The sequence below is a fragment of the Mesoplodon densirostris genome, chromosome 1, assembly GCF_025265405.1.
Source record: "Mesoplodon densirostris isolate mMesDen1 chromosome 1, mMesDen1 primary haplotype, whole genome shotgun sequence".
Classification (NCBI taxonomy): Eukaryota; Metazoa; Chordata; class Mammalia; order Artiodactyla; family Ziphiidae; genus Mesoplodon; species Mesoplodon densirostris.
Window position 1 is genome coordinate 58523886 of NC_082661.1, and position 512652 is coordinate 59036537.

At 37.8% G+C, this 512652-nt stretch overlaps 2 protein-coding genes across 9 annotated transcripts; one reads left to right on the forward strand and one right to left on the reverse strand.

The window, feature by feature from the left end:
• The first annotated feature begins 241147 nt into the window (after positions 1–241147).
• On the forward strand, positions 241148–466091 carry KCNIP4 (potassium voltage-gated channel interacting protein 4). Of its 5 annotated transcripts, XM_060103703.1 has the most exons (9): positions 359042–359058; positions 359393–359412; positions 365582–365706; positions 436731–436800; positions 444417–444487; positions 461721–461828; positions 463716–463820; positions 464458–464520; positions 466044–466091. In XM_060103703.1, the coding sequence occupies exons 3-9, from the start codon at positions 365605–365607 to the stop codon at positions 466089–466091; spliced, it is 567 nt and encodes a 188-aa protein (XP_059959686.1). In that variant the 5' UTR covers positions 359042–359058; positions 359393–359412; positions 365582–365604. The 5 variants fall into 5 exon arrangements, with proteins under 5 accessions (XP_059959653.1, XP_059959669.1, XP_059959660.1 ...); XM_060103670.1 differs by lacking the exons at positions 359042–359058; positions 359393–359412 and adding an exon at positions 241148–241259; XM_060103686.1 differs by lacking the exons at positions 359042–359058; positions 359393–359412 and adding an exon at positions 340934–341031 and having other exon boundaries at positions 365586–365706.
• Positions 453379–487370, reverse strand: PACRGL (parkin coregulated like). Of its 4 annotated transcripts, none has more exons than XR_009532972.1 (13): positions 487203–487370; positions 483405–483470; positions 483134–483288; positions 480710–480777; positions 478945–479035; positions 476041–476175; positions 475459–475566; positions 471823–471903; positions 468863–468960; positions 467899–468063; positions 464027–464449; positions 462442–462569; positions 453379–453550 (listed from the first exon to the last, which is right to left on the reverse strand). XR_009532972.1 is itself a non-coding variant. In XM_060103656.1 (11 exons), the coding sequence occupies exons 2-10, from the start codon at positions 483454–483456 to the stop codon at positions 462460–462462; spliced, it is 987 nt and encodes a 328-aa protein (XP_059959639.1). In that variant the 5' UTR covers positions 483457–483470; positions 487203–487370; the 3' UTR covers positions 453379–453550; positions 462442–462459. The 4 variants fall into 4 exon arrangements, 2 of the variants coding, with proteins under 2 accessions (XP_059959639.1, XP_059959626.1); XR_009532973.1 differs by having other exon boundaries at positions 453380–453550; positions 487238–487370; XM_060103656.1 differs by lacking the exons at positions 464027–464449; positions 468863–468960 and having other exon boundaries at positions 462442–462566; positions 467899–468088.
• Between the last annotated feature and the right edge of the window lie 25282 nt (positions 487371–512652).

Below are 512652 nucleotides of genomic sequence, written 5' to 3' on the forward strand. Positions count from 1 at the left end.
TGGTTGGAGGGTTGGGTAGCTAGTGTAGTACCTTGCTGAGCATCTGAGCAGAAGAAAGCAGGCATGCTCAAAGCACAAGTGCTTGTGATTTGATGACTATCTTTAGTGTTGTGTTTGGATTCCTTTTTCTTTTGTGTGTATATCTATTATAGATTTTTTGTTTGCAGTTACCATGAGGTTTTGGTATAGCAGTCTGTATATATAGCAATTGTTTTAAGTTGCTGATCTCTTCGTTTCAAATGCATTTTAAATATCTTGCATTTGTACTCTTTTCCTTTCACAGTTACTGGTTTTGATATCATATATTTGTCTGGATGATTTCCTACCTTTACTGTATGTTTGCCTTTACTGGTGAGTTTCCTATTTTGTAATTTTCTTGTTTTTAGTTGTGTCTTTTCCTCTCTGCCTAGAGAAGATCCTTTAGCATTTGTTGTAAAGCTGGCTTGGTGGTGCTGAATTCTTTTAGCTTTTGCTTGTCTGTAAAGCTTTTGATTTCTCCATCTAATCTGAATGAGAGCCTTGCTGGGTAGAGTAGTCTTGGTTGTAGGGTTTTCCCCTTCATCACTTTAAGTAGATCCTGCCACTCCCTTCTGGCCTGCAGTTTTTGCTGAAAAATCTACTGATGGCCTTATGGGAGTTCCCTTGTATGTTATTTGTTGCTTTTACCCTGTTGCTTTTAAAATTTTCTCTTTATCTCTAGTTTTTGTCAATTTGATTACTATGTGTCTAGGCATGTTCCTCCTTTGGTTTATCCTGCCTGGGACTCTCTGCTCTTCCTAGACTTGAGTGACAGTTTCCTTTCCCATGTTAGGGAACTTTTCAGCTATTATCTCTTCAAATATTTTGTCAGGCCATTTCTCTCTCTTTTCTCCTTCTGGGACGCCTATAATGCAAACTTTAGCTCATTTGATGTTGTCCCAGAGGTCTCTTAAGTTTTCCTCATTTCTCTTCATTTTTTCTTTATTCTGTTCCATGTCAGTGATTTACACCACTCTGTCTTCCAGCTCACTTCTTCTGCCTCATTTATTCTGCTATTGATTCCTTCTAGTGTATTTTCATTTCAGTTATTGTATTGTTCATCTCTGCTTGTTCTTTATATTTTCTAACTCTGTTAAAAACTTCTTGTAAATTCTTGCTCTGTGTATCCATTCTTTTCCCACGTTCTTGGATCATCTTTATGATCATTACTCTGAACTCTTTATTGGGTAGATTGCCTGTCTCCACTTCACTTAGGTGTTCTTTGGGGGTTTTATCTTGTTCCATCGTCTGAAGCATGTTCCTTTACCATCTCATTTTGTTTAAGTTTGTATTTTTATGTCTGTGGTAGGTTATTATATTTCTCGACCTTGGAGAAGTGGCCCTCTGTAGAGGATGTCCTATGTGTCCCATCCATGTACTCCCTGCTTGTCACTCGAGGGCCAGGGACCAGCTGTTCCCAGGGTAATTTCTGACCTGTGTTTATGAACTCAGTCCCACAGGCTGTGGGATCATAGTTTTCTTGCTTCTTCTGTCTGCCCCCTGGTGGGTGAGGCTGGTCTGGATGCTTGTGCAGGCTTCCTGGTGGAAGAGGCTGGTGCCTGCCCACTGGTGGATGTAGCTGGGTCTTGGCCCTCTGGTGGGCAGGACCATGTTAAGAGATGTGTCTAGAGGTGGCTGTGGGCTCAGAAAGACTTTAGGCAGCCTGTCTGGTGATGGGTGGGGATGTGTTCCTATCCTGTTGGTTTTTTGGCCTGAGGCATCCCAGCACTGGAGCCTCCAGGCTGCTGGATGGGGCCAGGTCTCTGTGCTTATGACCCAGGCCAGATGTCTGTCTTCAGTGAGAGTTCATGTGATGGCACTGTCTGATATCTCTGCCACCGCCACCTGTGTCTACATCCCCAGGGGGAGCTACTGTCACCCTCAGCCTCCCCAGGAGACCCTCTAAGACCAGCAGGTAAGTCTGGCCCAGGCTCCTATGGAGTCACTGCTTTTGCCCTGGGTCCCAGTGTGCATGAGATCTTGTGTGTATCCCCCAAGAGTGGAGTCTGTTTCCCCCATCCTGTGGAGTTCATACAGTCAAGACCTGCTGCCTTCAAAGCTGAATACTCTGGGGGATTCTCCTCCTGATGTGGGACCCCAGGGCTGGGGAGCCTGACATCTGGCTCAGGACTCTTACTCCTGTGGGAGAATTTCTGTGATATAATTGTTCTCTGGCTGGTATGGAATTTTTTATAACAAGTGCACTCCTCTGACCATCTCGTTGTGGTTTCTTCTTTGTGTCTTTGGGTGTAGATTATCTGTTTTGGTAGGTTCCAGTCTTTTTTACTGATGGTTGTTCAGCAGTTAGTTGTGATTTTGGTGTGCTTGTGAGAGGAGGTGAGCTCAAGTTCTTCTACTCCACCATTTTGTCCCTCCCGTTTTTTCAGAATTTAGAATTAAAAGATATTTAATCGTTTACTGATTGGTAGACACAGTCTTACATTTATTTCAATTTACCAGAAAAATACAAGCAAGAAAAATGATTTTGATAAATTACCCATTATATTCTATTTGTGAATATATTCAAAATTTAGAACAGTCTTATAAGAAATGTGGTTTATGTCTCACCTAGTTTCAGAAAAGGATATAAAGAAGCTTGCTTATCTCTCCAAGTAAAAGTCATTCAGAGCTTTAAAAGAGAATATTGATTTTGGTGTTTGGGTTTCTTGAGGGCTTCTTTTTAAAGAATTGATATGCTTTGAAGGAAACTTTATGTTTAATTAGTTTTTTTTGTTTTTTTTGTGTTTTTTTTTGTCCAGGAAATATTCTTAGTCAGTGCATAATTATCTTTCAAAAGTACAAGAATACACTGTAGATTAATGGATTTCTTTAAACTAACAATGAGCCCTCTCCATCTACTTTGTTGTGTCTTCCATAACAGCCTATAACAGAAAGAAGATATTGTGTTTCTAAAACTTCCTCACAATATACCTCCTTTTCTTTTATATGTTAAAAATATTCAAAATAATATTTTTAATCATATAAATATAGGTGAAGTAGTCTAAGAATGAATCAGGAGTTTTGAATTGAAAATAGGAGTCTCTGCCTATGAGGTTTAGGTAAAAAAGCAATTATACTCACATTCTCTCAAGTCAGGAGCCAAGTATCAATATTCCCCAGTATCATTCTCAAGTATTAAGTCCATAAATCTTTTAAATTTTGCTTTAAATCAGCATCCACTGCTAGACCTTGGTAGCCCAGAGGCGGAAACTGGCTCAAGGATGTGTTTTTTTGGCCATCACACCATTCTTCTTCTTCATCATTCTCATCATTTTATTTACATGCTTCAGGCAGATATATACTCTGCAGTTCCCACTTCCTAAATGACTACTATCTTACTCTTGGATACTTTGGATAGTTAGAAGGGAAAAGCTTAATGCTGAAGACAAAGACTCTTGGGTCAGGTGCCTTGGTTTTTAACCTTGCTCCAGCACTTGATAACTGTTTCACTTTTCAGTGCTTCAGTTTCTCCGTCTATAAAATTAGTATAATAGTCCTGGCTTCAATTTCATGTAGTGAGGCTTAAGTGCAATACTGCTCAAAAATGCCTCAGGGCTTCCCTGGTGGTGCAGTGGTTGAGAGTCCACCTGCTGATGCAGGAGACAGGGGTTCGTGCCCTGGTCCAGGAAGATCCCACATGCCGCGGAGCGGCTGGGCCTGTGTGCCATGGTCACTGGGCCTGCAAGTCCGGAGCCTGTGCTCTGCACTGGGAGAGGCCACAATAGTGAGAGGCCCACGTGTCACAAAAAATAAAAATAAAAAAATGCCTCAAGCTTCATCTGGCATGTAAAGGTGCTCAAGAAATGTTAGCCATTATTCTTGTCCGCTCCTTAAAATGTGCATTTATGACCCCTTCTACATTGGACTTTACCCAGAGAGGAACATTATCCAGGACAGTTAATACTCAGTGTTAACTGCTTTTATGGTCTGGCTCCTAAAAGGATTTGAACTGTAATTGCTGCTAAAATTTACTTTATCTAAAGAACTAAGTACAACTTTTAAAGTGGCTATGATCTCAAATCCTCAGGTCTCTTAGATTATGTTATTCTACTTTTCTTTCCTTTTTTTTTTTTTCCATTTGCAACTGAGCCATGTTCTAAAATTCACACAAAGATTAAAGAATGAAATACATGAATAAAACATACGAAACTGTAAGAAGTAATTCTTGTATCTGTTATTCAGCCAGACCTCCAGTTCACCTATTTTATTGTAATTAATGATGATAGTAATAACAGCTAGCATTTATTGAGCCAAAGTGCTAAATACTATATACGTGAACTCTCACTGAATCCTCTGTTACTCTTTGAGATTGGTTCTCTTTTTTATCTCCTTTTTGAAAATGAGGAAACAAGGCTAAGAGAAGTTAAGTAACTTGCTCAAGACCGCACAGTAGCTGGTGAGAACTTGCTCAAGCGTAGCTAGTGAGTGGTGAAGCCATGATTTAGATGCTTGTCCATCTGATTCCATGTTCTCTCCTCTTATCCTCATCTTTCCAGTCCCTCTGATCCTTGGGTATTGCACTTTGAAGACCATCCCATCCCTGCAGCCCTCCTTGATCCAATTACTACCCAGTTGGATATGCTTCTCAAGTTGTAGTGGTTTATCTAAAGTTTATCTAAAACTTAGTGGTTTATCTCAGCACCCACACCCAAGCCATTTATTCATTTATTCAACAAATGCTAACTTTTTAACCATCTTCTGTATGTCAGGAACTGTTCTAGAGACTGGGGTAGTACAACAGTGACCAAAATGACATCAAGTGCTCAGATAACTGAAATTCTTGTATGTAAAATATAAAACACCAAATAAATAAATATTAGTATATGGCATATACTGTAACCAAAATTTGAGCATTTCATACCATCTCCATTGCCACTACCCCCATTTCAACCATCTCTTGCCTGATTTACTGAGATAGACTCATAACTAGTTCTCCAGCTTCCAGTACAATGAATTATCCACACAGTTTTCACATGATTCTTTAAAATATTTATTAAATTATGGCGTTCTCCTACCTGAAACCTCTTAGTGACTTTCCTTTGCATCTAGTGTTAAAAATAGAGTCCTTAATTAGCATGGCATACAAGACCTCTCCAAACTGTCTTCACCATTCAAAAAGCCCCTGTGGCTTTCTTTCTACCCATCTGACATACTAACTTCATTCAAACTTCAGGGCCTTTGCACTTGCAGTAATACTCTTTCTGAGTATCGGATTCTCCTTGTCATCATTTAGACCTTAGACCAAATGTCACATCCACAGAGAAATAGTTTCTGACCACAGTTCTAGCATACCTCACTGCCACAACTCTGTTTTATTACTAATTTTTTCCTGCATAGCAGTTAGTGCTCTCTGATACTATCTAGCTAGCTAGATGACTGTATCACTAAGCTTCATGAGAACAGTGCTTATTCAAACTGGTTCACTGTTATGTCTCCAGTGCCTAGGTAACTTCTCGACATATCATAGACACTCAGTTAAAATTAATTGAATAAATAAGGAAATGAATGAAGCACTATAATTAATTGTCAAGATCTTCAAATCACTTTGAAGTTCCTTAATATCAGTGACCATGTCAATTTCATCTTTACACCCCAGTATTTAGTGCTATACATAGAGTAGATGTATGTATGTAAATGTTTGCTGAATGTCAATAAATAAAGTAGACATTTCACTTCCTTGTGCCTCTGTAATTACATCTTGGGCTCAATATTATTTTTTCTGTTTTAGAGGTAAAAATTATGAGGTTCAAAAAAGTTTTGAGTCTTGTTTAAGTAGAGGCAAAGAACAAGAGAACTCAAAACAAAACTACAAAGGCTGATCATCCCAGAGGCTAAGGGCGGGGAGAGTTTAAGAAGATTAAATGTCACGTGAGCAGATGCTGAGGAGGTACTGAACATTGACAAATGGATTTGGCCTGAAGATGGATCTTGATAACTGAAGAGAGCTGTATCAAGGGGAGAATAGGGTTAAGGAGGAAAGTGGTAATGAGAAAATAGAGGAGAGATACAGGAGAGATTGAGAAAACAGAAAGAGAACCCTTTTCAAACTCAGATAATTTTAGTACTTGGAAATGGTGGAATTTAAACATATTTAAACAAAGGTGAGATTAGAGCTAGTGAAGAGGGAGAGTCCAGGGCGGGCCGAGTTTGGGCGTGAGAGTGCTCAGGAAGTGAGAAGGGGTGGGGTAACAGCAAAAGCTGCCTCTCCCTCTAGAGTTGTGGGAAAGATGGAGAGAGGCAGGCAGGAGGATATGATGCAGCCGACAGGGTAGTATTAGAAGAGCTCATCCAAGACCAATTTGGTCTCAGTGAGATGTGATGAGCAAAGTTGAGGGGTCAGCTTCCCCTGAAGTCAGAAGGCCTAGAACCTTCAGGAAAAGATCACTGAAAATAGTGGTTCCTTTGTTGATGAGTCCAGGAGAAAGTGAAGGTGATCATTTGGTGAGTATGATATAAGAGTGCTTAGCATTCCAGCATTAAAAGATAGAGCAATGGGATAAGGAGTGGCCAAGACCTGATGACTGGAGGGAATAAAGTAAGTGTCAAGGAGTAAAGTGTTAAAGAGTTTTTGAGAAAGATAAACATCAGTTTGGTTATTGGTTTTACCCTTTTCTAAATATGTAATTTTTTTTTTTTTTTTTGCGGTACACGGACCTCTCACTGTTGTGGCCTCTCACTGTTGCGGAGTACAGGCTCTAGACACACAGGCGCAGTGGCCATGGCTCACGGGCCTAGCCGGTCCATGGCATGTGGGATCTTCCCAGACTGGGGCGCAAACCTGTGTCCCCTGCATCAGCAGGCAGACTCTCAACCACTGCGCCACCAGGGAAGCCCTAAATATGTAATTTTGAGCAAGTCATTTCTCTCCTCTTGGCCTTAATTTCCTCTTCTGTGAGTGAGAATTGCGATCATTTGTACAGATTAAAAGAGGTAATGTGCCCTAAATGCTGAGCAGAGGATCTGGGTCCTGAGAAAGGTCAAAAAATGATAGATAGGTAAGGAAAGGTCCAGAGAGGGTTTTAGACACTGTTTTAAAACTTAATACATAAGAATTAATCACTTGAGAAAATGATTTTAAATGCCTAACCCTATCCTATCTCCCCGCTATGAGGTTCTGAGTCTGTAGGTCAGCGGTCGGGCCTGGGACTATGCATTTTTAACAAGCCATCACTCTAGTTGATGCTCTTATAAGCAATCCATGAGTCACTCAGAAGAGCCTTGAGAAATGCAGTGGTGATAGATGGAGTTGCACAGAACAGAGCCAGCACTTTACAGTTGCAATGGTACTGATATCATAGCCATGTTTGACCCTCTAGATCAGGGGTCTTACTCAGTAAATACCTGGAAAACTATTTATTCATCCATTCATTCATTTACGTTTACAACATATATTCACCACTTTTCAAACATATCTCTGCAGAGGCATCGGCAGCCTCAGAGATTCTAATTTAACTCATCTTGTTAAAATCATCCAGGTGATTTTAATGTGGGACCAGTACTGCAAACTTCTGCTCAAGGTGTTGATTTGAAGAAATATTTAAATTGCTATGCAATTTCAGCACTATTTAGCAGGCAAATTCCTTTTCTAGGACTGATATAACATTCCTCTATGGGACTTAGTGCACAAGTGGTACTCAATAATGCAGGATGGATAGCTGGAGAAAGAGCTATGATTCTAGAAAAAGTCCTCATGAACATTTGGTGTGAGTGAATTAGCTCTGTCCTGCCTCAAATGCAGCCATAGCATAAATAACCTCCTGGAATGTATTCTACTTTTTTTTTTTTTGCCCCAGAAGATTGTTTCTAGCAATGCCTAAAGAGAGAGTTAGGGGGTAACATATTTTATACCTGTTGGCTGAACAACACAGCTGAATGAGCCAAAAATGAGCCTCAGAAACCCCTCACAGTGATCTGAGAAGGGACATCGGGTTTTGTCAAGGCTGCATGTGAACGATGTCCACATAAAAAAGAAAAGAAGTTCCCATGGCAATTATTTTAATGAAAAGGACACTCAGTGTCAGGCCTATACATTATCCTATCCAGGAACCGTTCCCTGATGTCTCAGAAAGGTAAGAGCGTGTCCTTTGATGTAAGGCTTTGTACTTCTGTAAAAGCTTACTTCTGAGAGGTTCAAAGTACTTTCCACAGACTTTCTCAGTCCTTTCAACCCCTTTATGGGGGTGGATGGCAAGTGTTATTCTCATCTCGCCGAGGATAGGAAAGCTGAAGCGCAGAGAGGTTAAGTGGTGTGTTCAAGGCTTATCCTTCCATCTTTTAGGATGACACTCAAGGCTCCTAACTTCCAGAGTTCTGAGAGTTGGCCCTGTCACCTCTCTGCCTTTTCATCACAAGGTTAACACATAATAGTTACTAAAACAAAAGAAAAAGTATCTACCAACGTAGAAAACAGAAATTTTCAATTTATTACCGTCAACTGCCTGAACTGAGTTTTGTCAGAGTCGGGATATCATTACTGATTCACAACATAGGTAAACTTTTCACATTCATTTTTTAATTATTATTTTTGTTGGAAATCACACAGTTGCATTTATTTCATCAGTTGCACTTATTTCATCAGGTCTCCATAAGGTGCTGTCTTTAGGTTGTGGTGTGAAATGGTATACTTTCTTATCATATTTCATCTCACTCTCACAGAAGGGGTATTATAAAGCAACCTTGAGCATGTAGTCTACTTAAAAGATAACTGACGTGTGATCATTTTTGAGTACAAGATAAATATTTTTCACCCTGGGAAAAATTTTAAATAATAATATTGATTTGATTGCTCAACACTCTAGTCATTAAACTTTATCCTAGGACACCAAAATCATATGAGGCCCACAGTGTTCTAATACAGAACAAACACCAGAACATTAGAATTTTGAATTTTGAATTTAAGTTATAAAAGTAATACATGTAAATACAAACTGAAAAGAATAAAATTTAGCTCACAGAAAAGGATTTAAAATGAGAAGTAAACACCTTCTCTGTATCATTTTGCTAAATTTTCTGGTTTATACTACAATATACCATATTCTAGCAATATATCTTGGATAGTTTTTCTTTAATCAATTTCATCTGTATAAATCTAACATTTGGTTTCTAATACTTACATAATATTCCATTGTTTGGCTAGATAATAATTTATTTAGTCACATCCCCTAGTGTTGGACATTTAAATTGTCCCTCGTTCTTAAATAATTTTTAAAAAAGCTGTAATGACTGAACAGTCCTGAACATGAAGTAATTTTATGTGTCAAAATAGAGGATATGTTTGTATATAAGGAATTTCTAGGAGAAAGTATAGGTAGAGTTTGTATATTATCTTTTAAAATGTGTATACATTCATAACATATATAGGTATAAATGACTAAAATATATATATATAATACATATTACATATATTCATATATTTTAACTTATGCTCGATATATATTGCTACTTTTTCCTGAGAAGATTTAAAACAAAAAACATAACCTCTTAAGCGCCAGCATAAAGTAGCCACTAGATCAGAATCTCCTAGGGTGTTTGCTGAATAAAATTTTTTTTCTTTCTAAAGCCAAACAATTCTGAATCACAGCTTAGTTAAATTCTCCAGCCTATAGGATTACCAGCCAAAAACATAAAGATCTCTTTCCAGTCTATAATCAATGTAAGAATCTAACTTTTAAAAATCATAAGGAACAGATCTATTTTTGTATATAATTGATACAGTAGAGAAGTCAGCATGAAATTTTCAAGTCACATTGTTCCTGAAAAACGAGCAGTAAAATTCAGCAAAATAGTAGGTTTCTGCTTCATGGGACAGAGATTTTTTAGTGACTGGCACTTATTGGAAGGATTAGGTATCCACTCAAGCAGAACACTGGTTGTCATTATTACAGATGAAAGTTTCAGAGCTGAATGTGAGAAGAACTGTGTTAAAACTATAGAGAAGAGTTTTCACAGAATTTCCAAGTCTATAAAATTTCTGTTCCTTATTTTTATTATTATTATCAGCAATTTAGTGCAGGTATTAATATTTCTTAAGTGTTCTGGGATTTTGAGCAGGAGTGTAGTTGTCTGGATGCTTTTATGACCACCTGTGGTCTTGCAGAGAACTATTCCTAGAAAACAAAAATGTAAGAAAGAAATGAGATGCTTTAGCCTTTCTGAGAAGTTTACTGCTCCCTTTACCTGTTTAGAAAATGTATTGCTTGAATAAGATCTCTTCTAAAAAGCCTTAAGGGATATCAAAAAATCACCCCTCTGAACCCTTCCTTATTAAAAAGTACGTAGAAACCAGTTTTGTCACAAGACAGTGCTCTTGGTTATCAGGAAGTTATTACACTTGCATAGAAATAATTAAACTGCTGGCTATGAGATTACTGAATACTTTGAAGGAAAAAAATTATTTCATAGAAAAATATTGCACAGGCCTTAACATAATCCATGTTACTGGCATATTCAGTTTTTCATTCCCAAAATGTTGCTACATTTTGGAGGACCATGTTGATTTTAAGAGCAATTATATTTAAATAAAAACATTTGTGCATATTCTAAATGAACACTCTCGTATAATCCTATTATATTAATATATTTAATATATATTAAATATTATTATTTTATTAATTTTGTATTAAAGAACAAAATGTTGTGGGGTGGAATATTGGAGCCAAGGGGAAAGTAAATATCATCTGAGAAGAGATACTAAATTATTTCATGTTTCACTGTCAAAAGTAAAGACACAAGTTTAAGAATTTATGGTGCCTGTAGTTACCTTGACTAAGGCTAAGGGCCAGCCACTGTTGTTCTTTACTGCTGTGCTCAGGTTTAGGCTTCTTAGCACAGAAACAAATTCATCTTCAAACACTACAGTTTATTAGGCAAGTTAATCTGGGACAAATCATGTAATCTCTCCATAGTTCAACTTCATTGTCTATGAAATGGTTAAAGTTATGGCAATTCTCACACAAGATTGCCAGGAAGGTTAATTATTAGTGGACATGCACATTCATTATTGGACTTGGCACAGTGTCTAATACTAGGAAACATTCATCATTATCCTTCTAACTGGGGGCATCTTTGGACCCATTGTGGTTAGTTAGCCCTAAGAGAATTCTCCCCAGTCCCCAGGCTTTGAAGGTCTTCTATGAGCAGAGAAACAATAAAGAGAAAAGCAAAGGGAAGAAGTGGTATTTATGGGTATCTACTCTGTTCTAAACACTCTGCTAGGAACTTGATAAATATTATTTCATTTAATCTTTTCACCAGTCTTTACAAGGTCAAGAAAATAAGGCTTATAACGGTTATTATTTGCCAAAGTTCACAAAGTTAGCAGGGTATGGAACAAGTAATTGAAACTTAGTCTGTCTGCAAGGTTGGAAGGAAAGACTCAATACTCGTATACCACTGACTTCACCCTGCTCCAACCCAATGCATCTCCAGCACCATCACTAATTTGTAATGAAAGGAACTGCAACTTTGAACTTTTATACTTTCATTTCAAACTATAAACTTTTTTTCCTGTTAGTTTTCTATTATCCAGATCTGCTTTGTATATATGTATATATTACCACAATGGTGGGATACACACTGTAGTAGAATAATTACCCCAAGTTCTGAAAAATCAGCCTCTTTCCTTCTATTGAGTTGACCTCTGCCTACAAGATATCAGAAAATCTAGACATTTCTACTCTAGACTCAAAAGAAAATACGATTTTATAGTCTAAACTGAAAAGAAAATCATGATCTAGATTGTTCGCTGTTGTATAGAGAAAGTATGTGGTACTTACTAAATTTTTCACTAGTTGACCACTTGTGTTCACATCACAGGGAGATACAATAGCAAAAACATTGACTTTAAAATCATTATTATCTAGGTTCCAATCACACTCAACTACTTAATGGACGTGTGACTTTGAAAATTGTTTAACCTATTTGAGCCTCAGTTTTTCAGATGAATTTGAACAGTAATAGTACCCATCCCATAGAGTGACCATTTGGATAAATGAGATAATGTATATAAAGCCCTTGCACTGTGCCTGACCTGCATTAAACCTGTTAAAATGGTACATAACATCAAGAACTGCTGAACACCCCGCTTGTAGAAATGGGCTCCTTTAACACCTATAATAGGGATAGATTAATCCCAGAAGGTAAATTAGATACTCCAGCACTGCTATAAAATGGAGAAGGACATAAGTTCACATATACCATTACCATGCCATTTGGCTGGATAAAAATATGCAGCATTTGGAAATTCCTCAGTTGTTAAGGTTTTGATCAGTGTAGGCCGTCACTAGTAACAACCAGATGTTCAGAAAAACACAATGAACAAGCCTATGCAAATATCTCCAGGGGAAAGGATTGAATTTAAGCACAACTCATGTTAAAGATGTTCTTTATATATTGTGTATTTGCTAATTGGATGGACAACTTACTCTAGTTCTGCTCCTATGAGGCCAGCAGCCAAGTTAAGAGCTTCAGGAAATTTCACAAACTCTATATTGTGATGTCTTTGGGAAAAAAAAATCAGAAGCTCTAGCAGCACTGGGCTCATGTACACACAGGGGAATATTGAGGCAGGGCTGAGTATGGCTGTGCCTTTTTAAGTGGGGCACTCAGCCTCTGGCAACCACAGCCCTCGACACAGTGTTGCATGTGCACTCACACCATGCACGAGTTCACCCTTTTGTATGAAATTCTCAGCCGCTGCAGGCATTTGAGTGTTTGAGCCACCTTAGAGCTTATGTATATATCATCCTGCTGTAAATGTCCTTTGGCCACACCTTTCCTCTCCATGCATATTGAGACTTATTTCTAGAGAAGAATACTAGGATTACATCTAAACTTTTTTAGCTCCTCTAGGTCCCTGCTCATCTATTCCAACATCTTTAACCCTTTGTTGCACCCTCCAATAGACTGAAGAGCCCTAATGAGCGAGAACCACGGTTCTGGCTCACAAAATCACAGCACCTTGCCCAGTACTCAGTTCTGCACAGTTAGGGAATAACTGGTATGGAATGGCTAACTGGAGGAATGGGAAATAGAATGCGGGGTGGTTTAGAAATTGGTGAGAGCTGTGAGACCTTACAGCAAGTCATTCATCCTCCTGCTCTTATTCTATATATAATGTAAAGGTTGGATTAGGTCTCTTCCAATTCTAAAATTCTTACATCCAATGAAATACCTAATCTCCCTTGTTCATTTTGTCTCTATTTTAAGCTCAGCTTTACTGACTTGGGGTAAGCTACTAAAGTCTGTACAACTGGGATATTAGTAATATCATCCTTATCTCTTGGGATCCCTGCAAGAACTAATTAATAAATAATGTAGAGAAACTTAGACAAAAGATAAAAAGAAATGGGAAATTACATTTTCATAATTGCATTTTAAGTGGCAATGGTTGTAGGTCTATGTTTCATTTAATAACAGAACTTTAGCTATTAGTGCTTATAAAAAATTAGTTCTAATTTTACATTCCCTTTTCCATGAGGAACTAATTTTCCTTTCTTTATTTTTCAACTTTTATGATAATTTTTTTTAATAACCAATGGATCTGTTGCAGTAAACATGTGAACCCTGCAACCTTATTTCATGAGAATAAAGGGTTTGCAATATGCTTCTCCCTCCCAGTAACCCAAAGGCTAACAGTGCCTGTCAAGGAGTAGGTGCATCAAAGCTGTCTGACACTTGAGTGAGAGAAGAAAAGCAAAAATAACATCAACAGAAAACAACTCATGGCAACTGTATGGCCTAAACTGATAATGGATCGCCTATGATTTTAGGCATTATGTCTTCAAATATTTTGTTTTAGCACTCATAAGTATTTTGCAGGATGCCTCAAATACAAATACTCCAAAACTAAGCTCTAGTTAACAAAATCAGCTTAGGCTTAGAAGTATCTGGGGGAGGGGTGTTCATCTCTTCCACTTTGGATTGAGGAGGTGGCAGCTAAGATCAAGCCTGCCAGGCAACCTGCCTTCTGGTCCTTTTGGGAGAGAGGAGACTAGGATGCTTGAAAGCAGAGAACTTCCGGCAACCAAGGACTACACATTTCTGCCACCTCTTTGTAGGGCAGGACCTCCCTGAGCTGTTGCACTGGGAGTCTGCACAGCCCTGGATGACAGATCACTATACTACTAGGGTGACTGTGGCCCACACATAAACTGGGAGGATCAGAATTCCCAGTCTTGCTCACATACAGCAGAATTAGGTATGGTGTCCCACACAGAGCTAGAACTCCCTAAGCTGGCATAATTCTTTCTACTTTATATGATACTTCCATCTAGTTACAAGATTCCTGCCATGTACAGGATCACTTCCTCTTCATTAAGGAAACCCCTCAGGGTATTTGAAAAAACTTCTATCCTTGTGCTCCCTTTGCTGGTTTTTATGTAACAATTCACAATATCATTAGGGAAAATACTGCTACTTGCTTTGACATTCAAGCTATGTGTTATTTTTGGATCTCAAAGTGATGCTATTGACACATACATTATAGCTTTTGTCATTAGTGATAAAGGATTTGCACTAGTCTTTGCTCATCTCTTGTGATCAAGACACATTTTAATACATTTGTTTGGGGCAAAGAGCACAAGGCTGTGACTCTGAAGCAGAATTGTGTTATGTAGCTCACAAGAAAATTGTAACTAATATTGCATTAATGTTGCCCATGGCCCCAAGGTCTGGTCCCTTTGAGACAAGTTGGAGCTGATCTTATGAAGGTATCACTTCATGAATATTTTATGGCTTTAGAAAAATCTGATATGAATGTTTTTTTTTCTCTACCTGCACATCTTTGAACCTTTGGTTTTGTTTCTTCTTTGCTTTTATATCTTAACCTTGATTGCTTAGTATTAGTTTTCTATTTGTGTAACAAAGTAACACAAACTTGGTGGCTTAAACCATGCACATTTATTATGTCACAGTTTTTGTGGGTTGGGAGTCTGGGCACAGTTTAGAGGGGTCCTATGCTTAGGGTCTCACAAGGTAGGAATCGAGATGTCAGCTAGGAGTGGGTTCTCATTTGTAGATTTGTTGAGAGAAGAATCTGTTTCACTGCTCATATGGTTGTTGGTAGCATTCAGTTCCTTGTGACTGTACAGTTCATGGCAGCTGGCTTCTTCAAAGCCAATAAGAGAAAGAGAGACTCTAGCAACACCGACATTGCAGTCTTATACAATGTAAGCATGCACATTGCATTGCCTTTGCCATATTCTCTAGGTTAGAATCAATTCACAGGTCCTGCCCAAACTCAGGGGAGAGGATTACATGAAGACATGACTTTCAGCAGGTGGGAGTCACGGAGGGAGCCACCTAGAACATCTGTCTGCCACATGATTCCTTCAGGTGCTCTCACTCTTAGTGTGGCCTCAGTTGCGCCTCTTGAATTTCTGGTTCCGAGTCTGATATATTCTACTTTTCTCATCTGACCCCGATTATTAGTTTTAGATATTATTCCTCCCTCAAAACTTTATCACACGTGGTCTACAGGGATTTTGTGTGTTTGTTCACTCAGCAAGTGTCTGTTAAACACCTACTCTTTGAAAGTTATAGCAAAAACATGGAATATACAAAAATGAGCAAAAATAATGCACCAAAACAAAGACCAAAGGTAAGCAAAATACTGCATTCATAGAGCTTACACTCAGAGCTCCTTGAATTTGGGATACCTATCTGTTTACCCAAGTCATAAATGAATAGAAACAAAAGAGCAATTATAATTCATTCTAGTTCTGTAAGGTGTGTGAAGGGGTGTGATGTAGTCAGGGCAGTCAGTGAAGGCCTGAGAGCAGAGTGAAACTCCAGAAACCAGTCCCCTCCTCATTGCTTAGAAAAGGCAGGGAAAAGGCATTTGTTTTCTCATTTTAACCTCACAGAAAACTAATAAGGTAGTATTAGTGGCCGCATTTAATTTAAAAAAAAAAAAAGAAAACTGAGGTAAATAAATGTCATAGGTCAAATAATTTGTAAATCATAAATGTAAGATTTGAGACCAGATCTTCATTCCACTAATAGCAGTGCCCAAGAATGTAATTCATATAGGATAGAAAAGAATTTGTTTCTTTTTCTATTTTCTCTTTATTTTGGAAGTAAATGTAATAGATGAAATAGATTTAAGTAAATTATCAATCTATATTGACTTTTGATTCAGTAACATTCAAGATTTTCTTCTAAAATAAATTTTAATTTTAGTAGTGCATAAACAATATTCAGTTTGTCATTTTATTAGTAATGAGATGGAAGCTTTAATTATTGTTATTGAGGACTTAGCAACTTAAGTAATCAGGTCTCAGTAATGTGTCTCATTTAAATGTGCATTTTAATAAAGCATTTATTCTAAAAGGTGAAAAATATTCTAATAGTTTCAACTAACCTCAGACTTAAGTATTTGGTGATGCATTAAAAGGAATGTTTTTAGAATCAGAACTCATCAACACTGGTGCAGAATTAACATTCTATGTCTCAGTTTGATAGAGAATTCAACTGGAAAGACATTCTCCTCTCCGTGAGATTTGTGTGTTTATATTCAATATTATAAATAGAATAGATTCATAGCCAACTGCAAATGGCTTCTTCCAAAATTACATTTTTCTACTGGTGTAAACCAAGGCTATCTGTCACTGTGATATAGCATTATGGCTAGTAAACATTTGTCTATTCAAAAAGCAAAGATAAAGTATTCAAATTTTCAACCAATTTATGAAGAAGCTACTTTAGGAATGACTTTGATCTTTAGCCATCCACAGCCTGGTTTTGGTGGAAAGTGGTATAAAGGGAAACTATGTATTTGCCAGCATTTGTTAGTCTTCACAATTAAGGAAAATGAATGAAAAATTAAAATGAATTTTTTATTAAAGTATTAAGGTAACTAAATGAGCCAGTGAAAAGTTTTCCCCTCGTCTGGAAAGCCATTTTGGCAAGTGGTTGCCTCAGTAACAATTCATCCATGTTTGCTACAGCTTGCTAAATCTCTCCCTATCTCAATGAATTTAGTGATCCTGCAGGAAAATCTACACTTCTTGCCTATGGGGCTTGGCACATGTAATTTTCTCTAATAAACTGACCACTGATTTTCTCCAACCAGCAAGGCCTCTAGCAATTCATGCAATAAGCACTCTAAAGAACAGAGTTTTGTTTTCATTTTGATTTTGTAATCATCAGTGACTCTATGTTCAGAAAATTAAAAAAATACAGACAGGTTTTCTAAACCGGTTACCAAAGGACCAGAGTAAGTAATGGATTTCATTGTTTTTGTTTGCATGTTGTTTCCTGTACTGCAGAAAATATTTAAGGCAACTAATAATTACAGGTGGAGAGTTGCTAATTCCTGGAGTTTTTCCATGCAAAACTCTTATAAGCTTATAGATGACTTCCATGTCCCACTCTAATCCTGAGACTTGCAGGTTCTAACCACTCTGTGATGCATTGGGGATAGACCCCCATTATAAGGATGCCAACCTACATTCTTAGCAGGATCATTTGCAGCTTTAACACATAATGCCATTTGCTTGGTTATTGTGATTAAAGGTATTTCCACAGAAACATTAATTTCTATCATCATTTCTATCTCTAACAGTAAAAATATCTGCTCCATATGCAAAACTATTCTATGAAAAGTCCTGAAATGACCAAAGGCTCTCTATTTTTAAATCATCATTGTACTTTTATCACCATAAATGAGTAAAACTATCTTCTAAAGAGTGGGCGCTATTCTGAAGCAGTTATTTTTGTTCAGAGAATAAATACATCTGAGGGAAGTACCAGCTACTTCTATGAATCACCCTGAGAAGAGTGACAAATTCATAGAGAGTAAAGGCTGTAAAATTGATGTTGATAACAGTAATAATAATAAAAATGGCTAACAATAAGCACTAACCTATGCTAGACACCCTGCTTAGTATTTTATATACATAGACACATTCAATCATTGTACCACACTGTGAAGCGGTGACTATTATTATCTCCATTTTACAGATGATATCAGAGTCTCAAAAACAGTTTAATATTTGCCCCAGTTCTCACCTAAATGTAGTATTTACAAATTGCCAATTTTTCTCTTACACAGGATTGTTTGGTTAGTTGTTTGCTTTGGATTTGTGATGTATAATACATACTGAGAAAAGCACTTCACATTTCTCTGTCCCTTCCAACAGCCCTGAGAGATTGTAGGGAAGCCATCCTTACACCCCACCCATGATATCAATAAGCATATCTCAGTTTCAGTAGCTAAATGCCCTGCACCACATTGTATAGTAAATTCATGTTGGGAAGCTTAGAGCTCAGCCTGTGCAGATTCTAGTTGGTACCTCAAGGCCTACTTGAGCTTAAAACGAAACCAAACAATGCAACACACACACAAAGCCTCAGCCCATCTCAGAGCGTGACACATGCTGCACAGTGACTTTCTTCACAGTAGAATAAAAGACCCACCGGCTGATTCCCAAGGCCTCTGTGATTTATTCCTAATATTTCTGAACAGAGACCCTCACATGCCATCTGGCTCATTTGTCTGCAAAGACCAAAGTTTGTTATAAGCTCCATTCTGTGCTCTGCCTTTAGTCTGCACCTTTTTCACCTATAGGTCTAGCCATAAGCCTCTGACTTGACTCTAACCCACCACTTACGTGTCAGAGGATGAACCTGTGGCCTCTTCAAGAAGTGTTCACCACTCAAAAGGAGATGCTTTGACAAAATAACATATTTTCCTGATTATAAAAGCTAACTCAGGGCTTCTCTGGTGGCGCAGTGGTTGAGAGTCTGCCTGCCAATGCAGGGGACACGGTTTCGTGCCCTGGTCCGGGAAGAACCCACATGCCACGGAGCGGCTGGGCCCGTGAGCCATGGCCACTGAGCCTGTGCGTCTGGAGCCTGTGCTCTGCAACGGGAGAGGCCACAACAGTGAGAGGCCCGCGTACCGCAAAAACAAAACAAAACAAAACAAAACTAACTCATGTTGGTTTTAGAAAATTTTGAAAAATCTTTGGAAAAGCATAAGTAAATTTTTTTTAATTACCCAATTTATCACTATTAACTTTTGGTGATACATACGCTAAGTAACTTTTCTGTGAACATATGCACAATTTGGGTTGCACTGCATATACTGTATGTAAACTGCTTTTACACACACACACACACCCTCCATTAAATATTATGCAATATCATTTGTAATAGCTCTGTAGAATTTCACATACATAAGCATATGAGGATATGCATTAATTTATCTAACCAGTTCCTTATTTTGGCCTAGTTAGATATTTACTTTCAATTTTTTAATACTATAAATAACAATGGGTTGAACATCCTTATGGGTAAATATTTGATTGCATCTCTTGTTATTTCCTTAGGGTAGACCTTGACAAGAAAAATTGCTACATTAAAGCAAATGTGCATTTTTAAGGGAAAAGGGTCTCAATAATGTTCCAAGGGATGGCTACCTATAAGGTGGCATTCTTGTACTGTGAGGAATAGGGGAAAAGTATTTTGGAAGTGGTAACCCTGTCAGGAGTGATTTTTTTCATTCACTCGCTTCCCTTTCATTCTCCAGTTGCTCCCCTTACAGCTGTCCCTATTCTCCAGTTTAATCAACCATCACCTCCTGGATTACAATGGAAGCTAGGAAGCTTTTTCTAATGGATCATATCATACCTGGTATTTCTAAGGCAAATTGGCAGGGCTTGAGGCTAGGCATTGGGAAGCAATAGCAGCAGACAAAGGGGGATGAATGAATGACCTTTGGGAAATCCTCTTTGTGAAGAATTTTATTGGCATGAGTAATTTCCTGGTAGAGATTGGATTTCAAAAAGTAATGTTTGCTCCATGGGATCTGTTGTCTGCTACAGTTGGCCTGAATATGTAAAGGAATGTAGGAATTCTCCTTGCTTCTATAGGAAGCTACTTTGGAAGTATGAGGAGGTGGTAGGACCAAGAATTAAATTAGATTGCCTTTACTCTAAGGGATTTTGAAGACCTATGTGGACCAAATCCTGTCATCTGTTTTATTGTCTTCATAACACTTCTAAGTATCTGAACTCACTAATTTTGTGAGTTACTCATTATCTACTGATTTATTATCTACTCCCTTGTTAGGAGGTAAATTCGTCTAACTTGTTCCCTTTATATCTCCAGTACCAAGCACAGCAGACAGCATTATTTTGATCTCAATATTGGCAGGATAAATGAGTGAAAAGATTGTTATCTTTTTCTGACCCTTTGAATGTCCATATTTTTAGTATATAATAAATTATGTACTGATTATTTTTTGTTTTGTATATGACATCAGGTAATTTCAGTGTGTATGCACATCTTCTCTATGGTATTATGGGATGCTCTTGAAGGACAAAGGGACATAATGTAGAGGAGAATTTGCACCAACTGACATAATGTAGAGGAGAATTTGCACCAACTGAATGCCTATCTTTTTTTTTGAGATTTAAACAAATTTTTTTTTGATATTGTTTATTTATGCCTTCTCTTTTTTGTGGGGGCCGGGTGCAGCCATGCCATGTGGCATGCGGGATCTTAGTTCCCCGACCAGGGATCGTTCGAGCCCGTGCCCCCTGCAGTAGAAGCACGGTGTCTTAACCACTGGACCACCAAGGAAGTCCCTGAATGCCTATCTTAAAGGGCAAACTAAATGACCATTTATTAAATATATGTTCACTAACTGGAGGTTAATTAAATGTATGTCAATTTCTGATTTTAGTATCGGATACTATAACTTACTGGATCTGGCATTTTCAGATAAGACTTACTGACATTTTATCTTGAAAATCTCTTTCAATCATCATAAAACCCTACCTACCTCAAGTCTGGTTAATATAAAAATTTGAATGAGGAGAAAAAACTTTTGAATAGGGAAAAAGTAGAATCAATGAGGTGCAGATTAAGGCAAATGTTACATTTCCCTCTTGGTGGATTAAAATCATTGTACTACATTTAATGAAAAAAATAAATCTATTTCCCTTATGAAAACTAATGTGGTTATATCAATACAAATGCTATGCCAATCCCACCTGCCCAGTTCTTTTTGTCAATGGAACTCATCTTCCAAACCCTTACATGATATTGACATTTCCATCTGTGTTATTTCTATATGCCTACTTTGGGTTGCTTCTTACACAAATCCTTAATTAATACAGAGCTTAGAGTGTAGAGAGAAAATACAAAAGGCCATATGGTATGACTGAAAAAGCCATTTATTTTCATTAAACATGACTTAGACTATCTAGATTGAAACCTAAACATCTCTCCAAATGAAATATTTAATTTTCTCCTTTCTTCCAGTCTTTGATGATATCAAGACTGTACCCACACAGTACCTCCTCCTAGAAGCCATCCCTCTTCTCTAACCCCCAGCACATTGGATATGCCTCACATTTAAGCACTGATCATAGCCTGTTGAGATGATTTGTTTCAACAAATATTAACCAAGCACTTGCTACATGGCAGTCACTGAGATGTGCTTAAACCAAAGAAACCCCTGCCTCAGAGAACTTATAGAGGGGAGTCACTAGCCAAAAAAGCAAATAGTTCTGTGATACACTGCTACATAAATGAATGTTGTAAAAAAATATAGAGCAGGGTAAAGGAATAGAGAGCGATGGAGTGGGGGCACTATTGTAGGGCTGTCAGTCAGGGTGGGATCTCTGAGGAGGGACATTTGATCAGAGACCTGAACACAATGAAGAAGTAAGCCGTGAATATCCAGACAGAGGAGGGCATGGCAACTTCAAAGGCCCTGAGGCAGAAGCATGCCCCCTGAGTCTGACAAAAAACGAGAGGATTGATCTGACTATGAGCAGGGTGTATGAGGATAAGAGTGTAGGAAATGATACAAGAGAGAGCCAGGAGCTGGATCTCAAACCACCATTAGCAAAAGACCTTAACCTAGGGTAGGTGGGCCAGAACATTCAGGGGGTTCATGAGCCTGGATGCAAAGACTATTCCATCTTTTTTTTTATTAACCCTAACAGAAAGTTAGCATTTTTTTTAATTGTAAGTGTAGACAACAAAACCACATTATTAGTAGTAGCTTTTGTGACTTCATAACGAATAGACTTTAAAATAGTTTCATATCACATTATAATTGAAGATATATAAAATACTCTCTCTGTTCTTCACTATTTTGAAATTATAGTAGTTATTAGACCCATAACTAATGTGTTGTTTTAATATTTTGATAACTGCATTGTAATAACATTAATTTTCTTTGTAACCTACATCTTTTATATATTCAAAAAACATTTTTCTGAGGTGTCCACAGGCTCCACCAGACTATCAAAAGTGTACAGAGTACAAAAAAAAAATTACCAACTCCTGCAGTAATGGAATATTGTAGGTCTTAACCAGAATTTTTTAATAAAATGGAATAAAAGACAATCTATCACAGGGCATGACACGTAGTGTAAGTACATGTTAGGAATAAGTTTTATGAAACTTTCGTATAAGGTGTCTGTGTTTGTGTGTATGAGTGTTTTGGGGGGTCATGGCATAAGATATGTTTCTTCCGTGGATCATAAAAAAAAAATGGTTGAAGGTCAATGGATTGAGATGGAAGAATGTTGACAAGAGGTAGGATGATTCTGGATACATTTGTGAAACTCTGTAGGGGATCTTACAGTCCCCACAAGTGCCCTATACTAGTTTCTTGATGAACTGACTGACCTAAGAAGAAATGTGTTCTTTCTGCTTTAAGGCTCATCCATCTCCAGTGGTTCTGATTCCTTCTTTTTCCCTCTCCCCCACTGCCCACAGCTCTCCTGGGCTCCTGTTTTCTGGTATTAACCTCTCTCTCTTCTGAATCTTGAGTCTCTACTTCTTCCCTGACAATGAATCTACTTATATACTTATGAGTCTCCCTGAAATCATGACCCTCTTTCCTGAAAACTTATACTCTTTCCTTTCTTGTATTTACATTAAAATATTATGAATGTATCCATTCAATAATTCGGAAATATTTACTAGGCACCCTCTGTGTTCAGGCATCACGAGCTAAGCCCTGACCTCCTAGGACAGTCTGACAACTGATTATGATCCAGCTTCGTTGCCCCACTATTACTCCACTGCAGTAGCTTTTCTCATGTTACCAGTGACTTCCTAAATCCCAGACTCAAGGGACACTTTTCAGTCTTCAATTTACTTGGCTCTTGTCTCTCTCTATTTCTGTTTTCCACACCTGTTAGGCTCATACCTTCCTATCAGTGATATCAAACTACTACAATTTTCTCTTTCACTTCACACATTTTCCCCCACTCACTGCAATGCCTTTTGTCTTAGATGTTCTTTCAGCAAATGTTTAATCATCTTTCAAATTTTGGGTTAAGTGTTTCCTCCTCAGGGAGCTCTCTCTACCTCACCTGTCTTTTTCACTCATCCCTACGTCATTCCTGCCAAGGTCACCACCTCATTATCTCTATCATTAAACCTCATGTATTTATATATATACATATATGCATATATATGTATATACATATATACACACACATATATATCATGTTGCATTTTAAACAATTATTTTTTTATCCACCTCCTATACTAGACTGGAGAGTTTCTGCAAAGACAAGGAATAACTCTTAATACAATGCTTTGCAGATGATATGTACTCATAAGAATGCTTTTGAGTGTATATATGGATGAGTGAATATAAAAATGAAGGAAGGAATGTATTTAATTCTTCTACTATTCCTTTAACAGTGAATTAAACCCCAGATCTGTGGCTCTGTCTAACACGTATTAGGTTCTCAGTAATAATTTATTAAATGTTATATTTCATTCCTAATAAATAGACATAAAAACTATTGAATGATATATAAGAAATAATTTTTTAAACATCTTTATTGGAGTATGGAGTATAATTGCTTTACAGTGGTGTGTTAGTTTCTGCTTTATAACAAAGTGAATCAGCTATACATATACATATATCCCCATATCTACTCCCTCTTGCGTCTCCCTCCCACCCTCCCTATCCCACCCTTCTATGTGGTCACAAAGCCCCGAGCTGATCTCCCTGTGCTATGCGGCTGCTTCCCACTAGCTATCTATTTTACATTTGGTAGTGTATATATGTCCATGCCACTCTCTCACTTCATTCCAGCTTACCTTCTCCTCCCTCTGACCTCAAGTCCATTCTCTACATCTGCATCTTTATTCCTCTCCTGCCCCTAGGTTCTTCAGAACCATTTATTTTTTTGGGATTCCATACATATATGTGTTAGCATGGATAAAGAAGATGTGGCACATATATACAATGGAATATCACTCTTCCATAAAAGAAACTTTTTTTCTTTGTCTTTTCTTTTTTTTCTGTCATACAGAGTGAAGTAAGTCAGAAAGAGAAAAACAAATACCATATGCTAACACATATATAAGAAATAATTCTTAAGTTTACATATATATTGCCTATTAGACACACTCCCAGTAGCTAGTTGTTATAACCAATTGTTATACAATTCTTTTTATTAACTTCTTCCTTCTTTATCTATAATATAGTCATTGATAAAGAACTATTTTATAAACAGGTTAAAATATCATGTCTTCATTAAGACATTATGCACAAGTCCAATTTTGTCATTCAACAAGTGTATTGCATTGCTCTTCTGTGTGCACAGCACCTTCCTCAGAGTGACACTGCTGCTTTACACCACTGAAGTTAAAGCTTTTGCTGGGAAATTTGTACCTCCACTTACCAGGAGAAAGAACAAAAACACTGTCTCCAACAGATGACAAGGTCTGAGCACAGAGGTATTCTTTCTACCCAGAAATTTATCAACAACCGTGAATCAAGGTTCCCTTGTCAAATGCAAGCATTGGGGTAAAGAACAGGTAATTTCACCTCATTAAGGAAAGCATTATTACCTGCTCATATTCTTTATGTGTGCCTTTGTGTATCAGGCAGCTTCCTTCCTTCCTCTGATTGAGTGCATGTGCTTATCTGTATCTTGACATTGAACACAACTGGGAAAGTCAGGCATCTATCATCAGGGTTTGAACGTTAGAGATAATAAATAGACCTGAGCTTCCACAAATTATTGACGTTATTGAAGCTTAAGTGCCATGACACCCTTTCCCTCACCTCCTGACAAATGGCTTCCCATCTTTGTCAAATGAAATGAATGCTAAAGTGGCGTTCTCAAGACTGGGCAGAAACATCTAAAGAGAAGTGTAATCATCGCAAGTCTTCCTGTAAATACACGTGGTTGGCCCTTTGAGCAGAACTCAATGGCTGCCTATCATTATCAGAAAGAGGAGTAGTAATAATCTGTTTTTCACCAAAGAGCCAACTCAATATTGAGACACACTTCCAAGAAATGTTGGAACCTTAGACGCTTCATCTTTACCAAAGTTTATACACTAGTAAAATATATATCATACATATCCACAGACTTGGATATTTTTCCTACATAAGTAGCATTTCTTGATTAGTTAAGCAACATGCCTTGGAAACAGCACTTTGGACAAAATTTAACAAATATGCACTGAATCTGAAACTACTTTATGTGAGGAAGATATATCTATAGAGAGAGCTTAAAAGTTTTGTACATGGAAAATGTGATGAAATTCAAGTTTCCTTAAAATTAAATGAGATTCATTTACCTAATTTTACTGCATTAGGAGAACAAGAATAAATTCATAGACCTTTAAGAGAATCTGGTCAATGCCTCTGATTTGTGAAATTCAGCAGAGCACTCCGTGGAAATTAACTTGTCTAGGACAGTAAGGGAGAAGACATTTCTGAGATGATTAGGCCAAATTAAGAAAGAGAATGTATACACCTGATCTATTTACATTGTTATATTAGTTTCCTAGGGCTGCTGAACAAATGACCACAAGCTGGGTGGCCTAAAACTATAAAAATGTATCATTTCACAGTCTAAATCTGAAATCAAGGTGTCAGCAGGATCATGGTCTCTCTGAAGTCTCCAGGGGAGAGTGCTCCCATTGCTTCCTAGCTTCTGGTGGTTGTTGGAAATCCTTGGAATTTCTTGGCTTGTGGCTGCATCACCCCGATTTCTGCTCCCATCTTCACCTGGCCATTTTCTCTCTCTGTGTGTTCATCTCTCCGTCTTCAAATCTTCTCCATATAAGGACACCAGATAGATTTGGGGTCCATTCTCATCCAATATGAGTTCATCTTAACAAATTTCATCTGCAAAGACCCTATTTCCAAATAAGATCACATTCTCAAGTCCAGGACATGAATTTTGGTGGGACTTAATTCAATCCAGTTCAGTTGCTAGACAGCTTTATTTGAAATAATGGTTGGTTAAATGACTCTTAACCATACCCATCGAGTAGCCCTCAGATGCCTGTGAGTATACAAAGATATCTGAGAGACGAAACCACAGTTAGACCCTCGAAATTGTGTCAAGGAGCAAAATCAAAAGGGGAGGGCCTCCCTGGTGGCGCAGTGGTTGAGAGTCCGCCTGCCGATGCAGGGGATACGGGTTCGTGCCCCGATCTGGGAGGATCCCATATGCCGCGGAGCGGCTGGGCCCGTGAGCCATGGCCGCTGGGCCTGCGCATCCGGAGCCTGTGCTCCGCAACGGGAGAGGCCACAGCAGTGAGAGGCCCGCATACCGCAAAAAGAAAAAAAAAAAAAAATCAAAAGGGGAAAAAAATCAGATAGGTATAAAGTACCTGTCTGTCAAATCAGCCTTTTGAATATTAGCATTATAGATGATTCCTCATTTACTTATATATATATAAATTATTATTTTTTATTTATTTATTTAATTTTTTTTTGCGGTACACACGGGCCTCTCACTGTTTTGGCCTCTCCCGCTGTGGAGCACAGGCTCCGGATGCACAGGCTCAGCGGCCATGGCTCACGGGCCCAGCCGCTCTGCGGCATGTGAAATCTTCCCGGACCGGGGCACGAACCCGTGTCCCCTGCATCAGCAGGCGGACTCTCAACCACTGCGCCACCAGGGAAGACCTACTTTTTAATATTGTTAGTGTTTATGTTTGCTTATCAAACTATCTTGTTTGCAAGAAGCGTTTTGCTTCTTGACACTTGTGAATTATATGTGTCCCCTTCCTGAGTAGCCATCCCTCTCTCTCACACTTTATTCTCTATCGATTTGGCCTGTCTATACCTCCTGTGTGCACCATGTGGAGGTTTCCTGCCTTACAACCTTTGTCCAGGCTGTCCACATGCCTCTCTTGGGCTTGCTTATCTTTTTTACTCTCATCTCTTTTGGCACCTCCTAAAGAATGACTCCCTGGACATTGTTCTTACTTTTATTCTGAGCTAGACATCCTCTCTCCGTCTGCTGTGTTCAGTGCAAAACACTCTCTTTGTACTTACCAAACAGCTTTATAATTACCTGTATCTGCTTTGTCCTGATGCACTGTGAGTTTGTGGGAGGCTGGTAACGTGTGGCCAGCACATCGTAGGTTCAGAAAATTCTATGTAAGCAAATGAATAAGTAAATTATTGACACAGTGGCAAACCAAGGCACAGTGGTAGGTACCTACTAGAGAGTGAACAAGTCATCAATTCTGACCTGAGAGAACTTGCATGGATGGTGGATAATTGCCTACAAATCACCATGTTTTGAGACAGACAGTCTCAAGTGTCAGAAGAGAGGCAAAATGGAATACATTAGGAAACTGCAGATTGAGTGATTATTCCAGCTGTAGTACAGTCTCTGGAGGTTTCATGATAGGCATGGGATTCAAGGTGGGCATTGAGGAATAGCTGTTTTTTGTGGAGATGGTCTGGTGGGGCAGGTGGGACCACTAGGGAATAGTGAAGGGTGGGGAGAACTTTAAGACGGAAGGGAAATAAAGCATGATTGAAGGCATGAAGATGTATACCTCTAGGACCCATTGAAAACCAGTAAATAATTCAGCTTTGATGCAGGGTTGCAAACATGATTAGGTAGTTGTGATGAAAACAACTGAAAATTAGATGGGAATTAGATCACAGAGGCCTTGAGGCAGTGCAGAAAGGAGACATTATAGGGGCATAACAGAAGAAAGATGTGTTCAAAGCTCTGTCTGCCTTTGTGTGGTGAGCTTTTACTGTCCAGTCCAGACAGGCTCTGAAGAAGTATGAGAGGGGCTCAACGTAGAGTGTAAAGATAGCACACTGCTGAGGAACAGGCCCTTATTGGATAAGGGGCAGAAGGAAAAAAATGCTGTAACTGAAAGGCAGACGTGTGATTTGAAGGGTGGAGGTGACCAGATGTAGTAAATCTGATAGAAGTAAAGAGAAACTAGACTTGCAAGATGGAGGTACTTGTTGGCCTTCCAAAATCAAAGGTGGAGGAAGAAGAGAACTAAAAAGTGGGTCCCAGTGTGACTCTATGAGATTGCTCTCATGCCCCAGCCAGGATGAACTGCATACTCATCTGTGTTCCAACAGCATTTATTTTCATTTTTTAACTAAGTGCTACCCAAATCGTAGTCTGCGGGGTAAAGGCTGTTTTGCAAACTGTTAGTTGCCCATTTGCAAGGATAAAATACAGAAATTGAGCATAAGCATTTAGTAACTATGGTGGCAATTTGATATTGTCACAACATCCGTAAGTACTATTTTATATTTTACAAATGTATCTGTGTACCACAGATTGGGGAAACAAAACAAAACGAACTGATCCTCCACCATAGATAGTTTGAGAAGCTCTGTTCTGTAAAACCAGTCAGTTTCACTGAAATAAAGCATAGTTTATCTGTCTATTCCTCCAGTAACTTGCCAGTTCAATGGAGAAAATGGAGGGACGTAACGTAATTCGAAAATCAGCATAAAGTTCATAAAAATAAAGCAACATTTACAATGAAGAAATACCTGTAAATTATTTAGAAATTTTAAGGACATTTTGAATGCTCTGCTCTGCAAATACAAATTTTAGGTTTTTAATTATTTCACCCAAATTCCATGTGACCACCAAAAGTTCATTAGGAGGCAAGAGACTGGATTTTGACTACATGAATTTGCAAATCTCTTCTTCACAGTGAGGTGCTCATAGTACCTGCCTTCTAGGGTTCTTATAAAAATGATTCAAGTTAATAAGTGTAAGATGGCTGGCATGGTGTTGTAGACATGGTATGCACTCTACAAATGTTAACCACTGATATTAATAATTAATGGACGGCTCTGCAAGGAGGTTTCAGTATATGAGAGGGGAGATTGGACTTGATGATGAGTAATATCTTTTCTGTTTCTGAGCTTCTTATGACTTTGGTGGTCCTTCCTAGATTTAGGCCACTGGAAAGTTGACTAAGCCTGTCTCTCCATCTCCAGCAAAACACTACTTTTAAATACTTTCTTCCAAATCTAATTAATCAATGGACCGCAGTCTGATTGCACATCTTGCCTTGGTTTTAAGGTGCTCAGTCATTATTGAAAAGGAAGGAAACTAACCCAGTGGGAGCATCTACTGTATGCCGTGATCATTACTCATGTTACATGATCTATCCAGCATCGTATGACAGGAATAGTGTCATTGCATTTTGTAGATGAGGAATAAACCCTCAGACGTGTTGACTCATCAAAAGTCCAAATCAGAGTGACCATACAATTTATTGTATAAACCAGGACACTTTCAAGAGTAAAAAAGGGACATTATTAATAATTATCCTGGGTCAATGGTTATAAATTATGACTGTCCCAGGTAAAGTGGGGCATATGGCCATTCTCCCTGTGGATAAAAAGAAGTTATAGAGCCAGAACCCAAACACAAGACAACCTCTAAATCCTGTGTTTAACTACAATTATGTTGAAAAGATCTTCCCTGTTATGATTTTATTATACTGGGCTGGCAGCCAGAGCCCAAATACAAGTGAAAACTGAGATACTAATATGAGAACCTAGTAACCTGAGTTGGATTCAGGGGGCAGGGCATCAATAACCTCTGGAGCCTGTACAGAGTCAAGAAAGCTGTTACACGCTGAATGTTGTTGCTTGTGTGCCCAAAATGCATATATTTAAGCCCCAGCACCCACTATAATGGTATTTGGAGGTGGCATTTTGGGAGGTAATTGGGTTTAAATTAGACTGTGAAGGTAGGACCCTCACAGTGGGATTAATGTCTTTGTAGAAAGAGGAGGAGACATGGACCTCTCCCTCTCTCTTCCTGCAAGCACCCAAAGTAGGCCACGTGAGCCACAGTAAGAAGGTGGCTGTCTACAGGAAGCAGGCTCTCACCAGGCACCCAATCTTTCTGCACCTTGATCGTGGACTTCCCAACCTCCAGAACTGTCAGAAATAAATTTCTGTTGATTAATCCACCCAGTCTATGATATTTCATTATAGCAGCACAAACTAAGACAGGAACAATTATGAAGGCATGATCTTGAAGCACTAGGCAGATCTTTAGAACTGAGGACAAGGCAACTGATAGGCAAGTCAAAGAGAGAAAGAAAGAGAGAGAGCAGATGTAGATAACTGGCACCTAAAGGTAAACCAGAGAATAAACATGACTGGGGGCTGTCTCTCCTTCCAGCAGATAAGCTAGCCAGACGGTCAAATTGAAGAATGTTATACAAAGAAAGACACACACTCATACCTGATTTTGGTCAACTAAGTAATTTTGGGAAATGTATCAACAATAGATTGTATTTACAAATTGAAGAATAAGAAAGGGATCATTGATATCTATTGCATTTGCTTGGTCTTTTATACTTAACCAACAGTTAATGTTTATTGAAGCCATAGGACACACCACTTAGTATGTATCTGCAGATTTAAACTATGCTGTGAGGCATGTACTGCTTTGTTTTCCACTTTACAGACAAGGAAAGTAAGGTATAGAGATGATGATTAACTCGCCTGAGACTTTTCTTATACAGAGTGGGCAGGTTAGTTTCCCATAGCTAGTGGATCAAATGACCATAAACAGAGTGACTAAAAGCACCACAAATTTATTCTCTTATACATAGTTCTGGTGGTCAGACACCTAAGATGGGTTGGCAGGGCTGTTCTTTATGGAGGCTCTAGGGAGAATCTGTTTCCTCATCCTTTCTAGATTCTAGAGGCTACCTATGTTCCTTGGCCCATGGCTTTATTCTCCAACTTCAAAGCCAGTAGCATAGCATCTTCCAATCTCTCTATGTATGTATGTGTGTGTGTGTGTGTGTGTGTGTGTGTGTGTGTATACATATATATATATATGTGTGTATATATATATATATATATATATATATATATATATATATATATACACACATATATATATATATCTGGGCTTCATCCATTGTCATGTCACCTCCTGCCTCCATTGCTTCCATTGGGCCCACTGAATAATCCAGGATAATTATCCCATCTTAAGATACCTAATTTAGTCATACCTGTACATTTCCTTTTACTTTCCATTTCCATTTTCCTTTTACATGTCCTTTACTATGTAAAGTGACAAACAGTATTCTGCCTTCCATGGCCGGGTTCAAGCCCAAGTCTGGCTGCAAAACATGCTGCTATAAACTACTGCACCATAGTGCCTGAAAACATCTCAACAAATATTTATCTTCATTGTGTGCTGTATGCCAAGCCCTTGTCTCACGTTGCGCATGTGATACTGAAGACACAACTATGATCCTGACCTCATGTGCAATATTGGTATTAAAATATACACAATCACAAAGCAATGAACAGTGCACTATGGAAAAGAATAGAGGAGACAGGGAAGAGAAAAAATTACAAATTAGAGGTCAAGGAAGACTTCCCTAAGGAAGTAGCATTTAAGAAAAATCCAAAAGATGAAAAAATTTACATAGTGTGTTCATATAATGTTTGAAATAATTTTCAAAGGGGATTGATGCTGGTTATGTTAAGAGACTAAATCATGGGTAATTCCATCCTTTCTGTTTTTTTCTCTTAGTTTTCCAAACATTTTTAAATGATGAAATATTACCTTTTTTAGAAAAATGAAAGAAACATTTTATGAAAGGGGTGGGGTGTATGTTGCCCTTTAAGATTGAATCTGTAGAAAATTTTCTCAGTCAGCTGTGAAAATGAATGCCAGACCTGTTTCCAAAGTTTGTCCGTAGAAGACAGTGTCTCTCATTCAAATGCATTAAAGTTTTCTTTACAACCAATGCTTCCTTAGATTGCAAATTTCTCTTTATAGTCAGCATCATGCTGCTGTGAGAGAAAGTGGAAAGTCAACCCTCTAAAATACAACAAAAGTTGGAAAATACTTGGATGTTTTAAACATTTAGTTTTTTTCAGATTATACTATTTTTAATTTCACGCTTGCTTATGTTTTGTGTATGGGAAGGACACTGCCTTACTGGAATTCCGTTCTAGTCAATTCTATTGCTCTGGGAAACCCATCCAGTCTATATTTAGGAAAATTGACTTAGTAGAGAAAGGCAACAGGCTCTTTCATCAATGTTTGATCTGATTGATGCCTCCAAATGCTGGTCAGGTTTCCACTGAACGTTACCATGGACAACAGTTTTAAGAACTTTATATGAATAAAAGAGAACAGGATAAAAAAATACTGTGTGAACATTTGTCTGTGTGGCTATGCCCATTTTATTCATGTGGCTGTCTAGATTTAGATCTTAACATTTTGCTGATTTATTTCTCTGAGCCCTTAATGCATTCTCCCCTGGAATACTGAAATGCATACCTAATTGGTCTCCCTCTCCATTCCTCCTTATCCCATCCCAGTCTTTCAACCCACTTGCTGCCAAAGTAATCTGCCAAATGATGCTCTCACCACATCCCTCCCTGCTCAAGAAGTCAATGTAATGCTAGACCTATTTACTATGTGACAAGTACTAAGCAAGGGCTGGGGAGTTACCCTTTACAATCTAGTAGAAAAAAGAAACATTTGAACAATGAGCTCTAATACAGGGCTGGATGACATCAGTGTCAACTGGAGTGTAAGAATCAGGCTTCCAGAGCACAGAGGAATGAACAATGAATGATCTAAAAACCCAAGCTCTAGCTAAATAGAGTACTTCTGAAGGGCCTTTGTTTCTGGTTTCAATCCTTCTAGATTTAGCCCGTTCTTTGCATTCATGAACTTTCATCTCTACATTTTTTTTTTTTTTTTTTGGTGGTACGCCGGCCTCTCACTGCTGTGGCCTCTCCTGTTGTGGAACACAGGCTCCAGACACACAGGCTCAGCGGCCATGGCCCACGGGCCCAGCCACTCCGCAGCATGTGGGATCTTCCCGGACCGGGACACGAACCCATGTTCCCGGCATCGGCAGGCAGACTCTCAACCACTGTGCCACCAGGGAAGCCCCATCTCTACATTTTTTATAAGCTACTAAAGAATTTTCTCCATTAGGACTTTTTTAAAAGGTAGGTTTATAAAATTCAAATCATACCAGTTAAAATAGTAATGGGAATATATTAATTCATGTACCTGAAAAGTTTAGAAATAATTCTAAACTTTGAGAAACTATCTAAAAGTGAAGCTTCAGGTGAGGCTTAATCCAGCAATTAAAATATCACACCTGAGTCCTGGTTTCCTTCTTCTCTATGCCTTCCAGGCTGAGGACCCCTGGTTATTCTAGGCTCATTGTCAAGTAGCAGCAGAAGGGCTTAGTTCAAGGCCTCAAATCCTCCTACCAACTGCAAAAAAGAAAATTCCTTAGGAGTCTAACACAGTTCCTAAACCTTATTTTCATTGACCTGAATTGAGCCACGACCCCATTTATGAATCAGTTACTGTCACTGGAACATTACATCAATTGTCTTAACGTAATTTGGGCCCATCCCTAGAGTTGATCATGGTGTTAGCTATTAGCTGATATTGAAAATGGGGGAAGAGTGCTTACCTAAAGGGAGGACTTGGTACTGTTTTACCAAAAGAAGGGTGAATAAACTGGATGGTAAAATAAATAAGAAAGGAATGAATGAATTGAAAACCAGATAAATAATCAATAACATTTTTTAACCTCATCATTCTTGGACAGTATTTCCATAATATCTTCTTAGGCTGTTGAAGGAATCTCCAACTCAAACATCATTTAAATTCAGAAAGTCTATATTATATATTGTGTTTTCCCAACAAAACCTAGCATAGCATTTTGCATAGAACAAGCATTCAATAATTTTTTCATTATTCCTTATTTCAAATATTTCCACTCCACCTTTCTACTAATTTTTTTCTTGAAAGTGACGAATGTTCTAATTTTAAAACCAAAGTGTCTTCCATGTCTTTTCATGGCTTTATTTCTTTTTAGATCATTTATTTTCAACACTGAATAACATTCCATTGTGTGGATGTACCACAGTATGTTTATCCATTCACCTACTGAAGGACATCTTAGTTTCTTCCAAGTTTTGGCAATTATGAATAAAGCTGCTATAAACATCTGTGTGCAGGTTTTTGTGTGCACGTAAATTTTCAGTTCCTTTGGATAAATACCAAGGAATATGATTGCTGGATCATATGGAAGGAGTATGTTTAATTCTGTAAGAAGCTGCCAGACTGTCTTCCAAAGTGGCTGTACAATTTTGCATTCCCACCAGCAATGAATGAAAATTCCCTGTTGCTCCACGTTCTCGCCAGCATTTGATGGTGTCAATCCAACTACATTTTTTGAAACCAATGTATTGTATCAGTGAAAACAATATTTCTAGGACTCCTAAAAATATTGTCAAGATTTGCAGTAGGGCTTCCCTGGTGGCGCAGTGGTTGAGAGTCCGCCTGCCGATGCAGGGGACGTGGGTTCGTGCCCCGGTCCGGGAAGATCCCACATGCCACGGAGCGGCTGGGCCCATGAGCCATGGCCACTGAGCCTGCGCGTCCGGAGCCTGTGCTCCGCAACGAGAGAGGCCACAACAGTGAGAGGCCCATGTACCGCCAAAAAAAAAAAAAAAAGATTTGCAGTAACCATCTCTGGAATTTGGACTCCTGATTTGTGTGCTTCAAACACTAACCTCTCCAAGGTGTAAATTAGAGTTAACTATATCACACATATATATGAGATATTTTATTGAGATATTTTAAAATCAACTGTATAAAATATAGCAGAAACCCTCAATTTAGGTCCTTCTCAATGTTTGCAGTGAGATAAACACTGACTGAACCCATAGATTTTTATCCCAAGTTCCATGGAGACTAGTCCATGGGCCTCAGGGTATCTGTGAATTCTTCCTAATTGTGTGAGAAATTGCAGTGTGTACCATTTTCTAAGCAGATAGTTTATGGGTTTCCTCATCTTCCTAGAAGTGTCAATGCCCTATTAGAAATAAAGAACAAGTTCTTCATCATGGATATAAAAACTGAGACCCCCCCTTTCTTCATCATTCATTCATTCACTCATTCATTCATATGAGCAGTATGCATTGAGTGACTTCTATGTGCCAAGCATTACTCTAAAACCTAGGAATGCAGTAGTGAACCAGTTGAACAAATTCCCCACGATCATGGAGTGAAGAATACAGGTAATTAAAAATAAAGATAACTGTACATGGCATACATAATTTCAGGCACTGAAAATTCTGCCATCAATTAATCAATGTATACAAAGTGTTAGTAACCAGAAGCTGCTTTAGATACACTGAGTAAACATTAACCGATCTAATATTACACAGTTCTGGATCATTCCAAAATCTGCCTTACTTATTAATCCTGTCTTTTCCTCTGATGGGCTAGGCTCAGGCACACAAATTTCAAAGAACCTGCTGGACACTGTCAGGTGTATGTCACACTGGCTCCTATAAATCAGTTTCCCAAAACCTGGTTGATACTTTCCTCTCCTCATACGCTTCCATGATTTTTGACCCGTTTTTATTCCTTTTTACCCTATTTTTATTTATGTTACCACCAAATCCTACTCACCCACTTAAGCTCAATTCCTCAAAACTTACTTTTTACTCTTTCTTTACCCCTTGCAGCTCATATCCAATCACTTTCCAAGTCTAGCTCAATGACCTCTCACTTCAAAATGTGCATTTTAAATGTGCATTTTAAAAGCTGGGTTGTTATCAGTCTGCTACAAAAGCTTTATTGTTTCATGATCACTTCTTAAATCGAGGTCAGACTCCTTCTGACCTTGATATGTGTTCACTTTATGCTCCCAACTTGCCTTTTCACACATACCTCCAACCACTTGGAACACTAAGCCTTCAGCAAGGGCACCGTGAAGACTTCTCTGAAGTCATTCTTGGTAACTGCACTTTTGTGCCCTTGGAAATAATCTGACTGATAAGTGATAGCAGCCTTCATAACTATTACTGAGCACTTATTTTGGGTCTGACACCTGGCTAAGCACTTTCCAATTATGAATGGTAGGTCATGTAACACAAAGAGTGTGGGCTTTGAATATCAGTTCTGCAACCTATTTAACTGTGAGACTTGGGCAAGTTACTTAAATTCTATACCTTAGTTTTCTGGGATATTGAATGAGCCACAATAACATCCTCTTCATAAGTTGTAGTGAGGAGTGGATAAGATAATGTAACTTCTCACCCTGCCTGATGTATAGTAATCACTCAGTGAAATGTTGATTGTTAGTATTATCATTAAAATTCATAACTGGTATTCAGAATAGTTATTATTATCTGTATTTCTGTATGAGACTCACTAGAAGGATAGATGCTGTATATTCTTCTGTTAGATAGTCTCATTCTCACTTCAGCATGTCAGAAATATTTGCAGATTCCTTGCAACCTTCTCCACAAAGGCTTACATTGATTTTCCTCCTTTAATATCATTATTCTTTGTCTATACTTGATCTAGGATATTCTTCACATAATAGGGATATTTATATATGTACTTCTTCCTGAATTGGATAGTTATGGAGAAAATATAGATGGAAAAAAGCAAGGCATGAGGTAAAAGGACCTGGTTTTGAACTCTGACTCTGCTGCTTCTTATCTGTGTGACATTGAGCAAGTTACTCAACCACTCTGGTCCTCCGTTTCCTAATCTCTAAAATGGGAACAATAATACCTTCCTTCTGGGCTGTTTATGAAAATTAAATAATCTGGCATAAGAAGAGCACCTAGTACTGTGCCTGGCATGTAGGCAGGGTCCAGTTCAGAATAAATTCTCCTTTTACAGTCTCTTCAGGAGGACACATTTACTCAGCCTCTTATTCTTCACAGAAGTTAGCACACTGTCTTACATACGGTGCTTAGAAAATATTGCATCAAATCAAATTATTGTTACATCCAGTGACAGCAAATGCTCATATAAACAGCAAGGACACATTGCAATATAAAGATATTAGCTGCATTTGTAGCTGCTATAATATTTTCTATGATTTAATAACTGCATATCAGAATGATCCCTGGGGTTATCTCTTACAATATCTCTTACAAATGGCTAGTCTGGAGAATTGATCTTTGTGAATTCTTCACCACCGTGAAGTGATCTCTCACTAGTCTCTATTCATCACACTTTGGAGATACCCTGGTCATAGACTTTAACACTTGAGTTATAATGTTTAGTTTACATTTCTGCATTTCCTACTAAATCCCTCAAGGAGAGACTCCCCTCTTTTTCATCTTCCGTTCCTAATCCCTGACACAGTGCCTTACCTGCCAAAATATGCCAGGCAGTAGCCTTGGTCCTCAAAATACTGAGGAGATGGAAGAGCATTATGACATATAATTATGACCCTGGTGTGTGTGGAGTTCCAGGTGAGCACAGAGGAGGAGCCCCCAACAGATGTAAGGAGCTCAGGAAGGAATTGATGTGTGTCCAGAGTCTCAAAAGATAAAGGAGAGGAAAGTGTTACTAAGTAAGGATCACTCATTTGGTTTCATCAATGAATGTGTCTTTTAGTTAAATCTCAAAAGAAATGTAGATTATAGCATTGACTTTTGAGTTCAACCATATAAAGGCTCACATTTTTCATTACAACAAAGCTGCACCACTTGCTAGTTGAAGTATGTACACTGATTGAAAAAAAAATACTAAGGGAATGAAGATGCTTTATGAGCCATGCTTTATAAATCAGATCCTTTTAAACTACTCCAAGATGCTCTGTTGTTTCAAGCTCCTCCTTGAAGTGATCAAATAGGTCTCCCTGAAGACCTCCAAAAACATGTCAGAGTGAAGATAATACATTCTGTTATCACTTAGTTAATTTTCGAACGAGTAATTAGATAAATTGGCTGTCAATATGTACCTATAGGATTAAGCGCTATTACAATTCTACAGATAAGGGCCACCAGCACACACTGCACGGATATCAGTGCATATCTTTTTCACTGATATTTGGATGCTGGTGCTCTTGGGACTCATAATACAAGGTCACAAGAAATACTATGAATCTTTTCAAAAAGTCTATCCAGGGCATTTGCTAAAAATTAGCCCTGGAGCATTGAGAAGACTGTAAATGAGTCCCCTCCTGCTTGTCTGCCCCCAGAGCTCAGTCTCAGTGTGTGAAAAGGACTGATAATAACTGAGAAAACAGCATGAAAAAAAAGCAACAAGTGTGGGGGCTTCCCTTGTGGCTCAGTGGTTGAGAGTCCGACTGCCGATGCAGGGGACACGGGTTCGTGCCCCGGTCCGGGAGGGTCCCACATGCCGTGGAGCGGCTGGGCCCGTGAGCCATGGCTGCTGAGCCTGCACGTCTGGAGCCTGTGCTCCACAGCGGGAGAGGCCACAACGGTGAGAGGCCCGCATACCGCAAAAAAAAAAAAAAAAAAAAAAAAGCAACAAGTGTGGACTGTGGAAAACAGGGGCTGGGGTAACTTTTTAATTTTTTTTTTTTTTTAGTTTTTAGTTTTTAAGGTAGATTTCATGTCAAAACATTTACAGTGTATTCAAATTTTAAATTAATAAAAGATAAATTTGTATACAATGATAAGGATTTATGCCTTAGCTTCAAGATATGTGGATAAAAGATATGTTCATATATAGGTGGGAAGGCTATATTCATACAAGTAATCAAACTTGTAGGAATTATATAAATTCATCATTTAACAAAAATTACCAAAAATCTTTGTATAAACAGTACAAACAGTATAAACAGCACAACAAAAGAAGCATGAACCAAGGAGAGGAGAAGAGGCAGGGATGCAGGTGGGACTTTTTGCAGGAGATGATGTCTGAGCTGTGATTCATAATTTTTAATGGACACACTCTATGTATTGTTACAAATCTAAGGAGAGATTAAGTTAGTTGTTGAAATTATTATCTATTCTCATCAAGTAAACACCTCTACCAGCCAGGCAGGCACAGTGCTAAATGTTTTACATATTTTCTCCTCCTGGCTGTAAGGTGAGTACACATCAGCATTCCCATTTTACAGATAGAAAAACTGCAATACAAGAAGAGGCTAAGTTAATTGCACCCAATCCTAGGTTGCAGGGTCAGGGTTCAAATCCAGATCTTTGTAAATGCAACATCTGGGTTGTAAGGCACCCTGTACAGGGACATCAGACTATCCATCCCTAAGGAGAAAGAAGATGTAACCTGGATAAGGCAAAGATTTCTTGGAATCATGGAGCTAGACCTGACTCCTGGGAGATGGATGGAGGGAAGAATGGCAGAGCATGATGGTAGGGCATTTTTTGTGGAGAGGAGACATGGCTTACTCTTGTTTGATTATTTAGAATCATGATGGTTTGATCTGGCTGATTCTTCTGGACTTCCATTGTACTGGATGTAATTTCAGCACTCCAGCACAGGGATTGAAAAGTGCCACTAATCTATCCCATGCATTATAGGATAATATATGATGATACCCTTCATGGCTGAAGCAGCTGAGAAACGATTTTGACTTTGACCATGACAAGAACTAAAGTCAGTATAAATTTAGTTCACTATAGTTGTATTATTTCTTCTTTGCTGCTGTTTCTCAATCTTTTTTCATTATTATTCTCCGAATTAGCCTTTTTAGAATTTATTTTCTAATCACCACTGATAAAATTTTAATACCCCGATATGTTGTGTATTTGTTTATTTACTATATGCATATCTTTGCTTTATACATAAAAAGAATAAGACTTTTCACCATGCTTTATATATAAAAAGAATAAGACTTTTCACCATGAACCAATTTTCTCTCTCTTGGGACTGTATACAGCCCCAGTGACAATGAAGGCCTTAAGCTATGCTGTGTTCCCTATTTTGCTTTCTGTTTTAATAGGACATGGGCGACTGTGGAAACATACTTTGGAATCAAACTAGCCTCCAAGACAAGTTACCTAACCTGACTGCATGCAAATTTATTCTGTTAAAAAAATGGTGATAATAATACATACCTAGGGCATTCTTATTAACAGATTAGATAACCCAGAAGCAAAGACATAATAGGAACTTAGAAAATAGGACTTTTTTCTGTTTCTGTGGTGTAGTTCCTTTCTAACTCAGCCTTTATACTTTGTTTTTCATCCTCTCATTTGCTCCCTTGTCTGAGAAGATAGAAGAAAGGAGGCAGAGTAACCACAGAAAAGATTGAATACGTGGAAAAAGTAGGAAGATGTCACACTGGGAAAACTTGTGGAACAGGTGTACTGTCAGGGCTGGCTAAAGAGGGAGCATCTTCTGTCCTTTGTCTACATTCATAGGCAGGAACCATTTAAACCTTTATCATGGGGTTAGATTCCTCCCAGAAGTAGACTCTCACTTTTATCAGTCCTGTAGCAGAAGAGATTTTTCAATGTCCTATGGTGGAGAAGGGGACAGTATTTGGAGAGAATCTAGGATTGAGCTAACTCTGGTATTTATGCTCTGACCTAGACAAGTATTTAACCTATTTGAGCTTATGTTTCCTCAATCTGTAAACTGGATTTAAAACAAACACCTGAGTTAGAGGCTTATTTTGTGAATTAAATCAAATAACGTCTGTATAAATGTCTAGCACATAGTATCCAATGTAAGTTACTATAGTTTCTCTCTAATGAGCTTTTTTCTCTGAAATGTCATAGGGTACAATTATTCCATATACACAAGGGATTAAAACATGCATACTTTGTATAACAGTAAATATGAGGATATAATAACATATTTCTGGAGTATTTCATAGATGTAAAATATTTTCACATTCTTATTCTGCGAGACCACTTGGTGAATTAAGTAGGAATGACATTATTATCCCTACTTTAAAAGTCAGAAAACTCAGATATCATGTGACCAACACAAGATCACAGAGCAATAGATTGTGTAGCTGGAATTCAAATCCAGTTTCTCTGATTCTAAACCTAGAGCTAAACTCCACTACTGCTTAATATTACTTACAAATCCTCACTTTTCAAGCATAACAGCTAGTGAATTTTTTAAGGTTCTTAAAATATATATGTGAGCTTCATTTTGTTTCAATTTTATTAATTTTCCATTGATAAAGGTTAAGTTTTTGTGCATTATTTTGGTGATTCCTGTTCCTAACTTTCATTAAGATCACCTTAGGTCTTTAAATAAAGCTGGAAATTTAGTTGAATTCTCCATTAAAGAAAGGATTTGAGAAAATAGTATTTCTTTTCATGGGCTTAAGGTGGAAGGATTGAAAATTGTAGCCTTTTTGGCAGGTACTTGGAAGGAATACTAAAAGAAACTTTTTATAATAATACAAAGTTTTGCACATAAGATGTGATATTGGGCAATAATGATAAAACTGATTTTTTTTTGTTTTTAAAACCTAAGTAATTAGATAAAGTCTGCCCTTATCGATTTTTCTGCAAATGTCGTTAAAAACATAATTTTGCTTTAAAGGACAATGCTAATAGGAATGTAAATGGTAATTATTTTATATAGAGTGTCTTCCTTTCTATGCCTGGATTTCTGCAATAGTAGACTTTTAGCTTTCAATGGCACTCAGAGCTTATTTTTAAGCTGCATATTAATTCTCTAGACTGTTTTGATGGTAGAAAACCTCACGAAGGGAGGATGCAGATCAGAATATTAATTACAAAAGCACAACCCCTCCTTCTGTATTGGATTTGGCAGTTTAATAAGAATAACAGCTAAGTACAAAACTGCCCAGAAATATTTAGAGCAGTAAAAGAAATGAGGAAACAATTCTTCATGAACCCACAATCTTTAGCAGGCAGTTAGTCTACTTAAGATAACTCTCCTATTATTCACAAGTCTTTGGGGGCACCACAATATAGGTTCCTTTATTAATAGCTCCCCTGTCATCCATTATTTAGGCATGGCTCCATGTTAAATCACCAATTTGTCAGTTTCCTAAAGCAACACACCTCAGAGTTTTAAATAACCACTTGACAGGAAGTTGTCAGAGGAAGAGCTTATTTTAACTAGTTAAGCATTTGAGCATGAGCAATGCTCCATTCAGAGATAAAAATATAAAATAGATGAAACATTAATTATTAAAGTTGTTTAATTAGAAAAATCTTGTACTTAAAATTTGATTTACAAATGATGGAATGCATTTATTTGGTGGAGGATTCAATTCAATTAGTTATCATGAACTTGAATATGATTTAGAGAAATTTTGTCAAGCATGTGCTATGTTCTCAACACTGTACAAGACACTAATAGGGATATAAAGGAAATACACAGATTTCTTCCCTTTCAAAAGTTTACAGTCCTGTTGGAGAGACAAAGTTTTATATATATGTGTGTGTATATATATATATATATATATATATATATATATATACACATATATATATACATATATATATACATACATATATATATATATATACACACACACACATATATATATATATATATATATCCTAGAGAATAATTTAAAAAGTCTCATTAAATGATAAAATAGATGCTAAGGATTTGCATTACCAAAGGATAATTAAAAAGAGTGAGTGAGGGCTTCCCTGGTGGTGCAGTGGTTGAGAGTCTGCCTGCTGATGCAGGGGACACGGGTTCATGCCCCAGTCTGGGAAGATCCCACATGCCGTGGAGCGGCTGGACCCATGAGCCATGGTCGCTGAGCCTGCGCATCCGGAGCCTGTGCTCCACAACGGGAGAAGCTACAACAGTGAGAGGCCCACATACTGCAAAAAAATAAATAAATAAATAAAAATAAAAGAAAAAAGAGTGAGTGAGTTCAACATGCAAGGTAATTGGAGAAGGCTTTAAGAAGAGTTCCCACTAGAAAGAAGATAAGCAGAAGAGAAGATGAAGACTGTCATGGGCCAGAAAAAAACAAGAATCAAAGGACAATACCAGAGACTCAGCAAGGCATGAATATGGGACAGAAAGTCTGGGAAGGTAAGAGTCTAGGGTAATGTGCTTTGATGTAAAAGTAAGAGAACCAGATAATGAAGAGATTATTTTGTAACTATCTTGGAAAGACCCTATAGGTAATGTGGAAATTACTGTATGTACTCAAAACTACATCTTTCCCACCTCATGTGTCTTAGAGAGACTAGTCTGGTGGCATTGTGTCTATGGTTAAGAGTCATGATTGAGATTGACATATATACACTAATATGTGTAAAATAGATAACTAATAAGAACCTGCTATATAAAAAATAAATAAAATTCAAAAATTCAAAAAAATAAAAGGAATCATGAGAAGAAGGAAGGGCAATTGAGAAACTGCCATAAATCAGGAAAAGTCTAGACATCCTGAATGGAGGACAAAATAAGAATAAATAAGGAAGGATGCATTTCATAAGTTTCAAGTTTTTTTAATTGATCCATTTTAATTGATAGAAAGTAAATACAATTTTTAAAGTGGGAATAATTAACTGATTGAAATAGGCTCTTCCCCTAAAGACTTCCTGTTGTACAGCTATTTAGGAGTTACATTACTTTAGGAAGACGTCACACCGATGATTTAATATGGAATGAGGCTAAAATAATGAATGACATCAGAGATATTAACAAAGGGACATATATTTTTTGATGCCATCATTGCCTAGGAAGTTAATCTAGTCTAGAAATTTTCCACAAAGTAAATTGATGTCTTTGATTGATGATTTGTGATTTACTTGCCATAGGTATGTATATGTGTATACATTTTATTTATTTATTTATTTATTTATTTATGCCTTCGTTAGGTCTTTGTTGCTGTGCACGGCTTTCTGTAGTTGTGGCGAGCAGGGGCTACTCTTCGTTGTGGTGCGTGGGCTTCTCATTGCGGTGGCTTTTCTCATTTCGGAGCACGGGCTCTAGGCATGGGGGCTTCAGTAGTTGTGGCTTGTGGGTTCGAGAGTGCAGGCTCAGTAGTTGTGGCTCACTGGCCCAGTTGCTCCGTGGCATGTGGGATACTCCCGGACCAGAGATTGAACCCGTGTCCCCTGCATTGGCAGGCAAATTCTTACCCACCGTGCCACCAGGGAAGTCCCTGAATTAATTTTTTTTAGTACCCAAATAATGAATATTTACTTGGAAAAAGTTAACAAAGTTTCAAAAGAGAAAAGAAATGAGAAATTCTGCAATCCCACCATCCATGAATAAATAGTGTTAATGTTTTAGGGTATTTTGTTCTTGTAGATCAACTAAGTATATGTTTACTTGTTGTAAGAAGCATTTCTAAGAGTAATCTTTCTTCAACCATCTCTCCCTCCCCTGGCTTATTTTTAACTCTTGTTTTCTCGTCTCTTATTTTTAAATATACTTATTCTAATACATCATAATTTCTAAAAGTAAAATCATAACATTTCTCTTAGTCCCACAGTATGGAAACACAGAGAATCCCCTACTTTCTGTAAAAATTCAAGGGACCTTTATACACACAGCCAGACAACCTGACTAACCAAGAATATGTCTAATTTCCAGAGTCTGGGAAAGCAAATGTTGTCAAAGAAACAGTCACTCGGGTTGCAATGGGCTGCCAAAAACCGTGAACATTTGACATTTTTAGGAGATAAATGGGAAGAAGGAGCAACAACAAAATGCACCAGGTCAAAAAGGACAATGAGTACAGTTATTAAATTGCAGAGCTGAATGGCACTGGAAGGGGCACTGAAATGGTGAAGGGCACAGCTTTTCCACTTGGACAGCCCCAAATGTGACTTACCATCTGAGCATATTACTTAACCTCTCTAAGGATCAGTTTTCCCTTCTGTAAAATATCAATAAAAACATGCACTTCGTAGGTTTGTTTTGAAGAGTAAATCAGATAATATACGTTAAGTGCCGGCCGCAACATCATCCTTCAGTTGTGTCAGAACAATGATGAAATGCTGATGCACTATGACCCTTAAAGCAATAAAGCAACTGAGCTTCTGAGGACATAAAAGACTTGCTCAAGATCACGTAGTACGTCAGTGGCAAAAATGAGACTTGAATCGAGGCCCGGTTCTCAGTCCAGTACTCTTCCCACTTTAGCAAGAAACCATTCCATTCCCAATAGATGGAGTGTGCAAGAAACATTCAGAAAACCTCCTTATACCATTCCCCCCAATCAATGAACTGTGGACCTCTAAATCCTCTCCATGATGTACTTACAATTATTTAAAGCAAAAACCAACCACCTCTCAACAGAGTCTGTTTGACCCTTAGGAAGGGTCACAGCCACTTAGTATGACAAATTTGGACTCGAACCTTTTCACTATCTCAGTATTCAGAAGTAATTTATTATTCTGACATTATGTAAAATAAGTAAGTGCAAAACGAATATTCAAACTGCCATTTTAAAATATGTCAGTGGAATGGATTAGAGTCCCCATTCTTTACTTTATATCACAATGAACATGTTTGGTACCTGTTACTGAGTGAAGCTTATCTAGATAAGACAGGATGCAAAATTATCTTTAACACAATGGAAAAGGGCAAATGAATGTTAATATTTAATTAAAGACACAGGAAAAGAACGGCAAAGTGTAGGTCAACAGTGGAAAGACTGGTGTGTTGGTCTTTAAGGAGGCTGGGTGAGCACAGAGGTGCAAAATCTGTATACAGACTGTTGAATTAGCTCTCTTCGTGTCACTGAAGTTGTATTACAGTTATTTGTCTTCAGAAGAGAGCACACCGAGGAAGAGGCCATTTGGTGCAGTGGTACCTATAAGGGCTCTGACGTCAGATCTAGCTGGATTTGAGAAGCAGCTCATGGACTGGTTACCAGCAAAGTTTGGGAACCAGAATGCCTGGCTTCAAACACCAGCTATGTACTGTTTACTGTGTGCCTTCAGGCAAGTCACTGAGTCTCTGTCTCTTACCTTCATAAAGGGGAACAATACTAGTATCTACTCATACAGTAGTTAGGAAGATTAAACAAAGGAGTTACTATTTGTGAAACACATGGTAAGTGTTATATAAGTATTTGTTAAATATAGTCCTGAGTCTCGGTGGTACCACTTACTTGCTACACACCTAATAGAAGTTACTTAGCTTTTTAAGCCTTGGGTTCCTTATCTGGGAAATGGGTCTAAACACGTGGCCTGGCTTACATAGTTGTGAAAGTTAAATGGGACCATGCATGCAAAGCATTTGACAGGCACTAGTCAAAGAATTAATATCTTGGTATTTACTTCACCAACTAGACCAGAAGCTCCCTGAAGCAGATGCTCTATCATGTTCTTTGGATCCATCCTGGGACTTTCTATATTAATGTTTGTAAAAAGAGCCAGAAGATATAAAGACACCTATAAAATACTCTATATGCATGTAGCACAGTGCCATTCATGTCCAAACTTAGAACATGCCCTCGGAAAAGAATCACATGGACACCCACTAAGACATACGAGATATACATGGAACTAGACTCAGAAAATTGTGAAACAATGAAGTTCGATCGAGTAGTCACCCAACACAGTAACATTCGCTCTTGCATTCTTGACAGACGGTCACCAGCTTCTTACTGAAACTTCCAACAGTCCACAAGTAAGTCTTGCTTGGATTAAATATATTCCTTTTTCTCTTACATTCAAGTGGAACTTTTAAGAATAGATCTGACATTAAATAGAACACTCTTAAAATAGATAACAGTACTAAAAACTCTCACTTGTATTTGTTCTTGAGCCTGTGTCCATTACTGAATAGTAAGTCCTCTGAGACAAAGGATAAAGGGTCACCAATTTACTCCTCTTTGTAGCTCCCAATTCCACATGGAGAATCCCTATGCCCCTAATAGATGCTCAGTAAATATTTATTGAGCAAATGAATTAAATGCTTAGGGGTCCCATATTATGTTTCCTGAGAATGTGGCTTATTTTAAGTAAAACATCTCCTACTTTCAATCTTTCCTCTGTTTACGTATAACTTATTACATTTAAAATCTTAAAATCTAAAGAGATCAGTTTTCATTTCCTGACTCAGGGTTGAATTTAGATAGTTTTTAAATATTTGACATTGTAATTTAATGGATTACTAGACATCTAAAGAAAGTCAAAATTGTCTAGTCATTTTACATACTGGGAATCCAAAACCAATCAGCAGCAGAGCCTGGTTTTAAGGCTGGATTACCTGACTTAATCCCACATTATTTCCACAGCACAATTCTGCAAGCACTTTACAATTTACAAAGCTCCTTTTTTTTTTTTTTTTTTTTTTTGGCTGTGCCACAGGGCCTGTGGGGTCTTAGTTTCCTGACCAGGGGTTGAATCTGGGTCATGGCAGTGAAAGCTCCAAGTCCTGACCACTGGACTGCCAAGGAATTCCCAACAATGCTCCTTTAACCTACAGAAAGATATAGCTTTTTGATCCTTAAATCTATATTGTAAGAAGAATAAGCATTATGTTGTCATGTTTCAGAGAGAGAAACAAAGTCTCAAAAAGGTCCAAGGACACCCTGCATTAGGGGAATAGTAAAGCTGAGCGAGAACCCAGGTCTTCAAATTCAGTTCAGTTCTTTTTTCCTTGCAATGCACCAAACTAGGAAAATGTACATAAAAATAGAGATCTCTTGCAAAAAATGGGAAGAATGGAAGAAAGGTAAGGTAAAGGTATATCCCAAGTGAATAGTGATAGTCAAATCAAAAGGATTTCCTACCAACTCCCTTCATCAAATACCAACTGGACAGTTCTGAGAATTAGAATAACTGAGCTCTGCAAAGGAAACTAACCCAAGGACGAGCACGAAGCAAGTTACCTACCCCCTCACTTAATTCATGAGAAAAATAATATTTCCCTCGATCTAGGGGGCATTTGGAGTGAAAAACAGGAAAAAGAGAACCAGCCCCTGCAGGGAATTGAACTTGGAATAATTTTTCTTACCAAAAAGAGAAAATTGAGATCTATCTAACTAGAAAATTCAAATCAGTACACCACTCCTCATCTCCTGCTATCTTCATCTCACTTGTATTATTAAAATACATAAAAAATCTTTAAGATCAGAAGAAATATATGAGGTTGACTCATGGATATAATATCTGACCTAAGGTTCTTAGAAGGATGCATGATTACTTACCGTGCTTCCCTGCGGAAGTAGTGCCTTCTCCCCACAGAGCGAGAGTCAGCAGGGGTGAGAACAGGGCAGTTGTCTGCCTTTTGGAGGCAGGAGCTCTAGGGCTAGCACACAGGCCCAGGAGGCTGGAGAAGTGTGTCTACCCAGGCAGAAAGAAATCGCAACACCCTTAATGAGGCATTGCAATTTGGCTGTTGTCAGTTGGAATCAAAGTAGAGTAAGATGAAGTTGTCTTGTAGATGGTGAATAATTAGCAACTCCAAGGAGAAAAAGAAAAATGATGATTATAGCTCTTTTCTTGGATTCCTGGGATGATCCCATTTATTGCAATGCTCCTCTTTCCTGCCAATCATCCAGTTAAAAAACACTTTCTGAAGACTCATGGGTACTATTATTTTGAAGGGTTTATTATGGGTCTCTTCCAGCCATGCCCTCCCCACGGGGCTAAGGAGACCTGATTACTTGTAGCCCACTCTCTGCCTTTTATTCCGCATTCTGAGTACCCAAGTGGCCCAAGTCAACTTTCAGGGCCTGCATGAGCCACTTTCCTGAGTCCAATTTCTGAAAGGTGGACTGCACAAAAGTATGTGTAACTGTAGCCTGGAAGAATAGCCAAGTGTCATTTGTGAAGGGTATGGAGTGAGATTGGACATACAGCCTGGAATATACATACCTAGGCATGCAAGGCTCCATATCGTGCAGAGCTGAACTAGGAGTGAGAATAGAGAACAGACCATCCTCCAAGAGCTTCCATGTACATTCTTGTCATGATCCGCAAATGTGAGGAGTGGGCCCAGAAGCTTTTTTAAATTTTGCCCCTTTGTTTTCTATTTAGTGAAGTAGCAAATAGGACGCCTACCTGGCCCAGTATAGTATTTATAAATAAATGCCTAGGAATCTACTAAAGTCCTGGGAGCATGAAGGAGTATGATAGAAGAAGCAATGTAAACAAGTGGGAAGAGCAGGGTTTGAATGGGACAGATCTGAGCACTGGGCCCTGACCTGACACTTCTTAGATCTGAGAACTTGTACAAATTACTGAACTTCCCTAAATCATGTCTCTAAAATGAAGCTTAAATTTTAACCTACCTTATAGAATTATAGTGGAGGGTAAAAATGTGAGTAGCATACCCTAAGATACTTCACCCACACAGTAGGCATTTTATAAAAGTAGTTATTTTATGGGTATGAAGGGGAATGAGGAAGTAGATCTTACAACATAGAAAAGACCTAGGATGAAGTGGGGACTATTGGCCTCAGAAAGGTCAAGATTAATTGGAAGGTGATGTCTGCTGAATGTCAAACAGAGGAGATATTTCTGTTGAGAAAACTAATTTGCCTAATTTCTTAATGCAAGTAAAAAACATTTTCCTCTTTTTAAAGAGACTATGATAAATGGGCAGTAGATGCTCACAATTCATAGTAATGGGCAACTGTACAACTAATGAAAACTTGTGAGTGCTTAGGAGTCCTGTAGATACCACTTCTGAATTCTTCCCTGACATTTAATCATGTTTCCAGTCCTTATTTTCGTATCTTCCTCATTCATTATCCTTCACTTGTCCTTTTAACTTGAATGTTTTCAAAGCGTGTCAACATCTGTACTGCAATAATTAAAAGATTTGAGTTAGCTTTACACTACATTAGTGCCTCAGTGTAAAAGCATTTGGACAATAACAGATATTGCTAGAACAAAGGTCTGCACAAAGCTCACATTGGAGACTGTTACATCGACATCTGCAATCTCAAGTAAATCCTCAAAATACATTTTATAGTAAAATGATATTACATATAATATAAGTTTATAGGGAGAAGAGTATGGGGAAAAGCCCGTATTTGGAATGAGAAAGATCTGACCTATTGTATATCAGCCCCTCTCTCACTGGTGACCTTGGACAAGTCACTTAACCACTCTTTGACTCAGTTTCCTCTTTTGTAAAGTGGGCACAATATGCTACCTATCTCATAGATGCATTATGAAGATTAATTTTAAAAAATATTTATAAAGTGCTAAACATCATGTCTGGCACAGTGAGAAAGCCCTCGATACGGTCACCCTGAATAAATAAACATTCATATAGCCCTAAATATTTTTCTGCAATTCTACTTGCCTATATCCTTCTTCTTCTTCTTTTTTTTCAATTGAAGTAGAGTTGATTTAAAATATCCTGTTAGTTTCAGATGTACAACACAGTGATTCAGTTTATATATATATATATATATATATTTTTTTTTTTTTTCAGATTCTTTTCCCTTCTAGGTTATTACAAAACATTGAGTATAATTCCCCGTGCTATACAGCTGGTCCTTGTTGGCAACCTATTTTATGTGTAGTAGTGTGTATATGTTAATCCCATCCTCCTAATTTATCCCTCCTTGCCCCTTCCCCTTTGGTAACCATAAGTTTTTTTTTCTTTTTCTGTGGGTCTATTTCTGTTTTGTAAATAAATTCACTTGTATCTTTTTTTTTCAGATTCCACATATAAGTGATATGATATTTGTCTTTCTTGTTTAACTTACCTCACTCAGTGTGATAATCTCTAGGTCTCCCCATGTTGCTGCAAATGGCATTATTTTATGGCTGAGTAATATTCCATTGTATACATGTACCACATCTTCTTTATCCATTCATCTGTCAATTGGCATTTAAGTTGCTTCCATGTCTTGGCTATTGTAAATAGTGCTGCAATGAACATTGGAATGCATGTATATTTTTGAATTAGAGTTTTCTCTGGATATATGCCCAGGAATGGGATTGCAGGATCATATGGTAACTCTATTTTCATTTTTTTAAGGAACCTCCATACTATTCTCCATAGTGGCTGCACCAATTTACATTCCCACCAACAGTGTAGAAGGGTTCCTTTTTCTCCAGACCCTCTCCGGAATTTATTATTTGTAGACTTTTTGTTGATGGTCATTCTGACTAGAGTGAGGTGATACATCATTGTAGTTTTGATTTGCATTTCTCTAATAATTAATGATGTTGAACATTTTTTCTGATTAAGCTGTGTCTCTGTGTTCTCATCAGTTGTGGACAGAAGGGAGCATTGATGATAGCAGTGGTTCTTCAGGTTAAAACTCTCAGTGGTTAATTCCTTCTGACAATGTTAACTGCATGAAGGAGGACTTTGGGGGAGAGTTGAGGAAACATGCCAAGCTGGCATTACTTTAAGAAGTAAGAACAACATGATTGGAAAATTTTACTCTTGGAGTGCCAAATGTCTGCTTTATGCAGTAATTTGGGCTTAATATCCTTACCTGGATTTTCTGGAGAAAAATATAGTACTATATATAGGAGAGAAAGGTCTCTGTAGAGTTCCACATATTTGTAATACTTCTTTTAAAGTATTAAATAATTTTAAAGTACTTTTAGTACTTCTTTTAAAGTATTAAATACTTCTTTTGCAAGAGTATCTTGACTTTTTAAATGAAATTGTTGAAGTTGTGATTCCTTACTCTAATATTTGAGGCATATTTATGGTGAGGTTTTCTTTACTTACTAGTGAGACTCAAGTATATTTGTGCTCCTGGGATGATGGTTCTGATTGAATCCAAAGTTATTCTTAGAACTATAAATAATAAGTAACTTTAACAAAAATGTTCATAAAAGTATAGATTGTTTACACAAGTTTTTGTTTCTAACTGGCAGATACTCGCAGTTCAATATATATTTATGGAATAGTTATTAAGCATTTACTATGCACCAGGCATTTGGATTGGTGGTCTACTGGACCTTTCTATGACTTTTGTTCTATGACTACACTCTAATATATAAGTTCAATAAATGCAGATAGGTTACATGTCAATAGAAATTAAACTAGTATCATAACTAGATTCGATGCAATTTACTAACCTTGAGACTTTGGTCTGGTTGTAAATTCTCTAAATTGCAATATAGAAAAATATCTGTGAGTGTGGAGAGATTTTTCAATCTCAAAGAGTTGTAAGATTGATAAAAACAAAGCACAAACAAGAACAACAAAAAAACCGAGAACAAAATCTAACATTATGTTAGATTCCATTAACATGAAGTTCAAAAACAAGCAAAACTAATCTTTGGTGATATGTCAGAATAGTGATTACCCTTGATATGGGGAGATATTGTAGGAAGAAGTATGATGTAGTCATATGATGGGTTGAAAATGTTCATTATCTTGAAATGGGTGGTAGTTACAAGTGTGTGTGTGTATGTGCATATAAAAATTCATCAATATATACATGTAAGATTTGTGGCCTTTATCTATTTTCTACCTCAATGTTAAATTGAATAGAGATAAGACTATACCTGTTTTCTCTGAATAATGAGCATTGTGTGAAATTTGGGCCTGTATCTTTGCTTTGTATTAAGTATTTGCATAGAGATAGGGCCCACTGTAAAATGAAAATACAATCCCCTTGTTCAAATATTATTAAGAATTTCATAATAGCAAGAGCAGAACATTAAGCCAAGTGTAGGAATCTTCTAAGCTCGGGCCCTAATGCATGCTCATGAGGTCAGTCCTGCACAGAGATAACACAGAAAGTATCTTCAAAATTGAGAAAGACTTTCTAAGATCAGGCATCTGCATCATGTAAAATGAATGTTGGAAATTCCTGGTTTTTCTAGGAAAGCATAGCTTTGAGTTAAAAGGGTTATGTCCTATTGGGCTGGATGACTAAGGCATGGTTCTACTCTATTGAAAAGGCAACAGGATAAATACTTATTATGGAAAATACACTAAAACAGAGATTACATAGAATGCTTTAATTAAGAGGGAAAAAAATTTACATGAGGGTTATGAATAGAAAACATGTGTTCTATTAAAATGAAATATTCAGGACTTCCCTGGTGGTCCAGTGGTTAAGACTCTGCACTTCCAGTGCAAGGGGTGCAGGTTCAATCCCTGGTCCGGGGACTAAGATCCCACATGTTACATGGTACAGCCAAAAAAAAAAAAAAGAAAACACAGTCAGAAGGCACAAGATATGGAGTTTCAGAATATTAATACAAGAACATAGAGAAACCTTCAAAAGAATGAGAATGAATAAAATATAATCTTATAAAATAAAATAAAATGAAATACTCAATGCTCTCCGTGCGAGGGAAGAAACATTGAAATGGTACAGTGAGAATAAGATAGAATAGCATGTGTATTGTGATAACTATTGTTTCCCTGATTGAGAATTTTTAATACTCTATTGTATTTATATTACTTTAATCATTAAATATATTGAAATTCTTTGGGAAATCCATGCCTCCAAGGTGAAGTATTTGACATAAGACAGCAAGATTAATAGATCATGGAAACAAAGTATAGGAAGCATAAAGGGAAGCTGGGAGGCTTGGGAATGCCCAGGTAGCTGGTCTCTGACTTTGTTTCCTTACAAGAGTGATGCTTACTCCCCACTAAGTGAGAGCCAACCAGCAGGTGTGATGATGCAGTTCCCTGCCTTTCAGAAACAGCATCTCCAGAGTCTAGAGGGTTCAGCATGCTGGAGGATGAGAGTTTACCTGAGCAGGAAAAAGTCACATTATTCTTAATGAGGCATTGCAACCTGGCTGTTCTCCGTTGGAATCCAAGTGAGGGAAGTTGTCTTATACATGGCAAATAACTGTTAACTTTGAGAAATAAAGCATAACAAAACTAACCTAATCGAATCTAAATTAAACTAAACTAAACTAACTGTTGTTAGTTGCTTTGGATTCTTGAATGGCAGTTAATATTCCCATTTATATAAATGCCTCTTTTTCCTGCACAGTTGATCAATAAGAATCTTTTGAAGATCCAGTAGCATAAAGCAAGCACACTATTAAAATTAAAGTGCGATGACTCTGAGCTGCTTGGATACACAAGTGAATGGGGACCTTAAGACTTTTAGTAAAACTTTTCTCTGTTCCTTAATGGATGGCTATGCTGACAGTAAGTCTTTCATTCAGCAAACATTTGTAACATGAACTTTCCAAGGGGTAAGAAAGCTGCTGACATAAGTGAAGCTTTATTTGTATGAACATTTGAATTTATCCCCAACTGCATTGTACTGGCAATCACCTACCTCAGTTATCTCTGGGTTTCCTAAGATGTGTGTCATATGTACTCACCTGCACTTCTGCCCTGGCCTCCTGCTGGATGCCCACAGCTCCTGAGGCCACTTTGAAGTCTGTGCCTTATCGATGACCTTGGGGAAGGAGACACTGTGACACTGAAGATTCCCTGGACAAGTGCCAAAAGGGAGAGTCATATGATACTAAGGAGAATGCAGAAGAGATGTGATCCAGGCAAGGGAGGAAGAAAACTTTCCCCTAAGAAGTGACATTTGCACTGAGATCTAAGGGATATGTGGGAATTAACACATATCAGAACAAGAGGAACAAAACCCTTTGGTGGGAGGGAGCTTGCTGTGGACAGGGGGAATATGTTAAAGAAAAAATGGGTGCTATAACGATAATGACAAAAAAAACAAAACAAACCCCCCTGAAATATCAGTGCCTTAACATAATACCTGTTTATTTTTTACTTACATAGTCCAAAATTGCAGCAGAGGGCATTGCATCACACAGTCATTCAGGAACCATGGCTGACTGAGATTCCACCATCTTCAGTGCTTGACCTTCAATGTCCATTTGTGCATTGACAGTCCAGCTGCAGAAGGGAAGAGAAAGAGCATGGAGGGTAGTGTGGGGAGTTCCTGGGAGCCAGGTCTGGAAAGGGAATATAACCCTTCCACTCATATCTCAAGAATGTTTCCACAAAGGATGGTCAAACCCATGGAGGAACTGCAATTTTAAGAAAATAATTCAAAGTTCAGAAACTTTTCATCGATTATAACTGAGACTATTAGAATCCGAGATTGTTTATCACTTGTGGCTGAGTTGAAATATACGCTTATTCCTTTACTCATTTATTCACTCTTTTATCCATTCATTCTTTGAACACTTCTCAGGTACCTATACTGTGCCATGCCAGTAGTGAATAAAGTGTATTTTCATGCAGAAATTAATAGGGTGAACAAGGTTCCAAAAAGAAACATCAAAAGGAAACACGGGGGCTTCCCTGGTGGCACAGTGGTTAAGAATCCGCCTGCCAATACAGGGGAGACGGGTTTGAGCCCTGGTCTGGGAAGGTCCCACATGCCGCGGAGCAACTAAGCCCGTGCACCACAACTACTGAGCCTGTGCTCTAGAGCCAGCGAGCCACAACTATTGAGCCCGCGTGCTGCAACTACTGAAGCCCACACGCCTAGAGCCTGTGCTCTGCAACAAGAGAAGCCACTGTAATGAGAAGCCCGTGCACCACAACGAAGAGTAGCCCCTGCTCACAGCAACTAGAGAAAGCCCTCACACAACAACAAAGACCCAATGCAGCCAAAAATAAATAAAAATTTTAAAAAAAGGAAACATGGGAAAACTTCTTTAATTTCACATTTTTGATAATCATTTAAGGAGAAAAATGTAACTGCTCATTGGTGTTTAAATTCTTATCAATATAGAACAGGTAGAATTAGGGAGAGAAGTTTTTTTTTAATTAAAAAAAATTTTTAATAGATCTTTATTGGAGTATCAGTGCTTCACAATACCTTGTTAGTTTCTGTTGCACAACAAAGTGAATCAGCCATATGCATACACATGTCCCTATATCCCCTCCCTCTTGAGCCTCTCTCCCACCCTCCCTATCCCACCCTCTAGGTCATCACAGACCACCAAGCTGATCTCCCTGTGCTATGCTGCTGCTTCCCACCAGCCAACTATTTTACATTCGGTAGTGTATATATGTTGATGCTACTCTCACTAAGCCCCAGCTTCACCCTCCCACCCCATGTCATCAAGTCCATTCTCTATGTCTACCTCTTTATTCCTCCCCTGCAACTAGGTTCATCAGTACCTTTTTTTTAGATTCCATATATATGCATTAGCATACGGTATTTGTTTTTCTCTTTCTGACTTACTTCACTCTGTATGACAGACTCTAGGTCCATCCACCTCACTACAAATAACTCAGTTTTGTTTCTTTTTATGGCTGAGTAATATTCCATTGTATATATGTGCCACATCTTCTTTATCCATTGATCTGTCAATGGACATTTAGGTTGGTTCCATATCCTGGCTATTGTAAATAGTGCTGCAGTTTTAAAGTAGGCAGTTCATTACTTTTCTTGAAAGAAACAACTGTTAAACTAAAATTTGTAAAATTGTCTTTAGTGCAATTCTGTTGTTCCATTCTTTCAAGTTTCTCTGTGCTACTAGATGTCCCAGGCATACTGTACATAAACCACCCCTTTTGTGCCCTGAAAAGCTCAGGAGTTTGAATTGCTCCTCTCTGCAATCCTCCCATGTCAACTAATAGATTATCCATTACTTGTTGTGAGAAATCTTCCCTTACCACCTTTCTGCCTTTCAAGAGTCCATTTGGACACTTGTTTTGGGCTTCTATACCTCCCATTCTGCCACTTATCATAGCCAGAACCAGTTAAATAATTTGCATGCCTATTGAAAAATGAAAATGCAGAACCCATGTTAAAAAAGTATTAAGACTCTAAAAATGGCAACATTGGAGCATTAAATTAAGCCTGGAGGCCTAATGAGCATGGGGCCCTGTACAAATGCAAAGATTGCTTGCCCATGAAGCTGGCCCAGGTCACAGTCCTATCACGTGATTTCTGTGATATTTCCTTACAAAGCTACAATTGTACAAATCAAGAACCCTGTGTAACTTGTTCTCCATATTGCCCCCAACAACGAGTGCTGACCATGGTAGCATTAGCTGTCACGATCTATAAGGCATTATGTAACCTGGACTCTTCAGCTTCTATGATTACATCACCTCCCTTTCTCTAGCCCACTATCCTGGAGCCACACTTGCCTTCCTGAATATTCACTGTTTACCTCTGTCTCAGGGCCTTTGCATGTGCTTTGCTCTTCCCCAACAGAACCATAGGTTTCTGCAAATCTTCTAGGTCTTTATTTGAATGTTTCTTCCTTAGAGAGATCTTCTCTGGCCGCTACTAGCTCAAGTAGCCTTAGTTTATATTCTAGCACTGACTAATATTTGAATTTATGTATGTTGGATTTCTACTTTCTGTCTCCTGTCTCTAAAATGTAAGATATATCAGGGCAAGGACTTAGTCTCTCTTGATTTACACTATATCCCCAGAAGGAAAATAAGATATAATGCCTACTAAGCATTTGTTGAATAAATGAACAAATGAATGAACTGTTCTAAAACTTCTTCTTGCCTAATCTTATTTATTTGACAAAAAATTAAGAATAAAAACTTTTTTCTGTCCCCAAATGTAAGGGGTCCACAAACTACAACCCAACAGCCAAATCCAAACCACCTGGTTTGGGTAAATAAAAATTCACTGGAACATAACTGTGCCCATTCATTTCTGTCATATCAATGTCTATTTTTGTGAAACAATGGCAGATCTGAATAGTTGCAACAGAGACCTTATGGTCTACGAAGCCTATTTACTCTCTGGCTTTTAGGGAAAATGTCTGCCAACCTCTGGCACAGAGCACATACCACTTGAGAATATAAGAACAAATCATCTGTCAAGCAAAATCAGTTCAGAGTCATCTGCATTAACAAAACAAACAAGCAAAACATAAACCAACTGTGAAAAGCCATTTAATTTTCTTCTTAAAGAATTCTCACATGTATCTGCCTTTAAATGAACACCAGCTCAATCTGAGTCTGTTCAGTGAATATGATGAATCAACTGGATGCTGTAGCTAATGGTTATTTAAGAATGGAAAGGGCAGGAGAAGGGAAAGAAAACAGTAAAAAAGGAAAGGCAAGACAGAAAAAAGATAAAGCTGTGCAAAGAGCAAGAAAGATGGAGACTGAAAGGACATAAAAAGAAGAGCAGAGAAGAAGACAGTTTGGTGGTTCCTCAAAAAGTTGAATATAGAATTACCATATGATCCAGTAATTCCTCTCCTAGGTATATACCCAAAAGAACTGACAGCAAGAACTTAGATACTTGTACACCAATGCTCAGAGCAACAGTCTTCACAGTAGCCCCAAAGGGGGGAAAAAAACCAAATGTCTTTCAACAGATGAGTGGATAAACAAAATATGGTATATACACACAATGGAATAAAATTCTGAAAACATACTACATGGATGAACCTTGAGTTGTATTTTGGGATGATGAAAAATTTCTAGAAATAGGTCATGGTGATGGTTACACAACATTGTGAATGTACTTAATGCCATTGAATTATACACATAAAAGTGGTTACAATGGTAAATTTTATGTCATATATATTTTACCACAGTAAAAAATTCTTAAAAAAGAAGAAGGACAGAGATTGGCCACAGAGATCCCAGGCTCCTCTATGTCATGAAAGCCATGGACAATTCTAGAAGAAAGGTACGGAGCCTGAGACAATGGCTTATGGTCACATTTTTGTGGAAGGTAGAACTGGTGAGTGATGAAATTGGATATTTAGCTGCGAGATTTCTAAGTGAAGTGCTGAAGGAGTGGCTTGGTTCCTCTTGACTGCTTATAATAAAAGGCAAGATGAGAGAAATAAATTGAAGACAGAATTGTCAAGTAAAAAGGAACTAGAACTTAAAGATTTGGAAAACTCACAGCCTGTCCATATTACAAAAAAATGAGAAAACGTGTTCAGAAGACAAGACCCAAGGTGTGGAAGACTGACCATTCGATAAGGAGATTCACGTGGGTGTGAACTGAAGGGGAGGGAGATGGAACCTGATGAAGGAAAGCAGTGAGTGTGTGCTATCCTTCAAGGAAAGGGAAGAAGGACCCTTAAGGCAATCCGGAGATCATTAGGGTCATAGCCTAGGTTTCAACAGGTCAGACAGGCTGCACCAGAAGTGCTTGGGGAAGGGCCACTCAGAGCCATGGGGCACCATCCCCACCAGGCAGAGAGCTGCGGCATGGCAGCATCCTTCCAAGTTTGAGGATGGCATTGACACCCCAGTGAGTCTAGAAGGTAGAGCATCGAGCCAAAGAGGATTAATTTCCAACCTTGAGATCTCTGGAGTTTTAGACTTTCTTGGGACCTGTCTTTCCTATTTCCTTTTTTCTTTCCTATTTCTCTCTTTTGAAATGGGATCTCTATCCTACACCCATCATTGCATTTTGGGAGCATATAACTTGTTTGATTTCACAGGCTCACAACTGGAGAGGAATTTTACCTGAGATTAATTGTACCTGGAGTCTCACCAAATCTGATTAAATGATACTTAGATAAAACTTTGGACTTTACACTTAGGGTTGATGCGGGAACAAGTTAAGATTTGGGGACTATTAGGATGGAATGAATGTATCTTACATGGGATAAGGACATGGGTTTTGGGGGTATGGGTTACAAACATTATATCCACAACATTTCACCAGAATGCTATGGATTAAATGTTTGTATCTCCCCACAAATTCATATGTTGAAGCGCTAATGTGATGGTATTTGAGGTGGAACTTTTGGGAGGTAATTAGGTCAAGAGGGTGGAGGTCCCATGGCGGAATTAGTGTCCTTATAAGAGAGGAAGAGAACTAGCCCTTTCTCTCTCTTTGCAATGTGAGAAAATGAGAAGACCACCATTGCAAACCAGAAAGAGGGCCTTCACCAAGAACCCAATAATACTGGCACCTTGATTTTGGACTTCCAGTCTCTTGAACTGTGAGAAAGAAATTTTTGTTGTTTATGACACCCAGGGTATGTTATTTTGTTACAGCAGCCTGAACAGACTAAGTCAAGAGTCAACCAGAGACTGAATAAGATGAGAGCTGTCACTAAAAAAATGGGTGTAATTAGGCTCAGTGTTAATTTTTTTTGATACTATAATTTTAAGTTACATTAACAGAACATAAGGTTATGTAAGACTCTATACATTTAATTTATGCTCACAAGTTACTATCATTTTCCTCAACGGGGAAGAAAAACAGTTTATCTTAGAATGTTTCTAAAATCAAGATATGATTTATAATTAATCTGTACATTCAATAGAGTGTTTTTCTCAGAAGAGAAAAAAGTTGAGAGTAAACCGATGATGTGAACAAAATTGATGTCATCATAGAATTAAAGCAATATAACATTTTGATGAAACTATTTACCTGTAAGAAAATGCTGACATTACCCTACACTCCCGAACTGTAATAAATTTTCCCTCTGAGTATAATTGGATGGCTGCTTGTAAGTTACAAGTCTAGAGGAAAGGATTCAAAATCAATTCATGTCCTTAAGAATAATATAAAACAATGTGAAATGGATGAATAGGAGGAAGAGTTATAATTAAGATCTCTATATGGAAGATAAAAATTAATCATGTATTGAGATTATGTCATTCTAGCAAGAAATATAATCATAATGGTAACACAAATAAGATTTCTACCATTCATTCTATTTCTACTATGTGCCAGGCTGTGTATGCTCTGCTTTACAAATGTCCAAATAGTCAAGGAGGAGGGTATAAAGGCAAATCAGGAATAAAAACATTCCTTCCTTTTAAGTATTTTAAGCCATATTATTTGAGACTAACTCTGCCACCCTTAAATTGGTTTCATCCCTCATTTAAGAGCCTAAACTGATCTCTGGAAAAATCTGTCTCATCCATGAGGGATTGTTAATCTTCCAAGAGTGATACAGCTGCGTTTCATTACTGGGCACTGGCCATGGTAAATGTGGATCCCTGGTCTTCATTTCCTAGTTAACTAGCATTCTGTTGCCACACATGTGACCACCATCTTTCAGCACTATGGAACATCTCCCTGACATGCTCAGAATGGGATTATTTGGTACGAGTAAAACAAATTGGCCTATGGCAGCACCTAGTATGTGGTTTTCCTGTAGCTTAAAAAGCTTCAGAAGACCTATGTTCACCTTCTATCATTAAGCTGTATGTGGTTAATCATTTATGAATTCTTTCCAGGCTTTCAATATAGCAGCATAAGATCCCAGTCTCATATTCCTTTAAAATATCATGCGCACCTTATCAGACATTTTAACATTCAATAAACATGATATTTTCTTGCTCTGCTGTCAAATACACAAAGCTCTCAGATGAGGTGACTAAGAATGCCAGATAAGTGATATGTTATTTTTACCCCCATGTTTGTGCATGCTATCAAATTCTATCTTTGTTCAGAATATCTCTGTGTTTACTGCAAACAATTTTCTTTTGAACCATTTTGCTTCTTACTGTAATAAATGACAGAGAAATTGAATTCATAGAGGGATTGATCGGAAAAATGATACTAGCAGATTGAATTTCAGGGTAATGCTATTATTTTTGAAAGCCACAATTCTCTGATTTACTAAGGTTTGCCTTTCTTTCCCTATCCAGGGAAGGATTACTGCTGACAAATTGTAAATCCTTTTCAAAATATTTACTTTTTTCTTTCAAGGTTTCCCTATGAAAACTTTGAAACACAAAAATAAATGCTGTGAGGAAAGAGTACCAGAGCAGCTGTGCCATCTAAATGTAATTACATATTTAATTTGCATGGGACTTGGTAGGTGGAAGACTATGTAAATAGATTCTCATCTCCGTTGGCTATTAGGATTCTTTTTTCTGGTCTTTTTTTTTAAGGAGAGCAAATAAGGTACAAATGTCCCTAGGTTTACTTTTAAAGCCTGTGTAGTTTAGGATGTTGGTTGTAACTATTTGCTAACCTTTCTCTTTTGGTTACTGTTCATCTTTCCTTGAATCTCCAGCACCTGTTCCCATGCCTGGAACATAGGTATTCCTACCCACCCCCAAGTCCCCTAAAAAAGAAACAAGGAGAAATTGTGCCTAGTTTAAAATGGTAAGATGGAGGTTGCACAGGCCACATTCTGTTAGGCAGTGCCTTCCTATAGACCTGAGGTCATGTTTCCAGTATGGCTAAAGGGCTAAAGCAAGATTAGCTCCATGTTTTCCATAGTTAGTTAAAGGACAGGATATGCAGTCTGTGGTTGACAGACCCCAAGATTGTTTAGTAGATAGTACTTAGTGAAAGAAACAACAGCAATATAACTGATTAAAAGAACTAAGAAAAAGCCAAAAGCCCTTTCTCTGTTGTGTCCTCTTTCTGGGAGAACTGCAGTTTTAGAAGGAGCAAGGTTAGTATCGAGAAGTGTGAAATGGTCAAAGCCGGTAACACTGACAAGGAAATTTTGAAATCTTTGACACTCTCTTCTCTTATTTCTTAAGAATCATGTTTCCTCACAATGATCACATTAGATTTTTTTCGTCTTCTTCAATGTTTAACAGTAGGAATGGACTTGAACTACAAGGTTGTAGATACTCAGGCACATCAATGGTTTGGTGATGAACATGTTTGAATCATCATTGGTGTTGCTCAGGGCATAAAATGCAAAAAGAAATGCAAATTTTAGAAATAAAATGGAAAAGAGCGCTGCTGACCCAGCTAGCTCCCGGTGGCATGACTTGAACTGCCGGGTGGATGAAAGGCTCTTGGTGCTGCAGCCAGGAGTCAGTGCTGTGCCTCTGAAGTGGGAGAGCCAACTGCAGGACACGGGTCCACAAGAGACCTCCCAGCTCCACATAATATCAAGCAGCGAAAATCTCCCAGAGATCTCCATCTCAACACCAGCACCCAGCTTCACTCAACGACCAGCAAACTACAGTGCTGGTCACCCTATGCCAAGCAACTAGCAAGACAGGAACACAACCCCACCCATTAGCAGAGAGGCTACCTAAAAACATAATAAGGTCATAGGCACCCCAAAACACACCACCAGACGTGGACCTGTCCACCAGAAAGACGAGATCGAGCCTCAATAATCAGAACACAAGCATTAGTCCCCCTCACCAGGAAGCCTACACAACCTACTGAAACAACCTTAGCCACTGGAGACAGACACCAAAAACAACGGGATCTACGAATCTGCAGCCTGCAAAAAGGAGACCCCAAACACAGTAACATAAGCAAAATGAGAAGACAGAAAAACACACAGCAGGTGAAGGAGCAAGATAAAAACCTTCCAGACCTAACAAATGAAGAGGTAATAGGCAGTCTACCTGAAAAAGAATTCAAAATAATGATAGTAAAGCTAATCCAAGATTCTATTTCCAAGATCCATAATCTTGGAAATAGAATAGACAAAATGCAAGAAACAGTTAACAAGGACCTAGAAGAACTAAAGATGAATCAAGCATCGATTAAAAACACAATAAATGAAATGAAAAATACTCTAGATGGGATCAATAGCAGAATAACTGAGGCAGAAGAACGGATAAGTGAGGTGGAAGATAAAATAGTGGAAATAACTGATGCAGAGCAAAATAAAGAAAAAAGAATGAAAAGAACAGAGGACAGTCTCAGAGACCTCTGGGACAACATTAAACGCACCAACATTCGAATTATAGGGGTTCCAGAAGAAGAAGAGAAAAAGAAAGGGACTGAGAAAATATTTGAAGAGATTATAGTTGAAAACTTCCCTAATATGGGAAAGGAAATAGTTAATCAAGTCCAGGAGGCACAGAGAGTCCCATACAGAATAAATCCAAGGAGAAATACGCCAAGACACATATTAATCAAACTGTCAAAAATTAAACACAAAGAAATCATATTAAAAGCAGCAAGGGAAAAACAACAAATAACACACAAGGGAATCCCCATCAGGATAACAGCTGATCTCTCAGCAGAAACTCTACAAGCCAGAAGGGAGTGGCAGGACATAATTAAAGTGATGAAGGAGAGAAACCTGTAACCAAGATTACTCTACCCAGCAAGGACCTCATTCAGATTTGATGGAGAAATTAAAACGTTTACAGACAAGCAAAAGCTGAGAGAGTTCAGCACCACCAAACCAGCTTTACAACAAATGCTAAAGGAACTTCTCTAGGCAAGAAACACAAGAGAAGGAAAAGACCTACAATAACGAACCCAAAGCAATTAAGGAAATGGGAATAGGAACATACATATCAATAATTACCTTAAATGTAAATGGACTAAATGCTCCCACCAAAAGACACAGAGTGGCTGAATGGATACAAAAACAAGACCCATATATATGCTGTCTACAAGAGACCCACTTCAGACCTAGAGACACATACAGATTGAAAGTAAGGGGATGGAAAAAGATATTCCATGCAAATGGAAATCAAAAGAAAGCTGGAGTAGCAATTCTTGTATCAGACAAAATAGTCTTTAAAATAAAGACTATTAGAAGAGACAAAGAAGGACACTACATAATGATCAAGGGATCGATCCAAGAAGAAGATATAACAATTGTAAATATTTATGCACCCAACATAGGACCACCTCAATACATAAGGCAAATACTAACAGCCATAAAAGGGGAAATCGACAGTAACACAATCATAGTAGGGGACTTTAACACCCCACTTTCACCAATGGACAGATCATCCAAAATGAAAATAAAGAAGGAAACACAAGCTTTAAATGATACATTAAACAAGATGTGCTTAAATGATATTTATAGGACATTCCATCCAAAAACAACAGAATACACATTTTTCTCAACTGCTCATGGAACATTCTCCAGGATAGATCATATCTTGGGTCACAAATCAAGCCTTGGTAAATTTAAGAAAATTGAAATAGTATCAAGTATCTTTTGCGACCACAATGCTATGAGACTAGACATCAATTACAGGAAAAGATCTGTAAAAAATACAAACACATGGAGGCTAAACAATACACTACTTAATAACGAAGTGATCACTGAAGAAATCAAAGAGGAAATTTAAAAATACCTAGAAACAAATGACAATGGAGACACGACGACCCAAAACCTATGGGACGCAGCAAAAGCAGTTCTAAGGGGGAAGTTTATAGCAATACAATCCCACCTTAAGAAACAGGAAACATTTCGAGTAAACAACCTGACCCTGCACCTAAAGCAATTAGAAAAAGAAGAACAAAAAACCCCCAAAGTTAGCAGAAGGAAAGAAATCATAAAGATCAGATCAGAAATAAATGAAAAAGAAATGAAGGAAACGATAGCAAAGATCAACCAAACTAAAAGCTGGTTCTTTGAGAAGATAAACAAAATTGACAAACCATTAGCCAGACTCATCAAGAAAAGAAGGGAGAAGACTCAAATCAATAGAATTAGAAATGAAAAAGGAGAAGTAACAACTGATACTGCAGAAATACAAAAGATCATGAGAGATTACTATAAGCAACTCTCTATGCCAATAAAATGGACAACCTGGAAGAAATGGACAAATTCTTAGAAATGCACAACCTGCCAAGACTGACTCAGGAAGAAATAGAAAATATGAATAGACCAATCACAAGCACTGAAATTGAAACTGTGATTAAAAATCTTCCATCAAACAAAAGCCCAGGACCAGATGGCTTCACAGGCGAATTCTATCAAACATTTAGAGAAGAGCTAACACCCATCCTTCTGAAACTCTTCCAAACAATATCAGAGGAAGGAACACTCCCAAACTCATTCTACGAGGCTACCATCACCTTGATACCAAAACCAGGCAAGGATGTCACAAAGAAAGAAAACTACAGGCCAATATCACTGATGAACATAGATGCAAAAATCCTCAACAAAATACTAGCCAACAGAATCCAACAGCACATTAAAAGGATCATACACCATGATCAAGTGGGGTTTATTCCAGGAATGCAAGGATTCTTCAATATACGCAAATCAATCCATGTGATACACCATATTAACAAGTTGAAGGAGAAAAACCATATGATCATCTCAATAGATGCAGAGAAAGCTTTCGACAAAATTCAACACCCATTTATGATAAAAAGCCTGCAGAAAGTAGGCATAGAGGGAACTTTCCTCAACATAATAAAGACCATATATGACAAACCCACAGCCAACATTGATCTCAATGGTGAAAAACTGAAACCATTTCCACTAAGATCAGGAACAAGACAAGGCTGCCCACTCTCACCACTCTTATTCAACATAGTTTTGGAAGTTTTAGCCACAGCAATCAGAGAAGAAAAGGAAATAAAAGGAATCCAAATCAGAAAAGAAGAAGTAAAGCTGTCACTGTTTGCAGATGATATGATACTATACATAGAGAATCCTAAAGATGCTACCGAAAAACTACTAGAGCTAATCAATGAATTTGGTAAAGTAGCAGGTTACAAAGTTAATGTACAGAAATCTCTGGCATTCCTGTACACTAATGATGAAAAATCTGAAAATGAAATCAAGAAAACACTCCCATTTACCATTGCAACAAAAAGAATAAAATATCTAGGAATAAACCTACCTAAGGAGACAAAAGACCTGTATGCAGAAAATTATAAGACACTGATGAAAGAAATTAAAGATGATACAAATAGATGGAGAGATATACCATGCTCCTGGATTGGAAGAATCAATATTGTGAAAATAACTCTACTACCCAAAGCAATCTACAGATTCAATGCAATCCCTATCAAACTACCACTGGCATTTTTCACAGAACTAGAACAAAAAATTTCAAAATTTGTTTGGAAAAACAAAAGACCCCGAATAGCCAAAGCAATCTTGAGAACGAAGAACGGAGCTGGAGGAATCAGGCTCCCTGACTTCAGACTGTACTACAGAGCTACAGTAATTAAGACAGTGTGGTACTGGCATAAAAACAGAAAGATGGATCAGTGGATCAGGATAGAAAGCCCAGAGATAAACCCACGCACATATGGCCAACTTATCTTTGATAAAGGAGGCAGGAATGTACAGTGGAGAAAGGACAACCTCTTCAATAAGTGGCGCTGGGAAAACTGGACAGGGACATGTAAAAGTTTGAGATTAGATCATTCCCTAACACCATGCACAAAAATAAGCTCAAAATGGATTAAAGACTTAAATGTAAGGCCAGAAACTATCAAACTCTTAGAGGAAAACATAGGTAGAACACTCCATGACATAAATCACAGCAAGATCCTTTTGGACCCACCTCCTAGAGAAATGGAAATAAAAACAAAGATAAACAAATGGGACCTAATGAAACTTCAAAGCTTTTGCACAGCAAAGGAAACCATAAACAAGACCAAAAGACAACCCTCAGAATGGGAGAAAATATTTGCAAATGAAGCAACTGACAAAGGATTAATCTCCAAAATTTATAAACAGCTCATGCAGCTCAATAGCAAAAAAACAAACAACCCAATCCAAAAATGGGCAGAAGACTTCAATAGGCATTTCTCCAAAGAAGATATACAGACTGCCAACAAACACATGAAAGAATGCTCAACATCATTAATCATTAGAGAAATGCAAATCAAAACTACAATGAGATATCATCTCACACCAGTCAGAATGGCCATCATCAAGAAATCTAGAAACAATAAATGCTGGAGAGGGTGTGGAGAAAAGGGAACACTCTTGCACTGCTGGTGGGAATGTGAATTGATACAGCCACTATGGAGAACAGTATGGAGGTTCCTTAAAAAACTAAAAATAGAACTACCATATGACCCAGCAATCCCACTGCTAGGCATATACCCTGAGAAAACCATAATTCAAAAAGAGACATGTACCAAAATATTCATTGTAGCTCTATTCACGATAGCCCGGAGCTGGAAACAACCTAAGTGTCCATCATCAGATGAATGGATAAAGAAGATTTGGCACATATATACAATGGAATATTACTCAGCCATAAAAAGAAACGAAACTGAGCTATTTGTAATGAGGTGAATAGACCTAGAGTCTGTCATACATAGTGAAGTAAGTCAGAAAGAGAAAGACAAATACCGCATGCTAACACATATATACGGAATTAAAAAAAAAAATGTCATGAAGAACCTAGGGGTAAAACGGGAATAAAGACACAGACCTACTTGAGAATGGACTTGAGGATATGGGGAGGGGGAAGGGTAAGCTGTGACAAAGCAAAAGAGAGGCATGGACATATATACACTACCAAACGTAAGGTAGATAGATAGTGGGAAGCAGCCGCAGAGCACAGGGAGATCAGCTTGGTGCTTTGTGACCGCCTGGAGGGGTGGGATGAGGAGGGTGGGAGGGAGGGAGATGCATGAGGGAAGGGGTGTGGGAACAGATGTATATGTATGACTGATTCACTTTGTTATAAAGCAGAAACTAATAAAAAAAAAAGGAAATAAAATGAAGGGGAAAGTGAAATCCCAGAATTTCGTGTTTCACTAGACCTCTGGCATTTGAATAAACATTTTATAAACCTAAATAAGGACTAAAAAGCATAACTTCTGTAAACATAATCTTTCCCTCTCAAGTGGTAAAAAATAATTAACCAAAGAGAATAGGAGAGTTGAATTGATTCGCTTTCAGAAGGAGCATTTTCATTTTACGTTGCAAGTATTTGTATGTTTTGCTTTCCTATGTACCTATCAGATGACAACCTCATGTTGAAGAAAGTGCTATCCTTAGTGAATTATCATTGGGCTTTTAAAACATAAGTAGGTTTTGTACACACTATGAAAAGCATTTTTATATTACTAATGGACTTGAACTTCTGGTAGCAATGATATATTTTGTTCTTCAAAATATTGATTGATAATAGGTGGAATCTTAAGCAAACAAGTATTATATTTCATTGACATTACATTTGGTGCTGTAAGCTCCTTTCTGTTGAAGTGTAAAAGGGACCAGGAAGCTGGATGTACATTTCAAAAAGGCATATGGATGGAATTGTGAAGTGGGATGGTGGCGGAGGGGAGTGATACCTTTGAAAGCCTCGTCCTCATCATTACATTAAATAATTCATTTTACAAGTATTCATTATCTAATAATCATGATACTGACAGCAATTATTTATGAAACACTTGACGTGTATCAGGTACAATCCTGTGTGTTTGATATATGTTTTCCTTTACTCTTTACAATAGTGCTACAACATAAATAGTTTTCTCCTCATTTTATTGAAGAGGAAATTGATTAGGGAACTTAACAATTTTGCCCAAATATGCAGAGTGTAGGGTTTTATTCAGATTCAAATCTAGGTCTTTCTAAGTCTAAAGCTGGCTCCTCAGCATGGCCCGTTCTGCCTCTCCAAACTTTTCTTGAGTGTCTACTATGTACTGAGTTTCTTTCCAGATTCTAGGGACGAAGTAGTGAAGAGGTGTGACTCCTACTTTTAGAGATATTCCTCTTAGTGAGTTAGATCCTAAATAGATTACTAATTAATACATTACCTCAGTGATTAATGCTGTGAAGGAAAAGTCCAGGCTGATATTGTGGGCAGGGGGTTGGCACTCAAAAGAGACAGAAAGAGGTCCTAACATACATATGAAGGGATGATCATTACAGATGGCAGGAACCTTTTTTTTTTTTTTTTTTTTGCGGTACGTGAGCCTCTCACTGTGGTGGCCTCTCCCGTTGCGGAGCACAGGCTCTGGATGCGCAGGCTCAGCGGCCATGGCTCATGGGCCCAGCCGCTCCGCGGCATATGGGATCTTCCTGGACCGGGGCACAAACCCGTGTCCCCTGCATCGGCAGGCGGACTCTCAACCACTGAGCCACCAGGGAAGCCCAGGAACCTTTTTTCAACTTAATTTCAAAAATCATCAATTCAAAATATTCTTTCAATAATGTGTGTTTAATTTGCTGAAGACTGAATTGAATTTCTTAGCAGTTCTCTATAGATAATACAGTCATTTTTTTTAGAAACCATAACATACGAAATGTTAGATATATTATTATTATTTTCACCTTCAACATATTTTCATGCCAATTGAGAAGAAAAAAGAAGCCATACTTTGATTTAGTGTCTTATTTGAGTCAATTGCTTGTTTGAGACCTCTGGCTTGCTGCTGTGGATTTAACAGTTTAAGTGAGTAAAAGCAGGATAAGTTAGTCAAGAGGTTTTTGCTTTGAAGATTTGCTTTTCCCCTGCTGGTTTTTTCTTCAACAAAAAACTGTCCCCTTTTATAAACCTGTGTCTATAAGGCAATTGCAGCAGGAATTCTTTGGAACAGTGTTGTCACCACTCAAAACTCATCATGAAGATAAGCAGCTGACAAAACTGTTAAATATGACAAGTATTTCCTCCATCTAGAGAGATAATATTTCCTGGCTGCTAACCAAGTGCCAGGTGCTACATGATTTGTAAAGGTTTTCTCATTTTACTGTGACACCAACCTGATGAACCATTGACTATTGTTGATACTGTTAGACCCATTTGACAAATGAGAACACTGAGACTCAGAAGAATTGAGTGAAATTCTCAAAGTTAAAGGCTAGTATGGTGCATAGTTAGGTCTCACTTCTGGGGCTGTTGGCTACAGAGCCTATCTCGTTCCACCCTAGCCAGGAGGTTATTCTGTGCGTGCTGTCATTCTGCCTCAGGCCAATTAGAGTAGGAGCAGAGTATGTTGTCAGGATTATCAAGCATAGAGTGAATGATCTGCAGACAGAGCTATAAACGTGTTGAAGAAGAAAATGCTAGAGAAAGAGTAAGGAAGATCTACCTGCCCAAATGCCAGAGTCATCAGGTTGCTGACCTACAGGCAATGTGTTCCTGAAAAATGGTGCTCCTTTGTTCTTTTGAGTAATCAAAGTCCTGTTAAAGTTCTCACTTAGTTTCCTCTGTCCCTAGCAGAGGACAAGCACACATACTTAAAGAAAATAAAAATGCATTTCAATAAAATAGGTAGACATCTTCTCAGTGAAGATGAATGAGCGGGTCTTACTCTTAGAGGTTATACACTTTGCAACTTGCAACAGTCCCTTGGATGTTCCTTTGCCCTTAATAAATAGCAGTGATCTTATTATATATTTATTACTTCTTCCATTAAAAGGTTCATTTGAATTCTACTGTCTGTAGTCACACATGGTTAGCTTCCTTGGAATTTCATATTTGCTTAGTTTGGAATGAGAAACTGAAATGTTTATATAAATAAACATATAAAATCACTGTTTGAAAAATAAATAAATATCATGCTATGGTTGAGGACTGTCAGAAATGGACCATGTAAATGATAACTTTGACATTTATTGGCTTCAGCTAAGCTATCCCTTAGAGGTGTAACAAAAGAAATGAATCGCTTATTGCCATATTTCCCTGAAGAAAATGAAACAAGATAATACCCATGTTGCCTTAAGCCAAACATGGAGTCAAAAAAAATAAATAAATAAAGGCCCATGCTACCATAAAATATGATGCTTGGTGGCTGTTTTTTCCAAAACCTGAGTTGGGCTATTTAAAAAAATGGGTTGAGAAAGGCAGGAAGGAAAATTGCATGTTTCATCTAAGTGCATAATGTGGTGCTGGTTTGAATATTATCTAAATCCTGCTTTAATAAGTGAATTTGTAAACAAGATTAGGAATTTTGAACTAATTTCATTTCAAGATGCTTGAAAAAGTGATATGTGTTCTTCAGGAGAATTTATTTCATCTGTCTTCTCTCTTCCTTACCTCTGTCTTGGGACCGCTACCCACTTGCCCAGAGTATATGGACATTAAAAATCCACTGATACACTGCAGTGGTTCTGTGACCACAGCAGGAGCCTTTGCCGGAGATGTTTGTAGATGTTGCTAGGTCTATTTCAGTGTGAGTTGGACTGGGCATATACTTCCCTCATAAAATGACTGACTCCTTATCACAATGTGGCTGTCATCTTTAGCATAATAAAAGTTTGGAGCAGAAAATTCTTAAAAGAGTAAGAGAATAGCAGAGAGAAAGGAAAGAGGGGATAAATATTTTTCAAAAGGTATTAAGGTTATACTTGATAAAGTGGACATGTGAGCAGGAAAGCAAATTAGAGGTAGATTGTTATTCATTTGGAAATAAGAATTGGGCTATTTTTGTTTGAAATCAAGAAGAGAAGGCATCTCTTAGTATTCTAGACAACAGAGAAAAACTGTGTTTTGAGCCTGCATTGAAAGATGTTCTGAGCTTTGAACAATTAGCAGCGTAGTTAAAGGTTCAGAACTAAAGAAGACATGAAGAAAAGTGACAAAGAGTTTGTGTTCAGCCAGTAGAAATTATTGTTTATGATGATGCTTCTCATTGCTGTCTGCTGGTGTTGCAGATGGCTAGTGTGGCCCCATTTGCCATTTGTGGAAATGAATGAAAAAAGAAACTCCTCTCAGTTAAAGAAAATAAACTGGAAGTATTTTGCTCTTCAGGATTAGTTGGGAAGGTCCATGAGGGTGTTCATGATAACGATTACCTACCTTTTACTCAAGATTTGACAAGCTTTCACATTTGCAGAAAATGATAAGTTGTGTATTTCTATCCCCTTTTCACTGATAAGTAATCTGAGGCAGGCAAAAGCATGAAGCTATGAATCAGGGAGGAAAAGTAAAGAAGAAAAGCCAGGTAAATGTCCAAGGGAAAATGTAAAGACTTTTTCTGGAGCCCAGAAATCTGTGTGACTTACTGAGAAAAACAAATGTTTCCTTAAAATGAAAGTCTGAGTCACAGGAAGATTAAGTTCTCTCTGAAATCTGAGTACAATTTGAATTTTAGAGAAAACCAAACATTGTTTTAAAAGTCCAAATCAAGAGTGATGTGTACTCTGAGTTACACAAGATTTATGTTTCTAGACATTATACGAAAGGAAAACAATTTTTTGCAGCTCTTGGCAATTTTGTGTATAATAAAATTGCATTTGCCTATTTGGATGTGCTTACCTAGTACCACCTGGTGGCAGCTAAAAATATTTCAGGAAAGGAGAATACAACATTTTCAATATCTCAAATTCCAACTTCAGTCTCAGAAAGGAGATGTCAAGCCCTGGAAATATTATTGGTGGGGTCATGTGTGCTAGGTGGTTTTAACTCAGTGGAGAGCTTAGCGCTGAAATCTCTTGTCATGTTGCCAATGCCAAGAATCATCCCACTATTTATAAGGAGAGTATTTTCTGGTGAATTTTCCTCAGCTATAATTGATAAATGTTTATTTCTTCATTCCCTTTCTCCCTGATTCCAGGCATTGATGCAAAAGACAGCTGACTAGCAGTAGGAAATGCCAAGTGAATGATCACTGCAAAGAACCAGCCAAAGTGGAATATACAAAGGTGTCAAACTTATCACCTTGGCCTCATTAATATCAGGTTACAGCTAACTGTGCTAGCAACACTTTCCAGTTTCTCTCCCATCATTATGTAACAATGACTTTCTTTTCATTACTGACTTAAATTGTTTTTTTAGATCCAGTCCCCTGAAAATTTCTTATCTTCCTCAAGGCACTCTCCTATAAAACATTTATTCAACTAATATTGATTGAGTATCCACTATTGCCAAATGCTATGCTAGATTCTAGGGATTTAACGTTGAACTAGAGAGAGCTAAATTTTTTTTTTTTTTTTTTTTTTTTTTTTTTTGCGGTATGCGGGCCTCTCACTGTTGTGGCCTCCCCCGTTGCGGAGCACAGGCTCCGGACGCGCAGGCTCCGGACGCGCAGGCTCAGCGGCCATGGCTCACGGGCCCAGCCGCTCCGCGGCATATGGGATCCTCCCAGACCGGGGCACGAACCCGTATCCCCTGCATCGGCAGGCGGACTCTCAACCACTTGCGCCACCAGGGAGGCCCGAGAGAGCTAAATTTTGACTCTTATTGTTCTAATGGAAGGAGACAACTACTACTACTACTACTACTATACTCCTATTAATTTATTTAGTGTTGCTCTATGCCAGGCTCTGTTCCAAGTGGTTTATTTTGATTGATTCATTTAATTATCACAACAGCCCTATGAGGTAGGCACTATTTTTATCCCAACTTTATTAATGAAGGACTTGAAGCACAGGGAAATAAAGTAACTTGCCCATGGTCATCCAAACAATAAGTGGTAGGGATGACATTCAAAACCCAAGCCAACTCCAGAGTCTGTTCTTAACCACTGCTCTCTACCGCATCTCAGTAAACAAGAAAACAAACAATAGACAAGCCTACTAATAAACAGATTTACAATAATTTAAAAAACAAATAATTACTTTACAATTTACTATTATTATAAAATAATTTACAATAGCAAAATGAGGCATAAGGAAAATCAAATAAAACAGTGAGGATAGATTGGGTGTAGTGGTCTGGGAGGAGAGAAGGGAGGATGATAGAGGGGCTCCTGTAGACTGGACGGCCAGAGATATTTCTGAGGAGATGATGTTAGAGCTGAGATCTGAATAGTAAGAGAGAATCCATTCTGCAAAGATCAAGGGAGAAGAGGCTCCCAGGCAGAAGGAACAGCAAGTTCAAAGGCAAGAAGAATGTTTGAGAATGTTCAGGGAGGAGAAGGATGGCTCTTGCAGTCGGAGTGTAGAGAAAAAGATGTGAAGGGGATGAAGCTGAAGAGGTAGCAGGGTCCTGATCCTGCAAAGCCTTAAATATGAAGGCAAAAAGTAAGAAAATGTGTTATCTGTTACTGCAAAGACTCTGCCAGGCCCTCTGAAGAGACCCATTCTAATCGCAATGAGAAGCTACTGGCTGGCTTTGAGCAAGGAAATGATACAAACCCTTTTGTTATCCAGATTGTTTCTGCTGAAAATGTTTTCCCTATTCATAGCTTCTATGACATTTCTCAAAATATTTCACCACATACATAGGTGATCTGCCTCTAATATCCCAAATATCCTCGACTTATTTTCTCATTGAAAGACCAACAGCTTACTTTCTCTTGAGTGTTCTTTTCCAGACATTCTTCTTTCTAATTGGTCTAAATGTCCACGTACAGCATCCAATATCAGTGAAGGTATAGCCATAATTTTATCTCCTCTGACTAATAGCTACAGAAGAGACATTCTAACAGTGCTGAAAGCAAATGAAATCATGTTTTATTGCTAGAAAGTGGAGACTTTTTGGCATTTGGTAAAGCAAATGTTTGACCCAAGGGCACTATTGTACCAATGTTAGTCATGAATCTCTTCTATGTTTGTTTTAAGTTTCAAGGGCTTACTATCTAATGAACAATGTTCCCACAATGAATGCTAAAGGCCCAAAGAATTATAGTGTCTATAGTAATGTATGTAATGAGTGCTGCGAGGGCTGAAGAAAAGCTGCCTAGCTGTCAAAAAGGAGGCACAGCACATGCTTCTTCAAATACATGGAGTCTGAACGTCCTCAGTATTCTGCCTGTACCTGTGTCTTAGGCTTATGTATTAGATCAAAAACTCCCTAAACAGAGCTTTACAGCTTTTTATTACCAAAGCATCAAGCATGATGCCTTGAAATTTACAAGGTACATATGGTTAGTTTGGATGGATGGGTGGGTGAATGGATGAATGGATAGATGGATGGATAGGTGGATGAACAGATAAATGAGAATTCAAGGATCTTGAGAGGCAGAGTGCAGTCTAAGTAATGCTCTCTCCCACTAGGGAACTTTGGTGATAATCAAGCCAGATGAGGTAACATGTGATCTGAAATATTATTGATAATCAGTTTTAATATCTAGGGAATGGCTGATTTTTACCTCTCCTATTTCCAAGTGTGGAGCAAGACAAGTCAAGGACATTTAAGCAAATGATATTAATTGACAAAACTTGTCAGTCTCTCCTGATCCCCTTTTAGACTGGCTAACTCTTTAGGTCTCAGCTTAGATGTCTTTAGGTCACTGTTTTCAGAAATATATTCCTAACCCCCAAGGCATGTTGAGTGATCATCCCAGGTGCCTCCATTGTACAAGAATATACTATAATTGCTATGTAGATGTTACATCACATTGTTTCAAGTTATAACCTCAGTGTTTGAAACCTAGTATATACTAAAATTAGCAAAGGGATTGCCTCTGAGTGGAAGAAGTCACTCTACCTGGAGTTCAAACTTAAAATAGATCATTTTCTTCCAGTATAAACCTTTAAATATAGCCTTGTAAGCAGGAGATTAGGATGTTACTATCATCACTTTGTGGTCAGCATTGTATTCACTACATAAAGATACTATAGAAAGAGAGATAGATATTTGCATTTTTAATTGATAGGGGATATTTGTGAAGACATAATATAGTCATTCTTTTATGTATTTGCCTGGAAGTATTCAGAGTGGGAAGGTGTGGGGGGAGCACTTGGAGGAGAGAAACCATTGCAACTTGCCAACATTAGAAAATTTATATTTTAATATTTCTAAAGTAGAATTCTAAGCATACAGTTGCAATATCAATCATACATTCTTATTTTTAAGCACTATAAATTAAAAAAATGTTAATGGAATTCTAGTCATAAACTCTGGAACTGGAAGTCTTATTCACATAATTAATCTGGAATTACCTTAAGAGCATTTTAGGTATTTGTTTATGGATTCTGGAAGGATGCAGAAGTCAGGATTATGAGAGTTTGGGCAATTGTGTTTTTAGGCACTTATTAAAAATGTTGTCATCATAAACATGTTAGTGTATTTGTGTTCTTTGTGGACTTCCTGCTTGAGTAATTAGATGCAGTGGAAAGAGTACTTGGTTTCTTAGCAGCCTGTTACAAGTCCTTGATGGAAAAAAACTATTTATTGTCTGAATAGTATCCCAGCGGCCACCATCATTATCACCTCAGTGACCTGCTCTGTACTTTGCACAGTGCGTGACCCATAGTGGAAGCTCCACGAATTGGCACTGGGGTGATAACTAAATGAGCTGAAAGAAGTGGAGGTAGATGATGTAGACTGTACTTTAAGGAGATGGGTAGTTAAAAGAAAAAAATGAGATGTCATTTAGAAGAGGACATGGTACAATAAAAGCATTTATAAATACCACTGTTTTCTCACCCATTATACAAACAGCAGAAATTTGTTTTAAGAAATTTAGAAAATTCAGAGAATCTCACAGAAAATTAAAACCCCCTGGTCTCTCAAGCCAGAAATGACATTTTACTCTTTTCCCATTGTATGCACCCACATGCCCACACACCCAACATACTAGTTTATATGATTCTTAAAACAAATTTGAGATATTTACTCATGACTAAGCAGTTTCCCATGTCATTTTCTATCTATCTAAAACATTCCATCATTCTCATCCCCCTCCTCTATTTCTCCATCTCCTAATTTACTTAACCAACCTATATTCTTGGCCATTTGGGCATTTTCCAATATCTGCTACTATATGTCCACAATGGCTATCCTCAAGCAAAAATATTTAGACACATCTCTATTATTTCCTTAGGGTAGATTTAATGGAAGTATGATTTGTGGATTGAATATAGCTAAAACTACTTTCAGGGTTGAGGCAAATAAACTGGAGTGAGAAGAAAGTTAGAAGTTTCACTAAGAGAACAGAGAGTAAATAATGGAGCAAGGTCTGGTGGAAGATCAAATGAAATGGCTAAACCATGACCTGAGAAATGTGTCTTTAAAAGGATCCAGGATCTACTTCCTCTAAGATAGAAAGGAAGAAGGAAAGATGGTGGAAAATATAGATGTTGGGTGTTGGAAGAGGGAAAAGCAGAGGGAGTCCTGATAATCCCTCTTTTCAGTGCCACAGGAAATATGCTCATCTTATGAGAATGAGAAGTTGGGAATGCAGCTGAAGACTTGAAGAGACAAAATTTTAGAACAATCCACGTTTGGAAGGGGAAGTAAGCAAAGTAGTACAAATACTGACACTTTCTGAATAGCAATCATGTGCCAGAAATGGGGCTTGGACTTTAATTGTACTGTTATTTAATTTCCTCACCAACCCCCCAAAATATGACTACAGATGAAGAAATTAAGCTCATGGAACTTGAGTAACTATTTAGACACATGGTTACTACACCTGAAAATAAACCTAGATCTATGAATCCACTGCCCTCATATGAACTCCTCATATAACAATAATGGAACTGATACCAGATGACACTAGGTGACACCTGGAAGGTACCATCGTCAAATTTGAAAAACACTGCTCTGGACAAGAAGTGAAACTGCAACAATAAAATCTTCATTCTATCATATTTATGTTTTTCAACTAGAGAAAAAGGTGAAAACTTACACTGACTTTCAAGCATATTTTCTAACTTATAATTGCATATATAATCAAAAGTAAGTCTTGAAACTGCCTTATCCCCTTTGGAGCCCCCAGACTAACCACTTTCATTAAGAGGTAGGACCTTATTTCTAAGGCAGATAATTAAAATATGTTGTAATGAAGACAGAAATGATAGTGTCTTATGCTAAGTCAGTCCACAGGGATTTGTAGCTAAACTAGGTTGAGGCTTTAATAGTGAAAAGATGTTTTTGATAAACCTGCCTGGCTCATGCTAATAGACAGGTCCTATTCAAGCTAAGGTTAACAGTTGAATGCTGAATTTAATTTGGAAAAGTGTAATAGCTTATGAAATGTGGCAAAATTATTGGAAACTTTGTTTAAAGTTTGCATTTTGGATGTACTATAATGTTAATGCAGGAAGTAGTTTTAAAATATTCACTCATACATTTAATAGCCATGTTTTAACCCCTAATATGTACAAGTTGCATGCAAGGTGGAGGGTCAGAGAGAAGAGATATAAAGGTGAGCATAAGCTTCCCTAACCTTGAGAATCTCATAATCACCTGTTACCCATAATGTATGATCTGATAAGACATCATGCACATACTTTATGCTTAAAGCATTCTTTTTGAACTAGAACTCCAAAGAACTCAACCAGCCATTCCATTTTTTAAAATTTAGAATTCTAAGAATGCTGAGTCATGGCAAATATCTTCTACTCGATTGCATTCTTATGAGGTCAAGGGCCACTTTATTTTTTTTATTTTTTATTTTTTTGGCGGTACATGGGCTTCCTCTCCCGTTGCAGAGCACAGGCTCCGGACGTGCAGGCTCAGCGGCCATGGCTCATGGGCCCAGCCGCTCCGCAGCATCTTCCCGGACCAGGGCACAAACCCATGTCCCCTGCATTGGCAGGCGGACTCAACCACTGTGCCACCAGGGAAGCCCCAGGGCCACCTTATTTTTTACTGTACCCTCAAACACTTATACAATGTCTGCATACAGTAGGCACTCAATAACTTGAATAAATAAGTTAATTGCACTAGTCATCCTAGTCCAGGGATCTGGAATTGCCACCACCGAAGTGATTTTCTTTTATGGATTGGAAATTATCTCCAAAGTAGAGCCTGTAAAATGTAAATATGTATTATCTTAGGGGTATCTACCCACTGGATGCCTGTTTATCAGATTAATGTATGAGAGCTGAAGTTTTGAAAGCAGCCCCCAAGAGAAGGAGAGAAGTGCTGGATTTGTTTTCATATCCTAGGAGGCGGTTTGAGGTTTGGAAAGATCCTCAAAATATTAGAACTAAAAGAGACCTTCAAAATGTCAGAATGCAGTAATTTCACATTTTTCTAGCTGTAGCAGTACCTATCTCCTTCTAATGAGGTCAGAACAGAAGCCCACTTTATTTTATTTGTTAAATGTAAATGATCTTGGAATTCCCACGTAGGCTCCTCATGGTCCCCCTTTCTCTTGTCCATGGAGGCTTGTGAGAGATCTGTCAGATTCAGCTATGAAGCCAGGAATGTAGTCTAACTTTCTCACTTTTCAGAAGAGCAAAATTCAAAGCCATCTGAGTTAGATTATGTTTGTAGGATAATGCTCTTCTTAGGATAAGAATTCAGGCTACCATCTTGGACTTACATCCTCTCTCAAGTCCATATGAAAGGAGCACAAATGATCTGTCACAAATCCTAACTTTGCCTTGTCTAATTGGGTAACTTTGGGCCAGTGTAAAAGAAAAATTTCACTGGACAAATTAAACAGTCAAAGAAAGTTTTATTCAAGAGTATTGCAACAAGGGTCAAGACTACTGCAATAGAGGAGAGAGATTAAACTCTAACTCCTCTGAGATAAAACGTGGAAGGATTTTTAAATATTGGGATAAGCTAATGGAAAAGTCCTGGAGAATATTAGGGGGAGTGATTGGTCGATGTTATTAGGCTACCTGTGTTTGGTAATTGTTGCTTATGGAAGTCGGACTCCTATTCCCCCACAGAGATTGGAAATAGAAGCCCTACCTTTGTTGGTGACTACATTTCAAAGAAAATGTAATCAGGTTCTTGAGAAAGACATTTCTGGGTTGTAGAAGATTTACATCTCAAAGAGTCAGAAAAAATCTACAATCTTAAATTTCATAAAGTACATGCTCCAAGAAAAGGGAGGTCAGGAGCCTGTAGTCAGGAAGAAACTTAAGTTTAAAGTTAGTTTAGACTTAAGTCTAAAGTTTAGTATAGCTGAGGTGATGTTCATTGACCTTATCTGTAAAGAGGAGGTAACAAAATTATATCTTAAGAAAGTTTTTGAAAATTATATGGGTTAATATTACTAATGCATTTTATACATATAACTCAATGTCATACAAATATCAAATACCAGAGAGCCAATGAGAGCTTCTTAGAGGAGACCAGCTTTGGTTAAAGGAGTAAATGAAATAAAAGGTAAAACTGATCATTTCTCTTGCATAACAAGTCCCTAATAAATGTCAAGTACCTACCTTATTTCTAATCCCCTACAAATTTATCATTATTCTAATTTTGTAGAGAAACAAATTAGGTCTCAGAGACTTTAAGTCTTTTGTTCAAGGACACATACCAGCAGCGGTAGAGCTCTGATCCAACCACAGTACTGTCTAACCTCCAAGCCCTTGTTTTTTTCTAAAAGAACAAATTTCTCAAAACTTCATCATGCCTAAGCCCAGAGAAGGCACACCTATATAGTCACCCTGTCTAGAAAACAGAGTGGTCAACCTTTCCATTATTTTGTTCCCAATTTTGTTGACTGTGTGTGGGTGTTAAAATGAGAGGCAAAAATTGAGTGGGCCCATTGACTGGACAACAGAGCCATTCAGCTAAATGCCAACTAAGAATTATAAGGGTACAATATGACATTTTTCTGGGACAGGCCGTATGAGCACTTAAAGACATCAGTGGCCCATTAAGTAGAAGGCAGGTGACCTTTTCTTTCCCTGCCTTCTATACTTGGCATCAGCAGGAAAGAAGTGGTGTGTGCAGACACAAGGACAGCTCTCTGCCATAAGCAAAAACCTTTTACCGCCTTGTGCACAGCTGGGCAAGAAGTATTCTATGAGGAGCTGCATACAAAACAGAAGCTCTTCTTTTTGCCCAGATTACAGCATGTGACTTTCTCTTCTCTCCTGCCCGTCTTATCAGTTCAAAGAAAGTTTATTCAACAGTTCTGCTGGAGATGTGATTTAGGAGGTGAACTCACCCAGGTGAGGTCAGCAGCTCTTTGCAGACAGTACGGGACCTACTGCCACAGGCTTGGGTTTTAAGCTACTTTCAGTAAGAAGTTATGACTGTGGACAAAATTGTTTTCTCTGAGTCTCGGTTTCCTCCTCCGTGGAAAACCGTAACTAAATCATTCCTAAAATTGGTTTCTTACTGTCTTGTAATTAGAATTCTAGAAAGCTGTCCAAATGATGTTACTTCCCAGGAATCTTATGGGATCACCCCAGCCAGGAGAGAGCCTTCTTCCTCTGAGCTCCCACCCTGCTGACTGTTTGGACCTCTCAGAGGTACTGTCCTATTCTTTTTGTGTGTGGGAGAAGGCCTAGCTCAGCAGAACAGCACCCAGAGCCAGGCAGATCTATGCCTATATGCTCAGTGTGCTGCTTGCTACATGTGTGATGTGGAATACATGATCTAACCTGAGCTTCAGTCTCCTCATCTATAAAATGCAGGTGTAGTGGATATTTTCCAAGTGTTGTTTTTTTTTTTCCCTTGTCTAGCACTTTTTTTTTTGTGTGTGTGTGGTACGCAGGCCTCATCGCTGTTGTGGCCTCTCCCATTGAAGAGCACAGGCTCCGGACACACAGGCTCAGCAGCCATGGCTCACGGGCCCAGCCGCTCCGCGGCATGTGGGATCTTCCCGGACCGGGGCACGAACCCGTGTCCCCTGCATCGGCAGGTGGACTCTCAACCACTGCGCCACCAGGGAAGCCTGCCTAGCACTTTTAAAAATACCTTTCCTGTAATTGGAGAACCCCCATCTTATGAGTATTCCTCTCCAAATTTACACCACAAACTTACTTTGCAGCTTCCCTTGCAACCAGGATTCAGACGTCTGACCTAATCCTCTAGCCATCAGTCATGTACCATCGCAAGACTTTGACTTGAATGTGAGGAAACAGGTGCTGCTAAGAATGCAATTCTGTAAAGGGTGGTGGTAGAGTCACTTAGGTTCCAAGAGAAGAGGTGGGTATTTCGATGCCCAGCGTTAGCTGTAGAAGCTGCCATGATGCTCCCAGCAGCAGTCCCGGAGGTGTGGTTGAGCATTGAATCTGACCAAGAATCACTTCAGAGTGATGTTTCCACTGTCTCAGAAATTCTTACAGCTAATAACTATGTTTTAATGGATTCTGTTTCTGCTCTAACTCACTACAGGGGGGTCTGTGTCTTCAACTGGAAACGCTGAGTTTTATATATGGGTAGGCACAGCTATGGTGTAAAGTCAGTTTGAGGATTAAACAAGGTCAGTCATGCGCTGAACCTAATATCTGGAACAACGTGGGGACTTTATAAATGGTGTTATGTTTTATTATCTTTGCATATTCAATTTCCTCTAATAAATGGAGAGCTTATTGAAGACCAGTATGTGTGCTATGCCAGGGCACCATGTTGAGTGCTTAGAGGGCTTCAAAGAAACATTCATAATTATCTTTCCCTTAAGGACATTACATCTCAGTAGGAGAGGCTGTAGAACATGTGCTCCTGTGTTAGATTATCTACATTCCAATCCCATCTTTTGTAGCTCTTAGATCTCCCACGAATTTTGCAATACAAGGCAATTCTATGCCTGTATTATTTTTCTCTGTAAAGTAACATATTAGTTTCTTCCTTATATGGTTAATGTGCATATTAAATGAGTTAATGCAATTAAAACATTTGCAGTAGAGCCTGGCACATAGTAAGTACTCACTAGATATTCACTCTTAGGAAAGTTAGTAGTTACTCTAAGTGAAGTTTTATTTATTAAGTGGTCAGGGTGTGTAGAGCAGAAATTCCCAGTTGCCCAAAGACTGAGACAAGCCCTTGCAGAAATGTCAGCTAGCTCCCAGTGTCTCAGAAATTTGTGAGATCTAGGCACTCTAAGCCCCTTGCACGTGTATCATCACATTTATTCTTCCAAGGAATCTTGGAGCTAACGATGACTATTCCGACTCTACAAGTAAGCAATTGCTTGGTGACCTGGCCAAGGACCCCAAGTTAGAAAGATGAAGGATCAGGACTTGAGTCCAGGCTTTCTGACCCTAAATCCATGTTCTTAATCCCTACGCTGCAATTTTGTGAGGGTCCTGGATTCTCCTGACCGACTGATTCTGAGTGAATTTTGATCTTCTCAACCCTTCTAAAAATGCATTTAGTATTTATGTAGTATATGGACACTTGTTCATGCCAATTCATTTAGAAATTTTAATGGTTTGGAAACTGCCCACTAAGATGATTCATGTTTGGCTATAGCTATCTGGGAGCAGCCCAGCTTTAGGACTTTAAGTGTCTCTAACAAAGAGAAGAAATCCTTTGGCAGCACAAGGCACTGTTTTATTTTACAAAATTTGCTTTCATTAGGTTTAGATAGGTCACCATTTGTCTAGGAGCTTGTTAACAGTTGTTTTAGGAAAACGTTGACTATTTTCTCCTACATAAGACTTCTTTACTCCAGTGGTTTAGATAAAACTGACTTTGCAATGGATGCAGTTGGATTTGGCCATTTAGTACCTGAAAGCATAATTAGAAGTTTGCGAAAAGAATCAATAAAGAATATGGAAGCATTTATGTAGATTTATTTGTAATTCAAACCTGAACCAGTTGATACCTCAGTTGTTGAGGGCAGTTGAATTGAAAAATATTATTATCTCTCAGAATTACAAATTAAAGCTAAGGAAAGCAAAATAGTTGGCATATTAAATCAAAGATTGTTTCTATATCATAGCCCATTTTTTCCACTTAAATATTAAACCTACTCTCAATTAAATACAGCAGTTGGAGATAAAGGAATTATCTGACACAGGGAATTGAAGAATTAGAATGATGAATCAAATTTCATATCTGTAAAAGGGGAAATTTACCTTTTATATATATAAAATGTATTTCAGCTGATATATAAGCCATAGAAGTATTATCATAAATATTATAAATGTATTTTAAAATTAATTTTTGGTGTTTTATTTTCCACATGTCAAATAAAATCTCGGCAATTTTAAAACACACAGAGGTACAATGTATATCATGTAATCACAATGAAGTTAAATTCAGGTTTCACTAGATGTCCAAACTACATTTATTACAATATTGGTTTTTGCAGCCTCTTTATTCTCTGAAACCAATGGTCTTCCCTTACCCTGCTCCTACTCTGCCTCAAATCCCAGGGATTACTTTTTAAAAATTAAAATAGAGAAAATTCATATTTGGGTAAAGTGATTTTATGTTTATTCAGGGTCCCAAATATGACTTTTTCATGCTTATCTAAATTTTCCAGAGAGGTCTGGGGGCTTACACTAGTGGCTGACCATCCAAGCAAAATTTCTTCAAAGACTTCTGTTAGAAACCCAAGCAAGCAAATTATGCATTTTATTCCATAGTATACTCATGGTTATATTTATTACAAACAAAACAAAATGAAACGAAAACCTTCCCTTCATCCTGCCAAAAATCGCCTGGTGAAATTGATGCTAAAGAAAGGTCTACCACGTTTAACCTATGATTTTAAGTACCTCCACACAGAACTCCATGAATGGGGAATCAGGGCAGTTTACAAAAATAAATCTTACTGGTAAAGCTCTGATAAATATAATTTAATATTTCCTTGAAGGTATTTTACTTTCAAGATTCCTTCTTTTTTCTACAAACATTCTGTCTGTTTGAACTCCTGGTCAGTTATACTCTGAATAAATAGAAGTTTTATTTTTCTCTCTATAGAAATAGGATAACAAGGTAGGGATCCTCCTCTTTGGTATGTGGGGGGAATATTTGCAGGCATTATAGAATAGGCCTAACAGGGGTCTAATTGCTTAAGAGAACAAGGATTCTCCTAGAAAGTAATTTAAGGTGAGAAACCATAGAGATATACAAAAGACTTTAAATCCAAAAAAGCAGGGCCAGAGGCTGAAAGAGTGTTTGAGTACCACATGGGGCCCGTCATTCTCTTTCAGTTTAGGACTAAGTTCTTATATCGGAAACCTATGGAGAGAGGACTGCACTAAAAAAGCAAATCTAAAACATAACACCACAAAAAATAAATAGAACCAAACAAAAACCTTCCAAGTCTGTGACCAAATTTAGCAGCATTGGGCTAGCATTTATGCAAAGAAATGTTTTTCCTAATATCTATTTTGCCAATAAACCATCTGGTACAGAATTTGATAACACTATTTGGAGTGCTTAAGTCACTGCCTCTGGAGTTTTAATTCCTGATTGCCATGGGCGTTCAAAGCTATATAGGCTGACTTACACATTCATGCATCAACTTCATGTAAAGAAGAATTTTTACATAAATGTACTTGCTGTGCCCAACATTCCCAATGCTATTGGCAGAACAGAAGTTTTTTAGGTGTGTTTCGTGACTGTTGCCAGCTCTAATAACAGTCATGGTTGAAAGGGAGACTGAGCAAAGAGTAAGAAACTGTCAGGTGAGAGGATTGCATTTGTGAGTATACGTGAGATATACCAGAAAACTCCCAGAATACTTGCCAAGTCATGTTTAAAAGAGGTGGTATTGCCATCCTACAAGAGGCAATGAGGGCTGAGGCAGATGTGCTATTTGATCATTTTTGTCTTGATCCCACTTTCTTTTTCCCAGGTTAATGGGATCCTGAGATATAACGTTTACAAATACAAACTTCCTAATTGTGTTGGAATTAGTGGAAGTAGATAATGGGAACTCAGTAAATACTGTTATCTTCCTAATCTAGCAGAAGTTGTTCAGTTCTTTTCTGAGAATGTTTGAAATTAAGCCTCCATTTACTTTAGGATAATAGGCCTCCCGAGGTAGGAGAAAAATCGATATGGTTTCTGTAAAGCTGTCTTTCCTTTATTTGCATACCCATTTCTGTAGCCTGCCCAGCCTAGGAGTAGAGACCCTGCCTACCTTTGCATAGTCTTTTCTAGGTATGGGCACCTCTCTCTGGTGCATATGAGGCTGAGAGTCTACCATAGCCATCCACTTTCAGGAGGTATTGCATAGAGTTCAACACTCTTCATGGAGGGCTACTAAGGTCAGAAACTCTTGATTCCCTGACACCACCTCTAAGGCTCTCTTTATAGTCATTATATCCGTGTAGATAAATATTTCCCAGTCAGTACCATCCCATCACCAAACACGGCTGGGATAAAGACAATGATTAAAGCAAACTGCTCGTGTATAAAACTAGTCTTCCTCCCTTCCTTCCTTCTTTCTTCCTTCTTTCTTCCCTCTTTCTTCCTTCCTTTCTTCCTTCCTTCCTTCCTTCCTTCCTTCCTTCCTTTCTTCCTTCCTTCCTTCCTTCCTTCCTTCCTTCCTTCCTTCCTTCCTTCCTTCCTTTCTTTCTTTCTTTCTTTCTTTCTTCCTTCCTCCCTCCCTCCCTCCCTTTCTTTCTTTCTTTCTTTCTTTTTCTTTTCTTTCTTCTTTCTCTTTCTTTCTTTCTTCTTTCTCTTTCTTTCTTTATTCTTTCTCTTTTTCTTCTTTTTCTTGGAAAAAATTATGTTCTTCTGACCAAGCAAATGGCCAAAGAATCCCTTTAGAAGAACACCCTTTATTAAAAAAAAACAACAACAAGCATTTACTTCCTGAAAGGCAAGGTGGTTTAAAGCAGCCCAGCTTTGTAATGATAATAGCTACAGCCTGACAGGACACTGATTTCCTGAGGATGTTGAGGGGGCCTCATCACATACCAGCAGTCTTCCCAGGACCATGAATCACTGCATAATTTCCATCTAAGTACTTTTCTGTTCACAAAAGAACATAAGTGAATGCAATTGTCAGTAAGAACTGGAAATGGCAGTTCATCATCTTTGTCACCCTCAGCTTCATTGTTAGGAGGTGAGCAAGAGGACGTTCATTTTGCATTCTGCACTCTTGGGTATAATTTGAATTTTTCTTAGTCATAAGCATGTGATCAACTTATACTTTTGTAAATATTCATTAAATAAAAGTGATTACTGATGGCCATGACTCTAATCTTTGAGGGAATATAATGCTTTGAATGTCAATGCTGAAGAAAATATCAGCAAATATGCATTTAACATATAATCTGTTTATGTTCAGACTTTTTTTTTTTTTTTTTTTTGCGGTATGCGGGCCTCTCACTGTTGTGGCCTCCCCCGTTGCGGAGCACAGGCTCCGGACGCGCAGGCTCAGCGGCCATGGCTCACGGGCCCAGCCGCTCCGCGGCATATGGGATCCTCCCAGACCGGGGCACGAACCCGTATCCCCTGCATCGGCAGGCGGACTCTCAACCACTTGCGCCACCAGGGAGACCCTTGACTTTTTTTTTTTTAAAGTGACTTTTTAACATTGGGAAGTAGAGGGACACTAGTTGTTGCTGCAGACCAACGCGATCTTTAGCCCTCATGCAAACGCTTGAGTGAACAAAGGGAAGCAGGGAATTTGATGAATCTGTAATATATTTTGAATAAGGAAAAAATCCTAAACGATAATTCTTTTTGTTTTATATTTTTAAATTAAAGCATATTGACATGCAATAAACTGAACATTTTAAAAGTGTTTAATATGACAAGTTTTGATATATGTAAATACCCATGAAATAATTTCAAGCAAAATAGTGGACCTATACACCTATCACCCTCAAAAGATTTTTCGTATCTCTTTGTAATCTCTTACTCCTGGCCTCCCCACCACCTTCCCCAAGCAACCACGGGTCTGTTTTCTATATAAACTATATTAGTTCATTTCTTTTGTAATGTTAAATAAATGGGATTATGAAGTATGTACTCTTTTATCTGGTTTCTTATATTCTGCATGATTATTTTGAGATTCCTTATTGTGTGTATCTGTAGCTCATTCCTTTTTAATGCTGAGTAGTATTCCATTGTATACATATACAACATTTTATCGATTCATTTCTTCTTTTTTTTTTTTTGCGGTACGCGGGCCTCTCACTGTTGTGGCCTTTCCCGTTGCGGAGCACAGGCTCCAGACGTGCAGGCTCAGTGGCCATGGCTCACGGGCCCAGCTGCTCTGCAGCACGTGGGATCTTCCCGGACCGGGGCACAAACCCGTGTCCCCTGCATTGGCAGGCAGACTCTCAACCACTGCGCCACCAGGGAAGCCCTCAATTCATTTCTTGTTAAATATTTGGGTTATTCCAATTTGGAGCTATTGGGAATAATGCTGATATGATTATTTGTGTACCAGCCTTTGTATGCCCATATGTTTTCTTTCTCTTGGGTAAATCTCTAGGAGTGGGATGGATGGGTCATGTGGTAGGTATATGTTCAACCTTTTAAAAAAACAGCTAAACTGTTTTCCAAGTTTTTCTAGCAGCATATGAGAATTCTAGCTGTTCTATCTCCTCACCAACACTTAGTATGATCAGAATTTGAATTTTAGTCAACTTGCTAGGAGTGTAAAGGTATCTCATTATCATGTGAATTTGCATTTTCTTATGACTGATGATACTGAGCATCTTACCTGTGCTCATATGCCATCTGTATATCTCTTTGGTGAAGTACCTGCTCAAAGCTTTTGCCTATTCTTTAAATGGGTTGTTTGTTTTATTATTAAGTTTTGAGAGTTCTTAACATATTCTGCATACAAGTTCTTTTTTTCCCCTATGTATACTTCATAAGTATTTTCTTCTGTTGGTGTCTTTCAAAGAGCACAAGTTTTAGATTTGATGAAGTCCAAATTAATGTTCTTTTTCTATAATGGATTATGCTTTGTTTTTATATCTAGGAAATCTTTTCTGAATCTATGATCACTAAGATTTTTTTCCTCTAGAAATTTTATAGTTTTAGATTTTACATTGAAATCTATGACCCATTTTGAGGTATTTTTCGTGTATTATGTGAGGTAAAGACTGAAGATATTGTTTTTCTTATGGATATCTAAGTGTGTTCGTGTCATTTGTCAAAGAGACTCTATTTTCTTAATTGATTTGCCTGCACTGTTCTTAAAAATCAATTTTTCATTTATTCGGTGATCTATTGCTATTCCATTGATCTGTCTACTGTTACTCCCATGCCACACTGTATCGATAAATTTAGCTGTACAGTAAGTTTTGAAATTAAGTAGTGTTATTCCTACAACTTTGTTCTTTTTAAATTTTCCCGGCTAGTATAGATTCTTGGAATTTCCATATGAATTTGGAATCAGCTTGTTCCTTTTTACCAAAAACAAACAAACAGACAAAAAAAAAAAAAAGTTCTCTGGGAATTTGATTTTGATTGTGTTGAATTTATAAGTCTTCTTGGGGAAAACTCACAACATTACTTAGCCTTCAATTTGTAATGCTATTATAAATATTATTATTTTATTTCAAGTTTTGTTGTTCAACATCAGTATAAAGAAATGCAAGTGTTTTTTATATTGATGTAATAACAACACTAAGTTGTTATTATTTCTGTTGACATTTTATGTAGATTTGATTGGGATTCATAGATGGTTATGTCATCTTCAAGTAAAGACAGCTTCACTTCTTTATTTCCAACAATAATACCTTCCTTCCTTCTTTCCCTTCCTTCTTTCTTCCTTCCTTTCTTTCTTTCTTGCTTGCTTGTTTTTTTCCTTTATTCCTTCCTTCTTTTTTTTTTCTGATTACACTGGTTAGAAGCTTCACTATAATGTTGAATAGAAGAGGTAAGGGCAGATATCCTTCTCTTATTCCTCATATTAAAAGGAAAGCATTCAGTCTTTCACCATTAAGTTAACTGTAGGTTTTTCAAAGATGCTTTTGATTGGACTGAGGAAATTTCCTTTTGTTCCTGTTTGCTGAGAGTTTTCATTAGGAAGTGATGTTGGAGATTTATCAAATGGTCTTTCAGCATCTATTGAGATGATCACTTTCATTGTAGTGTTTTTGCCTGGCTATGGTATTAGGATAGTGCTGACCTCATGGAATGTATTGGGAAGTCTTCTGTATTCTTCAGTTCTCTGGAAGAGCTTGCTTAGAATTTGTATGATTTCCTCCTTATATGTTTGGTAGAATCACCAGTGAAACTATTTGGGACTAGAATATTCTACGTTAGAAGGTCTTTAATTATAAATTCAATGACTTTAACAGATACAGAGTTATTCAGATTATTATTTTATAAATTTCATATTTATTCAGGTATAATTGACAAAATTGTAAGATATTTAAAGTGTACATTGTGGTGATTTGATATACATATACATTGTGAAAGGATTCTCCCTATCTAGTCAATTAACACACACATACATCAAGTCACACATTTCACATATCTTTTATTTCTTTTTTGTGAGAACATTTAAGTTCTATTCTCTTAGCAAATTTCAATGATGCAATAAAGTGTCATCAACTGTAGTACCATGTGTTACTTTAGATCTTCAGGCTTTATTCATCTTATAGTTGAAAGCCTGTACCATTTTACCTGTTATGTCTTCAAGTTCACTTATCTTTTCTTCTACAATGTCTGATATGCTATGAAGAATGTATACTGTATTTTGCAACTCAGACACTGTAGTTTTTAATTCTAGGAGTTTTATCTGTTTTTTTTTACATCTTTCATGTTTCTACTTAATGATTTGAAAATATGAAGTACATTTATAACAACTATTTTAATCTTATTAACTGTTTTTGCTAACCCTTGTGGCAGCTCTGGTTTAGTTTTAATTGAATAATTTTTATTCTCATTATTGGTTGTATTTTTCTGGTTCCTTGTATAGAACTTGTACTCTTTGACTAAACCCCAAATATTGTAAATTTTATATTGTTGTGTGCTGGGATTCTTTTCCTTCTTGTAAATATTCTTATGCCTTGTTCTAGAATTCAGTTAAGTTGCTTAGGATCATATTTTTTTTTTCCTTTTGGGTCTTTCTTTTAATATTTGTGAGCTAGGGTGAGAACAGATTTTTGTCTATGGTAATTATTTCCTACTCTTGAGGCAAGACTTTTCTGAGTAGTCTACCCAGTGCTCTAATTGATGCTCCATTAATTAATTATGTGTTGTCCCAATCACATAATTTAGAGAACAATTACTGTAAGTTACTATGTCTGGTCCTGTGTGAGATCTGAGTGTTGTCCCCTCTAATCTTTTGAAGTGGTTCTTTCCCCACAATTGGTTCATTTCTCATACACATGATGATCAGAACTCTAATCAGTAATCAAGAGAAATGCTCTGCAGATCTCTGAGTGTTCTCTCTGTACAATTCCCTTTTCTCTAGTACCCTGTCCAGCAAACTCTGGCTGCCTAGGTCTCCCCAGACTCTCATATCTCTCTCCTTAATTCAGCAAGTCCACCTGAGTTCCTACTCCCTGCACTATCACCTGGAAATTATTTCAAGTAGCAAGCTGGGGCAATTGTAGGGCTCACCTCATTCATCCATCCCCAGTGTCTCAGAGATTGCTATCTATCATTGCCTTATGCCCAAGGTCTTCTAAAATGTTATGAAGTAAATTTTGCCTGTATCTTGTTTTTGTTTTAGATTGGAGTGTAAATCTTATCCTTATTACTCCATCTGGGTCAGAATTAAATAGCTAAATGGTGATTTCTTTTATTATGGACTACTACAAAAAATATGATGAAATGCAATATATTGAATGCAGAGAGGCAGATATTTTAGTCGGTTTTTTAGTTACTGTATTTTTAGTGCCTGAAATGATGTCTTGCATATAGTCGGCATTAAATAAATAGTTCTTGATTGAATTACTTAACCATCTGCTGTATACTGAGTAATTCATTAGGATTTCCATCCTTATTTCTAATATCTAGAATCAGCCTAAAAAGCTGGTGATCTTATCTGTCTTTTGTAGAGGAAAAACTAAGGCTCAGAGAGGTTATATGTCTTGCTCAAAATCATATAAGTCATGGTCTGCTCCAGGTAGTTCTGACTACTCAGCTCTTATACTTTCCTCTAAGTCATACAAGATCATCAATGAGAAAAACTGAGAGGGCAATTAATTATAAATTAAACTTGAAGCAAAATATTTAATCCAAGATCATTCAGTTCCTCAAAGCAAATATTACTTTTTAAGTGAAATGTATATTACCATTAGGAATGCATATTACCATATTATCTGGCTGTGGGGCTTTGTGAACATGGACTACATGCCTTAAAATGCAGGGTTTTAGGATTTCTCTCTAACTTATAAAAAAACAATAGCAACAAATGTTCATAAATTTGTATAAAATGGTGGTGAAATTGAGTAATCATTGAGAGTATGGAAACTGAAATGATATAACCCATGATCTAATCCCAGTTCTGCCACTTAATATTCTAGGCAAGTTACTTAATCTTCTCAAATCTTATTTCCATGTGTATAAATGGTAATGTTAATAACACCCTCTATATCAGTTAGAAAAGGCCAAATTTGGTTCAAAAGTATCCACGGCTTAAGAAAATTAATGTATATTTCTCATTTATGTCACAGTTTCGATGTGTCAGGTGACTCACCTGAGTAGCTCTTTTCCATGCAATGTCTCAGGGATGCAGTGTGTCTCCAACTCATTGCTTCATCATCCCCTAGAATCTCTTTGGAGTTTACCTCCAGAGACCCTACATTCAGCTGACTGATAAAGAAAATTCAAAGGGTATCTTCTGCACTTTCTTGACCACTTTGAACAAGAAGTGATAAACAACACTCTTGCTCACATTAATTGGTAAAATCCAGTCACAAAGATACATTAAAATTCTGTAGCTACAAGGAAATACAGTTCCTAGCTAGCTTTTTCCCAGTAGCCATTCTATACCATTGAAGGTGAACTTGAATCTTTTGTGGGAAGTTGACCTTCTCTGCCATACATTTTTCATGGGACTGTTATCAGGACTAAAGGGAGAATATATGTAGAGCCCTTAGCAATTGACATATAATATCCTCTTAAAAATTGGGGAGATATTATTATGAATCAATTTATTGATCTGGATACAATAAAGAATATTTAGCTAGAAATTGAGTTTTCTTACCTACTTATTGAAAGAAATAAGGAAATTCAACTAAATGATATAAACTTATGTCAGATCACAGATGATTTTCTGAGTTTTGGAGCAGTCTTTATTCTGTTGAAATAAGTACAATATAGGAAATAACATATAGGTGAACGAGGCAGCTAAAAATAATTATGGAAGTTATAAGAGCAGAGGTTTATTACCCGTAGGTATATTGGGCTTCCTGCTCCTCGCCTAATGCTGACATACATTTATTTAACGAATACTGGTCTACGTATTCTGCTCCTACCTGTGTTACATATCTCAAAATCAACTTTTTCTTCCCATTGTCATTTCAAACTTTCAAGCTTTAGCCTTCCAGGATTATCAGCATGGAGCTTCCATATTCCAGTCCAGAATACATTGCTAACAAATGATTCTGAAGCACGGCTTTCTGATGTCCTGCAATTGTTCTTTATTACCTGTTGAATCAAGTTCAACTCTTCAGCCTGACTTCCAGGCCTGCAATCAACAGTATCTGCCTGGTATTACCAATGAAATAATATCTATCAAAATGTATTTCTGTAACCTCCACAGCAAATTCTTCACTTCAACCTTCTCTCCTAAATGTGTCCTTGCAGTTTTCTCCTAACTACATGCTTTTGTATATAGAATTTATCCTCAAAAGAATGTCTTCCAAGGTTCTTAGGCAGAGGTAGGATGAACATTTTCTTCAAGGAAGATTTATTAGTTAGAATTTGTTTGGCTGCCTATAACTGACAACTCAAAGTAATAGTAGCTCAAACAATTGGATATTAATTTGTCTCTCACGTAAAGGAAATTTTGAGGCAGGTAAGAAGGGGCTGGCATGACATCTCCATCATTGAGAGGAGACCTCTACTCTTTCTCTTCCACCAGCCTAGAGCAGGGCTCAGCAAATTACAACCCACAGGCAGATATAGCCCACAGACTGTTTTTTTATGGCCTACCAACTAAAAATGGTTGTTATGTTATTTATTTATTTATTTATTTTTGCGGTACACAGGCCTTTCACTGCTGTGGCCTCTACCCTTGCGGAGCACAGGCTCCGGATGCACAGGCTCAGCGGCCATGGCCCACGGGCCCAGCCGCTCCATGGCATGTGGGATCCTCCTGGACTGGGGCACAAACCCGTGTCCCCTGCATTGGCAGGCGGACTCTCAACCACTGCGCCACCAGAGAAGCCTGGTTGTTATATTTTTTAAGGATTATAAAACAAAAAGCAAACAAACAATGAAGAAAAATATGCAGTGAAGACCAGATGTAACCCGTAAAGCCTAAAATATTTCTCTTGCCCATTTACAGAGTTTGGTAACCCCTGCCCTAGAGCATAGTTTTCATTCATAAGCTCACCTCATGGTCAAACATAGCTGTTGGAGTTCTAGCCATCATTCTCTCATTCCAAGCGACAGGAAGGATAAAAGAGGAAATGGCAAGAAGGGCATGCCTTCCAGGTGAAGCAGAGGGAAAGGAGCATTCCTGAAGTCTTACACATCACATTTTACTACACATGGGAGTGAACATTACCATGTGGTCAGATCAAGCTGCATCAAACCTGGATATATGGATTCTTTCAGCTGAGAACAGTATCACTCCTAATAATATCAACATTCTGTTATTAAAATGACTGTTGTTGGATAAGCAAATATCCATCTGTGTTGCAGGTCTGATAATAACTCATTTAAGCTCTCTAGGTTGCTGTTTCAACATTAATAAAATAAGACTTGTAGCAGTAATGAATCATACAATGCTTGTGCCATTAATGTGAACTGTAACATAATGGGTTGATCACAATTCTGAAATGAGTTGAAAGCACAGTAAGTAGTGCCTGTTCAACATATACTTTGAGATCCAACTTACTTTGAATTTCTTGGTGCTCATGTATAAATATGCATTTACTCTTGCTCAACAGTCCCACTGTACTCTGAGCTCCTTTAAGGGTAAGGCCATATCTTATCCATCTTGGTATCTCTAGTGCCCTACAACTGTTGTAGAGACAAAATTGAGATTTGGATTTTTGTTTTAAAGTAAATCCATTGAGTCACCTTACTTTAAAATCTATACCATAAGGAAGAACATGCCTCTTCACTAACAAATAATTAGTGAGCACATACTGTTAGCCAGGTAGTGTACCAGGGTATAGGGCAGGAAACAAAACAGACAAAAATCCCCACTATTATGGAACTTACATCCTACTACAATGGGAGAAAAAATAAATGTATTGGTAATAAAAATACATATTGTGTTATATGGCAAATGTTTTCACAAAACTAAAGCAGAATAAACAAAACAGGATAGGGAATATTGGGGGGGCAGGGGCTTAACAATTTTAATAGGTGTTCAGGGAAGGCCTTCAGGACAATATGTGACATGAGCAAAGAGGTGAAGGAGGAAGGGAGAAAGCCACATGGCTAGCTGGAGGAGAAGTACTCAAGAGAGTGAAGACTTCCCATGTAAGGCTCTGAACAGTCACATGATGGACATGTTCAAGAAACAGCAAGGAAACTGCTAGCATGTTTAGAGAAAAAGAAGTAAGAAAGAATAAAGTGAAAAATTAGCAGTTGATGTGAACCTTGTAAGCTATTATTAGGACTTTGAATTCTGCTCTGAGTGTCAAGGAAAACCATGGGAAGGTTTTGCACAGAAAAATGATATAATCTGGCTGATGTTTCAGAAGAATCACTCTGGTTGTTATGGTGAGAATATAGAGGAGGTGTGCCAGATTGAACCAGGGAGATCAATAATCTGAAGAGAGTCCCTAGTGTCCAGGGCAAGGTGGTGGAGATGCTAGTGGTGAGAAATGTCAGATTGTAGATACATAACTTTCTATATTGTTTGGATTTTGAAGCGCAGAGTTATTTCTTTTTTAAAATGAGATAATAGAAGAGAAGTAACTAGCGATAATGAATGTAAACGTATTACTTAGGGTAATTTGCTGAACTGGGGAGTAAGGAAATGAAGCAATAAACTGGAGGAGGATGTAGAGTCAAAAGGTCTTGAATTTTTATTTTATTTTCATATTTATTTAAAAAAAAAAAAGGAACACTCATAGTATTATGTAGACTGATCCAGCCTACATAAGGGGAAAATTAAGGGTGGAGAAGAGAAAGGGGTGAATCCTTGGAGTGATGTCCGTGTATAGGAAGAAATCCTGAGAGCCAGTGAATGAGGGGGTGTGGGTGGCCTTAGATAGGAGTGCTTACCATTCATAGGCAGGAAAGGAAGGGAAGAAAAATGAAGGGAAGGCTGTCATATAATCACAGAGGGACTGCTGTGGGCTGAATTGTGTTCCCCCCAAATTCCTAGGTCATACTAGCCCTAACTCCCAATGTGATAGTATTTGGAAGTGGGGCCTTCTGGAGGTGATTAGGTTTAGATGAGGTCATGAGGATGGTACCTTCATGATGGAATTAGTGCCCTTATAAAAAGAGACAAGAGAGAATTTTCTGTCTCTCCATCATGTGAGGACAAGTAGAAGGCAGCCATCTGCAAGCGGGAAAGACAGCCCTCACCAGAACCCGACCATTCTGACACCCTGATCTCAGACTTCCCAGCCTCCAGAACTGTGAAAACAAATTTCAGTTGTTTAAGCCACCCAGACTATGTTATTTTGCTGTGATAGCCTGAGTAGACTAAGACAGAAAGCTAAGGGCCAGATGTGATTGTGGAAGCCTGTGGAAGTCATTAGTTACAGTTCTAACTTTACTAAAAGTTTCATAGTTCTTTCATACAAATTGAATTGCTTAAAGTTTGATCAATGATGTCAGTGCCATTAGGATTCATAGTTAAAATCAATCTCCTGTGACAAACTATAGGTAAGTCTTTAAGGAAAAAAGGTTTCTATTGCAATTGTTCTTACAAAGGCACTTTAACACACACTACTAGTCTTAAGTTTGTCTATAGTGCTTACAACTATTAAAAAGAAACTTTTCAATATTACAGGAAGGCTCTCTGTCCTTTCAGGAGGTACATTTTTAGATAGAAACATAAGTCTATGATGACAAGATACAGAATGAGTGTAGAGATGTAACTTAAATGTTTTGGTAACAGGGCTATAAATTTTGTATTCATTAGCTATGTGTCGATTAACAATAGTAATGGCTAGCTCAGGGCTTGTCTTTTCAAAGCACTAATTCAACAAATTGCCTTTGTTTCAAGCTCCTTCATTAACTGTTTATTAAGACTGATAGTCTCTAGATTCAGGTCTAATTTTCTACCAGGGCAGAATTACAAAATATGGGGCTTATAAATTTCTGATATGATTCAATTGAACTCTTACAATTCTCTTATTAAATGGGTAAACACACACATAATTTTAAGCTCACAAATTGTCTTCACATAGTAACCAGTTTAATCATGTTGTTATTTTTTGCTCTCTTTATAATTATTCCCTCCCCAAGGCACACATGCACACACACACAATCGTCCAACTATATTGCACACTCCTCCAAGAAAAGCAGTGATGTCTTCTACCAAGTTCTCAGTACCTGGTCTGAGTCCCCAGGTTGGGACCAGGCTAACTGAGATCATAGTTCAGCGAGCCCTCCCAGAATATGTGTCAAGAGTGGCTTTGCAAGTGATCCAGCATAGAAGCTTCCCTAACTGGACTCCCTTCTTGCAGTCCTGCCTCTCTCCAAACCCATTTCCACAGTGTATGCAGAGCACAAATAGACTCAAGCACTACCCCACCTAACACTCCCATCATTCTTACATCAATCCCAAACTTCCCTGAGCTCTGTATGTCCTAAGCATTGGCTGGAGCTCGGCGCTTCTTGAAGTGCAGAGGATTGGCTCCAACTCTGCCATGTGAAAAGTCTCCTGCCTTCTTCAAGGTTTCTACAGGTCCCAGAGTCACCTCTCACTCCTGCATTCTCCCTCCACCAAATACTACTTACTCTACATATTGATTCTAGCAGGCAGTTCTGTTAGTTTATCTCTTCCCTGGTATCACAACAGATGTGGAACTTGAATTCTTTCTTTGATTTTCCTAACTACAGAACAAAACACTACAAACCCATATATGTCTTTTGTCTTTGTGGAAGACAATAGTAAATATTTGGGGGAAGGGTGATAAAAGGTCATTTTCAGCACAGTGAAATAATAGAATTAAAATCCCAATTCTTATACCTTCTTGTCCTCCCTTCATATTTCTATTCCTACTCTTTTTTTCTCCTTGCTTCTTCTCAGTTTTCTCATGTCCTCAAACCGTAAAATCTGGTATATTTCCAATGCAGATCAATTAGCTCTCTGTTTTCTTGCTTTCATTGTTTGCTAACAGCTCTCCTCAGAGTCTTATCTCCAGTCCAAAATTTGGATATATTCATAAACAAGCTTGTTTTCTTCCGAAGAGGGATTCTGGGGCCAAATACTAATATAATGTATATTTTTTTCACCTCGCTATTCTAAAACTTCTTTCCTCATCTTACTTTATGTAAACAATGTCTTCTTTCAAAACTTCTCTCACATCTTTGTTCCTGCCAAACTCAACTTCTTGAAATTTCTGGAAGGGTCCAGGGCCCTCCCATCTCTAGACCTTTGAAGATGCTGCTACCTCTCCTTGGAAACTCCTTCACTTGTGACCCTTCTCTGTTCACCTAGACCATTCCACCTCATCTTTCAGGTCTCAACTTAGAATTCATCTCTCAGTTTCCTCAAGAATGAGGCAGAGTTATGTGTTTCTGAAACAGTCACTTAGAGCATTTTCAAATACATGGTAATTCCAATTACTAGAGGGAATATTCTGAATACTTTTCTCTTCTTTGAAGACAGGGAGGTTTCAACACCTAATTCCCACTTCCTTGAACAAACTTTGCACATAAGAGTATTTCAATAAATAGTAAAATGAATAAATGCATGAAGAGAGACTGAAATTCAAAATTTTGCTAAATTGTTTAGTCTGAAACTATAAAACCTTTTCTAATTCACTGCCAATGTCTTTGATCAAACTGGGTCTCTCTCTTTGTGTAATCTTCTAAGCCATTTACTGAGTTTAGAATTTCAAGAACATTTCAAATGTAGGGACCAAGACATAATCAATTACTATTTTAGTTTGCACACTTATGTAATTCCTCTTAAGCAAAGTGTTTTGGTTCAAATAAAACTACTGGAAAGGTATTTCTAACTAACAATTCTTCTTTTAATGCAGCATACTCAAAGCCAATTTAATTCACATCTTCTTTTATTGTATCCAAATTTGACATGTTAGAAGCAGTGCAGTTTTCCATTCAGCAAAGTTTGAGTGTTCATCAAAACAGATAGATCATTCGTATTGCTGCTCAGAGATAATGAAATAATTTAGCAAATTGAATTGTGCTGTCTTTCTCAGTAGGGATAAACTGTCTGTTATTTGCTGTGATTTGTCACTTTACTTGGCCTTTTTTAATGTCATTTACTTCTGCTACTTTTTTTTCCCTGAGTTTTCTCTTTTAGGAACAACACTCTTTACTGAAAAAAGAAAAATCAATGAACAGTGTACCTTGACAGCAGAAGTTTAGTTGTTTATATTTAAATATGTTAAAAATTAGTAAAATAATTATCATTTGGTAAAAGCATTATATGGAGGAATGGTGTAAGCATGCCTTGATATTAAATAAAACACAATTGTCATCATCAAATGCAAACACATTATACATGTAGGAGAAAAGTGTGACTTTAATTTAATCATCCAAATGTGGTTTTGGTAATGTCAATATTCCATATTTCCATATTATTAACTCCACTACTCACCTTCTTGTCCAGGATCTCAAATTGTTGATATAAGCATATTCTATTTTTACTCTCTGAAGGTTATTTTGGGATAGATTTTTCTTTTATAATAAACAATACGTAAGAGCACGTGGTTTATTAGTCTAAGGGCAAACAATACAATACAACAAATATAAACACTGTCATGGATTTAAGATATTGAGCAAAATGTATTACATCAAAAGTTAAGGCATTTGGCAACAGTTTCCCAATTTTTACTCTGAAGAGATTAATGGAGGAGTATTTAGTCTATGATTTGGAATAAAAAGTTGCTAATAATTTGTATGGGCATAAATCTACTTAAATGCCAGAATTCATAGAAATATTACTTGATTTTCCTTTCCTCTTTTTTAATGGTTTAATCTATAACCTCAAAAAAAAATCCTGCCATAAATTTATTTTGGAAACAAATTAGGAATAAGTACATCTTTAAAAAAATCTTTGATAATAGAAGTTCAATTTTATGTTAGAAGCTAAAGAACTTTCAGGCTGTTCATAAGCAAAAAGCTTACAAGTGGTAGTAATATTCAGTAAAGATATCAGTCAGGGAGTAAATATATCCGTTAACAAATCATGAAGGGATGGAACACGGGCATTGGGTAATTTGAGAAGAGTTTAATAAAGCAACTACTTACAAAGGGTATAGGGAAGCCGTAAGAAATAATTTAGTCTCTCAGGCTTGTAACAGCAGGACCAAGTGGATAATCCTGAGACCTGGAGAAATGAAGGAGGAGCAGCTGCTGGAAGTTGGTGAGGGTTGAGATGGGGGTTGTCTACAGAGGGCTGACAGATGGAACAGTGACCTTTAGTAAGAAGTACACCCACCTGCAGCCAGGACTCAGGGAAGGAGTCTACACACTCCATCTCCCTCTCCTCCTCCTTATCAACTCAAGCCAGGGCACCCCAGGGGCTGAACCCAACCACAAGCTAGAGGGTATGGGAGCCTTTAGCACTTCTGTCTACCTCCTGAGCCAGAGAGCAGGGAGGGACAGAGACACACCTCCCAGTGAACACGAGAAACAGCAGAATGTGTTTTGCTGGAGTAATGAACAAAAAATATTTATTTATATCTTCCATTTTGCTTAATATTAAACCACTGCCTAGCTTGTTTTGCATATATTCAATAAATTCAATATATGTTTTTATTCTGCTATGTTTTAAGATCTTATATTAGTTTCTGGAAGGAAAAACATTCTTTCACTGACAATATTTTCTTTTTTTTCTAACTTCTCAGAGACTTGCCATGTGTAAATACATACCTCTGATAATAAATTTGCTTGGGGTTCTATCTATGGGTGGTTATTCAGGGACTGTGAGACTGTGACTAAAGTGACAGGAAGATTTATCCTCATCATTGTAGAAATACAGAGGACTCTCTAACCTGCATTTCATTTGGGGTGGGCATATGTGGTGAGAATATAAATATAATGCTGGTAATGGATAGTCCCTCTCTGGACGACACTATCTTGATTCTTCATTTCAGTGTCCTATTTTTAAGGAATTTTCTCTTTCACAGTATCTGAAAGAATTCTTTTAATAATGGATTTTAGAAAGCCAATGTATAACAGAGAATGAATTCACACTTTAAAATGCATTGTAGTGCTAAATTAAACAGTATAATTTAAGCATAATGATATTAGCAGTACATTGCAAATAATATGCAGACATATTTGCAGTGTGGTCCTGATGCTAATGCCCAATCTCTTCCAGTTAAGGGTCCAGTGAAATCTTCAGTTGGGTGTGGCTATTGGAAACATCTTTTCCGGGTCCTGTCTGACTTCTCTTATACTTGAGATTCATTGCTCATCTCCTCTGAGTACCAGGCCATTTTCTGTTCTGTGATGATCCTCATAAGGCTGATTGCTTTACTTGAATCAAGGCCAATGTACTTATGAGAGAAAAGCAGTTGCTTCGATTTCAGATTTTAATCAGAGCCCTTTTCACGTGCATTTTTTATGGCTTCTGCATTTCCTACTGTGCCCAGGAAATGTTGGAGGATTCCATTGCCCTTTGAGAGCTTAGCCCTTAGGGACATAGGGTCACTTTTCAGGTAGTTGAGCAACAGCAATGGTTTTCAAACTATAATTTCATAGGCCAGCTGCATCCATTTCACCTACAGAGCTTTTTTTTTAACATCTTTATTGGAGTATAATTACTTTACAATGGTGTGTTAGTTTATGCTGTATAACAAAGTGAATCAGCTATATGTATACATATATCCCCATATCCCCTCCCTCTTGCATCTCCCTCCCACCCTCCTTATCTCACCCCTCTAGGTGGCCACAAAACACCAAGCTGATCTCCCTGTGCTATGTAGCTGCTTCCCACTAGCTATCTATTTTACGTTTGGTAGTGTGTGTGTGTCAATGCTACTCTCTCACTTCATCCCAGCTTACCCTTCCCCATCTCTGTGTCCTCAAGTCCATTCTCTACGTCTTTATGCCCCTAGGTTCATCAGAACCATTTTCTTTTTTTAGATTCCATATATATGTGTTAGCATATGGTATTTGTTTTTCTCTTTCTGACTTACTTCACTCTGCATGACAGACTCTATGTCCATCCACCTCACTACAAATAACTCAATTTCATTTATTTTTATGGCTGAGTAATATTCCATTGTATATATGTGCCACATCTTCTTTAATCATTCATCTGTTGCTGGACACTTAAGTTGCTTCCATGTCCTGGCTATTGTAAATAGTGCTGCAATGAACATTGTGGTACATGACTCTTTTTGAATTATGGTTTTCTCAGGGTATCCTGAGAAAACCACAGAGATTTTTAAAAGAACAAATGCCGTGAAGTCTTATTTAAGAGGTTGGGCCACAGTTCAGAAATCTGAGTGTTTAAAATCTCCTGGGTTTGTAACCTCTCCCCACCTCCATGAAGCTCTGAATAATTCTCTGGACCTCTCATTGCATAACTTATTTCGTTTACTAAGAGTGGGGAAAGATTTGACAGTGGACTGGAATGAAGTGTAAGTTTTAGGGACCCTCATTTGCATGGCCCCTGTGAATTCTCTGGTTACAGGAAGTTTAGAGTGGGGGAGGGGCCAGGTTACAATCAGAAATCATTACTATGTAAACATTACTGGTAAATTGCCATAAGAGATTGCAGAACAAAAGGACATGACACTTTAAGACTCTGTTCGTTATGATTTCTTTTCTCATTTTGAAGAAATATCTAAATTTATATTCATAACATGTTACTATTTTCTCCCTAAAGATGGCCCTCCAAATATTAGAAGTGTCAGGTACCCATCATTTGGGTCTGGCCCTGTTTGGGCTGCTATTAGTGTGAGAAAGAATGAGGATGACTGGAAGCAGAAACAGAAAGTGTAGGTGGCTACAGAAGAGTCGGTAGTTGCTGAATTCACAGCATTTGATAACCAGTTGGATACAGGGAGAAAGGGAAATGAAAGGACAAAATGGATTTATGTTGTAAAGCTTGAGTGATTAGGAAAATGTTGGCATCAAGAATGGAGTAAGGAGAAATGTCTGTTCTGTTTAGGTCTTCTACCCAGTTTTTAATTGTTTTTTTTTTTTTTTTTTTGATTTGAGCTACATGAGCTGTTTGTATATTTTGGAGATTTATCACTTGCCAGTTGCTTCATTTGCAAGTACTTTCTCCCATTCTGAGGGTTGTCTTTTCATCTCACTTATGGCTTTCTTTGCTGTGCAAAAGATTTAAGTTTAATTAGGTCCCATTTGTTTATTTTTGTTTCTATTTTCATTACTCTAAGAGGTGAGTCAAAAGAGATCCTGCTGTGATTTATATCAAAGAGTGTTCTGCCTATGTTTTCCTCTAAGAGTTTTATAAAAATCTACAAACAATAAATGCTGGAGAGGGTGTGGAGAAAAGGGAACCCTCTTGCACTGTTGGTGGGAATGTAAATTGATACAGCCACTATGGAGAACAGTATGGAGGTTCCTTAAAAAACTAAAAATAGAACTACCATATGACCCAGCAGTCCCACTACTGGGCATATACCCTGAGAAAACCATAATTCAAAAAGACACATGCACCTCAGTGTTCACTGCAGCACTATTTACAATAGCCAGGACATGGAAACAGCCTAAATGTCCATTGACAGCTGAATGGATAAAGAAGATGTGGTACATATATACAATGGAATATTACTCAGCCATAAAAAGGAACGAAATTGGGTCATTTGTAGAGACGTGGATGGACTTAGAGTCTGTCATACAGAGTGAAGTAAGTCAGAAAGAGAAAAACAAATATCATATATTAACGCATATATGTGGAATCCAGAAAAATGGTACAGATGAACCTATTTGCAGGGCAGGAATAGAGACGCAGATATGGAGAATGGACTTGTAGACATGAGGGAGGGGAAGGGGAGGTGTGATGAACTGAGAGATTGGGATTGACATATATACACTACCATGTGTAAAACAGATAGCTAGTGGGAACCTGCTATATAGTGCAGGAGGCTCAGCTCGGTGCTCTGTGGTGATCTAGATAGGTAGGATGGGGTAGGTAAGGAGGTCCAAGAGAGAGAGGATATATGTATACATATAGGTGATTCACTTCGTTGTACAGCAGAAACTAACACAACATTGTAAAGCAAATATACCCCAATTAAAAAGAAAATGAATGGACTAAGGAAATTGGGAAGGGTGTTGGATTACATAAAAGGAGATGAGTACCATTTGACATTGAAAAGCTATATGGCAGGATGGAAGAAGGGGTAGCCCAAAATTATATTGTGTTAAAATCTCAGCTTCAAGATTCCAAAACTTTGTGCCTTTCAATAAATTATGTGATACGTCTGAATCTTCATTTCCTTATTTTAAATGGGAGTGCATTTTACCAAGATCAGGGATTTGGTGTGAAAAATAGATGAGAATTTAAGTATGACATTTAGCTCTCTTCTTGACCTAAATTATGAGGTAAATAGATATTTGTCCCTTCCCTGTAACTTTTGGATATCCCTGAATGGATCTCTGTTAAATGATACCTTTTAAAAGAGGGTAAAAACATGACTTTTATACAGATACAAAATGAACACATGTCAAATATTTAAGTCATCAATGAATAAGATAACCAGTAGGATGTTACTACTGGATCAAAAGAGAATTTTAAGCACCACCCATATATAGGCAGATTTGGAATGCTGTAAGGAATTTACAAACAGAGACAATACTGACTATTCCATAGGGTAGAGGGAGATTGTATTTCTGATGAATAAAATTCACTTTCATGTCTCTGGACAAAGTCATCTGTATTATTATGTTATCTGTGACTTACAGAGCTGCTTAAGAAAAATGAAAATCACAAATACTCTAGGAAAAAAGAAAAAAACAACCCAGAAGATAGACATGCATTGTGTTAGTTTTCTATTACTGTTTGACAAATTACCACAAACTTTGTGGCTTAAAACATAGCCATTTATAGCTCATAGTTTTATCAGTCAGAAGTCGAGCATGGCTCAACTAGCTTCTCTGCTTAGGATTTTACAAAGAAAAATCAAGGTGTCCCTTAAGCTGGGCTCTTTATCTGGAAGCTCTAGGGAGTAATTTCCTTCCCAGCTCACTCAAATCACTGGCAGAATTCAGTTCCATTTGACTGTAGGACTGAGATCCTGTTTCCCTGCTGACTGTTAGACAAGGGTCACTCTCTGCTCCTGGGTCCCACCTGTATTTCTCCTCATGTGATCCTCCTCATCTTCAAACCAGCAATGGACCTTTGAGTTCCTCTCTCCTTTGAATCTTTCTGCTTCCTCTTCTGCCACCAACCTGAGAAAGATTCCTGTTTTTAAGGACTTGTGTGATTAGATTAGGCCCATGTGGATAATCCCCATATTTTAAGGTCAATGGATTTTGAACTTCAATTGCATCTGCTAAATCCCTCCTTAGCAATTCCTAAATTAGTGTTTGATTGAATAACCAGGAAACCAGAATCTTGGGGGGGATGATATTTAGGATTCTGCCCACCACCCAATAATCCTTTCAGTCCATTTCAGTGTCTTTCATAATTTTTTCTTATATACCAGTATAAAGAAATTGCTTTCTGTTGTTTAATTTTCAGGATCCACTCTTGTGTGTTTTAGGTAGATATGAACTAAACATAGTAAGAATATAGTAATTACAAATGCTTCCTTCTCACTTATAGTTTTAGTCTCCATGTATAGCACCAGTTTTCAATATCCAAACATTAGATGTCATCCATAATTTTCACAGTTTAATCCCTTAATCCTCAAATCATTCCATGACATTGGGGTTATTGTCACTTTCTAAATAGCTGTGACATATTTTGCAGGTGTCTACACATCTCATTTCTGTCAGTAGCTACTCAGAAAGCCCGACAAAGGGATGGGATGCTGGTGAGACAGCAAGGCTAGGAGATGGACCGGAAGGAATCTAACACATCTGACCTCACATCTTTACTGCTTACCTACAGCTCACATATCCAGGAGCCAGCAGTGCCCTAGGAACACTGGTAGGAAATAGCATTTCTGCAGCAGCAAGTTAGAGATGATTGGATGATCTTCCCTACCAAATCTCCAAAATGGGGTGGCAAAGTATACAGAAGCTCATTTAGCCTCCAGCAGACTCTTTTCTCCTTATCAGAACATGTTCTAATATCCCTCAGCCCTTGGCTGCCTTCTTTTGTTTGTTTTTTTTCTTTTTTTTGTCTTCTGTTATTCTCTTGTCCTGAAACACTCTACACAGACCTAAATACTGGCATGTTTTATCCCATTTATATTTTTTAATGCCCTAAAATAAAATTTTCTTGTCAAATCAATTCAGATTCATTTGAACCACTTACTTTCCTTTGAAATACATTCATGGAATAAAGTGTGCCTGCCAATAAAAGATGGGGCATGTTTCTCCTATCTTTTTACTACCTGACTCTTTTGTGGTTAAGTATATATTAAACATTTAACCAACACAGTAGACAACACAAATACTATATAGAAATAGGGAGTTCATAGCCTACAATGAAGAGGCAAAAATCTCCCTTATTCTTATTTTTCTTCAAATCATAGCTGGTAATTTTTCTCAACCCAAACAAAGAATACAAAAAAGTCATCATGTAAATAGTCATTCAATGAAAATTAATATCTAGTTATTGAATGTATATGATAAGAATAATCACCATACTCCTCACTATGGAAAAGGGGCAACAACCAGACCCCTTGAACCTCAGGTACTCAGAATCTAGTTTACATACATGCCACACTTGACCAAGATCAGTAGCAATATGCAGTTATTAGGAGCAAGAAACAAGTGATTGTTCCAAATAATACTTGCTGGTGGGGGCAGAGAGGGAGGTAGGCTCTGGAGGACAGGAAAGGCTTCATGGAGAAAACTGAGACTCCAAGGACCTTAAAAGTGATAGAGAGTGGAGAGGAATTTTCCAGCCATAGCAACTAACTCGAGTTAATGCACTCTTGCAGAAAGGACTATGTTAATTTGGCTAGATCAGCGAACATTGCTGGGGGGAAAAAGCCAGAAAGAAGACTGAAAAAGTGGGTATGAGTCAGACCCTAGTGGCTGTATTATTTCCTTGAACTGCCATAACAAAGTACCACAAACCGGGTAGCTTAAACAAAAGAAATTTATTGTCTCACATCCTGGAGGACGCAAGGCCAAGATCAAGGTGTTGGCAGGGTTGGTTCCTTCTGAGGGCAGTATAGGAGGATCTATTCCTTGCCTCTTTTCTAGGTTCTTGTGGTTTGCTGGCAATCTTTGTTGTTCCTTGGCTTGTAAACACATCATCACCCTGATCTCTGCCTTCAGGTTCATATAGCATTCTCTCTGGGTGTCTTTGTCCAAACATATACTTTTCATAAAGACAGCAGTCATATAGGATTAGAGACCCACTCTACTCTAGTAAACTTATCTTAACTAATTATACCTGCAATGACTCTGACACTCACTCTCCTGCCTTCTTCTTTCACATGTGACCCTTATGAATTCAATGAGCCCACACAGATAATCCAGGATAATCTGCCCAACTCAAGATTCTTAATCACATGTGCAAAGTCCCTTTTGCGCTGTTAGGTAACATATTCATGGGTCCTGGGTATTGGATGTCTTTAGGAGGCAGTTATTCTACTTACCAGAAGGATGTAAACCAATTATGAGAGAACAAAAGAGAAGTGATTTACCTCTGCCCAGGGAGGTATTGGAAAATACTTCAGAATTTGAGCTTTTAGGATTAGTAAGTGATTCCTAGGGGGAATAAAAATGAGGGCAGACTTTCTCGGCAGAAATACCACAACATGAAAAAGTATATGTATGTCTGGAGAAATACAGAAATATATTAATTTTGTCATTCAAAGCAAGATGTAAGTACAATAAGAAAAAATCAGATGGGAAAATCAGATGGAAAAGAGAACATTTGAACTGGGTTTTGAGGAAATAATAATATTTAAACAATTTGAATGGGATCCAAAGGAAGCAGGGGTTAGAGGAAATTGGAAATACAAAGAAAATTCTGGAAGGTGACAGAAACAGTACCAGCAAAGGCATAGAGATAGAGATGGCTGGGCATATTCATCTTGACTCCATCCTAGGGAAAGCAAAGAATGTACTGGGAAATATGGTTATCAAAAATTTCTGTTAGACTCAAAGTTGATGCTTCAGGATTCAAAACCAAAACAAAACAGGTAAGGTAAAGGGGAAAACACTCATTTAGAGAAAATACATTTTTCTTTAAGTGTTATTTCTAAACATGGTCATACCAACCATTATTATAGAAAATTTTCCTGTTACTAAGTTTCCCACTACTTTTTCCATTACTATGTCAATCATATAATTATAATTATCCTTTATCAAGTTCTTATGTACCAACATAGCAGTTAATGCTAAGTTAGGAAACGTTATACCCATTGAACAAGTGAAGAACAGAGGGAGAGCCCGACAAGATAAAACATTATTTTAAATTACACAGAGGTAGATCCAAGATATTTCTTTAAAAACAACTTTATGATAAGACTATAAGAAGCTAAAATATTTTGCCAATTTGATAAAATGCAGAATCAAAAGAAGCCACTTTTTCCCCCTCAAGATATGTATCTTCAAATTTGTAAAGTATTACATACAAAGGAAATGAAAGAAGGAAAAAAATGGAAGAGGTGGGGAGAGAAAGAATCCCTTCTGACTCCCCTGATTAGAAAGCTTGAAGAATCAACTGTTGAGAGTCGAGAGATGCCTCTTTACAGGCATTAAGTGGTTAGGCTATTTGCCATCTCAGGAAATGCCACTCACTGCTGCTCTCTTTTGGCTGAAAGGGTTACTTTTTCTCCATGAAGATACAGTGATTTGCGTTGTGATGGGCAGCTCTTGTAGTGAACCAGTGAGTAGTCAGGTACCAGAATTTTAAGGGGACTCTGAGATCTTTCTGCCCTTGAAAATTCACCATGAGTGTTCATCCTTTGATCATTATTGCTAGAATATTTCACCAAGACAACGGGACAGAAAAAGGAGACATTAACCTGATGTATTTGTTAGCTTAATAGGATGATCAATGGGATGGAACACAGAGGTCAGTTTTGAGAAGGGGTTAGAAGTTCACAGGGTGTTGGCTAAGGAAGAGCATGGACATAGCTGAGGTTGTATAGATTAATAGTGTGAAGTTAGGAGCGGTCTCAAAGAAGGTGCTCAAGGAGAAGGGATAGTGGCCACTGAAGACACGTTTTGCCAAATTACGAGTTTTGGGCTGAACCAATTGTTCTCCCTGAGTGGTATCAGGACTCAGGGGTCTGACTGAAATCTGCTTTCTCTACCAAATCTACTGTAGATTCCATACTGCTGGAACCCTCCAGCAATGGTACTGAACTTCATGAATTGGCTTGGATTGGAAGATGACTCCCTAGCATTTCTCTTTGATATATGGTTCGCTGAACTGCATCCCAGAATTGTAATCAACCTAGGTTTCCAAGATGGAGGAGAGGAGAGAAACCATGTGGAACATTCTGGTTAGAGCCCATCTCTAACGGTTGGACAGTCTCCTCAAGATTCAGCACACTGAACTTCCAGCTGTCAAGACCCACAACTGCCCAATCCCTATTTACTGAACTAATAACACATTTCAGTGTGGTGATGCTTGAAAAGAAGGATGCATGCTTGAGTCTGTGCACCTTGCTGCTTCCATTGTTCCTTCTAAAAATTATTCTTTATTAATTTTCCCAAAAGATTACTAGCTTCCTCCAGTGGTTATTTGTTCTTCAGGCAAGTCATTAGGTGGGGAACAGAAGGTCAGAAAACAAAACACTTTGTCCAATAGGCCATTAAACAGTTGTAAATAAAATTAAAAACCAGAGATATGTTGGGACCTTGGGGCAAGGCAAGCATCTGGAAACATTTTCGAGGCTCTAAAAATTTAAGACATTACTTTAAATTACACAGTTAGTGTCAGAGCTAAGGCTATACTCTAAAAACAACTTTCGCCAGTCACCTACAGAGTATATTTTAAACCTGTGGTAAAATAACTTTGTTTTGGAATATATAGTAAATTCTGCTACTTAGGTTGAATTATAAAATTAATGGTAACAGTTAAGATTTACTGACCATTTACTTTGTGCCAAGGACTATTAAGCACTTAATATGGGATATTTTAATTATTATTTATAATAATGATATGAGGCAGATATTATTACTTTCCCCATTTGACAAGAGAGAAAAGTGGAGCTCAGTGATATTCAGTAATTGACCCAAAGCTAATAAGTGACATAAGCCTGGGCAAAACCTGTTGTGTTAGGGCTTTTGAGCCGAAGTTTGTCCACACCATGCAGCACTCTTAGTATGCAAATATTCTGAGTAGTCAAAAGCAATTACTGGTACACTTGCAAAAGTAAGTTTTCAATTAAAAAATTGTGGGGACTTCCCTGGTGGCGCAGTGGTTAAGAATCCGCCTGCCAATGCAGGGGACATGGGTTCGAGCCCTGGTCTGGGAAGATCCCATATGCTGTGGAGCAACTAAGCCCCTGCGCCACAACTACTGAGCCTGTGCTCTAGAGCCCACGAGCCACAACTACTGAAGCCCGAGCACCTAGAGCCCGTGCTCTGCAACAAAGAGAAGCCACTGCAATGAGAAGCCTGTGCACCGCAATGAAGAGTAGACCCCGCTCGCCGCAACTAAAGAAAGCCCGCGCGCAGCAAGGAAGACCCAACGCAGACATACATACATACATACATAAATAAAATGCATAATTATATATAACTAAATTTAACCTTCTTTTAGGATTCAGAAAACTGTTTAGGATTTTGCACTGTATTGAGGTAATAATCTTTGATAGAACTTAATTATCCTGCAAAAATGCAAATATGATGGCTAATAGAAAGTTTGGCACTAAAAAATTGTGACTAATGCTTGCTGAAATATGTGATATAGACCATATGCTTTATTAATTAAAGATATATAAAAATAAAAATAAATATTAATTAGTGAAATTAGCTAGGCACAGGACAAATACTGCATGATTCAGCTTATATGAGGAATCTAAAATAGTCAAACTTATAGAAACAGAAAGTAGAGTGGTGGTTGCCAGGGGCTTTGGGGAGAGGTGGAGAGTTGCTTTTCAATGAGTATGCAGTTTCTTTTACATAAGATGAGGACGTTCTAGGACTCTGCTGTGCAATACTGTGCCTGTAGTCAACAGTGCTGTATTGTGCACTTAAATGTTTGTCAAGAGTGTAAATCTCATGATAAGTGTTTTTACTACAATAAGAAAACTGGTGATTAATTGCACATCCTTTGCATAGTGGTCCAATAGCTCCTTGTTCAAATTAGTTTTTCTACATAAGAATATGTATCATCGCCAATGAAGTCATTTTAATGACAGTAGTTATCTAGCACCAGTCCATATCATCTTAAAAGCACCGTTTCTTCCCTCTTGGACCCTTAACCACATCTCTGCTAATTTTAATTGAGGGGAATAATGCTTTTGACCAGCAGAGAGCAGCAATGATATACTTTATAAGAGCAAGTCTGGTGAACCTGATATCTTTTCTAAAATGTCCACTTTGTGAGATCCACAAAGGTTCTGTCTTTAGTGATCCCAGTCTTTGAGTGGTTTATTGTTAAAAGATCCTGGGGGTTCTCTGAACTCAGCGTGTGAGGTTGTTCCTGCTGGCCTAGATCTCCATCTCATGGTATAGTCCTGCTGGTACCAAGGGAGGCATCAGCTCCTGCTGACAGCTTTGCCTCCTGGTGCTGCCATCAGGGACCAGATGCCTGGGTCAAGAAGTTTCACTGCATCATGTGGTTTCTGTCTTTATTGCCCATCTCTGTTCAAGGCCAGACACTGTGGTGTGTCATGGAGTTTGTATGGTACTCTATTTTGATCCATAATGTGGTTTTCCTGTGTAAAATGCTGTTATGGATCTTCAAGGATAATGGAAGGGATCACATTGATAAAGGAATAGACAGAAGACATAAGCTTGGGGGTGCATCTTTTCAGAAAACAAAAGTAGAGGAGATATCCATTGACAGAGGAATGGATAAAGAAGATGTGGTACCTATATATAATGGAATATTACTCAGCCATAAAAAGGAATGAAATCGGGTCATTTGTAGAGACGTGGATGGTCCTAGAGACTGTCATACAGAGTGAAGTAAGTCAGAAAGAGAAAAATAAATACTGTATGTTAATACATACTTGTGGAATCTAAAAAAATGGTATAGATGATCTTATTTGCAAAGCAGAAATAGAAACACAGACGTAGAGAACAAACGTATGGATATGAAGGGGGAAAGGGAGGGGTGGGATAAACTGCAAGATTGGGATTGACATATATACACCATTGATACTATACATAAAATAAGTAACTAATGAGAACCTACCATATAGCACAGGGAACTACTCAATGCTCTGCAGTGACCTAAATGGGAAGGAAATCCAAAAAAGAGGGGATATATGTATACATATAGTTGATTCGCTTTGCTGTACAGTAGAAACTAACACAACATTGTAAAGCAACTATACTCCAATAAAAATTTAAAAAAAAAGAATAGAGGAGATAAAATAGGAACCCTAGATAAAGGAATCATCTGTGAGTAGAAGCCAAGAGAAGAGATCATTTCAAGAACAGGAGGTCCAATTTTTAAATCCCCTTGGTGATGGTGAAGGTGAACTTAGAAAAGTTGTTCACTTTGGAAACAAATGGTTTGGGGGGACCTCAACAACAAATAAGTCCTCTCATTTTGAGGACTCCAGCTAGATTACATGGGGTTGAAGGGAAGTGGTTTATGGAAGAATTGCACAGAAGCAAGTTGGTGTTAAAGCAACTTGGGAAAGAGGAGGGAAGTACAAATGTATGAATAATAACACAGAGACTGTAAATTAAAAGTAAATGAATGGTCTCAATCTGCTTATTAAAACAAAAAACCTTAGCTTTCTGGTATATGTGTGCTTGTTTCTTTGAAGGTTGGTGGCTTGAGAGTAGAAAATAGAAATTGTATGAAATACAATTTAATAAAAAGAATGATGAATAGTCCCAAGAGTTTGGCTGAGATCATGTAAAAAGAGATTGTGTTCAAATCAGAAAATCAGAAAAAATTGTAATAATATTGTCTTAATTTCTGAGACTTCCAGTATTCAGAAGAGAGTGGGTGGTAAGATTTGCTGAGTCAGTGGCATTGATTAGGATGGTGGAAGATCAAGGAGGCTGAGGAATCCAGGGAAAGGATGGTTGAATTGCCTAACCTTGGAGTTTAGACAGAATACAAGACAAGAATAAGTGAGGCACCACAATGGACTAGGGAATATGAGTGTGAGAAAATGAGAGTCCCATTGGGCTCCATGAGATTATGGGATGCAGAAGCATTGAAGATACTGTCCTCATTTTCCAATTGCCTCACTAATCTGCCTTGATCCTTTTAGTATTTGGCACATAGAAGATAGTACATATTGTTAAATCAGTTGATAATTATTGTTAAACCCAAACCATTTTAAAAATAAAGTATTAAAGTTGTATATGCCAGGAAATAAGCACCTTTTGTTGTAAATGGGAAAAACCTAGAGACCTTTAAAATTGTAATATCTTAACTACATGTTCCTTCTTCCCCACTCCCAGTCATCACCCAAAGAGAGGTCTTAGCATTGTGTAATAATTACCAGTGAGGCAATTAATGAATTCCCATCCCTAAATAAGAGATTATTTTGACATTTTCCAAAACGTCTTATTCTAACATCCTATCGATCGCATCTGCTGCATAGCCAGAAACCCACAAAAAGGCTTTTGCACTTCACCTACTCTGCCTGTGGAGTCCAGGCTCACATCTTCAGAGCTACTGAGGTCTAGAAAGCTAAACCTGGAAGATTCCTTGGGAGCAGTGAGCAGTGAGACCACATAATTTACTTTCCAAACCAAGACACCTTTGAAAGAGGACACTTTCAATAATTAGCCAGATTGTAATTAAAAACTGAGAATGTCATCTAGTGCAACCCCTTGTTCTACAGATGAGAAATGAAAGTTCCAAGAGGGTAAGTGAGTTATTCTAATCTAGTGTCTCCATTCAACAAGTATGAGGATTTGGGTAAACGTTGGAAGCCTCAGATGATTTGCTGGGTGCTATGTTACAAAAGCAAGTGGCAAATCCATTTCTGCCAAATGTACAAGCATCTAATAGCAAGTGGTACAAGAACAAGGTAGATGGATACAAGCTGTCCTTACACCCTTGGTGAAGTTCTGGCTCTTGGCCTCTTATGCACCTTGATAAACATTTTGTGTGAAAAGTTCTGAAAGCATGTGCAACAAAGTCCTCTTATTTTACATTTTAAATGATTTATTTTGAAATATTTTCAAACTCAGAGAAAGCCTACCAGATCAGCATAAAGTCCTATCCTTCATTTCACCCAGTTTCCCCATTCCCTATCCCCCCTCTCCTTCCTTCTCTCTCTCTCTCTCTCTTTCTCTCTCTCCCTCCCTCTCCCTCCTTCCCACTTTCTGAATCAGAAATCAACACTGATCAACACTGCTATGTAATCCACTGACTCTATCTGAGAAACCTTATCTGGAAGGCAGATTCTTCAACATGTGAACTAAGTGTTCCTGAACTTTAGATTGAAGTTACTTCATACACAAGTATACGTCATATCATTTATGCCAAAGTACTTTTTAACTTTTTTTTACTGAAGCGTAATCTATGTTCATAAAAGTACACATGTCCTAACTTTACATCTTGATGGATTTTTACAAACTGGACACACTTGTGTAACTATTGACTAGGTCAGGAACATAACCGGCATCCCAGAACCCACCCTCATGCTCCCTTCCAGTCATTATGCCCTCCCGCTATGGTAACCACTGTCCTGATTTCTAACAGCAGAGGTGACTTTTTTACTTTTGGTTCTCTATGTAAATGTGAAACATACAGTATGTACTCTTTTGTTGTTGGCTTCATCTGCTCAAAATTATCTTTACTGCATTCATGCACATTGTTGCTGTGTGGTAGTCTATGTGTGAATTCTAGGTCATAATCATTTTATCTATTCTGTTATCTATTCTATTTATTTTTTCTACTATTGATGGTCATTTTGGTCATTGTGGCTATTTAAAAATGTGCTGCTGTGAACATGTATATGCATTTCTGTTAGACATATAAATAGGGGTGACAGTGGGTCATAAAACATATGCATATGTTCAACTTTATATACTGTAGTATTTTAAAGCTATTTACAGTTGATATAACATCAGTTATACTGAAAAATCTACAAATAAACAAGTACCCAGAGCTATTAACCCCACTTTAATAATCTTTTCATCATTCACTCATTCATTTTGTAACATTTTATATATAGCTCCTATATGGACAATTATAGGCACTGTAGATACAAAAAGCAAACAACTTCCATCCCATGTCTTCACTTTCAAGGAATTAACAGTAGGGTGGAATCTATTAAGGATTAGGGTTAGCCATAGAGAATTTTTTTTATTGAGGTACGGTTAATTTACAATGTTGTGTTAATTTCTGCAGTACAGCAAAGCGATTCAGTTATACGTACATATACATTCATTTTCATATCATTTTCCATTATGGTTTATCACAGGTTATTGAATAGAGTTCCCTGTCCTATACAGTAGGACCTTGTTGTTTAACCATTCTATATATACTAGTTTGCATCTGCTAACCCTGAACTCTCACTCCATCCCTTCACCACTCCCTGTCCCCCTTGGCAACCACAAGTCTGTTCTCTATGTCTGTGAGTCTGTTTCTATTTCATAGACAAGTTCATTTGTGCATAGAGCAATTTTTTAATAAAAGGAGGAAGACCTACATTACTCAATGGAGAAGCTTCTTGGAACTGATGCTTCTGAATTGCATTTTGAAGATTGGCCAGGAATTACACAGATGATAAAGGGAAAAAAAAGAATTTTAGTTGTTCCGTGGTTCAGAGGCAGTAAAACAGTACAGTAATTCACAAACCTAGTTAGTTACACATTAGAATCATCTAGAAAATTTTAAGAAATATGATGCTTGGTATCCATCTCAGACCAATTAATTAAGAATCTCTGCAGGTAAGGCCTGGATATCTGAAATTTTTACAATCTTGCCAGGTGATTCTAATGTAAGGTCATGATTGAGAACCACTGGCTTAGTGGATTTACAAAACTTCAAGTCGTTCGGTATGGTTTATGCATAGTATAGGAGGGAGGAAATAGTAATAAAAAATCTTAGAACTGAAGATCAATGAGCAGGCTATTATCCAAGGCTTCCTCCTTGGTCAAAACTTTCAACAAGAAAGAAAAAGACAACATTGACACTTTATGTAATTCAGCTAATATAGCATGAAAAATAGGTAGAGGAGTGGTGTTTACAAAGTCTCCAAGTCAGGAATGTATAAAACCTAATTTACATTCAAACTGGTTTAATTAGCATTTCTGCTTCAACACCAGTTACATTATCTCACATTTTTTGACACATTTGTCCCAAGAACATCAACTTATACCAAACAAAACACGTTTTAAAATAGCAAACTTAGAGAATCTGCCCCTAAATATTTTACATTTATAATGACCCTAGGTCTGTGTCTCTCTATACTGTGAAGTGAGAAAAATTTCCCAGTTTTGAGAACCTCTGTAAATTCATTATTTCCAAGGTCACCAACAGCCTGTTCACTGCTTGGGAAGTGGGGGTTTTGGACGCCAGCGGCTGCTGTGTGTGAGTGAGGGAAGCCAAAGTGACGATATGTGAAGTTTATACCTGAATTATACTCCCCGCACAAGAAGCAGTGGACTGTGGAGAAAAACCATGGTTTCTGTGGTTCGAGAGACCTGAGTTCCTGTTTCCTGAAATCCCAGTTTCATCAGTTCCCAAAGGGGTGAGCCTGGAGACAGTCATTCAATCCTTCGGAACGATTTTCTTATTTGTAAAATGGAAGGGTAACCAATATTTTATTGAGTGTGAACTCTTTCCCAAGCATTGCATGTATGCTTTTAACAAGTACAACCTTATTTAATCCCCCCAGTGAATGAATTACTATGAAGTAATTAGCATTAATAGCCCATTTTACATATCAGGAAGAGGAAGCTTAACACTTAAGTGACCAACTCCAAATCCTGATCTTTTACTTACCGCATAGCATTCACTTCTTAACACAAAACATATCAAGAAATTGCATATTCTCTGTTTCTGTGGAGGCAGTAAGATATGTAAAGAATGACCTCTAGTCATAGTGCCCCTTACTGACCATATATAAGCAAGAGATGGGCTACGTTGGTTTGAGTATGTTGCTAGTGAGAATCATTTCTCCCAGAAAAATGCCAATAATTATGCCTTCTATCTTTAAACAAAGTATTTATTGAGCACCTACCATATGCCAGGTCCTTTTCTAGGCACTGTGTATGAGAAGGGATTGGAAAATATCCATATTCAGTACACTTTTGTCCCTTAGGAAGGTAGGACATTTCAGGAAAGAGCATCTTCATCCTCAGTCCAGATAGCTTCCTTTATGACTTGGTAGAGGGGAAAAATCTGCTATAAATGTTCTTTTCTTCTTGGGTGGTATTTGTTTATTTTATTTTTTTTTAATTAATTAATTTATTTATTTTTGGCTGAGTTGGGTCTTTTTTGTGGTGCGTGGGCTTCTCACTGGGGTGGCTTCTCTTGTTGTAGAGCACGGGCTCAGTAATTGTGGCTTGTGGGCTCTAGAGCGCAGGCTGAGTAGTTGTGGCACCCAGGCTAAGTTGCTCCGTGGCATGTGGGATCTTCCTGGACCAGGGATCGAACCCGTGTCCCCTGCATTGGCAGGCAGATTTGCAACCACTGCACCACAAAGGAAGCCCCAGTATTTGTTTATTTAAAAACCTGTTAACAGAAATATAACTATGTCATGTTTTGAAATGTTGCCTGCTTCCAGAGCAAGTACTAAGTTGATTTTTGCTTTGAAAGTTTTTTGAACCAGGGGGAAAATATCCTGAAAGTCATGGGCTTCTGTTATCTTCATTCCATGTGAGCATCTCTGTCTGGGCTCTTTTCCTTCAACTTCCCCTCTTCATCTCTATGAAAGATGTTTGTAGTTTCCTGAGTTTTTATGTTGTTGTAGCTTCTCCTTGAAGCTCTTTGTCATACAGATGATTGAACAAGCTAGTATGATTTATTCTAATTCCCCAGCTTATTAAATCAAGCACTTGAAGGTCAGTGTTAAACAGAAACACAGTGTTAAACAGACCAGGAGTTCTTTTAATAAACATAGATGGTTATGCAAGGCAAATGTGATAGGAGCCAAAGGAACAGAGGCTTCTGTTTTAGGTTGTCCTTAATATACTCTTATAAATATAGATTGAGGTGGATAATGAATTTCTTTGCCCCAAAAGCTGGAATGATTTGTATATACCTTTATAAACTTTTGATTATGCAGGACATCCCTTTTAACAAAAAGTGACTGATCAAGGAAAGGCTACAAAAATGGAAGACTGATGGCCTCTAAATGGGAAAAAAGCAAACGGAGAATGCCAATAATTTAGTAATTGAAGAATATAATCTGCTAGCCAAGGTTTCTCTACATTGACATGTTGGAGAGTTCCTGATATTCAGCATCTTAATTTATTCATTTCATTTATTCAACAAATGAATGTTGAGCACCTATTTTCTGCTGGGAGATATTCTAAGTTCTGGGGGTATCGCAGGGAACAGAACAGGCAAAGTCATGCCATCATAGGGTTTATATTTTACTGGGGCTCTGGTGGGGTGGAGGATGTTGGGGAGGCATTGGAGGGTCAGATAAGATGGCAATGCAGATGATAAATAAGTAAACAAATTATGAATAAGGTAATTGTAGATAGAAGTCGATGAAAAAATAAACAGTCATGAGGAACAAGGTCAAGTATGACTTTATGTTTGGCTTGATGCAAAGCAGACTTTGAGACAAAGAACTGGAGACAAGTGGCTTATTTTGGAGTCGATCCCAAGAAGTATAGTGAGAAAGTAAGGAATTGAGACAGTAAAATGAGGACAGCCAGTTGAGACCAGAAAACAGCCTTCTTCTGGCAGTGGGGTGCAGAGAACCATTGCTCTGTCTGGGGACTGTCAGCCTGGGTTCTCAGGACAGGTTGACTAAACAGCTTTTGCACGTATCAGAGTGAGGAAAGACCTTTTGGATGGTATCCTCTGGAGTTGAGATCTGAATGGTGAGGAAGACTTGGGCTTGTGAAGATCTGAATGCAGAATATTCCAGGTAGAGGGAATAGCAGATGCAAAGGCCCAGAGGTAGAAACAAGCTTGCCTCTTGCAGGAACAGAAAGACCAGTGCCTTTGAGGTAAGGGTGAAGATTTTGGATTTGATATTTATACCTGACCTTGGTAGAAAGCCTCTGTGAAAGCCTAGATACCAGTCTTCTTTCCATACTGATGGTTTGCCTTGGCAAGAAATAAACCTACTTTAAAAAATTTCTCTTTTGATTTAAAGGTGTCAGAGCACCATTGTTATTTGCTTTGTGTCTATAAATAAGCTATTTGTCTTCTCTGGACCATGATTTTCTCATGTGTAAAATGGGACTATGGACTTGGTCCCTTCCAGAAACATGCTTATTCCTCTTCACTAAATTGTAAGCATCAGGAGAGCAGGAACTTTTTTTGCTAGCTTCTCTTCCTCTTACACAATGTTGGTGCTCAATACATATTCATTGACCCAAGGTTGCATTTTTGTTTCCCAAGGGCCATGGGCTTCAGAGTCAAATATACAATAGCTCAAATCTGCCTTCTGCCTGTTTGAGCTGTGCTCCCTAGTACAAATTCTGTCATTTCTCAGAAACTCTGTTTCCCTGTGTGCTCCATAGGGATTTTCTTTGTAGTGCTTCTCTTAACAAAAATCACCAGAATTACATGAGATATTGTATGTGAAACCACCTAGCCCAACACCAAGTGCTTACTTGATTTATTACCATCCCATCTTTTGGCCCTATAAGGCCAGTAAGGGCTTACCCTGTAACCATGATGGTCTACAGGAAGTGCTCTGATTACAGTCCTGGGCTTCCAAGGAAGATCACCATTTGGATAACATAATAGATCACATTTATTTTAATCATTAGAGTCTTTGATGTTGTGTTTATACTTGGTAAAAGATCATGGAAAACTGAAGCTAAACTTAGACTGGAAAGGTTACGGGCTTGTCTGCTCAAGGCAATTGCAGGGAATTTATAAATTCGAGTCTGAATCATTAACTGAAGCCCCCTGTTCACTCCAAATGCTTTACATCTGAACCCTAATAACTGAAAAGGAATTGTCCAAATTAAGGAATCAGCCATACAGTAACCACTGCTATCCATCTGGGAAACCGCCCCCCCCCCTTTCCTCAACCTAAGAGAAAGTAAAATAACAAGCTTTTTAAAAAAACGTTATGAAATAAATAAAAAAAAAAAACAAAAAAACAAACAAAAAAAAACGTTATGATTAGTGTGCTTCTTATGGAATCTCCCCTCAGAATAGCTGTGCTAAAGTATATAAGGAGTGATCTGACCCTCTTACTTCACTTTTAATAATAAGAGGTTAGAATGAAACAGACCATTATGTTGGGGAATGGGGGTGCAAAGTGTAGTTGTTTTGTAACCTGATTGCAGAGACATTCAGAATTCAAAAGCCTTGTTATTTCCTTTCAGCTCAAATCACTTGTAATGTTTGGTATTCCAGTGGTTTTCAAAGTGTGCTCTGAGGTCCAGCAAACTGGACCATAGGATTACCTAGGAACTTGTTGAAAATACAAATTCTCGAACCTCACTGCAGACCTATTAGAAACTCTGGGAGTGGGCCTAGAAATCTGTTTTAACAAGTCCTCCTGGAGGTTCTGATGCACACTGAAGTCTGAGAACCACTGCTTTATTCATTTATCAAAGAGTGGGGAAGGAGAGCTTCTTTAGAGCAAAGGGCAGGGGCAGGGGCATCATTTGAGACTTGGGGTCCAACCATCTTCAAGTGGGGCAGACTTGCATGGGGACTCCTGTTTTCCTCCATCCTTTAGGTAGCTTGGATAACTCTAAACAATCAATACTTCACTTCTAACTTCACTATCCCAAAGTCTCACCACTTCCTTTAAGACTTTGGCTTAAATGACTAATGTCAGTCATCAAGGTTTTCCAGGATAAGAGTGCTAAGGTATTGAGATCATGTGCATGAGATCATGCTGATAAGGGAAGGGACAAATAAATATGTATATAAAAGCTGCCCTTACCAGTCCATTCTGGGGCCAAACATCCGTTGACAATACTAAGCCAGCCTCACAGTCAAGGTGACATCATTGAATGATCTTGGGCTTTACTTTGCCAAGAGTCTGTAGCTTTTTCATCTCTGAATATCACAAAGACTCCCTTCCTTTTTTTCTAGCTCAGTTAGTGCCAGGTGCAGAAAGATGGGGATAAGGGAAAATCAAAAGAAGAAGAAAAAAATCCATTCCATTAAAATATTAAATGACCAACTTAGAGAAGGCAGACAGCAAGGAATGTCACAGCTAGAAAAGATTCTGGCCATAATTTAATTTGAACCACTTGTTTTTAGATGGACTAAACAGAGGCTAAGAGGGGTGAAATAACGTCTGAAGACCACAGATTAGAGCTCCATTTTTCCAAATGTGTGCTTTTGCCACTACCAGTAGTTTTTGAAATGGAGACCCTGAATTTCACTCCAGGGGTCCCTGAGATCATCTTAGAGGTCCATAAAATAAAAAAATATTTTCATAGTAATAATAAAACCATATTTACCTTTTCTTTCTCATACTCTCAAATACAGAGGAGTTTCCCAAAGACTACATGCTATTAATACCACAAATTAAATGAAGAAGCAGACATGAAAATCAACTATTCTATTAAACCAGACAGAAAAGAGATTTGCAAAAATGAAAACCAATGTCACTCTTCTCACTATTTCTTCGTTTTAGAAAATATAGTTCTTTTCCATAAAATATGTTATTTGGGGCATGTAATGGGTTTAGTTTTGTTTTTATAAATAAATAATGTTTTTAAACAATTAGTTTTCACTTTTAGTGTAGTAAATACTGATAGATAAAACCTACATAAACAAAAGTTCTTTGTGGTCCTTAATTTTTAAGAGTGTAAAGAGGTCCTGAGCGCATAAAGATTGAGAACAGCTGCACTCTACCATAGCATTAAAAATAAATGGTTGAATCTCAATACAGTTAGAAAAAGACAATTTTGAAGTTATAAACTTCATGAGGGAAGAGATATTTGTCTTTATCTGCTCAGAATTATTTTCCAAGTTCTTAAATCAGTGCCTGGCATGTAGTAGGCATTCAATAAATATTAAATGAGCAAATAAAAGAAAATATATTTTATACAAAAGTCAACAGTAAGTATTCAACATAGTTTTAAAATAATTCAGAGACAAAATTCTTTCACAGGAACTGCCCCATCTCTAGAGTCTTGGAAGTAGAAACTAGAATCAGTGGCAGATAACCCCAACCTCAATAGACATCCTGATGTTCCAAAATCAGCATAAAGCAAGAAGTATCAAGATGATGTGCTATAGCCCCTCTTCACTTGTGTTCCCTTCTCAATTCCCCTTCTGCCTCCCCATCTTCTACATAATTCTGTTTTGAGTACCAGGTTTATCTTAAGATGCAGAGAGGTGACCTGGAAAATTATAACTTAGGAAATATGAAGTTCTGGCCCCATTTCCATTTTTATTGTGCTCAGAATCATCAGATAACCCTGAATAACTGGGGAAAAATATAGACTCATAAAAATTACACACTGATATATTTTCCTTAGGCTACAAGTTTTGTTTGGTTTTGTTGAGAAATAATTCCTACAAAAGAAATGTTTAGTAAATTAAACCTACCATTCCAGCCCTCTGTAAAGTGTCAGGATTAATGCTTCTTCTCCAAAGTGGAACTCTTCCTGACAGAGAAAATGTTCCTGTTTCATCATCAGAGTCTGCTGTGTACAAGACAGAGTGACTCTTTTTGTTTTAGTGTTTTGCATGCATTGTCCTCTTGATTGATTGTGTCAAGTCCAAAGGTTGGCCATTATCTTAATCCATTCAGGCTGCTATAACAAAATACCATAGACTGGGTGACTTATAAAGAAAAAAATTATTTCTCACAGTTCCAGAGGATGGAAATCCAAGATCATGGTGCCTGCAGATTTGGTGTCTGGTGAGTATCCACTTCCTGGTTCATAGATGGCCAGCTTCTCCCTGTGTCCTCACATGGCAGAAAGGGCAAAAGAGAGCTCTGTGTTGTCTTTTCTTATAAGTGCACTCATTCCATTCATGAGAGTTCTACACTCATGACCTAAGCACCTCCCAAAGGCCCCACCTCCAAACACCATTACACTGGACATTATGATTTTAACATATGAGTTTGGAGGGCAGGGCACAAACATTCAGACCATAACAACCACATCTCCATTTCAATATCCAAAAGTCTGAGGCTCAAAGAGGCAAATTAACTCCGAATAAGGCCTAAAATTAGGGTTACAATCCAGGCTTTTGGAGTCCTTTTGCAGGACCTTTTATTTTCATGACAATATATTAGAAAGGTCTAAATCATATTGCCACTTGCATAATTAACCCAGAGAGGAGAAAGGCTATATGTTGGACAGTGTACTTTTTGTTTTACATGCCATACTTCACTTATTTCTTCCCTTACATTATGACATTTTAAATAATCAGGAATATTCAGTTCAGAGAAGTTAAGTAACTTGCCAAAGGTCACACAGCTGGAATTAGAGGTAGTATTTTAGTAAAACATGTTTTCTTTCTTTGCGGATTCCATTACAAAATAGTACCTTCAAAATGAGAAGTACCTTCAGAAGGAATATTACCTTTTCAGGTATAAGATTCTTTTTTTTATATATAATAAGACAGTGCTTTAAGCTTGGGTGCATGATTACCCAGCATCAAACAACAAAATAAAGAAAAGCTAAGATGATTTCAAACATTTAAGCAATTTAAATTGCCCAGCAATCAAGAAAATTAATGTTTAATACACATTAAGAATCACTAGAATGCAATCTCTAAGTATAGGCACCACACAACTGCTTTTCCACCTCTGACTTTCAATTCCATCTCCTGGGGAACAGGGCAAGATAGGAGTGGAACAGAGGGCAAATTGTGGGCAGGAGACATCTGGGGTTGAATATGGATTGTAATAGCTTCTGAGATTGTAATTTCTCTCACCTTCACTGACCAGTTTTGCTAAAGAATGTGGGTTATGAAAGCATTTGTACCATTCCAGAATAAGATAGCTTGTGTATTCATGAAAAGCTAAGTTGTTATTTTAAAATAAATGGTTTCCTTCTCTACAAAATTCTCCAGCAGGCTGAATGGGCTGAATTCTATGCCCCCAAAATTCATATGTTGAAGGCCTAACCCCCAATAACTCAGAATGTGACTGTATTTAAAGAGCAAGTCTTAAGGAGGTAATTATGGTTAATGATGTCATTGGGGTAGTCCTTCATCCCATATGACTAGTGTCCTTATATGTGAGGAGATGAGGACACACACAGAGGGAAAACCATGTGAAGGACACAGGAGAAGACGGCCATCTACAAACCAGGGAGAGAAGCCTCAGAAGAAACCACCCTGCCTGGCACCTAGATCTCAGATTTCCAGCCACTAGTGCTTAATCCATCCAGGGAGTGGTACTTGTTATGGCAGCCATAGCACACTAACAAATAGGCCCAGCTTTTTTATGAGCACTTCGGCCTCTGTTATGGTCTGAATGTTTTTGTACCCTCAAAATTCATATGCTGAAAACCAAATGCGCAAGGTGATGATGTCAGGAGGTAGGGTCTTTGAGAGGTGATTAGGTGATGAGGGCAGAGCTCTTATGAATGGGATTAGTGCTCTTACAGAAGAAGCCATAGAGAGCTAGCTCACCCCTTCCACCACGTGGGGACACAGGGAGAAGTCAGCAGTCTGCAACATGGAAGAGAGCCTGAATTGAAACCCAATAATCCTGGGACCCTGATCTCATATCTCCAGCCTCCAGAACTGTGAGAAGTAAACGTCTCTTGTTTATAGGCCACCCAGTCTGTGGTATTTTGTTCTAGAGTCCAAACAGACTAAGATAACCTCTTATAACTAGATATTGGTATCTAAGGCTCCCAAGCACAGATTTGCCAAAGTTTAGAAACAGGACAGACTCCCACTCCCACGGCCACATTGGTGCTTTCACTGAAAGAAAAGGTGAGATCAGGATCCGGAAGGCTGGAACAATCCTGGAGGTGACTGCTTCTTCATCCTCTCCCAGGAAGTTCACACCCCACTCAGCACCTTTCCCTTCTGCTCCCTTGGGTGTCAGCCTTTTCTCTTCTGTGTTTTTAAACCACACGTTGGGTTGTCAGTGCTGACATATTGAATAACAAAACTTAATTAACAAACACACACTACTCTAGCACCTTTTACTAATTAATTTACCCCAGCTTTAATTTCCTTTGACTCTCAGTTTCTAAATTCTAACTAAACCTGCTAATTACTTGTGCTAATTCTGCTGCATTCTTCTAGAAGAAAGGAAAAAAATCTTTAAAATATCCATTTTGGAGATAAAGAGGGACAGTGAATTCAATAAATGACCCAGTTTCTGATTAAGAAATATAGGTTAGGGGCTTCCCTGGTGGCACAGTGGTTGAGAGTCCGCCTGCCGATGCAGGGGACACGGGTTCGTGCCCCGATCCCGGAAGATCCCACATGCCGCGGAGCGGCTGGGCCCGCGAGCCATGGCCGCGGAGCCTGTGTGTCCGGAGCCTGTGCTCCGCAACGGGAGAGGCCACAGCAGTGAGAGGCCCGCGTACAGCAAAAAAAAAAAAAAAAAAAAAAAGAAATATAGGTTAGGTAGTAGGAAAAGACATTTTTTAAATTAAATATTCAGGCTTAATAAGAAATAGTTTCTCTTGGTGTTTGATTATGCCTTTTTTAAACCACTCAGACACATATCTGATAATTGTGGAAATCCAAAAGAACCTCATCTTCACATCCAGGCAGTTATGAGTGGACTGATGTCAGTGGGTTGGTGTGAAATGACCGGGGGTGCATTACAGCATCTTCCCACCCACTGAGCTGGTTCAGCCAGGGAAGGAATGGGGTATGGTCATAGTGCTGACTTCTGTATTATCTTTATCTTATCTTCCTTGGTTAATTTCAATGAGACATTTGTGCTAATGGCTCTGGGTTAGAGAGAGAGTAAAAGTGCGCAGTATCAAAACCTTTCTCCTCTTTCTTGCTCGAGATACCGTCTCCTCCACGAATCAGGCGTGGAGATCCTACCTCTATCAGAAAATATGGAAAAAGGAAATATGTCCTTTCCTCCAAATTTCTGAGTAACCAACTCAAGTTAGCACCACTTAAGTAGTGAACTGGACCAAAATATAACTCTATTTTCCCCTAACTGAACTTGACTTCTATCTTGAACAGTCATTCTGTCCGACGCTAAAAAGAAAAAAAACCTCACAATTTCCAGGTAAATTCCATAGATAGTGTGATTTTTCTTATCTCAGATATAAAGGTGATTAAATTCATGAGTTCATCTCTCTTTTGAGATTGATGCTAAGGTCTGAGGTTCTTACTTAAACACCACTGTAACATTGGCAACAGGTCAAGTCTTTGCTTCTTCAGGTTGATCTTTCCGGATTGGATTGGATGCAGGTTCCAATCACCCTTTCTGTCGTTGTGACTGCCACCTCCCTGAAGACATCATAAGGGGGAGGCAAGGGGCTTTCAAGGAAACACATATAAGAAGGCTCACCTGCTGGCTTTTAGAGTGGGCTCAAGATTACAACACAGCCCCCTTCCCCTTGCTCTACGGAAATAAATGAAGACTATTCAGTAAGAACAAACAGAGGTTATTTATTCAGAGCTTGCTGTATCAAAAGAGTCAACCACCACCACTTGTGTTTGGCAGTGACTCAAAGTCAGGCAGAGGAATGGGAAAGCTTTATAGGGAAAAAGGGGAAACTTCAGATGTGCTCTGGTTGGAGGTTGTTGGCATGGAAAAGCTGGAGGTGGGCTAACTAAAAGCAAGGTATCTTCTGTGACTGGTTCGAGAAGCATATTTAGCTTTTTTCCTGCTTGGTTCTGAGTTGCAAACAGGGACAGAAGTTAGGGAAGCTGACAGTCATTGTCCAAGCCCTGCCTGTTCTAGGTAGATGGCTACAGAGGTTGTTTTCTGGCTGCCTGCATTGGTTGCTACATTATTTGTGGATCAGAGTTTCACTGTCATCCATGGTCTTGCCATTGTCTGTTTATATATTCAGCTTCTCAGCCCTATGAGGAGCGGGTAGGACTAGTTGAAGAAGGCAGTGGTTCTCAAACTTTAGCACGATCAGATTGATTCACACACATTGAGAGACAGACACACACACAGGTATTAACAAACAAATTAAAACTTCACAACTCAACCTGCCCCATTTGTCTACATGCCCTCTCTCCAAGGTTATTAGCTCTTTGGAAATTTCTCTCAGTCATTTTCTACTATCAGTTTAGTGACAAACACATAGCAAATTGGTGCTTGATTAGTATTTATAGTTTTGTCTAGGTTCTTTTATCTATAGCTTTGGGTTGACTGTGGCTAACAGAAAAGATTTGACCCCAGAGTAGGAAATAAAGCTCCTGTTGACTGCTCTGCTAATTGCTTAAAGCTCTGTGGTTCCCACTCTGCAGCCAAGGCAAAGCAAGCAGGGACGACACATTAAGGATAATAGGGTGAGGGAACTGGAGAGCATAAAACAAAGAAATGGACCAAGGAGCTCATTTGAACAGCCTAAGTCCATTTGATGTGCTCTGTCGCCTCCACATTGTGGACCCTGTCCACATGAAAAAGTGAGTTAGAGCTGGTCATTTACAGAATCCGTTCACTACCTCTCTCTGGGAAATAGCATTAACTCTTTGGCAAGTGGTCTAGTCAGGGTAAATCAATTTTGATAAAATTGGTTTCATGATTTTCTCTGAGTGGCCAATAAAATGTTACAATTATTTTTATATAAATTGATCTGTCAGTCCATACTTATTTTAAAATATAGGCAATGAGGAGATAATGCATTCGCTTGTCCATTAACTCAGTTATAACCTAATGGTTAATAGCTTACTCTGTAGAGCAGCAGTTACATGCTTGGATGAATATTAGAATCACCTAGGGAGATGATAAAAAAAAATCCTCATCAGATCAATAAATCAGAAACTCTGGGGGAGGGACCCGGGGTAATTAAAGCTCCTCAGGTGATCCCAGTGTCCAGCCAAATTTGAAAGTGCTGCTATAGAGTGAGACTTTCTGATTTAATTCCCAGCAACTCTGCCTATTAACTGAGCAAATAGCATAATATCACTGAGCCTCCATTTCCTCATCTGTAAAATGGTGAAGGGAATAGAATCTACCTCAAAGGTTTTAGGGAGGATTAAGAGAGATAATACATGAAAATGCTAGTACAGTTCCTGACACATAGTATGTTGTATATTAGCTTTACTATTATTTTAGTCAATCATAAAGATATTATTTCTATTGTCATTAAGCCCTATGGAAACACAGAACTAATAAAATATAAGGAAATATTTAATTATAATACTGAGCAGAATTATATTTTACGTAGCTATGAAGATAAAATCATGTGCTATGAGAAAAAGAAAGAAAAATGTAAAAGTGAATCTATGGAAGGTATCATTGAAGTAGGACAAATTTAGTTGGATCTCAAGTCTTTTCTTCTAATGATTTGACTAGGAAGAAGAAAATTTTATTTGTTAATAATTGAGTTGAAAACTTTATTTTAAACAGACCAAAAAGAACTGATTAGATTTGTTTTGTTCGTGAATTAATTTTTGTCCTTGGTGGGTTGGGCATAAATGGGGCAGGTGAGGATAGATTTAAATGTTGAATCATATTACACTTTTGGAAAATTCCAGAAGAGAAAAGCAAAACTGGTTAAGTTCCTAATGTGCCTAGCTTCCTGGGTAAGTAGGGATGAAAGACCATATTGAGTAGCTCAAAGATTGCCATATCTAGTTTTTTTTCTGAGGGAAACCCTTCTACCCACAGTCCCTGCCAATGATATTTTCTGCACAGGTGGTCTGGTTCTATCCATATATCTTCATGCCCAGATATCCATTTAGCCAAAGCAGGGCATGTTATCAGTTGGCAGCCAATCTATGGCTGGAAAATGTTCTTTCAGTTGATTAACTGTGAAAGCTTTGACCCACCAGGAATAACATCCATTATAACAGAACCAATCACTTGCTTATCTTGGGAATGGTAAACCCAAGATAGGATGAACTACTCAGAGCAAAAATTGTAAGATGAATGGAGCAGACCACAAAGTTGCAGAAGATAGTAAAGAAAAGGGCAGTGTGATATCTTCAGTTATTAGTGGCAGAAGCCATAGGACAAGAGATAAGAAGTTACAGTCATTATAGAGGTGTAAGACCAATGATTTCTACCTGCCAAGGAAGAAATTAAATATCTCGATGCCTAAAGCTTCCCTTTTCAATCTTTTCAGTTCAGAACTAGGTCGCTAGCACTGCAAAGTCTAGAGATGTTCCTATGCAACCTGAAGCCTGACTGCCTGAGACTATCTTGCTTATTTCCATGTTTCCTCACAAGTCCTTCCTCCTCCCCACATGACAGGAGACAAGGAGAATGTGTCTCTGTTCCTTGGAGAATGAATGACTGAATGAATGAGTGAATGACTGAGCCTCAGATAACCAGAATAAAGAAAATCTTTGCTAAAAGTCTCTTGGATTCCAAGGGAGTGCATGCTTATGGTCAAGGGGCTAACCAAGGTTTGTGGGACCTGAAGTTTAAACAGTTTGGAGGGCCCTCCTTAAGAAAAAGTGTTTAAATAATCTTACCTACTATATAAATATAGAGAACTAGATAGGGCCTGAGTAAACAGGAAGACCTAAAGCTTTGGCTTCACTAGCTTCATGATGAGTCTGGTATAAAGTAGAGGGAACAAGAGTGAAAAAGAAAGTGAAGTAATCCAAACATCATCTCTTTCATCATTCACCTAGGCCTGACCCTGGCTGAAACTTTGGAACTTCTTTTTATTTTTTGTCAGTGTTTCTAAATGATTTTATGACTTTAGCAGTTGAATTGATCCTCCTTCAAAGACTTTTGGTCACATGTGTGTCCTTAAAAAGCTTCTATCTGTTAGAGTTATTATTAGACATCAAGCATTCATTTATCTTGCTGAGGCTCTAATACATTTTATTTCATTCCAATGAAATATAGCATTGATTGTAAAATAATTTTGTCCACTCACTAGAGGTAGCTCAGAAAACTTTACCTAAGTTTGCTTTTCTTCTTGGTACCCATGTATTCGCAAAGACTAAAAATCCAATTTATTATTATTGATCTGTCTTTCAGAATAGTGCAGAAATCTTTTGGATTAGATTTTTTTCATCTTTTCTTACTTTCGCTTTATAATTAAACTCCTGCTGAAGCTGAATTGTCAAACATCTTAATAAATATTGAAAAAATATGTGCTTAATCTCTCTCCTACTATTTTGAAGTGACTTAAACCAATGTAAAATTTCTAGAAAATTCATATGGTAATATTTTATTATGTTTAAAATTAGTTCTCATTTATTCACTTAAACAATAAGAATTTATTCAGAGCTTTCTATGAGGTTAATATTCTGTTTTCAAGTAAAAAGACAAATTGTGAATCCATAGACTCTGATTTCAATGGATAAGAGTTTATTTTAGATAAAATATGAATGTAAGCTACATGAAACTATTACCTGTGGGAGCTAAAGTATGGATGTTTTTGTTTTTAAAATATATTGAGTTTAAGACAAAAATGGAGCATGGAACTAGATATTATCAATAAAAGAATATATGCATTTTTAGGTCACATTATTTTCTTTAGGTCCCTGGGTAATCCAGAATATTGTACCAGTCTGTGGTACAATAGATTTGCGTGCTATGTATACACATGAAGGGGAAATGAAGAATTTAACAATTGGCAGATGAATCTTGGTCCCAGTTTGACTTTTGCTTGCAACTTAGAAAGCATGGATGAATTGTGCTTGTTTATTTAAAATGAGTCCTTTTGCTGATTGCATTGGCTCAGAGAATAGCAGAATCAATGCTGGGAAAGGCAAAGAAGGAATTTATATGTTGAACACAGCACTTCTGCCCAGTTACTTTATCATATTTTGAAGCTGGCAGGGTAGTTTAACAGATTATGGAAGGAGATCTGATAAGGTTGAAGTGGGAATAGGGAACAGGCTACAGATAGCCCTGGACCATTTCAAATTCTCTGGCTTCCTCATTTTATCCTGATCAATGTGACTAGCCAAAAGAAAGGCAGAAAAAAAATCTCAATTCTGGACTTAGATCAGAATTAACTAACTTTGATTTTTTGATGGAGGAATGAACAACTTATGAAATATTAAACTTAAGTCAAATGTCCCCTGTTTTATCAGTATGATTCAGATACCTGTGTATGTGTGTGTGGGGGGGGGTTCTTTTCTTTTTTCAAATAAAATATAGTTAATTTACAATGTTGTGTTAGTTTCAAGTGTACAGAAGAGTGATTTATATATATATATATATTATATATATTTACATATATATACTCTTTAAAATTCTTTTCCATTATAGGTTATTACAAGTTATTGATTATAGTTCCCTGTGCTATATGGTAGGTCCTTGTTGTTTACCTATTTTATATATATTAATGTGTATATTTGGTGTGTATTTCTTTTTAATGACCTAGTGTGTGATTTTATTTCGTTTTACACAAATATTAATCAAACACTCAGTAGTCAGGCACACACCAGCAGTATAAGACAAATTCTCTAAAGAAGTTACAAGCAGAGTTTCTTAGATTTTTAGTGTATCTAAAACTTCAGAGTTTATTAAAATGCAGACTTTTAGGACAAACCTCAGATTTTAATTTAGTAGGACTGGGATAAAGCATAGGAACCTACAAATTATTGACCAACTCAGTAACTCTGATAAGAGATAAAATATTACTGTGGAGTTGTTTGCCCTTATTTCTTTTCTTTTTTTTTTTTTTTTTTCGCGGTACACAGGCCTCTCATTGTTGTGGCCTCTGCCGCTGCGGAGCACAGGCTCCGGATGCGCAGGCTCAGTGGCCATGGCTCACGGGCCCAGCCACTCCGCGGCATGTGGGACCTTCCCGGACCAGGGCACGAACCCGTGTCCCCTGCATTGGCAGTCGGACTCTCAACCACTGCACCACCAGGGAAGCCCTGCCCTTATTTCTTATTTGAACTGGATAAATGGATGATGGGTAAGATAAGAGGAACATTATTAGGTTAACCAAAGTAGAGTCAAGAACAAGCCAAGGTATTTTAGCCTAGCTTAAGAGGTTCTGATTAGAAAAGTCTACCAGGATCAAACTAAACAAGCAAACAAATAAACAAACAAACAAAAGCTGAGGATTAGAATCTTGAAATCATCTAATGTTTCAGAATAGGGGAATAATCATATAAGAATGGTTTTTAAAGGAATGTTGATTTGATTGGATGAGTTGTAAAGCTGGAAAGTCAGTTGAGGTTTAGGATGTCACCTTGTGTAGTAGTTTTTGTCCCTTTTTTACTTAAAAAAAAATTCAACCACTAATTCGGATGTTACCTGTGCAAATATTGAGCATCGGTGAAAATTCTCATGTGTTACACATGCTTGAATTCAACCCCAGGACAGTTCCATATGCTGACACATGGGCTGGAGCTGTGCAATTGTTTTCAGTACTTAAAGACGTGCTGAGCAATCTCTCTCCCAACAGTAGAGCAAATTGTGATCTTAGATCTCTTAATCTAGATTAGGCCCCAGAGAAGCTAACTGAAGTGTTTCTTCCAGCCTCTTCCACCGAGTACGTGTTTACCTTTCTTCACAGATATATACAATCTCTACTTTATATTTCATTCAGTCTTAAAAAGCAAAAGAGAAAAGGCAAACCATAAACAGGAAAAGAGGAATCATTTTCTCAACTGAGGTAGGCAAGGGAATGACTTTCCCTGCTGTTTGCCTCAGCTGAATTACAGCCCCATGTCTGTGTGAAATCCAACTTGATGAGATTTTCTTTGTCACTGGGTTTGAAAGAACCTGTTTCTTGAGAGTCCCACTTAGGACTAGATTGTGCTGTTGCCACCTGCAAAGTTTCTCATCTCTGTGTGTGGTCAGCAAGTCTCATTTTCCGCCATCCTTCCGCAGCTGTTTTGTTAGTTATCAGATGTTTATTTCCCTTGAATTTTGACTCAGTGGAAGAGATATTGTCAAGCATGTCAAAAATCTTACTTTTATGTTTTAAGTATTGATAACATTTATAAAATAGCATAAAGTATAGAAGGGTTTACAATTAGGGAAACATTAGAAAGCAAACACAGTCAGATCTTAAAAATGGTAACAGATTGGCTATTTTAATATCAGTGGGATGAGATTCTGTTTTTCTTCCATGGCTGTTAGAGAAAAAGGGAAGAAGAGGAAGAACATTTATACCAATCCCTAGGGGGCAGATGAGTAGGAAATAAGCTTCCCTTTTCTGTTTTCCTATTCAACTTGAGGCAAATAGACTACAGGTTGTATTTAGGGGTCTGGTAGGCAGTCTCAGTGTTCTAGATGACTGAGAAGTAGATAGACCTGGTGAAGTTCAGATGGCTCTGATTCTAGCCTCAGCGATCCAGGAACCACTCACCAGCAGACAGTCAGTATGAAGAATCCCAACATTGATTCCTTAATTGGAGATCTCTTGATTATAAACAGAACATTCTCCCCTTTCTTCTTTTTGTGGCAAGCAATCCATCTCCATCTTCTAAAGTGACACAAATGCTTCCCCTTACTTGGAGGATATTGGAAGTCTGGACCTCCCATTCCTGGCTCACTGTTTATCTCCTCGAACTTTATCCACAAGCAAAGTGGATAAACTGTATCCAGTGGATACACTTGTATCCACTGGAGCAATGGACCATTGTACCAAGCTGTGCTTCTGCATTAGAACTCTAACATGATGACTATTCAGTATTATCAGGATCAAAACCCCGAAGTCCAACACTGTAGAAAATTCAGAGGTAGTCAGGGCAAGGCAGATTTGAAAGGATATTGATCTTAGGATCCCTCTAACAGCTGCTTTTCTCCTAGTTCATTTTATCCTTTCAATTCCCATCCTAAAAGACTTCTCATATCTTAAATTCTATTACAGGCTTAATTTCCTCATGAATTTCAGTCTATCACAATTTCAGATGGACGGAGAGGTAGATGGACAGATTTGTGATTGTTTGTTTTTACTTTGTTTTATATAAGAAACTTTATTTCTATTTTAACCCCTCATTCCATTAGTTATTAGAAATGTGATTCCATTGAATTAGCATGCTCTCTCCTCCCTTTCCTTTTACATGGAGCTTATGTAGTGCAAGGACCTGGTGGGGGCTTGTGGGTGTGGGGCCTTGTGGATATGGGGTTGGGCTGTGGATCATGTCTGTGCCTTCCTCACCTGCCTGCACTGTTCCAGGTCCTGCCTCATTCCTGCCTATAAGAGCTCTTCAGGTCTGCGCTTCTCTGAGTCACCCCACCCCAATGCCCCACTGCAGGGTACACAGAAAGCATTCTACTTCTCCTGACTCCATTGTGGGCTAGAATAAACCCATTCTCAGAGCCCCTTTTGGGCATCAGGGAACTCCTTTGGTGCCACAGAGTCTGAGAAGCTGAGAGACTGATTCAGGCCAGTCCACGGGCAACCCCAGGCAGGAGGTTTTTTCTATTCCCACCTGTGCTAGATGAAGAGAACCCCAGGGGGTTTCTGGTTCCCTGGGTTTTGCTTCAAGGTAAGGGTCAATTTCCTCCTAAACCTCATTCCCTAAACCTGTCTGAGACTTATACTGTCTCCCTCACTTCCCCACCTTTGAATTCAGTCCTGTGGAATCTTGGCCTTGGCTGAGGATGGGAGTAGAGTGCAGGGAAACATTTCTCTAATCATGCTATACATTCTGTTAAATCTTTTGTCTATGTTGGGGCTCAGCTATTTGAAACTTGAAGCCAAGGATCAATTCTTTTGTTCTTTCTGTCTCCTATGTTCTCTCTTCTCTGGCTGCTGCCAAAAGTCGGGAGACAAAACAGAATTGAGTAATAAATCAACTTATTATCCCTCTGTGGTAGTTACTAAGATATCAGCAAATAAGAACAGTTTGAAAATTCTGATGATTGGAGTCATTTTAATAGAAAAAGTCCATCAGGCTCAAAGGGGCAAAAGAACTAACATTTCATTGTGATTACTTTGTCTTATGATGTGCATTGTGTAAAAAAATGAAAATATTAATGATTCCCCTTAACTTTCAAAACAAACTTGCAAGTTATTTAATTATTGTTCCCAATTTAGAGATGACATACTTGAGACTCAAAACAGGAAGTAGTTCACTTCAGGTCACACAACTAAAATGTATTAGATACAGAATTAAATTTCAGATATATCAATCTGGCCTCACAGTCTGAGCTCATTCCCTGGTGCCACAATGACTAAGAAATATCTAAGTTAGATCCAATTCAATTGGGGAAGTTACATTTGAAGCAGTTGCAAATAACTTTTTAAGATGGGGTTGTATTTCATTTTGTGAACTAATGGTTTTTGGACATTATTATGTGCATAGCATTATGTCAGATAATGAGAAGGAAGAAAGGTATAAGATACCGTCCTTGCCATGAGAAATCTCATACAAGAGTGACAGAGATGACATGGAAAGGATACATGTAAGGAGTTGTGATAGGTGCTACTATAGTGGTACAAGTTTGTGAGCAAAGAGAAATTGATCCTAAGCTTTATGTGGACGGGATGGGTGAGGCACAGAAAAGTCTTTGGAGAGGAAGTTACTACTGAACTCTCTTGGACGATAGAGCCAACTAAGTAGAAAGAAGGAAGGGTGTGTGTGGAGCCTAAGAGCTGTGACACCATGGAATCTATGTGTTGTCAGAAGTTTCTAGAATACATTTAATAATATTAGCTATATTAATAAATGTACTTAATTATATTCTGAGCATTTTGTAACATTCTTCTGTAGTTTTCACTTTATTTTACGTCAGTGTTGGTATCTACAATCTTACCAGCAAGATATGAGGCAGGAGTCACAAGAAAACAAGTTTATGTGGTTCCCAAGAGTCTTTTGTGAATTATTTAGAAGAAGGCAAGAAAATCATTCCCCCTAAAGGGATCTGCTACTTAGAGGTGAAAGGGATCTTGAAAAAATTTCAGTTCAGTGTTTCTCAAACTTCAGAAAAGTACCAACTTCCTTTTAAAGGACAAAGTTCTCTAGAATGGCAAATGTGAAATTATATTTAATAAAATGTTATTTAAATTTGTACAGAGAGAAAACAAAACTCTTTATGTTTACATATCTTAACCCAAGAGCCTAAAACTCATTTATAAATGAAATGGTATAAGCAAAATGACAAGGCCAGAGAATAATGAAATAACTGGCATTAATGTGACAGAGGTTATGGTACTAACTGCCAAGAGCAGGTTCAAGTTTGACATGTTTATTGCCATAGGTCATATATTAACTCAATTATTCTGTTGTATTTCTCCTCCCAAACTCTAGCCAAACTTTCATTGGTACAGTGTGCTGTGATGATGTCTAATCTTCCTTGTTGTGGATGCATCATTTATATACATCTGGTTCTTTCCCTCCTTCCTAGCCCTCACCAAGTGAAGTAGCATTACCAAGGTGACCATAAAGTTTGAAATCAGTTGACCATATTCAAGTGGTCATCCTGATGATGCAGATTATGGTTACATTCATTTTTTGGTACAATCATCAAAGTGAAAGCCCCAAATCTAAAATTCTCATTTAAAATAGCAATAACAAATACATTCCTGGAGACCTAAATTCTAATATGATTACTTTATTTTGGAGATGGAGCTAAAATGATAGGTTCCAAAGGATTAAATACTTTTAATTTATTTTTTATTGAGGTTACATTGGTGTATAACATTATACAAATTTCATGTGTACAACTTTATATTTCTACTTTTGTACACCATGCAGTGTGCTCCCCCCGGTTCCTTCCCCTCTGGTAACCACTACTCTCTTCTCTATATCTCTGTCTGTGCTTTTCTTTGGTTTGATTTGTTCATTTATTTTGTTTTGCTTGTTTGTTTGCTTTTTATATTCCACAAATTAGTGAAACCACATAGTATTTATCTCTCTCCCTCTGACATTTCACTTATCATAATACCCTCAAGGTCCATCCACGTTGCTGCAAATGGCAAGATTTCATCTTTTTTTATGGGCAGGTATGTATCAAAAGAGTACAAACTCACTAATTCAAAAATATATATGTGGGGCTTCCTTGGTGCTCAGGGGTTAAGAATCCGCCTGCCAGCGCAGGAGACACGCATTTGAGCCCTGGTCTGGGAAGATCCCACATGCCACGGAGTAACTAAGCCCGTGCGCCACGACTACTCAGCCTGTGCTCTAGAGCCCGTGAGCCACAATTACAGAGCCTGCATGCCACAACTACGGAAGCCCGTGTGCCTAGAGCCTGTGCTCCACAACAAGAGAAGCCACTGCAATGAGTAGCCTGTGCACCGCAACGAAGAGTAGCCCTCTCTCAACACAACTAGAGAAAGCCTGCACAGCAACGAAGACCCAAAGCAGCCAAAAATAAATAAATAAATAAATAAATAAATAAATAACTTCTTTAAAAAAAAAAAAAGAAAGAAAATATACATGCATCTCTATGTTCAGCACAGCATTCTTTACTGTAGCCAAGCTATGGAAACAACCTAAATGCCCATTAATTGATGAATGGATAAAGAAGATGTGATATATATATATGTGTGTGTGTGTATGTGTGTGTGTGTGATTCAATATTTGACCCCAATGTTAATTATTAGAAAAATGCAGATCAAAACTACAATGAGGTATCACCTCACACCAGTCAGAGTAGCCATCATACAAATAATAAATAATAAATTCAGAGGGTGTGGAGAAAAGGAGACCCTCCTACACTGTTGGTGGGAATGTAAATTGGTGCAGCCACTATAGAAAACAGTATGGAGGTCCCTTAAAAAAATAAAAATAAAGTTAGCATATGACCCAGCAATCTCACTCCCGGGCATATATCAGGAAAAGACAAAAACTCTAATTTGAAAAGATACATGCACCTCAATGTGCATAACAGCACTATTTACAATAGCCAAGACATGGAAGCAACCTAAATATCCATCAAGAGATGAATAGATAAAGAAGATGTGAGATTATATATATATATATATATATATATATAAATGAATATTACTCAGCCATAAAAAGGAATGAAATAATACCATTTGCAGCAACATGAATGAACCTAGAGATTATCATACTAAGTGAAGTAAGTCAGACAAATAGTGTATGATATCACTTATATGTGGAATCTTTAAAAAAAAGCTATAAATGAACTTATTTACAAAATAGAAATAGACCCACAGACACAGGAAACAAACTTATGGTTAACAAAGGGGAAAGGGGGGAGGGGTAAATTAAGAATTTGGGATTAACAGATACATACTACTATATATAAAATAGGTAAACAACAAGGACCTACTGTATAGCACAGGAAACTATATTCAATATCTTTTAATAACCTATAATGGAAAAGTATCTGAAAAAGAATATATATATATTTAAAATTGAATCACTTTGTTGTGCATATGAAACGTTGTAAATCAACTACACTTCAATTTTAAAAAGCCAGTAAAAAAGTCATTATGAAACTCAAAAAAAAAAAAAAATTGACCCCAAACTACCTAGTTATTAGTAGAGCTGGAACTACAGCTGGAAGACCTCATTATGTTCAAGAATGTTTGGTGTTTTCTATAAGTGACTAATTTGTGTATTTTAAATAACTATATATATATTAATACTATCATCTGTTTTCCTTATATATTTTCTTAAAATTTAAATCCTTGCTTACTTCAAAAAAGAGTAGTTTCAAGTAAGTAAGCAGTGAGTTTCTAAAAGCAACTAAGATCAAAAGAAGGGAAGACTAGAGCAAAATAACACAGAGAGGACAGTAGGAAAAAAAACACATTTCAAGCTGCTCCAAAAACCTTGGCTACAATGAAATTTTGTGACAGATATATCTGAATAATGTCTTATCTGATTTAAGATCTCATTAGATGTGGAAAACAATGGTATAATTAAAAGACATCTCCATAAATATCCTGCCTACCATCTACTAAGGATAAAGTCAGCAACAAATTTACTTGGGTTTATATATATTATCTTATGCAGCTCTCACCAAAACCCTACTGGGGACATAAGTAAATTTAAATTTTATGGATGAAGAAACTGAATCTCAGAGAAATCTTGTAATTTACTCAAAATCATAAAGCTAGTTAATGGAAAAACTATTATTTAAGTCAAACTTCACTTGACTCCAAATCATGGTTTTGTCCCCTCATAATCCGTCTACCCCTGTTTGATAATATTTTAACAGCCCTACAAATGAAATGAATATTCAAATGCTACACAGCAAGAATGAGTGAATTTACATTGAATAAAAATAAACATTTAATAAAGGAAAATAGTTATACTATTTTTCTTTTTTCCTACTAGTTCATCTGTGGATTGACTCATATTTTCAGATTGTGGGTGCCTTAAATGGAATATGTTGTAGAAAAGTAACCGAGTGAGATTAGAAGGAGAAATTAATAACTGCAGGGTGAGTCTGTCTCAAAGAGACTTTCGCATGGTTGAAAGTAATTGGAGAGAACAGCAAATATTCTCTGAGCCAACAAAGGCAGCTTTGTTTACAGCTACTATTGTTCTCAAAGAAAATGCATTATGTTTAAGATTTTGGTAGGCTTTTAATCAGATTTAAAATCAGAGCCAAAAATTGAACTACTTGGGAATATTTTGTATATTATTTGAAAGAAATTGATATGTTATTGATTTTTAAGTCACAGACACCCACGAGTTAAACTGATAACTTCCAAATTTGTGTTTACAGTCCAGAATCCTACACTGAGATGCATGCTGGACAGCTCCAGTTCCTCAGGGTGAGGTCCTCTTAAATTCATCGTGTCCAAAACCAGCCGCATTATTTCCCACTCCATACTCCAAACCTGCTTTTCCTCCAAATTCTCTCTCATAGCCCATGCCCCATTGCCCTTGAATGATAATATATCGTGGATGTTTAATGTTTCAATGTATAGATAGTACAATAGTTCTTTTATTCCTCTATATAACAAATATTTGTTGAATGTCTACTATGTGTCAATCAGCAGAGCTGATTCAGATTTCTGCCTCAGCAAATGTAGCATATAAAGCAATGAGATACAGGTAAAATTTTCTTTCTAATATCTTACAAATGCTACACACATTAATTTAAAAAACCAAACAAACACCAAAACCCTATATGGTATTACATTATGCCAACCTCCCTCCTAAAGAGATTTTCTAGTTGCTCTCCATGAGGGTATATAAAAGTGATGGGTCTGCATAAGGAGTCACAAGGCTCATTCTTGTGGTTTAGGTGCACTTGGGCTTCCTGCACCTGGCCTTCTTTTGTGCCCCTATGTTTCTACTTCCCTTAGCTTTCTATACATCTTCTTTTACCAAACAGCTTTAAAGAGGAACTAACTTCAGTCACTTAAAGATAAACATAAACTTAAACCACAGTTTCTATGTTTAAGCCACCTCTCTCTGTGATCTGAACCATATGTAGATTACAGAATTTCAATAACCATAGTTTTATGTTTATATTGTATGTTTTAATAGTTTTATATATAATATATTTTCTAAATATAATTTGTATACCCTAAAATTCACATGTTTAAGTGTATAATTCAATGGGTTTTAGTATATTTATGTAGTTGTCACTGCAAACTGATAATAGAACATTTTCATCACCTACAAAAGAAACCTCATGTGTATTTAGTTACTGCCTATTCCTCCACCTTCCCCAGCTCTAAGCAACCATGAATCTACTTTCTGTCTATATATATTTGCTCTTTTTTTGGACATTTCATATAAATGGAATCATATAAATATGTGGTCTTTTGTGTCTGGCTTCTTTTCAACGTTTTTGAGGTTCATGCGTGTTATAGCATGTATCGAGATTTTGCTCTTTTTTATTGTTGAATAATGTTTCCTTGTGTAGGTATAAGGCATTTTGTTTATTCACCTGTTGATGGATACTTTGGTTGTTTCAACTTTTTGGCCACTTAGAATAAAGCTGCTATGAACATTTGCATACAAGTATTGGTGCGGGCATGTGTTTTCATTTCTTTTGAGAAGATACCTAGGAGTGAAGTTGTTAAGTCATATGGTCATATGTTAAGTCCATATTTAACTTTTTAATACATGCTATTTGTTTTTTTGGTAGAATTGTGTGTTGTTTTGTTTTAATTTTGAGGTATTTGGAGGTTTATGCCTGAATGGAATTTGACAAAAGCTTTGTAGAAAGTGTGTCACTTTATGGCATTGTTTGTTCAGCTTTGAATTAGCTGTATGCTCTGGGGACTGGCCAGGTGTGCAGACAGAGTGTCCTTTGAGTACCCTCATTCATTCCTTCTCATGAGATTTTCCAGTCAGGTTTCATAGCTATTTAGTTATTGCACAATGTAAGAACTATAAGAAGCTTTACGAAACAATTAAAAATTGTGCCTTCTTTTTAAATTAAAATTATTCTGAGACAAGTGTATCAAGAGAAAATCAAATACATATTTATAAATTCATATATTTAATGTATAAAATATAAAATACAAGGAAATCCATTTTCTATATTCAAAAGAACTATTTTCAAATTAACTCCTGAAAAACTAGCTTCAGTGCTTTGGATCATGATGCTTGTTGGTTTCTATAATGAAAATTATTATGTTTGGTGTCCAGATGAGGAGATACCTTATTAAGACAACACATAGTGACAAAGAATATAAAAGTTTAAGAAGCTTAAAATGAGTATAGCCTATTAAGGAGCCTGTTACCTGCATAGTGAGCATTAGGGTCCATTTAGAAATAAAATGTGACTATTAATAAAATACAGAAACAGTAAACAGCTGCGACTGAAGATAAATTCAGGATTCAGCAACATATTGATTTTTAGAATCTGATTTTTTTCTTCTATGCAAGTGACATAGGAACAAAAATGGCATGGCACTAAGAAATGACAGTAAGTCATGAGATTGGCAGTAAATCAAGACAGGATGGTAGAACAAGAGTATCCATTCATTACCAATAGTTTGGTTAATTACATTGTGCTGGCCATTGTTTGGTAAATTTTGTTTGTCTATCATAAAAGGAATTCAACCTTCCCTTGAGCATTTTTGTTTATGGTAAATGTAAATCTCCCCAGGGAGTCTGTGAGTTTTTAATTTTGTTTTAGTGAAACACAAAGACAAGCCAAGTGACATGTTCGGATTTGCAAGCACACGCAATAGGATATCGTAGTGTATACATTATGTATTAGGATTTGTCCAATTTCACTTTTGCTCATTTCTTGGGAATTTTTGTTGTAGCATTATGCTGAATTTTCTTGGCTATTACCTGCAGCAGTGCATTACAACTAAACAGCTATGAATACATACAGGACTCTTCAAAAATAACACCTGTGATATCTACCTTTTCATAGATCCCCACACAGAGATTCTTATTTATTAACGTGACTAACATATTAAAATGAAATAAAGTCACATACATTTGTGGAACAAAAAAATAAAAAAAACTAACATTTCTCTTAGCAGTTACTAGCCATGAGAGAAAAATGGAGAAAACATTAATTCTCAAACTAGAATATTTTTTCTCACACACTAATGAAGCACAGGGTATACATTCAGAGCAGTCGTTTGTATTCCAGTTATTGCAAAGCAACTGGTATAATTATTTTTTTATTTCACTGACCTAATTTGACTGGATTTTACTTAATTGATATTTCTTTTTAAAGAGTCAGTTTTTTTTTTTAATTTTACATTTTGTCCATACCTAGACTGATTGATAAAAATAAGATATGGTAAAAAAGAAGTGGAGAGAGGAAATTTCTAATCTCCAGAAGGAGGGTAGTATAAATATTTTCATTTGAGAGAAGCCATCTTTTAATCATATGTTAGTGGAATGAAACCTCTTTGGAATTTTCCTTGCCTTGGAAAACTCGAATCAGGCATTTCCCAAACTAGTCCACTCATTACATTCCCTATGTATCTACTTTACTCTAAACTTTACTCTGTGAGTGATCACACACACACACACATACATTTGTGAACACACCTGACTTCCTAAGCTGCTAGTGTCTGATATCCACCTTAATTAACAACCCTAATATCCTCCCTGTTATGCATATTTGAAATATTAGATCCATTTTTAACCCTCTCCTTGCCCTCCCTAATGCCCCCATATCAAATTGGTTTCTGAATTCCAGCATTCTTTTTGTGTTGTTATTTTTATATTTCATGCAATTGCTAGTACTTTTCCATCCTGTTTCTTCTATCAAGAGACAGTATCATGTAGTGGATAAGGATGCAGACTCTGGGTTTCTAATTCTACATCTGGCACTTCCTGTTGTGTAAACGTGGGCAAGTCTCTTATCCTCTGTGTCCCAGTTTTGTACAAAGAGTGAACTGATGCTGGCTGTTGGCAGGAAGCTTCAGTTCTTCTCCACATGGACCTTTCCACAGGACTGCTTGAGTTTTCTCACAACATGGCAGATGGTCTCCTCCAGAGTAAGTGCTCAAAAAAGTACAAGGCAGAGGCCACAGTATCTTTTATAACATAGCCCCAGAAGTCAGACAGTGTCATTAATGTAATAACCTATTGGTTATATAGATCAGTATGGGACCCCTTGCACAAAGTTGTGAATACCGAAGGTGAGGCTCATTGGAGCCGATGTGAAGCCCAGTTAGCTATTCTTATTAACAATGCTTTTACTCTAAATCTGGCTTCCCTTTCCTCTTCTCTTGCAGTGTACTTCCAATTGAGATTTCCTTCATACCTCTCAAATCTCCAACAGTCTTATAGCCATTACCAAAACTTTTCCTTATCAATTTCAATGTACCTCTTATACAATTCGGATATTAACTTCTGTCATATTAGAAGTTAATATCTTCTTTGATCATATCCTTTTATTTAGTTAACAATTTTCTTTCTATATGAGGCAGCTTTAATCTTTCTGTTGTCAAATCTGTTAGTACTTTTGTTATGATTTCTTCTCTCATGTAAAAATGTATATTCCTCTAAAAAGCTCACAGATATTTATTTTTAGTTTGGACTAGAATATTACTTAAATAAAGTTTATTTTTAAATAAAGTTTTGACTCATTTGGAATTTGTTTTGCCATCTGCTATAAGGTATAGATCTAAATTAATTTATTGAAAAAGCTTTTTCTTTTCATTTTTGTCATATCTACTCTACCTTATTTTCATTTCATATGTTCCACTGGTTTGTGTTTTTTAATTTTGGTAAATATAACATTTGTTATTAAAAACTTTGTCATATTCCTTTTTTATTTTAATAGTTTTGAAACTATTCATATATATTGGATAAATACATGTATATATTAGATAAATGTATGTATTTCTTTTTTGGTATAAATTGGAGGTTTTTTAAATTATTGAGCTATAATTGACTTACAATACTATTTTAGTTTCAGGTGTGCCACATAGTGATTCAATATTTTTACACATTATGAAACTATCACCACAATCTAGTTACCATCCGTTGTCATCAAAGTTATTACAAGACTATTGACTATATTCCCTATGCTGTACCTTACATCCTCCTGACTTATAACTGGAAGTTGGTACCTCTTAATCCTGTTCACGTATTTTGCCCATCTCCCCACACCCCACACCCCTTGGCAACCACCAGCTTGTTGTCTGTGTTTATGAGTCTGTTTCTGTTTTGCTATATTTGTTCGTTTAGTCTTTCAGATTCCACATATAAGTGAAATCATGCTGTATTTGTTTTTCTCTGTCCGACTTACTTTACTAAGCCATAATACCCTCTAGGTTTATGTTGTCACAAATGGCAAGATTTCATTCTTTTTTAATGGTTGAGAAATATTCCATTATATATTTAAATACATATATATATATATCATATCTTCTTTTTTCATTCATCTGTCAATGGACACTTAGGTTGCTTTCATATCTTAACTATTGTAAATAATGCTGCAATGATCATTGGGGTGCATATATCTTTTCAAATTAATGTTTTTACTTTCTTTGGATAAATACTCAGAGGTAGAATTCCTGGGTCGTGTGGTAGTTCTATTTTTTTATTTTTTGAGGAACCTCCATACTGTTTTCTGTAGTGGAATAAACTGTACCAACTTACCTTCCAACCAACAGTGCAGGAGAGTTCCCTTTTCTCCACACCCTTTCCAGCACGTCTTATTTCTTGTCTTTTTGATAATAGCCATTCTTATTTGAGTGAGGTGATATCTCACTGTGTTTTTTTTTTTGTTTTTTTTTTTTTTGCGGTATGCGGGCCTCTCACTGTTGTGGCCTCTCCCATTGCGGAGCACAGGCTCCGGATGCGCAGGCTCAGCGGCCATGGCTCACGGGCCCAGCCGCTCCGCGGCATATGGGATCCTCCCAGACCGGGGCACGAACCCGTATCCCCTGCATTGGCAGGCGGACTCTCAACCACTGCGCCACCAGGGAGGCCCTCTCACTGTGGTTTTGATTTGCATTTCCCTGATGGTTAGTGATGTGAGCATCTTTTAATGTGCCTGTTGAACATCTGTATGTCTTTTTTGGAAAAATGTCTATTAAGGTTCTCTGCCCACTTTTAATCAGGTTAGGGCTTTTTTGATATTGAGTTGTATAAGTTCTTTATACATTTTAGATATTAACCCTTTATCAGAGATATCTTTTGCAAATATCTTCTCCCATTCAGTAAGTGGACTTTTTAATTTTGTTGATTGTTTCTTTCACTATACAAAAGCTTTTTGGTTTGATATAATCCCATTTGTTTACTTTTGCTTTTGTTGTCCTTGCCTAAGGAGACAGATCCAGGAAAATATTACTAAGTCCAACGTCAAGGAGTGTCCTGCCTATGTTTTCTTCTAGGAGTTTTATGCTTTCAGTTCTTACATTTAAGTATTTAATCCATTTTGAGTATATTTTTGTATACGGTGTAAGAAAATATTCTAATTTTCATTCCTTCACATGTAGTGTTCCAGTTTTCCCAACACCATTTATTGAAAAGACATAATGAGTTCTTTCCTGGTGCTTTCAGATGATTTCAGCCCATATGTCTGCAATATTACTTGTCATATTATATTATATTTAGTCATTTTTACCACTGTTTCCAGATTAGGTTGCAAGCTGATGCTTACCTGAGAAGTTTCCAGGGACCTGGCTAGTCATTGCTTGAGCAACGTCGCTATTTAATTCTATCATGAAGCTATGTTCTCTGCCATTACTTACAATGCCCTTCATGTGGAACGTTGAAGCCTGATGCCGAGAGAAAGGAGCCACATTGATTCCTCCCTCATTGGCTCTTTCTCCTTCTGCTAGAAATGTCTACATGTGGTTGAGAGTGGTAGTGGGAGGGGGTGAGTCACAACAGAAATGTAAATAGATGGGTCTGATTCCAGATATTCACTCAGGTTCATTCTTTGCCATAATAAATATTTGCAAAATAGAGTGGATAGGAAAGAAAAAAAAAGTGTTGACTGTTCTGGGTTTGGAACATGCAGTGAATTGTATATGTAATTTGAAAATGGCATATTTTCTGGCTGATGAATAATTAAGCATATATGACTGTGCTTTTTAGACTGACCTCTGCTGAGAAATATAGAGACCTTAGTCCTTTAATTTCCATCTTTGGGACAGCAGATAGTGCTCAGGATACTACTGGGATAGCAGGACCTACCTATTATTTTTGTGAGGATTACATAAGTTGATTTATGGGAAGTACCTTTAAGTCAATTCATAGGAAATATCTCTAAGGAGTGCCAGGTACATTTCAAATGCTCAATAACTGGTAGTTATTTATGATAATTAAATTATTCCACAGATACATGGGATTGAGTGAACTGGAATAGATAAGAAGCTAGCAAGTAGAGACACTGCATAAGTTTCAGGATTGGACAAACCAGAGTTTGAATACTGGCTCTGCTGTTTACACGAGCTACAACTAGGCCTTAGAAAATTGGAAGTTGGTTGAGCAAAATGTCCCCAAGGATATTAAAGATGAATAGCATTTTCCTCTATATGTAATTATTCCTAACACAATTACATGTGTCAAAATCAAGTTTACTTTCATTGCCATTGAAGCACAAGATGTAATTGGCACTGATTCTATTAAAATCAGTCTGGTTTTCCTCTATAATTTTTGTAAATTTAGCATAGTAATATTTTCTCATTAGTAATTCACCCAATATTTTCACAAACATAGTTGAGAAAAAAATGTGTTTGTAATGTTTTAATCTTGTAGTTCACATTTTATTTCAAATCTGATTAGTTTTCAAAATAAAACATAACAAATGTTACTGAGGTCCATAAATGCATTTGTGAGAGTTTTAAAAAAATATTTTTTTGGAAAAAAATGAAATTATTACACTTAAACTATGATTAAAATAATTTGAAAATATCTGGGAGAAAAATAAAACCATAAAAAATACTATTTTTTTTTAAATAGAAGTTTCTAAGTCACCTGAAATAGTACAATGTGCATTGTTCTTAAACAAATTCTTTGGAAGGCAAGTTTATCTCTATCCCCTACCTAACTTTTGGGGATATATATTGCTCCTTTTCAGCAGCACGCAGTGCCTCAGATCTAACCATTGTCCTTGTTTTGGCAAAATGTGTCTGTTCCATTGCCTCATTCATTCAATAAATAATCACTTAGCACCTCGATTTTTGTCATGTTCTGATATGTGCTGCCAAATGACATCTTGAGAGCTATCCTTATGGTACTCAAATTTCAGTGAAAGAGACAGTCATTATACACGTTAAAAAACACAGGTAACTATAGATTAAATCTTGAGATGAGGGCCACAAAGGAAGACAACAGGGTATATGTTTGAAAAAGAATAACGGCAGAGGTGGAGGTTGGGGGGCTGTTGATTTACAATGGTAGGATCACAGAACATCTTTCTGGGGAAAGTATGTTTATACTGAAACCTGTAAGATGAGGAGCTGGAGAAGCAGTGAGGACAGTGAGTTGAAGAATAGTCTGGGTGAATGAAAGAGGTGGCATATTTTAGAAACTATAGGAAGAATATAAAGTAAGAGGAAATGCATGTGATGTGACACAGAAGAAGTAGCGGGGATGAGGTCATGCAGGGGTTTGTGTAGTGTAATCAAGTCTGCATTTTGAAATGGTCACTCTGGATGAGTGGAGAATGAACTGGAGTTCAACTGGAGGTTGAAAAATGCAAGGGAAGATACCAGTTAGGAAACTACAGCTTCAATATCTCAGGAATGAGGTGATGGTTCCATGGACCAAGAAGGGCGTGGGGAGTATGGAGAGAAGTATGTGGATCTGAGATATGTTTTGGTACTTGTTGCCTTGTGGTCTTATCCATTTTTTCACTTTTTAACATCTGAAAGCTGGATGTGTCTTTTAGTCAATGGCATTTCATGGTTTATTTTCCAGCATTATTTTTCTTTCTTACTTGTACTTAAAATAATGACAACGGTTACAGTCGTTGAAATCTTATTCAATGGAATATGATAAAACTTGCTAAAATTTTGTGAGGGATAATGACCTTAATTTCCTTTCTTAATATAGTTTCGTTTTTAAATAAGATATCTATTACAATTGGATGTGACAGCATACAAAGAAACATTCTATTTTCAAATATGTATTCGTTCATTTCACAAATATTTGTTGCATTCCCAGCACTGAGAGGGGACCTGGGGATACAATGGTGAGTAAGAGGATAAAACAAGAACACAGGCCTCTTGGAGCTTCTAGTTTGGCTGGAAAGATAGACACTGAACAAATAATCAATGCTGCTGAGTTCTGTGAAGAAGTGTAGCTTCCAACAGCAGGGAGAAAAATATGTGCCTGATCATATCTGGGCAAAAAGGAAAAGTGTCTTGAGGAAATGACATTGAATCTGAGACCTGTTAAGATGAGGAGTTAATATGGGAGAAGGAGGAAGGAGAAATCATTCCAGGCCTGTTTCCTGACACATTTGAGTAATGGGAAGATTAGTAGTGCTGGAACACAGAGAGGGAGAGAGAGTGATGAAAGATGAGGCTGATAGATACGTGGAGCCAAATATTAGTGGGTCTTATGGATAATAAGAAGGGATGGAAGAGCTTTATATAATAATCATGTTTTTCATTAAGATCTTGTGGTCACAGTGTGCAGAAGGTAGGGGATGGAGGGCCAGAATGGATTCATGTACCATTGTAGTGAGACAATATTGGTAATCCTGGGCATGGAAATAACTGGACAGCTACAAGACATTTTTAGGTGGTAGAGTCCACAGGATTTGGTGCCATGTATGAGGGTCCTGATTTGACAAGGATCATCACAATTTTTGTACTGAAAGTTTCACATCCCAGGAAACCCCTCAGTTGCAGGCAAATCAGGATGTTTGGTCATTCTAAGTGGAAGAATGAGAAATCATGTAAGACTCTTACTTTTCTGGCTTGAAGAATGAGGTAAATTTCCTGTGTCAGATCCTTGAAGATCTGATCCTTGAAGGAGACCAATTTTCAAGTAGCAATAGCTTGTGGATTTGAGTTGCTAGTGAGACAACTAGTACACATTTGATTGAAAATTTCTGGAACTTAGACGTAAGATCTGTGCAGTGATAGACATTTAAGATTTTGGATTTAAGTAACCAGGAAAGCCATGGTTTACAAAAAGTGAGCTACTGAGATTATGTTGAGTGAGAAGAAAAATATGAGTCCTGAGGATTTTCAACTTTAAGTGTCTAATAAGGAAAAGCTAGAATAATACATTGAGGAAGAGTGGCTACAAAGAGAGGAAGAATAAAAGGAGGCCAAGATACTATGACTGTTTCAAGGGAGAAGTGAATTGTGTTGAGTGTCACTGACATGTATTTTTGATGATAATTGAAATTTGTTGTATTTTGAGAGATTTTTTGTAAGAGTTGTGTTTGTAGATTACTAGAAATAAAGCCTGCTTGTGCAGGCATTTCATTGTGAACTCAGGGAGGAGTAAGGAAATGGAGACAGCAAGTGAAGTGGAGACATTTAAGATTTTGGATTTAAGTAACAAGGAAAGCCATGGTATTCAAAAAGTGAACTAGCTGTTTTGAAACTATAACAAATACAAAGAGGTTTTCACCTGAATAAGGTAAACAGCATTTCCTTTCATGGTTTGAGAGAGACTTGAGCTGGCTGATTCAAGGAACTTGAAGGACTTAAAAAGAGAAAACATCGGGTCTTAAGAAGAAAAAATAAAAGAGAGAGGATCTAGAAAATGGTAGAGGAATTTCTCTTAGCTAAGAGAAGGACCACTTTCCTAATTGTAACAGGTGGAAAGGAGGAAAGGGAAGGTGCAGGGTTGCATCTCAGAGTTGTGTTATATGTAAAAGTATGCTTCATATGAAGCATTTCATTGAGCATTAATGTGTAAAATTATGCTTCATGAGAAAAAGTATAGCAAGCAGCCCAGTGAATGATTATGTATCATACATTCATAATTGCATCTATTATAGCTTTACTATCTAAATAATTCTTTAAATTTTAAAAATTACATTTCTTATAAGCAAATGTATTGTAGATCTAATCATTGCCAGGCACTCATGGTGCAGAGATGGCACTGCCACTGCCATCAAGGACTTGCAGTGTAGTGATGGAGACAGGCATTTAAACAGATAACTGCAATACAACCCGACAGAAGGTGGGACTAGAATGTGGTGGAAGTGGAGAGCAGGAAACAATGTCATACGAGAATCACATGGATTAGGACATGGATTTAGCCATGTCCTTATTTTAGTCTGAATAAGACTAAAATAAGTTTGACTTTACAATATAGAATCATTATGCATTTCAAGAGTGGGTGGGTGGGAAGAATAAGACTGCTGTGCTCCACCAAGTCATGCAAGGATCTAGATTTTTATAACTTTGTTATTCCATTAAATCTATATGATGGAACCGGGCTTCCCACCACAATACCCATGCTTCAGTGCACCGGAAGGGAGCAGAGGTGATGGAGGGCATGATCTGGATGTTGAGCACATAATTTATGCTCAAATCCCATAGGCCCAGCTACACCTGGAGAATTCCTATGAAGGGCAAACCGGTCATATATGTCACTGGTGGGGACATTGATATATATCTTCAAGGATATGAGGAGTTTTCAAGGAAAGTAAGAGATTCCTGAGATAAAGGACGAACATATGTAAAGGCAAAGGTAATATTTTAAAGTTTTAACAATCTTTATGACCCAAGTTTAAAGAAGACTCCTCCAGTGCCTCTCTCAGACCATCTCTAACATTAGCAACAATTCCACAGGAGCTCAGACTCACCTTGCAATCTCAGGGTTTTACTTCATTGCTCACTGCATATCTTTCTGAGTCAGCCTCCTGGCTTAGGGTGATGTCACTGGAGCTCCCTTAGCCTGTCTACAAATACAGCCTGAAAGTGGCAAGAAATCAACAAACTCAGTCATTGATGGAAGAATCGAAGCTTTATTTTTCTGGATACATCTGGGAGCATTCCATAGGCATCTCAGAAGTCTTAGCATATGTGAACTTCTGATTTCTCAGCAGCAACCTTGGCAAGGCACATTTATGTTGGTTTTTCTTCATCCTTGTATCACTCTCATTGCTTCCTCACTCCTGCTTCCTGAGACCACCTCTCCAATAAACTACTTGTATCCAATTCATTATCTCTGGCTCTGCCTTTTGAGGAGCCCAAACCAATCAATCAAATAGAGCAGATGCCCAGATCATTCAGAATAGATGTCTTCCGGTTTGGCCTCACGAGTGCATCCCTACATTCCAAGCCTGTTTCCTGACACATTTGAATCATGGAAAGGTTAGTAGTGCTGGAACACAGAGAGGGAGAGAGAGTAGTGAAAGATAAGGCTGTGAGATAAGTGGGACCAGATATTACTGGGCTTATGGACAATGAGAAGGGATGGGAGAGGTTTATACAGTAATCTTGCTATAGAGCCAAGAAATTGTCTGGTGATTTCAAAAAGCCATGAGAAGTATGCATGGCTACAAAGTAGACTCCAAAGAAAAGGCAGAGGTAGCAGCAGAGGTAGAAGGGGTCAAATTAATATATAGAATATATAGTTTTAATATTGACATTATTATTATATAATATAGATATTATCAAATATAGATGTAGTATATTTAAGTGTGTATATGTGTGTGCATATATAATTATATATATATATAATTATGCATATTATTTACATACATATATAAAACGAGATCTATATTTAATCCTGTGGGTGATAGGAAACCACAAGTGGTGACTTTTTCTGTATGTGGTCTTTATGTATTTATACATTTTAATAGAGGAATTATATGTTTAAGTTGAGTTTCAAGAAATTTTGTGTTAAGAATTTCTGTAGAAAGAGGGGTCTCCGAAGAAGCAGTTTTGGACATTCAAGTGGGAAACAAGGATCCAAACAGAATCGGGGACTGGAGCCACATCACTGCGGATGGAAAGAAAGGAATGTCTATTCTAGAGAAAATGGATGAATTGAAATGATGTTAGAAATATTTGATAGCTGGTCCTACCAGGTACCCACTAGTAAAAATGGACTTTGACTGTAAAGTCCCAGGATGGTGGACCTGGTGCATTCTGGGCAATTAGTTGCCTGGGTGTGGAGGATCCACACTGAAAACCACCCAATCTATTCCTGGATCTGATTTTACTTCTCATAACTTTCCAAATAACATGGGAGAATATTCCCATGTAATGCCATTTAGATTTATATATGCCCTGGCATTCCCATTTCTCTCACATTTTAAAAATGTCTGAAAAAATCTAGTTTAATATATTAAAATATGTATGAGTTTACCTTTGATGACTAAGTCACGATTGACACCGCACTCTGAGACTCTCCACATTCAGCATTGCATCCCTTACCTACCTGTTCTTTTCTTCAAGTTACAAAGGCTGGCTAGTTCTGACATGCCAATACGTGTCAGAGCAGTTGTTAGCGTGTCCAAGAGAATTCAAGCAAGAATTAACTCTCCTCTCAGAATAAATTAAATAAAAGAAAATTTTATTCCTTCTTGAAATGTTCCAGTTCTGCTGGAGCCACTGCAGTCAGGTTGATTTGCTCAACCAATATCTATTGATCATGGGCTATGTTCCAGCAATCAGAAGATTACCTTGTGGGACAAGAGGGTGGAAGAAGCCAGGCTGTGAAACCATCAGGAGTTGTATAGGCTTATGCAGAGGTAAAATGCACCTATATTTCCTAAAGTATATCTGTATTTGCTATTACTTCACAGTCTAGAAGTCAGCATTGTGCTGTGTTTACACTGCAATTTCCCCTGCCACCAATTTCAGAATTTTAAAAGAAAAGAGTTATATTAGTTTCTGTGGCTGTCACAACAAAGTACTACAAACTTTCTGGCTTACAACAACAGAAACATATTTGTTCACAGACGTGGTAGCCAGAAGTATGAAGTCAAGGTGTCAACAGGGCCACAGTCCCTCCAGTGGCTCTATAGGACAATCCATTCTTTGCCTTTCCAGATTCTGGTGGCTCCAGGTGCTTCTTGGCTTGTGACTGACATACTCCAAGCTCTGTCTCTGTGGTTGCATTACCTCCCCTTCTTCTGGTATCTCGTCCCTCTGGATCAAGAAACTCAGAGGGAGACAGCTGTCTCTCTCTTATAGGAAGATGTGTGATTACATTTAGGGACTATCTAGATACTTCACAGTAAGCTCCTTCTCTTAAAATCTTCAACTTATTACATATGCAAAGACCCATTTTCTGAATAAGGTAACAGTCAGAGCTTCTGGGGTTAAGACCCAGGCATATCTTTTGGGAGAGTCATGATTCAATCAAAGCCTAGCTGTTTAGGGGGAGAAGGAAGGAGAGAGAGAGAATGAATCGGAATTCTGCATGGGGATAAAAATATTTGATGAGGCTAAGAAGAGTCTTCATGTGTAGTCAGTTCTTACCTTTGCCTGAGTAAGAAACAGAGAGAGAAGTAAAGAGGAGAACAAAAGAATGACCAATGTGATGTAGAATAAAGACCACAGACTTTGAAACCAATGAGACCTGCATTCAAATCCCACCTAAATGACTTACTAGCTATGCTACTCTGGGAGTGTCTTTAAAGTGGCAGTGGCAATGTCTAAAACATCATTACTTTAGCACTTACATGAAATTATCTATATATATAATTTTTATATTTATTTATCTATCATGGCATAGAACGTGGCACACAGTTAGGAACTCCACAGTCATTTCTCTCAAAAGTATTCAGTGCACATTAGTTATAAGCACATTTTCCCCCAGAGGAGACCAGATTTACAGCCATTTTCTTCAGCTCTAATTGAAATGGTAATCTTGGCTTCACTCATTTCACATCATTTCTTCATTTCTGATAATGACTTTACGTAACAGTTTTTTTTCTACAAGACCTTATTACTTCTGCCTCAGATGCCCCAGCTGCTGTAAATCTCAGTGGTATCCAAGAGAAGAGGAAGTAAGACTACTCTTTAAGGCAGATGTCTGTGATATTGATGTGATAAAGCAAGTTGTTGGGTTAGAATATTAGAGGCTTGAGTTCATCATAACTCATCATAATCCAAATGATCTGTTAGTGTGGTTGCTCTCTGGGTGATATATCATTTTAAAACATGGGGCAAAGGGCACATCAAAGCCTTTACAGAAATTCTCTGGGGTGTTTTTGCTTTTAGTAGCTTTCTTTGCTTAATTGCCCCTACTAACACCCTCCAGTGGAAATGGAAGTGTTTGGCTAATGCATTATCAAAATGGGAGTTGTCAGCTCTTAGGGGAGTCTCATGTGTCTTGATGAGCTATCAATCCTTGTTTTCCTTTAAACACTTAAAAATCAGTATGAGAAAAAATCATTACAGTTATTTCTAAAACAGCAAAGAGAAATTGACAAAAAGTTACTTACACCAAAGGCTAAACAAATCTGAGAAAGTCAGTTTCTGCATTAGCAGATCAATTCAACCCACTAAAAAGAGTACACTTAAATGATAAGTCACGGGGTTGGATATAATATACAGCATAGGGAATATAGTCAATAATATTGTGACATGGAAATATATGGTAACTAGACTCATAGTGGTGATCATTTTGTAATATATAAGAATATCAAATCACTATGTTGTATATCTGAAACTAGTATAATATTGTAAGTCAATTGTATTTCAATAACAACAACATAAAAGAGTAGACTGCATATCAATGACAGCATCAGTGATCTGCCTTCTGAAAGAAAAATTAATTTCTGAGTGTGAAATTAGTGGCATCAGAAAGGAAGATGTATCTCTTCATTTGATGTAGAGCTTTGAAAAGTTTGCAAACTGAAGACACAGTTCCTTCATTTATAAAGGATGCTCACTTCAAATATTGTCTTCAATATCTTAATGTATGAGCCATTATGGTTTTGGTTTTCTTTAAAAAGTTCCCTAATTACCTTCTCAAAATTCAGTGAGCTCTTCAAAGAATGTTCATTCCTCAGTATAACATGCATATGATGTAAGTAAAGACATTTTGTCTTTTATATGTCTATAATATTTTGTCAAGTATTATACTGGAATTTCAAAATAATGACACAAAAGCAGAACCATGTGAACTGGCATTCTTATTAGAGCTTCTAAATAAGAGTTTATATAGTTTAGAAGATTTAATTTTCCCTCCACTCAAGAAATAACTTTTCCTTCCATAGTTTTAACAAAATTTAGAACTGTTTGGAGAGTAATTGTTTGGTATTACAAAAAATACCATCAAGGTTAATGGCAGTTGACCTCAGTTGGATTTCATTTCTTGTGCCATGACAGGATATCATAACCCTACAATAATTAATAATGTTTTGAGATTAACTGTAGATATATACAAGAAAATGAATGTAACAACTAATGGGAATTTTAATTTTAGAACTTAAAATATTGATACCTGTGGCAATTACATTTGTACTTTTTAAAAATTCTGTTTCTGAAACACTATCAGCTTACTATTGCCACCAGAAAACCCTCTGCAGTCAACTTTATAACATACTCCAGTGTTAATTGAGAGATCCTAGAAGTTCAGAAATGCTAACTCCAGGCAAGTCTTTGCACAGAACTAAATTCAGGCCCCACAGTGCATCATGCTTCCTTATCAAAGAGATAACCTTCAGAGTGAACTATAGAAAACAGACTTTATGAGCAAATAATTAAAAACAAAAACATACTTGATCCAACATGTGATTTAAATTAAAGTTGAACATCTGGAGTGAATTCCTAAAAAGTCTGAGCCCCCCTCCTAAATAATTGCAGAGAATATTTTGTATTAATTTAGTGACACTCTTTTAAGCTTTGATTAATACTTTGTATGGGTGTTGCTTGGCTGAATGGCGGGTGATTTAGTTTGTTTCTTGAAATTGGTACAAGTGGAAAACACCATTGGTAGCTCAAAATATGTTTATTGAACACCTATGATATGCAAAACACTGGCTCAGAAACTATGGGAATAACAAGATTAACATAACTAAAGTAAAATAAACAAACAAAACACATATCAATGACTTTTTGTAGGATCTTGTATCTTAGGATAGACAATTCAACAAAAAGTGATTTATCACTTTAATTACAAAAGTGATTAAATACAATTTAGAAAGCCAAGTTCAATTAAAAATTTGTAAATACAAAGCCTTCTGTGGATTTAAGGAAGAGAGATCTGATTGTCCAGAAAAGGAAGAGAAGGGATAGGCATTTTTCATGGAAGAGATGAGATTTGAACTGGTTATGAAGTAATTTGTAGAGTTAGACATAATACTGCATAATAGCATACACTTTTGTAGTGTTTACTATGTGCCTACTGTTCTAAATGCTCTCACATATATTAACTAATTTAATCTACTCAACAGCCCTACAAGGAAGGTATTATTATAGTCCTCATTTTACAGACAAGGAAATAGTGTTTCAAAAGTTAACTAACTTGCCTGTTGTCACCGAATGAGCAAGTAGAAAAGTGGAGGAGCCAAGGTTCATCTCAGGCAGTCTGGCTGGGAGTCGATCCATCTATAGACTGCCACTCAGAGAAGAGAGGGAGAACTTGCAGGGTGAGTTGCAGAGCACATTAGTTTTCTATTGCTGCTATAACAAATCACCACAAATTCAGCAGCTTAAAACAACACAAATTCATTATCTTACAGTTCTGCAGCTCAGAAATCTGAAATGGGTCTCATGGGCTAAAATTAAATGTTATCAGGGTGCATTCCTTTCCAAAGGCTTTATGGATGAATATGTTTTTGCTACTTTTCCAAGCTTCCAGAGTCTGTCTCCATCCCTTTACTTATGCCTCCCTTCTATGTTCAAAGCCAATTGCATCGTTTTACCTTCTTCTTCTGCTAACACATCTTCTTCTCTGACTCGAAGTCTCCTGCCTTCCTTTTTCACTTATAAGGACTCTTGTGATTACAGTGGAACCACCCAGATAGTCCAGAGTAATTTCCTTAATTTATAGTCAGCTGATTAGCAACTGTAATTGCATCTGCAAACTTAATTCCCCCTCACCATGTAACAACATATTCACAGGATCTGGGAATTAAGGTGTGGTAATCTTTAGAGGTTTATTATCCCACCTACCACAAAAAGCATGAACTTAGTTTCATTGACAAGAAAGAGAAAGGTCTATCATGGGAAAGGCAATCCAGTTTGGCAAAATTTGAAAGGGTGCAGTTCACAAACTACTAATTCAATGAATTGATATCTCTAAATTTCTCTAAAACAATCTTTTCAGTGAGGATAATTATTTTTCCCTCCTAATTTGAAATATGTAAACTCTACAGATACCTATTAAGCATTTATTATGTACTTTGGAGGAATATAAAAGCATATGACATGCTTATATTATAGATGGCTCAACGTTTAAAAATTTAAGTGAGTCAGTTGTGCGAGATGCCAAAGGGAGCCTCAGATGTGTTGGTAAAATCATGGAAAATTCAGAAAGATGGCCTTGTTGTGTGGTCTCTGAAGAGTCTTCAATAAGGTACACTCTTCTTTCCAGCCTCAGCACTAAGAAATCTCAGAAATAAGGGGTAAAGATGAAAGTCAAACCATGATTAGGTTAGGGCACATGACTTACAAATATGGGTACGTGAAACTGCTAATATGAACCACAAATTAATCTGGACTGGGGCAGTTTGTTCTCCAAAGGTCAGGCTTCTACACAACCTACAGATCTACAGTATGGAGTAAAAGAGGAGAGACCATGCTCTCTATAGACAGGTTGCTTCCTAATAGAGGAGTAACTCTGCCCATGTAACTTTTCCCAGTTTCACCCAAGAAATCATTCATCTCCCCAAGGGCAGAGTGTATAAAGGGAGAGAGAGAAGCCAGAAGTGTCATACTACGGGAACTTTCTCTTCCTGGCAGGACATATGAGAAGTTGGAAGAAGCATTTCCCTGTAACACACCTCAAGTTCCTACTGGCCCAAAGTAAACTCATCATTTCACTATATACTTAGTTTCCGAAACTAGACACTTGAGAATCTTCTTCAACTCTTTTTTCTCAGTAATTGACTCATTCCAGTCAATCACAGAGTGCGACCTTTTCTCAAAAGAATTCCATCTGCCCTATCTCTCCTAACATGTGTCCTTATTTTACTGAAATAACTTTCATTAATGTCCTAATGTCATACTCTCCACTCTACCATATTCCCTCCTGATAAATGTATCTAAAATCTAAATATACCCAACCACCTTATTTCCAGAGTCCCCATGAATGACTTCTTTTAATCTCTAAGACTCATAATAAGAATCCTCTATGCTAAGTAAACTTTCTGATATTTAGGTTTTGTGAGGTTCCCCCTTCTATGCTACTATGGCATCTTAGTCTAGTTCTAAAATTTCACTATAGTTTTATTACATTTTAATCAATAATATATACCCTACTCTAAATTTGAGGTTAACAATTATGATGATTATAATATTATTATATTATGATTTAAAAAATGGCTCCCATATAGAGAGTAACTTATTCTTTATAATCTTGTGTTTTTCTGAATAGTGTTAAGCACATTTCTTATAAGAGACAATGAGTTCTTAACAAGAATCCTGAGAAATAAATATTGCTTTGTCCATTTCACCCATGAGGAAACTGAAGGCATTATATTTAGAGTCACAAAACTACTAAGTAACAAATCTGGAGTTTAAGCTCCCAAAACTCTGATTACAAAACATGTGAATTTTGGCTTTGTGATGCTTATCTAAATACTAGCAGATAAATGAGTCTAGTAGTAAAAACAATGTTTTTTGAACTTTCTATTAACTGGCAAAAGACCCTTGTGACATTAAGCTTTGTTATGTAACTGCCAGGTCCTCTGGTCTATAAATGAGAAGGCTAGACTAGATGATTTCCAAGATCCCAGTGGTAACTTCCTCAAAGAAGTGCACTTTTTCTTAAAATGAGATAAAAGAACTTTACAGAATTTTCCAAGAATAAAAACTTCCTAATCAAAGCCTCTTGTCTTAGTCCTGTGGGGATCCAATCCATGTGTGAAACAGGTTAACACTCCATCACAAATTAACCCTTCTGACCCTCTTGATTTACTTTGAGGCAATGGATACCAAAAGGTTAATGCCAACACAACTTAAGTAAATGGTGGAATAAAACTCAAATACTTTAAAAAATAAAACAAAACAAAACTATTCTACTCAGTAGATAGTGAAAACTCACTCAGATTCAAAATGTATGGGAACTGCTTTGGATGGTCCTTTAATTCACCACTACTGTTTACTCTATCAACAAGATATCTCAGTAGCTGTCAGAGTCCAGATATATTGAATGGCTTTATAATTTGGGGTCATAATATGGGCATCTTTGGTCTTGTTCTCTGCACTTTTTTAATAGGTTCCATTGATTTGTTCCATTGATTTCTGCCCAAGTTGACATATAGGCTTAACACAATTTCTCTTGAGAATCCCAGCAAGGTATTTGTACACATAGGCAAGATCATTCTAAAATTTATATAGGAAGCCAAAGAAACTACAGTGGTTAAGATCATTTTGCAAAAGGAAGAATAAAGTAGATGGAATCATTCTACCTGACTTCAAGACTTATTTTATAGCAATGGTAATCAAGACTCTGTGGTATTGGCAGAAATATAGACACACAAATCAATGGAACAGAATAGAGAACCCAAAAATAGACCCATACAAGTATGCTCAAGTGATTTTTCACCAAAGTGCAAAAGCAATTTTTATAGAGGAAGAATCATCTTTTCAAAATATATTGGAGAAATCAGACAACAGTAAGCAAAAAAAAAAAAAAAAAAAAAAAAAAAAAAAAAGAGGGAAGAAAGAACCTCAACCTAAACTTTATAAAATTAATTTTAAATAGACCATAGATTTAAATGTAAAACAAAAACTATAAAACTCTTAGGAGTCAGCATAGGAGAAAATCTTCAGAACCTATGAGTTCTTAGATGTGATCCATAAAAGAAAAAACAATCAGTAAATAAACTTCATCAAAATTAAACAAATTTGCTCTGTGAAAATCCCTACTAAGAGGAACAAAAGGCAAGTGGAAGGCTGGAAGAAAATATTTGGCAACCACATATCTGATGAAGGACATTTCTAGAATACATAAAGAAATCTCAGAATTCAACAGTAAAAACAAAAGAAACAAACAAACAGTGAAATTAGAAAATGGGCAAAAGATGTAAAGAAATATTTCACCAAAAAGAATATATGGGTGACAAATAAGCACAAGAAAAGATGATCAATATCACCAACCATTAGGAAAATATAAGCTAAGATGACAATGAAATATCACTACACACCTATTAGAGCAGCTAAAGTAAAACATAGGGCCTATAGGAATGAAAACTAGTACAGCCACCCTAAAAACTAGTTAAGCAGTTTCTTGAAAAACTGAACATACAGTTACCATTCAACCCAGCAATTGCACTCCTGAGCATTTATCCCAGAGGGAAAAACACTTGTGTCCACACGAGTTTGTGCATGATTGTTCATAACAGCTTTATTTTTATTTATTTATTTATTTTTTTTTTTTGCGGTACGTGGGCCTCTCACTGTTGTGGCCTCTCCCATTGCGGAGCACAGGCTCCGGACGCGCAGGCCCAGCGGCCATGGCTCATGGGCCCTGCTGCTCCGCGGCATGTGGGATCTTCCCAGACCGGGGCACGAACCTGCATCCCCTGCATCGGCAGGCGGACTCTCAACCACTGCGCCACCAGGGAAGCCCATAACAGCTTTATTTTTAACAGCCCCAAACTGGAAGTGATCAAATGTTCCTCTTTAGGTGAGTGGCTAAGCAAACTGTGTTATATCCATTCCATGGAATTCTGCTCAGCAATAAGAATTCTGCTCAGTAATATACACCACAACTAGGAAGAATCTCAAGGGCATTATGTTGAATGAGAACACAATCTCAAAAGGTTGTACACAGTATGATTCCATTTATATAATATTCTCTAAATGACAAATTACACAGATGGACAACTGGTTGGTGATTGTCCAGAGTTAGGGATGGTGGAAGGGAAGGGGGTGGTGACTATAAAAGGGTAAGGGCAGGGAAAGCTCTGTGGTCACAAAATATTTCTGTATCTTACTTGTGGGATTTACATGAATATCCACATGTGCTAAAATGAAACACAACTACATACATGTTATACCAATGTCAAATCCCTGTCTTGATATTAAGTGTTCTGTGAGATGTAACCATTGGGGGAAATGGGGGAGGGTATTCAGGATTTCTTTGCACTATCTTTGTAAGTTCCTATGGATTTACAATTATTTCAAAATGAAAAGTTAAAAAGTTGCTCTATAACTACGTTCCTGTTTTCAGCATCTCTTTCCCATAAGCCTGATCCTGGCCAGCCGAGGTGCCCATATTGCTTCATTTGTCTTCTTCTGTCCCTCTTCTCTGTAGCCCTTGTACTTCCTCCAATGTGATATATGCTTTGTAGAGCCAGGTCGGGCATTCACAGGCCTCTGCTGGGGACAAGAGAAATTGTTGGCTTCCAAAAGGCAACAGCATGAGCCCCAAGATGTAGAGATGACACTATACAGCAGTACACAAAAAATGACTCAGATAATTTTATATTATTCTTCAAGGGTAATGTGAGCCAACAGTCAAACATGAAAAATTAGCCTGCATTACTATTAATTGTTAAGTTTATATAGCAGTTATCTATGCGTTTCACGCAGTTATTTATTTTATTTAATCCTTACAATAAACTTGAGGCAAGTAACATTTTTATCCCCAATTTCTTTGTATATATAAATTCAGACACAGAAATATTAAGGTTACTTGTTCCAAGTCTCACCTCTAGTAAGTGCAGATCAGCAATTCAAACTCAGGCTCAGACTCTTAGATCTTAATCACTTGATTTATTCACAGCCATGAATCTGCAATCCTATAGTCATACATGCATCCCTTCAACAATACTTATGTGCCAAGAATTGTTCTGAATAAAATGATTAAGATTACTGCTATCCTGGGTCTTATCTCATTAAAGAAATAGACAGTAAACAAACAAATGATAATATATTTATGGTGGCAAGTATTATAGTATTAAAATAGGGTGACATGATAGAAAGTAATGAGAGAAGCTACTTCATATTCAGTGTCCAAGGAAGGCCACATGAAGAGGGGACATATAAACTAAGACCTGAATGTCAAGCAGGCAGCCATGCAAATATGTGGTGAAAGGGATTCCACACAAGAACAGGCAGTGAAAATGCCCTGAGGTAGAATCAGGTTGGCCTGGTTGAGAAATGAGAAAAGGATAACTGAGGCCAGAGCACTGTGAGTGGTATGAGGGAGACTGAGGTAAGTGAGATTATGTAGCAGCAGAGAGCCAGGAGTTAGGATTTCATTCTATTGTAATGGGAAGTCTCTGGAGTGTTTCAAGCAGATGATGACTTGATCTACTTTATGCTTTCAAAAGAGCCCTTTGGCTACTAAGTGGAGAATAAATTCTAAGGATGTACGAGGGGAAGAGATGGCCAGTTAAAAGCCTGTTCAGGTTGTCCAGGTGAGAGATGATTGTGATGTGGACGTGAGTGGTGCCAGAGGAAATGGAGAGAAATTGGGTACAGAAGGAAGTAGATATAAGTTCTGCTCGGTTTTCTGCTGGTCAAACCACATTCAGAGTAATGTATTCAACTCTTGGCATCATTTACTGGAAGGATAGTGACAGGATAGAGTAGGGATGAGAGCCTATTAGAATAGCCAAAGAACTTTCTGTACGTATACTATCACATTTTAAATAGTTTAACAAATAATTTATATTTTAATATAAAATTTTAACATTTTAATAAATTTAACATTAATTTTTTTTCTTTACATGAGCAACAAGCAAAACCTCCTTTTTCATAATGAAAACTATAGGAAACCAAACTTGATAAATTATGCTGATGAGACATATTAAGAAAAAAATTGGAGAAACTTCATATTAGGCCACATTCAGAGGAGATTCACCGTGATGATGAGTCGAAACCATGTTCTGTGAAGAAAAGTTGATGAAATTGAGTGTTTAAGCTCATAAGGAGAAAACTGGGACTAAATATCTGCCTTCCAGTGTATAAGGAAAACAGGATTCTTTCATTTAGCACCAAAAGGAAGACTAAAATTTAATGAATGGAAGCTACAGAGAAGTAAGTGTCTGCTCAGCACAAGGAAAAATCTTGGGACCACTAGAATTGTCCACAATATGGTGGATTCTTAGATATTCCCCATCAGTAGAGTTTACCCTATAAGCAAGCCACAAAAGCAAGAAACAAAGCCAAGGATGGCATTCTTCTAACCCTTTGATACTAAAAAAAAGAAGAGGTTATTAATTATTAACTTTTAATGTATTTTTCCTAAACTATACTATTTTTCTTCCATATTCTTAAGAAGAATTTTACAAGTAAGCATCTTGGCAAGTGGGGACTTTATACATGCTAAAAATCACAAATATTAAAATATACTACTATTATTATTCCAGGGTCATGATGAAAAGATCTAATCTATATTTATGTTTTAATATGATTTAAGAACAGTAAATTACAAGATCTATTTTAACTCATTTGATATTTACATTTACTGTTTTTAAGAATAAAATTCTTGTTATATAGATTGTGACAAATAATACAAACATAATCTCTCGTTACAGTGGTAACAGTTAGTAAACCACTTCATTATACTGTAGTTTTAACTCTCACGATATTGTGCAGTCAACAAGTTGGAAAGATAATATTAGCTGTGTTACTCACGCTTCTGGAACTTGGAAAGAATTGTTCTTTAGTGGCGTATTAAGAAAATTGGTTAATAGTGAATTAAAGCAATTAAGGTATTTTAGCATTTGGGACACTAGAAGCTCTGTTATCTTGAGCTGTAAATCAAACCAATTTCAGCAGAAGATAGGTCTTGTCATGTGGATAAAATATTTGAAGGCAATTCCAATAGATCTTGGTACTGTTGTCTGTCAAAATCTAGGCTCTCAAAGTGTTGTTTTCCCAAGCCCAGCCAAAGCCTGTCCGGTATTCATTTTCATGGCAGCCTCTTCAACTAGATTTGGTGCTGTGATGACTTAGGGAAGCTTAATCTTTTTAAGATGTTTGTAAGTTACTCACACACCATTCTGCTCAGAATGCCTCATAGACATGAAATAAGGAGTAACTGACATTAAAGGGAAGAAATGTGTGACTATGTGCTCCAGAAACAAAACATGGCCTATAAAGGCCAGGAAGTGAGTGCCCAAAACAGAGTGGACACTCATAAATGTTTGCTGAGTGCATGAATTGAATGCATAATTGAGTTAATTAATGAGCAGGTGCTTAATGTATTTAAGATTAAACTATTGGCAGTATGTTTTTTAAATAAAAGCCATAACATTTTGAAGTGAGATGATGACCCACACTTCGGCATTAAATTATTTCTGAAGGCATTGGTGACCACTAGTGTTGACAAATCATTCTTTTATTTATGTCGAGTTTCCTATTTTTCAATGTGCTTTTACATATGTCACCCCCTTTGTGCTTCACAAGCTAATTTGTGAGGGTCTAAGAGAAGTGTGGCTTTTTCATCTTTATGTCCTCACACCCTAGCCCAATACCTAGCACCTGAGTAATACCCAATATGTAGTGATAATAAAAACCTCAAATAACAGTTATTCAATCCTATTTGATGTTCCCTTCATCTTAGTTTCCCATGTGTTTTATTAGTCATTCCTTCTAAACTCTTCAAGGATCCCATGTTATAGCTGAGACAGCTGTAGCATAAGGTAAACCATATACATAAACCACAGTGCTAGGTAGGTAACAGAAAATCCAAGATGTACACCCTGGCCTACCAGTTTTCTGGTAGGCCAACTTACATACTGTTAATTGCTATGACCTAATATTGTAGTATTTTCTTTCTTTATTGTGGTGAGAGAGATATAAAAATGTCAAAGCACTATTTTTATTGATCAGACATTGTAAACGAGTCTGTTTGAATGCTTCAACAAAAAGTTTGGAAGCCACCTGCCAGTGTGATATATTTAAGAGAGCAGTTCTTCTTCCAAAGCAGAAACATAAATCATTAACTAAAAGCCATATTTCTTGTCAGTGTATCTAATTTCGGCTTGGAAATGTTTGTATTAAAGTGTGTAAAGCTGTAATGTGATAGTAAATTCCTATGACAGGCTGTCAGTATGAAATTGTTGGATTAGCAAAATGAGAAAAAAATTACTATTTTAGTGACAATCCTTGAAATGGAAAGTAAAAAATTATACAGCTTAAGAATTAATTATATACAAGATTCCATTCAATTACAGTTTTCTAACTCTGAGATGTTAGTATAAATCTTTAAACTTGTAGAAATTTAAACACAAAGTAGTTTCCTTGACACTGACTCTGGGATACAGGTGTTGAGTTTGTATGAAGCTTAAAAATATTTCATATTACTATAGACTCAAGAGTCATTGTACTAAGAGCATCATACCTGAATAATGTAAATCCATACTTCCTTTTCCCAAAACTTTTATAGAAGTTCTTTCAAAATACTTGAAATATTTATTGTTTTCCCTCTTTTAGGTAGCCCAAGATCTTATTTCGCAGAATCAGAACTTCTTTCCTAAAATCCTGGTATTTGGGATAAGAGTGGATCTGAACAATATCACATCCTCTGAAATTTTTATCAATACTCAATCAAGAGTTGAATTTTCTTTATAGTTCTCTTCTGATAATCATAACACATTACAACATTAAGACATGATGATGATGATGATAAATTTCTACTTTTTAGCTGTTAAATGTCCTGGGATAAAGTAAAAAAAAAAAAGAAAAGAAAAAAAGAATATGCACTGGCTATCAGAATCTTAGATTTTATTGGCACAACCTTTTCTCTGATCCTTGGAATTTAGGCAATGTCTTATTTCATGCTTTTCTCATAAAGATTGTATTATGTTTTATTGTAGTTCAATAGAATATTTTTTCTCATTAAAGACATCTGCCCCCCTTCCCCTCCACACATTACCATGAAAAACAAAGAGATTTTTATGCTATTAGTCAAGGGCCCTAATCTTACCTTCTTTTATATTCAAAATGTACCCTCTCTCCATCCTAACCCCACCACCAATAACCAGGCACTGAGATTTGAAGAAGCAAGTTATCCAAATTTTACTTACTGATGGCACTGGTTGCAATAGAGGGAATCTATAAACAACCATGTTTTCTAAAGCAATTGTTTGGGATAAACAAAAAGAACAGAGAGAAAGCCACGGAAGTTTTTTCCAACATTGCAATCAGAGAACTGTGAAAAGGCTAAAGTGTTAAAAACTGTTGTAAAGTTAAGCATAGTCTTTCATATGTTCTTGTATGCTACCACATAATCAGTGGGGTCAGTTTCTAAATCTAGACAAGTGTCTTTGCAAGTGTGAAGAGGTTAAAAAGAGGAAAGAAAAAATAATAAGACAAGTAGTTTTTGTTTTTAATGTAAGAGCAATTAAATATTTACCTGGATACAGGAAGGTAAAGGAGTAGGTTATTCTTAATACACAGCAAAATGCCATAACATTTTGCTATCTCTTTTACTGTCATTGTTTCTTACACATCCAGGAATTGTTCAGAGAAAAACAGAACAAAACAAGACAGTAAGGAAAACCTTTCTTCATTCTCTCTTCTCATTTCCCCAAACTCTCTAAAATAACAAGAAACTGTATCTTGTGTGTTCCTCTCCCACAGATATCTACTTTATTTTGTGATTTAAGTTTACATAGCCTATCTGGCCTCTTTGGTCTTCTTTTCCTTCAATGTGTAATTAAAGGTGATGTTACTACCTTTAGGATTTATTTTCTTTTGACTGTGGAATATAAGAAATTTCATTTAAGAAAATAAATCAGTTTCAGGTCATTGTTTCATGTCTCCCTGAGAATTACAACATATTAAAATATGAGGTTGGCGTCTCCTGCTCAGTGGTATTTATCACACTTTCTATGGCACAATATAAAGGATATGGATGAAGATATTACTCAATAAGCATTGGTTGAAAGAACAGGGGGTGCATCACTGAATGACTGACGAAAAACAATAGTGTAAGACTGGCATGACTCCCTCCCCTGGTTCTAAATGTCAAGTAGCAGGATTTGTTTACTCATTCTAGAATTTAAAATTCTTAACCTTTATTGTGGAACAGGTGATGCATTAGTTTGCTAAAGCAGCAGTAATGACATTTCACAGTTCCACAAACTGGGTGGCTTAAACAACAGAGATTTATTGTGTCACAGTTCTGGAAGCAGGTTGGTCTATCAGCAGGGTGGTTCTTCCTGAGAGCCGTGAGAGAGGATCTATTCCATGCCACTCTCCTACCTTCTGGTAAACTCAGGCCCTCCTATAGATGGTGTTCTTCCTGTGTCTTTATGCTTGTCTCTCTGTTCAAACGTCCTATTTTTATAAGGATGCCACAGTCATCTTGAATTAGGGGCCCACCCCTAATCCAGTATAACCTCATCTTAACTAATTAAATTCACAGCACCCGTATTTCCAAATAAAATCATTTCCTGAGACACTGGGAGCTAACTTGAGGGGGACAAAATATAACCCATAACTAATGAAATATATTTTATTTACATAACATATTCCCTACGAAGGAATAAATTATAATGGAAGGAAATATTTCCTATCCATTGTGTGTGATTTGCCTGAGGACATAGAATGATTTTCGTTACCTTGTCATCTACATCAGTTAAGACAGGGTATGTCACAAAATAAGTGCCAAGTAAAAGTTGAATGAATGAATGTATGGATGGTGTATTACTCATCACATTAGTTTTCTAGGGCTTCCGTAACACAATACCACAGATTGGGTGACTTAAAGAACAGAAGTTTATTTTCTCACAGTTCTGGAAGCTGGATGCCAACATCAAGGTATCCACAGGTTTGGTTTTTTCCTGAGGCCTCTCTGGTTGGCTTACAGATGGCTGCCTTCTTACTGTGTTCACACAGTCTTCCTTCTGTTTGTGTTGTCTGTGTCATATCTATCTCCTCTTCTTATAAAGACACTAGTCATACTGGATTAGGTCCCAACCTGAAGATTCCATTTTAACTTAATCACCTTTTTCAAGCCCTGTCTCCAAATACAGTCACATTTTGAGGTAAGAGTCTCAGATTGAATTTTGGAAGGAAGGAATTCAGCCCATGACACTTGTGAATAGGTTAAGCTCCTGTAACAAAAAAAAATCCTAAAATGTAATTGAATCAAAGGAAATAAAAGTTTATTTATCTCTCATGTAAAAATAATTCAAAAGTAGGAAGAGGTACAGAGTGATTAATAGCCTCTGTTATATAAGGTCATTTAAACATCTAGGTTCCATTTATCCTGTTGCTTCTCCATCCCTTAAGGTATGATTCTCATTGGTATAGTTGAGACTGGCTCATCACCTTGCTTTCAATCTGCCAGGATTTGACACTTTTGCATATATTATATTATTATATTTGTATTTTTAAAATACTGTCATAAAAAGAAAAATTACGAATGCATAGTATAAGTCAGCAAACTATTTGTCTTACTTTTCTTATCCCAATGGGAGAGTCCAGAATTACCTAACACATTGAGTAAATATGACACTATTTCCTTTCATAATTCCTGACAGAACCCCACAATGCATGTTTAAGACTCTGAACATATTTTCTGATGGTTATTTGTTAACTATTGATGCACATGTGAAAAGCCAAATGCCAAATTGTAAAAGGTTAATCTTCAAGAGAATGAAGATTGAGCAGTTTCCACTCATACATCCACTTACAATATAAGGTCTAGCCACAAGTGCATCATTCTTTTAGAAGTGTAATTTGTCTTACTGGGAAAATGTAATAATGTTAAAATCTATTTAATCATTTGAAAATATGCATATCTTCTAATAGACTTGTGATATTGGACGCAATTTGTCATTAACATATATTTATCCACCTTTCCATAAGAAATTCTTACATTCAACCCCAAGTTTGCAATATAGTTAAGGGAAATACACAAGTAGAAAGAGATTTCTCACTCTTGTAAGGTCTAAACCAGTATTTCTGATTAATGATCATTCTTTCAAGCCATGCTTCAAGGACTCAGTCTCTTTCCACCTATTTTGTCATCTTCCCAGGATTCAGAGTCCTTAGCTTATCCCTGCATCTGAGGGGAAAGAAAGTGGAAATTGTCCCTCTGCTTCTTAACCACTTTTGCAGTGGTAATGTAGTTCTTGACTGGACAGCTACTTCCTAATATTGTTCTGCACTAGACAGGAGAGCACAAATGCTTGGTAAAAAGGCTCATTGTCTCTGCAACAAACATTTCCTTTAAATGAACAATGCAATGACCTTATACATCTTATTGGGACTGTTTCTTAGCAGCTAGTGAAATTAACGTGATTTCTGTAAAAATAAAACAGTAGATTGTGTCCCTAATTTTGAATAGAGAAACAATTCTGAGTTAAGCCATGCAATATTATCTAGTGAAATATCTTCCTTAGTCAACCTGTTATTCAGTTAATATATATTATGCATCTAATTGTTTTAAGGCTGTTATCAATCAGCTCAAATCTATGGGTAAATCAACTGTCAGAATATTTATCCAAAGCCTCTGGGGATGCATTTAGCCAATTTTATTATTTTGTTTTTGTAAAAATTTTAGCAGATACCTATAATACCTGAACAGAACACTAAAAAACTTCCAAGTTATAACTCTAAAAAATGGAACAGTATTTTTATAGTTTTCAGTGACATAATCTTACATCTTTACAGCTTCAGATGGCCTCTGTAAGACAAAATTGGTTGGGACATAAAAAATGGACCTGGCGTGTGTATAATAGGATATATTTATGTTGTATTGCAAGATAATGAGATGCAAATGTGAGGGTTTTTTTAAGGTCAAGGACCAGTTTTTAATGAACTCTATGTCCCAGTATCTAGCACAGTGCCCAGTATTATATAATTGTTTAGTTAGATCATATTGAATGACTAAAAGAATAAATAAATTCAATAGAAAGAGGCTCATATAAATGGACAATTATCATTCATTTTATTAGGTAAACATACTTCAGTAGTTTTTACTTTTCATTTTTTTCTCCAGTTCTCTAAAATCTATAATTAATATCATAATTTATAATTTCTCTTCTCCTCTATTTTATAAATGCACTCTCATTAAAATCACAAGGTTCAGATCAGTAATCCAGCCCTCATCCCTGGTGTTTTGCCCAAGACTTAGGACACCCACTGCCCTTCTTTTCTTGTATGGTCCCAGGCCTCTCTTCCCCAAGTCATCCTGGAGCAGAATATCAGTGGATTCCTACCGTGGTCCAAGAGGATCCTAGGTAGAGGGTTTTCAGACAGCAGAACACTTAAGCCATGTAACTTTGTGAGTATAAAAAAGAAGGAATGAAAGCACTAGATTCCTGAAAGACTTTGAATGGCTGAAGCCAACCAAGGAGACTAGTTTCTTAAGAAGTTTGGTGTAAAGGAATTAGAAGGCAGGGTGGAAGTATGATTACTTAGATGAGGAAGTCTAATTATTGCAGAACCACAAAATCTCAACCAACCTCAGAGGGAGTGCTGGGGTGTCTGAGTTATCCTGTGGTTGCCAAAAGAGTTGCAACTTTCTACCACCACAATTGGTACTTGGACTAGGCAGCTCTGTGCATCTGAGTCAAACCCCAAAGCTGCTGACAGCTTGAGGCTCAGTGCTGGGGCAAAACAGCCTTACTTGAAGGAGGATCTGGGCAATGGAACCCCCTGTCTATCACATAAATCAAAAATAGAATAAAAGAAATCAGTCCCTTGATTCATCTATCTCTAATTCAATCATATACATTATTGAACTATTAATATATTCTGGGACTATAGTCAAAATACCAAACAACTGCTGCCTCCCAACTCCAGCCATTAGGTCCAACACCAACCACCAAAAATCCATTTGGCCTTACCAGTGTAAGCTTCCTGAACACCAACATTCATGCAACACGATGTTCCTTTTGCAACCCTGAGGGTAAATTTCTTCTAATCCCTAGTGTTAGGAAAAGTTTGTTATGGAAAAAAAAAGTTTGGGTAACTGAGTTTATCAAAGGATGGATAAAATCCTTTATATATATTTAGTTATTAATATAATTGGGCATTATGATTGAACTTCATGAGGGCTTAGTAAATGCCAGGCATTGTGTTCAACCCTTCAATATCTTGTTTAATACTCAGAGTGCTATGAGGCAGGTACCATTATTATCCCATTTACAGGTGATGAAATGAGTTGAGAAGGAGTAAGTGATATGTTCATGGATAAAACTAATAATACTATAGAGCAGGGTTAGAAACCAGTATGTGTCTTCTGTGGAGCTTGACCCCAGTGACTCTGCTGTGCTACCCATTTAATTTCTGAACAATCACAGATTTATCTTCCTTTTGTCCATAACTTGTAAAAGAGATGGGGTTGTGAACAAAAAGGATAAATTTCCTTCTTGTCCAATTTGGTCTCTTCTTTCTCTATTGTTCTAAGCCACCAATCTTTAGACTTATCACCTACTGTTCCAAGTTATGTTTCTTGATTGGCCACTGAAAGTTTGCATCCTTCCTCTTTACTACTTTGCTAACCCCTAATTAGTCAGAGAGAAGAAATCCAGATGATCTAGGTAGGTTTTTACTTTTTTAACTCAGGTCATTGCCCTAAGATATATACCTACCTAGCCCTGACTGTCTTTATGCATACTTTTTATCTCTTTTCTGTTCTTTAGCTTATCTTTTCTAAAGATATATTCTGTGAATATAAAATATTATCACGATAGGTTTAAATAGCATGCAATGCCTGAAATTCTTTAAATTGTTCTTTCCTGTTTGGATGTCAGTGCGACACTTTTAAAATATGCTGTTGAATGAGATACACCAACATGCTACAATAATGAGAACCTCAGTTTCCAGTGTGTTCATATATTTTAGCTGTTATCATTGCAATTCTTATCCAGTGCTTTCCAAACAATGCATTGAAACACATTAGTAAGCCATGAGATTTTTTCTGTGAAATACACCCTAAGAGAGCTAATAAAACAGATAATTCTCACCTCTAAGATAACCACTATGCTATGAGTTATTTTTGAACCATTTTTTAAAAATTAAAGTTAATTTCAACCTTGTAGCAAAAGTCTCTTTCAAATGGAGATGCTATTGTTCGACTCTCACTGACTAAGATTATAAGAAACAATAGTTAATCCTTTTTTATGAAAAGTGGATTTCAGTCCATATTCACTCTTTCAGAGAATTTTTGAGGTAATCAAATAAGGTTTAAAAGTATTGTGTTGAGGTTTTTCTTTTTCTTTTTTTTTTTTTTGAGAAATAACTGTTATAGCTACATTTTAGGCTAACAAAGGCTTCTTTCACAAATGACGAACTGTGAAAAGCATTGCAAGTGATTTCTCAAATAAATGCAAATAAAAAATGATGGAAAATCTACTTTGTAGCAGAACTATGTACTTCTTTTGAATCACTAAGAATAGTCTATATGTATGATGGCAATGTAGACAAATACACAAATCATTGCTGGTCCCTAAATTGTTACCTACACAGATACCCAGTGGCAACAACATCCATAGGGTGAAATGCAGGAATATATTGTTAATAAGTTATAACTAATTACATGTGAAAATAAGTAGCCAAACAATAAATATTTTGATATCCACCATGTATAAATTACTCTCTAGATACTGTTTGTCTTAGCCCAGGCTGTTATAGCAAAATATCATAGACCAGGTCATGCCCTCATCTCAACCTAATTACTTCCCAAAGGCCCCACCCCCTAATGCCCTGATATTGGAATTAGAGCTTCAACACAGGAACTTTGAGGAAACACGAGCATTCAGTCCATAGCAATATGTCAGTACAAAAAGTCTGAGAATTTCAGCTCTCTCTCAACAGTTTATAATAACCCTCCAAGGAATTAGAGGGGTGTTAGATGTGCACTCATGGTGAGCTCTGAAGGGCAGAAAATGTATAATTGCTTGGTTTCATCTTCAGTGCCAAGTACAATAATACAGAGTATGGAATAGGTGTTTGTAGGGTGAATAAATGAATAATGAAGAGAGATGAGACAGACATGAACATTCAAAAATAACAGCAACATCAAAAAGAATGTCTTATGGGCAAATATATGACAATTTGTCATGTATGTGGTAGAGACAGCATATTGATTTGTTCTAGGAGGAAAAGTTTTCCTCATGGATGTAGATAACCTCGGCTTGGCAGAGTAAAGAGGTAGATGAGTGAAGAGAAGGAATTATTAACTGAGGAAGTTTTATGAGAATAAGCCACAAGACAGGTGATTTCAAGGGGTTTGCTGGGAATACTAGCTAGCCCAAATTTACTACAAATATGGTGGAAGAAAATAATTGAGGGGATTAAATTTTATACCAGATTTTGCAAACTTAGGCCTCTAGAGTCTGCATCAGCTAAGGTATGTTTTATCTTTGTTCTGCACACTTCTAAATGTTTCTAAGTAGCTGTCAATGCATACACCTTAGAAAATTTCACACACAAATTCAGATTCTCAGCTTTTCACAAAAATTATGTGATTTAACAACATTACCCACTTGTCCAATCAGTGAGATCAGTGGAAATGAAGAAGCAGCTGCCTAGACCTCCCTCTTCTTGTTTACCATTGACCCCACTAGATCTTTTCACTCAGTTATGTTTATCTGTTTGGTCCCTTGCAGTTTGAGAGGTCTGATGAGAATGTCATTGGAGATCAGCTCTCTCTCTCTTTCTTTCTCCTCTTCTGGCACATGCACACAGTTAAATCACCATGAGCCTTAACTCTTCCATTCCTAGAAGTTTGCAACTGTCCTTTCAACTCACAAGTGGGAGTGTCAAGGCAGCAATTATCATAGCTCTGAATTGCGACTCTGATTTAAGTCAACAGAAGACCCTATTAAACCTGAGAGCGACAGAGCAGGTACAGGAAGCGTAACAACTTGGGGAAGTTAGACTTTTCACTCCATGCTGAAATTCTGCCAAGGGATGGAGAGTTATAAAAAGAGGAATTCTATGGTCCCTCTTTTGGTGACCAACAACCTTCAGGAAATCTTTTTGCATTCTTTACAAATCTGAAATGCTGCTACTTCACAGCATTTAAAAAATATATTCTCAATGGCCTAGAAGCAATAGAATTTCTGAAATGCAGTGGGATAAGGTCTCCCTTTGAGCATTTTACAAAAGTCATGGACCCTAATCCCAGAAAAATTCATACACAATTTTGCATATAATTTCAGAAGGTTCAGGGGATTCTTGGAAAGACCCTTCACTGGCATTTCAGTTGCATGTACAAATTCTAGTTTAAGGCATTTTGTTCAAGGATATTATCAAAAGAAGGTTTAAAGGATAAGCTGAGGACATTTGGAATTCTCAACAAAGGGCATGAGCAAGGCTCTCAATTCTATACACTTGGAAAATAGTGAGAAGATTTATCTAAATTGTAAGGATTATGGATGGGAGGAGATATGATGACAATTTGATACACTAGGAGGGGAACAGAGAAAATAGAAAGGAGAAAATGGAGATAAGACATATGGAGGAAATAGAATCTGACTGATGTTCCCTCTATTTTCAAATCCCAATGTATTGAAGTTGTAGCTCTATCATGGAATACCCAAGATTGTCTGGAATTCCAGCAATTCTACATTGCCAATCCAACATCCAGGGCCAGTCTTTCCTGCAGTATGAACTTATTTTCTGTTTGAAAATTGCCTCTCTTGTGACCTATATCTTACTGCATGTTATAAAGCTGTGGTAGTGTACCTTTTTCAAACCTCTTACTGTTGATATTAAACTGGAAGATTTTTGGAGCCAAATTAGACTTAATCTTCTATGCATCTTCTGCAATATGCTGTACACTCTCAAGTTTTAGTAGAAACGCAATACTTTCTTTAATAAGTTAAAGATTGTAATTAAAGTTATGTTTTAGAGTCAAATGGATTTCAAATCTCAATGGAGGAGTTGTAGTTCTTATTGCTACAACGTTTGAGAATGGTCAAACGTTTTCCATTATGTGTAATGTAAAAGAGAAGGAACTAAATAATATTTGGACAACATCTACACCTGTATTTTATGATTCAAAGCAATTAGATTTTTCTTTCTACAATCTGAATTTTTAGCTACCTCATCAAATGAAAAGTATGTGGTAGTAATATATCATTAGAGAAAACTTAATTACCGTTTTTAATTTTTAGAAAATATGTCAATCATGAAAGCAAATGGACCTGAAAATTCAAATAACTGAAAGATACAACAGATCTCAACAGAAAAGAACGTTTCTTGTTTATTCTTGGACTTGTCATTTATCTCACTTATCTATTAGAATTTAGACATATTCTCTTTAACACAACAAAATGCCTTGCAAAGATCTAACCTAGAAAAGGACATGGATGTGAAAAATAAGTGAAAGAAAAAATGACAGTTTTTGCTTTCGGCATTCAAAGAAGCGCGGCCCAAGTGCTATGTCCCACAGAGAATCGAATGTGAATAAAACATGTGTTCTGCTCCTTGAGGAGCTTCCAGGCTGGCAGAGGAGCTAATGCCTAGAAATAATTGCAATTCAGAGGGGAAAATACAGATTTCCTGATGCGTGCTCTGTAGGGCAGCTTAGGAGAAGAGAAGAGTGGTTCTAGAAAGGAACCTCAGGAGCCATTTTTTAAATATGTGGCATTTGAACAGGTCTTAGAGAAAGAATTGAGTTTGAATATGACTCTTTTCAATGAGGTGCTGAATCTAAACTAAATTACAGAAAACAGAAGAGGCCAGTAAATTAAAAACAGTGACATTCTTAATTGTCTGCATGCTTCTGATCTCCAGCTGCTCAAGTTACCAAGTAGCTTCGTCTAATTAGAATGTCTTGAGATAAATTTGATATTTTTGAACCTGTGTGATCAACCAAAGGAAAATATCTGTTAATGCTGTCATCACCCCTAATTCTTACTCAGTGTTTACTTGTCTGGATTGACCTACCGTATTTGCCATGATGTCACATTGCCATATTTTTGTAAAAGGATTATAGAAGTATTCAACTACGTATGTTCCATTTAGTTTGTAAGCCAGATTTCTATTTTGAGAATATTCCAGGAAATATATCATTCTTGTTTGGAATGATCTTCTTTGTTTCATCTCCTTCCTATGGGAACTTTGATTTAACTTTTCCAAATTTACTTAATATCTTAGTATCTAACATGCTAGATAAATGTTTACCTTTGTTTTACCTTGCAACCAATAAGCCACAGAGTCATTGACTTGGGACTGGGAGGAGAAATTTCTTTCCTAATTTTTTCATATTAATTTCAATCAAATTGCAATTATGACCATATATTGTGATACCTTCTTATATTTAAATACAATTTAAAACAACACCACCATAATTTGATCCTTTTGTACTGCCAGGATAATGATATTATAATTGTACTGTAGCTTCAAATGGCTTGAAAATTAAAAAAAAATTAGGAACACGTCCAAAATATTACTTTCAGCTTTGTATGGCATTGCCATTTTTATTTTCATTTATTAATTTTATGCATAAATATTAGTATTTGCTGGTTACCTCCACTGGGTAACTGTGACTCAGGGATAAATCATACAGATTAAATCAAACCCGTAAGGGTTTACAGCTAATAGGAATAGAAATGCTTTTAAACATATGCATATATTAAAGCAACTACCTTATCACCTCTGGTTGCTGGGTAAGTGAGGATGTCAAGATGAGCTCTGAGGTGGATGGTATTCAGTTATAAAGTGTGCCCACAAGTAATCTTTAACTAATAAAAGCTAATGTGAATGACTGGCTTTTAAAATTGTTTCTAATACATGGGAATGCATTAAAAATTATCCTTCAGAGAGTATCACTCTCATTCGCTTGTGTTTCAAATTATTTCCTTGGGTGGAAGATAGGGATGAGGAATAACTAGGGGCCCCTGAGAATGCTCCCTGGAATGTGTCACACGGTGAGCACACTTGTCATGCAGATCACAGCAAATAAAGAATAAATATGTAGAAGTAATCAGGTGTCCTGCCTGAGTGCTATGAGAGATGTACACATACAGAGCTTTCAGAGTATATCAAAGAAGACAGTCCTCAAAATCAGACCAGAGAGAAGGTAAAGATGTCTTGGTAGAGAATCATTTGTACATTAACATGAAAAAGTTAGCATCTTTTTAAAACGTTGAGCCCTAGGTCCTGAGAGATAATGCATGCATTAGGGCTAAGACTGTGTGTATTGGGATTGAAAAGGCAAAATCAGTCATGGTGAAGGATTAGTCCAATTACCTAATGCTGCATAACAAACCAACACAAAAATTAGTGGCTTAAGAGAACAATTTATCATTATTACATATTATTTTGTAGATCAAATATTTGGACAGGGATGTTGTGTCTTTGTTTCACACTGCCTGTGACCTTAGGTGGGATAAGCAGAAGGTGCTGAAATAGCTGGGGGGGTGTTTGGACATCTCTCTCTCTCTTCCTCCATGCATCCTCCACAAATGACTAGCTTGTGCCTCCTTACATCATGGCTGCCTCAGTATACCTAGACACCTTACATAGTGTTGTAGGGAAGAAAGTAAAACTACTAACTCTCTTACAGGCTAGGCCTGCAGCTGGCATAGTACTATTTCTGCCATAATGTATTGATCCAAGTTATCATAGGCCAGCCCAGATTCAAGTGGAGGGAACATAGACCCCACTTCTCAATGAAAGAAAATCAAGTAATTTGTGGCCATCTTTAATCAACCATAAGTATTCTTTAATTTAACAACTGCTTATTGAGTACCCACTGTGTACCACCCACTGTTCTACTTGATCTTGACTGTGGCAAACAAAATAAAATCTATGACCATATGAAGGAATTTTCTAGTAAAGAAGAGAAAGAGGAGAAAAGCAAATAAATGTAAATTTGATAGTAAGGTAGTGTGGCAATGATAGTGTTCACAAAATACACATAAGCTGCTCTATATTTCCCAGTTTTTCTTGCAATTAGTTTAGGGCCATCTGACTAGTTTAGGTCTATGGACTGAGAGCAAAAATGATGTGTGTCACTTTCAGGCCAAGTGATGTGCCTCTTTCATCCTTTCTCATCCTTTTGTCTTTAGAATTTGCATGTACTAGTGTGGCAACAAGATAGAGGAGGGACATTTAACCCATTCAATCTCTGATGGAAGCAAGAAAAAACCTTTGTTGTGTTAACCCACTGAGGTTTGGGGTTTGTATATTACCACAGAATAATGCAGCGTTACTTAACCTGACTGATGCATGTAATTGGTGTTATGAAGTAAAAGAATTAAGGTAAAGGAATACAGATGACTGTGGTTGTAGGAGTACAATTGTAGACAAAGTGATCAGGGCAAGAATTAAGACATCTTGTTATTAAAATGTACTAGAACTTTCAAACCCCGTCCCAGACTTTTCCTACCCCACCACACTGCCTCCTGTATATATTGGAGAGTTGCACATATCCTTGATATTTGGATACATATGATATTAGCATTTTTAAAAACTGGTCTGTTGAGCTTTAAAGGAGAATAAGAAAAGATAATGTTGGAATTATCTAACAGAGGAAGATCTTGAAAGCCAGACTATGTAGGCCAGGATAGTTTTAGCAAATAACTTTGGAAACTACCCCACACTTTTGGATGTAGCGGTAGCTTTATAATAACGTTTGGCAATGACTTTGGCATGTGGAATTAGAAAGCATTGACAAAACAGCAGACTAAACACAGCAGATAGCACTATAAAATTTTCTTGAATACTATTTTCTTAGATAGATGCTTGTCCAGTGCTCACAGTGATGATGGATATGTTTGGAGCCAGAGAAAACCATCTTTTGCTTACTATTTCTGTGACATGAGACTCATCACTAAGTTCTCCAAAATTTAATATCCTCACAAGTCAAAAAAGAATAATGACTCTGCCATAGATGGATTATTGTAAGAAGTATCAATTATATGTGCACAAAACTTACCAGAATATTTGTCATATAGGGGATTCTCAATAAAACTGTAGCTATCATTTTATTATAACTAATGATGTAGACTGGCACTCATGAGACTATGCCAATCATTGTATGAAAAGCACTTTGGAGGAGCCCAAGAATCTCATGACATAGCCCTTATCCTCATGCTCAAAGCCTTGTTATAGATGATAAGAGAAAAAACCAGGATGAGATAAAGTAATGTACTGGCAAGAAAAGCCTTGGAAAAAGAGATGACACAATGCACTAAATAAACTTTAATCTAATGATAGAGATAATATGTATTTTGTCAGTGAGAAAATAATTTATTCTAAAACAATTGGAAATTTATGTTATTAATTTTTAAAATATATTATTACTAATAAGAGTCCATGTAGATACTTTCACAGGTAGAGAAAGTGACAGTCCTAAGATTGTGCCTTTTATGTTTTGTTCCTTAGGGCTCATGCTCTTACAGTGGCAGGGTACAAGAGACCTCATCAGGCTTTAAGCAAAAATATATAAAATATATATTTTATCTTTAATAAATTAGCCAGTAACTCTCTCCCTCAAAGATCTCTCATTTTTCAAACAGAATGTCCTGATAATTTAAAAGTCTAGAGCCTACCTTCTTCTACTCTGTTTACCACTCTGAGTTTGAAACTCAAAACAGAAATGTCAACACATAAAGAACTAACACCTTTCCAGACAGAACAAAACTTGAGTAAGAAGTCAAGATCCATATTTTATAATATGTTTCTGCAAAATAATAGGAACTTTAAGAGATTTCAGTGGTTCGACCCTTCTCTGTACTGGTGTCCAGGGCTTTGTTCTTTTCCTCTACGAGGTCCACTCTGGGTCTTTTCAGTATGGCCAGTCATCTTCTATATGTGATTCTCCTCATTCCTCAACACAAATTGGACCACAGCATTTTCTTACTAGGAGTCATGGTAATTCCATGTCATGTTATTCTTTTCCTTTGCTTTGCACTCAAAATAGGTCAGTGTGAATGAAAACATTTCTGACTGCCTTTTGAATTTCAGTCAGCTCAGGTAATTCCAATAAATGCATTGAAAATTTGCTGTCATTGTGACAACCCCATCAAACATCTTGTCAATCATATTAAATTAAAATTCCCCATTCTTCTATTTAAATGCCTACCACTTCACAGTCATTGAAAAAAAATCCAGCAATGTCATACAGCACAAAACAAAGGCAATAGCTGCCTGAGTTTATCAAATTCTCAGATAATCAATCACTCATTGCTAGAGAATTTCATTACTCATGTAATGATATGCCTGGCACATGGGAAGTGCCCAATAAATGGCAGATATTATTTCTATTTGAAAGGCAAATTGTATTTTTAACTCATTATTCATGTTTTTTTCCTCTTTAGCTTTCTCTGTTCATTTTTCCACAATTCTGTTTCCCTAATGGTTAAAATATGCATTTGAGAGCTATGATTTTACATCATCTATATTATTGAAGAATAGGTCTTAAATGTGCCCTTCATCTAAACTTACATACAGTCTATGCTCAGTGGATCGAAGAGGAGAGTAGCATAGAGAAAACAAAAGAGTTGCTAGCAATTTTGAACTGTGATTCTCCCTTTAATTGCATGAAGCTTCTTATGCTTAGGATTCAGAGCTTTGGTCAATAAATAAAAGCTAGTGAAAAATGGAAGAAAGGAAATATTTTTCAACAAAACAGATCATGGAGATTAGAAGTCATTTGAAATTTTCTAGGGATTTGTTACAAAAAGTGTGGTCCATAAATCAGGAGCATCAACACCATCTGGGTGCTTGCTGGACATGCAGGATCTGAGGTCCCACCCAGACCTACTGAATCAGTCTACATTTTATCAAGATCCCCAGGGGATTTGTGTGCCCATTAAACCTTGAGAAGCACTATACTAGGACACACAAACACTAACCATGAACTTCAAAAACCCTTTAGTAGAGAGAGGAAGTGCAATGTACTGAGGGAGATTCAAGAAGAAAGGCTTCACACAAAGTTAAGGAAACTAGAACTCAGCTAGCTGTGTGGCTTGCCAACAGTTAGATGGTTGTAAGAGGTGGAAGCTGGATGTGACTATAGATCTGAGCCCACTTTGACCTTTTCCCTATATCACCTTGAAAAAGAATTTTATTGGTAATCTCTGAGAGCAGGATTTTCTTTCTCTTCTTTTGAAATTTAGATGATGAAACTAAAGTGGCTGACAAAACTTTTAAACATGTATCCTTCTGGGTATTAAAGGAATGCCTATTCAATAATAATAATTTAAAAGACACTAAAAGTCACTTTTAAAGACATTACACAGTGCCTTCCATTTTTTCTTTATACCTATATCCAGTGCTCAGTATTTATATATTCCATATTTGCAAACTCATCAACTTGCTAAAATTTATTTGTAACCCCAGCATCAATACTCATGGCACTTTCACAATCATTGTGGACATCCATAGAATGTAGAAAATTTGAGGCTGATGTACACATTTCCGGCCGAGATTGAACAAGGTGCTGCTCTGACTTCTTTTTTCAATTCTCACACTGTAAACAAGTATCCTTTTCACTATCTATTTAGCTCCATGTTTTTTACATTTCTGTGCTTTTTTGTTGGTGATTCCACCCTAAGATGGTCCCCACATGGAGTGCTGGAGTGCTGTCTAGTTTTCCTGTGCTTTATAAGGTTGTGAGGTACTTATGGAGAAAATACGTGTGTTAGATAAGCTTTGTTCAGGTATGAGTTACAGTGTTGTTGGCTATGAACTCAATGCTAATGAATTAACAACATATATTAAATAAGGTAACCTTAAATAGAGGTACACATAAAACATGGTTATGTATTGACTGGTTGATGAAAATCCTGTGACCAGGGGCTCACAGGATCCTAACCCTGTATTTTTCCTAGAGCAGTGGTTCAATATTTGCTGATTCAGTGTTCACAACAATTTTATAGAACATAGCTACTACAAATAATGAGAATTGATTTTTTGTACTTTTTCTTGTTAGGAATACACAATGTCATATTACATTTCAGTCATTTTACTGTGCCATTTTTAGCTGGACATCTACTATAGATAGGTACTTTCTATACATTATTTTTTTCACAAACCATTAAGCCTATCAAGAGCATTTTCAGGCATTAATTTTCCCTAGGAAATGACAGTTGAATTTGATGATGTGGTATGTATATGATAATTATAGAATACAGGCAATTAAAATTCAGGACAGAATAATGCATAATCCTATTGAGTTGCCTGATCAATGATGCCTGGAGTCATCATAAAAGCCTCCCAAGTGGAGGTGGCATTTAAACCAGACACTGATAAGGAAGTACAATTGTCTTAGTTAATGAGGAAGAGGTCACAAAATCTACACATGGTAAACAAGGAAAAGGTACCAAGACCAAATCCAGCATGCTCTGGAGTTGTACAGAGGCCGTGGAGAGGGATAATAAGAGTAGGGGGCTTCCCTGGTGGCACAGTGGTTGAGAATCTGCCTGCTAATGCAGGGGACACGGGTTCGAGCCTGGTCTGGGAGGATCCCATATGCCGTGGAGCAACTAGGCCCGTGAGCCACAACTACTGAGCCTGTACATCTGGAGCCTGGGCTCTGCAACAAGAGAAGCCGCGATAGTCAGAGGCCCGCACACCGCGATGAAGAGTGGCCCCCACTTGCCACAACTAGAGAAAGCCCTCACACAGAAACGAAGACCCAACACAGCAAAAATAAATAAATAAATTACTAAACTCCTACCCCCAAAATCTTTAAAAAAATAAAAAAGAGTAGGATGTCTGTTCATAATAGAAATTAGTGGGAGTGAGAGGCAGACAGACATGGTGGGCACACAATTCTGGAAAGCCTGGAAAACCCCACTGAGACACAAACAGAGATGCTTGTGTAGGAGAGGAAAAAATAAATTTCCCTCTACCCTTCTGAGTTCTTAGCTGAGATCCCTGTAATAAAAGATAGATTAATCAGGAAAAAGCAAGCAGAAGTTTATTAATATAGACCTCATGTACACATGGGAGATACCCAGGGAAAAATGAGAAGCCAAAGAGGTAGCTTAGAACTCTGGCTTGTATAGCATCTTTAACAAAGAACAATAACTTAGTGGAGAGATGACAGGACAGAGGAAAGTAGTTTTAAGCTTCCAAGATAAAGGCTAGTTAGTAAAGTTTGTTTTATGCATACCTCTGGTGCCGTCTCCTGGCTGGTAGGGTAAAAAACTGTCTCTGGTGATTAAGTTTTGTTCTTCCTGGTAGAGAGGAGAGGAGGGACACTTTTGAAAATTTATGTCCTGATTTTAGGTAAATAGGAAAAGGGCAGAGAGCATTACTCATATCTGCTTATTCTCAGTTGTCTTCGGTTTAAAATAATCCTTATGCCAAAGCAGCATATTTGAGGGTGACATATTCTGCTATCCTTCACTTGTTTCTTTGCAACTAAATCCAGAACTTACTGGTTTGCAAAAATAAAAAAGGGACTTACATGTCCCTCAAGGGCACACTATAGATCTCTTATTCATAGAGGAGCATGAAGTAAAATGAAGTACTATTTTCAGAATAAAAAGAAAAGCAAGGGCTTCCCTGGTGGTGCAGTGGTTGAGAGTCTGCCTGCCGATGCAGAGGACAGGGGTTCGTGCCCTGGTCCGGGAAGATCCCACATGCCGCGGAGCGGCTGGGCCCGTGAGCCATGGCTGCTAAGCCTTCGTGTCCGGAGCCTGTGCTCCGCAATGGGAGAGGCCCCAACAGTGAGAGGCCCGAGTACCGCAAAAAAAAAAAAAAAAGAGAAAAGCAAAAATTATGTATCCTCTTTGTTCAGAAATACATAAGTCCCATAATAAATATTGAGGATGTCTTAGATTTGTATAAACCTTCAAAGTCCCCTCCAGATGCATGATCTCATTTATCCTTACCACAAACCTGCGATGTGCGAATTGTGATGATTATCCCAATGTTTTAAAGGTGCATGTTAATCAGGTGGAAGAGACGGTGGTCCCATATTTAATCCCTAGCTATGTAAGGATCACTCAACAGTGTTGAGGAGTGGGAGGGAGATACCCAGGGCAAGAGAAATCCACAGATGCATCAAGGTGACTTAGATAATAGAGAAAGGGGTGAACAAGAAGGCAGAGGAAAGGTGCCGCCAGAAGGGGGACCGGATATATCCTGGCAAGTGGATTTGGAGGTAAATATTGGCAGTTTAGGGGGTTAGAGTTCTAGCTATGGGGACATTTGAGGGCAAGTCTGCATTTCTTTCAACAGGGGACAGGACGGAACACAGGTACAACTTATTTAGGAGGTAATTATTGGTGAGAAAACTGAGGCAATAAGATCATTTATTGGAGAATTCAAATAAGAATCTTACAACAGTGATATGGAGAAAGATTGTTGGGGAGATAAGAGTGAGCTAAATGAGTAGGAAGCTGGCAACTGCCCCTTCCAGGAGATGCTATGGATTCTGTGAAACACTCTGTTAGGATCATCCAGCTGTGGGCAGGGCCAGTCATAAAGTTTTCAGCAGATGTTTGTGGAGGTCATATCTGCCAGGACTCTGGAGGAGAACGTCTACTCCAGAATTATGACATGTGATTGATCTAACCCAGCTATAATCTTAATCCACCCAGTGGAAACCAATAACATTTTGTTGGAAGTTTTAATAAGTGTTCTGGACAGCATAGTACAGCAGTGAGATGTAGTGGATTTTGTGTCCACTGGATTTGAGTTTTGGCCATCTTTAGCAAATTTCCCTTTCTGTGCCTCAGTTTCCTCCTATGCATATGAGAATGAAGGGACACAATGCATGCAAAACACTTGGCACAATACTTGATACACATAATGGTTATTTTGATATTATTTATCTGAAAAAAATCTAGCATTTTCTGGCACATATCAGGCTTCCAAAAAAATTGTTCTATTTTCTTCTACTCTGTATTTAAAAAACAAGTACAAAGTAAAGCATACCTCTAAAAAGCATTGTTTGTCTCTATGTCATGATCCATTTGTATTCTTTTAATTTAATGGAATTAGCTAAATAAGAATGTCTTTCCACTTTAGGTAAATCTGAGGATTATAGAGACTGCTGTGCTGTCACAGACCAAGATAACTTTCTTTCCTGACAGTTTGGCTCTTTCTTGGTGCTTAGAAACACCTCCAGTAACTACTTACGAAATAATCTCCGCAATGTAAACAGAATACAAAAATATATTGAATGTTTCTCTAGGTAGCATAATAAAACCTTTAAACATGGAGCACGAGCTGAATCAATTTGCCTAGATAGTAAATTCTCCATGGTTATAATACATTAGTGTCACTTAGAACTCTGATTTCTCCTCTTAAGGAAAAGTCTTCCCCTCTCCTTTCTAGGGCCATAATACGTATCTCTGTCTTTTTTTATTTTCTCCCAAACAAAATTGTAGCATTGTGAGGTCACATTCTGACCATCCTTTTAGAATCATAGGGAAACAAAGAACACCTTTAAGACTGTTCCCATCTTACAGGTGTGGAAACTGAGACCTAAAACAGTCCAAAGATATGCCCAGAGGAGGGAGGCAGAGAATGGAGATCGATGTTGACTGAGCATGTGGCCTGTTGCAGCACTGTGTTGGTTGTTTGCTCTCTAATCTAATCCTTTCCCCTGCCCCCCAAGAAGATTATGTATCTTGTCTGTATTTTATAGGTAAGGGAACAGCAAGAAGTGACAGGGCTAACATCAAACCCAGTTCTCCTGATTCCTGCTTCCTCTACTTGATGCTGATTTCATCACAGAAGCTGTTGGCTGTCAAATACACAATATGTTTCATTTAGATAAATAATATTTGCTTCCCAGATATGTATACATGCTGTCTGCTTATGCTCCCATGTTTTCTCTAAAGTTGTTTTCCTTCTAGTTGCTTTGCAGACCAAAAAGTTTAGTTTCTTGTCATCATCATCATCTTTTCTGGCTTCTTGGATTTCCCTAGGATGAAATCAGATTTTTCTATCTGATTGCAACTAATTTGTGGTCAGTAGCAAACAGAGTACAGAGAGTGAAACTGTATTTGTATGTTTTGCAAATGTGCAGTTTTTGAAATATGAACAGTTGCTTATTTGAGAAGGCCCTTCTTCTGGCTTGCTTGCTCCATAATCCAAATTCAATTACTTTAATTTGAAATTGCTTTGCATGGTTCGTTTTTGGAAATGTGAAGTTAAATCTTTACGTTTGAGACTGCCTGAGAAACCTCTGATAAAATACTTCATTGAGCAAGGAAAGTAGAAAGGGTGCATATAATGATTGCTGACTCTTGCTGATGGGCCAGTTTTTCATGAAATTTACAGGCCAAAAGAGAAGTCCAATAAAACTGCTTAATTTCACTAAGAGTCAACAATCTATCTAGAGCATGTCAGATGTTCATATTCAATATCTGAAATCCTCACTATCTCACTATACAATATTAATTCTCACTGTTTTGTATCTTCGGATATTCATATACATCGTTAGATATCCTTGCTACAAAACTTTAGGGTTGAAGCTAAAAGAGTATTAGGGTTTAAAGGTTGAAGAAGACAAGCTGAGAAAATAAAGATAGGTAGAACATTGACTGGTCAGGCATTATATGGTAATTTTTATGTTCTTCATTCAAAAAAATGCATTTATCTTATCATATGAAGAAAGTTAATCAAAATAGTAAGATAGATGAAAAGGGAAATACATGCCATTTGAAAAAGAACTCCAGATGTTTTTGGACAAGGCATTTGAAAGCCTCTCTGGTCATTTCCATCTACACACTTTGAGTCCTGTTTTTGTATTTTCAGGTGCCTGAGATCACATTCATTAGTCCTTAGTAACTTCAGAATTTGGTTTGGTCAAGATTAAGCTGAAGTGCAGATTATATCTATGTTTGTTTCTTTTAAACTTATTTTTCATATATATCCTGCCTAAAGCAGCACTGCAGTAAAGAAGAGTATGGTTATACTGTGAAAACAGTGCTTTGATTTAGGGTCTGAGACAATTTTTAAAAGTTCAGTAGTAGGTAGAAATCAAGATGCACTTTTACAATGTGACCATTTTCCCTTCTGTAAAAGGATCAGCTGCAATATTTTGACAGTGAACTTGCCTTCTAAACCCAACAAAGAAACTCAAATCTCCTAGGTCCTGAAGCCCCAAATCAATATTCCTTTTTAATTATTTTTAATCCTTGTTGGAAAATAGCCAGTTGTGACCTTTTTCCCCTTAAAGTATTCATGGGAAGTGGCCGCTTGTGGAAAATGTGACAGAGTCAAGTCTGCTTCTTATTATGGGAACACCAAATGTTTTAAAGACAGGAAGTCTGAAAGCATTTGGCTCCAATTTAAATGGAGAAAATAGGCCTTCCTTTGAGCTAGTCATTCTTGCTCCTCTAGCAAGCTTTTGGAGCCCTTTTTGTTAGGCTGCTTCCTATGCTCACTAGTCTATTCATTCATTAAATGACCACTTACTGAGTATCTAAAATCATGCTAGACATTAGGCATGTAAAGATGAATACAGAATGAAAGTACCACTCCCAGGAATTCACAATCTGTTAATGAAAGCAGACGTAAATAAATAAGACCCATGAAATGTTACTCTCCATTGTATCACTCTATCTCCTTAAAATAGCAGTTAGAACAACCTGAAAGTGTCTAATTTATTTTGTCTCTCCTATTAGAATGTAGGTGCTCTGAGGGCAGGGATCTGGCATACAGAAGACACCCGAAAGAATGAGTTTAATAAATAGAATAGTATGGGATGGAATACTGGATTCTTACAGGGTATTCCAGGGCTCAGAAGTGATAAGTCTGTAGACGGCTACAGAATATTTTCTGCTGCTCTCTCGAAGCTTGTTTCTGCAGATATGTCTACCCCATGTCTGCCACTTTAGGCTTCACTTTAGGGCAGTTGGAAAAACTGCCTCAACTCACCCACGCAAACATGGTAATGGGAACTTGGAGAATTCCCTGTGACCTCTCACATTACAGCCTTTCCCATTTTGGACCATTGAGGCCAAGGTGTTCATCATAAAGGATGGGGCACTGAGCTCAAACTGGAGATTTATGGCTTTGAATCTCAGCTCTTCTGCTTATTGGAGCGATCAAGTTTTCAATCTCAGACTCTCAGACTCCTTACCTGTAAACTGGAGAGGTAATGGCACTTTTCCTCACAAAGCTGTTTGTAAAATCCTCTGCCTTTAATGTGCATTAGTTGAATCTGCATTTGTTCAACCAATGTTCAGAGATTATCAAGCCATTTTCTGAGAGTCTCATGCCTTGTAAGTCATTCCTCCAGCTGTGTGGTAGGACTCTGACTTTAGAACTTTTACCCCTCATATCGCCATTGCCTAATATTGGTGAGGACGTTTGAAGCCCTTCAGCAGAAGGTGAAGTGGGCAGTGTTTATGTGTCTGACCTGGAAGCTCCAGGAAAGTGGGGGAACGAGGCCCGTCTCAAAGCCATGGCCCTGTGAGACTGTAGGCAGTACTTGGGTGAGTCATCAACAGCCTTGCCGCTGTGGCATCTCCGAATTCCCCAAGCACCAAAGGTGAAAAAGAAACAAAGTAAAAGACAATGGAATCTTTGGGGTAAATTTAATGACAATCTAAGAGGAATGTTTTATTGTGGAAGTTGTGGAAAACATTTCTTTTGTTTGCTTTCAGGGCTACTTTATAAATCTAATTGTGGCAGATGCACAGTGGAAGCAATTAATGAGAGATCAAGCTGAATGGGAACTATAATTCTTTCCATTTGATGCCATTAATTTGAACTAATTTGATATAAAAAATTCAAACTGAAGGTTTTCTGGATGTTTATCATTTTCTGCCAAGCTTGTTAACTTCCTTAGTAGGCAGCAAAGGGGCGACTTTATTGATCTAGTGTTTGCAAAGATTTGTTTCAAGCAAACACCATGTTACAGTGCATCTAGTAACTTCTAACTCAAGTACTTTATTTTAAAAAGTAAGCATGAAACAACTCACATAGCAGTTTTCAAGATTCATTTTGCTTCCAGTGCCAAGAGATATGCTTGATGCTTGAAACTTTTTTCAGCAAACATAGAATACAAACCTGTGCTTATCTTTTCCTTCTCAAATGATATCTTCTTTGTTAGAAGTTAGCATGTTCATCAGGCCCAGTTTGTGGAAGCCTCCAAGTGCATTTATTCCCAAAGTAGTCTTTATGCATTCCATACACTTTGCCATGCTGAGGATAAAATGTAATAAATGAGGGAATAAGACTTAGGTTCAAGAGACACATACTCTAATACCTTATAGCTCTATGATATTGGGCAGGTTAATTAAAGTCACTGATCCTCAATTTCCTCCTAGAATTGTGCAGATTACATATAAAGTGTAATATAAAAAGCATAGCATATGTAATAAAATATATGCAAAAAGCATAGCATATGTAATAGAGCACAAGTAAAATGTCCAGCAGAGTGTATCCCAAGCAGACCCTGAGACAAGGATTCAGGGGCTAGTGATTTATTCAGGAAGTGCTCCCAGGAGAAAGGAGGAAGGCAGTGGGGGAAGGAAGGTTGGGAAGGGGAAGAACTCCAGCAAGGATATGATTTCAGGCGAAGTCCCAGCCTCAGCATGATTTTGTAGAGAGGAACTCCGTTGTGCAAATTCCAGCTCAGAGTTTGCCATAACTTAAGGCAAAAAAGCTGGACCTCTTTCTTCCCTCAGTAATCATTGTAGCTGCAGGGTACAGTGAGGCCATAAACCTAAGGCACTTCCCACTCTCTGCCCCTGTGGACACAGGGGCTCCAGCAACGCAAAGGCCATCCACTGGAGCTGAGTCACAGATGCAGGCCATTAGAGGAAGCAAAAGCTTACTGAAGCAGCCAGAGGCTCTAGAAGCCGGTAACAGGGACCCAAGGGGATCTAGGCAGAGCACCGAGGCCGTCCACTACAATAATACATAGTCTAGTCTCAGTAAATGTTATTTCCTTATTTTTTCCTAAGCAGTCTCTACTTCTGCCATATGTATAGCCTCCTAGTTAAGGAAGCCTTGAGGTCAGAGGTTGTATATTTTTTGGCTTTCCAATGACTACACATCACCACCAATAAGAATTTGCTGAGCCCACAAGAATATGAACATGAGTCATAACTTGTGAAACTAAGATCGTTATTCATTTCTAGTTTGCTGTAAATCTCAGAGCCACATAGGGATGGTAGACAAAGATTGTTATTGCTTGTTGTTTGTTGCTACAGACCACATGGCAATTTCAACCAGTCTGCTTTTTATATTTGAATGATCAGTGAAATGTTATATTTTAACCTCAAAATGTTTTTTTAATATCTTTATTGGAGTACAATTGCTTTACAATAGTGTGTTAGTTTCTGCTTTATAACAAATTGAATCAGCTATACATATACATACATCCCCATATCCCCTCCCTCTTGCGTCTCCCTCCCACCTTCCCTATCCCACCCTTCTAGGTGGTCACAAAGTACTGAGCTGATCTCCCTGTGCTATGCAGCTACTTCCCACTAACTATCTATTTTACATTTGGTAGTGTATATATAAGTCCATGCCACATTCTCACTTCGTCCCAGCTTACCCTTCCCCCTCCCCATGTCCTCAAGTCCATTCTCTATGTCTGCATCTTTATTCCTGTCCTTCCCCTAGGTTCTTCAGAACCTTTTTTTTTCTTTTAGATTCCATATATATGTGTTAGCATATGGTATTTATTTTTCTCTTTCTGACTTACTTCACTCTGTATGATGGACTCTAGGTCCATCCACCTCATTACAAATAACTCAGTTTCATTTCTTTTTTATGGCTGAGTAATACTCCATTGTATATATGTGCCACATCTTCTTTATCCATTCATCTGTTGATGGACACTTAGGTTGCTTCCATGTCCTGGCTATTATAAATAGAACTGCAATGAACATTGTGGTACATTACTCTTTTTGAATTATGCTTTTCTCAGGGCATATGCCCAGTAGTGGGGTTGCTGAGTTATATGGTAGTTCTATTTTTAGTATTTTAAGGAACCTCCATACTGTTCTCCATAGTGGCTGTATCCATTTACATTCCCACCAACAGTGTAAGAGGGTTCCCTTTTCTCCACACCCTCTCCAGCATTTATTGTTTGTAGATTTTTTGATAATGGCCATTCTGACTAGTGTGAGGTGATACCTCATTGTAGTTTTGATTTGCATTTCTCTAATGATTAGTGATGTTGAGCATCCTTTCATGTGTTTGTTGGCAATCTGTATATCTTCTTTGGAGAAATGTCTATTTAGGTCTTCTGCCCATTTTTGGATTGGGTTGTTTTTGATACAAATATTTTTGATACATATTAAAATTAGCTTTGAGAGTTGCAGGCAAGATAAATGATTCAATATTTAAGAAACTAGCAGTTCTGACAAATTCATCACAGAGGCAACTGTTCTTCAGTGTATTAAAGATGAGAACAGTAATCGACTAGCCACTGAGATGAGAAATGAAGCTTGATGCTCTCACACAAAACACTGCATCTGAGAAACTTTCAGCAACTGCCAGCCGGGACTCATGTCCATTAAAACCAAAGGTAATTGAGACCCAGGGATAAGAGAAGAGAATTGCTTTGGGCCAGTATCAGGTTTCCTATTGATCATGTCGGAGTGTAACATGCTGTTCGTGGATCTCACATAGACTTACCCTTATAAGCTCTGCAAATTGATAGTGAGAAAGAACTGTCCAATGATCCACACCACAGGGGGCAGGGCAGCTGTGAGGTTCTCCAGCTGTGAACCAGGTCTGAAACTGCCATATTGCCTAACCCCAATAGCTGTAACTCAGGCAAAAGGAAATATTTCCCCAAGCTGTGTTGACTAGGCTGAGTTTTAGGAAGTGACATTTACTTTTAATTCATTCAGTAAGTCTTTTGTCTGGCATGTAATCTCCACTAACACTTAGGATAACAGATGGAACTTATGCCGTGCCTTGAAAATTAATGTGTCCCTCCGCTGGTGACTGACAGACGAAAGCCATCGCTGGGACTAAAGATTTCTAAGGTTGTCCCAGCCACCCAAAACTCAACTTTGAGAAGCATCATGGGCTACCATGCTCAGGAAGACCAGAGTAAAGACAGGGGTACCCCTCGATCTTAGGCATTAGAGACTTTGACTGAAGTTAAAAAGGCCATTCTAATTTTATTCACTCTGCATTTGAAAGTGGAAACAAAACAGAACAACAGAGAGAGCCCAGAGAGAACATTCTCAACACAGCTGTGTTATTAAAGATGAAAACTGCCTCCATCCTGGACAGCTAAAGCCTCTGGCAGATTTGTGTTTAATACTGATGGGCAAACAAATACAAGTGATCCTCCTAATGAAGCTTTAGGGTGATACATAATTAGGTTTAGTTCTGTTCTATGCCAAACCTCAAGGGTTCAGGAAAGGGACTGTTTTATAAGTTTGAACTAAATCCTAGTGATGGTATATGAAAAACCTTTCCCCTTTCCAGCCTGCCAACTGGTTAGGTTTTACATGAAAAACATAGATTTTTTTTTTTTTTTGCTATGGCCCTGCGCAAACATTTAAAACATGGATTACTTAGAAAACCAAATGGAATTATACTTTTGTTTATCATGTAATTATGTGTTTAGGACACTTGCCATACAAAGCAAATTTCTTTTCCCCATAAATTCACTAGCTTTTACCAGAAAACATATGTAGTTTCCTTCAGAGCCTGCACAATAAGTAAATCAATATTTGTCACCAGTAGTGGTTTCTACATAAGCTGAATGCCTGCTTATTGCTTTAAAGTTTACCACTAGAAGTAGTTTTCCCAAATTACTATAAAAATCCACATTGATTTTTATATTTAAATCCACCCAATATTTAAATCAGAAGATATTTGTTTCAAATTATTTCTTTTTATAGAATGATTCAATATAGAATGTGTGTAATAATGACCTCAATCATATATTCATTCAGGGAATTTTCACTGAGTACCTATATCCTATCTGATACATACTTGATGGTAATATTTTTGGGTTTTTCCCTATTTTATGCTAATACCTTCCTACTTTTCACTGACTCTCTTTTGTTACCTAAGAGAGAATAAACTTCTGTCATGTTAACAAAAAGAGTGAAGAGTCTCTCCTGAATCCTCTCTGATTCTATTTTTATTTAACAGAATCTCAGCTTTAACGATGGAGAAAAATCTAAAAGTCATGTGAGGAAACAGCACAAATACTGTGCCCCTAATGCCAGGATGTGGTAGGCTGTTGGATATTAACTAAAGGTTTCCTTTTTTCCCTAAAGCACTGAGTTCCCAATAAACACAGCTCTGCTTGACTTTTGAAGAATTTACTTATTAATGACAGTCAAAACCCCTAAACCTGATGGCTATTCCCTGTGAATGGAAGACCTATGGGGAATTTTCTACTCTTTCATGGGAAGTCGACTATAAAATTTACCGAGAATAAACAGGTTCCATGTTTACTGAGTGGAGATCAGGAGACACTTTGGAGAAAGATGGAAAGGGAAGAGTTCACATTTAGAATGTGTCAAAGTCTACTTGTAGGGAATTTAAAAATCTTAAGAGTTAGAAAAAATTGAAATCTCTTCTGGTTTAAAATTTATTTTCTTTATTTTTAAAAATTATTATTAGTATAACATTTTCTTTAAAGGAAGCACCCTTAATGCCCAAAATGTAAATTATGTAAAAGCAAAGCTTCTCCAATTCAAGGAGGGAATGGGAAGGAAGGTGGATGTGCAGTCCAGACACATTTTCTGGCCCCATCCTCAGTTTTCCCTAGCAGGTGAGAAGGTGGGGCTCTGGGAGCCTATTTGCTCAAACCCTCACCTAATGCAAAGCCTCTAAGCAGCATCATTGGTGGGTTGTTATTCAACATCTGCTTGATTACATCTAATGACAAGGAACTCATTTCTTCACAAGGAAGCCTGTTTCATCTTTCCACTGCTCTAAGATACTTAGATAGGTTTCCTTAACTATCATTGATTACAAATCACTAGTCCAGGAAAGATTTTCAATAAAAATTAGATCAGAATAATTTTAGAATATGTTTACTCATTGTCAGCTCAGAGAGCTGACTAATAATTCAAGCATGAGGCATCAATTTCTTTCTTAGAATCTTTTAGGCTCCCTAAAAAAGGCTCAGGGAATTTTCCAATGAAAGCTTCTACAAAGAAATGTATCTCTTGAATAACATCAAGTATGCCACATTCAAACTCAAGAAAATGTTTGTTCTGAGTCATGAGTCCTTTCAAAAAGCTTGGTATTAGAGAGGTTATAATGAAAATGCCAATAATAGACCCTTAGCAAGCAAACCTGCTCAGAAACTTTCTTCAAAAAGAAAGTACATCCCAAATGCAATATTTATATGTTCTCCAGCTCTCCAGATGACAGTGCCATTGAGTATTGACTGTTCTTGGCCTTTAAGCCCAGCACAAACACAAAACACTCCCTGTCAAACAGAAGCCGCTCAGATAGGCTCAGAGAAGAAAGAGACAGAAGAACTTTCGTTTTCTTTGTTTTTTTGAGGGGCTATAAGAGAAGGATCACCAAAGTTTCTAGGAGACCAAGAAGACAGAAAATAAAAGCACTGCTTGGAATTTTCCTGCCATCTCTCATCTGCCACATCTTGACACTAGGGCCTCAGGGAAGTGTTTTCTGTGTGCTACGTGGAGACCGTCCAGAGGCTTTGCTGCCTATTTTAGTAAATAGTTTCCTTGGAACCCATTCATTTTTGTATTGTCTTTTGCTGCTTTCCAACTACAATGGCAGGATTGAGTCATTGAAGCAGACACCTTAAGGACCACAATGCCTGAAATATCTTCTGTCTGGCGCTTTATAGAAAAAGTTTGCTGATCTCTGCTTTAGAAGTGGTTATAAAGAGAATTCAACCTAAGAAAAAAACTAGAGCAATAGGATTGGCCAGAGGGACTAGACTACGCACCACTCAGGTTTGTATAACATTAACTCTTTAATGGATCCTAAAGATCATTTAGATCAAGGCTTTTCATTTTGCACCTGATGAAAATGAAGCCAAGAGCAGGGAGCAGGTGAGTTGCAGAGTCAATTGTCCAGCGAAGAGGAGCCTTCTTTGCCTGTGTCATAAAAGACACAACTTTGTATCCTATAGGTCAAAATCCACTCAGCAATTTGAACTTTAGAGAATGTAACTATATAACAACAGTTAGTCTCTGTTCACTTTACTGATGAGCACTCACCCCATAAAAGCAAAGGATGGTAGTAAAACAATAAAAGCAATAGAAGAATAGAAATTGATTCTAAGCTTTGCCACCTGCTATGATTTATACATTATCTTAATCCCTTTAAAGTTCAATGTATCCTCTGTAAAATGAGTATTATAATAATAGAACTGCTGTTGCTGAGGATTTAGACGTAATGAAGGAAAGATGCCTGGCACAGAGCAAGGATTCGATAAATCTCAAAAAATTAACAAAGTAAATGTCTTGGTTAAGTTTCCCCTCTCTGTGCCCCTGATATTAGATACCAAGACAAGCATGTAGGTGCAAGGAGTTTGTTTTGGATGTGACCCCAGGAAGCCATCTGAAAGAATGAGAGGGGGGACAAGGAAGAAGGGAAGGTTAGTAAAGCGTATATGGGCGTGTGAGGCTCAGTCTCACGGAGAACCTCTCAGAGTCTTGCCCAGCAGGACAGTTGCTGTCTCTTGTTGGGTGTTGGGTGAGGGTTGTTGCCATGCCAGTACATCCGTGGTAGGCATTTTGCTGGGCTCAGGGAGCACCCTCAGGCAGCTGTAGTGTCTTAGGTGGCTTCCAGAATAGGTCAAGGGGATATGGCTAAGATATCGACTGTGTTTGCTATGGTAAACAAACAAAACAGATAATACTGGAGTCCCTTTTATCCTAGTTCATTTACATAAATTGTAATCAACAGACATTTCAATCTAGTAGCAATTATTAAGTACACATTTTTTGAGCTTCTGAAGCAGTTGTCACATTTATTATTATATAAATTATATATAAATATATATAAGTTATTATTATTAGTGCTATTATAAGTAAAAATGATAATGATAAAAGCAAACAAAGTCCTGAAATCTTCCAGTTAGACAAAACATTCGATAAGTCAGTCACTTCATGTGTGGTTTGACTAAGAGTGAAAAACAGACTGTTAAATGCTTTTGGTATTAGATGAAGTCTCCCACTGAATCATTTAAAAAAATAAAACTCCAAAGTTCAAGTCTTACTTCTATGGAGATAACTCAATAATGTGTTTTGGACATAGAAGTTGTGTGAACTATTAACACTAAATTTTTTTATATGATAGAAGTTCAGGTAAAATAACAATGAGTAAATATGACTGAAAAAGTCATTGTTTCCATCCAGTCAGAGGCCTCTATGCAATTAAAGGCTCCCACATCGATGTAAAAGCGTGAAGGCCAACGTGGAGATGTGTGGGCCATTCATGTTTCCTAAGGATGCTCACCAACCAGTGTAATTAGGTACACTTCTGACAGTGACCTCCCTGATGGAGTCCAGGGGCCTCTAACAATGGAGACTCAAGGGGAAGGAACTAGATTCAACCGTTTCCCTCCAATGCGATTGTTCGTGGTTAGTCTACCTCGGCCTTTACCGGGCAGGAAAGCATTTCAACCCACCCAGTGGGCCACAGAAACTTCTCTCTCTGCTCTTCAGAACCCTAAGGGGATTTTCAAGTGCATCTTTAGCCCATGTCTAATTTTGACTGGGTTATTTAAGAATCTATTACTTACTTCACTCTGTATGAGAATGAAGTAAGTCCATCCACTCTGTAGGTCCATCCACATCTCTACAAGTGACCCAATTTCATTCCTTTTTATGGCTGAGTAATATTCCATTGTATATATGTACCACATCTTCTTTATCCATTCCTCTGTTGATGGACATTTAGGGAACTCTACTCAGTGCTCTGGGGTGACCTAAATGAGAAGGAAATCCAAAAAAGAGGGGATATGTGTATATGTATAGCTGATTCACTTTGCTGTACAATAGAAACTAACACAACATTGTAAAGCAACTATAATCCAATAAAAATTAATTTAAAAAAAATCTATAACTTAGAATTTACAGCAAAGGAGATGGATTGCCTTTGGGACATGGGAAAAAACTAACATTTTCTGAGCCACTAGTACATCACAGAAAGTGTCCTACATGTTTCAGGTATTATCACATTAAGTTCTCAAAACAATCCTCTGAGGTAGGAACTAATGTAATAAATTAATACTCAGTAAACCTAACATTTAAAAAAATGTTAAGTGAGAGTCTCTCACCATCTGTGTGCCCTAGGGCAGATTTCTTAAGATCTCTACTGTCTTCACTTCAACATTAAACTTCCTCATCTTAGAGAGAAGGCAAGCTAATAGAATAATTTAACTAAAATGTAGGCTTCTTTTGAAAAAGCAGCATTTCCATTTTAAAAGGCAGCATTTCCATTATAGGTAATTAAGTCAAATCTACTCTTGGAGGAGTGTTTGTGATTTAAGATGGGGAGCATTTTTTAGAACCAAGACCTAAAAAAGGGCAGGACCAATTCCAAAAAGTCATCAACCCCTATTTATCTCAGCTCATTGTTAGCACCTGCAAATATTCTCTGGGCATATTATTCTTTTTCTAGCATTTATTTTATTTATAGTCATTTATTTATTTTTTAATATTTGGCAGAGGTGGAGACCTCTGGGTCTCTGCCCCAGCATTCCTTATGATTGGTTAATACCTATGCCATATGGGATACTAAACATGTTTTGTATTACCCATTAATAAACACATGAGATGTTCTGCAAATTAATAAGAGACTCAAAGTATACTAGAGAAGTGGTGACTTTGTAGCCCTGTGGAGGAAGTCATGACCTAAAAAAAATATTTTTCTAACTTCTTTTACCTCAACTCACAATAAGAAGTACATTTTACAGGGAGATGCAGTAAGCACCTACGTATATGTCTGTGTTTTCATATAACTAAAACAAGTTCTAAAAAACAGTGTTTACGCTTACCATGTGTGGGACACTCTGATACTTTCTCCCTTATTCTATCTTTATGGCTTTATTAAAGTAAAATTGATAAAAGTAAAAGAGATTTAAAGTGTATATCATGATGATTTTGTGTACATATACATTGTTAAAGGATTTCCCCATACAGTTAATTAACATATCCATCACCTCACATATTTATCATTTTTGTTTGTGTTCTTGTTGGTGAGAACATTTAAGTTGGATTCTCTTAGAAAATTTCAATTATACAATATAGTGTTATTAACTGTAATCATCATGTTATACATTAGATCCTCAGACCTTATTCATCTTATAGCTGAAAGTTTATACCCTCCTATCAACCTCTCCCTATTTCCTCCACCCTCAGTCCCTGGCAACTACTTTTCTACTCTCTGTTTCTAAGAGTTTGACTTAGAAGTGTATAAGTGACACTGGGCAGTATTTCAGTATTTGTCTTTCTCTGTCTAGCTTATTTCATTTAGCACAATGCCCTCAAGTCCATCTACATTTTCTCAAGAGGCAGAATTTCTTCTTTTGTAATAGCTGAATAAGATTCCATTGTGTGTGTGTCTGTGTCTGTGTCTGTGTGTATATACACACATACACACACACACACACACACACACACACACACACATATATATATATATATATATATATAAAATATCTTCTTTATGCACTCATTCATTGATCAACACTTAGGTTGTTTCTCTATCTTGGCTATTGTGAATAGTGCTGCAATGAACATGGGGGTGCAAATATCTCTTTGATATCCTGTTTTTATTTCTTTTGGATAGATATCCAGAAGTAGGATTGCTTTTCCATACTGTTTTCCATAGAAGTTGCAATGTACATTCCTGCCAATCTCTTTTATCATGGATGCTAAGGGTAAAAACAATCTTGTTTTAAGTGAAGGGAATATACAGTGTATGTGCCTTTGGTTTTCTATTTCCTTGGGCACTTTGCCTTATTAAAGAAAGTCATCAAGCTTTGATTACAATTTAGTTCTCAACTTATTGTTTACTCTGCCAAGTACTTTAGAGAGGTCTTGATTAGAACTGTTCTCAGGCTTCTAGACTCAGTATAATTTCAGGATGACAATGTTCCCTATAACCATCATTGTTCCTAGTTCATGAAAAGAAAAAAATAATGACAGGAATTTATAATGTTCTAGAGCTGGCAAAAGGAGCTTAGTTCAGTGGTTAACTCATGCCACATAAGAGAGCACTGGCATGGCTACTGGGGAAATACTTTTACCATGTAGAGCTACTTGACAGTCATTATATAATGTAGAATACCTGGGTGCTTCCAGACTACACTGGTTGGAATTATCTTATATGGCAAAGAATTATTGTCCCCAACTTCGACATGGTATTTTTTAACTGCATCCTACAATTCTATGTCTGCACTTATTACATTGTTTTACATTAGCTGGTTTACATAAGAGTTTTCCCCACTGAATTGTGAATGCCAGGGTTTTATTGATTTTCCTATCTCCAGCATTTATCAGTTATATAACATGTATGAGAAGGTACTAAATGTTTTACCAAATGAATTATACAAGGGAGAAAGGTAAGACAGAAGGAAGGAAGGAGAGAGAGAGAGAGAGAGAGGAGGAGAGACACCTCCAGCTATCTCACTAGGTCCTCTCTGGGAATTACATGTACTTTCCACTCCTGTATTACAGTTTATCTAGAGTAGGAACATGTTCATTCAAGGAGGCTCTTATGGTTGCAGTGGAGTAAAGGGTCAGAGGGACAAGTGAAGGCCAGATTATGTAAGGCTTTGTGGACAATTTTAAGGACTTTGGCTGAGTAACTGAAATTGGAGACTCTTGCATAGTTTTAAACAGATAAGTGACATGATCTGACTCCATGTTAAGTCTCACTCTGCCACTTTGAAAGCAGAATGAGTAGAGAGTAGAGATAGAAACATGTAAACCTATTAGAAAGTTCTTACAGGAACTTGGGCTAGAGAAGATAACATCTCTGATCAGAGTAACAGCAGTAGAGATGGTGAAAGTGATAAAACTCTGATCTGAAGGTAGAGACATCAGGGTTCCTAATGAAGGACTGCAGTGTTGTTGCCTTGAATGACTGAAAGCATGATGTTTTCATTGACAAAAATGAGAAATATATGGGTGGAGCTGATTAGGAGGGAGGTCAGGAATTCAGTTTAGCACATGTTGATTATGAGATATCTATTAGACATTCAAATGGGGATATCCAGTAGGCAATTAGTTATGAATCTGGAGCTTAAGAGGTTAGGGCTAGATATATAAATTGTGAGTCGTCTACATATACAAGTTACTTAAAGCCATGAGGTTGCATAAGATAAAAAAGGAGTAAGTATATATAAAGGCCTGAGTTCTGAAACACTCCAACAAAAATAGTGGTCCATTCCCTCTTAAGTTAAAGTTTTCTCCACTTCTGTTCTTCAGAGAAGCTGAGTTTATTAAAAAAAAAAAAAAAAAAAAAAAAAACTTCCCATGCAATGGAATGTTACTCAGCTTTGGAATGATTGGGTGCCAAATTCAAGAAGATTAGAGCTCACAATGATGAGGGATCCTGTCTGAAACTGCAACATAACTGTCAAAACCAACTCTGAATAAATGTGACTGCATCAAACATTGCATTTATAAAAGTCTACCCTACAGACCAACACGCTTACAACAAAAACAGGCCTTTGGAACACCATCCTCATTACTAGAAATTATCTTGGTGTCTCTTACCAACCACAAGCCAGTGATTCCTCTTTACTTCCTCTTGTTACCATAACAAAGTGCTACTAACTCCTCCCACTGTCTAGGACAAGTGCCTCCCATTGGTTGAATCCAACTAGAAATGAGAAAGCAAGGGATCTTGAGAGAAGCAGTATGTAGAAGTCAGATCTCCTCCTTACATGTTCTTTTAACAACTTTTTCCTTTATAATGCTCTTTATAATTATAATTTGTCTTCATATTCAGGACTATTAGAAATAGCAGGACTATATTTTTCTCTTTCTCTTAGAATCTACACCACATGACGTCAAAGATTGTGCCAGTGTTGCTTATGATTATATCACCAAATCCTACTTTAGACCTGGCATACTGAAGGTACTCAATACGTAGTTATTAAATATTTGAAAGAAAAAAATCAATCAATCAATCAATCAACTTTTTTCAGTTTGCTCTCTCCCTCAGTTGTTCTCACTCCATGAACCATCATGGTTTCCACTTGGCTTCTGGCAGCAGTCTTGTCTTTGTCTCTTTAAGTCTCTTGTTAAATTCTTGGACTTGAGAACAAAATTTGACTCCAACTGCTTTGATAATTGGCCCATCCTAGGACAAGGTTTCTAACTCCTCTGGCCACTCAGTTCTCCTTTACCTCCTAAGCTCTAAGTGACCTAAGCAGTCACCAGAGATGGACCTGCCCCCTCTCTTCTCCCTGTCTACCTCTCCTGTATGGGGATCAGACAAACCCTATATGACAAATGATGAACTATGACAATCCACAGCAGTTTAAATAATGGTGACTATATGACTTTAACATGCTAAATTCTCATGCTTTTCTTTCCTTAGGAAATTGTCCATAATCATAACTCAAAGTAAAAGCTCTTTTGGCTTTTCCAGTAGGTCTCCTCTCAGGTTCTGCTTGGTACCATCTCATGTTCTCATTCTATTTTAGGGTAGTTCAATGAGACCTGTATATTTAAACAAGTAATATTTTACTTTGCTATTTCTTCTTAAAATTTTGAAAAAAAGATGCAAAAAACAAGTCCCATGAAGGATTTGTCACTTTAAGAAAATAATACACTTACTGAACCCAGAAATGTATTTTCTAAGATTTGAGGTAATTTTTTAAAATCAGGATAAAGTCAATAACAATAGAATCCTTTTGAAAAAAACAGAAAGTTCACTCCTGAATTAAGTATCTTGACATTCACTAAATGCCAGCAGTAAGGTTGAAAGTTTGAAGGGATCATTAAGGAAAACTTTCTACTCAGCTTAAGTGTAGCCAATTAGTGCAGATAATAATAGATTTATTGTTTGGTATTTATTGAAAACTTTAGAAAATTTATCAACACATAGGGATTTCTTTGGAAATATATGCAGATGAAATGCAAGCTTTAAAAATCCTACTGTAAACTCTATGATCTGGCAGGCTTAATCATATATTTTAGTTGTCAGAGAATCACTATACATACTATTCAATGTTTGCCAATTTTCCAAGAAGAAAACGCTTAACAAAACATGGTACTGAATATAATTCAGTGTTTCACTCATGATTCAGAAGAAAACTCAAAATTATGTGCAGTTCTCATGTCAGCCACATCAACATTAGTCATTTTGAACCAGAGAATCTGTTAAAGACAGGACTCTGTTGATGAATGATACCAATTGGTATTTAAAGACTCACTACACCAGCTAATAATGTTACAGGGAAAAGGCGTTAACTTACTTGATTACAAACCATATTAAATTGAAAATATGTAGGTGTGATTTTATCAGTAAAATAAATTTTATCAGTAAAATAAGTTAATTAAAAATGGAGAACAGAAACCATGATATAAAATTACAGTTACTTGCTAGATCATGAGGTAACTCTATGTTTAACTAAGCAATTGTCAGACTGCTTTCTAACGAGACTGCACAGTTTTACCTTCCACCATCAGTGTGTGAAGATTCCAGTTTCTCCACATACTCACTAAAGCTTTTTCTTATCTGTCTTTTTGATTATAGCCATACTAGTGAGTGTGAAAGAGTATCTTACTGTGATTTTGATTTTCGTTGCCCTAGTGACTTAAAGATGTGTGCTTATTGGTCATTTGTGTATCTTGGAATAAATGTCTGTTAAGATCCTTCCGTCATTTTTTAAATTGGATTATTACCTTTTTTTTTTTTTTTCTCTTTGCAGCACATGGGCCTCTCACTGTTGTGGCCTCTCCCACTGCGGAGCACAGGCTCCGGACACGCAGGCTCAGCGGCCATGGCTCACGGGCCCAGCCGCTCCACGGCATGTGGGATCTTCCCGGACCGGGGCACGAACCCGTGTCCCCTGCATGGGCAGGCAGACTCTCAACCACTGCGCCACCAGGGAAGCCCGGATTATTACCTTTTGATTATTGAGTTCTAAGAATTCTTTACCTCCTCTAGGTATTTCCCTTATCAGATATGTGATTTACAAAAATTTTCTCCCATTCTGTGGGTTATCTTTTCACTTTCTACTAGTGAATGTTTCATTTTGGTTATGATACTTCTTTTTTTTTTTTTGCGTTACGCGGGCCTCTCACTGCTGTGGCCTCTCCCGTTGCGGAACACAGGCTCCGGACTCTCAAGCTCAGCGGCCATGGCTCACGGGCCCAGCTGCTCCACAGCATGTGGGATCCTCCTGGACCGGGGCATGAACCCGTGTCCCCTGCATTGGCAGGCGGACTCTCAACTACTGTGCCACCAGGGAAGCCCCTGGAAGTAGGATTTTAATGGGTTTTGTTATACTTCATTAAGGCCAAATTTGGGAGAGTCATCTATACAGCCAGTATCAAAGAGCCTTAATATTTGTTGACTTAAACACAAAGTGAGAAAGAGATTTTATTATAAATGTGTTTTTCTAGCTGGAAATTAAGAAATTGAAACACTCAGTAGGCACATATGTGCCCAGAGATCTGGTTATCATGAACATTTTCTATAAATCTAAATTATAAATAATCATTTATAGTGCAGGAACAAGCACAACGTAAGTATGCAAAGCTGTTACGATGATTGATGCTGTTTTTCCAAAGTTGGTTGTAAATAATACCATGCACAAGAAGATGGAAAAGTACTGAGGAAAATAATAGCTTTCTTCAAGAATCTGAGACTCTTTAAAAATCAGAACAATGACAACTTGAGAATAGCAAACCTTATGACTCAATGATCAGAAGACATTTCAGAAACAAGGATTGTATGAAATCTTGAGTCAGTTACACAGAGTGCAAACAGATCTACTGCAATGCAACTAGAAGTATATGGTATAAGCAGCACTTCTAAAGTTAATGAGGAGAAATCATGATGCTGGGTTAGTGTATACTTCACAAGAAGGCAAAGATGCCAATTATTTCCAGTTGTTTTTTTACATAACTGCATTTTATTCCCTCTCTCTTGCTGCCCCTAATTATAATCAAAATTATTATCCATCTTTTGCCCAATTATTCTCCTATTATTCATATGTTGCTGCTACAATATCTGGAGACACTTAGTAGAATAATGAGGTATATGCCCAGATTATGTTTCCAGAAAAGTAGATCTTGGGACAGCCTGCTCCAACACAAAGTAATTTCTGAAACTGTTTGGTTTCATCAACCCTTGATCTGATAGCATCAAATTACCTAGTGTCAAGTGAAATTGATTTTATTTCAAATGAAAGTCAAAGTGTACAAAGAATATCTTGAAAAAAATAAAAGTAAAAAAATCATAGTTTACACTTTCAAATGTATCTTGTCCTACAAAATTTTCACCTAATCTATACACTTAATATACTATGTCATTTTTGCTAAAAATCAGTTGGAAAATATCCATAGTGTAATTGGTCTCCAAGCAAGTTTTGCAAACCTCATAATGAAGGCATTCCTATTAGTCTATGGTATGTCCTAGTTTTGTCCCCAAAGCAGAATTCTGTAGTGTGATCACTTAACTTGATTGCAGAACTGGTCTCCAAATACAATTTTTCTATTTCCAAAAATCAAACCCATGGTGTAAAGGTCAGGGATTTTCCTGACAGAGGACATTCAAAGAACATGCCAAAGGTTCTGCAGGCATTTTGCATGGGGAATTCAAAGAAGTGTTCGAGCCTCAGTCACACCATTAAACTAAGCATGTGACTCCCCAAGGTACTTCTAGGGAAGGTACCATATTTCATTTAAATGTATAAATTCTGCTTTAAAATTTTTTTCAGCTTTATTGAGGTATAGTTGGTGTGCAAAAAAACCTGCACATAATTACTATATACAATTTGATGAATGTGGACCTTTGTGTACACTCATGATAACATCATTACAATCAAGGTAACAAATGTATATATCACCTCCAAAAGTTTCCTTGTGCCCCTTTGTTGTTAGCGTTTTAATTTTAAAATCAAATACATGACTTTATAGTCACATCTAGCATTCCTTCTGTGAATGGGGCAGGAAAAAAAAGTGTAGACGTATGTCTATAAGAAGGAACCAGAGAAAATGCTTGGTGCTTTTTCATTGCTGTTGTCGGTGGTGTTGTCTATGTCTCCTATGGCTTCTAGTATCTTCAAGACCCTCCATACTTAATTAGTAACAGAGGCACATCTAAGAAACAATAGGTATGTGACCTTAATTACCCCTCACAGAGAACTGTGTAGTTGGTATATACCTGTTACTTCCTAGGGGGCCAGGGATGAGCCCTGAAATGATGTCTGTCTTAGAACATCAAATATCATTGCCACACTTGAAAGGCAACCTCAGTATATACTAATCATGGGAAGGAGTGAGTTGAGGTGCAGTGGTTTCTAAAACGGCCAAGGGTCAGAATCTCCTATGGAGATGGTCCTATCCTCAGTCTAGCTGAATCCTTATAAAGGAGGGTGGGTCCTAGATGTTGGTGTTATTTGAAGATCCCCATATGTGAGACTAACACATCCGATCCTCAGATCAGTGTTTGTAGCCACCTAAGCTTAGTGAAATGAGACCTAGGTGAGGGTCCCTGTGACACTGTTTCCTACCTATAAGACCAGGCACAAGTTACTTAACCTCTCTGAACCTCAGAGTCCCCATTACTAAAATGGAAGTCTATATTGCTACCCCATGATATTGTTAGGGTTTAATAAACCACATATGAGATATATCTGGTGCACAGTAGGCTCTCAAAAGAATTCCTGTTTCCTCTTCTTTTAACATCACTCCTCTCCCCAGTCAGTAGGTGTTACAGACTGAATGTTGACTAAATGTCGGACTAAAATTCATGTTGAAGCCCTAAGCAAAATGTGATGCTATTTGGAGATGGGGCCTTTGGAGGTAATTAGGATTAGGTTAGATCGTGAGGGTGGGTCTTTGGAATGAGTTTAGTGGCTTTATAAGAAGATGAAGATTCTGTGTGTGTGTGTGTGGGGGGGGTTCATATACCAAGGAAAGGCCATGTGAGAACTTAGTGAGAAGTCAGCCATCTGAAAGCTAGGAAAAGAACTTTCACCAGGAACCAAATCAACCAACACCTTGATTTTGGACTTCCCAGCCAACCGTGAGAAATAAATCTCTGCTTATTAATCCACCCAGTCTATGGTATTTTGTTATGGCAGCCCAAGCAGACTAAGGTGTAGGCAAACAAGACTTTTAAAATTGCATAGACACAGTCAGTACAGCTGAGTAGAAATGGGGTGTGGGCAGAACTTTTTTCCTGTAAATAGACCTTTTTAGAGCATGTGTCTGGAGAAGCTCAGAGCAGGCAGCCTGTCTCAGCCACAGAGAGGAAGCTGAGCCCATGTTTTCCAGCTGCCTTTGGCAGGACATGGACTAAGATGCCCTAGGAACTTGTAAATAGAGGGGAAAATAATGTCTCTGAGAATAAAGATAAATTAAAATGCATTACAATAGATATATGGGGAAAAACAAGAGATGGTAATTAAATGCATTATAGAGCAGTTTAGGAACAACCAAAGGTTCCATCAAGGAAATTTGGATTAATCACTATGAGACAGTCTGGAAGTGATTATATTCTCTACCTGGAAACCTAACCAAACATACATGCCCTGTTTAGATTTAAATTGTGTGTCAAGGAAGGATATGATCAATCCTTAACACAGAAAAGGAAAGAAAGTCTCCAGGGCCAGAAGAAATGTGGAGAATTCAGTTTCATAATGTTTTTCATTCATGGTGGAGGCTCTTAATCCAGAGTTTATTGAAACTAGCCTTCATGGTCATCCAAACTTACCCTGAAATTTCATTTGTTACAGAACTCAGGTTTGGCTGCTTGCCACTCAAAAGCCAATAATCTAGAGGCAAGTGTCGGTAGAAAGGAAAGTTGCTTTAATCAGAAAAGCCAGCAATCTGGGGAGAAGATGGGCTCATGTCCCCAAAACCAACTCTGAATATTCTTCTCAGCCATGAAAGTTTTTAAATGGAAAAGGGGAAGTAATTGCAGTTAATCACTGAGATAGGGGATTGGACTTGTAGCCATCTCCCATTGTGTGCATGCTTGTTGACTCCTTGTGATCTTTCTTTAGATGCTATCTTTTTCCACAAAGTTTGTTTGTGAGTTTACTGAATATGAAGCTAGGGAAGAGATCTGGTCATTTGTTAATTATTTATTCTTCATTGCTATTTCTTTGACCTCGGAAAGAACCAACAAGTTAGACAAGGTAAAACGTTTTGAAAGGTATGCTTGAGCTGGAGATGAGTAGAGCATGAGGGTGCCTGGTTTAAGGTTAGTTACAATACAGCTCTGTTAAAGTGACAAGACAAAAGGGGGCCTCCTGCAAGGAGGTCTTTCCTGACAAAAGCTGCTTACACATTCACTCACTATTCATTCACTTGTTGAACAAATATTTATTGAGTATCAACCATGTGCCATTCACTGAGACAGGTGCTGGTGCACATGTCATGGATCCCACTGCTTATGTTCATGATGTGTGTAATAATGTGTGTGAATTTGCCTTTTCTAAGGAGTTTCACACCTTTCATCAGATTTTCAAATGATTAAGAACCACAAATCAACGGGCAGATTAGCTCACTCTAGTTTATTATTATTATCCAGGAATCATCTGCCCCTCTATTGTTTGTGAATGTTTTTTCTAGTACATGAGTTCAATAGTTTGCAAAATGTATAAGGCAGATGGCAGAAATCCTGAGATTCCTATCTTTGGAGGAGAGTGAAAGGGATGTATAAGTTTGAGGGCAAGGATTCTTGGCATTATATTATTTAAATGTTTCTCCTAAAGAAGCACCCAGTAATTAGCACCTTGCAGTTTTCTAAAAGGAAAATGCCCATAGCTATAAGATGAAGTGGCCTTTATTCTGACCCATAAGAATGACTAATTTCATAAATAAGAGGTTTGTTTTTAACAAAGACATTTTATAGCATAGCAGCTCTATGACAAGCAGAATAGACAACCAAATTTTAGCTATAAACACTGGTGAGACTTAATGGTATGGACTCCAAACATTGTTTATCTCACTCTACAAATGAAAAACCAACTGGAAAAGAAAAAGAGGATAGGGTGGGGTTAGAGTGTGGTAGAAAACCTTAGGAAGTGAACACAATTCTAAGGTGATTTTTTTAACAGCAAAAACCAGGGATAATTGGATGTGATTATTTAAGCTAGAGCAATCAAGTTTTTTCTCTATTCCCATCCTGCCTGCAGGCCTCAGTTCTGAGCAACATTGCTTAGTGGAAACATTTTGGCAGCTACCATATGTTGCAGGCTTAAACAGGTTTTTAATCATCCCAGACAGGGGGGACATTTTATTTGCAACTAGAAGCAGGGTATAAAATGGGAAGCTCATTAGGAACAAAAACAGATGAGCTCCAATTAAACTAACTGTTCTCTGGCAAACCCCTGGTGTCTTGGAGGGTAACTTTGCTTAACTAAGGTTTACAGAACAAACAAGCGTGCTTCAGGTGTCATTATTGAAAAGCAAGTCAAGGCATGACTCACAATTACTTTCTCAGTCAGATTACTGCCCATTTACTGTCACCTGGGACTGTTCAAAATTAGAGCCTCCCTTTGGCACCATTGTTTTCTTCTGAGATAATCACTGAGGAGTGTTCGGGGCACCATTAAGTTCAGACCTCTCCATTACATTTCAGAGCCTGGTTACATAAAGATTACACTTCTTTCACTTGCTTAATTTTCAAAATGACTTTCTCTAAACCCTGGAACACTGTCAGTCCTCAGATCAGTCCTTGCCGGTTCCTTCTCCTTTTGTGGATGACCTTTTCCTGTAGGGTTTCTGCAACGCATGAGACACCCCATGTCTTCAGGAGAACTCAGTTTCTCTGCTGATCCTTTTGGAAAGAGTGAGTCTCAACACAAATTACCCATTAGATTTACCTGGGGAGCTTAGAAAACCACCAAAGTCTAAACTCCACTCCCAGATTTTAATTGTTCAGGGATTGAAATTTTTTTAAATTTATATTTACTATAAATTCCTCTAGTGATTCTAATGGGCAGCCAGGGCTGAGAACTACTGACTTAAACAGTACACTTTTCATCTCATTCATTAAGAGAGCCTGGAAAGCCAGACAGGCACTGCCAGGAAATTCACCTCGAGCGTTTTCAGTGACATTATCCTTAAAAACTGAGAGAAGAATTTGTTGCAAGGTCTTGACAAGATAAATCATTTTCAGGTGCTGCATTTCATTGAACTATATCCCCTGCCACTCTTCCTTTGGAACCCCAAGTTAGCCATGACAATGTATGGAATACCCCATGTTCCTTCATACCCCCCTGCCATTTCACATGTTGTTCTTTACAGGCACAGTACGTACCCACACACTCCCTGCCCCATGTCCCAGGCAAAATCCTACTTCTCCTTCAAGACCCAGCTCAACCTGCACCTCCTTCTCTGGCACACTCACCCTACCCACAGCCACTTCCACTGTTCCATGCTTCTGTAGAATCTTGAACACATCTCCATCACAGTTCTTGGTATATAATACCAGCATTTATCATGTGACAGATCTGTTTTCCCCATTAGATCACGAGCCCTTGAAGGTAGACACTTGGGGCTTATAATAGGGAGTGTCTGATTTGAAAGGTGGTCAAGATTAAGCTTCTTCCTCTCTCAGGTCCTTTGCAGCTGCTCTTCCTTCACACAGTATGTGTTGTTGCCATGCAAGGGTAGGAAGAAATTTAAATGTTACCTCCCAGAAGAAACATGCAATAAGCAACTCCCCAATCTGTCTCTATCAACCTAGCCATATTTTCCTTGCTTTATGGCATTTATAGCATCTAAGTTTCCTTTATCTACTTGTTTAGTGTCCATCTCCCTCCTCCGGAATGCAAGCTTCTTGAAAGCAGATACCCTTCTATTCTCCTGTTATATGCCAGGACCCAGAATAGTGTCTCCATCAACATAGTGGATGGTAAATAAATATTTGTTCTTGACCAGCTTTCAAATAAGATAGACCTGGGCTTAAATCCAGACTCTATTAATCCCAGTTTGTATCCATGGGCAAGATATGTAATCTCTCTATGCCTCAGTCTCCTCCATTCTCAGCCTCCTTATTTCTATCCTTTTGATATAACCACTTTTAAGGGAAAAAAATAAATGTATTCAATGAGCAGGTCAACCAAAAGTTGCATGCAAATTTCAGAAAACTAAAGTGTCAGGGGAAAATGTATGTTTCAGAATCACACTAATTCACAATAATTGTTCACAGTATATTTGGATCACACTTCCCTGGAAAGGTGGCTGCTGTGATAAAATAAGAAGGTATCTGAGACACCTAGTAAGGACTTTTTCTCTCTCTTCCACTGTCTCCAAAGTCATTCTATATTCAAATGATGCAAGAACGCTGGACACCAGCTCCCTCAAATTTGATCACTCTATTTTCAAAGTTGTGCCAAACCATATTCCTAATGAAATTCACCAAAATTGTCCCACTGTTCAGCACAGTTTAGAAGCCCACTTGGTCTGAGCTCTCAGGCAAGTTAAATATTGAAAAAAATGTTATACACATATATAATATATATATGTATTTACTTATACACACAGAGACATATCCACACTATGTTTCAGGGAAGTTAATTTACCTTTTTTTTAGTTAATTTTGATTGGAGTATAGTTGCTTTACAATGTTGTGTTAGTTTCTGCTGTGAAGCAAACTGTATCAGTTATACATATACATATGTACACTCTTCTTTAGATTTCCTTCCCGTTTAGGTCACAGCAGAGCATCGAGTAGAGTTCCCTGTGCTATACAGTAGGTTCTCATTAGGTATCTATTTTTTACATACTAGTGTATATATGTCAATCCCAATCTCCCAATTCATACCACCCACCCTTCCTCTCTTGATATCCTATCTGTAAGTTTGTTCTCTACATCTGTGACTCTATTTCTGCTTTGCAAATAAGTTCATCTCTACCATTTTTCTAGATTCCACATATAAGTGATATTATATATTTGTTTTTCTCTTTCTGACTTACTCAGCTCTGTATGACAATCACTAGATCCATCCACATCTCTGCAAATGACACTATTTCATTCCTTTTTATGACTGAGTAATATTCCATGTATATATGCACCACATCTTCTTTACCCATTCCTCTGTTGATGGACATTTAGATTGCTTCCATGTCCTGGCTATTGTAAATAGTGCTGCAGTGAACAACAGGGTTCATGTGTCTTTTTGAATTCTGATTTTCTCCAGTTATATGCCTAGGAGTGGAATTGCTGGGTCGTATGGTAGTTCTGTTTTTAGTTTTTTAAGGAACCTCCATACTGTTCTCCATAGTGGCTGTATCAATTTACATTCCCACCAGCAGTGCAAGAGGGTTCCCTTTTACCCACACCCTCTCCAGCATTTATTGTTTGTAGATTTTTTGATGATGGCCATTCTGACCAGTGTGAGGTGATACCTCATTGTAGTTTTGATTTACATTTCTCTAATGATTAGTGATGTTGAGCATCCTTTCATGTGTTTGTTGGTAATCTGTATATCTTCTTTGGAGAAATGTCTATTTAGGTCTTCTGCCCATTTTTGGATTGGGTTGTTTGTTTTTTTTTGACATTGAGCTGCATGAGCTGCTTGTCTATTTTGGAGATTAATCCTTTGTCAGTTGCTTCATTTGCAAATATTTTCTCCCATTCTGAAGGTTGTCTTTTTGTTTTGTTTATGGTTTCATTTGCTGTGCAAAAGCTTTTAAGTTTCATTAGGTCCCATTTGTTTATTTTTGTTTTTATTTTCATAGGTTAGTTAAGTTAATAAATAAATATTAAATATAAATTCTCTTAAACATCTGTTAAGACAGAGCTGAAACAATTAAAGCCTTCTACAATTAGGCCTTTTGGTATTTTTTCAGAAAACATTTCAATAAATGAGGGAAAGTGGGAAAGGCCCAATGATCATTGGTTAGTTTTATCTGTCATACCTGTATTGCCAGGGTATATTCTCCTGGTTATTAGAGAGATATGTAATGTGCTTGTCAAATCAGACTAGCTGTGCCTCTGGATGTGAGGCACTCCATGCCACCAGCTGAGTGTCAGAAAGTCATTAAGCCTTTTCAGACATCTGATCTTCAGTTAACATTATAATCTTGGAACCCCTGTTCTTTTACAAGGAACTTCCAGCTGTAGTATGGAATTAACTCCCATAAAAGTAACATTTGATATGAAAAGATCTATACTTTATTCACATGAGTTAAGTTTTCTCTAAGCCAGTTCCAAATAACATCTTGTTGATTACTCCACTTTCAGAGATGTCCCATCAACTGTCCCATCTCTCTCAACTTTAACTTCTTTTCCTTTGCTGGCTCTTCAATATGTTTATGTTATGCCTAAGTCATTCTATTCCTACATTCTCCCTCTCCTTTAACATTTTAAAAAAACCCTTAAAATAGAAACACTCCTGTTTTTAATGCTGCATCTAACATCCCCATTCAATTGAGTTTCTATCCATACTGCTCTTCTGGACCAGTGACCTATATTGAAACAATGGAATTAGTTTTTATTTTAATGGGACTCTGCCTTTAATTATCACTCACTAAGTGTGAAACCATTTTTTTCTTTTTTTTTTTTTTTTTGTGGTACACGGGCCTCTCACTGTTGTGGGCTCTCCCGTTGCGGGGCACAGGCTCCAGACATGCAGGCTCAGCGGCCATGGCTCACGGGCCTAGCCACTCTGTGGCATGTGGGATCTTCCCAGACCAGGGCATGAACCCGTGTCCCCTGCATTGGCAGGCGGACTCTCAACCACTGCGCCACCAGGGAAGCCCCATTTTTTTCCTTTTGACATAAGGCTTTCCCTCTCCACTTCCAACTTTTCTATTCTCTCTCCATCGCAATTGTTGAGGCTCCTCCACTTCTGCAGTGTTCTCCAAGACTCTGACCTTAATCATGCTACCATCTTGCCTTAAGCAGAATTGTACATTACAATGGTTTTGGCCATATATGTTGACTGTCTCTTCAGGATATCTCCGCAGTGATGATCCAAGGACACAATGACCTCAATGCTGGGTTTACTATTTCCACGTGACCAAATGCATTCCTTCTTGTTCTCCCTCTCATCACTATCCATCAGTTACCCAAACTACAAATCTGGGAGTCACCTTATACCTTCTCCTTTCTTATTTAATCAATCACTAAATCAAGGTCATTTTACCTCTCAAAAAATTGTTTGAATCTTCCCTCTCTTCTTTCCTTCTACTAGAATTGACTTTGCACAAGATTTACCTTCTTTTGCCTAGAATATTATAAGTATAATCAGTTTCACTATTTTAAGTTGGATTCCCCTTCCTCCCTCCCTGCCCCCACTTAAGTAGATATCTCATAGTCCACACTGCAGCCAGAGGGAGCTTAGATACAAATCTGACCATGTCATTCTCCTGCATGAAATTTTTAGTAGCTCTTTATGAATTTCAAATGCCTTAGAATGACATATTCAGCCCTTCAAGACCTGGCCATTCTGTATCTCTCCAGCCTCATTTCCAACTACTTCCTAATTTGTACTTTTTAATTTTCAGTACTATGGAGTCTTCTAATAGTTCCAATAGTTTCTAATAGCTCCTCAAACACATCATTTGGTTCCAGAACCCCATACCTTTGCTTATGTTGTTGTCTCTGTCCAGAATTATCATTCTAACTTTATTAGCTTTAATAATCCTTGCTTGTCACTTAAGACTGTTGCACCCCATCTTCCTTATAAACCTCCCTTGAACATGGATGCATGGTATACGGCTGCTCCTAAAATAAGGAATATTCAGTTTGATTTAATAAAACAGTATCAACAAAAGCACCAGTTCAGGTGGACTGTAAGATACATTCTGGTTACATTTGGTTCTAAATTTCCTTTTGCCTATAATGACCTTTTTAAGCTAGAAGCTTTCCAAAGTTCTCTCCAGCTTCCATTTTCTGCATCTTTTCATCAAAGACAAAGCATCTCAGAGTTGTCAATAAATCAGCAGCTTAGTACAACTACAGCCTTGTTTATTGATCACTCTTAGGTAAAGTGGCTTTTATATGAAGTCAATATATGTGTTAAATATATTCAAAGAAATTGCTTTATAAACTTAAAGGAAACAAACTGTCTGGTCTACCTAGCCCTGTCTTGTGGACTGCAGTGATTTTTTGGTTTTCCTTCCACTAATGAAAGATACCAGTTCTGGGAAGATAGACACTGGCAGAGGGGAAGGAGCATGGATTTTTGAAGTCAGATTTGGATTTAAATTCTGACACTGTCATTTACTTTCTTTGTGACCTTAGGGAAGTTACATAACCTCTCTAGGTTTTCTTAGTACTAAAATTGAAAGAATTACTACTAGAGAACATAGGTCAAACAAAAGTCACTACTCACAAAGTGCATGGCACACAGGAGGCACAAAGGTATCATTATTGCTTTATTATTATTATTGTTATCATCTTCATTATTACACTAGCTATAAGAGAGAAGGTCAGGCAGGTAATGATAACCAAATCTTTTATTAATGTGGGAGTCATTTATATCAGCATCAGGTAACCACAAGATGCTCTGATATTAGGGATATCACGTCAAGGATGTTAGTTCAATTCCTTTATTTTACAGACAAGGAACATGAAACTCAGAGTGGTTACATGATTTATCCCAAAATAGTTCTCTATCAAGTGATTCTACAGGGACTTGAACCCCATTCTCTGGGTCATAGTTTAGACCCTTCCCTTTAGTTCATATTTCTCAAAATTTAGCTTCATCACAATCACCCAGAGAGGTTGTAAAACACAGATTGCTGCATCCCCTCCCCAGAGATCCTCATTCAGTAGATCTGTTGTAGGCTAGAGAATTTGCATTTTCACAAGCTCCTAGGTATTGCTGATGTTGTACTTTGAGTAGCACTGTAATAGATAACTCTGTTCTGAATTAGCTAGGAGGAGTTCTTGGCTTTCTTAAACACCTCACTCTCAAGAAGTGACAAAGAGAGAAAGATGAGGCCATTTGTCTTGATTACTTCCCACCAGGTTTTGTATGGATACAGCACTGCCAGTGAAAGGAGTATGAGCTATTCTCCCATCCTTGCCTTTTCCTACTACACTCTTGGACAAGGAGCCTTATGTTTCAGAAAAACATACTTCCCAGATTTATTTTATAAAAATTACAGTTTTGGCTGACGTGTTTACAGTCATATTTGAAGCTTGCAAGTACACACTGAAATCTGCCGTGTCTGAAATGAAAAACTGGCTTTGGGGTTCAGCATTTACTTCTGTGTGGGAGAAAACCTCGCAGCTTTTGTACTTCGGTGGTGGGAGAAAATGTAACACAACCAAATGTTCCCTGGAAAGATGATACACAGAATGTGTTGAGGAATTGAACACTGCCAGGGATTTATCTCCTCTGAGGAAAGGAAAGCAGATTACATCCACAAAGTTCATTTGTTAACTTGGCAGTTTAGCACTCTGGGCTCATATATCCATAGAAACAATCATGTTCTTTTGGCTACATTATGCATTACAAAGGGTTTTAATGAACTTACTGGAAACCAAATTACCATTTGTAAAATAATTTCTAAGATAAAATATCTCCTACTTTGCAGTGAGAAGGAAAGAGGGATTCAAAGCACAAACAAGCAGTGCTTCCTGGAGAAAGAAGTGTTACAGCAGATTAGGTTCAATCTCAGCACCAACAAATTCTGTGCAAAATAAAAGCTCTTTAAACCTCTCTCAGTTTCTTTATCTGCTGAGAGCAGATAATATACAGGTCGCAGAGCCCTTGCAAAAATTAAACGGGATAATATATATGTGCGGCCTCTCTGCTTCCCTATCTTGAACAAAGTAGGCACTCAATAAATTGCTGTTGTCATTTCTTAAGGAGCATGCAGCCTCTGTCTCCAGCCCTTCACTTCCATCCCTTTTTTTCACACACAGAACTATAGGCACGAAAGAGCTAGGAAACAGGAGGAAGGATGGCACTTCAAATCCTACCTTCCTCAATTAAGCAGAGCAATTCTGCTCAGCCAGTTCAAATCTTTATACCAGATCTACCTCAGCACTCAAAAACCATTAAGCACTCTCCATTTCAGGACTCACCAGCCTCAAAAGGCAGATTAGTGACCTTTTTACCTCACTCAAACATTTTTTGAACTTTAGTTGCCTGTTATATTTTCAGTTTCTTTATAAGCAGTGCCTCAAATAATTTCATAGTGTTTTCTGCTAGAGGAAACATGGAATTTTTAATCTATTTACTTGTATGTTACATTTAATTATGAAATATTTAATGGTGATATATTACATCTATTTGTGTTAATTAAGGAGAAAACTGTGTACTTATGAAAGAATGTTTGTTGCTTTGAATAAACACTTGGGCAACATTCATCAACTCATTATCTAGCACATATTATGCATCAAGTCTGTTCTCAGGGCTAGGGATTGTGAATGCTTATGAAGGCGGTCATGCAATACTGACCTGATATTGCCAAGGGAGTGAGTCATATAGAAATCTGGGTAAAGATTGGTCCAGGGAGATGAAACCACAAGTGCAAAGGCCCTGAGGCAGGAGCATGCCTTGGATGATCGAGGTACATTGAAGAGACCAGAGTGGCTGAAGTGAGTGAGTAAGTGGGAAGTAATGAGAGATGAGATCAGGAACTTATCATAAAAGACTCAATACCCCATTTTAAATGGGTTTTTACTTTTTTTAAAAAATGAGAGTTATTGGGAGATTTTGAGTAAGAGTCATCACATGGTTTGACATATGTTTTTAAAAGTTTGCTCTGGCTGTTTTTCTTATAGAATAGATGTGGGAAGGCAAGGACAGAAGCTGAGAGATGACTTAGAAGACAAAAGTCAGGAAGGAGAGGACGATGGCTTGGATCAGGAGTGTGGCAGTGAGTTGCTAAGAATTGGTCAGGTTCTGAATAGTCTTTAAGAAAGAACCAAATAAATTTGCTAATGCTTTGTATGCTAACTGGAGAGCCTCCTACTTGACATTACAAGAATAGATGGCATATACCTACCTAGAGAATTCACCATTCTGAGCCAGGTGGAAGTGGGGAGAGTCCACTCAGCAAAAGCATTTGATTTTAAATGGCCATGAACAAATGTTCACATGCCACTTACCCTCACTTCTCTTTTGCTCCATTCCGTGATAATGACTAGAAGTTCCAGAGGTGGAGGTGATTGCTCTGGGAAGATTAATTTTCCCATACTAGCAAATTCCAAGTCATAACATACATGACTTTTCTCCATCTTATCTCTGACTAGGTAGCATATTGTGCAGTCACTAAACTTAATGCTCCTTGTTTCAAACCTACATGCGTCAATTTGTTAGGCCTTTATAATATAATTAATTTTGCAAATAATCTCATCTTTCAACTAGAGAAGGTCAATTTTTTGTTTTGTTTTGTTTTGTTTTCTGGAAACTTGAACATCATTCAGGACTCTCTCTCTCTAGCTCTTATGGTTAATCAGTTCCAGGTATCCTGGAGATCTGTTACCTCAGCCACATTCCTAATTCATCTCTCACTTGGACTTCTGGAATAGCTTCATAATTAGTCTCTTTGCCTGTAGTTCAGCCACACTTACTTTCCAATCAATTCTTCATACAGCAACCATGATGATCTTTCTAAAGTACACATTTGATACTGTCTTGCCTCTGCTTATAATCTTTCACTGGTCCCCAGTTCTCTCAAGATAAAAAAGCAAACTCCTTTAGCAGCTTAAAAAGCCTTTGTAATCTGGGTCCTGCTTACCTTAGCAGCCTCATGTCTTGAAATACAATTTATTCCCATCCAATGTGTCCATTCTGTGTTTCTTCTGCCCAGACTCATTCAGGGCACGAAGCTCTTACCCATGTCTAAGATGTTGCACCTACTGTTCCCTCTACCAGTAACACGTTTTCCCCATCTTTATCTGACCCTGCTCATCCTTAAAATCTCAGCTCAGATAATATATTTTTTCCCACAAACCTGTCCAAATTCAAGTGTGGGTTGTGTCTGTCTAGTGAGATCCCATGATGAACCACCATTGCTCTCATTATAATATTTAATAACTGCCTGCTTACTTCTCTGAATTTGCCATTGAACTGTAGGCTCCAAAAGAGCAGGATCTAGTTCACTTGTGCATATGGTATCCCCAGCACCTGTGTCAAAGTTGGGCACATACCGAATGGTCAGTAATACTTTTAGAATTGTCTTGGGTTGAATGGAAAAAACTTAAGAATCAGTTGAAAATCCTTTCAAGCATTATCTCTCTTCTTTCACCCCTGCACTCCAGTCTTCTGTACATGTACACACATCCCATCCACAAACACTCCTCCCCATACACACACATATTTGCACACTTGTACTTTGACCTGCCTCAAATAATTTGTGCTAGGACTACACTTTAACTTGGAGAATGATTGGATTTCTATATTTTACACAGGGGTCAATCCTCTCCTTGAAGCTCTCTTGTCTCTTGACTCCCATGAAAATATTACTTTCTAAAATCTCCTTGGATATCTGTCACCATTTCTGTTTTGGTATACTTGGTATACTTGGCTGGTATACTTGGCTCCTCTTTTTCATACAGTGTTGATTCTTTGCTCTGGTCTCTGTCTCTGTACATCTTTCTTCCTTGAATATCTTATTCACTCTTGTCATTTCAACAATTACCTTTATATGGATGAATCCCAGCTTTTTATCTCTAGCTCTGGACTCTCTCCCAAGGTATATCTTCACATTTTAAGTTATCAACTCAGCAGCTCTACTTGGATTCCCTGCTCATTACTCAAATATAGTTCTATCAAAACTTTAGTTATCTTTGCCTCTCTACATGTTCTCATTTCCATTTGCACCCAGGGATGACTTGGAGTGGTTGGCTGAACCCTCAAGAGTTTCCTTTCTCCTAAAGGGACCACCAACCACAAGAGTGAGTCCTCAGTGCTCTTCTGCACTAGGTGACCTGCCTTCTGGTTATAACTGATCAATCCAGGGACTTTTGCCTGACCCAAGGTGGGCCAAGCAGGATTTCCTTTTTGAAGCTTGAAATTTGGAGATGGGTAGATGCCATGCTCAAGAGTGCCTGGAACACTTCTAGTTAAGTGTAGCCCTCTCAAGTAGAGGGCTAGAGACTCTAGAGCTGACCCAGAGCTGCCCTCTTTCCTCCCCTTCCTAAGTCTTGGCTGTTCAGTTTTGATTTCAAGTTCATGCGTTATCCTTGCATCTTTTTAATATATTTCCACCACTCTTTCATTTCACTAGTCAGTTTCAGTAAAATATTGACAGATAAATCCCCCAGGTTTCACAATTAGTTCCGATTATCTTTGATGCCCCCTATTCTCAGTCTCAGCTTCACACTGTTCTGCCAAGCTCATCTCTGCATCTTTTCTAGTGCCAGATCTCATCCCTGTCCCTTTCTGTCCACTGATGTGACCTCTGATTTAGACCCTTGCAATAGCCTACTCACTGATCTTCTTGTCTTCAGTTTCTTTTCTCTTTTCTCTCCTTGCTGCGATTGTTTTTTTTTTTTTAACCAGAAGCAAACAGGACCCTTCTCTGATCATGCCACTCTACTACCCAGAAACACTTATTAGAGCCTCATCATTCAGCTCTCTTATAGATACTTATGATTCTTCATAGTCGGACAGCCCCCACAAGAGAATTCTCTCTTGAACCCACTGTATTATATAAAATGAAGTTAGTTGCTAATCTCTGATTATGACTATTGCTGAGGCAATTCATGTGGTTTCAAATGTCTCCATGAGTGAAGAGCACTGTCTTAGGCCATTCATTTATTCATTCAACAAATAGTTATGAAAAGTCTACAGTCATCAAGCACTCTTCTAGGTGCTGGAGACAATATGACAAAGAGGTCATACTGGGAGTATGCTATACAAGTGGAAAGAGATAGGAAATGAATGAGCTAACAAACATGTTAAAAAAAAAGTTCAGGGAAAGTGATGAGTGCTATGGAGATAGAGAGTGACTGGCAGTAGTGAGAGGAGACACAGATTATTTCTGGTCAAGGAAACACCCTCTGAGAAGACAACATTTGAGCCTAGAATTGAGTGATGAGAAAGAGCAAGAAATAAGGAGACAGGGACTTCCCTGGTGGTCCAGTGGTTGAGACTCCACGCTTCCACTGCAGGGGGCACAGTTTCGATCCCTGGTTGGGGAAATAAAATCCCATATGCTGTAATTGCCTGGCCAAAAAAAAAGCCTATTAAAAAAAAAAAGAAAGAAAGAAGGAGGACTTCCCTGGTGGTACAGTGGTTAAGAATCCACCTGCCAGTGCAGGGGACACGCGTTTGCTCCCTGGCCGGGAAGATCTCACATGTCATGGAACAACTAAGCCCATGCACCACAACTACTGAGCCTGCGCACCTGGAGCCCGTGCTCCACAACAAGAGAAGCCACCGCAATGAGAAGCCCGCGCACCGCAATGAAGAGTAGCCCCCGCTCACCGCAACTAGAGAAAGCCCACGCACAGAAAAGAAGACCCAATGCAGTCAAAAATAAATAAACAAACAAACAAACAAATTAATTAATTAATTAAATTAAATAAAAAAAGAAAGAAGGGGACAGCCTTGGAGGAATGGGTAGTCTACACAGAGGGATCCCCAAACACAAGACCTTAGACGGGAATAATCTTAGTTTGTTCAAAGGATTGAAAGACTATGTGAGAAGTGTGGTTGAGGACGGGAGAGAGATGGAATTGGTCTCAGCTGAAATCAAAGAGAGGCCAGAACTTTATCCTCAATGTAATGGACAGCTGTCCCTCGGAAGGCCATAAGCAGGGAAGTTACATGAAAATATACTCTGTAATTTGGCTGCTGTGTAAAAACAGACTGTAGAGGTGTGAGAGTGAAAGCAGGAAAATCAGATGGGAATGTGTCACATAGTGGTTTGAGTCAAGGGCTATGTTAGCAGAATTAGTGAGAATTAGTCAGAGAAAAGTTATATTTTTATGGGGGAGCCAACAGGATTTGTTGATTGGATTATATTGAGGGGTTTTGCATATTTTAGCACATAATAGACAATAAATGATGTTGACTGACTCACTGAAAAAAATGATTGAACCACTATGAAAGTCAAATTCAGACTTTATGAATCATTCCCTAATGGACCTCACCTTTCTACTTCCCTGTTCCTCTCCCTCCTCTAAACCACCATGGCTCTTTTTTTTTTTTTTTTTTTTTTTGCGGTATGTGGGCCTCGCACTGTTGTGGCCTCTCCTGTTGCGGAGCACAGGCTCTGGACGCACAGGCTCAATGGCCATGGCTCACGGTCCCAGCCGCTCCACGGCATGTGGGATCTTCCCGGACTGGGGCACGAACCCATGTCCCCTGCATCGGCAGGTGGGCTCTCAACCACTGCGCCACCAGAGAAGTCCCACCATGGCTCTTTAAACATACCTTCTCATGAACACTAATATTCTTCCTTGGATTTACTGACTTATGTGCATTCCTTACCTCCCCTTCTGGACCATAAGTTTCTTCATTATATTTATCCCTCACAGTCCCTTGTATATTTTTCATGGCACACAATCAGTGTTAACTGTTTTGAAGAATGAATGAAAAAACGCATGCATGACATGAAATAGAAATAATGTGCAGGTCAAATTTCTCAGGTGAAGAAATGATCACTGAGCTAGGCATCTGAAATCTGAGGATCTTTCCAAATTGATGGAACAGTTTTGCAGCTTGGTTAGTTTAGGTTCTGCCCCACTTGGAAGTCCAGGAGTGTGACTAAGAATGGCTCTGTTTTAAAGAACAAAGCCTAGAGAGTCAACACGAAGCTGGCTTGTGTGAATGAGGATTCCTGTGGCTCACTTGGTCACGTACCAGAAAAAGTGGTTAAGTGTCTTAACCATTTTGAATTGCAGTTTCTCCATATGTCTAACGGGTGTAATAATAGAAACACCTTGGAGATGGCTTGTGAAGAAATGCTAATAATTACTCTTATAAATAGAGCACTTGCTAAATCTTCTGCAATGGCCTGAATGCTTTAAATGTACTGTGTACTAACCCATTTATTGCTCCTGACAACACTGGGAGCTATGCACTTATTCCCATTTTATAAATCACAGAAATAAAACCCTCACCACAATGCCCAACACAGAGAAACTATTCTGTAAATACTAGAGCAGAAAAAAAAAAACAAAAACTGGATATGTAGTCAAAAACCTAGTTTTAAAACCCAGTTTTGCTACTTGTTTTTGACTTTGGATAAGGCCAAGTAACATCAGTGTTCTCATTTTTACAATGGACAGATAGAAAGAATAAATGAGACAAAGTCTGCGAAAGTGAAAATACACATAAAATTATAACAAAATCTTGGATAAATGTAGATTTTTGGAAAGTGTTAGAATTGATTTTTTAGCTCAAGTGTGTAAGAACCAGCCCATTTAAAAGCAGTGTCGGGCCTCCCTGGTGGCGCAGTGGTTAAGAGTCCGCCTGCCGATGCAGGGGATACGGGTTCGTGCCCCGGTCTGGGAGGATCCCATATGCCGCGGAGCGGCTGGGCCCGTGAGCCATGGCCGCTGGGCCTGTGCATCCGGAGCCTGTGCTCCGCAACGGGAGAGGCCACAACAGTGAGAGGCCCGCATACCGCAAAAAGAAAAAAAAAAAAAAAAAGCAGTGTCCTTAGGAGAAAGCATTGGATGGATCTTCAAAGGGGAAAGTCCCTCATTTACCACAGTACTGTTAATGCAGTGAGTAGTCTTTCTGAAAGTCATGATCTGTGACTTACTCATGTTCAGAGGATTGACAACTCTAAGTAAAAATGAAAACCTCCATAGCTGCAGATCTTGGCTTATTTCTAGTCTTATCCATCCTAGGATGTCTGGGAGAGTTAATTAGAGTGTTAACGTGTGAGTGCCTTTTCCCTGTTAAGAAGTACCTCTTCCTTCACTACCTTCTGTGATCCTCCTAGAAATTCAGTAAAGGGGGAACATTCTCCCAGTTCTGTCTACTCTGAGCTTCTATCTCCTGTACCTCCTAGGTTAGTTCCGGGCTCACAGGACACACCTGCTCTGCATCTAATTGCTTCTGACCACTAAAATGAGAGTAGAATGTCCCTTGGTCTGATCATTAGCTTATATCGTCAAACTTGTTTGCTGTTCCTTTTTAATATTTTAAAATGTACTTTCTTCAGAGTCCTTTTTTAGTAAAAATTGGAAGTTCAAAGACAGAAATGCTAATTAAAGCACACTTTGCTTCTCAAAAACAAGGTTCTTTTCATATATATTAAATAAACACACATATATCAATTGGCTTGCTCTTGATTAAATAGAGTTTATTTTTGTGGGTTTCAGTTTAGGGTTAGCTTTTCTTTTCTTATTTAAAGGGATGTTTTCTGTTAAAAGTAATTTATAAGTTGTAACTGTGTAATAGCCAGAATAATGCCCGCCCCCCAAAGACATCCACATACTAATCTCTGAAACCCATGGATATGCTAGGTTGCATGACAGGGTAATTAAAGTTGCAGATGGAGTTAAGGTTGCTAATCAGTTGACCTTGACATAGAAAGGTTATCCTTGATTATCCAGACAAGCCTGATGGATTCACAAGGATAAATGAAAGAAAGAGGCAAATAGTATGGTTCAGAATGACACTACCTGAAAAAGGCTCAACTTTGGCATTGTTGGCATTGAAGTTGGAGGTGGCCACTATCCAAGGAATGTGTTCAGACTCTAGAACCTGGAAAAGCCTCTAGATTCTTTCCTAGAGCCTTCTAAAGGAACACACCCTGCTGACACCTTGATTTTAGCCCAGTGAGACCCATTTCAGACTTCTGACCTCCAGCACTGTAAGATAGCAAATTTGTGTTGTTTCAAGCCACCAATTTTGTGTTAATTTGTTACAGCAGCAATAGGAAACTAATACAAACTGATTTTGGCATTACAGCAACATGAGTGTAATGATAGAAAACAAGTAATCTCCAGCAGTGATAAGCTACCACACTGATTGACTAGAAGTTCTGGGAAACATGTAATTCCCAGAAGAGAAGTGATTCCCTTTCTAACTCTCCAGACCTCTGTTTTTGGAGCTGGGGTAGGAAGAAAAAATATTTTTTACCTCTTTTTTTTATTTTTAATAGGGCTTAGTCCTATTTGCTAAAGAGATTTACTCAGACTCTGCCCCCAGGTTCATTGGCTGCTAGCTTGAAGCAGATCTTGGCAGCTAGTCATCAATTTGTCTGATTTGGGATACTAGCAACAGCTGGCACTCATGAGCAACATCTGTACATAGGTAATATTAGTCCTAGCCTTCAAGGCCAATTCACATGGCTTCTCTTTATTGTGGATCTTTCTGATCTTCTCACTAGGAGGAATGTCTCTATTCAATAGAGCATCGTCCCTTCTTGCTTGTATCTTGGTAATTGTGTAGACATCTTAAATTCCCTGTTACAGTAAAAAGAGCACTAGATTGAGGGTCCAAAGACCCAGCTATGAATCCTGGCTGTCAGGCCCTGGCCAATCTCTTCAGAGAACTTGCAATTAGAGCATGAATGCCTACCGTGGCCAACACCCTACATCCTAAACATTTTCTTTGTAGACATTCACTAAGACTTGTTTCTCACCCAGTAGGAAGGCACTAAGCTCAGTGCAGAGGGGACTTCTCTATTCATGGGGACTTGTTATAACCTGGCAAAGGAGGGAAATGATCCCAGTGATAATTATGTGTGTGTGTGTGCATGTACCTGGCAGAAGAGGGAAATGATCCCAGTGATAATTGTGTGTGTGTGTGTGCACGCATGTACTTGTCTGCATGTGCACATTAGAAAGAGAGAGAGAAAGGAAAGAAGGAAGGAAGGAAAGGAGGAAAGAAGGAAGAGAGGGAGGGAGGGAGAGAGAGAGAGAAAGAAAGAAAGAAAGAGAAAGAGAGAGAAAGAAAGAGAGAGAGAAAGAGAGAAAGAAAGAAAAGAAAGAAAAGAAGGAAAGAAAGAAAGAGAAAGAAAGAAAGAAAGAAAAAGAGAATAAACAAACAGGAGGGGGTTGGAAGTGTTCTCAAAGAAGGATCTTGGGGACTCTGCAAATATTCTTTCCACGTAGTCCCTACAACCCTATACAACAAAACTTGACCAAGGTAATCATTCAGTGTCTCTTGAGATTCAGAATGCATTAAAGTCTAAACCAGTTGGGCTCTCTTTCCCAAAGTGCTGCTGTGGGACAGGAAATGAGCCAATGCAGCTGAGAACACTGAAGTCAACCTATGGTAATCTTGTGCCTAAAAACAGAGAATCAAGCTGATGAAGGGTCCTTCCCCAAGTGAAGGGAAAGGCATCACAGGGCCAAGAAACAGACACTGAGTGCAGTGCCCAAGGCCCAGCTATGGCTAGTGCAATATCCATGGAGATGTCATTCCTCTCACTTTTAAAACCGCCTGCTCTATTTCCAAGGTCATTTGAAGCTGTGGCTAAGAAAGTGGCGCTGAATGGATGTTCTGCATGTCTAGTTACAGAGGCCCCAGAGACTGATGGACCAGGGAGGTAGGACTAATTCAGGTAGAAATAACCCCTTATTCATTCCTTTCCTTTAGCCTTATTGACTCCTATTTTAGATCCCATCTCCCTGGAAGTCTCTGAGAATCTAGCAAACAGAAAATAGGCCACATCCAGCTCTGTAATCTGAATCTCCCATGGTGGTTAGCATAGAGGATTGCTTGTCTTTTCTCGCTCTCATTTCTACCCCTCCCATTTCCTTCTTCTCTTCTCTTCCCCCTTCAACTTTTCTCCTTCCTCCTCCTTCCCTCCTGAGCCCTTTCCCTTATCTCATCTCTTTTCTTGCTCTCTTTACCTTGCTTCCAGGAAAGAACTTGATGCCAAGCATTATACTTCAGTATGAAGTTAAGGCCACACCACATCTTTCTGGGTAATATTTGCATTTTAAATCTTGCTTCTCGGGCTTCCCTGGTGGCACAGTGGTTGAGAGTCTGCCTGCCGTCGCAGGGGACACGGGCTCGTGCCCCGGTCCAGGAAGATCCCACATGCCACGGAGCAGCTGGGCCCGTGAGCAGCTGTGCATCCGGAGCCTGTGCTCCGCAACGGGAGAGGCCACAACAGTGAGAGGCCCGCGTACCACAAGAAAAAAAAAAAAATCATCTTGCTTCTCTCTGTTTAATGGGGCCACAATAACAACAAAACAAAACAAAAATAGTGGTCTTTACATATACCTCCCCAAAGATGTAAAAACACTGGCTTTGGAGTAAGAATTCCTGAGGTTAAATCCCAACTCATTGACTTCTAGCATGTGATTATTAGGAAGGGAAAACTTTTTCTCTATCCTCTTATGTTAAGAAACTAGGGGCCTGCAAACTAGACTAACAAAGGAGAAACTAACAGAAGAAAAAGTATTCAATTTTTATTAATATTTATGGACGTGGAAGTTCACAGAAAAGATGTAAAAGTCAAAGAAACAGTTAGGGACTTCCCTGGTGGTGCAGAGGTTAAGAATCCACCTGCCAATGCAGGGGACACGGGTTTGAGCCCTGCTCCAGGAAAATCCCACATGCCATGGAGCAACTAAGCCCGTGAGCCACAACTACTGAATCCCATGAACCACAATGAGAAGCCACCGCAATAAGAAGCCCATGCACCGCAACGAAGAGTAGCCCCCGCTTGCTGCAACTAGAGAAAGCCTGCATGCAGCAATGAAGACCCAACACGGTCAAAAATAAATAAATAAAATATTTTTTTAAAAAAGCAGTTAGATTCTGGGGCTTATGTAACATTTTAACAAAAGAAAGGGAGTTTGGGTTTCAAGGGATGATAAACTGTGGGGAAGTATATAGGGGAAACTAATAGAAGGTAAGGCTTCTATGCAGTTAGCTTTGTTTATGCAGACTCATCGTGGTGATGACTTTTTGTCTCCCGTGATAAGATTTGCTCTCTGACTCCTGGAAAAGCAGGGATGGGGGCAGCTTCACCAAGTGAAATGTATGCCCTGCTTTTATGTAGACAAGAGGAGGGCAGAGAACACTTCTTGCACCTGCTGTTTCTCAATTACTTTCAGCATAATCCTTATGCCAAGTGGCATATTTTGAAGTGGCCTATTCTGATCCCCTTCATAATCTTGGGCAAGTTACTATTGATGAAAAATCAGTAACCAGTCTATAGCAAAGAACAAGAAAGTGTTTTATTCAAGCTAAGCTGAAGACTATAGCCCAGGAGAAAGCCTCTCAGATAGCTCTGAAAAACTGTTCCACTGAAGCATGACTTTCAGCATAGTGTTATACCTTGTGAGAACAAAGAACATACATCAAGTACAGCAGGGGGTATATTATTTCAAAAGTTCATCAGAGAAGTATACTTACAGATTAGCACATACACAGAAGGTCAGCATGACCCTGGCATCTGGGAAGGGGACAAGATTAACAGTATTAACATTAACATCACAAGAAGAGAGGCAATGATCTATATCTTCAATGTAAGCATTCTTTACTCCAGGATAATGCATTCTTTCCTTTAATGAGTAAAGCAAGTGTACAATGTATGTTTGTTAGGCCATAATTCAGGCCCTCTAAACTCACATAGTTCACATAAACTTCAAGCTGCATCATGTAAAACCAAAATGGCTTTCCTATATCTCAATATGTGAAAATTTGAAATTTTTCTCTATCATTTCCCCCTTTTGATAGCAAATCTTTAGATAATTATCAAATTTTGTCCTTTGATTCCAGAGCGAGTGCTGTCTGCCATGGGTCCATCATGTCCCTTGGTGCTAAGCATCATCTTTTTTTTTTTTTTTTAATTATTTGGGGTTGTTTTAGGCCGCTTTTATCTCTGGATTTGCATAGTCATCTATGTTGGGGAGTTATTTATATATGATGAACAGGCACAAAGCTATATGCTGAAAGGGAAACATCTCATAGATTCTACCTTTATCAACTAAATCAAATTGTCTCACAGGCATTGTACCTGTGCTTTTTTTTTTTTTTTTTTTTTTTTTTTTTGCGGTATGCGGGCCTCTCACTGTTGTGGCCTCCCCCGCTGCGGAGCACAGGCTCCGGACGCGCAGGCTCCGGATGCGCAGGCTCAGCGGCCATGGCTCACGGGCCCAGCCGCTCCGCGGCATATGGGATCCTCCCAGACCGGGGCACGAACCCGTATCCCCTGCATCGGCAGGCGGACTCTCAACCACTTGCGCCACCAGGGAGGCCCTACCTGTGCTTTTAATAATAATTTTTAAAGAAATATTAGTACATGGTTACATTAATGATAATTGTTTATATAGAGTTATATATGTGATCAAGTTATGTGGTCATCACTAATTTTGTCTGAGGCTTGGTTACACATTGGGTAATGCAAGAAAAAACAATCCTATTAAGCAGACAGTATGTAAGTAATATAGTTAATAACATTAATAAGCTCATAAGTAGAAATTTAAGCCATGAACTTCCAGAGCCAAACCAGTTTTTTAAAGGTCACCAAGACTGGGAAGTGGTTCACCTAAAGCAGAAATTTTATTTTTCATGTGGGTCATTAAATGTGTTATGTTAGAGGATTCATCCGATATAAAACAGTATAAAATGCAGCATTCAGTTTGAATTATGGGGCAGGTGACTTCTTGGGGCACTGTAGAAATGTCAAGTGCCAGGTGGTTTCATAATACTGCTTTTCTCATCATGGAGCTCTCAGAATTCCGTAAGACTATAGCCTGATTACTATCATTCAAGGCCTGTTGGGTGAATTTTGTGAGGGCCTTGATATGGGTGATTATGTCTTCCAATTCTACTGAAGGCACAGAAATAGCTGCCAAATGGTCATACCAATGGAATATCTATTTTTTTGGTCCATTGGGGTTACATTAAGGGTAAATGTTGCTGGAGTTACATCTAAATTGGTATGCATATTATCTTAAGACCAAGGGAATCCTAGAACGCGTCTTCCTATCAATCCTGGCAGAAGCCAGGGCCATAGGTTGGTACCACAGACCCACTGAGTTTCATTAGGTAAAACCCAGTGTATTCCTAGTTGTATAACCCAGTTTGCCTCATACCAATTACTAACTTTAAGGGAAATGATATGTTGACATTTTTTATAAGGCACCCAGCTTAATTTTCTAGTATTACTAGGCTGATTGTCCTTAGTATGATTTAATTGTTCCCAACATAGGGGAGCTCTTAAAATTAAACAACCATAGCCTGGTGTTAGCCATATAAATCCATCCTATAGCTGAGGGAGGGTCCTATATAATTAGGAAGTTATATTCTTTGACTGAATTTTAGCTCATTGTTTAGACTGAGCTTGGGTACCATTAAGAGAGAATTCATATTTATGGCCAGAGTCAGAGCAAGTATCATTGATTGACCAGGTGAGAGGATCCCATCTAGTAATATCAATAGTGGCCTAAACAGAACTATAACTTCTTTCTTCTGAAATAAATTTTCTAAGGGACATCCACTCAGAGCTTGGAGAGGAGAAATCCACCAAGGTAAGCCAGAAATGCTGAACTTAAGTAATTGACCACAAACTCAACAATTGGGTTGATTCTTAAAGTCTGCATAAGATTGTGCCCACAATAGGAAAAACATTTAAATCATATGCAAAAGTACAAAAAAATCAAGAAAGTATTATAAATAATCATATGGGTCAGGTCTGGCATCTTGGCTTAGCAGTCTGCCTCTGCTGTTGTCTTCTCATTCTGGTTTGTTGATGTCTGTCTTGATCCGTTGAATCCAGGTATCAAAAACAAGGGTCAAGGGCTTCCCTGGTGGCGCAGTGGTTGGGAGTCCGCCTGCCGATGCAGGGGACGCGGGTTCATGCCCCGGTCCGGGAGGATCCCACGTGCTGCGGAGCGGCTGGGCCCGTGAGCCATGGCTGCTGGGCCTGCGCGTCCAGAGCCTGTGCTCCGCAACGGGAGAGGCCACAGCAGTGAGAGGCCCGCGTACAACAACAACAACAACAACAAAAAAAACCAAGGGTCAATGTCCCATCAGGTGGAGGAGCCTTTTTTAAATGAAAGATGTGAATCCATGAATTTATGTCTTTCAGTTAGGCTCAGCATGGATTAGTTAATTATACCTGATAAGATCCTTTCCATTGTGGCTGCAAATAATATTTTATTAATCCATAATCCTTAAGGTAGCTGCCTCTGGAGAACTTGCTGAAAAAGGAGTTAGCTACCAGTTTTTTTTATATATTTTAAGTGCCTTAATAAGACCCTGAAAATAATGTAATATATCTCCCTTGAACCACTAATGGGTGAAAGTTTCCAAAAACATTGTTTTCCCACAAAACCATTTTTTCAGGTGCCAAATGAGTTAAAGAATGGCAGTTGTTCTCCAACAGACACTATAGTTTTTTTTAATCAGGTCCAAACTATATTTGTGTGATGGGGTCAAAAATTTCCCCTTTTTGTTGCCACATCTGTTTCTCTTCTTCAGTGGTGATCTCTTCTCTTCTTGCACACGTAGAAGGAAATCTTTTACTGACTTAGCAGGGTTAACAGAGAACAGTGGACATTCTCGAGGCTGGACAGGTTGAGTGTTTAAAGCTGCCTGTTTGGCTGCAGCATCAGCAGGCTTATTTTCATTAGCTTCCATGGTGTCAGAATGCTGCTGTTTTAATAATTGCTAACTGTTTCGTCAGGTGTATAGCAATTAATAACTCTGAAACCTGTTTTCCATTTTTTTATAGGTTGTCTTGAAGAGGTTAAAAACCTCATTGTTTCCATAGCATTCCAAAATCATGGGCCACTCCAAAGGGATAGGGACTGCCAGTATAAATATTTGCTATCTGGTCTTTAGCTAGGTGACAAGCTTGGGTTAAGATAATTAATTCAGCTTGTTATGCTGACTTTGTTTTTGGTAAATAAGAGCTTTCACTTATGTCCACATATCCAGCTCAGTAATGTCCCTGCTCATCCTTTAAGGAGGACCCATCTGTAAATCAAATTAGATCCCCATTATCAATAGGAATTTCTTGTAAGTCATTCCTAGGAGCAAGAAGATAATCTGTTAATAAAATGCAGTCCTGGTTGTTTTCTTACTGTGGTGCTGGAAGCAAACTGTGTAGAGGACATAGATAGTTAAAGGAGACCCCGCTACTATCTCTTCATTAGGCTTGCATAAGAGAGCAATTGCTGAAATAGCCCTCATACATGGTGGAAGTCCTTTTGCTACCTAGTCTAACTTAGTTTTGGAGCATAAAAGCAAGTCATCTATAAGCAGTTTTGTAAAAGCATCAGAGTAAGACAATGACTACCTATAAATTACAAAAGACTTAAAAAGCATGGTTAAAGACCTGATTACATTGCAATTATTGAGGAAATTCAGCTATTTCTGTGACATACATTTTAAGATAATAGCTAGAATTATGACTGACAACATACCAGAACATTTCAAATTTTAGAAACTTCATATAATTTCTAGAACACATATATTAATAACATTCACCCATACAATAAAACCTAAGAAGGTTTATCACTACTCATTTGACAATGTTTCCCATGTAATTTAACCTATCAAATAAGCCTAATTAGTTTAATATCTCCCTTTGAGCTGTTTTAGGGCTCTCTGAAGCATCCAAAAGTTAGCTAGAGGTCAAAAGAACTTCATTTAGAATTTGACTTGAGGAAGTTTGTCAAAGATATCAAAAGGTATTAAACACTTGGTGAAGTAGGGTCATAAGTCACTGTGAAACACTACTTATTCACTTAATCAAGATGACAATAAAATATTCTAAGAGAAATACAGAAAGTTAGAAGAGACTACTTAAGAGGTAAAGAAGCTTTACAGTCAGTTGTCAAAAACAACAGATCAGTATTTCAAGAAAACTTTGTCCTCTTAGCAGAGAAAAACACAAATTCTAGTTTTCCACCGTTTTACCTATAATATTAAAATTCATTCACTCAAATTCAATTTAATTACACACAAAACTCTTTTCTCAGGGTTCCTTTTCCACAAATCCTCCACAAATTTTTATATTCATATGTTTGTCCCTTCTTTTGTTTTCCATTTAGAAATAACCAGCTTCTGGACAAAATCACTTTCTTTTTCCTTAACAAAAAAATCTCAATTTTTTATACTTTCTTTTACCAACAACATATATCCTACTTTACATATACAGTCCTTTTTAAAAATTACTTTCTAGGAACATATGGCACTTTATTGTATAATATTTCAATAAAGCACAAATATATTTACTAATAGTCTCAAATATATTTAGTATCATTGTAATAAGAGGTCAAAAATAGGTAAACATAGACTTCTTTAGCAATTAATTAAGTATTTTATCTTATTTAAAAATGATCTAGAATTCAATGAATTTCCATCATTTAACTTAATTCAGTGAAACTTTAAAGTTTCAAGTTACCAAAAATTGGGAGAAGCTTAGGTAGGCATATCATAACATAAGTATTCTTAAAGAATTCACCCAAAAAACTTTTTTTCCATTTATCTCTATTTCATTATTTATGAAAATATCATCATACCAAGTTAATTTTCTTGTTGACAAATTTTGTAACAGAGATAACATGAGCTTATTGACTTTCAGTAAACCTAGGTACAATAAAAGTATTATACTTAATATTGATGACTCTAAATATGTCTAAAGACATATCTGTATTAATTAAACTAGCAACTTAAACTTGTTTTTATTCATTAAAGATTAATCCTAGATCATGTTGTCCTTTAAATTTTGGGACTAGCTTATGTTACATTTAGAAATATTTGATTTGTAAGTGCTTACTTTCAAATCAATTAAATAGAGCTCTTTTACAAATTTATTTTGATAATACCATTCAGAGATAGAGATATCATATTTATAATGTACACACAGGCATATATACATCCAGCTAGACACACACAGAGAGCTCATAGTTTTCCTGCTTGAATTTTAGAAAGTCTCTTTTCCTTTTTTTTTTTTTTTTCTTAGTTTTGGGTTCTACTAACTGAGCCAAGGCCTTAGTCTCAAGTGATGTGGGCTATGTTTACATTTCAAGGACATGGTAAGAGTTATAACTTCAAGCTTTCTCCTAGGAATACTTTTATTCTCTTAGGGTCAGAACTTTGAAAAGATGTTTTATCAAGTTAGTTTCTCTAACTGAGTATATATTAAAAAAAACAGTTTTGGAATGTCAAAAGCACCCCATCCTAGTGATTTGGGGGCAAGGGGAGTATTGACTTTGTACCCATTGTATGTGAAGCCAGCTGGAGTTCCAGTCTGTGGCTGTGCATCCAGGAGCTGGTAGGCTTTAGAAGCACAATCCCCAACCCCCTTTTTTGTTTCATTTTACTATAAAGTACAAATCTTTCCAATTTTTAAGCCACATGTTTTAAAAAGTTGAGCCAACACAGTTCACTCGAATGGTCCTTCTGCTTTCTCTGCCTAAGGACTTTCCTATAGTACCCTTCCACTTAGGAAATGTACTGGTACCTCCATAAGATTCCAAGTCTTAACATTTTAACAGCTTGGGCAAAACTCAGGACTGTCACTTTTTAAAAATCTATGAGGTCTGGATATCAGGAGAACTCACCAAAGCACTAGGAGAATGCTGGGAAGCCAGAGGGGCTCAAGGGGCCTGTGCTGATACTGAGTGCCTGCCCAAAGGAGAACACAAGGGACCTTGGGTGAGCTTCTCTGATACCCTGTCGACTATGCCAAGCAATGCAGATGGAAAGTCAATAACCAGTCTGTGACTAAGATTAAGAAAGAGTTTTATTCCAGCTAAGCTGAAGGCTATAGCCCATAAGACAGTCTCTCAGCTCTGAGAAATGCTCCATTGAAGCATGGTTTTTAGCATAGTCTTATACCTTGCTAGAAAAAAAGAACATCAAGCCTGGCAGGGGGTTATTCTTTCAAAAGTTCATCAGAGAAGTATAGTTACAGATTAGCCCATACATAGCGGGGCAGCATGATCCTGGTGTCTGGGAAGGGGACAATGAGTATTAATATCAGCATCACAGGAAGAAAGGCAATGATCTATATCTTCGAAGTGAGCAGCAATCTTTACCTCAGGATAATGAAATATTTAATGAGTAAAGCAGAAGCAGATGTACAATGTATGTTTGATAGGTCATCAGTCAGGCCCTCTGCACTCACATAGTTCACATAAATTTCAAGTTGGACCACACAAAGCTAAAATCGCTTCCCCTATGTTGCAGTATAAGAAAATATAAGTTTTTGCATTTCAGTGTCCTCCTCTATCAAATGGAGTTAATAATATTACTTATCCTACCTGGATGTTTTAAGGATTCAGTGAGATAGTTTATGTAATGCACACTGTATACTGTTTGTCACATAGCAGGGGCTCAGAATTATTTGGATCCTAATTTTAAGATCATAAAGAAAGGATAATCATATAATTATCCTTGATTGTCATTGCCCTAAAGCCAGCCCATTGTAGTGATAAGTGGCCGACACCTTTTATAGAGAGAGCACATGAAAAGGGTTTTGACATGAGTGACAAAGTTGTATGTCCTATTAAATTGGTGAACCCAGGAACCCACTCAGTTTAGGCCAGAAAGGCCAGGAAAAGGAAACTAAAGCAGGCAAAAAAAAAAAAAAAAAAAAAAATCATAAATCACAGGGAAAGATTAGATTCTTATAAAAGTTTTCTTGTTGCATTTCCAAGTAGTCTGCCAATTGTTTATATGAAGATTACATACTCTACATACTTTGATCATAAGGTACATGAGGGGCTTCTCTGGTGGCTCAGTGGTTGAGAGTCTGCCTGCCGATGCAGGGGACATGGGTTCGTGCCCCGGTCTGGGAAGATCCCACATGCCGCGGAGTGGCTGGGCCCGTGAGCCATGGCCACTGAGCCTGTGCATCCGGAGCCTGTGCTCCGCAACGGGAGAGGCTGCAGCGGTGAGAGGCCTGTGTACCGATAAATAAATAAATAAATAAATAAATAAATAAATAAATAGGGTACATGAGAACTCTTTTCAAAATACATTAGTGCAATATTGCTGGAATTCTTAAAGTGGAAGGTATTCTCCTACAAACAACTTATGGATTCAACAGGGCACTCAAACCAGGAGGCCAGTTGTTTAATTGTTTAATGGACAACCATATACATATTTTAAAGAAATGCATGCCAGGCGCATTTACTAACCTTTCAGAATAAGCCCTGCGACTAAGTAAAATAGCTTGAGTCCTGTGATGTTTGAGTGAAAGTTTGTCTGGAGAACATTTTGGGATCTTTGCAAGTAATTGAGAAACCCCAAGATAGAGATATGCGATATACTAAGGGTAGAAGTAAGGGTTTGGGATAGAATAGACGGCATCAGAAAGTGAATAGCTTTCATCATTTTGGTGAGAAAAATCTTAAAATTAGAAGAGACACTAAGGGTCATACAACAACCTTGTCCTCATTACTTGCCCTATAAGGTCCCAACATTAAGAGGCCTCTTCCAGCAATTTTCCAGGACCATTTTTCTCTCCTGCCTAGGAGACCTCAATCCAGCCATGCCACCATCGTGAATGCTGCCCTAGCGTGTGTGCATTTCTACTTCTGGGAAAGTCATTCTTCCTCTCCTCACTTATTTTTAAAGACCCAGATTAGTTTTTCTCTTCAACGGAATCTTCTCAATGATGCCAACCACATTGATGTCTTGCTTCTCTTAACTCCTATTGACTGAGAGTAGAAGATTTTTCCTTTAGAACTTAATTTCTTTTTAACTTCTCAGTGTATCATCCTGGTTTCTCCTGTCATTAATAGCTCAGGAATCATGACATTCAAGCCAATTTTGTCCATTTACCAAGTCCTTTGACCTTGAATAAGTCATTTCTGCTCTCTGCACCTCAGTTTTAAGCCCCTGTAAGATAAAAAGATTGGATGATTTGATCTCTAACTGATCTCTAAAAGTTGACACAAGTATAAATTAATAATATTAAATTTAAATTTGACTTCACTAGTTCCTGTATGTATTGTCATTCTACCTATATTTTGGAGAGGAAATAGGTAGGTAGGTAAATCTATCTAACTTTAATATTTTTTCTCAACTTGGTGAAATTTCAAACTGAAGCTACAAAAAGAAGAGGAAATGATCAATTTCAAGTTTCAAATTAGCTCACTTGAGATTACTTAAAGGATCACAGTGGATTGCTGCAAGAAAATTGAAAGTCTACTCACTGATCCTCTGTCTTCCTCGGACTAGTTAATTGGCTTGGCCATGCCTTCTTGAGTACATTTTAAAGTTCATTTTCCCAAGAGTTCCTGGCGATTCTTCAGGGTCCCTTAGCAGAGCCCCAGTTAAAGAACCCTTCATCATGGTGTGGAGAGGCACCATGGTGCATAGAATCTGGTACCCAGGATGCCTAAATTCAAATCTCAACTCTGCCAAGTACTCTTTACAAGACCTCAGGCAAATCACTTCACCTTTTAAAGCCTGAACTTTCTCCTTGAAACCCAAGTAATAATATAAATCTCAGCGAATTATGAAAGTATTAAATTAGTTAATATGCATAAAGATTTTAGAATAGTGCCTAACAGCTATAAGTTCTCCATAGATGCTAGTGGCTATTAGTTTTAGAGTTAATCAGACATAAATCCTGAGTGTGCCCTTTATTGAATGTGACTCTGTGGAAATAATGTAATCTCAATAACCTTGTTTTTTATTTTTCTTTGAAATATGAATAACAATACCTAACTCTGGTTTGTGGTAAGATTAAATTAATTTATACATGTAAAGTATATGGTGCCTGGCTTAGAGTAAGTGCACATGAAATGTTAGTTTATTCCTTTGGTATTCCTTTCCTATGGTTGGTATTCCTTACAATGTAAAGAAAGCGGTGAGCCTGGGAATGGGGAGAGAAAGCCAGATTGTATTTTAATATAATAACCTGACTTGGGGCTAACAAATTATTGCAACAAAATGATAGAGCCTAAGCTGGAGTTGTTGCTTTTTTAAAATAATATGCAGCCAACTATTCTTTCCCAAAATGCCCCTAGAGAAACACTCTTCTCCAGGTGTTTCCCATTTCCCTAGATTTCCAGATGAAGAATGAAACTCTTCAATCATGTTATTACCTTACAAAATCCTAGGGGCTGCATGTGAAAGAGCCCATTGTATTCTTTGAGAGCTAGAAGATCCTATAGCTGGAGCCAACAGAAAGTGTTCTGAAAACCAAGTACAAATGTAGCTAATGTAGATAGGAAAGGGATGGGCCTCCAAGACTCTCAGCTGGTGGATCCTACACTAGGAATGCCATTGTCCTGAAGGGAAATACTGCCTGGAATGAACAAAATAATACCCATGGGCCTTTATTTGAATTTCAAGCAGGGCTGGGATTTCTTTCCTGGAAAATGGGATGTGGCAACTTTAAAATACTTTGCCTAACTCTATAATTCAAAAGATCAATTGACAAATATTTGCTGAAATCTACTGAAATGCATAAAGGGAGAATAATAAATTTGGGTATCAAAGGGATATTTTAATTCTGCTTTATTACTTTCTAGCTGTGTGACATTGACTAAGTCACTTAACCTCTCTGTACCTTAGGTTTTTTTAACCATAATATGGTATTGGGTAGGATTAAAAAATACAGTTATAGTTTAACTGACCTAATTAATTTCTGTAACTTCTTTTAACTTTTGACTTCCTATAGCTATATGTTGGCAGGAATTTCAGAGAATGGTTACTTAAAACATTTATTTTCCCATCAACTGCTGAGAACTGCTTCCCCTTCACTGGCTTGGTGATGCAACTGAAAACAACATGTTTAGATGGATAGATGGTTGCACTGATTGATAGAAAGATATCTCCCATAAGCGTATTATCCAAAATGAAAAGAGCCAATTTGATGACCTAAAGTTGTAGGTGCCAGTTATTTTCCTGGTACCCAGAGGAGAAAAATAGCCTTGTGAGCTGGGGTGTTCAAAAAGTCTTTATGGGGCTTCCCTGGTGGCGCAGTGGTTGAGAGTCCGCCTGCCGATGCAGGGGACACGGGTTCGTGCCCCGATCCCGGAAGATCCCACATGCCGCGGAGCGGCTGGGCCCGCGAGCCATGGCCGCGGAGCCTGTGTGTCCGGAGCCTGTGCTCCGCAACGGGAGAGGCCACAGCAGTGAGAGGCCCGCGTACAGCAAAAAAAAAAAAAAAAAAAAAAAAAAAAGTCTTTATGGAGAAAAGACTGCAACTAGACTTAGGGGCAGGGAGGAGTAGCAGGACCAGAGAAGAGCAAAGTCATTTCATCCATCGAGACCCAGCAGAGCCTCTAAAGAGTTGGCACTTCTATCATAATCCCACAACTACCCTGTGCTGAGCAAGGGAATACCAGGGGCTGGGCTCAGCTCTCTACGGTCTGTTAACTCTCATGTCAACCATGACAAGGAGGCAGCTGCATTCCTATCTCGGATTTAGAAAACTGAGACTCAGTGATGGAGCAGTTTCCCCCAATTCACACAGCAAACAAGTGACAGAATCAGGATTTAACCCAAGCCTGCCTACCCTGAAGCTTGTGTATGATACAGTATTTCCCATAATGATGAAAGCTACCATCACTGATGGTTACTTCCTCCATGAAGTCTCCTTCCTGTTACCACCACCCACCTTTCCCCAGGTGGAGCTGACATTCCCTTCTTGTGCTCCCACTGTACCGTCAAAGATATCTATTCAAGTGCTAGAACATTTATGGGTCACATTCAATTTCATGCCTGCCTCTGCTATTAGCCTGTAAGTCCCCAAAGGATAGGTTTGGACATTGTTTCCCATTTTATCATTCATGTATCATCTATAGCTCATAGTAGCAGCTTAATAAATGTTAAAGAATAACTGAATGAAAGAATGAATGTTCCTCGCCTACCAAGCACTGTGCCCACAGTTTTGGCAAGTTAACCTCTTTATGTTTCCATTTCCTCGCCTATAAAATAAAGATGACCATAATCCCCATCACATAGAGCTATGGGGATGAGTTAATGAGCTAATATTGATGAGCACATAGTAAATGCTCACATAGTAAATGCTCAGTAAATGTTAACTCTTATTATGACCACTCTAAGTTGCCAGAGTTCCCTTTAAATGGAGAACTTTAAATAAAGCATTAAAGGATCATAATCACAACTTCACAGAATAAGAACTGTTTTCAGAGTGGTTAAGTGTCTTGCAAAATAATCACAAAGCAAGAAAGTAGCAGAACCAGGAGATATCCCCTGGGGTCTAAGACATTACTCATAAGCCCTTTTGTTTCATAGTGAGTTCCCAGGGGCTAAAAATCCCTTCAAGTACAGAATCGCAGTTGATTCTTTTCACCACCACTCTTGGGCTGGGGTTCTATGTCAGAACCACACTAAGCCAGTGTGGTTCTGACATAGCCCAGAATCCAGTGACCATTCCCACAAAGCTGCCTAGGCTGCTTGGTGTGGTTTGGAATAGAATGCCCCTTGGGATCTTTCAGGACAGCAGGACTCATGCTTCCCTGATGGTAAGAATCACCTAGCTTCTAGTTTAAGAACACAAACTCCAGAATCCTCTGAATCAGACTCTCCACAGAAGATTGTTTTTAACAAGCCGAGTAATTTTTATCATTAAGGAAGTTTGTGAAACTTTGCTTTGAGACAGGCTAAAGCAAGAATTTAAGGATGATCATAGCACTCACCTTCCAGGGGGCAGTTACTGAGCAGGAGTGTTCTTGCAAGGCACTGCTCTGCCCACCCTCTACCCATGTTTGTAAATATAATGACTAAATCAGTCTCCCTGATAATGCTCTCAATCATGTGTCAACGGGGACCAGAACAGGCCCAGTGTAGTGGCAAGTGGGCTGCGGTTTGGATGCTCCCGCTTGAAAAAAGCCATTGAATCATGGATATTTTGCCCCTGCGCTTTTCTCCCGAGAAAAGCTGCCCATGGGCTTCCGCAGGGGCTTTTTTAAGCGGCTGTAGGCACCAGCCACCAAATTTGAATTTTTCCTAGCAGCCTGAGAGCGAGCGGGTTGAACTTGCTCCGAGAAGAGAGAGCAGTTGCTATGGCAAAAAGAGGACATTCGCAAGCTTACCAGGCTGCAAACTAGCGCGCAGACAGCTCTTCTCAGCACGGTGCTGCGTCGTCAGCGCGCAGAGCGCCGCTGTGCTCTCCAGGGCAAGTTTCCTGGGAGTGTCTCTTCTCGGCAGGGACACAGCAAACTCCCCGGTTCTCCAACAGATGTTTCCCTAGCAGCTCTGAAGTCCAAGTACTCGCTGGCTGCAGCGCAGAGTCCCAAGGCCGGCGCGCTGTGATTGAGGGACACTACCAGGCAAATGCCAGCATCAGTATGAGAGCCTGGACTTCAGCCCAAGTCGGTCCTCACCCCGGGGGGCCGCTGCTTTGCTGGGTGCATCTTTGAGGAGCTGCTCACTTTCCCCTCTCGTGAGTCTTCGTTCCAAGCCAGATATTGCTCGGATTCTCTAATTAACTCCCTCCACTCCGAAGGGGTTCGGAGGCTGGGATGCTCTACCAGCTTGAAGGATGTTGACTCTCGAGTGGGAGTCGGAAGGACTGCAAACAGTGGGTATTGTTGTGATTATATGTGCATCTCTGAAGCTGCTTCATTTGCTGGGACTGATTGATTTTTCGGAAGGTAAAGTGGTCGCTCCCATCCGTGCCGTTGGTCAGGTCTGGTTCAGAAGTGGATACAGACGCTGCAGAAGTTGAGCAGGCTTAATACGCAAAGTAAAAGTTTTAAAATATGCGTGCTTGACATGGAGCCGCCTAGCACTGGGCAGTTCATTTCTGTTTACCCAGATATTTGACATTGGAAAGCAAGGGATATTGTGCCATTATCTTTCTATTTGAAACCTATTTGAGTTTAGGGTGATATTGTGGGTTAAATATAGTTCCAAGATAGGAAGTTAGGTCTCTCTATTATGGGGTGATAATACAGGTTGCTGTTTTGGTTGTCAAGTTTCGTGTTGACTACCATGCCATAATGTCATTAGTAATTCCATCCTCTGGAGGAGTACCCAGATTTGTGAGGGAAATATGTGGCTGCCTCATTAGTTAGGAGGTACGGGGGTGGAGCTGGGTTATTGATTATGATATAAAATGCTTTATTTTGGTTATTGATTATTATATAAAATGCTTTTGATTTAAAATTGATTTAGTGAATGCTTAGCAAAAATGTGCTTTGAACTCTTAATTTGCAAAAGTGTTCCATTTACATTTCCCAATGAGCCACTTTGCTCATTTGTCTCTTGAGTGGGAACCCATATAAGCACAGGACAGCTTTGGTGCTACCAATAAATATTTCATCCGTCTAATATAAATTTTACTACCCAAATCAATTCTATACAACGATTGGGGAGTAAAAAAAGTTGATTAACTTCCATTTAATAGTTATATATATATATATATATATATACATATATATAGTTATATATATAGTTTTATATATACATATACAATCTTTCTACTGAAATAACATGCTTTGAATTATTTAAACCCTAATTATTTGATGTCAATTCTATGTCCAAGCTCTTCTTTCTTCTCAAGTGAAAGAATGGAGTTCCTAAGGATATGATCTTTTACTGACGAGTTATTTATGAATATTCACTTCTCACGTTGTGTGCAATGGGGGAAGATGAGGAATATATTTAAGCCTGCCCATGCTTCTAATCTTTCTGACCAAGTTAAGGAGCTAAGACCTGATAGCTAAGATGACATCATCCCAAACTATATCCATCCGGTACACAGGTTGTTTCTGTTAATATGTTAATAATGGTCAATGTATGTTATCTTCAGAAAGTCCTTTTTTCTATAAGTGGGTTCATTAGGTTCTACTATTTAGACCTTATAAGAACAGAAGAAGTTCCATGCAATTTTCATATCTTCTTTTAAGTATTCTCAACCTGTGACAAGTTCTGTTCAGGCACACATAAGAACAATATTGTAATGGGATTAAATAAAACCTCAGGGGCTTCCCTGGTGGCGCAGTGGTTGAGAGTCTGCCTGCCGATGCAGGGGACACGAGTTCGTGCCCCGGTCCGGGAGAATCCCACATGCCGCGGAGCGGCTGGGCCTGTGAGCCATGGCCGCTGAGCCTGCGTGTCTGGAGCCTGTGTTCCGCAACGGGAGAGGCCACAGCAGTGAGAGGCCTGCAAATCGCAAAAAAAAAAAAAAAAACTCAGAAAATACTTTCTGCTTTTTCTCATATTACACAGTAATTTTATTTAACCGTGGGAGTAATTTTATTTAACCTTACCTTTTTTCCTGGAAGGAAAACAATACAGAAACAAACTTTTCCAAGTGCTACACAAAAATCTTGCATTATTTTGAGATTTCTGCCTCAGTGCACTCACTAGTGGTGAATTAACAAAATACAGATAAGATCATTTCAAGTTCTATGATTGGAATAATTTGCTTCTGTTTCATTCCTCCTCCATATTAGTTTTTGTTCTCTGGACTCAGTTGAGCCATAACCCATGGTTTTAGTGCACTATACTCAAGATGGCTTGGTTTCAGAACTAGATGAAACAGGCTCTAAGGAAAACCATCATGGAGGTATTCGAGGAAGTCAACTTTCACAGCCCTATAAGATAGCGCACTGTCTTTTATTGCCAGTGTTGGTAATGTAGACATTTAAAGTCAAAAGTCCCAAGTTTGCAAAAGCCCCCTGCAAATAACTCAGCTTTTATTCTTTAAGTGCTGTTTTATTTCACTTAAAGACTTTCTGAGAGAACCTTCAAATTTGAATTCTAACAATACAAAAAGTAAAATTGTAAACCTAACTCCTGCAAATAGAATCACAAAATTTTGAGCTAGTCCGAAACATCTTTCTTGGGATAGGTATCCATATTCATACACAAGCAATAATATCCATGTCCATATATGAATCTTTATTTCTATACACACACATATATAGAGATGATGTGCCTACACATTTAAGATATTGTGTAAAATGTCCAATAAGCTGGGCAAACTTTGGATTCAGTATACAAGGCTTGGTTGTGCTAAAATAACAAAGAGGCAGGTTATCACCATACATGAGGTATATTTCCTTGACAAGTAGGAAAACATCGGGAAAAAAATCTTTTTTGTTCTGAAGTATATGTTAAAAAGTACTGATCTAGTCCAACTGTCTCAGTTTACATAGAAGACCACTGCAACCCAGAGATGTTGACAGATTTATCAGAAGGCAACACTAACTGGGAGTAGAGACAGAACCGAATCCAAGGACTGCTGAATCCTATACGGTGCTTTTCCTACTACAACACACTTTTCACTTATTTCTCTTTCCTAATACTGGGAAAGAGAATTAATGAAAGCATTGGTGGAAAATTTCCTGAATTCCTGAATCTTGTACTGAACTGTCCACTAACACCCTATGAGATATCTGAGGGAAACGCATTCATAGGAAATAAAATTACACAATGGCTACACAATTTCCCAACCCAAGTATAGGACCCCAGCATGGCATGGAAGTGAGCTAAACCAGACTACTGACTTTAGAGGCAGGATTAGAATAGAAGCACCCCAAATGGTTTCCTGAGCCCCTTTCCTTCGAAGACCTGCACTGAATTTTGACCATCTGTGACATATTCAGTGTCCATGAACGGCTAGCCCAAGTAGAATCCAACAATGAGACCCAATGAAATCATAAGAATTCTAGTCTAGGCCTCCTATCTCTGTTTTCTCAGATTGGGGCACTCTCCAAGCACAAACAGATGTTTTTGATCACGAGTCAAGTGGAGATATAAGAAAAAAGGCCTTTACAGAGCAAGCCACAAAATATTAGATTATCAAGTCCTTTATCCTTTCTACCTGCAAATGATAAAAAGGCCAAAAAGGGCTTTCCCAATGTAGATTGTCAAACATTTAACTGAGATTGTACCACTTAGAAAATATAGCCCAGAAAAAGACCAGAGAATTAGCCACACTTTTTGGTGGAGAAGTAAAGATGAGGCCCAGAGCAGAACTGTGAGCTTCTTTTGGGCAACATCAAACTTTAAACTCTCCTCAGGGGGCAATGATTCTTCACTGGTACCATTGTGGAGTATTTTCTCATGTGACTCCGTGGATTGATTAACTTAGAAAGTAGTTTTGAGCCTATATGAATGAGAGCTTCTGTATTAGTGTCAAGATAAAGCAGTGTTACTTTATTATTATCTACAATGACTAGTGAGAATTAGCCATGAATAGGAAAAGGTAAAGAGAAACATTTCTGCTCCCACCTAAATTAGATTCTGATTTCAATAAAGCCCTACTTTAAAAAATAATTCTCTTTCAGTTAAAATTCAAGGTTTAGAGAGCAAAAGCAATTTGTAAAGAGGATTAAAATGACTAATGGGATTTTAATATAATGAGTTGAGGTTTTACACATATCCACTCATTAATAAAGGGAAGGAGGAAGAACACTCACAAGATTAATCTCATCATTTCACAGTGTTGCATGTAATATATAGCTTATTGGATTCTAAATGTGGGCAGGGTACTCTCTTAGGCATTGACTGAATTGGTGGGAAGGGACAAGATGAACACTGAAGGAATGAACTCTCAGTAACCTTACATTCTAGAAAGGGAAACTAATTACCTAACAAGACAGTAGAAATAAGCTCTGGGCACAAACCCAAGAAATGGCCTGTAGAGGCACAAATGGAGTGGAACCTTCTGGAAAGGCCTCAAGGGAAGGTTTAATGGAGGAAAAAAATAGTTGTATAGGACTTAGAGTGTGAGAAGGAGTTCCCAGATGGGAGAATGGGGAAATAACATTCCAGGCTGAGCAAAGAGTTTGAATTGTGACCCTGAGCACTGACCGAAGGTAGCTTTCATGGAGAAGAGCAGCGGCTTGTAGCAGGCGGGCATCAGAATGTTGAAATGAGATGTGTCTGAAGGGGTCCATCGGGGTGAATGATGAGAGGACACATTCTCTCACTGGTGAAGAGCCATTTGCTCAAAGTCTTCAGCTTTGAGGAAATAATGAGCGATATGGCAGACCAGTGTTTCAGGTGCATCAGCCTGGGAGTAGGTGAAGGTGAGTTCAAAGGTAAGAGAGTGGAAGCAGAGGTGCCAGTTATGCTTCTGGAACAATTTAGGTAGGAGACAACATGGGCAAAAATCCATAGATTGCCCTCCTCAATAAGATGTTTAATGTGAAAGGTCAATTTCCAGTTTTTCCAGAAACTCATGTTTAATATAATACTCTTGACCTGCACCTGTTCTGAAATGGCATAATTGTTTTTTATTTCAGGACAATGTTGTTTGGCCTCAAATGTATTTCTTATGAGAAAAAAAAGAAATCTGGGGCACACAGAGGTTGTAGTTACCAATATAGTAGCTTCATTTATGGTGGGAATTTAAAAATTTTGAAAGGTACATCTGACATCTTGCAAGGTCTTCAATTACTTTGAACATTTATTTTGGAAAATTTTACACACAAAACGTGTAGAGAATAGTATAATGAACTTTGATGTACCCATCATACAACTTCAATAATTACCAATACTTTGTTATTTGTGTTTCCACAGTGGCTTACATTTATTGTTTCTCAGCTGTCTACAATATGCCAGGCACTCTGCTAAGCCCAGTATACAAAGATGAATTAAAAGTAGTTGCTACCCTCAAGGAACTCTCAGTTGTATAAGGGTATGTAGAGTGTAGACAAAGAAAATGCAATACATTATGGTAGCTAAATCAGGATGAGTCTGAGATATAAAGAATGGAAAGTAATTAAGCCCAAGTGGAAGAGATAGAAGTGATCAGAGATGACTCCCAGAGGACATGATTTCTAAGCTGGGTTTTTAATGGATAAAGAGAAGTTTATCAAATTCATATGCCAGAAAGTCGCTTGCACAAGTTCTACATACAGGGTACTGGATGAGGTAATACCAACATAGGAACATGGTATAAAATGTGGAATTCCTGGAACAAAAACAGAAAAAAATGTAAAGGGAAATAAACATAGTTTTATTCCATCTCCTTGATTATATAATTAACCTTGCTGTCCAGCACAATGCTTGATATGTAGAACATACTAAAAAAATGATGGCCTGAGTGTAATTTACTCCCATACAGTAATAGTGCCAGTGCACTCCTACTTGTGTGACATACTTGAGAACCTCTAGTGCCTCCTTCAAGTTTCCAAAGTAGCTTGGAAACTGTTGATTAGTTGATTACAATTTTTTTACTTTCTTTTTTTCTCTGCTAGAAAGATTTAACATCAATATTACCCTGCAAAGCAGAGATAAACCACACACCAAAAGCATTTGAGGTAGCTGTTTGTTAGAACCTTATGGCCCTGGGAAATAATTTCAAATCAGGCATCCAGCAGAGAGCTGAAAAAGCTCAGCTTAGATGGACTTTGATTTGGCTGGGAAAGTAGCCCTTTCAATTCCATAACTGGGAAAAAACAACAACAACAACTTGGATTTCTAAGTGAAATTGAACAAATATCTACTAAGCACCTACTGTGTGAACGAGAGTAAAGGACATGGGGCATTTTACCGTTCTTAGGAAGTTTTCAAATTAAAGACCAAACAGCTCATGAATAACTAATCCAAGATGAAAAAGTGTCTGGTGGGGGCAGCAAGGCCCTTAGAAAACACAAAGAGAAGAGCATCTCATCCAGTTGGAAAATTTCAGGGAAGGCTACACAGAGATGTTGGCATTTGAAATCTGATGAGTTGAGGGATCAAAAGACTTTGATAAGTAAAGACTGGAAGCTAAAAATAGGAATTTAAACTGTAATTTAAAGGAAAAAATAGGCAGCTTCCTGAAGTCATTATTGTAATCAGGTTGGGTCTAAAAAGCCCATTAATCCACTTAAGGTATAATTAATCCATGTAAATGTCTGCTCTGAACCTGACAATGTGCTTGGTACTGATTGGTTTGGGGACTATTATTTTTTTAGTTTTGCTTACTTTGGGAACCCATTTCCCACCCCAGCCTGGAGCAGAGAGGTGGAAACTTAGTGAGGAGGGATGAGGGTGGAGGAGTTGTACATTTCAATGACTTCCAGCCAAAGAGCACCAGGAACACACCTGTGGTCAAACAATTTGGCTTTGTTACTTTTTGCGGAAAAGGAGAACACACACCATGGAGAACTGTGGGGCATCTCGGTAACAGAGTGTTAGAAAGGACTTCTGGATTTGAGCTTGTGTTAGAGGATTATGATTTAGGAAGCAGGGCTTTGTTCGATGAAGTCAATAATCCAGGGTAATTGGCTTAATAAATCTTACGTACAAGTAGCAAAAACTAGACAAAGGCTAAAGCTGTAATTGGCAAAAAGCAAGCTACATTAACTAGAATGGTGGATATTTGGTTATTTTTGTGGTTTAAATGAAGTTCATGTTTGCCCTCTTCTCAGCCTTGATTACAGAGTGGTCTTGCTTTTTTCTTGATCAATAGGTACAGAGTGGTCTTGTCTGATGTTAGTACTCTGTGACATTGTTTATATTCAACAAGAGAATGCCAAAGCCTACCTGATAAACCCAGGCAGCTCCTTCATGGTCTAAGGAGCTGCTTTCTCTCATACATGATAAGGGAGAGGGCAGAGTAAAGTGAGGGCAAGTGAAGCTCTGAGTTTAAATCCTAATTCAGTAACTCTCAACCAATTACTTAACCTTCCTGAGTTCGAGTTCCTTCTGTAAAATGAGGCTAATAAGCCCAACCTTTCAGAATTGTTGTAGGGCATACAAACATATAAGTGAAATATCTAGCTCAGTGCTTGGGATACAAATAGAAGCCAATAAATGCCTTTCTTGTAATTATGAAAAGATAACACGTTCCTTGAGTTATATCAGCAGTTCTCAGACTTTAAGTGTATCAAAATCACCTAGATGGTGTGTTAGAATACAGATTGCTAGTCCTCACCCTAAGAGTTTCAGATTCAGTAGATCTAGGTTAGCGTCTGAGAATTTGCATTTCTAATGATTTCTCACTTTAGGCTGCTGCTGTTCCAGGGCACACTTTGAGAACCACTGAGTTAGGCAATAAATCTGAAAGGTCAAACCCATGATGTTTGCAATGATTTGTTCACTGAGTTCTTTGGCACCTGCTGAGCTTTATTCTAGAACAGTTGTCAGTCATCTTGTTATATGTTAAGTATTTTAAACTTTGTGGGTCATGAAGTCCATTATAACTGCTCAACTTTGTTGTTGTAATGCGAAAGGTATAAAACTGAATGTGTGTGCCTGTCTTCCAATAACACTCAAATCTGAATTTCATACAATTTTCATTTGTCACAGAATTTTATTTTTTAACCATTGTAAAATGTAAAACAATACCGCTGAAAGATCAAAAAGAGGTAGCAGGCTGGACTTGACCTTTCACTGTAATTTGCTAACCCCTACACTAGAGTTGGCAATAAAGGAACCTGTTGAGAAGGGGTCTCAGGTTGGTAACATGTCGCCTTTTGGAAACTTATCTAGATTTTTTTGAGTCCTTAGTCTCATTGACTGGATGGGGGTCTAGTCCTTCTTTTTGGCTTAATGGAATTATCTGCCAAATTAGCAAGTGATTTGAATTAGGATGTATGTGTTTGTGCAATGTTTTCCCTTCCCCTAATTTCACAATTTCTAGGCCAGTTTAGAGAGTTGTTTTGTAAATGAAGCCATCAACATGATTGTGTTACACAATGAGTCAATGCTGGAGCTAGACAATTAGGGTCCCCCCTTCTTACTGAGTTTTGTTTAGGTTTCATTGCCTCTTGGACAAGGAGACATTATGCTTTTTTCATTGAGTTTATAAACCTTTATCTTGTGGGTTTGTTAAAAACACATTTCAACTCTTCAAAGTAAACTGGTCCTCTGACTATTGTATTACGTTGAGTCTTATGGGTCGAGGACAAATACATTGAATCAACAAAGGTTTTAAAAAGTAAAATCACCTTAAGTCTGAATTCTCTTGAAAATGAAAAATCTATAAATAGTTGTTAATTTCATGTTTTTTGAAGTGAGACCGACCTGAAGTCAGTTCACAGCTCTGCTTTTGACTGTCCACATGGTCTTGGACAAAGTTTATAACCACGCTGAATGTCAGTTCTCTCAAAAATGGGGAGAATAATAGTAGCTACCTCATAGGATTATTGTGAGAAGTAAATTAAATGATATTTCTTAAAATTATGTTTAGCACAGTGACTGGAGCACAGAGCTCACCAAATACTTTGTATTGCTTGCAGAGTTAGTATAATTGCTGTGTTTGTTCTTAACTTCCATCATGCCTATTACTAAACATGATTGTTCATTCAATCATCCATGAAATGAAGGTTCTTAAAAGTGATCTGTGTACCAGGCACTGTACTGGGAACTCAGTGGTGCTAGTAATTGGGAACTTAAAGGCATAGTTTTAGCTAAGAGGGGTTTACACACAGACAAATTGGTTTAGTAAATTTTCCTGGTCTCACATCTTTGCAAGGCATAGGGGGACATAAGAAGAAACTGACCAGTACTATTTAGAAGGTGGGGAACATCAGAAAGGACCCATAGAGGTGGCCTTTGAGCTGAATCTGAGTGACACTTTTAAGCACTCAGCATCACACATCCTTGGGAACTACAGACAGTTGATATAACCTAGTTTCACATTTTCAAGGACACTTTGTGTTGATCCCAGTTTCTAAGTCTTCCCTCCCATTCTTCCCTTTTCTCCCACAATGCCTTCTCTTACCAAAATGCCACCCATATTTCCCCATTTCAGCCCAGATCAAAACCTACCCTCTCTCTAATACCACATTTCCTCCTTGATCTGAATTCAGTCAGTCCTGATGTATGTCATACAAGATATACTTGTTAATGACAAACCTTCATGCACTGTTCCCCAAGTCATTTACTTTGTGTTCATTTATTTTCTCCTCAGCCAGAGAAGAGAACACTCTACCTCAGCACAGAGTGAATTTTGCCAGTATTTCCATAGGGTCCAGAGCAGTACAAAGTATATCATGGAAACACAACAAATATGTATCAGTGGGTTTCTCACTGCATCTTTGATAGCTTGTCCCTTTAAATCAATACACGTGTCTCATCTAAACACCATCCCCATCCCACTTTCTTCCAACCTGACTTCCGTATTCTCAAAAGGGAAATCTTTCCAGACATGCAACTAAGCTGATACTCAAAATTCTTCTGTTTCACTTATAAAATAAAATCTCCATGTCTTTGCATATAATACAAAGGTCACTATCAGACCAGTGCCTATCTGACTGATCTCATCTCTAGTCATGTCTCCTTTTTTTTTTCCCCTCTTTCTTCCCAACTTTATGTTTCAGCAACACTAAACTTAAGTTCCCTGGGCATTTTGTGCAGTCTCCAGCTACCATACTTCTGCATATACTGTTTTCTCTCCCAGAATGCCCTTCCCTCCTCATATTCCTGGAGACATCTTTTCAACCTTCAAATCATATTCCTTCATATTCCTTCTCTGGGAAGCATTTCTTGACTTCCTGAAGCAGAAAACGATACTCTGGCCCTAAGGCTTCTGTGCCTCTTCTCCACCCTCACCTGTGCCCATTTTATGTTCCAAGGCTATCAGACTCATTATTTCCCAAGCACCCCATGCTATTTCATGTGTCATGCCTTTCCCTGTATTATGACTATCCCTCCTTCTAGAATAAAATTCTCATTGCCCTTCCCCTGATTAACTCCTTCTTATACTTTAAGCTCAGCTCAGGAACCATCTGTTCCAGAAAGCCTCCCTTGAACCACCTAACTGGATGAAGTACCCATATCTGTTATCCCAAAGCACTCTGCCTTAGCACTTCAGATTACATTAAACTTGATTTCTATGCCTTTCTCTTCCACTAAACTTCAAGCACCACATAGGCAGAGCACTTGTCTCTGTACTCTCAATGTCTATGGGATTGAGTAGATGGATGGAGTGATGATAGATAGGCAAGTTTATTCAGAGGTTCTGGTAATAAACTCAGAGTTCCCATTACAGTCTTGAATTAATATAATTTTTAAACATTTTGTTTAAGGTAGGGTTTCTCAACTTCAGCACTATTGACATTTTTGACTGGGTGATTTTCTGTTGAGCGTGCTGTCCTCTGCATGATAGGGCTATTGGCAACATCCCAGGCCTCTACCTACAAAATGCCAGCAGCACCTTTCCACAAACTTTGACAACCAAATATATCTACAGGCACTGCTGAATCCCACGAGGGGAAGAAGGGCAGGCAAAAGTACCTCTCACCGTGTTGAGAACCACTGGGTTGAGTTATGATCAAACATAATTTGTGGTTTTATATACATATATAAATTCTTTTTATATACGTATATTTTTAAGTCACTAAAGTGCATTTAAGTGTGAAAAGATTATAGCATTGGAAATCAAACCTGAATGGTGAGAAAGGGAATGATTTTCCATTACAAAAGTAATAAACAATCATTGTAAGAAGTTTATAAATATACAGAAAGAAAGAAATATGAATAAAATGCCCATAATCCCACCATTCAAAGAATAACTATTGGTAATATTTTGTTCCTTTAAACTTAATAATACTGTATGTAAAAAAGTTTATGTAGTTTAAATTCAACAGTGGAGCAGAAATCTTTTTATATTAGATTATAGGTCCTTCATAAATATTTTAATGCCTACATTATATTCTATAAATATGTATAATGTAATTTACTTACCCTGATTTTAGGACATGTAAGTTATTTGCATTTTGTCCAGTATTTGAAAAATTCTTTAATAGAATCTTTGTGTATGAAGTTGCTTACATATTTAGAATTATGTTCTTAGGATAGAGTCTTAGAAGAAATATTAATGGAACAAGAGAACAGGCTGTTTCATGTACCCTAGCATATATTTAAGATCAAATTGCTTTTCAAAGAGGTGGCATAAATTTACTTGGCCGTCTGTAACGTAGGACTGCCCAGGCTTTTGTGCTCACTGCACTGTCACCATCTGCTGTTGATAAGGAGACATTCTGAAGGTGGACACTGAGGACCATGTTGGCAAACTCAATGTTAAGAAACTGTGTCTTAGGGCTGAATTGCTAATGCTTTATAATCTAACATTAAGAATCATAATTATATGCAGATATGAACTTCACATTGTAGCTTGAAGATGCTCTTCTTGTTCTGCTTCCTTGTCAATCAAGATGCACTTCCTTTATGAAATGATCTCCACTTCTTAACAAAGGTCATGCCCATCACAACCATCAAGAGTGGCATTTAGTAGGCATCAGATTATTTATTGAAAAAAAAACCACGTCTTTATTTTTTCTAGATGAAGTAATACCTGGGCCTGTATGGATTTAGGAGGCAAATTGGAATACATAAAATCATTGCTATTATTAATAAATGTTTCCTGAGCCTTACTAATATATGCATTTTACTGAGATACATTTAAATAGCAGGGAGGGAGAGTAATGTCTCTTTTTAGAGGTACGCTTGTGTTCATCTCAAGTAAGAATGTGTAATATCTTGTTCATGTGACAAATTCTGGAACTAAGAATCATAGATCTTTTGAGTAGGAAGATATGAAAGCCCATGCAGTCAAACTCCCTCCTATTACATGTCATGATAAAGTAATGAGCTACACAGAGTTCCTTTGTGAATTAATGGTAGAACTTGGCTGTAGAGTCAGGGCAACATTCAGGTTAGGAGACAGGAGACACTGAGCCTTGAAAATAGACAGACACTGCTCAAATCCCTCCCCTGAAACATGCTGGCTGTGGGTCCTAAGTAAATCACCAAATTTCTTGAACTTCAGTTTCCTCATCCATAAAATAGAGGTCATCAAAATGTCAGCTTCATAGATCTTCAAAACCATAGAGTGATTTTGAATCACAGAATAATTTTGAGACAAGGCACACACCCTATTGTAACTCAAATTTTCTAATTATTGCTTCAGTCTCCCCTCTTCTTACAAAACCAGTTTAGGTAGAAAGGCTCCTAAACATTGTGAAAAGAGCTGTCAAAAACATAATTTTCTTTATGCTGATTCTGAGTACTTTGTGTTGCAACTTATACTATGCTGGGTTCTGCCACGTATCAGATAGTTCACAGGTATTTTCAGTAACCACTTTTATAGGTGAGGAAATTTGTTCAAAGGGGCTAAGAAACTTGTCTCATTTCTGAGAAACCAAATAGCAGAGTTGGAATCAACCACAGACTTCAGAAGCTAGAACTCATGTTTTTTCCACTCTAACCTTCCTCGTAAGTGCTAACTTTTTTGTTGTGTTTGTTTGCTTGTTTGTTTGTTTCTAAATCTCTACAAGTAAAGAAATACTCTAAGTTTCCTAGATTAGTAAGATCAAGGTAGTATACTGGGGGCAAGTGCTTTCCCAGACATCCATTTGAATAGAATTAAGTACCTGAGTGACTATATATCTCAGTAAACTCATGGTTATTAATGACTTGGTCATAGAAACTCTCTCATGAATAAACAGGAGAATACTGAAGACTCGGCAGCAATGAGATATATTGGCGATGTGATTCCAAATTTAAACAAATTACAGGGAAAAATGGATAATGATAAAATAATTAGAAGCCAGAAGCACCTGAACAAACACCCAAATCCTACATCTGTCTTCACTATATTCAGCAATTCCTAAATATCAGTGGTGCCTTGAAGAAGAAGTTAGCAGAAGTTTTTAAACATCACCTGAGTGAAAAGCAGAATCAACTCCTTCCTGTTATTGCAAATGTTCAAGGACACACAGAGGGAATTAGCCAAATGCCTTCTTTCATGACAATAGAGGTTGCATAGCTAAAATTCTTTTTAGAAAATATACCTCTGTGCCAAATTTGCACATAAGCTGTAGGTCCCTAACAAGATTTTAGACTAAAAATATAATGTTCAAAATAGTAAGCTGACTCCAGTATTCTTATATATCTCTTCTAGAATACAACAACAATAAAACTAACATATAGCTTAGCATTTTGTAGGTGTTTTCAAGGGAAATGCAAAATCAGCAAAGAAACTGTGTAGTTGCAAAATCTTTGTAAACTTCAGAGTTGACCTGCCTAGCTAATATATTTCAAATACACACATTTTACAACAGTAAGAACTATTCTTGCCAGTGGCTATCTAAGGTGAGTCTAGAAATATTTCCATGAAGTACATCTCCTCACCCTACCACGTTCCAGAAGGACCTGAAATGTCTGTTCTTTAGGGAACAATTTAAATCCTAGAACAATTATTTAAGGAAAGTCTGTTAACTCCTTTAAATGCATTTTCTCAGGCTGGGAAGGGAGGGAAATTTTTCAAGTGGACAAGGATTGCTTGAGATCTTATGCCATGACGTCTACACCATGTCACCTTCTCTTAGAGAACTTCCAATCATTTCATTATAAATGGTGTCATTCGTGGTGTTTCCTTGCAGTGCTATGTTCTTCACTCTGGGATGTGGCTTATGTTTTACACAGTAAAGACACAGAAAGTCTGCTGATGCATCAAGTACATTATGGATCCTGAGGTACCAAGATTATTGGTCTGAGGCCAATCCCAGATATAGGCAGGGATATAGGATAGGAATTGACTAACTGGCCATCTTTTCCTTGCTTTGCTTCTTTGTGTACCTTCTCCTAAATATGGATAAGTTCTGACTACATTCATAACTATGCTGGGAAAGAGTAGAGGCAAATCCCAAGTAGAGAGGTAAAACTTGCTTAATGACATTCCTATTTCCTTCTCTTCACCTTCTCTTTGATTACACAGGATTACTTAAAGTTGAAACAAAGTAAACAAATGAGAGATTTCTCTCTCCCCTGGAATCCATACACTGCTAGAGAATATTTATGTAAAGTGCCTCCTAATTAAAATAATCTTCCCCAAACACTCTCTAACATAATGATAAATGTCTTACTCTGTAGATGAGAATTAGGAGTCTCATAATTGAGATTTACCCTGTCTTATCACCAATTGCTCCATATTAGCTCCATTTTTTCCTTCACATGCTAGAAAATTTGGTTAAAGACAATCCAAAGACACTTTTTTACAGAGACCTTTAAAAGCCATATTTTTGCCATATTCTTACCAAAAACCATAACTGAGTAGTTGGCATGCATCCTTGTTCACCTTGAAGAAACAGGACAATGCTTAGTGAGCTGCTTACCAAAGGGCAGGAAATCATCTTGCCCAACCACTCCAGCATTCATGGCATGTTTGCTCCTGTCTGATTCTGCCCACATGTCTGTCTTCCCTGAAATTACCTACCTGCTCCCTTCCATCCATGTGAGTCGAGGATATCTTTAAGGTCGAGCCCATTCTCCTTTCATTTCTTTAATCTCTGCTTTCCTTATGATTGATACTGCACAAAATCTACTCTGCTATTCTCTTTATTTTTTGCTTCCATTGTACTTCTTGCATCTCTTCTTTTAAGTAAAAGCTTCTTGAGCACAGGAAGCATGCACTAATGTGTATTATCCATAGCATATATAGCACCTGTCCCACTGCATGTAGGATTTCCTCAGTACATCGTTGTTTAATATGAAGAAATACATATAGCAGAGTTACATGATTCCCTGAGAAAAATCAAATAACTGAGTAATAAGAATAATAATTTATATAAAAATAATAATTTGTAATGATATTTTATTACTTATAAATCACTATGATAGGTACTCCCCTTTTATTTTTGCCACAAATATATGAAGAGAAAAATTTTTATAACTTTACCATTTACAGATGAAGAAACTGAAGGTTAGAGAAATTAAATGACTTCCCAATATTGTTCTGTCAACATATTCTAACTAAATGTTTAGGCTTTATTTTAAGTCCAAATCAGATGGATAATAGATGAGTTGAATGACACTTTAGAGATTGGCGTAAACACCCTAGCTTAGATGGAGACTTAGTCATAAATCATGTTATTGCTACCTATAAAATTTTAAGTTTTTTTCAACATTTCAACGTGTGATGTGGATAGTATGAATTTTTACTTTTAGTTTCTTTTTGTTTACTACTGAATGAATAAAATGATAAAAGAAATATAACTTTTTAGACTTGTTTTAAATAAAATGGCACAGACATGGCTTGTTGGTTTCAGTGTTTGGATCAATGACCAATACTGCTACTCCAATGTTTACATGTATATCTGACAATAGCCCTTATTCTGACTCTGAGGATTTTGAAATGAGCCAGATAAACAGCATTCCCTTTTACCCCCACCTTATTCTGAAGGAGTAAGAACTAAGATAAAGGAGTGGGAGATGGAGGATGTGGTGTGTTAACGTGGTCTGTTAATGATAGAAACCAGGTCAGAGGCTGTAGCCCAGTGTGAGAGCTACATGGTCCTGCTGACTGGTCCAGAATTAGGGAGTCTCTCAGTCAGAGGTGATGCTGCCCCGGATGGACCCCAGCACATAGCATGAGGAGGGTGGTGCTGCCTGGGGAGACTTAGGCTTGGAAGAGCACAGGAGAATCCTGCCCCCTATGGGCAGTTTGCTTCCAGAATGACAACAGAGAGAAATTAAGCAGAGCAGGGAAGTTATCCTTTTCAAATTTACCAATCAGTTAAGTCACTTCTCCCCAAGGAGGGAGGAAGTGAGGGTCAAGTGATGCCAAGATGGTTTAGTGAAGACAGAAATCAAAAGGTGGGAAAGGGGGACTTTTGCCTAACACTGACCTCTTGGTAATCTCCAAATAGAAAGTGTTAGTTTTAAGAAGTAAAACACACATGGATTGTTAATTATAAAGCCACTTCTAATCAAAGTGCGTGAAAATGTTCATGGATTGAGTGTACAGTGTGTTAATATTTCCTTAATAGAAGTGGATTTTTTGTTTCTTTGTTTTCATTGCATTTCAGGGACCACTGTTTTCTATCTGGGGACCCCTGGGACCTGAATATCTAAGGTACTTAATTCTCATGCAGATTCTGTGGTTCTATTTTCACATTCACATCTTGGGACTGGGCCTAGAACTTTGCATTTTTAACAAGCACCCAAGTGATTGCAAGGCAATTTAAGTTTATGGAACACTAATGTAAATCTGAGTTATCAAAATCAATTTCCATTTTTTAAAAAAACTCTCTGTTCATTTTCAGTAATAGTTGGAATTGTTGCCTCTAATGAGTTTTGGGACTCTTTCATTTTTCACGGGAGATAAATGTTATTTATTTCTCAATACCACAAGTTTCTTCCAAAGTCTCAGAAGTTGTGCCTTTATGCACAAAGAGGATTTTGCATAATCTGTGGTAGAACATGGGGACAGAGGCTTGATGAAGTTGAATACCTTTTTAGTACACGAAGTTTTTTTTTTTTTTTAATTTGAGCTATCACAGATTTTTTTAAACAATTTATTTATTAAATGATACCAAACATAAAACCAATTTGTTCTTTTGAATTTTGTGATTTGCCTTGGTAATTATCATTGAAAAGCTAATAAACATAAACTTAATTTTTACTGAACTTTCAAAGTTCTATTTTTTCTTGAGGCTTTTCTTTGCCTGAGAAATACATTGTTATTTATAAAGTGGAAAAGCAATGAAAAACTATTCCTCAATAGTCAAAATTTGTTAAGTAAGCAAATGTTTAAAATCATTCCTTTTCCATGAAGTAAATTACACCAAAAAAGAGTAGACTCTATTTTCAAAAATATAAAAAGTCTCCTATATGTGTGCTTCATGAATGTTGTCTTAGTCCATTTGGCTGCTACAACAAATTACCATAGACTGGGTGGCTTAAACAACAAACACTTATTTCTCACAGTTCTGGAGGCTGAAGTCTGAGGTTAGGGTGCCAGCGTGGTCAGGTTCTGGTAAGAACCCTCCTCCAGGTTGCAGACTGCCGACTTCTCACTGTCTCCTCACATGGTGGGAAAAAAGCCAGCTAGCTCTCTGCCTGCTTCTTGTAAGTGCAGGAATCCCATTCATGAGGGTGGAACCCTCATGACCTAATTATTCCCAAAGGCCCACAACCAAATACCATCACATTGGGATTACAGTTTCGACATATAAATGTGGGGGACTCACTAATATTCAGTCCATTGCACGCATGATCAGAAATCTCTGAAGTCTCCATGGGGCCTTTCCTGATCCTCCCATTTAAAACTGCATGCCTCCTACCCTTTCTTCCAAGATTATCTGATTGCCTTTTCTATTTCATTTGTCCCCATAGTGCATCATTTCTTTCTAATAGACATTATTTTGTTTATGGTCTGTTTAGTTGTTTATACTCTTGGGTAGTTCACTACTGAATTCCTAGCCCCTAAAATAGTGTCAGGACTTTGTATTGCTCAATACTCGTTGAAGGAATGAACATATTTTGGTCAGAGTTTCAGGGGATTGTAACCCCTGCTAGATGGAGTTCTTCTCAGGATGAAGATATTGCTTTACATGAATCCCCATTCCCTTCACATATACCTGGGGTCCCACTCCCTGTGCATATGGCAAAACTTTTTCTGAGTGAAAACTTCACTGCCAGACAGGTGCACATAGGAGACAAAAGAGGAACTAGCCGCCAGCGTCTCCATGACCAGGTCACAGGAAAGCCAATTAATGGAGTTTTCAGTGAATGAGAAGAGCAGATTCTTTATTGCTTCCCAGGCTGTACCTAGTTACGTCAAAACGTTTCAGAAAATAGTCATTTAATACAAACCTAGCCAACCATAACCACTGTTCCTTATCTGAAGTCTGTTTTAGAACTCTGTAGGGTATAAATATGTTTTCAGATACCCTTAATTCCTTATAAAATATTTTAGGAAAATAAGTGGAAGTTTATTGAAGAAACTCTGATTTAGGATTAAGGGGGCCTTCAAGCTCAGTCCCGGAACACATACTTTCATCATATGTGCTCCTGTTTCATCATAATTATTGAAGAACTGATAAAGAACCATGCAAAAGTTAACACTTTAGAAGTGCTTATTTATTATGGAATTTCTTCATCTTTTTTATACATAATCACAGTGCATCTACTCTATGCTTGACATTAAGCAAGACATAGTGATATTAAAAAAGAAATAATGCAAATATTTAACAGAGCCTGGTACTATTCAAAGCATTTTGTATGTTACTATCTCATTTAATCATTTCAATAACACAACAAAGCAGATATTCCCATTTTCCTCATTTTACAGATGATATTAAGGATTATAGCCATGGTTGCACAGCTGTAGAACCAGGGTTTGAGCATAGTCTGTCTGGTCGGACAGCCCATTTTTAATAACCATATAATGATTCCATTAATGGTATGATTTCCTTCCTAAAGAGTTTATGATGGGAAGAGATACATAAACAGAAACATCATAAAATGTGATGAAAGGGATGTGATAAAAACAAAAGACAAAGCAACAAACTCTGTTTACTGGAGCTGGGGAAAGCTTCAAAGAGAGATAGCATCATAGGCTTTAAGGAATGGCCAGAAGTTTTCCAAGTGAAGGAAGAAGACAGACTGAAGATAGAAGGAAGAGGAATTTTAGGAATCAATCTCCTTTATGAATTAGCTTATACTGGTTTTCAGCAGTTCCCATCCATACTCTTTCTTGCAGATACAGTTTGAGCATTGTGGAACCAATGCTCAAACTTAACTTGTGTTCATTTGTAAATAAACTTAAGAGTCACTGTCTGAAACCATAACAAGTTAAATGCTAAGTGTATCCTTACAGGATAGCCATTGTCATAATAGAAGACAGTGAATACACAGTGCTAAATATAATTACTTAAAAGTACAAAAGTTACTTTGGCTGCCGATTGTCAGAAGCCTAGAGTTGGACCATGTCATCCATTTGGCCTTGTGACTATCCTCTTTTATGCTATTCTTGAAATAATGGCCTTAGTGCATGTGAAAAATACCTTATTTTAAACCTTTCTTTCCTCTTCAGTGTTGTCAACTAAACTCTCTACAGCAGGTAGTAAATGGAACCTTTCCCCTCTGGTCAAAGTAATCATTTAGAGATTTCTATAGACCTACTGATTTCAACATGTTCCACCATGGCTGGATTTCAATTTTGTTTGGTATCCCACAGCTGTGAAGCATTAATCCCCAGGACTGTGCCCAGCAATGTTAATCTTTTCATAGGCTGTGCTTGTCCATCACTTACCTCCTCTAATAAGGTGGCTGCAACTGCTGATATTCATGCTGGTGAAAATCAACACAGCTCTTCCAGGAGCTGTTTGATGTCAAAGACACAGAGCAGGACTGAGTACTCTTATTCTTCCTGTCAGCTGCACATAGCAACTAATTTAGCTTAGATTATTCTAGAGGTTTGCCTGTCTCCCAGATAGCTCTATTGAAGGGGTCCTATAATAAACATCTAAGGAAGATACTGCTGCTTACTTCTGCAAATAAATGGCATTTTAGGAATGACTGGTCCAAAGTCTTACTTTCTCTCTCAATTTAGTTGATAAATCCACTGAGATCCACTTAAAGGGAAATCACACTTCCTGTGTCCTCTTTATCAGTTTTTATTATAGAGTAAGACGAAAAAAGTCTGTACTTATTCCTGCTTCCAGAGGAATTTGTAACTTTCCTGGCTTACTCAATAGTGTGATGTTGTTAGAAAGGACAGTGGGTTTCTTTTTCCCTTTGAATTTAGTAGAAATCTTTCCTTTCCATGCATTTCTCCATTCCGCACCGTATTTTCCACAGGAATGAGCACGGTGGTAAGTTTTGTAGATGATACATTTGATTTGTGTTTTTCTGAGGAAGAAGTTCACTGACCATTAGGAGCCCCGCCTACCACATCCTCTGGGCCATAAAAGTGGGTCTCCTCAGTCTGGTAAATGTCACATGGATCCTTCCTATAACACTTCCATTAGGACGTTTTCCTTAAACGCATGCTGAGAAAGGTTACTAAGGCAACCGGAGAGGCCCAGGTAGTAGCAGTTTGTGACAGGTTGATGAAATGTACAACTGTAATCTTTGTCTGGCTCAAGGATTAGACTCCGAATTTCCTCAGAAGATAAAACTGAGCCACATTTTGCAAGTATTCTTTTATTTTATAATTTTTAAAAATGTTTTAATTTTTATTTTTTTAACATCTTTATTGGAGTATAATTGCTTTACAATGGTGTGTTAGTTTCTGCTTTATAACAAAGTGAATCAGCTATACATATACATGTATCCCCTTATCTCCCCCCTCTTGCGTCTCCCTCCCACCCTCCCTATCCCACCCCTCTAGGTGGTCACAAAGCACTCAGCTGATCTCCCTGTGCTCTGCGGCTGCTTCCCACTAGCTACCTATTTTACATTTGGTAGGATATATATGTCCATGCCACTCTCTCCCTTTGTCCCAGTTTACCCTTCCCCCTCCCTGTGTCCTCAAGTGCATTCTCTATGTCTGCGTCTTTATTCCTGTCCTGCCCCTAGGTTCTTCAGAAGCATTTTTTTTTTTTTTAGATTTCATATATATGTGTTAGCATATGGTATTTGTTTTTCTCTTTCTGACTTACTTCGTTCTGTACAACACACTCTAGGTCCATCCGACTCACTACAAATAAGTCAATGTCGTTTCTCTTTATGGCTGAGAAGATGTGGCACATCTATGCAGATATTCTTTTAAGAGAGTCATTGGGCAAACTCTTGCCTCCCTTCCTTCCTTCCATGCAGGCTACACCTCTGAAAGGATCCGAAGCTAGAAATCAGAGACTACCATGAGAATCTGAGAATAACCAGCAACATCTCCTATACCATGTGCAGATCAAACCATTGTTTTTAGATAATTCTATATTCTGTTTGGTGATTTAATTATAGTTATTAATATTATTGATAGACAGTGCAATTAGTGGATTTTCTATACCTATAACAGTACCCCAGAGGCTTCCACATGGATCTCATTATTTGCCTCCATGACCCTTAATGGCAGGAAAGGCATGGATCAATTATTCCATATCTGAAGATCATGGGCGATGAAGGTCTTGGGGAAGAGTGTAAACCTGCTCCAGGTCATGTGGTTGATTAGTGAGGAGGTGACTGGCCTAGCAGCAAAACATGGGCTTTGAATCCAGACAAACCTGATTCATTCTCTCTCTCTCTCTCTCTCTCCTGCTTCCCTTTCTTCCTTGCTTGCTTGCTTTCTCTTTCTTCCATTTAAAAATTGGGACACGGCTAATAAACATAAACATACACCAGAATTATTGTGTGGCTAGGGTGAACTTTAATGTATATAAAATGTTTTTATATGATAGATGCTATGCAAATGTTAGTAGTTATTTCTGTTACTCTGACTTCTGTTAGGTACTCTTTTCACCATATTGTTCATTCTACTCAGTTCAAGGAAAAACTGTCTTCTCAAGCACTTTATAAACTTATACTTAGTGGTCACTGTTTTTTTGCAGGTGTTATGGTTTACTTCTTGCTTTTGCTGCTAGGAAGCTCAGTGTCAGATTTAAAACCCACATTGAATAATTGCATACTGACTAAAAGCATTATAATTCATTTCTTTATATTTTTGACTCATCTCTCACTTTTAATCTATTATTTTATTCCTCTACAGTGAATATACATTTTTGAACATCACCTCAAATGAGGTGGGAAAACATAACAAAACAATAACTATATAATAATAATGATGAAGTCAGAGCAAACTTTAAAAGAAAAGTACTCTGAATTTTTACCCATTTGACTCCTTATAGAGGTAAAAGTTTATTTGCTTTTAAGTATAACTTAAAGTAAATAATAACTAATGTTTATTGAATTCCTATGTGATACAAGGCACATCAAGGTTCACTGAGAATGTTAAAAGCAGATCCTTATCAAAAAGTTTAAAATGAAATTTAGACATGTATAAACATGTATAGACATGACGTGTTAGATGTCTGAAGTTGAACAAGCATCAGAAATACACAAAGACACATGGCACAGAAACTGGTCGTATACTAAATGAGCTTTGCTGAGAAATAAAAATGTAAACCCTTAGTTTACACCATTCCATTCAAAGAATAAGCACTCAATTTTGCATTATATTCTTCCCTTTTTCTCTCTGGTAAAATTGGAATAATGAAAGGAGGATGTTACTCTATTTAGCATAAGAAGCTAGTGTCATCCCATAGATGTCTGAATTTAGGTAATTTCTCCATAATGGTCCTAATTTTCTATATTTGTAAAATGGAATTAGGAGCCCTAAAACTTCCTTAAGCTATAAGGTGCTTATCTCAGAAGTGGCTTCACGTCACCTCTCTCTCAAGTGATCAATTATATTTACTCAAAAAAAAAAAAAGATTTCATCTTATGCAAGAAAATTGCAGAGTAGATGATAAGTAGATTTTTTAAATTTCTTGGATAGAGACAGATAGAAAATCATTTTATCAAGTGTAAAGTTTGCTAGAGATGGAAGTGGACTGGAATTTCTCTCATTTTACAGACGAGGAACCTGAGCCTCAGAGGAATTGAGGGAATTTTACAAAGTCAGCTCTTAGCTGCAGATCTGGTGGCTGAAGTCTTTTAATACTTAGCATGATACCAGCATCTGTTTACGGAAATCTATTTTCCAGATAAGGGGGGAAGTAGGAACCTATTCTGCTTAGTTTGGGGGCAGACTTCATATTAAGAGCTATTTTAAGGGACAAAAGCTATATAGATTAGGGTTCAATTACAGACAAAAGGAATATTTTATCAGAGTTAAGAGAAAAGGATTTTAGTACCATGTATTATGTGGCTTACAAACTAGTTGGAAGGGATTGAAGAACAAGCTCTAGGAAGGGCTTCTAGGAACAACTCTCAGCTCCCAGCCTCATCCCACCCCTGCCATGGTCAGCATAGCTGACCACTGCAACATGGGACCCCGTATTCAGAAGTTGTGATCTCAGAACCATGCTGTCTCTGCCCCAGCCTCTCCCCTCTGTTCCACATTCAAGTGAAACCAAAATATAGATCTCTAGCTGCAAGGGAGTCTGGATTAGGTATGGCAAACTTTCCTGTTTCTATAACAAAGAGTGACATGCCAGAAGGAGCTTGAAGTAGATGTTAAATGAGACAATCCAGATCATCTTCTGAGAATACAAGAGAGTGATAAATAATAGGATTAGGGGACCCAAACCATATCATGTGAGGAATAATATGACAGGGGTGACAAATAGATTTCATCTTGCTAGCCAGCCCTAGCTAATTGGCTGCCAAGAACACAGAATTGAGAAATATTTGAGGGATACATCTTGGCCCAGCAGGATAAAGCCTGGTGGCTGATTAGTGATGTCTGCCAAAAGTATGGGTGTGAAGTGATCAGGATTCTCTAAATGCCACATACACCCCATAAATTAGTTGCTGCCTGACCAGCTTTGTTCACAGATTATTCCATAAAGCCTGTGGCACTCTTGCTGTTTTTGTTGCCACTATTTAATTATATCTTGATTGACTTCTTTGCATTATCATGGTCATCATGCATTATTGAATAAAAGCAAGCTATAAATTATTTGAGGATTTAATCATCTCTACACCCTGCACAGTACTTGATACACATTAAATTCATATCTATTGATTTGATTTTAAAATCTCAATCATTCCATCAAAAGACATTAATTCAGTGTTCAGTTTGTACAAAATATCATATGTCATGGTCTTAGGCTTAGTGAAACCCATGTTTTTAAGGGATCTCCCCACTCCCCTGCCAAGCCTCCTTTAGAAAAAGAACATGTTTTGTCCACGTGTACAGAATCCTAAGAAGTCAATTTGGAGCAACTTAGAAAGTATACTTGTTTATGGACTGTGGACTCAGTGTATTACTTGGAGCCCGTCAGAATTTTATGTTCTTTATATCTCTTTTTATCGTGAGCTCCTGTGTTCACTTGAGCTGATATTTGTTCATAAAGACAGCTTTGCTCTCAGAGTGTGCAGACGTATATCACATAGAATGGATGTGCATAGACCTTTGAAATGGGGATGTTGATTTATGATTTCTGCACAATGTTTTCCTCAAATCCTGCACGGCAGGGCTGTCTGTTTCTTGAAAAAAAAAAAAAGGAAGTGTTCCATGTGACTCCACTTGCTAACCTGTATGACCCACTCTAAGAAAAGCAAAGGCTGAATCACATTTCTAGGAGCAGAAGAATCTGGGCTGATCCATTTCTGGTGATTGATAACAACTCTCTTTTGATAACTCTTCATGAAGAAGGCCAAACTGGGGGGAACATTGATAAAATTTGAGTGAGCATACATGGCTTTGGAATATAGGGATGGATCTCATTAACACCATTCATTTATTTGGTAAATTACATTGTAATTATTATATAGTGTACTTATTATTTATTATGCACTTTGCTAGGTCCCTGTGATACGGAAGTCTCAAGTTGCAGCTGGTCATTAGGGGTCAAACAGATAGATGCTATGAAAAGGAGGAAGTGCAATAAATTCTGCACAAGGCATTATGAGGCTCTCTGTGGAGAGACATTGAAGCCCTGGGAGTGGATGACAGAGGGGGAAGGTAACTCATGCTTCGCTGGCTGAAAGAAAGACTGTTGAGTCAAACAGACAAAGATTCAAATCCACCCATCACCATTTAACAGCTTTGTAACCTTGACAAGTTACACAAGGTCAGGGTCCTCATCCCTTAAGACTGCTGTGGTATTAAATCAATAATTAATTTTTTGATCTAATATAAAATTATTATGACAGATTAGTAATTCAAACGTGGTATGAAGTCAGGTAAGGGCAAAAATTATGCTTTCTGTTGTAAATCAATTCTAAATGGGAAAATAATCTCTTAATATATCTGAACTTTATATAATTTCTTATAGCTTTTGCACATAGAGTTTTTGATTTACCAAAATTTACTTCTTGGTAAGATTTCTATTACTAGGTAGTAAAATTCTGTATTTTTGAGGGTCATGGCCAGGGAAGAATAAAGGTAGTAATAACTTTTGTACTTTATATTGTGATAATTGAATCCTTAAGTAATAACATCACTGTCACTGTATAAAGGAGTTTTGAGATGATAATGAAGGAGTAATTCTAAATTTGAATAATAAAATTAAATGCCCTTTGCTCCTTGAATACGTGAATCCATGAAAATACTTAGCTATAATCTCTAACGTTTTTTGTTTTTTTTGTGTGAATCACTGTCATTTTGAGAAAAAACATTTTGCAATAGATTATAGCTAAAATACTTAATTTTATAATCTCAATCTCTTCTATTGTGAGGTTTATCATAGATAAATAATAAAAATGTAAATTATGTTTTCTTTCTTTTTTTCTTATTAAGAAATGAGTTTGTAGTACAGCCAGATTTTTCATTAATAATTGATCAATTGTACCTATTTATAAAGTGCCCACACTGTGACAGGCACCCTGTCACCTACAGGAATATAACAATAAGCAAAGTATATGTTTATTATTGTTGCTGTAGGAGAGTTGAGTTTGCTTTTTAACAAATTTACTATGTATTTTCATAAAGGAAGGAAGGAAAGAAACCTGGGTCCCTCTGAGTAAATTTTGACTGCTCAGTTTCCAAATCCATTATGCTATCTTCAACTACTTAAATAATCCCAGACTTTTCTCCTCCCATTTTCTTCCTTCTTCCATCAGAAAACTAAATTCATTAACTCAGTAAAACACAGTAATGCAGGCCCAACACTCAAATGAATAGAATGCATTGTTAATCTGGTTTCAATTACATTGAAACTTGATTACCTTTAGACAGTAGTAGATGATGCCTATTCAAAAAGGTATATGAGTGTGTTTGTGGGGGGAGGGAGAGGAGAGGGTTAGTATTTACTCTTCTGTTTGGAAGGAAACTGCTTGATCAGAAGCTGCTAGTTATTTGAGGCTTAAAAAAAAATCATACGCTTAATCATTTCTAAAGGATCAGAAATTTTCTCCTCAGTATTAATTTAATATTAATTCTAATCACATTTGCAAGGATTTTGAAATAATTCATCTAACACTTTACGCAATTGATTCAAATATTTAGAATTTCCCAGATCAGTTATGTATTAGTCAGCTCAGGCTACTATGACAAAATACCACACATTGGGTTGTTTAAACAACAGGCATTTATTTTCTCACAGTTCTTGAGGCCAGAGGTCCAACATCAAAGTTCCAGCATGATCAGGTTCTGCTGAGGGTTCTTTTCATGGCTCATAGATAGCTGCCTTCTCCCTGCATCCTTTATGTATGCAAAGATAGAGAAAGAGAGAGAGCTCTCTGGTGTCTCTTCTTAAAATGACACTAAACTTATCAGATCAGGGCCCCATCCTTATGACCGCATTGAAACTTAAGTACTTCCTTCTGAGACCCCCATCTCCAAATATACACTGGGAGTTACAGAGCTTCAACATGTGAGTTTTAGGGGACACAAATATTTCAATCCATAACAAATAGAGCCCCATATCACTTTAGAAATGTAGTCCATAAAGGAGTGTGAGTATTTTGAAATGAAGAACAGAAAAGAAGTAGAGCAAAAACAAAAGAGAATACAGTAGCAAAATTATGCCCCCTGCATTTAATGTTAGTTTTCTTCTTGAGCATTCTGGCATCTAATTCATCTGGGGAAGTCAGTCGGTTTTGTAAGAGTCCTGGAGCAAACAGCTATGATTGCATTAATAACTGCAGTATTTGATTCAGGGGCTGTAATCTCATTGGCATCCACATCACATACTTCTCCACTGCTTAGAAAAGCTAAATCTGTGAACCTACAAAAGGGAGAAAGTTTCTAATGGCAACACACTCACTTGCACAGAGTATTGATTGCATCAACTTGGAGTTAAATTGCCACCCGAAATATAGTTAGATCTCTCCTCATGGATTGGGGATTTTGATTGCAGAACGGCTATGAGTGGAATGTCTTCCAATATCAGAAAACAACAATGTAGATTTAAAGGAACAAAGACTTATTCATTCTAGCCAGGAAATATGGACAGAATAAAATATCCACAGCAAAGGAAGCTAATGAAACTTTGGGCAACTTTCTCACTTTCTACTCAACATCATAGCTTGAAATCAAGAGAAAAGTCAAAAGGTAAGAAGGCAGGGAGCTGAGATAATAGGGAGGCACACTAGCTAATGGCTATGGATCTTCCAGGTAAAGGAAACATTTCCCTATAAATCTCCTTCCCTGATTGAAGAAGAATCAGTATTTCAATTGGTGGCAGATGAAATCTGCTTCACTCAATTAGTGAAGCACGTGGGCAGAAAGCCCAAAGGAAAGACCCCATAGCCACAAAAAGCCTGTTAGAGTAATGTGTAGGGGGTTTGGTACTATTTTTTTAACCAGTGTAAACATAATACTTTCCACTCGGGACTTTTGGGTGCTACGAAAGAAATTGTGATGGGATGTTTCAGGATTCATAAAGGATTTTTTCAAAGTGGCCCAAATTCATCCTCACTCTCTCTTCCAAGAAATCAGAATATTATACTCTCCTTTATTTGAGACAGCTATGAGGAATAATAGAAAAAAGGCCAATTTATATGTGCTCAAAACACACTGCCACCTGCCACCTGCCACCTGTGTGACCTGTGGGGAGTTACTGTCCCCCTCTGACCTTCAGTTCTTACCATACAGAGGCCTGGTAGGGAGTCAAAGAGATGGTGCAGTTAAAGGGCCTTATACACAGCCTGGAGTATGTATTCTATAAAGCCCAGAACTTCCTTCCTGTCAGAAAAGAGATCTTAATAGACAAACTGACACTAAGGTATTGATACTTTATAGATTACCATTCTCAGGAATATTATCATTATTAAAAAAAACAATAACTCAGGAGAAAACAAAGTGAGTCGACTCCAATAACGGTGCTGATGTTATTGAGAAGAAGACAAAAGGGGTTCCCTGTTTCCACTCAAATAATAGGCCCCCACTTCTCCTTGGAGGACCCCCAGCCCTATCTCCCAGAGAGCAACATCCTGAACTGTAAGTTTAGGCAAAGCCTCACCAGGCAGAAAAACTGTTTCCCAGGGACTGTAATTATTTTCCTTGGTGGCTGCCATGCTGTGGAAGCATAATGAAGATTCTCCCTCCAGCCTGGTGGGGTGGGTGACATCTTCCACTCCAGGATAGAAGAGTCCACTCAGAGCTAGCATGGAGAAGAGACGCAGAGATGAGAGCTGAGAACCAGGCCCTGCCAAGTCCAGCCTGTTATTTGAGTAGAAGAAATGCTGGTTTAGTTAATTGAAAAATAAAAGTTATTATCAAAGCAAGCTAGAAATGAAGGACCTTGGTCAATACTTATTGAATTTTGCTTCCCTGGGCTTTTCAGCCTTCCAATATTACATTGAATCAAACTCTCTTTTACTTATGACCTGCTTCTGAGATAAGTCCAGAAATAACCAGTAACATGGCAATATTGGAAATAAATAAGATCCAATTCTGGAGCAGGAAAGTGAACCAGCAGCTGCTTTTGGAATTCTGGCATTGCCCCAAAAAAAGAAATTATTTTTCTTCTTCTTCACTTCTATGTCTAGCCTTCTTTAATATGTTTACATAGCACTTACTGTGTTGCCTCATTTGATCCCCAGGACAACCTTGGAAAAGAGAAGAGTCAAGGGTTTATCGTCCCATTTTTCCAAATGTGTAAACTGAGGCTCAGAGAGCTTGAAAAGGACCACTCTATTACTCTAGTAATCCAAGTTTACTGGGAGCATTTACCACCAGGCTGGGCTTTTTAGGATCAAATCCAGATTCATGTGGGTAGAGACTAGATAGAGAATAAATTAGATTATGAAATGGTGCATGCAGTTGGCACAGTATCTGGCACACAATGTATCCAGTACAAACTAACCCTTATCAATGTCATTGGGTCACTGTTATCTCTGTGATTATTTCTTCACATCCTAAAATAAAGTTGAGACATCCTTGCCCCTTGAGACTTCTCTGTATTGAGGTTATTTTTATCAACAGCAATAGCCATTTCTTACGTTTCTATTGAGCAGGAGGCAAGATTCTGGGAGGATGAAATGATAAAGGATCAGCTCAAGTCCTGAAGGCATTATACTTCAGCTGGGGGTGGGGGGACAGGGCAATGAGGACCTAAGGTCCAGGAATAGCCCTCGGAGTAGTGTGAGTTAGAAGTGCTCATGGAGACTTGATATCAGAGGAGAGGGGCTTTGATCTGATCCTTAAAGACTAAGGGCAGCTGCGGAAGCAGAGATGACATGTTGGTACCCCAGAGAGAGGAGGCCCAGAGAAGAGGCTTGTGTGGTTTGCAGCATCACTTGTCATCCATGGGAGGCCCACCTCTCAAGATTCTTATTCAGTACAGCTGGATGGAATCCTCATATCACATGTAACAAGTTCTGCAGTACAACAAAACAGAGTTGCTCTTGGCAGTGGGGGACCATTGATTAAGTATCTGGTACTAATTCACAGAGATGAATCAAACTTAATAAGCAAGCCAAATGCTCATGCTCACAGAGACACAGTAGCTGACATGTAGTAAGTGTTTAATAAACATCTGAAAGGAAGAAGGGGTGAAAGGTAGGAATAAAGTGAAGAAAGACACTACTGTTCCCCTGTTTTGAGTCTATTAACCTGTGCTGCTATGCTGGGATTCTGAGACTGTAATTTCTACTCTTAGGTAAATCACCAGTTGGATGGGCAGTGATACCCTACTGCACTCAGACTGATGCCCATACCCCTGACCATGACCCAAAAGGTGCCTGTGAACTAACTTAGATCAACCTTTCTGACCTCATCTCCTACCTCCTTTGCTCTCACCACTCTCTGTTCCTTGGAGCACCAGCATTGCCTGGGAAGCCCTTTCCCCTTGTCTGCACACAACTTCTTGTCCTTAAGGTTGAATTTTCATCTCAGACAAGCCCCCTTGACCATCCATTCATAAGCAGAACTCCACCCCCCATCTCTATGCTCCTCAAAGCACTTTTTTTAACATGTAATACATTTCTTTTCTTTTTCTTTTTCTTTTTTTTTTTTTTTTTTGGCATGCCTTGCGTTATGCGGGATCTTAGTTCCCCAACTAGGGATCAAACCCGGGCCGCCTGCAGTGGAAGCATGGAGCCTTAACCACTGGACCTCCAGGGAAGTCCCCCTCAAAATACTTTTTGTGACCCCAAGTTGTCCTGGTCATTTGTTTGCTTTTCCATGTACCTCCCTCTCCACCACCATCACTGGACCATCTAAGGGTGGGATCCTTATGAGATGGTGCATGGACTTGATCCACTAGACTTGATCGTGGCTGTGTCCAAAATACCTAGAACAGTGCCTGCCAAATAGAAATTAATCAACAAGTATATGTTTCATGAAGGGCTGTATACTGTCAACAGAACCCTCCTCCCCACCCTTGTCTTCTTCCTCTTCTCCCAATCTTTTTATTTTCCTGTCTCTTTCTCTTTCCCCTCTAAACCACACTTGATTTTAATGGCTCTTGGGAATCAGAAAAATAAAAAAGCTGCCCACCTCTCCACTGTAGTCTGTTGACCTGAGCTCGTGCCCTCAGATCTAATACCATTGATATAAAGCCTCGTGCTCTCAGGCTGCTTTGACTCTGGGGCAGTGGAAACACATTGGTGAGGCCCAGAGGGCCCATCCATTTTAAGAGCCCTTCTGAGATTTAAAGGAGAAAAGATTCTTTATTTGGCAACTTGTCTGAGAATTAGGTTACATTGTCAATTAAGTAGGGCAAAATTTGTCATATGTGGCCCAGTTCTGCTCCTAGAACTCATGCGCACGTGACTGCACGCGCACACACACACACAGAGAGTCTTCGAGGATTCAAGTTAGTTTGATTTGATATAATGGCACACACATTTGTTTGCATCTTTGGCATTAATCAGGTGCTTTCACAGATCATCACATTTTATACCAAGAAAGAGGCAGGCAGTTGTGAGTACCCTCATCTTACTGATATGGAAACAAAGGCCCACAGAGGTCCATGATAGTGCCAAAAGTTATACTGCTGAATCAGAATCCTGGAATCCAAACTGGATTCTGCTGTGGGATATACTGGAAAGTCATTTGGTTGAAGTTCAGTTTCCCTCCCTGGAAAATGAGGGGGGTTGAATGACCTCCAAGGCAGGACTTTCAAACTTCATTGTGTCAATGGATCACCTTGGGACTCTTGTTGAATTGCAGTCCTGAATCAGCAGGTCTGGATAGGGCTTGCTACTCTGCATTTTTAACAAATATTAACTGCTCCCAAGTGATGTCCAAGCTGCTGGTTCATGGACTCCACTCCAAAAAATGAGGCATTAGAGAGAATCAGATTTCTTGGTGGATGAAGGTCCCCTGAGATTTGCAGGCACATGGTGGTAGAATTGGAGAAGCACGATCTAATGAGCTTCCGTTCTGAGGCTAAGATTCTCCTCAGGTGCATCCCTAGTTGAGCTGAGAACTTTGGAAAAGTCACTTATCCTGATTGAGCTGGTTCATAGAGATCTAACTGTATCTGAAAGAGGCAATATATAATTTAAGTTTAGCAAGAAAGGCGGGTATTTGGCAAAAAAAGGCTTTGAAAACAGAATTTTGAATTCCCCAGAAGTAGGAGGCATTTGTATATATGAATATGTGACTGGATATAGTCCCCATACTTTCCTGGCTTATCTTTGCCTCGGTTTATCTTGGGAGGAAGGCAGAGGCAGGGTTATCTGGCAGTAGCTGAGCAGCCTGAGGCTTAGACAGGCTCCTTCTCTCTGCCATCTATAGTCTTCCTAACACTCCCAAGAATATATCCTTATATATTTGATCCTAGACTGGGCTACTAATTAAAAACACCAAGGATTTGACTGAACTGAGGCAATAGTGCCTTGTGGAGCTTGTACAGGATCTGCCTGCCTAGCCCTCATTACAGAGCTGATACTGTTTCTTACATGGTCACATTACCATCCCTCTTTAGTCCTACAGTGTCACATAGGGAAGGAAACACAGGCTGTTAAATCAGACACCTGGGGTTCAAATGAGAGCTTTGCAGCTTATTAATTGCATGGCCATTAACAATTTATTCTTCCTCTCTGAGCTCAGTTTTCTCCTCCATATAATGGGATTAATAATCCATCTTGGGGCCATTAAGGGGATTAAATGTAAAGTGCCTGGAATAATCCCTGACCCATAATGAGCATTCAGCAACATAATGAGCAGTGAACAGATCAGCTGCAGGAAGCTGCAAATCAGTTGTAGTAAATTACAGAGCAGAGATTGGAACCTCGGCTCTTAATCACTAAAATATTGCTTCTGCCATAAATGGTAGCTTAGGCTATAAATAGATGCTCAATATTCATAAGAAGAGGCTAAAGCATTACAGGGTGTGCACTGGTTGGCATGCACGCAGCTGTTTTCTAAGAGCATTTGTAGCTGAGGCTCCACAATCCAGTGTCTAGGCAGCCTCTTGTCTTCTGACGAGCTGAGACCAGTATAACACCACTGCATTTCTCACAGAATATGTTCAGTTGGTTCTATTTGAAAGGAAATGTTATCATAAATGTCAGCATACAATGATTGAAAAAAAATTATAAGTTAAACCAAAATATAAATGCAAGGCCTATATTTATACATTCTACATCTGTACTTTGGAATTTTATTATTCTCATAAATGCATTTCTTAATCAAGCATATTGATTCTGATTCATGGTTGAAGTCAATAACTTCAGGCAACATATATAAGCTCCTTAGAGAAAATGAAATAGCAGGTATTAGCTTTTATTAGGGACCCAACATCACTTTGAACAAGTTACTTAACCCCCTCTAGTCTCAGTTTCCTTACTGAGCACTGTGGATAATAACAGCCCTACCTCATAGGGGTATGGTGGGGACCAAAGGAGACAGTATAAAGAAAACCTCTGGTGCTGAGCATGCTCTCAATAAAGGGTAAGCGTTAGAGTTGCTTCTGCAACTGTGCTAGCTTTAGGAATCTTCAGGGAGGCAATATTGCATAGACTGTGGGTTGGAGACCGAATTATTAAGTTTACTAGCTGAGAGCCCCATGTGAGTTCCTTCAGTTTCATAAATCCCAGTTGCTTTATCTGGAGGATGGAGGTAGCTCATCCTGTTTTCTAGGTTGTTTAGGATGGGGAAATGTGACGGCTTTTATCAGATAGTTTGCTCAGTGCCTAGAGCATAATTCTTAATTCTCTCTCCACTCACCCACCACAGCAGCAGTGACCAAAGATTGTAATGATGAGAGACAAGCCAGGGAGCCACAACCAAATATTCTCAACTGTGCATGCAAGACTCCTGCCTGAGGTAGCCACATGTTTGCTCCCTCTCTTCAGTGAGGTCTCTTCTTAAATATCATCTCTTCAGAGAAATGTTAACCACCCATTATTACTATAGTGGGTAGCCAGGGAAAAGCAATGTCCAAACCCTACTTTCTTTCTTCATAACACCTGTTCCTATAGGACATCACATTATGTGATGATTTCCCTACTGTAAGTCTTCCCCCACTAGAAGGTAAACTCCATGGGGCCAGGAACCTTACCTGTTTTGTTCATTCTCTTTCTTCAGTGTCTAGAGCAGTACTTGGCATATAATAGGCCCTCCACACATACATTTTGTTGTTGTTTGCAAATCTGCCTGGGGTGAGATCTGCATAAATCAAAATAATTCTGGGTCTAAGTCACTGTAGACATGGTCAAATGTTAATGTTTCAAATGAAGGATGAATGCTCACTATATTTTTTCTCATATTTTTATATACTGGACAGATAAAATATTTCTACCTCATTCTCTGGATCATGTAGTCTTTCCTGTTTTGTCAGCAAGCTCTGTTTCAAAACTAGTAACAATGGCATTTTAAATACAAGAATATATAACATTCTTTAAAACAGTTAACCTTTCCATCTGACATATCATTGGATGTCTAATTAGCAGTAACATTTTGTTGTTTGCCATCTTAAACATAACAGGTCCATAAGCCTCAAAAAACTAACCTTGTTTAAATAATCAATCTTCATAACGAGAGGATTTCTATCTTTAACGTTCCTCTCCTTTTGTCCTTCTTTCTCCATCCCTTTGACCCTGGAATGTTCCATTTGCAGCTTTCTGTCTGTGCTAAGCTTTCTGTTAAGAATATCTGTCTTTAATAACTTTTGCTTTGAGGAAGGGTTGGGTTTTTTTTTTTTTTGGCCAATTAAGAAAAGTTCATCCAATTTCTAATTTCATATAGTCAAGGACAAAGCTTTGGCAACCAGTCAAGCAAAGCAGAAATAAGTTCATTATCCACTCAGGGAAAAAAAAAATTCATATCATACTCGCTTTTATTTTATTTTACTGACAACCTTACTTTTGAGAAGCCCTATTTTCACTATACATGTTAATATGAATTAGAGAGCATACAAATACTTAGAATATTCAAACATTTATTTAGTTCTTTTAGGCTTTTCTATCTAGTCCTTGCATACCACCTTTAGATAGTGAAAAGGAAAATCAAATTATTGTTCTGGGTATCTTAAAGGCATCAGCTCATGTAATCTCACAAAATTCCAGTAGAGTAGCATTGTTATTCCTCTCTTAAAAAGAGATGAAATGAGGACCAAGTGGTTGAAAAACTTGCTCAGTGTCACCAAGTCACTAAATGCTTGATGTTAGAATCCAGTGAGACCACCTCTAAGCCCATGTTCTTTCCAGAACCTTGCCCTGCCATCCTGCAACAGGCAGTCAGTCCATGTCCATGTTTCCTTCTAAAGTTTAGTCTTTGGTGGAAGCAGAACAACATGAGCAAAGGTAGGTCAAAGAAGAATGAAAGAAATAATGATAAGAACACTCCCCTAAATGAACAGTTGTGGGCTGGATAAAATACTTGGTTAAATGGAATTCTCAACTAGGTGAAAATCTGGTTGTTTTCTAAGAAATTTGATTTTTCTAAGAAATGAACAGAAATCTGAATATACTTCATCGGAAATGACTGCATAAGAAATTTATTTCCTAAGATTTATATCCTGAATGCTTAAAAATAAGGATCTGCAGAAAGTACTCTTCCCATTTATTCATCAACCTCTGAACATGAGAATCACATCTTATCCCTGTTTTTCATGGGAAAAATAAAAGTTAAAAATAAAAATTTAGGACTCACTTTCTCAATTGTCAATTTAATTTTTTTAATGTCTATTTTGTGCCTGGCACCTTGCAGGATGCTGGGAGCCTCCAAGATGAATGAGATACAGACAATTCCCTCAAAAGGCTTACAGGCTGTCACAGTTATAAGAATTACAGAACAGTTAAATGACAGCTATACTAATTGATCATTATAGAACTACTGAGAGATGGCATATAATTCAACCTAGGATGGACAATGAGGCTTCCTAGGAGAAATGAAAACAGAGCTGTGTTTTAATGGACAAATGAAAAATAGCTGATTGAAAGTAGACATAGAAGAGCATTTCAGGTGGAGGAGAACGTTGTAAAACCAGAGGCACATCATTCTGAAATAATTGATGAATACAGGGATCTACATCAAGGGCAAGTCATGCAATTGTAAGAAATAAGTTTAGAAGTGAAATGACATAGTTATTTTTTTGCATCTTCATGGAGCATTGCTTGGGGTTTACATATGAAAAGACTAAAGCTAGAAGTAGGGAGGTGAGTTAGGGTGCTGTAGCACAAGTTCAGATGTTGATAAAAGCTGGAGCCATGGTCATTGAATGGTGTGTAAAGAACAGATGGAAAGAGTAACCAACAGATTCTATAAATATTTCAGAGCTCAAATTAACTGCGGCTTGTGATTAGTTGAAAGTGAGGTTGAGGATGGTCAAAGATGACTCCAGATTTGCCTTATGGGTGATTGGGTGAGACAGTAGTGCATTCAATTCAGATAAGAAGAAAAGATGTGTATGCTGTTTAGTGGAGAAGGTCAGAGGTTCAAATTTTGACATCTAGCATGGAGGGAGACAATGAGAAGCCTAAGAGGGTCTGCCTTGCAGGCTGTTAGATGAACGAGTCTTAACATGAAGATGGCAAATGAGGACACAGAGTTTGGAAGTGATCTCTCTAAAAATTGTGTAGAGTGAGGTCAAAGATGATGTAATGCATTACAGAAATATTTAAGGATGAGGAAGAGTAAGAAGGACTGGTGAGAGATTTAGGGTGAGATATCAGGAAACCTTAAAGATTTCAGAATTTTCAGTGTCAAATGTAATAGAAAGTTCAGTAAGTGATCTTAAAATAATTCATTGAATTTGCAGATTAGGGGATAGTAGATGAGGTTGTTGAAAACAGTTTTGCTAAAGGGGTGAGGGATGGAATCATTTTTGGTTGGTCGAATAGTAAATGGGTAATGAGAAATTGGAGAAATAAGAATAAAATAATATTTCAACAAATTTCCACATGAAGATTAGGAGAAGGAGGTGGAAATTCAGCTCTAAGGATCTGAGTCATCAGAGGCACGTGTGCCTTTTGTTTGTTTGGGACTGGACTAAGCCAAGGATCAGTAAAGAAAAGCAATAGAAAGAATGTTGTACAAAATTGGAGAATATGGAGGGGAAATTTTGTCTCTTTGTTTTGTTTTGTTCTTATGTTGTGATGTATGTCCCAGAAGTCTTAATGGAAAGGGTTTGGTGGGGAGGCAAGTTGGAGGAATTGATGAACCTGTGAAGGGTTCAGTCTGGGCAGGAATTTAGACATGGTTGTATGAGAAGAGAGTGGAAGGGGCTAGTTCTGTGTGCAGTGACCAAAGACAGTAGGGAGGAGAGCCATAGTCAGAAAGATCTACTCTTAAATATTATAACTCGAAGTCTAGTCATTCTGGTGCCTCAGTGATTGAGGACTCTAGCCATCACAGAACAGTGGCAAAGCCTGATAAAACGTAAAAAGGATCAGTGGTGACCTTGGTTACATGGTGGTGACAAACACAGTGGTAGGAATACAGGCCACATTTAATTTGGCTTCATGAAATATGACTAATCTCTGAGCGCATCAGTACAAAAACAAACACACAGGCTTTCTTGGGCTCCTTCTTATCTTGCTTCTGATTCAATGTCTACCTTTAATTGAGCAGTGAACCTATACTGGAGTATTAAAAATTGAAAAGTCTTTGGTAATTTCCCCTTGCATATTGAAAATCAATTCTGAATGATCAGCTAAAGGCAAGAAAGTCAACCTGTATTTTTTTATTTTCCTATGATGGTTTCATAAATGCTTTTTTTTCCCAATTTCAAATGTCAAATTATTTCAAAAAACTCTTTGGGATCACCTTTTGCTAGTGCCCTAAGCATGTGCTTATGAGAAGATCCAGCACCAAGTAAAGAAATTCCCTACAAGTCATGCAAGTGTCCCCCCACTCTAGGTGGGTGTTGGGTGTTTCATCACCAAGCCAGCACTTACCCTCAAGAAGGCTTTTACCCCTCTTCTTTCAAAGCAGCAAAACTGTGCAAGGGAGTAGAGCAGACCCCAAGAAGAGGACAACTTTTTCCTTCAGCCAACAGATTTATCCACTGAACTGCCCGCCTGAGCCAGTGCTCACATCCCAGAGTATCCACAGGGAAGGGGTAACTATTATTCATGTTTGTGATCTTCACTCTGTTTTAATAACCATGGTTTTATTACTAGTCATTTTTCAGATACCAGCCTTGGGCTAAATTTTAACTATTTTGCTTTACACTGGGTAGGAAGTGGTGAGGGATTAAAATATAAACGAGATACATGTTTTTCTCCAATTGCTTATGAACTAGTTCATTATAGAAACATATGCAAATAATAGGGGAGAATAAGGAGATGAGTGGATATAGGTCGGATATGGGCAATATTGTATGCAGTCTGACTACTGACCTTTTTTGGTGGAGAATGTGGGCATCGAAAGTACTGACTTTTTTTTATTAGGGTATAGTTGCTTTACAAGGTTGTGTTAGTTTCTGCTATACAGTGAAGTGAATCATCTATATGTACACCTATATCCCCTCCCTCTTGGACCTCCTTCCCACCCCCCACCCATCCCACCCATCTAGGTCATCACAGACCACCACGCTGAGCTCCCTGTTCTATATAGCAGGTTCCCACTAGCTACCTATTTCACACATGGTAGTGTATATATGTCAATCCTAATCTCCCAATTCATCCCACCCTCTCCTTCCCACCCTGTGTCCACATGTCCAGTACTGACATTTTAAACCTCTACCCTGTAGACTGGAACATTGGGATATTTTTCATACCTATTAGAGGACAGAGGATAGAGTAAGTGTTTAATAAATATTTGTTGAAGAGTGAAAATTACTGTTGATTTATATATATATATATATATATATATATATATATATATATAGGTATATACATATATTAATGTCTTTTTTAATGATAAAATCTTTAGGACAGGATTTAAAAAAATAAATCTAGGTAATCTCAGAAGCTGGCATAGAAGAGATCCTGAAAGAATGTTTGTTAAATGCCTGAGTGATTAGAACAATCTACTCTAAAGCTATTCCTATCCTGTGGTTGTATCAGGTAATCCTACCTAAGTCTAAGGGGTAGGTATCTGTCTGCATGGAAATAGAACTCTTTGCTGCTATTACAGGCTCAGGACTGACTTCATCTTGGGCAGCACCTTTCCCTTGAGCACCTCCTTGTCTTCTGCCAGAAGATTGATTATAAGGCATGGTGAACTTTGTCATCATTATCATCATTGCTTGAAGACTTGCTAGGGTACCAGTGTCTGTACTAAATATCTTTTTAAATTAAGTTAACCCTTAGAATGACAATTCTATGTGGTGAAAATTATTAACCCTAGTTTATACATAACAAAACTTCATCCTGTGTATGATCTAGGACCTGAGGGTGAGAAACTTAAGCTCTTGTGTTCTGGCTTTCTAGTTTATGATATGGGAATTATAACACCTACCTCATTGGGGTTCTTATGTAAATTTAAAATTTTACATACAAAGTAGGCATGTACAAGAAAATACTGTCACATACGTTGTTGCTGCTCACTAAGTGGTGTGGGTGATGATGGTGATAGCCATGGCTGACTAGCAGGTAGCTACAGTTGAGTATGACTGGTTTACAGAATGTTTGAATAGATTGTGATGGGGAAGAATGGGGAATATTGGTTGATACAGGATGAAAAAGGTCTTTAGAAACCCCAGAAAGAGTTTTTGAGTCATGGAAGCTTCTTTAGGAGTGTCTGTGGAATATCTTGTACTTGTAAGAGAGACCATAGTTTATCTCAAATATTGGAGAGCTGTTCAAAAAGGTTATGCAGAAGTGTGACCTAATAAGGTTGTTCTTGTTGAAATTCCCTCTAAGGCAGTGTAGAGAATGTGAATGGGGAACTTGGACAGAAAAATGGCCTAAATAAAGGCAGTAGAGTAGGGATAGAGATAGCTTGGTAGATTTTTAGGAAGTAAGACTAATAGATTTAGAGATTGTTAGGACATGGAGTTATAGGCTGAGCAAGACCTAAGATTCTAAGATGATTTCTAGTTTTCTAGGTGAGGACCAGGGTGAGTATTTGCAAGAGCTCAGAGCTGGCTTTAAGAGATAATTATGACTTCCACTTTGGATAGATTGAGTTTGAGGTCCTATGAGCTACCCAGATATCTCAGTAACTTTCTCATCTTCTCCATCTACCTCTGCAATCAACATTCCTTAGCCTCTATAGTGGGTGGAATAGTATCTCCTAAAAATCCATGTTTATCTGGAACCTGTGAGTGTGACCTTATTTGGAAATAGGGTCTTTGAAGATGTACTCGTTAGGATGAAATCATATTAGACTTGGATATATCCTAAATCCAACCACTGATATCCTTATAAGGAGAGGGAGATTTGGAGACACAGAGACATGCAAGAGACAGAAACACAGGGAAAAGTCATATGACTATAGAGGCAGAGATTGGAGTTATGCTACTGCAAATCAATGAATGCCTAGAGCCATTGGAAAAGGCAAGAAATGATTCTCTCCTAGAGCCTTAGAAGAGAGTACAGCCTTACGGACACCTTGGTTTTAGACTTCTGGCTTCCAGAACTGTGAGGAATTAACTTCTGTTGTTTTAAGCCACTAAGCTTGAAGTAATTTGTTATGGTAGCCTTAGGGAACTAATACAGCCCCCTTCCCAGCTTTAATTTTCTCTGTAGCACTTGGAACCACTGGATAATCTATTTATATTTTTTAATGTATATAATGTCCATTTTTCCTAACTAGAATTTAAGCACCATGATGGTAGAGATTTTTATCTTTATTTTTTTAATCCACTGTAATATCTGCAATACCTTGTACAGTAGACCATTGAACAATGGGAAGTTGGGGGCCCCAACCCTCCAAGCAGTAAAAAAAATCCATGTATAATATATGGTTGGCATTCTGCATACTCAGTTCCCCTATATCCTCAGTTCATCTGTGTAGGTGGATGCAACCAGCCACAAATCATGTATTACCCCTGTACTTACCTATTGAAAAAAATCCATGATGCACCAGTTCGAACCTGTGTTGTTCAAGGGTCAACTGTATAAGTGTGGATTAAAGACAGAAGCAAACCAATAACAGAACTTCAAGGAATATGAATATTCAAATTTAAGGGCAATAGAAATAAGAGGATCCCCAAGTGCATATTGGGAAAGAACGGCCATGCATTTGTGAGAGGAAAACCAGGAGGATATGGTGTCAATAAAACGAAAGAGGGGAGAAATTTAAGGAAGGAGTAGTTCCTAGTAGCACATGATACAAAATGATCTAGTAAATTGAGAAGAGGTATGGAAATCCTTGATGAACTTTAGGAGAGAAGTTCAGGTGTGTGGTGGCCTGAACTTCTGGTATTAGATGGGAGCAGGTTGAGGAACAAATTGTTTTATTTTGCTAAAATATAAGAGGCCTAAATATGCGTGTACATGAGGCAGGGAGGGGGTCAGGAACAAATGGATGAGGAAAAATTAGCAGAAGAGAAAACCAAGTTGATCTATCTTCTGGACTCTACTCTGTTTACATCATAACTTCTTAGATTTGCCTTCTAAATTTTTCATCATTTATATAGCAAATGTCTTTCTTGTGTATATTTTCCATACTTACTTCAAACAAGTGCTTGTTTCTGATCCCTTAGATGACATTCAACTTTACCAAATCTTTCCTCCCCTAAATTCACATATGCAAATAGAAGGGTAGAAACGTATCCCATTGATTGGAAAGAACCCATGATCAGTGTGACCAACCATTTGGTTTGTTGGGGCTGAGGGGTTTCCTGAGACATGAGACTTTGAGTGCTAAAATCCTGAGAGACCACAGACAAACCAGGGTTGGTGGCCACCCTACCCATGAACATTGTTAAGTAATTTTAATTCAGAGCTGGCTAAATTTCTTCCTCTTTTTCTGTCTTTTTAGCTAGACATGGTATCTAAAGATTTGGGGAAAGGAAGGACTAGAGTCAAAATCAGTATACTTCTAGGCTAAAGCAATAGTTGTTTGGGTTAACATTTTGAACATTTACTAATGTTGGGTCTGCCAGATCTTACCTTGAAATTGTTATTAAAATATCAATATCGTGAATCATGGATAACCTACTTGAATCTATGTAATAATCCAACTTCTGTGTCATTCCTTTAGAAACACATTCGTAAAAGTATCCTCTTCAGTTAGTGTAGTGTTGCATACCCCTTCTGTGGATTTCCAAGCATTCTTGTTAACTTATAACATCATACTTATCAAGTTGTATTACAAATATCTATTTACTTGTATTCATCTCCCACTAGGACATGAGATTTGATTAGAGAATTACGTTCTGTGCCTACTAAGCACTTAATAAATACTGATAGAATTAGCTAGGTTCTACTCAGTATTCTTATAAATAATAGTTCCAAAGGTAGCAAGGAATACTTAAGTTATGAGGATCACTCTAAATTTCAGTGATGTGAATAAATGATTTTTGAAATTTAAGCCTATATTTCCCATATTATTCAAAAGTATAATGACTTGGTAATTTTTTTCTAATTTATTTATTTACATTAATGTATGCCATAGCAAAATTTTAAAAATTAATTTATTTGAAAGTCTTTAAAAACTGAAAATTCAGTCTGCACTTAAGCACATTTTGACAAGTCAGTTGTGACAGAAAATAAGTGTGATAAAATTGGAACTATTTTAGAAATTCTGCATTTTCTAAGCATAAGGTAATGTAATCTATAGCTTTTACATAGTTTTAAAAGTGGTACCAAAATGCCATATATTAGAGTGTACCCTGAAAAATGCATTTTTTAGAACATATTTTATTACTTTTATTATTCTTCTCTGTGCTCAATTACACACACACACATACACAAAAGCACACAAAGTTAGTTTTTTTTTTTTAAAGTTAGTTTTTGTTTTAATATTTCTTTCTATTGTTCCTCTTAGAATTGAATAAGTTAGTCCCCCGGAAATAAATCATATCTTCAATTTTTAAGAAGCCCTAGAAACAGTAGACATTTTAATATAACACCACTTAAACAAATAATAGTTTAAAAATATATGCCACTGTATTGTTTTCTAGCTTTAAAATACCCTTTAAAAAATATAGATAAATGTGGCATTTTCCATGGCACTGAAACTGCTCAGCTGTATACAACTGAAATGGTATTAGGACATTATGACTAAATCCCACATATTTTAATTTAAACTGTAATAAATACTGAAAACAAACAGCTAGGATTCAGTCCCAAATCCTCCTCCAAAGGTCAAGATGCTAGCAAGAAGGAAATATTTTTATCTTCCACTTTTTTCTTTCTTTAGTAAAGCTATTCCATGAAGGTATTAATATTGCATCAAGGAAAAGCCTTTTTTTTTTTTACTTTTAATCAACTGTTATCACATTTCAAAGAACTGCAATTGAAAACATTATGGTACTCAAAATATTGTTAAGATAGGGATAAATGCCCTTGAATTCTAAATATTGTAGTCCCACCAGTTACAGACACTATTACAGCTGCAAAGAAAACAGCAATTTAAATATTTTATTCCAACACACTTCTTTCTCCTTTTCAGCTCACTAAAATAATCACTTACTTTCTTGGAAAAATGCCATCTAACCACAGTCCCAAAATAAAACCAGCAAGAATATCTTAAGAAAAATACAAAAAGATTATATTTTGAAACTAATTGTTGATTTTATAATTTCTTGCTTTGTTTAGAAAGGTGTAAGGATTTATTTTTGGATGTACAATTATTTCCAGTGGCCAGAACCTAAATTATTTGAGCAGGAGAAACTAACTTGAAAGCACAAATACCATACCATAACAAGAAATCTAGGAGAAACTTTTCTAAGTTCACTAATTTCCAGGAAGGTCAATATGTTGGAGTGATTAATGTGGAAACTCAGCTACAAAAAAAAAAAGTCCCACAACTCTGACTTTATTTTACAAAATCTCAAAAGACTAAACTCTGAATTTACAGGATGAATGACTTAAGAAGTGAACTTTATAAATAAATTTCTCACTTTGCCAAAGGGTTCTGCAGAGGTTGACTTTAAATGGTAAGTTCCAGTACATGCAAAACACAGGAACACAATATATGAGTACTTTTCAGGAAGCAGCTAAAGATGTCTTGCAATTACAATGGGTTGAAAATCACCTCTGGTTCCTCTATTATGAGCAATAAAGTCAAAAAGGAAGACAGAAAGATGTTATAATTAATCCAGACACCGTCCAAGTTTTTATCTCCTTCTGCCCAGAAGAGGGAAGGGGATACAGGACCCACTGTAATCTTGCTTTACTCTCTGTACCCCTCACCTCTCAAGCTTCCCTTTAGTCAATCATTGCTAAGACTCCAAAAGGCCAGGCATCTTTCTCAACCAAATGCCCTTAGTCATTGTGCAGAAAAGTTAACATACAGGACTGAGACTGTTATCCATAGAAAGGCCTGCCTGCAAGGTTGACCCTTGTCTGGCATCTGGGCACTTGGATTTCGGGAAGGTTCTCAGTATTCCCTAACTGGTAAGAGTGGCTCACTCTTCATAAACTGTTTGCTCAAAAAATATGGTTTATAGTGATCATCTAATTTCCTTCTGAGAGTCTGAAACTGTGGTACATCCTAGGTGGAGAATGTCTATGTGACCTGACCCCAGTAGAAATCTTGGGTACTGGGTGTTTAATAGACTTTCATAGTGGACAGCAATTCAACATGTTGTCACAACTCTTGCTGGGGAAATTGTGTGCCCCATAAGACTCCACGGGGAGAGGACTCTTGGGTGCTTGCATCTGTTTTCCTCTGAACTTTGCCTGGCATGCCTGTCCCCTTCTTTGATTTTGTTTTGTATGCTTTCATTGTAATAAGCCATAGCCATGAGTAGGACTATGTGCTGAGTCCTGTGTGTCCTCCAAGTGAATCACCAAACCTGGGGGTGGTCTTTGGGACTTCCAACACAAGCACTTGTGATATAAAATGTGACTATACAGTATATAATAAATTAGACTCTCTCCTGTGCATCTAGCATGGTGCTAGCTCTGTTCTTTTCTAGGAAGAACTGAAAAAAAATCATTTTTTGTGTTCCATGGTTCTGATGAGGAACACTGGCAGAGAAAGACTCGGCAGGCTATAGATTCCCAAATTGTCCCTAGATCTTCTTTATAGATAAAACTTCAAGAATATGTACAGTTTTCCTCTAAAGAAAAATGACAAGAGAGAGAAAAGACTTGCTGAATGAATGCTCCCAATCAACAGAGTTCTGGGCAATGATCGTTTTAAAATGTGGTGGGTGTGGATACCTATGGACTGAATCTGTATGATAATTCTGTATAATAATAAAATCTGGGAAGCAGACATTGCTAACCCACCTGAAATGTAAAGAAACAAGCTTAAAGCATTTATCATACACTATTCTCTGTATCTCACACTAGACTATGAGCTACTAGAAAATAAATTCTTTTTTCCCACTCATATGTTTCCAAGGTCTAGAGAAGCCTTTGTTAGCTAGTTGAATGAATGAATGAATGAATGCATTAATTAAAAAGTTAATTTTGCAGTTTCTACAAGATGATAAATAGAGCTGGGACTCAAACCCATGCCTCTTTAATGTAAAACCAATACTTCCCTTACACTGATACTTTTCCTTATTACTAAGCACTTTCACATGTATTTTTACTAATGACAAAACTATAGCACAGAGGCTTGAAAACTGGCTCAAAGTCATTCATTCATTCAAAATTTATTTTGACCCACTATGTGCCAGGATTGTGCTAAGCTAAGGGATATAGATTGAAAAAAAAGGCAAAGAGAAAACAAAGTATTTTTTTGATACGGTGAAATAAACCTTAATTTAAAAATGTATGAAGGGGCAATTGAACTGGAGGATTCTCTAGCTAAATAATCACATAATTAATATTTAGAAAAAATTATAGGCATCCCAAAATTTGCCTTCAGACCCTTGGTACAACCATTCAGAGGAGTTCCACTCAACCTTACCAATCCAAGGTGCTTTGGTTGTGAAAAATATATATAGGTTTTCCACACTGAAGTAATGGCCTGGAAGTGTGGAAACATAACATGTTTCTAGTTTCAACTTTTAATTCCATTCCTGGGTATATAGCCCCAAAAAACCAAAAACTAATTCAAAAAGATACATGTATCCCAATGTCCATAGCAGCATTATTTATAATTGCCAAGGTATGGAAGCAACCTAAGTGTCCATCAACAGATGAATGGATAAAGAAGATGTAGTATATATATGCAATAGAATATTGCTCAACTATAAAAAAACCAAAATTTTGCCATTTGGAGCAACATGGATGGACTTGGAGGGCATATGCTGAGTTAACTAAGTCAGAGAGAAAGACAAATACTGTATGATATCCACATATAAGTTATATGTGGAATCTAAAAAGTGCAACAAATTAGTGAATAAAACAAAATATAATCAGACTCACAGATACAAAGAACAAACTAGTGGTTACCAGTGGGGAGAGGGAAAGGGGGAGGAACAATATAGGGATAGGAGAGAAAAAAAGGGTTGTTATAGGATTATAGGAAATCATGTGTGTAAAAGTTTTGAAAACTGTAAAGCACTGTAGAATTTAAAGAATCTTTCATTCAGGGCTTCCCTGGTGGTGCAGTGGTTGAGAGTCTGCCTGCCGATGCAGGGGACACTTGTTTGTGCCCCGGTCTGGGAAGATCCCACATGCCGCGGAGCGGCTGGGCCCGTGAGCCATGGCCGCTGAGCCTGCGCGTCCGGAGCCTGTGCTCCGCAATGGGAGAGGCCACAACAGTGAGAGGCCCACATACCGCAAAAAAGAAAAAAGAATCTTTCATTCAATTAAAAAAAAACATAACATGGACTATCACATGCTCTCAATCAAATCAAGGTAATCAGACTCAAAGTACAGAAGCTTCAAGACTGCTTACCTAGTGGTCAGCACTTAATACCCAAACAATTTAAGCCATTACATACTCAAAACTCACAAGGAATGTATTAGTTATTTTACTATATCCCAGAGCTGGAATGATACGAACCTAATACAAGAAAAGAGTAAATCATGGGTAAGTGCCCACTATGTTCTAGTAGCTACACAATGAAGAATAAGATACAACATTTGATCTTGAGAAGGAACATGCAATTGAGTACATGGCAAGATGCCACAAAACTACAAATATATTGAATGTGTTGGAGTTTAACTAGAGCGAATTTTGTGAACCTTTGAAAGAAATTTTTAAAAATACATTGTTTAAGGAACCTCCATACTGTTCTCCATAGTGGCTGTATCAATTTACATTCCCACCAATAGTGCAAGAGGGTTCCCTTTTCTCCACACCCTCCCCAGCATTTATTGTTTGTAGACTTTTTGATGATGGCTATTCTGACCTGTGTGAGGTGATACCTCATTGTAGTTTTGATTTGCATTTCTCTAATGATTAGTGATGTTGAGCATCCTTTCATGTGTTTGTTGGCAATCTGTATATCTTCTCTGGAGAAATGTCTATTTAGGTCTTCTGCCAGTTTTTGGATTGGGTTGTTAGTTTTTCTGATATTGAGCTGCATGAGTTGCTTATATATTTTGGAGATTAATCCTTTGTCAGTTGCTTCATTTGCAAATATTTTCTCCCATTCTTAGGATTGTCTTTCGTCTTGTTTATGGTTTCATTTGCTGTGCAAAAGCTTTTAAGTTTCATTAGGTCCCATTTGTTTATTTTTGTTTTTATTTCCATTTCTCTAGGAGATGGGTCCAAATGGATCTTGCTGTGATTTATGTCATAGAGTGTTCTGCCTATGTTTTCCTCTAAGAGTTTTATAGTTCTGGCCTTACATTTAGGTCTTTAATCCATTTTGAGTTTATTTTTGTGTATGGTGTTAGGAAGTGTTCTAATTTCATTCTTTTACATGTAGCTGTCCAGTTTTTCCAGCACCACTTATTGAAGAGGCTGTCTTTCCTCCATTGTATATGCTTGCCTCCTTTATCAAAGATAAGGTAACCATATGTGCATGAGTTTATCTCTGCAGCACTATTTACAATAGCCAGGACATGGAAGCAACCTAAGTGTCCATCGACAGATGAGTGGATAAAGAAGATGTGGCACATATACACAATGGAATATTACTCAGCCTTAAAAAGAAACAAAGTTGAGTTATTTGTAGTGAGGTGGATGAACCTAGAGTCTGTCTTACAGAGTGAAGTAAGTCAGAAAGAGAAAATCAAATGCCATATGCAAACACATATGTATGGAATTAAAAAAAATGGTTCTGATGAACCTAGAGGCAGGACAGGAGTAAAGATGCAGACATAGAGAATGGACTTGAGGACATGGGGAGGGAGAAGGGTAAGCTGGGACGAACTAAGAGAGTAGCATTGACATATATACACTACCAAATGTAAAATAGATAGCTAGTGGGAAGCAGCAGCATAGTACAGGGAGATCAGCTCGGGGCTTTGTGACCAGCTAGAGGGGTGGGATAGGGAGGGTGGGAGGGAGACACAAGAGGGAGGGGATATGGGAATATATGTATACATATAGCTGATTTACTTTGTTATATAGCAGAAACTAACACACTACTGTAAAGCAATTATACTCCAATAAAGATGTTAACAAAAAGTGGAGGGAAACTCAGACAATTACTTACCTTTACACAGCTGCAATTATAAAATAAGATAGTAAAACAAATAAAAAGCATTGCTAAAGCTGAGTGAGTTACACAGGCCTAGGAGCTGCTTTTATCCATTCTGTTTTCTTCCTCATTTACAGAACACCAAGTTTAATTGGGGCAGCAATGAGCTGATATGAAATACACAATCATCCAGGCTTTCTTACCATTTGAAATAGTCATATAATGCATTTGCAAACAATGAGCTACAAGCGGAAGTCTACTGGTCTCGTGGGGAGAATTTCCAGACCAACTATTGTCTTCCCAATTAAAACAGAGAAGGAGGAGGAGGAACAAACTCAGCTGGCACTTGCCTTTTGCCCTTCAACCTTCCCCTTCTTTCTAATTGGAATGTAGATGGAATGTCTGGAGGTATCTATAGTAGCCATCTTTGAGCATGAGAATGTCCCTTCACTTAAGCCATTTTAGAGTCACCCTGACAAATTGTGAATTAAGTATTTGTGAGTGTTTTTCTGATGCTTCTGTACAATGAAGAATCCGGACAACATGCCGTCAAGAAGATACAAATGATTCAATGTACACCGCAGAGATACCATTTCCAAAGCAGGAGAAAATAACAAGAAAACAATAGGAGTGATGTGGAAATTCACAAGCCGACCCAATAGTTGAGTTTCCTGAGTGAATTCAAATTTGTTTCCAATATCACCAGGTAGCTGCTCTGCTTATGATGTTAGTTTCATGCCAAGTGTGACTTGAGGGTTTTTTTGTACAAGTAAATGAGAAAATAAAAATACAACTTGTAAAACTGTAAGGGAATGACAAATTTTAGCAAACACTCCAGATTTATACATGCAAATAATTGCTAGCCTTTAATGAAATGACCTTAAAAAATGTTCTCTGATTCTGATGATACTGATAGAATCTTATGATAAATTATCCTTTTGAAAGGAGACAGTTTACAATCTAAGGAGGAAAATCCATCTCCTTACTTTGCAGTCACACTTAAAAAAACAAAAATCTCACAAGTTCAACTATGGACCATAAAAATTTAAGCTTTCAGAGATAACTTAGGCCATATTTTGTACACCATGGGAACAAATTTGTAAAACAAATTTTATAAACAATACTTTTAAAGAACATTTAACACATTTGAAAGAATTCCACATCTTGGGCTGTAGGAATCTTGCAAGAAACAGGTGCAGGTACTTTTCTTGGTTGATTTTTCCATATTTTTATACTTATAGAGTACTTTAGGGTTTTTAAGAACATTTCCATAAATTTCATAACTAATCTCATTTTACAGGTAAAACAATTGAAGTTCAAAAACATTAAGTAAATTTCCTAAGGTTCTAAAACTAATAAGAGTCACTGAACCAGGCCTGATATGTGGATCTTCTGCATCCAAGTCTACTGTTCGTTAAACAATCTTCCTTTTTTTATTGGCTCATATTTCCTACAATAATTTTGAGCAACTATTTACACTGTTGCACATTTTTCATTGAAATTAGAATGTTTTCATCAGAAGTTTAACTACTGAGTTCTGAATGTTATAATTCCCAGCATACTGTAAATACAGATATTTTAAAATAAATTGTTTCATCTATCTTTTTAAAATTTATTTTTTAATTTATTTTTGGCTGTATTGGGTCTTCGTTGCTGTGCGCGGGCTTTCTCTAGTTGCGGCGAGCAGGGACCCCTCTTCATTGCGGTGCACGGGCCTCTCACTGTTGCGGCCTCTCTTGTTGCGGAGCACAAGCTCCAGATGCACAGGCTCAGTAGTTGTGGATCTTTTTAAATGTATTAAGTTGCATCTAACTGCTATAGCAAATTGATGCCCATCATACATTCATTATTTTTTTAAGAGGCAGAAATGTCCATCTTTTATTTTGCTCTTTCCAGATAAACTTATCTAAATATAATATATATCATTTTTATGGTTGAAAACCTTTTATTCATCATGTTATCATATTTCTCTGTAAGAAAATATGTGTATGAATTGTAATTCAGTTTTTTAAAAAATTGTGCTATAGGAATTCAACTAAAAATTTTTTTCAGCTTACATGAATGATAATCATTAATAGTATACTATTGATCAAGAGAATTTATTTCAAATTTTGAAAATATTTTAAACAAAAGAACAAAATTTCATTAGAATGTTGTCCCTTGCTTTGGATTTCCATGGAAGACTCACATTAACCACCAGAATAAGAATGGGCTCAACATCAATTATATTTCTCATTTACATTCTTATGGATGTAAGTGCCGAAAATTTTGTTCACTTAAATGGTAATGACAGCTAAACTCACATAATGTTTGTTGGATGTTAGGCAAAGGTCCAAATGCTTGCTATTTTATTCAACTCATTTGATCCTCACCATGTGGCCCTGTGAAGTAAGTAGTATTCTTATGGTTCTCTTCGTATAATTTTTAGATTTTGTAATTTAAAAATATTTACCATTTTTATCTCCTTGAGCTTCAATTTCTTTATATAAAATGGGATAATAACATTACCTACCTCACAGAGTTATTGTGAGGATTACATGAATTAATATATCCAAAGTACTTAGGTCTAAGCACCTAGTTTTAGAGTTTAAAACTTAGGCATAGAAAAGTTGATAAAAATGCCTGTAGTCACACAGGTAAGTAAGCAGCTGAGTCTGAATTCGACCAGAGTCTGGCTCTACAGGGACCCTCTGAAGAGCAGCAAGTAGATTGGAAAGGAATGAGTTTTGTAAAATAGTGTTATAATTCTTTGAACTCCTTCCAACTTATTTGCCAAAAATCATCTAGTAAATAAAAAATAATTTTTGATGATCTATCAGCTGACAAGTTATGTCCCCTATCAATTTTGTTGAAAGTGAAGAATTAGAAATTGACTTTGAAAATAATTTTTACTCTAGAATTTGCATCCAACTGGTGAAAAATGTATGATATTATCCCTGTATTTGACACACAGGAGGACTTTAAACCCCAGGACCATACACAATAGTAAGCTTCTGGAATGAGCAAGAGATTAGCTTTTTTTGTTTTCCAATGTGAAAATGGTTTATGAAAGGGAAAGTATGCAAAGAAAATCTAGAAAATTGATTCTGTTAACACTACCTATGTTCCCTAGAACATATTTGTACCTATCTCCTTGCTCTACACACCATACAGTTTTCTGTGTATGGAAATCAATGAGATAGAATATAACATAAAACGGTTGTCTGCACTTTATTTATCCCAAGTTGTGCCTCTCAGTGTAAAAAAGGTAGGTAAATAACTAATAGTGCATTTCCAGAGGCCATCTGTCCTTGCACAGACAGAAGTACTCTTGGATTAAACGTGACATCCTAGGTTGGTCTATGTTATACATAGATGATTAAACAATTTGAGAAGTCCTGAAGGGGAGTTGGCTGTTTTCCTAGTATATTCCTAACAGGATGTATTGATTTTTAAAAAAGAAGAAACCCTCATTCCTCTCTAGATTAAAAATAATCAAAATTATCATTAAGTAGTAGAGCGAAAGTCTCCTAAATATGGTACTAAAACCCAATTTTTTCTAAGAAAACGTACAATTGTATAAAGACAGAATGCATAGGATGATGATCACCATTTGTTTCTAAAAGGAGTATCTACTTTAACTCCTTTACGCATCTATATCTGTCTGTTCCTTAAAATGACCACCTGGAATCAAGACATCTGATGAATGCATGACAATGTTTAAAAGACAGATTTTTGCAAATAATCCATAATACAGACAATTAACATGGTTTACTGAGAATTCTAGTGGGTTAACTCATAAAGGTCTCTTCAATTCTAATAAATTGATTGCCTTACTATTGCACTCTTGTAAACTTAGACATGCATTTCAAATAATATCCTGAGAATGCAGAAGGAGTAATTTTGGATACTATAAGAGTATTTTCCAGATACACAGTACAACATTCCAGGAAAATTAATTATGTATCAAAACAAAGTTAGAGCCAAAGATACTTCATTTTGATTAAATCATCTGGTTTGGGTTTCACCATAAAATTCTAATTTAATAATTAGGCCATTAACAGACCATTATTCTAATAGTTGACAATTAAGGAAATAGACTAATATGTGTTTTTCAGTAATTCTTCTAATAGATACATGTTGAATATATAGTTTGTATATAAATATGTCAAAAGAAAGATAAACTTATTAGCAGAACTACTTACTGATGACTCAAGAGACATAGTGGTAATTGTCTTTGGAATTCTGGTGTCCATTTATTGATACCATAATTCTTGGCCCAAAAAGATATCAAAAGTCCCATGAACAAATATGGTAGAGATAGCTATTCATTAATATTCAACTCTTAACATCAACCACACTGATATCAATAGTTGTTTCTAGCAATTCAGTAAAACTTATTCATTATTGATTTTATTTCAAAAGGATAACATGTTCCACATAAGACCATACACACCAAAAAGAATATTGTGTAGTTAGCCACTGAACTTATTTTGTAATCAATTTTTTCATAATTTCAATTCTACAATTCCATTTTTTAAAACAAATAGCAGATATCAAGCACCCAAATATGTTATAAATTTTATAATGCCAAATAGTTCTATTTCTACATGTAACTTTCTGTATTTCATTGGCTGTGTTTAACAAAAAATAACATGACATGGTAAACAAAGGAGTCTTTCACTTATTATCAGGTGACCTTACCAACTAAATCCACTTCTCTGAGCCTTTGTTTCCTTATCTATGTAGCTACCTATTTCACAGAATTATTATGTGGCTCTAATAAAACAATGTGTTTGAAAATACTATATACAATTTAAAGCACTATAGATATCTAGACATTTTACTAGTGGTCATTGTAAATCCATGGTGTGTCTCTTTTGGTTCAAATATTGCAAATGGTAGCCAAAGCAACCATGTTCTGCATGTTCTCAGCTGCACTCTCATCAGCCATGTCTTATAGCATGTCTTATCTTAGATTCCTCTCCCTCCAATCTTGTCAGTTTTGCCTCAGGAACATCTCCTGAATCTGGTATCTTTGTATTTTTCCAATGCCAATTAATACCTGTGTTCAGCTTTTCATCTACTCTTGCTTGAACTATAGAAACAATATTTTGTATAATATTTCTGTTTCTATGGGGTTTTTCTTCTATTCAAATCCATCCTCTACCCTCCTGCAAGTGTTATCTTTTTAAAAATACAAGTAGATCATTGTCATTCTCAGTAACTCCCAATTTTCTATAAAGACTAAGGCCTGCGTCCTCCATGTATTATGCAACTCCCATCAAAATCTGCTGGACCTAATTCCAGGCTAAACCCTGCCTCTCCCACTGTACATCCTTTTCTTCAGCCACTTTGAATTTCACACTTTTCCACAAATATGACTCTTCATGATTTTAAGCCTATGCTGGGCTATCCTTTCCATATAAAATATTCTCAATGAGACAGGATTGTATAAAGATAGAAATAAAAGATTGTATAAAGATTTTTTTAAAAATCTCCATCTATAAGACTGTCAAGGAACAGTCTAGTATGCCACTTAGCACATCAGAATTAAAAGATCTGACAAAATGAATGGTTTTAAAACTGAATGACTTTGGTAAAATTCAAATAGCCTTCTCTCTCATATCTCTTGGACATTGAATATAGTTGCATATCATTTGATATAAATTTTGATGCATGAAAATTCCATTCTGAATTAATTTGTTTAGTTACGAAGGGCATAATGACACTGTAATCTTCAATTTTTATAATTCCTTTATTCAAAATGCCTAAAGCCCTTTAATAAACATTTCTGTGATAGGAAGAATTAGAGAATAGTTCCTTTTCAGACATTAAGACAAGGTCCTTGAAAGTGAAGAGAATCTTTTACTATGTGTATATAGTGATGTGCAAGCCTGAAACTGGGTTTCTGAGGCCAGTTTCACTACAATTTCGTGATAGAGGAAGGGAGTCAGAGATAATGATAATCCTTTAAAAAACAGTTACTGAGCACCTTCCATGTACTAGGTGCTTCCTCATTTGACCTTCAAAACAATACTAAGACATATATATTTATGAGAGTGAGAAAAGAGCAGGGACTCTTCCCTGGACATTTAAGTCTGAGGCAGCAGATCAAAAAGTCATCCTTTCATTCACAACCATCCATTGAATGTCTTCCATGCTCCAATTCAGTGCCTGGTACCCGGAATGTAAATGATGATTACACCAGAGACCCTGCTCAGCAAGAGATCATGTCTATTGGGTTGACACTTAGGATTGCCATGTAATACACTGAATAAGGCATGTCAAATTTAAAACACAATTGACCTGTTATTGTTATTTTCTTTACTATTATGATCCTTTTCTCTCACATCTGCCCTACTGTTAATCCTGATGACCTTACATTTCTTGATGATCGTTTTCTGTAATGAAGAACAAAGTGGTTGGAAAGGAGGACCTCCTATCATTGGGCCTTTACACGTTGATGCCTTGTGTGAACCCCTTTGCATGTTAGCACCTGGGCAGAAGAGCGCTTTAGCCCTGCAGTACCTGTGATCCACATCATATCTTACTTATACTTGGCCTACTTGCCATTGACCCTTTTTCTCACAGATTTGGTTTTCCCAGCTGTTTAGACTTACCTTGTGGATTTTTGGACTGAGTCTAGACTTAATCCTAGAGTTTGATGTAGAGTACATTCTTGGGTATACTTTGTGCAAGATTGTTTGAATTCAGGGAGGTGATCTGTTGAACAAAATGTGCCCAAACTTCTTTACTGGACATTATGTGTTTTCTTGTGCCTAATAGAAGGCAAAGAGGGGTAAGAGACTACATCTTCCAATTTTAAACCATGAAATCCCAAGGAGGAAGATTTAAGTGAGTGGAAGGGAACATAGAAGAAAGACAAGGAGGCAGGGTGAGACTCCTCTGGCTATGCTGCAGGCTCCCAAGGACAGGGAACATGTCAGTCATGTTTACCGCTGAATTTCCCACACCTAGCATAGCATCTGGAATCTAGTAGGAATTCACTAAATATGTGTCAAAAAACGAAGGCAGGGCAGGAAGAGCCATGGTGGGTTCAGGATTACAGAGTGCTTTTCCACCCCTCCAAAAAAATATTAGAAGAAAAAAAGGATAGACTTTATTCAACATCAATCCATGCCATGTACAGCTTGAGCTACTGCTATATCTAGTACCTATGAATCCTTTTAATATCAGAGAAACCAATTGTTACCAAGTATGTGTAGGGTTCTTTGTCTGTACTTAGAGAAGAATATAGACTTACAGTGCAAAAAAGAAGTAAGATGTAGAACTGTGTTCCAGTAGAGAGGTTGTGAAACCCTGGAGTATTTGACAGAGGAAGCCTCTGTCAGATTAGCACTCCCTCTGTATGATGGTTAAGCAGAGGAGCAGGCAATAGCAGAGATGAGCTTGTGCAACATCCCTTTAACTCTGTGACTTAGTGACTTTGAAAAATTCATCCAAAAAAAATAATTCACAAAGAAGAAAACTTGCACCAAATGTGTTTCAGTACTTTTGCCTTTAATAAAGCCTGAGGGCTTTCTTGGAAAGGGGGAAAACTGAAACTAAAAGGTCTTACCTGAAGAAAATTAGATCTATGTCATGTGAAAATCATCCCCAATCCAGAAGACAGGCTATGTTAGCTATATTAAGACAAAAGGGCTCCAACATGGTAGTCTTTTCCACATACATACAATTTATTAGATTTTACTCAGATGAGTTGACTGGCTAAAACAAATATCCATGGAAGAATCACACTTTATCTCTAATTGTTTTCTTGAGGGACTTATAATGCTTATAATCTGTGCAAGATTGTTTGAATTCTAGGATGTGATCTGTTGAACAGAGCACTCCCAAATTTCTTCACCAAACATTGCAAATTTTCTTGTGCCTAATAGAAGACATAGATGGACTTCTACATTAATTCATTTTTTATAGAGCCATCAAATATTTCTAAGAACTTAGAACTACAGGTACTATGCTCGGTAGTCTGGGAAAAAGAGACCACAGTTTCTGCCCTCCAGGAACAACTAGTCTAGGAAAGGAGATACTCAAATAAAAAAATATCAACTCATTCTGTGTCAAATCTCTGGTTCATGGAAAAGAATGATTATAAGACTGTCTTCATTCCTAGAGGCTGTAGAAAAAACAACATTTAGAATTAATATTTTGAAATATTTTTGGTGGTTTCAAATGAAAGCCAGAGTTCCTACATGCTAACAAACTTCCCAACTAGGAATGCTCTTTGATTCACTCAAGTGGTTGGGAGATTGGTACCCAATGTTGAGTTATTATCTCTAGACTTCTCAGTACCTTCTCATAAGTCTCAAATAATAATTTTTAAAAATACTACCGTCATCACCATCAACAGCAGCAATAATATTTGCATAACATCTCGTATATGCTAAGCATCGTGCTTGATATTTAAATACTGTCTCAAATTGTCACAACAAACCTACAAAATGGGCATTATTCCTAGTTGAAAAACCAGGACTCAGAGAGACTACATATCTTCTCTAAAGTGATATAGCTGAAATGTATCAGTGTCAGGATTCAAATTCTGACTTAGAACATATATGGTCTCCACTGGACCATTCTGTCTTTCCAGAATCTACAGTTTTCTCCCTTCCTAGACTAGTTAGACCCTCACTAACCCTCAACAGTGCTCTATGTTTGCTATGGCTGCATAACAAAGTATTACAGACTGGGTGGCCTAAAAAGCAGGAATTAATTGTCACAGTTCTAGAGGCTAGAAGTCCAAGATCAAGGTGTCAACAGGCATAGTTCATTCTGAGGACTGTGAGGGAAGGTTCTAGGCCTCTTTCCTTAAATTATTGATGGGCGTCTTCTCCCTACCTGTTCATATTATCTTCCCTCTGTGTATACCTGTGTGTCCAAATTTTTCCTTTTCAAAAGGACACCAGTCATATTAGATTAGAGCCCACCCTAATAACCTCACTTTAACTTGATTACCTCTGTAAAAGCCCTATCTTCAAATAAGGTCACTCTCTCAACTAGTGAGGGTTAGGACTTTAACACTTGAATTTAGGGGGACATGAGTATTAGGTACAATTCAAGCCATAGCATGTGCATTTTGAAATCTGGCAACTAACATCTCTTTCTGGATCTCATCTATCTTGGCACTGCTATTGGAGTGAGCATTCTAAACCACATATCTAATCATAGCTTGGCTCTCTTTAAAATCTTCAAGAAGTCCTCGTTGCTAGCAGTTAAGTTCTAAATTATAGGCATGACAAATAAAGGTTTTCACAATGAGGTCGGTAAGTAATTTTCCACCTTCATCTCCCATCACTCTGCTGTCAAAGAATATGCAAATACCTGCTAGAAGAATAGATTGTTCAATTTTCCAAATGCTTTCTTATTTTGTCATGTTACCGGAAAATTAATTTTATAATGTAATGTTACTCATTTTTTTAGAGATGAAACTACTAAGATACAGGGAGGTAATGAGTTGCCCGGGATTATTTTCCTTCCTTAAAATCATATGGTCAGTTATAACAAAGATGCAGTAGGGCTTAGCATTTCTCTCTATTAAAAAATTTGGAAACATTTGTCAGTTTTTCTTTCTCACCGAACTGTGATTTCCTGCCGAAACTTCTCACCAGTGCTTGATACAGTGCCTAGAATACAAGAGATAGTCAATAAAAGTTTGTTGAATTGAAATAAATCAAATATTCTAACAAACAAATCACAAGATATTGTGTACCAACACAGATTCCAATGCTGTCATTTAAATGTCTAGGTATAATTGGAAAGACAGATCTTTTTTGATTGATTGATTGATTCATTCATTCATTGCCAGACACTGTTCCAAGTGTTAAAATTGAATGATAAGTAAGATCCCACAAATTACCCTCTCCCAGAGCTCATATTCCAGTTGGAGAAGGGAGTTAAACAAGTAAGCCAAAGAAAAGCATAATTTTAGATAAAAATAAATGCCATGAAGTAAACAAGCCAGGGCAATGTGATAAAGAATGGTTTGGAGGCATTCTTTGGGAGAAGTATGGCTCTAAAAAGGTGCCCAAGAAGGACTCCTTAGGAAACAGAGACATAAATAGAAAAAAGGAACCAGAGAAGTAAAAGCAAGTGCAATGCCCTGTGTCAGGAGGGTAGATAAAGCATCCAGTACTTAAAAAGAGTAGTAAAGATACCAGTATGTAAAAGAATGAGTATTGCTACAAGAGAACTTTTCACAATAAAAAGAGCTTGTCATTATTATCTCAAGAGCAATAGGAAGCCACTGAAAGGTTAGATTGAATTTGGGGTAAGGGTGGAATTTAATCAGATTTGTGTTACAAATGTAATCTACTCATCCCTGAGATGTCATCTCCGGCTGTCCTTAGATCCTTTCCCAACATCCCAATCTTGGTTCATTCCATTCTTATTCTTTCTCAGGAACTCAATTTCCTTTCTTTCAAGACATTGTCTCATTTGTGGCTATATAAACATTAATGTGAATAAGTCATACACTCCTACTAGACTGTAAGCTTCATGAGGTCAAGATCAGGTCTGGTCTTTGCTCAACATTGCATTCTAGGGCCAGGCAGAGTTTGGTACAGAAGGTGCTTGATGGACATTTCTTAAGACAATGAGGAGAAATTTAAATAATTAAATGTATGCCCCCTCTAGAGAAAAGAGTTGAGGCACGAGTCCTTCAACAGTTATGTGATAAACATAAAATTGTTAATGGTAGGAGAACCAATAAAAATTAAAAAGGGTGGGAAGGAAGAGAAGGGAAGGGAAAATAAGGTTGACTGGGGTTATGCAAAAACAGTTTAGCTTAGGACATTAGAGCAGCTAATCATATCAGAGATTATTAGAAAAATGTTCGTCCGTTATGGTTTTGGCTTAACCATTGCTGCAGGACAGTTAAGATTCAAAACAAATCACTTGAAAGCTGATCTGCCATACTTTCTGTGAGCAAGATTTGCTCCAGGGTTTGGGCGAGCAGGGAAAAATTTTAAACTAGATTTCAATTTATTTAACAAACTGCATTCAGAACATGCTGTGATCATAAGTAATATTCTTTCTGATTTTTTGAGTGGATGCTAAGGGCTACCAATTAAAATGAACTTCTAAAATCCCTTGAACTCATCTGTTCATGAAAAATTCATTTTCCCTTCCCCACTGTTTCTCTCTTCTATTTTATAATACTACTACTTTTCTACTGGGTTGCCCATGGAGACCACATATATATTTTCTGTTAGTGGGTAAATCTACAGAAATTTTCATGAGAGAAATAGGCAATATCACTACTATTTTTAACAGAATAAACCAAGTGTACCATGACAACCACAAAAAGGTAAACACTTCTAAAAAGCCACTCTGTGGTCAGGTAGACAGGAAATGTTAGCGCATGTCAGAGAAGAGAGCTCTTTGGGGCAGAAATAGTCAAAAGAGACTTGAGGGAGTGAAGAGGACATTTTATAAGACAGGTGATTCTGAACTGAGGTGGACAGAGCTGATTGTGGTAGGACCACAAAGCAAGCTGTTGGATGGTAGGACTGAGCAACACTGAAAACTGGACACATTCATTCTTTCCCCTAAACTGTCTCCCTCAGAAATGAACACAGGAATATATATTTTGAGGCATAACAATTTTCCCCCTTATCCAGCTATATGATCAAAGAATCCAAAAGGGGAAATTTAAAAATTCAGTTTGAAAAGGATTTTCAATTCCAATGTGCCCAGAAAAAAATTTTTTCTCTGGCATTAAAGAAACGTTCAATTTTGTTCATTTCTTGCAATGTTAAACTGAGGTAAAACACTTTATCACACTTCTGTTTAAAGACAAGAGTAGAGTGAAGTTGGCAATGACAAGCCTGTGCTAAATATCGTATCTAAATTCATAAAATATTTACTTCTTTACTGACTGGTAGACTAAACACTATTCTGTTTCAAACCTGTTATATATTTACTTATATACATATAAATGTATGTATCTATTTTCTTCCTTGTTCTACATTAGACAACATCAAATCCTTTACTGAACAAAACAGAAAACTGATTATGTCCCAGAGTGGCTTGAAGCTAATTTTAATGGAATGCTATTTTAGAAAAAAACCTACTGACTATATAGGTATTTTCTTAATTTTGCAGAAAGATAATCAACTTCTATTAGTTGATATATATTAATATGCTGCCTGTATGTAATAGCATACATAAATAAAATTTTCTCTTGCTCTTTTTGCCCAATCTGAAAATATGTACCACAAGGCAAATATCTTCATGGTTTTAACTTTCTTTCTGGAACTCATCCTTCCTAAAAATAAGTAATTAACCATCTTCGCATCTTGCTTTGCACTCTTGTTGAATAGATCTGAGGATGAACTTCAAAAAACATTGCTTACGGCTCAGTTGCAAGGGCTGGTGTGGTGTATAGGACAAGAAACTTATTTGAGTATAATACTTTCTTTCCTGGGGTATATAAGAGAAATATTCATATAGAGGATAAACAAAATTTGGGGCACTTAAAAAAATAGATATCATGCTGGAAGATTATAAACTGAGGAGTAAAGTAGTTATTTGGAGAGAGAAGACTACTAGATAGGGAATACAGACTACTATAGAGCTTATTTTCTACCTAGACTTCTCTTCTCTAGGATGTGTGAGCAGTCTCTCAGGGGTCCCAAAGGTCCAGGACTTCTCAGGAAATGATTATCTCTCAGAGCTCTCAATTCCCAAAGACTCTACTAAAGAAGCAGATCTTTCTGTGGTCACATAGGCAAATACATTTTTTAGAAGAAGCAGATTACAGTATGCTTGGTATGTCATCCAACTAACTAGGCTGGTCACCATCTTGACTATTTTTACACAGTTTGGCTAAAGGTATCATTACCAGACTGCATTTGAGCTGTTGACTCTGAAGAGGCATGGTGTGACTCCAAATAAACTCTGGGAACAGTTGCTGGGAAACAACAAATCTCAAAGTGCCTACATTGATAGAGAGTTGGGTAAAGTGCTGAAGAGACATAGCTACTACTATTAATAACAATAATAATAATAAATATAACCATTGCTTTAATAATATTAGTAAATTTATTAAGTGCTTATTGAATGCCTGGTACTGCTCCAAGTGTTTTGCAATATTAATTCAGATGATCCTCACGACAACCCGATGAGCTAGGTCTATTATTATCAATATTTTACAAGTGAGGAAATTGAGGTCCAGTGAGATTAAATAACTTGCCCACATTCATACAGTTAGAGAGGAAGTTTAAGAAAGGCACTACCTCTACTGTCCATCTGCTTAACCACTACACTTCATTGCCTATAATTGCAAAGTACCCGGGTGTAATTGGGGAAGGAGTGATGGAATTGGCCTTAGGGATTAGGAAGGATTGCATAGAGAAGTTAGCAGCTGAGTTCCTTTTTAATTGAGATATAATTTCCATATCATAAATTTCACCATTTAAAAATGTACAATTCAGTGGGTTTTAGTATATAAACAAGGTTGTGCAATCATTGCCACTAGCTAACTCCAGAACATTTTCATCACCCCAAAATGAAACCCAACACCCATTAATATTCACGCCTCATTCTCCCTTCCCCTCAGTTCCTGTTAGCTAATAATCTACATCCTGTCTTTATGGATTTGTCTATTCTGGACATTTCATATAAATGGAATCATACAATATGTGGCATTTTGTGTCTTGCTTCTTTCACATGGTATGATGTTTTCAAGATCTATTCATGTTGTACCATGTATTATTCTTTTATTCTCTCTTACAGCTGAATAATATTACATTGAATGAATATACCACGTTTTGTTTACCCATTTATTAGTTGATATTTATGTTGTTTGCACTTTTTGGCAATCATGAATAGGGCTTCTCTGAACATTTATGTGCAAGTTTTTTGTGTGAGCATGTTTTCAATTATTTGGGGTATATGCCTAGGGTTGGAATTGCTGACCCTTATGGTAACTATATTTAAATTTTTGAGGAACTTTTAAATTGTCTTCCAAAGTGGCCACACCATTTTACATTCCCACTAGCAGGAATAAGTGTTCAAATATCTCCTCATCTTCTCCAACAATCATTATTGTCCACCTTTTTGATTATAGTCATCCTAATAGCCATAAAATGATATCTCATTAAGATTTTTATTTGCATTTCCCTAATAACTAATGATTTAAGCATCTTCTTCATGTACCTATTGGCCATTTTTGTATCTTTTTTGGACAAATGTCTACTAAAATCCCTTTCCCACTTTAAAATTGGGTTATTTTAAAATTTTTGTTGTTGAGATATAAGAGTTCTTTATACATTCTGGATACTAGATCCTTACCGGATACATGATTTGCAAAAATATTCTTTCATTCTATGGGTTGTTTTTTCCACTTTCTTGATGGTATCCTTTGAAACGCAAAAAGTTTTTAGCTTTGATGGTGTTCAATTTATCTATTTTTTCTTTGGTTGCCTGTGCTTTAGGTGTTATACATAAGAAACCTAATTCAGGTCAGGAAGATTTACAACTATATTTTCTTCTAAGAATTTCATCATTTTAGCTCTGACATGTAGATTTTTGACGCATTTTGAGTTCATTTTTGCATATGATGTAAGTTATGGGCCCAAATTCATTCTTTTATATATGGAGAAAAAGAACCATTTGTTGTCCCAGGACCATTTGTTGAAAAGGTTATTTCATTTCCCATTTAATTGTCTTGGCACCCTTGTAAAAAAAAAAGTTGGACAGAGAGGGTGTGGAGAAAAGGGAACCCTCTTGCACTGTTAGTGGGAATGTAAATTGATACAGCCACTATGGAGAACAGTTTGGAGGTTCCTTAAAAAACTAAAAATAGAACTACCATATGACCCAGCAATACCACTACTGGGCATATACCCTGAGAAAACCATAATTCCAAAAGTCATGTACCACAATGTTCATTGCAGCACTATTTACAATAGTCAGGACATGGAAGCAACCTAAGTGTCCATCGACAGATGAATGATAAAGAAGATGTGGTACATATATACAATGGAATATTACTCAGCCAAAAATGGAACGAAATTGAGTTATTTGTAGTGAGGTGGATGGACCTAGGGTCTGTCATACAGAGTGAAGTAAGTCAAAGAGAAAATCAAACAACATATGCTAACACATATATATGGAATCTAAAAAAAAAATGGTTCTGCTGAACCTAGGGGCAGGACAGGAATAAAGATGCAGACATAGAGAATGGACTTGAGGACATGGGGAGGGGAAAGAGTAAGCTGGGACGAACTGAGAGAGTAGCATTGACATATATACACTACCAAATGTAAAATAGATAGCTTGTGGGAAGCACCCACACAGCACAGAGAGATCAGCTTGGTGCTTTGTGACCACGTAGAGAGGTAGGATAGCGAGTGTGGGAGGGAGACACAAGAGGGAGGCGATATGGGGATATATGTATAAATGTAGCTGATTCACTTTGTTATAAAGTAGAAACTAACACAACATTGTAAAGCAATTATACTCCAATAAAGATGTTAAAAAATATGTAGGTTTATTTCTGGACTCTTCTGTTTCATTTACCTAAATGTCTGTCCTCAGGCCGGTACCAGACAGCCTTGATTTATATAACACTACAAAATTTTGAATCAAGAAATGTGAGTCTTCCAACTTTGTTCTTATTTTTCAAGATTTCTGTTAGGCATTCTGGATCCCTAACCTTTCCATTTGAATTTTATAATTAACCTGTCAACACCTGACAAAAATAGTCAACTGGGAGTTTGATAGGGATTGCACTGAAACTGTCAATCAATTTGCAGTTATTACTATCTTAAAAATATTGTTTTCCAATCCATGAACATAGGTGTTATTTCAGTTATTTAGGTATTCTTTAATTTCTTTCAACATTTCATAGTTTCCAGTATAAAAGTCTCTCACTTCTTTTGTTAAACTTGTTTCTAAGCATTATATTCTTTTTGATTCTGTAAGTGGAATTGTTCTCTTAATTTCATTTTCACTTGTTCACAGCTACTGTAGAGGAATAGAATTGAATTTTGTATGTTGATCTCATATAATGTGACCTTGCTGATCTCATTTATTAACTCTAATTATTTTTTGGTTATTGATATACATGGTATAATTTTTTATTCCAATATAATTATCTCTTCTGAATCCATCTCTCCAATAAAACTCCCTTCCTCTTCTATTTGAGAAGTGATCTGATGACACTGGACTGAAGACACAGTTCTCTTTCTTGAGATACAGATCTCAAGATCTAAATTCCTTCAGATTTTTTCTATATACAAGATCATGTCATCTGAAAATAGATAGGTAGTTTTACTTCTTTCATTCCAATATGGATTAATCTGTGCTTGGAAATATATGTGGGACTTAACCTGGAGGATAGGCAGAGAAGTGCTTCTAATTACAGCCCCCCAAATGTAAACTAATCCGCCTTCTTGTAACCATAGTGCTAGATTATGAAGGCCCTAGTTTGGGCAAGTCTGTGGCAGATGAGACTTAATAAGTAACCAAGGGGTGAAATTGGAGAGACCTTTATTATGAAGCATATAATTATCAAGCAGAGGAGTATAAGGAGGCATTGATGCATTGTGATCTGGGTTAGAATGTGATCAGATTATTGCTTCAGAAAATTCAATCTGGTGTCTATGTGGATAATTAATTGAAAGCAAAAGTCCTCTATAATGATTTCCAGTTTTCTGGCTTCTGCAACTAGGAGAATAATAGAGTCATTCATAAACCGGTTTGATAGGCTTCTCAATTGCTTTTAAAAAATAGTTGAAATTTTAAAATGTGAGAATTTATTTTCTAAATCAAGGAAGACTGTGAATCCAATATGTGAAGGCCATTTCCACACTGATTTATTTTTAATAGAGAAAAAGAAAAGTCTTAGGAGCAAAGCCTCAGTTAATCACTTCCAGCCTAGGTCATCGAGATGTCAGGAGGATAGGAGAAAAATGTGATTCAACCCCACTGCACTCATCTTTCACAGTGAGTCATGGGATCAGAAAACACTGAAGTTATGAACTAGTACCAGAAATTTACCCACTCTCCTCTCCTTTGTACATAATCTTTTAAAATGAATTAAACCCACCCCAAAGCAGTAGACATAGGAAAATAAATAAAGTCAACCTATTTCTGTTCCTACTTTATTAGGGTTCACTGTGTTCTATCAAACTTGTAAGCCAAAAGCCCATGGCTCTTGAATGATGAACCATGGAAACTGAACACCATGAGCAGAGTTAGGGCTGTAAACAATTAAAATGTACATTACAGGGCTTCCCTGGTGGTGCAGTGGTTGAGAGTCCGCCTGCCAATGCAGGGGACATGGGTTCGTGCCCCGGTCCGGGAAGATCCCACATGCAGCGGAGCGGCTGGGCCCGTGAGCCATGGCCGCTGGGCCTGCGTGTCCAGAGCCTGTGCTCCGCAACGGGAGAGGCCACAACAGTGAGAGGCCCGCGTACTGCAAAAAAAAAAAAAAGAAATATATATATACATTACAGTAAACTTATTTTACTGATTTAGTAATAAGTAAGTATTGGACACTTATTTAATAATATTCATAATGATCATTGTGCTATACTGTAACCTTGGTCATAAAATGATGTCATTTTCATAAACAAGAATAATTGGTAATTTTCAGAGTCAAACAAACCATTTCTTTGTTTAGTAAGAGGAAAGGGTAACCCTGTGAGAGATCAACAGAAAACTCCTGCTACAACAAATCTAAATTTCTGTTTCACTCTTTCTCCTAATCTGTCTGATATGACTTTCTCTTAAGTTAGAAATATAGTTTGTACTGTAGCTCATTTTTTCTCTTTTTGAGTAAAACTCTTCATTGTGAGGTTCCCAGAATATCAAAGGATTCAGACACCTATTATTTAATTTTCTAGGAAAAAAATCAAAATCTCAGCTAAAGTAAGAGGCAAAGCTTCCCTTAGTAAGGAAGTCCAAAGGCTGACCCTGGGAGCTGTGTCACACTCAGAAGGGTCTGGGCCAGGCAGCGGCTCAAGAAAGAGAACAACTGTGTTTTCAATCCAGTGTCATCAGATCACTTCTCAAATAGAAGAGGAGGGGAGTTTTATTGGAGAGGTGGAATCAGAAGAGGTCATTATATTGGAATAAAGAGTTATACCATGGATATCAATAACCTGGGATACTCCAGGTTTTAGTAAATCAGAGGTGTTGCTATTAGATCACTAAACATCTAGAGGAAAGGACCGGGAAGAGGTTACAATACAGGAGTAGGAAAGAGAAGTAAAAACTTGGTCCTGAAATTTCTTTAGGTTTGTCCTGCTTCATTTCTTCTTTGAGACCTAGATGATGGTCACAGTTCTTGTTAGACTTAGCCCCCTGTCTTTCTTTCTTATCCCTGGTGTGGTGTTGAAGGAGGTGAGGCAGAGGAAGAGGAAGGAGTGAGGCAAAGTGAGGTCGATCTGAAAGGTGATGATGCTGGAAAAGGGCTAGTTTTACTTGGCCACGTGCTTTTGACAAAAAGTGTATGTGATGATCAAAAGCCCTTCCCCTTAACATACTACACACCCACAACCACATGTACAGTCACACAATCACACACACATACACATACTCTCTTCTTTGAATGGGAAATAGTCTTTGGAGGGCGGGGGCTAAGTTTACTATTTTAAAGTGAAAGTGAGTCAGTGCAGGAAATCCAAGTACACTAAAAGGAAAGAAAAACATGATTATAACAAAATAATTTTTAAAAAAGAATCCCAAACAGGACCTGGATGCCAGTGGGACTAGTTAGGAATGATGTATTGATTAGAGATATACTTTAGGGTTTCAGTAGTTTAAAAACTGTCTAGTGGCTGCTTAAATCTATAGGAGTTTATTTTCTTCACTTTATGAGAAGAATGGAAGTAGAGAGTTTTTGTTGGCATTAATTTCTTGCCTCAGTGATGTCAGCGCTGGCATCTGTGGGAATCGTTTAGCTTTTCATTCATGGCTGTAAAATAACTGCAACGGCTCAACGGTGCCTACTCTCAGGCAAGTGGGAGGGAAGCGATGTGCTAGTCATAACTGTCATCTTATCCTAAGGCTCAAAATGCCACCCACCCATGGAAATAACAAAATAGACACTGGCAAACGTATTATTGCCCAAATTATACTTCCTCACCAATTCTGAATGGAAAGAAGACAAGGGAAATGGATAATTTTTTTTTCAATCTTTACAGTGGAGGCAAGCAAGGGAAAAGATGGCTGGAATAAGTAAGTGTAAATATGGCCAAATCCGTGTACCCCAAATGACAGAATGACTGAGAGGAACATGGGAGAATGTTTCTGGCATTCATGGTCCCCAACCCACCTAGTGGGAGTACCTATTGGGCTGGTTGTACATAAGAAACTTAGGGGAGAGTTGTGTGCATTATAAAGTCTCACATTTCTCGGGTGGTGAGCGAAGGGTGTGTGCATAACCAGTTCAATCTTTGTGTGAATATCTAATAATGGGAAGTATTATACACTGAATGACAAGGACTACAGATTTCCTGTAAGCAATTTTCCTTAATACATAAATAGCACTCTATGAAAAGCAGTGAAGAAAGCAGAAAAATACAAAAGTAAAATAAAACAAACAAAAAATAAAAGCCCCACAATCCAAAGGTAACCACTAGGAATGTTCCAGTGGACGTTTTCCAGTCTATTCTATGACCAAACTATTTGTAGCCTAGTTTTTCACTTAGCAACAGATCTAGAGCACATTCCTATCTTCCTGTTCTTCTGTAACAGAATATTTAATGACTTCATATCATTGTATGTCATCTTGAGTTACCATAATTAATGTTCCCAATTCCTGATTGTGAGCATGAGGGTGTTTCCACTCATCAATTGCCATAATTTACTGTGGTTAAAATTATCCCAATAATAACAATAACAAATATTTGTGAGCTATTTACTAAGTAGCAGGCACTGTATTAAGTACTTTATATTAATGGTATAATTTAAACTCTCAAACAACTAAATGAGTCAAACACTGTTAACATCTCTTCCTATGAGGTATTATCTCTATCTATGAGGAAACTGAGCCTTAGCAGTTTAAGTAACTTGCCAAGCAGCACGGCTCTCCGTGCCCTGCACATGTATGTTAAGAGTTTCTCAAATGGCAGCTGTCAGTTCTGCAGGAGAAGAGGGGTGTGAGGGAAAACTTCACTGAGGAGATGGTCTAGAACTTAGTCACAAATACAGAATTATCCCGATCTGTTCTCTGTTGAAAATGACAGAGTATAGGTGGCTCAATATGAATCTTCATCCATCCATTTGAGGGGAATTCTCACCAGGTTTACAATAAATAAATTATAGGGGGTGGTTTCGAACCATGTGAGGAAACAAACCTAAATCAATTTCAGCACAATTAATAGGCTGGGAAAACCATAATTACAATAAGTAGCATTCAAACTATTAGACTGTCAGAAAAACATGACAAGAGGATGTCCAATAGATACAAAGAAACAGTTACATATAATTTGGTTAATTAAGTTAATACCCTGTAGTAGTTGCTCAGGAATATTACAAAAATGTATGATATTCTTGATCAGGAATCTCCTTTATCAGAATAAGTTGTTATGAGTAAATATACATGAGGAACTAGCTTAAAAATGTTGATACTTTGATAACAGTCACTTATTCAAGGAAATTTGATTTATTTTTAATTCCTTATATTCTAACAACAGCACAAAGAGAAAACCCAAAGTGAATAGTCATATCTCTTAATTATCAAACTACAAATCTCTTTTAAATTCTCAATGAATACACTTTTAAATAACTAATGTATTTCATACTTGAATTTGTCAATAGCAGAGTTTACTCAGCAAAACTATGTTATCATGGTCATCATGGCTGTATATAAAATCCAATGAAGTTTTCAGTTTTTAATGTGTTTCAATATTTATTATTCAATTTGATTTTTCATAATCACTAATCACATGGATAGGTATATTATCTGTCTACATTTTATATAGATTTAAGGAGATTTGTTCAGTAACTTAACCAAAGTTGCAAATCTAGTGGGTCAACAGAGTCGGACTTAGGGCTTCCAGATTTTTAGTCAAAATTCTTGACCTCTGTATGTTAATTGACCCAAAAATATATTAAAATTATTTAAATTTACATAAAGACATAATAAATCACCTCAGCTCTAACCTATGTTAGCATTTACAACCCAGTCTTCATTACAATGAGTCTCAAGAGTAAACTTGTTCCTTTTGTGGTGCTGGGATTTTATTATATTGGAATAAATGGGTTCTTACTAGGTCTATGTGATTTCTGAGGTAGCATCATTTCCTTTGTTACCACAGTCTACAAACACATACTCATTAAGTCAAATGAGTATTTCTGTGCTGCAAAAACTGTTCTAGGCACTTACAATTCAGCAATAAACAAATCAGATAAATATGTTTTCATGGAGCTTCTAAAGCTGGGCTCAACACCCCCAATATCATAAATCTTTTTTTTTTAAACATCTTTATTGAAGTATAATTGCCTTACAGTGTTGTGTTAGTTTCTGCTATATAATAAAGTGAATCAGCTATACATATACATATATCCCCATATCTCTTCCCTCTTGTGTCTCCCTCCCACCCTCCCTATTCCACCCCTCTAGGTGGTCACAAAGCACCGAGCTGATCTTCCTGTGCTATGCAGCTGCTTCCCACTAGCTATCTATTTTACATTTGGTAGTGTATATATGTCCATGCCACTCTCCCACTTCGTCCCAGCTTACCCTTCCTCCTCCCCTTGTCCTCAAGTCCATTTTCTACATCTGCGTCTTTATTCCTGTCCTACCCAAGGATTAATCTCCAAAATTTACAAGCAGCTCATGCAGCTCAATATCAAAAAAACAAACAACCCAATCCAAAAATGGTCAGAAGGCCTAAATAGACATTTCTCCAAAGAAGATATACAGATTGCCAACAAACAAAGAATGCTCAACATCATTAATCATTAGAGAAATGCAAATCAAAACTACAATGAGGTATCACCTCACACCTGTCAGAATGGCCAGCATCAAAAAATCTACAAAAAATAAATGCTAGAGAGGGTGTGGAGAAAAGGGAACCCCCTAGCACTGTTTGTGGGAATGTAAATTGATATAGCCACTATGGAGAACAGTATGGAGGTTCCTTAAAAAACTAAGAATAGAACTACCATACGACCCAGCAATCCCACTACTGGGCATATACCCTGAGAAAACCATAACTCAAAAAGAGTCATGTACCACAAAGTTCATTGCAGCTCTATTTACAATAGCCAGGACATGGAAGCAACCTAAGTGTCCATCGACAGATGAATGGATAAAGAAGATGTGGCACATATAGACAATGAAATATTACTCAACCATAACAAGAAATGAAATTGAGTTATTTGTAATATCATAACTCTTACTTGTCTTTCCCCTTTCTATCTCCAGTGAATGATTCCTTCATCATTCCTCCCAGACACTCAATCTAGAAACATTTTAATTATCCTTTTCCTTCATCCTGTAGATCCACAAAGCCTCATTATTGTATGCAGTGGTAAAGATCTAAAGCTGGAATGGAAGGATGTGTAGGTTTCCTACAGGTAAGGGAGTAGACGGAAAGCTAGAGAGAGTATAGGGTGTATTGGCTGTCAATAAGTGCAAAACATGTTTAGAAGATAAAAAAATAGCCCTATGTGAATACAACAGTATTCACCCTATGTGAATACAATGGATACTTGAGGAAGGGACACTAAAAAGTGGGTAAGGTCTAGATACTGAGTGATGTTGAATGCCATATTACGGAATTTGGAGTTTATCTGGAAAGCAGTGGGACCCAATAGAAAGTTTTGACTGCTCTCTACTGTATCTCCTGTTCTTAGTGGAGTTCAGACACTCTGAAGCATGTGCTGCCTGAATTAGTGGTCCTATTATGTTGGAACTATGCTTTAGAAAGACTGATGTCATGGAAGTGTGAGATATAGAGAAGCCTGGGTCACCAGTTATAATATTATGGTAATAATTCAGTCAAGAGGAAGTAAGGGACTGACTTGGGAAGGGTGACATGGACCTTCAGATGACCAGAAGAACATTAACATGTTCCACTTTCCACCACCTCAGTGGGCAATGTTGAACAGCAGCCTTCATGATCACTTTCATTTCCCAGTTGATAGTTATTTGCCCCTCAGCAATCAACAAACATTTACTGAAAGCCCCTTTTATTGGCTGAATTGTGTCCCCAACAAAATTCATAAGTTGAAGCCTTAACCACATCCCCAACCCTTTCTCAGAATATGACTGTATTTGTATTTGGAAATGAGGTACTTTAAGTGGTGATTAAGTAAAAAAGTGAGGACATCAGGGTGGGATCCTAATCCAATATGATCCATGTTCTTATAAGAAGAGATTGAGACACAGGGATTTATAATAACAGAGGAAGGCCATGTGATAACCCAGTAAGGAGGCAGCCATCCACAAGCCAAGGAGAGAGGCTCAGAAAAACACAGCCTTGCTAACCCCTTGATCTTGGACTTCAAACCTCCAGGTTTGTGAGAAAGTAAATTTCTATTCTTTAAGCCACCCAGTCTGGTATTTTTTTATGACAGTCCTAGCAAACAAATACACCTCTTAAATGTGGAATGGCATGTCAGCCAAGGGAATATTTTTACTTTTAAATTCTAATAACATCACCTGATGTCTTAGAGTTGGGCTGAAAAATGCCTTCCTTAAACATCTTCTTCCAAAACCAACTCCTTCACCCTACTCCTCCTTCTCCCCCTCCTTTTTCTCCTTCTTCTTCTTCTTCCTCTTCTCCTTTTCCTCCTCCTCCTCCTTCTCCTTCCTAAAACACCTTCTGACTACTGTCTCGCTATTGCTAAATCCTCAGATGTCTAAGGATAAACATGAGTAGAATTACAACCTCATAGCTTTGTTTAGACAGAAATGAAGTTGAATTTTAAGCAAGAATTCTTGCATAAGTCATAAATTTAAAAGTTTTGAATTTAAGATTGTATTATTAGTTGAACATTTTCTAATCAGGATGTAAAAAAAAAGTTAAGGCTTAATTAAACAAGCTTTTTGTTAAGGATTCTCTAATCAAGAGTGCTAGAGAAGGGAGGAGATATGGGGCTATATGTATTGTATAGCTGATTCACTTTGTTATAAGGCAGAAACTAACACACCATTGCAAAGCAATTATACTCCAATAAAGATGTTTAAAAAAAAAAAAAAGAGTACTAGAGAAATGGATGGCTTGTTTCCATGCCATGCATTAGCTAAATCTGTTTTGTATTAATTTTATAAATATATAATAAAGTTTTTCTCTGCTATATTTAAGCACTCTTCTTAAAAGGTAATATGAAAACCACAGTGTCCTTTAATTATTTTGTTCAGAAAATTCCAGATGATTTCTGAGTCATCAATGCATAATTGACAAATAGTTTCAAAGTGAAGTCTTTGACACCTCTAAGACTGGGTGAGGGTTTCAAATAGTGTATAGTCTTAAACAAGCAACACCCTAGAAAATCAGTAAATCAATAACACACTATAAATTAAACATATATGAAAAACTTCTCTCAATTCTTCAATCTCAGGTCTGGGTGAGCAGCTTAACTATGAGAGCCAGGAGTTATTTTGCTAAAGAAGGGTAATATGTCACATACACAAATGTAGAAAGTTCTACACTTAGTTGATTCAGTTCTTCATTCCCTTTTTATTCTTAGGGCTAAAGAATGATGGAATTCTAACTGAGAAGAAAATTAGCTCAGTGGGTAAATACAATTCTTTAAAATACTGCTTCCATAAATCTTTGGCAAACTGAGAGGATCCCCTCAAGGAGAGCCCGGCACCATCTGCTGTGTTTGATTTAAAATTGATAATCTAATCGAATGGGACCACAAGGACTCCATCAGAGCACAGAGGGGTTGATGAGAACCTGCTCAAAGCAGTCTGCTCAGGCACTTAAAGTATTGCCAGATTGTCATGAATTTTCTAGATAAGTTCCAGGCTTTTCTTTCTTTCTCTAGCTAGCCTACGCTCATTTATGCGAGGCCACATACCTTAGCTGTATATATATATATATATTTTGCGGTACGTGGGCCTCTCACTGCTGTGGCCTCTCCCGTTGCGGAGCACAGGCTCCGGACACGCAGGCTCAGCGGCCATGGCTCACGGGCCCAGCCGCTCCGCAGCATGTGGAATCTTCCCATACCGGGGCACGAACCCGTTTCCCCTGCATCGGCAGGCAGACTCTCAACCACTGCGCCACCAGGGAAGCCCTTAGCTGTATCTTAAGTAATAACTGCATAAAGGTCCGTTTAAAGATATCTCTTTCCAGGACTTCCCTGGCTGTCCAGTGGTTGACACTTCGCCTTCCAATGCAAGGGGTACGGGTTTGATCCCTGGTCGGGGAGCTAAGATCCCACATGCCTCGGCGCCAAAAAACATAAAACAGAAGCAATATTGTAACAAATTCAATAAAGACTTAAAAAAAAAAAAAAGATATCCCTTTGCCATAGTACCTGCCTCTTCGTGACCAGTTAGTACATGAAAGGCCAGACACTGGGCAAGTGATTTTTAAAGGCCTTGGGCTCGCAGTAGATTACAAGGGTTCAAGTCTTGGCTGTACCACTTACTAACTGAATAGCCAGGGCAGGCCACTTCGTGGCTCTCCAGGCTTCAATGTCATGTAGAGAGTAGGGTGATAATAGGACATTGCTCATAGGGTTGCTGTGAAGATTGAGTTAATGTCTGGAAAGTTCTCAGGAGAATGTCTGACACATAGTGCTAGTACATTTTTGTTGTTTTCGTTAATAAGTTCACATAATCCTTAGTAATCCTTATAAATCATTATTATTCTTCACAGATTTTCATAAAGTGCCTCCAATGAGCCAGACAGTGGAGGTACAACAAGATCAAAACAGGCAAGGGCCACTGCTCTCACAAAGCTTGTATTCTGGAAGGAAAACAAACCAAAGAAAGGAGGGAATGCTGACCATTATAAGCTCCATCTTTAGATCATAGGTTCCATGGCCAGATGCCACTTTTTTTTTTTTTTTAACATCTTTATTGGAGTATGTTGCTTTACAATGGTGTGTTAGTTTCTGCTGTATAACAAAGTGAATCAGCTATACGTATACATATATCCACATATCCCCTCCCTCTTGCATCTTCCTTCCACCCTCCCTATCCTACCTCTGTAGGTGGTCACAAAGCACCGAGCTGATCTCCCTGTGCTATGTGGCTGCTTCCCACTAGCTATCTATTTTACATTTGGTAGTGTATATATGTCCATGCCACTCTCTCACTTCGTCCCAGCTTACCCTTCCGTCTCCCCATGTCCTCAAGTCCATTCTCTACATCTGCATCTTTATTACTGTCCTGCCCCTAGGTTCTTCAGAACCATTTTTAAAGTTTTAGATTTCATGTATATGTGTTAGCATATGATATATATTTTTCTCATTCTAACTTACTTCACTCTGTATGACAGACTCTAGGTCCATCTACCTCACTACAAATAACTCAATTTCGTTTCTCTTTATGGCTGAGTAATATTCCATTGTGTGTATGTGGCACATATTCTTTATCCATTCATCTGTCAGTGGACACTTAGGTTGCTTCCATGTCCTGGCTATTGTAAATAGTGCTGCAATGAACATTGTGGTACATGACTCTTTTGGAATAATGGTTTTCTCAGGGGATATGCCCAGTAGTGGGAATGCTAGGTCATATGGTAGTTCTATTTTCAGTTTTTTAAGGAACCTCCATACTGCTCTCCATAGTGGCTATATCAATTTACATTCCCACTAACAGTGTAAGAGTGTTCCCTTTCCTCCACACCCTCTCCAGCATTTATTTTTTGTAGATATTCTGATGATGCCCATCATACAATACACTGTAGTATTGATTTGCATTTCTCTAATGATTAGTGATGTTGAGCATCCTTTCATGTGTTTGTTGCCATTCTGTATATCTTCCTTGGAGAAATGTCGATATAGGTCTTCTCCCCATTTTTGGATTGGGTTGTTTGTTTTCTTGATATTGAGCAGCATGAGCTGCTTGTATATTTTGGAGATTAATCCATTGTCAGTTGCTTCATTTGCCAATATTTTCTCCCATTCTGAGGGTTGTCTTTTCATCTTGTTTATGCTTTCCTTTGCTGTGCAAAAGCTTTTAAGTTTCATTAGGTCCCATTTGTTTATTTTATTTTTTATTTCCATTTCTCTAGGAGGTGGGGCAAAAAGGATCTTGCTGCGATTTACGTCATAGAGGGTTCTTCCTATGTTTTCCTCTAAGAGTTTTATAGTGTCTGGCCTTACACTTAGGTCTTTAATCCATTTTGAATTTATTTTTGTGTATGGTGTTAAGGAGTGTTCTAATTTCATTCTATTACATGTAGCTGTCCAGTTTTCCCAGCACCACTTATTGAAGAGTCTGTCTTTTCTCCATTGTATATTCTTGCCTCCTTTATCAAAGATACGGTGACGATATGTGCATGGGTTTATCTCTGGAACATCTATCCTGTTCCATAGATCTATATTTCTGTTTTTGTGCCAATACCATACTGTCTTGAGTACTGTAGCTTTGTAGTATAGTCTTAAGTCATGGAGCCTGGTTCCTACAGCATTGTTTTTTTTTCTTTTTCTTTTTTTTTTTTTTCTCAAGATTGCTTTGGCTATTTAGGGTCTTTTGTGTTTCCATACACATGGTAAAATTTTTGTTCTAGTTCTATGAAAAAAACCATCGGTAGTTTGATAGGGATTGCATTGAAGCTGTAGATTGCTTTGGGTAATATAGTCATTTTCACAATGTCGATTCCTCCAATCCAAGAACATTGTATATCTCTGCATCTGTTTGTATCATCTTTAATTTCTTTCATCAGTGTCATAGTTTTCTGCATGGAGGTCTTCTGTCTCCTTAGGTAGGTTTATTCCTTGGTATTTTATTCTTTTTGTTGCAGTGGTAAATGGGAATGTTTCCTTAATTTCTCTTTCAGATTTTTCATCATTACTGTATAGGAATGCAAGAGATTTCTGTGGATTAATTTTATATCCTGCTACTTTACCAAATTCATTGATTAGCTGTAGTAGTTTTCTGGTGACATCTTTAGGATTCTCTAGGTATACTATCATGTTATCTGCAAAGAGTGACAGTTTTACTTCTTCTTTTCCAATTTGGATTCCTTTTATTTCTTTTTCTTCTCTGATTATTGTGGCTAAAACTTCCAAAACTATGTTGAATAATAGTGGTGAGAGTGGGCAACCTTGTCTTATTCCTGATCTTAGTTGAAATAGTTTTTCACCATTGAGAATGATGTTGGCTGTGAGTTTGTCACATATGGCCTTTATCATGTTGAGGTAAGTTCCCTCTATGCCTACTTTTGGAGGATTTTTATCATAAATCGGTGTTGAATTTTGTCGAAAGCTTTTTCTGCATCTGTTGAGGTTATCATATGTTTTTTCTCCTTCAATTTGTTAGTATGGTGTATCACATTGATTGATTTGCGTATATAGAAGAATCCTTGCATTCCAGGGATAAACCCCACTTGATCATAGTGTATGATCCTTTTAATGTGCTGTTGGATTCTGTTTGCTAGTATTTCATTGAGGATTTTTGCATCTATGTTCATCAGTGATATTGGTCTGTGGTTTTCATTTTTTGTGACATCTTTGTCTGGTTTTGGTATCAGGGTGGTGGTGGTCTTGTAGAATGAGTTTGGGAGTGTTCCTCCCTCTGTTATATTTTGGAAGAGTTTGAGAAGGATAGGTGTTAGCTCTTCTCTAAATGTTTGGTAGAATTCGCCTGTGAAGCCATCTGGTCCTGGGCTTTTGTTGTTGGAAGATTTTTAATCACAGTTTCAATTTCAGTGCTTGTGGTTGGTCTGTTCATATTTTCTATTTCTTCCTGGTTCAGTCTTGGAAACTTGTGCTTTTCTAAAGATTTTTCCATTTCTTCCAGGTTGTCCCTTTTATTGGCACATTGTTGCTTGTTGTAATCTCTCATGATCCTTTGTATTTCTGAAGTGTCAGTTGTTATCTCTCCTTTTGCATTTCTAATTCTGTTGATTTGAGTCTTCTCCCTTTTATTCTTGATGAGTCTGGCTGATGGTTTATCAATTTTGTTTATCTTCTCAAAGAACCAGCTTTTAGTTTTACTGATGTTTGCTATTGTTTCCTTCATTTCTTTTTCATTTACTTCTGATCTGATTTTTATGATTTCTTTCCTTCTGCTAACTTTGGGGTTTTTTTTCTTCTTCTTTCTCTAATTGCTTTAGGTGTAAGGTTAGGTTGTTTATTTGAGGTGTTTCTTTTTTCTTGACGTAGGATTGTATTGCTATAAACTTCCTTCTTAGAACTGCTTTTTCTGCATCCCACTGGTTTTGGGTTGTCATGTTTTCATTGTCACTTGTTTCTAGACATTTTTTTTTCTTCTTTGATTTCTTCAGTGATCTCTTGGTTACCTAGTAGTGTATTGTTTAGCTTCCATGTGTTTGTATTTTTTACAGATTTTTTCCTGTAATTGATATGTAGTCTCATAACATTGTGGTAGGAAAAGATACTTGATACAATTTCAATTTTCTTAAATTTACCAGGGCTTCATTTGTGACCAAAAATATGATTTATCCTGGAGAAAGTTCCATGAACACTTGAGAAGAAGTTGTATACTGTTGTTTTTGTATGGAATGTCCTATAAATATCAGTTAAGTCCATCTTGTTTAATGTGTCATTTAAAGCTTGTTTTTCTTTATTCAGTTTCATTTTGGATGATCTGTCCATTGGTGAAAGTGGGTGTTAATGTCCCCTACTATGATTTTATTACTATTGATTTCCCCTTTTATAGCTGTTAGCATTTGCCTTATGTATTGAGGTGCTCCTAGGTTGGGTGCATAAATATTTACAATTTTCATATCTGCTTCTTGGATTGATCCTGTGATCATTATGTAGTGTCCTTCTTTGTCTTTTGTAATAGTCTTTATTTTAAGGTTTATTTTGTCTGATATGAGAATTGCTCCTCCAGCTTTCTTTTGATATCCATTTACATGGAATATTTTTTCCATCCCCTAACTTTCAGACTGTATGTGTCCCTAGGTGTGAAGTAGGTCTCTTGTAGACAGTATATATATGGGTCTTGTTTTTGTATCCATTCCTCCAGTATATGTCTTTTGGTTGGAGCATTTAATCCATTTACATTTAAGGTAGTTATCGATACATATGTTCCTATTACCATTTTCTTAATTGTTTTGGGTTTGTTATTGTAGGTCTTTTCCTTCTCTTGTGTTTGCTGCCTAGAGTAGTTCCTTTAACATTTGTTGTAGAGCTGGTTTGGTGGTGCTGAATTCTCATAGCTTTTGCTTGTCTATAAAGGTTTTAATTTCTCCATCGAATCTGAATGAGATCCTTGCTGGGTAGAGTAATCTTGGTTGTAATTTTTTTGCCTTTCATCACTTTAAATATCTCCTGCCACTCCTTTCTGGCTTGCAGAATTTCTGCTGAAAGGTCAGCTGTTAACCTTATGGGGATTCCCTTGTATATTATTTGTTGCTTTTCCCTTGCTGCTTTTAATATTTTTTCTTTGTTTTTAATTTTTGATAATTTGATTAATATGTGTCTTGGCCTGTTTCTCCTTGGATTTTTCCTGTATGGGACTCTCTGTGCTTCCCAGACTTGATTGACTATTTCCTTTCCCATATTATTTCAACTATAATCTCTTCAAACATTTTCTCAGTCCCTTTCTTTTTCTCTTCTTCTTCTGGGACCCCTATAATTAGATTGTTGGTGTGTTTAATGTTGTCCCAGAGGTCTCTGAACCTGTCCTCAATTCTTTTCATTCTTTTTTCTTTATTCTGCTCTGAAGTAGTTATTTCCACTATTTTATCTTCCAGGTCACTTATGCATTCTTCTGCCTCATTTATTCTGCTATTGATTCCTTGTAGAGAATTTTAAATTTCATTTATTGTGTTTTTCATTATTGTTTGCTCTTTAGTTCTTCTAAGTCCTTGCTAAACGTTTCTTGTATTTTCTCCATTTTCTTTCCAAGATTTTGGATCATCTTTACTATCATTACTCTGAATTGTTTTTCTGGTAGACTGCCTATTTCCTCTTCATTTGTTTTGTCTGGTGGGTTTTTACCTCGCTCCTTCATCTGCTGCGTATTTCTCTGTCTTCTCATTTTGCTTAACTTACTGTTTTGCAGTCTCCTTTTTCCAGGCTGCAGGTTTGTAGTTCCCATTGGTTTTGGTGTCTGCCCCCAGTGGGTAAGGTTGGTTAAGTGGGTTGTATAGGCTTCATGGTGGAGGGGGCTGGTGCCTGTGTTCTGGTGGATGAGGTTGGATCTTGTCTTTCTGGTAGGCCGGACCACTTCTGGTGGTGTGTTTTGGGTTGTCTGTGAACTTATGATTTCAGACAGCCTCTCTGATAATGGGTGGGGTTGTGTTCCTGTCTTGCTAGTTGTTTGGCTGGGGTTGTCCAGCACTGGAGCTTGCTGGTCTTTCAGTGGAGCTGGGTCTTAGCATTGAGATGGAGATCTCTGGGAGAATTTTCACCGTTTGATATTATGTGGAGCCTGGAGGTCTCTGGTGGACTGATGTCCTGAACTCAGCTCTCCCACCTCAGAGGCTCAGGCCTGACACCCAGCCAGAGCACCAAGACCCTGTCAGCCACATGGCTACAGAGATTCAAGCTTTCTGTTCTTGCAACCTCCAACCTTTGAGCTCTGTGGACAGAAGCGTTTTTGATGGAGTTCACAGCTCTTGAGGGCACTTTCCCTGTACAAAGCCCCAGTTCTTTAAAGCCTTGCTGGCGTATCCAAGGAGTCCTGCATTTTCCTTGACATTGGAAGGCACCAGTTTCCGAAACAGGGCACATTTCAAAATGAAACAGAAAGTAACCTGGGGATCCAGACCAGACCCCCGACCTGCACTTGGCTTTGGCTCTCTGCAACCTCTATGAGTCCTGGGGCTCAGCCCAGATGCCACTTTTATCACCACTTTCTTGGCCTACTGTTGTAAATTAAGAGTTAAAAGTCAATACAAAACTGGGCAACACAAAATTAGCTTAAAGTTTTCTAAGGTGATGAAAATTGATTTAAAGCTAGAAACTAGGCACAACTAAATAAAAATGAGAGCAATTTAAGTGGCTAAATGTATGGCCTTAACAAGAAGAATGAATATAAGGTGGAAAAAATAAATATTGATGATTATAAGCTATAAAAACTGGAGAAGTAATAAAATAATGATTCAAAACTTTTGATATAGAATGAAATATGTTGAAAAATTATGAGAAACTGGACAAAAGAAATAGACCCATATAAAACAACAAAAGGTAAAATAAAATACAATATGAAATGATAAAATATAGGCAGTCATCAGTAAAAAATAACCAAAAGACAAATTCAAAAGAAAAGTTTCAACGAGGCTGAAGAGAGAAATGAATTTTAATAAGTAGATGAAAAATAGAGGCAGATATTTCACATTTAGCTCAGAAAGAAGCCACACATGAAAAATCACATGGATGAAACTAGGCATCAACTAATTTATAATAATTGGAAGATGATCCTCAGCTCCTTTGAAATATGGCAATGTGTTTATAGATTGATGTGGTTTTACTTCATATTTTAAAGAAAAATAATTATTTTCCATTTGAAAACTAAGCAAATTTTATCTTTGGAGAGTTAGTAAATTCCGTGGCCTATGATTTTTTATTTATATCTTTAAGTCTACATTGAAGAAAAAATTGTTTCTTTCCTTTGGCTAATCAAACTCGGAGTCCTATAACAGGAGGAATAGAGGTGGATTGAATGATCCTGGCAGATGAGGAAGACCAGCTTTAATCCCAGCTGTGGCACTCATCTCCTCTGTTAATATTTGCCCAGTGGAAATCTGTGAGGAGATGGAAGTGTCAAATTAAGTAATGGAGCAAAATAAAGATCAACAGAAAGATATAGGATTGTTCTTCAGTAGGAAAAGCAAGAAGAATGAAAATATACCATTCATTTCATTTTGCATTGTTAAATTCATTGTATGTCTCTTACAGTTTGCAGTGTTTTTGGATCCTTGCTTTCAACCTGCCTTTTATGGACTTGCTAGCTCTGTAAAGACCAATTATTCTGCATTCAGGAATAGAGTAGTGGTATTAGTCTCATATACTTTTACCCTAGTGGTTTATGAAACCTAATTTTAAATTGTACACCACACATATTAAAGCTAGAAAATTCTTCCCATATGAGAAACAATAGTACAACATTAACTAATAACAAATCACTTCTTTATTTATTTTTTTAATTTTTATTGAAATATAGTTGATTTACAATGTTGTATTAGTTTCAGATGTACAGCAAAGTGATTCAATTATACATATATATAAATATATATATATTCTTTTTTTACATTCTCTTCCATTACAGGTTATTACAAGGTATTGAGTATATTTCCCTGTGCTATGCAGTAGGTCCTTGATGGTTATATATTTTATTTTTTTTATTATTTATTTTTTTTTAAAGAAGATATTGGGGATTGGAGTTTATTTTTGCCGTGTTGGGTCTTCGTTTCTGTGTGAGGGCTTTCTCTAGTTGTGGCAAGTGGGGGCCACTCTTCATCGCGGTGCATGGGCCTCTCACTATCGCGGCCTCTCTTGTTGCGGAGCACAGGCTCCAGACGCGCAGGCTCAGTAGTTGTGGCTCGTGGGCCTAGTTGCTCCGTGGCATGTGGGATCCTCCCAGACTGGGGCTCGAACCCGTGTCCCCTGCATTAGCAGGCAGATTCTCAACCACTGCGCCACCAGGGAAGCCCGGTTATATATTTTAATAACTCACTGCTGAATAATCCCTGAGGGGAGAAGTCTAAAAAATGTGTCAAAGATTCCTTCTGGGATAGTTTATTGAAACTCACAATGACCTTGTGCCACTGGGTGGAATTCCATAGGGCAGAGTTAATATGAAGTGAGTCTCTGTGGTAGAGTTCAAAGGGTTAACTTGATGAAGAACCAAGAGAACCACTTTAAAAGGTTTTTTTGGTAATATGGGCAGCCAGAGTGAATCTCTGTTGCGAATCACGCTTAAAATAATGAGCACTGCTGTGTGCTCACTATGCACCAGCTCTGAGTACTCATCTCCTTTGCTCTTCACAACAACCTCATGAGGTTGGTATGCTTATTATCCTCATTTCCGGATGAGAAACTGAAGCTTCAAGAGTTAGGGAGTGTTCCCAAAGCCACACAGGAAATGGCAAAACAGGATTCACAGTCTATAATCTTAACCTACACTGTACTGACAGCCTTGATGCCATCAGTATCTAAACCTGGTCATGTTTTGAGAAGATTCATAGATTGACAGCTTATTCTTAATGACAGTGCCCTTCCCTTACCTCTCATTTATATCAAGTTGAGATGAGATTTTCAAAGCAGAGGCATTCTAGATGACTAATGTGACATGATGTATACTGTGCTTTTCACAATTTAATGTGCATACAAATCACCTGAACATCTTATTAAAATGCAAATTATGATTCAGTAGTTCAGGGGTGGTTCCAAAGAGTCTGCATTTCTAACAAGCTCCCAGATGCGGCTGATGGTTTGAGTACCATTTTAAGTAGCAACAACAGAAAGGAAAAGAATAACCAGTGTGAGAGGTCTTGGAATAGAGTCTCAGCTAGACAGCAACTGAGCTGTATGTTTCCTAAGCTTCTTAATTTTCTCATTTGCAAAATGTGGACTGTAATACCAAACATGCATATCTCAGGACTGGTTGTTTGTTTTACTTTTGTTTGTTTTAAGCTTTTTTCTTAAATTGAGGTATAGTTGTTGTACAATATTATATAAGTTTCAGGTGTGCAACATAGTGATTCACACTTTTTAAAGGTTATACTCCATTTACACTTATTATAAAGTACTATCTGTATTCCCTGTGCTGCAATATATCCTTGTAGCTTATTTTATGAGGACTGTTTTGATGATCATATTGGATAGTGTTTTGTAAAGTGCTCAAAAAAAAAGGCATGTGTTACTATCATCATTAAAATGAAGTTCAGACTTGTTCAGTTCAGTGTCCCCAGAAGCCTACATGAGCCTCAGATCTATCTTGGTTATAAAACTATTTATCAGACCAATTGTCCTGCTTGGCTCTATGTGCATGTGATCCTAAGGTCAGGTTGAATTCAGTGGATTTACTCATCCAGAGAATAAGATAGGATCCATAATTTTCCTTACCCAGAAAGCCATTTGCACAAGCTTTCTATGAAATTTTAGCCTGAGAGCACAATATTGCTTTCTCTCTGTAAGGATATCTTATCTCAATTTCATAACTCTAATCTGTTCCTTTTTATGATCTGAGGGTATTTTAACAGCACTGTTATCTCACACTATTAGAGTTTGTTGACAATGCTGGGTTCCCTACTATTACCATCTCCCCTTCCACCCCCAGCTCCCAGTAACCAGCAGCCTAACATTGAAGGCCAGCGAGTAAGGGCAGGCTCTGCAAGTTTTCAAGGCTCAATTTGCTGAATGCCCTTGTCTCCAACTGACAGATAGGTTTGCCAGGATCTAGCATTTCAGATTGTCCCAATGAAATGCTGATTGTTTTTGGAAACCTTGAAGAAGTCATGATTTATTCATTAACAAGGAGCCTTCCTTTCTCCTTTGGAATTCAACCAACGTTGATTCATTCATTTAACAAATATGCATTGAACAGCCAATCCTAGACATCGTGCATGATGCTGGGGAGACAGAGATGAATGAAACATAAATAGTGTATATGCGGCCTTGGTATTCAGACAGACCAGGTTCTTAGACACATTCCATTAGTTTTGAGACTTCTGATCTTGGACAAGCTAAAATATTACTGAGCTCAGTTTGTTCCTTAATAAATGATTCTTATGAAGTTTGTATGAGACAGTATTTATAATGTGCCTTTTATAATATTTAGTCATAGCAGATTTCTGAAATATCATGGTTTGGGGTTTCCTAAACAGCCCTCTATTTCATCTCATGGAGATCTGGAATGTAATTGCTTCAATACAGTCTAAGGAGTTCTGAATGATAGAGGAAGGCACAGAATTAGCCTATGGAGTGAAGTGATTTTTTTCTAAATCATTTCACTTTTATCTCTTAAAAGTTAACCCTCTCTCCAATAAAACTCTAAGATCCCTGGAAAGAGAAGGCAGCAAGGGGCATTAAATGAGACTTAAGCATCAGCAGACATTTGTGGATTTGAAATGAGTTATGCTAGGATTTTCAGAATTAAAATTTCAGTCCACTGTATTTGGGGTGAGGCCTGGTTAGTGTGAATTATAGAAGGATTATGTTTTATCCCTCTATAATTTAAAATCCCTTATGTTTTATTTATTTATCCCTCTATGATCTAAAATCCCTTATGTTTTATTTATTCCTCAAGGGATTTAAGGTCTTAATTGGATGTTTCCATAAGGCTGAAGAGGATGGCCAGAGTTTCTGTTACAAGCTTTAAGGGATATTGCCTTAAAGCAATATCCTACATAGCTCACCATTCATTCAATCTCCCAGCTTTGAAGTTATGAAATTCTTGACAAATGTAACACAAATTTGAGTATTGCATTACTTTCAAATTGGCACATAGTGTGAGACTTTATTACGTATATGGTACTATTTTGAATTTACATTTAAAATATGACCTCCCTTTATGCAACTCAGAGAATTCTCTTAGGCAATATTTTGATGTGGTCAAGTTAGTTACTTATGGAAGGTATCAGACAACATCTACCAAATTGACATGAAATTAATTTTCTTCAGCAGGACATAGCCCCTTAGCTGCTGTGATAAGTTTTAACATCAGATTTTCCTGACTCAATTTCTAATAAATAAAAGTGTCTAGAGGCAGACAGATCTGTCTGTCTTCAAGGACAGTATTTCACAATGTGTGTCAGCATAAAGCATTAGTTACTAAAAATCAAATTAGCAGGAGGAGCTACTCATATCCGTCTTAGGGACATTGATTTGTTGTCCTTGATTTTTCTGCAGTGTGGATAGAGAATTTAGGATCGAAGTATTAGGGATCTTTCCAACTATACTGTTTAATTGAATATAACTTATTCTGGACCCATATTGATAAGTTTTGTGGCTATCACTTGTACCTCAACATGTACAATATTGTGCCTAGCAAGTATTCAGTAGATTTACAGCCTGAGCAATAAAGGATGGACTCTGGGTGGCCACTTCTTAAAAAAAAAAAAAAAAAAAAGAAAAGAAAAGAAATCTGCATTTGTGTTTTTTCCTAACCTCTGAGAATGTGCAAACATCTTTTTTGCATTAAGAGATGCAAACTGGAGTTTAAATCCTTAGCTATTTGTTGAGGGATATAGGAGAAGTGGCTTAAAATCTCTGAGATATTTAGGTTATTGAGTATAAAATAGGGATCATACCCAGCTTGCAAAGTTGTTGTAAGGGTGAGCGATGACATATGTAAGATGCCTAGTACCCTGTCTTGCATGTAGCAGGTGCAAAATAATTGGTAGTTGTATTGAGATAGCAGTCTTTTATAGAAAGATAAGTGAACATCAACCACTTGATACATTTTACATTTATTATTCAACATACATTTCATTGAGAAGCTACTATGTGCCAGACACTAAGGCTCTGGGTGTAAAGCAATAAAAATACAGAAATTTCCTGCCCTCAAGGAATTTGCTATCCAGTGAAGACAGGCAGGTAATAACTGCAAAATGAAGAACATGGCATTGCCACACAGTTAGAAATCCAGTCAGTTGTAGTGTGAAGTGGATTAATTTACCTAGAATGAATATGCTTAGTAGCAATTTGCAAAACTTAACAGTACTATTAAGAAGATATCACAAGTATAGCACCATGTCTTATATTTTGAGGGACTCCATATATAAAGTCGAGAATGAATATGTGGCTATGGCGTAATTCAATTTTTTCTGGCCTTCTTAAAAATCTGTTAATTGATGCCTGTATTAGTTTCCTAGAGCATCTGTAATAAATTACCACAAAGTAGATAGCTTAAAACAACAAGAATTTATTCCCTCAGAGTTTAGGAGATCAGAATTCTGAAATTAAGGTGTCAGCATAAGTGGTTTCTTCTGGAGACTCTGAAGGAGAATCTATTTCATGCCTGTTTCTTAGTTTCTGGTGGTTGACAGCAATCACTGGCCTTCCTTGGCTTATAGCTGCCTCACTCAAGTCTCTGCCCCCATCTTTGCATGGCCTTCTTCCCTGTGCGTGGGGGGGTAGGGGTTGGGGAGAGGTGTCCTTTCTCTTATAAGGACACAAGTCATTCAATTTAGGGCCCACCCTAATTCAGTATGACCTCATTAACTAATTACACCTGAGAAACTCTTTCCAAATGAGGTCACATTGTGAGATTCAGTGTGAACATGAATTTCTGAGAGATCATTCTCAACCCAGGACAATGTCCATGTAGAAGCAACTAGTTTTCAATATCAGAACTGTACAACTACAGTTCTTTGGAAAATCTGTCTGGTATGGGATCAGTCCAGAACAGAACAATGGTTCTCAAATTTGGCTTCACATTTGAGTTACCTGATTCAGTTAGTCTGGAGTGATTAGGCAGGGCTGATTTTTCTAAGCCACCCTCTTGATTCTCATGAGCAGTAAAGACCAGGTAATTGGTATTCACAAAATTGTAAACATTAGTTTCGTTCCATATTTTATTTGATTTTTATCCCAAGCACCTAGCACAGGGTCTGCCTTATAATATACTAAGTAAATACTATTCATTAGATTAATGAACAAATAGTTTTATAGAATAAACACATTGTTGAAAGATCAAGATTGAATACAGTGACCCAAAGGGATAGGAAAGTAGTGTTTCACATTGGAAGTTATAATGGATTATATGTTATTTTTTCTACATTCATGAGATTTTGCAGAAACAATTACCTCATTCATCTCCTAACTTCCTTGCGATTAGTAAGTGTCAAGTATTATTACCCCTATTTTTCAGATGAAGAAATTGGATTTCCTAGTGCAAACTTCTCTTCAACTGCCTTATTATTTTTTAATACCACCAGGAATTTGATGGATGTCCTGCAGAAAATGGAATTAGAGGCAGCATTTCTGGTGAAGGAACGCAGGTCACCAAGTTTTCAGTTCTATATTCAAGACAGGATGAGTTTTAAGAAACCTAACTGAGGGGGCAGGGAAGGAAATAAAAATCGCTCTGCAAAGTGAAACAAATGTCCTGTAACTGAAGGTTACACAGTTAGACACACTCAGTAAGTGAAGTAGTCTAGTTATTTACTGGAGCCATTACGAGTGCAGTAGGGAAGTCAGAATGTCAGACCCAGGATGTAGACAGATGGACATGTGCTTACATCCTGGTCCTGCCACTTACAAGCTACATGCATCTCCCTATGCTTAATGGCCTTACCTGTGATTTGTCTATCATAATATTATCTGCCACATGGAGTTCTTGTAAAGATTAAATGATACAATCCTTACATAATACTTGGCATGTAGAAAGTTCTTGTTACTGTTGTTAGAGGCCTCAGTTGTAGGCTTTATTTATCTCCACCTTTCCTTAGGGCAAGATCATGTTCAAGTGAGATCTAAAGGACTTTTCTGTTTTAATTGTTTAATTCTTCATATTTACGTTCCTCATTGGATTGTAAGTTTTATGAGAGCAGAAACTAGGTTTGTTTTTGACACTGCTTAGTAGGTGAACACTGAATATTTCTAGAATGAAACTTAAGTTAGATTACCTCACTATAGATTTTGCTCAAAATCTTTCCCTTTTGCTTATTTCACGCTAAGTAAAAGCCAAAGTTCTTATAACACACTATGAGACTCTATAGGATTTTATACTAAAAGGAGCTGAGTAGAGTGAAGAAAAGGAAGCAGTTTTTAATTTTTTTTTGAAAAAAAATCCTCTCAAGCATGTTGTTAAAGGGCTGTAGTCTGGTAACTGGCCAATCATAAAATGAACAGGTAGCTTAGGCTATACTAAAATTAATGTGACTGGGGTAGTGGAGGGGCAGAAAAATTCATTATATAATAAACACTCTGACAAGAAAATAAACTTTATAATCTCAAATCTTATTATAACTCAATTTATAAATTTCATTTGTGGTTTCTTGTCATCAGAAGACTCAACTTCACTCAATGATACAAATTTTCCAAAGGAAAATTTGAAGTTATACAATGCTAATCATTCAAACACTTAAAAATATATATATTAAAAAAAATTTTTTTTGACATCTTTATTGGAGTATAATTGTTTTACAATGGTGTGTTAGTTTCTGCTGTATAACAAAGTGAATCAGCTATACATATACATATATCCTCCCTCTTGCGTCTCCCTCCCACCCTCCCTATCCCACCCCTCTAGGTGGTCACCAAGAAACGAGCTGATCTCCCTGTGCTATGCGGCTGCTTTCCACTAGCTATCTATTTTAAATGGGTTATTTGTGTTAGCTTGAAGAAAAGAAATAGTGCAGTTGGATTTAGGTTTAATTCATATTTATAATACAATTATTATTAAAGGGGCAACACTCAAGATAGAGATTTGGAGGATGCTTTAATTGCTGTTATATCAAAAAAAGGAACTGCTATCCTTTTTGAAATATTCCTTCTTGAGTTGGGTGCTGAGCATTAAACACATTTCAGAAGGAGAACATTATCAAGCCAGGAGCTATGTATATGTAACCTCATTTCAACCTCCTAATGCCCCAGGACATAGCAAAGGCTGACATTACTATCATTCCCATGATACAGGTGAGATCAAAGAGGCTCAGTGAGTTTAAGTTACTTTCCCAAAGTCTTACGAACAAAAAGTGGCAGAACTTATTCAAACCAGTTCTTTCTGACTCCAAAGCTGCAAGTCTTTCTGCTACAAATGTTGCCCAAATTACTTACATTTCTTATGTTACATTTTTTTTTATGTTGGTACATTTTTTATGTTGTTTTATCACACAAGATGAGACCTAGCCCCTTAATTTTTTTTTTTTTTTTTTTTTTTTTTTTTGCTGCGGTACGCGGGCCTCTCACTGTTGTGGCCTCTCCCTCTATGGAGCACAGGCTCTGGACGCGCAGGCTCAGTGGCCATGGCTCACGGGCCCAGCCACTCCGCGGCATGTGGGATCCTCCCAGACCGGAGCGCGAACCCGTGTCCCCTGCATCTGCAGGCGGACTCTCAACCACTGCGCCACCACGGAAGCCCCGCCCCTTAAATTTTTAAGTGCACTGCAGAGCGCTATGTGGCACAGCAGATCTCCAGACCTACTTCAACTTGTGTTAAGTGGAAGTTCATACCAGTTGAACATCATCTCCCCATCCCCATCCCCCAGCCCGTAGCAACCAACAATCTACTCTCTGCTTCTATGAACTTGACTATTCTTGATGCCTCCTCTCAGTGGAATCATGTCCTTCTGTGACTGGCTTATTTCACTTTGCCTAATGCCCTCAAGGTTCATCCATGTTGTCACACATGGCAAGATCCCCTTCTTTTTTTTAAGCTGAATAATATTCTATCGTATGCAAATATTTATATTTTAGCTCCCTGTCTCATCTCTCCTACTAATTACAGCTATTTTTAAATACCATTTTTTAAAACAAATTTGCACAATTTACATCAACGACAGTGGAATGACCTCAATGACTGCACATTACTCTGTGGGAATGGACCTTACCAGTTGCTAATCCAGCATGACCAGATCATTTGTCATCTAAACCAGAACATTTCTGAACACAAAAAGGGGCTGCTAGCAAATGGGATGTTAGGACAACGCATAAACTGTCACTGTCCTGGGCAAACCAGGAGGTCTTGTCACCTTACTTATAGGGAACTCCAGATAACTTCCCAACTCCCACACGAAAGATCTCACCACATAAGCAGTTTTGGCAATCTATGCAGAGGAACAAAGGGCAATTGGGCTTCAATGATGAACGTTACAGGATCCCAAAGAAAGTGGATGCCTTTACCATGTTGTTGTTTTCTGCTAACATCCTGTGGCTAGTATTGTCAATAGAGCAGGGCAGAAACGTGGACAAACACAAGCACTCAGTACTGGTTTGGAAAGCGTTAGAGCTTTTGACAATCTAGTTGTTTACTGACATTCGCCTAGCAATAACTTACAATGATTATCCTATACTCAGCTGACTAAAACTCTCTCTAAATGTTTCATGATGCACTCAACACAGAGGTAAAGAAGATCAAATGGGACCCTGTCTTGTTTGAGAGAGAGACTGAGTCAGAGGCAGAGAGACAGACAGAGATAGAGCAGAGATACAGAAAGGAGAAATACAAAGAGACACATAGAAGAACAAACACAGACATGGAGCCAGAGAAACACAGAGACAGAGATGGAGAGGGAGACAGACATAAGGAAGCAAGAAACACTGAAGAAAGTGAGAGATAAAGCTAAAGGAGACACAGAGGCAGGGAGAAACACAGGAGAGAGACGAAGAGGTTGACAGGGCCGCACTCGTTTTATGAGAAACAGGTGCCTTCAAATGGCAGCTCTGAGTCAAATTTACTGTATTTACATTTAGATTCTATAGATTATTGCCAGCAAATTCAAGCACTTTCTGGCTCCCTCTTCTGGATTAACTGATAAAGAAGGTAACTTGTTTCACAACCAGGCAAAGCAAAGCAGGTCAGTTAGGAAGGTCAGTGTGATACCTCCAAATTCATCGTTACAAAATTAAATGTAGATATTTTCCCCTGATTTTCAGTCACTAACCCTGCTGCTACACTTCATACATATGTCTTTCACTGCAAAGTAAAGGAGCTGTTACAGTGGAGGATTCCTGGACTGAATGTCAATATTATGACATAGTATGAGTGTGTTTCATGTTTGGTAATTGCAATCATTGTTGCTTTTGTTGTGGTCATCCATTTACAATGCTTGGCGTCAGTTGATTTATCTCTTGTAAAAGTAAAATACAGTCTGTGTGTGTGAAAACAAAAACAAAAACAAAAAAACAACAAAAAAGTGAATGATTACAATTGTGGGCTGACTGCAGGATCCGATAACAATTGGTGCATTTTGACAGCAATTTTCAGCAAGAATCATCACCAGAGTACAAACTGCAAATTATCTGGGGCCCTGCTTCTTCAGGAATAAATTTGAAAAGGCAAAATGAACTCTGTGTATGTGTGTGTGTGTGTTTATGAGCCCCAAACCCATTTAAAAAATAGACTTGCGAGTGGTAAATTCCCATTTGTGACCAGTGAAGATTGTGCTTCCTAGTCCAGCAGCATGTCACTGCTCATGAATCAGCTTGTTACCGATTCAAAGGAGATACAGGCAGGATCACCGTGCCACTGCAATGACCAGTGATTTTGTCATAGTTATTGATTCATGGAAGACACCATGTCTGTGGAAACATTATTAGCCATTTTCCTCCACCAGACATCCACAAGCTTAGGATCCAGGAAGAAAAACATCGTCCATAATTCAAAAGCACAAGATGGAAGCTTGAACAGGGCTGTGAATTCTGGGGCAGGAGCCTTTATTCCCATGCAAAGCCACAGGAAATACTCATTTTTGCTATCAGCTAGCCTAGAAAAAGGAGGAAGATGAGCATAATTCTCATTATGGTGAAATTACCACTTCTATTACCATCATAGTTACTTATTAAGTTCATAATTCATGGCCCATCACTCATCCCTGAAGCCTGACATTTACATGTAATGGCATTTCTTTGTGTAACAGGAAAAGCAGTCTGTGAAGAATGACCACTTGCATAAACACCTTTGAGATGTGGAAGGGTCAGAAATACAGAGCAACCAGAGTGATGATGGGCTGATTGGTTCTCCATAATGTCAGGCTTTGTAAGATGAAACCTTTCGCATTGGTAAAAATGAATGCACTTTCATTCAGTTACATCATGATTTAAAGTGGCCTACTTGCTTGCACACTTACTTTTTATTCTTTGGTTTGTATTCCTTTCTTTCATGATTTCTGAAGCACTAGGACCCTAGGAGACTGGAGTAACTTCTAATTGCAGGGATAAGGGAGTTGACTTAATTTTGATTTGTAAGGCAATAAATTTGTTATAGGGCCTCCCTGGTGGCGCAAGTGGTTAAGAGTCCGCCTGCCGATGCAGGGGATACGGGTTCGTGCCCCGGTCTGGGAGGATCCCATATGCCGCGGAGCAGCTGGGCCCGTGAGCCATGGCCGCTGGGCCTGCGCATCCGGAGCCTGTGCTCCGCAACGGGAGAGGCCACAACAGTGAGAGGCCCACATACCGCAAAAAGAAAAAAAAAAAAAAAAAAAAAAAAAATTTGTTATAGATTATTGGATTCAGCAGTTTATATAGCCAATTAATTTAAGGTATTCATCTGTCCATTGTAGGTGTCAATAAATATTAATTGAATAAATTAATAAATGAGTAAGATTAATCACTCAATAAATATATATATTAGTGCCTGATATATGTAATACACTGTGCTAGTTGCTAATAATCAAAATAGGGTAAGAAACTTTCTCAGCTCATTAGGTATTTTTGCTAAAAAATCACTCCAATGAAACCTCCCTGGCCACCACATTTAAAATTACAAGTCTTGGGCTTCCCTGGTAGCGCAGTGGTTGAGAGTCCACCTGTCGATGCAGGGGACACGGGTTCATGGCCTGGTCCGGGAAGATCCCACATGCCGCGGAGCGGCTGGGCCCGTGAGCCATGGCCACTGAGCCTGCGCATCCAGAGCCTGTGCTCCACAACGGGAGAGGCCACAGCAGTGAGAGGCCTGCATACCGCCAAAAAAAAAAAAAAAAAAAAATTACAAGTCTTCCTCATCCCACCTCCCAACCTGTTCCCCAGTAGGCCTCAGTCCTGCTTTCAATCTAACAAATTTTATATTTTTCTATTTATTTTTGTTTATTACTTCTTCTTCCTTGACTCTAATGTAAGACTGATTAAAGCCAGAATTTTTGTCTGGTTTACTCACTGAAGTATTCCCAGCACCTGGGATAGTACAAAGCACAGTGAAGGCATTCAATAAATGTTTTTTGAATAAGTGAAATAAGGAACAAATAGAATTCGTCCCTCAGATAATGCAGGTTTAATAAAAGAAACTAATAAATCAGTCATGTAATATAATAGATGTTACCATCAGTGTAGTTGGTTAGACCCCAGAGAACAGGGACGTTTTCTTATATGACCACTGTGTACACAGAATTCTACAACAAACACTATTTACAATATAAGCATTATAATAAGTGCTTTTAAAATAAATGAATAAATAAATATTTATGTGATGCAACTAATCTATCAAAGAGTATTTGGTTTCTATGGGGGTAAATTGCCCTCCATACTAAGACATTTTGCTGGTCAACCTACCTTCACCATCAACCTTCTTTCAGTGTTATTGGCTGGGGAACGCAGTCCATAGCATTCTTAGTAGAGTGCCTTCATACACAGCTGTCCAGTTGAAGTGTGGGAAGGACACCGCTTCACATGCTGTGAGGATGTATACCCCCATGCAGATTCCAAATACATCTGCCAATTACAGACATGTAGCCAATCTGCACATTTTGAGACTGTGTCATAAGACATAGAGTCTGATTTCATGCTTTCATTAGATATTGATTGAACACTCTTTATATTTTAGGAACTGTGGAAAGTAATGGGGATACAGTAGTGAATAAAAAAGATTGGGTTTCTGGTTTCATGATATGGTTGAGAGTAAGTCTACTGTCTTATATATTCTCCCTGCTTCTCTGTTCTTCTGTCTCTGACTTCTTTGTGGTTAACCAAATATTTTTGATATTACATTTTAATTCCTCAATTGGAATTTTGACTGCACTTCCTTTTATTATTTTCATTTGTTTTCCTAGCATCTAGAAATTGTAATCTGTCTTCTTCACTTATTCAGATTACTTACAGGTAATATTGTCCCACTTTGTGTAAAATGTACAACAGTGAAATTTCATTTACTTTCCCCCATACTTTATGCTATTATTGTCAGAAATGTAATATCTACAAATGAAATAAACCCCACAATATTTTTTAGTTGTTTTAAACAAATAAGAGAAAAATGAGATAATATTTTATATTTATTCACATATTTTCAATTTCCAGTGCTCTTTATTTCTACCTGTACATCTAACTTTTCATATCATGTAATTTCCTTTCAGCCTGAAGAAATTCCTTTATAATTGCTGGTAATACAGGTCTAGTAGCTATGATTTCTCTCAGCTTTAGTTTATCTGAAAATATCTTTATTTCATCTTTATTCTCAAAAAACTATTTTCACTGAATATAGAATTCTGGGTTGAAAGTCTTTTTATTCCCCTCAGAACTTATTCCATTGTTTTCTGTCATCTATTGTTTCTGATGGAAAACCATTCTTATATTATTTAACCTCTATAACACATCTTTTTAGTCTGTTTTTTTTTTGAGTTTTCTAATTTTTTTCAATAATTTGACTATGACCTGTCTATGTGATACATCTTGTATTTATCTTGATTGAGGTTCAAGTTTCTTGGATATGTACATTGATATTTATAAACAAATTTGGAATGTTTTGGCCATTTATTTTTCTAATTTTTCTCTTCTATCTCATTTGGTTCTCTAATTACATTCATGTTAGACTATTTGATATTGTCTCACAAATCACTAAGGATCTGTTTATTTTTTAATCTCTTTTCCTCTCTGTTATTCAGGTTGGATGATTTGTCTCTTTCCATCTCCATTCAAACTCTTAACTCTTTTCTCAGTCATTCCCAATGTGCTGTTAAGCCCATCTCAAAAAGCTCTTTCATTTTAGATATCTTACTTTTCACATCTAAAATTTCCATTTGGTTCCTTTTGTAATTTTATTTTCACTGCTAAAATGTTTCACCTGTTTACTTATTATGGCTAATTTTTTCTTTAAAGTCCAACATCTATGTCATCCTAGGGTCAGTTTCTATTGACTGCTTTTTAAAAAATCTTGAGTATGGGTCACATTTTTGTACTCCTTCACATGTCTACTAATGCTTGGTAGCATGATGGACATAGTTATAGTACATTGTAGGGAGTTTAGATTGTGTTATCTTCTTTTAAAGTGTGTTGAGTATTCCTCTGGAAGGCTTTCCACAGTTGCTAGCACTTTTGGTGTTGCCAAGTTCAGGTCTATTATATGTTAGAATAGGTCAATTTTGATGCTATACTTAGTTATAGGGTGTGGCTCTTACTCTGGGAAATGATACTTTCTCCAAAAGCATAGTCTTTCTGAGCTCTCCAGTGCATGCCAGAGGTGCTCAATGCACAGTGCAATTTCTTTCTTTCCTTCTTTCTCTCTTTTTTTTCTCTTCCTTTTTATTTATTTATTTATTTATTTATTTATTTATTTATTTATTTATTTATTTATTTATTGTGGGTAGCCTGGGCAAGAACTCCAACATCTTGCAGCACTGTACAATTTCTGATATCTCCATTCAGTTCTCAGTCCTATAGCAGCTTCTGCTTGCTGAGTATTATGAAGTCTGTCCCTGAGCATGCATCACCCAGCCCTTGGTCAATGACTGTATTAGTCAGTGTTTTCCAGAGAAACAGAACCAAGAGGATATATACAGATAAACAGAAAGACACTTATTTTGAAAGATTGGCTCATTCAATTACAAAGGCTGAGAAGTCCCACAATCTACCATCTGCAAGCTAGAGGCCCAGGAAAGCTGATGGTATAATTCCAGTCCAGACTCAAAGGCCTGAGAACCAGGGGAGCCAATGATGTAAGTCCCAGTCAGAGTCAAAAGACCTGAGAACCAGGAGCACCAATGTCTGAAGGCAGGAGAAAATAGACGTCTGAACTCAGGCAGAGAACAAATCCGCCTTCCTCTACTTTTTTGTTCTGTTCAAGCCCTCAACCTATTGGATGATACCCACCAGCACTGATGAATGTGATCTTTTTTATTCAGTCTACCAATTAAATTGCTAATCTATTCTAGAAACATCCTCACAGACATACCCAGAGATAATGTTTTGCCAGCTATCTGGACAACTTTTAGCCCAGTTATGTTGACACATACAATTAACCATCACAATTACCCACATTCATTTAATTTTCACACAGCTCCTCCCCTCTGACACACATAACAGTTCTCTCTTCTTCGGCACCTTGCCCTGCAAACTCCAGTCTCTGCCACCTCAGCACAGTGAGCATGCACTCCACCTCTCTGAACTCTGGAAAGAAAATGCCCCCAGGCAGAGGGAGCTGTGGAGCTCACCTCTTGGGTTTCTCTCTCCAGTACCACTGTTCTACATTGCTTGTTGTTCAGTGCTTAAAAACAGTTGCCTCATATACAGGCATACCTCATTTTATTGCACTTCACAGATACTGCTTTTTTTTTTTTTTTTTTACAAATTGAAGGTTTGTGGCAACACTGGGTTGTCAGATGATGGCACTGGGAAACAAAAATTTATGTGACTCATTTTATTGTGGCATTCACTTTATTGCAGTGGTCTGGAACAGAATCTGCAATGTCTCTGAGGTACGCATGTAACTTGCCAGTTATATGGTTGCTTATGGTGAGATAATACTTCCAATAATATTTATTTACTCTCTAAAGGCTGGAGGTAAAAATCTTCAATCTTACATTGCAGTAAGGAAGACATGTCAAATACATAACTGTATCATCAATTGTTTTAATTATATTTGTGAGAAGGCTATGAAGGAGAAACACAGGAAATTATAGAGTATAGAGTAAAGCTGTTCATAACCTAGTTTGGTCTGCCATGTAAAGTTTTCCTCAGAAAGTGATTATTGAACTGAAATCTCAAGTATGACAGAGCAGAAGTTAACTAGGCCACAATGAAGTAAAACAAAATTTCAGAGAGAGATAATAGCATGTGGAAAGGACCTGAGGGGTACACTGAAGGACTGAAAAAATTTGATACCTAACATTCACTGAGTGTACGTTAGGAACAGCCACTGTGCTAAATGCTTTATATATTATCTCATTAGATTCTAACACCATTATGAGGTAGATACTATTACTAATCCATTTTATTGATGAGGAAACTGAGATTCAGAGAGATTAAATACTTACCCCAAATCACATAGCACTGGGATCTACCTAGGCTGTTTTATTACCATGCTGGAACACTCAGACACTATAAGGGAAAAAGAACAGAATGATCTGATAGCAGAGAAGGAAAGATAGGGAGGGAGAGGAAGGGAGAGCTAAAGCTCTCTTTAGCTTTTTAGCTAAAGCTCTCATTGAGAAGAAAACATAATAAAAACCACCGTATACAATTTACATTTAAATATATTCCTAAAAGGGACTTAAAAAATATGTGTTTGACAACCAAGATCTGTAGTATAAAGTCTTCGTTTGTTTTATAAAGAAAAGACAGACACCCTGAGAAGTTTAATAATCTGCCCAAGGTCACTACTGAAATCTAAGACTTTTAACTACTGACTGAAAACAGCAACCTGTAAAATTTGTAGCCCCAAGTACAGTTCAGAAGATGCTCCAGGGAAGAACATCATTAATTACCAAATTGGAGATGGGGACAGGGAATGTAACATTAATACTTAAGTACCTGGGAAGCAGAAAGGTCCCTTTCCCACACCCAGGCCTGAGGGTCCAGGAAGCTGTCACAGAGAGAGTGAGCTTGGCAGATATCAGAATTTAAGGGAAAAGGAGGAAATCAAGCAACCAGCAAATATTTCTTGAGAGTCTGACACATGCCAGTTTCAGGCATGTTTGTAGAGTTGGACTAGACAACAAGATATCAAATCTGAAGAAAAGAAGTTGGGTAAGAGGTAACACTAGTCTCTCTTCTACTGCAGATGGCTGGTAGAACCTTCTCTCTCTAACTCCTTGTCAGGATAGGGTCTCAATCAGCAAGAGGGGGTGATACCCAGAGCAATGGGGTGTGATACAGGGGCAATAGAGAAGATAGAGCAGAGGAGGGAGGTGGGTCATTCTTCTATTGGGAAGGCTGCAAACATGACAGGGAAAGTTTACCAAGGCAAGTGTGTTTGAACGGAGTTTTGAAGGCTGCACGAGCAGGTAGAAGTTGATAATTGGTGAAGGACCCACCAGACTGTGCATACAGTGGCACAGAGGTTTGAAAGAACATGAATGGAAGAAGCAGAATGTCCTGCTTGAGAAACTAAAGCAAAATCATCATGCTCCAGACACATTTACAAAGGAGAAGACACTTAGATGGACGTGTCTCTTTAGAAATATACGAAGAAGCCAACTAGACTCTGTTTTATGTAAATCAGACTTATTTCACAAGTTTAAAAGCTCCCTTAGATACTAATCTAGGTAATGAGATCAGGTCTTCTTTTGGTATTGAAAGTGAATCTATTCACTCATTTGTCAGACATTTATTGATCTCTTCTTATGTGCCAGACTCTCAACCAGCACTTGGCATATCAAGTAAGCAAGATATTTCACACCATATGTGTCAAGGGGAGAGGAGGGACCTGTTGTGTGAGTTTCAACAAAGGCGAGAAGGGTGGCATGGCCAATGGCTGATGGTCTAAGACAGGGAGGGTGGTGGACAATGCTGTCAGAATGAGACAGGGCCAGATCATGCAGGGATTGGGGTCCGTGGTAGAAAGTGTGGATTTTTTTCATGAAGGTTTTAGGGGGCTTTTAAGTATGTAAATGATCTGATGTGATTTTCGTAGCTACTAGTTTGCTGTCAGCCCAACACAAGAGATCTATCAGGTTTTTTAGCCAGTGGACACCACTGGCAGGATGAACAGCTCCAAAGGGAAATAGATCAGTAGCCTTACAGTCAGGACTCTTTATAATTCCAAGATGGGAATTATAAAGTAGAAAAGCAACAAGAGATACATTTGCCATGTTCATATTACAAAGATGGTCTAACCTTGATTTAAATTGGTCCTTTTGCTGTTGCTTTATACTTAGGGAGGCGATATATATAGCAACATGCAAATTCAGGCTTCTGGTCACTCAGAGTGGGCAAGTTGGTGCTGAGCTGAACAAGTGTGACTCCTGACACCAATAGTTTTTCAGGCGCTTGCTAGCTTGCCCACTGGCTCACTACTGATTTTTCTTGAGTCGTCTCCAACTATCTGAAGTCACAAATACTGCTCCATCTACTCCTGGGTTAATGTTTTGTGAACACACCTTGTTTCTTTTGGAATCACTCTGTTTGAATGAGCCCCATCCATTAATGCCCACATGTGAATATATGAAGGATGTCCCATCTCTGGGCACATCAGCTTATGCTAATGAAGCTGTGTATGAAGGACATCTATTTTCTCACTTTCAGGGAAGGCAAAAGTACTAACAGATGATTGTGATGTGAATGATTTATGCAGAACACCCACTCCTCTGGAATCAAAGATGGGGAGCAATGCATGCACCAAATTGTCACGTGGGCCCTTAATACTGGTTTCAATATTGAAATTTCAATCCAGTTAACTCTTTTAGTGATATTTGTTCTATTCCCAATTTAAGACCAAAAAAAGCCAGCAAATTTTATTTTTGCCACTCAGAAGATATATTTGCATGATTCTTTTTTCATGGGGTAATCGTGATCTAATGCAACATAAAGAAAACCTAAAAAGTGAGAAAAGCAAAGGGAAAACAAGGATTTAATTTTTTCCTTCTGGGATCCCAACCCTCTGCCTGAGCGGATGGCTGCTCCCAGATCCTGCCTGCCCGGCGTCTGCTGACACACCCTGCAGCATGCCTGAGTTTCTCTCTGCATTAACAGAACCCATCCCGTATCTTCTAGGTTTCCTCTACACTCAGAACAGCACCAAGCGCAGCATTAAAGAGCGGCTCATGAAGCTCTTGCCCTGCTCAGCTGCCAAAACGTCGTCTCCTGCTGTTCAAAGCAAGTTTGTTTGTTTGTTTTTCTTCCCCAAACTTTGCTTGTTTTGTTTGTTTAGGTCTGCATGCAATGCAGTTCTCTGCTTCTAAAAAGAATCCATATATTATATTCCGCAAAACTAACTCTATTAATGTACTCGTGTTTACCTAAATACCCAGGGGAACCTCTGTGCATTTGTGAGGCACTTCCCATTTGGCAGACTGACAGCACAGTGCTAGTGACAGGAGTCTGGGCTTCAAAACATTTGGAAATTTTTGTGTTTTTTATTTTAGAGAGTAGGTATTATCGTTGTAATTTTACAGATCAAAAATTTAGTACTAGAGAGATTAAGCAAATAGCCCAAGATCACCTAATTTGTTTGATATGTAGCTAATATTTGATTCCTGGCAGCTGTGTTCTATTGTCTGCATACTTATCCACCATGTGATTTTTTTTTTTAACATCTTTATTGGAGTATGATCTGAGGTGTAGGAACTCAGCTCAGATAACTCTAGGGATTCCCATTGCCTAAATTGTTAGCAGAGCAGCTGTGCACTTTAAACTGCAATGCCTCGTAAGTTTCCTGATTCACATACATGTATTTGTTGTGTAATTTAGATACTGCCAAACATCAGAAATGTTACTAGGTTTGAAAAACTACTATAAAGTGGAAAACATTTACCAAATATGACTTTTCTTCTCTGCCCACTCTTTCCCTGTCTCATCAGGGGTCTCTAGGAAAACAAAACCAATACATATATACATGTAGGTCTTTCTTAGCTTACGCCCTGACAAACCCATCATAAGTTGAAAATATTTTAAGTCTGAAATGCATTTAATACACCTGACCTACTGAACATTGTAGCTTAGACTAGTTTACCTCAAATGTGCTCAGAACACTTCCATTAGCCTACGGTTGGGCAAAATCATCTAACACAAAGCTTATTTTATAATAAAGTGTTGAATATCTCTTGTAATTTATTAAATACAGTACTGAAAGTGAAAAGCAGAATGGTTGTCTGGGTGCACAGTAGATGTAAGCATATCGGTTGTTTACCCTCGTGAGCAATGGCTAACTGGGAGATATGGGTTGCTGCCACTGCCCAGCATCATGAGAGAGGATCTACCAGATTGCATATCACCAGCCCAGGGAAAAGATCAAAATTAGAAGTACAGCTTCTACTGAATGCGTTTCACTTTTGCACCATTTGTAAAGTTGAAAAATGGTAAGTCAAGCCATTCAAAGTCCGGGACCATCCGTATACATATACATACACCTACACATGTGCATACACATACACAGGCAAACATATATATATATATAAAGGGATTTATTTTAAGGAATTGGCTCACATGACTGTGGGAGCTGCCATGTCCAAAATTCATAGGTCTAATAGGCTGGAAACTCAGGCAAAATTTGATACTGCAGTCTTGAATCAGAATTCTCTTTTCCAGAAAACTCACTTTTTGCTTAAAGCCTTTCAACTGATTGGATGAAGCCCACTCACATTATCCAGGGTAATCTCTTAAAGTCATCTGATTACAGATGGTAACCAGGTCTACAGAATACCTTCAGAGCAACAGATAGATTAGTATTTGATTAAAGAACTGGGTACTATAGCCTAGCCAAATTGATACATCAGACTAATCATCACCCCGTCATCCTCTTTTTCTCCAATTTTGTGGCATTCTTAAGCAGTAGAATATAGAGGATATGTAAAGGGCTACCCTCTATTTTGTAAAGATATCTTATACAATTTATAGTGAACATTTACAAGCATCCTATTTTTACCAACATTCTTTCATACACAATTTTTTTCTAGCATCAAACATGTTAAAATCAGATAGAAAAGGTAGTGTTCTTTGCCAGTGAGGTAACAAACATTAAGAAGCTAGGTGAGCTATTCCAGGTGTAGGGCTACAACCCATATCTTCACCTATTCTCCTTCTTTTCTGCCACATCATTTTGTAGGAACTGATGAACTCAATGAGTGATTAAAATATGTGAACACTCTAAAATTCCACTAGTCTCGACAACACAGATAGAGAAAATATGGAACGTACCTCAGACAACCCAGTATGTCCTGTCAAAAGTCCCAGAGTAGCATAGTAATTTATTTCAGTGGCACTGACCAAAGTTAATATATCATAATAATATTTTATTAATTCACTTATTCATTCAACATATATCTATTATATGTCAGTTCCTGTTCCTGTGCTGGGAGATAGGGAAGTAAATACAACAGCCTTTAAAAAGCTTTGTCCTACTAGAATCTTCTGTGGGGAAAGTGGGCAGGACAAAATTATTTTTATCAGTAATAATCCTATGGACCAAAAAATACATAGTTAAGATACCTTGCTTTGATTTTCTTCCTTCATTGCACACACACACACACTATCTCACAAACAAAACATAAAAGGCCATCAGCCTGGAAGGCCACAATTCAGAAAGATGCCAGAACCTCAATTCTACACGGTATTGAAGCTGTAGACATTTTTATTGCTACTATTTGTCAGTGAATGTTGCTTATTAGAGCCATTGCTTTTCCCCTTTCAAGTTGAAATAAAAATTGCCAATTTATCAGACACTTACCAAAAACAGAGTCATCTGTACAAAGCAGACAAGTAAAATGTAACTTTCAGATGGATCTCTCTGCTCACTTAGGGAAGAACAAAATCGTTGTGCCTTGCTAGCACTCTTCCTGAATCAGTATTGTAGAAAGCCACACCTCTAAATAAGTGTTTACAGAAGATGCAATGCAATTTTCAACTAAGTGTGAGGAAAAGGTAAGGACATTTCTTGAAAGGAAAAGAAAATAACAGAAGATACTAAAAAATTAGCAGACTGACCTAAAAGCTAATATTTTTATAAAAATGGGATTTCACAAAACTGGCTGCTCTTGAACCCACACTAGATGTTGCCTAAGATTTGTGGACCCCCCAAAGGTCCGCAGATATAAAACTCCCTCCCCCACTAGCCACCACTTTCCCTCTTATCCACCCATCGCAAGAAAACCCCAGCACGTCGAAGTAGATTACTTGAAAAGGAGACCACATTAATTCCATTGCTATATTAGAAACTTTTTTTTTTTTTTATTAGATCCCTAACCATGTTCCAGGCCCTAAGCAGTTGGGCACAGGACTGAAAAGCTGATGTGAAAACATGAAGCAGGAGGCAGGTGGTTGGAGACAGGACCCTAGCCCACCAGGAGAAAAAGCATGGGGACCAAACATCTCCATGTGGGACCACAGAGAGCCCTCCAGTGGGGTCTGGCTTGACTGGGTTAGTTCCAAGCTTGAATCACCTGCACAGGGGCTGCAGAAATATTCTCCACGAGATCCTATGCAGCTTCAAAGCTAGAGAGCTGAAATTTAGTTTAATAAGAGGCCAATACTCATTCTAAATTCCATTTTCTTTTTTCAGGAAGGCAGAAATGACAGGGTTTTTCATTCCTCTTGGCAGGAATGTGAGATTTATCAATATTATGCAAATAACAAAAGAAAAAAAAATCTTTTCTGTAGAGAAAAAGCAAACTTCTGCTGAGTTATAGAGCACTTGGATTCCCTAAACCAGAGAACCCAAGAGTTTGAAGGGAGCCTTCCCTCACATCTGGTTCCCTGAAAGACTTCCTCTCATTACTAGGGAGCAGGCCTGCTTCTTTAAGAAAATAACCATTTGGTTATTGCCAGCTTTACAGAGTAATCTTCCTCATGCTGAGCCCAAAGCAGCCTTCCTTTAACTTCCAACAATAGTGGTCCGTGTCCTGCCCTTCTGCTTCTTTTTCCCAGGGACAGGCTTCTGCCTCCTTCTGCTCTGGAGTTGAGAGTGTGAATGTTTTTTTTTTTTTTAATAAAAGTCACTCATGGCATTATTTCATTCTTTTTAATGGCTGAGTAATATTCCATTGTATATATGTACCTCATCTTCTTTATCCATTCATCTGTCGATGGACATTTAGGTTGCTTCCATATCTTATATACAAAATAGAAACAGACTCACAGACTTAGAGAATGTACTTTTGGTTACCAGGGGGAAGGGTGGAGGGAGGGATATATTGGGAGTTTGGAACTGACATGTACACATGGCTATATTTAAAATAGATAGCCAGCAAGCACCTACTGTATAGCCCAGGGAATTCTGCTCAATATTCTGTAATAACCTAAATGGGAAAAGAACCTGAAAAAGAATAGATACATGTATATGTATGACTGAATCACTTTGCTGTATGCCTGAAACTAACACAACAGTGTTAATCAACTATACTCCAATATAAAATAAAAAGTAAAAAAAAAATAGTTTTTAATAAATAAAGTCATTCATGTTCATGGCAGTAATTTGGAAAGTACAACACACAGCACATAACACACTCACACCACACAACACACAATCCTACTATGCTCCTGTACTTTGAAGTAACTACAAATAATAGGTAACATCATTTTTTCATCCGTGTGTGCATTAATGATCCCATCCATACCAAATATTTATCCATTTCTTACATTGCATACCTTCATAAGTATTAACCTTGTTATTAAAATGTAAATATCATTTTAATGGCAAACATAATATTCCATTGTATAGTTACAGTATGTTGTATTTGACCACATTCCCTGGCTTTTGAATATTTAGATTTTTTCCCTTTTTCTCTTTTTTCCCCATAATATAAATAGCACTGAAATAAATATCTCTGTGTATATAACTATGTATGTCTTTTAGATTATTTTCTCCCAGATTTGAAATTATTGGATGAAAGAATTAATTTAAGTGAATGCAAGCTTCCCCATATATATTAGAAAATTGTTTTTTGAGTTGGTATTTCAAATATTTAAACACATCACACATTATTACTTCTTGAGTGTTTTTAATATCCTCAATATCTGGAATCTGTATGTATTTTTTAGCCATTTATTAAATGCAGACTTGAAATATTAGTTCTGCTTCTTGTGCCTCAAATGAAAGCATTAAAAGAAGTAGCACATGACAAAGGTTTTCTGCATGAAAAACAATAGACATTATTACATTTTTTTGGAAATCAAATGTATCGCTCACTTTTAACAAGAGGTAAAAATAATAAACCCTGATCTTCTTGTTACAGCACACATCTTGACTTTGATGTTTGAGGAGACTGTCAGACAAATACAAAAGTCCAACTGCCTTGGAAAGATATTGGGGAACAACAAACAAGGCTTTAGGAAGGAGGTGACAGACGCTCGCAATGGCCTGCCGTGGGGCAGCCTGGCTATTTGTTGGTCAGAAGTGATAGATGTGATCTAGTAAGAGTTAATTTAGAACTTAGAATGTCTTCTCCCTGACTCAAATAACTCCCAACCAAGAGTGAGAAATGAATAAGAACTCAGGCTGGTGACACCTGGACCAAGAGTTAAGGATTAGCTGTTTAAGATTTTTGCCCCTGTCCCCTGAGCTGGCCAGTTGCCCACTGCTCTTTGAACACCCAAGCCAGGACGCAGACAAGACCATCCACCAGATGTGATGGCCTTATCACCATCATTTATTCATTGGCATCACTAGCTGCCCAGTTGCTGAAGTTAGATTCATCCATCGTTCCTCTGCTTTCTGCCTGCCCCCCACCATCTTACGGGTCACTAAACTCTGGTCAGTTTCTCCCTGAAATATCTATTAAATTAACTTCTCCTTTCTATCTCTTGTCCTAGGACTGTCAAGCAAATCCTCATTACCTCTTCCAAGAACTACTGAAAAAGGCAAATGGTGGCAGCCTCAGTTTAGTGTCATTCATACATTTGAATTCTTATTGTGCCTCCTACTAAACAAAATGCCTGCAATTATTTACCTAAATCCTCTGCATCCTAATTCTCTTATTTACTCATTCATCCCACAATATATTTGAGGGACTATATGTGGCAGGCACGATTCTAGGCACTGGCTTTATAGTGGGAAATAGGGTGTATCAGTTTACTGCCTTCATGGAGCTTATATGGGAAGAGAGATGATAAACCTGAAAACCAAGATAATCTCAGGAATTGATGAGTATTATGAAGGCAGTAAACCTATAGTAATATAATGGAAACTGAATACAGGTAGAGGAGATACTTTGCTTCATTGATGAGGTGACATTTGAGACCCTAAAACCAGAGAAGGCTGGTCATGAGAGGGTCTGGAGAGGTCCAAGGAAGAGGTAACAGCAACTGCAAAGGTTCTAAGGAGAAAAGTCACATAGTTTATTCATGGTACAGAAAAAGACCATTGTGATCATCAGAAAAATGGGTTTCTGTGGGGATTAAAAAGTTGATTCATGCAAAGAACTTAGTAAATGAAATGTCATGAGTATGCATATATGACAAGTATTAACTCAGTTGATACTCCCAACCACCTTCTGAGGCAGATGTACTATTTTCCCCATACAATGGCTGAGAAAACTGAGGCACAGAGAAGTGAAACAACTTTCCATATCGACAGAACTGAGACCCCAACTCCAGAGCCTGCTGTCTTCATCACTTTATCAGACTGAGCTCTGATATTGATTGAGGAAGCCCCTTTAGGCATATAATTGTAGCTCTTTTTCATTATATAAATCACAAATCTTAAAATTGTTAAGAAACAGGGGAAAGCATTAGGTCTGGCCCTCTGCCTCCAGAAAGCTAGGCCTTACCTCCCCATTTCACAGCTGAGACAACATGGTGTGAAAAGATTGTAATGATTTGTGCAGAATCACACAACTGAGAAGTTGGAATAAAACCCAAAAGCCCCTTAGTCCTGTGGTACAGATATACTTATTGAATAAGTGCATGAGACAGTCACATCAGTGGATGAAGCCTTAATGGAAAAATTCAAGGAGGGAGTGAAGGACAGTTTCATGGGATTGGCACATGGGAGGGTCCATTGGACCAGATACTGTCTAAGGATATGTTCATCATACTTTAAACATTGTAAGTAACATAGCCTATTTTTATAATAATAATAGCCTATTAGTATGATAATATAGCTTATTTTATATGTGAGGAAACTGAGATCTAGATAAGGAAACCAATTTGCTTAAAATCAGTGAGCTATTAAAAAAATCAGGAAGAGAAGCTTCACTCCTAGTCCAGTACTTTCCAACACTGAAATTCCGTGGTTTGGTATCAGTCAGGGTCCAGGCAGAAAACACAAAGCCCACTTAAATGGGGCAATGGAGGGGAGTTTAATGAAGGGACTATTTGCAAAGATGTGGGCAGGGTTTCTGGACCCAGTGAGACTGCTGAAGCACCCAGTGCTAGCAAGAGTGAGCATAATCATTTTTAGACCAATGGTTACTGGAAGATGAGAAAAGCCATAGCTATCGCTCTAACTATCAGAGAGGCTTTGCAAGAGGACTCTGGCCTTTGGAAGAGGAATGCAGCTAATATCAATCCAATCCCCAGCAAAGAGGGAGCCCAGTGGGAAGCCAGAGGACAGGGAGTTCAGATAATGTTATTCATATTCATATTCATATTCAGCCTCCCAGACCCACAGCAGAATGTAGAAGGATTGAAGGTGGCTCAACAGGCCACATGAAGATGTTTTCCAGATATTCCACATCTTGAAAGCCAGAGTTGGGGACCTACAAAATCAGTGGCAATTCTCACAGTGAGTCACATTGCTCTTTTGGTAAGAATTGTTCCCAATTTCATGACATCTTGGAACCTGACAACTGGCTTATAGGTGTATGTTGATATTGAGTAGATAATTGTAGAATTAATGAATCTAACTAGCTATTTCATGAAAAGCTTGAAAAACTAAAAATAGAACTACCATATGATCCACCAATTCCACTCCTGGGTGTATATCCGAAGTAAATTAAAACTCTAATTCGAAAAGATATATGCACCCCAGTGTTCATAGCAGCACTATTTACAATAACCAAGACACGGAAGCAAACTCAGTGTCCATTAACAGAGGAATGGATAAAGAAAATGTAATATATATGTGTGTAATATATAATGTAATATAATATATATGTAATACATATTGTAATATAATATATATGTATGTTATATAGATACATATATGTATATATAGGAATATTTTTCAGCCATCAAAAAAAGAATGAAATTTTGCCATCTGCAACACAAGGATGGACTTGGAGGATATTATGTTTAGTGAAATAAGTCAGACAGAGAAAGAAAAATACTATATGTTTTCACTTATATGTGGAATCTAAACATTAAAACAAATGAATAAATACAACAAAACAGAAGCAGACACAGATATAGAGAACAAACTAGGAGTTACCAGTGGGGAGAGGGGTAGGGCACGATAAGGGAAAGGGATTAAAAGATACAAGCTCTAGGTTTAAAATAAATAATATACAAAGATGTAATGTACAACACAGGGAATATAGCCAATATTTTATAATAACTTATATGGAATATAATCTATAAAAATATCAAATCACTCTATAGTACACCTGAAACTAAAATGATATTGTAGCTCAACTGTACTTCAGTTAAAAAAAAGAAAAGAAACCTCTAGCTACTGTACTCTACATGAGCACAGGTACTTTTTCTTTGAAAAATAAATGATGTCAAATCTGTAGTTGTATCTCCTCATTGGATAATTCCAACTCATTCACTTTATCTCTCTGTGCCCCAGTTACTTTTTTCTAAAGTAATCATTTCCCTGTTTATTCAAAGGACATTATGGTGATAAAAAGGTTACTAGGTAACAATCAGGAACTAATGCAAAAGATAAAATATTGAACACTTGACTATATGTGTATTTATATTCATGTTTTCATTTAAATTTACTTCATAATAACTTCTACCCAATACAATCTCAGTGCCCACATTCAATCGAAAGAATTGATTCACTAAATTAAATCTTCATCCAGGGGTTTTTGTTGTTGGTTTGAGCAGACATAGGAGGGCAAATGTGACAAGGTTATTGTGAGGCTTAAATGGGGCAATGGAGGGGAGTTTAATGAAGGGACTATTTGCCCCATTTAAGTGGGCTTTGTGTTTTCTGCCTGATAAGCCACCATCAGCTTTTGCCTTGTGTAATTGCAAAACATAAGTTCCTAACTTGACTTCAGATCTTTGGTAACAAATACAGCATAACATTTCAGTGTGTTTTGATTTTCCTGGTAGCGTATTGATCGTGGAAAGTTTTAGATGCCTTTTTTGGCAGAGAAACCATCAGCATTTGACTGTTGGAGAATTTGTTTTCAAAAAGTGACGAACTGACAACATTCTGCCAATTAAAAATACAATAGTAACCTCCAGGAAATTGGAAAAGAAGTTTAACCTTCTGACAATTAATCAATCTCATGCTAACTCCTTGGTGACTTTGCTAAAAACTCTGACCTGGGCATGTAGTGAGGAAAATCTTTGGAGGAACAGAAGCATAAGCTGTGAAGGTTTATAAACATAATTTGCAAGTAGAAAGCATAGTCCCTCAATTTCATCATATGTATGAGTTCCAAAAATGCTATTTTCAAATTCTCAGATGGTTTTATTTAGTTAACAAGCATCTAGCACTTACTCTGTAGTTGATACAGTTCAAAGAGTTTTGCACAGTTTAACTCATTATATCCTCAAATTACTCCTTTAAGATGGACACTTCACTATTTCAATTTTACAGACTAGGAAACTGAGGGATGAGAGGTTAATTAACTCACTTGAATCACATCATCAGTAAAGAGTGTGGCAGAAGAGAGAGGGGTTGACTCCAGAAATGGAGCTCCAGTGTCTTTGTACTTTACCAGATCTCTAGTTATGTTCATTGTTTTGGTCAGTTTTAGGGGAAAAAAAAACCCAAGACGGTCTTTTTTTCCAATTATCTACTCTACATAGGACACCCTCATGCAGCCCATATTGTCCAAAAAGATGTGGTAACCCCTTGAATGAGTTGTTTCCCCTCTCTGGACCTCAGTCTCACCATCTACAAATGAGAAGCACAGATTGTGTCTCAAGTCTCCTTCCATATCTTGCACTGTGGGAGCCAGTGAGATGACATTTCTTACTTCTACCTGTGACAAATGGTGGATGTCTCAAAGCTAGCATGGAATTTCCTCCTTTTGTGGCACTTCATTACCCATGAGAAACAGGAAGTGGGAAAAGTTAGAGACTCCATTAAACCCAGATTTAATATTCATTGACACCATCATTTACTTATAATAATTAGAATGTTTGTCCCTTCCTTTTGCATGGTCTTTTACAAGTCTTAGAATTCTTACTCTTGAGTGTCTCATTTCATCCTCACATTTCATTCACATTCTCCTGGGAGAATGAAAGATCCTAGGGGTTAAAGTTTCCATTTAACAAACTAAAAAATGGAGAGATTAAGTGGCTTGTCCAAAGTTACATAGGTATTTAGTGACAAATAGAAAGGTATGCATTCTTTTTTCTTTCATTTTTATTTTTATTATATTATATTATTTATTTATTTATTTTTGGCTGCATTGGGTCTTCGATGCTGTGTGTGGGCTTTCTCTAGTTGTGGCGAGTGGGGGTTACTCTTTGTTGCAGTGTGCGGGCTTCTCATTGCTGTGGCTTCTCTTGTTGCAGAGCACAGGCTCTAGGCGCACGAGCTTCAGTAGTTGTGACACACAGGCTCAGTAGTTGTGACTCGTGGGCTCTAGAGTACAGGCTCAGTAGTTGTGGCACAGGGACTTAGTTGCTCTGCAGATGTGGGATCTTCCCAGACCAGGGATCGAACCTGTGTCCCCTGCATTGGCAGGCAGATTCTTAACCTCTGTGCCACCAGGGATGTCCCTGTATTCTTTATTCTGGTTCATCATTGATCAACTGGGAGTCTTCATTAAATCATGAATGAGTCTTAGTACAGGAAAGCTGGAGGCAGGAGTCCCAGGGCAGCTGTTTCCTGTTTTCAGGTTTAGTAAATTTCATTATGATGTGGTAGACATTTATGGAGCACTAACTATTTGAAAAGTAATAGTGCCAGGAACAGGGGAACACTCTAAATCCCTGTCTGAAGGCTGACATTATATGGAAATAAACAAACATGTATAAAAATCATTCAGATGCAATGAATACAATTAAAATGCTGTGAGAGGCAATACTAGGGAGGTATTAGAGTCAAGAAGTTAAGAGTGATAACACTGGGACCAGCTTATTTGGTTAAAATCTTGGTTCAATGACTGACTTGCTATAGAAATCTTAAGAAGGTTGCTTACCCTTTCTGAGTTTCATATTCCCATCTTCAAGGTGGAGGTAATAATAGTAAATATTACACATTTGATCAAAAGATTAAATGAGCACATGAAGTGTTTACAACAGTGACTGGCTAGTTAAGTGGTCAAAATAAATGCTGGCTGCTAATACTGTTACTCTCCCACTACTTGTGATGATCATGATGGTTACAACCACAGAGATGAGACTGAATCTCCCCCAAGTGCATTTCACAAAGAGGTAATATTTCAGCAGGGCTCTTGGGAGAAGAACTATTTCACTGGAGGGAGAAAAAGCAAGGGGAAAATTCTAGTATTGAAAAGATCAAGGGTAAGATAGTCAGAGGAATGAGAAACAGGGAAGAGAGGCAGCCAGAAAAGGTGAGCTGGGACCAGAGTTTGAAGTTCCTTATAGCCAACACAAGGCTGGACTTCAATCTGCAGTAAAGGGAGGAAATGTTGAGTCAGCCAAGTTTTTTATTTATTTATATTTAAATTTCAGCTTGATTGAGTTATAATTGAACATCTAAAATTGCAAGATATTTAAAGTGTACATCGTAGTGATTTGATATTCATATATGTTGTGAGAGGAGTCCCCCCATTTAATTAATCAGCACATCCATCACCTTACACATTTATCTTCTTTTTGGTGAGAATAGGTTTTACTTTCTCAGAAAATTTCAATTATACAATACAGTGTTATCAACCATAATCAACATGTTTTACATTAGATCCTCAGACCTTATTCATCTTAGAGCTGAAAGTTTGTACCTTTTTACCAACCTCTCCCTATTTCCCCCACCCCCAGACCCTGGCAACCACCTTTCTCCTGTTTCTATGAGTTTGACTTTTTCAAATATTCCATATATTAGTTGTACCACGCAGTGTTTTTCTCTGTCTGGCTCATTTCACTCAGTATAATGCCCTCAAAGTCCATCCATATTGTCACAAATGGCAGGATTTCCTTTTTTCTTATGGCCGAAGAATATTTCATTGAGTATATATACACCGCATCTTCTTTATCCATTCATCCATTGATGGACCCTTAAGCTGTTTCCATGTGTTGGCTATTGTGAATAGTGCTGCATTGAACATGGGAGTGCTAATAGCTCTTTAAGATCCTGTTTTCATTTCCTTTGGATATACACCCAGAAGTGGGATTGCTAGATCATGATGGGGCATGATTCTTTGCCTGGAAAAGGTTGTAAGATGGTTAAAGCCAGCCCATAGTCAGAGGAGCTGGACACAAATCCAACTTTAGAAGGGTTGCTGGTGAACTTGAAATCAGAGAAAAGAGTAGCAAAGGATCAAAAGAAACATTTGAAGACAAGACAGAGACAAGTTCTCAAAACTGTCACCAAGAGCTAGTTGGGTATTAGTTTCTGAATCAAGGAGCCAACCAAACCTTGGAGTGAGAAAATGACACAAAAATAAATCAGAAAACAGGTAAATTGTTGAGGGAAGAGAAAAAAGAAAACAGGAAGATCAGTTGGGAAACTGCTTAAAAATCGTATGCAAGAAATAATATAAACAGCTAACTCTTACTGGGCACAGCACTATTCTAAGCCTGAACAAGTATTGTAAGTATGTCCTACAAACCTATGAGGAAAGCACAATTATAATCCCCACTTAGACAAGAGAACTAAACAAAAAAATTAAATCACTAACCCAAGATCTCACAATTACCAAGTGTCAAAGCAAGGATTTGACCTTGGACAGAGTGATGCCAGAGCTTAAGTGATGCTAGACCTACAGGAGAGGAAAAAGGCCTACATATAAAGTAACAGTGGTAGGAGGGAAAGGATGGATTTGAAACACATGGTGAAAGTGTAACTGGAAATACTGGGAAACAATTGATGGTATTAAGTGAAAAATAGCAAAAGGAAAACACAATTCTGCCAAAAGAATAATGGTGACAGTAAGCAAGATAAGAAAGAGAGAAAGTCATGAAAGTGGGTTAAGAAAAGATGATGATAGGTTTATTTCAGACATATTGGCTTAAAGTGTCTGAAGAACGCAAGCCATGCTTGAATAAAGCTTTATTGTTGCTTGATGTATTTTTGTCAAGTTACCTATATGATGAAATATTTTGCTTCCCACTTGATTTTTCCACTATTTTCCTTACTGTTAATTTGGAACAGAAGAGATAGAGTGATGACTACTTATAAGAAGCTACATAAAAGTTTAGATAAACAAAAATCTCTTTTTGTCTTTTTTAATGAATGATTTCATGATCCGTCCGTCCCTCATGCAGTTTCTAATAGGAGTCATAAATACCTATTTTCCATTTGCATTGACCTAGAAGTAATATTTGGGCTAAACATGAGTCCAGGCAATGTTGGCTTCTGCTGGTTTCCTTTAAGACACTAAATGGGAGCCTAACACTTCAAGCGTACTCAATTTTACACTCCACCAGGTCTATAAAATATAGACCATTGTTATGTTATCTGCTTAGATTGCAAGGTTAAAGCTTAACTTTCTTAGTTTCAAATTGCCTTCTTGCCAGGGGATATAGAACAGCAAGTGTGATGGGCAAAGTTTGTTTTACAGAAACACTGACCTCTCTTTGCTTGCAAGCTTTCAGAAAAACAAAAAACAAAAAACCAGAAAAACAAGTTCTGGAGATGTGCTGACAGGGGAAACCTTATTCACCTCTTTGCAAAACACTCTCATTTGAGACTTTGGGTAGAACAACAGTTCCAACTATTACCTTGTAGTGTTCTCTGAATATTATAAGCAGAAGGATTTAAGTTGACAATGCAGGCTTTGTTCAGAGAATAGAGAATTGTCCCAGATATTAGATCATAAGGTGTGTGGGAGGAAATGACAGGCAATAAACCTAGGTTATTGCCTCGAATTTCATTCCAAAAAAAATGGTCCTTATTCTAGTGTCAACACCAAACAGAAGAGTATAAAAGGTTCCAAAGGGAGCTGTGGTTTCCAGTGGATTCCATGAACAATAATTGGTCAGCGTTGAGTCTCTGCAAAAAGAAACAACTGAGTGCAATTTTTAGGGCAAGGGCTTTGACAACTGATGGAATTACCCTTTTTCAATTGCCTTGTACCTCGATTTAGCCATCTAAAATGGGCAAAATAATACTCACCCTGAAGGACTTTTAAATAATTAAATGATAATAATATTTTAAACACTACGTGCCAGGCTCTATTTTTACACGATTTTAACACATTATTTCATTTCAACCTCTTGACAGTTCTTTGTCGAGTCCTATTTTTATGCCCCTTTCATGGATGAAGAAACTGAGGCATAGACTGACTAAGCACCGTGCCCAAGGTCATACAGTTAACAAGAGTCAGAAAAGAGATTCACACTCAAGAAGTGTAGTATCAGAACCCTCACTCCTGAAGGTTCTAGAACAAAGCCTCACTAGGAAGTATGCAATAACTATTTGTAATCATAATTGTGGTCCTTTATTGATCAATACTATATCAATATATTGATCAGTTGATAGATTGATACAGTATATCAATATTGTATGTCAGTAAGTAATTGAAGCAATCTCTCAAAACAATTTTATGAAATTGAAACAAATTTTATCCTTAGTTAGAAATTTTCAAATGGAAGCTTGGAGAGGTCAAACACATTTTCCAGTGTCAGAATTGAGAAACAGACCCAGCAAAAACCAAAAATCTAGAGCTACTGAATAATTTCCTAGAATGAGGGGTTCCAGGCACCATTCTGCTTTATCATGTGAAGGGTGACACCAGATGTTTCTGTAATTAATACTAATACTAATACAAATAATAACAGTAACACTGTGATTGAGTGTTTACTATGTGCCGGGTACAAGTACCTTATTTAATCACTCTATGCTACAATACTGGGTACAATTTTATGCTCATTTCTATGGCATTGAACATATGGGAGCACTCAGGCATGGAATGTTTTACTAACTTATCCTAGTCACACAATAAATGTCCAGCTGACATTTGGACTACACAGTTTAACTTTCTCTGAACTAAGAAACTAGCTTAAACCTAGGAGAAGCATAACAAAACCTAGATCACTGCTCAGTTTTCCTAGTACTCTGTTTTAAACATGGCCATGATGGATAAATGTTTTGTGGCAGAATATTGCTGCCATCACTGATGTTAGCTTGAAAACATTTCCCTAATATATCACCCAAAATTTATTATCTCTAAACTTACGCAAATTGTTTTTAACTCCCAGGATAACGAATCCCATTTATATACCCTCTACCAAAGCAACATACAACACAGTAACATCTTATGAATCGGGCATTATATTTTGCATAAATAAAATTTCCAAATGTTTATTCCTTTACAGTAGATGTTATAAATGTAACATTTTAAATTAAGAATCTTTTAGAAACGTATCACCTGCATGCTACCTTCTGAAATGGCATAAAATGAAGACAGCTTTTTTCCTAACTATTAAAGATCAGAATTTGGTCCCTGATTCTTTTATTGTTATTATTATTTGCTGTAATATGCTCAAGCTCCTTTTCAACTTTATGTCCCTTCTTTTGTTCTCAGGTAATCAGCTGTCACTTCTACACTTTACAGTCAGTAAACTTGGGTTTAAGTCCTGACTCTATAGCTTCTTATTTATATGTCCTTCATGAGTTGCAACATTCCTTCCAACAGTGATTTTCCTCATCTATAAAAACAGGGCGATGTTACCTGTACACAGAGTAATCATGATGTTTAGCTATAGTAATGAAAGGGAAAATAACTTTGCTTACTACAAAGAGCCAGCCATCAGATGTCAGGTATTATTATGTGACTCAGGGGCTCCTTCTAGTTGGTGGTCCTCCTTCAGCATCCCCACCTGCTCCTGAGGTGGGGTCAGAAGCTTATTAAAATATGAATGCAGTGAGGATGAGGATGCTTATTGATTGTGACAGGACATTGCAACAGGCATTTGGCAAAGTGCTGCACTAGGAATCAAGGTCCAGTTCTGCCACTGATGTGCCCAATAGGTTTTGCTTTACAACCACTAAATTTAAGACTCTGTATTTAAATGTGCATTTATAAAGTTAAGGGGCTGGATTAAAGGCCACTTTCAATTCTAACTCTATCTTCTGCTTAAAGCCCTTTTGCTACTAACTTTCTGATTCTTGGTTGGGCGTGCATTTGTAGATAAGTAGGGCATCATCCTCCCTCCTTTGCTATGGGAGATAGAACAGCAGAATAGTCAATTATGTAAACCCTGGAACCAGTCTTTCCAGAGTTCATACCCTGGCTTTTCTTCTTTGTGACCATGGGCGAGTTATTTAATCTCTCTGTGCCAGTGTCTTCATCTATAGAGCAGAATATAGCAACCAGAGTATGCTGATGGGGAGTTTATGAGTTAATGTATGTAAATGTATTTGTTCTTGCATAGAACAAATGCCGTAAAAAGTGGTTTGCTATTATTATTAGATTTTTAGGACAAACAGGAGAAAGTCTACCAAGTTTCAAGGAAACTCTTGTTAGGACATTTTTAATTTAGTGAAATATTATGGGCTTTCTTCGTCTCTCTCCATGTTTCATTATGTTTAAAATTTTCTCTTTGATCATAGTCCGTATCAGTTGTTGACTTTCCTGACTAAAATATCCATTTTTCATTCTGCCTTTAAGTGAAAGTTCAATCACATTTCTTATTCCTTCTCCCCCAACCTCAGCATTTCTATTGTAGATTTTCTCTCTGTGTATAATGACTGGCAACATAATTTTTATTTCCTCCATTTACCAAAAAGCCAGTTAGACCCTACCACCTATGAAATAATAGCTCCTATCATAAGGGGCTATTCATGAATGGTTGCAGTAATAATATGGTTAACGCTAATAGGAAGTATTCCAATAAGGCGATTATATTTTAAAACCTCAGCTTATGTGAAGAGTTACTTATGTTTATAAATAAGGTAGAGACAGTCCATTCATAAGTGTTGTGAGAAATAGCTCCATCAATTTTCCTTTGAGCAGTTACATTTTATAAGTGATTGAATTCAATCACGAAATTGCAAAGCAGTTCAAGTTCTCCTGGAATGGAAACTGCAATGTCATTGCCAACAACCACCTCTAACAGAAGACATTCAAAATAGCTGGCCATTTTCAAAGTACTTTTCATTTTCCATTTGATATATGAATAATAAATAGGATAAAGTACGAATTATAAAGGGCTTTTGGGGGCCTAATGTACTTTCAGGTCCAGAGTTGAGGAAACACATGTCTGACTAACAAAAACTTGTGGGTACTCATTGTTCACAGTGTTCTGGGAAGTGCTAGGACTCCCGCAGTGCTTCGGATAGGTGTATGGCTTTCCGTTCATGGGCTGTGCGTGATCAGCTTGGAGTTAATCACTCATATACTCTTCTTGTGCACCCGAAAATAGCTCTTGACAGGAAGAGTCAAGAGGGCTCCCAGGGCTTCACATTCCTGAGATTAAGCATTTAAAGTTGGCAAAATGTAAAAATTTTCCTCAGGTTCTGGCTCAGGTTTGAACTCTCCACCCAGAGAAGTCAAATGATAAAACAAAAAGACAAGTTGGTGTCAGATCCGAGCTCCCCTACTATCAACTGTGTAGCTGTGTAAACTTGAGCAAATTCCTTAACTCTTGAAAAATCAGTTTCCTCAGCTGATTCTGATTCCAACCCCTTTGAGCATTGGGAAGGGTGGGACTAAGGAATGGAGTGCTCAAGGTATATGGCATCTTACCAATGCCTTTACAGGAGAAAGAAAGGAAAGAATTTACATAGATGTCATGAACAATAGCTTTGGAAATTTCTCCCAGGCAGTATCTTTGTCTCAATGTATCAGACTTGAATATTAAACAGGAAATAGCATCTCCTCCTTATTCTGGAAGTTCTTAGGAGTAGTTTCCAAAGCTATAGTCAAGAATCTTCCAGCATCTTTTAGTGGAAAGTCAAAATGTGGAGCAAAATTAGTCAAAGCCTCCTCCAAATCCTGTCACTGGACTAAACTTCTAAATATTTAATAATATGTGTCATTAGATGTAATCATCCTGTCTGTGATATTATTGCCATACATGTCAAGTCACTATGAAACCAATCTAATAAAGGGTAAACATTGGGAGTAAAGACTCAGAGGGTATTTTTATAAATGAGATAAAGCAATATAAGTCAAGCCAGCTGAATTTCTGCTAGACAAATCAATTTCAACTCAAATAGAATTTTAAAATTATAGTTTTTATGATTTTTTACAGTGAAAATGGATACATTTTTTGTTTGTTTGTTTGCGGTACGCAGGCCTCTCACCGTTGTGGCCTCTCCCGTTGTGGAGCACAGGCTCCAGACACACAGGCCCAGCGGCCATGGCTCACGGGCCCAGCCGCTCCGCGGCATGTGGGATCCTCCCGGACCGGGGCACGAACCCGTGTCCCCTGCATCGGCAGGTGGACTCTCAACCACTGCGCCACCAGGGAAGCCCATGGATACATTTTTTAAAGAAGAGTTATGCTGTACTGAGAAATGGACCTCCTGTAGATAGACCCACTATGATTGGGATGCTTCAAGTAGTAATTAATTGATTTCACATTTTTTTAATTGAGCATTTTTAGTCTGCCAAACCAGATGCTGTTGGGCTGGGCTATCCAGTAGTCTGGCAGGTCCCAGGTAGAAGAATGTGGCAACAGTCTTACAATGTTCCCTGCTACGATAAGGCAAGGGCTCATCTCTGAACCAGCTTCTTGGAAGGAGCGACATTATTCTTCATAAACAGTTTTACTTTAACATTACAATCCTTGTTTACAAATGTGTGTCTTAGGAAGGCAGGCCTCACACTCATATTTGTTTGTAAAGCAAGATGTTCTGGGGGATATGATTTGACATCGGATAGCGTCAAATTTGCATAATTATGAATTGGGCTGCAATAGGCTTCCACTGTATTTTAAGAGAAGTTGTGAGACATGAGAAAAAGAGGCCTATTATTAAAACTCATACTGTTGATCCCAGGGGATTTGAATTCCAATTTCTAGCCCAAATGTGTCATGGCCTGATGGGACTGTTAACTCAGACATAGGACATCCTTGGCCCTGAGAGACTGAAATCTAAGTAACAAAGAACAAAAAAAGACAGTCTGGGAAGCTCAAGGTTGTCTGGGTTTGGGAATTTGTCATCTGATTAAAAATAAATCTGTTAGAAGATATGAATACTGCATACTAGTTGTATGCAGTTTGCCTCAGGATGCAAAAGCAGCATTGGCATTAGCAATCCTATTCCAATAGCAAGATGCTTATGTAGTTGCACCTTGGTAGAAGGCTGGAGATGATTCAAGGGACCAGAGTGCCATCTGGTTCTGACTTTAATCCACTATGGAGAGCAGTATGGAGGTTCCCTTGTATATATGTACCACATCTTCTTTATCCATTCCTCTGTTGATAGACATTTAGGTTGCTTCCATGTCTTGGCTATTGTAAATAGTGCTGCAGTGAACATTGGGGTGCATGTATCTTTTCAGATTATGGTTTTCTCTGGATATATGCCCAGTAGTGGGATTGCTGTGTCATATGGTAGTTCTACTTTTAGTTTATTAAGGAACCTCCATACTGTTCTCCATAGTGGCTGTATGAATTTACATTCCCACCAACAGTTTAGGACAGTTGCCTTTTCTCCACACCCTCTCCAGCATTTATTGTTTGTGGACTTTTTATAATGGCCATTCTGACTGGTGTGAGGTGATACCTCATTGTAGTTTAGGAATCTAATTTTTTTAAAATGATACAAATGAATTTATTTACAAAACAGAAACAGACTTACAGATGTCTAAAACAAACTTATGGTTACCAAAGGGGAAACGTGGTGGGGAGGGATAAATCAGAAGCTTAGAATGAACATGCACACACTACTATATATAAGATAGATAACCAACAAGGACATACTGTATAGCACAGGGAACTCTACTCAGTATTCTATGATAACCTATAAGAGAAAAGAATCTAAAAAAGAATGAATATATGTATATGTATAACTAAATCATTTTGCTGTACACCTGAAACTAACACAACATTGTAAATCAACTATACTCCAGTAAAATTAAAATTTTTTTATTTTTATTTTATTTTATTTTATTGCGGTACACTGGCCTCTTACTGTTGTGGCCTCCGCAGGCTCTGGATGCGCAGGCTCAGCGGCCATGGTTCACGGGCCCAGCCACTCCACGGCATGTGGGATCTTCCTGGACCGGGGCACGAACCTGCGTCCCCTGCATCGGCAGGCAGACTCTCAACCACTGTGCCACCAGGGAAGCCCAAAATTAAAATTTTTAAAAATTAAAATAAAATAAAAAGTTGGACTTTAGGGTGCTAGAGACAGCTGTCTGCTTCATTACTAACTAGTCATCCGAACTTGAACAATTTACTTAGCCTCTCTCTCCAAGCCTCAGTCTTCTCATCTATAAAATAGGGATGATAGGGTGCTATAAAGATTAAATGATATGATTGGCTAAACTACCCAGTGCTCACTGGGCTCACTGTGAATAGCAAAACCTGCTTTTACTGGAGTTGTATGTCTTTTGAATATAGGTGCATATATTAGTCAGCTCGGGCTGCCATGACAAAATGTCACAGACGGGGTGGTTTAAACAATAGAAATTTATTTCTCACAGTTCTGGAGGCTGGAAGTCTAAAATCAAGATGCCAGCTGTGTTGGTTTCTCCTGAGGCCTCCCTCCTTGGTTTGCAGGTGGCTGCCTTCTCACTGTGTCCTCACATGGTCTTTCCTCTGTGCCTGTGTATCCCTGGTGTCTCTCTCTCTCTTCTTATAAAGACACCATTTGTATTACATTAGGGTCCCACCCTTATGACTTCATTGAACTTTAATTATCTTCTTAAAGGTCACATCTCCAAATCCAGTCATGTTAGAGGTTACGCCTTCAACATACAAATTTTAGGGGGGCATAATTCAACTCATAACAAGGCCAGAAGTCAGACTGCAATAGATTAAAAAGAGAACAGGAGGTAGGAAATGGACCCAGTGGATATAGTCAACTTTTCTGAGACATTTGACAGTGCAAGAGAGGAGAGAAAAATATTATTTTTATCATTGTTATTTCTGTCAGTATTGAGAGAGAGTTTGGCAAAGTAGAAAAAACATAAGGTTCGGCATCAAAGACTTGGGTATAAATTCTACCTCTGTCTTTTCTCCTGTGTGACACCTGGTCACTCATTTCTTCATCACTGTGAGACTCAGATTCTCCATATGTAAAAAAATGGATAATTCTACCTCATTGCGGAGTTATTGTGAGGATTAGAATTATATTAATAGAGCACCTAGCCCATCTCTTGGCATATAACAAACTTAATAAATCTGAAGCACTCTATTAAAAACCCCCAGAGTGCATGCTTTTAAGCGGTGGCTGAGTCACACTCTGAAGTTCCCAGTCCTATGAGATATCGTGCTGTGCTCTCCACAGAGCTTGCCTCCCAAATCAGCATCTTGATTGGGTTAGGTGATGTTGCTTTTATAACTTATCATATGCTGGTGATTGGGGATGATTTCAGGTGTGTTTTTAGAGCTTGTCAGCCTTCTAGAAATAGAAACAGCCCTTTGGCAGGTAGGAGTCATTAAGATGTAAGGTATCAGTCAGCTAGGAAAACAAGAGTCTGCAGGCAGACTCTTCAAGTGTGGTGCTTTGAATATTGCACACGATGCTCATCCTATCACACATGTTTAACTCAATTACACTGACCCTTTGGCCCCGGTTCTTTTGCCTCAGTCTCAACATCAGCAAGTCTGAGCCAGCTGGAGGAAGAAACCTTGTTGGTTGTGTGGTTTTGACTGCTCTGTCGTTACAAAGGCTGAGAAGTTAATGTGCTATTTTGTTTCTTTCCAGTGGAAAGGTCATTAGGTTTAGAGGAGGTTATGCTATGATTGAAAGATTGCTCAGGAAATCTGATTAAAATTTCCTCTACTTTGGCCCATGCTGTGTTTCTCAGAACAATGCATAGAGAATACTGTGATTCCAAAGAAAGCATTCAAGGTCCACCAACTGTCCACAAACCCCAGTTTGAGAAATAATTTTCTAGAGGGCAGCTAAGGTTCAAGGGGCTCCAAGGGGATTGAGACTTCAGTGGCAACATCATTTGTTAATTGATTCACTTATTCATCCATCCCCCAAATAATTTTTGAGGAACTCTGGGGTATTAGACTCTATGTTAGGTCCAGAGGATATACAGATCTGTTAAGACATTGCTCCTGTCCTCATGGCACTCACAATGAAGAAGACAGACATGAACAGATCATAAATGTAATTAGTGTTTTACATGCTATATGAGAGGTAGGTAAGACGTTAGAGCTCTGACCAGGGACCCATCAGTTCTGCATGATGGAATAATTGGAAAGGCTTCAGAAAGAAGGCAGTAATATTTAAATGGGATTATAAAAGATATATGTATTTCAATTGGAGGAAAAAGGAAAGAGGAATATTTTAAGTTGAGGAAATTATACTGTAAATGATTCAAAAGATGCTTTCATCAGGACATTTTCAAGAAAGCAGAGTCTTTCCATCTGTTATTGTCTATTTATGTTAGGCCTATTCTGTGGCATGTATTTCTGCATTGACAATTGCAATAACTTCAACACAGTCCAATGAACTGGATCAACAGAAATCTTATGGAGGACCATCTTCCTACATCCTCTCAAGCTCAGGACCCAGAGTAGAATCAACCCATCCAATCTAAAGAACAAAAAAGAAAATTGAAAAAACCCCATTTTAGCTTTTTAAATTTTCCCCATAAAACCCAGCCTGAGGTCAGTTTGTTAATGCCTAGCTGCCTTTTCTCGGCTACTTTTAGCCCTGTGCAAATTCTTTAGGTACACACTGCACTTAGTTCCTCATCAATTTTATCCTTGTCAGCTCAGACTTTATTCATGGCCTGCCCATCTTTTCATAGCCTTTTATTATTCTTATCCCCCATCACTATTCTGCAGCTTTTTCATATCATTGTTCCAAAATAAACTATTATAATATGAAAAGTACAAAACAAATATTTGCTTTTATCTCCTCTTTCTCACTTTGACAAACACAACCATTCCAAGTATTTATTTCATTGCCATTAGTGGTCTTTTGTAAACTGCTTGAGGGCAGTAATTAAGACACACCAAGATTAAGGTTCCACTGACTTTCTTTTCCCTGATAAGTGAGAGCTCTGGCCCCTCACTGCCCTCAAAGTGTCAGGGCAGTAAGTAGGCACAGATGTTAATGAGAGGCAGCATCATTAATTATCAAAAATTATGTGACTTTTGTAGTCAAAAATGTCTAAATTTCCAACTAACACATGAGCCATGGAATCAAGAGTGTGTGGCCCTGAGACCAGCTGATGAGAAGATATTCTCCTGAGCCTCAGCTGTTTGAGTGGGGAATCTGTAGCTAAGAGTAAGGGATATAATGGAGAGAAGCCATGGCTTCAGTACTGGCCCTGGATGTGAGGAGTTCCTTAGCTGAAGTGTGGACTGGACCATGGCAGGAAGAATCTCTTAGGTCTCCATTGGGCCCCACTGCAAAGCAGCTGAAATTACTTAAGGATGCTATACTTTGAGACCTGGGCACCCAGATCCTAATATATCCCAATACCTCCCGACTTGCATTCTACAGGACCCTAGGGCACAGATGAAGATGTTAGCAGAGGTTACTTGTGGGGAAAAAGAGTTCAGTGGACAAATACATTTTGGGGTCAATGAGTTAAACAAAGTTAAACAGAATTCTTTGTTGCAAATCCTCTCAAAACCTTTATATTCCAGTGTTTTGCTCCCAAACTATATTAAACTTTACAGAATTTACCAAAGTTACATGGACACAAAATTCTTTTTTTGTGTAGAGCATCTTTGAGAAATTATACTGTAAATATAATTCACAAAGCAAAGTATAATATTTCAGCATTTATCCGTAGCTATGGATTCCCTTGGCTGCAAAGTAGGGTGTAGCCAGAAGTTCCCTGGGCTCCAGTCCATCCAGTGTGCACCTATGAAGACTGGGTTTATGCCAGTCAAACTGGCAGCTGAGTACTTTACTCATTTCAGCACCTGATCTCTCTGTTTTATTTGTAGCCCCAGGCAAAATATTTGACTTTAATGGAGTCTTCAGAGTGTATTTAACAGAGTCCTATCTCACAGTTGCATGATACAAGGGTGGTACAGACTGCTATCAAACTAAAATTCCATTTTTATAGCTAGTGCTTGATATATACACACATTTGAAGTGTTAAGATTTTCCATGATTTTTACACTTTTCAAACTGTACTATAAAAATGTTCATAGTGTGGTGTCTGATGACTAGAAAGTTTGAAAAAATATTATGTAGAATTAGCTTAATACTGTATCCTCTGGGAACTGTAAAGACTGTTGTTAGCAGTGTGAGAATCCTTCCTCTGGAAAAATCAGACATGCAGTAAGCATTTCATTCCATTTTCCTATGTTGCTGTGTATACATATTGGTGAGCAGTGACCGTTCTTAAGACTTTGGTTTTCCTCCACAGACAGCGTGGAAGATGAACTGGAGATGGCCACCGTCAGGCATCGGCCTGAGGCTCTCGAACTTCTGGAAGCCCAGAGCAAATTTACCAAGAAGGAGCTCCAGATTCTTTACAGAGGATTTAAGAATGTAAGAACTTTCTTTTTGACTTTACCTTCACACAGTTCTCAGAGGAGCAGTGAGAAACGAAAGGGAAAAAGGGAAAATGTGCAGTTCTGTGAGAGCCTCATCCTATGTACACTTCTTATAGATCTTTCCTAGATATGAAAATTGTTGATATCCATTTGGGCTTTGGTTCACTTTGGTACACCATTGCTTGTACAATCAAACAAGGATGAGTACAGAAGAAAGGTTTACTTTATTCAATTTCTAGTTGGGATTTTTTTTTTCCTTTTCAGTTATATCGACATCATTTCAATAAGCTCTAATTGTCTATAGGACTAATTGACTATAGATTGGAGCCTATCAAGGAACTCCACTCCTAGCATTGCAGAAAAGTCATGATAAGTTTGATAATTCCTAAAAGAGCATGTTACCCATGACTCTGAACAACAGGTATCTGTAGGTAGTCCGTCCTTTCAGTTCTCTGTGATCCAGGTGCACCTCTCATGCTCCTTCCTGAGTGAATCATCATCAAGAAGAGTGACAGTTCTTGCACACCAGAGGGTGAGGGTGAGAAACAAGGAGTGGGCTGGGCAATCTGTCAGACACACACTCTTAGTGATGCCTTGGTATATGCTCAGGATTAAGCTAGATACTGCAGGGTATTCGAAAGCCAGAGGAGATATGCTTCTGTCCTCAAGGAGCTAATGGTCTGAATAGGCAGAGAACACTTGCCCTTGTGAACTTATTTGAAAGTAATTCATCCTTAAAAGTATTAAATGGTCATACATTAAGTGGCATACACAGCCCAAGATGTGTTATGTTCTTACACATATGTAAACCATAGTTACATATGCTACAGGTGTCCCTTGAGATCCTAGTGAATTGCTTGAATTCCTCCTCAAATCCAGCCCCTAACAGCCTCCATTCCATGGTCTGTAGGAATCTATAGAGTCCAGAGATCTCTGCTAATTCCATCCTCTTGAAATCTGTCCACCTCAATGTTATCTCTGTCCAACCTCATGAAGATGAAAAACTCTGCCTCTTCTACGGTATCCACACAAAAATTTACTTACAGAATTTGTAATGCTAGCTGCCTTTTCAGAATATTTTTATAAGGTCCCAACATGCATATTACACACAAACTTCCACCACCTCTCTGACTCCATGGGGTCTCTCTCTACCCCATTTCTGCTCTTCACTGCTCTCCCTGCCTGAGCTACCTAAATGTTTCCTTCCATTGCTCCTCTGATACCTGGTCCTCTTCTGATGCCCAGGCATTTGTGGGGGTGGACTGTGTGGGGAGGAAGGTGATATAATGGAGATGGGTGCTTACCCCACACAGGTAGGACTCATATTACACATCAAGATGTGTCATCTATCAAGATGACACATACAAATAAACAGACCTAAAGAGAAAGGGTCTTTGAAAATTAGGCTCAAGAATTCTTAGTCATGCCTAGGCTGCAACAGAGAGAGGAAGCACTTACAATGAAACAGCACTGACCCCTGACAGCAGCAAACCACTGAACAGTGAGGATAGGGAGGGGAAGAGGTGAAAAAGACCAAGTCTTGGCTGAAAGTAAATGCTAAGAGAAGGCTCATCGTAGAATAGAATTTCAAAGGCATTCCTGTGAACATCCAAACTCCTTTGCTCTAATTCAGAGATCTTGTGATAAATATTTTTCTTTATAACAATGGATTATGCATCAGATACAAAATGGTTGCCTAATAAAGAACTTAACCAACCTCTCAGCATCCTTGCACTGCTGCTACATTATCACTCCACTGCCTTCACTGTAGGTCTCCCAGTTTGGGGTCTGGCTGCCTTTCATGCCATTTGTTGCAAATTGGAATCATGATTACTGCCATCATTAACCTTCGGAAGCTGCATCTCCACAGCCTCTCTTCTACAAGTGGCACTTCATGAAAAATTGCCCAGGCTCTGAAGTCTTCATTCATTGCTTTGTTCGGTTTTTTTCTTTGCCTGCTTGTCCTCTTTTCTTCCTTTGCTTCACTTCCCTCTCTTTTTTTTTTTTTTCATACAGCAGGTTATTATTAGTCATCAATTTTATACATATCAGTGTATACATGTCAATCCCAATCGCCCAATTCATCACACCACCATTCCCACCCCCTGCCGCTTTCCCCCCCTTGGTGTCCATACGTCTGTTCTCTACATCTGTGTCTCAGTTTCTGCCCTGCAAACCGGTTCATCTGTACCATTTTTCTAGATTCCACATATATGCATTAATATACAATATTTTTTTTTCTCTTTCTGACTTACTTCACTCTGTATGACAGTCTCTAGATCCATCCATGTCTCAACAAATGACCCAGTTTCATTCCTTTTTATGGCTGAGTAATATTCTATTGTATCTATGTACCACATCTTCTTTATCCATTCATCTGTCAGTGGACATTTAGGTTGCTTCCATGACCTGGCTATTGTAAATAGTGCTACAATGAACATTGGGGTGCATGTGTCCCACTTCCCTCTCTTTTCCCGACCTCTTTTCTCTCCCCCTTTCCTATCCTCCTGATCCCTTCTCTGTTTCTTCATTCCTCCATTCTCTCCCTCCTCTTTTACTTCCTTTGACTCTTCTCTGCATCAATTCTTGTCTCCTTTTTTTTTGCCTCTTCCCCTTCCTTCCTATTTTTAATTTGTCTCATCTCTCTTCATTGTCTTTCTGTCCCCCTACCCCATCCTATGAGATAAATTTCCATCAGACCTGAATGTACCCAAAGCATACTTTATATGATTCTTTAAATGAAAGGACTTCATAGTTTGCTCAGAACATATTAATCAATATCTCTGATAAAGAAAATGAGTGGCCCTTTAATTTTTATTTCTTTTCCTATAGTCAGTGTACAACTCTAATAAATATGCCCTAAAATATAGCAAGAGAGGCCCTAAAGCAGGGCAGCAGCTCTCTTATTTTACAGGATGGCAGCAATCTGAAGGATCTTAGCATCAGAGAAAGCAAATCAACTACACTTGGTTTCCTGAACAACAATTATCTCAAGTCCTTAAGATCAAAAAATCATTTCCATGAAAACAATTGAGATATCCATTTTTAATGAAACCTTTTAAAACTCACCATTTAAAAAATTTTTTACTTTATTTATTTATTTTTTACACAACAGGTTCTTATTAGTCATCCATTTTATACATATTAGTGTATACATGTCAATCCCAATCTCCCAATTCATCCCACCACCACCACCACCAACCCCCAGCTTTCCCCCTTGGTGTCCATACATTTGTTCTCTACATCTGTGTCTCTATTTCTGCCTTGCAAACTTGTTCATCTGTACCATTTTTCTAGATTCCATATATATGCATTAATATACGCTATTTGTTTTTCTCCTTCTGACTCACTTTGCTCTGTATGACAGTCTCTAGGTCCATCCACATCTCTACAAATGACCCAATTTCATTCCTTTTTATGGCTGAGTAATATTCCATTGTATATATGTACCACTTCTTCTTTATCCATTTGTCTGTCCATGGACATTTAGGTTGGTTCCATGATCTGGTTATTGTAAATAGTGCTGCAATGAACATTGGGGTGCATGTCTTTTTTTGAATTATGGTTTCCTCTGGGTATATGCCCAGTAGTGAGATTGCTGGGTCATATGGTAATTCTATTTTTAGTTTTTTAAGGAACCTCCAGACTGTTCTCCATAGTGGCTGTATCAAGTTACATTCCCACCAACAGTGCAAAAGGGTTCCCTTTTCTCCACACCCTCTCCAGCATTTGTTGTTTGTAGATTTTCTGATGATGGCCATTCTGACCGGTGTGAGGTGATACCTCATTGTAGTTTTGATTTGCATTTCTCTAACAATTAGTGATGTTGAGCAGCTTTTCATGTGCTTCTTGGCCATCTGTATGTCTTCTTTGGAGAAATGTCTATTTAGGTCTTCTGCCCATTTTTGGATTGGTTTGTTTGTTTTTTTAATATTGAGCTGCATGAGCTGTTTATATATTTTGGAAATTAATCTTTTGCCCATTGATTCATTTGGAAATATTTTCTCCCATTCTGAGGGTTGTCTTTTCATCTTGTTTATAGTTCCCTTTGCTGTGCAAAAGCTTTTAAGTTTCATTAGGTCCCATTTGTTTATTTTTGTTTTTATTTCCATTGCTATAGGAGGTGGGTCAAAAAGGATCTTGCTGTGGTTTATGTCAAATAGTGTTCTTCCTATGTTTTGCTCTAAGAGTTTTATAGTGTTCAGTCTTACATTTAGGTCTTTAAATCCATTTTGAGTTTATTTTTGTGTATGGTGTTAGGGAGTGTTCTAAATTCATTCTTTTACATGTAGCTGTCCAGTTTTCCCAGCACCACTTATTGAAGAGACTGTCTTTTCTCCATTGTATATCCTTGCCTCCTTTGTCATAGATTAGTTGACCATAGGTGCATGGGTTTATCTCTGGGCTTTCTATCCTGTTCCATTGACCTATATTTCTGTTTTTGTGCCAGTACCATATTGTGTTGATTACTGTAGCTCTGTAGTATAGTCTGAAGTAAGAGAACCTGATTCCTCCAGCTCTTGGTTATTTAGTAGTGTATTGTTTAGCCTCCATGTGTTTGTATTTTTTACAGATTCTTTCCTGTAATTGGTATCTAGTCTCATAGCACTGTGGTTAGAAAAGATACCTGATATGATTTCAATTTTCTTAAATTTACCAAGGCTTGATTTGTGACCCAAGATATGATCGTTGCTGGAGAATGTTCCATGAGCACTTGAGAAGAAAATGTATTCTGTTCTTTGTGGATGGAATGTCCTATAAATACTGGTTAAGTTCATCTTGTTTATTGTAATATTTAAAGCTTGTGTTTCCTTATTTATTTTCATTTTGGATGATCTGTCCCTTGGTGAAAGTAGGGTGTTCACGTCCCCTGCTATGACTATATTACTGTTGATTTCCCCGTTAATGGCTGTTAGCATTTGCCTTAAGTATTGAGGTGCTCCTATGTTGGGTGCCTAAATATTTACAATTGTTATATCTTCTCCTTGGATTGATCCCTTGATCATTATGTGGTGTCCTTCTATGTCTCTTGTAATAGTCTTTCTTTTAAAGTCTATTTTGTCTGATATGAGAATTGCTACTCCAGCTTTCTTTTGATTTACATTTGTATGGAATATCTTTTTCCACCCCCTCAGTTTCAGTCTGTATGTGTCCCTAGGTTTGAAATGGATCTCTTGTAGACAGCATATATGAGGGTCTTGTTTTTGTATCCATTCAGCCAGTCTATGTCTTTTGGTTGGAGCATTTAATCCATTTACATTTAAGGTAGTTATCAATATGTATGTTCCTCTTCCCATTTTCTTAATTGTTTTGGGTTTGTTATTGTAGGTCTTTTCCTTCTCTTGTGTTTCCTGCCTAGAGAAGTTCCTTTAGGATTTGTTGCAAGGCTGGTTTTGTGGTGCTGAATTTTCTTACCTTTTGCTTGTCTGTAAAGGTTTTAATTTCTCCATGAAATCTGAATGAGTTCCTTGCTGGGTAGAGTAATCTTGGTTGTAGGTTTTTCTCTTTCATCACTTTAAATATGTTCTGCCACTCCCTTCTGGCTTGGAGAGTTTCTGCTGAAAGACCAGCTGTTAACTTTATGGGGATCCCCTCGTATGTTATTTGTTGTTTTTCTTTGTACTTGATTTTTGATAGTTTGATTAATATGTGTCTTGGCGTGTTTCTCCTTGGATTTTTCCTATATGGGACTCTCTGTGCTTCCTGGACTTGACTGAGTATTTCCTTTCCCATATTAGGGAAATTTTCAAGTATAATGTGTTCAAATATTTTCTCAGTCCCTTTTTTTTCTCTTCTTCTTCTAGGACCCCTATAATTCAAATGTTCGTGCATTTAGTGTTGTCCCAGAGGACTCTGAGACTGTCCTCAATTCTTTTCATTCTTTTTTCTTTATTCTGCTCTGAAGTAGTTATTTCCACTATTTTATCTTCCAGTTCACTTATTCATTCTTCTACCTCAGTTAGTCTGCCATTGATTCCTTCTAGAGGATTTTTAATTTTATTTATTGTGCAGTTCTTCATTGTTTGTTTGCTCTTTAGTTCTTCTAGGTCCTTGTTAAATGTTTCTTGTATTTTCTCCATTCTCTTTCCAAGATTTTGGATCATCTTTACTATCATTAGTCTGAATTCTTTTTCAGGCAGACTGCTTATTTCCTCTTCATTTGTTTGGTCTGGTGGGTTTTTAACTTGCTCCTTCATCTGCTGCATATTTCTCTGTCTTCTCATTTTGCTTAACTTACTGTGTTTGGGGTCTCCTTTTTGCAGCCTGCAGGTTTGTAGTTCTCGTTGTTTTTCATGTCTCCCCCAAGTGGGTAAGGTTGGTTCATTGGATTGTGTAGGCTTCCTGGTGGAGGAGACTGGTGCCTGTGTTCTGGTGGATGTGGCTGGATCTTCTCTTTCTGGTGGGCAGGAACGCATCCGGTGGTGTATTTTGGGGGTATCTCTGAACTTATGAGTTTAGGCAGCCTCTCTGCTATTGGGTGGGGTTGTGTTCCTGTCTTGCTAGTTGTTTGGCATAGGATGTCCAGCACTGTAGCTTGCTGGTCATTGAGTGGAGATGGGTCTTAGCATTGATATGGAGATCTCTGAGAGAGCTTTTATTGTTTGATATTATGTGGAGCCTGGATGTCCCTGGTGGATCAATATTCTGAACTCAGCTCTCCCACCTCAGAGGCTCAGGCCTCACACCCAGCTGGAGCACCAAGACTCTGTCAGCCACCCAGCTCAGAAGAAAAGGGAGAAAAAAGAAAGAAAAGAAAAGAAGATAAGAGAAAAGAAAAAGTTATTAAAATAAAAAATAAAAAAAATTATTAAAAATGAAAAAGTAATTAAAAAAAAACAGAAAGACAGAGCAACCAAACCAAAAAACAAATCCAGTTATGATAACAAGTGGTAAAAACTATACAAAAAAAAAAATGGACAGACAAAATCCTAGGAGAAATGGTAAAAGCAAAGCTATACAGACAAAATCATACAAAGAAGCATACACATACACACTCACAAAAGGAGAAAAAGGAAAAATGTATGTATATATTTATAAAAAGAAAGGAAGAGAAAAATCAATAAACAAATCTACCAATGATAATAAGCTCTAAATACTAAACTAAGATAAACATAAAACCAGAAACAAATTAGAGGCAGAAAGCAAACCCGATGTCTTCAGTTGATCCCTAAATCCACCTCCTCAGTTTGGGATGATTCCTTGTCTATTCAGGTATTCCAGAGGTACAGGGTACATCAAGTTGATTGTGGAGATTGAATCTGCTGCTCCTCAGGCTGCTGGGAGAGATTTCCCTTTCTCTTCTTTGTTCGCACAGCTCCTGGGGTTCAGCTTTGGATTTGGCCATACCTCTGCTTTTAGGTTGCCTGAGGGCATCTGTTCCCCACCCAGACAGAACGGGGTTAAATAGGAGCTGATTAGGGGGCTCTGGCTCACTCAGGTGGGGTGGCGGAGGGGATGGAGGGGCACGGTATGCCAGGCGAGCCTGCGGCAGCAGAGGCCAACATGACATTCCTACAGCCTGAGGCATGCCATGTGTTCTCCCGGGGAAGTTGTCCCTGGATCACGGGACCCTGGCAGTGGCTGGCGGCACAGGATCCCAGGAGGGGAGGTGTGGATAGTGACCTGTACTTGCACACAGGCTTCATGATGGCCGCAGCAGCAGCCTTAGCGTCTCATGACCGTCTCTGCTCTCCATGCTGATAGCCACAGCTCGCGCCCATCTCTGGAGCCCATTTAGGCGGTGCTCTGAATCCCCTCTCCTCTTGCACCCCAAAACAATGGTCTCTTGCCTCTTAGGCAGTTCCAGACTTTCTCCTGGACTCCCTCCTTGCTAGCTGTGGTGCACTAGCCCCCTTCAGGCTGTGTTCACGCAGCCAACCCCAGTCCTCTCCCTGGGATCTGACCTCCGAAGCCCGAGCCTAAGCTCCCAGCTCCCAGCCCCTGCCCACCCCGGCGGGTGAGCAGACAAGCCTCTTGGGCTGGTGAGTGCTGGTTTGCACTGATCTTCTGTGCCGGAGTCTCTCTGCTTTGCCCTCCGCACCCCTGTTGTTTCACTCTCCTCCTCAGCTCCAAAGCTTCCCGCCTCCGCCACCCACAGTCTCCGCCAGCGAAGGGGCTTCCTAGTGTGTGGAAACATTTCCTCCTCCACAGCTCCCTCCCACTGGTGCAGGTCCCGTCCCTATCCTTTTGTCTCAGTTTTTTCTTTTTTCTTTTGCCCTACCCAGGTACGTGGGGAGTTTCTTGCCTTTTGGGAAGTCTGAGGTCTTCTGCCAGTGTTCAGTAGGTGTTCTGTAGGAGTTTTTCCACATGTAGATGTATTTTTGATGTATTTGTAGGGAGGAAGATGATATCCTCATCTTAGTCCTCCACCATCTTGAAGCTACACCCTCGGAGTTATTCTTGAAGCTTTTGTAGACTGACTGTATGACCTTCAGTAAATCACTTCATCCCTGGCAGCTTCTGTTTCCCTGTCAGCAAATTAGGGATTAAGATTTTCCTTTCCACTCATGAAGGGAGGTGGATAATAAATGGTTTTATTCTGCTCTTGAAAGAATCAGATAAAAGTCTTCCTTAAGGGCTTCCCTGGTGGTGCAGTGGTTGAGAGTCCACCTGCCGATGCAGAGGACACAGGTTCGTGCCCCGGTCTGGGAAGATCCCACATGCCGCGGAGCGGCTGGGCCCATGAACCATGGCCACTGAGCCTGCGCGTCCGGAGCCTGTGCTCCACAATGGGAGAGGCCACAACAGTGAGAGGCCCGCGTACCGCAAAAAAAAAAAAAAAAAAAAAAAAAAGTCTTCCTTAAGTGCAAAGTATTACTCATGTACTCTAGAATCTAGGTAGAAAAACGGAGTTAAAGTGTTCCTATGCCCTAGCAGAGTTTTCTGTCAGACTTCCAAGAAGCAGGGCTCTCTGAGGAGAAGGTTGTCTACAGGTCTAAGGAGATAAACATGGCAGCCCTTCTGAATCCCAGGGGCTGGCATGGTGCACATGCTCTCCTGGGCTTGAACCTTTCAACTGCCATTTCTTAACTTGAGCAAGTAGTTTAGCTTCTCAAGATATCAAATTTTCATTTGAAGACTCAGGATTTTAATACTGATGTAGATGAGAAGAGGATGAGAAATGTTTTACATAATCCCTTTCATTTAGAGTGTGAAAAATAGACATTAGAGCCCTTCATTTTTTCCTTTTATTCTTCTTAGTACAAAAGTAACTAAAATTCATAAGGAAGATCATGATGTCATCTTGAAGTATATGGCCTTAAGCATGAGTTTACATTACATATATTCTGTGGCAATTAGATGCTTCTTGTTTTATTTGTTTCTTTTTTACCTTAACCTAATTAAGTGCTATGCAAAACATTTGAAATCATACTAGGGGTGTAAATTGAGATATGTAAGTGTCCTATATACAGTCAACTCCCCATTCCAACTTGCTGGAGGTAACTACTCTTTTTTTTTTTTTTTTTTTTTTTTTTTTTGCGGTATGCGGGCCTCTCACTGTTGTGGCCTCCCCCGTTGCGGAGCACAGGCTCCGGACGCGCAGGCTCCGGACGCGCAGGCTCAGCGGCCATGGCTCACGGGCCCAGCCGCTCCGCGGCATATGGGATCCTCCCAGACCGGGGCACGAACCCGTATCCCCTGCATCGGCAGGCGGACTCTCAACCACTTGCGCCACCAGGGAGGCCCGTAACTACTCTTAATATTCTTCTTTATTCTCCTAGATACTTTTTATAGGCATGTATTTATGTGTGTGTGGCTGGGGCAGGGGGAGTTTCTCTCTTTTTTTTGGTTATTTTGTTTTGTTTTGTTAACTTTTTATTTTACATTATAGTTGATTAACAGTGTTGTGTTAGTTTCAGGTGTACAGCACAGTGATTCAGTTATACATGTACAGATTCTTTTGACATATATCCTACAGATAAATTATTTTTAGTTGATAATGGGCAAGTAGTCATGAGCATTTAACTTTACTTTCAAATAACCATTATACCTATGTTGATCAGGAGTTCCCTGTTTTGGGACACTGTGATCTATTGGTTTGCACTCCAACTCTTAGCCTCCTCTTTGTTTGCTTGGGAATCCCCATAGGAAAGGCAGCAGCTTAAACACTGCCCTCTACTCCATCCTTGTTCCAAAGAGGAATTTACCCTTGAAGGGCTTTACCAACCCTTCCCCTCACCAAGACCTACCACTCCCCCTCTCCCTCTACCAAAAAAAAAAAAAAAAAAAAAGAGAGAGAGAGAGAGAGGGAGAGACAGAGAGAGAAAGAGAAAGGAAAACCTGAAGAAAAAAAGGAAATAAAAGTACACTGAAGACCCTTATTTTTGTTTGATCTATGAGCTTCCTGAAGACCAAGTCATGAGCATGATTCATCTCAATATTCTCCACTCCCAATTCCAGACATCTGGCTCATGGTACCACTCAGTATTTGATTTTGGGATTAAAGTACTAGACCCTAATCACTGACCAAAGTCATCCTGCATCATCCATATAATGCCTAACTTTTAAAATTGTTTTTACTTTCATTAAGTGAAATATGCAGGATACTTAACTCATCTTTACCTCCTGAACCTGTCTTTTCTCAATAAATGTTACCTCCACTTATCCAGTCATCTAGAAACTCAGATGTCTTCCTGGATTCTCCCCTTAGAACCTCCTGCACCTAACTATTCTAGAAGCTTGGTCAATTTGCCATTCTTTGTATCTCTCATATCTATACCTTCCTTTCCCTCCTTTCCCTCTGCCATTTCCCCTCACACACAGAGGCCATCTCTCACCTGTGTGACCATACGGCCTCCCAGTCTCCTGGCCAACCTTGCAAGCAGACCTTTCTAAGGACAGCAGTCTCAGTCCTGAAATAGTAACTCACCCCAACACAAAACTGCACATATTCTGGAATAAAATGTCAATGTGACTAGATTCCAGTTCTGGTTAGCTCTGGGCATGATACTTGACCACTATGGGCTTCACTTATGTCATCTGCAAAACTGGAGAAGCAGAATCTCACAGATGTTTTGCAAAGATAATGGATGTAAAGCACAGAACAGAACCTGTCTCATGATAACACTCCAAATGTAGCCATTATGATTATTACTCCCATTAATATTATTATCATTAGCACCACTGTCATCATGCTGTCATCTGAATCATGTTACTGTCTAGAAGCTTTTTTTTTAAATGTCTTTGCCTACACCCTTCCCTAAGGACACACTGGGAAATAGTGCTCTTTGTTTTTGTTTGATTTTACTCTGTCTTTTGAATTCTTGGGGAAACTGACCTAGTATTTCTCCTAATGACTTCCTGACTGAGATTTTGTGAAAATCAATAGAGATAACATAAGTTGTGATGTTTTAAACATAAAATGCTACCTAGAGATGCAGGTAATTTTACAAAACAACTTACATAAAAACAACCCTCATAGAAAGCAAACATTCCCTAGAAGCACTTCTAAAATCTTCTAAATTTTTATCCATTTACCCACAACAATGTTGTAAGTAAATTCAAATTTTATTTTTCTCTCAAGTCACAGGTGGGTTGGTCCAGGCTGATGGGGCAGTTCTGCTCCATCAGGACATTCAGGGATCCAGATTCCTTCTGGCACATTGCCCTGCATCCCTTGGCTAGGCTACTGGCCCCTTCTGCATTGTGCAAACTAGGTCATTTTCATGTTAATGTCTTGAGGGGAGCTGAAAGAGACATAGACCAGAGGCACATGGTTGTCCCAAGTTAGAGATAACACAAAGGTTATATATATATATATATATATATATATATATATATATATATATATATATATACATATCACTTTCATTTACATTCCACGGGCTCACTAGTCACCTAAACTGCCAGCGGAAGCTAAGAAATGTAGTCTGTAGCTGGAGAGCAGTGTATGTTGATAGAGGGAAAATCTGGATTAGCAGAACAACCAGTACTCTGCAAAAATCAATAAAACTTCCTTCTACTGAATTTTTCTAGAGAATCATACAGATTTCTTAAGTTAGTTCAATTCATCCTCCTGAGGCAAATTTTTTTAGTCTGGGAGTAATGTGTCTACTGACCTCAAACTCACATATCCCTTGAGGGATCAAGATTTGTTAAAAATAATAATAATGTCTCTGTCTTCTGAATGCTTCAAGCCTTGCTACTTCCCTTAGCATTATATCAGAAATGCATACATAGCAAGTTCAAAAGCTCCTTCCTCTAAGGATTTGTGAATACAATTTGTTGTACGTGGAACCAAGTCTTCACAGCACAGAAACCAACACAGGGTGGTGGTAAGATGCTGTGTGGATCAACTTTAACAACATTGCTCCTTCATATTCTTTTTGGAAGCACTAACTGGTTCACACAAATACATCACTGGGAGCCCAATAAATAATGTTTCAGATTCAGTACATGCTCCCTAAAGAGTCTGCTGTGCAACTTTAGATGTTTTGTGTCTAAAACTAACAATAAATCCGGGGCAACATTCATCACTGCAAGCTCCTGGCAGTGAACCTACCCCATAAAGTCAGATCCTTTTCCATTTTTTACAATTCCACTTCAACGTGTTCATTAATATAAGCCTAACTGACAATTATTCCGGTGACCCTGGCAGGTGTTCAAATCCTCATTAAAATAAAATAAGTTGCCAAAACTTTGTCTTTTCAATGCTACATTTGAGTTGAGTGTGTTAGACTATAAATCCTCTTAAATCTGTGTTGAATAATTTACCTTCAGGGAAATACAAAGAAATGTGTCAAAAGAAAATGTGATAGAATCAGTAATCTCCTTATCTATGAACATTCTAATGAATTATGATTAATTTATGACATTCTAACTCCCATAGAATTTTAGGAGATTCAGTCAAAACTTCACATCTCAAGCTCCTCCTGGTTGTGAATACTTTCCACAAACATATATGGAACACCAATCCTTTACTGAATATTCACTATATGCCAAGTACTTTGATAATATTGGATATATATTTATAAATAAAAGAGAATTGTCCTCAACTCATAGACACTAGAGTTTGGTGTAGAAAGTGTATAATTAATAAGAAAGGGTAAAATAATTAAGTGTAAACTGTGGTATATTTAATGAAGGAAAAGGATAGAATTCTGTGAGTGAGATTCATGTGGACACAGGGGACCTAGAAGGTGTGATGGTTAATTTTTACTTGTTGACTGAGTTAGGCCTTGGTTCCCGGTTGTTTAGTCAAACACCAGTCTAGATGTTGCTGTGAAGCTATTTTTGTAGGTGTGATTAACCTTGTAGGTGTAAGTAAAGGAGATGACCCTCGATAATCTGGTTAGCATCACCCAATCGATTGAAGGCCTTAAGAACAAAATCTGAGATTTCCTAGAGAAGAAGGAATTCTTCCTCATGACTGTAACAGAGAGTTTCCAGCCTACCCGCCTGCCCTACAGATTTCAGACTTGCCAGTCCCACAATCCCAAGAACTAATTCCTTAAAATCCTCTCTCTCTCTCTCTCTCACGTGAACAATTCTGTTTCTCTGAATGGCTCTAACTCAGTGGTCCCCAACCTTTTTGGCACCAGGGACCAGTTTCATGGAAGACAATTTTTCCACAGACTGGGGGGCGGGAGGAGGGGATGGTTCAGGCAGTAATGGGAGCGATGGGGAGGGATGGGGAGCGATAGGGAAGGATGGGGAGTGATGGGGAGGGATGGGGAGAGATGGGGAGCGATGCAGAGCAATGGGGAGTGATGGGGAGAGGCAGAGGAAGCTTAGCTCGCTCACCCACTGCTCACCTCCTGCTGTGCGGCCCGGTTCCTAACAGGCCACTGACCGGTACTGGTCCACAACCCTGGGGTTGGGGACCCCTGCTCTAACTGATACAGGAAGTCTTTCTTAAGTCCAGGTGTTTTATGTCATCCCTAAAGAGAGAACCACTCATGAAACCAGCAAGAATAAAGTGATCCCCAGTTGAAGAAGCAGCAAGTCTGAATGTCCTAAGACAAGAAAGGGGAGATTAACATGACTGAGGTTGAAGGAGAGAGGGATTTATAAGATGAGGCCATCAGCGGGGCATGGAACAAGTTACACAGAGCCTTGTAGGCTAGATTGTTCAGAGTGTGGTAAGAAGCCATTGATAATTTAAGTAGGGGAGTAACATGACCTGTGTTTTGGCAGATAAGGGGTTTGGTCAAGGAGGAAGGATGAAGAAGAGAAAAGCAGTAAGGAAGATATTGCAGGAGGCTAGCCAAAATATAATGGTGACTTGGACCAAAAATTGTGGTATTTGAGATGTAGATGAGTGAAAGAGTTTTATCTGTATTTTGGAAATAAAAATGACAGAATATGATGATGGATTGAAAGTGACCAGTAGAGAAAGAGAAACAGTACAGATGATTCCAAACTTTCTGACTTAAGCAAATGGACAGATATGGAAGCCGTTTGCTAAGACACAGAAAACTGGGAGAAAAAATGCTGAGTGGGAATGGGGTGTTAAGAGCCAAGGGTCAAAAGTTCAGATTTAGCCTCATAAAGTTTTATAAGTTACTGTGGTTGGATATATGATTACAGAGCTAAGAGGGGAATTTTGGGCTGAAGGTATAAATTTAAGAGTCACCAGCATACATGGTCACAATAATGGATGATTAGTAAAAATTATAGTGAAACTAATATGTATTGAGTACATATGGTGAAATAAGCTCTGTCCAATGCACTTTAGAGGAAATTAATTGCCTTCATTCTCTTAGCAGCCCTATAAAGTAAACTTTTTAAATAAAGAAACTGAAGCACAGAATGGTTAAGTGACTTTCCCAGGGTCACACAGCTAGGAATGAACAAGTCTGGAATTTGAACCAACATACTCTAGCTGCAGAGTCCATGCTTTTAACCATTGGGAATGACTGAAAAGAGAAAAGAGAGGATTCAGCCTTGAGGTGTAGGGAACTCTGACATTTAGAAGATCAGTAAAGGAGATGAGGCAGAGACAGCAAAAAAAAAAAAAAAAAAATACTGAAGAAGAACAGAGATATGGGAGTAAAGCCAAGAGAATGTGGGATCACATCAGCCTAGAGACCATACTCACCCAAGAAGTAAGAAATGTGTTGACTGATGCTAAGTGGGCAAGCAAGACATCAAGATAAGGATGGAGAAGTGTCTATATCAGTTAGCGCTCTTGGATGGTAAACAACAGAATCCTAGCCTGGTAACAGGAGGGGAAAAAAGAAGTCTTTGGAAGGATCTAGGGCAGCTCACAGAACTGAATGAAGACACAAGCACCCAAGCCCTGTAAGAGAGAAGCACTGGGGAAGCTCCAGGGAGTCAGGAGTAAATGAATGATGGTGGCCACAGTATTCACTGAACTACAGCTACATCTCTTTCAAATACCCCTCATTCTCTATGTTGAAGCCATGTTGGGCTCTTTTCAGTTTCCTAGGAACAAGTTCTTTCCAGAGAAATAATCAAATTCTGACCCCTGCAGGAGGAAATGTGGAGGCAGGGCCTCTGTTTGGCTGTGAGAGTTGGGAGCACAAAACTGTGCCTGCCAACTTTTCCTGCCTTTGGGCTGCCTTCTCCTCTTCTCCCAAAATCTTGTCTACATGTTACATTTTTTTTTTTTTAACATCTTTGGAAAATAATAACTTGCAGTGGAGAACTTCTGGTTCTCTCTGCTCTTACAGCCTTTTCACATGTTAGTTTCTGGGACACACTTTCCCTATTATTTAGTAGGCATGGTTCTTCCTATGGCTTTCAATAGCATCTTAAATCTTGCCTCCCCTGATCACATGTTTACGTATCACATGTCTGTGTAGGTCAAATCACTACTCCCAGATACACTCTATCACTGCACCCAGTTTGTTCCTTTCTCAGCATTTATCATCATTGGTAATAATAAATTAACTTGTTTATTTGTTTTCTGAATCCCAATGAGATGGGATATTAATGAAGGCAGGGCCACTGATGTTTGGGTCACCCACTTATATTCAGTACCCAGTACTTTTCCTGGGACAGAATAGGTTGTTTTGTTTTGTTTTGTTTTGTTTTTGTGGTACGCGGGCCTCTCACTGTTGTGGCCTCTCCTGTTGCGGAGCACAGGCTCCAGACGTGCAGGCTCAGCTGCCATGGCTCACGGGCCCAGCTGCTCCACGGCATGTGGGATCCTCCCGGACCGAGGCACAAACCCGTGTCCCCTGCATCGGCAGGCGGATTCTCAACCACTGCGCCACCAGGGAAGCCCAGAATAGGTTTTTGATGGGTACTTGTTGCTTGAATAAATGAATATGTTCAAGACACCTCTGATAACTCCCTCCTTAACTATGAACAGGGCTGTGGGAACTCTGTAAAGGGCCTCTGGGGCTAAATCTCAGCCTCAGGGGATTCCTCTTGGATAATTCTTCCCTTTAGAACCTGCTTACTATGTTATGGTATCTCTGGTCTCTGTTCCTGGTTTCTGGGTTTTTTTTCCAACCTTTTAGTTGAACTCTCTGTGGAGATCTAGATTCTGGATCCCCTCACAAGCTATCTTCCAGGTATTCTTGGATCCCAGGACCTGTAGCCTTGCACAGAACACACCCTTCCCTTCACCAGGCATCTAGTTTAGGGGTGCTTCTCTGGCTCTGTGTGTCCGCAAAAAGGTTTGGAACAAGGAGATACAAAGATTAAGGAAACAATGCTCTGTCTTCAAATGCTTTACAAGCTAATTACAAAATAAGCATCGAGTCTAAAAATCTATCTGCAAATAAGAAATACTTTTAAAACACCATTTGTGAGCATTACCTCATTGTAATTGAGGTTAGCAACTTTGAGAAAAGAGTTAATATTTGAGCCAATCTGATCAAGTTAATCACCATAAAAATTAATTTGCATAAATAACCAATTTACATGATACCAAACCATGTTAGAGAAATAGGTAGATATATATCAGAGTTAATAGGTTATGGAAAACTTCAGGAATGGAAGGGCAAAACTGGAGAGCTAGCAGGGGGCAAATATGACCCATAAAGATTTTGAGAATCATCACTGAAATACCTTAAGGGGAAAAGAGAGAATCATGTCATCAAATAAGGTATGTTGTTAATATGTTAATAAAGCTTGATGTATAGTGTGCACTAAACATTATCTTAAAATGCTTTAACATACATTAGGTTATATCATTTCAAAGCCATATCAAGGGAAATATTAACATTTTGTGAAAGAGGAAATAAGGAGCAGCACATTTGTAAGAATAACCCAGAATCACAAGCTATTTGGTGACAGAACCAGGACTCAGACATAGTTTTGGCTTTTTGTCAGTTTCATCTTGTCATAGCAACATCTACTCACCATAATAAAAGAAAGGGTGCCTTTAAAAACCACTGAGGAGCATGACAGGACCATTTCACTAGAATAGATAATGTTACTTCAGAAGATTAACTCAGCCTCTTGACCCCTTCCTTCTACTATTCAAAGACCCTTGTTTAACAAACAGAAATGTACAGGAGTTCAAATATCACCTACCAAATCATTCAAGCTAATGGATCTTATTTTTTAAGCATTCAAATAGGTCAACAAGAGAATAAGCAAACCCTTTTTTTCCCCCAATGTGAATTTTAAACCCCTCTAGGTAGGCCCATGTACAAACAAATGTCTATTCTCATTTTTAATATATCACCTATTGATCGTCAAAAAATTCTGAAGGAAACTTGCATAAAACATGTATAATATGACCAGTATAACATATATTATAGATTCCATAACATTAAGGAATGGAGAAAACTTAATTTTCCAAAAAAGGCCAAGAGAGGAACTGCTATTTGATATCACATTTAGTGTCATGTCAAATAGCACTTCTCAAAAGCAAACTATTCAGCCTTTTTTTTTTTTTTTTGAACTGGCTTTGCATAAATGTGCAATGAAACTTTCTCTTATTATTTTTTTTTTTCTTTTTAGGACCTCTCAGCATAGTTCCTAGTTATAGCCCTTCAACTTTAGGGCTAGTTAACTTTAGTTATCTAGTTATTTAGTCTAAACATTTAGCTTTCTAAACATTATGCTCTGTCTTGTCCCAAAAAGAGATCATAAAAAGATTTGTTGAAATATCTAGAAAAAAGAAACATAAAATATTCCAAGCAGTAATTTAGTTCCTTATCACCAAGAAAGTAAATAACATAACTTCTGCAGTAAAAATCCATGTTTGGATCATCTTACCAAAAATGTGGTCCAATACAGAGCTCTTTATGAAAAAAACAAAAACAAAAACACCTAACTAAACATTATTTGACATAAACAAATTCCAGGAAAGGATATGATTAGTCCCTTTGTGGTGTATTATTACAGCTTGTGGTCTGTAATTATGTTAGGACTCTTGAGTCCCCATATGTTATCCATGGTGACTGGAAGTGGGATAGGCAATACTGTTTTTCATGGAACTAATTGTTGATTAAACACATTTTAATACACCATACACAACTGAGCAATTTACTGCTTGTCAGCGCAGAATCAAGGCACCATGTAATCTGTGCAATGAAGCAAATGCTAATCACGCCTACTTGGTTTCTTCTGGAACTCCACATAAAACCTCATAGTAGTTGCCTAATGGAAGGCAAGCCTATTACTGAACACACTTTGTATTATCATGAATAAGTGCTACTGACTTATTAGATAGATTGCATTTATTGAAAACAGAATGGAGCATGCAGTTAATTACTAGTTTTTCCTAATTAATTAGAGGTTTATGTGACTAGAATATTCTTCAGCTGATCATAGTGCTCTCTGCTAGAGTCAGATGAAGGTGGTATTTGAAGTGAGGCCACCCCCGGCAGCACCCTGCACTGCCCTCCTCCGTGCATCACTAGGACTGGAGATTTAGGGAGGACGTGTGCTTCTGTGCATAGGTGAGGAATTGAGAGCCACCTAATCTTGAATTCCAATCCCAGCTATGACACTTACTAGTCTTTTTGCCCTGGGAAATCTCCCTGAACTTCATCTTCCTCATTTGTAAATAGGGGTAATATCTCCTCACAATATTGGTGAGGGCTCTAAAAGAAATCATGTGTAAGTGGAGATGTTTATGCGTGGTAGGTCCTGATACTGAGTTCCTGAACCCTTCCACCGAATAGATCCAACACAAACAAAAATGTCCCATGGTAACACTCTTCAGGTTTTGTGGTGAAATTAAATTATGCAGTCAGAGCTCTGTTAATACACCATTGAGAGCAACTAATCCCACCTTCTCCAAATTTTGCAGAGACAAATACTGAAGACTTGACCTAGGTGATGATTGTTTGTCCTGAAGTCAAATAATTAATGAAATAGCCAATGAAATAATAAATCTCTGCCTTCTTTGCCTTCAGACCTTGTCTTCCACCTCTCAAGTCAGGGTTCTTTCTACTCTACTAAACTGCCTGTGGAATTTTAATTCACCTTGTCCATACCACATACCAAATCATGAAATCTGCAACCAGCAACTCACACATATTTATTAGTTTCTGCAGAAGATGGACTGCAATAAACTCTTGGAAAGTAGATAGTAAACAAATAGACATGATTCTTGCCCTCAGGCAGTAAAGGGACCATGTAACTAGTTATTTATTTTTCTACATTATTACCATAGATCCTGGACCAACTATTGCATGTATGACATTTTGGGGGGCAGACTAATCATAAAAGAGGTTTAGAAACTTCCCAAGGTCATACAGGTAATTAGTAGTTGAGATAGAATTGTAACAGACACATTTGAGCTTCCATCTCAAAATCCCAGCCTAATATCCAATAAGAACACACAGAATGTCTCTTAAAAAAATAGAGTGAAAATAAATTTTAAAAAACATCTTGGCCCTGAACAAAGGGAATTTTCAGCTCTTTTGTATGACAACTAGGTAGAAACAGAATTTATAATTCTAGCAAGACTGCCCTAGGGTGAACAGTTGATATGCAGGTCATGTCATGCAGTTTGTCATGCAGGTGCCATATGAAATTCCAAATTACATGTAAAGAAGTTTATAAGATAGAGAAGCAGCCTAATGTAAGGGTAAAGAGCATAGACCCCAGAGTCAGACTACCTGGGTTCACATCCTGATTCTGCAATTTACTTACTCATGAACTTGAAGATGTCATTTAGCCTCTCTGTATCTCTCAATTCCTGTTCAAAGATAACTCTGACCTTTTTGTCTAAGCAATCAGAAGAATGAATTGATGCTTTAAAAGACTGAAGGGGGACCATATTTGGAGAGGAGCCCCATGTTGTTTCAGGATTTAGGATGCCTGGTAGTCATCCAAGGAGAGTTATGGCGTAGGCAGTAGCATATATATGTCTAGAGTTCAAGGGGAGAGGTCTAGGCTGGGAAATAAGCATCAGTGACCTCAATATCTAAATCATATTTATCTCCATGAGACTAGATGAGATCACCAAGGGAACAAGCACAAAATAGGTCAGATTTATGTTTTAGAAATGTCACTCTGACAGAGCAGATTAAGAAGAATGAGAATAGAGGCTGTTAGGCCAGCTTGAAACCTACTGCAGTAGTTCAAGCTTGAGATAAGCAATGATGATAAACATCAGCAGTAACCATGGTAATAACAAAAATGAATTGTAATGCAATGGAATCATAATGAAAGATGAATACAATACCAGTTACAGTAAAAATACAGCAAAAGGGGTGCAAGGGCCAGGGCCTTCCTCTTATTTCTGTGATTTAAAGGCAAAGAAGACAGAGATTAATTTGTCTCTTGGAATTTGTGCCACTGCCTCAATGAGGGAAGACTGGACTCTCACCTTTAACTCATAAAAGACAAACTTCACAATCATTTAAAGATGAGCTCTCACATATTTTTAGGATATATACTCTAATCCCTTAGATTTTGCCTTCACTCCACCCCTGCCCTCACCAACACAACCACCTAGAGACAATTACAAAAGAGGCAGTCAGGGAAGTTTCTGATATTTACTTTCTTTAGGATACTGTCTCCTTCCCAGAAAGTTTGGACATTAGAAAAGCCTGTCATTCTCATTTCTCAGCATTCTCTTCTTCCAAGTGCCTAATTATAATTCTTTATTCCTTGTGTCCACCATTCATACATCACAAATCCGTATGTGTGCAGAGGTGGGAATAGGGCTGGACATGTTTCTGTGTATGTGTTAAAATTCAGTGAACAAGGTGCATAAGAAAATAAAGAACAAAAGAGAAGAAACTGGAGCATATGTTGCTTAGAAAACAAAAGGAGTAAAAGGGGTCTGGTGATTCAGCTTTGGGAATACATTTATTGGAGTTTCAATTAAGATGCAGAGAAATGGATATACTGGACAATTTCAAGTCTTCTACCTGTTGATGAAGATGATCCTGATTTTATTTAATATTAGGCCAATGTACATCACTGAATGTTAATCCCCTACAATAATATGGATCTTCTCAAGGAATTACTTAAACTGGCGTCCTTTGACTTTCTATATATTTTAAAGTTTCAGCTTTATGACCTTTTCAAGGGATGTACAGAATGTTATTAGGCAGGAGGAAATTGCAGTTTAAAATTCTCTCCATTCCACAAATTATTTAAGGTAAATCCAAAGAAAAATAAATATCCTCAGTGGGATCTGCTTGTATGTTACATATCACAACTGTATCAGAAGCCAGTGATGTTAGCGGGTTATTTTATTACTCTAATATGACGTAGCACAGTCTTAGAAGCTAGGTTTGGGTGGGTTTTTTCTTTTTAATTATTTCACATGTCAAATCTAGTTCTATTAAGAGATGTTGATATGAGGGGTTTGTGTGTGAATTCCAAACAAAAAGGCATGCCTGCAGCATGAAATTGGTACCAGACTTGGCACAGCTTTACTCTATATGCAGCAATGGCCTCATGTGAAGGGTGATTCTATTTGTGAAAATACAAAGCTCTGAATAATGACTGATAGATCTTCACATTGTCCACCAGTCCTATGACTTCTTAGTCACCTCCTGTTAGCTTCAGTATTTGTTTCAGTTGGCTATTGCTGCATAACAAACTTCCCTGAAAGTTAGTGGTTAAACAACAAGGAAGCATAGAGAGAGTGCTCTAGATTCAGACTTTGGATTCTCATCATTCTTCAAACCAGACAGGGCTCCGGCAGAAATTTCTTTCGGTGTATGCAGTGTCTGGGAAGCTAGAATCTCTTAGAAAGTGTCTTCACTCGCAAATTGATTCCTCAGCAGGGAAGGTTGGAACAATGTGGACTAGTTGAGAATCTCTCTCTCTCTCATGACCTCTGTGCTTGGCTAGTGTTATGTGCTGAATTGTGTCCCCCCCAGAAAAATTCATATGTTGAAATTCCAACCCCCCAGTATCTCAGAATGTGACCATATTCAGAGATAAGGTCCTTATAAAAGAGGTGATTAAGTTAAATGAGGACATTAGGATGGAGCCCTAATCCAATATGACTGGTGTCCTTATAAGAAGAGGAAGAAACATCAGGGGTGCATGTGCACAGAAAAACAACCCTGTGAAGAGGCAGCAAGAGGGCATCTACCTGCAAGTCAAGGAGAGAAGCTTCAGAGGAAACCACCCTGCCAACACCTTGAACCTGGAATTCTAGATGCCAGAATTGTAAGAAAATAAATTTCTGTTGCTTCAGTCACCCAGCTGGTATTTTATTATTGCAGACCTAACAAAGTAATACAGAGCGTTTGAGTTTTCTCACAATATGCTGATTTCAGAACAGTTGAACACAGTAGCTGGTTTCCAAGAGAGAAGAAAGAGAAATCTACCAGTGCTTGTAAACCTTGGCCAGGAATTGGTATAACATCATATCTGTTGTATCCCGCTGACCAAAGCAAGTCACAAGGTCTGCCCAAATTCAAAGGAATGGGAAATAAATTCTACCTCTTGACATGTGGAGTAGCATTTGCTCACAGGGAGAGGAGAAATTGGTGGTGGCCATCAATGGAGATCATCTACCACAGCCTTTATCAAAACTTCCCACTTCTCTTCAGCCTCTCTATTAAACATCTCTCCTGTTCATTTTTAGATTTTGATTCCTACTTCAGTACACTGACACCGTCTAGTGTTAAAACTCACAGTTTTCTACCTCTCTACTAAAATCACACATAATATCCATTATTTCTTTTGCTCCTTTCCTCCAGGCTTTAATAGGAAATAATTTTCTTTCTACTCAAAGTTAATTCATGTACCTGGGCCCTAAAGTGTTCTTCATTCCAAGACATTTTCCTGCAGTCATCACTTTCTCTTTTGAGTCTGAAACTGCCACCTATCAACTCCTTCCTCATAGGCAAACAACTTTCCTGGTCCCAGTGTATCTCCCACCATGGGGCAGAGTTTTCCACAGTGTGCTCTACTATGATATTACTCTTCCTCTACTCATCAGAAGCTTTGGAAGTAGGATTTACTCTCCCTATCTTCACGTCATTACCTAGGATTAGTTTCTCAACACTCTACAATATGGTTTCTATCCCTAATGTCTCCCTAAAACTGCCCTGAATAAATTTTTTTAAATAGCCTGCTATTTTAAAAATACAATGGAAGCTTTTCAATATTTACCATATTGGACGTGTCACATCATAGAATAGATATCTCCTCCTTGAAAATATTTTCTACTTTCTTGGTTTCTCTTGTGTTCTTTCTGTCTCTCTAATCCAGAATTATTTCATCTTCAAGGGTTTCTTTTTCCTACACACATCTATTAAACATTGCTTTTCCTTGGAATTTTGTTCTTGACCAATTGTTCTTTTTAATTTTCATTCTCCTAATAGGAGCACATCCATGTTCATGGAACCATCTACCATCTATACCAATAAATCTCAAATCAGTCTCACCAGCCCACGTCTCACTCAAGCTGTCCAATTATCTAATTGTCACATCTGCCTAACTCTGGCATAGGCCCTCTGAATTCAATATGTACAAACTAAGCATGCCATTTTTCATACCCTGAAACTGCATTTTTCTCTTGCATTTTCTGTCTTTTAGGGTCCTTGATTTTCCACCCAATTACTCAGCCTAGAAATCTGGGATCATCCTTGATCCTTTCTTTTCCTTAGTGACCCATATCCAATCAGCCACCAAGTTCTGTCAGATTTTGTTTTCTCAGATTTATCCCCTCCTCTTCAGCCCAGTCGTTCATGCCACAGCTCAAGCCTACATCATCTGTCTTATGAAATGGTCAAAAATGTTCTAATCAGCCTCCACGCCTCTATCTTCTACTCAGACTTTTGTCTCCATCCCAACGCCAGATCTTTCAAGTAAAACAGAAAACCAACCAGGCAATTCATACTGAAATTAATTCTTTACTGACTCTATTTTCTGTCAGTGAGACCAAATTTCTCAAGTTCTTGAGCCATGGCATTCTGCCTGCTCCTGAAGTTTACCCTGAGAAATGAGACGAGATAGAAAGGCCGAGTCCAACATAGAGTTAGAAGAATAATACTCTTTAGTTCATGTTGTTATATTTTGCTTTAAAACAAATTAAAATCCTCAGAGCACATGGAATTCAGAAGTCAGTAATTTCCAATATAGGATCTAACCAAATTAAGGGTAATGATATATTTAACTACATATCAGTAATTCTTGAGAACTGGATTGTCTGTGGTTATATATCTTTTAAATGAACATTGAGTAGTAACAAGAAGAAAAACAGCAATTATGAAAGCCAGTAATACATGACAATTCTAACTATTCTGGAAAAATCTACCTCCAAAGTCATTACACAAGGCAACTACAAGACCTTGAAAGGGCCACAAATATTAAACTATTGAAGTATCACATTTCACTTTCTATACAAATGTGCAATTCTAAACCAGGCTGATTTTTGTGTTTTCTCAGTCTGAATTTCATTTTAAGCAAATTAAATTTGCTTTAGGATGCAATTTTACAAGGGAAAAAATAACAAATTTTGTCCATTGCGAAGATTAGGAAAAAGTATATATAGATTGTTTGCAGTTTCCAGATGTCTCTTGCATAACCCTTTCTTTGTGCTAGGCAATATTTCAAGCACTTTACATTAACTGTACAATAATGTTCAATAATAATGTGTCATATTAAATACAAAGCATCGTATATTAATATACATAACAACACTATGAACTACATACCATTATTATCTCAATTTTACAGATGAGGAAACTCAAGCACAGAGATAATAGTTACCTAAGAACACACAGTCAGGGAGCAGCAGAGCTAGATTCAAGCTTAAGCAGTCAGCCTATAATACATGCTCTTAACCACTCTCTATGTTTTCTAGGCTCTCAAATTTGTTATCTGCTTTCCATTTCCACTCCCCCTACTCAATTTCAAGGGTTTGACTATTGCAATGTCTTAATTAACTTCCTTATTTCTAGTCTCACTATCAGCAATCCATCCACCATGATTTTGTCAAAGTGATTTTTAAAAATAACAAATATACTAATGCTAATTCTGCTTAAATTCTTTAATCACTATCTTTTCTTTTGTGTAGAAAAATTTTAATTCCTTTGCATGACTTTTGAAGTCCTTCAGGATTTGACATTTTCCTGTATTTCCACCCTCATTCCCTGCCACTCTCTGCCTCATATTTTAAGTTCTAGTCCTATGGAACTAGACACCCAACCTTTCCAGAGCATGTGATATGTTCTCTTGCCAAGTTGTAATTCGATTGTTTGAACTCAGGCACTCCATTTATTACTCTGACTCTCAGATGTCTGTGAAGCCTCCTATGTCCTCCCCCACCTCCCAGACCATCCTGTTTACCTCGCTTATGGTGTGGTTACATTGTGTAGATGGTTTATGTGCCCATTTCTTTACCATACTGTTAGGGCAATGCTGTGTCCCTTCATCTTTGAGTCTTCAGTCCTCAGTGAATTTAAAGTAATAAATAGATCAGTATAGTGTGGTTTGAGTGTTGGCTCTGTCATTTATTAACAGTGTAACTTTGTTTTCTCAACTGTAAAATGAGATAATGACAGCACATACATATATTATAAATTGTGAAGATTAAATGAGGTAATATATACATAATGATTAGCCAGGTACCTGACACATGGTAAATATCCCAAAATATTAGACAGTCTTTCTTCCTATGATTATTCTGGGTCATTTAACATCATCATGTTCATGAAAGTATCATGCATTTTTTCTTTAATTCTGAATCTTAATTTGAATAAGGGCAATGATCTCACTTCATACCTATTGTACATTGAATTTAATTTCCCGACTGGCCTCAAGCCTATTGGGTTAATGTTATAATTGACAGAAACACAAGTAGAGTTCTTCCTGGTGGATGCAGCAACAAGTTCCATCACTGTGGTGTTATAGATGTTCTGTTCAGACCCTGCACTTGGGACATTTGAAAATCAGCCCTTAGTACTTGGAGAAGCTAAGCTCTCACTGGACAGCTACTTATGTCAAGAGAATTTCAGCCTCCAAGAATTGTGCTTTCACACCACAGCAGTTAAGACTCCATGCTCCCAATGCAGGGGGCCCAGGTTCTATCCCCGGTCAGGGACTAGATCTCACATGCATACCTCAACTAAGAAGTTCACATGCCACAACTAAGGAGCTGGTAAGCTGCAACTAAGGAGACCACCTGCCTCAACTAAGACCCAGTGCAACCAAATAAATAAAATGAGTATATTTTTTAAAACTTTCTTATTAAAAAAAAAAAGAATTTTGCCTCCATGGGATGGCACAGTTATGAGAGCTGAGTCAGTCCACTGACAAGCCACACCAAGGGCTAGAGTCAGCTGCTTCTGAAAAGGATTGCATTTCTCCTAGTATCTTGGAGCAGAAGTGTCATTATATGTGTGTACTAAAATAGCCTGTGCTACCTTTGTTTCAGAGACTTTCATATCTAGTTACAAGTACTGGGATTGATACTACCACAATTACCCCACCACCCTGGCCTTCTGTTACTGAATGCCTGTATCCCCTAAAATTCATATGCTGAAATCCTAGCCCTCAGTGTAATGAAATTAGGAGGTGGGGCCTTTGGGAGTTAATTAGGTCATGAGAGTGGAGCAATCAGGAATGAGATTAGTGCCCTTATAAAAAGAGACATGAGAAAGCTTGCCTCCTCTCTCTGCTTTCTAATACATGAGGATACAACAAGACAGCCAATAAATAGGAAGCAGGTTCTCACCAGACATTGGATCTGCTGGCACCTTGATCTAGGAATCCCAGCTTCCAAAACTGTAAGAAATAAATTCTGTTGTTTAAGACACCTGGTCTGTGGTATTTTCTTACAGCAGCCTGAAATGATTAAGATATAGGCTATTTTTGTGAAGGACTCCCCTTTTAGTTTTTTGACATTTGAAATATCATTTGAACACCTCTGAACCTCAGATTCCCCATCTCTCAAGCTGGACAAGAAATGTCTCATGCAGCATTGTGATCATTAGAAATTACACTCATAAAGTATCTTGTACAGTGGAAGCCACATAACTTCTGCCAAATCTGTGGTGCTCAACAGAGATAGGCAGCACTCATTTTCAGTTAATCCTGTGAATATCAACTCAACTTGAATGCATGTACATGGATCTAAAGAGTAACTTCTGTCCTGTTTTGTTGTTTTTGCACAATCCCAATGATTGATTTTATGACCATTTTAACTCATCTGTTCCTTTAATTCTCCCCACAGCCTGCCACCAACCCTCAAAGGAGCCACTGAATGGAAAAAAATAACTTTTCAAAGCAACATCTGATTATATAGCATATATAATAATTTGGTCTTAGATTTTAAAATGCACAGTAATTGCATTATTCAAGTTTATGTTTATTCCAGCATTTTGTGTATATTAGACCCTGGCCAGACAGGTCAAAACACGTCCTAAAAGAGCTTGTACTCAAGGGGGAGAGAAAAATGGTAAAATGAGCTACCAAGATAAGCCACAATAAGACAATAGTAAAGGTAGAATGAAGTGGGAATAATTAAGCTTGCCAGATCAGGTGAGAAGAGTGGAAAGGGGATCTATGAAAGGTTATATTTGAATCAAGACTTGAAAGACCACAGAGCATTTTCTAGACAGGGAAGGGGCATTGCAGCCATTGGAAGGAGAGGTAACCAGACATGGCAGGATGGGAGCAGCATGGAGTTGGGCTTACGTCAAGTGTGGGACTCTTGGTGGGGAGACATCGATTAGCAGCTAACGAGGGTATTGTAGCCACAATATTATGAGGTTTATACTCATAATAAGGGCTAGGAATTTTTCCTAAAGGCAGAATTTGAAATCTCCTTAGAAACCTGGCTTGAGGTAAAAGCCTCTTTTTACAAAGGGAAGGCTTGGGCTAATTCCACAGGCTCAGTGACGGCTCAGAATTTACTACCAATGCATGTAAACTACACAGTCTCTTATGAACCTTTCTTCCTCTTCTAGTGATTGGTTGAACCTCCGTGACATTATTTTCTCAGCAAAAGGATTTCCTGACATAATGGTGTCAGTTCATATTCAGAATGAATAAAATATTGACTTGTTTCCTTCTCCATTAAAACTATGTTGAATGCCTTAAATTACTACTCTCTGTAAAACTGACCTGAACATCAGAGCATGAACCTTTGTTTCTGTATAGAATTACTTAGACAATCCAATGAGTAAGTCCCCCAGGCCAACACAAATTCAATTTCTCAAAGAAACAGAGAAAGGCTAACAGTATCTGAACTGACCATTTCATAAGAAAATATGCAATTCATTCTAGAGTCCCTATTGGTAGGTCTATGTCAACCTGTCAAAAATCCAAATGGTTTATGCAACCTCCACAGTCCTTTCAGTTTTGCTTAGAACTTTCAAATAGATAAAACTATTTTCAAAATAAAAATCTGCCCTTCCTTGGAGACAAAATTACTCAGTTATTTAGTCCTCAAGATAAGAGAACTGCTAAAGGGTCTTCAACTCTTCATCTAAGGTCTAGTCTCCTTCAGAAACATTTCCTCAGATAAACACACTAGAAAATAATGATGATGCTGGGTTATGCTTGGCAGCAAAGCATCCTGCCGAAAATATGAAGATATTTGATTTATTGTTCCATGGTAACTAGAACCGTCTGGCCCTAGATCTGCTTCTTACAGAGCTTGCTTTGTTGAGAAGCGTCCCTGGTGCCCTCCACTTTTTGCCAGTCACAACTCTGAATAAGAGGCAGTTTCTCCTGAAATCACCTTCCCTCCTTCTAGGAAAGGAGCATGTGAAATTTCAATTGGACAGCATCTTGAGAAAGGCTCTGCCTTCTACTCAGTGATTTCTAAGGGCATTCCTGAGTGCATTGACTGAGCAGAACTATCTGTATTTGTCACAATCGTGTGATTTTAGAAGGTGAGCTGGAAACCTTGAGAAAGTTATTTCACTTCTCAAAGTGTCACACTTCTTAATACTAAAACATAGAAAATGATGCCTAACACAATGTTGTATTCTGAAAAGCATCTTGGTAAACCTTGCCATCCAAATGTGAGTTATTATTTTTTATTATTAATGTTGATAATAATAAACTTCTTCCACCGGACAATGTCGAATATTTTATACATTCAATGGTCAGTCTTTTGATGAAAATACTTTGAGGTTTTCAAGAAGTCAGTAACTCAACACAGGGAGCTCTACTTCATTTCACTGGACAGTAGAAACTAATACAACATTGTAGAAAAACTATACCCCATTAAAAAAAAATAAGTCAGTATCTCAAGAAGGGATTCAGATTAGTTTCTGGGGTTGGCTGCCAGCTGAGATAAGGTTCTGTAGACTTGAACCTAGGCTATGTTATATAAGCACCATGGTAGCAAATGGGACCTACAAGTATTCATTTTATAACTTGCTAGTCTTGTTACATAGGTCACTGAGTACCTTTCTGGCTTCAGTTAGTGCTCCTGTGAAACCTGAGAAATAATTTGGCACATTACAGTCCTGAAGACTGAGACAACCCCATCTCTCCCTGGTACAGTAGTTAACGTATAAAAGTGCTCTTGAAAGGCAGCTACCATCATGCTCAGTAATGGTCGGCATCATTCGTTTTTTAGTCAATTCTTTGAACATCAATCCATCAGTGATATTCTCCCCCGTATTCAGATGATTGGTTTTCTTATAGTTTTGAGAATTAATTATCAGCTACTACATCTGAATGAAACGATCTGGTGTAGGAGGTATTCCAATAATAATCATGATGCTGATAATCTAATAGTAGAGATAATAATAATAATATGGCTGTTTATTTAAAATTTATTGTTTGGTCTGGACTTTGGGGATTTAAGAAAATTTGTTAGAGTCGGGAGAGAGAGAAAGAGAGGGAGAGTGAGAGAACGTGAGAGGGAGAGATTGATTACTGGGTAAATAAAAGGTATTTCAAGGAACTCAAAAGGAGAAAGTGCAAGTGAATTTCAGTAGAGACTGGGATCCAAAATTGAAAAACTATCAGGAATTAAGGTTCATATTTCTAGAGCCATACTCTCTTTGCTTTTTCTTCATCTCTGAGCCTGCAGCTGAGAAATAATCTCCCCAGATGTTCCTACAACTCCTCTTTGCTCAAACACTGGGACAGACAACTGGTGTCTCTAATTTCCCATCCAGATGTTCCAGGGAGCAAAGCTAATTGGCCAGTCTTCTTTTAGGTGCCCTCCCCAGCTGCCCCCGAGTGTCCTCCTCTGTTTCAGTCAGTGCCAGCCACCAGGAAAGAGTTAACAGTTACAAGCAGGGCTTCAGAAGCTCTGGTTTGTGAATTGGGCTGGAGGAGGCACAATCCCAGAGTTGGATTCATTTGTCCCAGGTCAAATAACTAATATGAGGCAGCCTGCAATAAACCCAAGCCTGCGTGGCACCCAAGATCATACCATTTCCTTGAGTTTTGTTGCTCTCCGATCAAAGTGGTCCAAAGCAGTGCTCGCTGGTGACTCAGGGCTGCCCTCCATATGGCACAACAGTGAGGGCCTTTGTGAAACTGGGCCTCACTTGAGCACCCACATGCAACATCATGAAACGACAGCAAGGACGTGAAAGGGCCTTTGGGGGAAGCTAATTCTTTGCCCATCACATGAGGCGGCTTCAGACAAGTCCTTAAGATCAGTGTCTCTCGGACTCTGATGTGTGTGTACACAAATCATGAGGAGGTCTTATTATTTTTTTTATTTATTAATCTCTTTTTAAAAAAAATTTATTGGAGTATAGTTGAGTTACAATCTTGTGTTAGTTTCTGCTGTACAGCAAAGTGAATCAGTTATATATATATATGCCCACTTTTTTTTAGATTACTTTCCCATATAGGTCATTGCAGAGTATTGAGTAGAATTCCCTGTGCTACACAGTAGGTTCTTATTAGTTATCTATTTTATTTTTTTCTTTTTTCTTTTTTACATCTTTATTGGAGTATAATTGCTTTACAATGGTGTGTTAGTTTCTGCTTTATAACAAAGTGAATCAGTTATACATATACATATGTTCCCATATCTCTTCCCTCTTGCATCTCCCTCTCTCTCACCCTCCCTATCCCACCCCTCTAGGTGGTCACAAAGCACCGAGCTGATCTCCCTGTGCTATGCGGCTGCTTCCCACTAGCTATCTACCTTATGTTTGGTAGTGTATATATGTCCATGCCACTCTCTCGCTTTGTCACAGCTTACCCTTCCCCCTCCCCATATCCTCAACTCCATTCTCTAGTAGGTCTGTGTCTTTATTCCTGTCTTACCCCTAGGTTCTTCATGACTTTTTTTTTTTCTTAAATTCCATATATATGTGTTAGCATACAATATTTGTCTTTCTTTTTCTGACTTACTTCACTCTGTATGACAGACTCTAGGTCTATCCACCTCATTACAAATAGCTCAATTTTGTTTCTTTTTATGGCTGATCTATTTTATATATAATAGTGTATATATGTCAGTCCCAATTTATCCCTCCCTCCCTTCCCCCCCCGGTAACCATAAGTTTGTTCCCTACATCTGTGACTCTATTTCCATTTTGTAAAGAGGTTCATTTGTACCATTTTTTTTTAGATTCCACATATAAGCACTATCATATGATATTTGTCTTTCTCTGACTTACTTCACTCATCATGACAATCTCATTAAACGACAGATTCTGCTTCTGTTCTCCCGTGATGGAGCCTGAAAGTCTGCATTTTTAGCAGATTCTCAGGTGATGCTGATGATGTGGATCCCGTGCCGGGAATACACGAGGTGGAGGAGGTTTTAGAGAAATTTAAGCTACAAGAAATCTGCTATTTCCTAGACTTAACCCCACAGCTGCACAGAGAGCTGTTTCCTTGGCAAGCTCGCTCCTCCGTGTTTGCCTTTCCACCCAGCCCAGTGACAAGATGAGTGACCACACCTATGGCAGCTCACTGGCCCAGCTAAATGAAGATCACATGTTGGCTAAAGAAAAATCATTGGCAAATAATCAGTAGGTGCTACAGCAGCCAGCTTATATGGAGTTTGTATTGTTAAGATATGCAGGCTGTTTTATGCCAGAAATGTTTTCCTTTTTCCTTAATTCAACTTTGGAGAAGCTTACTAATATGCATGGTGAGTGGAATTTTTATACAGCTTGCTGATTAAAAAGTATGTCTAGTGCACTCAGAAGTCATTATCTGACATTATTTCTTATGTATGAGGGCTGTTGGTTCTCCCCTTCCTGCTTTGACAGGAGTTTAGAGTCTAGTCACCACTGCATATTTATTGGGTACTTAAGATATATTAGATACAATGTAAAATCAGTTACATGTGTTGTCTCATTTTGTCCTCACAGAAACCTAAGAGCTAAGGGCTAGTTCTGTTTCCATTTTAGTGATGATGAAACTGAAGCCCAAATATGTTATATGAGGTGACCCAGCACTGTCTAAAGCTGATCTGACCCCTTCATGGAACATTTCCACGCTGCCCTTGCTTCCCTATAGACACCCTGTCCCTCTGCCTTTAGGCTGATGCAGTGTTCCAGGACCCACCTTGAACTCATCCTCAGTACATACTTTCTCTTCTTTTGCCCCTTCATGAGGAAGTTGGAAATGCTGCAAAGCCATTCTGGCTACACCCAGTTTCCCTTCATTGTGGCTGTGCTATTTTTGCTACCTTCCTTTGGTTCATTTCATTAGCTACCGTTCTCAGTATCCACTATGGTAGCTGCAGGTATTTTTCCACATATCCCAAACCCAAATCCCAGTTGTGTCTCCATCCCTCTTAGCAGATGATTCCTTTTTCACTTTAGTGAAAGAGGTCACACCCAAGACCAACTTAATCCAAATCATTAGGATTGGCCTAGACTGGGCACGTATATTTTTAACATACATCCAACGCAATCCTAAATGCATACTGAAGTCTGAAGCCATGGCCTTACATCATACTTAATAAGCAAAACTCGTTCAATTAAGTATGAATAACCCCATTTTTCTAAGTATTTATAATATCCATTTAAATTTTTTTATGGGGATGGGAAAGTCTCCAGAGTGGAAAATTGAACAAAGATCACTAGATCAATAAGCTTATTAAAAATTTTTCCTATTAACAATTTTATTCACCTGAAGGAGAATTCTGTCTCATTGCTTTAACTATCTTCGAACAAAATTCACTAGATCATTTGTTTGTCCATTTGGATCTTTGATAGAGTTTGTGTGCCTAATTCTTGAAAAGAACTTATAGCCTGTGGTTTACTTCTTCTCTAACATAGGGGAAGGTTCCCTCCTCCCGAGCTGTTTGGTGGCATCAGTGGTGACACCAGCCACAGGTGGCCACTTGGTGTACTCCCCACTTGTGTTAAGTTCATTTCCTTCACTCACTTCCTGTGCATCAACCATCTCTACTGATGCCCCAGTGCCAACATTGCTGATTTCCCACGTCCCTGGAAGCACCAAACGCTATGGATTTCACAAGCACACAGCTGCACTTAATGAAAGCATGCCAAGGTTCTAGTCAAAATTTGATTTGAAAGTTTTATGAAATTTTACAAAAGACAAATCCAGAATATTTGTGAAAACAATTTGTTATCTCAAAAACATAACATTTTACTATTTCAATGGCAAGAGACAATCTATTGTGTTCATTCTTGCTGCTGGTTATCTCCCCATTCTCCCTTCCCTTGCCATTCATCTTGGTGACCATGTAGATGGGATAAAATATTGATGGACTGTGACAACTGTAGCCATGTTGAAAATTTAAGTGGATTGTTACATTGTAAACAGTGTCAGGGTTAGTTGGGAAGATGATCAGCATTCCAGATCCAACTGTAGTCATTTTTCCCTTTCATACAGATGTAGCTTTAGTCTCAGTTGGTCTCTCTCTCTCTCCCCAACCCTTCCATTTTTGTTCCCTCTCTCTTCTTCCACTGACTCAGATAAATAAGCCCACCAAAACACATTGCTTTTTATATTGTCTCTGACCTGAGGTCATAGAGAAAAGATGCAAAATGAAAATAGAAATCAGATTAGATCCATAAACGGAGGCCAGAGGGGACGATAAAATAAAGGACAAAGGGACTGGTCCAAGAATCTCATTTTCTCCACAAAATGAATTTCAGCTCGAACAATGGTTTGCTTTTGCAGTCTTTGTTCTCCAGGGACAACAACAATGGGGAAAACTGTTTCAAGTGATGAACCATCCATGCTGGGAGCTAGAGAGCAGCAGATTGTCCCCGGTTGCCAAAGAGAGGTGAATATTCTTGAGAGCTGCAGTTGGTTATACACATTAGAGTATTCACCTTGGTCTGAGTGAGTCATGTCGAGTTCTCAAAGTTCACCTCCAGAGCAGCGCTGCTGAAAACATCAGATTTCTCCGACTTTGCTTCGGAGTACCTGCCCTAAACAGCATGCTTGTCAGCACGCCAGCAGGCAGGACCCTCTGGATATCTCAGTTTGGAACGAGGGCTGGGTTTCAACCTGCCATGGAGGAGGAAGCGTAGAATAAACAGTGTGTACAAGATCATCTCATCCTGAGATGAGCTGCAGCTGCTTGCCACCTCCAAGGAGCAACCACAAATTTGTAAAGTTTCATGTTGAAAATGTCAGTTGAAGGAAAATTTCATGTGAAATTGCAAGATAGTTAATTAGTTTATTACCCAAACTTTCCTGATAATAGGAAAGTGGATACTGCACCCTATGACTTCCAGGATTGATAATTGTATTATCATCGTGATAATACAGCTGATGGCCAGGAAAGGTAGAAAATATGTAACCAGGTTGTTGAGAATTTATAAATTCATTTCAGGAGTGAAGAGAGAGACAGAGAGAAAGAGAGAGAGAGAGGAAGAGGAAGAGGAAGCTCAAGTCCAAATCTAGGCAGAGAGGTGCCAGAATGCAAGTTCCCCCAGTTAACCTTGCACTTTATAGTCAGAGTGTGAAAAGATTTAAGTAGGTCAAACAACAACAAAAACGTAGGCTCCACGTGTTCCCCCATCCCAACCCTAACTCCCTCTAACCTCACAATTCACCAACTTAATGGCAGGAAGTCACATGTATGTTTATCAATTCTTGTTTTCTTCTCACTAACAAAAGTCATTGGCCAAAATCGCTCAGAGTGTTTCCCAAGTCTCAGTGATTTGCAGGGTATAGACCATTACTATCACTGGAGAGGTCAGACAACTAAAGAAGTACATGTGAGTTTGCCACCTCTGAAGGACTCTGATACTAAAGACATAAGTCGTTTTAGCTCAGAGGGTCCTGAGTATAGAAGGTGTGGGGTAAAAATTGCATCTTCACTCCATCACTGGGCTGAGTCCTGGAAATACAAATAACAGTAGCCTCTGATCCTAAAAGTCTCATCAACTTTACTGGGGGTGAGAGAGGACAGAGCAGTAAACCGTTGATGGAAGATAAATCATTGACCGCTGATTTTAAAATCCAAGTTAAATAGAGTTTCCAGAAAAAAGTGTTGCCCGCAGAGGTGGAGACAGGATCCTCCATTGAATCACATTTGGTATAACCTCATCAGGCTATCTGTGGATTGTTGTACAAAACTTGCTGTTACATCTATTGTAGGCATGCCAGGGAAGACATCATTACCTCCCACAGTGTCCTCTTTACGACAATCCTGGGAGTAATTTCTGTTTGGTTTTAGTACCAAGAATGGCCGTGCTTCTCCTGGGCAATGGTCTATTTGTGCTTTTATCTCACAAATATTGGACCATGAGTAACAGACCACATTCTCCAGTAGAAAAAAATGTGTTTTCCTCCTGGCTTTCTGAAAATGTGCTCCCAAGGGTCCTGAAGCTTTCCAAAAGATATTGTCCAGCTTGTGTTTTTACTTCATGATAATCTTTTCTTTAAAAAAAAATGATATAAGGATATTTGAGGACAGGGATCAGAGAAAGTTTTCTATAAAAAAGTTAAAATAGTAAATAATTCAGGTTTTGTGGGCCACATGCATCTCTGTCATATATATATATATTTTTTTCAGTTATTTAAAATTATAAAGACCATTCTTTTTTATTTTTTATTAATTTTCATTGGAGTATAGTTGCTTTTTAATATTGTGTTATTTTCAACTGTAGAGCAAAGTGAATCAGCTATATGTATACATATATCCCCTCTTTTTTGGATTTCCTTCCCATTAGGTCACCACAGAGCACTGAGTAGAGTTTCCTGAGCCATACAGTAGGTTCTCATTAGTTATCTATTTTATATGTAGCATTAATGCTCTATATATGTCAATCCCAATCTCCCAATTCGTCCCACCCTCCCTTTTGCCCTTGGTTTGTTCTCTATGTCTGTGTCTCTATTTCTTCTTTGCAAATAAGATCATCTATACCACTTTTCTAGATTCCACACATATGCGTTAATATATTTGTCTTTCTCTTTCTGACTTACTTCACTCCGTATGACAGACTCTAGGTCCATCCACGTTGCTACAAATGACCCAACTTCATTCCTGTTTATGGCTGAGTAATATTCCATTTTGTATATGTACCACATCTTCTTTATCCATTCCTCTGTTGATGGACATTTAGGTTGCTTCCCTGTCTTAGTTATTATAAATAGTGCTGCATTGAACATCGGGGTGCGTTTGTCTTCTTAAATTATAGTTTTCTCTGGGTATATGCCCAGTAGTGGGATTGCTGGGTCATATGGTAGTTCTATTTTTAGTTTTTAAAGGAATCTCCATACTGTTCTCCATAGTGGCTGTATCAATTTACATTCCCACCAACAATGCAAGAGGGTTCCCTTTTCTCCACACCCTCTCCAGCATTTATTGTTTGTAGATTTTTGACGATGGCTATTCTGACTGGTGTGAGGTAATACCTCATTGTAGTTTTGATTTGCATTTCTCTAATAATTAGTGATATTGAACATATTTTCATGTGTTTGTTGGCCATCTGTATGTCTTCTTTGGAAAGATGTCTGTTTAGGTCTTCTGTCCATTTTTTGATTGGGTTGTTTGTTTTTTTGACATTGAGCTGCATGAGCTGTTTGTATATTTTGGAGATTAATCCTTCATCAGTTGCTTCACTTGCAAATATTTTCTCCCATTCTGAGGGTTGTCTTTTCATCTTGTTTATGGTTTCCTTTGCTGTGCAAAAGCTTTTAAGTTTAATTAGGTCCCATTTGTTTATTTTTGTTTTTATTTTCATAACTCTAGGAAGTGGGTCAAAAACAGATCTTGCTGCAGTTATGTCAAAGAGTGTTCTTCCTATGTTTTCCTCTAAGAGTTTTATAGTGTCTGGACTTTCATTTAGAAGACCATTCTTTTTTAAAAATTTGTATTGAAATATTTTTTCAATAAATAAAATAAATACTGAAATATTTATTTTATGTACAATGATGTGTTAGTTTTAGGTGTACAGCAAAGTGACTTAGTTATACATGTATATATATATATATATATATATATATATATATATATATATATATATATATATATATTCTTTTTTAGATTCTTTTCCATGATAGGTTATTACAAGATACTGAGTATAGTTCCCTGTGCTATACAGTAGGTCCCTGCTGGTTATCTATTTCATATATAGTAGTATGTATATTTTAACTCCAAACTCCTAATTTATCCCTCTCACCTTTCCCCTTTGGTAACTGTATATAAGCACATATAAGCAATACTAAGTGAAGTGAGTCAGACAGAGAGAGACAAATTCATGTAAAGACCATTCTTAATTCATGGACCATAAAAAAATAGCAGCATACAAGATTTGGCCCACAGGCCATAGTTTCCTGACCCCTGTTGCAAGATCACCGGATAACCTCATTTCTGAAAACTGCCATGTGATTGCGAGATCTTCAAATTGTGTTTGCGCTAAGGTTTTTACTGGTGCCAAGTGGTGCTGTTTGCACTGACATGGGGTAATGAGAAAATAAAGAAGGCTGGCATTAACTGTAGTTAACTGTAAATGGAATGTTTGGTTTAAGAAAAGCCAAATGTCAGAAAGGCAATCTACAAATAAAGATTTCGAGTTATTCAAAAGATGGTGAGAGGACAAGCTGAGCACACAGCCTACAACCATGGCAGAACCATGCAAACTCACAAGGATGTGATTTGTCCCATATGGAATAGAATTCTGTTCTATAGTCACACTGTGAGGGGCAATTTTGTTTTAGTAAAACAGCAGCACTTATTAAATCAAAGTTGTTAGTTCAAAATCGGCTGGCTTTTTAATGTGTTTATGTTTAACTTGTTAGTTTAATTTGGTCTTGTGGCTGTACAAGAACATTACAGACTCCACAATGAGATTCCTTTGTTCAAAACCCAGTTCTGCCACTCCCTACCTATGTGTAAATTACTTGAGATTAACAAATTATATATATAAAGCTCTTAGAATGGATGATGCTACCATCACCATACACCTTGTTCATTTATACATATTTAAAGAAGGAATAATAAAAATAGCATAAAGAAGGGAATCAAGAGAAAATTTTACATTTAAAAGGCTTTAGTATATTTCTGAAGGTTAAGAAAAACTAGAATAGTTATTAGGATATGCATTTTTCTTCCTTCCCCAGTACTTATTCATTTCAAGCATTGCTTTTATTCTTTTTGCACACTTTCTTACCCTGTAGCATTCCTTCTCCCTGAAACATACATCTATGTACCCTGTGACAAAAGTGTTTTCATTTTGAAGCTGATTTTTAGGTTAAGAAAAATAAAGCCTGGTCATGATAACAAATCAAGAGTGCAGGTGGTAAACCTCCTCCCCATCCTATAACCCAACTTTCCTATCCCCTCCCCAGAGGAAAATTCTATGAATATTTTCTTGTGTTTCCATCCAAAACCCTTGAGTTTTGCTCCATTTGCAAAAATACCATCTTTTTGCATTTCAAAATAACTTTACACCTTTCAAGGACCCAAGTGGACTAAGTAAAAAATGTATATATATATATATATACATATATAGATAGATAGATAGATAGATAGATAGATAGATAGATAGATAGATATACAGTGATTTTTTGGTGTGACACGGAGGGACAGAGAACCCGAAGAAGAAACCCAAGACTGATGTAGGATGGCTATGACAGAGGAAGGAGAGATCATTGCATTCTGAAAGGCTCCCAGGGGTTAAGAGAGTAAGGCCATTCAGGAAATACATATCTTTACTCACTGCCAGAGAGCAGGGTGAGCTTGCATTCTGAGAGGTGGGCAAAAGAAGAGGTGAGAAAAGATACGCTAGAGGGGGATGCAAATCAGATTCCCAGTAGCTTTGAAGTCATGCCATTTTTAATTTTATCTCGAAGACACTGGACAGCCAATATCAGATTTTAAGCAGGAGAATGGTACAATTAGAACTGCAATTCTATGAGAAGGTAAGCTCCAGAGGCTGAGAGATCAATGTGGAGCCTCTTCCAGTGTCTGAGTGAGGTATGAGAGGATGGGGCCATGGATCACAGCCCCACCTCCATGGTTCCTGACTCATTAAATCTGGTGTGAAGCCCAAGAATTTGCATCTCTAACAAGTTCCAAGACATGTGGATGTTACTTGTCCGGGGACCACACTTTGAAAAAGATTGGATTAGGAAAATGGTAGTAAAAATGGTAAAAAACAAAAAAGCAGGCTTGGGTGTGAAGTAGGTAGAAGAAGAGGGGCTGAATGGTGGAAGGATTCAGAGCTGTGTCCCAAGTCCTGACTGCAATGTGCAGACACTGAGGTGGGGAGGGGAGGGAGGAGGAGGAATAGTTGCTAAAGGTAAGATGGTGCCTTCTCCTGGGGAAAGTGTTGGTTTTGGCACAACTATGATACATGAAGAGGGAACTGTTGAGAAGGAAGATAATCATGTTTGTATGTAAGGAGAAATGTCTAGACCAATAAGAAAGTTCAAGAAGTCATTCTAATGCAAGGGACAGAAGTCATATGGGTGAATGAGAGAGAGAATGTGAAAATGAGAAGTAAAGACCCAGAATTGAACTGTAGGTAACACTAATAGAGAGGTTTTGAATAAGATAATCTTATTAACTCTTTAAAGCTAGACTCACGGGCTTCCCTGGTGGCGCAGTGGTTGGGAGTCCGCCTGCCGATGCAGGGGACACGGGTTCGTGCCCCGGTCCGGGAGGATCCCACGTGCCGTGGAGTGGCTGGGCCCGTGAGCCATGGCCGCTGAGCCTGCGCGTCCGGAGCCTGTGCTCCGCAACGGGAGAGGCCACAACAGTGAGAGGCCCGCATACCGGAAAAAAAAAAAAAAAAAAAAAAAACAACAACTAGACTCACAAGAGAGATTATGGCCTTCCTTTCTCCACTTAAAATAGAGGGAAACAGAATCTAATATATTTATAAAAAAACAATTAGCTAATTACTGAAATGCTACATAGTTCATATAAATAATTTTCAGAGGAAGAAACTGAGGTAAAAAGAAACTAGTTTAAGGGACTGACTGAAGTCATTACCAGGTCTCCAGAAGAACTTGTTATTTAAAGAAAATTTGTCATCAAACCTTGAAAATTGTGATAGAGAAAAAACGAGACATTGGGAATGTCCAGGAATAGAGAAATAAATATACAACTTTGAAAATGAATGAACTAGATCTATATGTGGATACATGTATGATCCAAAAATATTTAGAAAAAAATAGCAAGAGTTGGAATATATTCATTATGATAGAGCTTATGCAAAAATCACAGAAACAGAACTATATATTTTATTTGAGATTTTTTTTGCCAAGTTGTTTCTTCCCCCTGATTATTTTATTATGAAATATGTCATTTTTTGGTCTCTAAATTTATTTATTTTAAATTTTTTTCCTACTTTGAAAATATTGAGATATAATTGACATATAACATTGCATTAGTTTTAGGTTTACAACATAATGATTTGATATATGTACATATTGTGAAATGATTACCACAATAAGGTTAGTTAACTTTCATCACCACACATAGTTACAATTTTTTTCTTATGACAAGAACATTTAAGATTCACTTCCTTAGCAACATTCAAATATAAAATACAATCTTAGTACCTACAGTCACCAGGCTGTACATTACATCCCCCGTGACTTTATACTATAATTGAAGGTTTGTACCTTTTGACCACCACCACCCATGTTGCCCATCCTCCACTTCTCATAAAATATGTCAGATATTTTATAAAGTGTATACAACATGTATATAGTTTAATGACTAGTAATACAACAAACACCCTTCTATCCACCACCCAGCTTAGAAAAGAGAGCATCAGCCTTCCTGACCCTTATCCAGTCACATTCCCCTACCTGACACCAGAAGTAAAAACTCTGCTAGACTTTGTGCTTATTATTCCCACATTTTCTTTATAGTTTCACAGCATATGTGTAGATACTATTCAATATATGTTTAGTTTTGTATATTTTAAACTTCATGTAAATTGAATCATACCTTTTATATTCTTATGTGATTTGCACTTTTGAGGCCTCATGTTATATTTGTGATATTGATTGATATATATGTATTGTTATGGATTGAGTTGCATCCCTCAAAATTCAAAAGTTGAAGCCATAACCCCAGGTGCCTCAGAATGTGACCTTATTTGGAAACAAGGTAATTGCAGATGTAATTATTTAAGATGAGGTTACATTAGAGTAGGGTGGGACCTAATTCAATATGACTGGTGTCCTTATAAAAAGGGAAAATTTGGACACAGAGACAGACAAACACATAGGGAGCACTCTGTGTGAAGAACAGACAATTATCTCCAGGCCAAAGAATGTCTAAGGCTGCCAGAAACTAGGAGAGAGGAAATAAATTTCTGTTACTTGAAGCCACCCGGTTGTGGCACTTTGTTACAGGAGCCCTAGGCAACTAATACATGTGGGAAACAATTCATTCATTTTCACTGATATATAGTATTATATTAAATGAATATACCACAATTGTTTCTTCATCTTTCTGTCATGTGCATGACAGAAATTGTCCAATATTTTGCCCCTGTGTTGTATGCTGCTGTGAAGATTCTTGTACATCTCTCCTGGTACATGTGAGTAAGGTTACATCTAAAGTATCTGCCCAGGAAAAAACATATGCCGACTTATAAGTTTTGCACATTTTTCTCAATAATTTGGAGTGGTTTCCAAAGAGATAGTGACAGCATACAATCCAGCAGCAAAATATAAATGATCCTGTTGGTCCACATCCTAGCCAACACTGTTATTGTCTGCAAGACTTTATATTTTCTACAGGAATATATGATAAAAATGTATTAAATGTGGTCTGGAAGGATACATAGCAAACACAAAATGTTGGTTACCGCTAAAGAAGGGAGGAAAGGACCATTACTGGAATTTGGGATAATTAGAAGTGAATAAAGACAGGAGAAAGGAAGAGATGGAGAAAGAGGGAAGGAGGGAGGGGGAGAGGGAGAGTTGAAGGGAAGAAAGAGGAAATGAAAGAACAGAAAGAAGGAGAGAAGGAAGGGAGGAGGGTTGAGAAGGAAGGAGGGAGGAGAGAAAGAATGAAAAAGAGAGAGAGGGAAGCTGAGGGGAAGAAAGAGAAAGGGAGAAAGAAAGAGAAGAGATTCTATGTTTCTCTGAAGAGACAGGGTACAAACTGATTAGCAATGCCTCAGTGCAGGAATCAAGCTGTCCCTCTCTCTTCCATTACCTGCAGATGCCATGAAATGTCTGGCCACCAACTTTTTTCTCTTGTTCAGGAAGAAAGCTTTATGTTGAGTGCTGGTATGTTAATTTGCTCTCTCTTGGTCTAATAAGCAAAACCCAGAGGAGGCCAAGGATTTCATTTCCCCAAAGGCATGAGATTTGCCTATGTGATGGAGTGGACATTGGCAGAGCCGGGAAGAATCATCTGACAGCAAACCCTACTCAGGTTCTTGTTTGCTTCCCCACCTCTGTGAAAAAAAAAAAAAAAGATTAATTAAAGTGGCCTGGGACACTGCATTTAGAACTTCTAGGCATGATAGTCATGGGATATCTGAAAAACTAGGAGGAAATTTCAATAAACCTGTGAGACAACCAAAATAAGTAGGCTGACATGCTGTCATCTACTGCCTTCATTTTTTTTAAATATGGGCAATATCTACAGCTTTCCACAAGGCCTACCAAGCTTTCTAAATGAGCCACAAAACTACATACATATTGAATCCTTGGTTTCCCAACTTGCAGTGTCTATATTTTCTGTATATCATCATGTTTGGAGAGAGTAGGTGATATTACATTCCAGTATCCTATGAAATTGCCTTGTAAATTAAATACTCCTGAGAAAGCTTGAGAGCCTGGCACATGGTATGCACTTAATTAATGCATTCAGAATTTAATGAATGGATAAATAAATTAATGAATATAAAATAATGAACAAAAACTCTTTGGGTAGGATACAAACCATGTTTATTAATTTTCTATGGCTGCATAAAAAATTATCACAAATTTAAGGGTTAAAAATGCCCATTCATTAACAGATAATTGGGTGGGTTTGAAGTCCAGCACAGGATGACTGGGTTCCCTACCAAGGGAATCACAGAACCAAAATCCAGGTGTCAGCCAGGCTGAGTTATTTTCTGGAGACTCTGTAGGAAAATTCACTTCCAAGCTCATTCTTGCTATTGGCATATTTCAGTTCCTTGGGGCTATATTTCAGAGTTCCCTATCTCCTTGCTAATGACAAGCTAGGACTGCTTTCAGCTCCTAGAAGACAGCATCCGTTCCTTGCCATCTGATCCTGTCTATCCTTAAGCCAGCAATTGTGATTCAAATTTTCCTGCTTCCCTTTCTGGTTTATTCCTCTTCAGTCAGCCAGAGAAAGCTCTCTGTTTTTAAAGGGCTCTGTAATCAGGCCAGACCCACCTGCCTATTTTACAGTTTACAGGTTAACTGTGCCATGTAGCATTACCCAATCACAAAATAAAGTCTGTCAGATTCACACAGGGTATGTACATAAGGGGCAGGAGATCTTGGGGGCCACCTTAGAATTCTTTCCACCATACCATGGAAGACTGCTTCAGTGGACTGCAGGGTGCGCCCCTGTACTTCTCTAAAGGCACAATTTTATATCCAAGCATGCTTGACTATTATGTTGGAAGACCTCAGGGTTCAAAACCAATAAATCATTCTTGTTTTCCGTTTTGGGGTTTTTAAAATATGTTTTCTAACCTTGCATCTATATACTTCTGAAATAGCTTCTATAGCAGATAGAAAAATTCTATTACTTCCCTCCATTAAATGAGTAGAATACAAATGTAGACAAAAACAGAAAATATCCCCTTAGAAAAATCTGGCAACACTTATGCCCTTTTCAGTTGTAGTACTAAAATTTGATTTTTACATTCATTTTAAGGGTTGGCATTTGAGCCAGCTAGGGTTAAGAGAAATGAAAAATAGAGAACTGCTGTTTATTTCAGAATTTTGCATTTGCACAAACTGCTGGGTTCTTTGAACATATATGTTATTAAAATAGCTATTTATTGAAATACTTGGTATTTAGGAAATCAACTTATGATGCAATACAGATTACTTCCATCTATTACTAGTCAATGTACCTGTTTTATGCATATTATATATTCATTTGAAACCATTTTTCTTCGGGGCCCTCAACTTTTAGGGGTTCTCTTTCTTAATTATTTCCATCTTTCCTGCTCACTCTGCATCAAAAATTTTCTCAAATTTGAGAAATTAGACATGCTGGCTTGAGTCACTGGATCAAGAACATTAAAGCTGTGACTCAGAGAAAGACTGCATTATTGAGAATAATAATAGGAAATCGGTAAATAAAATTTAAAAAAAATTACAGTGGAAACCAGGACACAGTTACTGATAGTAATGAAGCAAATCTTCTTAAGAATTGCTACATTATTTGGTGCTAAGGGGTTTAAACATATTTTAACAGGTCTGTAACCTCTTGATTTCATAGTCACACTATGAGTAATTATTAATGTCCATGTCACAGAAGACATAAGAATTTTTCTCGTTTCATGATTCTTTTATATTTAGTAATTTTTATTATTTAATTTTTGTCTCCTTTTTTGGCTTTTTAGTGTACTAGTCAGCATTCCCCAGAAAAACAGAACCAACTGGATGTGTGTAGATACAGAGAGAAAGAAATGTATTTTCACGGAATTGGCTTATACAATTGTAGAGGCTAGCAAGTCCAAAACCTGCAGGGTAGGCTGGTAGGCTGGAGAGCCAGGGAAGAGTTCAGAGGTAGTTTTCCAGCAGAATTCCCCTTCGCTCGAGGGCAGTCAGCCTTTTTCTTAAGGTCTTCAACTGATTGAATGACATCTTCTCATATTATGGAAGACAATCTGCTTTACTCAAAGCTTAATGATTTAAATGTTTATCCCATTAAAAAATATCTTCAAAGAAACATCTAGAATAGTGTTTACCAAAAATCTGGGTTCTGAGGCCTAGCCAAGTTGACACATAAAATTAACTATCACATTAGTTATAAAGTTTAATTGTGCTATTAGTGGTTTGTGGTTTAGTGGTCACTTTAGTGTTTATAGCACATATCTTTAACTTATCACAGTCTATCATCAAGTGATATCATTTTTCTCCACATATAGTAAAAAAAAAAAAAAAAATCTTACCACAGTATACTTTCATTTCTCTGTGCCTGGCTTTTGTGCTGTTGTATTCGTACATTTCATTTTACATAGAATATAACTAAAAAGCATTGTTACTAATTTTGCTTTAAACATTTTATCTTTTTTTAATTTTAAAAACTTTTCATTTTAAACTTATTTTAAACAATATTTTGCCAAAGAGTACAGAGGTCCCATGTATCCCTGACCCAGCTTCCTTCAACAATTGGTCGCCTTTTAAAGATAATTAAATAATACAAAATGTTTTATTTATCCGTGTAGTTACCACAGTCATTGCGCTCCATTCTTCATGTGGAACCAGGTTTCTATTGATACCATTTTTCTTCTGCTTGATTGACTTCCTTCAACAGTTCCTATAGTACAGGTATGCTGTTGCTGAAGTCTTTCTTCTCTTAATGTCTAACAATGTCTTTATTTTGCCTTTTGAATTGAAAGAGACTTTCACTGGATAAAGAATCCTATGTTGACATTTTTTTTTTCTTCTAGGATTTTAAAGATTTTGCTCTATTGTCTTCTAACTGGCATTGTTTATGATGAGAAATCTCTACCATCATTACAGTCATTCCTATGTATGTAACATGCCTTTTTTCCTCTGCCCCCCAAACATAAGAATTTTTACAAACAGAAGAATTGAGAATGAAGTAGATTTAGTTTCCAACCCAGTAAGTTCTGGTCTCTCCTTATCCTCCCTAAATTCTGTTTGCAAAAGAAACCATCTTTATTTGGCTGATCTCTCTCTTTCCTTCCTCCATCTTAGCCAGCTAAAAAAAAAATCTGAATGGCACTTGCAATATTTTTCCTATAAACCCACTTGCCAAGTTCCATATGTTCCTTAGAGGCATTGTCTCTCCTGTTACTGCAGGTGACATTTTTCTTGTTTCTCTATCAGCTAAAGCAGTTTGTTATTGCTTTTTCAGCTTCTATTAATAGTTTGTTCACCATTTTTCCACAGTCTGCTGTTTATTCACTGCTTTTCCACCTTCTACCTGCCACCTAGTCCAAAAGCAAATGTCACATATTTTATGTTTTGTTAGAGCAGCACCCCACCTCTAGGTGTCAATTTCTACATGTCAGCTTTTGCTGTGTAACAAACCACCCTAATGTTAGGAGCTAACCACAGCATGCATTTATTTAGCTCATGATTTTGTGAGTCACCTGATCAATACTGCTCTTGATGGCTCAGCTGATATCTGCATTGCTCATTCATGCATCTGTGTCAGCTGGAAGATCTAAGATGGTGTTTCATAAATGTCCAATGGTTGGCAGGCTTTCCGCCAGGAAAACTAGCCTGTACTTCTTCACTTGACAGTAGTAGCAGATGTCCTGAGAGTAGCAAAAGAGGGCAAAGCTCAATGCACTAGCACTTCTCAAGCATGTAATTACAGCAGCTTTGTGATTGGCCAAAGAAAGTCACCTGACTAAGCCAGTTCAGTTGTGAAAGGGACTTCTGAAGGTCATGGGTTTAGGAAGAAGAGGAATTTCTGGCCATTTTTTGCAATCTAATACGGTTAGTGCTACTTTGAAGTCATAAATATGTTTTTCTACATCATCTTTAAAAAGTTTATTTTGCCTTTATCTGTCTTTCTTTAATCTGCGGTATTCATTCCCTTGTTTCTTTTATATTTGTTATCTAAGACAGATTTTAAATATATGAACTCTGGCTCTGTTAGAGATTTTTTAGATTATGGAAATGGTACAAACCTAACAAAATACTGGCAATATTTACAGACTATTGTGATTCTTGAGCTACTGTAGTAGTGTTTTAGCAAATGAGTTTTATTTTTTATTCATATAATGTTGGTTTATAACATTACATTTTTATGTGTACAACATTATATTTCTAGTTCTGTATACACTACAGTGTGCTCACCACCAAAAATTTAGTTTTTATCCATCACTGTACAGATAATCCCTTTACCTGTTTTACCCTCCATCCTCCTCTCCTTCCCCTCTGGTAACCACTACTCAATTCTCTGCATCTACATGTTTTTATTTGGTTTAGTTTGCTCATTTTTTTGTTTGATTGTTTGTTTGTTATATTCCACGTATAAGTGAGGACATATGGTACTTGTCTTTCTCCGTCTGACTTATTTCACATAGCATAATACCCTCAAGGTCCATCTATGTCATCCCAAATGGCAAGATTTTTAATATGAGGAAGTAAACCTTGGCAAAGCTTTCTTGAAGAGATGGGAGTTAGGGAAAGGGAGGCTCCTTTCCTCTTTTTTTTTTTTGCCCTGGGAAACAGCTTTGCAATTGCAATAGACAGAATCTGCCTACCTAGTTTAGGCAAAAAATGATAATAACACATGTAGAAGTTGTGTTTGCTCATTTGTTTAACTTAGGAATTTAATATGAAAACAAATGGATTCTTTGAGAAGAACTAAATGCGCACTATGGAAGGAGGCCTTAATGAATGGCTTCTTATTCATTCATTAACTGAAGTCTTTATAGAAATAAAATATTTTACCCAATGATCAGGGAATTCTCATATCAACTCCCTCTTCCTTCACACTATGGAACTCTTAGTTTAAACTCTTAGAAATGCTTTATTTTGTGAGGCTGAGAAAATATATTTTTCTATTTTAGTTTGCTCTAAATTCACCAACTACTTGTTGGATTGCATCTAGTGGCTCTTTCTCCTCTTTTTGATAATTACACTGGGTTATCCCTGTGTTTTCATTAAAGCCGTATACAATTTGCTGGAGATTCATAGTCTTTGCTTATGCACTTATTCAAAGTTCTCTATGAGCAGTATAACTACATTACTTGGGGGTCTTTGCTTTCCTTCAGCATCCTCTATGAGATGCTGAATTCCAGCATGATCTACTGGGTTGGGACTGCCTTCTCTATCTATTTTTTCAGAGCTGAGTTTCCACCAGAAGACATAGTCAAGTGTGTTCTGTGCTCATCTTCCACCATGTACTACAATGATAGGATGGGTGAAATTCTGCTCCTTTTGGTGGAAAGACTAATTTGTTGGTATCCAAGGTATTCCTCATTGCATAGAAAAAACAACAATCATGGCATTTTTAGATAATACTTTAAAATATTTTGTCTGATATATTTCAGAGGTTTATTTTTAATGTAACATGTCCATTATCATGTGGATTATATCTCCATGCATTTATATGTACATCTCTTCCCTTGTGTCTTGTAGTTTGTGGCACGTTCATTAATTCATTCCAAATACTAATCTGTTACTTATTAGGAACTGTGCTACATGTAGGAATACAGAGTTAACATGATATACAAAAAAGCCCCTTTCCCTACAGCGCTTACAATCTAATGAGCTATATATATATACAAGTAAATGAGTTATCAAAATACCAAGTGAAAAGTGTTTAAGGGAAAAATAAAATACCATGGAAGGAAGTATATAGTAAAACCCCTATAGTTAAGGGGGAAAAACTATTACAGAATAGCCCATTTTAAGATATAATCATATATTAAACTTTCTTAAGTAAGAAAGTATAATTGGACACTCAGACAATTATCTCAGAGTCACTTATAAAAGAAAAAAAAAAAAACCAAGTGAGAATTTCCACTAAAAACAAATTATGCTGGAAACAGAAGTAAATGATTTTTAAACAATTTTGCCATTGTAAACTTAAAGGTGAACTAAGGCAACATTCATCAATCTACTGATGACATAAATGCTCAAAAATCAGTAAAATATGCTTATTGATTTAACAGCATTAAAATTTGGATAGCAAATTAATCATTACATAATAGTCTCACACTAAAAGTAAGTGCATTGAAAATTGCCTGTATATGGATATATATAGTTATCTACCTTCACTTCATTCTTGAATGCCCTTCCCTTATTTCAAAATCTGGTAAATTCCTAACAAATCTTCAGATGTTTTTTTCCCTACAAATTCTTCCCAGCCTTCCAGCTCCCAGTCCTCTCCTCCCTAGTAAAGTGACCACTCCTTCTATTATGAACCATAACCCACACATCACACTGTTTTATAATGACTTATTTATGCATCTTTCCTCTCACTGGATTTTGAACCCATTATGAGCAGGGACTGTGCCTTACTCATTTTTATATCCCAGCATAAACACTCTACACATTGAATAACTTCGTATGGAATAAATGATTGTGTAACAAAAGAGTCAAAGAAAGAAGGGAAGAAAGTAGGAAAAATAAAGGAGAGAAGGAAGAGAAAAGAAAAAGAAGGAGGAATTTTTCCTTAATAATTCAAAGTACTTCTAGAGTGAGAGTTCCAATCTTACAGAATAAGTCATCCTAAATTTGACCACTCAAGTCAATAATCATAATATAACTACAGACTTAAAGAATATTATTTCCCATCACCACTTGTACACCTGAAGAAGAAGAGAAGAGAATCTTAAACCTGACAATCTTGTACTTCTTCGCTGATTTTTGTCTTTTAAAGACATGCATGGTTTAGTGGAACAAATTTGGGCTGAGAGTGATATTATGAGCATTTTATTCCCGCTCTGTCAAAATATGACCTTGAACAGATCATTTGGCATCCCTTGCCTCAGGTTGCTCAGATTAAAAATGAGACACCTGAGCACAATGAGCCTTTCTAACTCAAGCAAACTAATGTTCTGGGAATAATTATCAGTTATTTAGTTATTGAATTGCACAGGAATTAAGGATTCTATTTTGGGGTGACTAAAATAAAAATAATGAAACCATTTAAGAGAGAGAGAGACCTTTGTACTGTTTTATGACACTAGTGTTTGAATGTGAGTTTTATCACCTACTAAATTTAAAGAGTGAAATGATAATTACTATGATAATGATGCCTTGGAGTGTCCCCTGATACGTACTACAGGGCAAGGAACAAGAGCTGGACCTGTCTTTTTCACAGTTGTATTCCCCCAGTACCCAGCTCAGTGCCATAAATAGTAGGGACTCAGAAAAAGTGTTAATGAGATAGATCCTTTGTGGTTTCCAAATAATAGCACTCAGACTCTTTTAATTAGCAGATAATGTAAGGAATTGAGGTACCTGAATTGCAATTATTACAGAATCTTATTGTCATAAAATCATCAATATTTACTCTTATTGACATACTATATTTCTCTCTGCCTAATTCATGGTAGACCTAGAGCTTCTAGTTCAGTGTTTTACCACACTTTACTTCTCAAAGAAGTTCATCATATAATGTAATTATTAGACCACAACAAGAAGTCAATTCAAATTGTTCACCTATTCATTTATATGTGCCTGGCTTACAGTAGGGGTTTAATAGAAATTTGTTGAATAGATTTGATTTGAATAAGAACAGGTGTGATATTGAAATTTCTTAAAATTTCAAATGTTCTTGTAGATTAATTTGTTTTGTTTCACTGTTTTTTTGTTTTGTTTTGTTTTTGTTTTTTCATTGTCTTGGCATCCTGCCGGGTTTTGAAACAATTCTCTGAAGCTAAAACCCTCTGTTAGTGAAAATAACGTTCATAAAATAAACTAATATATCATTTCTTGTGCCTGGGGTTAGAGATTGAAACAATAACTAAGAAAAATATGAACTTTCCTTCACTCATTTGATTGTTATCTCCTGAAGCACCAAAACACACCAACAAGAGAAACAAGGGACTACATTTATCCCTTTGTAACCATCCTACAAAGAACAAAAAGCAGGGAGAAAATACCATTGTGGTATAGATTAGGATATTTTGGAGTATGTGTAATAAAAACTAAGTCTAGGTAATTTTTTAAGACCATATTTTTTAAAGCAGTTTAAGGTTCACAATAAAATTGAAAGGAAGTTACAGAGATTCGTCATATATCCCAATCCCACACATGCAGAGCTTCCTCCATTATCAGCATCACTCACAAGAATGGTACATTTTTTCCCAAGGATGAACCTAAACTGACACATGGTAGTCATTCAAAGTCCATTGTTTATTTTAGGGTTCACTTTGGCATTATACATTGTATGGGTTTGGTCTACTGTAGAATAACATATCCATCATTGTAATATAATATAGTGTATTTTCACTGCCCTAAAAATTCTCTGTGCTCTGCCTATTAATCCACCCCCCACCTTCACCTCTAGCAATAACTGATTGTTTTACTGTCTCCGTAGTTTTTGCCTTTTTCAAAATGTCATATAGTTCAAGTCATACAATATATAGCCTTCTCAGTTGGCTTCTTTCACTTAATAATATGCATTTAAGATTCCTCCATGTCTTTTCATGGCTTGACACATTTATTTTTAGCATTGAATGATATTCCATTGTCTGGATGTACCACAGTTTATTTATCCATTCACCTACTGAAGAGTATCTTTGTTGCTTCCAAGTTTTGGCAATTATGGATAAGGCATCTGTGTGCAGATTTTTGTGTGGATGTAACAATTCAACTCCTTCAGGTAAATACCAAGAAGCACGACTTCTGGATGGTATGGTAAGAGTATGTTTATTTTTGTCTTCCAAAATGACTGTACCATTTTGCATTCTCACTAGCAGTGAATGAGCATTGTTATTGCTCCACCAGCATTTGGTGTTGTCAGTGCTCCAGATTGTGTTCATATTAATAGGTATGTAGTGATATTTCATTGCCATTTTAACTTGCATTTCCCTGGTGACACATAATATAAGCCCTTTTTCATCTGTTTATTTACCATCTGTATATCTTCTTTGATGAAGTGTCTGTTGAGGTCTTTGGCCCATTTTTTAATCAGATTGTTTTTTTTATTGTTGAGCTTTAAGGATTTTTTTTTTGTATATTTTAGGTAACAGTTCTTTTACAGATGTAACTTTTGCAATTTTTTCTCCCAGTCTTTGGATTGTCTTCTAGTTCTTTTGACATTGTCTTTTGCAGAAGTTTTTAATTTTAATGAGGCCCAGCTTATCAAATATTTATTGTATGGATCGTGTCTTTGGCGTTGTATCTAAAAAGACGTCACCACACCCAAGATCATCTATGGGTTTTCGCCTATGTTTTTCTGGGAGTTTTACACTTTTGTGTTTCACTTTTGGGACTATGATCCATTTTAAGTTAGTTTTTGTGAGAGTGTGAGGTCTGTGTCTAGATTCTTTTTTTTTTTTTTTTTTTTGCATGTGTATGTCGTTTTTACAGTACCATTTGTTAAAGTGACTATATCTGCTCCAGTATATTGCCTTTGCTCCTGTCAAAGATCAGTTGATTCTATTTATGTGGGCCTATTTTGGGGCTCACTATTCTGTTTCATTGGTCTATTTGTCTATTCTTTCATCAATACAGCCCTGTTTTGATTTCTGTAGCTCCATACTAAATCTTGAGGTAGGGTAGCATCAGTCTTCTAACTTTGTTCTTTTCCTTCCTGTTGGCTATTCTGGGTCCTTTTCCTTCCCATATAAACTTTAGAATCAGTTTGTCAATATTCATAAAATAACTTTGCTGGGATTTTGATTGGGATTGCTTTCAATCTATGGATACAGGTGGCAAGAACTGACATCTTGACAATATTGAATTTTCCTTTCCATGAACAAGGAATGTTTCTCCATTTGTTTAGTTATTCTTTGATTTCATTCATCAGAGTTTTATATTTTTCCTCATTTACAACTTGTACATATTTTGCTAGATTTATACCTAAGTATTTCATTTTGGGGGTGCCAATATAAATGATATCATGTTTTTAATTTCAATTTTCACTTTTTCATCATTGGTATATAGAAAAGCAATTGACTTTTGTATATTAATCTTGCATCCTGCAACCTTGGAACTAATTGCTTATTAGTTCCAGGAATTTTTTGGTTGATTCTTTCAGTTTTTATACATAGGTGATCATGTCATCTGAGAACAAAGATAGTTTTATGCCTTCCTTTCCACTCTGTTTCCTTTTCTTGCCTTATTGAAAAATTTCTCATCCTTATGGCACAATTCAAAGTATCTTAACTTAAAATTTTAGAAGTTTTATTGGCTCACGTAACTGGGATAGAGAAATAATTAGAGCATCAGGCACAGCTGGATCAGGGCTCTAATAATATCATTAGGATTCTATCTCTTTTCTGTTCTCTCTTCGTCAGTCCTGATAGCTCTAGCAAGGAAGGATCTGGCTTTAGTCACATGACATACCTGAACTAATCACTGTGACCTGGGAGATGGAGAATTGTTCTTAGATAAGCTTGCAACAGTGTGCTAGAGATTTAATGTCTCAGCTATGCTCAAACTCTTGTTCAGCTGAAATAAATTTACACAATGTAAAGAACCTAATAGCTGATCAGTGGAAAGACTGATCAAGGCAAGGGCAAGACCATGTCTCTTTTTCCCCTTCTGTTTGTTCAGCTTGCAGCGAAGAGCCTGGTACAGAGTAGATGCTAAATAATTATGTGTTGAAAAAATACTATATCAGGGTTAGAAATTCAGCCCTGGTAGGACCAAAAGAAAAAGGCCATATTGATTATGTATAATATGATTGGGGCTTTTGCTGGGCACTTTAGGTAAATTATGTTAATTCTCTCCAGAGCCCGGTAAAGCACGTATATTATCCCCATCATGTGACTGGTAAAGACCTAGATCCTTAACCCATCTAGCAGGCCTTGAACTAACTTTTTCTGAGACTATCACTTCTGAAACATTTGTCTTCACTTTAGTCCTTGAGCAAATCCCAGGTTATGTACAGGCCCTTGGCTTCTACCCCGGCTCTTGCTAACTTCTACTCATCCTTCAGGTTTCTGTGTGAAAGTCACTTAAGTGGGACTTCCACAGGTAGGTCTCCTGTACTTCCTTTGTAGCGTTTATCACAACCCTAAGTGATTATCTGTGCAGCTCTTTGTTTTATGTGTACCTTCTCTGATAAGCCTCTAAGCTCCCCATGGGGGGGCTTCATCTGTCTTGTTGATTATTTTATCCCCAGCACTTATTACACTCTCTGACATATACTATATTTTCAAAAATATGTGATGAATAAATGAATGATGGGAAAACTCAGGATCACAGAAGTTAAGTAATTTATTCAAAGTCCCAAAACTAGTAAGTGATATGAGTGGATTTTAAGCCAGGGACATCAAATTCCAAAAGCTGTATCACAGAGCAACTAAGAAAATGGAAGATTGGTTTGGGATTATAAAAACCCTTTGAGATGAATAAGCAGATGGCATTTAATAAAGATAAATTTAATATCCTTGATAAAGTGAAAAAAACAACAAAACCTAAAAAGATTCATAATGAATATCCTCACCATTATACAAATAATCCCTGTCATAGTTAATGCCAAGTATCACACTAAACACTATATATGGGTTATCTTTTTCTAAGCCTTATAATAACCCCAAGATAGGTATTATCATTATTTCTGTTTCACGGAGGATTTAAAACTTTCCCCAATAAATAACCAACAAGCAGAGCCCACATGTACTTAAAAGCAAATTTATAAGATTTTCATACTCAAACTTTAGAATTTTTGTGGCTGTCTTGTTTGTTTACTTGTTGCCTTAGACCTACAACCTACAGATTTTTGGTGACTAAAATTAAGGGCCGCCCAACTGCCTAAAAAGAGATTGCAGTTTTAGGCTGACTTACTCCAACTATAATATCCAGAAAGGAGACAGTCTCTGGGTCCCTTTCCCTGAAATAGTTAATTTTGTTTCTACGTAATTTGGGAACAAGAGCTCTCCTGCCACGTTTCATAAAGAGAAAATATCTTTCTGGAGAGAAATCTACTCCAGCTTGCCCCAAGCTTAGGGGAAGAACTGCCGAAGTGTATGAACTAGAAATGGAATTTCTAGCGATCGTGGAGGACACTGCTGCCCCCTTGTGCCTCAACACTGTAATGAAACACTCGGAGAATGAGGCCGCGCATCCCGCGGGTCCCCCGAGCTCCAGAGGGCCATGTGATGTGCTCTACGACTGACAGTAAGCAGGTCGAGGTCTCTGGGGCCACTCCGCTGCCTTGGGAGTCTGGAAACAGTATGGGTCGAGATACACTGTCCTCTCAGGCAGCTTTTGTGACCCTGGCTACTTGCCCCCCAACTTCTAAAAATTTTTTTATTTTATATTGGAGTACCGTTGATTAACAATGTTGTGTTGGTTTCGGGTGTACAGCAAAGTGCTTCAATTATACGTACACATGTATCTATTCGTTTTCAAATTCTTTTTCCATTTAGGTTATTACAGAATATTGATCAGAGTTCCCTGTGCTAGGACAAGGACAAGGACAGTAGGCCCTTGTTGGTATCTGTTTTAAAGATATCAGTGTGTATGTGTCAGTCCCAAACTCCCAATCTATCTTTCCACCCAGGGGGTGACCTTACCCCCTGGTGACCATGAATTTTTTCTCTAAGTCTGTGAGCCTGTTTCTGTTTTGTAAATAAGTTCATTTGTATCATTTTTTTTTTAGATTCTGCATATAAGCAATATCATGATATCTGTCTTTCTCTGTCTGACTTACTTCACTTAGTATGATAATCTCCAGGTCCATCCATGTTGCTGAAAATGGCATTATTTCATTCTTTTTTATGGCTGAGTAGTATTCCATTATATATATGTACCACATCTTCTTTATCCATAAATCTGTCACTGGACATTTACCTTGCTTCCATGTCTGGCTATTGTTGTTCCCTTTAGAGAAGAACCTCTGAAGAATCACCAGAAGGCAGTGGGTAGAAACTTCTCTAGTATTTGCAGCAAAGGGAACTTAATTAAAGAGAACAAACATTCCTTTGACTTACAGCTAAGCTTCAGAGACTCAGGGCTGCTCCTGAGATTGTAACTTGATGAGAGGCAACTGTGAGAAAGGGACAGAGCATTCCTTTCTCAGAACTGATAATAATAAAGTAGAGGTAAATAAATCTGTAATAAAATGTGTTTAGAGCTGGATTGACCGTGTTTTCCCCCTCCCTCATGAAAGCCAATGACCAGAGGACTTGAACTGCAGCCCTACATCTCCTCACCTGTGACATTTGAATTTGTTTATGAAAAGCAGTTTGATTTTTCATGCTGTTTTGCCCCCATGGGTTTTAATATGATATGTATTTGTGTGAATATTTGAATAATACCCTTCTCCCTGATGGACTATAAACTCCAAATGGATGGGGACTGTGCTTGGTGGTTTAGGAATATTTGTTGAATCATTGATTAATGATTTTTTGGTGAATTAATAGGGATGAAAAATATTAGGATAATTAGTTCTCTATTTGTTTATTTTTCTTTTCTATGGTTACACTTGCTTTTCAGAGACAGCAGGTTTGTAAGGTATAAAAGCTTTATAGTCAAACTCAAGTTCAGATATCTCCTACTGCCTAATATGTGTCTGATCTTGGGGAAGTTTCTTAAACTCCTCTAAGCTCATTTGTTATATACCATGTGAGAAAATATCTACCTCCTCTACTTGTTATGAGGATTCAATGATAACATGTATCTCCTACACCATCAGGCTCAGTGTCCAGCAGACTACAAGTGAACATTAAACATTACTTCTGTTAATCCTTCAACCTCTACACTCCTTCACAGATTCTTTGGATATAACTTAGAATGGGTTTTTCAAATATCTGGACCTAGACAAATAAAATCAACCCCATACACACACATATCACTGTAATCTCTAGCTTATTTTTCTGGGTCCAGTAGAACGTCCACTAAATTTGTCAGTAACCAATAAAGAGAACTCATTTTCATTTCCCCATTCTGTAGAGAGATGTAATAAAATGACAAAAGGTTATTGCTTATGTTAAAGTGTCTTTGACTGCAAAGAACTGAAAACCAATAAATAAAAACAGCTTACAGAATGAGGAAAATGTATATTCTCACGTAGGAAGTCAAGAGACAACAGACACAATGAAGTCATCAAAGAGCCAGAATCCAGCCAATTTGGTTGGTGGGGAAAATTAGACTGAAAGAGTATACGATTGTTGCAAAGCTTCAGAAAATAGATTCTCTTACAATTGTGTTTATGTCTGTACATGTACTTGAATATCATCTTGGTGTTTTTTTTTTGTTGTTCTTTCCGATTGAAAAATTACATAATTTTTTAAGTAGATTTTTTTGTTGAGGTTTTATTTTTTCAATATCATTAAGCTGATGGCATGCCAGTTTGAAAGTGATCTAATCAGTTCATAAAATCTGCATAATGACCTTGGTGATATAGAGCAGAAATAAATAAAGACAGGGCACACCTCAGCATATGGAATACTGTTCATAGCATTCATTAAAAAAAATATTCAGTTTTGCAGTCTCAGTTGGTCCTGTACGTGGCTGAGCACAGCCTCGACAGGATATATTCCTTCCAAATCTGGTTAAACTAGGACTGTAAGTAGTATAGTTGCTAGTTGTGGTGAAAATAGTACAGTATTTGTACAAGTCTGAAGAGTTTCTTTTGTTTGATATACTGTAAATGTAACTATAGAAAAGACTGTTAAACAGAAACTGCTATGAAAACCAAGGTCAACCCATACTGAGACAAAGCAGATGTGGTAGGCAGATAGCTAAGATGACCCACCCAAGACTCCTGTCTCCCTATTATTCAGCTAAACATTAATCCAGGTATTGCTGTGGAGAAATTTTGCAGATGTAATTGAAGTCCCAAATCAGTTGAACTTAAAATGGAGAGAGCCTTATTAGTCTGATCTATTCACATGAGCCCTTTAAATGATAAGGGAAGTAGAGAGAATCAGTGGGTAAGAGGGACTCAATACACCTTTGCTGATTTGAAGATGGAGGAACTTATGTGAAAAGAATGCTGACAGAGGCCACTGGCTAATAGCCTGCAAGGTAACAGGGACCTCAGTCCTACAACCAAAAGGAACAGAATTCTGCCAAAGATCTGAATGAGCTTGGAAGAGGTTTACAAAGTCCAGGTGAGAACCAGAGTCAGCCAACATTTTGTGTGTGAGCCCCTGAGTGGAGAACACAGCCAAGCCATGACAGACTCTTTCCCCACAGAACTGTGAGGTAATAAGCTTGTGTTGTTTTAAGTCACCAAGTTTGTGGTATTGTTGTACAGAAATTGAAAACTGTACACAGACCTGCTCTCTGGGCACTTTTGTCTTTTTTTTCCTCAAACGATTTTGAGTACCTGTAGAATTTAATCGTGTTGTAAGCAACACAATGAGTCGACCAACTGAACCCTCTTTTTGCATAAAGTTGGGAAAATCCTTTTCTGAATACTCTTTGAATCAAATAACTCTACATGCGTTCCAATAAAGGCTTAGGACTTGGGCCAGATCCTGGGAAGCATTTTCCTGCAAAATATGGGCAACTTCATTTTGCAGAATCAACATAAGTGACTTGAAAAGAGAATGTTAAAATAAATCAACATTTGTCTAATTCTTAGAAGAGTACTAGGATCTTTATATACATAATGTCAATGAGTTATCATTTCTTCACTATAAAGTGCTGTTACTTTTCACATTTTATAGACTGAGACTCAGAATCCTGGGACATTTCAATGACTTCTTTGTTAGTACAGCTGAAATCAGACCCTATTTTTTGGTGTTTTGGGTTTTTTGTTTTGGCTGTAAATCTCACATAATATTTCCCTCTTCCACACAGTTGGAGAATAGAGCTGGAGATGAGGAGAAATTGTGCCTTGTACCTTATATTTCTCCTTCATCCTGGGTGACGGTGGGGCCTCATGGGGCTGAGGATGTGCCTACATCTCCACACTTTAGCAGTTGAGTCGAATCTTGATTATCACCCAGCACTCATCTCTTTTCCAATATTAAGTAGGAAAGTCTTTCTCCCCCTTTTTTTTCCAATCTGAAAATCATATTTAACCACCTTGGCCTCATTTTGGCCCCAAGGAGTATATTCAGGGAATACAGAAGGTTCTTAATGCAAATTTTGGAAGCAGCAAAATATCTAACGTGTTGGTTGTATCCAGTTATTTTTATTTTTTTCTTTTTTCATTGTTTATTTTAATTTTCATTTGTTTTATTTCCCTGTGATGTCAGTATTTCTTAGAGCTTATTTTACAGGTGAGGAAACAGACTAAGAGAGAATAAATGACTTGCTAAGAGTTCAAACACCTGGGAATATTGGAACAAAAATTTAAAGCTAGTTTTAGTTCTTAGTGATCAGGTTGTATGCTCTGAAAACTGAAGGGCTAATCTTATCATTCTGAAATGAGTTTTTAACAGCCCAAATGTTGCATACGGTAAGATTTTTAAAATTTGTGTTGAACTAAGAAATGTTTTCTCTTGACACTGGTGGTCTCCCCTTAATTTCTGTGATTATATTTATCGTAAGCAGTCATGAAGATTGGGAAGTGGAACCAAGATTTTGACCTCAAAAGTCCAGGGACAGAGATGTATTTAAGACAAAGTGGTGACCTTGAATAATACAGCACAAGGCATCAAAAATTTTCCCACAGCACAACTGGATAGAAGAGAACAGAAGAATTACAGAGAAAAAAAATTGTTTTGGAGTGCAAGGAGTTCTAAAAACTTGCACACAAGTTTTAAAGGAAACTGCCAGATCAAGTTTATTTTCTAATTTCTTAAAAGCTAAGAATTGTTTCTGTATTTATCCATTCAAGATAAACATTTTTAATACTCTGTTGTGAACACCTCTGGGCTCTATAAAAATCAGTCCCTGCCTTCAAGGTATTTACCAAGTCTAAAGGGAGAAGAAAAGTCCACAAACAGAATCTAGTGATAAGAGCAGTACAGTTCATGGCATAGCACCATGTAAATTTTGAAAATTCTCCTCCAACTGTAGAATACCAAGTCATCTTTAAATTGTCATGCTACTAGGAGAGTGACTTTCCAGAGCAACCCCAATTTCAAACGAGGGAAATGGAGAATGGAAATTTAATTTAAAAGAACCTATGCTTTTCCAATTGGATTACATATTAAACAGGGTGGAATAATATGTGAAGACAGTCATGCTTCCCAATGATACGTCTCTGAGACTGAAAGTCTCCATCCATCATCTTTATTGTATCAGTGAATTCACTTCATCTACCTTTCGAAAGTCATTCTTGCTGGAGGTGGTGGGGTGTTTTGTTTTCACAATTTAATCAACTAAGTAATGGGAAATATTTTTTAAAATCTCAAAGGATAAAAAGTTGTCTTGCCTATGAAATAATTATACTATAACTCAGCTTGATATGTTCACATCTTGAAAACTAAGAAAATAAAAACCACTTTCTCAAATGTTAAATATATACAAACAATTATGATACATCTGTAGCATAAAACACAGTCAGACAAAAATACAACTTGTTTAAGCATCCTCCCATAAAGAGACTTTTTATCTGATCTGGGGGCACTCCAGACACCAGAATCTTAACTATAATAATTAGATGGAGTCCATGTGGTAATTTGAAAGTAGTTTAAAGTTATGACTTTGTAAAGTACTAAGTAATTAATAAACAGTTGGATTCATACTCAGAATAAGAACTTAATAGCTTATGATTAAATTCACTTAAGTATAAACAAATATATACATATATTACATAAACAGTTGAGTTCTCAGATGAATTTCAAATATGTCTTCGAGCATGCCACTCTCCCCAACTCTCAATGTGTTCACAAACCCAGAAACTCTCTGAACTTGTCCTTTGGGGGTCTGGGAGGTTTCATGGCATAAACATGGCTGATTAAATCTTTAGCCATTGGTGATTGAATTCAATCTCCAGACCCTTTCCCCTTCCTGGAGGTCAAGGGGTGGGGCTGAAAGTTCCAACACTCTAATCACCTGGTTGGCTCCTCTGGCAACCAGCCCCCATCCTTGGGTGTGGTCCCAAAGTCACCTCATCAACATAACAAGAGATAACTTTATCTCTCTCATGGTTTTAGGAGCTCTGTGCTAGAAATTAGGACTCAGACCAAACATATATTTCTTATTATAAATCACAACATTACAGTGTCACTTCTACTTTCCATTCATTGGGCAGTTTGACACATGGTTCCAGCGAACCATTAAAGACCCATGAAATACAATCTCCCCATGGGTTTGGAAACATTTGTTGGTAAAAAACCCTAAAGACACACACCTGAAATCCTCTTCTTGTCTTGTCCAATTCATCAGGTTCCCTTTCGGTGTATCTCAGGGGTTATTACTGCATGTTCTTCTAAGTGTCCAAGATGCTTTCTGGTCTCTGCTTATGAACTCGTACCCAGCTCGCTTTAAGTGTGGTCTGTAACAACTGTACTGCTTAAGAAGGTAACTTCTTCTAAGATGGCCAACTTACCTGCCATCTCTTTTTGCCAGAAGAATGGATGCTCTTCTTATTTGGGGAGTTATGTGAGTCTCCCTTGTTTTCTTCTCTGGTCTGAGTGCCCAGTGTCCAGTCTTTGTGTTTTCTTTGTGTTCCCTTTCTGTTCCACCCACAGTCTGCTGTGCTACTTATCAAAGAGGTGTCAGTCTACTTCCTTTGTCAGAAAGAATAACTGAAAAAACAGTCTCTGGATGAAACATGGATGTCATTACATTTCTGTGGGTAGAAACCTTAGGTTTTCAACTTAAGCACCTCACAACCATTGTCATGTATGCCTTCCTTGGCAACAGGAGTAGGTGTGAGAGTTGATGAAAAACATAGATGCTTAAAAGATGTGACATTTTAGATATCATAAAAGGGTTCCCAAGGAGTTATTTATTTCACAAGGACTTTTACTTTTTCTCCATGATATATTTGTACCATAATTCTTTTTTTTTTAAATTCCTGAAGAGGTATCTCTAAATGTTTAATAATTGTTCTGAACCTGAGGAGATGGTATACACCAGAACAGAGTCATTTATGGGAAGAGGAGATTTCAGCCAGTGGAGTGGACAAATATTAGCATGAAAATACATCTGATTTGCATATCACTGTAACCATTTCTAGAGCATTCCACCAGAGTTCTGACAACTTTCAAGGAAATGCTGAAAGTCTTTATTAAGAGGTAAAAGTATAGGAACTCACAATGAACCTCAGAAAATAATTTCTTTAGCAATTTCCTATGCATACATGGATCTCCCTTCAAAGCACCATTCCCAACACTTTTCATGGACTACTTTATTTCTAATGTACTCATCTAAGCATTAGTAGGGAAAACTCCTTAAATTAATGAATAAAAAGTCTTCTGGGTTTCTACTGACATTTATTTCCAGTATATGGTAGCCTTTATTCTTCTCAGCTGTCATTACAACTGCAGTGTTCCTCTGCCTTTGAGGGTAAATTCTGATGATATTAGAGAGAGCAGATTCAATTTATAAAACTAGAGGAGGAGGCATAACTCATATCTGTTTTATAGGCTCATTGCATTATATCAGACCGGTACTCTACTGGGTTCAACTGCTTTGATGAATACCATTTAACCTTGATATAGCCATGTTGAGGTTACAGAGACTCTCTGTATAATGGAGTTCTGCTTACCAAATTCTAGATTATTAACATTATACTAACAGCTCATATTTAATGAGCAAATATGGTGCACAAAGAAGAGGGCTAAGATAATAACATAATGTGCATTATCTTACTAATTCTGATAACACACCTCTGGTGTCAATAGTCATCCCCATGTTACAGAGGAGAACAATAGGACTTATATGAAACAATTTGAAGCTATGCAGCTTTTAAGCAGAGCTTCAGTGCAGTTTTTCTACTTCACTCCAGAGCCCAGGAGCATAAGCAATTCACTAAATTATTTTAAATGCTTCCTGGCAGAATGACACTAGCTATTGTATGGACATGAGGGTGTTTGCAATGTCCACACATCAACCTAGACATCAGGAAACACAGACACAAGGTAAGGCTCAGCAGCCCACCGTGTGGTTTATGACAATTCCTATAACCTCAACCTCAGTCTCCTTGTTTTTAAACTGAAGCCATTGGACTGGATTACAGGTATTCCCCGCTTTTCAAAAGTTCTCTTTATGAAAGACCTATATTAATGCCTGTTTTCCCTAATCAAAATAAGTCTGAAGAGGATTTTTCACTTTTATATAAAAAGGCGAAAAGTGAAAATAGCATTCAGCGTTCATTTTGCAGCTAACTGATATAGAGGCTGCACACCTCAAGCATAAAGGAACACCACCAAGCTCCTTCCCCAAGAAGAACTACACTTTGCATCTCAGCATCAAGCCTCCATAGTTGTTTTTTTAAAATAGATCTTTATTGGAATATAATTGTTTCACAATACTGTGTCATTTTCTGTTGCACAGCAAAGCAAATCATCCATATGCGTACATATATCACCATATCCCCTCCCTCTTGAGTCTCCCTCTCACTCCCTATCTCAGCCCTCTAGGTGGTCACAAAGCACTGAGCTGATCTCCCTGTGCTATGCTGCTTCTTCCCACCAGCCAACTATTTTACATTCAGTAGTGTATATATGTCGATGTTTCCCTCACTTTGCCCCAGCTTCCCCCTCCCACCGCATGTCCTCAAGTTCATTCTCTATGTCTACCTCTTTATTCCTGCCCTGCAACTAGGTTCATCAGTATTTTTTTTTCAATTCCATATATATGTGTTAGCATACGATATTTGCTTTTCTCTTTCTGACTTACTTGACTCTGTATGACAGACTCTAGGTCCATTTACCTCACTACAAATAACTCAATTTCATTTCTTTTTATGGCTGAGTAATATTCCACCGTCTGTCTGTGAGCATCTCTGCTTTATCTCAACTTATTTTGTGCACACATTAGCAAGGTGTGTCCTAGGTAATTGCTTCTGTGTTTTCTGCCATTTCAGCTTACAGAAGGTTTCAGAGGAGCACCCTACTTTTGGAGAGCAGGGGAAACCTGTATCTCTAAAGTTGCATAAACACTCAAGTTTCCTGACTCTGTGATCAATAGACTAGGCTCTGCCATTTTCTAATTATGAGAACGTGGGTAGTTTCTCTCTAACAGTTTGCTCATGTAAAATGGAGGTAATGCTAGCATCTATCCATTCACATGAGAAAATCCATGTAAAGCATTTAACACAATGTATTAACTTATCATCATCACCATCATCATCATGCTAATTATTATTATAAAAATCTCTCTTGGGCTTCCCTGGTGGCGCAGTGGTTGAGAGTCTGCCTGCCGATGCAGGGGATGCGGGTTCATGCCCCAGTCCGGGAAGATCCCACATGCTGTGGAGTGGCTGGGCCCATGAGCCATGGCCGCTGGGCCTGCGCATCTGGAGCCTGTGCTCCACGATGGGAGAGGCCACAACAGTGAGAGGCCCGCGTATCACAAAAAAGAAAAAAAAAATCTCTTTTACTAATATTGATATTAGTAGCAGCAAAATAATCATAGAACATTTACAACTGATCTTGACACATTCTCATAACCCTACCTAAGGGAGCTGAGAAGGATCATCAGAGAACACATCTACAAGGCCCCAAAAGGCAAGTGTCTCTTCACCCCTTGACAAAAGTATGGCAGTTACGTGCTGAGAAAATCTCATTCCACATTTATTGCATCCTGATCATATCATTGCAAAGGGTTTAAGAAGCACTAAACGAAACTCGCTGGTCATAACAGATACATATTTTTTATTAAATTTTTTTTTTCTTAATCAATATCCCCAGTTTGGGTTGAAAAGTCTTCCTTTTGCACATGGCTCTCTCCAACACAACCATGATGGGTGGCTTTGGAGGCAAAGAGTGTTGTGCACCAGAAGGCCACTTTTTCAGTCCTGATCGAGAAAAAGATGATAATCCAGAAGGCAAGGTAACATTACAATGAATGGAGTCAGGGAGATTGATTCCACTAATCTTTAAATTCCATAAAAGCAAAAATAAAATTAAAAAAAATTCACTTCTGTATCTTTGTTGCCCAGAACAGTGCTCGATGCACAGAAGGCACTATATAACTATTTGTTGAAAGAATAAACACATGTATGCCTCTGAAAACAATGTGATTCCAACAGGTTTCTTCATTTTAATCTCTGCAAGCTTCATTTTCCTCACCTCAGGGTTAGTGAAAATGTTAGAAGAGATGATGTATGTAAGAAGGCATTGAATGTACACTCATTAAACAGCTATGGTGAGGTAGGTGGTCCAGCAGCTTGCCATCAAAGAATCCTTGTCTGCATGAAAAACTTGCACATCACTTTACCTCTTGGAGGGATCTGGACAAATGCCTTGGTGTCCTCTGATAATTTTCAGAATGATGATTAGATTCATGAGGAAAGCAAATTACTGTTGCTTGTTCATGGGATTTGGTGAGTGTCAAATTACCATGTGACTCTGGTCAGCAGCCCCTCTCAATGTGAAACTTTCTCATAAACAAGTGGTGGTAGCACATATGGGTACAGCCTTTCTGGAAATCAATGTGACTGTGCATTATGAAGAGCCTAATGTGGTTTAAGCCCTTTGGTCTTGTGAGTCTCCTTCTGGGATTAGTCATAAAGAAAGAACCACAGGTGCAATCACAGATATATGCACTAGAATGTTAATTACATTATTATTCCTATGTAGTTCAAAAATATGCTGAAATCCCCTAAATATCCAACAATATGACAAGTGCAATGGGCACATTATTATGCAGCCATTAATAATGATGACATGGAAAATGCTCAGGATATTTTGTTACAGTAAAAAGAAAGAAGATGCAATACTATATTCTTACATTATTCTAATTTTATTTGTACAGCATATTAATACATGCTTAGATAGAAGACTAAAATAGTTTTACAGTGGCATAATTAAGGGTAATTTTTATTTATTTTTTTCTATAGACAACATATATTCATGAAATGATCACTTCCTAATAATCAGATGAAATGTCATTAGAAAATATAATATAGAAGCCATAAAGCTTATAAAGCTATATAGAAAGCTATATATAAAGCTATATATAAGCTTATAAAGCTTATAAAGCTTATAGAAGGTTATAGTAATTTCTCAAAGTATATACGAGTGAAGCTTTCCTCACCCTCTCTAAAGCTGCAAATTCTACTGCTTCTTGGGTTCTTGGGTTCTTCCTCTTAGAGTGAAAAAATCCTAATTAACAAATTCATACTTAGATATCTAGGCCTTACTGAACTTGTTTATTTGAAAATATCATCCTTTAAAAATGACTCCAGGGGAAATGAAAAGAATTTATATTGCTAAGTTATGTGATGATGGTTCTATTAAAGCATCAGTGGGAGAAGTATTTCAGAGCACAGACATTTGGAGCATTTTCAAATAAGGCTCCAAGACAGACACTGCTAACAGTTCACCAAGTTTGTGTTCTTATCTTCCTCCTGGGCACATGAGCTTTCTCTTGTGGTTTGGGGTGGACATATTAAGTGATTTCTCACCAAAAAAATAAGAGTGGAAAGGATATGTACCACCTTAAGACCTGGTCCATAAACACCTTTAATGTTCACTCTTCAATGTCTTTTTCTCCTTCAGATTAAATGATCACATAGACGTCACATGACGATGGCCAAGCTTTCATTAGCCTCTGCCCCTTAAGAACTCTGATCTGTTCCCCGCCCCCCAAGACTGTTGGATAAGCAAGAAATATACTACATTCTTTTAAATTTATATATATTTAAGTTATATATTTGGGAGCATATTTGTTACAGCAGCAAGAGTTCACCTAACACAGCCACATCTTTTATGGTATACACTTAGCTGTACGCAGGGCCTCATCAAATTCATTCTTAATGGAGAGGTGAGATACCTCTTTTGTGCAGAAATGACTCCACAAAACTGGTGAGGGAAGAGTTAGAGAACAGATCATTCATACCATTTTGTAAATCACTAGAGTCTTAAAAAATCTGATTATTATTTTTTTTTACCTGAAGGTAGTAAAATGAATTGCTTTCCCATAAGAACTCTTTAGAATAAATAAAAGATCACCATTCTATGGATTGTTATTTTTGTGTGTTCTTTTATGTTGCTTCTGACCTTTCTTGTTCTATTTGGATGTAGGTCCATGAGGGCACAACATTTAACTTGTTTATTGCTGTTGCCTTGTTTCCCAGAAATGTTCTTAGAATAATAAACATACAGTATGCATAATTTATTATACTAACTTACAGATGTAAGTTAATGTAATAAATATAAGATGGATAAAGACAAATTCACTTGATGAGACTTACCACCCTAAAACTTGACGAGGAGTTTTATCTTTTTATTTTTTTAAAAAATTTATTTTTATTTATTTATTTGTTTGTTTGTTTGTTTGTTTTTAGGGCTGCGTCGGGTCTTAGTTGTGGCATCCAGGATCTTTCATTGCATGCGTGGGCTCTTTGTTGTGGCACACAGTTTCCAGAGCACGTGGGCTCTGTAGTTGTAGCATGTAGGCTCTCTAGTTGAGGTGCAAGAGCTCAGTAGTTGTGGCACGTGGGCTTAGTTGCTCCGCAGCATGTGGGATCTTAGTTCTCCAACCAGGGATCAAACCCACATCCCCTGTATTGGAAGGCAGATTCTTTACCACTGGGCCACCAGGGAAGTCCCTGACCAGGAGTTTTCAGTTGGCAGAGAATGGATTTCATTTGACACAGACATGTGATTAAATATAAAACACATATGAGACCATCAATTTCTGAATTTCATTTCACATTATAAGATATATCTATCAAATACATCTAGAGATTAGAGACAGCTGACAAGTTTGCTGGCTGCAGATGTCTGTTCATTTCCCATCTTTGTCTCTGGCTAGAATCATTTGAACTCCAAGCCAAGTTTCCAGCTTTGACCTTGCACAAATTCACCACCTGATGGCAGACAGCCATCTATTTGTTCTCGTGTTACTATCCCCAGCACATGGCTCAGAGATAAACAGCCAATAAATCACAGTTTCCATGCATGAGAGGGTCCAACTACAAAGTGCTTATTTGCTTTTAAAATTGGTTCTGTTACTGCCAACTAGACAGAGTCGTTTAGTCAAAACTTTTGAGTGATGAGCTATCTACATGCCATCTTCTTTCCTTTTGGAGTTGTAGCTGTTGATTGTTCATTTGCTTATGTATTAGTTAAGATTCGCCAGAGAAACAAAAACCAGTAGATGTGCATATATACAGAAAGTAATTTATTTTAAGCAATTGGCTCATATGATTGTGAAGACTTAACATCTGATGGAGGAGAGAGACAGACTGGAGACTCAGGAACTCAGGAAGGAATTGCAGTTCAAGTCCAAAGGCAGTCTTCTGTAGAACCAAGAAGAACCAATGTTGCATATTAGCTTGTGCATATTGAACAAGGCAATGTGCTGGAGAATTCCCTTTTGCTCTGGAGAGATTAGCATTTTGTTCTATTTAAGTCTTCAACTGATTGGGTGAGGCCCACCCATATTATGGAGGGTAATCTCTTTTACTCAAAATCCACCAACTTAAGATGTAAACCTCATTCAAAACCACCTTATAGAAAAATCCAGAATAATGTTTGATCGAATAATTGGGCATTATGGCCCAGACAAGTTGACATGTAAAATTAACCATCATAATTTCTTTGCTTGCTTTTTTCCTAATTTGTTTTTGGCTGTCTTTTTTTGCTCCAATCCTCTCAGGTCCTTGGGGTCATTATTTCCACAGAGCTTATTTAATTCAAAACCTTGTGATGATCTGGAAGTTCCAAGCTCACATTCCAGCTCTCCCACTGGCTAGCTGAGTAACAAGGCACTTTACCACATAGCCTAGTTCTTCCTCAGTGAATAGAGATTCCTAAGTCATAGGTTTATTATAATGATCAAATGGGAAAAATCCACATTGACGAGCTCTGTAAACACAGGTTCACATTGAAACTACTATTCGAAACTGTGTTTATATATCAAAGGTACTACCTTTCAAACCAACAAAGGAAAAAACAGAAAATTCCTCATGTGAAGCACATTATAGTTGTGAATAACTGGCTCATTAGAATAAAGAAAGATCAAATTAATACATCAAGTTTATTCATGAAGGGACAATAATTTTAAGAGTTAAGAAAAGCTTTAAAGACCACAAATGATTTTTGAAGATCCCAGTAACAGTGTCAAATTTAAAGTATACAGAATATTCATGTCTAAAGGCAGGGAAATAAACACACCCCTGATTCTCCCCCAGTGAATCCTGGAGATGCCAGGTAGAATGGGGTCCTGTGAGAATTGAAGCAAGGGAGCTCAGGTAAGATGCACCTGTTCACAAGAAGCTACTCAGAAGAAATGGATAGAACTTATCACTTCCCCACTTTCAGTGTACGATTAACATCCCACATGTGGTATGATGTTGGATTATTTTGTGATTGTCAGTCTCCACTGCTCAAGGAGTGTCTCCAGTTCAGAATCCTGACCAGATTGTTCTTGCAACTCCAAAGAGTGAAAGCGTTTTTGCGCTTACCTCAGTCTCAAGTCCACTTACTTAGTCCTGATTTCGGCATCAAGGCAGATCTTTTCTAACATTTTAGATTGCAGCTCCTTCTACAGAAAATTTCCAATCTCAGAGGGGTAACTTTACCCTCTGGTCCCACCAAGTCAGTAGTCCAACATTAGTGGAGTTCCCAAGGTCAATATTCTTTAGTCTTAAATAACTCCAACCATGGGACAAAGGTGGGAATTCATTATGTTCAGGCCTGTTTCTTTTCAAACCTTCCTCTCCAGAAATTCAACAGATCTTCAGGTCCTGCCTTACTCAGAGTTACTTATTACTAGCAATGTTACCGTTCAGTCCTACAATCTGTTAACAGAAATTAGTAACTATTTCTGTTTGAGACTTGTTGGGCCACCTTATACCCAAAGGGAGCACATCATTTTCTCATTGAACTAAAGATTATGGAGGTCCAGCACATCTCCAGAGGATACAGCACCAAGATCCAGCAAAGACCACGTCAGAAACATCTTGCAATGTCCTTGATATATGAAAAACAAAGTAATTTTTTCCGACCTCGTTGATAATATACATACATGTTCTTAAAAAAAGCAAGGGCTTCCCTGGTAGCGCAGTGGTTGAGAGTCCACCTGCCGATGCAGGGGACACGGGTTCGTGCCCCGGTCCGGGAAGATCCCACATGCCGCGGAGCGGCTGGGCCCGTGAGCCATGGCCGCTGGGCCTGTGCGTCCTGAGCCTGTGCGTCCTGAGCCTGTGCTCCACAACGGGAGAGGCCACAACGGTGGGAGGCCCGTGTACCGCAAAAAAAAAAAAAAAAAAAAAAAAAAAAAAAGCAGTGTGTTTTTTTTAATGTGTCAGACCAGCTTTGATGCTGATACTATGCAAAGATTTTTACAACAGCAACTTTTTTTTCAGTCTGTGAGAACTGGAACAAAGAGAAGTTTATAGTGTACTTTTTTTCTTTTTGTGATAATGTGGATAGATGGAGAATTTTCTTGGTGCAGCTTTGCACCATAAACAGTTCTATTTCAAATGGGCAAAAAATCAGTTTTATGAACACTTTGCTTATATTGCTTCTCTACCGCTTTCTCTAGGAATGCCCCAGCGGGGTTGTTAATGAAGACACCTTCAAAGAGATTTACTCGCAGTTCTTTCCACAGGGAGGTAAGTACAAATGTGGACCAGTGAATTCTACTCTCAGTTAGAATTATGCTTGCAATCTTGAGTTTGGTTTAATCTTTCATGGCATGACTCTACATTTTTCATCTTTATGTCAGAGAATTAATACACAGTAGGCAGTGCGTACGATTCTCAATACATCATAAAAGTGAGCTACTTACAAATTATCAAATATCCTAGAGTTCACTCTTTAGCTTAATGCAAGCAGTATTACTGTGTGCTTGATACCACATCTCTCAAAGGCATGGTGCTTTCTAACTATGATGGGTGAGTCCTGGATATGCCACAAAGCTTTCACATGCATTATACGTCTCATTCTCCCAACTCTCAAAATTAGGACAAATGGAATTATCCTCAATTTTTGGAGCTGAAATCCAGGGCTTAGAGAAGCTAAATGTTTTGCTCAGAGTCACACATCCACTAAGTGGCAGATCTAGGTTAGAACCCAGATTTTTCTATAACCTCATCTAATAGTCTTTCTGCTCTTCCTCTCTCCTTCAGGAACTCTCCACTATCACCCCTACCCCTGCATCTAAGAAAATTAATACCACCCTAGACATTATTTTAATTGGAATGAAAACAAGGAATGCATAATGATAATACATACCTGTTAGAGATGAGTGAGAGATATATTTGCCACTGGACCTTATAGTCTCTCCTTTATTCACTCAGCAGGATGCCCAGATCAAACTTGTCCTGCAGCCTGCTCTGTGTCCAGCTGTGTATTAGGTGCTGATGATGTAAGAGGGGTGAGATGTGGTACCTGCCCCAAGGAATGTTAGAGTCTAGAGTAGCAGATGAACAATGCCAACATAAAAAAATAAGTGTGAGGATAGGGGTTAAAAATATAGTATTATAAAAGCACAATGTAGGCACAATTAGACAAGCTGAACAACAGGGAGGAAATAAAAAAGTCTATCCAGATAAATTGAGCCTGAGCTGAAGTAGCCACCTTTCATCACGTATCTAATACGTGTCTGGCCTTGGCATGTGTTACCCATCACCTCCCAACAACCCTAGTTATGGTTCTCCCTTTCTAATAAATGTGGAAACTAAGGTGCAGAGAAATCCATCCATTTCTTTGCCATCCTCTTTTCACTTCAATTCCACTTAAAAGATCCACCATCACCTGATGCCAAAATAACTGCTGTGGCCTCTGAACTAAGTCTCCCTGATTCCACACCTCTTCTCCACTCCCCAACCATGCTGTATTCTCAACATGAGCCAGAGTAATCCTGGTAAAATGTAAGCCAGGTTGTCTCACTGCTCTGCACAGAATCTTCCATCCCCTCAGAGCATAAGCCAAGGTCACCGTCTCCTGTTCTATCTCTGCCTCGTCCTTCACCGACCCTCCCCTTCTCACCTCATTCTAGACATCCTGGCCTCTTGCCCTTCCTCCAGCACAGCATTCCTGCTGCTACCTCTGGGCCTTTGTTTTTTTTTATTTTTTATTTTTGGCCACGCAGCATGTGGGATCTTAGTTCCCCACCCAGAGATTGAACCCACACACCCTGCAGTGGAAGCCTGGAGTCTTACCACTGAACCACCAAGGAAGTCCTATCTCTGGGCCTTTGAATTCACTTGTTATTCTCTCTGCCTGGAATTCTTTTCTCCCGAATATCCATCTCAATATCTCACCACCTCTGCTTTTATTCAAATGTCACCTTCTCAATGAGGCTTCCTCTGGCCACACTGGCTTAAACGACAACCCTTACATATCCCCCATGCCTTTTCTTTATGTTTCTCTTTAGCTCTCAAGAGCATCTAATAATATATATTTTATTTGTTTGTGTTGTTGCTTACTGTCTCTTTTTCCACTAGAATGTCATCTCCAAGGGAACAGAAGTTTTTGTCTGCTTTGCTCACTGCTGTATCCACAGGTCGTGGAACAGTGAGTGACAAGTAGTTGCTCTAGATACTCACTGCAAAACAGAGTGAATGCATGGATGAATGAATGACATCCCCCTCACCATGGGATAATATCTGTAAAAGGCACTTTGGATGTATACAACACTTAAATAGTAATTGTTTCATACAAAAAATTAGATTCACTTTTGGCTTTAGATATTTAATAGGTTAAATTTGAAATTGAAATTGAAAATTTCAATTTTGGGCATGGATTATCAAAATAGAAAGTTTCACTTAAGATGGACTTTTCAAAGAATTAAATTAGAATTCAGAGAAAACACAGGGTGACCCACTATTACATGAATTTGGATACATCATAGGTGACAATTTCCCCAACTCCATCTCATTAATAACAGCCCACAGACAGGTATTGGTCATAGGGTCTGCTGCCAGGATTGTAATGGATCCTTTGTCTGCATTGATAAGGAATTTAGAATATCATTTGTTTAACACATATTTCTAAATTATTAAAAACCATGGAATTTTTAAAAAGAGTGATGTTTACTATAAACTAAGTGTCTGGCAACGTACTGATAGGCATTAATATCAAAGCACTTAGCACAAATGGAGTGTGCAGTGGTTAAGAATCCACCTGCCAATACAGGGGACACGGGTTCAAGCCCTGGTCTGGGAAGATCCCACATGCAGTGGAGCAACTAAGCCCATGTGCCACAACTACTGAGCCCGTGTGCCACAACTACTGAAGCCCGTGCGCCTAGAGCCCATGCTCTGCAACAAGAGAAGACACCGCAATGAGAAGCCCGCGCACCGTGAGGAAGAGTAGCCCCCGCTCACTGCAACTAGAGAAAGCAGCAAAAACCCAACAGAGCCAAAAAAAAAAAAAAGCACTTAGCACAAATGGAAATCTTTTATTTTTTTATTATCTCAAATGAAAGTTATTACATGCTACAAATTGGATACAACTCCACATTAAAAATTTATCCTTATCTGAAAAATAACATTTCAACATTAGAGAACATCTACTTAAGCACAATCCTTTGCAAGGGATTCTTGTTACAAAGTCCAAAGGGATTTGTGGAACAATCACTTTTGCACTCTTAAAAATTCATTGATTATTCCTGTTAATTGAATGCATAAATCTAAAAGCAGCCAGCATTACTGAAGGAAATTAAATATTTTTAAAAATGATGACTTGCAATTTTAAAAATTAATATCGTGCATGCAAATTGTATCTTGCAGTGCCGCTAGAAAAGAGAAAATGTCCTAAGGAAGAATGTATTCTCCAATGGCAGGCAAATCCATGTTACGGCCATCCTCACATTTCTGTGGAGTCATTTATTTAGGTTGATGGCCTGAAAGCAACAGATGTCTCTCATTATGAGTCGTAACAATGATGGGTCCATAAATCACAATGTCTCACAGTTTCCTCCAGGAAGGTTCTTTGTCTTATTACCAGAACCTTCTGCAATTTGTACTGTGTCAGGCTCTTTAGTTTTCTCTACTTCTTAGCAAGATGGTTTACCAAGCATGACTTGTTTGGAGTTCTGGATGTCAGCACCGCTGGACTGAACAGAATCTTCCTGTTTGTAAGGGATAAAGTATGTCTCCTATAAAACAAGCCGAGAGGAAATGGCTTGTTTGTGCCATTACCTGTATCATCACAGCAATGCTTTTCAGTGCCACGTACAGGGGAAACCTTAGCTTAGAAACTCTTAGCTCACCAGGCATTTTTAAAGCTCATGAAAATTCCAGTTTCCTGGGCTACTCCTGCTTCTGTTGTAGGAATTTTGCATTTGCTTTGGCTATAGGAGGCACCTGATAAACATCTACTGAAGGAATGAATCAATGAGCTTCAGTCAGAAGAATCTAAGTCAACAAATATTTATTGAACAATCACTGCGTTCAAGACACTTGAGGCACTTAGATGAGCTCTATGGACATAAAGGTTTAATTTTTTTTTTCCAAATAACTCCACCCACTGAATATCCTTCTCATGCACAGACAATATTTCTAGGAATTTTCAGGGTGATTTAGAGAGAACATACTGAACAGAGACTACCACTCATGTATGTGAACCTGCCTTACTGTAGTAACATTGCCATGAATTGTATATTCAAATGCATTAATCTAATTCTGTACCTTTTGCTTGAATTCAGGTGGGAGTAGGGGATTTGTGGTGGGAAGAAAGAAATCAACCAGACTGATTTCAACCACAGACCTGGAACATGATAATCAAGTGTATTTGTTTAAATATTCTGAAATGTATGTGTATCAATGGCCTTTTCAACCAAGAGATTAGTTGGTATCATCACTGTGCTCTGGACATAATTGGGTTAAAGACACTGGACTAAGTCAAGAGTCCTGAATTTACAGATAAATTCTGCCCCCACTAAAATGTGTGACTCAAATAGTTTATTTCTCTGGGCCTCAGGTTGTTCCTTCATCACATGTAGAACAGAAGAATCCTCATGTTTTCCTTCTGTTCTAACATCCTTTATTCCTAAGAGTTAGTGTTGGAATGTCTTGATTTCATTACCAACTCTACCGTTAACTAACTAGGTGACCAAAACTACATCCCTATTATTACCTACACCCACTTCCCACCTTTGTTAAATGTAGATAAATAGCTAAATGGTATCCAAGATCACTTCCTATCCTAAGACTCCACAAATTTTGTCCCCTAACTGTAAAATTTCAACACTTAATTTTCAGCTTCACAAGTAAAATTACAGGAAAATGAGCAAAGTCATCATACGATACTCAGTAACTGTTTTTGTTATATGGAAGGAATTATGGTCAAAGAAAACTGTCAGCTCATATGGGAAGAGCAGAAACCATTGCCATTTCTTTTGAGCTCTGAACTGTACTGAAATCTAGAATCCAGGATGCCAGTTATTCATCCTTTTAGTAAATACTTACTGAGTATTTAAGAAGAGCACAGTCAGATGAAATCAGACCAAGATGGTTTTGTGGACAGTTTCCTTTTTCTCTACAGAATCCACCTCTGTGCCCAGTCAGACACTTCCAATGCCTTATCTCCTTGCTCTCATCCCATCAAAGCTAGTAGCATCATTCCCTTTCTTTAAAATCTTTCACTGTCTCCGGATGTCTACTGAAGAAATCCAAACTCTGTCAGAAACTCAATACCATTCATGATATAATTTTCACTGAGCATGAAGTTCCATTAAGTTAGAATTTCAGTCACTTAGATACACAATTGAGAGTTCACAAAAAAATAGAAATGTTTTCAGGTGAACTGTATTAACCTGTAAAAAAAATTTTGATCACATTTATTTAATAATGATAGCTAATAATTAGTGAACATTTAATATTTACCTAGGACTGTTCTAAGAACTTTGGGTATAGTATCTAATTTAATCTCTTTATGGTGACTCTCTGAAGTACATATTGTTATCATTTTGTAGCTGAGGAAACTGAGTCACAGAGAGGTTAAACAACATGCCCAAGGTCACACGGTTAATAGTTGGTAGAGCTGAGATTCAAATTCGAGCAATCTGACTCCACTACTGTATTAGCAACCTCTCTCTGCCTGGTATATCTAGGTTAGAAAACTGGCTTCACTTCCAGGAAACTTGCCAAGGTACATTTAGAGGAACAAGACGTCCTCTGAACCACATTAGGGCAAACCTTGAGAGTGTGTGTCCCATGTGTCAAGCTTTAAACTAGAGCAACCTCATCTGAGAAGGATGGTAATTATTGTATGCCTACATTATCTTGTGTTTTAAGTTTTTAAAAGTTGCCAACATCGTTTGTTCTGAGCCATTATTCATGGTGAGTTCTGCTTGCTAAGGTAAAGGCACTTAATCTTACTGTATAAATAAAGTAACAAGGGACCTGCTTAATGAAGCTCATTTTTAAAATATGCAAAATCCCTTGTTTTTTCTTCCCTGAAAATAAGTTTAGCATACCATCTGTCAACTCATTTCTCCAAAGGTCACTAAATAGTTCAAGAAGTCTATGTAAAAGTACCGTTGAGAGCAAAACAACTTTGTAAATAGAAATAGACTGACACTTCTTGATAATTCTATATGGAACTTCCCAGCAATCTCACTAAATTCATTGTAGTCAAAACCCTGGTTTCACACCCAAAAGGGCTTCTTCCTGTGACCAATAAACACAAGATAGACATCCACTCTACAAACAACAGTTTTACATACTGTTAAGGCCCAATTGTGGTGCCTGTTTGGCTTTTTGTAAACAGTGTTATTAATTCATACGTTTAAAAATAAGTGGTTCCTCACATCATATTTAAAGATAAGAGGTGAAAGAAAGTGCCACCACCATTTTGAGAAACTGAGTATACAGTTTACCTTGTGAAACATATGGCCTGCAACAGAGTTAACCATTGCGGTGAAGCATTCAGGGAAAACAATCCATACATAGGCCATGGATGCTTGAGAGCTAGGAGAGAAGTTTGCATGACCTCTGACCTCCCTTATTTGGGGAGAGCCATTCTCTACTCCTGCTTCTATGACTTAGTTTCTTGACAGCCTTCAAAAAGCAATTCATAAAGTAAAAGGCGAACAGAAGTTTTGCTAAATCCCAGTAAAAATAAAGATTAAAAGTTATAAAATAGAAATAGATGAGGTTTTAAAAAGAAGATAAAAGGCTAGAGCCAATGAGCTAAAAGGTTATAATTTTTAATATAAAAAAGCTTACAACAAAAGGCTAAAACCCATGAGATGAAACATTTAAAAGAATCACATAAATTTGATCAAGGGTCAAGCACAGAAGCACTTAAAAATGAAAACTGTGCACTAAGAAAAGAAAACAATAAGAAATATATATATACTTTAAAAAGATAAAGGCAGAAATTTCAGAGATTAGGGAGACAAAGGAGAAAATGGAAGGAAAGAAAAATTAGAGGAAAATAACCTACTTGAAGCAAACTCAGAGGAAGTGTTAGATTTCAGAGAACTTCAGTATCATTAGGCACCATCGTGTGGCACTGGGACAAGAGAAGTGTCCAAAGCTGTCTACCATTGCCCAGAGCCTCTAATCCCATCCAGGACCCAGGCAAAGCAGGAGCTCCCCACTGCTTTCAACTGGGAACCTTTAGGACCACACAACCCACTTTCAACATGGCCTCAGAAACTTCCCAAATCACCCTGGTTTCCACTTCATCAGGCAGCCTTACTGGCTGTGGGCTAGCTTAGCTTTTTGGCCAGAAAGACCTAAGTTATATTCCACTCTACTCCTTATGGACTGTGTGACTTTGGGCAAGTTTTTCAACTTCTCTGAGTCCTGATATCCTTATCTGGGTTGTAAAATGATGAACAAACTAATAATAACAACACCAATAATAGCAATTCATCTGTGCCTCATTATTAGTATTTTTATTATTTTACTTCATCTAGAGATAGTCCCTGCCAAGCACTACGTGATTTCCAGATGCATCTTGTTAATCCTCATTCTCACCTATGGTAACATTACTCATCCCAGGGTCAGTAACATCACCCAAGACTCCCGTGTGTTCAGAGCATTTCCAGCCAGAAACTTAGAGAGCTTCTGTCACCAATGGCCTCTGTAGGTAACTCACACCTATGAATCTCAAATTACAATTCTCTATGGAGAGAAGGTGGGTAGCTGAGAAGAAAGCACAGGTCAAAAGAGGTAGAGTAAATTTTCCTGGATAGAAAGAGGCTTGGGACATGCTATACAAATCCTTTGTAGGATATTGAAATGCTAACTTATTATTTTCAACATTTCAGACTCTACCACATACGCACATTTTCTGTTCAATGCATTTGATACGGACCACAATGGAGCTGTAAGTTTTGAGGTAAGTTATAGATTTTTTTTTTAAATATGCTTTGACTTTAGACACATTGAAAGGGATTTAGTGCTTCTAAGGTGAAAATTTGAGTTTGGTGGTGTAATTTTTTTTTTTTTTTGGCTTTTTGAGCCTTTTATTCCTTTATTATTATTATTATTATTAATATTATTATTATTGTAATAAGGACACTCAACAAGAGTAGGCATCCTTGCCCTGCTCCTAATCCTAGAAGGAAAGGTTTCTATTTTTCTCCATTGAAAGGTTTCTGTTTTTCTCCACTGAGTGTGATGTTAGCTATGGTCTTTTCATGTATATGGTCTTTATTATGTAGAGATACTTTCCTTCTATTCCTAGTTGACAGTATATATCATGAAAGTGTATTGAACTTGTCAATAGTTGTTTTTTCTGCATCTATTGAGATGATCATATGAGTTGTATCCTTAATTCTATCAGTGTGGTATATCACATTAATTGATTTTCATATGTTGATTCAGCTTTCCATCCCAGGGATAAATTCTCCTTGGTCATGGTGTGTGATCTTTTTAATGTGTTGTTGGATTTGGTTTACTAGTGTTTTGTTGAGGATTTTTGCATCTATATTTATCAGGAATATTGGCCTGTAGTTTTCTTGTGATGTCTTTGTCTGGCTTTGGCACCAGGGTAATGCTGGCCTCATTTGGAAGTATTCCTTTCACATCAATTCTTTGGAAGAGTTTGAAAAGCATTGGTGTTAGTTCTTTAAATGTTTGGAAGAATTCACCAGTGAAGACATCTGCTGCTGGGCTTGTCTTTGTTGGGAGGTTTTTGATTACTGAGTCAATCTCCTAGTTATAGGTCTGTTCAGACTTTCTTTTTCTTCATGATTCAATCTTGGTAAGTTGTGTGTATCTAAGAATTTATACACTTTTTTTTTAGGTTATCCAATCTGTAGGCACAGATTTTTTCATAGTAGTCTCTTATGATTCTTTTTATTTCTGTAACATCAGTTACAATATTTCCTCTTTAAGTTCTGATTTATTTATTTATTTGAGTCTTCTTTTTTTTTTTTCTTAGTCCAGCTAAGGGTTTGTCAATTTTGTGTATCTTTTCAAAACACCAACTCTTGGTTTCATTGATTTTTTTCTCTATTGTTTTTCTATTCTCTATTTTATTTATTTCTGCTCTAATTTTTGTTATTTTCTTTTTCCAACTTAAGCTTAGTTTGTGCTTTCTCTTTCTCTTTGAGGGATAAAGTTGCATTGCTTATTTGAGATATCTCTCCTTTTTTTAATGTAGGCATCTATTGTTATAAACTTCTCTCTTAGTACTGCCTGATAATTTTGAGGAGAGGAAAGAAAAAGCCTAAGAACAGTTACTTTCCCTCATTGTATTGTCAAGAAGCTGCTCTTATCTTTCAAAATAAGTGCGAATGACAACACACATTGAGTTTGCTTTCTAGTACTTTCTATGTGTTTATATAAGAAAAGTGCATTTTCCCAACTGCATGACAGCAAACCCAGAAAGCAAACAATTTAATTAATATTTACTGGCATCCACTGTGGGCCTATTACTGTGGTAGGCCTTGGAAATACAAAGCTGATAAAAACCCTGCTCTCGAGGGTCCGTAACTGAGAGATAGAAGAAATTAAATATAACAAAATGCTACATTCACCACACTGACAATTTTATAAGGAAATCCCTTTTCAAATTATGTACTTCAAGTGATTTGTATTTAATTTTGTTCATAAAATACTACATGTAAGCATCAGTAAGATGAAATATGTCCCGAGTATTCACATAGCTAAATACATTATTTATTTATAATAGAATAATAAATAAAATATAATATTTTATTTATATATACTTATATATTTATTACATTTATTTATATATTATGTATTATTTTGTTTTATTATGTATATTTTATTTATATTATATGGGTAGAATGTGTAAATCATCTATTTGCTTATGTTCTGAGTGGCTGTGATTTGTCTCTAGGGAGTAGAATTATTATCACTCTTTAATATATGTGTGATATTGTGATTTATAATAAGAAATATATATCCAAAAAAAGAAAAATAGGGCTTCCCTGGTGGCGCAGTGGTTGAGAGTCCGCCTTCCGATGCAGGGGACAGGGGTTCGTGCCCCGCTCCGGGAAGATCCCACATACCACGGAGCGGCTGGGCCCGTGAGCCATGGCCGCTGAGCCTGCGCGTCCGGAGCCTGTGCTCCGCAACGGGAGAGGGCACAGCAGGGAGAGGCCCGCGTACCGCAAAAAAAAAAAAAAAAGAAAGAAAGAAAAGAAATATATATTTGGTCTTAGTCCCCAGTTTCTGACAAAGAGCTCCTAAAACATTGGGTTTTAAGTGAAGAGAACAAGATGTCTTTTGTTATGTTAATGAGGTGAATTTTGAACCACAGCTAGAGGTGGGGGCTGGTTGCCAGGAGAACCAGCCACTTGATTATAGAGGGTTGGAACTTTCAGTCCCTCTGTCCTGTCCTCCTGAGAGGGGAGAGGAGCTAGAGACTGAGTTCAGTCACCAATGGCCTATGATTTAATTAATCATGCCTCTGTAATGAAGCCTCCATAAAAACCCAAAAGGACAGGATTCAGAGAGCTTCCCAGTTGGTGAACATGTGGAGGTTTAGGGAGAGCCGGGAGCTCTGAGAGGGCATGGAAGCTCAAGCCCTTTCCCCATGCCTTGCCCTGTGCATCTCTTCCACTTGGATGTTCCTGAGATATATCCTCTTACAAAAAACAAGTAATCTAGTAAGTAAATGTTTCTCTGAGTTCTGTGAGCTGCTCTAGCAAAGTCATTGAACCCTAGAAAAGGTTTGTTGGAACCTCCAATCTGTAACCCATTGGTCAGAAGCACAGGTGACAACCTATACTTGCAAGTAGCATCTGAAGCTGAGGGCTGGGAGGAGGCAATGATGTAGTATCTGGCTCTGTCTCCAGGTAGAAAGTATCAGCGTTAAGTTCAATTATAAGACACATCTGGTGTTGGAGATAACTTGATGGTGTGAGGAAATCCGCACTCACACACTGGAATTGGGGGCAGAATTGTCCCTGTTTATAATGGGAACCAGATAATTTAGAGGGTATGCATATTTAGGATTGGGAAGGGTACATCTTACACATGAGCAGAAATTTCAGTGAGTGCCAGGATAAAGGAAAGCAGATGATGGTGTGGAATCAACAAGGAAGGGCACTGGTGGGGCTGTATCAGGGAAGCCTGCCCATGGACTCGATGATCTAGGTCTGAGGGACAGGCAGGAGATGCTCAAGAAAATAATGGCTCAGGATTGGAAGCAGTGGGAGTGAGGCAGAGGCCTGGGAATGAAGAGAAAGCATTTGTAAACCACCTAGAAGGTGCAATACAAAAGAGGAGGGTGACAGGAAAGCTGTGTAAGGAGGAGGAGGACAGATCCTGACACATCTGAGGCAGGAGGCTAAGGAGGTTGAATTATCTTGCAGGAGGTGAGGCGCCCTTGGAGAATTTTCAGCGGGGAAGTTAAGGTATCAGAGCTGTGTTCCTAGAAACCAGTCTAATTAGCAGCTATTTATCCAAGAGTCCAGACAGGAGCTGATGTCAGCCCCAACTACAGTTAAGGCATTGGAGAGGAGACAAGTTCAAGAGATATTAAAATTAAATTGGTAGACTTACATTTCAACACTTCATGGAGTCAGGATGACAAAAGGAAGGTGCAGCCTGCTGAGAGGTCATTCAGTTTGGCCCTGGGGCAGCAAAGGGCTTCCTCACACATACTAGGTGCTCATAGAGATTGAGTGCTACTAAAATGAAGATTCTGGGCCAGGAAACTCAATGTGTCATCTCACAACTTAACCGAGAAATATCACCGGGAGAATAGGAGGAGAAGCTGGCAGTGGTCAAGGCGAGGGCAGTTGGGTTGACTCCAATGTGGCAGCAGTGGTTAGTGGGGAAGACGTGAGATTGTCATAGGTACCAGTCCCCTGTAATGTTTCTTCCGATGTGGCAGCCTATGATCAACATCGTATTAGTGTCTGCTGCACTTTACCAACAAGGTTAATTCCAGCACCGGCCTTAGTTTAGCCATAACATAAAAGTCAAACATTCCAGTTCACCTAATAAAATCCTTCATAGCTAGTTTGAGTAAGGCAAAGACTGCTAGTGATTTCATTACTTGAAATTACTTAATGTATCAGAAAAGTTCCATCAATTACTTATAGCACATTGTATCCAATTTCACATGTAAATTTAGTCTGGTGTTAATGATATGGACCCATGCATATGTCGCTATTGTAATACATAATATTCATCACAGTAATTGTGATGAATGCTAGTTATAATTTGGGAAATTAGTTATAATGGCTATATACTATAAGCATGTTGGTAAAAAAAATTGTTTTCTTTAAAGACAAACCAATGGTTAAATTAATAAATGTTAAATCAAAATCAAATTTAAAACTAAGTTATTGCAGTTATGTTTCTAAATTGATTACCTACCTGAAAAGTCTCTAGAAAACAGAAATGATTAGGCAACGAACATATTTGGGGTAACAATAGCATCTTGGGAGGCACAACAGAGACCATCCTGATTCTGAGATAAAGGGAAATGGAAGTTTCCTACTTAATTTGCTTAATTCTGAAGGGTAGAGTGAGTAAGACAGGAGGGGCCCTGGATCCAGATAAGACTGGATCTAAAATCCCTTCGCCACCAAGTGGCTGTGAGACCCTGGGCTGAGTAGTTCAACCCTCTGGGCTTAGTGTTCATCTCTGCGAATCATCAGCAAGCAAAGCTACTTCACAGGGTAAAGGAAGGATGACAAAGTGATGTCAGTTAGGGGCTTGGCTGAGTACCTGGCACTAAATATGTCCTCAGTATTTATTAGATGTAAACCACAGTGGTTTCTACAAGGGATATTTTTCTAATGAAGCTAGTTAAGAATGACATTGGTCATCTTATTACATAGTGATCTTATAACACTGAAAACATTCAAGCATAGGCCAGATGATTGCTCTGTCTGTGATGCTGTGAAAGATTGCTCTCCATCTGATTATAAAACAAGCACTTAACATGTGTCAATCACTGTACTAAGTGTGTAAAAATAACATTAACAATAGTAATAGCTACACACAATAATACCAGCTGACCCTTGTTTAGCACTCATTATGAGTCAGGCATTGGGCTGAATGAATTACATATAGTAACTTGTCATTTTAGCAAATGATGAAAGAGATTCACAGAGAAGTTAAGCAACCTGCCCAAGGTCACACAGCTAGAAAGTAGGAGAGCCAGGATTCAAACCCAAGCAGTCTGGCCCAGAATGCATCTCTTAGCAACTGTGCTATCCTGCCGGTGAGGAATATGTAGGTCCCCAGTCCCTCATCTGAAATCCTTGGATCCAGCTGAGCTTCATTCAGAGTCTTGCAGATTTTAGAAACGTAATGCTGTGCCTACACTCTATATTATTTAATGTCTCCTGCAGGGTCTGCAGTATGCTATAATCAAGGGTGTAACATTTGTTCAGTAAAACTATGATAAACAATAAATACGGCAGAGAGTGCTACTGATCCAATGTCCATGTGCTCTGCTTTATGATCCCATGATTAGGCCGTATTCCCAGCCTCTCCTGCAGCTAGGTGGGACCAGGACTGAGTTTTGACCACAGGGAGATTAGTGGAAGTGACCACATCTCCTTCCTCTGTCTTCCCATCTATGGAGACTGTGAGTTTACATATTTCAGTTTGCCTTCCAGCAAAGTAGGAGGAGGCTGGATCTCTGAATGACTGCATGGAACAGAACCCCATCCCCACTCGTATTTCACTGTATGTGAGTGGTAAATAAGCTTATACTGTGTCAAGCTACTATGATTTGGAAGTATTAAAATAGCTTTTAATGTCTTCTGATTAATGGGATCGATGGATAGATAATGGATAGTAGATGATAAAGGATAGAGATGATAGATGATAGATAGATGATAGATAGATAGATGATAGATAGATAGATAGATAGATATTAGAATACTTTCATGCCATTTCAGTTCAGGTTTTGGCATCAGATGAGTTTTGGTACCAAAATTCACCACCTCCCCTGTCTTCCCGGTAAAGGTTTTTCTTTTTCAGTTTACAAAAGAATTTTTGGATGGGGGTGGTAAGTTGCAGATAAAAAATAAAGGACCTGTATTACTTGCCACATGTTAGAGATGAGGAATTACAAACTTAGATTAAGTGACTTGTCCAAAGTCATATAGTTAGTAAATGGCAGAACCAGGATTGAACCCCAGCTCTACCTAAGTCTCTAAAACCTATTGGTTTTAACCAGGGGTCATCAAACTTTTCTGTAAAGGACCAAACTGTAAATATTTTTGGCTTTGCAGGCCATTTAGTCTTCATTCTACCAACTCAGTTCTGCTGTTGTAGACAAAAGCAACCACAGACAAATCCGAAATAAGTGACCACGGCTGTGTTTCAATAAAGCTTTATTAACAAAAACACATGGTGGGCCGTATTTGAGCCCTGGACCATAGTTTTCTAACCCCCACTCTTAACCCTCACAATAGATTGCCTCCTGCAGAGGGAGATACTGAGGCACTATGTTTGCTGGAAGACATCTGAGATGGTCTTCTATGATTTGATTACTGAGTATTATCACCAACGTTTACAATTACCACTCAGTAATTCATCCCACGCACTGATTACTGAATGACCCAATTGCTGACTGCAAAAGTAACCCTGAACTTTTACCACCATTTCAAGTTACCTTTTCTAGAATATTACCACCATCAGAGCAGTGCACTCCTCTGAGCACATCCCTAATGGCAAGTTTACTTGAACTGTTGAGTCTGAAAATGTATTTTTCCTTTGGAACAATTCTGGAATAGTTATCCCTGCTTACTAAAGGTAACTGATGATTGACAGCAGGACTGATGCAGTCCAGAGCTTCAAGAAAACACCATTCACTGACAATTCAATTATGACAGAATGAAATGTGAGTGGTACCCCCGGAGGCATTATAAACCCCCAAAATAATCCCTTTGTCATTCACAGTGATGAGAAAAAATGTTTTTTTTCTCCCCAAATATCAATTATGGTTACAGGAAAACTTTCCTTCTAGGATGAGTCATTTTTGTCAAGTTAAATAGCTATTTTCTTTTGAGATGTCAGGCATCAAGGGGAATTATTTAGGCAATGTTACCAATAGGTACAGAATTGCATTTTATTAGATTAACTCATTAAATTTTATTATTATATCTCTCAACACACACACACACACACACACACACACACACACACACACACTTACACAACCTGTCCACATAATTCTCCTTTTCTTTTCTTGTGCCCATTCCAGGAGCTTTGCTCTTTGGCGAAGTAAAGGGAAATGTAGCTGAGATGTCCTTTCATTTCGTTCCTTCGTTTAACAAATATTTTTTGGACTTCCCTGGCGGGCCGGTAGTTAAGACAACGTGCTTCCACTGCGGGGGTGCGGTTTCGATCCCTGGTCTGGGAACTAAGATCCCATATGCGGCACGGGGCGGCAAAAAATAAATTAAAAAAAATATATATATATATGTATATATTCAAGGTGTTGGGGATACAACAGTGAACAAAAGACACAAATTTTTGTCCTTATGGAGCTGACGTTCCCCCATTTTCATGACTAATTTTTGTAGAATCCAACAATTCTTGCCATAAAGGTTCTTTAACCTGGGCCTCACCCATGCATTTCTACTGATCCCCAAGGACTGTGGCCATGCTGCATGTGTCCTAGTTTTTGCTTGTCACCCTGTCCTTCTGGCCTGCTCTGTCCTTATAGTCTTGCTATGGGGTATCCAGCTCCTCCAGCCATGGCTGCCCTTAACCACACTCCTGTGGCCCCCAAGGGCAAGTTCTTTGAATCCCTCTTATCATACACTGAAATGTTTAATGAAAGTTGGGGTAGCAGAAGATTATTACAAGAGAGACGAGAAAAAGCATCCAATAAATATCTCTATCTGCTTCAACAGTTGAAGGTCAGGTCCCTCTTTTTTTAAATCATCTTTTAAATAAACTTTTTATTTTAGACCAGTTTTACATTTACAGAAAAACTGCAAAGATAGTACAGAGAGTTCCAATACACCTCACACCCAGTTTCCTGTTATTCACATCATGCATTAATATGGTAAACTTGTTATAATTAATGAACTAATGTTGATACACTATTATTAACTATAAAGTCCATGCTTTATTCTGATTTTCTTAGTTTTTACCGAAAGCCTTTCTTCTGTTCCAGAATTCTATTAGGCTCTTACATTACCTTCACTCACCATGTCTCCTTAAGCTCCTTTTGGCTGTGACAGTTTCTCAAATTGTCCTCGTTTTGATACCCTTGACAGTTTTGAGTTTTGGTCAGGTGTTTTGCAGAATGTCCCTCAGTTGGGATTTGCTTGATGTTTTTTCTCATGATTGGAATAGGGATATGTGTTTTGAGGAGGAAGACCACAGAGGTAAGGTGCTTTTATTATTACATAACAAGAGTCCATAGTATCAACATGATTTATGACCGTTTGATGTAAACCTTGATCACCTGGTTGAAGTAGTGCTGGTAATTTCTTTACTGTAGTTACTCTTTTATCCCTCTTTCCAAACCATAATCTTTGGAAGGAAGTTATGCACAGATCACACTTACAGATTGGGAGTTATGCTCCGTCTCCTTAAAGGTAGAGTATACATATAGTTGATTTGGAATTCTTCTCTTCCAAAGAAGAGAAGGATTTGTCTCTTCTCCTCCATTTATGAATGTATTCCACCAGTGATTCATATTGGTGTGTACTAATGGACATATATTTTATACTTGCATTATAGTTCAATATCTTATCTTTTTGCTTAAATTGTTCCAGCTGGGCCACTGGAAGCTCTTTCGGTTGGCTTCATCATGGCCCCATCATTGTGGTTGTTTATTTTTTTTGTTTTGTTTTGTTTCTTTCTTTGCTCATTCCTTACTTTTGGACACTGCAAGATGCTCCAGCCTCATCTTCTATCTTTTCTGTCCCGGTCCTAGAATTCTTCAGTCTCCTCTTTTAACACTCCAATCTCCAAGGAGGTGCCAGAAATCTCTTCTCATCTGAAAGAGCACATGCTTGTGAGTCAGACGGCTCAAGCCAAACTCTACCACTTCTAGCTGGGATACCTGGGGCAGGTTCCTCAATCTCTCTGTGCTTGAATTTCCTCAATGTAAAATGGAAATAATAAGGATAGATACCTAGATACCTCACAAGCTTGTCAGATTAAACGATGAATCTAAAGAGTTTAGAAAATGGTCTGGCACACTTAATATGCTCAGTAATGTTAGTGATCCTATATAACAACTGGTCAGTCTCAGAGAACTGATATCAATTTCTCTCTGTCTCTGTCTCTCTCTCTCTTGCTCACTCTCTTTTCTTGTTTCCTGGGCTTCTAACTGTTGGGATTCTTCTTCAGCTGATCTTATCTTCTTATCCTGTTCCTAGTCACACATGTATTCACACACTGACTCACTTTCCCTTTTTAAAAGCTAAGGCCATTTTCTAATTCATTTATGCATGTCATTTCATGGCAAGAATTATGAATTCCTGGTACCTCCAAATGTTCTACAAATGTTATTAGTAAAATTGTAATCACTGTGAGTCACTGTTTCATATCACCCTACAATTATGTCCTATAGTATCAGAAAAAAGAGATGTAGCATTTGTTTATATCATACTTTTCTGTGTAACCACAGCCCATTGCTTCAATTCTAGACAAAATGAGAGCCTGGGCTTTGAGTCAGAGTTCTGGGTTCAGTTTCCAGCTCTAATTCTCATTGGCTGCATCCCTTGCCTCAGTCACGTATTTTCTCTGAGCCTCCATCTTTAATATAAGGACGACAATACCTATTCACTATGGTTGTGTGAGGCTGACATAAAATAATGCATAGAAATTGCCTAATACCAAGCCCCACACACTTATTGATAAACTGTCCTCATTACTACTAATAAATTTCAGTGTTCCCAGAGCCCTTTAACACAGGAATTCCACATCTTTCCTTAGGAAATAAGTCAGAATGATGGGAAATAGTTGGAGAAAAATATTTACTATAGCATCATGTACAATAAGAAAGAATGGTTAAATAAATTAGAATATATTCATAAGACAAAGCAGTGTTTCACACTCGAGATTGCAATGATTAGCAGGTGGCAAAATTGATTTAGACATTAATAACAAGAGTACTAAAAAATTAATAGAAGAGAAATGGAAATAGACTAATAACTTTAGTTTCTGGTGTATGATTGTGTGTGTGTGTGTGTGTGTATGTGTGTGTGCTTGCTTAAGTACTAGGCTGTCATTTAAATTGTAATTCTTATTGTGGTTGGGGTCCAAAGTGTCCAAAATTCATTGTGCTAGTATTATTAAATTAGACCATATGAAACTATCATATGAAATTCTTGGCAAATATGATAAAAAATATGGGCAATTTCATACAGTTAAACCTACTTTGTAGTTAGTTAAATGATGTCACAGTGAATTGTCAGTGATATTGGAAAATGCTTGTAATTTAAGTGAAATAAACAGAATTTTATATATAATATATGGCTTGTACTATAAGTATATGCCAAAGTATGCATTAAAAAAATAGGGAATATTCAATGTGAACAGGTGATAGGATTATGTGTGATTGCAACTTTCTTCTATAGTTTTCTGTATTTTTTACATAAATCAAGCATGATATTTACATATATATTTATTATATATTTGTGATTTTTGTTTAAAACTTATTTAATTTTTAATGGCCTTCAGGGAGATCAGACCACTTTCCTCTAACTTAATGTGGCTGTTTTCATCTTTTAAGATATTAAAGTACCTAACTAGAATTGTATATCAATCAAGGTAAGTATTTTATCTCTTTCACCTGATAAAATTAGGCTACAAATCTTGGGAAATATACATTTTTACTTTTTAGACATGTTGATATCTTTTATTAGTTCCAAACAAATGCAAACTTTAGGTAGTACCTGAAATTGTATCCTTCAACCACTATGGAAGTTTAACTCCAGCCAAGGGAGGTCATATCAGAGAAAATAAACAACTTTAAAAATTTTCCTAAAAATATAAAAGCAAGCATAAAGTAAGAAATATACTAAACACATGTATGACTTTCCAGGCCTTACCTGGGTCCAGTCATGTATACCATCTAGATGGTCTGAATAACACATGCTCTCTCAAGGCTGGGTCTTTGATGCAGCTCCTAGTGTGGGAATGGTGGGCAGAATGTATGTAACCAGTACTAAGGCACCAATTAAAGGTTTGGTCGATAAATAGAGCTAACTATAGAACAAGACTAGGTTATTATAGGGTCACATCTCTATGCCTTTTTCCTTCTATTGCCTTTATCATAAGATATTAGAAACCAGAATTCAGTACCAATCCCCATCTATCAGTTTTGTACATTACGGAACAGATGTAACCTTTCACAGACAAAAGTAAGGTGATTGTGAAAAGTAGTCTTGAGAGTTGTTTTCTTTTTAGCCTTGTAACTCCTGCTTGACAGATTTCAATTATCATTCAGAAAAGCATAGAGTAAGAACAGTACAAGATACCTTGAGTCTTTCATTTTCCTTTTGCACAAATAGTTATTTCCTGTTCTGAAATAACTGTTTGTTGATATCATCCTGCAAGATGGTATATTAAAAGAGAGAGGGGTGTTCAAAGTTCATAGCTATCTTTCAATGTATGCAGTTTCAGGATACATAGTATTTAAGAGAAAGATGGGAATTAGATGTCAGCTTGTGAATCAGGGTACTTTTGTTCACAAATAATAGAAAATCATACACTAACAAAAACAATATAACTGTATTGGCTCATAAGAATAAGAAGTCCAGGGCTTCCCTGGTGGCACAGTGGTTGAGAGTCCACCTGCCGACGTAGGGGACACGGGTTCGTGCCCCGGTCAGGGAAGATCCCACATGCCGTGGAGTGGCTAGGCCCGTGAGCCATGGCCGCTGAGCCTGTGCATCCGGAGCCTGTGCTCCGCAACGGGAGAGGCCACAACAGTGAGAGGCCCGCCTATGGCAAAAAAAAAAAAAAAAAAAAAAAAAGAATAAGAAGTCCAGAGATAGGTCTGGCTGCAACCTAAGGGTGGGCTTCCTCGTGGTTACAAGAAGATGCCAGCAGCTCCTGAGCTCCAGGCTTGATTTTTCCCCAGGCAGGAAAGAAAAAGCATCTCTGTCATACCCCTTCCTAGCAGAAGTCCTGAAAATCACTCATGTAGACTGGGTTCAGTTGCAGGCCAACCACAGATCCAATTGCCTTGACCAAAGGAATAAAAGGTGTTTCCTGATTTTGCCCAGGGCATGGCTCCATCACTAGAGCCACAGATGGAGTGCACTTCCACAGAATTGGATGGAGCACCAAATGAAAATAGGGGCCAACTAGGGAGGCAAACAACAAAAGTCTACACACGACTTTAAATCTCTCATTGTTGCTCTGGCTTATTCTGCTTGGTGATGGGGCCAATGCCAGTGATGATTCTTGCAGGCCAGTGGTTCTCAAAGTGTGATCCCTGGACCAGCAGTATCAGCATCTCCTTGGAATTTATTAGAAATGTAAATTCTTGAGCCACACTCCAGACCTAATGAATCAGAAACTCTGGGGTGGGACCCAGCAAGCTGTTTTAGCAAGCCCTCCAGGTGATTCTGCAGCAATCTACATTTTGAAAACCAATGCTCTAAGCATATCTTCATGGATGTTGTGTCCAGCCTCTCTTTTTAGCTAAAGGCATATAACTATTACTTTGTGATATGAAGTGACAGGTAAGGATTATATTGATAACCATCCACCTCATCTGGCTTTTCAAAATTGTCCAGCAATCCTTCTCTGGTAAGCCTACCTTCCCATGCTCTGCAGTGACTATTTTATACCTTCCCAAAAAGCCAAAGCTTATATAGTTTGCAAGTTGTATACTACACAACTCCAAGGAGGGTCATTACCTCTTAATTACAGTATATTATATACTACAGGTTTAAATATATTACAACAATTTTCCAGCAGATGGCAGAAAAATATTTTGAGGGAGCTGCAGCTTCCTGTAATTTGCACAAGTCACTTTATTGTCCATGAGCAGAGATGCCTCTTTCTCTCCTCAAACCTTCAGTTCTTAACCTTTCCACCATGTCCTTCACTCCCAAGCAGACAACACCCATTAAAGGTCTCAGATGAGGACTGGTTCATCTTCCCACCTCTTCTCAGCTGTGGGCATCTGCATGGTGTTCTTCTTCCTTCTGTATTAGCTGAGGAAATGTGCCTCCTCCCTTCCCAGGGCAGACCATCTCCATCTCTCCCACCATCACAGGAGTAGTCCATTTCTCTCTCTCTCTGTCTCTCTCTCTCTGTCTTTCTCTCTCTCTCACACACACACATCTTTAGTATTTTCCTCTTTTTAGATTCTTCCCTTCAGTGTTCCAAGTGCTCATCTTCAGAACTCTCTTCTGTGATCCTGTCCTCCTCTTCAGATATAGCCCTGTCCCTCTGTCTTCATATGCAGCCACGGTTGGTGAATTTTCTAACAGTCTCTATCATTCTTTGCTCCCTCCCCTCCACTGAAACTTCTCCCTTTAGTCACTGGCGACCTCCATGTTGCTGACTCAGTAAGCTCTTTTCATTCCCCAGCAGATTCGTATCAAGATGAACTATCCTTTCCTAGTGAAATGCTTTCTTCCCTTGACCTCTCTTACCTCCTGAGAAACTTATTTTCAAGATTTGTTGCCTGCATCTCTTCTTTTCTCTGCCTACTAAGGAATTCTTATGGCCTCCTTTATAACAGCAACAGAAGGATTAAAATACCTAGAAATAAATATGACTAAGAAATGTGAAAGAACAACTTGGAAAAAACCAAAGGCCTTAAAATGTATTAGAGTTTGGTGTGCTGAATAAAGACCCACCAAAAATGTCCACATCTTAATGTCCGGACGTAGGATGTGTTACCTTTCATGGTAAAGGAGGTTTTCTGCAGGTGTGATTAAAGATCTTGAGATGGGGAGATCATCTTGGATTATCTGAATGGGCCCAATGTAATCCCAAGGGTCCCTGTAAGAGGGAGGCAGGAAGATCAGGGTAGCAAAGAGGAGATAACTACAACAGGAAGTTGGAGTACTGTGTTTTGAAGATGGAGGAAAGGGCCACAAGCCAATCAACGCAAGTGGCCTCTAGAAGCTGAAAAAAGCAAGAGAACAAATTATATCCTTAGATCCACTGGGGAGACTGCAGCTCTGCCTCCAACTTGATTTCAACCCAGTAAAACCCATTTCAGACTTCTGATTTCCAGATCTGGAGGATAATAAACAAGTATTATTTTAATCCTCCAAATTTGTGGTAATTTGTTACAGCAGCAAGAGGAAAGTAATATACTCAATGACAAATATGACCTGGACAAGGGAAAGGTTTCTTATTGTCTTGAATAGGAAGACTCATCAACATGTAGCTGTCAGTCCTGCCCAAGCTGATCTGTAAATTTACCTCCAGCTCAATAAACATCCCAATAGGGGTCAGGTGGAATATTTAAATAAGGAAAAATGGAAAGAAAACAGCTGAAAAAGAAGGATTAAGAGGAGACAGCCCTTACAGCTATTAAAATTACTAAAATCTTTTAATAATTAAAACAATGTAGTAGAGGTGCTTAGATAAACAGATATACTATGAAATAAAACATAAGTTCCAGAAATATAAATACATAAAAGAATTAAGGATATGATAAATCTTGCATCTCAAATCAGTGGGTAACAAATAATACTGTGAAACCAGACAGCTATCTAAAAACATTGGGTAAATTCCAAATGGAATAAAGATTTAAATGTAAAAGTACTAGAACAAAAACATGGGAGGATCCTTTTATAACTTCAGAATGGGAGAGGTGTTTTCAATATGACAGAAACAAAAAAATATAAAGTAAAAGGCTGACAAAATCTAGAATATAAAAATAAAAAGATGCCTACTTTACAAAAATCAACATAATAAAAATGGAAAGAAATGATAAACTGGGAAACAATACTTGAAGATATATCCCAGACAAGGGCTAATTTCACTAATATGTGAAGAGTTTCTATAAATCAAGACATTTGGAAAAAATGCTCAAATTTATTCATAATAAATACAAATTTTAAGTAATCTGAGAAAGAAATATTAACCCTTAAGATTGAAAAAGATAAAAAATTTGATAGCATATAGTATTGACAAGCTATACTATTCTCATATACAGATTTTGAGAGGGAAATTTGAAAATAACTATAAAATTTACCAATGTTCAAATCCTTTGACCCAGCAATTCCACTTCTAGGAACTCATCCTACAGATATACTTGTTCAAAATGTAAGTTATGTATGTATAAGGTCACTCTTTGTGGCTTTGTTTTTAATAAGATTGGAAATCTTTAAATATTCATCAATGGGAGATTGGTTAAATAAACTATGATACATTCATACATATGCAACAGTGAAAAAGATTGGAATTATTTCCAAGATTTATTGCTAAGTTAAAAATAAAATAAAGTACAGAAGAGCCTGTTAGACTATCATTTGTGTAAATAAATATGCCTTACACTTGTATATGCACAAAAATTCTTTGGAAATGAATACAAGAAGCTACTAATGCCAGTTGTCTAGGGGAAAGAAATAGGGTGACTAGGGTCCAAGAATGGGAGGAATACTTTTCATCAGTAATCTTATGTATTTTAAATTTTTGAACTACATGAATGTCACCCATTTAAAAAAAATTTAAAGAAATTAAGACAGGAAAACAATTACAAAATGTTGGAATGTAAAAAGGTAGAGAGAATAGAAATTCACCCAGAGGCCACTTCTGCATTTCCCTTTGTTACAGGGAAGAACAAAATCTGACTACGTGTTGGATCTGTTTCTTTTACTTTAACCTTTGCTTCCCCGGTGCTTTTGTTCACTAAAAGGATACTGTCTATACATAATGGCCTGCCTCGGGGAACACTGCCCCTCTGCCTGAATGGTAAACCAAAGTGCCTTTGTTCAGGGAAGCATTCTGACCCTGTCCACCTGTGAATGGCTGCAAGAAAAGAAGACATTAACACATCCCCTCCCTGAGGCTGGCCATTCCAGGAGATACTTGCAAGACTTATGGCCTTTTTACTTTACTTCCTCACCTCCACCCCCTCTCTGTTCTATAGAAGAAACTGGCATCCAGACCCTGATAAGATGGTCTTTCTGAGACACTAGTCTGCCATCTTCTTGGTCTGCTGGCTTTCCCAATAAAGTCATACTCCTTGCCTCAACACCTCATCTCCAGATGTACTGGCCTGTCCTGCGGGGAGCAGAGAAAGCTTGGACTTGGTAACACCTTCTGCTCTTTCATTCCTGCCTAACAACAGATTGTCAGTTCTATGTGAGATCAGAATTCACCATATTGTAATGTTAACCCTGCCTACAGAACAACAAATATATATGAATTTGATCAAGTTAATCTGGTTTGTCTGCGGTTCAGTCATATCAGCCTAACAGTGATACTGACTGAGGTTTCCATTTACTTGGACAAACACATAGCTGATGCCCTTGCCAGACACTGTTATAAACAGCTTAACTCTTTTAATCCTCATAAAAAATTTAAGAAGTAGATACTAACATCTTCCTTCTACAGATATGAAAATAGAGGCAAAAGGATGGTAAGTTTTCTGAGGACAGAGCTATCAGATGAAACAGCTGGAATCTGAATTCAGGCAGCCTGGCTTTCAGCTCCATTCTCTTAACTTCTGCCCCCATGCATATTATAACTTGATTTCTAAATAAAGGCTTCAGTTGGCCTATATCTTAAGGACAGCCCATATTTCTTGTTAGCAGATCTTGCTCATGAGAAGTGTGTTACATATGTGCTTGTATTTTTTAAGTTACAATATTATTAGATTATTTTCAGTAGAAGAATTGTGTGCACTTGTAGTGGAAAGTAATACCACTTATACACATGCGTCTTGTTGTTTGGGTGTCTGTTCTGACACAATTTCCAGTTCCACAGTTGATTTAAGTCACAGTTTCCAATTAGAAAGTAAGAATATTAAACCTAAGGAGTGTTTTATGCCCACAAAAAAAATCTCTGGAAAAAAAAGATAATCAGGAACACATGGACCATTTTGCTAAATAAATGGTTCAAAATCCAGAGGGTTGTAACCCTTGCTTCCATCATTTGACAGAGAATTTTATTAGAGTTTGTGTTTTACTTTCTTTTTTAGAAATGTCATATCAAATTGTATTTTTATTTTTTTTTAGGATTTCATCAAGGGTCTTTCCATTTTGCTCCGGGGGACAGTACAAGAAAAACTCAACTGGGCATTTAATTTGTATGACATAAATAAAGATGGCTACATCACTAAAGAAGTAAGAAATGCCTCACCAACACAGCTAGCCTTCAGACCATTTTCATTTTTTCACTTCAAAATGTTAAACAATCGCAATTATTATTTTAGAATCACTTTTTCAGGAAGTCTAAAATATTTTCCGTAGTGCTGGGGAAATATTCTGATGAAAAATTTGGAATGCTAGAAATAGTTTATGGTTAATCTTCAAAGTAAATATAAAACAGAAGGATTACATCCTGATTTCCTAATAGCGTTTTAATGAATACTGTACGTGGAATAAAGATAGTAGTTGGAATCAAATAGGAAGAAAATATATCCACACGTTAGAATATTTGGCCTGTAACCTTTTTTCTATCATATAATGCAGTCCATATGGAAACAGACGCAATTTTAAAATCGTGTGGATTATGTAATGACCTGTACTGTGTGGGAGATGACCTGATGTGATAGTGAAGCCCCAAATAAACTCCCATGTTGGCTATCTAAAAAAGAAGCCTCACAGACCAAATTCAGATGCTCATATCAAGTGGTTTAATAAATTAATTTAAAACAGAGCAAGAAGCAAGGGGGGAGGGATGGGGTAAGATAACAGTTTAGGATGGAGTGGAGGTAGGGTTGAAAGACCACATTACCTGAAGCCTGGATGTGGTTCAATGTCCATATGTCCTCTTTGTCTCACTAGCTTTCCCCCGAGTTGAGTTTTGAGCATTGGGTTCTTCAAATAGAAGGTATCTTGGGCCAATGACATCAACTTGCTCTACTGAAGACACAGGGACAAGTTCACCTGACCACAGTTACAATGTGACAATTAACCTGATCAATGGCCATGGGTTTTATTTGTTGAGCAGAAGACACATGGGGCCAGATGAGTCTCACAAACGGGTGGATGAATTAAGACCTCATGAGTATTAAGTATTCAGGTATATCGAGCATATCTCCTGGATACTTAGTGTCTCTTGTATATTTAGTACACAATAAACATTTAGTACTCAGGTGCCTCCAGGATATTAGGTATCTCTTGGTCCTTTGATCCCTTTCTATCCCTTTCTATGTTTAACATAAACATGCTGTTCTTACCATTTATACCCAACACATCTCATGAATTCTATGTCAAACAAACTTCTATGCTCAAAACATCTTAAAGGGCTTCATGTAAAATTTACAAACTACAAACTGCTTTATCATTTAAAATGGAATTGAATACTCTCAGAAGTAAATATATATTACATCCATATTATCAACTTAATCCATACTCTTCTGTGGAAACTTCAATATGAAGAAAACAAGTGTAAACAATAAATCTGAATGTCTAGGTTAACTAGATATTATTTTCACTAAGATTGAAAATTACAAATCAAAAACTAGATTTTTAATTTAAAAAATTAAAATTTCAAAGTGTTTCCAGGGTCATACTTTGACTAATCTACATGTGTGATTTTAGTTAAAGCCATAGTAGGAAAAACACAATGAAAACCCTAATGAGCTTTGAGACTTATCAGTTAGTTTTAGTATAATTCTCATGATGTGGAGTTTATTTTATTCTCAATAAACAGAAATTGATAATCAACATATAAAATATATAATAACTCAATAAAGCAAAGATAGCCAATGTGAAGTCTACAGAAGTCCAAACATTAAACCAGAAGGTTTCTTTCCTGATCATGTTAGATGCATGGGAATTTCATTCATTTTGAAACCAAGATCCGACTTGATTCTTACATTCTGATTCTGCTGCTTTTAAGGCATAAGGCCATTGGCTTTTCCTCTGGGACAACCAAGACATATAATGAAGAATCAAAGAAAAATAAAAAATTTGAAATTGAGTAGGAATAATCTGTCAAAGCTTCTCGGAATGGTTTATTTTCATGTTGCACGCGGCTTCATGTGACTGCCTTTTCCTTTTCAGGAAATGCTTGATATAATGAAAGCGATATACGATATGATGGGTAAATGCACATATCCTGTCCTCAAAGAAGATGCTCCCAGACAACACGTTGAAACATTTTTCCAGGTAGGAATGCAATAGAAGTCAGAGAGGAAGTGAAATTAAGAGCAAATTTCCTCATGTTTGCAAAGCATCATGATGATTCAAAAGAATGTAAAGGAAAATAATTTTTACTGAAAGAGACAAAACTATAGAATATTTACCATCATACTAATTTAGTAATTTTGGTTTTGAATTTATCATATTGATAACTCCACTTATTGAACACTCACCATATCCTGGATAGAACACCAAGCAATTGCCATGTCTCATATGTTTTGGGGTGTTTGTTTTCATTCATTTCTCACAAGCCCCTATGAGGTTATTTATAAATCCTCATTAGCCCCATCTCACAGATGAGAAAACCAAGGCTCTGAAAGTTTCAGCAAGTTGCCTGAAGTCTGTCGTAGCTGGAGGGCAGGATTTTACTAGAACAGAGTGACTCTACATCTATACCACATTCTATTGAAAAGGCAACAGCCTAAAATCAGTCAGCCACGATTCTTATCACTAAGAAACTACTAGTTTGTGCTCTGAAGCAGTTCCTCCCCATAAAATAAGCAGCTGGGCTTTCTTTTCATCAGCTTCAGCTTGTTCACTTCAGTGTGAGGGTTATCAAGGGGTAAGTCTGAGCAAATTTTTTCGTTCTTTTCTTCCTGGACAGAAAATGGACAAAAATAAAGATGGAGTCGTTACCATAGATGAATTCATCGAAAGTTGCCAAAAAGTAAGTAACAATAGTAAAGGAACTATCCCTTTTGCTTCCTTAACAGCTGAACTTAGTCCTGCCAGCGAGCCGCCATGAACTGAGCAAAGTATAAAGATCATATGCCTAAGATCACCACTTCTACATAGCTGAGATGAATAAGCCTACCACTCTGAAAACAATCACCAATTTGCACATTCAGTTCATCAGCATTTATTGTCTATCCCCAGGCAGGCTATGAGGGAAGCCCTGGAGAGATGAAGGTTGCACATGTGTGTTTTTGCTCTTCAGATCCTTTAGAATATTCATCACTGAGGATAAAACATATGTGAGACTTGAATTGTTCTTTCCCAGAACTAGCATATAATATGTATCTTGTCTACCATATCATCCGTAGATTTAGAATTCCAGTACAGCCAAGAGTGTATCACTGGCCAAACTTATATCCGATTTCTAAGAGAAACATCATTGCTTCAAAGTATGTGGACAAGAGATGTCTTCGGCCGAACCAGCAATGGTCTTCAGTCACAAAATTAAACAGTAGAAAATTCTCTCTGAGGAAAAGTCCATGTGGTTCTCCACCATCTGGTGGCAGACCAGTATTAGCATACCTAGAGTTATTTGACTTGACATGTGTTTAGAACCACGATTAAGAATTTTTAAAATAATTATGGAGACAAAGAAGTTTGCTGGTACTTTAGTTTTTCTCATTATTTTCAAGTTGATATACTTTCCCTTTCCTGATGCCTGCCTTTTTCTCAACTCACATTTCAATGTGACGGTCTTTAAACGAACTTAGTGATATCAACCTACTTAATGGTAGTATTGTTACTTGGCATCTGGTAGTGGAAGTCATCATTAGTTCTGCTACCATTTTCCACTGCTATAAACAGTCACAATCTCCAAGTGCCTCTATCCTGCCCTAAGTGTGTCCCCCTAAGTTTCTAAGGAACATGCTAAACTGCAGACACTGGGCAATGGTTTCTCACAAACAGTCCTTTCTCTGGCATTGAGAGACCATTCACTTTTAAAGGTTCCCAAAGGCCACACAGATTTAGCCCTAACAGACTCAGAAAGAGAGGAGTAATTACTGCAAACCTGTCTCCTAAACCCCAACCTCCAATCTTCATGAAGTTGGCTCTTAGCTTGCACACAAACCCTGTATCCTTCCATGTGTACAAGTCTCTGTGATTTGGCGGGTGATTACCTAAAATGCCACAGTTTGCCTTGCTCGCTTTGATTATGCTCTGCGCCTCTCCAGTTTCCATGCTGGCATTCTATTAATAATTTGAGAAATAGCCTCTCTTAACACCAAGTCAGAGTTAAATAAAGTGTTTAAAGCCTAGTAGACTCAACAAAACATAAAACGGGCTCTCCATACTTATCTGTGTGGAAAATGGGTAGAAGAGTATTTACATTTGCAGACCCCTAGTATCTGAACATCTGGCATAGGCGTTGGTGGCGGGTGGCAGTACTTAGAGGCAAAACAGTGCACTTTCCTTTGCAGATATGGTGAACTTAATTCCACGTTTTCTCCCTTACAGGATGAAAACATCATGCGCTCCATGCAGCTCTTTGAAAATGTGATCTAACTTGTCGAATACGTCCTCAATCAGACAAATGTGAACGATTCTATCACACAAAGTTGGAGCTACCACTTTTAGCATAGATTGCTCAGCTTTACACTGAGGCATATTATGCAAACAAGCTTTGTTTAAATATAAAGCAATCCCCAAAAGATTTGAGTTTTCCATTTATAAATCTGCATCCTTTTCATAATGCCACTGAGTTCATGGGATGTTCTAAGTCAGTTCATACCCTGTGAATATTCAAAAGTAATAGGATCTGGCATATAGTTTCATTGATTCTTTAGCCATGGGATTATTGAGGCTTTCATAGTATCGGTGATTTTAAAATATCTGTGTTTTTTGCTATTCATTTGTATGTATTCAGCCCCAGGATTTTAAATGGTTTTCTGAAATACTGGCATCTGCACTTAATTTCCAGATATTAGTTTTCATGTTTGTATGCTGTAATTCCATTTATACTTTAAGTAAACAAAACAAGATTACTACAATTGGAAAAACAAACAAACAAACACATAGTCCCAGTTTCTCTGGATTTGATTCCTTCTGTTAAAGAGATTCATTTACCTGGCATTTTTTTATAACATGAAACAAGACAGTTTATCACCAGATGTCAGCTTATGCCTAATAAAGCTTATTTAATAAGCATTTCTTAATTTTTCATAATACATATTACAGCCAAGGCCTACATGATGTATGTAATTTTGGATTTGTTCAGTCCTACAGGTTGACTATTATGTCACTAAGTGGAAGTCCAAGAAGGTGTGAAACAAAGCGAGGATGTCCACAGGCTTAGCAAAGGGTCAGGACATCTGTCATCCAGTACATGTCAATGCTTAGCAACAAGTAATCCTTAACTGCATTCAAGGCCTATTCCATCCTCTTTCCCGACTCCCTCATGGCACCTTTACATTACGTGCCATTTAGGGACAAAGAAACCTTTGCTACCTTAATGCCTACCAGGAACAAACAGCAAGCAGAATTCACTTTGAAAGCACCAGTCATTCCATTATATCGAGAACTATAATATCAAAATTTAATAGTAAAGGAATATAAGTGCTAAGCAACTCATCTGGATCGTATTATGATTTAGCTCATCATAAAACTCCAATAATTCAGATTTTTAATGATCTTAAGCCAAAATTGTAAAGTTGCCACAATATTACTAAAAATACACACACCTTCCCTGTTTTGCAGAAATATCACAAAGACCAAGAGGCTACAGTAGGAGGAAATTTGCAACTGTCTTTGCAACAATAAATCAGGTATCTATTCTGGTGTAGAGATAGGATGTTGAAAGCTGCCCTGCTATCACCAGTGTAGAAATTAAGAGTAGTACAATACATGTACACTGAACTTGGCCATCACGTGTTTGTGTAAATTCAATGTGCACATTTTGTATTTCAAAAAGAAAAAAATAAAAGCAAATAAAATGTTTATAACTCTACTGTCTATGTTACAGGTCTTTATTTCAATAAATTTTATAATTACTAGATTAAAAACGTTACATTTTTCTGATGGCATTTTTCTAAACTGTAGAGATCTCGGTCTTTGGGTGGAGCTGAGTGCAAGGAAAGAGGAGTCAGGGCAAGGCCAGTGGGCAGGCAGGCCTGTGAGCGGATGCGACCTGAGGATGTGACTAGAGTAGACACCTGAGGACAGAGTGTGTCAGACGGGGGACCAGGAATGATAGGAGCTCTGAGGGAGGAGGAGCATTTCTGCTGTTAACACTCTTCAGAAATTCCTTGTATTTTAAGTTACATCTGTGAGATTGGATCTGAAGTGAGAATTACAAAGAGATCACTCTTGGTACCTGAGAGTGGAGCAAAGAAAGGATGTTCTCCAAGGCTTCTGGGACAGAATGTTGCTGCCCCTAATCTCCAGCCCTTCAGAAGTCTGTCAGCCTTGGATTTGGTGTGGCCAGTCGGGTCCCTAACGCTCTTCCTGCCCAGATGTTTCTCTCCCTCTACTCCTTTCTCTGTAGAATGATCCAGAATCAGCTTCTATTACATTAACATTCAGAGCTACACCTGTAAATTATGTTTTAAAAGCTTTTTCAACTGAATCAATTGTTAAACATAAGCAAGAACAACAAAATCACTGAATACATGTAAGACTTTTAAGATTTTAATTTCTGAGTATCTTCATGTACTGAATATCAGTATTTTCAGACTATGAAATACAAAAATAACATTTACTTAAATACAATTAATACCTAAAATTTAGGTAGTTTTAATGATTTGTAATAAACAACCATACTTATAAGAGAACTTACACATTAAAATTTTTTTTCTTAAACTAGAATACTCGAAATTATTTCCAAGCATTCTACATTATAAAATACATATTTACAAACAATAATTAACAGTGAATTCACAAATGTTTGTCCACTATTTGAAATTTTCATAGGCTTGATAAATATAAAACCCAGGAAATGGCAAAATGTCTAAAAATAAGTGCACAGCTACACACGAACTGTATAAATGTTATATATAAAAAGCACTAGAAAATATATACAAACACATCCACTGTAAACCAAATAACTGTTGCTCACACAAACCGTAAAAAAATATGAAAAAGTAAACCCCACAAGATTGTACTATTATAGAACTTTCTTTTAATAGTTTTCCATCATTAACCATTCTTTTTTTTAATGAATAACTTGTACTATGATTCAGTGGAACTGTGTATTCTCATCTAAAGCCAGCAATAACGAAGGGTGGTTGTGATTTACCAAAGAATAAAATGAAGTGAATCTGAAAAGGTTCCATGCATACCCATGGTCAGCATTTAACACCTGTCACCAGGGCTACTTTCTTCAGCAGTATATGGAGCAATAGGTTGGAATTTTAGATTTGATGATGGTAAGGCTTCCCTGTCAACAGAAAAAAAATTAGCCTCGTTAGTATCATGCAGGGTTCCCCTAAGAGATACTACATTTGCAGGAGCATGCCTAAAAAAGTATTCAAAACTCCAAACATACAAAATGGGATAGGAGCAGAATGATGGAAAAAAAACTTTTTTTCTGAGTTAAATAAAATATACGTTGTCTCTTTTTGTGGTTTAAAAATATTTAACTGGAAAAGTAGTTAGGAACCAGACTACCAGTACTTGAATCCAGCTTCTGCCAGTCTCTTCACTGTCAAATCTGGGGTTAATTACTTCTCTGCACCTCAGTTTCTAGCTCTTTACGGGGGGATAACAACAAAGATCCACCTCTGAGGGATGTAGTGAAGATTAAATGAGTTTAATGTCTAAAATATACTCAATAGAGTACCTCTCATGTAATAAGTTCTTACTTGCTCGATAAAGATCAGGATGTATATATATGTATGTATCTTTTTCAAGACTAATGTGTATATCGTTTAAAAAGAAAATTAAATCAGGCTGAGAATGAACCAATTTCAGTTTAAGGCAGATAGCAAACTGACTAGTTCTAAGAATATGACACGGGCTGTCTGTAATTGATATTTTAGTTTCTCTAGAAGTGGAGTCTTTTCATCATTGTGATACACGTGAGCACTAAGAAATGAGAAACTATAATATTGAGAAGAATCTCTCATAAAGACTCATCTCCAGGGCTTCCCTGGTGGCACAGTGGTTGGGAGTCCGCCTGCCGATGCAGGGGACACGGGTTTGTGCCCCGGTCTGGGAGGATCCCACATGCCGCGGACCGGCTGGCCCCATGGCTGCTGAGCCTGCGCGTCAGGAGCCTGTGCTCCGCAATGGGAGAGGCCACAACAGTGAGAGGCCCGCGTACCGCAAAAAAAAAAAAAAAAAAAAAAAAGACTCATCTCCAATATTTAAAGAAAGAGAAAGATGTGAACATTTAAGTTTTTAGAAAGGAAAGAACAGCATTAATTTCATGATGGATTATAAAGTACCTAAAGCAAGCACAATAATAATTAAGCCAAGGGGAAGTCTTTGATATGTGATTGAAACTTCCTGTTGCAATTACATTAATTATTACTAAAATATTATGTAGGACATTAGAAGGGGGAACAAGAAGAGCAAAAGTATGAGGGAATAAACAATACTTAATAGTCCTTATAACTTCAAAATCTTTTAAAATTCTGTATTAGCATGATTAAAAACTAATGAGCTCGAGTGGCAATAAGAGAACTTCCTTGCCAGCTATCACTGGGACCCTTGGATTGGTCACCTACATCCTCAGTATTCCCCCTCCAAATCCTAGTGTGCTATTTCTAACCTGTATTTACTCAAAAACTATCCCCTCCTCCACACACACCCCCAAGAAATCTAACCTGCTGGGCCCAGACCTTTCTAATCGCCCATGTCCCATACCAGCACAGGATGTGTGAAAACCATCTGGGGAGAGTTTCAGATTGAAAAGCCTTGCCATGTTATTTAGCATGTGTTTATTTGCATTTCACAGAGAGGAGAGGGCAAATTATTTTGCATTCCAATTCTCAGAACAACACATTTGTAAGCAAGAAGAATCTCCTTTCTGCTGGGAAGGGACACTGGATTGACTGTGGGATGATTCTGTGCATCTCAACAAGGTGTCAGAAGGCTAACCCTCCGCCTAGACCCACACACAACAAAGAAATTCATTATCTAGTAGCCCAGGGACTGACTTCCTCCTCATAAACTTTATTCTAGGCATTCATCATGAAAAGAATATAATCAGTTTTAAAAGTCACTGAAATTGGTCAAATTAAGTAATTTAGGCAATGCTTAAACTCAAACATCTGTCGTTTTAAGATTGTATCGATCACGCAAATTTTCTTTATAATCCAATACCTAGAGTGTAACTAAGTTCTACAATGTTAAGATAATCACATGCAACTCTATCATTAAGATCTGATTAAATGTAATCTCCAAAACATGGTGGGATTACTGCATTATGGAAATATTTCCAAGACTACATTATTTGAACCCTTCTTTCAAGTGATGAAAATTCAATTAACCCAGTTATTTCACAACACACAGACAGTAATGAAATCCCCCACGGCTCTGCACCTTCTTGCATGTTAGACTAGTCGGCTGAATCATTCCTCTGTGTGCACGTGAGCATGTCCGAGCGAGCACACATGCCTTCCAGAGAGAACAACGTAGCCAGCTGGGAACCTCATTTCAATCTTCGATTATGGGCAGATTGTAAATTTTTCAGACAGAGAAGATGGCAAATGAAAGGAAAAATAACACTTTTTCTTCAATGAGTTAAGTTAATCCTTTTGTTTTCTGAACTTCCCAAGGGTCAAAGCAAAAACATCCAAAATACAAAATACAACCAAAATTTTAAAAAAACGTACAGCTGTACAGAGTACAGTATGGTAAGCACGGTGCAGTGCACAGGCCCTACATTAAACTGGGTCTGAATCCTCATGCTTATAAACTGTGTGACCTACTGTATAGCACAGGGAACTATACTCAATATTTTGTAATAACCTATAAGGGAAAAGCATCTGGAAAAGAATATGTACACACACACACACACACACACACACACACATATATGTATAACTGAATCACTGTGCTGTACACCTGAAACTAACACAACATTGTAAATCAACTACACTTCAATTAAGAAGAACAAAACAAAACTGTGTGACCTCGGCAAGACAGAAACTCTGAGCTCTAAAATGAGAATAATAATATCAACACCATGTGGTTACTTGAGCCTGAAGTGAGATAATATATGTTATGCAGTCAATTTCATAGTACAATTGAAATTTTTAATATGTATGATTTATGGGGAATAATGTTCACTTACACTTCCACCATGCTGCTCCAGCTTCTGTAATGCAGTGGTGATTGGTTCTTTGAATTTCTTGTCCCTTAGTCTCCTGGAAAGCTTTTCAAATAAGATTAAGGGAATGAAATGATTTGAAAAAGTAACACTGTTCACTGTAAACATAAGTAAAACTTCACTAATAGGCTAACTAGAAATAATACCACTGAGTCTTTACTGTATAGTAAGTACATAAACCCCACTTAATTTGCTTTAGATTTCAAGGCTTCTTTTAGGAAACATCTAATTAAAATTTACATATAATAGACACCACTGTAATTGATCTCTATTATTTGAAACAATACCAACCCTACAAAATCTACTACAGTACTAGCATACTGTAAGTTTTCCAGAGTAAGTTTTCTAAGAAATTGTATACATTCCCATTCTGTAATTTGCAAGAGCATCTGCAGGACCACTATGGCAAGCTAAGCTTCTAAAGCACACGTGTTTCCTACAGTTAAAAAAGGAAGAGACAACAAAGAACAGAGCATTTACATGAATAACTCAGTAACAGTGGCAGGCAAAAGAATCGGACTAAAACCCACAAGACCACCTATCACCCCCAGTTATGTCCTGAAGGGGCCTCCTTGGACAGGTGGAGCTCTGGCTAAGAAGGGAGAGAGCACAGGTGAGCGAGAACAAGAGCAAAGAGGGAAACAGCGCAATTCAGGCCCTCAAGCACAACTCATAACTGTGTTCTCCCACCAAGCGTCTGCAACACTCACCCAAAGACCTAAACATTTCAGCTACAGCAGGACTTGCTCACGGCTCCACCTTCTGGGGATGAAAATGGAGCCCAGGCAAGAATTCCTCATTGATCAAACACATAAAGCCCCTGTCCTAGAGTAGGTTTCTGGTTCTTCCTCTTCCCAGATCTGTGAGTAACCCCGGCATACTTCCCACCACTGAGCACTGAGTAACGCGTCCTTTCAGCAGGTCATCAAAGGTTAGGGAGGGTCAGAAGAGACTCCCAGAAAGATAAAAAATGTGAGAAAAGCAACTCTAACAGAGAGGACAGGCAGGGCTTATCAACATCCTAGGGATGAACAGAAAAGTCACCTCTTATAGATCTTAAGTTTGCTTTCTTTGAGACCATGTTCTCGGGCATGGGAGTGCAGGACAAACAATGAACCACCACCGTCAGAACCACCACAGATGGCCACTTACAAAATACAGATTCTCGGTCCCACCCCATAAATTGTTTTATGAGAATCGCAGGACAAAGGCCCAAGTTCTGCACTTTTAGCAAGATTCCCAGGTGATTTCTTCCTTCAAGTTTGAGGATCACTGTCCTAGGGTCAGTGGACAGTCTCTCAGAGTTGAAGCTCAGGAAGAATATGACTTATTTCACATATGAAGAAAATCAGTTGTATATAGGTTCAGTAACTGGTTTTGAAGTTCTTTTTCTACAAGACGAGTCCTTTCTTCAAATAAACATCTGATGTCGAAGTTTATGAGACATGAAAGTGGAGCCTTTCTGGCTGAAGGGGGTGGTGGATGAGGGGAGGTGAGGGAAGGAGGGAGCATCTAGCGCCTCAGTGGTGCTCATGGTATGTAGCTAACAGACCAGGGACAAACCTCCACATATCCTATTTCCAAGGATCTCTCCTCTGTGGAATCCCACTGGGGTGTGAAGGTCAGTGTGGTAGCTAGGTCTCCCCAAAGCGTTGCCACCCCAGGAAGGGAAGAGGTCCCTTCAGTCAGTCCTTGTCTTAGGAAAAGCAGAGCTGTGGGGAGGAATGTGACTGACCAAAGATTAACGCTACTGTCCCTTAAAAAAAAAAGAAAATAGTTTAACTGTTGATCTGATCTTCTCCCACCACCACACTGGGCAGGAATGGGAGGCTGTTTAGGAAGCTCAACTTCCAGTTGGGGGAAGGATCCTTTTCTCTCCATGTCGCTTCCTCTTCACCTCATCCTAATTCTCTCAGAGGATGTCCTTGCTACTTATTTCTCCCCCAATCAAAAACCAACCTCCACAAGGACAGGGGGCATCTCTGGTTTCGTTCAGCATTATATTCCCTGTGCCTCACATGATACCTGACACAAAATGGGAGGGCAGAGAGAAGCAGACTTATGTTGAACTGCTGAATGTTTGAAGGAAGTGATCAATCTACAATGAGTCATTCTACATATTACTGTGAAATTCCTGTAGTTAGTCAGCCACAACCCAACCTGCTGACCTGAGGGTGATAAGCAAGTATCTGCCAGGATTCTCCTCCTTCTGTCCTGAGACTCCCCGTATGTTAACGTTTGAGAGTCTGGTCTCACTCTGTCTTCTCCCCACCAGACTCATGGTGAGACTTTATCTCCTACCATTTCTAACCACAGCACCCCTACTTTCACCACCACCACCCCTTCTGTCCATAGGCTTAGCCAGGTGGTTTCTGGGGTGTAATAGTCTACTTGCAGAATAAGAAGTTAAAAATACACTTCTAGGATCTCTCAGGTGGATGGGTCCAAGAAAAAAGTGGAACTATGATCAACAGAGATGTCTCTGCTCTGAACTACAGAAGGATGCATGCAGAGAAATCCTAGCTACAGCTTATCCCAGCCAGGACTTTAATCTTTCTTTCAGTGTGTGCAGTAAAGGATTAACTCTGCATAAAGAAAGGTTTGGTCCTTGCCCCCCGCTCCTGGATGGAAACCTTGAAGCCCTTGGAAGGTCCTTCCAGATAAGAGTGTCTTTGTTTACCTGGGGCCTTGGGCCACACCAGATAGTCAATGCTAACAAAAGTGATTTAAGTGGGGGCCTCGGGCCACAAGGTAACAGCTCAACTTCTAGAGGCTGGAGACGAAGGTCAACCAGGCAGACAGGCAGTGATGCCATGTGACAAACTTCTAATGAGAACCCTGGACACCCAGGCTCAGGTGAGCTTCCCGTGCTGGCAATACTCCATGCATCATGCCAGACGTCACTGCTGGAAAATGCAAGCACTGGCCACACAGCTCCACTGGGAGAGGACAACTGAAGCTCCACACCTGGTCTCTCTCAGCCCTGCTCCATGCACCTCCTCCCTTGGCTGACTTCAATCTGTATCCTTTCACTGTAATAAACTGCAACACTGAATAACAGCTTCTCTGAGTTCCATGAGTCCTTTCAGCAAATTATTCAACCTAAGGGTGGTCTTGGGGACCACCTGAACTGCAGAGTACCCCAATATAAGTTTGTGATATGGTTAAACTACTCCTAACAGGAAAATGTCTCATCCTGAATGCTAGAGACTCACTAAAAATCTTACAATGTGAAACAAAGAAAAAGAAAAAAGATGAAAAACATCACTTTGGCAATATCCAATTCCACAAGAATACGTATAAGCTCTGCTTATAATTCATAGCCAATCCACATAGGCATGAAGTCCTCACACTGTTCATTAATTTTTGTCCATTCAACTTCTGCTTACTTTGATTACAACTCTAAATTTGCTCATGTAGCTGCTTTCCAAGTCCACTAGTAAAAATATTTTATGAACAACTAGGTCTGATGTCTATATTTTTTGGATAGGATGATGAGGTTTTCTTAATGTTTTGAATCATTTTAATGATTAATTTGAAGCCATTACATCAGGAAGAGATACATATACACGATCCCTCTCTAATCTTTTCAGTACTTACACTTGTAAGCAGATGTTTCAGATGGTCATTTAGAGAAGGGCCAACAACGACACTTAACTGTACCAGAGCATTCAATCCTCTTTCAAACACTTCATCATCCAAGTGGACCTGGGGAGGGTTGGGTGGTTAGGGGTGCACAGGCAGGGACAAAAAGAGGGGAGAAGGAAGGATGGGTAAGGAGAAAGGGCAAGCAGGTAGAGAAAAAGAGATTGAACATTCAGTCCTAGAAGATAATCAACCAAACCCAGAATCTAAAACATAACCTTTAGTACAGGACATCTAGAAGCAAAAACCAAATTTGGCTTGACTGAAACATTAATTAAAATATATTGTAGCCTACAGAAAGACTGATTTGAGGTTCATTATTTTCTCTAATTACTCAAGATGTCCCTTTTTACCTTTAGTACATCCTCCCAAGGTGTCTTCCAGGAAGTAATCATCTGGCCCTGAATAACATTGGCCTAATTCTGCACACACATCAAAGTCACAGGTAAAGAACAAATTTGCATATAATTTGAAAGAAAAAAAGACATAAAATATTCTAAATGTACCACAGAGAGTCTAAAGGAATAAAGGACATACCAGAGCTGCCTTCAGCACAGGAATCAGTCTAGGAAGCAAAGGCACAGCTTTCTCAAGAGCACCTGTGACCAAAAGTAATTCTCTAAAACCCTCCTTTGACACAAAGGTGTACGGATGTTTAGTCTCTCTCAGACCCTGCCAAAACAAAGACAAAAACATGATTTACTACCCATTTAGTGATGCTAATACCAAAAAAACTAATCCTTACTTGTGTAAGTAAAAATCAAGTTTTATTATTATTGTTTTCCTATTTGTGAAATATAATTTCAGTAATTACAATTTCAATTAAGCTAAGATATCATGGAACACAGGACATACATGAGGCAGGAGGGATCTCTAACCAAGAAAAGAAGGAAAGGAAAAGAAAAAGAATAAGAAAGAAATAAAAGGAACAGGAAAAATCAAAGGAGAAGCAAGGAAAAGTAAAAGAAATAAAGAAAAAGAAAACAAAGGAAAAAAGAAAACAGAGATAAAAGAGGAAGGAGGACAGGAGGGAGAGGAAAGAAATAAAAAGAAATAAAGAGAAGGATAAAAAACTCACTAGGATACTAAAAACATGTTGTATATACTCCCAAACACTGCCTGAAATCAGAGCAAATTAGTTTAAAATGTATGTTAATAAACTCCACTTTATGAATGCAAAATTACTGGACCCCTTATCTTAAAGGTGATTTTGCAACTTGTTTAATGACTTTCTAAAATATTATATTTCCTTCATATTTAAATACTAAGACAAATCTTATACTATGTTTAAAATGCATTGTAAGATATCAAATGTTATTTTTAACATCAGAATGTCAAACAAAAATATGAAAAAAAAAACAGTGTAAATCATTTCTTACTATGCCTTTCACCCCAAATGCATTAGGAACAATTAAACAGTAGTCTTTTGATTTAACTGATTATTTTGAGTCAGGATAAAATAGGTACCTTTTCTGAAAAGGTAAAACAAAGAAAGAAACCTAGAGGGGTGGGATAGGGAGGGTGGGAGGAATACGCAAGAGAGAGGAGATATGGGGATATATGTTTATGTATAGCTGATTTGCTTTGTTATACAGCAGAAACTAACACACCATTGTAAAGCAATTATACTCCAATAAAGATGTTAAAAAAAAAAAGAAAGAAAGCAATGGCAACATTCCCTCAGTTTGACTAATTATTATCTGGAATAACTATAACCAGCTGCAGGGTCATGCCTAAAAATACTAATTTTCAAACAATTTGTCCTTGAGACCAAACTATGTGTTTCCAAACAGTGATGAAACACTTCTTCTCCTAGATGCTGTCATGCTTTTGAAAACTATGATACCAAGCACACCAGCACCATTTTGGAACACAGGTTCTATGGTCTTAGGAGCACCCCTATCCTTTTCATTTTAGAGATGAGGAATCTCAGGTCAAGAGGTGAAATGGATTTAAATAGTGGTGGTTCTGTCACTATTTCCCCATTAATAAATGAGTGGAGTTTACCCAGTACAGAAATAAAAGCATTGGTGTTTGGAAAACGGGTATTTAAAAGACTGACTTTATGAGGTCTAAACTAAACTCAGAGTCCCTTTGGGTACTCCCAAGTTAAAGCACTCCCCATTCCTTGTGATTAGCTAGAGTATGTTTTAAAAGGTATCACTATAGTTTTGATTCATCTAAAAAATTGTTTGCTACCATATATAAAAACTTTAAAAAAGAACTAATGAAATATTAGAACATCTTTAGTTTTCAATACCAAGTTTAAGAGACTGATTAAAATTTAGTTTCAAAATAGGCTACCCATAAAAATACACTGCTTATTACACCAAAATACCTTCTACAAGCTGAGGTACAAATTAAGAAAAGCTGAGACTTAAGAAAATTTGGCAGTCTTCAGTAGTAACTGTTATGTCCATTTAAAAGAGTAAGTATACTTGGAAAACTAAAGGAGGAACTAGAAATTCTAAGGATTCACTATAATTAAGGAATCTCAATCAGCACAATTATCTACTTTTCTGTTTTGCCGCCACCTGGCCCTCCCCACTAGTTTTACAGGAAAAGTAAATGTTTCTTTAAATGAAGAAAAAAAGCTTGAGTTTTTTCTGTCATATTTTATTTAGATTACTTATTATTGTATGACTTATCCTAGAGGCACTGCCTATTCAGATTAATACCATCGAAGCTCTTGCTGTCGTTCTTAACATCAACAACAACAAAAATGATCCTTAACTCTTAAAGAAGACAAGTATCTCAAAGGTTAAGTACAACTGGTTAATTCACTTCTCAACTTCTGACTCTAACTCTATACATTTATAAATAATGAAATTCACAGGAGATATCACTGACTCTCTTCAAGCTAATACTATGCCAACTGTTTTCCTGACACAAATGTTAAATAATATAAAGGAATCTATCAGCAGTTTTTCTAAAATCCTCTACAAAAACCATCTCCATGATATTCTACTTAAAATGTACCAGTAGGCAAAAGCCCAGAGAATTCTCCCAAAGAACATTAGGTAGGTAATATCAGTTCCCTAAGAAACATATCATATTAAAGGTCCCTGCTTCTATAAAGAAAGACCAACCAGTAATTGTTATCTGATGCAATATAAGTCCAAATCAGTGATATTCTCCTGATTTGACTAATTGAATTTGATTCCAAGAATTTTTTTTAAATTAAATATAAATATTTTATCCACTTATCTACAAATACCTGTGCAGATTTCATGTTTCATGTTTAATTTCATGTTTATAAAGCTGTTTAAACAGTTTAATAAACATATATCAATCATAATTAGTTCCTAAGGGAATGTGGTGCTTTAATACAGTTGTTTGGCTTTTATTTCAAAAGTATTTACTGATGAGTTACAAAATAACATTTAACACAATTTAAAAAATTTGTTTTCCATAAGCATTTAGGAAAGATAGAGTATTTACCTCAGCTAAAGTAATAAGAAGAGGATCAAACGGAAGCTTTTCAGGAGGACACTCCCACTGTAACCTGTGTTTTACTGAACCATGGACCAATCTAAAATATAAAAGGCAGTGCATGTAACAAGGACAACATATATTAAGCAGTGATTATCTAACATATACATATTCTTTCTAGAACATAATCATATTAGAATTATTCTGTAACATGTAGGAATACTATGACCTTAAATGATGTTACAAAGGCATCTTATAAAGCAATAATTATATATTTATAATCCTACAAATTTCTACTCTTTTAGCAAAATTGTTTGGTGGCAAAACTAAACAACTCCACATTTGTTTAGCCTACAATTTTGGAATTCCAGCATGTTGCTATTTGTGTCTTAATGCAAATGTTACATTTGATATGTTTCAGTTATAATTATAGCCAAATAATATAGACAAAACTATAGCAAACCTACCACAAAACATGCAAACAAAATGTGATAATTAGAAACATTATTTTTCAGATGGAAATCATTTAACCCTAATATGAATAATCTAAAGGCAAGCCAGGTTTTATCCCTGTTAAAGAGAAGAAAACTGAGGCCAGGAAGGTGCAATGGCCCATGCAGGGTAACAAAGAGGTAGCCCCTTGAATTAAAGTCACTGTTGCTGCTGCTTTTTTTCTTTTTAACAGCCTTTATTGAGACATAACCAACCCGCAATAAAATGGACATTGTTATACAGTATAGAATTATACAGTATAGAATTTGATGTATGTAAAGTTTTGATGTATGAATACACCCATGGAACCATCATCACACCCATGATCATGAACTTATTCAACACATTCAACTGTTACTTCACATTCCTTTTGTAATGTTCTCAACTTGACACCTTCTTTTCATAAGAGCAAGAAGCCTCAGCAACACTGTTTTTACATTTTTAGTAATAATAAATTCTCGGAGTGGGGAGGGTGTATAAGACCCTTAAAATAGAGTTTCAATTCAGAATGCAAATACAAAATAATAACAACAATAAATTAAAGAATGCTTCCTGAGCTTATTTTTCACTCCTAGCCCTCCAAATCTGAAAATACCACTAAGAACTACATTTCTTTAACTTTAGAACAACAAAAACAATGTTCTGATTATTCTTTCCACAATGAAAACAAAAGTTTCTATCATCTATAACAGGATAAAACTGGTTATACTTAGAAGAAATTAATGTTTCTCAGTAGTGAAATCTTAAAATGATATCACTCTATTAGTAACCTGCATTGTTTGCTTTAAAATAGTTTTGATCTCTATCCAAGAAGGCTACAAGAACTGCATCAAAAGTAAACAAAAACAGCTATATTACTCATTAAGAAATATAATTTCAATAAATAAAATTGTAAATCTTTGATTTTTGAAGCATAATTAAAAAAATAATGAAACAATTTCACTAAATTGTGAACTTCCAGTTCACGAACAAAAAAGGATTATTTATTTGAAATTTGCCCAAGCCTATGAATGCTTAAATTGTTTTAGAAACTGGTTCATTCAATTTCTTAAATTATTTGGTGGTTTACTGTAGATCTATCAGTAATTCTATTTTGGAATTAAAATGATTTCCTTCAACAATGTCCCAGGATCTATACCACTCCAATAGCCAAAGTATGAATAAGTCACCATTATTTCAACCTCCCTAGTAAATAAAACTTTCAAAACTTTAAACTGAAAACTGTATTGTTTACTCAATTATTTTGAATAATATGATCAATTATAACTTGTGCTGATTTTACCTGCAAGGAACACCTCCCTTAGAGTAAATAGCTGCAAATGCAGAAGGGGCTCGTGACTGTTCACCAAACTGAAATAAAAAATGACAAGAATACAATAAATATTAACTATCACCTCCACTTTGTGATACTTAATCAACTTCAACCCTGTTGTGGTCAGAGGCAGATCGGATACACTGACTTTCAAGCCACCACGCTCATATCAAGTACAACATCATTTTACTCAGAAAAATGGCGAAAAAAAATGATCAATCCTCTCAATACTGAAACCACAACCACAAACGCATTTTGTATATTTCCTTTTACCCTTAACTTGTTTCAGAAGGCTTGAAGGTAGCTGAAACCATATATAAAATAAATATACTATAGATAAATATTTTTAAATATAAATACTATAAACAAATACAATAAAGATAACATCTTTCCACCCCTTCCACACACTGTGACCTTTCAAAGTGAGGACTAAATGGAGAAAAGGTGTACGGGGAAAGTATAATGTGTTTTCAACCTCCCACACATCTACTTCTGCTCCACTCAAATATGGACAGTCTTGGATGGTCAGAGAACCTGTAATTTCTCCAATCTGGTTTTGTGCTTCAATAGAAATCAAAGGCTTAGGATGAACAGGAGTGACAGAGTTGAAGACAGAGCAAGACTCTCACAAACACATGCCCGGATGTGTCTGCTTAGATATATAACTTCACAACTTCCAGTTTTTCTACATAATTATTTTATGACTAAATTAATTCTATATGCACTCTCAAAGACAATTTAAAAGATGATCAATCACAACAGTTAAACAATCGCAGCATACATAATTTCAATATAAGTGATCAGAGGCTTAAGAATTTAGGCACAGAAAGTAAATATTTTACCACATGGTACTTTGAACATAATCAAATGAAACACAGCTGTCTAAATTACAAAATATAAACTTACTAATCTATTTTAAAGATACAACTAGCTAAAAAAACTTTTTAAAGTCACATTCAGTAATTTTAAAATGTACGTAAAAGTCTAAGTTTAGAACGAACCCTTTTTCCTCTGGAAAAACACATATGTTTTAAGTAAAAATACATAAATGACATTTCATTAAAATATAATATTATAATAAAAGATTAATTTACAAAGCTCAATCTATGTTCTGTGTGACAATTCACAGCAATACTAACGTTTCATTTATCTAATTATACTTCCTGCTAAGAAAAATGTAAGTCTTAAAAACTGTATAGATCAGTGAATTCTCAAAAAGTGAATATACCTGTGTACCAACACTCAGGTGGAAAACATGAATGTTACCAGTGCCTCTTTCCAACCCCTTCCCACCTTTTCTCCCAAAGGTAACCACTATCCCGACTTCTAACTGATTTGCTTTGGATCAGGAGTTTTTACATATCTTAGACATGGTCTTTTCTAATATACCCTATTCTCAAGTCACATCGTTAAATTATTTCCCAAAGCTTTCCTTGATTTTTAATAAAATTTAGACTAGGGCCACTAAATATTACTAAAGTTTTTCTTTAAAGAAAGGAAGAAAATTGAAGTGTAGCCATAAACTCCCCCAACGAAATACGAGAAAAGGAAGAGCACAGAGAGATCAGGGCATTTTTCACGTGTTTGATTTCCTTGACACTGCAAATTACAGAAAGAAGTGAAGGAACATAGAAGCTTAAACTATTTTCCATTTTCCTTTTATAAAGTCAGAAAATCTCCTTCTGTCCTTGGATAGTTCATTGTATCCTTACTTAAGTATCTGCCATATTTTACCTGCCATCAAAGTCCATGTCTCAGCCACTCTCATCATCCCCTTTAAAGGCTGAAACCATTATCATCTTACCCTATGTAAGGCTGGGCCAGACACCATCTGGTGTTGGAGCACAAATGTGTTCACTTTTTGGATAAACTGATCTAGAAACCTACAATTACGCACTTTTATGTACATGAATCTTATGTTTGCTAAATGTGATTAAATTGCTGTGAGAAGGCAAAAGAAAACTAGGGCTGTAGTTAAGAATTCTAGTGGAGCTCATTTATAGATGACAGACAAATGGTCAGAGACTTTATGCAACTACAGAAGCATGTAATTCATCCTATGGCAATTGAATACAAGTTTACTCATTGATATTAGGAAGTAAAATAACCATAGTAAAGTAAAAAAAAAAGAAAGCTGATATGCAAATTATATTATACTCTACAATACTCATCCATGAATGTGATAGGATATACCAAAGCTGGTTTTTACTTTACACCATCTCAATTCCACACTCACATCATTATCTCCATTCTTCATCATGATTACCATATGCTTTCCTTCACCACTAGCTTAAAACTAACAAACAAAAGAACTTGGGATTGCATTCAGAATGGCTCAATAAAATGTCTACTACTTTGGAAATCTACTGAGTCAGGAATCTCTTTGGTACCTACAGGGTTAATTGTTTTAGGGTTAAGTTTATCACTTGGTCGAGGATGAAGTTTTCTTGCAGATTCTGGAGAACTGGTTGACGAGGAGGATTTCCTTTGTTGAACTGTAGTCCTATGTTTTATTTGTGCACTTGATGATGTCCTTTGATCACAGCTATCTGGAAGAAACAGAATATCAACAAGGAAGAGGTGAAACCTCATCCTGCATCCGTCAGTATAACAGAATGTGTCATCAACAAAATTTACCTCTTCATTTAAAAGCAACATTCTGTACCTGTCTCTCTGTTTCTTAACTGTACACCTCTATGGCACTCGGATTTCTGCATTGCTTCTTTTACTCCTGCAGTTAAATGAAACTTGATTTCAACTTTTTTGGGGAGAAGGATTCATTAACAATATAAAGACCAAACAGAACAGAGTAGGAAATACAGTAAAAGAGCCACAAAAAAGGTATGGTATGGAACAAAATACCTGAAAGACCAATAAGAAAATATGAAATTATATCAACTTCAATATCAATAACAGTAATCTAAAAACCATCTGTAAGAAAGTAAGATGTATAAAAATATGCATTTTTCCATTCAAACAGTCAAAATATACGTTTAGAAACTAAATTGTAATCCTCTGGCTATATTCAGAAAATGCAGACCAGATTTCTGGAAAAAGTGGTTGGCCTGTCCCATATTGTCTTCACCTTCTCTGGCCTCCATTATTTCCAAAGTTCCAAATGTTAACATATGCATAACAAGTCCTACTTTTCCAGTGACAAAATGAACTCTCCTACTAAATGTACCAAAAGTTCCCTAAACTGAACGTAACCAAAACTGAAGTTATCACACTGAAGTTATGAACCTCTTGTTAATTCAAGGTACAACCAGCTATCTGGGCCCTCAGGCTGAAAAACGTAGGATCATTGTCTCCTTTTCTTCCATTTCCTACACTCAACCCTACAGATGTGATCAGTGTGGTGTGACAAGGTAGGAGCTTTGGGCTCAGATCTGGGTCTGCATCTCATCTCTACCAATTATATGTTTAAGAATTTAAGCAGATTATTTAATCTCTCTGAGCCTTGACTTCTTGACCTATGAAAACGGGGGAAATAATACAAACCTATCAAGGCTGCTATTAAAGGTTAAATAAGATAATATATAAAGTTGCTTATCCAGTGAATGGTGGTTCACTTCTCCCTCTTTCACAATTCCCTCTTTTCTGCTAATGGGAGGGCTCTAATTCATAGCCCTTGATTTCCTGCCTAATCAAATTATTTCAAGGAATCTTCCACCACAACACTCAGACTCATACACTCAACTGCCTGCTGGTATTTCTAGGTCTAGCTCCAATCCCAAGTGCCATGCAGCCTTTCCTGATCTTCTGTTTCTCAAATGTCCACATCCATAGCACTCTGATTTATGCACTGCTTCCTTCTGATTTCTATTTGATTACTCCATTCCCCCATTTATATGACACTCCAATTATTCTTCCATTAGAGCACTTCCCACTTTAAGTCTTTAATATAATTATTTTTCTAAAAGATCTGTAAGATCTTCTCTTAAGGCAACACAGGTGAAGTCTTCTTCCACTTCCAAATGACAGCTTTTCAAATATTTGAAGACATGGGTCATAACTCCTTAGTTTTCTCTTCTTCAGGATAAATGCTGATGCCTTCTTAAATGAGTACTAACATGAGATTATTTTAATTTACTTGACAAATTAGAAATCTTCACAAGGACAAAGCTCCATGTAATAACATTCAGCCCCCAAATATTTCAAATACCATGTGACCAAAGTACCTTGTAAAGATAAACTAAATGTAAGATTATTTCTGTACACAGAATAATTTTAAATTTCAACATTCTTGATTTAATACACTGATCTAATTTTCTCATCCTACTACCAGCAGATGAGTTACTTCCCAATATTACACTTCACATTCATCCCCAAGGCATTTTCTAGAAATATGGTAATTAGCTCATTAAATTTGTCAGATAATATTCTAAGATAAGCTAAGGCAGGCTTTAATTACATCAGCCTAATACTGCACTTCAGTGATTATTCAACAAGTATTTACTGTTGCACCTGGTCTCTGTTTTGAGAACTCCTGATGGGGAACAATACGATATAAGTTTCTGTTTAATAAAAAAAAAAATCTGTGTCAAGGAAACTTGAGTTTCCTCAACTCTATAACTGGGGATAATTACAGTAACTAGCTACTCTAAAAGTAGAGGAAGACTTTAGAAAAGTGGTTGGCACATAGTAAGTACTATATGAGTTCAGCTATTGTCATTTTCTTTGTAATGGTACAAAATGTTTTTAGTATTAGTATTACTAATAATAGTGGGGGTCAGTGTAATTAAATTATGTTTTCTCCTTTTTGAAAAATTTGGTTTAATACTTGTGCTATCAATTTGAAGACCTGATTTAAGTTCAGTTTTTTTTTTTTTTCTGGTTGTAAATTGTAATAGCTGTCATATTTGAAAAAGATGCATCACAAAGATACCTACTTACAAACAGAAAAATAGCATTGTTCACTGCGTCAAATCATGATGCACATTTTTCAACATTACCTTCCAATTCTGCAAAAGTTGTTGTTAGAATGACTCAATTTCTATCTCCTTTTATGTCAAATAGCTGTTTCTGTAAGGCACTAACATGAAAGAGCTACATTATATTTTGAATAAGTTCAAAAAGCCACTGAAACTCTTCACTTGAAAAACATGTTAGAAAATTGAGCTTCCAAAGGTTTTAAGTATACAGGACACTTTTTATGTGTAATACAATTATGTAATTTTCAGCAACAATATCAAAACATACACACACACAATGATGCAAACATTTCTCTGTCCACTTCCAAAACACCCTGTTAGTTTCTTTCCAAAACAATTAGTTTTTCAGTTACCGTTAAAAGTATCACCTTTTACTTTACAGACAAATGAAGTGTACTCAATTTTTAAAAATAATATCCACCTCGCAGCATACCACTGACAGCAAACCCAGAGCATAAGTTGTTTGTAAAGGGAAAAAAGCTTAATTCATTTTACACTAAATTCTTTTGAGTGCTTTTTGGTTAAATAACATGTGGAGGGTGATGTAAAGGGTTAATGGTGGGAGGAAGTGAAAAAGTAAGAACTATTTTGTGTTCTAAATATTGCAACAGACACCCCTCAATCTTTTACAAAACAATATATAAATCCTAAATAGACACTAAAATCCATAAACCCACTTAACCCCAACACCTAAACTATGTCACAGTATCAGAGAGCAAACAAACCAAGGAGGGCCCCCACTGTGGACCCCTCATTTTTACTTTAGGTTTCCTTAGATGCTGCAGGTCATCTACAAGGGATTATAGGCATCTGGGTCAATGCCAGGGAAGCATACTCTTTTTTCATTGTTTTGGACAGTTCATATATCCTATTTCTTTTCCCACATGCATTTTCTTCCCGCACTTGGCTTTGAGACCACTGCACTAAACTATCTGGCAAATTCTCAGAGGCAGAGGCCACTTTTTTTTTTTTTTCCTACTCCCTAATCTGGTGTTTGGAAGTTCCAAAAGTGTAATAGGAGCCCCACAAAAGAAGATGAGCTCCATCTCTAAAACTCCTTCAAATTCCAAAGAACAGCGACACAGCCCAATATTCACCTAACCCAATCCTTTTCACCATAAAGTACTGTAAATCCAAAGAGCCAGTATTAAGGGTCTTAATATCTTCTTTCCATTTTCCTAGCCTCTCTGCCTCCAACACCACACATTTCCAAATACCTAAGACCAGTTCAGAGCCGGGATGTTGTCAAAGTTAGAAAATGAGGAGGACATGGAGAGAAAAAAATGGAAAGAAAGTTGTGTTTTTTTTTTTTGTTTTTTTAAGAAGGTCGGAGAGAGTGGGGGAAAGGCGGCCAGTTCCAAATAAGGCCGACAAGGCAACTCTCGGTCAAAGCCCGACCAGGAAGAGCGAGCTCTTGGCGCTCAGCATCTCCAGGCTCCTTAGCAACGTGGTCCGGCGGCCATAGCAACAGGCCAGAGAGGAAGTCTCCTGCTCCGAGAGAATGCGGGCGGCACCACGTATTCCCGCACCTGCGCGGCTCAAGGCTCCAAAGACCCGTTCCTACCGCGCCTCTCTCCCGCCGCGATCTGCACACCAGCCGCCACCCCACGTGGGGCTTTTGCCCAGCGCCCGCTGAGCCAACAGCTACAGGTCCCGCCACAGGCCGCCGTGGGCCCGGGAAATGAGGTTTCGCAGCATTCCCGGATCTCGCGGCGCCGTGCAGTGACATCAGACGCACGCTGCGTCCGCTAAGCCAATAGCAGGGAGGTCGCAGAGGCTCGCCAGGCGGGAAAGGGTTGCCCTGGCAACGAGGCGACGGGTGTTGAAAGGGAAGCTCGCGAGCTAGGAGCTCTGTCTCCGGGGACAAAGGGGCTCCTGGTGGAGGGTATTTTAGGAACGATAGAGCCAAGGAGCAGAGGAGAGCACAGGTTCCTTGTACCTGCGCCGCACCCTCTCCGCAGTCCGTGTATTTAACTCGTACGTTTCTCTCGCACTCTTAACTCTATGTTCTCCAAGTATCTTGCCCTAAACCCTCTGAGAGCTGAGGACCACCGTGAACTCCCGCCCCAAACTCTTCTGCGGAAGAGCCATCTGCCTGCCCATCTGTGGAATTTCCTTCCTGTCTGTTGCAGTCAACTACATAATACATCCATATATTTCTTTAAAGTGTGTTCTTGTACTCCAGATTATTTTAATAAAACGGATACTGCAGGAAAATGCGTGTACCCTGGCGATTGCAACCAAAAGCAGTTTGGGTTGTCGTACTAAAAAACCCAAGCCCTTTCATACCTGTCCACTGTGTTCCTTGCTAGTGTCCTCTTCTGTTGTCAAGCCATGGTCTTACCTTTTCGCTCAGGTAATAGCTAACTAGACAGTTGGCATTGTCTGAACACTGCAGGCAGTGTAATCTTTCCCTGCCCTTGTAGCGCCATTCTTTGTACCTGAATTGCTGCCTCAGAAGCATTTCACTAGGCTGTGAGTTTCTTCAGGACAAGGACTGTACCTTTTTCTATTTTGTTCCTCCAGCTTCTAGCACAACAGAGTGGGGACTCAGGAAATACTCTTTAAATGAATGCAATGAACAAATGAATTCTATGTGTATCTAATTAATGTTCTGTGAACCTTGCATACAAGTCTATCTTAACTTCTAAATTTCATTATATTGTATTTACCTATCTTCTCCACTAGACTGAAACTGTCTCCATTACTTTTCTATCCCCAATATCTAGCCCAATGCATGTTTAAGTAATTTTTTAAGGAAAAAAAAAAAAGAAAAAAAGTCCTATTTCTTAGCTATTATGACCTTATAATCTCTCTTCTCCAGCTTCTCCAAGACTTATTGTATCACCTTCTCCCCTTCTTCACTCCTAGCCTCTACAGTGGCAGACTTGGCAGCACCTAGCTCACGACCTTTTAGCCCCTCTGCCTGGAGAGTAAGAATAATCCGTGTTCAATACTGCAGAGGAGTGAAGAGCACGTGTTCTGAAGTTAGCCTGTGTAGGTTGGAAACCCAGCTCCTTTGCTTCTCAGCTGTGAGGTCTTCTGCAAGTCATTTAACCCCTCTTAGCCTTAATTTCCTCATCATAACAGGGTTCTTGTAAGACTTTCTACTTCATTTTAGAAAAATTAAAAAACAAACAACAACAACAACAACAACAGAAAAAACAGGTCCACTGGCTTTGTGACTTGGTCTGGATATTATGCAGTAAATGGTGGATACTTTCTTGGACATAATAGTTTGAGAAGGCTGTGAGACATCCAGGTGTAGTTGCCCAGAAGGCAGATATGCCCATCTAGAGTGGAGGGGCAAGAGCTGGGTGAGCTGTGGATTTTAAAGTCATCAACACATATGTTACCGACCAGGGTTCTTGGCCTCCTTAATCAATAGAAATTGATAAGAGGCCAGACAAGAAATTCACGCAAGTCTTTGTTGGGGTTCCAGCTGCAGCAGGAGGGAGCGAGAACAAGTAACCATTTCCCTTGCTCACTCCCTGAGGGGAATGAACTTGTTCCTTACACAGGGTGAGGGTAAGGGGTGGGTCTGTTAGGAGCAGGGGTGGTTTAGGTGGCCTGCCCATCGCCCCTGGTTGGTGATGTGTGGGTTTTTGGTGTTTTTGTATCTTGTTGGCCATAATTTGCCCCAACTGTGCACACGTGCAGTTATTTTTAGTCCCTTACAGTTTCTTTGTATTTTGTTGCTGGAGGAGACGTTTGTCCAGGTGCAAGCACTGCAGCAAAGGGTCCCAGGTGCCAGGTCCCAGCCTGTCTCATATACACAGTAAGTGAGGCTATAGGAGTAGATGAGGTGCTCCAGGGAGAGCGTGCAGTGTGTGAGAAACAGACAGCTGGTAGTGAACTTCTGTCTCCTAATTCTGTTCTGGTTCCAAGGTTTAATTTTTCAAGGTTCTTTTTTTGGAGAGAGAGAGGGAGAAGGGGAGGAAGGCTGACCTATGTGTTCAGCAATATGGCAAATAATATAAAAAGACAGAATGTGCCATATATATCTCCCCTGTGTCCCTACAGATTTACTCTATACCCTTCTCCACCCTGCTGTATACTCTGGAAAGCTGATCTGTGTGGCCTGGCATCAGCAAAGCCCTCATGCCCTATGGGTTGCATTTGGGACCATACGGAGGGTGGGGAGGGCAAGTAATGATTGGGGATGATCAGTTGGTCTGTAATTTGTACAAAAAGGAACAGAGTTTCTTTAAAGTAATTAAGACAAGCCAATAATACCTCTGATATTTTCTTTAAAATGCTTGGTGACTAAATACATGTAGTTAAGAAAAATTCACAAGCAAAATATGAATCAAAAGACACTGTCTCTTTGCACTCATATCTGGACCTTGACTCTGAATTATGACTTATTCTTCCAAATCTGCCAAATAATGACTGATCATTGAAATTGGTTTTGGAAAGTTCAAAGCCAAAAATTTGACTTTTGTCAGTTTCTTTTTATGATGACATCCCCCTTCCTGAGGCAATAAGCATGAAATACTATAGCTGAAGATATTATTTTTGCAGAAACATTTTTTATTATATTCATTTATAACCCATTTTGGGATCTTTTATAGGATATTTTTTGTTCCGAGGTGCAAGTCAGAATAATATACCATGTAAAGAGTTTTTCATCCCACTTAGTTCAAATATAGCCTATTAAATTGAAGGCTAGAGATAGACAGGAAAGGAATGGGTTTCTCATATGTCTATTAGAAAGTAGAAAATTAACCACAATTAAATCAGTTCATTAAGTCCTAGGTAATTAATTCTTGTTCTGCTGATCTTGGGTTAATGATTCTTCTTTCATAAAATCATTTGCAACAGGGCTAAAAGAAATGGAAAGCCTGGACTTTAGCTTTCTCTACCCTCTGAGAGGTGTCCATGGTGATGATGTCAGGTTATAATGGAAAACCCGTTCATACCACTTCATTCTCTATAACATCAATGGTTAAGACTATCTGGTACTGTCTTTTGCTGAGGCAATTGTTATGTTTGTTTGTTTTGGACTTTTGACTTAATTTCTGATCCATGGCTTGTGGAGGTATCTTTATGTTCTTGCTACTCATGGTGTGGCTCTCAGATCATCATCATCATCATCATCATCATCATCATCATCTAGACACTTGTTAGAAATAAAGAATCTCAGGCCCCACCCCAGGTCTACTAAATCAGACTTTGCATTTCACCAAGATTCCCCAGATGAGGAAATGAACTTTACAGCTTAAAAAGCACTGATTTAGGCACGGGTGAGGGAGAAGCAGAAACTGCCTCTTGATGATTAAAAGTGTTTCCTCTTAAAGTATTATAAAACCCACAACACTGGATGAAGGAGAATGGAAATCTTCACTGAGGTACAATGCATAATAATTTTATAGTGATTTAGTCAAATATTACACTGAGGATAAGAACATATTATGAACATTCAGGCTGTTATGGGTTGAATTTTATCCCGTCAAAATTTATATGTTGAGGGGCCTCCCTGGTGGCGCAAGTGGTTGAGAGTCCGCCTGCCGATGCAGGGGATACGGGTTCGTGCCCCGGTCTGGGAGGATCCCATATGCCGCGGAGCGGCTGGGCCCGTGAGCCATGGCCGCTGAGCCTGCGCGTCCGGAGCCTGTGCTCCGCAACGGGGGAGGCCACAACAGTGAGAGGCCCGCATACCGCAAAAAAAAAAAAAAAAATTTATATGTTGAAATACTAACCCCCAGTACCTCAGAATGTGATCATATGTGGAAATAGGGTTGTTGAAGATGTAATTATTTAAGAGGAGGTCAGACTGGAGTAAGGTGGGCCCCTAATCCAATATGTCTGGTGTCCTTATAAAAAGAGGAAATTTGTATACAGATATACACACAAGGAGAACACCATGTGAAGATGAAGGCAGAGACTGGGTGATTCAGCAGACGCCCAGAAACACCAAAGATTTCTAGCAAACCACTAGAAGCTAGGAGAGAGGCATGGAACAGATTCTCCCTCAAGGCCTCAGAAAGACCCACCCTGCTGACACCTTGATTTCACACTTACAGCCTCCAGAGCCATGAGACAATAAATTCCTATTGCTTTGAGCTAGCAAGTTTGTTATGGCAGTCCTACCAAGCTAATACAAGAACATAGAAGAATCCTCAGAGCCCTCTAATTCATCCTATAATGTGTGTATGATTGTCTTCTGCTGAAGAGTTATATTAAACCTGGAAACAAAATATTTCTTTTGGAAAAAAACAAATCAATTTGTTGACAAGTATGCCAGTCTTTGCACATATGAACTTAAGTTGGCTTCTATGCAGACTGAGAGTAACACAATTGCTGAAATATGTTTATATTGACAACATTTTGGAATTATATGTGTATAATTAACCCAGAAGGAGCTGAAACTCTCTTTTTGTTTTGTTAAATTTTTTTGTACTCTGGTGTTGACCTAATTAAAAATCTGGAGATGCTAACTTTTTTCTTGTATCTTCCTTACTAACATGAGAAAGCAAACACTTGGTGTTGCCCAGAGCTGGCAAGAAAACTCCCAGATAGGTTAGGTATAGAAGACATACTAACAGTTATATTTTGTCTGTGGGACCTGAATTCAGCAAAGGAGATTTTTAAAAGAATTGTCAAAAGAGGCAAGATGTGAATAAAATTTATGAGAATGTAAATATAAAAAGTGATTGTAGGCTTGGATCAGAGTGATAACATTTAAAATCAACAGAGCAGCAAATAATAATTAAGAAGTCTAAACTTTTCAAAAGTAAGGCTTTAACTGAAATAGATTACAGATCATGAAAAAAAATGCACAAAAGACAACAGGCTCTTGAGTGAAAACATTATGTGATATAAAAATGTTATTATCCAGACAAAACACACAGAAGGCACAGAATAAATTTTGCTGTTTCTTCCTAAAAGCAGACTGTATGATCAAAGTGCACATTTAACTACCCAATAAATAATTGTTGGATTAACTAACTAATAGTTTCATTGAGAAAGAAAATAAAAACACTGTTCACCTAACTGTAGGGCTGTTTCTTGAATCTCATTGTAGTTTGAGGGGCCAGAAAAGGCTTTATTTGGTTGGTTGGTTGAAACATGAGTCAAAAGGTGGCCTACAGTGGATGCAGTTGAAATGCCAGAATGGCCTTGTTATACTGAAGCAGAAAGTATCCAAAGGCTTAGGGATATTGGAACATTAGAGTGAATTTACCATGGGAGACCTGCTCACCCAGCCTTAGGAGGGTGGTGGAAGCCACTAGGCCAAGTGGAAGAGAGTTTTCACCATAACTTAGAGAAATAAATTTGTGAGGAGAGCCCAGCATCCTTGAAGAGTTCTGTGGTCACTCTTTGTAGGTCAGAAATTAGAGTGGAAACTGCTGCCACTAAAGTTGGGTCCCTAAATATAATGGGGATAAAATGGACCTCAGGGTGGCAGAGACTATGTGTCCACATTTAATCACCAAAGATAAGGTGGGTGTGGTTGCCATGTGGACATTAGAGTCAAAGCAGTAATGAGAATAGTGTGACTCACAGAGACCTATGGCACTGGCTATTGATGATGGTGTCGCTAGTAGAACATAGATGGGCAGTTCAATTCTTACAGCTCTGTATAAGTGGAAGTGTTTATAGGTCAAGTGAACAGAAACTTAACTTGAATCACCAGTACCGAGAGAGTAACAGCCCCTCAACAAATTCCGAAGCTTGAGGAAGTTTACAGATGCAGAACCCCTTGAATGAAAGGGTGGATGAATCCTCTTGCAAAAATCTAAACTGTTTGTCTCTCTCCAAGTCTTCTCCCAAAGAGACCTATGGCCTTTTACCAGGGTGACTGTAAAAGTCACTAGGGAAAAAGAAATAATCATACTTCTCAAAGACTACTGGATGCTGGCTCTGAACTGAATTGATTCCAGGAGAGCCAAATGTCACTGTGTTCCACCAGGTCAGAGTAGGGACTTATAGAGGTCAGGTGATCAATGCAGTTTTAGCTCATATCTGTCCATTGTGGCCCCAATGAATCTCCCAAATCATTATTGGTTATTTCTCCAATACCAGAATGCATGATTAGAATAGACATACTCAGACACTGCCAGAATATTCACACTCATTCTCTGACCTGTGGAGAGAGGGCTATTATAGTAGAAAAAGCCAAGTAGAAGCCACTAGAACAGTCTCTACCTAGGAAAATAGTAAAGCACAATCAGTACCACATTCCTGGAGGAATGATAGATTAATGCCACCATCGAGGACTTAAATTATGTAGCGGTGATGGTTCTCACCACATCCTCATTCAATTCACCTATGTGGCCTATGCAGAAAACAGATGGATCTTGGAGAAAGTGGGTTATCATATACTTAACCAGGTGATGATTCCTATTGTCCTATTGTAGTTGCTAGACCAGAAATAGTCTCATTGCTTGAGGACATAAACGCATCCCCGGGTTTGCAGCTTTTGATCTGGCAAATGCTCTTTTCTCCACATCTGTCCATAGGCCCACCAGAAGCAGTTTGCTTTTAGCTGGCCAAGTCAGCAATACACCTTCACTGTCTTGTACCAGGGATATATCAACTCTCCAGCCCTCTGTCATAATTTAGTCTACAAGAACCTTGATCACCTTTCCCTTCCACAAGGTATCACACTGATCTATTACGTTGATATTATTATACTGATTGGACCTAATGAACAAAAAAATAGCGACTACTTTAAGCTTATTGGGAAGGCATTTGCTTGTCAGAGTGTGGGAAATTAACCTAAATAAAATTCACGGGCCTCCACATCTGTGAAATTTCTAGGGATTCAGTAGCATGGGACATGTTGAGATATTCCTTCTAAGGTGAAGGGTAAGTTGTATCTAACCCCTCTTACAACCCAAAATAGGCACAATGCCCACTGGGCCTCTTTGCATTTTGAAGGCAACTTGTTTGTCATTTGCACGTGTTACTCTAAACCATTTACTGAGTGAACTGAAAAGCTGCGAGTTTTGAGTGGGGCCCAGAACAAGAGAAGGCTCTGCAACTGGTTCAGGCTGCCTTGTAGGCCATTCTGCTACTTGGGCCACATGACCTCACAGATCTAATGTGCTTGAAGTGTTGGTGCCAAATAAAGATGCTGTTTAGAACCTCTGACCTGAAGCAATCCTTTGATTGACATGAATAATAAGCAGGCTTTAAAACTTTTCCAAATTCTCCCTTATTCTTTATTTTTCCCTCTGCACACTTCACCTGATGCGATGGTTCATCTTGTCTCTCAACTTGGCTGGGCCACAATATCTATGTGTATGGTCAACCAGTATTCTAGGTGTTTCTGTAAATATGATTTTGGATGAGATTAACATTTATATTAGTGGACTTTGAGTAAAGCAGATTGCTCTCTATAATGTGGGTAGGCCTCGTCCAATCAGTTGAACGTCCCAGTAGAATAGAAGAATGATCTCCCCTGAGCAAGAGGAAATTCTGTGGTCAACAGTCTTTGGACTTGAACTGCAACATGGATCTCTCCTGGTCTCCAGCCTGCTGGTCCACCCAGCAGATTTTAATCTTGCTAGTCTCCAAAATTGCATCAGCCAAGTTCTTAAAATAAATATTTCTATATATTAACACATCCTGTGGGTTCTGTCTCTTTGGAGAATAATACAGTAGATTTCTCCATGCTGTGGAGTAATTCCTAGTTGCCCAACAGAGCAGCCTTGAAAAGCATTACCAAAGATCTATAAAATAGTTACTCTGTGATCCAAATCTCTAGCTCTCAACTCCACTATCTCAAAAATACTTGCTGTGTGTTGAGAGGCACTGGTCGAATTTGATCCCTAGATCCCACATTGGTTTAAAGAAAGAGATCAGTACTGGAATAAATTGAGTAAGTTCAAAGAACAGAGTGAAGACAAATAACCAAGTTAGCTTCATCAGTGATGTCTATATATTTTCTAATTAACATCAAATACATTTAGGATGAAACTTTCTTGAATAGCTGTCTTCGCTGAGAAGATAACCAGATAATTGATAATTCTTGGTTTTACTGTTTACTACACATAGATAATCTTACCTGACTTGCTATGGTTGAGCTATGAATAGTGGAGTTAAAATAAATTTAAATTTAATGTGTTTATTATACATTAGAACTTGTATTCAAGTTTTTTAAAGAATCAAAATATTTTAAAATACTAGATGGGGGGGTGGGATGAATTGGAGATTGGGAATGACATATATACACTAATACATATAAAATGGATAACTAATAAGAACCTGCTGCATAAAAAAATAAATAAAATTTAAAAAAATTTAAATTTAAAAAATAAAATAAAATACCACCAGCATTTATTCATTTCTCTAGTATGCTGCAGGGAAAGGAATTTCCAAAAACTCTGATTAAATTTTAAGTTTTAGACACTAGATGGTGCTGACTAGCCATCTCTCTCTTTCTCTCTCTCATTTTTGTGCCTTCATAGCCTTCAACCCCAGTTAATGTTTTCTATTGTCAGCTGGCAAACTGAAGAGAGGAAAAATATAAAGGCTATTTACTGAAAATGTTGAACAAGATAGAGGTTTATTAATGGAGAACCAAACACATATTGTAATTCAATTGCTGGAAAAATTATTTTCTTTATTGTCTTATATCTGTATGGTTAAAAGCAGGAAATAGGATCAGCACTGAAACGTGGACAAAAAATATGGTCTGGCTAAATGCAATCAGCATTGACTGGGAGTGCTTATCTTGACCAAATAATAAGTGGCGGGAAATGACTGTGACATAATACATCTGCTTAGCAGCTTTGAAAAACTGTTTTTGACCACACATAATAGACCATTTGCCTTTTCATCATTCCTGCACCCAAGAACATTAGTAAGGCTTGCAAATGTTAGAAAAGGTTCTTTCTCTGGAGAATTTAACCTGAAAGTAAAGAATAAAGGTCCCTGTGAGAAATTTTCTTGGAGGTCCAGTATTTGAATTGTATCACTGCTTGTCCCTTTGGATTCTATTTACCACTAGACTTGTCTAGCCTGTATAAATCATTCAGTGTGGTTTATAATGTTCTTTCAGTGATGGTCTGATTACAAACTAGAGCTAAGATTAGAAATCAAGTGAGACATGAATAATACTACCTATTAGTTTTTAAAACATTTTCAGAGGCAAAATTCTGAATTTAAAATGCTCCAAGATCTTTGATAAGATAAATGGTGAAGATTTGGAGAATATCAATAATGAAGCAATCCAAAGAACATTGTAGGCCTTCCTCCCTGAAAGCCTAGACTAGGGAATATTAAAAATCACAAATGTCGAGCAAGGTATTTTTGGGCCTTAAAAACATGTTGAAGCAACAGGGGAAGAAAGTATTAACGTTCAATAGAGTGCTTCTCCAAAGGGAAAGAGGCAATAAACAAGGTTAAATTTAACAGCATCTGAAGTATTTATCAGTATTTTTGGAGACAGGCTAAGGAAGATGACCTTTAACAATGAAAGTTAGCATAATGGCTCTAATCAGGGCAGCCCCCAGCCCCTTCAGCCTTCTTCCTGTTTCCTTCAGTGCTGGAGTCAATCTATTACCAAGGTTGTTGCTCCAGAATCAAACCCATGTGCCTCCCTCAAATAGAAACCAACTACTCTTAGCGAAGTTTCAGGAGGAAGCTGCAACGAGAAAAAAACAAGAACATGTTAGAACCAGCTGGGCCCAAGATGGCAGGAGATTCCACTTCCAGTAGATCTTGAGCCTCATTATACACTCATTGTAATACATTAGCATATGCTAAATGACACACCCACCAGCACCAGGACAGTTGACAATTGCCATGACAACAACCGGTACAGCCCATACTGGGACTGAAAAGGAGAGTTGCAACTATTCCAGGTTCAAACCATGCCCCAGTACTCAGATAACTCATGAATATTCTTCCCATTCTTTCCAAATCCCTCCCTTTTACTTCTACCCTCCTATATATTTGCTGTCTCCTGTCATATTGGGTTGAGAAGTTGATTTGCAAACTAGGTTCCAGCTCCTCCATTCTTTGGCCATTGAATAAAGCTCGTGCTGTTCTAGTCTCAGTATTGGTTTCCTTATTGGCTGTGTAAGTTGGAAAAAGAACATCCCTGGCCAAGTCAGGGGGTCTTGGGCCGGGCTAGGACCCTGGCACAGGTCTGGTCAACCAGTTTGGTAACAAATACCCAGGTTATCTGGGGAACCAAACTTTCAAAATATGTTAGGGGACTATAATCCTCCAGGGCACAGCCCCATCCTATTTTATTTATGAATAAGCATTTCTGAGGTTTCTTTCTCTTCAGAGTGATGAACTCATGGCCCTCTTTGAGGTCACGATGAAGGATGTAAGTATATACACATTGGGTGCTCTTCTCTAGATGCCAAGTCTCTCTCCAGGTAGTAATTAGGAAGGAGTTTTACAGAACATTTAGTAATGGTGCCCTGGGAGTCTGAGTTAATTTCTCTCTTTAGACAATTACTACCAAAGGGTTACTTCTGGGAGGAAATCTATTTTATTCTGTTCATAAAAGAGACAGAGCTGCAAGCTGAAGTGCGGTGGGGGCAGACGTGCATTGTTAATATCTTTAAAAACAGAAAAGAAGAGAATTCAAGGGACCTCAATGAATCAAAGAAAAGACCTTTTAAAAATAGTGATAAGTGCCAAATGGCACATATAGAAATCAATACTCTGAGTCCTTTAGGGACTGGTTTAATTGTTTCAGGTCCCATGTAGCATCTGACACAGAGATTTGCACTTAGTGGGTGCCTAGTTAATATTTTCTGAATTAGATTGAATTGGGCACAAGTACACACACACACACACACACACACAAGGCTGGTAATCAGAAGAACACAGGCTGAAAAAGTTGCTAATGCTACAATCTTATCTGGTGTGGACAAGTAGTATTTCAGCTATAGTTACTTAATTTCCAGGACATTTGTGTTCAATTTTAAACATAACAATTTAAAACTTGAGTCTGAGATTAAATGAAGTAATTCAGAAAAATAACAATAGCATTATGTTAAAGGCATCATTCTATTCATTCATTCATTCACTTCATAAGCATTTTGTGTTGAGATAGGTAACAGGCTGCCTCTGACTTGGAGAAGTTTACATTAGCACAGTGAATGATTCTTCTGAAGCACATCCATGTACAAGGCATTCTCTGAAGTGGGGTGGAGTAGGCTCCAAGGACCTCCTATGTAAAATAATAGCCTTCCTACGCGGGTTCCGTGGCTCTGACCCAACTTCAAACTTCCCTTCCACACCCTCCTGTGTAATGCTGGAGCTGGGCCTCTGCGGACTACATTCTCCCTACGCCCCCTGGCTCCCTGTTAAAGTCTGCCAATAGAGGGCGCTAGAGAGCAGCAGAGGTAAAGAGGAGACACGCCCCTTTTGGTTGGTTTGCTGTTCATGTCAGTGTCAGGCCAGCTCAGCAGCTGATTTCAGTGAACAGACTGCTTCCATATTTTCAGAAGCAGCCTCACCACATCCCTCAGAGACACTGTCCCCAGTGAGCCAGTCACCCGCATCTCCCCCCAGGCTTAATCCCAGCCCCTTAGGCACAAACAGCAGCCAGTGGGCCACCTCCTCAGTGGCCTGGATCCCACCTCCACTGGCATCTTTTCTAAGTTTCCAGATTCTAGTCACTCCATCCTGTTCCCTTTGCTCCCTCAGCCTTGTAGGTAGCAGCAGCTTCCTAAAGTTCTATCTCTATGTGACCTCAGTGTCCTCTCTTCATTTTTATAGCCTTTGTTGTTCTCCTATACTCTGTCAACCCATTCTCTGTATGACATTTTCGCTGTTAAAATTGCTGGTGTGTTTTCTGTTTTCCTAACCAGAACCAGACTAACGTCCTCTTCTGATCATTTGTTAACACCTGATACATTAGTGATCTTCTTATTCATTGTCCCCTACATTCCATTTGACTATAAGTTCCTTCAGAGCAGAGAATTTGTATTTGCTTTCCTACCGAATCCCCAGCTCTTCTACTTAGTAAGCCCTCAATACACATTTGTTGAATGAACAAATAAATGGATGAAGAATGCTGAATCCACGAATGCATGCGTGAATGAATGAAACAACGATGGCTATTACCAGTCTCATCCTCCTACTCTCCACTACCTTATCCCATTCCCATCCCTGTCACTCTGTTACCTTTCCTAGACTAAATTCAGCTTTTACTGCCACCCCCCATGCTAGTTGGTACAGAATAAAACTATCAATATTGGATAATTTAGGTCAGTGTTTCTCAACTGACCTCCCAAGGGACATTTGGCAGTGTCTGGAGAGTTTTTAGGTTGTCATGACTGGGAGATGAGGGCCTTTTGGCATCTAATGGGTAGAGGCCAGGGATGCTGCTACACATTGAACAAGACAGCCCTCCCCCCAACAAAGAATTATCTGGGTCAAAATCTTATGAATACTGCTATTTAGAAACCCTGGTTTAGCATTAACCTGTTTAAAAGCAAGGGATTCTTCAGATAATCTTTTTAGGCACTTTTTGGTATTGTGAATTTACTTCTTCATCTATACAAGGCCAAGTGTTCTCAATGAAAAAAGATACAACTGGCTTGATCATGGTCAAAGAACCAGATTGTTTGTTTGTTTGTTTTTAATGACATCTGGAATTCTGTAGACAGAATATCCAGGTGATTGGCTCTTTGGCTGGACTCTTTTTAGAGTTATAGAGACTGAACCTATGATTAAAAGGGGGTAGTGATGTGGTAGCTGGGGAGGGGGGCAGCAGGTTGTTTATGAAAGTGCATAAGAAATGTTTAAAAGAATAGAGTGTCTTATTTACATTAATTCAAATCCCATAATGATAATAATTATAAGAACCAGTTGTTTTTTCCCAAATAATCCAGAGAGTAGCCATTAACTGGAGACACAGAGTTTAAAAGTGATATAAATCACTTGGGTATTTGCATTTTGAAGGTTATTTCGGATAAACCAGGTGGTTTCCTCCTGGACTTCAATTATCAAAATCTATTTTCTTAAAATAAAATTGACCCACTTGGGTAATTGCTATTCTGATGAACTCCAACCCTAAGCTTCTTCCTCGACTCCCACAGTTCCCTGAGCAAGTTCACTCTATCATCTTAGCTACCAAAATATCCAAGAGGTATATTTCTCTTCTCCATGTATGGCAGTAATCCCATCTAATACATCAAATGGAATACAAAGTACTATGTGACTATCATAAATTTTTCCAGCACAATTCCCAGAGTCATTACTTAGTGTCATCCTCTTTCCAAACTAGACTAACTAACTTTTTAGTAAACACATTTGAGACTTCCTCCTCATTTAACAACTTTAAATTATAACTCCACTAATCAGATAATTAAATATGGTCATTAAAAGGACATTTAGTTGGGTTCACATACGTGCTGCTACAATTGCAGTTGTTTAAAGCCATTAAAGATAGTATATACCAGAGAGTACCTGTGAAGCCTGCCAGATAAAATAGAGATGTCCAGTTAAATATCAGATAAACAACACTTTTTTCCAACATAAGTATGTCCCACGCAATATGTGAGACTTACTTGTACTAAAAATTTTGTGGTTTATATGAAATGCAAGTTTAACTGGGTGTCCTATATTTTAGTTTGCTAATCTGACAATCCTAGTGCTTGTCTGCCAAGGGCTTACATCTCTGTAAGTGCCTGTAATACAGAATTCATTCTAAGTGATATTAGTAAGAATACTTTCTTTTTATGTGATTCATGGACACTTCTTCTAATGAGGGGATACGCATAAATCCATATGAATGTTTATGTCACTGAAAATAATGCAGTCATAAATTCTAGTTTCAAATTATGGAACCACAATATCCTGAAAACAAGCTCTGTGATACCAACCATTTGCAAAGAACATATTTGCTGTTTCCTTTATGCTTGACTGCAACTAAAACTCAGTCCTCCTCTCCCTCCTTAATCACAATTCCATGGAGAAAACCCAGTGATTCCCCTTTTGGTTGATGATCAGTGGACATGGCATGCGAAGAAAATAACTCCTTAGCCATGTCACATATGGTCATCAAACAAGACTCAGGCTCAGCTGACCTGATTACCTGAGTTTTCTTCTGATTAATTCTGAATGACATAGAGAAATCAATCATGAAGACAGCCAAAATAATCATCAAGTCAGTTGATTCAGTTATATAAACTTGACCTTAACCTCCTCCTCTCAACCTATGCTCATTTCAAAGAGATTTCAACAGATATGAGAAAAAAATAAAAGTTATGGAGGTAATGTTTTTCTCAGAACCTGCCATCTGACAAACCAATAATTTTAACTGATTCCATTAAACACAATTTACTAGCTTTAGGAATCCTTTTGTTTTTCCTTTTCCTTTCCTTTACATTAAGTGAGAACACACACTATAAAATCTTAATCATATAAGACGTCTGCTCTGAATTGAATACTATACACTAGGTAATGCAGCCCCAGCTTTTCAATCCAAAATAAACAGAATTACTTCTGACAATATACTGGTGATTTGTATTAGTGAAAAAAATATACTATTAAAAAATAAAGTTAAATGGTTTGCCTTCCTAAATCTCAGGGCACGCTGATAATAGAAGGTTCTTCTCTCCTAGGTGAAAATTCTGCCAGTCTTCCTAATATAGATGTAAATATCTACTTACTTTAAAATTTCAAAGGCTAAATTCCTAACTACCACATATTCATTAACTATTATATAATGATTGAAAGCCTTTTGTGTAAAAGATATTGTTACAGGACATGAGGCTGTCCACACAAAAATGAGGGGAAAGAAAAGGAAGAAGCCAAGTTTTACTGTAAAAACCAAATGCATCAATAACCATAGTAAGGAAGTTTAAAAGAAAAGCCAAAGGGAAGATTAAATAATTATATCTAAGGGGTCAAAGGAGCCTCCTAGAAGTACTGTATAATGTAAGTTTTGAAGGACAAATATTAGCTTGTCACCTGAACCAAGAGAACAAGTATATACCCATGACAAAACAAAAAACAAAAAACAAAAAAAAAACAGAAAACAAGACAAAACAAAAAACAGCATCTGGGGCTTCCCTGGTGGCGTGGTGGTTGAGAGTCTGCCTGCTAATGCAGGGGACGCGGGTTCGAGCCCTGGTCTGGAAGGATCCCGCGTGCCACGGAGCGGCTGGGCCCGTGAGCCACAGTTGCTGAGCCTGCGCGTCTGAAGCCTGTGCTCCTGCAACAGGAGAGGCCGCGATGGTGAGAGGCCTGTGCACTGCGATGAAGAGTGGCCCCCACTTGCCGCAACTAGAGAAAGCCCTCGCACAGAAACGAAGACCCAACACGGCAAAAATAAATAAATTAATTAATAAATGGAAAAGGCATTATAGAATCACAAAAAAATTATTTAAAAAAAACAGCATCTGCTTCAAAGAGGAAGTGATGCTTTGGGAAAGTCCAGGTATTTTAAGAGGTTTGAGCACCAAGGTGAAGAAAAGAGTAGGAATGAAGCTACAGAAGTGAGAAAGGTGGTGACACTTCCCTTTGAAATGATGGATCACCTAAGAGAATCCAGGGACTGAGCTGTCAAAGGGAGCAGATTGGCTCATTGGAGTCCATGGAACGGTCCCCAACTGTTGTGAAAGTGAAAGGAGAACTAGAAGCATCTACAGAGAGGAACAAAGAACCCAGAGCATTCCAGGGGGATCAGAGACTTTGAAAGATAGGACGTTTGCTTTGTGACATTGGGACATCATTCACCCACCATTTATTAAGTAGCTGCTATGTGCCAGCACTGGACTGAGTATTCAAAGTGGAAGACAATTAAAATGTTTCTCCTATTATTTGTTTCCTATTCATGCTTTAACAAATTACTACGAACGTTGACTTAAAACAACATAAATGTATTAACTCACAGTTCTGGAGGTTGGAAGTCCATATGTGTCCCATAGGACTATAATCAAGGTGTTGGCAGGCTGCATTCCTCTCTGAAGGTTTGAAGAAAAAATATATTTTCTTGCTTTTTCCATCTTCTAGAGGCCAACTGCTTTCCTTGGTTTGTGGCTGCCATATTCATCTTCAAAGCCAACAATGGCCAGTCAGATTTCTCTCATGTTACATCACTTTAAACAGAGAATCCTGCCTCCTTCTTTCATTTTTTTTTTTTTTTTTTTTTTTGGTACGCGGGCCTCTCACTGTTGTGGCCTCTCCCATTGTGGAGCACAGGCTCCGGACACACAGGCTCAGTGGCCATGGCTCACGGGACCAGCCACTCCGTGGCATGTGGGATCTTCCTGGACCAGAGCACGAACCTGTGTCCCCTGCATCGGCAGGCAGTCTCTCAACCACTGTGCCACCAGGGAAGCCCCCTTCTTTCATTTTTAAGGACCCCTGTAATTCCACTGGGCCCACCTGGATAATCCAGAATCCTCTTCCCATTTCAATGTCAGCTGATTAGCAAATTTAATTTTATCTGCAACCTTAATGCCCCCTTGCAATAAAACATAACATATTCACAGGTCCCAGGAATTAGGATGTGACCATCTTTGAATGGGGAGGCATTATTCTGTTTACCGCACTCATCTTGGAAGTTTATGGTGTAGCAACAAAAGACTGTGGTGAGATGTACCACCAACAGAAGCCACAAGGTAGGCTTGGGGAAAGAAAAACACATTTTCCATCACCTGGTCTGTGATCAGGGCAGAATGCAAAGCCCAATCAACTCAAGGTCAAATGAGGTCAAAGCCAAGCACTGACACCTTGTAGATTTACTGGAATTGAGAAGTAGACATTTTGCTTTATTTAGGATATCCCCTGTTAGAGATGGAATAGCCTGGTAAAACTACAGGAGAATATTCATCATTAAATAGAATAGGAATAAAAGACCAAGCAAGTGTGATGATCTTTTCCAGGTGGTATAAACAGTGAACTCTCAGTGGACAATGTTTTCCTGTTGGTAGGCCAACTAGCTGCGGTGGCCGAGTTGTTTATCTTTAAGAAAACATACCTATATCTTTTTTCTTGACAACTACAATATAATCTGTCTGGGAGTTGTTCATCATTTAAGAAAAGGTAAAAAAAAAGTCCTCTCCCAGAAAGTGTTTGAATCCATGAGCCGAAATGATGATAACATCATGAGAGGCATCATAATTTATCTGGAGCATGTAAATCACCAGGGGCCCCCTCCGAGTATATTCACCAAAATGATGAATAGCTCTGTGAGCTGTAAGATCAACCCTGAGGAATTCACCAGCCAGCATTTGACAGGAGAGCTGCCTCCCAGTCTCTCCCTGTTGGGAAGAAGAAATGACTTAACAGATTCGAAAATCCAGTTTTTTAACCACTTGTTAAAATGTTCATTTTAAGATTTTACCCACAAAGGCACAGTCTGGAAAGGGGTGAACAATTATCCCAGGACACTGACCAAAATTTAAGACAGTATGGGTATTCCTGGCTTGCCAAACTTTTTTTTTTTCAACTGATATTATTCTGATATGTCTCAGCTGGCTCTCACTTTGCCAGTGTAACTAGTCTTATAGCTAAAAGACCCTGTATTTTCCAAAACAGGAGGCTTCTGATGTGTTTTCTACTGCTGTTGCTGCCTCTGATGCAAAGTAGAAGTGAAAATGTTGGAAAAAGGGAAATATCATTTTGTGTGTTCTATTTTAGAAAACCTAACATTTATAGTAAAACATCAATAGATAATAGTATATTGAAGTTTTCACTGTGTTACTCTGTGTACATGTAAATGATATAATTCTTTTTAGTTTTGGCAGCTCTTATGGGCTGCAAGTTTGTGTCCCTCTAAATTCCTATGTTGAAGCTCTAACCCCCAATGTGATGATATTTGCAGTAGAACCCTTGGGCTAAAATTAGGATTAGATGAGGTCATGAGGATGGGGCCCTCATGATGGGATTAGTGCCCTTATAAAAACAGAAAGAAAGAGAAATATCTGTCTCTTTCTTTTAACACGAATGCACAGAGGAATGGCCATGTGAACACACAGCAAGAAGATGGCAAGAAAGGTACAAGCCAGAAAATGAGCCCTCACCATGAACCAGATATTCTGACACTTTGATTTTGGACTTTCTCGGTTCCAGAACAGTGAGAAATAAATGTCTGTTGTTTAAGCCACCCAGTCTATGGTATTTTTGTTATAGTAGTCCAAGCTGACCAAGACAGTAATTTAAGAGTAAGAAATATTAATTTTCACATTGCATGTATCATCTGTCAGAGTTCTTTGAATATTGAAAACACTGAGTATTATTAAAAATAATGAATGATAATGGTGATCATAAGATACATGGTCTGGGTGCTTACTCTGTGTCAGGTACCAGGTTAAACACATTACATATTTTAACTCATTTAATTCTTACAGAAACCATGTGTGGTAGGTATTATTATCTATCCACACTATAGCTAAGGAATTAAAGTTTGAAGAATTAAAATTGACTAGTTCAAAGTCTCTCAGCTAGGAAATGGCAGACCTGGGATGTGAACCCTCATGTGCCTGACTCCACAGTGAGAATCTTAATCTTTGCTAACCTAGCTGTATTAGTTTCCTAGGGTTTCCATAACAAATTATCTCAAACTGGTAGCTTAAAACAAGAGAAAGTTATTTTGCCACAGTTCTGGAGACTAGAATCAAGGTGTCAGGAGGGTCACACTCCCTCTGAATGCTCTAAGGAAGAATATCTCCTTGCCTCTTTTTACCTTCTGGTGGGTCCCATCAATCCTTGTAGACTGATGAGTCAATCTATGCCTCCATCTTCACATGGCCTACTTCCCTGCATCTCTCTGTATGTCCCCTCCTGTTTATATAAGGACACCACTCATTGGATTAAAGGCCTACCCTAGTCTAGTATGATCTTATCTTAACTAATTAAGTCTGCAAAGACTCTATTTCTTAATAAGGTTACATTCTGAGGTCTGGGCAGACATGAATTTGGAGGAGAATACTATTCAATCCGCTACACTATTTTTTTCATCTCATCTTCTTCCACTCCCTGACCTGAGCATCCTCCTTTCTTGACAGGACTGTTAGTGATCTTCCTTACTCACTATGCACATTTCTCTTCTTACCCTTTATTCACACTATTATCCCTGCTAAAATTGTCCCTTCTGTTCATTCATACAGACATACCTTCAAGCAGCAGCTTTAAATCTAACCCTATCATGAGATTTTTTTTTCTTATCTTATCTATGTCACTTAGTTGGTCCAAATCCTAAGCTGCTCCTAGAGATTTATGTTTTTGATATTTTATTGCTATTGAAGACTCACATTGCTATTTAGAATTTCAAGTCTCCACCATAGGCTTATTTGCTCCTTGGGATCTATGCCTGTTGGACTTCACTCCTTGGTGTTTACCCTGTTCCTTAGCATGGTACCCAATTGAGCCAATAGTACATGTACAATGAACATTTGTTGGATGGCTAGATAGAGGGATGGGTGGATGGTTCTTATGACCTCTCATCAATAGTACACCATCTCCAAGTTGCTTTTCTATTAACAAAGAAGAGTGAGTCACATGCATTATGTTGGGCCCAGCATGTAAGAGGCATTGCAGACATGTGCATTCCTTTCCTTCGTAGGTTCTGGGACTATAAAGAAGAAAACAGCCTGCCAGGATGGAGTGCAAATTTCAAATGTTCTGGTTTGGGTGACCAAGGAAAGAGAGTTGAGTGAGAAAGAACAGTGTCTGAAGAGCCATGCCATGACCTCACCCATATATTTACTGACCATATATCTAATTACAGCCCTTAGTTAGCTGACAGCTTGCTCCCTCCTAAGACAACTCTTCAGAGCTTGTAACTCTTATCTTTAAGAGTCACACAAAAGAACAGGGTCACCTTTATTAAGACAAAACACAGACTCTATAGCTTTTAGAAAAGTGGGACAAGTTAGGTTATGGTTGTTGAAAAAGCAAGCCCAGGATGTATGCTTTTGTGGGGGACTCCTTATAGTCACCCTCCATAAGGGGGACCCTGGTCCTTATATAGAACTCTGGGTGTGACATCAACACAGCTCCTGGCTACGGTTTATCTTTGCAAAAGTAAGGGAGGCTGGCGTTTTCAATGCTGTGTTCTCTAAATTCTAAGGGATATAAGCAAGACAGAAATTTAAGGGAAAGGGGGAGGGATGAGGAAAGTAGAAAGAAGACAGGGCAATGAGGAAAAGGAAAGGAAAGGGAAGAAGAAGGGATAAGCTGCTTAAAAGTCTCTACAACCTCAGCACACTGCAGGTGGGGCTGCGTGGTAGGTGCCCCACAGGCTTTTGGGATGGGCCTGCCAGAATTCTGGACTCTGCCATCACCTCTACCTAGGCTCTGTCCACTGGACCAGGTCTTTTGCAGCCACCTTGCATGATTTCTCCCTCACAGCTCCCTTTCTGCCCACATCCTGTGCATGCCATCTTTGTTTCTACTCCCTGGGAGTCAAGTCCCTGCATCAGCACAAAATTCCTTCCAACAAGTTCAAAAGGCCACAAGCTCTTTAATTTTTGAACGTGGGTCCCTCCTTTCTGTTTCTGTTCCTAACTCCAGGAATCTCACCTGGAGCTTACTGACAACACCATGGTACCTGTCAAGGTAATTGTGGTGGAGGGTGATGTCATTCAGGTGTGTCTGGCCTCATTCAGGTGTGAATGAATCAGTGGCTTCACTGATTCATTGGAAGAAATGGACAAAGTGTTAGAAAAACACAAACTTCCAAGACTGTACCAGGAAGAAATAGAAAATATAAACAGACAAATCACAAGCACTGAAGTTGAAACTGTTATTAAAAATATTCCAAAAAACAAAAGCCCAGGTCCAGATGGCTTCACAGGTGAATTATATCAAACTTTCAGAGAAGAGCTAACACCTATCCTTCTCAAACTCTTCCAAAATATAGCAGAGGGAGGAGCACTCCCAAACTCATTATATGAGGTCACCATCACCCTGATACCAAAACCAGACAAAGATGTCACAAAAAAAGAAAACTACAGATCCATATCACTGATTAATATAGATGGAAAATCCTCAACAAAATACTAGCAAACAGAATCCAACAGCACATTAAATGGATCATACACCATGATCAAGTGGGGTTTACCCCAGGAAAGCAAGGATTCTTCAGTATATGCAAATCAATCAATGTGACACACCATATTAACAAACTGAAGGAGAAAAACCATATGATCATCTCAACAGATGCAGAAAAATCTTTCAATAAAATTCAGAAAGTAGGCATAGAGGGAACATACCTCAACACAATAAAGGCCATATATGACAAACCCAAAGCCAACATAGTTCTCAATGGTGGAAAACTGAAAACATTTCCTTTAAGATCAGGAGCAAAACAAGTTTGCCCACTCTCATCACTATTATTCAACATAGTTTTGGAGGTTTTAGCCACAGCAGTCAGAGAAGAAAAAGAAATTAAAGGAATTTAAATCATAAAAAAAGAAGTAAAACTCACTGTTTGCAGATGACATGATACTATACATAGAGAATCCTAAAGATGCTACCAGAAAACTACTAGAGCTAATCAGTGAATTTGGTACAGTAGCAGGGTACAACATTAATGCAAAGAAATCTCTTGCTTTCCTATACACTAAGGATGAAAAATCTGAAAGAGAAATTAAGGAAATGCTCCAATTTACTATTGCCACAAAAAGAATAAAATACCTAGGAATAAACCTACCTAAGGAGACAAAACACTTGTATGCAGAAAACTATAAGACACTGATGAAAGATGTTAAAGAAGTTAAAGATGATACAAACATCTATTTATATAGAGAGATATACCATGTTCTTGGATTGGAAGAATCAACATTGTGAAAATGACTATACTACCCAAAGCAATTTACAAATTCAATGCAATCCCTATGAAACAACCAATAGCATTTTCTACAATACCAGAACAAAAAATTTCACAATTTGTATGGAAACACAAAAGACCCCGAATAGCCAAAGCAATCTTGAGAAAGAAAAACTGAGCTGAAGAAATCAGGCTCCCTGACTTCAGACTATACTACAAAGCTACAGTAATCAAGAGAGTATGGTACTGGCACAAAAACAGAAATATAAACCAATGGAACAGGATAGAAAGACCAGAGGTAAACCCACATATATATGGTCACCTTATCTTTGGTAAAGGAGGCAACAATATACAATGGAGAAAAGACAGCCTCCTCAATAAGTGGTGCTGGGAAAATGGAACAGCTACATATAAAAGAATGAAATTAGAACATTCCCTAACACCATACACAAAAAGAAACTCAAAATGGATTAAAGACCCAAATGTAAGTCCAGACACTGTAAAATTCTTAGAGGAAAACATAGGCAGAACACTATATGACATAAATCACAGCAAGATCCTTATTGACCCGTCTCCTAGAGAAATGGAAATAAAAACCAAAATAAACAAATGGGACCTAATGAAACTTAAAAGCTTTTGCACAGCAAAGGAAACATAAAGAAGATGAAAAGACAACCTTCAGAATGGGAGAAAATATTTGCAAATGAAGCAACTGACAAGGGATTAATCTCCAAAATATACAAGCAGCTCATGCAGCTCAATATCAAAAAAACAAACAACTCAATCCAAATCGACATTTCTCCAAAGAAGATATAAAGATTGCCAGAAAACACATGAAAGGATGTTCAACATCAGTAATCATTAGAGAAATGAAAATGAAAACTACAATGAGGTATGGCCTCACATCAGTCAGAATAGCCATCATCAAAAAATCTACAAACAGGGGTTTCCCTGGTGGCGCAGTGGTTGAGAGTCCACCTGCCGACACAGGGGACACGGGTTTGTGCCCCAGTCCAGGAGGATCCCACATGCCGCGGAGCGGCTGGGCCCATAAGCCATGGCCGCTGAGCCTGTGTGTCCGGAGTCTGTGCTCCGCAACGAGAGAGGCCACAACAGTGAGAGGCCCGCATACCGCAAAAAACAAACAAACAAAAATCTACAAACAATAAATGCTGGAGAGGGTGTGGAGAAAAGGGTACCCTCTTACATTGTTGGTGGGAATCTAAATTGATACAGCCACTATGGAGAACAGTATGGAGGTTCCTTATAAAACTAAAAATAGAACTACCGTACGACCCAGCAATCCCACTACTGGGCATATACCCTGAGAAAACCATAATTCAAAAAGAGTCACATACCACAATATTCATTGCAGCTCTACTTACAATAGACAGGACATGGAAGCAACCTAAATGTCCATCAACAGATGAATGGATAAAGAAGATGTGGCACATATATACAATGGAGTATTAATCAGCCATAAAAGAAACGAAATTGAGTTATTTGTAGTGAGGTGGATGGACCTAGAGTCTGTCATACATAGTGAAGTAAGTCAGAAAGAGAAAAACAAATACCATATGCTAACACATATATATGGAATGTAAAAAAAAAAAAAAGCGGTTCTGAAGAACCTAGGGGCAGGAGAGGAATAAAGATGCAGACGTAGAGAATGGACTTGAGGACACGGGGAGGAGGAAGGGTAAGCTGGGATGAAGTGAGAGAGTGGCGTGGACATATATACACTACCGAACGTAAAATAGATAGCTAGTGGGAAGCAGCCGCATAGCACAGGGAGATCAGCTAGGTGCTTTGTGACCACCTAGAGGGGTGGGAGGGAGACGCAAGAGGGAGGGGATATGAGGATATGTATATGTATAGCTGATTCACTTTGTTATAAAGCAGAAAGTAACACACCATTGTAAGGCAATTATACTCCAATAAAGATTAAAAAAAAATAAGAGTCATGTACCATAATGTTCATTGCAGCTCTGTTTACAAGAGCCAGGACATGGAAGCAACCTAATTGTCCATCGACAGATGAATTGATAAAGATGTGGCACATATATACAGTGGAATATTACTCAGCCATAAAAAGAAACAAAATTGAGTTATTAGTAGTCATTGAGGTGGATGGACCTAGAGTCTCTCTTACAGAGTGAAGTAAGTCAGAAAGAGAAAAACAAATACCGTATGCTAACACATATCTATGGAATCTAAAAAAAAAATGGTTATGAAGAACCTAGGGGCAGGACAGGAATAAAGATGCAGATGTAGAGAATGGACTTGAGGACACGGGGAGGAGGAAGGAGAAGCTGGGACGAAGTGAAAGAGTGGCATGGACGTATATACACTACCAAACGTAAAATAGATATCTAGTGGGAAGCAGCAGCATAGCATAGGGAGATCAGCTTGGTGCTTTGTGACCACCTAGAGGGGTGGGAGGGAGACACCAAAGGGAGGGGATATGAGGATATGTATATGTATCGCTGATTCACTTCGTTATACAGCAGAAACTAACACACCATTGTAAAGCAATTATACTCCAATAAAGGTTAAAAAAAAAAGAACCAATATTCTTTCAGCAGAACTTATACTCAAGTACCTTAAAAAGCAACTCTTTGATAAGTTCATTGTATGTGTCTCACACAGAGTAAGTTAGAGGGATGTGTCTTTAGCACCTGTGTCTCTGGGTTGTTTCTTTGGTAAATCAGACAAACTCTAGGAATATCTATTAATTTACCAGACTGCCATAACAAAGTATCACAGACTGGGTGGCTTAACCAACAGCAATGTATTTTCTCACAGTTCTACAGGAGGCTGAAAATCCAAGATCAAGGGGTCAACAGGGTCGGTTTCTTCTGAGGCCTCTCTCCTTGGCTTGAAGATGGCCATCTTCTCCTGGTGTCTTCCCATGGTCTTCCCTCTGTAACAGTCTGTGTCCAAATTTCCCCTTTATATAAGGAAACCAGCTGTATTCGTTTAGGTCCCACCCAAATGAATTCATGTTAACTTATTGACCCCTTTAAAGGCCCTATCCCTTAGGACAGTCACATTCTGAGGCTAGGACTTCACCATGTGAATATTGCGTGGTGGACACAATTCACCCCATCACAGGGTGATTGAGGAGGTGTGGACTTCAGAGCCAGACCAACATGGGTTCAAATCTCAGCTCAAACTGTGTGATCTCAGGGAGTCACCTCCACACTCTAGCCTCCACAATGTCCATTAGGAAGGAGGATGAAAGACTTTGCAAGGGGTGGGTTGCACTTTGAGCT

Excerpts from the sequence above, each read along its gene's own strand:
- PACRGL (XM_060103656.1), bottom strand. The coding sequence starts at position 483,456 with ATGCAGAAATCCGAGTGCCATAGAGGTGTACAGTTAAGAAACAGAGAG. Across the intron at positions 483,289-483,404 it reads GTTAAGAAACAGAGAGACAG|ATAGCTGTGATCAAAGGACA; the intron begins GTACAGAATGTT and ends TGTTTCTTCCAG. Across the intron at positions 476,176-478,944 it reads TTCTTATTACTTTAGCTGAG|GGTCTGAGAGAGACTAAACA; the intron begins GTAAATACTCTA and ends TTGTTTTGGCAG.
- KCNIP4 (XM_060103670.1), top strand. The coding sequence starts at position 241,148 with ATGTTGACTCTCGAGTGGGAGTCGGAAGGACTGCAAACAGTGGGTATT. Across the intron at positions 436,801-444,416 it reads GCAGTTCTTTCCACAGGGAG|ACTCTACCACATACGCACAT; the intron begins GTAAGTACAAAT and ends TCAACATTTCAG. Across the intron at positions 461,829-463,715 it reads ATGGCTACATCACTAAAGAA|GAAATGCTTGATATAATGAA; the intron begins GTAAGAAATGCC and ends TTTCCTTTTCAG.